This window comes from Rattus norvegicus, chromosome 8 (genome assembly GCF_021556685.1).
Source record: "Rattus norvegicus strain SHRSP/BbbUtx chromosome 8, alternate assembly SHRSP_T2T, whole genome shotgun sequence".
Lineage (NCBI taxonomy): Eukaryota > Metazoa > Chordata > Mammalia > Rodentia > Muridae > Rattus > Rattus norvegicus.
The window spans coordinates 101,591,805-102,168,520 of record NC_141541.1 but is presented as its reverse complement, the minus strand read 5'-3'; the positions used below and the strand labels follow the sequence as shown (position 1 = coordinate 102,168,520).

The following is a 576,716-nucleotide window of genomic DNA, read 5'->3' as shown; positions in this document are numbered from 1 at the left end:
TAACATGTATTTTTCAGTCATTATCTTTCATCATTTGAAACGTTCCTTTCTGTTGTTTACCAGTTTACTTTCTTGATGTTCAAGCTTTTTATTTTTATTTATTTATTTTTTTGGATTCTTTGTATATTCTAGATCCCAACTATTTATTAGAAGTATAGATAGTGAAGATTTTTCCCATTCTGAAATTCCCTCTTCACCTGATGATAATGTCTTTTTTCTGTACAGTAGAGCCAGGCTTGTCTTGCATTCAACCTATCAGTCTGTCTCCCAAGTGATAGAAATTCAAACATTGGAGCAACTTTGTCCTAGTTATCTGGTCCATTTATTATATTTTCCTCATATCTCAAATACCATTATAAAAATGGTCACGCATTTCTCAATCAAATACCTCATGATGTTTCTGGTAAAACTGCCTTTCCTCCATGCTTCCCCAGTTCTAAATGAGGGCCTGTTCCTATACACCCGAAGCACTTTATTTACCATCTCTCTCCTCTTACTGGTCTCTATCTGTATCTGAGAAGCTATGCAGGTCTAATAGTCCTGCTTAGTTCTCTGATTAACTGACCCATAACTACTCAAAACTGGGTGAGTAATGCTCTCGTATGTGGAAATTCTTATGGCAATTTTATGTCAATAGTGTTATAAAAACTGGAATGGTTTTAGATGTCCATCTGTTCCTTTGAAAGCAGGTGACTCATTTCAATTCTGTACTCCAGATATTAAAAAGAAAAAATAGACATGTCCCTGTTTACTTGTTTAGAAATAATCAGGGACTCAAAACTCTACTTTTCTACAAATTGAGACCCACAAGAGCAGAAATGTGTCCATAGACACACAATTCCATGACAGGTGTAGGATTAACTCCTTAAATTACACAGACACATGTTAGAACACCCAGGACTTACTGTACTGTTTTTAAAGGTTCGTTTTTATTCCTAAGATGATTGGTTTTGCCTTTGGGAACCTGACTTTATAGACAGGCTGGGCCATGAAGAAGAACATGACCTCTCAGACAGAGCTGCTTTCTCAGCATCCCCAAAGATATTCTGGCCTTTAATTTCACTTCTTTCACAACCAAGATGTGCTATGTCCACTTCAGAATAACACATGACCCATTTCTGCTATCTCCTGAGATGAAATAACATCACAGTGCTTAGCCCTTGCTAATGATTGACCTTTCAGTTTTTACTGGTGTTCAGGCTGTTACCATGTGGAGTTTAAGAAAGCAAATGAAAATATCAAGAGGTTTATGGTTAGCAATTGTAGTCATTTTTCTTCTAAGACATACTGTAAGGATGCCTAATGATTTTTTTTTGTATATGCAGACCTACAAAGGTTTTTCTTACTATTTCTAAAGCAAATGATGACCTCATTTTAAAGGGTTAAAAACAATGGCTTAAAGCAAACAGACCTTTTAGGTCAGTGCTATATGGGAGAGATGACTAGAGCAGTTTTCAGAATTGGAATAAAAAACGCCTGTTATTCATATGAAGATGTTGCTAATATTTACACATTTAAAAGTAATTCACAATAAAAAGTTTAAACAGGGATATATACCCTAAAACATTTTATGCTAACATTTAAAATATTTGTCCATGCCTTCAAAATAGACTGTCTCGTGGGAGGCAAATGTACCTTTCTGGAATGTGGTTTTATACAAGACAATAAAAATGTTTTGGGTAAAATTGAGACACATATGTGTGCAAGAGTTGTTCATTCTGCCTTGCTAAGTCAAGATGCAAACTGTTTAATTCATGTTTCTTTTTTACTTTTTCCATTAATCTAGCCTCTTTTCTACATTCTTTCCTCATTCATAGAAAGGAAAGGGGCCTCAGCAAAGTTCTATTCTTTCAATGTAGAAAATAATGAAAGCTTTCACACTTGCAAATATATTCATCTACAAACTATTTAGTTTATCAGCTGGTAACCTAATAACTAAAATCTCATTATATACCAGTGAGAATACAGGCTTCATACACTGCAATGTAAGTGGATTTGTAAACAAGATTATTTTTAAAGCTTTATTGACTTCATTGATTTTCATGAGTGTACTCTGGTCTATGTAATGGACTTTTTATTGCAATTTATAGGTAAACAGTTGAAATACCTTCAGGCATGTTTTTCTTACTATAGTGACAAAAGCTAAGATGTAGGATATGTCACCATTAACCTTGAAACTATTGAATTTTATTTTCTGTATTTTAACCATCCATTATTTTAATATGCCTGTGTGGTTATAGTATTTAATGCCACATATAAGACAATTCTGGAAGGACTATATTTCAGTACTTATTTACAGAGACTTTTAAGGGTGACAGAAGCCTCTGAGTTAAGCCAGTGGGCACTATGTGATTTTCACATCTCCCAGCAGCTCCAGCATTGCTGTGAACTAGGGAGTTGACCAGTCTTCAAGTGATGCTGCTCTCAGAAACATTAGTCAAGAGGGTAGTTTTAAATTGCTGTTTGATTGGTTTCTCTCTCTCTCTCTTTCTCTCTCTCTCTCTCTCTCTCTCTCTCTCTCTCTCTCTCTATCTCTCTCTCTCTCTCTCTGTGTGTGTGTGTGTGTGTGATTTAAATTAGCTAATCTAGAAACTCACACCTTGTTAAAGTGCAGAGACTAAGTGACCAAGAAGAATGAGTCACAAAGGGGACATCCATGTTTCACCTTCTCCACAAGGCTCAGGGACGATTGTAGGAAAGGGGACAGAAAGACTGTAATAGCCAGAAGCAGTGGAGGACAAACACAAAACAGTCTCTCTTGATGGTGTTATACTCGTGACCTCCCAGTGGCTCTGTTTGCCAGTAAAAATCACGCCAGTAAACATTCTAGAATGAGTCTGAAGGAGTTGATGAGCTCTCAGATCTAACTGAGAAGCCACAATTGAGGATAATTGGTAGATTCTAGAGGAAGGCTACACAGTTTTATTTAGGAGTGTCACTGAAAGTGAGTTAGCATGCTCCAGAGGACCAGCCCACACCAGAATTATATAGACAGTGCAAATAGAAATCCATGCTTCTTTAAATAACCACCACTACCACAACAACAACAGCTCACATCACAACAACAAAACAAACAACAAGTGGACGTGAAGTGGGTGGTAGAGATGTGGTACTGAATATGAGAGAAGTTAAAGGGAACAATTGGACTCAATATAATCATAATTATTCTCTGAAATTCTAAGAAAATTCATAAAATATTTTTAAAATAATCTATAAAATAATATGATAGAATAAACTCTTTTGCTTGTTTTAACAATAAATATTTATACTTTCCCTGAAATCTAGCTAACTTATAATTTCGCCACTGATTTAAAAATGGACAAGTATGAGTGCACATGTATTCTGATGTCAGAAGTATGAACATGTGAGTTATTCTACAATTCTTGCTTTCTGTGGTTCTAGTTCCCTGAAAACCAACACACATTTCTCTAGGAAGTTTCTACAATTAAAAGAAAATCTAGTTCTTCAAAGCATATTTGAGCATCTTCACTTGATCATGCATGATCAATGATTCATATTTTAAGTAAGTGTTGAAAGTACCATGGAAGTGTTTAAAGGACAAGATGGTGCCAACATATTTTAATTCTTGTTTTCATTGGTTTCTGGTCATCATGTCATGGAGAGACAGAAACAGATATAGGCAGACAGACAGACACATGCAAGCAGACACACACACAGAATGGCGGTGGTGGGGGGGAGAGCAGCTCACTTCATAGCAACTAGGAATCATTGAAAAAGTATCTGTATTCCAAGCTTTCTCATTTTACCCTTTTATCCCAGGCTATCTCTTTTTACCTCTTTATATTCTGTCTGGAATCCTAGCCTATGGAATGCTGCTGCCCACATTAGGAGTGAATCTTTACTTTTTACTTAATTAATCTTCTCTGGCACTCAGAGCCACATCCTGGGGTATGCTTCATTAATAATGCCCCATGTGCTTCTCATCCACTCAAGTTAACATAAGATTATCTATCAAGGCAGTAATTCAACATTAAATGTGTATGTTTTAAAAACACTAAGTGTTTGGTTTGTTTGAGCTTTCACAATACCAATACAATTGCCATAATTACTCTCTTTATTGGGTTTTACATTTAATCATCAGTGATTTGAATAAATAACCACTGCCAGCACTAACAGCCAGAATATTTCCAGAGATACAATTTACCTCAAAATAGCAGCTGCGAAAAGCCAATAGTTTATAATGAGAATTCATATTTTTAGATAAAGTGAAGAAATTTGTGATTGGTCATTCTAGTTTGCTGTTTAATCACACAGGATACAAAAAGACACAACACTTTACTGCATAGCTTCATTAACTTGACATAGCCCAGAGCCATCTGATAGGAGAAAATTTAATTGAGAAATTTCCTTTATAAGATTGGACTGTAGTCATTGTCTTGATTGATCACTGATTTAAGAGAACCAAGCCCAGTATGGACAGCACCAGTCCTAGGCAAATACTCCTATGTTGTATAAGAAAGTTAGCTAAGTATTAGATTGCCCCATGACCCTCAAGTGACCCAAAAGCATTATTTCTTTCATGCTTTTTGTCTCTATATGATCCTAGAATATGTTCTTACCTTGACTTCTTACAATGATGTATTGTGACCGAGAGTTTCAAACAAATAAAACCTTAAGTTCTCTAATTTTCTTTTGGTCAGTGTGTTTCATCACAGCAGCAGACAGAAAACCTAGAATAACCATATTGCTAGGGTTATTGTCCAATTAACCTCGATAGGGTCAATGTCCTTTTATATTTTAATGCTATTTTTGTTGACTTGCTAGTTTTATAATATTTCCATAATATGTGATGAACATAGGAACAAAAGACAAAAATGTATTATACAGGTAAAGGACATGTGATGGTAAAATGTCTAGCAAGTAGACTGTTATTGATCTGCAGAAATATAGATGTTGGGAACCATACATTAAAGTATGCATGTTGAGATGCTCTTAATGAGAATAGGAACTTTTGTGGAGATTCCACAGTAATGATTACACTCACATCAAAGGCGTGCAGTGGCTAGAGGCAAGTATTAAATTGCCAGGTTCAATTTTGTGTCCAAAAACCAAAAGGCAGAAATAACATGAAGTTTCTTTATATTTCAAATGCTATGTATTAAGCTATAATGGTAGGTTGCAGATTACATATGTTATATGCGAAACATTTCACAATGTAAGAAGATACTGACGTGTAATGCTCAGGTTACTAAAGAAAAGGCATATGAACTTCTAGTTGTTGGTTAGAACATCAGACACATAAATGAATATCCTTTTAATGTAAATGACAGTTCTAAAACACCAGAGTGCATTGTATTACATATACAAACACCTTTCTTATGTACATAAGAAACATACTTATGTCATACATATTATTCACAGAATCCTTCACTGATTTTTTACATAACTTTAGTATTCTTCTTTTAAAAATTTATGTAGACTTATGTATATTTGTTGAACCACTCAAGTGCCATTTTCTTGTTCTCCCAGTCTGAACAAAACAGTAAGAGACAGTTTTATAGAATTTCAAGATAAACATTTAAATTACAAAGAGTTAGCACTTGGTTCTAAGCTAATGTTGAAGTCAAATCCTCTATAGATGTTGTAATAACTTATTTTTTAAAATTTGATCAAAAGAAAGATTTTTTGTAGAAGTTACAAAGAACACCTGAAGGTAAATTGGAATATAAAGACGTGTGATAGTCACATTTTCTAGTTGTGATTCACAATACATAGAGTCTTTATAAACACACATTTACAATAATAAGTGGTTCTCATAAAACACTTCACAAATAAATTCTCCTCCAAACTAGCATATTCTTAACTAAGGGTTTTATTTTTAACTTAGGACTGATGAGTAATTTGTTACTTACAGGAATGAGTCAGACTCCTACTCTGGCCATTGTATAGAAACTATGCTTTTGTGTTGCTTATACTCAAAATGATTTTTACTAAAACCTTACATGTTTTTATAAAAACATATGTAAGATTTTTTGCCTCAGTGTGTGAAAAGTCATCCTAAAATGCTTTACTTTAATGATATAAACATCTAATGAAAATAACAATAAATACAACCTTTATAGACATATTATAAATATGTCAAGTATATCTAGTGAGCAATAATTTTATTCCCCTCCCGGTCCAACCTTTTATTCTTCCACATTCCATACCTCCTCCCTGATATCCCTGTTTCTACGAGGATGTCCCCACCCCCTCGCCACCACCCCCACACCGCTAAACTCCCTAGGGCCTCCAGTCTCTTGAGGGTTAGGTGCATCTTTGACTGAACCCAGACCCAGCAGTCATCTGCTTTATTTGTGTCGGTGCCTCATGTCAGCTGGTATATGCTGTCTGGTTGGTGGTCCAGTGTCTGAGAGATCTCGGGGGTCCAAGTTAATCGAGACTGCTGGTCCTCCTACAGGGTGACTCTCCTCAGCTTCCTCCAGCTTTTCCCTAAATCAACCACAGGGGTGAGCAGTTCATTGGTTGGGTACAAATATCTGCACCCGACTCTTTCAACTGCTTGTTGGGTCTTTTGGAGGACAGTCAAGATAGGTCCCTTTTTCTGAGTGACACCAGAGCCTTAGTAATGGTGTCAGGTCTTGGGGCCTCCCTGTGAGATGGATCTCACTTTGGGCCTGTTGGACCTTCTTTTCCTCAGGTTCCTCTCCATTTGCATCCCTGCAGTTCTTCCAGACAGGGACAACTAGGTCAGAAGTTTTGACTGTGAGATGGCAACCCCATCCCTCAATTGATGCCCTGTCTTCCTGCTGGAGGTGGGTTCAACAAGTTCTCTTTCCCCACTGTAGGGTCCCTCCCTTCATCTAGGGTCACTCCCTTTGAGTCCTGAGAGTCTCTCACTTCCCAGGATTCTGGTACATTTTGGAGGGTCCCGCCAACCACCTACCTCCTGAGGTTGCCTGTTTCCATTCTTTCTTCTGTCCCTCGGGCTTCAGTCCTGTTTCCCCACCCCAACCCCAGATCTTCTTCCCCTCTTCCCCGCCCCCATCCCCTTTCCCTCAAGTCCCTCCCTCCCTCCTGCTTTGTGATTGCTTTCTTCTCCCTCCCAATTGGGACTGAGGTGTTCTCACTTGAGCCCTTCAGCTTGTTGACACTTTTGAGTTCTGTTGGACTGTGTCTTGGGTATTCTGCACTATTTTCTTTGGCTAATATCCACCTATTAGTGAGTACATACCATGCATGTCCTTTCCTGTCTGAGTTACCTTATTCAGGATCATATTTTCTGGTTCCGTTTATTTGCCTGCAAAACTCAGGATGTCCTTGCTCTTAATAGCTGAGTACTATTTCATTGTGTAAATGAACCACATTTTCTGTATCCATTTTTCTGTCAAGGGACATCTGGGCTGCTTCCAGCTTCTATCACAAACAAGGCTACTATGACCATAGTGCTGCTGTGGTATGGTGGGGTATCTGGTTATATTTCGAAGGGTGGTATTGCTGGGTTTTCAAGTAGATCTATTTCCGATTTTCTTAAGAAACCTCTAGTTTGATTTTAAGAGTGATTGTACCAGTTTGCAATCCTATCAGTAATGGAGGAGTGTTCCTCTTTCTCCACATCCTCATTAACATGTGTTGTCACCTGAGGTTTTGATCTTAGCCATTCTGATTGGTATAAGGTGGAATCTCAGGGTTGTTTTGATTTGCATTTCTCTGATCACTAAGGACTTTGAACATTTCTTTAGGTACTTCTCAGCCTTTCCAGAGTTCTCTATTGTGAATTCTTAGTTTTGTTCTATACCCCAGTTTTTGATTGGGTTGTTTGGTTCTTTAGTGGGTAGCTTCTTGAATTCTTAATATATTTTGGATTTTGGATATTAGCCCTCTGTTGGATGTGGGCTTAGTGAAGATTTTTTTCCCAATCTGTAGGTTGCTAGTTTGTCCTATTGACTATGTCATTTGCCTTACAGAAGTTTTCAAGTTTCATGAGGTCCAATTTATCAAATCTTGATTTTAGAAAATGAGCCATTAGAGTTCTGTTTAGGAAATTTCCCCTGTGCCAGTGAGTTTAAGGCTCTTTCCCACTTTCTCTTCTATTAGATTCAGTGGATCTGGTTTTATGTTAAGGTCCTTGAACCACTTGAACTTGAGTTTTGTGTAAGATGCCAAATATAGGTCTATTTTCATTTTTATCATTTATTTCATTTCATTTATATTGGTGTTCTGCATCCATGTGTATGTGTGCACCACATGGATGTCTCATGCCCAAGGATGCCAGCAAAGGGAATAGGGGTCCTGGAACTAGACTGACAGAGGGTCGTGAGCCAACATAGAGAGAGGTACTGGTAGCTAAACCCAGGTCCTCTGGAAGAACAACCAAGGCTCTAAGTGCTAAACATTCTTTCCAGCCCCAAAGCACAAAGTTTGAAATCTCTCATCTCATGTGTCACACCATGATATCAGTAACTGAGAACACAGTAAAGTTCAAGATATTCAAAAGTAAAGCTATGAAAATTTTAAGCATTATCACTATCTGAGAAGAGAAGAAAGACATTAAAATTAGGCTCTTACCAGCTGCAAGGATTGAATGCTTATTAAATAAGGGTTACTCTTAAGTAATGAATTATATGAGTATTCCCGAAACAATGTCTATTATAGATTAACTTTGGATATCACAATGTCATTAGCTTAAACATAGCATGTACGTCTTCAAGAATTATCACTAAAATTGTATACATAAATGATTCCTCTTCCAGGACACATGACACTGTTACTTAACTGCATACGAGTCTTTAAATCAACAGAAGGTACTACATGAAATTTAAATAACTCACAATTTAAAAAAACATGAGATTATTCTTTAATAATTTTAAAAAATATTCAAATTAAATTCTCATTACTATTACTTACTTTTATAAAATATACCATCATGCGTACCTGCATGATTAATGTTTTGCAATGTATTACATTTTCCTGATGGATAATTATCAAGATTTTCATTTCAAAGTTGTTCTCTTCCTTTCACTGAACTATGCTTATGTTGTATTCACAATAATTTATCATCCTCAAACCATATTACTCTGTAATTTTTTGAGAGCTGCTTTTCATTTCTTAATTCCATTATTTTCTCATAAAAGATCAAATCTGAATTAGAATTGAAACCAAACGTCATTCATAATTGGGTTTCACTAAAATTGTTTCCATCCTTCTAAGTTTTCACAGAACTCCTCAAGCGTCTTAGCCTAACTCTGTTATATCCATACATTCAGATGCAAAAGTACCCTCATGCTGTTTAAATTTAATCACTTTATTTTCTTCCCTTACTGTCCACAGTGTTCTGTTCACAAAAACTCAATGAAATAAAGAAATTCAATTCATTATAACTATTTTAGGATCTAACGGTTCTTTTTTTTATTTTTTATTAACTTGAGTATTTCTTATATACATTTCGAGTGTTATTCCCTTTCCCGGTTTCCGGGCAAACATCCCCCTCCCCCCTCCCCTTCCTTATGGGTGTTCCCCTCCCAACCCTCCCCCCATTGCCGCCCTCCCCCCATAGACTAGTTCACTACTTCTTTACACATGTCATATTATAAGGCAAATTGACAATTGATAATGATGATGGTGGTGCTGATGGTGGTGATAATGGTGTTGATGTTGATGATGTTGTTGTTGTTGATGTTGTTGTTGTTGATGATGATGATGATGATGATGATGATGATAGGGCTTTAGTGGCTCATCAACCACAACAGACAGGACATTCAGCATTAGGTTTGAATGACTTAAACATAACTTCTGGCAGCAACAAGACTCCATTTTTAAAGACCATAGAGAAATTCAATAAGACTGATTTTTAATAAGGTCATAAAAGTAGTCTTAATAAATTTAAGAAGATTGAAATCAGATCATATACGAAGAAATACAAGTAGATTGAAACCATACTAATGCACTTCCCAAGCAATGGGATGAAACTGAGAATCTATTTCAGGAAAGATGCTGAAAAATTCACAAATATTTGAAAATTAAGCAGTACTTTCCTATGAATCCATGAATGAAAATAATTTCCCAAAGAATTTTAAAACTATCATTAATATGATTGATTATTTTATTTTATATGAATGTATTTGTGCCTGAGAATATAAATATGGATGTACATCATATGAATTCAGATGTCTGGAGAGAATAGAAGAGGATGTTGGATTTCAGGAACTGGAGTTAGAAGCACTTGTGAGCTTTCCAGTATAGGTGTTGAAACTGAATCACGATTACTTGAAAAGTAGCAAGTTATTTTAATTGTGGAGCCACCTCTCTAAGTCTAAAGATGACTTGAGGTAGACAAAGATGAAGTCCAGCAGACCAAATTTTATTAAATTCAGAAAAACAAGTTAAATTCTAAGAGTAGTCTTAAAGAAGAAAACCAAATATGCTCTATAATTTTATATCTCAAAAATTGTAAATATAACAAAATAGGTCTGAATTTAAGAACAGGAAAGTAACAGCAAAGATCAGAATAGAAATCAATGAAATATTAATCAGAAAACAAACAAAAACATAAGCCAACAAACAACAGTGCACAGAAATTCTCATCAGTGAGGCCTAAAGTCATAGAAGCATTACTTTAGCTACATTTCTCCATTTGCTTTTTAAGGTATGTTGGGTTACATATTATTTTTGTTTAATTCCATATGTTTTAATTATGTGGAATCAGTGTTGGTAGTTTCAAAGATATCTAAGAACCACTTCACTTTCTAAGAATCACTTCCCTTCTTTATGGTATCACTTCCCTTCTTTATGGTATTTGTTATAAAATATTTGGAAAATCTAGATTTCATCCTCAAAAAATGATAATGATGAAATTCCTTTGTTTAAAGGGCTCTGAAGCTTGATATCTGAGATAAAATTACCTATCTAGCCTGATTTTTAGAAGCAAGACAAGCTAGTATATCAGCTGTGCCTCTTATTTAGAAAGGAAGGAAGAAAGAAAGGAAGGAATAAAAAGAGAAAAATCAGGAAGACAGACATAAGGAAGCAAAAAAATAAAGAAAATTAAATTAAATGTTAAATTAAATTAAAATTAAATGTTAAATTTTAGTCAACAATGTGTCTTGAAAAACTTAGCAGGAAATTATTAAGAAAAGTAGAATAACTGATAATAACATTCAACATAAACTAAACTGTTTCAAGTACTTTAAATTTGTCAGTCATTACTGCATTATAAAACTATAAAAAATGAAAAAATCCCTAATAAACAACAACAATAAAACCAGGCCAATCACTAATGAGCACAGTGTTATGGAAGAAAGCCAATAAAACTCTAGTTATTAGACATACCTGGGGTGTCTTAACTTCTAACTATACATTCTCAGGTTCCCAACCTCTCTTCCAAATTTATCTTTCTGCCTATTTAAAATAGGTCATATAAGTCACCCTAAGGAACCTTATATATAAAAGACCACTTTAATTTCCTGCAAAACTCAATGCTGCATTCTCTCGACGTCATTCCTTAAGTCATTAGGTAGTGTCTATGGAACAATCAGTTATATTACAGATCATGATGGAGTCCATGCTGTTGCTAGCTCACCTCCCTGTATCTACGTTTGTGCTGATAGATGATGGAGACTGACCTTCAGGTCTTTACTGTCACTAATATGAGTGCTGCTGAAGTGTGAATTTGATTATTTGACTGTTGAATGAAATCTGAGAGAAATACTCATCTCGCTGCAGAGAAGTAGGGAAAAACATGAAGCAACAAGAAAATGAGTCTTTTGAATGAATTAAATTTTCAAGTACTGAATCAGAAACTATTAAAATGGAGCAAGTGTTAGATGAAGAAATCAAAAGTTCACATGATCTAGAGCAATGGTGAATAAAATAAAGGTGCCAAGTCAGGCTCTGTGAGAGAAATCGGCAAATCAGTTGAGAAGGGAAACAGAATATGGATGCTTCTGAAGGAAAATGAGATTTGGGGGAAAAAAGACAGAGTGGGGTGTCAGGAAAAGATATTTGGAAACGAAAAATCCAATTAATTAAATTAAAAAAATGCAGAGTAAAATATAATTAATAAGCGAAATAGCAATAGGAAAAATATTAAGTATACTAGACAGGGTCAATTTTCTAAAATATTCAAGTATAAAAACATGAAGACCAAGAAAAACAAAACCATAACTAAGTACATAAGGAGACTCAGTGGCTTAAGATTGTTGCTACTCAGCCTGATGGTATGAGTTTGATCCCTGAAACCCATATGATAAAATAAAATAAACAACTCTCTTCAGTTGTCCTCTCGTTTCTACTGGTCTAGTGTGTGTGTGTGTGTGTGTGTGTGTGTGTGTGTGTGTGTGTGTGTGTGTTACTCCTATGCAAAAAAGAAAAAAAAACAAAAGTGTTAAAAACTAATGAAACAAAAACAGGTGTGGTAACAATGCCCAACAGTAATGAAATGCCCCAGATTTTTAGGAAATATCAATTTAAAAATCTACCCACAATTCAGTTTCCCTAACAAGGTTGCCTTGTCTGGCTTTAGTGGAAAAGGATGTGTCTTGTTCTACAGTGACTTACTTTGTCACGGTAGTAAGGTACCAGAAAGGCCTGCCCCTTCTCAAAGGATAGGAAGAGGGGAGAAGGCTGTGTGTGGGGGGGTAGGGGTGAGGGGAGGGACAAGAGAGTTGGGCGGGGCTGGGATCTGCATGTAAAGTGAATAAATAAATGTGGAAAATTCTACCAACAATGTAGTATAAAAAAACTGAAATTAAAAACTGAAAATGAAGAATTCAATAAAATTGTACAGAAATTGCCTGCAAACATACGGAAATTTATAGACATCTAAAAACTTGAGGAATTTAGAACCCAAATAGATATGACCAGAGAAAGCTATCTCTAAGACATTGTACTCAAGATTCCAAACTACAAATATAGCAGAGATGGAAACTAAGCACAGAAGAGCAGGAGGAAAGTGTTTGGAGAGAGGGCTCAGAGCAAGAGCTGCTCTCTCAGAGAACCCAGGTCTCATTCTTAGAAGCCACATAATGGCTCACAATTCTCCTCAAGCATGTTGTACTCATATATACATGGAGGAAAAACATTAATACCCATACAAATAAAAAGGGAAAAACTTAAAATAGAATGAGAAAGATCCACCCAACAGCTGAAGAACACACATTCTTCTATAAACCCTGCAGCTTTCTGAAGAATATGGAAATTTTTGAGTCACAGAGCTGTTTATAACAAGTACAAGAACAACATGATTTCTTTGATATAATCAGGTCATAGGGAAATACAACTGCAGAAAAGAAACTGCAGAAACTACCCAGACTCCTGAGTGTTGAAGAATACACTCCTGATATATCAGAGAGATGTTGGATAAGTCAGAAAGAAAATATAAAGTGCTTAGGTTAAAATTAAAAATAAACAAACAAACAGAAAAAGACAAATAGAAAAACAAAAAACAAAAAACAAAAAACCCTAGCCAGAACATTTGGGAGTCCTGAAAACATTCTAACAAGAAAATGTAAGCTGTTACTGTTACCATATTTACGAAAAGGTAGAAAAATCTCAGAGTTTAATTTGACCTTCAAGAGCTTTGTAAAACAAAGATAACATGAACTCAAAAGCAGTAAGAATGAACAACAACAACACCAGCAAAGAAATATAAAAGCAAAAGTTAATTTAATGAGAAATAATGGTATTATACAAAGAATCAATTAAATAGAGCTGTGCGGTAGAAAAGATGAATGAGATAGATATCCCTCGCTAAGCTCACCAAAAGAAAAAGATCCAAATTCTTATGTGAGCAGAATGAAAATGTGGATTTCTTAAGGACATTTTGAAAGCATGTATTACAAAATATGGAAAAATTTATACTAAATGGAAATTTTTCTATACGTGTATCCCCCTATGAAAAAATTCAAATAAAATATTTAAGCCACTACTGTAAGACTCAGGAATTAATGTCAATGAGGGAGAAATGTGTCAGGTCTGGAAAATGGTGATGGGCTGCAAAATGTTACTCTCTAGACTCTATGCAAACCTATAATCATTAACTCACAAGTGTAGATACCTGTGCCCCTCCCCCAAATAAAAATTGATCCTATGAATAATCAGTCAAGGAAGGAGGAGGGACTGCTGGACTATTGGCCAGTGATAGATACCTGGTGAGAGGAATCACTGCCTTTAATTATGTATCACGGGGACTTGTCATGTTATTAATAGATAGCTGCAAATCCCTGGCCATTGGGATGGCCGTGAGTAATCCTAGGTTACAAGAGGAGGGGTGGGGATGTGTGAGAGATTTATGAGGTTGAAATGCATTGTGTACATATGCAAAAATGTATAAGAACAATTGTAATTATTCAAAAATAATAAAGTTTGTCCTCTGCCACCCTGTGTCTCCTTCTACCCCAGGGTAGCCAGGCTATTTGTATACCTAACTGGATGGGGATGGGGATGGGAGTCGGGGGCAGGGAAACTTAACCTGGTGCACACGAGTGCTGTGCAGGATCTCAGAGATGAGTGTACAGGAAATAACACACCCAGGAACGGCTTTGGAGAACTGGTTCATTTTTTGGGGCAGGGGTAAATGAGGTATTTTTGCCCATGAGGGATGGCCTGTGTTTCTGGGGTAAGGTTTGTATGTCTATGTAACATTGGCCAGGGCAGAGGTGTTGGAGAATGTTCCATGTTTGTCTCAGTCAGGGTTCCTATTCCTGCACAAACATCAGGACCAAGAAGCAAGTTGGGGAGGAAAGGGTTTATTCAGCTTACACTTCCACATTGCTGTTCATCACCAAAGGAAATCAGGACTGGAACTCAAGCAGGTCAGGAAGCAGGAGCTGATGCAGAGGCCCTGACTTGTTTGCCCTGGCTTGCTCAGATTGTTTTCTTATAGAACCCAAGACTACCAGTCCCACAAGGGGCTGGGTCCTCCCTCCTTGATCACTAATTGAGAAAATGCCTTACAGCTGGGTCTCAGGGAGGCATTTTCTCAACTGAGGCTCCTCTCTCTGTGATAACTCCAGCTTATGTCAAATTGACACATAAAACCAGTCAGTGCAATGTACATACTTAGGTACTATAGGATCCAAGGGCTAAAAAAGAAATCAAACAAGGAATAAAGCCTGATAACCATCTGGGTAATAAATTCTTATTGGGTAATAAATTCTTACTAGGCTTGATGGTGGGAGAGTTGGCTTTATGACACCAGGTTAAGAAGAGGGAGGTAACTAACTCCTGCTTCACTCATGTTTGAGGTATCTGGGAATGAAACTCCTTTGACTCTTCCTCCATAACCCTGGGCCATTATGGACCTTCAGGCCTCAGGGAGCAGGTTTTCAAGCCCAGCTCCCACTTTCAACCTCTTGGAGGCAACAATAGCAATAGCAAATTGTCTATATTGTTTTGAGAGTCTCTAGGACATCCCTAATTTAACAGATTGAAAGCAGATTTCCTATGTCTGGTACTGGTATTTTCAGTAGAAAATGGGTAACTTGTAGAGGATTTCTTTGTTGAAGGGGCAGGGTAGTCAATACAGAAAGAGAGGGAAGGAGAGTATAAATTAATACTAAGTGTTTTTGACTACAGCTATGACAGTTCTACTATTATTTATCAAAATCATATATAATACATGTAGGTCTGTCAGTATATAGTTTAAAATGTATCCTGCTTGAGCTTCTAATATTTTGTAAAAAAAATTGAAATAATTGTCAAGTTTTTCACTAAACAAAATTATTATAAATTTATAATTTGTCTTCTTTTCTAAATTAAATTTTAGAAATTTTCTGTGCTGCTTAGTTTTTGTCAACTTGACAAAAGCTAGAGTCAATTACAAAAGAAGGAACATTAATATAGAATTTCCAGTTATCATGCTGGTGAAGCACTTTCTTTTATTTTTTTTAAATTAATTAATTAATTTGTTTATGGGCCAAATGCTTCTTCCTCTCCTTGCCCCCCCATCCTTCAGGGTCCTTTGTCCTTCCCCTCCCCTTCTCCTCTGTGAGGGTGGGGTTCCCTCTAGGTATCCTCAATCCCCTTGACACACCAGGATTTTGTATATCCTCCCTCACAGAGGCCAGATAAGGCAATGATTTCCACAATCAGACTTTAGGGGTTTTAGGAACAGTCCCTGCTTCAGTTGTTGGGGTATTCACATAATCACTGAACTATATTCTGCTATGGGTGTACTAGGGGCCTCAGTTTAGCCTGTGTATACTCTTTGGTTGGTGGCTCAGTCTCTGAGAATTCCCAGGGATCCAGATTAGTTGACTCTGTTGGTCTTCTTATGGAGTTCCTATCGCCTTCAGGGCCTTCAATCTTTACCTCAACTGTCCAATGTTTGGCTGTGGGTATCTGTATCTTCAGTCTGAGAGGCTGGGTAGAGTCTCTCAGCACTCTAGAGCATAAGAGAATATCATTAATTTTATCAGAGATTTGTGCTGACCCATGGGATGAGTCTCAAATTGGGCAGGTTATTGGTTGGCCACTCCCCAGTCTCTGGCCGTTCCTCAGTCTGTGACCATTCCTCAGTCTCTGGCCATTCCTCAGTCTCTGGTCCATCTTTTCCCTGTAATTCTTTTTCAAAGGATGAGTATTGGTTGAAATTTTTGTGGTTGTGTTTTTGTCTGTGATGGTTTGTATATGCCTGGCCCAGGAAATGGCAGTGTTGGGAGGTATGGGCTTGTTGGAGTAGGTGTGGCCTTATGAGTTTGGACTATAATATCCTTGTCCTAGCTGCCTAGAAATCAGTATTCTGCTAGCAGCCTTCAGATAAAGATGTATAACCCTTAACTTCTCCTGCATCATGCCTGTCTTGTTCCTGCCATGTTTCTGTCTTGATGATACTGGACTGAACCTCTGAACCTGTAAGCCAAGCCCAGTAAAATGTTGTCCTTTATAAATCTTGCCTTGGTCATGGTGTTTGTTCACAGTAGTAAAATCCCAACTAAGACAGTGTTCTTATCCCTCCATTAGGAGTCCTGCAATAGCTACAGGAAGGGACCACATCAGGTTCTATATTCCCATTCTTTTGCATCTAGACCGTTACCCACATTAACTTCTGGGAGGCTATTACATCCCTGGTCACTGAAATTTCCTAAAGATTTCCCCAACTCCCCAATCCCCAGAAGCTGTAGATTTCCATTAATTCTCCTGGCCCTCTCCCCCTGTCGTTTATCTCTCTCCATATCTCATCCTGACTACCAATAACCTTCCCCATTGCTTCTCCTACCCAGGTCACTCCCTTCCTCTGCCTTCTATGACAATTTTATTCATCTTCCTAAGTGAGATTCAACCATTCTTCATTGGGCCTTACTTCCTGTTTAATTTCTTTGGGTCTATGAGAGGTAGCATGGGTATCCTGTATTTTATGGCTAATATCTACACATTAGTCAGTACATACCATGCATGTCCTTTTAGGTCTGGGTTAGCTCATTCAGGATGATATTTTCTGGTTCCATCTGTTTTCTGCAAAATTGATGATGTCCTTGTTTTTAATTGCTGAAACGTATTCTATTGTGTAAATGAACCACATTTTCTGTATCCAATTATTCAGCTGAGGGACATCTGGATTGTTTCCAATTTCTGCCTATTATGAATAAAGCTGCTATGAACAAAAAGGTAGTCTACAGATTTGGAAAACATCTTTGCTAACCCTACATCTGACCGATGGCTAATATCCAAAATATATAAAGAATTCAAGAAATTAGATGCCAATAAACCAAATAACCCCATTAAAAATGTGGTAGAGAGATAAATAAGCAAAGAATTCTCAACAGAGGAATCTCAGATGGCCAAGAAGCACTTAAAGAAATGTTCAACATTCTTACTCATCAGGGAAATGCAAATAAAAATAACCCTGATATTCCACTTTATACCAATCAGAATGGCTAATATCAAAAACTCAGTGACAGCATATGCTGGTGAGGATATAGAACAAGTGAAACATTCCTCCCTTTCTGGTGGGATAGCAAATTTGCACAAATATTCTGGAAATATCTGACAGTTTCTGAGAAAGTTGAAAATAGTTCTACCTGAAGATTCAGCCATACCGCTCCTGGACATACATCCAAAAGATGTTCTACCATCCCACAAAGACTCATGAAGCACTTTCTTGATTAATAATTGATGTGGGAGAGTCTAGCCCACGGTAGATGGTATATTGGCTGGTTATGTGTGTCAACGTGACACCAGCTGAATGATCACAGAGAAAGGAGTCTCCCTTGAGGAATTACGTCCATGAGAGCCAGCTGTAAGACATTTTCTCAATTAGTGATCAAGGGTGAGGGAGGGCCCAGCCCATTGTGGGTAGTGCTAAACCAGAGCTGGTAGTCCTGGGTTCTATAAGAAAGTGAGCTGATTAAGCCATGGGAAGCAATCCAGTAAGCAGAACCCCTCCATGGTCTGTGCATCAGCAACTACCTCCAAGTTCCTGCTCTGCGTGAGTTCTTGTCCTGACTTTCTTTAGTGATGGAACAACAATATGGAGGTGTAAGCTGAATAAACCTTTTTCTCCCCAACTTGCTTCTTGGTCGTGATTGTTTGCACAGGAATGCAAACCCTAACTAAGACAAACTGGTACTGGGCATGGGGTATTCCTGTGACAGCCTGACAATGTTTTTTGGAGAACTTTGGGACTTTGAGGTAAAAGAGCCGTTGGATGTTACGAGCTCTGTCAGATGATCTGTAGGAGCTTGGAAGATAATGTTGCGAACAGTGCAAATGATGGATGCCCTCTTCAGAGGGAAGATTTAAGACTTATCAGTGCCATTGCTGCTTTGACTGTGAAGATCAGCTGTGATTAACAAGACACCAGAGCTACTAGGAAACCTTTGCATTACTTGAACTTAAGTCTGATTCAGCTAAGGAGTGTGTAAGTCGGGCCCCTGAGTAGTAGGAGAACCAGTTCAGTGAGACTTGAGGTGTAGTAAGTGGGCGCAGGTAGAGCTGCTGCAAGTGCAGGTCTTGGTGTAGTAGCAAATTTTCATAGGAGAACGTTAAAGACATGAAGAGGTCATGAAGAGCTCCTGGGTCTTGACACTGTGAAAGGCTGTGGGAGGCCATTGATGAAGGTGCAGCCTCAGTTACAGTTGACATCCCAGGACTGAAGAAGTCACGCAACGAATTTGAGGCTTGGCACTGTGAAGAGAACCTGTGAGAGGCTATTGGTGAAGCCTAGTTGCAGCAAAAGACCCCAGTGTATTGGAGATGCCAGTACCATGGGATGACCACCAAAACTAGCAGCAACAGTGGAGTGGAGCAACCTGAGGTTAGGATGCTACAGAGGGCAGAGCTAGAGTAGTGCCAGCCCTTTGCAGGAGCTCAAAAGATCATGTGTGGATCCCAAGCATTGAAACAAGAAGCTGTACCATTGGAGTTGCCTAGGAAACCCGAAGATGTTTAAGATGCCAGAGCTGTGGGCTCTCTGCTAAGGAAAGCTGCTAACGGAGTGGAACCAGCCCAGGAGAAAGAAGTTTGTTGCAGTCAACAAAGATGAAAAAGAAGTTGGGATCTGAAGACCGCGTGACATCAGACATGGAGATGCAGAGTTTGGAGTTTTCCCAGATGGTTTCCTGTCTTTCTTTGGGGACTACAGTTAAGTGACTGTGAATGGATCTCAGAAGAGACTTTGAACTTTGGACTTTTAATATCGTTGAGACTGCTGCGGACAGTGGATACTCTAGAAGTTGGACTAAATATATTTTGCATTATGCTATGTTTAGATATGGCCCGTACAGTCTCACATGTTTGAACAAACCTATGAGGGCCAGGGAGTGGAAAGTGATGATTTGTAAATGCTTAGCCCAGGGAGTGGCACTATTTGGAGGTGTGGCTTTGTTGGAGTAGTTGTGGCCTTGTTGAAGTGGATGTGTTACTGTGGGCTTGGGCTTTAAGACCCTTGTCCTAGCTTTCTAGAAGCCAGTCTTCTACTAGCTGCCTACAGATGAAGATGTAGAATGCTCAACTCTGCCTGCACCATGCCTGCCTAGAGGCTGCCATGCTCCCACTTTCATGATAATGGACTGAACCTCAGAACCTGTAAGCCAGCCCTGATTAAATGTTGTCCTTTATAAGACTTGCCTTGATTATGTTGTCTGTTCATAGTAGTAAAACCCTAAGGAAGACAGATGGTGCCTCCAATGAGCATGCGGTCCAATTTGTATAAGAAAGTCATTGAGCGAGCAGTAAGAGCAAGCCCGTAAGTAGCAAACCTCCATGGCCCATGCTTCAGTTTCTGTTTCTGAGTTTCTGCCATGTATTTCTACCTTAGCTTCTCTCAGTGTTGAACTGTCATTGGAAAAGTGAAATAAGCTCTTAACTCCTGTTGTTTTTGGTTATAATGTCTATCAGAGCAACAGAAAGAAAATTCGAATAGGAAGCAAATAGATTTTCTCTGTTATTATGACTCATTTAATTTTAATTTTAGAATTACCGAATTCATAGTTATCTGATTATATTAGGCAAGTTTAAAATAAAATTTTGTTTGCCTTCATAACTGCCCTAGTAAATGATAATTTTGGTTAAAATTGAATAAATTAATTTACCATTAACTCTACCAGTGTTGTTAGAAATAGAACCACTTAGACATTTCAGAATAGAAATATTGTATTTAATGGTAAATTTCATAGTTCATTCACAATTAATTTTTTTACTTGAAATCAATGTTTTTAGAGTATTTTAGAATGAATATATTTCTTCTCATTTTTATATTCAATTAAGCATTACTTGGGTTGTTTTGTTAAAATTATCAGATATAATCTTAGTATATCCCTATTGCTATCTAAACAGTAACCTGTCCTCTTATTTTCTGAGGTATCTTTCATAAGAAACTGGTCTAAGAAATTTCATAATTCTGAAAAATGAGCTTCCCGTACTGTACTGTAGTAGCAGAAAAGCAAAGGCAATTTTAACTACAGTTTCCGTCTGAAGAGGAGAAAATGACACTGATTTGGTATAATGGGAAGAGTTTCCACTATAGTACAGGACATGCAGGGGTACATCCAGTTGCTTTTCTTCAGGAGAATAAGCATCACAGCTGCAGGAAGTGAATAAGATCTTTCTGCAAAACACTGGACTCAAGTGAGTATGCTTTTTAAACATGACGGACAAGAAATAACAAGGAAGACCCATTTCCATATGATATCATGAATAAAAAAAGATGCCAGGAAAGTGGTCAAAGGCATGATTAGGGACAAGGAACAGCACTTCAGAAATAAATTATTTTCACAAAATCATATAAATGTTATCTGTGATCGCCACCTTTGGCAAAATGACAAACATGAACAGTTGTCGTCATATGGACAAATCTTGGTACCTTTCTGTTTTATAGTTGTTTCCTTAACTACAGGTTTATTTCATATATTTTTTTTAGTTTGCAAATGTTTTTAATTTTATTTTTCTTGGATTTTTATGTACTTACATTTGAAATGTTATCCCCTTTGCCCCCTCCTCCTGTTGCTATGAAGATGCTCCCACTCCAACCTACCCACTCCAACCTCAAGACCCTTGTGTTACCCTACATTGAGGAAATGAGCCTTCACAGGAACAAGGGCATGCCCTTCTATTGATGCTAGACAATGGCATCCTTTGCTACATATGTGGCTGGAGTCATGGGTCCCTCCATGTGTACTTATTGGTTGGTAGTTTGGTCCCAGGAACCTCTGGTGGGTCTGGTTGATTTGTATTAATAACTTATTTGTGTGTGTGTGTGTGTGTGTGTGTGTGTGTGTGTGATTTCTGCAGTGTTAGTATAGAGGTTGGAGGACACTGTGGCTGTCCATTCTCTATAGGGGATACAAGGATGGAACTCAGGTGTCCAAGCTTGACCGTCAGTGCCTACTAGGTGAACTATTTCAGCTATTCATTTCATGTTATTTTAATAAACACCTATAATTATATGCATATCTGCCCTTAGTTTTAAAATGTGTTATTAATTTATGCAAATATGCGTTATTAATAAATCAACAATTCTTAATGCCAAAGATTTTAAAAGGGAGGATTATCTAATATTTCACTAGTAAATATGACAAGTATAATTTCTTCCACATTTATGAGTAAATAAGATAAATTATGCAATTCCCATTGCACAATAATGTGAAAGGCTTGTCAGTTCTTTGCCTACATTAAGAATTTTTACCCATAGGGATACTGAAGCCTGAGCCAGAGTGTAGATAAATACACACAAAATAATCAGGCCACTTGCAGAATACTAAATGTCTTACCTTTCTTCAGACTTTTTTATTTGCTACAATGATAGTAATTGGAAGGCTGGGTCCTGGAAAACAGTTTAGGGAATACAGTGCTTAGTGTACAATCATGAGGGCCTGAGAATAGATACCCAGCATGGAAACAAAACCTAAGAGGGGATGTGTAACCCCACTATAAGGAATGCTCATATGGAGGAGAAAAGATAGTCCCAGGGGTCAACTGTCTGGTCAGTCAATCCATCTGAAATGGTGAGATCCAGATTTAATGATATACCCTGTCTCTAAAAATAAGATGGAGATTTCTAGGACAAGATAGCCAACATCAACCTGTGCGCTTGATATGTTTGTGTACAGGACTGACTGATCAGTTGCATGAGTGTATATAAGCTGACATAGGTGCACATACATGCACAAACTAGTTGTAGGGAAGCATGAATAATTGCATGCCTGTGGAGGCCAGACAGGGATATGGAAACCCCAGAACTAGTGTTAAAGCTAATTATGAGCTACATGATATGAGGACTGGGAGCCCTCTGGAACAGGAAGTGCTCTAAATTGCTAAGCCACTCCTTTATCCTCAGAAAATAGTTTAAGATGCTGTCATCCTGTTTTAGAATGTCGGGATTAAGGAATAATTACAGAACAAATATTATCAAAGAAGACAAATAGTTTTACTTCTGAAAAGAACAAGGTGTTTTAGCTTTTAAATGTGAGGACATAAGAATACTGCAAAGCGCTGGGTATGCAAACTCTAGAATTGGAAGGTTTTATATGAATGTAAGCTTAGATTTATCTATAATATAATATGAAAGGAAAGACATTTGAAAAGTATTAGCATTAATACAAAAGCCATAAAAATGTTTCCAGAACAATTTTTTTAACTAATTATATATACTCGAGGCATATGTATATGTTTTTTGTGGAACACATTAGAAAATTTTATGAGAATTAATAGTCAATCAATTATCTGTAGGCTTTTATCTTTGTGAGACTTTGACGGGAGAGGTATTTGTTATCTCAGTCTGCCATTGAATATGCCAGGTTTTAAGCTAAATTAAGATTTAATGAAATACATAAAATCCTCTGGTTTCACAACTCTAGTAGTAGGCGTACAAAAGATTTGAGATGATCTTGTGACTTCTGAACCTGAGGCAATTTATGTGAAAAATATTGCTCACTGATTTAAGTATGTCAATCCATCCCAGCATCTCTGGATGAAGTCAGCACGACAGTGTGAATGGTACTTTTGAGCTATTCTTTAATTGCTTTAGTTTTGAGTGTTTTAATTGAGATTTTTTTGCACAAATATACAAAGATACTCTCTTATTTTACATATATTTCACTTTTCTAATTTCTTTTTATTTTAAATTGTTATTACTTATTCAATTATGCTTACTATATTTCTTTTTTTTTAATCTTTAATCTTTTTTAGGGTCTAGTCTTCATCCCTCTCATGGTCTGCTCTCAACTCCAACTGCTCCCCACCCCATACCTATTTCCCCTACCCAGTCTCCAAGAGGATGTCCCCACCCCTCCACCCCCACACCACCAGAGCGCCCCATTCCCTGGGGCCTCAAGTCTCCAAATATTTAGGTAATTCTTCTCTCACTGAGGCCAAACCAGACAGTCTTCTGCTGTCTATTTTCAAACATATAAAAGTATTATTGTTTTATTACATCCAAAATTTATAAGAGGAATTCAACATTTCAGAACACTTATAACTGTTCAATAATTTCATTATAGTAATTAAGGTAGTCATAGCTCTATTTAATAAAGAAAACATGTCTTACTATTTATATAAATTATTTTCATGTGCCCAATTCTTCAATTAAAAAATTGAATTTTTGATATTTAAAACGTTAGGTTTGTCATATGATAGTCATCAAATCACTTACTATGAATAAGAAATTAAACATTGGAAATATTATTTTCAATAATATAAATCTAAGAACCTCAGTGCCACATGTTTTAGAACAAAATAGCTATTTGAGAAGATAAATGTGTATAATCTGACTTGAACGTCATACAATACACACATGTGTTAAAACATCATATTCCTTATCTACATGAGGATTTATCAATGTAGATAAATGTAATGAGTGGAAAATGGCTTCCTCTTAGAGAAAACCAATACTCTAAATAAAGTAGGACTCAGCAGGTCACCTGCATCTTTAGCTTTCAAAAATCAATGTGGAGTTGTTGCTTTTGTCCATGGTCTCAACTTCTTCAACTTATCAAGAGTTCTTGAAAGAGAAGCTTTTTATGTATACGTTTTACCTGAAGAACTTGTAAAATTTTAAAGCATCTGTATATAATTCTGTCTGTTTTATCTGTAATTCTGATTATTCCTCCTTCTGGTGATTTTCAATTAGTACTTTAGTTTTCAATGTGTAGTAAGGAAAGCATGAGTTTATGTTGTGAGGAAGCCAGTGTTCACACTTCATCTATTCTTGAGGACACTTGCTAAGTCCCCAATGAAGAATGGTTTATAAAATTGGACAGTCAATGGTGTACCAAAGACAGAGTGACAGAGTCAGTCTGCAGTTGAGGCTCTTAAGTGACATTTTCTCCTCAAAGAGTTTCCTACAGTTTTCTGCTAGATAACCCATCCTTTGGTTAGTTTGCACACACTCTTAAGTGTTTTCAGTGTGTGTGTGTGTGTGTGTGTGTGTGTGTCTGTGTCTGTGTGTCTGTGTGTGTGTGTCCTTATACCTATTTAATCACACACACACACACACACACACACACACACACACACACACACCATTGCATTACAATTCTCCCTTCTAAACTGTGGCACTTTAGAGGTAGACAGTGTATATCAATCATACTCAAATCTCTGAAACTTAGAATAATAGATGCATTAAATTATTACTACGTCTATTGATTTAATGAATTCCATATAATACTTACCAACATGATATGATCACTTTTCACATAGTATTTGAATTTATTAATGGACTGGTTGATAGTCTGTGCTTCTGGCCTATTGCTTAACATTATTGTTGCCTAAGAATTTCACAATTATATACTGGATGCTGAGATCATTCTAAAAATGACAAACGTACTAACTAGAAATAGCTTACAGGGAAATTTCCACATATTGTTGAACTAGAATGTCAAAGGAAACTTACATTTGACTTAATATTTAAGGTCAATTTTTATTTAGTTTTGTATCAGCAGTCACTATAGGATCGTATTTTTCCATCCTCTTCTAAGATGCCTGCAACAATTTTTAAGTACCCATGTCTATTAGAGTAGGATATAAGTGGCTACACATATGATTAATTGCTCTAAGCTTGAACATGGAACATGTATATCAATGCAGAATGAACAGAAACAATAAGCAAAGCCTACTCAAATGAAATACATCACAGAAAACAATACTTTGACAGCTGAAGGGGCTATGGAAATCTGAACTCTGGTACTACAATCAATCACTCCATCTTCTCTGACCTGAATACTGCCATTAAAATCAAATATGTTTATGAAAATCATCTTAAATGTTACTTGGCTGGACACTCATTGAAGAGCTTCTGGCAGAAGAATGGACTATAAAGAGTCACGCCCATGGAGAAATAAAAATGGCAGTAAGTAAGTGTGATAAGTGAGAAGAACATCAGTGTAGTCAAAGTAATATTGTTATAAAGCTTTACTGAGGTCTCAACACTCATCTTTCATGGAAATTTGCACAGGGTTTGCTTTAGTAATGAAATAATAAAATATTATTCATTACTGTTGAGTGTCTTTATACTTCATTGCAATATAGCATAGTCAGTTCAGTAGCTATTATTATTCCAATCCTACTAATAGAAATACCATGTTGTATGTATAGGGCCATACTCCTTGTACAGACAAGGAGATCCAGAGTTTGAATTTAAAAGTAAAACTCAATGAATCTAAACTGTAAGGTGTTTCCATTATAGCCCGCGGATGGCTGATATCACCTAAATTCAATTTTCCTCACCGATGCAGTTTCCTGTGGGAAATAATCATGACAACTTCAAATAATGTGTAATGTGACCACGGAGAGAAAAGCGAGACCAGTTAGGATGAGAGAGTCCAGTTCTCAGAGAATGGCTTCTTAGATGATATTTCTCATTGAGATCTGGAAAAGCAGAGAATTGCATCAGCTCAGAGTATCAGTTAGCTATAAAACCCATAGAGCACACTAATGGTGTCTGAATTGTGGTGGGTGATTACCTCCATACAGGAAGACTATGAATAATGTATCCAGAGTTATTTTTTGCTGCTTCATAATTACATTAATCAAGAACGTGGGTTTCCTGTCTTTCATTCTAACATTCTCTGCATAAGTTACAACTTTCGGATTATCTCTGCCTAATAGGATTCCAATCACAGTGTTTCAGAGAGGAAGCATGATTAGGAGGCAAAATACACAGACTTCAGGTTTGCTTTCATATGAACTTTTTCTCTTTTGTCTCTATTTCTTGTAGACTGTGTTTACTGCATGGGGATCATGCCAATACAGTTATGCAGCTTTGCAAGTTTCTTACTAGAGTAAAAACTGAGATTAGTTGCGAAGAAAAGAAGGGAAACTAAGTATTCTACTATCTGGGCTCCAATCACTAATTTAACCAGACTGAACTTAGCCCTGGCTATCTTTCCTAGGGAGTTTTTGAATTCCCACTCTAAGTGTTACCAAGTGAACACAGACAGAAAGCAATTTATGCAGCCCAAATCAAGTGAAAGATTTAGTTAAGTGTGTTCTGTGTCACCACACTGCCTATCTGCTTACATTTCCTCTCAGCCCATCAGAAGGAATTAACATAATCAGCAGTGCAAGATCAAACTATTTTATGTATGCAGTTTAATATTCTAAGCAACTTTACATCAATTGAAGGGCCATTTTCATGATAAATGATCAAAATCATGTTTATATTTTCATGCTCTACTTTCTACTTCCATAACTCACAGTCAGAAACGGATAATGTGCTGGTAATATGTGCTGGCCAATTTCAGATGCAATGTCCCTCGGGAAACATTTCACGTGATTCAATTCGCAAAACTTTGAAAAATTATGACAGGTCACGTGCTAAGGTCCCTTATGTATTTTTCATTGATTAACAATAAATGAATTGCTTAGCAAAAAGTTATACTTCTGAGAAGCAATGCATTGCTATAGAAAGAACAGATTTTTAATTCAGATGAAGCAACCCCAGGTAAATTTTCTCTCAGATCAGTATTTGCTTGTTGTGTAATTTACATGAACTTTTAAAAAAATCTCTTACCTTATTTTTGTAATTTCTAAGCTTGAAGTTATGATCTAATTGTATGGACATAAACTTTGAAACTAAGAGAAAGTACATCTTTAATTCAAAACTATGAAAATGAGAGCTATTTCTTTAACAATAATGAAAACCTATTAATGTAGGGCTTCAAAAGATATGAAGTTGAGTTTATTGGGATATTTAATGACCAGATATTTATTTTCTATGTACATTTAAATTTTGCAGGTTCTTGTCAGACTCATGAGGGATTTTTTAATATTACAATTAAGAATGACAGTACACTATGAAAATTACTGCTGAATTAGTTATATTAAAAATATTTCCATGCAGTATATTCTGACCATGGGTCTCCTCATTACTTCCTTCCAGACCCTCCAGGCTTTCCCACTCATCTAGCAACAGACATTTTGAAAATAAATAATATATAAAAGGCATGAGAAGTGTATATGCATGCAAGATCACATAGAGACATACAAACACCAAACCCATAAAAACACAAAACAAGTAAGGTTTTAAACGATGACAGAAAATATTATGAGAAGTGCACAGGACCTCCCCTGAATGAAGTTTGTATACCCTGTGAGGACCATTGGAGAAATACAAATTATTGCCCATTGGAAATAACTTCTGGGTTAGGGATGTCTGTTTTCCTTTCTAACATTGGGAATCCATCTGGCTTAGAGCTGCACAGGCTCTACACATGCTGCCACAGTCTCTGGGTTTATATAGGCATCCAAACTGTTTTGTCTAGAAGGTGTTGTTTCCTTGGTGTTTTTGATCCCCACTGACTCTTAAAATCTTTCTGCCTCATCTTCTACAGAATTCCATGAGCCTTAAGGGGAAAGGCTTGATGTAGACATATTTAAGACTTGGTGTTTCAAGGTCTCTCACCCTCTGCACACTGACCTGTTGTGGGTTTCTGTGTTACTTCCTATCTCCTTCAAGAGGAAGCTTCTCTGATAATGGCTAAGTTAGATACTGGTGTGTGAGTATAGCAGAATTATTAGATTCATTTTATTGCTATATTTTTTTAGCAGGTTAATAGTATTTAGTTTACTCATGGTCCATGGCCTATCTAGTCTCAGATTTTTAATCACCCAAGCAGTGTCAGACATGAATTTCATCTCTACTGCAATGGTCTTTAAATCCAAACAGATACTGGTTGATTGCTCCCACAACTTTTGTGCAACTATTCCATCAACGTATTATACAGAAAGCTCACCATTGTAGACTGAAGACTTCTTAACTCGGTTGGTGTTTAGCTTTCTCTACTGGCAGCTTGCAGAGTAACTTCCAGTATCACAAATACTAGTCAGTATGCTGAAGGCTTTAGTTTGACACTAGCTTGACTTCTTCTATGAGATATGTTGATGTTCTCTTTATCAATAAAGCTTTATTTATAAAGCTGATGAGCTTGCAGAAAACAAAGGATATTCTTGACAATAGCCTGAATTGTTTGAGGGTTTCTATGGGGCCTATGGATTTCTATCTTTGGCCTTCAGCTCAATTAGACATAACCCATTTCTGGCACCAGAGGTTTTACTTGGGGTCAAGATGTGTCAAGTTGAGGTTTTGTCTTCTTTGGTATTTTGTAATTCCATTTATGTGAGTATTTTAAGAAGTTTCTACTATAATAGGTTTCCATATAACCTCTCAAATGGTCTTTGGTGTTATCTTTCTCTTCCTTATGTCCTGTCTATCTTATCCTCTTCTTTTAATCCTCCCACTCCAGTTACCCCATAACAGTATATTCTGTTCCCCTACCTTAGAAGCTGTGTAATTCCCTGCTGGGCTCTCACTCTACTTAATTATATCGGTATATGAATAATAGCATGCTTAATAGAAGTTAATAATCACATATAAGTGAATATATGCCATACTCATCTTTTTAGGTCTAAGTTACTTTATTCAGGATGATATTTTCTGATGCCATCCATTTATCTGAGAATCTCATGATATTGTTTGTTCATTTCTTTATTTTTAGCAGCTGAGTGATATTCCCATGTTTAAATATACCACATTTTTATTACTCATTCATTTGTTCATAGACATCTTGGCTGTTTTGAGTAAAGCAGCAGCAACAAACATGGGTGAGCGAGTGTCTCTCTGGTAGGATACAGAGTCTTTAGTATATGCAGAAGAGTGGTATGGGTATATATTAAGGCAGATTTATTGAGCTTCCCATGGAGCCACCACACTGATTTCCATAGTAACCGCACAAGTTCATACTCGTACCAGGAATAGAGAAATGTTTCCATTACCTCACATCCTCACATCATGAACTGTCATGTTTTCTTTCTTTGAAAATATAGTTTATACAACATATTCTGATTACAATTTACCCTCTCCGAATTCCTTTGAGATCCTCCCCGCCTTGGCTGGCCATTCTGACTGATATAAGATGAAATCTCAAAGTAGTTTCAATTTGCATTCAATGATGATTAAGAATGTTGAACATTTTTTTGTTTCCTATTAAGGATGTTGAACACCTTAAATATTGTTTTCCTCCAGTTGTGAATTATCTTTTGAGAACTTTCTATTAAGTCTATACCCATTTTTAATTTGGCGGTTTTCTTGGTGCTTATTGTTTTAGTTCTCGATATATTAGACATTAGCCCTCAATCAAATATGTGATTGGTAAAGGTCTTCTCACATTCTGTAGCCCACTGATTTGTCCAAATGGTGGTGCCCTATGCTAAACAGAACCTTCTAGTTCCATTAAGTTCTATTTATTAATTGTTGTTCTGAATGCCTGTGCTTTGTCTTGTTCAAAAATTATCTTTTGTGGGGTAATGAGTTCAAGACTAATCCCCAATTTCCATTCTCTCAGATTTGCATCTGGCCTTATATTGATGTCCTCTGGTCACCTGGAGTTGCTTTTTGTTCAGGGTAATATGTAGATCTATTTGAAATCTTCTACATGCAAATTTTGCAGGTATTTATACTCTGTGTGTGTGTGTGTGTGTGCATGTGTGTGTGTGTAGTGTCTATGATAGTATATGATGTACACAAGTGTTTTACTTTTCTATGTGAGCTAGTAGAGACCAGATGTCAGTTTCGAGTGTATTTCTCTATGACTTTTTGACATGGGTCTCTGACTGTTTCAAATGGATGAGCTGCCAGAGATCACAAGAATTTTCTCACCTTCTATCCTACCCAATGCTGGAGTTATAGAAACATAACATAATGTGTGGCTTTATGTAGGTCCTAGGGAATCATGCTTGGACAGCAAACATTTTCCACAGTGTCTTGGCTAGTTTTATACACAAGCTAAAATCATTAGAGAGGAGGAGATATCAAAGACAATTTCTCCACACAAATCTAGTTGTAAGTAGGCCTATAAGGCATTTTCTTAAATGGTTATTGTTGGGAGAGCGTCTAGTCCATGTGTGTGGTACCATCCCTGAGCTGGTAGTCTTAGGTTGTATAAGCAACTAGGCTGAACAAGTCATGAGGAGCATGTCAGTAAGCACCCCTCTATTGCTTCCCCATTAGCTCCTGCCATCAGGTTTGTGTCTTGTTTGAGTTTCTACCTGGACTTCCTTCCATAGTGAACAGTTCTTTGAAAATGTAAAGCAAATAAGGCCTCCCCCAAGTCAATTTGGTATGGTCTTTCATTGTAGCTAGAGAAACCCTAATTAGGACATTCACTGAGCCATCTCCCCAGTAAAGTTCTTTTTTTTTTTTTCTTTCGGAGCTGGGGACCGAACCCAGGGCCTTGAGGTTGCTAGGCAAGCGCTCTACCACTGAGCTAAATCCCCAACCCCTCCCAGTAAAGTTCTTTATGCATCCTAAATATTATCCTCCATTCCAGGGTATAGATAGTAGATAGTTTATCACATTCACTATGCATAAATTGGCCAGTGACTGAACATTTTCAAAAGAAGAAATGCTAATAACCAATAATCATTTAAAATACATTCAACACTCTTAAACAGAGCAAAACAAATATTCGAACCTGTGATTTTTTTTTCTTACCCCAACAAGCATGGCTCAACTCAAGAAAAGAAACAACAAATTCTACAAAGATATGGGAGAAACAAATATTCCACTGATGAAAATGGAAACTGATGAAGACACTATAGATACCTGTACAGAGAATCCTCACAAAAATAAAATTAGAAATACTGTAAGGCTAAGATATATCATTCCTGGGCATATATACAAAAGACTGAAGTCCTACCACAAAGATGCCATCAATTGTATCTCTGTCCTATTCACAGTAAAGAAATAGAATTAGTATAAGTGTCTGTCAACAGATGAATGGATAAGGAATGACTACTGCATGTATCCAATGAAATTTTGTTGAGCTAAGAGTAAAGAACAAATCATGATAGTTATATGTAAATTGATGTACCAGAAAAATATCTTAATTGTGGTGTCTCAGACTCATTCATAAAAACAAAATGGTTTATTTTCTCATATATATATATATGTACATATATATGTATATATATATATATCGTGTGTGTGTGTGCATGTATGTATTATATCATGAAACAAGAAAACAAGAATGGGACTGTGGGAGAAGACAAAGATATTTTAAGAAAGGGTTGAAGGAATATGAAGAAAAAGGAAAGAGAGGAGAAGAAGAGGAAGAAGAAAGTAGGAGTAGAGCCACACAAGTCTTAAAAGAAATTAGAACATTTATGAATGCAAAACTATCCAATAAAATATTCATAAACCAAATCCAAGAACACATCAAAAACATCACCCACCATGATAAAGTAGGTTATGTTGCAGGGATTCAGGGAAGGCTTAGCCTACCCATATCCATTAAGGTAATCCACCATGTAAACAAACTGAGAGAAAAAGCCTTATGATCATCTCATTAGATGCTAAAAAAATCCTTTGACAAAATCCAATATTTTTTCATGATAAAAGTCTTGGAGAGATCAGGAATACAAGGCACATACCTAAATATAATAAAAGCAATATACACAGCAAGCCAATAGTCAGTATTAAATTAAATGGAGAGAAACATAAAGAATCCCACTAAAATCAGGGAACAGTCAAGGCTGCCCACTATTTCCCTATCTATTTTATAGAGTATTGAAGTTTTAACTAAAGGAGTAAGACAACTAAAGGAGATCAAATAGATACAAACTGGAAAAAAAATAAGTCAAAATATAACTATGTGTAGATGATATGATAGCATACAAAGTGATCTCAAAATTCTACCACAGAACGTCTATATCTAATAAACACCTTCAGCTAAGTGGTAGAATGCAAATTTAACTAAAAAAAAAACAGCAGACCCCCTACACAAATGATAAACAGTCTGAAGAAGAAATTAGCGATACAACACCCTTCCCATAGCCACAAATAATATAAAATACCTTGGTGTACCTCTAACCAAGCCAGTGAAAGACCTTTATAAGAAGAATGTCAAGTCTTTGAAGAAAGAAATTGAAGAAGATATAAGAAAATAGAAAATTTTCTCATGCTTTTGGATTAGTAGAATTAACATAGATAAATTGGCCACCTTACTAAGAAAAAAAGCAACCGATTCAATGCAATTTCCATCAAAATTCCAGTACAACTTTTTATAGACCTTGAAAGAACAATCCTCAACTTCCCGTGGAAAAACAAAAACACCCAGGGTATCTAAAGCAATCCTGTGCAATAGAGGGACCTCTAGAAATATCACCACCCCTGCCTTCAAGCTGTACAATAGAGCAACAGGAAGAACACTGCATGGTATTAGTATAGAGGCAGACACGCTGGTCAATGGTTTCACATGGGAGACCCAGAAGGAAACTCACACACACGTGGATACTTGATTTTAGACAAAGAAGTCAAAATCATACAATGGAAAAAATAGAAAGCATCTTCAACAAATGTTGCAGATCTAACTTCATGTCTATGTCTAGAAAAACGCAAATATATCCAAATCTATCACCCTGCACAGGACTCACATCCATGTGGATCAAAGACTTCAACATACAAAGAGATACACTAAATCTCATCAAAGAAAAAGTGGGGGAATAGCCTTGAGTGCACTAACACTGGATACAACTTCCTGAACACAACACTAAAGGCTCAAGCATTAAAATCAAGAATTACTAAATAGGGCCTTATGAAACTGAAAAGTTTTTGTAAGGTAAAGCACACTATCAAAATGACAAAATTGGAGCCTACAGAAGCAGAAGAGTCCTTCACCAACCCTACAACCTTATATCTTACAGATGGTTGTGATTACATATATTAACATTAACAAACCAAACAATCCAATTAAAAATGATGTACAGAGCTAAACAGGAAATTCTCAATGAAGGAATATTTAATGGACAAGAGACAGTTAAAGAAATGTTCATAGTCCTTAGTCATCAGGGAAATGCAAATCAAATGACTGTGAGATTCCATCTACCAGCCATCAGAACAGCTAAAATCAAAATCTAAAGTGACAGAACATGCTGGTGAGGATGCAGGGTAAGGGGAAAATCCCCCATTGCTGACGGGATTGCAAACTTAACAACCACTTTGAAAATCAACTCAGTGTGTTCTCAGAAAATTGGGCATAGTTTTACCTCAAGACTCAGCTATACCACTCCTGGATATATACCCAGAAGATGCTCCACCATCCCACAAGGACACTTGCTCGACAATGTTCAGAGCAGCTTTATTCATAGTAGCCAGAAACTGCAAACACACTAGATGTCTTTCAAATGAAAAATAGATAAAGAAAATATGGTACATTTACAAAATGGGATACTACTTATCTATCAAAAACAGTGACATCATGAAATTTACAGGAAAATGGATAAATTTAAAAATGATCATCCTGAGCGAGGTAACCCAGATCTAGAAAGGCAAACACAGTAAGGACTCTCTAGTAAGTGAATGTTAGCCATAAAGTGGAGGAGAACTATGCTACAGTTCACAAACCCAAAGAAGCTAAGTAGCAAGGAGGACCCAAGGAACGACACTTGAATTTCATTGAGAAGGGGAAATAAAATAGACATTTGGGTGGATGGAGGAAGTGAACCAAATGGGAGAATGGGTCAGGAGTGTGGGAAGGATGGCAGGAAAGTGTAGTAGCCAGAACAACATCTAACTACTTACAGGAATACGATGGTAAATACAGGATTTCCCCTAAACATTCTCTTAAAGAACACAAGGTGCCATATTGTGTGTACACTGCAAAACAAACACCTCTGCCTTGATATGACTGAGTAGCTGTATAACATCTGTCTGCACTGATAATTGTTAAAAAGGAGAAACACACTGCATTGTCAATGATGGCTGCACATGCAGCTGATTCAGGTGAGTGCTCGGTTGCTAACAGAGTTTTAGGTGCATTGTTTCAAGATGTGTGTGCACAGTATGTGTAGATACATGTTATCTGATGTCATACATATTTTTAGAGAGGAACATTTCCCAAGGCAATTGGAGTTATAGGTTGCTAAACTATTTTCTCCTCACCAGCATGGATCTAAAGATTAATTTTGATTTCTTCCCTATGATACATTCAAATAAAATTATTTCACTTCAAAGAGACAAAAGGTAAGTTAGGAATGTAACATAGGAAGATAATGTTTAGAACACGATTGAAAGCGGTAGTAAACAATTAAGAATGCTCTCCTTATTGATCTCCAGTGATCAGCTGGCATACAGTTTCTACTGTAAAAATTTGGAACTGATTACAGGAAACACTTTTGGCTTGATTTCAAATTGACAAGTGAGAAGACACATACATGTTAGATTTTACCTCCTCCATTCTTCATGGCCTCAACATGTGCACATTTTATGGTCATCCCGAATTTGAACTGAAGCCCTGGGTAGGGGTCTTTTGCTTCAGTAAATTTAAAGTTTACTGAGATTATGGGCTCCTTTACGTAGAGTTCAAGTAGTCCTCAAAATGCCAACATTTTCTTCTACATAGTATATATTTTTTAAAAGTGAAGAGAAATACAAAATAATAAAGATATATAACTCAAAAAGCGAAGAGATACACAATGAACTCTATAGTGTCTTTTCTGCCTGAAACTTGAGTAATCTTGTTAGATTCTTTTATACTGAGCACAATGGGCTATGGGTCTGAAACAAATCTGTTTGAATTTTGTGGATGACTATGTATTTAGCTAGGCTTGGGAAAGTCTGCGTGGTATATTTATAAACCACCCTTCTTGTCTTTCAGTGGAGTAGCTTACCAGCAATTTCTCCTTTCTATGTTGACACCATGTCACTGGGATCCAGAAATAGGCCACCTGTTTTTTATCACTTAAGGGACTCAAAAGGCAGAGTAGCAAGGTCAGAGTCTAGGGCATTCTGTGGGATGAAGTCACTACATGGAGACTTTGGAACTCACTTCTATCCTGGGAAGTCTGAACACAGTAAGACAAAGTCTATGAACTGAATTTCTTTTCAGCCTAGCCTGTCAAATCTTGGTAAATGAGGAAACTGAGGATAGGAAAAAAGAATAGCAACAACCAACCAGAAATACAACAACCACAGCCTCCACATCCTAAAATTCCTGTATACCCTAATACAGCAATTCCTGCTTCCACCCAAGTTAAAGAGGTAACTGAGTGTAGTATCCTATATTTGTATAAGCTGCAGTGGAGTCTTTTGCCTCCAACTGCTGATTTGACTACTTGAAATTCACCATGGAGAGCCTGTTGCCCTCAACCTAAAGAAAAGGACAGAACAAAACCAATAACTCCCCCACCTCGGACTGGTTGGTGCAACAGATATCATCCATGCCAAGCCTCACTAACGTAACTCCAGTGAAAATCTGTACAGTGGCCTTTGGTTCCTGGCATATGCTTTGTTGTTGCTGTTGTTTGTTCGTTTGGTTGGTTGGTTTTGTTTTTTAAGAATGGATGTTTTGCTTTCTGCCCCGTCCTGTCCTTTATGCTGGGACACACTGCTGGCTAGTCTGCTTCCTGGAAGAGGTGATATCCTGAGCATACCAGAAGATCTGCAGCACTCAGCATTTGGTAAGAACTCTCATGAAGTCCCACAGCTGCTGGAAGCACAATGAACTCAGGGACCCATCATATCCCCCTAAACCCCCGACCTCAGAATACCACTCTCCTTCTGCCTGGTCCTTTCTGTTGGGACAGACTGCCAGTTAGTCTGCTCCCTGGAAGACAGCGTATTCTAAGGCATACCAGAAGAACCGCTGTACTCAGAGCATTTGATACCACATTCTGAGGCATCCCAAAAGATCTACTGCACCCAGGGCACCACACCTTAAAGGTATCCAAGGAGTTCCACTGTACACAGGGCAACTGGGCAACCTACACCACAGTCTGAAGACCTCCCCATGGGGTCTGTGGCATGCAAGACAACTAACCCCAAAGACTGAAAGCCTCCCTGGAGCCCAGCTGCAAACAAGGAAACAGAAACCACAGTTCATAGCCTCCCCCAATATCCCCACCTGAGAACAGCTTAACACGGACAACAGTTTGAATGCTCCTCTTAAGACCCAACAGTCTGAAGACTTCCTAGGAGATCTACTGCAGCCAGAACAACAAATCAGCCGCTTCTCTGCCCCTTTGAGGACCCTTCAGTTTGAAGGCCTCACAGGAAGTCTGCTACAGCCAGGGCCACAGCCCGACCAGGCGACCAATAGCAACCCAAGGACAAAAGAGTCAGGCTTCAGAGTTATGCAGACCAGCAAATACCAGGGATAGCCAGATGGCAAGAGGTAAGCATAAGACCATAAGCAACTGAAGCCAATATACATAGGCATCATCAGAACCCAGTTCTCCCAACACAGCAATCCTTGAATATACCAACACACCTGAAAATCAGGAAGCTGACCTAAAATCCTACCTCATGAAGATAACAGAGTCCTTTAAGGAGGATATGAATAACTCACTGAAATAAATACAGAAAACACAGGTAAACAGGTAGAAGCCCTTAAAGAGGAAAGAAATAAATCCCCTAAAGGAACACAGGAAAACACAATTAAACAGGTGAAGTAATTACAGAAATGGGTCCAAGACCTAAAACTGGAAGTAGAAGCAATAAAGAAATCACAAATGGATGCAAAATCTAAGAAAGAGGTCAGGAATTACAGATGTAAGTTAACACCAACAGAATACATGAGATAGAAAAGAGAATTTTAGGTATGGAAGATACCTTAGAAGAGATTGACACAACTGTCAAAGAAAATTAAAAAACTAAAACTGTTAATCCAAAACATCCAGGAAATTCAGGATACAAAGAAAAGCCCAAGTCTATGAATAATTAGAATAGAGAAGAATGAAGATTCCCAGCTCAAAGGATCTGAAAACGTCTTCAACAAAATCATAGAAGAAAAATTCCCCAACCTAAAGAAAAAGATGACCATAAAGATACATGAAACCTATAGAACACCAAACAAGTATGACCAGAAAAGAAAATCCTCTCATCTCATAATAGTAAAAACACTAAATGCACAGAACAAAGAAAGATTATTAAAAACTACAAGGGAAATAGGCCAAGTAACATACAAAGGTGGTCTTATCAGTATTATACCAGACTTCTCAACAGAGACTCTGAAAGCCAGAAGAGCCTGGTCAGAGGCCATGCAGACTCTACAAGAACACAAATGCTAGCCTAGGCTACTATACCCAGCAAAACTCTCAATAAACATAGATGCATAAACCAAAATATTCCAGAAAAAAAATCCAAAGAGCATCTAATCAGAGACACAGTGAAAATAATAGAAGTTATGAACCAGATGGATTTAACAGACATCTACAGAACATTTCACCCTAAAACAAAGGAATACACCTTCTTCCCAGCACCCCATGGTACCTTCTCCAAAATCAGTCATATAAACATCTAATCATATAATCAATCACATAATAAACCTCAACCAATATAAGAAGATTGAAATAATCGCATGCACCCTGTTAGACCACCATGGCCTAAGGCTGGTCTTCAATAACACAAAAAGCAAGAGAAAGCCCACATACACATGGAAACTGAACAACTTTTTACTCAATGGCAGTTTGGTCAGGGAAGAAATAAAGAAATTAAAGCCTTCCTGGAATTTAATTAAAATGTTAATACATCATACCCAAATTTATGGGACACAATGAAAGCAGTACACCAAGTGCCCTAGTAAAGAAACTGAAGATGTCTTACACTAGTAATGTAACAGCACACCTGAGAGCTCCCGAACAAAAGGAAGCAAACTCAAGCAAGAAGAGTAGAAGGCAGAAAATAGTCAAAATCAGGGCTAAAATCAACCAAATAGAAACAAACTCAAGGCCAGATGGATTTAGTTCAGAATTCTACTAGACCTTCAAATAAGACCCGATAACAATATTCCTCAAATTATCCCATAAAATTGAAAGAGAAGGAACATTACCTATTTCATTTTATGAAACCACAGTTATTCTGATACCTACACCACATGAGGACCCAACCAAAAAGGAGAACTTCAGGCCAATCTTGTTTGTGAATATTGATGCTGAAATGCTCAATAAAATTCTTACAAGCTGAATCCAAAACCACATCAAAACCATCATTCACCATGATCAAGTAGGCTTCAGTCCAGGGATGCAAGGTTGGTTCAATATATGAATATCCATTAACACAATCATAAACAAACTTAAAAAGTCACATGATCATCTCCTTAGATGTAGAAAAAGCATTTGATAAAATACAATATACCCCTTCATGATAAAAGTATTAGAGAGATCAGGAATTTAGGCTCATACCTAAACATAATAAAAACAATTTACTGAAAACCAACAACCAATAGCAAATTAAATGGAGAGATACTTGAAGCAATCCCACTAAAATCAGGGAAATGACTAGGATGCCTGCACTCCCCATATCTATTCAATATAGTACTCGAAGGGCTAGCTAGAATAATAAGACAACAAAATCAGATCACGGGGATAAAGTTTGTGAAGAAAAATAAAGGTATCACTATTTGTAGCTGATATGATAGTATACACAAGTGATCCCAAAATTCTATTAGAGAACTTCTTCCGCTAATAAAAATACTTCAGCAAAGTGTTGAGATATAAAATTAACTCAAATAAATCAGTAGGCTTCCTTTATACAAATGATAGACAGGTTGACAAAGAGATTAGGGAAACAACTCTCTTCTCAATAGCCACAAATAATATAAAATATTTGGGATAACTTTAACCAAAGCAAGTGAAAGATCTGTAAGGCAATAACTTCATTTCTCTCAAGAATGAAATCGAAGATCTCAGAAAATGGAGAGATCTCCTGTGCTCTTGGATTAACAGAGCTAACATAGTAAAAATGGCCATCCTACCAAAGGCAATCTACAGATTCAGTTCAATCTCCATCAAAATCCCAACACAATTCTTCAAAGATATGGAAAAAAACAATTCTCAAATTCATCTAGATAGGCAAAAAACAAAGAATAGTGAAAATAATTCTTAGGTGGGAGAATCACCATCCCTTACCTCAAGCTACAGAGCAATAGTGATAAAAGCTTCAGAGTCAGAAAGGCTGATCAATGGCATAGAATTGAAGACCCAGAAATAAAACCACACTTACACACACTTGATTTTTGACAAAGAAGCCAAAAATATACAATGGAATAAAAGAGAGCATCTTTAATAAATAGTGCTAGTCTAACTGGCTGTCTGTATGTTGAAAAATGAAAATGGATCCATTTTTGTTACCTTGCACAAAGCTGAAGTCCATTTGGATCAAGGACCACAACATAAAACCAGATACATTCAATCTAGCAGAAGAGAAAGTGGGAAAGGCCTTGAACTTATGGCACAGGGGGAAAGTTTCTAAACAGAAGTCCAGTGGCTCATGATGCAAAATCAAGAACTGAAAAATAGACTTCATGAAATTGGAAAGCTTCTGTAATTCAAAGGACATAGTCAATAAGACAAATTGGCATCCTATAGACTGGGAAAAAAATCTTCACTATTCCCACATCTGATAGAGGGTTAATATCCAAAATATATTAAGAACTCAAGAAGCTAACCCCCCAAAAACCAAACAACCCAATCAAAAAATGGAGTATAGAACTAAGCTGAGAATTCACAACAGAGGAATCTCAAATGATTGAGAAGCACCTAAAGAAATGTTCAAAGTCCTTAGTGATCAGAGAAATGCAAATCAAAATGACTCTGAGTTCCACCTTACACCAATCAGGCTAAGATTCAAACCTCACCTGACAACACATGTTGGCAAGAATGTGGAGAAAAAGGAACACTTCCATTGCTGGTGGCATTTCACACTGGCACAACCACTTTGGAAATCAATTTGGAAGTGCCTCAGAAAATTAAAAATAGTTCTACATAAAGACCCAGCAACACAACCTGGGGGAATATATTCAAAAGATGCCCCACCAAGCCACGGGAGCTCTTGTTTCATACAGTCATAGAGGCCTTATTTGTGATACTCAGAAGTTGGAAACAACCCAGATGTCCCACAAAAGAATAACAGATAAAGACAATGTGATTGATTTACACAATGGAATAATATTCAGCTATTAAGAATGAGAACATCCTGAGTTTTGTAGGCAAATGGATAGAACTCAAAAATATCATCCTGAGTGAGGTAACTCAGACCCAAAAGGACATACATGGTATGTTCTCACTAAGAAGTTGATATTAGCCAAAAAAAATTACAGAATATCCAAGATACAGTCCACAGAACTCAAAAAGGTCAACAACCTGCAGGGCTCAAGTGAGTACGCCTCAGTCCCTCTTGGGAGGGAGAAGAAAGTTCCACAATGGGGCAGGGAGGGACCTGAGGGACCTGGGAGGGTAAGGTGATGGGTTGGAGAGGAGAGGGAAACATAATCTGGTATTGAGTGAGGGAAAAGGACTGAAGCCCCAAGAGTCAGCAGAAAGAATAGAAACAGGCGACTTGGGGACATAGGAGTTTCAGAGGACCCTTGAGAATGTACCAGAGACCTGAGAGATAATAGACTCTCAGGACTCAATGTGGGGAGGCTGATGAAATGCCCTACAGTGGGAAGAGGGAACTTATAGAGCCCACCTCTGGCAGAAGGACAGGACATCAAGTGAGGGAGGGGTTGCTATCCCAGTCAAAACTCTGACCCATAATTGTTCCTGTTTGAAAGAACTACAGGAATAGAAATGTAGAAGAGCCTGATGCAAAGAAGGACCAGTGACAGGCCCAAAGTGGTATCCAGCTCAAGGGGAGACCCCAAGGCCTGACATTATTACTGAGGCTACGCAGTCCTCACTAAATGGGACCTATCATGACTGCCCCTGAAAGACTCAATAGGCAGCTGAGAGAGTCAGATGCAGATATTTGCACCCAACCGACGAACAGAAGCTGTTGTCCCCTGTGGTTGAATTAGGGGAAAGCTGGAAGAAGCTGAGAAGGAGGGCAGCTCAACTAGCCTGGACCTACACGGTCTCTCAGACACTGAGCCACCAAGCAGACATCATACAGCAGCTGATATGAGGTCCCCAACACATATATGTTAGAAGACAACCGGGTCTGTGATCAGAGAGGATGCACCTAACTCTTAAGAGACTGGAGGCTCCAAGAATTTTAGAGGTCTGGTGGGGTGGGTAGGGTGGGGACATCCTCATTGAGATGAGATCGGGGGTGAGCGGGTAGAGAGGGGGTATGGTATGTGGAACAGTTGAAGGGTGGGCCGAGGGTGCAATAAAACCTGGAGTGTAGAAAGAAAGAAAGAAAGAAAGAAAGAAAGAAAGAAAGAAAGAAAGAAAGAAAGAAAGAAAGGAAGGAAGGAAGGAAGGGAGGAAGGAAGGAACGGAGAGAGGGAGGGAGGAAGGGAGGGAGGGAGGGAGGAAGGAAGGATATATTTTCTACATTTTTATTTGTTATTTTATTTATTTACAATTTAAATGTTATCCATTTTCTCAGTTTCCCTCCATAAAGCCCCTATTCCACCCCTTTCCACCTTCTACTGTGATGGTGCTTCCCTACCCACCCACTCACTCACTCACTCACCCACCCACTCACTCACCCACCCACTCACTCACCCACCCACTCACCCACTCACCCACTCACCCACTCACCCACTCACCCACTCACTCACTCATCCACCCACCTACCCACCCACCCACCCACTCACTCACGCACGCACGCACTCACTCACTCACTCACTCACTCACTCACTCACTCACTCACTCACTCACTCACTCACTCACTCACTCACCCTAGCCTCACTGCCCTAGCATTCCCCTAGGCTGGACCATTAAGCCTTCACAGGACCAAGAGCCTCCCCTCCCGTTGATGCAAGTTAAGACCATCCTCTGCTACATACGCAGCTGGAGCCATGGGTCCTTCCATGTGTCTTCTTTGGTTGGTGGTTTAGTCCCTGGGAGTTCTGGGGCTGGGAGGATCTGGTTGGTTGATATTGCTATTCTTCTGGGCTTGCAAAACCCTTCAGCTCCTTCAATCCTTCCCCAAGTTCTCCACTGGGTTTTCCTGCTCAGTCTGATGGTTGGCTATAAGCATCTGCATCTTTATTGGTAAGGCTCTAGCAGAGCCTCTCAGTAGACGTCCGTATCAAGCTCCTATTAGCAAGCTCTTCTTCATCAGCAATTGTGTAGGGGTTTGGTGTCTGTATGTGGAATAGATTCCCAGATGGGGCAGTCTCTGGATGGCCTTTCCTTCAGTTTCTGCTCCATGCTTTGTCCCTGTATTTCCTTTAAACAGGGGCAATTCTGGGTTAAAATTTTGAGAAGGGTGAGTGGTCCCTCCCTCAACCCGGTGCCATACCTAACTTCTGGATATGGTCTCTACAGGTTCTCTCTCCCCTTTGTTGGGTATTTCAGCTAATGTCATCCCTGTTGGATCCTGGGAACCTCTTGCCTTTGCCTGTGTCTCGAACTTTCAGTTGACTATCCCCAGTTCCGCCATTGCTACACACCTCTTTTCAATTTCCTGACCCTCTGTACATCTCCCCATTCTCCTCCCACACCTGATTCTGTCCCCCTTCTTTTCTCTCCCCTTCCTCTCTTCCTCCCAAGTCCCTTCCACCCTCTACCTCTAGTGATTATTGTGTTCCCTCTTCGAAGTAGGACTGAAGTCCTACTGGCAATGTATTCTGTACCTGAGGAGTGGCACCTCTCCAAGGTCCCTTTCCGAGTGCCCCTAGAAGTAAATTCAGAAAATAATACGAGAGAATCGTGGTATCTCCCAGATGAGGAATGTGAACCAGCAAATATTTCATATGCTATGATAAATAACTCATTTATTTTTAAGTGTATAGGTCTTTAATCCAGGCTTCTAATTTATTTACTATATGTGAGCCACTGATTAAAGTACTGATTGTGAGTGGAGGTAATCCCTGGTTACTTTGTGTTCTGAGATAGGGAAAACGTTGCCATTTCAAGGAGACAGTGTCAGCTACAAAGTTTACTCTTGAAAACTTCCCTATCTAGTTACAAAGCCAAACAAAACTCTCCCCGGGACTTCTTGCAAGTTTTAAGTTTTAAGTAGGCATGCAATTCTGCATTGGTGTGCACTTTTAACAGTCTTTGGGTGCATGGGGCTCTGGGAACAGACTTGATTAGGATTATTTTTGAAGCATTTTTTCTTTCTTCTTATAAGATTAACTCATTTCTATTTTATGTGTGTCAAGTCTTTGCATTTGTGTCAGTTCACAGGGTGAATGAAATACCTGAAAAAAGCCACAAATTAAGAAATGGAGTTACAAATACTTGTTAGCTGCCATGTGGATACTGGGAATATAACCTGGCATCCAGATCCTCCTATTTATTTATTTATTTATTTATTTATTTATTTATTCATTCATTCGTTCATTCATTTCATATCCAGATTGCTGCCTCCTCTCACCCCTGCTCCACACACAGTCCCCCTCCATCCCCTCTTTCTCTTTTCCTCTGAGAGGTGGAAGCCCACCTGGGTATTCCCTGCTACCCTTGCACATCAAGTCTCTTCAAAATTAGGTGCATCTTCTCCCACTGAGTCCAAACAAAGCAGCCCAGTTAGCAGAATGGGTTCCACAGACAGATAATAGCTTTAGGGACAGCCCGTGCTCCTCTTGTTGGGGGATCCACATACTCTTAACCACTCAGAAATGTCATGACTGTCCCAATGGCAAAACATGCATTTACTTATGAATATGAATAGAATTTTAGTGTAGCCTCCATATCATCTGCAAAGATTCACCTGTCTGCATTGGGTCCAAATGAAATCAAAAATCTTCCCATTAATTAAGTAATTGCTGGTCATTCTTCTGTCAAGATATATGTGACTGAAGTTGTCACCAGTTCCTCAAGAGAAGTGGTAAACGTCATTATTTCACTCTCTAAAGAGGGCAAAGTAGCGCGCAGGGACTACTTATAAGGTGATGTATTTATTCCTTATTTCTCTAGTTTTTATTTTTAAAAGAAGCAAACCTTGAAGTTTAAAATGTAATGTCCTCACTTCTCAAAAGGGAAATTTAGAATTCTCCCTCTGTGGTTTCTTGACACATTAGAAAATCCCAAGACCTTATAATCTCATCTGAAACCTTGGTCGTTCTTTCTAAAGTAATCTATGCAGTGTCTCATTTTATAACTGAATAAATTAAAAGAATAACTAAAAGAATTTAAATTATTATTTAAAAATTTTCAACAATAAAACTCTAGGCATAAACGCCCTCTTCTAAAGCAGATGAACCCGTGTTCCAGGATGAAGGAAAGCAATGTTATGATTCTCTGCCCAGCACTATTCCCTCCCGTCCGAGTCAGGCTGGAGAAGATCTCTGTACTATTAAGCGCACTTTGAAAGTGAGTACTCATTTCCTTCTCTGTGAAGAGTTACTCATCTGCGTGGTAAGCATACAATTGCTTTTTTCTTTAAAGCTAGTTCTATTTTCATTGAGATAACAGTGTTGGCAGCGCGTTAGTGAACCATTTAGTCCTACCAGGTGTGCTGAAGGTGATCCTGCCATTGTTTGCAGCCTGCACTCCAATTACTCTTTTTTTTTCCCTGTGATTTGGGAAAATATGGAGTATAAATATTAAACATAAATTCAATCTGAGAATTCTCTGTGATTCGCATTTTTTTCTCTCTAGGTTCAATGATTAGCCCCATTTAGAGCTAGCACCTGGGGAAGAGACTCATCATTACATCATGATAGATATAACCGGAAACCTTATTTTATTAATCCTGCCTGTCTTTAAGCACTCCATTACTTTGCATTTATTAAAAGTAATCTTCACTAATTTATGCCTTTCTAAAGGGACTTTAACTTTTTTAATGTGCTGCTCTTCTAATTGGCTATTTGCCTGAGTATAAGGGAAGAAAACAAGCGTTCATATGATTTCTTCCATATTACTACTCCTGTGGGAAGCTGAAGAATCTGGTGTTTTTATTCACATTTCTGTTAACAACTTGCATTACCACAATGGAGGATGCTTGCAGAAGTCAGGATTCTACTAGATCAAAGGTAAAGGACTTGATTTTTCATAGTAAATGCCATTAGCTTCGTGTCCTACGATGGCGTATGCAATGACCCTGTTGGATATACAAGTCTGAAAGTGTGTGGGGAGCTGCTATGAAGTGCTGTCTCTGGACAGGGCATGCTTTGGTATAAACTCACAGTCATGCAAGTTCTCTATGCAAGACCAGTGCCCAAGGCCCCAACCCTAATTGAAGAGATACAGGAAGTTGAATCCTCCTAGGGGAGGGAGAGTCAAGTTTCTTTAGGAGTATAGCCACTGGTGTGTTTTGCAGTGATACATGGGCATTCATGAATGTATTAGCAACACTGATGAGATCAAGCTAATATAAATCAATAACAAATTATGAGGACAGGACAAGAATTTAAGAGGGAAATGGAACAGGGGTTCATGGGAAAAATTGAGAGGGAGAATGGGGGACAGATCTTCTAAACTTTTAAAGATTAGCATTTTATACAGATTTACTTTGATGGGACATAGACGGCAAACCTATTTTATCAAGACAACTATTTTAGATGTAATACTGATTATGCATAGGATCAAAATCCAGACAACATAGTGTCTTTGGTATACAAACTTAGCAGCCATATGCCATGGAAATTGCTTTGAGTCCACACTTGGCCAGTGAGAGCTGGCTTATCTATTGTGCTTGTGTGATTTGAACTCAGGTCCTGATAGAGAAAGGTGATTGTACTCCACAAACTAACAGTAGGATGCTTTGTTTCCCATTGACGTAGCTCCAGCGTCTTCCTTTCACAACTTCCAAGTCTTGCCCACCAGAAACCTTCCCTGCTTTTCAACATGAAGCATCACTAGTACTTGACCTACCTCCTAAGTCTGCCAAACACATGTGGCAGCAATGACTCGGCTGTAGCAACAACTCCATGTCTTTTGTTTTCATGTGCACATAGCCCCACAGTACTTATATTTAACAAACATAGAAATCAGAATAATGTGACCTAACAACATCATTTCATTTGATATAAAAGAGACCAAAATAAAACATAATTGCATGTATGTTTTTGTGCTTTCATAGCTCTATACATTAAAAATTATAAAGTACAAAGAACCAGCTAATTTTCCTAATCTAATGTTGATGATCTAAGTGCACTTTGACATACTCCGGGTACTTCAATATATATGAAGAAAGCAAGAATTTAGGTTTTCTTGAATTATAGATACAACCCCTAGATACTTATAAAATATCATTGGACTAAGGGTGTTCCCAATACAGAGAGTTTTAAAACTCCCTATACAATATGAATATTTAAAATCTATTAAAAGTTGCATGACTTTTATGACCTCACTGCACATAGAATACTTTAGATGAGATAACCTCCTTTATTGTTGCCCTCTCGTGCAAAAGAAGGAAATTTGGAAGCAGAGCTGGCCTTATCAACACTGGTGACATTCTTCAGGGAAAGGAAGATTGAGTCTAAAAGTGAAAGGTAAGAGGCAGCAGAATTTTAAGGTACACACTTGCTGAAAAGCTGAAGCAACACAACACAGAAACTGCTACTCTTTCTAATTTGACTGTGCCTGACAGATAACAGATTTTCCAACACTGTTGGCTTAGTATGTGAGTGAGAATATTTTTAGATTGACCTTATAAACACTGTACAGTGAAACGGAAAGAAGAAAGCACACAAGGGAGATTAGCGTTCTGTATGTAGCCCTCCTGATGACTGTATGAAATGCTACAGATGTTTTGTGGCAACAAAACTTTCCGAAGCACAAACAGGCAGATCCCAAGTGCATCTCCACTTTACTCACACAGGTTAATTCCCAAGTGAAACATTGCCATGGAAAATAAAAATCATATTGGGCTTATGGGAGAGCTAATAAGACCGATATACTCTGACCAAAAGGGAAATGATGGAAGATGTTTCCTGTGATACAGAAATCTTCATGAACAGAGAGAAGTCTCCACCCACATTGTCATTTCTGTCTATGATTTTTCACCTTCACAACTTATTTACTGTGAAATAGTTTATTACATTTTAAAAATGCTTAATTATTAAAAAATATTTTTCTGAGAAGTAAGCAAAGTGTTTCAACCTATAAGACCCACCCATCTTAGAATCTTGCAGATGAATGTAAGAATTTTATAATATGTTGAAAAATCTACCAGGCTTCTTTGATATTATCTTTGTTGTTGGATAAACATGCTTAGTTATCGTGACCAAAGTGTAAGAACCTTGTTCAAAGTCACTGACTATCCAAACTGTCTTCTTTACAACACCAGTTTTTACAGGCGTTCTTCAAAAAGACAATGTTGTAACAGGACCTCTCTAGAATGAACTAATTAATTCATCATTTAATGGGACTGTCATCACTCCATGGGAACGTTCTGCTGAGTATGTATATATTAGCATTTTAAGTCTGAGCCCATTCAAATACCCCACATTTATATGTTAAACTACATCATCTGTTCCATATTTAGGCAATTAACCTTTTACATTTGCATCAAGAAATGGCTCTTCAAATTATGCATCATTTTCATTTGTTTCTGTATTTTTTTTTCTTTCCTCAATTCTGACATTGTGGTCACTGTCTTCTGCCACCTACAGGATGAATTATCCCTTCTGGCTTATGTGCTGCAGCACCATGAACTGGTAACCAACATCATTGTTTTCCTCTAAGTCATTGGACAAAAGCCAAGAAGATAATGCTATGCTGAGTATAGCTGCATTTGACGGCAACTAAGCAGTCCAAACCAGGTCCTTTCTTAGTCCTCTTCAGCTCTAAGTTAAAAGCTGATGCAGATGAAGCTAATCTAATCCCAAGGATTTAGAAGGATCTCGGGATAAGAAGGAACCCATATCATGATACAGTCAATCTCCTGAGTATCAGTTTGAACATACGATTTAGGAAAGATATGGGCATTGTGTCATGAGAAGTGGTTGTTGTTAACAACAGAAGAATAAACAGATGGAGCAAAACTGTATTTAACCTAGGTCCAAAAAGAAAGAACCCAGAATGAGGTAGCTGGTAAAAACCATTAAAAATAGTTAATTAATGCTGTACTGTATATTTCTAAATGGCCTAAGTTTCATGGTTTTGTGTTTTGCTCTTTGTTTGTTTTCCAACTGGGTTTATAGAAAATATATGCAACTTCTGACACTTGAGGTCTACACTAAGTCATCAAGTATAGCAAGAATTTTAATGTCTTAGGAAAGTAAAAACGGCCCAAATTGATGGAAAAGGATGCCAAGCTGTAACTCTTCTTACAGCCAAATGATTTCAACACCTTGCTTAGTGAAAAAGACATTAGGTTATATGGTTTGTAAAGAGTCTTAGTGTAAGTCATGCTTAAGACTGGTCTGTGGCTTTGTTTGTATGTCAAAGTTAAGTTAAACTATTTTCTAGGTATTGTCCTGAGTAGCCTTCGGTTGAATTCCTTTCTGGTAAAAGTTCCTATTAGAATCATTCTGGAATATTTTTCAGACTAATCTTGATCACTAACTTTCAATAGCTTTACTTTTAATAACTTTATTTCTACCATTACTTTTTTTTTCTTTTTTTCAGAGCTGGGGACCGAACCCAGGGCCTTGCGCTCGCTAGGCAAGCGCTCTACCACTGAGCTAAATCCCCAACCCCTCTACCATTACTTTTAATAACTCTGAAATTTGGTTATCCTAAGAGCTGAGGTCTCCTGACTTTGTCTTTTGAAATGGTGACACCTTAAGAAACCTCAAAAAAAAAAAAACCCTCAAAATTCTGCCCCTACTTTGACTTTACACTTTTCTATAAATAGAAGATCTCATTAACTTACATTTTATATTCTAAACCAGTACTATTAATCTTAAAAATGGAATCAGTTCTCCAACTTTAGTCATAAGACTGTGGTCAAACAGTGCACAATCGGAGACGTTCAGGAACATTTATTGAAATGAGATCCACGCAGTTAACAAGCCGTTAGAAAAGTCCATGTGTAGATCCCGTATTCCTGCAGAATGTGTTATGTCTACTCTGTGACAAAACTTGACATGTTACACAAATGACTGTACATAACAGGGATGTCATAATGCGAATGCAGAATTCAGTGTAAGAAAAAACCTGAAATTTGGACACAGCAGCTGTGAATTCTGAATATTCAAGTTGTCCTTGGAAATCATAGGTGTTAGAAGGGTGCATAGGTCTGAAATTAGGGAGTGAGTTGTGATGGAAAAGTTTTTACCAAGGCTCCAGAAACACTTGTAATGTCTCCCTTGATCTGGGCAATGGGGAAAATTAATTCATTGATTAGTCATGGATTTGTATCTGTATAATACATTTCAATTCCTCCTCCCTCTCTTTGCTAAATTAAAAATAATATTTTAAAGGAAATTTCTGATTCTAAGGACTGAGAGATATTAAGTTCTGAAACCACATTGCTGATTTTTCCTCCAAAGATATATTGGTAACTTTCCTTTCCATTATTTTCCTACTCATTCACTCAACAATTATAATTTTCTTACTCATCCCTAGGAATCACAATTGTTATAAATTCAATTGTTCAAAACCACATAATTTGAATTACATTTTTATAAAGTATTACTTTATACATTTCTCTAATTAATATGGATAGTGTTAAGTTTAAATAATGAATATAAATTAAAGTTCAGTAACAGGGGTTCTGGACATTCTTTCAGACACTGTGGCTGAAGATATTTTAAGCTGGAGATTGACTATAGTGGAACTGTGGTGTTGCTTGAAATTGTTTATCAACTTCATTTTGCACAAAAAGAAATTATATCTGTGCAGACTTAATTATCCCCCAAATTAGTCACAGAATGAACTACAAATGCAACCTTGAATATCTGAGCCAAGGGATATGGCCCAAAGTTTCTGTAAGAGCTACAGCAAGGCCAGCAAAGCCAGCAAGCCCGCAGATGGCTCCCACTGCAGGGGCCAGTCTCCCTGTCATCTTATGGAGCTGTTTTACTCTCTTCAGGGGTTTTCAAACCAGGATCCCAAGGAGGATATACAATTCTGAGAACTTAATGGAACTGCAGCCAACTCTGACTTAATGCTGGTTTTTTTGGCTTTGTTTTTCACAGTGCACGCCCCCCCGCAAAGTTTTTACAAAACCTTACAAAAAGCATCACAATTTATTAAAGAATAATCCGCAATCTTCTGTACCTGAACTGAGGAAAAGAGTTACAACAACGGATATAAGCGAAGCATTCATTCAGAAGACTCTATGCTAGCCCAAGTTACCTTGCTAAGAACAATCCTCTCTCTCTCTCTCTCTCTCTCTCTCTCTCTCTCTCTCTCTCTCTCTCTCTCTCTCTCTCTCTCTCTCTGTTGGGGTGTGTGTGTGTGTGTGTGTGTGTGTGTGTGTGTGTGTGTTTGCACACACCTGTATTTCATTGATTCACTTGTTTTTAGGAACACGAGTACTGATTATTTACTGGCGCCTGACCAGTTGACCAGCAGCTACAACAATGAGGAAAATGGCAACCCTCCCCCTGGCAGCTGTCACCCACAAATACCTCTGTCAGCTGGTGTGGGACTCATCAGCCTTCTATGATGGCGTACTGAAGTCCTAATCTTGTGCAGGTCCTGTGCCACAGCCACAGGTGTGTTACATGTTGTTTTCTGGGACTCAATTATTCTTGTATTTTAAAAATTAATTTTTAATTTATTAATTGAAATCAAGTTATATTATTCTCCCTTCTCTTACTTTCTCTGGAACTACCCAGTTACTCTCTCTTGTACCCTTTCTATAACCCCCTCTCAAGTTGGTAGCCTTTTTTGTTGATTATATTTCTTTCTCCCTCCTCCCCCTCCCTCCTGCCCCCCTCCCTCCTGCCCCCCTCCCTCTTCTCTCTCTCTCTCTCTTTCTCTCTCTCTCTCTCTCTCTCTCTCTCTCTCTCTCTCTCTCTCTCTTAAGCATAGGCAATATATAAAACATAATTTCCTGAATTTATATTTCATTGTTTGTATATGGTTTTAAAACTGACTACTCTGCATTGAATCTTCAATAAGGAGATCATTTCTAGAAGAAGCTAATTCTCCTGTCCCAGCTGTTGACAGTTTCCTGTCGATTTTTGTCTAGGGAGAATACCCCATAGAATTTTACTCTTTCCACATTTTCATATTCAATGATATTGATATTGTTCGGGTAGTGTTTATGAAGTTTTATTCTTGCTTTTACAACCACTCCCATTTCTTTGTTTTTGTCTAGTCCGTATTTTTCAGATAACAAGGTGGGGCTTACTATGTAAGAGGGATTGATTTTCTTTCACTCAGCAGTCTTTAGTTGCTAGTAGTTTTTGTCTAGATGTGGGACCCAGTGCTGTAGCACCTCTATTGATATCATCTTTCTTTAGGTCTTCTTTAGGCAGACATATTTTTTTTACATAACCTGAGTGTAGTTTCCTTGTCATTTCTTGGAGATCCAAGCCCACAGCAGACACTTTGTTTTATGGTTCTTGCAAACTTTTCTCCTTCTCCAATGTTTCCTGCACAGAACTTTTGTTGTACATTTATTACCAAGATGCATTGATCTCTTCCTTAAGCCCAGCTATGGTTTTTATATTATAGTTTCCATTTATTCTGTAGAAAAGCTCCTCTGATGACTAGAAGGATACACACCCCTGTGGGTATAAGGATAAGCTTTAGGATGTAGTTGGGAATTTATGGTGTTCCAGCAAAGTGGAAGTGGTAGGATCTATTTATGATTCCTGACCTCATTAGGCATTGGCCATTGATTAAGTTTCTATGATCAGTCATAATTCTCGTATTGAAGAGGGTTAAGTTCAGTTTTATACCTGTTACTTACTGTCCAGCTATGAGTGCCATTAAGGCAGTTTTAGGGATATCTTGTCATGTTAGTCAGTGTTATAATTTATAGGCATCATAGGTGGATAGGATTATTGACCACTTCCCTTCCTTTATATCTTTCATAGTGCTTTCTGGTTCTAGACAAAGTAGACTGTAGTAATAAGGCTTTTAAATTAGTGTTACTGCTGCCTCAAATAGTATATCAGAGCAAAACATATCAGAAAATAATCAGATGTATCTCTCTATTCACAAGCTTTATGCTTTAAATATTGGATACCACAATCTTCAATTTAGCAACTGGGGATTTTAATAAACACATTCTATAGTATGAATACTTGACATTTGTTGTACTAATTACAAATGATAAAACATCTCTATATAATCTTTTAGACTATTTATTTACTTATTTTAATATGTGCATATTGATTTTAAAGCATATGAGTGTGTAACACATGTGTTTATGAGCCCATGGAAGTCAGAAGTGGCATTGAATACTCTGGAACTGAAGTTATAGATGATTATAAATTGTCATATGAGTGCTGGGAACTGAACTCAAGAGTTTTGCAAGGTCAGTATGAACTTGTAACCATTGACCTATTGCTCATTCCCTTTACTTCATATTTTATAATATATAGTATAATTAACCATTTCAGTTAATTCTCTATATTTGAATAAATGCCTTGTTAATATTTTATGCTGTATGTCTACTGCCACAATGAAAATACCATACTTTTTAATATCCACAGTACATTTCTAGATATAGAAAAGCTGCCTAAAATTATTTATGCCCCTAAAATCATTGACAGCTAAAATGGCAATAAACATGATAGAATGTTTTGTGTGGATCAATATAATATTCAACACAGTGGCATTTATTCAATAACTTGAATTTGTTTGGTTTCCTGGAAAAGCTGTCCTGTACTATTCCTCAAATTCTCCCTATATTTGTTGATATTCTACTTTGGACAAATGTATGGAGATAACCTAAAGTCAATCAGCTTGAAGGCAGGTAGGGCAGTGAACATCCAGACATGGTTACTAATCATGATTTATTGAAACATGACGCAGTAGGACTTTGCTGGTAATTTGATGCCCTTTCTCATATCGAGTTATTTGAAGCCCATGAATAAATCTTCAGCCGTTAATATTGATTTTAGTTGACATCGTGTAGTGCTTTTACCCATGTGACAACTTAAAAGGAGACTTTAAAATGCATGTATGAATTATTATAATGAAATTATAAATTAATATTACTACCTACTACCTAGTCTTGCATCGTCAACTTATTCTAAGTTCAGATACCCACAAACAGAATTCAGAAAAGTGATGGTGTTTATAACCTATTATTGATTGTATTTAGTCGTAATGCTTTAGTTTCAATCATTTTAAAAACTAGGTTTTGTGGTAAAGACTGTCTCAGTTTCCATCTCCACAATAATGAAATTATAGTATTATTCAAATGAATAAACCTCTGAAAGAAAGTGGGGGAGGTTGCTCCATGGCAGCTTTGCTTTGCCTTACGCATGCAAGAGTGTCTTACGTTCTACCAATTCTCCTTCCTTTTTATTTCTGCTGCTCATTTCTACTTCTGTAGTCATATATCTAACACTTGCTGACTCACCCTGAATTTTCAGTGTCAGGATTTGTGTTTGTGGGGGGAAAAGGTATGTCTGTGTTTGAATGTCTACCATTTCTTAGCCACTACACTGTTTTAACTATTCAAGTTATTTACTAAATACTTTTTACTTAATTATATATAAATGTATGACATGTTGCCAAATTTTTACATTTTGGATGGTAGGTCGGTAGTCTGGTGAGGCTTGGTGAACTCCTGATACTTTCAGATCTTCTGCAAGCAGCATTCAAGATTGTTCTGGCAGCAGTCATTCTTGAGCTCAGCTTGGGAGTAAGTGCTTCCAGGCTTGTGCCTGTGCTTCCAATGCAGTTTCTTGGAGAGATGTTTTGGCTTTTGCTAGCTGTCAATCTGAGGCTCTCCCAGCTGTGGGCTGGTCATTGAGCAGCTCTCAACATCTGTCACTAACTCCCAGAGTGGTTATTCACTTTACAGCAAGCAAGAGTTTGAAAAAGGGGGCAAAGCAAGATAATCGTTAAAACCTTATATAGCAAGATCACAAAAGTGATATCCTGTTATGTTGCACACAGACCAGACACAATTAAATGGGACAACTTTGCACAGGATTTGAGCACACAAGGATGCAGCAACAGTGAGTTCATCATAAAGTTTTCCCTGCCGTCCTGTGAATCCTTTTCAACTATGCATATTATTCATGAACTACTTATGTGTTTTTTTCATATTTATTGATCTAAAGTCATTTGCAGAGACATGTTTCCAGTACTTTTTAAAAACAACAATTCCCTCTAGGATGATCTTTGTCTTAAGAATAATCCACAAATGGGCACTCATATTCTAGTCTGACTAGTTAATGTTGTTTGCAACTAAATAAACTCCAGGCTTTTTAAATCACTCATTCATTGAATACATACATTTAGATTAAAAGTAATGGTTCAAGTGTGGGGGAGCCAGCCTTTAGTCCTAATATTTACAGCAGCGGTGAAGGGATCTCTGAAAACAAGGCTAACCTGGTCTACATAGTGAATTGTAGGCTAGCCAGGTTGTGCTGAAATGTCATGACCTCCAAAAGGTCAGTCAGGAACTGAATCCAATGCAATCACACCAGCCTCTTTATTCAAGCTAGCTAGGGTTTAACTCACTGCTGACCTGCAGGACAGATCTGGTGGAGATAAAGCCCTGAACATTCATTGAGATAAGGTTTAATAAAAAGAGGCTGGCAGGGGTGGGGGTGGAAGTGAGTGTTTCTATATTGTCAAGCATCTAAGTGGTTTGCTAATATGGCCTTTAGCATAACTGGCTGGACATGGGAGCCAAACTATAAACTTAACTTCTGATTTCTTCCTAATTGGTGGTTGTTAGGCAGGGGACACACCTGTAACCGGGTGGTGCAGATTTGTTGCAGGTTAACATGGAAACCATTGCTAAATCTCTATTTGTTGTGGGAGAATATCCTGGAGACGCAGGTGTTGTTGGGGGTAGCCTGGAAACTGGAGCTGGAGTCAGGTTTTGTTGGAGATGGAGTAACTTGGAAACTGAAGTTAGTTACCCACCTGTTAGTTTACTTGAGTTTAAACTTAGTTCAGGTTTTCTAAAATGGAGTTTGAACCCCGAAAATTTGCTCTTTCAGCCAGAACTACATAGTGAAAGGCTATATGGAAAGCATCTAGACCCAAGTGTGTGTGTGTTTACTGTCTTGCAGTGGTGTTCAATACAAGCCGCAAGGGTATTAAGACAATTACATGAGAAATTAGGTAAAAGTTTCACTCTGGCGCTGGTGATGAAGGTTACAGGGAGGTGGGACTTTGCATTGGATAAGCGTGGACTTTCAGATCAGTACCAGCTGGTGTGCAGTACGGACTCCATTTTTTTTCGATCTTCTGACATAATTTGAATTTAGGAAACGGCATGTGTCCTTTAGAAAACTGGTGATAACTAGAAATGAGAATTATGAATGGATAAAATTGGGCATGATATAAAGAGATAATTTCGTAGTTCAGCTGAGTCCATTCAGGCCTCACAAATGTCTTTCTTTTACTTAGGGAGCAGAGAACTGATCTGTGTGAGGAAGAGGTGTCAGGCAGCAGTGCTCACAATACAGCCAGAATGTTGATTAGGATTATTTTATTCCTGGCTTTAAATAAAATTTCACATGGGCTTATCCCAACTGCTTAAATGAACCTCGTACATTTCATGAAAACCAGAATCTGATTAAATGTGTTCCTAAAATAAGTTCTAAATTGTAATGTCACATTAATAGTTTAGACTCTGGAAACCCATTCAACATTATACAATTATTTTTTTTTATTTTTCCCATCCTGATCTGCTATCCACTATATTATTTAAACACTTATTTTATCTTGAAATAAAATTACAGTTGCATGATATCTTTTATAACAATATGGTATGCAATGAGTGTTTGTGCCAGGTGTTATTGTCAATAACAAATTAATAGTAATCAGGAATCCACTGTATTATTAATTATTATCACATTCGCTATACACATATATGTATGGCTGTAAAGATTTTAAATATAACAGAGATAATTTAACACTGTAATTCTAGACTATGGAAGAGCTGGACTGAGTACACGCTTCTATTCAAGGTGCCTTTTTTCATAACATGGATATGATACCAAAGGATAATAAATTCATGAATATCCTTTCTTTATATGTAAAACTACAGAAGAGAAATAGGACATTTGTAGACATTTCAATTTTTCCTAAAAATACGAAAAATATGTGCAATTTAATAATTAAACAAAATACATTTTAGACATTTATTTCTTATGCAGTTTGTATGCACAATTTTTTTGGACAATTCAATTTTCTTCTTTCAAGCTGAGTTAAAGTAGCAAATTATCAACATCCCTAACTAATAATTTCTTCATCAGCAAACTTTATACTGATTGTATGAAAAAGTTGGAAATCTGACTCTATCGGGTATTTAGGTCTACATGTTACTGGTTATCAGTAAAACACATGTGACAAAACCCTATCAAGTCACAGCCATGAGTTTTTCAATATAGCATATGAAATTTTATATAATAGTATTTTAGAGTATATATGGAAGGTTACCAATTCAGCAAGCTGTTACTCCTGTATAACTAGATTTGTTCCAGGATTTTAAAATTACATAGAGTTAGTGACTATCTCCTCTTTTGTTTGGTTTTCAACTGTGATATTGAGACAATAGTTGATACAGTTGAGGTCTACACAAGTGCTGACCACAACAGCAGGAATCTAGTCAGGTACAAAATATGGGCGGATCCTGGGGTGCCTGAGAGGCCCTAAGCAGTGTAGATGATCTACTATGTGCATATTTATTTTGGTTACCAAATAACTGCTTTCTCCTCTTCAAAGGTTAGTGACCTGCTTCAAGTGACTCTGCTCTTGCTTCTACTAAGAGAATTTCTAAGTTGTTTTCTTTAAGTTTCACCAGCCAACACTGACATTCCTTCTTCAATAACAGGGTGACTCCCCGAGTCAAAGACTTCTTTTCATTTCATCTTATTCCTACTACAGACCTAATTTAATTATGTTCTACTTAGAGTCTAACAAAGGTGGAGAAAATACACGTTACATGAAGAAGACAAGAAAAATACTAGTAAATGTAGCTTATATTTATGAATGGTACAGCATAAAACATTTGCAATTTTCCTTGTTGTGTGTCCAATTTTTTCCTAATTTAGTATTCATCTTTATTATTTGCAAAAAATTGGTGGTATGTAGAACACCTGTATCAGCCACCTTGCATTCAATACTAATGCAGAACCATCTGTGTGAGCAAACATATAAGTACCTTGAGGTTTTGTCTTCAAAGGGAGCAATTATTTTCTTTTACTCCAAGGTGAAGGTTTATATATTTGTTAATAAGATTTTTATTTCGAAGTTAAGAAAATAGTCATATTTTTATATTGATAAGCTTATGAATAATGTCTATGTATCTATAGTTCTTGAAGTGTAACTTCACAGGAACAGGTGGGTTTAATGCTCACTCTCCCTTCGTAGGACGTGCTGTGAGTCACCCCACACCATGCTTTGATTGTCTTTCTTCTGCCTCTCAGATTTCCCTCCAGTCTCAAAAGGAGTCATTATCATTGGCTAGACAACCAAGGAGCTTCCTGGAGCTCTCTCCTCTTTTAATTGTTGTCATTCATGTAGTAGTGACCTGACCTGGTGTAGACACCAGGATACACCTCCGAAACTCAGACCTTTTCAAAGACTTAGTCAAAATTATCACCTCTTTGAAAATTTCAGTATAATCTAAAGTCTAATTCATATAAGATTAATGTGTCAGTGCTATAAATGTTACTATCAAAAGCACTATGATGTCATGCTAATCAAACATTCACTTTTATCGCTTGATGCTGTGATTTATCATTCAATCTGGGGACCCAAGCCCACAGCCCTCTCTCATCTGATTACATCATCAAGCCTAAAAATGTTCAACTCCAGTAAATTTCCTAAGTACATTTAACTACTTCTCCCATATTATGCCCTAATGTTTTGTTATGATTTCTTCCCATCTCAATTAAGGCAACAACTTGTGGTCATGTCTCCCAGTGTCTACAGCAGATATTCTCTTGCACATATACAGACTGTAACTCCCGTCTATGCCTAAAGAATATTTCAGATAATTTTGTACACTCTACCAAATTTATTACAGTTATCTTATCACTTTCTCATTGCTTGGGGGAAAGCCTATACTTCCTATAATCACTACACATTCACCTAGATTTCAGCCACCTACCGTGCCAAACTTTCTTACTAACCTTCTCCCTTGGTCCTCAATAGTTCTATAAAGATTACTCTTGATGACCAACTGGACTGTGTTAACAGCTTTCTAGAGAACAAATGCTTGCTTCTGGGTATATAGAAGGAGGAATTTGAATGAAGTCCACTCTGAGGCAGAAGGACCATCCAGTAGTTGGAGACTCTACAGAATTACATACATACCAACTGAAACTCTTGAAGACTTGAACCAAAGATCTTCTCTCCCTATGCTAATTTTTCTCAGTCAACAAAATCAGATGGACAAGGGTTTCCTTTCTTTTCTTTACCTTTAGGCTCCTTACATTTGTCTGGAACATTCTTGACACTTTACTGTTTTAAAATAGTGAGTATATTTTACTCACTGCCTCAGTACTGATTGAAACAGGTTTTCTACAGAATATGCTTGCTCAGATAATCCTGTCTATGAAGGTTCTTTAGTTAAATAGGACCACAGGTAGTATGTTTCAACCTCCTTAAGCTCAGTTATATTTGCATTCTTTCTTGTGGAAGTTATATGACTTGTGTTTGTCTGCCCTAAGTGACTTGAAGAAAGTGACCATATCTGACCTCTTTCACTAGCAAGTCCTGAGGCAAGGCTTTGCACACATCATTGGCAACAGCTAAGAGCTTCACAATGCCAGAACTGTACTGTGAGGGGAGGGTTGTTATTCAGTGTCTGTTCATCTCTTGCTTTGTTCACATAATGTTTCTTAATTAACATTGTCTTTATTTGGGACTTACTCTGTGATGGTGTTTTAGTAATGATGGAAAGCACACATATGCTGCAAATAAATATACATGCAAAGTTTTACTAAATTCTTCAATATTCTTAAAGGAAGGCATTTAAAAGAAAGTGTACCTTGACTTGTATCATATCCATGATGTTAAAAGGAAATGAAATACCATTGCAATGTCTTGTTCCTTAGAGTTTATCAGAGCATATAATCAATATCACCATTAGACCAATAATATATTCATTCTGCTCTGTACATGCTTTAACCTATATTTCATGACTCTTTTCCATATACAGCTTTCCTGAACATCATCCATCTAGAATTATGATGTGATCACTGTTGTCCTGAGCAGAAATAAAATTAGAGCATAATATATGACTCATGTAATGGACGTGATTGTCTCGTTGAGTTTTGGTTATAATTGTTTCTCCTAGATCAGAGTGATAAAATCACAATTCCAGTGTGTACAGCAACGTTTACGTGTGAAAATGGACTTGGCACTACAAAAAGAGTGGCACACTGGACAGTCGGGTTTCTGAACTACATCACCCTGCTGGAACAAGACAAAAGTTAAGAAAGATGGGATGTTGTGAAATCTGTTAAAGGCACAGGGGTGAACTCTGAGAAGTACTTGGGGGAAAATGAATAAATGGAAATAGATGAACTAGGTAATAAAATTAAAAGGATACTTTTTTTTTTTTTTTTTTTTTTTTAGTTTGTGACTTGGACCAGAGAGTATGACCTCTCCAGGACTCAGTCCTCTCGTTCTTTTTTTTTTTTTTTTTTTTTTTTTTTTATTAACTTGAGTATTTCTTATATACATTTCGAGTGTTATTCCCTTTCCCGGTTTCCGGGCAAACATCCCCCTCCCCCCTCCCCTTCCTTAAGAAGTATACTACAATGATCATTATTCATCAAAGGGAAGAAACAAAAATAGTGAAAAGAATACAGGAAGTATTTCTTTCAATCTTTAAATGAAAAAAAAAAAACAGTGATTCAGGAAAGCCAATTTCTTAACTTGAAATGTTTTAAGATAACAGATTATCTCTAACCACATGTGAGAATAAATTACTGAGTATTAAATAATAAACGTGAGACCCTGGCTTCCTAGACTCTCCTGATAGGATGAAAATCATATGTAGTGATATAACACATTAAAATTTTCTGATAGGGTATATTGCAACAACTGTGTATGGTTGTCTCTTAAGGAGAGATTGAATTGGAATGTTGCCATGATAAAGGTAAATTAATGGTGAATTTAAGAATGTTTTCATGTGAAAATACATCAATAAATAATAGAAATAACCATATTTCAAACGTATATCTTCTTTTTCCACATATATATGTATCTGCTAATCTACTGAGTCCATTTAGTATGTATATTTTGGGGTCTGATTCTTGGATAATGAACTAGGGAATATATCTCTGAAGAATACTAATTCTTCCTCTCTCAGATGCTAATTGCCTACATTTTTTCATCTAGAGGTGGGTCATGTTGGATTTTCCTGCCATGCAAGATGGCAAGTCATCAACGTTGTCATTGTTCGGGTATTATTTAGGGAATCATATTAATAAATTTTTATGGGAGGAGTATTCTTATCATTTATAGAAGACATTTTCTCACATCAGACATGGTCCTCTGGTTCTTAAAATTTTTCCACTCCTATTTCCCAAATGCTCTCTAACTCTTCAGTAGAGCAGCTGCATTTGTAGATTATCAGTCATGCTGGGCATCGTACAGCTGCTTGTTTTCTGGATTTTGATCGGTTATGGGTTCTGTAATGGTCTCTGCCTGGTACATAATGAAGCTTCTTTTGTGAGGGGTGGAAGCAATACTTGCTGTCCAAAGGAAGACCAGTGATGAAAAATGGAACAGAGACTGAAGGGAGGACCATCTGGGAACTGCCCCACATGGGATCCATCATGTACGTAGGCACCAAACCCAACACTTTGCCGTGGTCAAGAGACACTTGCTGCCAGGAACCTGATGTGATGATTCCTTGGGAGGTCTGGTCAGCAAAGAATAATGCAGATGTGGATGCTTGGAGCCAACCATCAGACAGAGCTCGGGGAACCTGGTGGGGGAGCTGGCAGAAGGACTAGGGGAACAGAGGGAGATTGAAACCCCACTGGAAGAACCAAATAGGCTGGCCTGACAACCCAGTTCTTCCAGAACTAGACTACTAACAAAGGAGTATACCTAGAGGGAATCAATGACTCCAGATACATATGTAGCAGAGGATGGCCTTGCCTGACAGCAATGGGAGAGGGAGCCCTTGGTCTCCTGGGGGCTTGATGCCCCAGCATAGGGCGATGTTAGAGGTTTGCGTGGGAGAGTGTGGTTATTGGGTGAGCACCCTCATACAGGCAAACAGAAGGGGGAGGCAGATGTGGGATGTGGAGCTGGTGGAGGAGTAAAGAGGAAGTAGGGAAAGTGGGATTTCATTTGAGATATAAACGAATGAAATGATTTATAATAAAAATAAAAAAGAATTCCTCTTCAATCAGTTGCTTCCTTAGCTGTATAGATTTTAAATTTTATGAGGTCCCTCTCATCAATTTTTGGCCTTAATTTCATGGCAAACAAGCCCTATTCAGAATGTCCTTTCCTATCTTGAAATGTACTGCATATGCTGTCCTGTGCAGTTTTCAGTGTTCCAAGTTTCCTATTGAGGTCATTGATCCTGTGAATTAATTTTTGTGCAGAATAATAGATACATATCCAATCTCATTTTTCTACATGTAGACATTCAGTTTCCCCATCACTATATATTTTGTCAAGCAAATATTTTGCTTCCAAACATGAGAGAATTATAGTTGTCTGTACTCAGGTTTGGTTTTGTATTTTGTTCCATTGGTCTACGTAACTGGGTTTGTGCCAGTCCCAAACTACTTTTGTTATGTTTGCTCTGTTATATTTCTTCAACTTTGGAATGGCAATCCCTCCAGCATTGCTAATTTCACCTAGGATTCTTTTGGCTATCTGCAGTGTTTTGTGGTTTGTAATTAATTTCAGATATTTTTTTTATTTCTGTGAAGAATTTTGTGTCAATTTTGATTGGGATTTCATTGAATCTGTGCATTGCCTTTGGTGAAATGCTCTTTTTCACAATAATAATGCTGCCTAATCATGAACCTGGGAAATCTTGTCATTTCCTAGATTCTTACTCAAGCTTGTTCTTTGAAGATTTAATATTTTATTATAGAAGATTTTCAGCTTTCTTGGTTATGTTTACTCCAAAATACTGTCTTTTTGCTGAGGCTATAGTAAATGGGGTGTGTTCATGATTTCTCTCTATGTATGTGTTGTTACTATATAAAAAGTCTACACATTTTTGTAAATTGATTTGTATCCTGCCATTTTGAGGAATGGAGATGTCTTCTTGAAGAGTTTTGGGGATCTTATACATAATATATTGTCTGCAAATAAGGATAATTTGACTTCTTATTTCCATGTTTGTATCTCCTTAGTTTCCTTCTTGTAACTTCTTATTGATTGATATGTAAACAGTATAATGAAAAGGAGTAAGGGGTTTGGGGATTTAGCTCAGTGGTAGAGCGCTTGCCTAGCAACCGCAAGGCCCTGGGTTCAGTCGCCAGCTCCGGAAAAAAAAAAAAAAAGGACTAAAAAAAAAAAAGGAGTAAGGACAGTGAACTAGTGAACTATGTTACCTCATTGCTTTGAGTTCTTCTCCACTTAGAATATATATATATATATATATGTATATGTATATATAAACTGTAGTATGTAGTTTGTAGTATATAGTAGTATATAGTTTATAGTATATTAATATATTAACACATATTATATAGATTTAGAATATGCAATATATAATTGTTATATATGTATATATAATTGTTATTTATTTATACATTTAATTTTATTTACTTATTTTTGATATATATGTTTTTATGCCTCAGTTATTCATATACATCATGTGTGTGCAGGAGCCTGGTTAGATAAGAAGAGACATTGGTCCCTTAGAACTAGAGTTAAATAGAGTTATGAAATGCTTCGAATGTTCTGAGAAACAAAACTGTGCCCACTGCAAGAGCAGGAGCACTCATGACGGTTGTACCTTCTTTCCAGCCACAGCTTTTGTAATTTTCTTAAAACCGGTTATTGCTGTCTTTATCTCACTGCAACATTAGCAATCTTGGGGACATAATATATGCATAAGGAGATTCTAATTTTTCCTCAATGTTAATCATTTCAAATTTTGAATGCAACTTAAGCAATATTAATATAAATTTAATTGTTTCAGTTTTGCTGGGTTGTATTCACTGTATTCACTGTGTATACACTGTATTCACACATTTAGTCACTTTCTCCTTTTTCTTTCTCTTTGGAGCTGAGTTCTGCTTAGTTATTTATTAATGCAAAGTTAATAAATTACTTGCTCAGTTCTTGGAGAGTGAAATGTAATGGATTAGCTTTGGTTATCAAAACAAGAAAGAGTCACAGCCTAAGCAGCGTCATTCAGGACAGTTATAATAGGTCAGAGCGTATGCATCGGTGTGTGTCTGGGGGTGCAACAGGTAGGAGAATGTTAGTGTTTATGGTCTTAGATTTTAGAAATAACACAAAGATCACTACAGAAATTAGATAGCAATTGTAGACTCTCCTTAATATGCAGTGGCTGTGTGCTCTTCACAGGGCAACACTAAGCAGTATGATTTAGAAGACATTCGATAGAACTCATGTCACTTATTTCTCTATGGGGAATTGTGGAAGTCATGCCAGGTCCAACCAACTGCACCAACAGGCCCTCCAGTGCTAACTCAGAGGTTTCCCAGAATCCTTTTCATTCAGTCCAGGTGATTAAAAAATTAAACAAAGGAACTAAAGGTAGCTATAGTACTTTTATTCAGTAAATAAGTACAGGTTGGGTTTAATAATGAATATTTCTTGGACCTAATTTAGGATAAACTATATATTTAGATAATTATTATTCTTCAAGGATAGGTGATGCTTTTTTCAGGTCTTTTAAATTCAGTTAATATGTATATTTATTGTGTCAAATAAATGTCTTTCACTTCTCAGTAAAATTTTTATAATGACTCCAGTCATAGCCATTCAGTACAATAATTATATTCAAGACATTATGCATTTCTATTAACATTTTATATTATAATCAAATGGCATAACATCATTTAACTTCTAAGATTCCATGATACTTCATTCATCGAAAGAAACAGAGCCAGGCTAGAAACAAAAAGCATGGGATTAATTCTTTCTCACTGAAGAACAATCTAGGTAATTGGTTTTCATAAATCTTTAAACACGGAGGAAAAGAAACCCTCATGGCATTTGGCCTTCAAACGGAACGTAGGAAAATAGGCTTTGAATCAATTTCTTTTTGAAAGTCGAGCTAAATGAATTCTATTCTAAACCTCAGCTGTGCTATGGGTGAAAAGGAAAAGCTGCTCTCTGGAATAAGGTCAAGTTCAGAGCCCGCTGGTCAAAGGCAACTGTTCTTTAGTATATGTGTTATTCCTGCACCTCCAACATGAGAGTGCCGGCTGCCTTGCCTCTCCGATGCCTGCACTCGCTTGTTCTTTCCTCATAACTCAGTGGAAGTCTAAGATGCAAGGAATCTGATATGGTTTCATCGTTTTGCTTCACTGGCAAAACACCTCACCAGATACGGTAAATAAAAAGATGAGTCTGGAGCCAGAAATGTTACATAATTCAGGATCACGTCAGAAAGGCATATGCTATCTTTGATGAGTAGTATTTTGTGGATTCTGAGAAATTAATTTAGGTGTCATTAAAGACCAAATCATTTGTCTTGGGAATGACAGGTGTATTTAACTACTAAATACTGTGAACGGGGGATAGAAACATCAGAGGGTAGCAGTAAATGAACCAACTTCCATCACACAAGTTTCAGTGCACAAGGAAGCTGTGTATGGCAGTGACCCCTGCTGTCCTATAAGGCATATGTCTTTGGGAATCAAAACTGCTGAGTACTGTGATCAAGCTTATTAGTCATGTGTCAGTAAATGTATCATTTATCCCTTAACCCCTCATGTTTTCCTAAGTAATTAATCCCTAATGTTTATAAGCTGACAGTTCAGCTCATCTCTTGACCTTGAGGTTACTTAGATTTCAATATACTTAAAATTTATTTTGCATTTGATATTATTGACTCTGTCCTTGGGGAAGCTGCCCCTCCTTGGTGTCAGAGATGTAACATCACTTGGTTCATTTTGTATTGACTGATTCCTGCTTTCTCTCTTTTATTAGCTCTTCTCCTCCTTTTTCTAATTAATAGTGTTCTCCAGTAGGAGGAACTTCCTTCAAAGTCTGCAATATCATATGTTCTTACACATGACTTATTTGATGAAAATATTAGTTGATGAAATTACTTTAGAAAGTCAAAAGTTTTGAACCATTTTGGCAATTTTAAATCTCTTCCCATTATTTTATGTGGAAATTTAAAAGGAAATGCCTGTCAATGCATAATTACTCAACCCTCTTAATTTAATCAGTGGATATTTTTCAGCATTCTACTCTAGTTTTTATCATCCCGACTAACTCCATTATGTGGGATTTAAGAAGCTGTATTTTTGTATAATACATGTTCCAAAAACATACACTTCCTATGACCTTGGAAGAGCCTGTAGGCAAAGCCTTCTCTGTTCAGACATGGTCCCTTCCTTCAGTATTTCTCACTAAGCTACATTGACGTGGTTGGAATGACAGAAGAGTGAAGAAGATGGAGAGAAGGAGGCTCTTGAGATGGGAAGCAAGTCCCAGTATAAAGTTAAATTACAAATATTTCTGCTTGTGTTAGCAAATCTATGTCCAATGTACACTGAAACAAAATCTTCTTTCACTGTGTGAAATTCTCACTTTTAGAAGGAAAATATCTCTGTTTGGAATACTCTCTAGTTTGAGAAATTGCTGTTTCTTTATTTGGAGGCCTCTGGATTCACCAGTCACCATGTTCATGCAAACCTCTGCATTCCTTTTGATTTTAGGGCGCCTTATAGGTCTGTTCATCATATTTGCATACAAACCACATGACCCAAGACAGAGTCTCAGTAACCCTATAGAACAAAGGACTGAAAATAACCTAAGGAAGTTATATTGCTCCTTGGCTATGGCTCTAGGAGCCCTACTACAATATCTACCTTTAGTTACAGATCGGCATATAGATTCCAGGTACCTTTTTGAACTGAGCACAAATAGGAAGAAACATCATGATTTGTTCTACACATTTGGGAGAAATAAAGACAGATAACTAATAGATCTTGTTAAATAGAAGTTGCCTCAGCACTAGTTAATGGTCCACTCTACCCTTCATGAAATACCGTGTTTTTATTTTTCCTTTTAATTTAAGAATATATTGTTCAAATTGTATAGTAGATGATTACTAGTTGTCTTAAGCAAAATTATTTAAGAGCAACTTGCTCATAATTACTTGTATGTTGACATACATGAACTTTGGCATACATAAAAACATATAGTATCCCAAGTGTTCTGCAGGCGCTTTCACACAAAATATAGATTTGTTTTTATACAAATGATTCCTTTGAATTTTAGTGTGCTTAATCCAGACTGTCTATTTTTTTCAGTTAGAAAAGCATATGAGTATAAATCTTACTGATTTAACTCAATGTCAATATTGGACTTTTGAGCATCTATCTCTTCCTGAGAAAATGTGAGGTTTTCTCATGATGGATTTTTAAAAGCAAGCGTCTCTGACCGTATTCACTACCTTACAAAATGGTATTTTATTAATTATATGATTAAGCGTATTTTCAATTATATTCTGCCTTATCACTATTGAAAAATTTACTACTTTAATTTTATCACAGAGGAGCAAGACCTGATTGGAAATTCACATTTTAATTCACATTTATACAATTGGAAAGTGTGGGAAGCATAAGACTAGGACAGACTGGCACTAAAAACATGAGTTTAAATAAGAAAATACACTCAAACTGTAGTTGTTTTCCTCTGAAGGAAGCCATGACCCACTGTGAGACTGGGTGGTTGGATATGGTATGATATGATCTGGAGATGTTAACTCTCTTACCAGTGTTAGGCTCAACGTTGCAGCAATCTCTGTTGCAGGTGGAACTATCCTCTGACTGCACATGTGCCTCACCTTGTAGTCGATGGTGATAAGTTGTTTTATTCCTTTGGAATAAATGCTAGTAAAGCCAGACTTCTGCTGTAGAAGTAGGCAAGGTCAGGAACCCACTATAATTCATGAAAGAAAAAAAAGAAAAGTATGAGGGGTGTCTTCCTAAATGACAATGGTTAACAATATTTCTGTCAGCTTGTCAAAACAGTAAGAGACAGATGGGGGTCACCTTCTAATGTTGAAGGCAACCGAGAGTATGCTGTTTCTTATTTCTCATTTATCTCTCTTACCATGCCACGGTGCAATCGCACTGTGTTTTGAGAGGGCATGCTGAGTATAAAATCAACCTGGATACAATTGGGTCTTCTCAAAGGCAGTGAAATCAAGGGCTATTGTAGAGGTAGCAGTTTCAGGGACCCCAAAAAGAGCAGGGAAGAAGCACCTAAGATCCTAGAAGGGGATGGGCTTAGGCTAGGGCATGACTCCATCAATCAGATTTTACCACAGTAATGTAGTTATAGAGCCATGGAAGAGGAATGCCTTTTCTGTTGTTCCAAGTGGTGACTAAAGTGGAAACTTGGTGTCTTTCAAAAGTCAGTTATGTCCAAGGACGCTTTCCTGAAGTGGATACTGGTGAAAGGTTGTGCTAATGTGAACACATAAGGGAATGTTTTGCTGAAACAGATGTGGGCGAAAAGATGTTTCACTAAGGCAGATAAGTGAAGGAATGTTTTGTTAAAGCAGATCGGTTATACTTGTTTTGATAAAGTAAGTATGTAAAAGGACACATGACGAAGGATTCTTTGCTAATGACACACGTGTACTGGTTTGTTTACACTGCATTGTTGAGCTCTGGCTGTCATGACTCCATAGAGATTAAAAACTTTGGGTAGTGTTTTACCAGGTTGGTGGACAGATTGACAGTGAGGTCAATGGATACAGACTCATATGGAGTTTTGCTAGGAGAGACACACCTGGTGTTTGGTTGAGGCAAGACCGATGGAAGGTCACATGATATTTGGAGGGAGTATAGGTGGGACTCAAGAGGCTTGCATAGTTAGCTTTACAATGCTTTGTTGGTCTCACTTCTGTGTCTTCAATGATCTTCACTTCCGTTAGGGAGGCACAGCCTAGAACTTCTCCTGGCATTCCTTCTGGTCTTGGTCACTCCTGCTGACTCATGCTGATTTGGCAGAGGCCTTGCTCTTTCTGCTAGGTCATGCTACCAGTACTGATTGGTGTTTTTTATCTGGACACTATAGACTATTGATATATTTGTGAAGTGTTATCGAGTAGATCAAGTTGCCACTACTGATTCCTATAAACTAAGCTGCTAATTTTCTGACAACACAGATTAAATTTACTCCAAAAACAATTTCTAAACAGGTTCACTTCCCCCATATGCTAATAAACTTTCTTTTCCACTACCTCTGGTAGGTGGTAGGCTAAATGGGATGGTAAAACATCTATAAGTGCTTATTAAAATAGGTTTAAAATGTCTACCAGCAGGTGACTATCATGAATAACTATGCAAAGTGACCTGCAATCTGGAACCTTACTCTATCATAGACAACAACTTTCTTCCAGTCCAGCATGTGGTGGTACATATATCAGCATGGCTAATGTCACAACTAGAGCCCAGACCTCAGCTACTGAGTGAGGACCTAGCCCATAGCACATGGTAAGGAGCCTGAAGAGCCTGTTTTGACTCCACTGAGTGTTTAGCAAAATGTCATAACACAACCAACAGAAACAGCGGAGCAATGCTTTCATATAAAATACTCTGACTAGGTCAACTATTCCAGCAGCAATGGGGATAAATGTCTAGGACTAGATCAATGCTAGTACTGTATCCATGGACTTAATGAACAATGTTGTGGGGGATAAGTGGAGCTTTCTACCTGAGCCATAAATGAGAATTAAATGTCATTGCATCTATATTCACAATGAAGTCACAGAACAAGTAAATGGAGAAGAGGAGCAGTGTAAATCTGAGGGTTACACCTTTATATAAGGTCATTTCAGAGCTCACTCATAGACAACTGATGAACTCTTTGTGCTGGCCTTGTCCCTATGTATCAATCCTCAGAACTAAGTTTATCACTGGGTGAGCAACTTAAAGCTGCATACCAAGTATAAAGGGACTTGCCAACAACTCTAAATGGATTCTCTATTCTATATTATACTATACTATACTATACTATACTATACTATACTATACTATACTATACTATCCTGGATTATTGTGCTATAAAATCTGTTTGACTTAGTAAGCATGAAAATAATAAGAAACTCTCGATCAGCATATCCTAGCCACTTCTCAGTTGCTGTGACAAAACACCAAGACCAAGTAGACTCAGGAGAAAGAATTTATTGGGAGCTTCCTTACAATCTCAGCAGGCAGCAGGCAGGCAGGCAGCAGGCAGGCAGCAGGCAGGCAGGCAGAAGGCAGGCAGGGAGGCAGGCAGGCAGGCATGTCTTTAATGCAATAGCTAAGAGCCTCCAAAGTCATGAGACAGAGAGGCAGAAAGGACTTACTGGAAATGACATATGCTTTTAAAACCACAACGTCCACACTAACGACACACCTCTTTCAACAAGGCCTTGCCTCCTAACCTTTCTTTTTTTTTTTATCTTTTAAGTTCTTTTTTTATTAACTTGAGTATTTCTTATATACATTTCGAGTGTTATTCCCTTTCCCGGTTTCCGGGCAAACATCCCCCTCCCCCCTCCCCTTCCTTATGGGCGTTCCCCTCCCAACCCTCCCCCCATTCCGCCCTCCCCCCCACAGTCTAGTTCACTGGGGGTTCAGTCTTAGCAGGACCCAGGGCTTCCCCTTCCACTGGTGCTTTTACTAGGATATTCATTGCTACCTATGAGGTCAGAGTCCAGGGTCAGTCCATGTATAGTCTTTAGGTAGTGGCTTAGTCCCTGGAAGCTCTGGTTGCGTGGCATTGTTGTACATATGGGGTCTCGAGCCCCTTCAAGCTCTTCCAGTTCTTTCTCTGATTCCTTCAACGGGGGTCCTATTCTCAGTTCAGTGGTTTGCTGCTGGCATTCGCCTCTGTAGTTGCTGTATTCTGGCTGTGTCTCTCAGGAGCGATCTACATCCGGCTCCTGTCAGTCTGCACTTCTTTGCTTCATCCATCTTGTCTAATTGGGTGGCTGTATATGTATGGGCCACATGTGGGGCAGGCTCTGAATGGGTGTTCCTTCAGTCTCTGTTTTAATCTTTGCCTCTCCCTTCCCTGCCAAGGGTATTCTTTTTCCTCATTTAAAGAAGGAGTGAAGCATTCACATTTTGATCATCCGTCTTGAGTTTCGTTTGTTCTAGGGATCTAGGGTAATTCAAGCATTTGGGCTAATAGCCACTTATCAATGAGTGCATACCATGTATGTCTTTCTGTGATTGGGTTAGCTCACTCAGGATGATATTTTCCAGTTCCAACCATTTGCCTACGAATTTCATAAACTCGTTGTTTTTGATAGCTGAGTAATATTCCATTGTGTAGATGTACCACATTTTCTGTATCCATTCCTCTGTTGAAGGGCATCTGGGTTCTTTCCATTTTCTGGCTATTATAAATAAGGCTGCGATGAACATAGTGGAGCACGTGTCTCTTTTATATGTTGAGGCATCTTTTGGGTATATGCCCAAGAGTGGTACAGCTGGATCCTCAGGCAGTTCAATGTCCAATTTTCTGAGGAACCTCCAGACTGATTTCCAGAATGGTTTTACCAGTCTGCAATCCCACCAACAAAGGAGGAGTGTTCCTCTTTCTCCACATCCTCGCCAGCATCTGCTGTCACCTGAGTTTTTGATCTTAGCCATTCCCACTGGTGTGAGGTGAAATCTCAGGGTTGTTTTGATTTGCATTTCCCTTATGACTAAAGATGTTGAACATTTCTTTAGGTGTTTCTCAGCCATTCGGCATTCCTCAGCTGTGAATTCTTTGTTTAGCTCTGTACCCCATTTTATAATAGGGTTATTTGTCTCCCTGTGGTCTAACTTCTTGAGTTCTTTGTATATTTTGGATATAAGGCCTCTATCTGTTGTAGGATTGGTAAAGATCTTTTCCCAATCTGTTGGTTGCCGTTTTGTCCTAACCACAGTGTCCTTTGCCTTACAGAAGCTTTGCAGTTTTATGTGATCCCATTTGTCGATTCTTGATCTTAGAGCGTAAGCCATTGGTGTTTTGTTCAGGAAATTTTTTCCAGTGCCCATATGTTCCAGATGCTTCCCTAGTTTTTCTTCTATTAGTTTGAGTGTGTCTAGTTTGATGTGGAGGTCCTTGATCCACTTGGACTTAAGCTTTGTACAGGGTGATAAGCATGGATCGATCTGCATTCTTCTACATGTTGCCCTCCAGTTGAACCAGCACCATTTGCTAAAAATGCTATCTTTTTTCCATTGGATGGTTTTGGCTCCTTTGTCAAAAATCAAGTGACCATAGGTGTGTGGGTTCATTTCTGGGTCTTCAATTCTGTTCCATTGGTCTATCTGTCTGTCTCTGTACCAATACCATGCAGTTTTTAATCACTATTGCTCTGTAATACTGCTTGAGTTCAGGGATAGTGATTCCCCCTGAAGTCCTTTTATTGTTGAGGATAGCTTTAGCTATCCTGGGTTTTGTGTTATTCCAGATGAATTTGCAAATTGTTCTGTCTAACTCTTTGAAGAATTGGATTGGTATTTTGATGGGGATTGCATTGAATCTGTAGATTGCTTTTGGTAAAATGGCCATTTTTACTATATTAATCCTGCCAATCCATGAGCATGGGAGATCTTTCCATCTTCTGAGGTCTTCTTCAATTTCTTTCCTCAGTGTCTTGAAGTTCTTATTGTACAGATCTTTTACTTGCTTGGTTAGAGTCACACTGAGTTACTTTGTATTATTTGGGTCTATATGAAGGGTGTCGTTTCCCTAATTTCTTTCTCGGCTTGTTTCTCTTTTGTATAGAGGAAGGCAACTGATTTCTTTGAGTTAATTTTATACCCAGCCACTTTGTTGAAGTTGTTTATCAGCTTTAGTAGTTCTCTGGTGGAACTTTTGGGATCACTTAAATATACTATCATATCATCTGCAAATAGTGATATTTTGACCTCTTCTTTTCCGATCTGTATCCCCTTGATCTCCTATTGTTGTCTGATTGCTCTGGCTAGAACTTTAAGAACTATATTGTATAAGTAGGGAGAGAGTGGGCAGCCTTGTCTAGTCCCTGATTTTAGTGGGATTGCTTCAAGTTTCTCTCCATTTAGTTTAATGTTAGCAACTGGTTTGCTGTATATGGCTTTTACTATGTTTAGGTATGGGCCTTGAATTCCTATTCTTTCCAGGACTTTTATCATGAAGGGGTGTTGAATTTTGTCAAATGCTTTCTCAGCATCTAATGAAATGATCATGTGGTTCTGTTCTTTCAGCTTGTTTATATAATGGATCACATTGATGGTTTTCCGTATATTAAACCGTCCCTGCATGCCTGGGATGAAGCCTACTTGATCATGGTGGATGATTGTTTTGATGTGCTCTTGAATTTGGTTTGCCAGAATTTTATTGAGTATTTTTGCGTCGATATTCATAAGGGAAATTGGTCTGAAGTTCTCTTTCTTTGTTGGGTCTTTGTGTGGTTTAGGTATAAGAGTAATTGTGGCTTCGTAGAAGGTATTCGGTAGTGATCCATCTGTTTCAATTTTGTGGAATAGTTTGGATAATATTGGTATGAGGTCTTCTATGAAGGTTTGATAGAATTCTGCACTAAACCCGTCTGGACCTGGGTTCTTTTTAGTTGGGAGACCTTTAATGACTGCTTCTATTTCCTTAGGAGTTATGGGGTTGTTTAACTGGTTTATCTGTTCCTGATTTAACTTCGATACCTGGTATCTGTCTAGGAAATTGTCCATTTCCTGAAGATTTTCAAGTTTTGTTGAATATAGGTTTCTATAGTAAGATCTGATGATTTTTTGAATTTCCTCTGAATCTGTAGTTATGTCTCCCTTTTCATTTCTGATTTTGTTAATTTGGACGCACTCTCTGTGTCCTCTCATTAGTCTGGCTAAGGGTTTATCTATCTTGTTGATTTTCTCAAAGAACCAACTTTTGGTTCTGTTGATTCTTTCTATGGTCCTTTTTGTTTCTACTTAGTTGATTTCAGCTCTGAGTTTGATTATTTCCTGCCTTCTACTCCTCCTGGGTGTATTTGCTTCTTTTTGTTCTAGAGCTTTTAGGTGTGCTGTCAAGCTGCTGACATATGCTCTTTCCTGTTTCTTTCTGCAGGCACTCAGCGCTATGAGTTTTCCTCTTAGCACAGCTTTCATTGTGTCCCATAAGTTTGGGTATGTTGTACCTTCATTTTCATTAAATTCTAAAAAGTTTTTAATTTCTTTCTTTATTTCTTCCTTGACCAGGTTATCATTGAGTAGAGCATTGTTCAATTTCCACGTATATGTGGGCATTCTTCCCTTATTGTTATTGAAGACCAGTTTTAGGCCGTGGTGGTCCGATAGCCCGCATAGGATTATTTCTATCTTTCTGTACCTGTTGAGGCCCGTTTTTTGACCAATTATATGGTCAATTTTGGAGAAAGTACCATGAGGAGCTGAGAAGAAGGTATATCCTTTTGCTTTAGGATAGAATGTTCTATAAATATCCGTTAAGTCCATTTGGCTCATGACTTCTCTTAGTCTGTCGACATCTCTGTTTAATTTCTGTTTCCATGATCTGTCCATTGATGAGAGTGGGGTGTTGAAATCTCCCACTATTATTGTGTGAGGTGCAATGTGTGTTTTGAGCTTTAGTAAGGTCTCTTTTACGTATGTAGGTGCCCTTGTATTTGGGGCATAGATATTTAGGATTGAGAGTTCATCTTGGTGGATTTTTCCTTTGATGAATATGAAGTGTCCTTCCTTATCTTTTTTGATGACTTTTAGTTGAAAATTGATTTTATTTGGTATTAGAATGGCTACTCCTAACCTTTCTTAAACAGCTCTTCCAACTGCAGCCCAAGAATTCAAATATATGAGACTTTGGGGGTTGTTCTCATTCCACAGCCCATAGTGGCACCATTCTTCTCACTTTCCTATCACTGCACTCCCCAACTTCCTAAAGAAGTGGCTTTACAGGGAATTACCACAAACCTCTCTTTAGCAATACTAGGAGGAGTTTGTAGCTGCCAGTATCTCCTGTTAAACATAGACAAATATATGATGTACATAAAAAACAGTTGGTATTTCATAGAGTAATACCAGTACCAGGTAAAGCATCATTTTCTAACATCTTTAGTAGCTTCTCTCCAGATTCCTTTGCTGGGCTTGGGCAGGAGATTTTCAGATAGATTTAACCATACTGCTAGTGGATGTCTTCTTCCTGGGCACAGTGATGTGTATTCGTATATGGGCACTATGAGTTTTGTTTGAGATCTTGTAGGACAGATGATATAACAACCCCAAAATGCAAGTGTACAACTCCAGAACTTGGGATATAATGCAGCATACAGGATGCATTGTGTTTGGTAGGGAGTATACATGACTCAGTAGAACACAGGATAGCTCTCAAGGTGGCTTTGAAATGTAGAACGTGGTATGGCAATCTAACCCCAAGCTCTATGAAGACCTCTCACACTAGAAACATTATTCTTCTTCAGTATTTTTGCCCATTAATTCTCCTCGTTTCCAACTACAAAACCCAGGGTAGACTGCAGCAGTCACATGCTACTAAATTGTATTGCAAGTGGAGTATTGCAAACAAGACTCACTTCCCCCTGAAATACTTTCCTGATCCTCCAGTTCTGACTTACTTTCAACCATAGACTTTTTGTTGTACCTCCTGTCTATTTTTAATAAAGCTGTTTCACACAGTAAAGGATGAGGGGTGTGTGTGTGTGTTTGTGTGTATGTGTGTGTATATGTGTATTGTGTTATTGAATTTTGACAAGTTGTTAACCACTGCCTCATGAACTTACTTCACACGTACAACTAAAGGAAACTGGGATGATTAAATGGCAGTGTTAAATCATGCACATACATTTGCTCCTGTGAATTAAGATTCCAGACACCGCCACTTCACGACCATCATTGTATAATAGCCATTTGCCTATGGCAAGGCCTCTCAAGATGCAGTTTTGGCAGGTGATTACCCATGTAAGTCAGATAAGAGCTGACCTCAATGATGAAATCAGGAAAGGTCTCACCATTTATGCTGGTTAAGTAGAAGAAAGCCCAGGACAGTCTGCTGTGACAGCGGTGGGCAGTGACTCTAGTTTTATCTTAAAGCACACACATGGTGTGTATAAATCAAACTGCCACAAGCACTATGCTTCTATGTTCTATGCTGAGAAACTTCATCTTGAGTGGAAAGTTGATAAGCAGGGACTATCACAAATAACAAACCCACCAAGAGGCTGATTCAGTTCCTGGCCAAGCTCACCTGGAACCACTATACTGAATTCTTTTGGTTACTGAAGCCAAGTGGAACTAGGTTTTATTTTAGTGTCTTGAATTTCCAAAGCAACTGAAAGTACATTAACTTCAGAAAAATCAATGAAATTTCAGAGAATATTTCTTCATTCATCGTGCAGCTCTGGAGCTAGTGAGCAGCTGACAGTCACTTACATTTCATGGCTGACTTTTCAACAGAGAACAATGAGGTTAGACATCCTCCAACAACGAATAACGCTTCATTCTCAGAGGCTTCCTTTAAAGAAGGAAGATACAGAAATAGCTTAACTTAAGCAAATTGATGTGAATGCAATATGAGCCATCCTGTTCAAAGAATTTTGGAAAATACAAAACTGAAAATAATCCAAAATAAAAAGCCCTTTTACATAAGCAGAACTAAATACCAGCAGTAAAGCAACTCTGTATTAATCAGGGATATGCCAAGAGCTCTGTATATATTATAAGCAATGCCCAAAATGCACAACAATTTGATAATTTAGACAGTACTGTCTACTTAGGCTACTTCTGACAAGAACAGAGACAAGGAAGAATGCACACAACAAGGATTTCTAAGTTATACATTACCAACTCTAGTGGCATAAATGAGTAAATCTGTACAACTCTTTAGTCTAATCTACATAGCAGTTTTGAAACTTCTTGAGTAATTACTATTTTTTAAAGCTTCTACCCTTTATTTTCTCTGGCAAATATTAGACACATGTACCAAGAGTGTGTAATGGCAGGGACCTAATTAGGATCTTACTACAGCACTGAAAACTGTGACCACTCTCCTCCAAAATCGATATGAGGACAGGCATATAGAGATAGCATGCTTTGCACTGCTTTCTCACAAGTATAGGAAATAGGCAAGGCATCAGTGATAGTAGCATAAATGGGGCTTGCTTAGAAAGCACAAACAACAACTTGTATTTAACACCTTTAATGATAAAATTATGATCTAGACAATGAAAATATAAGGCAGATAAAAATATCTGCGGGATATCTGAAGAGAATTTCTTTCACCTTTTATCATATTAAAGGAATGAATAAAATGGACATTTATACACCAAAAACCTCAATTATAAATGAGAATATATTTGATGATATTGTGTAGGAGTTTCTTCTAATAGAACATATACCATCTTAAATGGAAACTCCTTGAGACACTGAATGTTCTAAGGAGAGAAGGAAAAATCCCATTCTTCAAGAAAGCTTTTCAACACTCTAAAAGTTCTATACCAATGGTTCTCAACATATGGGTTGTTGAGACTCATAATACTATTTGAAGACTAGGGAACCTTTTGCAGCGGTTGCCTAAGCAGTTGTCACTCACAGATATTTACATTTTTATTTTTCATGAAAATAGCAAAATTACAGTTATGAACTAGCAATGAAAATAATTTTATGGTTGGTGGGTCACCACAACAAGAAGATCTGTAATAAAGAGTTGCAGCATTAGGAAGGTTGAGAATGAATGTTCTAAAGAGAGTCTCATTAAACCTCAGCAAGTAAATAACTCAAAGGTCTCAGATAATCCCTGAAAACACAAAGCTCCTTCCCACCTCCCCAAGGTTACATAAGCCATAAAGACTGCTTAGAATTTTGAGGCCAGCCAAACTTATTGTAAGAGGCAGAGGTAAGCTGAGTTTTCTGGGAGGGGAAAAAGACCAGTTGCCTGGAAAACAAAGTATCACTTTGTAGAAGAAGTTCAGACTCATTGATCTGCGTGGAAGAAGCTAAGACCAACAGAGCTGTCTGGAAGTAATGCCAAGCAGTCAACTGCCTGGAAAGGCCAACTAGAGTTGAGATGCCAAGAAAAGATGCTCTCTCGCCTATCATATGACTTGCAAGTTGTCCAGAACACAGACTTCATGTGTTCCATGTTGAGTAGGCTTTCAGTGATACAGCTCCCTTTAAGTCATTCCTGTTTCTGTAAGTGAATCCTCACATGCATTCCTGTAAGTAACTCCAATAAATTCATTGCATTTTGATGATATATATATATATATATATATATATTTTTTATTTTATTTTTTTTTTATTAACTTGAGTATTTCTTATATACATTTCAAGTGTTATTCCCTTTCCCGGTTTCCGGGCAAAATCCCCCTCCCCCCTCCCCTTCCTTATGGGTGTCCCCCTCCCAACCCTCCCCCCATTGCCGCCCTCCCCCCATAGTCTAGTTCACTGGGGGTTCAGTCTTAGCAGGACCCAGGGCTTCCCCTTCCACTGGTGCTCTTACTAGGATATTCATTGCTACCTATGGGGTCAGAGTCCAGGGTCAGTCCATATATAGTCTTTAGGTAGTGGCTTAGTCCCTGGAAGCTCTGGTTGCTTGACATTGTTGTACTTTTGGGGTCTCGAGCCCCTTCAAGCTCTTCCAGTTCTTTCTCTGATTCCTTCAACGGGGGACCTATTCTCAGTTCAGTGGTTTGCTGCTGGCATTCGCCTCTGTATTTGCTGTATTCTGGCTGTGTCTCTCAGGAGCGATCTACATCCGGCTCCTGTCGGTCTGCACTTCTTTGCTTCATCCATCTTGTCCAATTGGGTGGCTGTATATGTATGGGCGACCTGTGGGGCAGGCTCTGAATGGGTGTTCCTTCAGTCTCTGTTTTAATCTTTGCCTCTCCCTTCCCAGCCAAGGGTATTCTTTTTCCTCATTTAAAGAAGGAGTGAAGCATTCACATTTTGATCATCCGTCTTGAGTTTCGTTTGTTCTAGGGATCTAGGGTAATTCAAGCATTTGGGCTAATAGCCACTTATCAATGAGTGCATACCATGTATGTCTTTCTGTGATTGGGTTAGCTCACTCAGGATGATATTTTCCAGTTCCAACCATTTGCCTACGAATTTCATAGACTCGTTGTTTTTGATAGCTGAGTAATATTCCATTGTGTAGATGTACCACATTTTCTGTATCCATTCCTCTGTTGAAGGGCATCTCGGTTCTTTCCATTTTCTGGCTATTATAAATAAGGCTGCAATGAACATAGTGGAGAACGTGTCTCTTTTATATGTTGAGGCATCGTTTGGGTATATGCCCAAGAGAGGTATAGCTGGATCCTCAGGCAGTTCAATGTCCAATTTTCTGAGGAACCTCCAGATAGATTTCCAGAATGGTTTTACCAGTCTGCAATCCCACCAACAATGGAGGAGTGTTCCTCTTTCTCCACATCCTCGCCAGCATCTGCTGTCACCTGAGTTTTTGATCTTAGCCATTCTCACTGGTGTGAGGTGAAATCTCAGGGTTGTTTTGATTTGCATTTCCCTTATGACTAAAGATGTTGAACATTTCTTTAGGTGTTTCTCAGCCATTCGGCATTCCTCAGCTGTGAATTCTTTGTTTAGCTCTGAACCCCATTTTTTAATAGGGTTATTTGTTTCCCTGCGGTCTAACTTCTTGAGTTCTTTGTATATTTTGGATATAAGGCCTCTATCTGTTGTAGGATTGGTAAAGATCTTTTCCCAATCTGTTGGTTGCCGTTTTGTCCTAACCACCGTGTCCTTTGCCTTACAGAAGCTTTGCAGTTTTATGAGATCCCATTTGTCGATTCTTGATCTTAGAGCATAAGCCATTGGTGTTTTGTTCAGGAAATTTTTTCCAGTGCCCATGTGTTCCAGATGCTTCCCTAGTTTTTCTTCTATTAGTTTGAGTGTGTCTGGTTTGATGTGGAGGTCCTTGATCCACTTGGACTTAAGCTTTGTACAGGGTGATAAGCATGGATCGATCTGCATTCTTCTACATGTTGCCCTCCAGTTGAACCAGCACCATTTGCTGAAAATGCTATCTTTTTTCCATTGGATGGTTTTGGCTCCTTTGTCAAAAATCAAGTGACCATAGGTGTGTGGGTTCATTTCTGGGTCTTCAATTCTATTCCATTGGTCTATCTGTCTGTCTCTGTACCAATACCATGCAGTTTTTATCACTATTGCTCTGTAATACTGCTTGAGTTCAGGGATAGTGATTCCCCCTGAAGTCCTTTTATTGTTGAGGATAGCTTTAGCTATCCTGGGTTTTTTGTTATTCCAGATGAATTTGCAAATTGTTCTGTCTAACTCTTTGAAGAATTGGATTGGTATTTTGATGGGGATTGCATTGAATCTGTAGATTGCTTTTGGTAAAATGGCCATTTTTACTATATTAATCCTGCCAATCCATGAGCATGGGAGATCTTTCCATCTTCTGAGGTCTTCTTCAATTTCTTTCCTCAGTGTCTTGAAGTTCTTATTGTACAGATCTTTTACTTGCTTGGTTAAAGTCACACCGAGGTACTTTATATTATTTGGGTCTATTATGAAGGGTGTCGTTTCCCTAATTTCTTTCTCGGCTTGTTTCTCTTTTGTATAGAGGAAGGCAACTGATTTCTTTGAGTTAATTTTATACCCAGCCACTTTGCTGAAGTTGTTTATCAGCTTTAGTAGTTCTCTGGTGGAACTTTTGGGATCACTTAAATATACTATTATGTCATCTGCAAATAGTGATATTTTGACTTCTTCTTTTCCGATCTGTATCCCCTTGATCTCCTTTTGTTGTCTGATTGCTCTGGCTAGAACTTCAAGAACTATATTGAATAAGTAGGGAGAGAGTGGGCAGCCTTGTCTAGTCCCTGATTTTAGTGGGATTGCTTCGAGTTTCTCTCCATTTAGTTTAATGTTAGCAACTGGTTTGCTGTATATGGCTTTTACTATGTTTAGGTATGGGCCTTGAATTCCTATTCTTTCCAGGACTTTTATCATGAAGGGGTGTTGAATTTTGTCAAATGCTTTCTCAGCATCTAATGAAATGATCATGTGGTTTTGTTCTTTCAGTGTTTATATGATGGATCACGTTGATGGTTTTCCGTATATTAAACCATCCCTGCATGCCTGGGATGAAGCCTACTTGATCATGGTGGATGATTGTTTTGATGTGCTCTTGAATTCGGTTTGCCAGAATTTTATTGAGTATTTTTGCGTCGATATTCATAAGGGAAATTGGTCTGAAGTTCTCTTTCTTTGTTGTGTCTTTGTGTGGTTTAGGTATAAGAGTAATTGTGGCTTCGTAGAAGGAATTCGGTAGTGCTCCATCTGTTTCAATTTTGTGGAATAGTTTGGATAATATTGGTATGAGGTCTTCTATGAAGGTTTGATAGAATTCTGCACTAAACCCGTCTGGACCTGGGCTCTTTTTGGTTGGAAGACCTTTAATGACTGCTTCTATTTCCTTAGGAGTTATGGGGTTGTTTAACTGGTTTATCTGTTCCTGATTTAACTTCTATACCTGGTATCTGTCTAGGAAATTGTCCATTTCCTGAAGATTTTCAAATTTTGTTGAATATAGGTTTTTATAGTAAGATCTGATGATTTTTTGAATTTCCTGTGAATCTGTAGTTATGTCTCCCTTTTCATTTCTAATTTTGTTAATTTGGACGCACTCTCTGTGTCCTCTCGTTAGTCTGGCTAAGGGTTTATCTATCTTGTTGATTTTCTCAAAGAACCAACTTTTGCTTCTGTTGATTCTTTCTATGGTCCTTTTTGTTTCTACTTGGTTGATTTCAGCTCTGAGTTTGATTATTTCCTGCCTTCTACTCCTCCTGGGTGTAGCTTCTTTTTGTTCTAGAGCTTTTAGGTGTGCTGTCAAGCTGCTGACATATGCTCTTTCCTGTTTCTTTCTGCAGGCACTCAGCGCTATGAGTTTTCCTCTTAGCACAGCTTTCATTGTGTCCCATAAGTTTAGGTATGTTGTATCTTCATTTTCATTAAATTCTAAAAAGTTTTTAATTTCTTTCCTTATTTCTTCCTTGACCAGGTTATCATTGAGTAGAGCATTGTTCAATTTCCACGTATATGTGGGCATTCTTCCCTTATTGTTATTGAAGACCAGTTTTAGGCCGTGGTGGTCCGATAGCATGCATGGGATTATCTCTATCTTTCTGTACCTGTTGAGGCCCGTTTTTTGACCAATTATATGGTCAATTTTGGAGAAAGTACCATGAGGAGCTGAGAAGAAGGTATATCCTTTTGCTTTAGGATAGAATGTTCTATAAATATCCGTTAAGTCCATTTGGCTCATGACTTCTCTTAGTCTGTCGACATCACTGTTTAATTTCTGTTTCCATGATCTGTCCATTGATGAGAGTGGGGTGTTGAAGTCTCCCACTATTATTGTGTGAGGTGCAATGTGTGTTTTGAGCTTTAGTAAGGTTTCTTTTACGTATGTAGGTGCCCTTGTATTTGGGGCATAGATATTTAGGATTGAGAGTTCATCTTGGTGGATTTTTCCTTTGATGAATATGAAGTGTCCTTCCTTATCTTTTTTGATGACTTTTAGTTGGAAATTGATTTTATTTGATATTAGAATGGCTACTCCAGCTTGCTTCTTCTGACCATTTGCTTGGAAAGTTGTTTTCCAGCCTTTCACTCTGAGGTAGTGTCTGTCTTTGTCTCTGAGGTGTGTTTCCTGTAGGCAGCAGAATGCAGGGTCCTCATTGCGTATCCAGTTTGTTAACCTATGTCTTTTTATTGGGGAGTTGAGGCCATTGATATTGAGAGATATTAAGGAATAGTGATTATTGCTTCCCTTTATATTCATATTTGGATGTGAGGTTATGTTTGTGTGCTTTCATTCTCTTTGTTTTGTTGCCAAGACGATTAGTTTCTTGCTTCTTCTAGGGTATAGCTTGCCTCCTTATGTTGGGCTTTACCATTTATTATCCTTTGTAGTGCTGGATTTGTAGAAAGATATTGTGTAAATTTGGTTTTGTCATGGAATATCTTGGTTTCTCCATCAATGTTAATTGAGAGTTTTGCTGGATACAGTAACCTGGGCTGGCATTTGTGTTCTCTTAGGGTCTGTATGACATCAGTCCAGGATCTTCTGGCCTTCATAGTTTCTGGCGAGATGTCTGGTGTGATTCTGATAGGTCTCCCTTTATATGTTACTTGACCTTTTTCCCTTACTGCTTTTAATATTCTTTCTTTATTTTGTGCGTTTGGTGTTTTGACAATTATGTGACGGGAGGTGTTTCTTTTCTGGTCCAATCTATTTGGAGTTCTGTAGGCTTCTTGTATGTCTATGGGTATCTCTTTTTTTAGGTTAGGGAAGTTTTCTTCTATGATTTTGTTGAAGATATTTACTGGTCCTTTGAGCTGGGAGTCTTCACTCTCTTCTATACCTATTATCCTTAGGTTTGATCTTCTCATTGAGTCCTGGATTTCCTGTATGTTTTGGACCAGTAGCTTTTTCCGCTTTACATTATCTTTGACAGTTGAGTCAATGATTTCTATGGAATCTTCTGCTCCTGAGATTCTCTCTTCCATCTCTTGAATTCTGTTGGTGAGGCTTGTATCTACAGCTCCTTGTCTCTTCTTTTGGTTTTCTGAGATATATATTTTAATATGTCATTGGTTCCCTGTCTAGGATGAGTAGACATTTGTTCATGTGTCCCCCAAAAGAGGGTCACACAGCAGATGCATATCATGAATTCCATTCATTCCTTTTTATTATCACAACCTAATTTATATAATTTCATACTCAGTGGGGGCTGGGATGTAAAATTGCAATTTCGAAGGAGGAAGCAGTTCTTTGTTTTATCATGTGTTAGATTTTGGACTTTCATATTCATGGCAAATTGCTCTTACCACAATATTTCTTTTAGTTCTATACATGTAAGACAAAAATGTTAATATTTAGTGACAGTCTCAACCCTCCCAGAGCTCACTCAGATACAATTCCAGTTATTTTAGAATGCTAAATGTCTTCTTTTATATACAATTATATAATTGTATATAAATATATAACTTGTGCTTCTTCAGCAAAGTCATGTTTAATAATGAAGAGATTGTGTTTCTGTCTCCATATATATTTTACATTATATTTGTTTAAGAACATAGTTTTCTTCTTATGCATGCAAGAGCGAATCCTATTCTAGTATTTAATCATGGGGGATTGAGAGCAAAAGTATTGAAAACTAGAGATTTTATGCAGGCTGGTGTCTCTTTTCATTCATCCTTTGCCAGGGTTACAAATGGGAAAACACAAGCTAGGCTTCATAGTTGCTTGGCATCCTCATATTGAGGCTTAATGGTCATAATTATTGGAAACAAATGCTCGGCTATTCTGATATCTTCTTGTCAAGAGTGATGGATTTAACTGTTGCTTATGTGAGCTGGTGAAATTGTGTTTCTCTTGAAGATAGCCCGTGTGGCTACTCTCAAAACCAGAAAAAATATGGTCAAGTAACAGAGAATGAAGTAACTGAGAACAAATGAAAAGAAGTTTTCCTTATCTCCTCTGACCTCAGGGAAATTGTGCTGGAGAGGGTCATAACCCAAGAATTTTGAATAATTCTTTGAGGACAATTTGGTGAAAAAAAAATCAACATGCATTGTCTCCACTGTGTGAAAGAACCATAGTAGAGCCAGAGACTCAGCAAGTGTTTGTCTTTCTTGGATATAGACCTGTGTATGTAAACATGATAACAAATATTTCATTTTCATAGCTTCTGAGAGTTATTCTTTCTTTCAAAATCTATCATTTTGGATTGATCCTTAACATCTTAATAAATGACATGTTATTTGCTCATCTGTGATGCATGAAATTGGGTGGGGTCTTTGGAAAACTGAGCAAAGAAAAGCTGTTTCCTATAATGTGAATTCTGTAGATTTGACATATAACTTGTTTCATCATTTAAAAATCTTTCAATTCACATTAGAGAGGCCATCAGAAGAATAGGAATCTACGTCACTGTAACAGTATATCTATCTTTTCACACAGAACCACCTGCAGATATATGCAGACATTTTTGTATAAATTTTGGTTGTTTAGCATGCTTTAATGAATAATCTTTGGAATCTAACTGAAGAATTTCATGCTGAGATACTTGAGTCAGTTTCTAAGTTAAAACCAATAACTCATATCACAGTATTTTTTAATGGAAACTTAACTTCAGTCCCCTTCCTCATTACACAATTTCAGCCAAATCGCAATTCATCCTACTCTCCACCTGATGTCCAACAGCTGAGACAGGAGCTGCCGGATTAGACCAGGACTGTATTTCAGAAATGCATTTTATTCACACCATAATACTTGGGACGTGAAAACAAATGTACCAAGGTTGGGAGGGTCAGACAGAGAGATTCATTCATATTTTAAAAGCACTTTGAAGAAGACCTTAGAGGTTGGTTGTAGTATGTGTGAGGATCTATGGAAGAGGAAATGAGAGTGATAATAAAAATGACATACTTACATACAGAGAAATGAGGGGACAGGGACATCGCTCAACAGTTTTGCTTGTTTTGCTTGCAGAAAATCTGAATTCAATTGCCAACGCTAATATCAGCAGGTTAACAAACACCTGTGTATTGAATAGTTTCTTTCTGACTACTTCATGCATGTAGCGCACATACATTTACTCTGACAAACACACAACATATAAATAAAATAATCTCTATGCAGAGAAATGAAACGTCATAAAAAGTAAAGGTAGATGCCAGTAGCTGCAATATATATTTCATTTTAAAAAACAAAAATCAAACAAACAAACAAAAAACAGAGAAGGCTTTAGTGACCAAGTGAAACCTGTGCCCTGATGATGGGTGTTTTGTGGTTGCCTAAAAGACGGATACTTAAGGTGGAGACCAAGTACAACATCACAAAACGTGAACATTTATTTAGATTGCTTAAGCAAAACGGGTGGGGGTGCAATGAGGTAGACTGAATATACAAGGGGGAAAGTGCTTTAAAATCAGATCAGAAAGTAGACTGGTTCAGGTTATATAAATAATTGAGGGCTTTGTCTTCAGCCTATGAAGCAGATCTCTTTAATAATCACAAAAATGGCATTCTCAGCTTTTTTTTCCCATCAGCTATGGCCATTGTCTAAGTTTTAGTCCATGGAATTAAAACAATGTGTGAGAAGGGAAATTTCCTAGCCTTGATCATCATAATTCTCTCTATGTCCTAACATGAGACATAACATAGGACTGTGCAGCCATAATCTCAGGGACAGAGAGCCTTGACAATGAGTTTGTATGATTGAGCCACTAAGGGGAAGATAACAAACTAATGAAAAATTATCATTTGTTGCACTTGATTGAATATATCTCTCTTGATTTGAAAAAAATTGGATAAATTTACTTAAAATATTAAGCTGTTGAAAACATTGACTGCTCCTTGGGGACAGGAAAGGAGACATTTGGAATGTATTTAAAAAGAAACAGAGAGCACAACTAAATCTTATTTGTCTGAGAAAGAGAGTAGATATTTTCAGAACTTTTGAGTCAACTGTATATTTGTACATTTGAAATGTAATGAAAGATTAAAAATAGAATAAGGATATGGGACAAGATCTGGAGATTTGTTGAGAAAGAGGCACAATACTTGCTGTGAAGGAAGTGGACAGTGCCCTTGAGAAATGAATAGGATCATTGGGTATCACTTGAGTTTCAATTCTTCATGATGAACATCACTGTGAGGTAGGGCCTCTCTGCAAGAATATTTGGGTTCCTCTGTCCACCATTTGCCCATGCACAAGAAAATTTGGGTCTAACATAACATTGTTTTGCTAGATGAGTTTTATAACAAGGACACAAGAGAAGAGAATTAAGGACATGTGAAAAGATGGATAATGATGGAGCTTCCAATGTGTGAAAGAGTTAAATGATACTTAAAAACAAAGGACTAATTCTAGTGAGATAGAACACGTTAGAATCATAGAAAGTATTTTATAGAAGTATGGTAAGTTTTGGCTAGAAAATGTCTATTGAACTTACGAGAAAATAGGTAGTTACTGACAGTGGAAAAATATAATGTGTGTTAGTTTAAATGGGTAGCTGAAACATGAGTTAGTATTTGAAGTTATTCTATTATAGACAAGGAACTGGAGAAAGCAAGTTGGTCATAAAGATCTTTTGCCAAAGCACCTAAAATAAATAATAATTGTATTTCCCTTTTCTTTCATTGGGTATTTTCTTTATTTATATTTCAAATGTTATCCCATTTCCTGCTTTCCCCTCCAGAAATCCCCTATCCCATACTCCCTCCCCCTGTTTCTGTGAGGGTACTTCCCCACCCACTCACACACTCTCTCTATCTCCCTGCCCTGTCATTCCTGTACACTGGGGAATTGAGCCTTCACAGGACCAAGGGCCTCTCCTCCCATTGATGCCAGACAAGGCCATCTTCTGCTACATATGCGACTGGAACCATGGGATGCTCCATGTGCACTTTTTGGTTGGTAGTTTAGTCCCTGGGAGCTCTGGGCAGGTTCTGGTTGGTTGATATTGTTGTTCTTCCTATGCTGTTACAAACCCTTCAGCTCTTTCAGTCCTTTCTTAATCCATCATTCAAATTGTCTTTAAAAAAAAAGAACACAACCATTTCAATTCTTATGTCTCCTGTTTTACATCTAACATATTTTCAGTCAGTATGGCATCCTTTCACCTTCTATCCTACCTACTTTCTATTGCTTTGATTATACACCTAACATAATCTACTTGAGGAAAAAGTAGTTTACTTCTTCTTACAGTTTACACTCAATTATAGAATTAAATCATGGCAGGGATATAAAGCAAAAACCCGGAGGCAGCAACTGAATCAGAGGCCACGTATTAATACTGTTTACCGGTTTGCCCACCATGTCTTTCTCAGTTTGCTTTCTTATACCATCCTGGACCACCCATTCTTGAATTAGACTGCTCTTAGCCTGCTGGGTCCTTTCACATCAATCAATATTCAAAGAAATACGCCCACAAAATGAGCCCCAGAATGTCTGATAGAGGCAATTCCTCAATTAAGTTTTGCTCTTCTCAGATAACTCTGATTTTGTGTCAGGTTGTCAAGACTAACCATTACACTTCTTTTTTCATATCTCCTAACTGCTATCTTTATTGCCTATTTCCCATTTAGATGTAAATGAATTTGATTAATGTGATCTTTAATTATGGTTATCAACTTTTCTTGATTGAGAGGTTCATGGAAATCAGTTAAAGGCAACCATGGGTATATCTGTGAATGCATTTTCAGAAAGGATTTACATGTAGGACTGCAACTGTGGGCAACATTAACTATTAGGCTGGAGACCACTGAATTAAAGTGGAGAAAGAGAAAGGCAACTGATGCATGTGAGCACCATTGTACTTTGCTGCTTCTACCATTCAATAACTACAGACTAGCTTCTTCAGCCTTTTACCATAGACATGTCAGATTAGCATCCAATGGAGGAGCAGTTTCTATGCCTTTGGCCTTGCACTGGAAAGCAAAAAGGGTTCCACATATTTAGTTTTCCAAATTCTTATACTGAATAGCTTTGGTTACTCTGACTCTTCTGAATAAGATAATTTTAATTGGGATATCCATCCCTCTCTTTCTGTCTCTCTCTCTCTCTCTGTCTTTGTCTCTCTCTCTCTCTCTCTCTCTCTCTCTCTCTCTCTCTGTGTGTGTCTCTGTCTCTCTGTCTATCTGTCTGTCTGTCTGTCTGTCTGTCTCTCTCTCTCTCTATCCTATTGGTTATTTCCATAATAATATTCTCTAACACAATGCCAAATAAAGTGTAGATATTCTTCTAAAACAAAACAATAAAATAGAAACTCTATAATGCTTAATAAAGAAATCCAGTGGCTTTTTAGATTACTTAGATTGATAGATAGTCAGAGTTTTAAACAGTATTTTGAGCTACTAACAATTCAAACAACGTTGCTTCTGAAATAGTAGGTTGGCTGTAGAGGGGTGATCCCTGCTATAATCTTGGTTGACTAATTGAAAGAAAAAAGTACATGCAGCTGCCGATTGACTTTTGTAAGTGTCTTTGCTGAGAAATAGTCGTCATTGTGTGATTGTTAAATATAGATTACTATTAGATCTATATTTTTTGTTAAATCAGCTTTTAACTGTACCTATTATTGATTATCATGAAGTTGATAATTACTCTTTTTGTTTATATAATAAAGTACTATGATAAAGCAAATTAAGACAAAAAGGTCTTATTTTTTTTTTACTCCAAGTTTAAAAGGAGTAATCTGTCATGATGGAGAAGGCATGGTGGCTTTCTCCTTTGTATTCACTCTAGGCATCTAGATAATGAAGTGGTGTAGTTAAGAGGGCATTTCCTCCCACTACAACTAGCCTATTCAATATAATGCTTCATAGGATAATCTATTCGAAATATTCCCCCATTTGTGTTTCTGGAAGCAGATCTTTTAAATGATTCAATATTCTGTCTAACTGACACTCGACATTAACCTTCTTAACTCCACTCCTTTTCAATTGCATACAAAATTTATTATTTTTAACCATAATCTTACAAGAAAATACCCATATCCTCAGAGTTACATAATTTATAATATAAGACTTTTATTGAGTACAATTATAAAAGTTTCCACCATCTTTAACAATTCTCACACTATTGAAAAGGCCAAAGTCCAATTCGCATCAGAGATTTGAAGATAAACCTTTTACCTGTAACCTATAATGGCAAAGTAAACATTTCTATTTCAAAAGGGAAGAAGAGGAATCATTGTACCAGGCAGAAACTGAATTATAACATTTCATATGTCAAATACTGAAAATTCATAAACAGTATGTGAAGGAAATCGTTGGGTTCCAAAGACCTCTGGTAGCCTGATCCCTCCTTCTCTGCTCCCTTCAGTATACAAAAACATTCTTTGGACCCGCTTCGTGTCTATAGTTTCCTCAGTAGCCATCCAATGGTCATTTCTTTTCCAAAGCCCTGACATTCAATTTCAATATCTGCCTCATCTTCATAACAGTATTTTAAATGAACATCTCAGACACACATTGCTTGACTTCAGGTGCTCTGTGAAATTGTGAAGTAGGCTCCATAATCCCCTCAGTTTTGTGTCTTTCATGCCTGTATTACCAATGGAATCGATAATTGCTGCCAAGTGCAGCCATGAGAAATTGCTTTGGATGATAGTGTATGCTCAGTTTAGATTCACTATTTTCAAGACACTTACTCTTCCACAAGTTGGAATTGTTCATAGGTATGGTATTGTCCCTAGGTGTGTTTCCTACTCAGACAGCAAAGAACAACATGGTTCTCCTTAACAATCACAGCTTCTTTTGCAGCAGGTGGTTTTGTTGCAAGATTCAACTTGATTAAGCTTTTTCCATTTTTGAAATGCTACATATTTAGACTTTTCTGCATTTGTACTTTTTCAATGTAAACATAGACATCTACAGTAAACAGAAGATATGGAAAGTCATGATTGTATCTTTATCTTGAAGCTTTCTTCACCAAAGTAGTCCATTATCTTATATTCAACTTTAAGTTCTAAGGACAGAGACATAAATCTGCTCTAATATCTCACTAAGCAAGTTCTAAAGAATAAGAACTGTGTGGTTGTGTTTATGAGACTGGCAACCCACTTCTTGATATTGATTCTTTGTGTTACTCATCCTGTTGATGTGATAATATGCCATGACAAAAGCATTTTGGTTCTCAGTTTGAGTGTAGAAGCTTTTATAGCAGTAAAGTCACAGGAGCTCGAAAAGGCAGTCATTTATATACCACCAATGGTCAAGAAGCAAAGAAAAATGAATGCTGGTGCTCAGCTTACAGTCTCCTTTTATATTTCAATCTAGAAATAAAAAAGCCTATAAGATGATGCAGCCCATAGTGGTTTGTTTGCCACTCCTCAGTTAATCTAAATAAAATGACCCCACTTAAGCATATTAGAGGCTAATCCTAGTCTAAATAAGTCTTCATTGGTTGCCTGTGGCTTGTCTCCTAGGTGATTCTAGACCTTGTCAGAATGGTAGTTCTCACTAACCACCTAAAAACTAATTAGCTATTGGTTTTCCTAGGATCACAGTTCTTTTTAAATGATATATTGTCTATCATTTCCTATTTCTCAAGACAAATATGAGGCTAACATAATAATAAAGATGATCTAGGATTTAAAAACAGAAAAAATAGAAATATGGAAGAATCAAGCTCAAATGAAGATGAAATAAAAATTGTCAATAACCCAATTAGAAAAGTCAGGGAGAATTCTGATTAGTAGAATGGAGCAAGTAGAAGACACAATATCAAAACTCAATGATAAAGTAGGAGGATTAGATTGTACAAATAAAGAATGTGGGAGGAGAATTAAATACACAGGAAAGAATGTGCAAGAAATATAGGGCACTATGAAAAGAGAAAAGACGAAGTTTTGAAGAACAGACACAGCTGAGATCAATAGCAGAGAACAAAGCTTTAGCAAGATCACAAAATTTCTCCAAACTAAGGAGTCTAAATACAAGATGCAAATATAGTACTAAGCAAGCAAAATAAAAAAGAAATTTCTTGAGATCTGAAGTTATTTTCTAAGCATACATTTTTTTTTGCAACCTACTGTTAATAAGGTCTCAACCTCTCCTCTAGCTCAACACCCAGCAGAAGTAGTGGAAAAGTTATTAGGGTGGGGGGAAGTGAACCTACTCAACAGCAGTTTTTTAGATTAAGTTTGATCTTCTTTGGCAGCAGTTCAGTCCTGTAGCAAACACCAAATATGATTCAGCAGCTGAGGACCAGTCCTCTAGACTGGCAGACACCAGGTGCTAACCAGCAGACATTCTCCAGTCCTTTTAGCAAGCAGACACTACGCAGCTATAGTTCAATCCTGAAGAAACTGTTAGGTCACTAACTGGCCTAAGGTAAGGACTTTGGAGTGGCAAATTCATGCAGGAATCTCACAAGCAATTCTTGGGTGAGTTTCTCTCAATGGCAGCATTATCACAAGTTGAGCTCAACATTGCTGTGTAAGGCGAACCAATACATGCATGTGGTAGTGAAGAATAGCAAGGGGGACCAAACCAAACCAATGCTCAGTGGTTGTCATGTTTATACTCTTTCATCATAGGCCATTCCACATGTTTGCCATCTCAAAAATTATTTCACATGTGTCTACTTCAGGAAAATATTCTTTCACATGTTTGCTTTAGCAAGACATCCTTTCAACTATGTTAATTTTCACTTCATTATTCTATAATTCCAAAAAAAATAACAATAATGATGAAATTCAGCCAAGTTATAAAGAAAATCAACAATGCCAGGATGTATTTCATCTTACATGGATGGAGACTTTAAATGGGGGAGTCTTTTAATTATTTCATCTACCTTTTTTTCTTTGGAAATACTATTAAGTCATATTTAGATATATCAGAGTGTAGAAATCTCCATTTCCAATTGCATTTATTCTTTGCTTACAGTTGTGACGATAAAAATAGTCAAATTTTGGACAAACAACAATGTCTTAAATATTCATAAGTATTTTATTCTGGACTATCTGGCAATGGGCACTGCTATGGGTTTTGAGAATGTTTTAACCCTCAAAATTTAGAGTATCTTAATGAGGCTTCAGACAAGACAGAATGTGAGTTGGAAAGATCTTACACAGGGCCCCCAGTTTGAAATAGGGACCAATCTATTGACAAATAATGATACTGGAAATTAATAGCCACATGAAACAGACAGGGAATGCACCAGGAAGTTCCTCTCAGCAATAACCCAGACAGCCTCCATACTATACAAATAACCCCACAAACCCATATCCTTCTAGGTTTTGCCTTCATTTTATCTTGCTTTTTCAATTAGTATTGTATTCATTCTCTAGCTTTTCATATTACTACCTAGGTGTCTCTTTCCAATTCCTTGTCGCATGGCAAAACAAACAAACAAAAAGAACCCTGAAATGATAGCAGGTACCTACTAATTCAGATACTTGCTGGTATCTCTTGAAAATCCATCTAGGTAGACATAACATTTACTTTTCAGACACTTTTAATTTTTAAAATTATTCTTCTCTTATATATTACATCCCAAATGCAATTGTTTCTTTCTACTTCTACTTGTATTCCTACCTTCCATTTCCAGAAGAAGAAAAGAAGAAAGGAGGAGGAGGAGGAGGAAGTGGAGGAGGAGAAAGAGGAGAAGGAGAAAGAGGAGAAGGAGAAGGAGAAGGAGGAGAAGGAGAAGAAGGAGAAGAAGAAGAAGAAGAAGAAGAAGAAGAAGAAGAAGAAGAAGAAGAAGAAGAAGAAGAAGAAGCAGCAGCAGCAGCAGCAGCAGCAGAAGAAGAAGAAGAAGAAGAAGAAGAAGAAGAAGAAGAAGAAGAAGAAGAAGAAGAAGAAGAAGAACAACAACAACAACAACAACAACAACAACAACAACAACAACTTATAGTTTGTGCCTGGTCCATGTGGCTCTAGATTATGTGGCCATACAGGATCAATATGAAGTCCTTGCATGTGAAGATTCTGTTGTGTTATTACTTGTTCTTCCTTGATACAAAATCTACAGAGCCTGAAGAAAAATGAGAGAAACCTATCCCTGCTGAACTGGATCATAGGACTCATTAAGTGTCCATTTGGGTATTACCAACCAAGGTCCTCATCACCTTCAGGTCTGTAAGACAACATTCTCAGGCTGACAGGATTAGAAAATTTGTCCTTGTGTCTGGGTTCACAGATAAGAAAAAGTTTATTTGGCATATACCTTGGGTAGTGTATGGAGTTTTCTTGGGTTTGCTGAGCCCTGTGGTAAATTAAGATATTTAGAAGTAATGGAGATTCTGGTAGATCTAGAAGACAGAAAACAATGTAGTTTGAGTTAATAATGAGATAAATTACTTAAGAGATGGTACAAAGAAGAGCAAGTCTTTAGGCTATCAGAAATAAGGAACTTTCTCTAATGGCAAACTAGCCACCTTGGTCCTGAAGACAACCAAGGTACACAGGAGTCCTGCTGAGACTCTCAGAGATTGGAGATGCATGGATTCCCCAATGTAGAACACCAGGTCAAAGAGGCCTGATGACATAAGGAAAATGTCTATCATTTACAGAAGTCTAAGACTAGAGAGCATAGTGTCATCTATCATACATACTGATCTATATCCAGTAGTGTTCTTTTAATAAAGTAATTAATAGATGTAGTAAAATCTTTTTATACTGTATTATTTATTGCCAATGTTCTTTTTTCAGTATTCCTTTAACTGCCTAAAACAACCCTAATGTTGTTGATTAGAGGATGATGGAACTTCTAAGACATTGCCCACACTCAGTAAAATCAAGCTTTGTTACATAATTCCTATCATTGAGTATTTTGTAGATTTGTAATAAATTGGCAAGAACAGCCTCAAAAGGCAAAGGATGTTAGATGATAAGCTCCTTGCCAGAATTTTTTCCTAATAATTGTTTTCCAGAGAAGACTTCCAAATAATAAGGCCTATTTCCCTGCTGTTGGTTTCACTCCGCAATTAGACAAGTCCCTAATACTAAGGAAGTTACATGAATTGGTTGCCAGACAATGAGAAATCCAGGCTAAGACTTAACTAAAAGCTTTCTCCTTTCTAAATGTCTTCCACAATGTTCTGAGAGACTGTTCAAGTTGGTGGGGATCGGTCAACAACTGTCCCACACAACTACAAATTCTGCTTTGCTATATTATCAAACTAACAAGAAAGATGTGAATCTGGGCCCAGTAATGGTATAGGTATTTTGGTGTAACCAACACTTATTGATTGAATTTAAGGACCATTCTGCAGGAAGAGTTTTTGATATTGTGAATCAAGACAAGAATCTATGCCTTAGGTGTAATAGATTTCAGGGGGAAGTTAACTACTATTTTTTTATTAAGGATGTGATGTAACAATAAAATTGCCCTCTAAATGTGGTTATACACAAAGACCATTATTATCAGCCACAATTGGTCATGAAAGGAAACTACTCTTTTAAAATGTGGTATACTGAAGAGATATGTAATGTCCTCTGAACTTCCTAAGAAGAAATGATTACTAAGCTGATACTTAAACAGGCATTTATATCACCAACAGCAAAGTTCATGAAATATCATAACAGAGAGGATCAAAAAAATTGTATGAGCTAGGGAAAGGTATGGAGTATTAGGTAGTCATTTCTTCTGAATTGAAATATTTCATCCAGGAGAGAAGCACGTTAAGACTCAGGATATTTTCAAGTGAAAAAGAAGTCTAGTTAAGATTCAGATGGTTCTGGGGTGAAGTTCATTATGTGCAGAGAGTTTCAGGGCTGCACCTTTTAAGCCTGTGCCTCAGATTGCTTTGGGCATGTCATGTCTGTGACTTAGCTGTCTTTGTATTTCCTGTGCTTCTGTGAGAAAATCTTCATCCATATGACTGTAAATAACTACAATAAATGCTGTTCATTATTTGATTTGTATTACATATGCTTATTAGAGAAGGTAGACTTTTGTTCACATATTAACACAAAAATGTCATAAAAAGGTGACACCAGATATTTGTATGTGTGAGAGTTCTTTTTTTTTTTGTCACTCTGTTTTATCCCACTTACCTAAGTTTATTTTCTGCCAGTAGCATGTTTCCTTTTTATTAAATGACTGTGCTCTTTTAATGTAAGACTGCTTTGACTACTTGAGGTTTCATTTTGCCATGCCTGTCTGTATACTTAAAAGACTTCCTTGTGTTAGGTCCTACAGGAGATATATTTGATCATCCATGTTGAATGTTGAACTATTAAAAAATCAGGAAATGGAACTATTCCAGGTGAATATATAAAGACAAAGTAGTGCAAGCTCATGATGGAATCATTAGAGCATAAAGAAAAGTGTTATGACATTAGAAGAAAAATCTATGGAACTTGAGATTACTAAGGTAAACAAAGTAATGTAGACTCAGAAAGCCAAACATTACATACTTTCCATAATATGGAGATTCTAGGCTTTAATAACTTCCACCAGCCCCCAACCCACACACCCACACACAAGCTCTAAGCTTGTCTTCTATTTTTATTTTTAATTACTGATATCTATTTTTTTCAATCTAGTCCTTGACCCGCATCCCTCGCGTTCCCCTCTCCCACAGTTCCTCATCCCATTCCTCCTCCTCCCTGTCTCCAGAGGATGATCCTCCTCTTCATCTGATCCCAAGGGAACCTCAACTCTCTAGAGGATTCAGTACATCTTCTACTGAGTCCAGACCAGGCAGTCTTCTGCTATATATGTGTCAGGGATGCTTTTTTAAAAGTTGTTCCAAGCACAACAATTTTAGACTCTCATGGCTTCTAGCATCTTATCCTTTAGAAGTGCTCAACACCTATGCTGAATTATGACATGTTCCTTTCTTTGTTTCTAAGGTTGGGTGGGAGGTATCTTCTATTCCCTTTGCTTGCTCTCTTCTTTATCATTGTCTCACTCTGTGAACTCCTATGCTTTGGATTCCTGGAAGAGATCTTTAAGACAGATTGGACTTCGTTCACTTTCCCCTTCACCCTGCCAATTCTGAGAAATTGCAAGTCAGCTCACCATCTCAGACTTCCTTCTCTCTGTTTTCTGTTTCACATCAGAGACTGATGTGGAAGATAGAAACCACATGTCGTTTTCAACTTGCTATTATTTCCACAGTCTTGCAAGTTGTTTCTGGAAAGGCAGCTGAGACTCAATGGCATGTATAATTGCATAAAACAAAGTCCATGAAATTGCTCTCACAGCCTGCTTAAGATCTTTTCTTACACAAACTACTTTTTGGAATTGCAATACACTCTGTAATTCATCAGCTATTTGGGGGACATCCTTCTACTCACAAGGCAGACCACATTCTTCAAAGACACATGCCACATCTTCCTCAGAGGAAGATATCCTCCCTTGTATTTCATGAAAAGACACTTTATTAACCAACACACTGCCTTCAGCTGAATATCTTCTCAGCTATCACATAAATCCTGCTACCACCACTGCAGTAAAGATGCACTTCATTCCATAACACATTTGGGAAGATAAACATATTGGAAAATATCCCACGCATCCACCACTCTCAAATGAATCAATATCAAGTGTGGGTGTTAGCATTTATTCAGGGACCATGCAAGCACTCCTCCCAAACCCATCTTTGATTTTCTAGATTCACATGAGTGCCAGATATGTCACGTGACAATATTCCTGAGAAAATTGGACAAACCTCCTTCCAGATAAGGTATATAGTATGTAGGTCAAACCAAAGACATGATTCCACCCAAGGTGCATTTGAAGAAAAAGGAAAAAAAAAGAGATGAGTTTACTGAAACTAATACAGGAGTATGTTTCTCACAGGTTTCTATCTGCATGATGGATCACTCAAAGGCAGTTTCATTATTGAGATGCCACCCCAAGCTGCATATTGATACACAAATGGTATACCATTTGTACAGTATGAATGGAGCTTAAGAGGTTGGAGAATGTCTTCTCCACAGTCTTTACTGCTTATATAACTTTGAGGGAAGGGCACTTGTGAATTTGATGAATCTCATGGTCTTCCCAATATTTGTGAATTGTTCACTTTCTTAATCTTAAAGAAACTCTCCTTAGAATTTCATTTTAGCCTTTGTAAACATCCATACTAGATAGAATGCTACATTTCAGAGGAAATTGCTACATAACATTGACAAAGACGTCAACAATTTTTACTGAACCAAAGACAACCCCTTTAACTAATGGTAGTGAAAACATAACATTTTAAGAGACTGATATACATAAGTTTCTGAAATGAGTTCCAGAATCATAAAAAATAGCACGAAGAATTGACAAATGGGATTACATGAACATGAATAGATTTTGAGCGCAAGGAATATAACAACATAGGGAAGTGATTTCTGTAGAATGCAAGGCAGTATATGCCAGGTCCTACTTTTCATTATGATGACCTTTAAATTTGATGTTGTAGAGCATTGTTATCATCAAACAGAAAGCTGAGCCTATTTGAATGTGTGAACCATAGCTTTTGGAAATTTACATTTTAAAATGTGGAATTTCTGCCTATATTGCTTTTAAAGCAGCATAATCTGCCCAATCCTAAATATGCCCCTTTAAAAATTAAATAACTATCTTTCATCCATTATCTTTTGTTTTGTTTCTTTGTTGTGTTTATTATTTTCAAAGCAAAGGTTGCCTTTTCAAGCTCCGAATTCTTTAAAAACAAAAATAATGAAATAAAACAAAAACAAAACAACAACAAAATACCAAAAGGTTATTTATTCTTTGTTCTTTTCCTTTCAGAAATTCATCGTTTTATCTTCTGTGCCAATAGTTAACTTTTATTTAATGCTTGTTTACTGTGTAAATGAACTTTAATTTCATTCAGTTACATGTTGGCTTTTCTTGATTGACAATATTTGACTTTGATTGTTTTAGTTCCCTAATTTTGTAAACAAGATTTTTTTTATATTTTTATTGGATATTTTTTATTTACATTTCAAATGTTATTCCCTTTCTAGGTCCTGGCCATAAGCCCATATCCCATCTTCCTCCCCTTCCTATATTAGGGTGTTCCCCCTTCCCAACAATCCTCCAATTCCATCCACACACCCCCCGACATTCCTCTTCACTGGAGGGTGTAGCCTTGGTAGGACCAAGGGCTTCTCCTCCCTTTGGTGCCCAACAAGGCCATCCTCTGCTACATATGCAGCTGGAGTCATGGGTCTGTCCATGTGTAGTTTTTGAGTAGTGATTTAGTCCCTGGGAGCTCTGGTTAGTTGGTATTGTGTAAACATGATTTCTAAGAATCCATTTATTTAAGTTATTAAATCCAAGTATCCAAACACAGCCAACTACTCTCCCCATTTAAAAGTTTTCAACTTCTTTACTCCCGTTATTTTTTACCTTTCATAATGAAATAGGCACAGATTGATGGTTTTCTCTTGATTTCTTTTTAGTGTACTAAAAGAATATCAATGAAGAACTTTACCATCCTGAAGATTACCTGTATTTTTTTTGTAATTTTATTCTAGTTTTTCTTTTCTATCTCTGTATTCCAATTACCTACCCACCTGTAGTTCATTAAGTATCATAGTTCCAATGCTGTGCAGCAACTGAAATCTGAAATTCTGCACTCATCTTCTACCAACAGTCCTGAAGTATATGAAGATGAGATGCTCAAACAAACCAATTTAACTAAAAGCAGTAATGGGTATTAGTTAAACTAGAAAACATTCTGTCTTACATTAGAACAATGTTGTAACTGATTGCTAGTTTTTGGATTTGTGCTATAGAAAAGTTCTATCTTCATATAGTCAACTTACAAGAAGTGCTACCAAACTAAGGGAAAAGGCAATGGACCTTAGAAATATTTTGAGGATACCTGCTTTTACCTTAGTCTTCATTTTGGATTTTTCTAGCCCCATTTATTGAATAGAATTTTTTTAAACTATGTTTCCAATACTTATGCCAAAAAATTAGGAGGCTGTCTTCTGTTTTTTTCTTTTTCTTCTTTTTCTTTTTCTTCTTTTCGGAGCTGGAGACCGAACCCAGGACCTTGTGCTTGTTAGGCAAGCGCTCTACCACTGAGCTAAATCCCCAACCCCAGGGGGCTGTCTTCTATAGAAGAAGTCAATGGCAATGTGCTTGTCTAGAAAGCAAAATGCCTTTTACCCAATATAAATACCATTATAAACAGAACATAGTTAAGGGTGCTTTTAGTTCAAGAACTCAAAATGTGCTGTCAACAAGACCAGAAGGTCATTGTCATCTCAGTGAAAAGAGTGTTCGCAGTGGCTTGAGCTATAGACAAGTAATAGGTATATGGTTATAAAACTATGCTGGTTTTGTTACTATGGTTCTGCAGTATGAGATCATCTGTTATGGTACCTCTACTATCGTCTTCTCTGCTTAGAATTGCTTTGGTTATTACAGGACTTGAATTTTCATTATCTGAAGAGAGCCATTGAGATTTTAATAGAAATTTCATAAAATCTGCAAGTTACTTTTGACAACTTAGCTATTTAGATAATAATTCTTTCGATTCATGAAAAAGACAGATTGCTGTATCTATTGTCTTATTTTTAATGATTTAGAGTGTTTACTAGACAAATATTTCTCTTCATTGTTTATGTCTACTTCCAAAATAAGAAAATTAAAGAACTACAGAAATTAACTGCCTGAATCACACCTTCTACCTAGTATGTTGCCAAATGAATTGATCAGTCAGTTCTCAAAAGAACTATAATAGTAAATAATATTTGAATAAATCTCAGCATCATAGTCATCAGCAAAGTAGAATTTGAAGCTGCATTGAGATTCCATTTCAATTCCAATCAGAATGGTTGTTGTCAAGAAAATTAATAAAACAGAAGTTTTCAAGTATGTAGGAAAGACTAACTCCCCCTTATACATCTCAAGTTTTAGTGAAAATTGATGTGGTCACTGTGGAAGTCTCTATGGAGATTCCTAAAAACTCAGAAACAGAAAAATTATTTGACTCAGCTCCACTCTTCTTTGGTGCACTTACATGGAATCAACATCAGCATCCCACAGGGATGCTGGCAGGTCATGGGAAATGCTTAACAACTAGAAGCAGCTTATAAGTCTATTAGTTGAAGAACTTATGAAAATGGTTTGAGGTTTATTCAGTTATAACTACTGAATTATGTATGTAATTTGTAAGAAAATGGATTTAAGGTTATATGTTTTCTCCCATATGGAGAAAGCATGTGTGTGTGTGTGTGTGTGTGTGTGTGTGTGTGTGTGTGTGTGCATTTGTAGAAGCTGATTTGTGGAGAAAAAAGAAGTCTGACAAAAACAGAGGAGGTAGGGAACAACAGGAAGATATGTGTGTGTAACAAAGATAGCCAACCTAAGGCTTTCGCTCTTATGGTGGAAAAAGAGAATCATCTAAATATTGATAAAGATGGTGGAGTATGGGAGCAAATATAAGAACATACAATGAAACATGTCTAGGAATTTCATAGTAAAATCCAATATATTATACATTCATTTTGAAATCTATTTATTTGTCTGAATGTGTGTCTGCATACCAGATACATGCCTTGTGAATTCAGAGGTCAGAACTTGGTGTTGGATCCCTTAGAACTGGGCTTCCTAAAAGTTATGACTATGCTGGGAATCAAATTCAGGGCACCTGCAAGGACAGGTATTTTAATCAACTGAGCCATCTCTCCAGACCAATGGATTTCAACTTTCCTAATGCTGAGATCCTTTAATATGGTTCCTCATGTTGTGGTGACCCCCAACCATAAAATTGTTTGTTGCTATTTCATAACTGAAATTTTGTTGTTGTTAAAAAGCATAATGTATATATCTGATATATGACCCTGGAGAAAGAGTTGTTTGACCACCAAAAGGTCCCAACCCATACATTCCAATCACCTGCTCTAGATCCCATACTATACACAGTTAAATAAATAAAACCAGTATAAGTTAGGATCCTAGAAAAAAAGCTGAAATCATGTATTGCCAGTTGACTGCAAATTTGAAAACAGTCTTGTGCCTACTAGTTATCATTGCAAGAGGGGGATGCAATTTTTACATTCATAGGTGAGATTTTTGTCTTAACTTTATAGGCTCATGAAAAGTAGATTTGGGTAATAAGTCATGTACTAATTTTAAATTAATAAATACATATTTCCAAAGATGTGTCATTTTTACCAGAACAGCTACAAATTATTTCACTAATAAAAATATTGTATAGAAATAATATGGTGCACCAGAAGATAATTTAAATATTTATAACTTGTTTAAATTTAAACGGAGCACCACAAGGGATCTTACTCCACCTGTCCTTGTAATTTTGTATTTATTGACTTTCTATGTTCCCTTTGGTTATTTCATTTCTTACCACATGACAATTTACAAGCAGTTTTTTTTAGAACCAATAGTTGTGAACTTTTAATTTTTCTTGAGGCGTTCAAACACCCAGCAGATTATATGAATTATATGGTATGAATAATGGATGAATCCAGAGGACTTGATATGGAGTTACTTCCTTCCTTCTAGAATCCCTTGTACATCATCCTAACTAATGAGATTACTGACCGATGGGGAAGAACCGACAGTTTTTCAATATGGTCTCATGAAAATAAAGAGCAAATGATTAGCATTCTTTTCTCTTACTCTCAAGGAAAGCAATGTGCCTTATATGTAAAAGGAAGAAATGGTCAAGCATAGTAGATACCTAAGGAGCACACAGAACTACCTGGGCTGTATAGCTTGCTTACAGTATATAAAAACGTAATTGTAGATTTACGAACCATGATATTCGAGAGAACATCATATCTCCAATATAATTATGAAAACATTATACAGATAATTCATCACATACAGCTCCTTTTGTGCAACTGATGTTTCACAGGCGACATTTTGAATGTCATGAGTAAAATATGGAAGCCAAATGCAATGAGACTCAAGAAACTCAGGGGTGTCCATACTTTACCTCTGTTTTCCAATTCTATGCATAGTTTGATTGCTAATAAAGTCACAGGCTGATAAAAATAGCTGTTGTCTTGAGTTTTTCTGATAATATTTTTTTGTTCATACTCAAATTGTGCTCTATCAATTCCGTTCACTCTAATGTATTGTAAAGTAGTGAATAGACTTACGTTTATGCACACCCTTTATGCTTCCACTGCAAAGACTCTTTTGGAGTAATCCCTACCACAAGACATTTAGTGAGTGACGTGGACAAGGCACTTGAGCATCTGAAAGGAGGAATGCGATTCTCAAATTAATATTTATGGCCACGTATGTTCTTATGTGGTTTAGTGTATTGGTTCATATTTGTCTATAGAAATAGTATTTTAGTTTGTTAGTCATGTGACTGTAAAAAAAACAATAACAACAACAACAACAACAACAACACACGTAAACAAACAAAATAAAAGAATCTGTCAATTGACCGAGGGAAGCCTTCATAGCTACATGGATATTTAAGGAACAAGAACTCAAACTAGGACATCCAACTGTTTTAAGTACTTGTAACAAAATATCTGATGTGAACAACTAAAAATATGACTTGTTTCTTTATACTCAGTTTCAGAAGGTTTGTGCAACATAAAACAGAGGATATCAGATAATGGAGACTAAGAAGATAAAAAGTAGACAAAAAGTTGTCAGATGGCAGATATCCTGAACTTACTAAGTCCCTTTCTTCCGCTAGACTTCACCTCCTATAGCTTCCAAAACCATACCAAGGCTGAGAAAAAAGCTTGGATACATAAGACTTGGCAGGGAACTTCATATTCAAACCATCACAGATATTAACGGTGTAAATAATATAGAGGCTTTTTTTCCTCAAAAAAAAAAAAAGAACTCAACAAAACATGTTGACAGAGGGATATGTAAAGTAAAGTCAGGGTGATAATCTATGCCTCTAAAATTTCGAATCCGACATCTTTAAAATGCATGCAATTTCACACACACACAAAATAGTGCTTAGTACTCTGATGTGAATTGGGGAATCCTAAGAGAGCATTTGATGCAAACAAAATGTAAATTAGACATTTTCCAGAGGGTTTTTTTTGATAAAATTTGCTGTTCATAAAAAAATACAGGATATGATATTTGTTGGAAACTTCAGAAATGCTGTACAGCTGCTTATCTCAGCATGTGGAGCAAAAACACCATCATCTTCATAGATACATTGAATTTGTAAAATGAGAGAATCATCTAACTGTACCCACTTAGATTTTCATGCAAACTCCCTACGACTTTCATCTTGTATTTTATTCAGCCATCAATTCATTTGAAATTTATTATACTTTAAGGATGATAAATAATGAGAAGTGCCACGACCACCAAAATGTAATTATCTATGAGCAATGTATTGCATTGACTAAAGGAATAAGATTTTCTTGAAAATAATTCTAAAGTCACCTTGCAATCTATTTATGAAGATGAAGGTGCTCGATCCGCACTTTAGGCAAGAGTTATAATTGGAATTTTTTGCTTTTATTTCTTTAGCTGGTGAAAGTAATAATCCTTTACTGGATAAGGGATATATTGAAAACATGAATATTAGTAGGTATAACTATAAGCTGTGTTTCAGCTTTCCATGTGATGTTATGGATTATTTGGGAAATCCAAGCAGGCTTGTTTAAGAAAGATGATTCAGTGTTTACATTATTATTATTTTATGACACATTATTTGCAAATGTATCATAAAATACTACATTGTTTGCAAATGGCATAATATTGCATTTCAGAAAGATCAACATTTGGTGAGAGTTTTTATAATTTATTTCATGAGACACAAGCTCAGAAAATCTTTACATTTTGTTCAACTCAGAGATACTCATTTTAACTTAAAATTAACATACTGTAGAAACCATTAGTAAGTCAGTCAGGGTTCTTAAAACAGACACTTACAAAATATTAGGTACCCTGAAACTTCTTTTAAAGTCAAGCTCTGAGTTTCAGGGATAGTTCTGCTTGAATACACAGTGTCAAGGTATGAGTCACAGTTTATGCACTAGTCCTGATTGACAGAGCTCCAAAAATGTCACCTACTCTAAGCTGCTCACTGAGGGATGTAGGAGCCATAATTATCTTTCTAATGCCAAACAAGTCCCAAGGGCAGGATTTCCCAAGTATCTCACATCATAAGACACAAAATTTGATAAGGCATTTGTAACACTCAGGCAGAAATGGACCTGGCTGCCCATTTCTGGAGGTGATCTGTCTCACCTGACTGCCTCACTTTCTGAGCAAGACATCTTCACTGAAAGAGTATCGAATTCAGTGATTTGGCAATGTGCTGGTAATACACACTCACAGGAAGAAACAAATGAATTGATAACATGTGACTTTAAACATAAGCATCATGATATTCATCTCTGGTCAGGCTCTACCAGATTAGGTGGTTTCTCTCACTTAAACTTTTGCAAATAATTTACTACCCAGAGAGCATGCCTAGGTTAGGTTTTACTAGGAAACAGAAACTTAAAGTGTTTTTCAGAAGCCTTTAATGGCTGGTTGAACATTCCTAATTGCATCCATCTGAGAGGCCCCATGATAAAACCAGCTTTCAAGCAGCCATACCCCTCAAACCCAATAAGCTTTTTCAACTGGGCACCATCTTCCATTATCCAGGGCAATCCATTAGCCTTTTTCTCTTAATGAACTGCTTTTCTCTCTAGAGAGTGGCTTTGTTTGGTGGCTTCACATTGTGTCCTCTTACATTTACTTGATCAAACCTAGGAGGTATGTTTGTATCCTTTTTTGGGAAGTGGGTTCCTCCTTTAACTGAACCATACTGCTAACTCAGCTTTCCTGTGGGATGGATCATTTGTTTCTGCTGGCCTCTGCGATCTATCACATTCAACTCTGGATTCTGAATCTGTCTTTCTCACCATCTCTCTTTTCTATATGCCTACTCACCTTTCTGCCGGTTTTTCCCATGAGTAGATTGTGTTGTAGTCTGTATCTATCTCAGTTGATCGCTACTCAGATAAGGAACACTATGCAGGAATCTGTTTCAACACTGCTAATTCTAAACTGGGTCACCTCCCATAGCCTTAGTGGATTGATAAAACCAAAGGGCTCTTGACTTGGTGAATCCCAAGAAAGGAGGGACTTGTCTCTTTCTTAATGAAGAATGCTGTTACTATGTAAATCAACCTGACCAAGTAGAAGAATGAAATAAAAAACCTACATGAGCTGGGATAAAGAATTAAACACCTGGGAACTGACTTCAATACAGGGCTTGAACTATGGTCTCTATGGCTTTTGGCTTGTGTCTCTTCTTGGCTCTCTAATCTCTAGTCTTCTCATAGTAATGATTACCCTCTGTTTTGTCAGCAGATTTTTTTTCAGGAAAAAAATAAGTGAGCTGACCCAAATGACAAGTGAACCGGATGCTTCTGATGGAATTTCCTTAGGTATTCCAACATTGCCTGGTGGCTTGAGGTTCTGCTGTAGACCACCCTTCCAGAACCCCCTTAAAACATCCCCTCTCAGCTAGAAGTAGCCAGAGGAATGAGGTCACTCTTTATCATCAACAAAATGCTGACATGTTATGCCATAAAGTATATCCCAAAATGCCAGTGCCGAGGACAAAGGTTTAGAGGGTCACCCCAGCTCCTAAAGCTTTTCCCAGAAGCTCTTAATGTCTGGTAGAATGTTCCTGACTGCAACTGTCAGCTCCCAACCTGTGTGAAAGTACCTGTGCTAGCTACATGGCTGTTCCAACTTTTAGGATGCTTTCTCCTAGCCAGATATCCACATAGCTGATGCTGTCTTCAACTCTATCTGATCAGTTTTTGCTCTTAAGAAAGTGCTTTTCTCTCCACGGAGTGGCTTTATTTGATGGCTTCTTGCTGTGCCTACTTATGTACATAGCTTCTCATTTTTAATGTCTTAGCTATTACTTTTCTGTGAATGACATGTAAAGACCAAATACCTGTTAATAACCATAGAGAAACAAAACACAATAGAAGGCATTAGAGGATATACACATTGTGAAGTTGTAACAGTGCCCCGTGACAACTTTGATGTAATTTTATATAAACACACAACATAAAATAAATGTATTATTATGTGTTGAAATGAAAAGAAGGCTGGAAAGGCAGCAGGAGCAAAACTCTAATGGCATATCCTATCATGAATTACAGCTTTTCCACCTCGTTTATATTTGTACCATATTATCTATTCTTTCAATGAAGAACAATTCCCACCCTTTGCATCTCCCATAAGAGCTGACAATGGGCCTTCTATGCAGTGTGAATTCACAAACTGAAACAACTGAAAATGAAGTTGAAGGTTATTTTTTTTTCTTTCTACCAATTGTATGTGTGGTGTGTGCATGAGTGCTTGTATGTGATATGTGCGTGAGTGATTGTATGTGATGTGTGCATGAGTGCTTGTGTGTGATATGTATAGGAGTGCTGGTTTGTTCACATGTATATCCTTGTATATGTGTGAGAGTACTATTGTGTTGATCATTTGCATGATTATGTCTTTTCTCACAGGACACCCATGAATTTCTGGAGAAAGTAGTATTTTCACTTGACAGCTGTTTATTATATTTTACAGAGTTCATGAATCTCTTCTGAGCTTTGGGAAGGAATTGCAGTTAGGTACTTGACCTTTCAGTATCTACAGTCTATTGGAACTGACATCAAATAGCAACATATTAAACAGAGGCTTAGGTTGTGACTCATACTAGGAATGTGGACTTCCATTGAAGAGATTTACTAAGAGGATCCACCACAGTGAGAAGGGTCACCGATGTCATCTCTGAGGAATAGGTGTTCAGGTACTTGTAACCTTGGTTCCTGTGGGGCATTTTATATCAAGGGAAAAATAACGAACACTCAAGCTAGAAGTGATTATGTGGGGATAGAAATATATCAATTGTTCACTAAACTCTACACATTATTTAATAGTAAATATAATTATCCAATGCATGTTACAACATTCTAAACATTAAATTACTGATGTGATTGTAAGAATCAAAACATATTAGGGCCTTACATAAATCTCAAATTTCTCTCTCTCTCTCTCTCTCTCTCTCTCTCTCTCTTTTTCTCTCTCTCTCTTTCTCTCTTTCCTTTCTTCCCTCACACAAACCTACATACCTTCTATGCTTATATATACATAACAACATATAATATTTGTATTTTATATTAACCTACCTAATGATTTAAAATATATTGAGATATCTACCTGATTTTTTCCTATGGATTTAAAAACATAAATAAATATTTCATTTGATTTGATGAACATCAGCTGTCTAACATAAGTACCTTAGTACTGAAAGACATCAAGTCCATTAGATTACTGAGTGTTTATATCATTTCCATTTTATTTTTTTATTTTTTTTTTGCTATTTATTCTTTTGTATGGCTGAGGAGATAAACCAAAAGGAATTACTGCTCAAAGTCTACATTTCATTTTCAAATGTGCTGATTTTGGTATAAGTGGGTATTGACCCTATAAGTCTCTCTGTTTTTCCCATTAGAACTTTAGGGGCTTAAAGCTTACATTCCCAGTTATACTACTCAGATTTTTTTCCACTCAAAAAAAATATAAGCTGTTCTCATAGCAATAATAGTGCAGAGTACATAAATGGTGAACAACAAGCCTACCAAATATATTGTCTTGTGATTTTAAACACATTTCCCCCTCCCTTTCAGTAAAATGCCTAGCAAATTAAAAACATATTTACAGCCAAGGATAAACTACATGGTATTCTATTAGCCCAATTTTAATAAATAGTTATGTATTTTTGGACATACTGTTATTTTTCACAATTAAATCGGAAAAAGCCAGGAAGCATCATGGTAATAGTGTTATTTTCTACTTCCCTATATTGGAGTATGCCAGTTCCCCAACATATGCATTTTAATGGCCCATGAATTAATTGCACACACCTCACACTGTAATCTCAGGATCTTCAGAAGGTGATGCCATGTGAGCCATTTACCAACTATTCGAGCAAGCGCCATCCTGTATTTTATTCACAGACACACTTCCCAATTTTCTCTAAACATGATCCCTAAATCCAGAGTTCTATAACTTTGACTTACTTATTCTACTGCTCATGAAACCTCTTGGGTTTCTGCTTTAAATAAGCTCATGATTCAAAGTCCAGTATAAACAAAATTATTATTTCAAAGATTTCTTGGATTCTTTAATAGACTATAACCAATTTCTCCATAATCTTCCACAGAGGCGCTATTTTTTTTCAATTCTTCAAAGTATGCTCATATTCTCTTACTTATTTTAACATTCCAACATGATTATCTTTTGCTAAACCTACAATTTGGTTTTCTCAGCTTCGTAGTCAAATGCACTAACCAGATATTCACTCATCATTGTTCAAGAGCAATTTAACGTAAACATCAAAAGTCTACTTTTTGTTAAAAGCTTTCAAATACATATAAACTACTATTTCTCATGTGTAGTTTTGGTCCACTTGGGGAGCAGCTACTCTCCAATCCAAACAATCACCATCTTTTGGAGTTCAGCATCAACTCCTGGGGAAAAATATCATCATAGTACCCTGGCTTGTTGACAGTTTCTCTGTCACAGCCAGGAAGGTATGGTCATTAGATTCTTCCCTGTGTATCCAAACATGTAACACCTGCTGTATGGAACTATTCCAATATTCCACATGGTCTTCGAAAGGAACTAGAGTACATAAGACAGACAATGCTAGGAGATGGGGCCTTCATTGATGTGGTTATGTGAAAGCTTCATTCCTGTTGAGTAAGACATTAACAGGTGCATACTTTGGGGGATAAGTGCCCACAGATATGTAAGTCATCCCTCACGTGTATTCTGTAAGGATGGCCAATTATTAGTTCCTCAGAATGAGTCACTGATTCCACAGAGTGATCATGGACAGAACTGTGCCTCTGTCATAGATGGCATAGGAGGAAATTCTGCTGACTTCTCCCCTATCTAACACTTGGCATAAATGACAGAATATGAAAAAAAAAGCTGGCATGAGTTTAAAGACAGCAATGGTGTTGTGTTTGATATGAACAATGAAGAAAACAGCTGAATGTGTGTGTGTGTGTGTGTGTGTGTGTGTGTGTGTGTTGTGAAAATTTTGACATAGTGGTTTATCACTGGGGAAAGTGTCATGGATGGTGAGTAGTGAGGTATGTGGCTGAGATGCAGAAACCCAGGCAGGGATTGTTGATCAAGAATTCCCGGGATGATAGTCTTCTTCCAAGTGGTATGGGGTGGCATGCCTGCTTGGGGGGTCTTGTCTGCTCTCTAGTGCGAAGATGTTTGGAAAAACATTAAAGAACATACATAACTCCGGGCTTAGAACATGAAGAGCTTACAGATCAGCAGAGGCAGCATGGACGCTCTAATGGATATGAGATATATCAAGGCTGAGAAGATACCCAAGATTGGTTACTATTATAAACAGAATTGCAACAGGAAAAAGATATGAGGTTGGTAGGGTCAACACTGGCCTCCTCGTTACCAGGTAAAAGATCTAATGACATAGAAGTGTTGGCCTACTGATTTTTATACGTGGGGGGTCAAAAGGGGAAGACAGCCTATATTAAACCAATAAACAGAGTACTTCCTGGGCTCCCAAAGCCTGGAACCCCTGGGAGAAATCATTTAGCAGTGAGGAAAGGAGTGACCTAGAGGTGATCACAGATGCCCTCAGCCCTGACCTTTAATATAATAAAAGCGAAAATCTATGATCCTGCTGGCTGATGGAGAGCATAGCAATGCTCCAGTGAAGGAAAATATAAAAATCCGAATACTCAACTTCAGAGTTGTTGAAGTTAGCTAGCCAGGGGCAACATTCTAAGACCAAGTGAAGGAGCCCTTCAATGCATGATCCGTGAGGCTAAGGGATATGGGGCACACGGGATCAAATGAGTTCTGCAAAAGTAGGAAGGTTGAACAACAAAACTATTTGCACCTTTTTGAGACAAAAGTTTAAACCCAGAGTGATCTGAGGTTACTCAGTCTGTGATGGTTTGGTTCAAAGGAGCCACCAAGGACACCCAAATATCTCCAGTTGAAATCCCCGTTAATATTAGAGACTGGAAAACATCAGAACAGGACTAACCTGAGTTGCATGGTAGTAATTACCTACAGGAAGCAAGAAAGGATTTGGGTGATCTAAAAGATTTAGATCAGACCTGTTGTATCTTAGCAAGTTGTTAAAGAAAGGAAAAGTAAAGGCGTGAAGGAGGAGGGAGTGTAGCCAGGCAATGGTGCTTCAAATACAGATGTGGACAGATGTGTGCAGTTCAGTGTCTCTAGGAACAAAGTTGATGGGCAAGCAAATGTATTGATGAGCTTCTGGAGAGCCTAATCCCCAGACCTTCATTTCACCACCAGGATAGATAATCAGGAAGTACAGATAATTTCTACTGATCCCCTTACTACTCTCAGGATGGGGTTCTCTTCACCTTTTCTTTTTATACAGTGGTCAAGTTTACCTACAAGTGAGGGTCCTACAAATAACCAGAGGCTTCAATATTGGTCCCTCACCAATATGAAGAATACCTTTGCCCTAGTGGGTACTGGAATAGAATGGACATGGATTCACAGTAACCTTCAAAAGCATTGGTGGTGGTAGATAAGTACACAAAGAAAACCATACCTGTGATGCCTACTAAGCTCATTCTTGGGGTAGGTAACTATTGATCCTAGGAGTATATGTGCATCTCACTAGTAAGAAAGGACATTCTGGGAGAGACCCAACCGCCTGGTCAGGTGGGCACTCCTGAGGCTGCAGAGCGGAAGAGACCACCAACACTGCTCACCCCTGCCCACATCCCTGGCCCAAGAGGAAACTGTATAAGGCCTCTGGGCTCCCGTGGGGGAGGGCCCAGGAGCGGCAGGACCCCTGCCAGAGACACCGCCGGACCCTGAAGGAAACAGACCGGATAAACAGTTCTCTGCACCCAAATCCCGTGGGAGGGAGAGCTAAACCTTCAGAGAGGCAGACAAGCCTGGGAAACCAGAAGAGACTGCTCCCTGCACACACATCTCGGACGCCAGAGGAAAAAGCCAAAGACCATCTGGAACCCTGGTGCACTGAAGCTCCCGGAAGGGGCGGCACAGGTCTTCCTGGTTGCTGCCGCTGCAGAGAGCCCCTGGACAGCACCCCACGAGCAAACCTGAGCCTCGGGACCACAGGTAAGACCAAATTTTCTGCTGCAAGAAAGCTGCCTGGTGAACTCAAGACACAGGCCCACAGGAACAGCTGAAGACCTGTAGAGAGGAAAAACTACACGCCCGAAAGCAGAACACTCTGTCCCCATAACTGACTGAAAGAGAGGAAAACAGGTCTACAGCACTCCTGACACACAGGCTTATAGGACAGTCTAGCCACTGTCAGAAATAGCAGAACAAAGTAACACTAGAGATAATCTGATGGCGAGAGGCAAGCGCAGGAACCCAAGCAACAGAAACCAAGACTACATGCCATCATCGGAGCCCAATTCTCCCACCAAAACAAACATGGAATATCCAAACACACCAGAAAAGCAAGATCTAGTTTCAAAATCATATTTGATCATGATGCTGGAGGACTTCAGGAAAGACCTGAACACACTTAGGGAAGCACAGGAAAACATTAATAAACAAGTAAAAGCCTACAGAGAGGAATCGCAAAAATCCCTGAAAGAATTCCAGGAAAACACAATCAAACAGTTGAAGGAATTAAAAATGGAAATAGAAGCAATCAAGAAAGAACACATGGAAACAACCCTGGATATAGAAAACCAAAAGAAGAGACAAGGAGCTGTAGATACAAGCTTCACCAACAGAATACAAGAGATGGAAGAGAGAATCTCAGGAGCAGAAGATTCCATAGAAATCATTGACTCAACTGTCAAAGATAATGTAAAGCGGAAAAAGCTACTGGTCCAAAACATACAGGAAATCCAGGACTCAATGAGAAGATCAAACCTAAGGATAATAGGTATAGAAGAGAGTGAAGACTCCCAGCTCAAAGGACCAGTAAATATCTTCAACAAAATCATAGAAGAAAACTTCCCTAACCTAAAAAAAGAGATACCCATAGACATACAGGAAGCCTACAGAACTCCAAATAGATTGGACCAGAAAAGAAACACCTCCCGTCACATAATTGTCAAAACACCAAACGCACAAAATAAAGAAAGAATATTAAAAGCAGTAAGGGAAAAAGGTCAAGTAACATATAAAGGGAGACCTATCAGAATCACACCAGACTTCTCGCGAGAAACTATGAAGGCCAGAAGATCCTGGACTGATGTTATACAGACCCTAAGAGAACACAAATGCCAGCCCAGATTACTGTATCCAGCAAAACTCTCAATTAACATTGATGGAGAAACCAAGATATTCCATGACAAAACCAAATTTACACAATATCTTTCTACAAATCCAGCACTACAAAGGATAATAAATGGTAAAGCCCAACATAAGGAGGCAAGCTATACCCTAGAAGAAGCAAGAAACTAATCGTCTTGGCAACAAAACAAAGAGAATGAAAGCACACAAACATAACCTCACATCAAATATGAATATAACGGGAAGCAATAATCACTATTCCTTAATATCTCTCAATATCAATGGCCTCAACTCCCCAATAAAAAGACATAGATTAACAAACTGGATACGCAACGAGGACCCTGCATTCTGCTGCCTACAGGAAACACACCTCAGAGACAAAGACAGACACTACCTCAGAGTGAAAGGCTGGAAAACAACTTTCCAAGCAAATGGTCAGAAGAAGCAAGCTGGAGTAGCCATTCTAATATCAAATAAAATCAATTTCCAACTAAAAGTCATCAAAAAAGATAAGGAAGGACACTTCATATTCATCAAAGGAAAAATCAACCAAGATGAACTCTCAATCCTAAATATCTATGCCCCAAATACAAGGGCACCTACATATGTAAAAGAAACCTTACTAAAGCTCAAAACACACATTGCACCTCACACAATAATAGTGGGAGATTTCAACACCCCACTCTCATCAATGGACAGATCATGGAAACAGAAATTAAACAGTGATGTAGGCAGACTAAGAGAAGTCATGAGCCAAATGGACTTAACGGATATTTATAGAACATTCTATCCTAAAGCAAAAGGATATACCTTCTTCTCAGCTCCTCATGGTACTTTCTCCAAAATTGACCATATAATTGGTCAAAAAACGGGCCTCAACAGGTACAGAAAGATAGAAATAATCCCATGCGTGCTATCGGACCACCACGGCCTAAAACTGGTCTTCAATAACAATAAGGGAAGAATGCCCACATATACGTGGAAATTGAACAATGCTCTACTCAATGATAACCTGGTCAAGGAAGAAATAAAGAAAGAAATTAAAAACTTTTTAGAATTTAATGAAAATGAAGATACAACATACTCAAACTTATGGGACACAATGAAAGCTGTGCTAAGAGGAAAACTCATAGCGCTGAGTGCCTGCAGAAAGAAACAGGAAAGAGCATATGTCAGCGGCTTGACAGCACACCTAAAAGCTCTAGAACAAAAAGAAGCAAATACACCCAGGAGGAGTAGAAGGCAGGAAATAATCAAACTCAGAGCTGAAATCAACCAAGTAGAAACGAAAAGGACCATAGAAAGAATCAACAGAACCAAAAGTTGGTTCTTTGAGAAAATCAACAAGATAGATAAACCCTTAGCCAGACTAACGAGAGGACACAGAGAGCGTGTCCAAATTAACAAAATCAGAAATGAAAAGGGAGACATAACTACAGATTCGGAGGAAATTCAAAAAATCATCAGATCTTACTATAAAAACCTATATTCAACAAAATTCGAAAATCTTCAGGAAATGGACAATTTCCTAGACAGATACCAGGTATCGAAGTTAAATCAGGAACAGATAAACCAGTTAAACAACCCCATAACTCCTAAGGAAATAGAAGCAGTCATTAAAGGTCTCCCAACCAAAAAGAGCCCAGGTCCAGACGGGTTTAGTGCAGAATTCTATCAAACCTTCATAGAAGACCTCATACCAATATTATCCAAACTATTCCACAAAATTGAAACAGATGGAGCCCTACCGAATTCCTTCTATGAAGCCACAATTACTCTTATACCTAAACCACACAAAGACACAACAAAGAAAGAGAACTTCAGACCAATTTCCCTTATGAATATCGACGCAAAAATACTCAATAAAATTCTGGCAACCCGAATTCAAGAGCACATCAAAACAATCATCCACCATGATCAAGTAGGCTTCATCCCAGGCATGCAGGGATGGTTTAATATACGGAAAACCATCAACGTGATCCATTATATAAACAAACTGAAAGAACAGAACCACATGATCATTTCATTAGATGCTGAGAAAGCATTTGACAAAATTCAACACCCCTTCATGATAAAAGTCCTGGAAAGAATAGGAATTCAAGGCCCATACCTAAACATAGTAAAAGCCATATACAGCAAACCAGTTGCTAACATTAAACTAAATGGAGAGAAACTTGAAGCAATCCCACTAAAATCAGGGACTAGACAAGGCTGCCCACTCTCTCCCTACTTATTCAATATAGTTCTTGAAGTTCTAGCCAGAGCAATCAGACAACAAAAGGAGATCAAAGGGATACAGATCGGAAAAGAAGAGGTCAAAATATCACTATTTGCAGATGACATGATAGTATATTTAAGTGATCCCAAAAGTTCCACCAGAGAACTACTAAAGCTGATAAACAACTTCAGCAAAGTGGCTGGGTATAAAATTAACTCAAATAAATCAGTTGCCTTCCTCTATACAAAAGAGAAACAAGCCGAGAAAGAAATTAGGGAAACAACACCCTTCATAATAGACCCAAATAATATAAAGTACCTCGGTGTGACTTTAACCAAGCAAGTAAATGATCTGTACAATAAGAACTTCAAGACACTGAGGAAAGAAATTGAAGAAGACCTCAGAAGATGGAAAGATCTCCCATGCTCATGGATTGGCAGGATTAATATGGTAAAAATGGCCATTTTACCAAAAGCAATCTACAGATTCAATGCAATCCCCATCAAAATACCAATCCAATTCTTCAAAGAGTTAGACAGAACAATTTGCAAATTCATCTGGAATAACAAAAAACCCAGGATAGCTAAAGCTATCCTCAACAATAAAAGGACTTCAGGGGGAATCACTATCCCTGAACTCAAGCAGTATTACAGAGCAATAGTGATAAAAACTGCATGGTATTGGTACAGAGACAGACAGATAGACCAATGGAATAGAATTGAAGACCCAGAAATGAACCCACACACCTATGGTCACTTGATTTTTGACAAAGGAGCCAAAACCATCCAATGGAAAAAAGATAGCATTTTCAGCAAATGGTGCTGGTTCAACTGGAGGGCAACATGTAGAAGAATGCAGATCGATCCATCCTTATCACCCTGTACAAAGCTTAAGTCCAAGTGGATCAAGGACCTCCACATCAAACCAGACACACTCAAACTAATAGAAGAAAAACTAGGGAAGCATCTGGAACATATGGGCACTGGAAAAAATTTCCTGAACAAAACACCAATGGCTTATGCTCTAAGATCAAGAATCGACAAATGGGATCTCATAAAACTGCAAAGCTTCTGTAAGGCAAAGGACACTGTGGTTAGGACAAAACGGCAACCAACAGATTGGGAAAAGATCTTTACCAATCCTACAACAGATAGAGGCCTTATATCCAAAATATACAAAGAACTCAAGAAGTTAGACCGCAGGGAAACAAATAACCCTATTAAAAAATGGGGTTCAGAGCTAAACAAAGAATTCACAGCTGAGGAATGCCGAATGGCTGAGAAACACCTAAAGAAATGTTCAACATCTTTAGTCATAAGGGAAATGCAAATCAAAACAACCCTGAGATTTCACCTCACACCAGTGCGATTGGCTAAGATCAAAAACTCAGGTGACAGCAGATGCTGGCGAGGATGTGGAGAAAGAGGAACACTCCTCCATTGTTGGTGGGATTGCAGACTGGTAAAACCATTCTGGAAATCAGTGTGGAGGTTCCTCAGAAAATTGGACATTGAACTGCCTGAGGATCCAGCTATACCTCTCTTGGGCATATACCCAAAAGATGCCTCAACATATAAAAGAGACACGTGCTCCACTATGTTCATCGCAGCCTTATTTATAATAGCCAGAAAATGGAAAGAACCCAGATGCCCTTCAACAGAGGAATGGATACAGAAAATGTGGTACATCTACACAATGGAATATTACTCAGCTATCAAAAACAACGAGTTTATGAAATTCGTAGGCAAATGGTTGGAACTGGAAAATATCATCCTGAGTGAGCTAACCCAATCACAGAAAGACATACATGGTATGCACTCATTGATAAGTGGCTATTAGCCCAAATGCTTGAATTACCCTAGATCCCTAGAACAAACGAAACTCAAGACGGATGATCAAAATGTGAATGCTTCACTCCTTCTTTAAATGAGGAAAAAGAATACCCTTGGCAGGGAAGGGAGAGGCAAAGATTAAAACAGAGTCTGAAGGAACACCCATTCAGAGCCTGCCCCACATGTGGCCCATACATATACAGCCACCCAATTAGACAAGATGGATGAAGCAAAGAAGTGCAGACCGACAGGAGCCGGATGTAGATCGCTCTTGAGAGACACAGCCAGAATACAGCAAAATAGAGGCGAATGCCAGCAGCAAACCACTGAACTGAGAATAGGTCCCCTATTGAAGGAATCAGAGAAAGAACTGGAAGAGCTTGAAGGGGCTCGAGACCCCAAAAGTACAACAATGCCAAGCAACCAGAGCTTCCAGGGACTAAGCCACTACCTAAAGACTATACATGGACTGACCCTGGACTCTGACCCCATAGGTAGCAATGAACATCCTAGTAAGAGCACCAGTGGAAGGGGAAGCCCTGGGTCTTGCTAAGACTGAACCCCCAGTGAACTAGTCTATGGGGGGAGGGCGGCAATGGGGGGAGGGTTGGGAGGGGAACACCCATAAGGAAGGGGAGGGGGGAGGGGGATGTTTGCCCGGAAACCGGGAAAGGGAATAACACTCGAAATGTATATAAGAAATACTCAAGTTAATTAAAAAAAAAAATAAAATAAAAAGGAAAAAAAAAAAAAAAAAAAAAAAAAAAAAAGAAAGGACATTCTGTAGGTGGATGTCATATCCTGCAGACTAGTTTTGGGGAAATCCAACTGATGGTATAAATGGGAAAAACAAATAATGGGAAAGAGATTTGTAAAGTTATACATACCCCCAAAATACAGGGAATGTCAAATGTGTATGCTTCCCGAAGATTAGGCGAAATTTAAGAATTTAAGAAGCATTTATGGGCTAGATGGCTTCTTGAGAAGGCCTGAATCACAGAAAGCTTAAAAAGACAATCACTCATATTCGCGAACATGTGCCTTGTTGATGAAACAGGTAGGTTATTTCCATGCAACTGTAGATCCTGTAAAAAACAGATACACTGATATTGTTGTTTAGTTTTGAAATTGTAATTTAATTATAATATTTCTCTCTTTCCTCTTCTCCAAATTCTTTCATAGACTTCTCCGCACTCTCTTTTTAATTTATGCCCTATTGTCTCAATAATCATTATTGCATCATCATATTATTATATATATGCAAGCTTGTAAGTCCACAGGATGTTACTTGTTTGTATGTTTTTATCCAAGTAGTCAGCTGAGCATTTGGCACTAGGCAGTCAATTGGTGTTCCCTCTCCTGGGAAGGACTCCCAATGCTACTTCCGGTTTTGTTTGGTTTATCTGGAGTTATGTCTGTAGGGCTGAGGCCTCATGGGATTTCCCCCATACAGCTTTGCATGTTTGTGGCTGATGCGAGGGTGGTGATATTGATGAGAATTTATGATAGCGTTTCTACTGTTGCTAAGAAACACAATCAAACAGTAAACTCTTTCATCCTGTTCTTCCGGTCTCACAGTCTCCTCTTCTACAATGATCCCTGAACGATTGGTGTAGGAGAATTGGTAGATTTATACAATGAAATTTGTCTCCAAAACCTGGCAGTTTGATTGGCCGTGGTTTTCTGTAATGGTCTGCGTGTGTTACAAAGGGATGTTTCTTTGATAAGGGGTTGAAAACCACTCTAATCTCTGGGTATAAAGAAAAATGTCTATAGATTATTGTTAGGTATTATACTGGTTTAGTAAATAAGTGGTTATAGATTACCCTCCAATAACAATGACTTAACCAGCACTGAGTAGTTAGCTGGTTTTCCAGTTATAGGCATAGTATCCCTCTTGCTAAGCTGGTCATATCTCCAATTATAGAACAGTTGGTTTTCTCCAAGTTATGCATAGCACTACTGTACTGTACCAATATGTCACTACATCATGGTGGCTATTGAAGTGGTTCACAGGCATTATAGCTAATAAGTCCTATTATTGGTTGCCTGGTTGCCTGCCTCCTTTGAAATCCTGTACAACACTTCTAGTAAAATGAAAGCAAAACAATCTATGAAAGAATAATGAAAAGGTGGTAATGAACACGATGCAATACTACTTAGCTGTGAAAAATGAAATCATATACTTCTCAGATAAATAAGTGGAAAAAGAGGCTATCGTATTGAGTGAGGTCATCCAGACTCCTCTCTGCAAAACAAAGAAACAAACAAATAAACAAACAAATAAAAATCCCCAAATGTTTCATGTTCTTTTCACTGGGGTCTTCCAGCTCCAAATCTTTAGGGGTAAGTACATAGATGGTAGTAACTATAGAAACCAGGCAAATGAAATAAAACCATTACCAGGATAGGAAGACTCTTCTCATTTTCCCTATCAGATCACTGATATCCTGTCACTACCCTTTATTCTCTTTCTATCGCCTTCTGTAGTTACCTCACTTACCCTCCTTAAGTAGCCCACCTTTCCCTATTTTCCTAATCAGATTACTGTACCTCTCTAAGGAGGGTGAAGAAGTTAATATGGTCAGATCTTAGGCCACAATTCTTTGGCAAATAAAAGTAACCATGGGGGAAGTACTCTAAAGGTCTGTTGTCCTTTCTTCACTATGACTTCAAACTGATATCTGCAATCAGCAGTTAGGAGATACTTAAAACTCTATTAGCCCCGTTTCTAAAGTACATGGTGTCTTCAGCAAGAGGGACACTAGAGTGTGGAGACAGTCTCCAACTTCGGCCTTTGGATCAAGATGTAGAACTCTAAGCTTCTTCTCCAGAACCATGTCTGCCTTGATGCTGTCACGGTTCTTGCCATGATGATAATGGACTAAACCTCTGAAACTGTAAGCCAGCTCCAATTAAATGTCCCCTATAAGAGCTGCCTTGGTCCTAGTGTCTTTTCAGAGCAATAAAAGCCTAACAAAGACACCCATAATGGGGTAGATAGAGGGCACTTGGCCAAGCCTCTCTCTGGTGTTTTACAAATGTAAATACGCTACAAAAGATGGCGTGCATTTTTACAGCAGTAATGATGGAGTAACCAAGCCCGATTACTGTTGTTATTCAGAGACTATCCCCATAGTCCCAAAGACAAAGATCATTATAATTACTTCAACTCATCAAGATTTGGGGCCTTAAGTTCCTGCCTTCTCCTTCTATCTTAAATTGGCCTTTTCTTTTAAGTATTACTTTTGAGATTATATATTACATTTAAGTGTGCACATTGACATCATGAGTAAACCACAGGGTGGAAACTACAAAGAGCTGAGAGGACATGTCCCTCAAATAAAATGTGGGGAAAACGTGTGGCAGGTTTCTCTTCCTGAGAAAAAGACATGGCGGCTGTGAGGATGAAACAAGAATACTTTGCCTGGGGTTTTTCCTTCAGACAGTGGAGGCGCTGCATGGGAGAGCCTAATTTATTATTCTATTAACTATGTAGTATTTTATTTGCAGACTCTATATTGCCTGATCTTCCAATTTCTCAGGGACACAATCTGGCTTATTTAGATAATAACAAGTACTGACTAATGCCCTAAAAGCTACCCTAAAATTTGTAGTGTTCCTATGGAAATAACTTGATAAATCTTATGACAGCCAGCTGGTGATAAAACACTTGATCTGGACAAAAAAATAGCAAGTTCTTAATGAATTAGCAGGTGTATTTATGACTTGCAATTCCAACTGCATGGGATACACATTCTTTTCAATGAAAAAATATTTCAAATGTATGTTGACTTTTGAAATTAATAATCATAATTCATTATAATTAAATAACATTTGATGGGAAACACTGACTTAGGAATGCAAAGAGACTAGCATGTAGAATATGATTAAATCATTGTATTAGTTTATGGCCCATGTAAATGTCCATTATTGCTAGCCAAGTATGACACAGCAGACTTTTCTTCTTCTTAGGTCTAGGTTATTATATGTAGTTATTGTCATATGATGAAACATTCAATCAGATAGTGACTCCTCAATCAAATATAGACTATAGGATAAGAAAAAAAACAGAGGGCCCATGAGGCTTTCAGAAAACATTGCTTTAATAATATTTTTATTATAACTAAAACAATGGATTAAGAATTAAATTTTAATTTAGTTAAAAATTTCTACTATATGGTTATTTGAAATGTGCTTCCCCCATATCCGTGGGCAGATGAACACTTGATCCTCATCTGGTAACACTATTTGGAGAAGTTTGAAAGCTCTAGCCTTCCTGGTAGAAGTATGTCCCTTGGAGTTGATTTTGAGAATTTAATATTGTTGCCATAGCCAGTTTGTTCTCTGTTTCGTTCTTATAGTTCAAGATGTGAGCTCTTAGCTTCCTGCTTCTGCGTACTTCCTCTACTCCAATGCTTTGCAACTTCAAACTAAATAAACTGTTTTATCTATAAGGTGCCTTGGAGATGGTATTTTGCCACTGCAATAAAATAGTAACAGATACAGAAGTTGGCACCAGAGAGTGGGCTGTTGCAATGAAGAAGCAGACCATATTATTTGATTTTGTTTCTTTATTTGTAGAATATTTGTTTGTTTATTTGTTCATTTGTTTGTTTTGAGCACTACATTAGTTTTTAGAACTTTGGGATAGACAAGTGCCAGAGTGCTAAAAACAGAGCATAATGGGTTATCTTAGGAGTCAGGAAGGCAGAGCTGAAAGCAATGTGTACTGTGCAGGCGTAAGTTTTAGAGGGAGAACAATAATAGTTAAGGGGGTAAAGCTATTATTGTAATATTTTGGCAAAGGATGTGTTTGCTGATTGCTATTGCCTGGGGATAAGTTTAAAGGAATGGTCTAATTTTCTTTGGTGCAAGTGATTTCAAGATAGCCTAGCACTGTTAAGGCTAAATGAAACTCCAATTCCTCAAACTCCAAAAGGCAGTCAAAATATCCATAAATAAGTTTGACCTGGACAATACCAGCATTCCTCAGGAACTTGTGAAACCACTTCCCTGTCTGCCAAAAGGAGTCATTTCCCATATTTTTGGCAAAAGGGACAGCATATATGAGCAGATCATGGACCATGCTAGTCTCCAGGCTCCTTCAGTCCCTACTTACAAATACTTATTATAAGTTTCAAAGCCTGATCACCTAGTCTTTCTGTGTCCCCAGTTACTTAACCTTTTTACAAACCTGCCATTCTCACTATTATCTATTCTTGGTCTTTCCTCTATGCTCTCCCACTGTCCTCCCTTCTGTCATAGTCCTAGTCATGTCCAGTCTGCTGGTCATGCTCAGTTTACATCTTCCCCTCTCTGCTCTGAAACTGTCCAGATGCCTCTGGCTATTATCTTGCTCATAACTACAAAACAAATTCACAAAAAAAGCCAAAGCAAAAAACCAAAACAATACCAAACAAAATGACACAGAAAACCCCTTTTCTCAACCATACCTTGGGTCAGTCATGCCAGCCGTTTCTTTACTGTACCTTCTTGCTTACAGTTACTAGTACGTGTTCCAATACAGGTCTTTAATGTTGAAAGAGCAAAATGTATCAGGAAGAAATACAAAACTTAAGGTTGCAGAGAAAAAATACACTGGCAAGTTTCATTTTATACTCAAGACTAGTACTTACAAGAGAGGCTGTAATTCCACAGTAAGGAGATATCTGATCTGCTCTGGAATAAGAAGAAGGGTTCCCTCAGGATAAGACCTCACATATCTAAGCCCACAACTTATTAGAGAAGACAAAAGATGTTTTCTGTGTCTAGAAAGTAAATAATTCAACAGCTACTAATGTGATTCAAGGTTACATCCCAAGATGGCAGGCAAATTTAGCAGTATCATGTACAAGATATCAGCTTTAAAGACAGTAGGGATACAAGTGTTAGGGGATGTTGGATTCTTCTAACACAGTTTCAGAGGATTGCTGAAACCAGGCGATGTATGCCAGGGAGTTTCTATCTGAAGACCCTGGGAGGGCAAGAGAACCTGAGAGGCCAGTGCAAAAGACTGGAAGTTAAACATGAATAACTGAACACAAGTGAACATAAGTGAACTTCAGATATGTTATATGGTCAATAGAACTATAGTAGCTTTTCTGAATTCTTGTTAAAATCATTGAGAAGGTAAAATGAAATACAACTTTCTATTTTTTTTTTAATTTATAGCATTGCAGTTTGGTATAGAAAAGGAGTAAATGCAGAAGGCTTGGATATGGAAGTTCTTTTCTTTTAAAACATTTTGCTTATTTTTATTCGTTATTTTTATGAATATTGCTACCCACATGTACGGATGCATACTAGGTGTATGTAGTGTCCACAGAGCCCAAAAGAGGGTGTAAGAATGGGTTTCAGATAGTTGTGATCTGCCACGTGAAAGTTTAGAACCAAACCCAGGTCCTGTGAAAGAGCAGTGGGTACTCTTAACTGCTAAGCCAACTCTCTAGCTACCTGGGAGGTCTTTTTATCTGTCAAATTAATATCAACTAAATGTAGCCATATTATTTTTAATCCTTGAACAAATTATAGGGTTGAATACATGTCCGCTCCAACAATTCCTGTTTGGGAATGGCAAATCATTCGTGAGGAATATCTTACCGAATCACACTACTCCAGTCATGACAGGAAGCAGGGTTTTAATACATCTATTGTCACCATGCCTGCTGGGATCATGATGATTAAAGGATATAGTTAAACAAAAATAAATCATAAGCTATCAGAATTTTGATAGGAAGCTGGAAACTGTAGTCTGGTAACAGAAGGGCATTGCGAACATCCATTTAATTTGTGTGAGTAGGTTGGAAAGCCTTATTTTAAGATCTAATAAAGAGAATTTATGTAGCAGATATGAGATAGAAACATTAATCCACTGCTAGCTAACAATGAAAAAAATAAAAGCTGCTATTTTTAAAAGCCATCTCACTTCCTACATCTTTCTACACATTTGCTGTGCTTTCTGCTACAGTTAATTTTCAGAAATGATTAGAGCCCAACAACACATGCAACAGATAAATGACCCATTTGTATTCAAACCACTTGTGTTTTCAATGTACAAAGTTAGTGAATCACAGCAGCTAGTGGGGCTTTGTAAACGCATTTAGCTACAAGCATTACACTATAGAGAATGCATGCTTGCTTATAAGACAGAAGAAGAATAGGATTTTGTCCATTAATATTTTATTGTTCCACAGTGGAATACTTCATCTGAAAATGATGAATAGTCAGGAATGCCTTTCATAGTTTTAGTATGAAAATCAACCACCAGGTGTCATGACATATACCTATAATTCCAGTACTAGGAAGGCAGAATCGGGAGGATCAAGATTGAACTACTAAGATCTTCCATTTTGTTGTCAACTTGACACAATGTAAAATCACCTGGGAAGCCAGTGTCAAGGAGGAATTGTTTGGATCTGATAGGTCCGGTTACGGGCGTGTCTGTGAGGGATATTCTGAATAAGGATAATAGACGTGAGAAGACTGACCTTAGGTTGGCATCACTTGATGTATGGCTTAAATGAAACTATGAGAACAAATTATACATGACCACATATGCATTTCCCAAATGCTTTCACTTTTGACTGGGTGTACTGTGCTAATCTGCTTTATGATGCCTTGACATCCCCACAATGATGGGGGTAACTGAAATTGTGAGTCAAACTCATCTTCATTTCCCTAGTTGTTTTCAATCAGGTACCTTATCACACCCATGAAAAAGGAAGCAAGCAAATCTACAGTCAATTCAAGACCAGCGTGGGCTATATAGTATCCTCTCTCAAACAAACAGACAGACAAACAAATTCTTATAAGATGTGTATTAAAATTAAATTATTTCATGGAACAGACCATTCATTGATATGAATGATTCCTATACAAGCATTAGAACTGGATGTTGGTTCTCATAATCTAAATAACAAGCCATATGTGTAGCCTAGGGCATATCTATAACCTTGAATAAAGGGTAGGAGCAGAAGGATCATTGGGGCTTGATGGATGATGGCCTAGCAGAAAAATAATTCTAGTTCCAGGTTCAAAAAGAACCCTTTTTAAAATGGAATCTGCTGGAGACTGATAAAGAAATACACCAAGGAATACAATGAAGTGTTGATATGATCTTTGTTGTGTGTGTAGGCTTGAAGTTTGACTTTGAATAAACATGGAAACCAGGATACTAGAAATACAATATTAAAAGAAAGAGAAGAGAGAGGGGAAATCATGGGCAGAATAGTCAAGGCAGAAAGTTAGTTGGGGAGAGGAAAGTAACAATAAGGGGAAAAAGCTAGCTCATGTTAAGGGTGAAAGAAAACATCAATGAAATTTGTATTCTGGCAACCCAGATGTCTTTTTCACCATTCTATTGCTGTGAAGACACATAAGACCAACCCAACTCTCGAAAAAAAAAGGCATTTACCTGTAGGCTTGCTTAATATCAGAGGTTTATTTTATTACCTTCATGGCAGGGAGCATGCCATCATTTCATGGTCCTGGAGCAATAGCTGCAAGCCAATCCTGACCTGGAGGTCAAAGAGCAAGACAGACATGGCATGGGCTTTTGAAACCTCTATGGCCACTCTTGGTACCACACTTCCTCTGACAAACTGTACCTCCAATCTAACAGTCCCACTCCCTGGTGACTGTTTAAATATATGACCCAATGGAGTTCTTTTAAATCACTGCATTTCATTCCTTGGCCCCCATATATTTATAGCTCTGTCATAATGCTAAGTGCACAAAGTCCAACAGAAAACTCCCCCTCATGTATCATAGGCACACCATTAAAAGTTCAAAGCTTCTTCTGCATCTCCATGTCTGATATCAAAGTACTCTTCATATCTCCAACTCCTTCCAGCTGTGTTGCCTACAAGAAAGTAAACCGTGGAGTGGGAGAGGACAGAATTATGACCCACATGGTATGAATGAAGGTGCTAAGAATGCAGGGGTGAAATTTTAAGAGGGGATGCAGACAGGGTCTGAGAAAATGAGGTGATAGGGGATTTGTTAACCAAACCAAAGTCTTATATGTAACCACTAGTTTTTAATGTAATTACAAACATAATGTAAAATTGTGTCTGAGCAGACCCTGTATGTATGGACAATGTGATTCCAGAAGATACTTAGTAAATAGGTTATTAAATGAAAGTCTCAGAGCCAGAAGTTGGTTACTACCCTATGAGTAATGGGCGAAAAAGGTCCCAAAGGCAGGTGAAGCAGTACATGAAATTGCCATTACTATTGGCTGTCCACTAGAACAAGAAAATAAAGCCCTGTTGGTGAAGAAATCACAGAACAGACATAGATCAACCGTGAACTGACTAGGAAACTTTTTACCTGCTAAGTACCTTTGTTTCACTGTAAGTTTCTATGTAGACCATGGTGAGGAATAAGATTTCAATAATCTTACTGGATATCGCTGGATTTTGCATAGCACAGTTTTGAACTGTCAGCAATGGGTGCTCATTAGTATAATGCTAATTATATTAGTAATATTATAATAGTAATATTAGTATTACTATTGTGGGGGTAATAAGCCATTTTCTGATTGGATATGAAGCCTGCTCTACAGGAAGGAATTCATGTTTTTTTTATGAAAATCTTCTTAAAATCTCCTGGCTGGGAGGTCATGGACATTTGAGAATGCTTTTACTACATGGTATCATACTGTGAAACTACCTTCTAGATACTTTTATTTATACTCAAGAAACTTGGTTGTTCTCAATGTCAGTTAGAGAAACTTCTTTTTACAGTGGACAAAAGTTGATGGGGAGACACATAACATGTATAAGTTCTGAGAATAGCAAAATGAGAGCATTCAGCTGTAAATGGGGTATCAATGTGAACTCTGCCTAAGCTTAGGGAACATCATCAAAGATGAGGCAGACAGAAAATAAAATCCAAGGAATAAGGAGCTCTGTGAAATGTTGTCTCCTAGAGAGGACATGGCTATTGCATATACATATACACAACTGTGGTTAGTGTCGCAAGACCAAGAAAGTGGAAATTCCAAGGTCTGCCCTCTGGCTGAGGACAACTGATAATTTATGGCTGCTAATGTGATGAGAATTAATTTTTCTTAGTGGCTCTGGCCATTGGTAGGTTGCTTATTTCCCAGTGGATGTCCCCAAAGCCATGCATGCATTGAGAGTAATAATCATTCTCAGCGAGTTATTAAATCAAAGATATCTGACCTAAAGTTGAAAGGGAGATGTATTGAGAGGAAATCTTGGAAAGAGGTGGATGCAGAAACGGACGGTAATAAAATAAAACCTTACAGAACAGATACAAATTTATAGTAAAAACATGTCTATAAAGGTAAAAAGTTTGATTGGATCACATTTATAAAATACGCAAAGGATGATTCATCCATATAACTATGCCTCTCCTAAGGATGCTTCATCATTGATGTGATATGATTGTACCTCATGATAGTAGATCACTGAGCATATTTTCACCACCATAGTCTAAGTGAATACACACAAGAACAAAACCATCAAGGATGCATTTCTCAGGATGTATCACAGTCACTAGGCAATAGATGACTATTTCATGAGTTACTCCATTTTACAAAGATGAAATGGAAGTAGTTTTCTTCAGTCAGCTATTATGTTTAAAAGAGTTTATTTGGCACTTAGCAGGAACACTGTGAGGTGCATGTGGTGTTAGTGTTGTATTGAAAGAGACTGTGACTGATGAATATGATGAAGTTTATCTCCCATGTTTGTAGAGTTAGAACAATTGTTAATGACAAAGAAGAGTCTACAGCCATTCTACCTGCATTAAAGCTAAGGGTAATATCATCAAATATGGTACATCGAAAGTGTTGGAGACATAGTTATCGCTCATAAACACCCATCTGTTATTGTTGTTAGTACATAACACACAACTGTTCCTGAGTGTGTTCTTGTTGGAAGTACAATTAGATTTAAATTTTATATAACATGACATTAAAACACCTGAATGTTTGATAATATTGGATGCTCAAAGGACATTTTATGACCATTTGCAGTCCATTCAACAGGATCTGGTCAGTGTTTGCCTCATAAGGGACTGTGTATATTTTAATCATCACCCAGATGTCTGGTTATGTAATACTTTTCAAAAGTGTGAAAACTGCTCTGTGTACAGAAAGATGCACACAGGAACCAGATGTGGTGAGTGCCTCTACTTTCTTCTTATACAAGTGAGCATTTGTGATACAGAGGTGGTGTATCATAGGGGTGAGCACAGGCTGAAGGCTGTGAATATGTATGGCGAACATAATTAAATTTCATATGTATACATACATATGCCTGTGTGTATATGAGTGTGCATGTCTATATTAATATATACATAAATCCATATTTTTTATTTTCCCATCTTAATGAAATTATCATGCCACAATAAGCCCTATGTTTATAAGTAGAATTTGAGGTTTCACTTAAAATGTATCCATAAAGCTGCAGAGAAATTCGAGATTAACTAAGATCCTTTGATAGAAATCCACTGGGAAAGGAGGAAAATTCAAATAAAGTTAATACCTGTGATTTAATTTCATAATCTTCATGAATGTGAAAATCCCCCAAGTCCTTTCTCAATAGATTAATGAATGCTCTTCTGTGCAAGTAATGGAACATGGTTCCATAGCAATTTTATATTAATTGATCTTTATGGTGAGTAGAATCAATACACAGTCATGAGGCTCTAAAAATGTTCCGATTTACTGAGTATTTTTGCATCATTCCTATTACCATCATGTTACTCATGCTTTTAAATGTGATTCAAAAACACTTCCATCCTCTTATGTTTTCTTTTTAAAATTCCAAGAGTTGCCAGAATAATTCCAATACTTTATAATGGCTGTCTTTATACTTGTACATATATATGGTAAGGGCATACATGATTTCTTTGTGTAGTTGTCATAGAATAATACTAGTATCTGGTACATTCGTGTAGCTAAGATATAGAGGAGGACTGTGTCTTAAAAACAGTAAGAACAACACCAATGTTCACATTTTCTTTACTTCTTCCTTCCATTTCTTTAAAAGAAATCTTAATATAAAGGGAAAACATGCAAGCAGAGATAGTAAGTGGATTGCCTATTGAGTTCAGAAAATAGAAAGTGTTAGGCGCTGCACGAGGAAGATAGTAGACAAGTTCTGTGAGCTTGACATTCTTGGAACAATGTGGGAGAACAGGAAAATAAGGACAGTGCCAAGACTTACTTGGTCATATGACAAATATTTGAAAAGGAGATATTTGCTACAGAGGAAAAAGTAGTATATACAATTAGAAAAAAAAATAACCAAAGAAAGATTCTATGTCAGGATGTTCTCTTGTGTTCAACAGATAGTAACAAGTGTCATAAAAGACCACATCAGAGATAGTGGTGTCTGAGAATTCTGTGACAATAGCCACAAGACTGTGCCTTAGGGTACAAATCCCAGCTGTCAATCTCTGTGTACCAAGAGCAAACCCATGGGGATAGATGCCTCCAACTTCAGTAAGTATAGAATTTAATATAAGAAATAGAAACGACATTTTTGAAATACGCTGTATCTTATCCAGACCTTCAGGGCGTGAGGTTATTTGCCTCTATCTGTGGACTGTGAGATATTTTCATGTTTTCTTGAGGAAAATGTGGAGTCATTTGCAGGGCTTTACTCAGAGTAGGTTTTGACAATGCTAAAAATAAAAGTATGTTGGCTTTTGCTTTGTGACTGAAATGAAGGCTTTGAGAGTGCAAGACTCATTGAAGCTGGCGTGAAGACCAGGTGAGAAGTCTAAGTTGTACAACAGAGCTCATGACAAGCTGCAAGCTGCAAGCTGCAAAACATGCTGATCTAGAAGACAGCGACTTGAGCACCATGCTGACCGAAATCTGCCCTGGAAGAGCATTAAAAAGTGAGCCTCTACCGGGAAAGGGAATAACACTCGAAATGTATATAAGAAATACTCAAGTTAATAAAAAAAAAGTGACCCTCTAAGCTAGAGAGATGGCTCGGGGGTTAAGAGCATTAGCTGCTTTTCCAAAGGACTAGAACTCCTACCACCAACATGACAGCTCATAACTATTGAAATAAATCCTCTCTCTGTCTCTGTCTCTGTCTCTGTCTCTCTTTTTCTCTCTCTCTCTGTCTCTCTCTCTTGCTGTCAGTCTGTCTGTCTGTCTGTCTCTCTCTCTCTCTCTCTCACACACACACACACACACACACACACGCAAATATACAGGCAAAACACCAATGCATATAATAAGCAAACAAATAAAAAATGTATCTTTAAGTAGTGAGGCTAACAGAAATTAAGGAACTTGCTCAGTATTCACTGTAGAAACAGACATGACTCTCTTCCCTCTACCTCTATTGTTTTTATCCTGAAGACACCTCATGACCATATATGACCAAATAATGGTACTTCTGATAGTAATCTAATATACTCAATATAATTTTTCATCTCACTTTCAATAGGAAACTAATTATGTTAATTATTTTAAAATCAATCCTACAAAAACTATATGACATATTAACATGTTTATAGCTAACATAAAGATATACCTAATTTTAAGGCTATATAGCATATACATATTTAAACACAAACACACACATACATGTGCACTTCCAACATCATATTCCTCTTTTACTCCTCTACTACATCATTTCTACTTTCTTGTAGAAAGACATGATTTCATCATTGTGTAGATGTAAGTAAATAGTATAATGTTTGATTTTTAATTTTTTGAAATTAAATATAATTTTGTTGATTTTAAGCTTTCATAAACTTGTTAAATAGTGCATACCATTTGTGTTTCTGCTAAATTTCTGCCAGCCAGTAGATTAGTTATTGTGTTAATTAACGTACTCCCAAGAAAGGTTTGTGCATGTGCTTGTGTTTGTTTGCACAGGCAGGAGAGAGAAATAAATCAGGGAGGGGAAGAGGGAGAGGGAGAAGGAGAGGGAGAGGGAGAAGGAGAGGGAGAGGGAGAGGGAGAGGGAGAGGGAGAGGGAGAGGGAGAGGGAGAGGGAGAGGGATGTGATATTAGGGAGGTCAAAATTTCCACAATTAGCTTTGTGCAAAAGAGAACCAGGCAGCAGGTGGTGTAATGAAGTCCAACCCCAGAGGCCTGAGGATGAAGCCAGCAGCTTCTGATCCAGATTAAGGGAAGGAGACATCAACCAGAGGACCAGGCAGATGCCCAGGATCAAACAGCAGCAGATTTTCCCTTCTTGTGACTCAATGAATTAGATAATGCTCTCTCAGGCTGTGGAAGATGAGTCTTCTTTGCTCACCCTACAGACACAAGCACTAGTCTTCCTCAAAACCTATCATAAACTTAGAAGCAATGTTTTACCAACTCTTGGAATAGCTCTTAGCCCTGTAAATTTCATGCACAAACTTGAACATCATGTTTCAATTCTGAAACCTTCTCCCCAAATGCATATAACTTTTCAGATGTAGCACTTCATTCTCAATTCTGGTGGATTTGACCAATAATTTTGTCTTTAACTCTGAGACAAAAGATATATATATATATATATATATATATATATATATATATATATATATATATATATATATATATATATATATCTTTTTGGTTCCTTATTGCATGCAATAAGGTTTGGAACATATTCAATTCATATATCTAACACATTGGTATTTTAGTCACAATATGCCATGCAGTTATTTAAAAGTAGAGGAATACTATACCTGAGAACCCAACATGGGGATGTTGAGTAGTGAGTGATGCTCTGAAACCAAGGCCAATTTAGACTAGAGCCTGTGGGAAAAAAGGAAGGAAGGAAGGAAGGAAGGAAGGAAGGAAGGAAGGAAAAAAGTAAAGGGAAGGAGGGAAGGAGGGAGGGAGGAAGTAAGAAAGGAATATTGTTTACATTTTTCATATTTCGGACTAGAAGTATTCCTAAATAAAGTCAACGTTTAGTTCTGTTCTAAATTACATTTTGTGTTCAAGGAGATGGAGGCACAAGACTCTGATCTCAGTCTGTGACGCACGTGTCGCACATATAATTCTCAGAATAAGATATCCGTTACTGAACATAGTTGTAAAAGAATGAAATGACAATAAAGTTAGTGTAGTCTTGGTCTTTTTTCCAATAGGGCCTTGGTACCAAGAAACAGAGGACTGTCTGTGTTTGAGAGAAGAATGTCTATTATCGTTTGAGAAAACAGTGGTGGAAGGGGTTGTGGTGACTTCCCATGTAAAATTATTCCTTCTAACACTTGTCAGAATGATCTCATTTTAAAATTCAAGATCAAAGCAGAATGTAAATGTATTTGCCTGCTGCATAGGAAACAGCCCACAGCAGTGTGTTACCACTGAGTCTTGACAAGGTCCACATCTCAGTTGGATTTTTTTCAAGATAAGTTCTGCCAGCTGTTCCTTTTTATCAGTTAATATTTTGACAGACGTGAGTTCCTAAGTTGAGTATGTCAACACTTTTAATGATTTAGCACAAAGTGTTATGATTTGCCATCATGCTGAAGTAAAAACAAGAGATGACCTCATTAAATCACAAAGCATTTTATAATGCTGTTAAGTGTACCCAGGCAGCTGAAGTGAGTTCTATATACTAATGGTGAGATCAGGAGAGAATGATCTCTGTGTAATGCGATTCATAAAGGACTTTATATGTACAACTGTCAGGGAAGCTGTAAACAACCTTTCTATATGAGCTTTTGATGCAATGGTACAGTCATGCTCAAGAGGTTAACGCAGGGTCTAATCTAATAGCTCGTATTAGGCATCTTAATACATGGGGCTAGATAAAACATAAAATAAAATTGTGTGACAAAAATGACTAATTATAAAACAGTGAGTTGAAACTGAGTAAATTCTATGCTGACACAAGGAGCTCTGTCTTATAGTATTTGGAAAATGTATTATAATTATTATTAATTCTAATTATATTTTATTTCATGAGGTTTATTATATTATTATTTTTCTCAAAGTTTGTTTATCAAGGAAGCATGACTAAAATTTTTGCTTTAATTTTAATTTTGGTTTGGAATTTCTTTTCCTCCAAGTGGCCTTCTCTTTGACATCATGAAAACTAATCACTTTTATACATTAATTATGAATATATTGCAAAAGTCGTTAAGGAAAATAAATGTGCTCATCTCTGTATAATTTCAGTTTTGTATTAGGATTTTTAAAATATTGCTTATATTTATTGTGTATAAGTATGCATGACAGCTTGTATGTGGAGGTCAGTTCTCTCCTAGCATTTTGAGTCCCAGAGATCAGATTTCAAAAGCAAATACCTTTACCAACTGAACTATCTCATTGGCTCTTTAAATTATTTTATATTTGTTGTGTGTGAGTGAATGAGTGTGTTTCTCTCTCTCTCTCTCCCTCTCCCTCTCTCTCTCTCTCTCTCTCTCTCTCTCTCTCTCTCTCTCTCTCTTTCTCTGTGTGTGTGTTTGTGTGTGTGCACACGCATATATGACATGGCCCATACATGGAGGCCAAAGTAAAACTTTTGGGAATTGGTACTTTCTTTCCCCAAATGGGACCCAGTGATCTAGCTCAATTCATCAGGTTTGACAACATGTACCTTTCCTGACTGAGCGTACTTGTCAGTCATAGGATAATAATGTTTATGCAAAATTATAATAATAGTACTTCATAGAAACACAGTGCTTTAATTAGGTCCTCCCGACTGATAAACTTTACTTTGGGAACTTTGGTCTAGCCTTCTTAAAAATCACTGTAAGCAAGAACAGACTCATGAGAACTTTTTCAAAAAACTGTTCTGCCATGATTAGACATCACTTGATAACTTTGTAGAATGAATTAGGGAGAAGAAGATGCATAAAACTGTCTATAGAAATGAGTTATTGGTGCTGATTCTCTGTTTCAGAATGTGAATGCCATTTATCTGCAGACATTAATTACGCATGGCTCTTTATAAGCAAGTTAATAGATAATTTTTATTGGCTATGTCTTAGAACTTAAGAACTATCATAGTGGGTAGGTCATAAGGTCTAGAGTATTTGCATTTCAGGTGACAAGGTTACCTCAAGATCTTCACAGTATGAGAGTTGCCACTTAACACTAAATTACTCTCAAGGGATAATGTGAAAAATGACTTCTTGGTCTGCCTATACAATTGCTTTGAAATATAAGTCTGCTTTAGAACAACACTTTCTCTTGCTTTTTGAATTATTGACCATTATATTTTATAATTTACTTAGATTTTAGTAGGCCAGATAACCGCTCACCTGTTTTACGTTGTCTTTATTATTGTTGTTTGGTTGGTTTCTTTGTGTTTTGAGACAAAGTATTGGCAATGTAGAGTAGGCTGTCTTCATTCATTGTCCTCTCTTACTGTTTCTGCTATTCAATTACTCCAATTCCAATGTTGTTCCACCATAGTTAATAATATTTTGTAAAAACACTCAGTTTAATTAGAATATGATGTAGTTAAAATTCCTATTCCCATGGTAAAACACTTTGACCAAAAGCAACTTGGAGAAGAAGAGTGTATTTAGGCTTACATGTTCCAGTCAATCATGAAATAAAAGCAAGGCTGAAACTCAAAAGAGGAGCCTATGTCAGACACTGAAGCAGAGGCCATGGAGGGGTGCTGCTTACTGCCTTTCTCCCTATGGTTTGCTCAGACTGCCTTCTTGTACACAGCAAGACCACCTGCTAAGGAATGAAACTCCCTGCATCAATCAATAATTAGGGAAAGGCCTTACAGAATTGTTAATAGGCAAGCTGAATATAGATATTTTCTCAATTGTGATTCTTCTTTGCAGAGGACTCTAACATGTCAAGAAGACAAAGAGAACAAAAAGAAGGACAAAATATAAACACTCCATTTGATGAATGAAGCCAGATAACACCTCTATAATTCAAAAATGCTAGTATCTCAGATAACAATTTTTTAACTTAAAAGAAATGTTGAAAGTAAATGGAAAATCAAAAGCAAACAAACAAAAATAAAATCAACAATGTCGTAGGTTCAACTTGAACACATCAATAGCTTTTCCAGTATACCAGTAACATACAGAGAAGGAGATTATTGACCTCCTCCCATTTACAATAATCTTAAAGAAAATAAAATACCTATGAATAAGCCTAACCACAAAAGTAAAGAACATCTATAATGAAAACTTTACACATTCAAAGAAAGTAATAAAGTAGCTACAAATGGAAAGACATTCTAAAATCATGGATTGCTAGAATCAATATTGTGAAAATTGCCACAAACTACAAATATTTATTTAAGGGCTGTTATATACTACATGAAGTTTATAAATAATAATGTGTTATTGTGAAATATTTTCCAACATGTATACATAACAGTGGTTAATATCTGACATATTTATCCACTATGTCATTCATTATACTTATTCTTTTGACTATAGGAAACTCAGAAGGTTTTTCCTGCTTTCTGAAATGTAGGATATATTATTTTCATGTGCAGCCATCCAACAGAAAAGTTCACCAGAACCCTTGCCCTTAATTGTCTGTCGCGCATTGCCTGACAGTCAGCCTTTTTCCATCACTTGAGCCCATTTTCCCAAGCCTCTGGGGACTTCCATTACATTCTCAGCTTCGATGAAATGGAAATGAACTTGGTTTAGATATCACTTGCGAAAAATACATGCAGTAATTGTGCTTCTTGTGCCTGGCTTATTTCAATCTTCAAGTCTATTTATTTTGTTATAAAAATATATAATTTCATCCTTTACTGTGGAGTGGTGTTTTGAATATGCTTGGCCTAGGGAGTAGCACTATTAGGAGGTGTTGCCTTGTTGGAGTGTGTATGGCTTTGCTGAAATAAGTGTGTTGCTCTGGGAGTTGGTTTTGAGACTCTTTTCCTAGCTGCCTAGAAGACAATCGTCTTCTGTTGGCCATGCCTGCCAGGACACTGCCATGCTTCCTGCCATGATGGTAATGGACTGAACCTCCGAATCTGTAAGCCAAGTCCCAATTAAATGTCGTCCTTTATAAGGGTTGCCTTGGTTCATAATGTCTCTTCACAGCAATGAAATCCCCAACTATGGCATATGACTAGATAGTCATCTGTTGTGTGTGTGCACCATTTTTTATTTATTTCTCAGCTTATGCATGCTTAAGTTGTTTTGATGGCATGTCATTTATAGAGTTAAACGAACATAGTGATGTACTCTTTAAATATATCAATTTTAAAAAGCTTTTAATATTACTTATTTTATTTATTTACATCACAAATGCTGCTCTCTCCCAGTTCCTCCCCCAAAGTTCTTCCTCCACCCCCCTTGCCTCTGAGAGGGTAAACCCCCACATTTCCCTTCTCTGGCACTTCAGGTCTCTGCAGGTTTAGTTGCATCCTCTCCCACTGAGGCCAGACAAGACACTCCTCTGCTACATGTGTCAGTGTCTTCAGACCAGCCCATGTATGCACTTTGGTTGGTAGCTTAGTCTCTGGGAATATGCAGGGGTCCAGGTTACCAGTGCTAGAGGCAAATTATGGACAGCTACTGTGGATATTCAGAAGTAGTCCTACAGCCCCACGAGTGGGATCAAAATGAAAGTGCTTTCCTATTTCAGTTATTGTTGTTGTAAAAATATAAGAAATAAAAAAGTATTGTGGTCTTTTACCTCGCTAGGTCTAGCACCTCAGTGTCCCAAGATATCTGCTAGATATTTTGGTGGAATCACATCCCAACTCCGCGGCAGCCCAGTGTCTCTTGCTGCCACACACTTTCCTACACTCAAACCGTCACATAAAAGAACACACAACACAATAATCTTTGACCCAGTTGATAAGATATAATTGCCCACTTAAACATACAAAGCCCGGTACCAACCATCCCTTGAGAACAATAATAACCTATAAATACACAGAGTGGAATCTTTACGTTAGCATCCATTGTCCTGCCATGGCTTCTCTCCTCCCTCTCCTCTCTTCCTTTCCGTTCCAGTCTCTTCCTCTTCCTTCAAACGTCTCTCCCACTCATCCTTCCTTCTCCTCTAATGACAGGCCTCCTTCTATCCTGTACCTGCCCCTCACCTGTATTTTACAAATTCAATGGGGGAGGTGGTTCTGGTGAAGTCACCTGATTCCTGAGTACATGACTAGGCAGCTGTCTTTGGGGCAGTGGAATTAGCATCAAAATATAGATAACTCCAGGGCAATAACAGCAGGGTTATTTTGAAACTGTATGGAAAAACATTGACACTTCTGCAGATAACAATATAAAGGTAAAGCAAATGTGCTTTCCTTTTCATCCCAGATATGGAGATGTGGGGCTGTTTCTGACTGTCCACCATAGCTGCCCAGAATTTGCCTCTAGCACTGATTTTATCAGTTGCAGTTAGTTTCTGTGATTATATGATATTAAAAATTCCTGGGACTTTTCTGAGGGTAACTAAATTCTCCAAATGCCAGTGTATGGGTGTAGGTGTGTTTGAGTGTTTGGAGGGGGTTGTTGTTTTCTGTTTGTTGTTTGTAGGTGATCGTGCTTGGTTGTCACCAGTAAAGAAGAAACAATAATAATTTGCATATCCTGATTTCAAAATATCAAATTTGCCCAAGAAACTCATTGTCCCTAATTATCAGGAGGCAATCTATTGATAATGTCACACCTTCTCCTCTCTATCATTTTTCTTCTCCTATCTAGTGGTAGGGGATTAGAAGAGAGGAGAAGAATGGAAGAAAACAAGAACGCACAAGGTAGTAAAGTCTGGCTGTGTAGATCCATGTCAATTTTCAGTAATATCCGTACTATATTTAAACTCTACCAGTGGTGTCCAAGGATTCATTTTTCTCTAAATTTTTGCCAGGATTTTATAACCTTTATTAAGGTGCCACACACAGAGCCTGTACAAGTTCAAGAAAGATAGGTTCCCAGAGCTGAGAGGATTAAGTAGACAAAGATTCACACTTCTAAATATGAAGTGTAATTGGCACACACTTGCAAAGAGCAAAATAGTTTTTCCAGTGGATTCTCACGGGGTAGATGAAACACACTTCAGGTTAAGCTACAAGCTTAACTGCAGAGGGGCAACAAAAAATGAATGCTATGGTATTTTTGTAGACTATTTGTTTCATATTGCTTTGTTTGATTATTTTTTTTGTCTTACTAGTCTTTTGCTTGCATACTGTGTTTTATGTTTTAGTGTTTTGTGGGGTGTGTTTGAGTATGTGTGTGTTTCTTACAGTTTTGGTGTTTTTGTTGTGTATTGTTAGTTTTCTAAAGACAAAGGAAAGAGATGGTAGAATCTGATGGGTGGGAGGGTGGGGAAGTTCTGAGAGGAGTTGAGGATGAGGATAGGTGTGATCAGAGTATGTTATATGAAGAAAATGATTTTCAACAAGCAATAGATAATAAAAAGGTGGTACATTTATCTAATTTATTTTTATCCTACCATAAAGAAAAAATGCTACTTGCCAGAAAATAGAACATGTTCTCTGTTCTCTTTCATATGTAAAATCTAGCTTCTGATTGTAATTATACCCACACATGCATGTGTATATGTATTTGTGTGTGTGTGTGTGTGTGTGTGTGTGTGTGTGTGTGTATGTGTGTGTGTGTGTGTATGTGTATGGGCAATGAGGATGAATGAGTCATGCAACTAGAAAGGAGAACATGAAAGGGGAAGAAATAATCTTTGATGTTAATAGGATATATGAATCGCTTCTCGGCCTTTTGGCTAAGATCAAGTGTTAATAGGATATATGAGATGTGGATATGAGAAGCAGATTACTGGTGGTGGGATAACACAAGAATGTGGGGGGAAGGAGTAAGAATAGAGGCTCAACTAAATCAACACATTATACAAAAACACTGCAATGAAACTTTTTTCTTTCTGTGTTAATTAAAAGGGTAATTAATTAAAGCAATATAATTGCTATCTCAATCTAAACTAATTTATTCACTAGTACTAAATTGATTTCTTGAAGTAAAGCTGAGACGAATTCTGTTGTGTTCATGTCTGTACTTCACAGGTTATTACAAATAATTTCTGAATAGATAATGCTTCTAGTCAATTATTTCCCATGGAATGTCATCCCATCAGGGCACAATGAGTGAGATACCCAAGGGAGAGTTTAAATTTCTACTTTTCAGCAATTTTCTCCATTTAAACTCAGTTTTCTCCACCAATGATTTAAATTTATTTAAACTTTTAATTGATTGAGTAGACAGGTCCAAAACTTCTAGACACTAGAAGATTGTAATGAATTGTGACTTAGGGAATATGTTTTAAACTGTAGTATTTTCCATTTATAAAAGGTTGTGAGTACTCTCAGGGCTTTCAGTGATAAGCCATAGGCAATAAAATAAATCTTTTTTAAAAAAGTTTGTTTTTATGGTGTCTAACTTGTTAATACATAGTTTCATGGGGATTAATTTACCTTATTCCAGTAAGTTGGGTTTTTTAATCTTAAGCATTGTGCAGAATACATTGTTTTACTTATTTTTAAAAATTAAGATTCTATAGAAGCAAAGTTATAGGAGACATTAAATTAAGGATTTTATAGAGCTTCTGGGTATCAATTTGCATTTATTGGTATTTCACAAGCAATTTTCATAACAATACGTAGATGAATATACTACTTTTTCTCCATCAATAATAAAATTTGGACTGACTTTAATATTAGCGACAGTTTTATTCCTTTCCAATTTTTCATCTTATATTGATTTTTAAATCAAAAATCTGTGTTTTTATGTGACTCATATAAAATTTTCCACAGGCAAAGCTTAATTCTACATTGCTTCTAGAGATATAGCATTTATTTATTGAGCCTGTCAAGTGCATTTTAAGTAACTATGTTTATACCCATACAATAGTGTTGCTGTCAGCTTTGGTCAGAGAAGCTTCTTTTATAATGATCACTGGTGACTACAGGCCCTCAAAACTAGCCAAAATCAATCAAATGATTATTGAATGCCCAATCTCAAGCCATCAGTTTCACTCCTCCCAAGGCTCAAAGACCATCATAGATGAAGTGATTGAAAAAATATAAGAGCTTAAGGAAGGGGTGGGCAAACAGTGTAGAGAACTACTTCTGAACTTCTAGGCATGACAAGACTGTTACATACTTGAATTCACAGAAGTTGTGATTCTACTCCACGACCAACATAGGATTGGGCCCATCAGAACCCTTTTATTAAGCAGAGAGGAACTTAGGGGACCCATCTTTCTCTGAGGATTTATATACAATTAAATGTGAATAGGAGTTGGTATGACATTTTCTTTAGTGGTATAGGCAACATCAAGGTACTCAAGACCCAATAAACCAACTCCCAATGATATCCTGTAAAGAACTCTAGTGAAATTCATTGGTCACACACACAGACAGAAAGGTCATGAAGGTAAAAGCAATTTTGGATGGATAGAGGAAGGTTTAAAGCAGGATTGAGAGGGGTACAAGAGAAGATAGAGAGGCGGTGTTGAACAGAATTGCAATACATTACATACATATACAAAATGTCATCACGTGTAGGATGATGTCATTATGCAGGTGAAGGAAGGTACAAGATAGAATGAGGCCTGTCATTGGATGAGAAGGAAGGATGGGCAAAGGAAAAGAGGAGGAAGAGACAAGGAGAAGCAGCTGAGAGAACATGGAGGCAGATGTTAAGATTCCTCTCTGCACATTTACAGGTTATTAGGAATATTCTTAAGGGAGGGATGTGCACAGGATTTTGTATGTCTAGATGAGCAAATTATATCTTATCAATTGGATCAGAGGTTATTGTGTTCTGCGCTTTTACATGGGGCAATTTAATTGAGTTCAAGAGATTGCATGGTGGCCGGGCACTGGGCCACCACCGAATTGGGATGTGTATGTCTGGCGTGGTGGAAACCTGCCTTGGGAAATAGAAGGGTAGAGAGATTGTTGTCAGGCTCAGAGAGTAACCATCGGCAGTGTAATATGGGATGGAGCTAAGCAGGTGAGACGCTTTGCTGACTGAGATGAAAATATCCAACAGATGTCTTATGGCACTATGGTGCCCACACTAGTGCAGAATAAAAGAAGCTCTTTTTATTTTACCACAACAGTCACAGAACACATTATTATGCCCAAGTAAAGTAACGGAAATAGTTTTAACTGACTGATGGATTGATTGTTGATTTTTTTTTTATTTTTAATGTCTTCGAGATAATACCTCACACAGTAGACAAGTACTTTGTCATTTAACTGTATTCCTCTTCCAAAAAATTTAAAACACCAAACAATGAAAACAAATCAGAAAAGAATTCAAGAGAAAGAAAAGCATTGACCTCATTTATGCAACTCAATGTTGTTCAGGATCAAACTGTCATTTTATTTTATTTTATATATATTTTTATTGGATTTTTTAAAATTTACATTTCAAATGCTATCCCCTTACCCAGTTTCACACCCTTAAACCCCCTATACCATGCCGCCTCTGCCATCTTCCTCCAGGCATGCACATACCTCGTCCCACCTCCCCACTCTGATATTCCCCTACAATGGGGGGTCAAGCACTGGCAGGACCAAGAGCTTCTTCTCCCATTGGTGCCCAAGAAGGCCATCCTCTGCTACATATGCAGTTGGAGCCATGAGTCTACGCATGTGTACTCTTTGGATGTTGGTTTAGTCCCTGGGAGCGTTGGTTGGTTGGTATTGCTGTCCTTATGGGGTTGCAAAACCCTTCAGCTCCTTCAGTCCTTTCTCTAACTCCTCCAATGGGAACCCCATTCTCAGTTCAATGGTTTGCTATGAGTATTCACCTCTGTATTTGTCATGCTCTGGCAGAACTTCTCAGGAGATCACTATAGCAGGCTCCTGTCAGCATGCACTTCTTGGTAGCAGCAATATTGAGTTTAGTGGCTGTATGTATATGGGCTGAATCCCCAAATGGTTTAGTACCTAGATACTCCAATCTTTTAATCTGTATTTCCTCCAATTAATATTTTGGTTCCTCCTTCTAAGAAGGACTGAGACATCTGCACATTGGTCATCCTTCTTCGAGAGTATTATGTGGTCTGTGGATTGTATCTTGGATAATTCAAGCTTTTGGGCTAATATCCACTTATCAGTCAGTGCAAACCATGCCTGTTTTTTATGATTGGGTTACATTACTCAGGATTACATTTTTTAGCTCCATAGATTTGCCTATGACTTTTATGAAGTCATTGTTGTTAATAGCTGAGTAGTACTCCATTGTGTAAATGTACTACATTTTCTATATCCATTCCTCTATTGGGGGACATCTGGGTTCTTTCCAACTTTTGGCTGTTATGGCCAGAAATAGGACTGCTATGAGGATAGTGGAGCATGTGTCTTTGTTGTATGTTGTAGCATCATTTGGGTATATGCCCAGGAGTGGCATAACTAGTTTCTTAGGTAGTACTATGTCCAATTGTCTGTGGAACCTCCAGACTGACGTCCATAGTGGTTGGACCAGCTTGCAATGCCATCAACAATGGAGGAGTGTTCTTTCTCCACATCCTCACCAGCATCTGTTGTCACCTGTGTTTTTTATCTTAGCCCTTCTGACTGGTGTGAGGTGGAATCTCAGGTTTGTTTTGATTTGAATTTCCCTGATGACTAAGGATATTGAACATTTTCTAGGTACTTCACGGCCATTCCATATTACTCAGTTGAGAATTCTTTGTTTAGCTCTGTACCCCATTTTTAACATGGTTATTTGATTCTCTGGAGTCTAACTTCTTGAGTTCTTTGTAAATATTTGATATTAGCCCTCTATGGGTTGTAGGATTGGTAAGGACTTTTTCCCAATCTATTGGTTGCAGATTTGTCCTAATGACAGGGTCCTTTTCCTTACAGAAGCTTTGAAATTTTACAAGATTACATTTGTCGACTCTTGACCTTAGAGCATAAGCCAATGGTGTTCTGTACAGGAAAATTTTCCAAGTGCCCATGTGTTCTAGGCTCTTCCCCACTTTTTCTTCTATTAGTTTGAGTGTATCTGGTTTAATGTGGAGGTTGTTGATCCATTTGGACTTAAGCTTTGTACAGAGTGACAAGGATGGATCAATTTGCATTCTTCTACATGGTGACCACCAGTTGAACCTGCATCATTTTTTGAAAAGGCTTTCTTTTTCCCACTGGATGGTTTTAGCACTTCTGTCAAAGATCAAGTGACCATAGGTGTGAGGGTTCATTTCCGGGTCTTCAATTCTTTTCCATTGATCTACCTGCCTGTCTCTGTACTAATACCATATATTTTTTTATCACTATGACTCTATAATATAGCTTGAAGTCAGGGATGGTGATTCCCCCAGATTTTTATTGTTGAGGATAGTTTTAGCTATCCTGGGTTTTTTGTTTTTCCAAATGAATTTGCAAATTTTTCTTGCTAACCCTATGAAAAATTGAGTTGGAATTTCGATGGGGATTGCATTGAATCTGTAGATTTCTTTTGCCAAAATGGCCATTTTTGCTATATAAATCATGACTATCCATGATCATGGAAGATATTTCATCTTCTGAAATCTTCTTCAATTTCTTTGTTTAGAGACTTGAATTTCTTTTCATACAGATCTTTCACTTGCTTGGTTAGAATCACACTGAAGTATTTTATATTATTTATGACTATTGAGAATGATGTCATTTCCCTAATTTCATTCTCAGCCTGTTTATCCTTTGAGTAGATGAAGGCTACTGATTTGTTTGAGGTAATTTTATATCCAGGCACTTCGCTGAAGTTATCAGGTTTAGTAGTTCTCTGGTGGAACCTTTGGGGTCACATAAATATACTATCATATCATCCGCAAATAGTGATATTTTGACATCCTCCTTTTTAATTTGTATCCCTTTGACATTCCAAATATTGCCCCCTTCCTGGTCTCCCCTCCAAGAGTTCTTCACTCCATCCCCTGTCCCCTTTCGTTTCAGATGGTGTTCTCCCACTTCCCCACCTATCCACCCACCTAGTTTCATCTTACTCCCACTACATCTCCCTTCCCTGAGGCATCAAGTTTCTAGAGGATTAGGCACATCCTGTGTTACTGAGACCAGACAAGGCAGTCTTCTACTATATATGTGTATGTATGTGTGTGTGTGTGTGTGTGTGTGTGTGTGTGTGTGTGTGTGTGTGTGTATACACATGCAGGAGGCCTGTGACCAGCCAACACTTTTTTTTTGTGGCTCAGTCTCTGAGAGACCATAGGGGTCTGGCGGTCTGACTTAGTTCATACTGTTAGTATTCCTATGGGGTTGCCATCCCCTTCAGTTTCTTTTATTGTATCATTAATAGCGGCCCTCGGCTTAGTCCAATGTTTGACTGTAAGTACCTGCATCTGTCTCAGTCAGCTGCTGGTAGAAACTTTCAGAGGACAGCCATACTTGGATCCTGTCTACAAGCACAACATAGTATCAGTAATAGTGTCAGGGTTTGATGCCTAACCATGGGAATAACTGTCCCAAGTTTGGCTAGTCACTGAATGGCCATTCCTTAGGTCTGTGCTTCATTTTTTCCCCAGCATTTCTTTTAGAGAGGAACAATTCTGGACCAAAAATAATGAAGGTAGTTTGGTGACCCCATCCCTGTACTGAGAGATCTGTCCGTCTACTGGAGGTGGTCTCTTCAAGTTCCATCTCCACACTCTTGGCCATTTTGGCTAAGGTTATTCCCACCGAGTCCTGGGAGTCTCTCACATCCTAGGTCTCTGCGACATTCTAGAGGTTCCCCCTCACAGGTACATATTTCCATTTATTCTCCTGGCCTTCTGGGCTTCTCTTCTGTCTTCCCACATACCTAGTTCTGCCCCATTTCTCCTCCCCCTTCCTAATCCCACCTATGTCTCTCCCTCCCTCTGCCTCCTATAATTATCCTGTTTCCCCTTCTAGGTGGAATTGAAGCATTTTCACTTGGGCCTTTCTTCTTGTTAAACTTCTCATGGTCGCTGAGTTGTATGATGGGGATTCTGAACTTTTTGGCTAATATCCACTCATCAGTGAGTGCATTCTATGCATGACTTTTTGGGTCTGGGTTACCTCATACAGGATGATACTTCCTAGTTCCATTCATTTGCCTGCAACATTCTTGATGTCTTGTTTTTAATAGCAGAATAGTATTCTATTGTGTAATGTTGGAGACACCCCACATTAAGCTCAAGATGTTTGGGACCCCTGACCACAAGCAAGAAAACCCTGCCAGGGATAGTGAGTTTCAGAGCACAAGGCCCTAACCTCTTCTGAGTCCCAAAGTCTTCTTTCTTGGCTCAAGCAACTTGTGATGTAATTTCTGCAATTATTCTTAGTACTTATAATTCTCCTTATCTATTTACAGTTCCTTCTCTTTCCTCCCTTACTTAAACAGGTATTTGGTGACCCAAGACCTCGTAGTATACCTCTTGATAACCAGGGAGTAGGTGTTACCAATGACATTAAAGTAAAAGCTGTTCATGAATTCAAGAGAAAAGTATGTTATGGTCATTGATTCAAGGTAGAAATGAAAGGAACCTAAAGCCATGGGCAGAGATGAATAAATCTTCAACAGTTCCCCTAGTCTTTGTCTCAATTCTGTATAATAAAAATGGGACAATTTTATTATAAAACTGAGGATGGAATAACATATAGATATTTCTGAGAAAGTCAGCAATGGGTTCCTTGGGTTCGGGGACGATGGTGGCAGCGCCCTAGGAATTCTCCATACAGGTTCAGTGAGGATGTTTCTGTAGACAGACAGATGAGGTCCTGAAGACTGCAGGGCTAGCAGTACTACATAATTTTTGCCCTTTTATTAAACCATATTATCTGACACATGTATGAAAGACATTGACTTTGTAACTACAATACTGCTGCCCCCAATCTCACCAGGGACTTGTGGTCTGGAGACACAAGGAAAAATTGTGCTTGCTACAAAACTTTTATGTTTGAGATTTTATAGTTCCCTTTTCTTTTCTAAATCTGTACTACTCTGTATCACAAGAAAATGTTGGCAAAGGAAAATAGAGAAGCATTTAACCACCTGACTCCATGAACTTTGTGACCCAATTTCCCTGTATGATTTCAATAAAAGACTGAGGCTGAGTCAAGTTTATGGAACGCCTTGACTCCTGAGATCAGGGGCTTTCATGGTAAGAGCAAGCCTGTCAGCAGTATATCTCAACTGTGTGTTTTATTGTTCACCTACCAGGTGATCCCTTGTCCATAACAACCCCCACCCCTGCTTGTGTTGAGGCTGGACCCCTGCAGGGTAAATGAATCACATTTTCTGTATCAATTCTTTGGTTGATGGACATCTGGGTTGTTTCTAGCTTCTGGCTATGAACATAGCAAATAGTATGTCCTTGCATTATGGTGGAGAATCTTTTGAGTATATGCCCAGGAGCTCTATAATTGGATTCAGTTAGAACTATCCAATTTTCTGAGTAAACTCATTGATTTCTAGAGTGGTTGAGCCAGTTCGAAATCCCACCAGCAGTGGAGGAATATTCTTCCATGTCCTCCGCAGTATGTGCTGTCACTTGAGATTTTGATCTTAGTCCTTCTGACTGGTGTGAGGTGGAATCTCAGTGTAATTTTGATGGGCATTTCCCTGATGACTAAGAATGCTGAACATTTTTTAAGTGTTTCGCAACCATTCAAGATTCCTCTGTTGAGAATACTCTGTTTAGCTCTGTACCCCATTTTAAATTGTGTTATTTGATTTTTGGAGGTTAACTTCTTGCATCCTTGTATATTTTGGATATTAGCCCTCTACTGGATATAGGGTCAGTAAAGTTTTTTCCCAATCTATAGGTTGCTATTTTGTCCTATTGACAAAGTCCTTTCCTTTCCCTTATAGAAGCCTTTCAGTATCATGAGGCCCCATTGGTTACTTATTGATCTTAGAGCCAGAGCCATTGGTATTCTGTTCAGGAAATTTTCTGCTATGCAAATGCAATCAAGGCTATTTACCACATTCCCTTCTATTAGATTCAACATATCTTTTATATTTTATATTTTTATATTAAGGTTATTTTTTATAATTATGTTTTATTTTTATTGGATGTTTTCTTTATTTACATATCAAATGTTATCACCTTTGCCAATTTCCCTTCCTGAAACCTCCCAACCCAACCCCTACCCCTTGCCTCCATGAGAATGCTCCCCTTCCCACCCACACACTCTCTCATGCCTCCCTGTTCAGGCATTCCCCTCTAATGGGGCATTGAGCCATCACAGGACTAAGGGCCTCTCCTCCAACTGATGCCCAACAAGGCTGTCCTCTGCTACATATACAGCTGGAGCCATGGATAGCACTGTGTTTCTTTTGTTGGTGGTTCAGTCCCTGGGAGTTCTGGAGGCTATGGGTGTTTGATATTGTTGTTCTTCCTATGGGGTTGCAAGCCCCTTCAGCTCCTTCAGTTCTTTCTCTAACTCCTCCATTGGGGACCCAGTTCTCAGTCAAATGGTTGTCTGCAAGCATTCCCCTCTGCATTTGCCAGGCTCTAGCAGAGCCTCTCAGGAAATGGCTATATCAGGCTCCTGTCACCATGCACTTCCTGGCATCCAAAATAGTGTTTGTGTTTGGAGAATGTATATATGTAATGTTGTGCGTGGAGAATCCTATGTATATGGGATGGATTCCTGGGTAGGGCAGCCTTGGTATGGCCTTTATTTCAGTCTCTGTTACATTCTCTTTCTCTGTATTTCATCCTGTGAGTATTTTGTTTCCCTTCTAAAAAACATGGAACCATTCACACTTTGCTCTTCCTTCTTCTTGAGCTTCATGTAGTCTTGAATAGTATGTTGGATATTCTGAGCTATTGAGCTAATATCCACTTATCAGTGAGTACATACCATGTGTATTCTTTTGTGACTGGGTTACTTCACTCGGGATGATATCTTCTAGTTCCATCCATTTCCCTATGAATTTCATGATGTCATTGTTTTTGATAGCTGAGTAGTACTCCATTGTGTAGATGTACCACATATTTCTGTATCCATTTCTCTGTTGAAGGGTATCTGGGTTCTTTCAGGTTTCTGGCTATTATAAATAAAGCTGCTATTACCATAGTGGAGCATGTGTCCTTGATATATGTTGGAGCATCTATTGGGTATATGCCCAGAAGTGGTACAGCTAGGTATTCTGAGGTACCTCAAGTTGAACCAGTGCCATTTGTTGAAAATGCTATCTTTCTTCCATTGGATAGTTTTAGATTCTTTGATAAAGATCAAGTGAAAATAGGTGTGTGGGTTCATTTCTGGGTCTTCATTTCTATTCCATTGATCCATGTGCCTGTCTCTGTACCAATACCATACATTTTTTTATTACTGTTGCTCTGTAATACAGTTTGATGTTAGCGATGGTGATTCCCCCAGAAGTTCTTCTATTGTTGAGGATAGGTTTTGCTATCCTAGGTTTTTTGTTATTCCATATGAATTTGAAAATTACTCTTTCTAACTCTATGAAGAATTGGGTTGGAATGTTGTTGGGGATTGCATTGAATCTCTAGATTGCTTTTTTGCAAAAATGGCCATTTTTACTATATTAATTCTGGCAATCCATGAGCATGGGAGGTCTTTCCATCTTCTGAGATCTTCAATTTCTTTCTTCAGAGACTTGACTTTCTTTTCATACAGATTTTTCACTTGCATGTTAGAGTCACACCGAGGTATTTTATGTTATTTGTGACTGTTGTGAAAGGTGTCATTTCCTTAATTTCTTTCTCAGCCTGTTTATTCCTTGGGTAGAAGAAGGATACTCATTTGTTTTATTTAATTTTGTACTCAGCCACTTTGCTGAAGTTGTTTACCAGGCTTAGAAGTTCTCTGGTGGCACTTTTGTGGTCACTTCATTATATTATTATATCATTTGCCAATAGTGATAGTTTGACTTCTTTCTTTCCAATTTGTATCCCTCGCTCACCTTTTGTTGTCTGATTGCTCTGGCTAGGACTTTGAGAACTATATTGAATAAGAAGGGAGTGATTGGGAAGCCTTGTCCAGTCCCTGATTTCAGTGTGATTGTTTCAAGTTTCTCTCCATTTAGTTTGAAGTAGGCTACTGGTTTGCTCTATATTGTTTTTACTATGCTTAGGTATGGGCCTTGAATTCCTGATCTTTCCATGACTTTTAAGATGAAGGGGTATTGAATTTTGTCAAATGCTTTCTCAGCATCTAATGAGATGCTCATGTGTTTTTTTCTTTGATTTTGTTCCTATAGTGGATTACATTGATGGGTTTTCATATAACAAACCATCCCTACATCCCTGGGTGCAGCCTATTTGTCTTGAAGGATGATCAATTTGATGTATTCCTTCTTGGATTAGGTTTACAAGAATTTTATTGAGCATTTTTTGTCAATATTCATAAAGGAAATTGGTGTGAAGTTCTCTTTTTTGTTTGGTCTTTCTTTTGTGATTTAGGTATAAGCATAATTGTGGCTTCATAGAAGGAATTGGGTAGTGCTCCTTCTGTTTCTATTTTGTGGAATTGTTTGGACAGTATTGGTATGAGGTCTTCTATTAAAGTATGATAGAATTCTGCACTAAACCCTTCTGGTCCTGGGGTTTTTTGGTTGAGAGACTTTTAATAACTGCTTCTATTGCTTTAAGAATTATGTGACTGTTTAGATGGTTTATCTGATCCTGCTTTAACTTTGGTACCTGGAATCTGTCTAGAAAATTGTTCATTTCATCCAGATTTTCTAGTTTTGTTGAATATAGACTTTTGTAGTAGTATTTGATGATTTTTTTGAATTTCCTCACATTCTGTTGTTGTGTCTCTCTTTTCATTTCAGGTTTTGTTAGTTTGGATTCTCTATCTGTACCCTCTGATTAGTCTGGCCAAGGGTTTATCTATCTTATTGATATTCTCAAAGAACCAGCTCCTGGTTTTGTTGGTTCTTTGTATAGTTCTTTTTGTTTCTACTTGGTTGATTTTGGTACTGAGTTTGATTATTTCCTTCCTTCCACTCCTTTTGGGTCTATTTGCTTCCTTTTTTCTAGAGCTTTTAGGTGTGTAATCAATCTGCTAATGTATGTTCTCCCCAGTTTCTTTTTGGAGGCACTCAGAGCTCTGAATTTTCCTCTAAGCTCTGCTTCATTGTGTTCCATAGGTTTGTGAATGTTATGCCTTAATTTTCATTAAATTCTAAAACGATTTTGATTTCTTTCTGTTTCTTCCTTGATCAAGTTATCATTGAGTAGAATGTTGTTCAACTTCTATGTATATGTGGACTTTCTGTCATTTTTGCTGTTATTAAAGGCCAGCCTTAGTCTGTGGTCATCTGATGAGAATGCATGGAATTATTTTAATCTTCTTGTATCTGTTGAGACCTGTTTTGTTACTGATTATATGGTCAGTTTTGGAGAAAATACCATGAGGTGCTTTACAGAAGGTATATTCTTTAGTTTTAGGATGAAATATTCTATAAATTTCTATTAAATCCATTTGGTTCATAACTTCTGTGATTTTCTCTGTGTATCTGTTTAGCTATTTGTTTCCATACTGTATCCAGTGATGAGAGTGGGGTGTTGAAATCCCCCACTATTATTTTATGAGATGCAATGTATGCTTTGAGCTCTAGTAAGTTTTCTTTATGAATGTAGATGCCCTTATATTTGGAGCATACCTGAAAGCAGAAGTAAGACCAACTCTTCTGCTCCAATGGATCTGGCTGGTGGCCTCAAGACACACAAAGGCAGAAGTCATCTGAGTCAAGACACTACTGCTTTCTGCTTACGCCCAGAGCTGAACTGCTCCTACAGCTCTTGTACCCAAATTTCACAGAGGAGATCACTGGACTCTCAGTAGTGCAGACAATTATGAGAGCTCAAGGGAGACCTCCACTTCTGCTCACATTCCTGGCCCAAGAATAACCTGCCTATTTCCCTCTGTCTACAGGAACCTAGGAGCAGTCAGGAGCAAAACACTTCTGGTTTCTGCCCATGCCAAGAGCCAAAATCCAGTTGCCTGGAGTGCTGACAAACCTGAAACCAGAGGTAGGAAAAACTCTTCTGCTCTAAGCCATCTGCCTGTAGGCTTCAGGACACATAAACCCAGGAGCAGCACTTTGTTTCCAGATCCAGTTGAAAGAAAACAGGTCTACAGGAGTTGCAGACACACCGGCTTACAGGAGGGTCATGCCACTGTCAGAGACACCAAGACAAAGACAACCTAATGGCAAGAGGCTAGCGAGGACCTGAAGCAAAAGAAACCAAGACTACTTGGCATCATCAAAGTTCAGTTCTCTCAACAAAAAAATACTGGATATCCCAACACACTCGAAAACCAAGCTTTAGATTTAAAATCACATCTTATGTTGATGATAGAAGACTTTAAAAAGGACATAAATAACTCTCTTAAAGAAATACAGGAAAACACAGATTAACAGGTAGAAGCCCTTAAGAGGAAACACAAAAATCTCTTAAAGAATTACAGGATAACACAAACAAACAGGTGTAGGAATTGAACAAAAGCATTCAGAATTTAAAAGTGGAAATATAAACAATAAAGAAAGCACAAAGGGAGACAACCCTGGAGGTAGAAAACCTAGGAAAGAGATCAGGAGTCATGGGCACATGATTCACCTATAGAATATAAGAGATAGAAGAGAGAATGGCAGAGGGAGAAGATATCATAGAAAAGATTGATACAACCATCAAAGGAAATGTAAAGTGCAAAAAGCTCCTAACTCAACACATCCAGGAAATCCAGGACACAATGCAAAGATCAAAGCAAAGGGTTATAGGTATAGAAGAGAGTGAAGATGCTCAAAATAAAAGTCCAGTAAATATCTTCCACAAAATTATAGAAGAAAACGTCCTTAACCTAAAGAAAGAGATACCCATAAACATACAAGAAGCCTGTAGAATTCCAAATAGATTGGAACAGAAAAGAAATTCCTCCCATCATATTATAGTCAAAGCACCAAATGCTTAAAAGAAAGAAAATTGAAAGCAGTAAGGGAAAAAGGTCAAGTAATATATAAAGGCAGACCTATCAGAATTTTACCAGATGTCTCATTAGAGACTATGAAAGCCAGAAGATCCTGGGCAGATGTCATATAGACACTAAGAGATCACAAATGCCAGCCCAGACCATTATATCCAGCAAAACCCTCAATCAATACCAAGATATTCCATGACAAAACCAAATTTACATAATATCTTTCTACAAATCCAGTCCTACAAAGGATAATAGATGGAAAAGTCCAACACAAGGAGGGAAACTATACTCTGGACAAAGCAAAAAAAGTAATCTCTTTGCAACAAAACCAAAAGAAGAGAGACACACAAACATAATTTCACCTCTAACAACAAAAATAACAGGAAACAACAATCACTATTTCTTAATATCTCAACATCAATGGACTCAACTCCCCAATTAAAAGACATAGACTAACAAACTGGATATGTAAAGAGGAGTCAGCATTTTGCTACATACAGAAAACACACTTCAGTATCAAAGACAGACACTACCTCAGATTAAAAGGCTGGAAAACAATTTTCCAAGAAAATGGTCAAAGAAACAATTTGGGGTAGCCATTCTAAGACCGACTAAAATCGACTTTCAACCAAATTTTTTTTTTAAAAAGATAAGGCAGGACAGTTTATATTCATCAAAGAAAAAAAAAAACAATTTTCTCTTCTATTAGTTCCAATGTAGCTGGTTTTATGTGGAGTCCTTGATCCACTTGGACTTGAGTTTTATACAAGGAGATAAGAATGGATTGATTTGCATTTTCCTATTTGCTGGCTGCTATTTGAACCAGCACTGTTTGTTGAAAATGCTGTCTTTTTTTTTCCACTGAAGGTTTTAACCTCTTTGTCAAAGATTAAGTGGCCATAGGTGTGCGGGTTCATTTCTGGGTCTTCATTTCTATTCCTTTGATCTTGCTGTCTATCTCTGTACCAATACCATGTAGCTTTTTCACTATTGCTTTGTAATACAGCTTAAAGTTAGGGATGATGATTCCCCAGAAGTCCTTTTATTGTTGAGAATAGTTTTTGTTATGCTGTTTTTTTTACCATTCCAAATGAATTTTTCAGTTGTTCTTTCTAACTCTATGAAGAATTGAATTGGAATTTTGATGGGGATTGCATTGAATCTGTTGATTCCTTTTGGCGATATAGACATTTTTACAATATCGATCCTGCCAATTCATGAGCATGGGAGATCTTTCCATCTCCTGAGATCTTCTTCAATTTCTTTGTTCAGAGACTTGAATTGCTTGTCCTACAGATCTTTCACTTGCTTGGTTAGAGTCACACCAAGGGATTTTATATTATTTGTGACTTTTGTGAATGGTGTCGTTTCCTGAATTTCTTTCTCAGCCTGTTTATGCTTTGAGTAGAGGAAAGCTACTGATTGTTTGAGTTAATTTTATATTTACCCACTTTGCTGAAGTTGGGTTTGAGCTTTGTATAAGTTGATAAATATGAATCACTCTTCAATGATCATATTTGATTGCTACATAGTACCATTTCTTTCATACCTGAATATTTAGTTTAAAAAACTAATTTGGATTTATTGTTCTCTGGAAAGCATTGTCTTGAGTTGATTATATTTATATTCTATTTCAGTATGCATGTGAAATCACTATTTCAAACACATTGAATAAGTCACACAATTTTCTGGTAAAAATTAAACAGAAACTTGGTCTTATTTGAAAGCTATGTCCAAACACTTTCTTAAGTATATAGACTTTATAAACTCACCAGTGTATCTGGGAAGTAAGATGAAACTTACAAGAGCCTACACATTCTAATGCATTTATATATGAAAAAGTGAACTTCAGAGAGCTGACAATTTCAATCTCTTTTTATATCCAGGTTTGCTTTTAAACATGCCACAACAATGTTTAAGAAGAAACCTCCAGATCCATTTTCTAAAGCATAATTCTATATGTTTGTTAGTACTGGGATATTAGTCCCCAGATATCCATTCCCTCTGAGGAGAGCTTTAAATTAAAGTGGGTAGATGGCTGGAGTACAATGTAGAGATTTAGTACTTCTTTGCTGAATCTCATAGATCAATGTCTGATCTGCCTGTGTGCATCAGAAGCACATGTCAGTGGAAATACAGTTATTTTTCCAGCAGGACCAACTCTCTTGAAGTTCCTTTTTGTTCCCCTGAAACTGAAGCCAGAGAAGTCATTATGTCACTTATACTCTGTAAATGGTCAGTTAATGATTTTTTTTTTATTAATTGAGTATTTCTTATATACATTTCGAGTGTTATTCCCTTTCCCGGTTTCCGGGCAAACATCCCCCTCCTCCCTCCCCTTCCTTATGGGCGTTCCCCTCCCAACCCTCCCCCCATTCCGCCCTCCCCCCCACAGTCTAGTTCACTGGGGGTTCAGTCTTAGCAGGACCCAGGGCTTCCCCTTCCACTGGTGCTCTTACTAGGATATTCATTGCTACCTATGAGGTCAGAGTCCAGGGTCAGTCCATGTATAGTCTTAGGTAGTGGCTTAGTCCCTGGAAGCTCTGGTTGCTTGGCATTGTTGTACATATGGGGTCTCGAGCCCCTTCAAGCTCTTCCAGTTCTTTCTCTGATTCCTTCAACGGGGGTCCTATTCTCAGTTCAGTGGTTTGCTGCTGGCATTCGCCTCTGTATTTGCTGTATTCTGGCTGTGTCTCTCAGGAGCGATCTACATCCGGCTCCTGTCAGTCTGCACTTCTTTGCTTCATCCATCTTGTCTAATTGGGTGGCTGTATATGTATGGGCCACATGTGGGGCAGGCTCTGAATGGGTGTTCCTTCAGTCTCTGTTTTAATCTTTGCCTCTCCCTTCCCTGCCAAGGGTATTCTTTTTCCTCATTTAAAAAGGAGTGAAGCATTCACAAATTGATCATCCGTCTTGAGTTTCGTTTGTTCTAGGGATCTAGGGTAATTCAAGCATTTGGGCTAATAGCCACTTATCAATGAGTGCATACCATGTATGTCTTTCTGTGATTGGGTTAGCTCACTCAGGATGATATTTTCCAGTTCCAACCATTTGCCTACGAATTTCATAAACTCGTTGTTTTTGATAGCTGAGTAATATTCCATTGTGTAGATGTACCACATTTTCTGTATCCATTCCTCTGTTGAAGGGCATCTGGGTTCTTTCCAGTTTCTGGCTATTATAAATAAGGCTGCGATGAACATAGTGGAGCACGTGTCTACTTTTATGTTGAGGCATCTTTTGGGTATATGCCCAAGAGAGGTATAGCTGGATCCTCAGGCAGTTCAATGTCCAATTTTCTGAGGAACCTCCAGACTGGTTTCCAGAATGGTTTTACCAGTCTGCAATCCCACCAACAATGGAGGAGTGTTCCTCTTTCTCCACATCCTTGCCAGCATCTGCTGTCACCTGAGTTTTTGATCTTAGCCATTCTCACTGGTGTGAGGTGAAATCTCAGGGTTGTTTTGATTTGCATTTCCCTTATGACTAAGATGTTGAACATTTCTTTAGGTGTTTCTCAGCCATTCGGCATTCCTCAGCTGTGAATTCTTTGTTTAGCTCTGAACCCCATTTTTTAATAGGGTTATTTGTTTCCCTGCGGTGTAACTTCTTGAGTTCTTTGTATATTTTGGATATAAGGCCTCTATCTGTTGTAGGATTGGTAAAGATCTTTTCCCAATCTGTTGGTTGCCGTTTTGTCCTAACCACCGTGTCCTTTGCCTTACAGAAGCTTTGCAGTTTTATGAGATCCCATCTGTCGATTCTTGATCTTAGAGCGTAAGCCATTGGTGTTTTGTTCAGGAAATTTTTTCCAGTGCCCATGTGTTCCAGATGCTTCCCTAGTTTTTCTTCTATTAGTTTGAGTGTGTCTGGTTTGATGTGGAGGTCCTTGATCCACTTGGACTTAAGCTTTGTACAGGGTGATAAGCATGGATTGATCTGCATTCTTTACATGTTGCCCTCCAGTTGAATCAGCACCATTTGCTGAAAATGCTATCTTTTTTCCATTGGATGGTTTTGGCTCCTTTGTCAAAAATCAAGTGACCATAGGTGTGTGGGTTCATTTCTGGGTCTTCAATTCTATTCCATTGGTCTATCTGTCTGTCTCTGTACCAATACCATGCAGTTTTTATCACTATTGCTCTGTAATACTGCTTGAGTTCAGGGATAGTGATTCCCCCTGAAGTCCTTTTATTGTTGAGGATAGCTTTAGCTATCCTGGGTTTTGTGTTATTCCAGATGAATTTGCAAATTGTTCTGTCTAACTCTTTGAAGAATTGAATTGGTATTTTGATGGGGATTGCATTGAATCTGTAGATTGCTTTTGGTAAAATGGCCATTTTTACTATATTAATCCTGCCAATCCATGAGCATGGGAGATCTTTCCATTTTCTGAGGTCTTCTTCAATTTCTTTCTTCAGAGTCTTGAAGTTCTTATTGTACAGATCTTTTACTTGCTTGGTTAAAGTCACACTGAGGTACTTTATATTATTTGGGTCTATTATGAAGGGTGTCGTTTCCCTAATTTCTTTCTCGGCTTGTTTCTCTTTTGTATAGAGGAAGGCTACTGATTTATTTGAGTTAATTTTATACCCAGCCACTTTGCTGAAGTTGTTTATCAGCTTTAGTAGTTCTCTGGTGGAACTTTTGGGATCACTTAAATATACTATCATATCATCTGCAAATAGTGATATTTTGACCTCTTCTTTTCCGATCTGTATCCCCTTGATCTCCTTTTGTTGTCTGATTGCTCTGGCTAGAACTTCAAGAACTATATTGAATAAGTAGGGAGAGAGTGGGCAGCCTTGTCTAGTCCCTGATTTTAGTGGGATTGCTTCAAGTTTCTCTCCATTTAGTTTAATGTTAGCAACTGGTTTGCTGTATATGGCTTTTACTATGTCTAGGTATGGGCCTTGAATTCCTATTCTTTCCAGTACTTTTATCACGAAGGGGTGTTGAGTTTTGTCAAATGCTTTCTCAGCATCTAATGAAATGATCATGTGGTTCTGTTCTTTCAGTTTGTTTATATAATGGATCACGTTGATGTTTTTCCGTATGTTAAACCATACCTGCATGCCTGGGATGAAGCCTATTTGATCATGGTGGATGATTGTTTTGATGTGCTCTTGAATTCGGTTTGCCAGAATTTTATTGAGTATTTTTGCGTCGATATTCATAAGGGAAATTGGTCTGAAGTTCTCTTTCTTTGTTGGGTCTTTGTGTGGTTTAGGTATAAGAGTAATTGTGGCTTCGTTGAAGGTATTCGGTAGTGATCCATCTGTTTCAATTTTGTGGAATAGTTTGGATAATATTGGTATGAGGTCTTCTATGAAGGTTTGATAGAATTCTGTACTAAACCCATCTGGACCTGGGCTCTTTTTGGTTGGGAGACCTTTAATGACTGCTTCTATTTCCTTAGGAGTTATGGGGTTGTTTAACTGGTTTATCTGTTCCTGATTTAACTTCGATACCTGGTATCTGTCTAGGAAATTGTCCATTTCCTGAAGATTTTCAAGTTTTGTTGAATATAGGTTTTTATAGTAAGATCTGATGATTTTTTGAATTTCCTGTGAATCTGTAGTTATGTCTCCCTTTTCATATCTCATTTTGTTAATTTGGATGCACTCTCTGTGTCCTCTCGTTAGTCTGGCTAAGGGTTTATCTATCTTGTTGATTTTCTCAAAGAACCAACTTTTGGTTCTGTTGATTCTTTCTATGGTCCTTTTTGTTTCTACTTGGTTGATTTCAGCTCTGAGTTTGATTATTTCCTGCCTTCTACTCCTCCTGGGTGTATTTGCTTCTTTTTGTTCTAGAGCTTTTAGGTGTGCTGTCAAGCTGCTGACATATGCTCTTTCCTGTTTCTTTCTGCAGGCACTCAGCGCTATGAGTTTTCCTCTTAGCACAGCTTTCATTGTGTCCCATAAGTTTGGGTATGTTGTACCTTCATTTTCATTAAATTCTAAACAGTTTTTAATTTCTTTCTTTATTTCTTCCTTGACCAGGTTATCATTGAGTAGAGCATTGTTCAATTTCCAAGTATATGTGGGCATTCTTCCCTTATTTTTATTGAAGACCAGTTTTAGGCCGTGGTGGTCCGATAGCACACATAGGATTATTTCTATCTTTCTGTACCTGTTGAGGCCCGTTTTTTGACCAATTATATGGTCAATTTTGGAGAAAGTACCATGAGGAGCTGAGAAGACGGTATATCCTTTTTCTTTAGGATAGAATGTTCTATAAATATCCGTTAAGTCCATTTGGCTCATGACTTCTCTTAGTCTGTCGACATCACTGTTTAATTTCTGTTTCCATGATCTGTCCATTGATGCGAGTGGGGTGTCGAAATCTCCCACTATTATTGTGTGAGGTGCAATGTGTGTTTTGAGCTTTAGTAAGGTTTCTTTTACGTATATAGGTGCCCTTGTATTTGGGGCATAGATATTTAGGATTGAGAGTTCATCTTGGTGGATTTTTCCTTTGATGAATATGAAGTGTCCTTCCTTATCTTTTTTGATGACTTTTAGTTAAAAATTGATTTTATTTGATATTAGAATGGCTACTCCAGCTTGCTTCTTCTGACCATTTGCTTGGAAAGTTGTTTTCCAGCCTTTCACTCTGAGGTAGTGTCTGTCTTTGTCTCTGAGGTGTGTTTCCTGTAGGCAGCAGAATGCAGGGTCCTCATTTCGTATCCAGTTTGTTAATCTATTTCTTTTTATTGGGGAGTTGAGGCCATTGATGTTGAGAGATATTAAGGAATAGTGATTATTGCTTCCCGTTATATTCATATTTGGATGTGAGGTTATGTTTGTGTGCTTTCATTCTCTTTGTTTTGTTGCCAAGACGATTAGTTTCTTGCTTCTTCTAGGGTATAGCTTGCCTCCTTATGTTGGGCTTTACCATTTATTATCCTTTGTAGTGCTGGATTTGTAGAAAGATATTGTGTAAATTTGGTTTTGTCATGGAATATCTTGGTTTCTCCATCTATGTTAATTGAGAGTTTTGCTGGATACAGTAACCTGGGCTGGCATTTGTGTTCTCTTAGGGTCTGTATGACATCAGTCCAGGATCTTCTGGCCTTCATAATTTCTGGCGAGAAGTCTGGTGTGATTCTGATAGGTCTGCCTTTATATGTTACTTGACCTTTTTCCCTTATTGCTTTTAATATTCTTTCTTTATTTTGTGCGTTTGGTGTTTTAATAATTATGTGACGGGAGGTGTTTCTTTTCTGGTCCAATCTATTTGGAGTTCTGTAGGCTTCTTGTATGTCTATGGGTATCTCTTTTTTTAGGTTAGGGAAGATTTCTTCTATGATTTTGTTGAAGATATTTACTGGTCCTTTGAGCTGGGAGTCTTCACTCTCTTCTATACCTATGATCCTTAGGTTTGATCTTCTCATTGAGTCCTGGATTTCCGGTATGTTTTGGACCAGTAGCTTTTTCCGCTTTACATTATCTTTGACAGTTGAGTCAATGATTTCTATGGAATCTTCTGCTCCTGAGATTCTCTCTTCCATCTCTTGTATTCTGTTGGTGAAGCTTGTATCTACAGCTCCTTGTCTCTTCTTTTGGTTTTCTATATCCAGGGTTGTTTCCATGTGTTCTTTCTTGATTGCTTCTATTTCCATTTTTAATTCCTTCAACTGTTTGATTGTGTTTTCCTGGAATTCTTTCAGGGATTTTTGCGATTCTTTCAGGGATTTTTGCGATTCCTCTCTGTAAGCTTCTACTTGTTTATTAATGTTTTCCTGTGTTTCCCTAAGGGAGTTCTTCACGTCTTTCTTGAAGTCCTCCAGCATCATGATCAAATATCATTTTGAAACTAGATGTTGCTTTTCTGGTGTGTTTGGATATTCCATGTTTGTTTTGGTGGGAGAATTGGGCTCCGATGATGGCATGTAGTCTTGGTTTCTGTTGCTTGGGTTCCTGCGCTTGCCTCTCGCCATCAGATTATCTCTTGTGTTACTTTGTTCTGCTATTTCTGACAGTGGCTAGACTGTCCTATAAGCCTGTGTGTCAGGAGTGCTGTAGACCTGTTTTCCTCTCTTTCAGTCAGTTATGGGGACAGAGTGTTCTGCTTTCGGGCGTGTAGTTTTTCCTCTGTACAGGTCTTCAGCTGTTCCTGTGGGCCTGTGTCTTGAGTTCACCAGGCAGCTTTCTTGCAGCAGAAAAGTTGGTCTTACCTGTGGTCCAGAGGCTCAAGTTCGCTCGTGGGGTTCTGCCCACGGGCTCTCTGCAGTGGCAGCAACCAGGAAGATATGCGCCGCCCCTTCCGGGAGCTTCAGTGCACCAGGGTTCCAGATGGCCTTTGGTGTTTTCCTCTGGCGTCCGAGTTGTGTGTTCAGAGAGCAGTCTCTTCTGGTTTCCCAGGCTTGTCTGCCTCTCTGAAGGTTTAGCTCTCCCTCCCATGGGATTTGGGTGCAGAGAACTGTTTATCTGGTCTGTTTCCTTCAGGTTCCGGCGGTGTCTCAGGCAGGGGTCCTGCCGCTCCTGGGCCCTCCCACACGGGAGCCCAGAGGCCTTATACAGTTTCCTCTTGGGCCAGGGATGTGGGCAGGGGTGGGCAGTGTTGGTGGTCTCTTCTGCTCTGCAGCCTCAGGAGTGCCCACCTGACCAGGCGGTTGCGTCTCTCTCTCACGGGGTCTGGGGTCAGTTGATGATTTTAAATAGATTTCCTATTTGTGTTTGTATAGGTATTTATATTTATGTGAGAAGGTGTTTGGAACCCTTAGGTCATGCAAGATTTAAAACCTCAGCATGTGAGAATGGCATCAAGAGTTGTCCATTTAACACTAAGAAGAAAGGCAAGTGTGATTTATTTGCCTCATTGAGCTTTTTCTTTTTGGATCAATTTGTAGGACAACACAAGTAGTCAGGGTAAGAATCCTCACAAAGAAAAGAAAGTATACAAAACACACTATGCATGGCCATCCATTGTGCAGATCAAGGCAGTAGTTTTTAATGAGATTACTCCCTCAGTTTAATTTGTCTATTTGACCCAGAAAAGGGGAGAAGGTGTTGAAAATATGAAGCAAGAAACTGAAGGCTATATTTTATTCTGCTTTCCTAGGGGGACTCACATAGGTGTTCATCTGGGGACGGATTGATGACTGTTCTTCAGGAATGATAAAGACTAAGCACACAGTCTTTGCATTGGATTTCAATCACCTTGTTACCTGGAACTGTTACATTAAGTCAGAATAATTAAAGAAGAAATGGGTTTTACAGGATAGGCAAGATGTCTTATGTGAGCACACATATGGGAACTCTTAAATTCCAAGGAGTATTTTCAGTACATACAGAGGGGCATGGAGTGGAGATTGGAGTTCCTAGAACTGAAGATATGGATAGGAACAGGAAAGAATTTTGATGACTCCTTTGGTGTTCACATTTTCTTCAGAAGAATGAACACTTTAGAAAACTAAAGCAAGGAAGTAAAGTTACAGTTTAGTGGGAGTATTGAAAGCTTATGTTTTAACTTCAGAATATTAAATAAAAAATAAAGGTGACGTCCGTGGTTTTGTTGTTTGTGTTTGGGATTTAGTAATGCTGGAGCATTCTAAAACTAGCTACTCTTGCTTGCTGCTTAAACACTATCACTGAAGTATGCATATATCCTACTTCCAATATTTTAGTAATGAATTTCTATTAAAAGACAGGAACCCTCTTTTGGTTTGAGTGTAGTCTCTCTGTCATCTACCTATGTACTTATCATCTGTCTGTCTGCTTGTCTATCTATCATTCATGTATGTACATATGTATGTGTGCATGTGTGTGCACATATATGCATTGAAACATTCAGGTTCATTCAAGAAACACTTAAAAGACACATGTAGTTTTAAAGAAAGGAACTGGAAAGATAGCTTTTAGGTTAAGAACATTTACTGCACTTTCAGTTGATTTGGAAATTTCTGGATTCCTTGGAGACTTAGTTGTGTCATGTGATTTTTTTTAAGGAACTCTTTTATGAGAGGATGTTTGTGTTGAAGCAGACACATGAGAGGGTGTTTTCTTGAGAAAATACATGGTGATTTTCTGGAAGCTGCCTGGACAAAGGGCTTGTGGTGTTTTGCTACAATTGATGCTTGAGGGAACACATGATGTTTGGAAACTGTATAAATATACCCCCAACACTCAGTGGATGGTGCTGTGATACTGGTCCACCTTGCCACTCTATGCTGGTCATCATTACTTATGACCTTGTACAGAAAAATGTAATAAAGAACTTCTGGTGGCCTCTTGCCACTTCTTCAGAGTTGGTCAATTGGCCGAGCCATGAGGTTTCTTCTGGATCGAACTGCCCTTGCTGATTCATGAATGGTATTTGCTAGTAGTTCAAGCTACCACTGATGATTTGTGAGAACTAACCTACTGATATTCTGACAATGCCGATTGAATTCACTACCAAAGAAGAATTTCTAAACAGGTCCTCATGCTCCTTTGCTCTATTAACCTTTCCTGGTGGATACTGGGCTAGAAGTTAGGTTGAAACATTTAACTACACTAATTAAATTTGGTTTTGAAAACTATAAACCTACATCCAGAGGACCCAAGTTCAGTTCCCAGCATCTGCCTCAGATAGGTCAAAACTTCTATAACTTCAGTCCAGACAATCAAAAACCCACTTCTAGCCTGTTTGAGCACCTGAACACACATGGAAATGTGAATAGATAATATTATTCATGATCCACTTTTAAACTAGTTTGTACATTATTATTGTGTGTGGTATGAGTGTAAACATGCACATGCTCTTTTCCATATCTTGAGGTCATAGGGTATCTTTCAGATAGATATTGGTTGCCTCCTTCTTCCATATGTTCCTGGAGATAAAACTTAGCTTTACATATCAAGTGATTTTACCCACTGAACAATTTTCTTTTGGTCCTTATAATTCTTTAGGAAATATGAAACTTTGATTAAAGGCCTTAGCATAAATGCACTGTATTTAAAGAGTTCTCAGACATGTGAATTAGCTGCTGTTGAGTAAGGTGTGAAGAAAAGTTTGACTTGGAATTCTTTGCATTTGTGGAGTTTTGCTGCACTTAAGATTCATGAAGGTTGGGGTTGGGGATTTAGCTCAGTGGTAGAGCGCTTGCCTAGTAAGCACAAGGCCCTTGGTTCGGTCCTCAGCTCCAAAAAAAAAAAAAAAAAAAAAAAAAGATTTTTGAAGGTCAAGTCGATTTTGAAAATAGTCAAATTCAAATGCTTTGCTATCCTCATTGGAAATGTATTGTTTCCCTAGTGGGAGTTCTTCACTCTTTACAAAGGAATAAAGAACATGTAAGCCTCTGTCACTCTATTGTATTCATAGGCTCTACTCCAGGATGAAATCTCTAATGTGAGCAGGAGCTTAGCAACTTTGCAGGAATTTGGCACCTTCTTTACACGTGTAGTGTGTCTCAGCAACACGAGTTTTCTGGTGTTGATTTGGCACAAAGAAGAGCTCAAAGCATTCTTTGTGTTTGTGGGGGGTTTCTCCAACATATCTTCTTTGATACTAAAGTCTGAAGAATACTTTAAAAATTTACTACTTTCTTTGTATTTATAGGCTTTCACAATACATTCACAGGTATTTATTAAAGTCTAAAAGATAGCTAAATGTGTTTCCACATTTGTTATACTTATGGACTTTATTCTGTGTAAGAACTCTGTTGCCAATTAAATGTTGAGTCATTAATAAGAGATTTGCTACTGTTTTTGCACATAACGCTTGTCTTGAACATGGACAACTTTTAACAGTGATGAAATATGTTACCACATATATCTTATTAATTCTTTGAAAAGTTTTTATTGTCTTTATTCATCTTAATAACCCAATACCTCCCAGACCCACAAACCAACCCCTATCCATCCATCTTTCTGCCTTTTTTTCTAAAACCTATGAAGTTCAATATTTGCCACTCACACATGCTTAGATGTGTGGCTTGCCACTGAAGTAAAAGGTTGAGTACACTCTTACAGAAAATCCACAGTCCCTCTCCAAGCAGCTATCTATTACCAAAACTTCCGTTGCTAGGAGTGTGACTCATACCTTACTCTTCTCCACAGGCTGTAATGTTGTCTAGCTTGGAGTCACAGAAGCCTTATGCATGCGACCACAACCTCTGTGAGGTACCCTATTGTGTACAAAACAGTGTTTTCCTTGTTGTCATACATTAAGCAGTTACATCTTCTGCAATGTTCCCAGAACCCTGGGGGAAGTGTGATATTGATGCCCATTTATGGATGAGAAGCCAGCAGTTTCTTATTCTCTACATCTTATCCTGTTATAGCTCTCTGTGTTCATAATCATTATTACAAACAGATTTTATTACATTTCTTAACATTTGTAAATGTTCTTTGCAAGGGAGTAGACTGATTTCCTACATCAATGCTCAAAGATTCTGTGACTTTCTATTGCTTTAAAAATATATGTCTGCATACAGGTACATAATCAAATATTATGGTGGAGTCTTCACTAATGTCACTTTACTACATATGCACTCAATTTGCCAAATAAACGCATCTAGATTTTCATTTATAATTTTATTGGCTGCCATTGGTGGTGGTACATGCTTTTCATCCTAACACTCAGAAGGCATAGACAGGTGGAACTCTGGGAGTTCCAGGCCTTCTTTGTATAGTGAGTTCTAGGACAGCCATGCCTAAAAAAAACATGATTCAAAAAATAAAGAGTAAAGAACTTGCCACACTTATTGAAATGGACTGTTTTTGCACAGGGAACACCTACTAGGGCATTCAAAAGTGATGAATATTTCATAAAGAACATCTCAAATTGATCACAATCTAAAATGTGTTTCCGTTTCAAATCTCTTGTCTACAAAAGCAATCGAATAGAAATATGATGCAATGCTTCACTTAAATGTTCAGTTTATAAAGGGAAAGTTGGAATAGCTTCATTTTAAGATTTCTCATATTTCCTTTGAAAAGAAAGAGTTACTTTCTAGACTGTTGTGGATGTTTACTCACCCAAAGACTCAAATTCTGGGCAGGATAATTGAGATACATTGAGTTGTATTTGGAATACTTTAGGTTCTTGCTCTTGCATATAATTTTTGTTCTGTGTTGTTGGCATATGTCACACATTGGACATTGTAAGTGCATCAATCTTCATGCTTACATGTACTTTTCTATTTATTCTACATCTCATTCCCAACTGTTCAATCACTTTTAAAAGAAGATAGTCTATCCATGCTCTTGCGAAAAGATTTAGGTGTAAAGCACACATTGTACATAAAACGCTTTGATTTGAATTACATATGGATGTGAGAATCATTACCGCTGTATATGTGGTTTCTGTGTCGTATCTGTTTATACTTCAAGTGTTTTCATTGTTCTAAAACTGTGACCAGTTATGTGTTAAAGATAGTATCTTAGTTAGGTTTTTACTGCTGTTAACAGACACATGACCAAGGCAACTCTTATAAAAACAACTTGGGGCTGGCTTACAGGTTCAGAGATTCAGTCCAGTATCATCAAGGAATGAGCATGAGAGCATTCAGGGAGGCATGGTACAGGCTGATCTGAAAATTCTATATGTTCATTTGAAGGCTGCTAGAGGAAGACTGGCTTCTAGGCAGCTAGAATGAGGGTCTTAAAGCCCACACCTCTAACTACACATCTACTCCAACAAGGCCATACGTACTCCAACAGGACTACACCTTCTAGTGCCACATCCTTGGCCAAGCATACATAAATTATGACATTCCACTCCTGGCTCCCATAGGCTTGTTGAAACATGAGTCTTTAGGGGCTACACCTAAACATAGCATAATGCAAAATACATTTAGTCTAGCTTCAAAAGTACCTATTGAGAGTATCAACAATGTTAAAAGTCCACAGTTTAAAGTCTCTTCTAAGATTCATCTAGTCATTTAACTATAATTCCCAAAATAAGACAGGAAACCAGCTGGGCAAACTCCAAACTCTGCATCTCCATGGCTGATATCCAAGCAATCTTAAGATTTCCAACTCCTCTTTCAACTTTGCTTACTGCAACAAAATTTTTCTCCTTGACTAGTTCCACTCCCTGTTAGCAGCTTTCCTCAGGAGATATCCTATGATTCTGTTATATCAAAGGCAATAAAATGTTGGGTTGGGGATTTAGCTCAGTGGTAGAGCACTTGCCTAAGAAGCGCAAGGCCCTGGGTTCGGTCCCCACCTCCGAAAAAAAGAACCAAAAAAAAAATGTTACAACTTCTTGTTTCAATGTCTTGGCTCCACAGGTGATCTGGGCTCCTCCAAAGGGCTGACATCACTACTCCAGCTCTTCCCTCTATACCACTCTAAGCTTAGGTTGACCCACTCCACTTTTCCTGGGGAGGAAAAATACACAAACCTACTTACCTCAGATAGGGAGCCCATGGCGAGCCAAGTATAAACGCTACCAAAGTTCAATTTGGTGAAACAATGAGTTTTAGTGGGCATATTCACAAGAATATGGGTAAGCTGTTACTCACAGGAGCAGAAATAACTTAAAGACAGTGTCTTAGTTACTATTCAATTGCTGTTAAGACCAAGGCAAATCTTTACCAAAATAAATAAACAAACAAACAAACAAAGCAAACAAACAATAAAACAAACCAGCACTTAATTGGGGACTTGCTTACAATTTCAGAGGGTTAGTCCATTGCTATCATGGCAAGAAGAAAAGAGGCATGGCCATAGGGCAATAGTTGAGAACATTATATCCTAACCCTAACCCTAACCCTAACCCTAACCCTAACCCTAACCCTAACCCTAGCCCTAGCCCTAGCCCTAGCCCTAGCCCTAGCCCTAACCCCCAGCTTCTTGCTTCAATGTCTTGGTTCCACAGGTGATCTTCTGGACCCCTCCAAAGGGCTGGCATCACTTCTCCAGCTCTTCCCTCTGTACCACTCTAAGTTTAGGTTGACCCACTCCACTTTTCCATGAAAGATAGAGAGAAGGACAGAGAAACACACTGAGGGTAATGGGGATAGAGGAACAGAAAGACAGGCAGAGAGAGAGAGAGAGAGAGAGAGAGAGAGAATGAATGAATGAGCCTAGCATGAGTGTTTAAAAACTAAGAGCCCACCCACAGCAATATACCTCTTCTAACAAGTGCACACCTATTCCAACAAAGTCCAACATCTCAATCATCACCAAACACTTCATTAGCTGCAGACTAAGCATATTAATATATTAACTTATGGTACCGTTGAAGACAGCCACCTCATCAAATCCCAACACACCATACGTGACAGTTCAGAAGAGCTGGGAACCTGGAGCAGACTACACAATCTACAGTCAGGTTAACAGGTGGGAGAGTATCCTTTCCAAATAACTGAGTTGTTTTAAACCTCTTCCAGGGAGGGGAGCTTGGCTGATTTCTGCTTCTTCCATGTATATGGTCTGTCCTCAGAATCTTCTTTGCAAGACTGCATGTCTGCAAGTGACTCTCAGAGGTCTTTATTGTTTATTCTTGTGATGGAGGAGCACAGTGAGTCTGTTATTCTAATAGATTTCTTGAACCTGTTTTAAATTGGGCTGCTTCTGTCTTGGGAGCTTCTATGGGAGATAGAATGCTTCATTCTAGAAGGGAAATGCTACATAACATTGCACTTCTTCCACTGGTGGTTACATTCTTTCTGTACTCTTACCCAAAATGGTCAGTTAGCCTTGGGAGGGTGTAACTATACATATCCACCTATTGAGAATAAGTACACTATGAGTCAGTGCCCCATACAATAGCCTGAGTCTCTTGTTTTTATGATTGTCACCAGTGGTAGACATCAATAACAACAGTGATTTATGGGCAAAAGTGTACATGCTTAGAAAACAGATTGACAGCTGTTTCACGTGCATCTAGTAAAATGATCAAAGTTCTTTCCCCACTGGAGCCTAAGAGCAACCCAGCCACAGCATTTTGTCCTGGCTCACAGTATTAGTTATGAACTCCCTCTTGTGTAGTGGGCTTTCAATCCAGTTAGAAGGCTATTGGTCATACCCATGACAGTCAAATCATGATTGTACAAGCGGGCACATCCTTTCGGAATGTCAGTATTTTAGTATTAGAGTCAATGGCCAAATAGCAATGTTCTCACCAGCAGCCTACGTGGCCTCCTCTGGCACTATGAAAACCATCCAGCAGTGTAGGAGTTTCCAGTTCAGTTCCAGTTTAATTACTCTATGTCCTACAGTCAAAGTATGTGGTGTCTTTAGTAATATGGCCTACCGTTTAGTTCTTACATAGAGCCAACAGGGGTAGCAATAATCTGTGTGGTCTTAGTGACTGCTCTGACCAACAACTCACAGGAGGTGGCCCAACTGGCACTGGGATTTTCATTTAATAAGAGTATGCCTCTGAGAATATTGTTCTCCAGCCATGTAGTTTACTTTTGGGATTTTTTTTTTTCTGTTTAATTAACCTGGGTTAACTAAACTCCACTAAGATTGCAAAGAAGAACTTTTGAACATGGTTTTCTCTTCCATAATTTTCCAAATATGCAAACGCTCAAAAGTTAAGCATTATATCATCTCTATAACTAAACATTTTCCACAGTATGAGTGGGCCAAGGCAATATCCCACATTATAACAAGTAACTTGGTTTGCAGTGATAATCTTTGTGTTGCACTCTGAAAGACTGCTCTAATCTTTTCTAAGAAAGTGTCAGGTGATTTCAGAAGTCCACACTGGAAGACAATAAAATAGAACATAAACAACATCTCCAGTATGGAAATGTTCCATTCATTGAAATTGTTTCCTCTACAGATTAAGGTTAGACAAAAAGCAAAGATAGAAAGTACTAACCTAATTACCTTTCCTTTAGAGCTCAGGTATGGGTGCCCCTTCTATTTGGGTAATTTTCCTCCCTTAGACTCTAGATTCTAAGATGATGGATTACTCTTATCCCACCCAGACACCTCCTTGAACCAGCTTATGTCCCAGCCAATTGTGGATCCTAGTCCCATTTCTCAACCTTAGAGGCCACATATTGTTTAAACTCAATCCCATCACCTTCAGCCTCTGTGGACAGGACCTTATCTGGTCATGCTAACCATTCCAATGGTGGCCAGGCGTCCAAGGTGTCTCCAGTTGTATCTACTTGTCACAGCTCAAAGGAGCCAGACTTTCACAGCCATACCCCACCTCATTGAAATTTAAGTACACTTCCACCTCCATGAGAATGTTTAAACTCAAACCCTCCCGTGTATGCACATATTCCTCTTGTGTCTCCACACCCACAATACAAAAATGCTTAGCTTTCTCCAGATCTATTATAAGCCAATCACCAATATCCTAACTGATGCACATGGGATACTGGTAGCAATAGTAGCTGCTGGAAACCAGTTACAACAGCATCTCTCTCTAATCAGCCTTGAAGAAACACACTGGAGGGATGCTGCAATGTCTCCTTGGGACTCCCCAAATCACTTAACCTGACCTCTAATTATATCAGTTTCTTCCTCTCTGTTCCTCCCCAAAATGTTCCAATGACAGCAATACCCTTAAATAATAGCTGTATAAAAATACATTGTTCTACTCTATGATGTACTTCACGGTGTTTCCAGTCCTATGGAGGTGAATAGACTATTGGAACCTAAACATCAGTAAGTTTTGGCCCAATTCCTATCAAAATTAAACTTTCTCTAAAATCATTTCCTCCCAGGAAGTACCTTCTCATGTGAATCCAGTCAATTTTCTTGTGTGAGCTTCAAGCAACAATGTTCATCCATGCTAGTAGCTGTCGCTTGCGTCCTAACTTATTACATTTAGAAAGAATTTCCCCTCTAGTTTACAAACTCTCTAATACTCCCAAATTGGGCTGTTCATCTCCATGTGATGGTAAGGGTCAGGCTGTTTTCCTCCCTGAGGTTTTCAGAGATTGTAGTAGGATATTACGCCATACCTTACTTCCTATGTATAACTTTCAGCAGGGCCAACAGTAGTAACCAATAGCTCAGTTAGGGAGCCTCCAAATGCTGCAGGAACAGCTTTCTTCACTGGCCTCGGTGACCTTTAAAATCTAATGAGCCATGGTTCTCCTGAAAATAAAAATGGAGAAACTGTTATTACATTAACCAATAAGATCATATAGTGGTAGAAATTTATAAATCCAAAACAAAACAACAACAAAGCAATCAGACAAACAAAACAAAAAATAAAACAAAAATCCTCCAAGATGCAACAAACTCTCTACAGTTCAGTACTTGGCCTGCAAAGTGACAACTCCCAGTCTTCAATACTGCCTCTTTAAGACTCCTAATTGAGATCATCTCTCCCTCTTCTTCTTGTTCCTCCTTTTCCTCCTTCCTTTCCTCTTTTTTCTCCTCTTCCTCCTTCTAGCTCTCTGCCTCCTGAAGTGAGTTTAAAACCAGGTAAACCAAATTACCCACCATACTTTTAAACAAATTCTCCTGACTTGCCTACCTTCTTCCCCATACCAGTTGGTAGACTACTGTGAAGCAAAATCTGCTCTGTAGCTTGGGCTAGCCAGACTTAGTTTTCCTACCCTCTGACTCTGCACCCTGGTCCAGCAGGAAGTAGCTAGAGGAGACTATCACTGCCCACTAAAATCAATGAAAGCTGAGATGTTAGGCTTGCCCAAGACAGTGCGGTAAAACACACCATTTTAAACTTAACACCAAAACCAAAAAGAACAAAACAAAACAAAATAAAATGTTTTGAGGTAAACTTAATGCATTATACTATGACTGTGAAGAGACTCTGTGACCAAGGCAACTCTTATAAAAGGAAAAAAATTTAATTAGGGGCTTGCTTAGAGCTTCAGAGGTAAGCATTATTATCATGGTGGAGATCTTGATGGCACACAATGTAGAGGAGCAGTTGCTGAGAGCTACTTCCTGATCTGTAGGTTTCAGGATGAGAGGACGGTGGTCTAGCATGGGCATTTGAAATCTCAAAGCCTACCCCCCCCCATTGATACATTTTCTCCAAAAAGGCCTCATTACCTCAACCTTCTAATTTTATAAAAGAATTTCATGCTATGCTTAAATAAAATATATGGGGCCTATGGAACTAGTCTTTCAAACCACCACAGACACCAGATGGGAAAAAATTTGTGGTTACTGAATGTTATATCTCATAGACATTTGAGCTCTTTCTGGGCCTAGCAACTTGACCATACAACCCTGATATCTTATAAGATTTTACATAAAAGTGTTAAGCTTGTTCTCAGCAGTTCTTTTTCCTTAACAAACTTCACCCCTCTCTCACCCAACTAAAATCACCCTATAAGGTCCCAAACTCCCCTCTTGGAAGGGTGACTCATTCTTTCCTTGAAGACATCCCAGTAGTTCATGCTCTAAACTAAGCTTTGCCTTGAATTCTAAGTGTGGCTATGGTGGTTTTGTTCTCTTCTTAAACCTCAAAGTCAATAGGAAGAATGAGGAAACACACACACACACACACACATACACACATATACACATACACACATACACACACTCAAAACATCAAGGTGACTCATTAAAGAAAATTCTCTTCCATCTTTTGTATTTACAATCTTCTGAACACTTTGGGAGATCATACCTAGAAGTGTAATGGTTATCTCAAGTCAATCCATTTTACCCCTGAGGACAGACTGTCAAACCCAGCTCAGTAGAAGCATTTTCTTAAAAAGCAAAATAGTAGAGTCCAACAAACAAGGTTGCTATTTATCCAGTGGAAGAACTTTTGGGAATCAATAGAAATACATGGATATAATCTCCCTTATAAAGGGGTGAGAACAGTCAAAGATCAATTGTCAACTTTTGACAGCAGCTTTACAAGATATAGTTTCACACTGAGAACCCAGACAAGTAATTGAAAAGAGTACCAAATTTTGATTGAAAGGAATTCCCATGCTGTGGAGACCTGGGAATAGGTTGGGAAGGTTAGATTGTGGAAATATTGAGTAATATGCTGGAATCCAATCCTCATATAACTCCTACTGTAACAATTACGCTTTGTAATTAAATGATAGATCCTAAAAAAAGACGTGATTATTCTTAATTTAAATGTTATTGTTATTATAGTACTCTCCATCATTTCTCTCTAATTTGCAAGAAATGGTCATTTTTAAACTGAGAAATATTTTATTATTTTAAGTGTTATGGACTTTTGCCTGCATGTATGCCTGTGCACCACATGTGTACCCTTGAAGACTAGAGGGGAGTATCAGGTACCATGGCAGGGAAGTCACAGATGCTTGTGGGATGGCACGTGGGTGGTTGAAATAGAACCTGATCCTCTGCAAGAGCATTCAGTGTTCCTAATCCATGAGATGTCTCTTCAGGACCAAATCATCATGTTTTAAAGAACATTCACTGACAATTTTAATCTGAATTATTGTTGCAAAAGATGTTCATAACTTTGCATAAGCTCTGAGTGTTATGTAATAAATCAATTTAGAAATCATGTGCATCTTTTTAAAATTGTTGACTTTTCTAAACCCATCTTTAGCTCACATAAGTATGTGTTCTGGCAGCATTAAAGCACAGATTGTTATTTTTATTGTTTTGTATAAAAATTTCTGTAAGCTTTATGGTTTGCTTGCTGCATTTTATGCCAACAGTAAGCTATGCCTTGTTATTTCCCCCATTCTTCTCTCCCTTATTATTGTCCTATATTTTGGTAATATATTGATGAGTTCAAATGAAATTTCTTTAGCAAATATGAGAATTTAATCCTCATTGAGAAAAATGACATCATGAGCTGAGAAACATATTTTTTTCCTGCAAAATAATAATTTATGAGCACTGCTAATTAGACGTAGTCAATCATTGGTCTGGGTAAAAAAAGATCTCAGAATTTAAATTTTGACATCCATCTCTATTAATTTGATAGGTTAGAGCTCTGGAAATCAATTTAAGCCAATTGGTATTTCAGAATTTCCTGCACATAATATATTCTGTGCTAGGCAGTGCCAGAGATATAAAAATTTGCATCATCGATTCATCCTACAAATATTTATTTGGTCTGTATTACATTCCAAGTACTATTTGAGGTATAAGACAGTATTCTGTGAATCAGGAGAAAAAGGAAAGCACTTAAAACATATGTATACAGATATGTTAGTCTATGATGCACACGAATGTAATCAAGTTATGTTATGAAAATGCCAAAATCGAAAACTTTTTGTACAATTAATATATACAAATACAATCACATCATTCATGATTAACTTGAGGTGATAATACAAGGAAAATATGTACAGACATGACATATTACAAAGCAAGCTGCCAATGTTATGTTAAGAGACAATGCCTCTTGAAAGCAAAAGAGAATTGATCTCTTGACTGCAATACTGCCAATGATTTGTCTTTGTTATTTGATTATGGCATTGCTGAACTGAAAAAGCAACAGGTATTCTCTGGATTGAATGAAAGACCACAGTCTAAAGGATTGTTCTTATTCCTCTATTCATAGTTAATGAAGCTCTTGATTAAAATCCGGAATTCTATTCTACTCGGGGAGCTGTCAAAAGCCTAGAGACAATTTGGTGCAAGTAAACATTTTATTCAAGGACTGTCCCTATGGAGACAAAAGGTAATCACCTACAGAAATCTCAGAAGCTCAAGAAGGCTTTTGTGCTACCTGGATGGTCCATGGAGGGCAGTGGGCAGATCTCTGGTCTAAGAATTGTCTTGCTTTCTGGAACACCATGTCCTTCCAGATGATGGGTAGAAGATGAATCTATATAGTACTTAATACAAAGGATTAACATTTTTTACATTCCTGACCACAGTTTCCCCTTTCTCCTCTCCTCTCCTCTCCTCTCCTCTCCTCTCCTCTCCTCTCCTCTCCTCTCCTCTCCTCTCCTCTCCTCTCACTGTCCCCACATCTTATTTTCCCCAATCATCCACTCCTCCTCTGTTTCTCTTCTCGTTGATATGAGCCAGCCCTGGCATATCAAGTTGCAGTAACACTAGGCACCTGCTTTCCTATCGAGGCTATACAATGCAACCCAGTAGGAGAAAAGAGTCCCAAAGGCAGACAACAAAGTCAGATACAGTTCTTTTCCCACTATTAGGAATCCCATAAGAATACTAAGCTACCTGATTGTAACATATGTTCAGAGGAAGACCTAGGTAAATCCCATGTGGGATTTCTCATTGGCTGGCACTGTCTGTGTCAGCAATCCTTGGTCCCTCAGGCTGTCTTCAATTAGGTACTGCTCCAGGAAGCATTTATGCTGAGGCTGCCACACTGTTTCTCCAACAAGTATAATTAATAGAAAGTTTAAAGTTAAAATCAAGAATAGAATATGCCCCTTTCTCATAGAATAGCAAGAAGTGCATAAGTGAGAAAAAGCACACTGTGAGCTTTCCTACCTTCCAAGCACTTAGTTGTAATAGCAAGAAAATAGGCTTGGGACAAGTTAATAATAATCCAAGAAAACATCCTTTCTAGGTTGGGCCTGAGTTCTTTTATCTTGTATCTAGGGATGTGGCCTCAGGTTTTGGTGTGTACCATGAAAAGGAAGATCATGAACAAAGAGTAGGTAATTTCATTATGAATGTAAGAACAGAGAACAGATGACTAACCAGTTTAGCTAACAAGACTTCAAACCTAACACATAAGATAGATGATGATCTGTTTCTAGGTTAAGTAGTTGTCATCAGCTAACCATAGGAAAGAACTTGCTCCTATAGACTGGCTTGCTTAAACTTGGTTAAGCTATGAAAAAGAATTCATAATCTTTGGGATTATGACGAACTTGTGGAGAGAAAGATATATGGAAAGTGTTTGATTAGGTATGACAAAGACATAATCAATAATCCTGTTGTAAAATCTTTTTTGTAATGATTTTAATCTGTTTTGGGAGAATATGTTTTTGTGGTGATTATTTTAGAGAATATATAACTCATGACTATGAAGTAATCTCTTTACATAGAAAACTTTGTCTTAGGGATTGTTAAAGGGCTAAAAAGAAAAAAAGTTATTGGAGCCTAATGGTTGTATCTTTGCTCTATCCATTCAATATGTCTGTCTGCCTGTCTGTTTGTCAATCTACAACACATACAATGAAAGTATGTGTAGGCATGAAGTTGTTGGAGCATATGTGTGTGTGTGTGTGTGTGTGTGTGTGTGCGTGCGAGAGAGAGAGAGAGAGAGAGAGAGAGAGAGAGAGAGAGAGAGAGAGATTTTCTCCTTTCTTGCCGGCCTCAGAGAATTAAGTTTTGCTTCCTCAGAAGAAGTCTGCTGTGTGACTAATCACCAATTCCACACTCTGCCCTCCTCTGTTTACCCTCTGGTGTCAAAGTTGGAAATGAACAGAATCATTTCATTAACTTTTTTTTTTAATCTTAGGTCTCTGGGCTATTTTCTGGATCCTGACTCTCCCAGCAGTGTCAGGAGTGGACTCTGTCTCAGGCCATGAGTTTCAGATTGAACCAGTCATTGGTTGGACACCCCCACCATTTGCCTCAGCGTATCTTATTGGTAGGAAAAATTGTGTGTCACAGGTTTTGAGGCTGGCTTGGTGTCCCAATTTCTCCATTGGATTTCTTGCCTGGTTATAGGAGATGGCCTGTTGGGAGGATCTAGAAACAGTTCAATCGAAACTCCTGGATTTGCTTTTATTTAAACAATTTTAAATGATTTGAGGAAAGAGGTCACACTAGAAGGTGCCCCAAGAGAGGAAGTGGTCCATAATAGGGCAGGGAAAGAAACGGAGCAGGGTAGTGAAAAACCAAAGTCATGACCTCAAAGCCTAACCTTCCTTTTTCTAAACAATGCAATTAACATTGTTGTTCTAGGAAATTTCTATAATTCCACACTTGCAGTGCAGATGTGTTTTCCACAGATACAATACATAATATTATTAGAAGCCAAGTGAAAATGAGCCATCAAATGGTGCATTTTCCAGTGACTATTTGAAAGAGTTTCATGTTCAGAAAAAAATATCTTACCATGAATGCTCATTTAAATGGAATCTTTAAGAATTAATGGCTACATATAACTTTTCTCTAAAAAGTATCTCTGAAAAGGATTTCTATTCTTTTTTCTCTTTTATTGGATTTTTTTCTTTATTTACATTTCAAATACTATCCCCTTTTCTGGTTTCCCTTCTGGAAGCTCCCCCAACACATACCCCCACCCCTTGCCTCCATGAGGTTGCTCCCTGTCCAACTCACACACTCCTTTTTGCCTCTCTGTCCTGACACTTCCCTACACTGGGGCATCAAGCCTTTATAGGACCAAGGGCCTCTCCTCCCATTGATGCCCAACAAGGTCCATCCTCTGCTACATATGAAGTTGGAGCCATGGGTTGCTCCATGTGTACTCTTTGGTTGGTGGTTTAGTCCCTGGAAACTCTGGGGGGTTTTGATGATTGATATTATTCTTAATTCAGACTCTTTCCTTTGCATTCCCAAACCATCTAACTAATAGTATGATTCCAAATCCTGTCTTCCTATTACCTCTGCATGACAACTGCGGTAAATTATCCTTGGGCAAGCAGATTCTACAACAAATTCATTTTTCTAACATGTGAAACAAATGCAAAACTGGCAAACTTCTTTCTCACCAAAAGTGTGGGGTTTTGTTTGTTTGTTTGTTTGTTTTTGAGTAAAGCACACTATTGAATCCAAAGAAATGCAAAAGCTTGGCTCTAAAAGCTTTCAATATCACTTGGCTTTTATGTAAGTTCTTTCTAAAGAATGAGTGGGAAAATCACGAGTTAGAAATATAAGTTGTATTTTCCTCTCTACAAACCACTACCAAACTCTTCAAAACATGGCTCTATTAATTCTGATGGAACCATAGAAAGCCACCATTGTTTTATGTTGGCGGAGATGGAAGTTGAGTGCAAATGGCAAGTCATTTTTCCTGTTTGAAATGCCATCAATTTTACACACACACAACCAGCAGTTTCAAAGTCCATGCTTGTTCCTTTGACCCAAAAGAAAGAACTTAAAACTTTTAACACACATCACAAACTCTGGTGTCTGTGAACAGGTTTGCGTAGGTGAAATACATGTAGGTCCCATCTCATTACAATGTCATATGTTCAACACCTTACAGCTATGGGATCACACAAAAGAAGAAACAGATACAGTCTTGGTTGAATGTCCTGACCCTGAGTCAAGTGATTCAGAGAGACTCAAAGCCCAGTCAAACTAGATGACACCACAGGCTTGAGAGTCCAGTCACTGCACTCTCTCCAGGACAGCCGTGCAGGCTCTCCAGGCTCTCCTGAGGGCTTTGTGCATTCACTTTCTCATAGACTGGTTTGTTCCTTGTATTCTCTGCTTTCAAATTCACCAGTGTATCCTTCACATCAACATATTCACATGTTTTAATATATTTTATTTTTAAAAACTGTGTCCCAACTCTCCAATTTACTTAAACTATTCTTCCATTTCTCTGCATCACCACCATGTTAGAGTGCTGGAGAGATTTCATTAAAACAGCCACTGTTACTTTTTAATCACATTGAGGTTTTCTTCTAATTTTCCTTCTCTAATTCCTCTTCGTTTACCTGTAATTATTCCAACAAGAACTTTATTTGGGACCTAGATATCTTCTTTTAATGGCATTCCCAAAGTTCTATTAAGTTATGACTTCAGACCTCATCTTGGGCAAAATGCTCATGTAATGCCTCGATGTTCTGGCTAATTTTCTCATGTTTCCATGAGATTATCCCATGGCATCCTACGTGGAATTCAGAATTTTGCTTCTTACTTGTTCTGTCCGATTTTAAACCATGTTAATAAGGAACCCAGTGTCATCCCAGACACCAACTCCCAAATTACCTTCCTGTTTCAACCTTTGATCTTTTGGCAATGCAATTTCCATAAGGCAGACAAGGTGATGTTTTAAAATGTAAAGTAGGCCCTGTCACTCCCCTGCTCCAAAGACTCCAGTAGTTCTCTTTTAAAATCAGTGCAGAAGCCAATCATCATAACCTTCAAGGCTAAGTGATCCATCAGCTGTCATTTCTGTTCTGACACCCAATCTCTACCTGCCTTGCCCAGGGAACCTTTAAACAGAAACTTTTAAAGGTAGATTTAAATTGTTTACCCTGAACAAAGTTAGATATTTTGAGTAAAACCATTCCTTCCTCCTTTGGCATATGAGACTCTCTCACAGATTAAAAGGTGAGTCTCAGCAGTCATGTTCAGATTGCCAGCAGAACCAGAAAGCCTATATTTAATTCTGTACGTTCCCAGTTACTATGCCAAGTTGAGTGACAGATATGCGCAAGTCCTCTTGTGGCTGACTGGTTATCACTAATGGGTCAGCTCAAATGGCATGTCTCTAGGTGATAATGGGAACAAGTGTTCTGTCATTCTCCACCACATCATCATTTCAAATCTTCCTAGTTATCATCCAGCACAAGTCTAATGTCTACTCTGTTTTAATTGCTCCATGAGAAGAGCTATCTTTTTCCTTGTTCTTTCTAGTCCCAAGTGCCTGTACCTGATGTCTCCCTCCCTCCCTCCCTCCCTCCCTCCCTCTCTCTCTCTCTCTCTCTCTCTCTCTCTTCAATCAAATCATTCATATATTGAGTCAAATGTTACAAATATTACTGTCCCTACAATTCTACTGTTAGTGTTCCTCAACTATTTCAATTTCCAATCAGTTTTGGTATATAAAATCACTCTGCAAAGATGGTAGCCTAAAAGCCAAGTAACAAAACCAAACACAAACCCCAGGTCACGGCTCTCCCCTTGCTGTGTGTAAAGTATCAGGCTCAGATCTAGTCTGAGCTATAGCCCCAACAATATTATATGTCTCTTTATTTCTCCTTGCAGAAGCTTATGTGAGGAATGATTTCATATTGAAGAAAAAATGGTACGACATATGTAACTGGAAAGGTTCTTGTTATGGCTTGGTTATTATTACTATTGAATGGTTTTGTTTTCTATACTTTTTACTTAGGTTTAAAATTTTTGTTTTCTTATAAATTAAAGTTCTAAACATTTTAGAAAACAATAAAATGCATGTGCACATGAGCGCACATTCTATATGCATATTTCTACATAAAACAGGCTCAAGGAAGTGCTCATATTGCATAAGTATGTGTCTTGAAATTATATTTCCAAGTCAGGATGATTTTCTGGGTTGTGATTTGGTCTGGGATATGTCTGAGTGAAGAGAGGAGAATTTGGAGATGAGATTAAAAGTGTGTCCTCCTCTGTCCATTATAATATTCTTTTCTGACTTATGAAAGTTTGTGGCTCTGTTATCCTCTCCTTCTCTTTTTTGAAATTGAAAATTGGAGGGCAAACCCTAGGGAGTTGGCTTAGGCATATAATCCCAGTGTTTCTGGGGATAAGGTTCAGTTCAAGGATTTTCTGAACAGAGTGAACCCCCATTCAAACACACACACACACACACACACACACACACACACACACACACACACACACAGAGTCAAATAACCAACTTTCTAACTTTATAATAATTAAAGTGTGAGATTTTCTTTAGAAAAGCATCATAGCTAATTTTTATATCGCTATGACCACTAGAATTCCACTTACAATGTAAAAAACTGCATTAGGTAACACTGACTTATAAATCAGCTTTTCACTTTTTATTACCATGGTCTACTATACATCAACAACCATTTAGTGGAGTTCAAGTTTCCAACAACCAAGAGTCTGCAGAACAAGTTATTAAGCAGTCAGTGGGGCAGCTTCCTCCAAAGGAAATGCATTTCACAGTTCTTGGTAAAAAAGTGGCAACAGAGTTTAACAAGGGAGAGGAAACAAACTTGGATGAACATGTCCAGCACGTTTTTCACAGACTCCTCCACTGCAGTACTGACGACATCTGCAGCCAATGGTTGAGAAGCAGATTGATTCTCTCTCTCTCTCTCTCTCTCTCTCTCTCTCTCTCTCTCTGTGTGTGTGTGTGTGTGTTTGTATGTATGTATGTATGTACACATACACATTCATGGGTGCACATACATCCCAAATGACAGGTATGGATGTACAAGGACAAATTTGTGGACTTGACTCTCCCCTACAATTGTTTCTGTGTTTCTGGAATTGAGAGGTTATCTGGCTTTTGCATCAATCATTTTTACCAGCTTAACCATTTCGTTTGACCCTATATGGCTACATTCTTAAAATGAAGAATCACTCCAAAATATTTCACTTGAGAAACAATGCTTTCTGATAAAAATGATTGAACCCAAAAATAATAATGAAAGTGGGAGCAAATTCCCAGGCTTCACTTGTTTTCTTGGTACAGCTTCTTTGAAAAGGGGAATACTTTAACTATAATATTACAAGAAGTGAGCTTTAGAAAAAGTGCACCATGAAATTGTTTAAACTGGACATTTAGACATATCCTGACCTTGCCTGTGTCAGGAGCTAAAATTGAGCAGTATAGCTCACAGGCCTGGGGTCCGCGGCTGTACAGGGTAGCTCTACACCCTATTTGTTGACTCTGTCTCTCAACAGAAGTCACAGCTCAGCTACTTGGACTCTGCCCAGGCAGCTTTGGGACCCCTTCTGTCCACATCCTAAACACTGGAATTACAGATTGGCTGCCATCCCAGCATTTGTAGCAGGTGCTTGAAACGTTGTGCCATATCCCCAGTCTAGAAGTTGCAGGATTTGATATTTGGAGGAAGATCAGAGTGTCCACAGCTGCTACAGCATTTTACACCACCAACGGTAGTTAGTTCATGACCTTGATATGGTTTGGTGCTGCTTGTTTTGTTTGATTTTGGACAATGGATCTTCGCCTCCAGTGTAAGATCATTTCCCACTGGAGTTTGTTTTGTTGTCTCCCTGGTGATTGACTTGAGTATGTCTTTGTTGAAAATATACTTCTTTAAATCTCTGTCCATTTTTAAATTCAAGGGTTTTACGGTTTGTTGCTTTTCTCTTGTTCTTTCCCTATTTCTCTCAACCTTTTTCTTTCTTCACTTATGCTTTCATCATTCTTTACTCATTTTCATTTTGTACTTAACTTTATATATCTCTATCTCTGTCTATCTACCTATCTATCGTTTATATGGTAGTTATAAACTCATCTGTATACTGTGTTGAATAATTTATCCTAATATAAAAGTTGTCCTTTTACTCTGATGATTATTTTCCTTTCATGTGAAGATTTCTATTTTGATTGAGTATCAATAGATAATTAATTGAGGTAAGTATGTGTAGTGGAATATTATGCAACCAGAAAGAAAGAAAAGCTGATGTGTGGACTTGCATCTGTAATCCCAGCCCTTAGCATGCTAAACCCAGTGAATTTCAAGGCGGAGGTTGTTATCAACTACAGATTTAGAATAAAGTCACAAAGTAACAAGGAGAAAAATGTTATTCTACTAAACAACTTATGTTTCAGAAAAACACACATCGCTTCACTCCACAGATAAGGTAGAGATTGGTAGCATCAGAAAGCAGAGTGGCATTGGAAGAAGCTGGGCATTATGAACTAGAGAATGGATGCTCAGGGGAAAAGGTGAAATCATTAAATCATTATGTCGATGAATTGTAGTGGGCAAATGCTAGGAAACTCTTAGGAAAACTAGCACACACTTTAGAGTAAGCTGCTTAAGAGTGATATGTGTTTCAATGTTTCCACAATCACTCACTATATATGATTTGTAGTGGCTTGAAATGTTACATCGCTTAAAGGACTTCAAGGAGTAAATGGAATATTTTGATACACTTATGTTTGTCTAAATAATCATTTTGTTGATTGTGTAGTTTGCCTACGTAAGAAGATCTTTACTCTGTAGCCAAGGCTTGCCTCAACCTTTCTGCAAGCTTTGTGCTTTAGCTTCCCAATTGCTAGGAGTACAGGAATAACCCAGAAAGCAAAGCTAAGAAGCGTTTACTTAATAAATAAGACTATAAGATGGTTTATGGTGTGCTTTGACATTTTCACTGCCTGGTTTTAAAAAATAAGTTTAAAAAAGATGGAAGGAATTCTTTCCATACATAGGTCACCAGGAGAGGATTTATGCCTTCACCATAAACATGTTTCATAGGTTTGTTTGTGAGACTCTTACAAGATCCTAGACTCACAAACAAGAAAGGAATACATTTAAAGACCATGCATGTGCTCATGTCAAGTATGATTCATTGCATTTTACCTTTTCTTTTAAGTAGTGCTGGAATTCTAGTCTACTCCACACAGCATGGAGTAATGACCCCTTTTTATTTCGGTGTCTCTCTGTGTCCTGCCTCAAAATGGAGCAGTTCCAGAAAGATAGCATCATGCTCATGGTTAACAACTCTGAATGGTGCATTGACGAATGTAGCAAGATTACAGGGCTCACACACAAACACACACAGAATGTAACCCACAGCCTCTTCTGCATAAAGCCAAGGACATAGATGTTATTTAGCCACCATCTCTTTATATATCCTAAAATAATGATTCTGTGGTTAAATCTTGTTGAAATATGTGTACTTGATGGTACCATAAAATAATGCGTATGTGTAGACATATGAGTAGTGATAAAGACCTTTGGAAATGAGGTCTCCTGATCTGAGAAGATTCCAGGTTTTTATTGTCAATCTACGTTATCTCGCCACTTTTATTAAGAACTCAGCTTTATCTCATTGATTGCAAACAGACACTCTTTCAGGAGCAGATAGGTGAGTTCTCATTAACTAATACTGAGGGCTGCTAGATATGTTTAAATGCTGGTTCCCTGTAAATTCCGATTATCTCAGAATAAGCAATTGAAATGTTGATCAGAATTTGAGCATCTTTTCAGTTTTGTTTTTCCATTAAGCTCAGTGAGATATCCTAAATCGCTTTGTTGAGTAGTTTTCTTAGATGTGTTTGAGCATATTTTAGAATTATTTGTTTTTCTCATGTATCATAGATGAAATGATGATCCATCAGAAAATATGCTATTTTTATAATTCATTTTTAAGATAGCAAGGCAGTTGGTTATTCCCTCCATCAGTTGGGCTTGGTTGAAGAGATCTGTGCCTCGGCATGGATTCATGTCTTGCTGAGCCCACATGATGACTCTTCATTGATTTATGAGCTTTGTCTCTTTAAGGCTTGGCACTGCTAACACCATTAAGCTCATCCTGGGCCTAACTAACCACAGCTGGCTGGAAGCTGCCTCTTCCCACACTCTACAGGAGGGCTGGTTACTGAGGGTAATTCAGTGCCCAAAGTTCAGGGTGTAGATTCCACTGTTGTTTAAAGGGATTCCCATGATCTGTGTTTGCCCTTATTTAACAGGATCATAGATTTCTAAAACCACCCGTTCCAAAACATATTAACATTTGCCACCATGGTATGGCTGTGAGCCTCTCTCTTATCCTGGCCAGTGAGCATCTCACACATTCAACTTTATAGCTGCACTGAATGTAAGCACAGATGTTATAATTGACCTCAGAACATTCATTGAATGGAAATGTACAGTTCCTTCATTTTGTCCTTCCTACTGTAAATGAGCCAATATTTGTTCATCATGTATCATTATCTTCTTGTTTTTTATGGAGTGACACATAGTTGGTAGTCTTTCTTTGGAGGCTTGTCAGGGATTATGCAACCTAATATCACCTTAAAGAAATCTAAGAGGAATTTGGTTTTCTTGAATTTTGGATCTTAAAGTTTGTTAGAACTTACTATTTTTTTCTGAAGTTCTCCTCCATGACTTTGTCTTTGACTCATACACATGTGATATAAACTAGTCTTATGAACAATAACTAATGGTATGCTATTACCATTTTATTTTATTTTAATTTCCATTTGCTTTCCTTAGATTTTGATTTTAGAGATAGCGTCTTACTGTATAACCCAAGGTGGCCTCTAACATATGGCACTCTACCTTCCTCAGGCTCCCATTCACTCAACATTTTATTGTTTTTAGCATTTTAAATAAAATGCTGGGAGACTGATTATTCTTTGTGGCATTTAGGATATCTGATAGAATTTCTTAAATTTGTCATCTTTCAGATGGTTAGAAAAATTGATGTCTACAGATAGGCAATAAAGTATCTGCACTTCATCTTCTTCTTTAAGGGAACCCATGGCACATGACAAAATGAAAGAGTGAACTTTAGTCATCTGAATGTAGATTTTCCTTTCTCTCTTTTGTAAAAGCAACAAGCCAAGGCAATACGCCTGATTGGGTTATTCCTGCTTCTCCTTGTATATAATTCTGCTTCAGAGGTATGAGAGGAAATACAAACTTAAGGTAAATATACAAAAAAAAAGGTGTAATAAAATTGACTTATAAAGCGAATGCCCCAAATTTGTAAGAAAAGTTGTAAACTAATTCGATTTTGATTAAAGCTACTAGCTAGTGGTTTTTGCTTTTTTCTGAAACTACACATATTTGAACTAAACACAAAACATAAAACCTTATCTGCTTGAGAGTTAAACATCCTAGGTAATCTCAACACTCTGATGCTAGGGCTAGGGGGATCCTGAGTTTAAGGTTAGGTTGGACAATAGAGCAATTTCTAGGCCAGCTTAGGCTAGAGGGTAAGATATTGGTGCATACAAAGAAAACACATTTCAGAGAATTTAAATATAATATTCAGTAACTTATTCAGATTGGAAATCAGGAGCTAACCCCATAAGATATTATATTTTCTGAGTTCTCAAAGAAAATAGAAGGAACAGGATGAAATACATACATACATACATACATACATACATACATACATACATACATACATAGTAAGTTATCTAGATGAATCCCACCTGAGGGTCTGAGATCCCAGTAGTTGCTCTATCCTTGAGACTGGGAGTCTGAATAGACCTACTCTGTCACAGAAAAATTACAAGGTACTTGGGAGGTTCCTGGTTCTAAGTCCTTGACCCAACTATGGAAACTCTGGTCCTAGTATTATTAAAGGACTCAATAGCAATAGCAGCAGCATGGTAAACCAATTCAGTGCCCAGAGGATGGTTAAAGGGCAAAAGGCATTTCCATTCTGCCACACCCTTGTCACCTGGGTTAGTACCTGAAAATGCCACCCACTACTGGGTGATCTTCTGGAACCATGTAAGGCAAACAGGACATTTATTTCTTCCAGTGAAGCTCTCTTCTTGGGTGGTCAAAATTTGTGATCATAAGTTGACATAAAAGCCAACCATAATGACTATATTTCTTTCAACACAAATGGCTTATTTTGTAAATATTTACCCTCCTTTTAAATATGAGTTTCACGTAAAGATAGGTTTAAAATAAATAATTTCTGCCCAAACTAACTTCCACCATTGGGCAGTATTATAGACTGAAGGTTAGCAAAGATTTCAGGAACCTCTTTACACCACCTCTGCCACCACTTTAAGCGTACAAATGGATCTGCTTTTAAACACAATTTGATCAAGAGGCCTGTGGGTTGTGGTGGGCTCATCTGCAGCTGTAAAACAAAAAAAATGATATGTTTATTATTTTAATATCACAAGAGGACTATACATATAGTCTTTTGTCTAACAACATGAAAACTACAATCTGTGATCACCACATAAATCTAGAGCTGTTAAAAGATAGACTTTATATGAAAATATAGCTCCAAGTCACAAATGCACACACCCATATATATGGCTTTATCTTTAAAGGAAAGAAAAGATTTATTGGTAAAGCAAGCAACCAGAAAATGTTTCTTTCTATCCCCAGGCTCCATGTGTCATAAAATCACATTGATGGCAAAGAACAGCATGTTAATAATCTAATCCCAACATTTGTCACCAAGGCTGCTCTTAGCCATTTTCTCTCTAAGTAATATTCTTATGATGACTACAGAAGTCTAAATCAATATACTAAATATGCATGGGCTTAGTGGCAATCAACTTAGTACCCTCATCATCCCTGTTCCCACAAAAACAAGCAGATTCTATGTACCTCTGTGTTACAGGCTCTGTGTTATGTGGCTTAGCTTACAAAAGAAAACAAACAAACAAACAAAAAACCAAAGTTACAATAAGAAACAAACTTTATGGAGAAAATAAATAACTAACATTAAATAAAAGTATCCATGAAGCCAGTCAGTTGTCTCCAAATTGTAATTAGAATCCTGATGTTACATGACTCATGATTTTGTTATGTGTGAAAGGTAAATAATTGACTGTCTGGGAAAGACAATAGATCAATAAATTGAAAGAGCAAAAGACAGAAAAATAGCTACATGGAGGCAGCTTGACACCTCTTTTTAGGATAAGGAGGAAACTGAGTCTATGGGCGAAGAAGTGGGACACTGGTTTAGGCATGGTATATATAAGTTCTCAGAATTTTCCTTGTTACCACATGCAGATATTTGTCTCAGAGCAGGCCTTGCTCATGAGAAAGGAAACAGCCATCTTCTCCAATTGTCCTTTCCTCAAATTTTGTTTATATTTTACAATATCTCATAATAGAATGTGGCACTCAAATGAATAAAAATGTTTAAAAAGATTTTAGGAGATGAAATTGTATAATAATACTGTTTCAAGACTAATGTGCCAGAAGTAGTACTGATGCATGTCTTTGTTGGGATGCTCTGAGTCACACCTAGCATCCCTGATGCTCACTTGGTTGAAGGGGAAGGGAGTCCCATATGAGAAGCTCAGTACTAACCTGGGCAGGAAGATGGCCACCGAAAAACAGAGATTGAAACTATAATTACGGAAATTGATAAGGTGTGGAATAGCCAAAAGCAACTTGGTCACAGTGGGACAAACTATAAAACTGAGAAGTCTTTTGCCTCTCAGCAATTTTGATTTACCACGTGCATATCAGGCATAAGTGGCAATGGAACCAAATGGGCTCGTAAGCTCGTTTTTCATCTATGTCCCTTTTGTAAACTCTGAAAATTCTTTAGAATCTTCTACAACAACCCTCTAGTCGTTACCATGTGGTCCATGAATAGATCAGTTGTGTGGCAACATTAGCTGCATCAAATCAAACACATAATTGTCAGGAGCAAATGGTAATGAACAACCGGAATGAAACACAGGAACCAGCCCTATGGCTGCCTGAATAATGCTCAAAAAACACTCACGAAGTAGTGAGTAGCTAATAATTAAAAAAGCACACCCATCTCTCTAAACATGAATTAACCTTATTTATGAACCTTATTTTTATCATCTTGCAATACTATTGCAATAATACCATGGAATAATCATTCAAATTCCAATACATAAAACCAGAATGAGTAGCTTGATGATACTGATAAAATCTAGTTTTAAAGAATACAGATATTAGCTTAGGGTGTTATAGAAAACGTGATCATTTTCATTTTTCAGGGAAATTTCTGATTTTCTTACTGAAATTCTATTCTAAAAAAAATTTACGGTTTTACCGGAAGTCCAACACCCGCGGATCCCTGCCCACAGCAGCTCTCTGCTCCCAGACACTGTGGGAGAGAGACCCCACCCCCTGGTCAGGTGGGCACTCCTGAGGCTGCAGAGCGGAAGAGACCACCAACACTGCCCACCCCTGCCCACATCCCTGGCCCAAGAGGAAACTGTATAAGACCTCTGGGTTCCCGTGGGGGAGGGCCCAGGAGCGGCAGGACCGCTGCCTCTGAGACACCGCCGGAACCTGAAGGAAACAGAACGGATAAACAGTTCTCTGCACCCAAATCCCGTGGGAGGGAGAGCTAAACGCTCAGAGAGGCAGACACGCCTGGGAAACCAGAAGAGACTGCACTCTGCATACACATCTCGGACACCAAAGGAAAACACCAAATGCCATATAGAACCCTGGTGCACTGAAGCTCCCGGAAACGGCAGCACAGGTCTTCCTGGTTGCTGCTGCCCCGGAGAGCTCTTGGGCAGCACCCCTCGAGCAAACTTGAGCCTAGGGACCACAGGTAAGACCAACTTTTCTGCTGCAAGTGACCTGTCTGGTGAACTCAAGACACAGGCCCACAGGAACAGCTGAAGACCTGTAGAGAGGGAAAACTACACGCCCAAAAGCAGAACACTCTGTCGCCATAACAGGCTGAAAGAAAACAGGAAAACAGGTCTACAGCACTCCTGACACACAGGCTTATAGGGCAGTCTAGCCACTGTCAGAAATAGCAGAACAAAGTAACACTAGAGATAATCTGATGGCGAGAGGCAAGCGCAGGAACCCAAGCAACAGAAACCAAGACTACATGGCACCATCGGAGCCCAATTCTCCCACCAAAGCAAACATGGAATATCCAAACACACCAGAAAAGCAAGATCTAGTTTCAAAATCATATTTGATCATGATGCTGGAGGACTTCAAGAAAGATGTGAAGAACTCCCTTAGAGAACAAGTAGAAGCCTACAGAGAGGAATCACAAAAATGCCTGAAAGAATTCCAGGAAAACATAATTAAACAAGTAGAAGCCCATAGAGAGGAGTCACAAAAATCCCTGAAAGAATTCCAGGAAATCATAAATAAACAAGTAGAAGCCCATAGAGAGGAGTCACAAAAATCCCTGAAAGAATTCCAGGAAAACACAATCAAACAGTTGAAGGAATTAAAAATGGAAATAGAAGCAATCAAGAAAGAACACATGGAAACAAACCTGGATCTAGAAAACCAAAAGAAGAGACAAGGAGCTGTAGATACAAGCTTCACCAACAGAATACAGGAGATGGAAGAGAGAATCTCAGGAGCAAAAGATTCCATAGAAATCATTGACTCAACTGTCAAAGATAATGTAAAGCGGAAAAAGCTACTGGTCCAAAACATACAGGAAATCCAGGACTCAATTTGAAGATCAAACCTAAGGATAATAGGTATAGAAGAGAGTGAAGACTCCCAGCTCAAAGGACCAGTAAATATCTTCAACAAAATCATAGAAGAAAACTTCCCTAACCTAAAAAAAGAGATACCCATAGGCACACAAGAAGCCTACAGAACTCCAAATAGATTGGACCAGAAAAGAAACACCTCCTGTCACATAATAGTCAAAACACCAAACGCACAAAATAAAGAATATTAAAAGCAGTAAGGGAAAAAGGTCAAGTAACATATAAAGGCAGACCTATCAGAATCACACCAGACTTTTCGCCAGAAACTATGAATGCCAGAAGATCCTGGACAGATGTCATACAGACCCTAAGAGAACACAAATGCCAGCCCAGGTTACTGTATCTCAATTAACATAGATGGAGAAACCAAGATATTCCATGACAAAACCAAATTTACACAATATCTTTCTACAAATCCAGCACTATAAAGAATAATAAATGGTAAAGCCCAACATAAGGAGGCAAGCTATACCCTAGAAGAAGCAAGAAACTAATCGTCTTGGCAACAAAACAAAGAGAAGAAAAGCACACAAACATAACCTCACATCCAAATATGAATACAACAGGAAGCAATAATCACTATTCCTTAATATCTCTCAACATCAATGGCCTCAACTCCCCAATAAAGAGAAATAGATTAACAAACTGGATACGCAACGAGGACCCTGCCTTCTGCTGCCTACAGGAAACACACCCCAGAGACAAAGACAGACACTACCTCAGAGTGAAAGGCTGGAAAACAACTTTCCAAGCAAATGGTCGGAAGAAGCAAGCTGGAGTTGCCATTCTAATATCAGATAAAATCAATTTTCAACTAAAACTCATCAAAAAACATAAGGAAGGACACTTCATATTCATCAAAGGAAAAATACACCAAGATGAACTCTCAATCTTAAATATCTATGCCCCAAATACAAGGGCACCTACATACGTAAAAGAAACCTTACTAAAGCTCAAAACACACATTGCACCTCACACAATAATAGTGGGAGATTTCAACACCCCACTCTCATCAATGGACAGATCATGGAAACAGAAATTAAACAGAGACGTAGACAGACTAAGAGAAGTCATGAGCCAAATGGACTTAACGGATATTTATAGAACATTCTATCCTAAAGCAAAAGGATATACCTTCTTCTCAGCTCCTCATGGTACTTTCTCCAAAATTGACCATATAATTGGTCAAAAAACGGGCCTCAACAGGTACAGAAAGATAGAAATAATCCCATGCGTGCTATCGGACCACCACGGCCTAAAACTGGTCTTCAATAACAATAAGGGAAGAATGCCCACATATACGTGGAATTTGAACAATGCTCTACTCAATGATAACCTAGTCAAGGAAGAAATAAAGAAAGAAATTAAAGACTTTTTAGAATTTAATGAAAATGAAGGTACAACATACCCAAACTTATGGGACACAATGAAAGCTGTGCTAAGAGGAAAACTCATAGCGCTGAGTGCCTGCAGAAAGAAACAGGAAAGAGCATATGTCAGCAGCTTGACAGCGCACCTAAAAGCTCTAGAGCAAAAAGAAGCAAATACACCCAGGAGGAGTAGAAGGCAGGAAATAATCAAACTCAGAGCTGAAATCAATCAAGTAGAAACAAAAAGGACCATAGAAAGGATCAACAGAACCAAAAGTTGGTTCTTTGAGAAAATCAACAAGATAGATAAACCCTTAGCCAGACTAACGAGAGGACACAGAGAGTGTGTCCTAATTAACAAAATCAGAAATGAAAAGGGAGACATAACTATAGATTCACAGGAAATTCAAAAAATCATCAGATCTTACTATAAAAGCCTATATTCAACAAAACTTGAAAATCTGCAGGAAATGGACAATTTCCTAGACAGATACCAGGTACCAAAGTTAAATCAGGAACAGATAAACCAGTTAAACAACCCCATAACTCCTAAGGAAATAGAAGCAGTCATTAAAGGTCTCCCAACCAAAAAGAGCCCAGGTCGACGGGTTTAGTGCAGAATTCTATGAGACCTTCATAGAAGACCTCGTACCAATATTATCCAAACTATTCCACAAAATTGAAACAGATGGAGCACTACTGAATTCCTTCTATGAAGCCACAATTACTCTTATACCTAAACCACACAAAGACCCAACAAAGAAAGAGAACTTCAGACCAATTTCCCTTATGAATATCGACGCAAAAATACTCAATAAAATTCTGGCAATCCGAATCCAAGAGCACATCAAAACAATCATCCACCATGATCAAGTAGGCTTCATCCCAGGCATGCAGGGATGGTTTAACATACAGAAAACCATTAACGTGATCCATTATATAAACAAACTGAAAGAACAAAACCACATGATCATTTCATTAGATGCTGAGAAAGCATTTGACAAAATTCAACACCCCTTCATGATAAAAGTCCTGGAAAGAATAGGAATTCAAGGCCCATACCTAAACATAGTAAAAGCCATATACAGCAAACCAGCTGCTCACATTAAACTAAATGGAGAGAAACTTGAAGCAATCCCACTAAAATCAGGGACTAGACAAGGCTGCCCACTCTCTCCCTACTTATTCAATATAGTTCTTGAAGTTCTAGCCAGAGCAATCAGACAACAAAAGGAGGTCAAGGGGATACAGATCGGAAAAGAAGAAGTCAAAATATCACTATTTGCAGATGATATGATAGTATATTTAAGTGATCCCAAAAGTTCCACCAGAGAACTACTAAAGCTGATAAACAACTTCAGCAAAGTGGCTGGGTATAAAATTAACTCAAATAAATCAGTTGCCTTCCTCTACACAAAAGAGAAACAAGCCGAGAAAGAAATTAGGGAAACGACACCCTTCATAATAGACCCAAATAATATAAAGTACCTCAGTGTGACTTTAACCAAGCAAGTAAAAGATCTGTACAATAAGAACTTCAAGACTGAAGAAAGAAATTGAAGAAGACCTCAGAAGATGGAAAGATCTCCCATGCTCATGGATTGGCAGGATTAAGATAGTAAAAATGGCCATTTTACCAAAAGCGATCTACAGATTCAATGCAATCCCCTTCAAAATACCAATCCAATTCTTGAAAGAGTTAGACAGAATAATGTGCAAATTCATCTGGAATAACAAAAAACCCAGGATAGCTAAAACTATCCTCAACAATATAAGGACTTCAGGGGGAATCACTATCCCTGAACTCAAGCAGTATTACAGAGCAATAGTGATAAAAACTGCATGGTATTGGTACAGAGACAGACAGATAGACCAATGGAATAGAAGTGAAGACCCAGAAATGAACCCACACACCTATGGTCACTTGATTTTTGACCAAGGAGCCAAAACCATCCAATGGAAAAAAGATAGCATTTTCAGCAAATGGTGCTGGTTCAACTGGAGGTCAACATGTAGAGGAATGCAGATTGATCCATGCTTATCACCCTGTACAAATCTTAAGTTCAAGTGGATCAAGGACCTCCACATCAAACCAGACACACTCAAACTAATAGAAGAAAAACTAGGGAAGCATCTGGAACACATGGGCACTGGAAAAAATTTCCTGAACAAAACACCAATGGCTTATGCTCTAAGATCAAGAATCAACAAATGGGATCTCATAAAACTGCAAAGCTTCTGTAAGGCAAAGGACACTGTGGTTAGGACAAAACGGCAACCAACAGATTGGGAAAAGATCTTTACCAATCCTACAACAGATAGAGGCCTTATATCCAAAATATACAAAGAACTTAAGAAGTTAGACCACAGGGAGACAAATAACCCTATTAAAAAATGGGGTTTAGAGGTAAACAAAGAATTCACAGCTGAGGAATGCCGAATGGTTGAGAAACACCTAAAGAAATGTTCAACATCTTTAGTCATAAGGGAAATGCAAATCAAAACAACCCTGAGATTTCACCTCACACCAGTGAGAATGGCTAAGATCAAAAACTCAGGTGACAGCAGATGCTGGCGAGGATGTGGAGAAAGAGGAACACTCCTCCATTGTGGTGGGATTGCAGACTGGTACAACCATTCTGGAAATCAGTCTGGAGGTTCCTCAGAAAATTGGACATTGAACTGCCTGAGGATCCAGCTATCCCTCTTTTGGGCATATACCCAAAAGATGCCCCAACATATAAAAAAGACACGTGCTCCACTATGTTCATCGCAGCCTTATTTATAATAGCTAGAAGCTGGAAAGAACCCAGATGCCCTTCAACAGAGGAATGGATACAGAAAATGTGTTACATCTACACAATGGAATATTACTCAGCTATCAAAAACAACGGCTTTATGAAATTCGTAGGCAAATGGTTGGAACTGGAAAATATCATTCTGAGTGAGCTAACCCAATCACAGAAAGACATACAGGGTATGCACTCATTGATAAGTGGCTATTAGCCCAAATGCTTGAATTACCCTAGATGCCTAAAACAATTGAAACTCAAGACGGATGATCAAAATGTGAATGTTTCACGCCTTCTTTAAAAGGGGAACAAGAATACCCTTGGCAGGGAAGAGAGAGGCAAAGATTAAAACAGAGACTGAAGGAACACCCATTCAGAGCCTGCCCCACATGTGGCCCATACATATACAGCCACCCAATTATTCAAGATGGATGAAGCAAAGAAGTGCAGACCGACAGGAGCCGGATGTAGATCGCTCCTGAGAGACACAGCCAGAATACATCAAATACAGAGGCGAATGCCAGCAGCAAACCACTGAACTGAGACTAGAACCCCGGTTGAAGGAATCAGAGAAAGAACTGGAAGAGCTTGAAGGGGCTCGAGACCCCATATGTACAACAATGCCAAGCAACCAGAGCTTCCAGGGACTAAGCCACTACCTAAAGACTATACATGGACTGACCCTGGACTCTGACCTCATGGGTAGCATTGAACATCTTAGTAAGAGCACCAGTGGAAGGGGAAGCCCTGGGTCCTGCTAAGACTGAACCCCCAGTGAACTAGACTGTTGGGGGGAGGGCGGCAATGGGGGGAGGGTTGGGAGGGGAATACCCATAAGGAAGGGGAGGGGGGAGGGGGAGGGGAATGTTGCCCGGAAACCGGGAAAGGGAATAACACTCGAAATGTATATAAGAAATACTCAAGTTAAAAAAAAAAAAAGATAAGAGACTGCAGTATAAACACTATGCAGGCCAAAATGAAAAAAAAAATTTACGAAGAAGTATCTTCCCTGATCATAGGTAGTTACAACCTGACCACTACTCGCTATCTTTCTGATTGAATGTGTGGGGCTTTGTCACAAAGCACACCATGGTACTCTAGGAAAAGAGTACTGGACAAATTTAGCACATTGTGCTTTTAAAAGTTGGCCTTAAAAATGACATAAGGGTTGCACTGGATTGCTTGGATTTCTGACAGGAAACAGCCTCCTCTTGGAGAGGGTTCTGAGAGAAGGGGTGTTTGGGAGAACCGAAATGACTGAAATTAAAATCTTGGGTTATAAGCTGATACCCTATGTTCTGCTGAAGCCAGCTTTCCAGAATGCTCTCTGTGTCTGCTCTGCTCAAAATAGCTTTTTCTTGCTATCCTAAAAACTCTCTGGGTAGCTCATCTCTTGCAGACTCAAAGCCCAGCCTGTTATTTTACATTTCAACAAAATCTTCAACCCTGGTTCACTTTTGACTATTGCATGAATCAGCATCTCATGACCCCAGCCCCTTGATGCAAGCACAAGCACAGACATTAAGATAGCTGACTGGGACCCCGTCCTAAAAATACCATTCCGACCATATCTGGACATAAATTAGTGCTGTTTCAGGCTGACCTTGAACTCACAAATCTTTGTAAGTATACACAAAAACCTTAGTTAGATGGGAAATTGCCTCTGTTCCTTTAGATCTGTGAGGCAACTTATACAATTCATATTGCATACTTACATTTTACATAGTTGAGAAATTCTGTACATTTGAACTCATGTTTTCAGCATTTTCCCCCACAGCCTTATGGACTGTCCTAAAGGTTGCAGTGTTCAATGTTCTGCTGAGACATAGAAACACCCTGACCTCCTGGACACTCTCTTATTATTGACAGAGAGGGCATTCCTAGAAGGTAGAACATGAAAATATTTACACTATTATACAAATAACCCTTATGCCCACAGCCACCATCAACACTCATAGAGGCCCATGCCCTGCTGGCTCTGTTCCAGGGGCAAGAAACTGTATCATACCATGCCTTACAGAGCCAAGCTGAACTCACCAGAGTTCCTTATATCTCTAGTTCAAGCACCAAAAAATATTGACCATGATTCCATTTATTTATTTACTTACTTACTTACTTATTTATTTATTATTCTTTAACCCTTTTTTACACCAGTTTTCATCCACCGCCCAGTCTGCCCCCGACTGCTCCCCATCCCTTGCCTCCTTTTCTTAATTGTACTATTGTCAGCTTCTATTTACTCCTGCCCCACTCAGTAAGTATTTATGCAGTAGTTCCTATTTCTCCACCAGTGAAATACAGTGAAAATTATGCCCTCTCTGCTGGCAAATCTGTATGTTTTAGATATAGAACAGACAGTAAATTATTTCTAATATTTATTATATTGATTTTTCTCTACTTAAATGTATGCTGGCTTTTTTAGGTACATTACCATCATTCTTCAATGTTCAATTCCTAAAATCCATTGTAGGAGAATTAAGAAGGTCAGGTTCCCAGGAATGAGACTTTTGGTATGTGTATCAATATCAAATCTAACAAGCAGTATTCACAAACTTCCAGGCTTCCATATTAATGGTTGCCAACACTGACAAGAGAAACTGTATAGTTGAAACTGAATGAAGACAGAAAGACGGGAAATGCAGGATATGAAAGAAAGAAAAGGTCCCTTCACCGTAGGGTCTAGTTGATGCTTTCCATCTTGGATAGTCAAGAATTTTAGCCCAAATAACGTATGCTGTGAAGATTGTTGATGTACTGATAAAACTCATATTTTTTATAGATTTTTAAAGAATGAAGCTAAAAATAGCAATAAACTATGCTTAAAGGCCTGAGGGTACATGACCTTGGAATATGACTTTATTCCTTTGTGAGAGAGATGTGAATCTATAATTTCTATCCTTTCCCAGGAACATCACAAAAAAACTTTAAACATTTAGTTTATAGTAAGAAATATGTCCAAGCACCTTTGTGCCCTCTGTTCTCACTTTGTTAGCCTGTAATCCTATCCAATATACCCCAGGAATTACCTTATGACCTCGGATCTAACAATAACAAACTAGAAAAAAAACTGTTAGAAACTTAAGAAATCATCAAAGTCACACACATGGCGATAGTTAAAACTCATAAGCCCAACACTTTCTTGAAACACTCATCCCTAGCCAAATGCTATCCATTTTTGAAAACATCTTTCATTCCATTAATGTTCATCATTAAATCTATATAAAAGCACTTCATAGGTTTAAATAGAGGCTAGGAATGCCTCTTCAAGTAAGAGACTTGCTCCCTTTGTATAGGACTCTAGGTCAAGTTCTAAATATCCATTTTTGTGACTCTAACTCCCAGGTATTGGACACTATCTTATGACTGCGTAAGGTACACTCATATATATAGACCTGTATACACACAAACTTATGAACATGCATAACTACAGAAGATGTCTTCTAATAAGAAAACACAGACTCCAAATATGGGGTTGTCTTGAAATCTTTCATCAGCTGTTTAGAATCTTAGCTTCACCAGAGAGAATGAATGTGTAAAGAGCTCCCCATGCTGCTATAGTTATCAGCAAGGGCCCATGCTCTGCTGCCATAGAGAACATATAGCCCAGGAACAAGTCCTACCAAGGCAAGAACATCAGTCCCTTGTGCATCAACAATATTTGCAATGAGGCTGTCACTTGAGACAATTCTGCCTAGTGACAACCTTGACAATCAAGGAAGAGGAGAGAGGTTAAAGAGTGCAGTTAACTGCAAGCATTCAGCCACTCGAAGACCCAAAGCTGCTAGAGGCTAAGTATGTATCAGATCTTAAATGTCATATACCATGCCATGTCACCTAGAAGTTGTCCCTTTACCTGTTCTTTTGCTGATTCATTCCTTCACCCTAATCGTTTCTTTGATCTCTTTGGAATGCTCCTGTTACTTTACTTTTCCAGTAGTAAAGTTGGTTCACTGAGGAGTTACACTGAATTCTGAACCGTTCGCACAATTAACTGCATATTACTACTGGCTGAATTGCTGAGAAGAAATTAAAAATGAACTAGGAGTATGAGTTGAATTTGTGGATAACCTTCTTATCCTGGTCAGAAGTTTTCAAAACCAAACCAAACCAAACAAAAACAAACAAACACACCCCCCAAAAAACTATCCACTAAGTCAGTCTTTTCATTCTAAAGTAAATCAAAATCTTTTATTGAGTACTGAAACAGAGTATCTGAAGAAGGGTCCAAAGTCATCACAATAGTAATAATCAGCTGGAATTCCATTCTTCTTTGACAATGATTCTGTGCTGCTCATGTTATTCCAGACAAATATTGAGGTTTTGTTTTATACTGTCTATTATAATGCTAAGTGCACACCCTCTCCCAAGACCTGGTGTCTGCAAGTAGCCTCTGAGGCCCTGGCCCCAAATTAATTCTGAATGGTGAATAAAGATGCCAGACAGTCATTGGCTGGGCAGAAGAGACATAGGTGAGGTTGAGATTTCCCTGGCTTTCAAGGGTGGGGAACAGGACCAGGAGGAGGGAGGAGAAAGAAGAAACTGCCATGGATTAAAATAAGAACACGCAGGAGGGAGAAGGAGAACAAACATAGCATAGCTGAGCCATAGAAACATGGCCATGTGGGCTGGCCAACTGGAGCTAAGAGCACCCTGATGAAATATAGTAAACAGTAAGCAACAAGTTGGGATTATGGATAGAAAAGCAGGTTCAACAGCATGAGGGCTAGGTAGCTGCCCAGTTAGTGTACTGCCTAAGTCAATTTAAAAATATAAAATACTCATTCGAGGTAGAGAGTGGGAGGGACTGGGGAGGAAGAGATGGGGGAGGGGAAAAAGAGGACAGGATCAGATATTAGAGGAGACAGGGATGATAAACAGAGGGTCAGGAATTTGAGCAGAGGTGTGTAGCAATGAAGAATGGGGAACTGGAGGTAGCAAGTCCCAGATGCCTGGAAAGGAGGAGGCTCTCAGGACCAAACAGGAATGAGATTAGCTGAAACACCCAACAAAGGGGAGGAGAACCTGTGGAGACCATATCCAGAGGGTAGGAATGATACCCAGTTGGGGGATGGGGCCACCCACCCTTCTCAAAATTTTAACCCAGAATTGTTCCTGTCTAAAGGAAATACAGGCACAAAGAGTGGAGCAGAGACTGAAGGAAAGGTCATGCAGAGACTGCCCCACCTGGGAATCCATCCCATATACAGCCACCAAACCCTGTTACTATCGCTGATGCCAAGAAGTGCGTGTTGACAGGAGCCTGATATGGATGTCTTCCTAGAGGCTGTGCCAGAGTTTTACTGATACAGATGAGGATGCTTGCAGCTAACCATCAGACTGAGCACAGGGGCCCCATTGAAGTAGTTAGAGAAAGGACTAAAGAAGCTGAGGAAGTTGGCAACACCACAGGAAGAACAACAATATCGACCAACCAGACCACCCAAGGCTCCCAGGGAGTAAACCACTAACGAAAGAGTACACATGGAGTGACTCCTGGCTCCAGCTGCATATGTAGCATAGGGTGGCTTGTCTGGCATCAATAGGAGAAGTCCTTAGTTCTGAAAAGGTTCTATTCTCCAGTGTGGGGGAATGCCAGGACAGTGAGGTGGAAATGGGTTCGAGCAGAAACATCCTCATAGAAACAGGGGAAAAGGGCATGGGAGAGGGGGAAACCAGGAAAGGGGATAACATTTGAAATGTAAATACATAAAATATCCAATAAAAAAGGAAAAAAATAAGACTGTGTGTGTTTCAACCAAGAACACAAACGGTCTAAAGCGGGAAAGAAGTCCTGGGCTGGGATATTTAATGATTTTTTTTTTACTACAAATAACTAAGAAACAACTTAAGGGAAGTTACATGTGTTGGCTCATAGTTTCAGAAGTTTTAGGCTATAATGTTTTTGCTTTTCTGTTTCTAGGTTGAAGAACGAAGGTGAGGCAGAACATACTGATACAGAGCATGTGATAGACAAGTTCTCTCTCCTCACAGTATGAGGGAAACAAAGATAATGAGGCCATGGCCAAATAAGCAAGGTCATATACAGTAACTGATTACAAAACTTTCAAGCAGCTTCTAGCTCCCATTAGCCCATTCACAGTATTAATGCATCCTTCACGGAGTTAGTGCCCTCGTGGTCTCCTGACCTCTCAATAAGACTTCCAGCTTAGGACCAAGCCTTTGACACAGCAGGCTGTAAGGAGGATACTTCATTTGCAAATCAGAACAGACAGGAAGCTGAAAGGGATGAACATCTCAGTTCATGTTTGAGTCACCACATTGCTGCTGAACTTTTTATTTTGTCATGAACAATTTTGAAACTCAATGTGACTCTTCTTCACTTCTGAATTAAACATATACCAAACAACTATATCTAGGTACCAAATGTATGCAGACTTGGCAGGGACATCTGTATACCAAACCCAATGTCCTGCATACCTATCAGAAGTATGTTCAGGCCTGAGACAGTTCTGAGTCCAAACCATGTATAAATTGACACATATTTCTCTTGTTATTTTAACACAAGCTAAATTTAATGACAGCAAGGTGGATTTGTTTTTCTTCTGCGACATAGAATTTGCTGTGTTAGCTCAGGGAAAGGAAAAACAAACATGAAGATTCTACTTTTACTTTCATTTTTACATTGTTCATATTAAATTGTTTGTCTACAGTGGTGAATGAAAATATAAAGACAACTTTGAACCTGGTAATTAGACAAAAGTGAAAATATATGCTAATAAAGTAGAAAAACAGCCACAGGAAAACTTATTGTAAAATCTCTTTTCCATATTTAATTGTTTTCCATAATTATTTTATAAGAAAATGTTTTGTTAATACATGATGACTTTATTGTTGTTTATTATTTTAAAAGTCAATATAACATTAGTTTTAATTTGTAGCATGAGGATTATTGATATATTTCGCATCACAACTAAAACTATTTGCATTTCAGTATTAGTTCACATTTTATTTATGTGTAAAGGGAGCATGCTACATGGCCAGAGAATAATTTACAGGAGTCAGTTTTCTCCCCCTATTATGTAGATTCCAGTAGTTGAACTCAAGCCTTCAGGCTTTGTAGCAATCGCCCTTACTTACTGAGTTATCTTGACTGCCCTTCAATAATATTTTAATTCCAATCGTCTCTTTTTTTTCTTTTTCTTTTTTTCATCTTTATTAATTTGGGTATTTCTTATTTACATTTCGATTGTTATTCCCTTTCCTGGTTTCCAGGCCACCAGCCCCCTAACCCCTTCCCCTCCCTCTCTCTATGGGTGTTGCCCTCCCCATCCTCCCCTCCTTACCGCCCTCCCCCCAACAATCAAAACTCTTGCGGAGTACTATGCTTGAGAAAAGCAAAAGTTTGGACTTTGCACTTTGCACCTGTAACTACACAAGGAAGAGAGAGGATTAGTAAATTTTAAAAACTATCAGGAGACTAAATTGACCCGTAGACAAGATTACCTATTTAAAAATCTAAAAAATTAGATAGTATGAGCTTATGGACCTTACTAGGGCCAAAGATCTGAAGAAGGTGGTGGGGCAGGCAGAGTGGAACAGTATCTCAGCCCAAAGTCTGAAGGATACCGTCAACGGATATCAGGAAAGAAGAATATGTGAGGGAGGCTGGTGATTGGCTGATGTCCAGGTATAAGGGTTCAGAATGGGTGTTCGCTCTGATGTGACTGTCACAGTGAAGTCAGAGCAGAAGTCTGGGAAGGTAGAAGACATCCCTCCAGGAAAACCAAAAGACAGAGAAAACAACGAATAAGGGGAGTCTCAAGACATTTGCTCGTGAGAGAAGACATAGTTTTATTATATACCCTAACCCTAACCCTAAACCTAACCCTTATTTGCATGAGATAAAAATAGATAAAAATATGCTATTCCCCAGGTTAGCTTAATGTCTTTAAAAGAGGACCCAGAAAGGCTTTAAAACAGCAGACAATAAACATTGCTGGTCATGACGAAATGCTAGGCGGGCTATTCGTTGTAGAATGATGTAGCACTGGACACCATGACTGAACAAACATGGTGGTTGCCCGAGCCATTTACAAAGATACATATAGGCTTTCAGAGAGAAACAGATGGGTGGCAAAAGGAACTCATATTGTGTATGTTGATAGAGTATGGCACAATTGAGAGAGACCTCCTGTCCGGAGCAGGACTTACCTGAACTTTCTCTCTCCATGAGACCCCTACATCCAGTTCTCCATTTTTAAGTATACAATCTTGCATCACTTCTCACATCAATACATTTTTTCCTTCATCATCATTTAATCTCCATTGTATCTTTGGAAATGGTGGTTTGAGGTATTCTAAATGATGAGATATATCTCCCTGACCTCACACAACCTCTCAACAGAGTAAGGAACAGTTTTGGATCCACAGAATCTAGACTTTTGTGGTTAATGCAGGTTAAAAGGTGGTGTCCTTTACAAAGAAAAGACGAAATCACACTTGAAACATAATGTTTCAGTGTAGGTGAGCTACATTGAGTGGAGTTAGTGCCCAGAATATCAGGACACTGTACTGGATCCTCTTATCCATAAGCATTCAATGAGTACATCCGGCAGTTACTGCTAAGTCTTCTTATTATGTGGTATACCACTATATCAAGAAGCAATATCAGGAAACATTTTTTTAAAATTTATAAATGCTTAAACTCTCTTATGGTAATTAATATAGCATTTGCATGTATATAAACATTGTAAAGTCTAACTTGAAATGAGTGCTTGTAAACCTGCACATAACTTCAATTCCAGCACATCAGAGGCAGGGGCCAGGCAGATTTCAATGATTTCAAGGCAGTTCTGGCCTACAGAGTTCTTGACCAGACAGTATTTAATTTGAATTAGCTAATTAGTTTTACTTGTGATTATCATTTGAATGTAAAATACATTCCCTATTTTCAAGCATTTAAACACTAGTTTTCAATTATTGGCCTTGTTAAATGAAGTAAATATTGAGTTTAAGGTGTGATATCTTAGGTGCATGCCCAGTTCTTTGCAACGATACCAGCCACCTCATAAGCCTGTTACCATAAATACCACAGTAGACTATATCACACTTAGACTGTAAGGGAAAATAAGCTCTTACTTCTTAAGGTTGCTTCTCACTGGGGATTTGGTCACAGCAACAACCAGAGTAACCAACACAAGTATCTACAAGTCATTATGCAGCAACAACATAACAGATTAAAAAATCACTTGTTCCTTCATGGATGTGCATTGGAGAGGCTGGCAATTTGGGGAGCAAGTTTCCTTTGGAATAAGTCGATTTAGTAGCGTCGTTATTAACCTAGTAGAATCGTAGAATGGGTACATGCCTTATCAGGATGAACCTTTGCCTGGTTCATCGTTGGCACTTTTCTTACTTGCTATTATAGCTTGGAAAAGAGGGTTGTGATGGGGCAGACTCCGAGTGTAGTGTCAGTTGTCATCTAGAGAAAGATGAATGTGTGTCACAAAGCTTAGAAGCAAACTTCTAAAGCCACAGATCTCACCAGGGGTTCACACCAAGCACTCCTTCAAAAAAAAAAAAAAGTTTGAAAAGTCTGAACCAGCATTCAGTTAACTAAGGTCTGCTTTGAGAGCCCAGGAAAAAATATCCACAGCACACAGAAAACTATCCACATCTATGAGTGAAATCATTTAATAAAGCACAATAAAAGTCCACTGGCCCTCTTAGACTGACTAGAATTAAATGAAGAGCTTAGAAGTGTGTATTTTAGAATGACACTAATTGTATTGAACTGTGATATTATGGTGGTTTCAGAATTGCCAATTAAGTGATTTTCTTACATAAAAGCTGGAAGTATGACAGGTCGCATTTGAGCTTCAGTGTGCATCTCGCAGTTCTGAGGGTGTGCTGTGAGCATTATGCAATACTAATAACGAGATTGGATTCCCTTTCATTCCGCATTATAGTACTTTTTTTTTCTATATAGAACATAATAGAAGAGAGTTTCTGCAGAAATTCCGAGGAGTAATTATTAGACTGTGATTTTCAATTAATGTATATTTCAATATGGTAATGAATTTTTTACTTCTCTTAACCACCCCCCCAATTAGAAAAACAACATAAGAGTAAAAAAAGAAATCCTTCTGTTTTCTTGTTTCTGAGTTTTCAGATAATGGTCTATTTCTCACACTACTCTGGACATCAGTGAGGCAAAGGGTGGGGCAGGGCAGAGCAGCTCAGCTCAAGACAAACAAAAACCAGAAAGATTTTCAAAGAGGGACCAGGAAAATCTAATACTCTGAAAAGATAAGACCCTACTGAAGTACTTCCTCCAACCAAAACCCACCTCGTCCAGTGCCAGAGTCTTTTGGAAGAATGTACAGTTGAGAGTTCTCATGTCCAGTGAGTTATTCGAAGACCCCGTGCTGTGGTGCCATATGTTTAGAAGTCAAGCTATGAATGCATTTAAGATATTCCTCAGAATAATAACAAGAAGAATCCCTATGCAAACTAGTAAGTTTCATTCATATGTATTTCTCATCTGCAACCAGAATGACAACAACAAACTAAACCAATAAAAGTGAAGAATATTTGTTATTCTTCAGTAAGACAGGATTGCTGGGAAACTACAATTCGATTCTGCAATGGAGAGGGAGAATGAGAATTTACATGCATGGCTGTATGGGTAGAGAAGTAGACAGAGAGATGCTATTCTCAGACTTTCTTTGTACTTCCTAAGCAAGCAACAAGCAATTTTGCATTTTTTAGAAGCCCTTGAAGGCCAGTGGACAGGAAAATGAGAACTAAGAACAAAAGGGAGGCGAAATGGACAAGTGTGGGCACAGGAAAAGTTTTAAACACAATTCAATTATTAATTTTTCACATGACTTGGCTTTATGATGGCTGGTTAATTTGTGCTATAATATTTATAATATTGTCTATGATATACATTTCCAGAACCATTTCTCAAGTCTTACTTTATAACTATATAAAGGCCTGGGTAATCCAAGACAAAACTCTTGGCTGTTTCTACAAGGCACTCTTTTAGTACATAATAATACAAACTTCTATTGAATTACGCTATTTTTATGATCTGTATTTATAAATTGAGATTTAGGAATTTGAAACTTGATTTTATTCAATTGTTTATAAAACAATTTGTAGATAATTACTTATAAACATAATATTTACATTGTGTAAAATACAATGTATTTTATATGTACAGGTGCTTTGATCCCATGTATGTCTGTGTACCACTTGCATGTTTCCATGGGGATCAGAAGAATCTGGATTGGATTCCCTGGAACTGAAGTAGACTGTTGTGAGTACTGGGAATCAAACTTATGTCCTCTGGGAAACAGTTAGTGCCCTGAAGTTGAGTCGTCTCTCTGGCTCTTGACTCTAGAAAGCCTATTTTTCTCATCCAAACTCAGAATGGAATAACAGGTAGTAAATAAAATGTCATAAACATTTATAAATTTTTTTCATTCGTTTTATTGCCGTTAGTCATCAGTCTCATTTAGAAGAATCCTCAATAATTTTGGACTTAGGTCAAACACAGTGTGTGTGTGTGTGTGTGTGTGTGTGTGTGTGTGTGTGTGTGTGTGTGTTTTGAGTGACTATATGTATGTATGTTTTCATGTGTTTTTGAACATGTGTATAGGGAGGGGTATGCTTGCATGACTAAGCAATCATATGTATGGGGAGGAAGTCAGAGGGTGACAGTGGTTATCTATACTTATCATTCTTTCTGATATTCATCCAGACAAGGTCTGTCACTTAAACCCAGAACTCACTGATTCTGCTGGTCTGGGCAACCACCTCATCCTAGTGATCCTGTCTCTATCCTCTGAACACTGATTACAGAAGTGTTGTCACATCCCTTGGTGTGTCTGGAAGGCTGTTGATGCCAACACCTGTCTCCATGCTTACAGAGAATGTGCTTAAATAGATTCAACTATGTCTCGGTACCAGAAACAAATTTTATTTACCACATACCTGTGACTATTTCTGTGCTAATATTTGGCTACTTGGAATAACTTATTGTTTAGTCATATCTACTAGCACATGATGCTTCTTGCTTAAAAAATAACAGCAGATCTTCCAAGATGAGTTTGATATCTAATGAGTCGTGCATCCTGACTCTCTCTCTAGTAATATGTTGTTCTAATACATCATTTCTGAAAGCTGTCTCTTTAATGATGTATTTATATAATACATCATCAGCCTGAAGCAGAAGCAAGATATATTGCTTAAAATATGGTATCCTCCATGGAACAAATGATTTTTAGAGCAGATTACTTTTAATTATAGGAGAAAATAATGTCTCCCAACAAGCAAATTACATTAGTTCTTCCTAGTCACTATCTGCATCTCATCAACCAAATTAGGACACTGAGTTGAATAATTCTATTTTGAAGCCAATAAATGATATACAGCATCTTTGTTTTCTCTGCTGAGCTTTAAAGCATGGCCTCTGGATGCTTTGTTTTCCTATGTTTCACAACGTATTTCTTCTTAAATTTTAACATTAGTGTAGATTGTGTATCAAGCATGCTTTCTGTTCATCCCGCCCTCACTTTTCTTACTCTTTTACCTCATTCTCTCAACTTTGTCCCTATAATAATTCATTTTTACTTTCATGACATGTGATTTTGTGTACCTTTTTAGGGTCTTAGAACTACAGATGAGGCAAAACATATTTGCCTTTCTGAAACTGTCTTAATTACCATAATGCTATTGTCTTCATTAGTACTCATTTTCAGGTGAATTATATAATTTCATTTTGTGTGAGTTAAAAAAATTATATGACTCGTAGGTCTTTGTTTGTTCATCCATTCATCAGTGTTTTGACACCTAAACTGCTTTTAAAACTTACCAAACATTAATCAATTATATTCACATATCTTTTCAATTTAAATACTTTCAACTTTAAAATACTCTTATTTGTATAGAGCTAACATAATTCATAATAATTTTAACATTGTTTTCATGTAGGAATAAAATGTACTTATATTATGTATTATATTAATATTATATGAATTATAACTTATAGAAAATATACTCATCTTTGTAACAGTAAGTAACTTTTTATTATTGCTAACAAAATACCTGAAGCAATAATTTACGAAGGGGAACTATTTATTTTGGCTTTAGAATTGATGGGTTTCAGGCTGCAGTAAGGTGTCCCCATAGATGCTGTAGTCAGTCCATTCTACATGGCAGAGATTCATGATGGGTGAAATAAATGCCTTGTGGTGATCAGAGAAGCAGGGAAGAGATTGGAGTTCCACAATCTCCATAAATGCTGCCTCATGTACAATATTTTACTTCCTAATCATTTCAAAAGCTGGGGACCAAGCCTTTATCCCAGGGACATTTTGGACACACATACCCAAACCAATTACCAAGTAAGTTTTATATATGACTTACTTTTATAAAAGAAAGCTGATCAGTACAGATGCAAATTACTTGCTCTGAAGATTTACTTTTTTCTAGTGTTTTGTTATAGATTTGCCACATGTGATGGCCACTGCTAATTGTCATCTTTAGAAACCTTTTAGTAAAAAAAATGCCTTTGGGCAAGTCTGTGGGGAATTATCTTGATTCTGGTAAGATCTGCCCACTGTGGATGGTACCACTCCATAGGCATAGGATCCTGGACACTCTGTGTCATTGGTCACCTCTTTTTATTGTGTGTTTTATGTTTTAAGCTCCAGATGCCTTCCTTTCCCTACTACCCTAGACTATAACTTGGAATTATGAGTCAAAACAAACCTTTCCTTCTTAGGCTGCTTTTGTTAATTGATCATAGCGACTACAAAGAAACTATGACATTTTCCATATTAATTATCTACATATTTGCTCTCCCCGAACCTTATTTATTCACTCTCTGAAAGAGATAGTTTGGGGCAAGACTTTTTAGTTCAAGAAATTCACAACCCCTCTCTTCTATGTCTATGCAATTTACTATAAAAATATTTTGGGTTTAGGTGTCAATCAATTGGCATTAAAGAGAAATTGTCTGCTGCCATGCTTTATCCAGTGTCTTTAACTTTCTGCCCCTTCATTGTGCTCTCTCTCTCCCTCCCAAGTCTTTCCTTTTCTTTTCCACTGAATAAAAATAGTAATTTAGTAAAAGTACAGATTCCTCCTCTAGATTCTTCTCCTTTGCCTACCAGTTACTTGACAACTTCTAATATTTGTTACCGTAACTGCAAATTACTATGGAATAATTTCGCCTTGAGTAATATACAACTCTGTATGCGAGCTTCTGTATCATTTTGAGTTCATCATTTGATGTCATTGTATAACCAGTTGGAAAGTTCTTTTGAAATATTGACTATAGTAAGATGCAGGTGTATTAAGGGAAACTGGATGTCTCAACAGCTTCTGGAAGGTATGGGGCCTTTCCCTTTTTCACTCATCTTTAAAATGATTTCACTTAAGGCACAACACAATACTGTTAAGAAATTAGCAGCCATCATTGTATTTCTCATATTTGTAGACAATTTCATATATGCCTATAATATATATATATTTTCTACCTTTTCCTCTCCCTGGTCCAAATATGGCCCTGCTTCCCCCCCCCCATATGTACATGTAGATATACAACCCCAGTACATTTGGTGTTGATCATATGTGTATTCATTTATGGATAACCACTTGGTATCAGTAATCTAGAAGACTGAACCAATCTCTCTCTCTCTCTCTCTCTCTCTCTCTCTCTCTCTCTCTCTCTCTCTCTCAGTAGGCACCAAATGCCTGTTTTTAACTAAAGTAAGAGTCCTTTGAGATTTTCTTCTAAATATACTGACTTGTGCAGGTCTTCTTTTTCAGGTAACCATTTTTATTTATTTAGGTTCCATTGAGGCTGGTTTCTTGTCATGTATAGAAGACGCTTACACTGTTTTGTAGTAAATAACCTCGTGCTTCGGCTCTTACAGCATTTCTTCAACATCTATGGTGCTCCCCGAGCCTCAGGTATAGGTGCTTGTAGATGTCCCACTTGGCCTTAGGCATCTCATGATTAGTTATTTCTGTGTTTTCACCTGTTGGTAATTGAAAAGGAGAGTGAGAAATCATAAAGGTGAGTCGGAAGGAGAGAAGGAAGGATCTGGGGAGAGTTGAGGGCTTGATAATCAAAATGTCTTATGTGAAAATATTTTAAATCAAATTTAAAAAATATAAAACTAAAAATTTAACCACAGAAAGATTAATAGTTACCACCAGAGTAGCCAAAGAATGACTGCAAATGCTACTGACTTTACATTGCTGAAAATAACAAGTATTTTGCTTCGAAAAATATCTTAAACTTGATATGTGAGGTGAGCTGAGGTAGTTTGACAGAAGCAATAATGGATGGAAAATTATAACTTTCCTTCAATGGCTTCCTTGTTAAATGTGTTCTATTAAATTTCATACTAAAATATTAACTGGAAAAGACCATGTGTTAAGTCTGATATACAAGGAACTTACAAGTCAGCATGACCATTGTAACAAGAAAATCACCCAAACAAGACTTCACTTATATTTGCCAGAAGACGGCAGTCTCACAACAATCACACATCTACAAATCTGAAGAAGAGAAATAGAGTCACTGCCCCGAGTGGCTGGTGTCAGTACAGGTTTGTATGTATCTTAAAACTATTCTAAATTTCTGAGTCTGAGTTTGAGTTGAGTGTGGTATGTTAGAGATTTGAAAACATGTTGGTGGCTTGGAGTCCTCCATTTTTACTATTTGTGCCTCTAGAAGTCCCAGGGGTCTCACAATGAAATCAATAATGCTTTCAATCACGTTTCCGACTGGAACAGGGAAGGTAACTTCAATAAAACACACTCACCTGTTCTTTATAAGAAACTGCAGAACTGACAGGATACTCATTAATGTGCATCCTTTTATCATACACAGGGGCACTTGACAAAATCGAGACTTTTCAAATCTTTCTAGCCATGTAAAGCCAGAAAAATTATTAAGACAATTTTGGACTTACCAAAGAAAGCCAAGCCTAGTAAAAATGCTTAAATTGAATTATAAGGTTATAGAATCTGCCCCACCCCCACCTGTGACTAGATCCAACACACCCAGTGTAGAAACTGTGGAGCAGCACAGGGAGATATAGGACACTAACTCTACTTAGGAAATCATTCTGAGGGAAACCCATAAATGAGAGGGGAGAAATTTAACCACGTGATAAGAACTCTCACAGCAATGTTACCAGAAATGATTCAGTTCTAGGCGGGTCCGCATCGATCCCGACAGTGATGGTGTCTCATCTACAGTATTCCTGCATGATGTTGTTGCAGGAATAACATCTGTTCTATTTCATATATGATGCAGCTCTTTCAATAATAACTACAGTGCAACTAATTGTGAGCAAGCTCACAGTGGCAAGAAACACATCTGACTTTGCGACCACGTTAGAATGATGCAGCACACGTTTTCAAGCCAAATGAACACACTTAGAACACTAAAGGATCTAACGTATATTCTGGCACTCACCTAGGGCCAAGACGTAAGAGGCTAGGGCAAATATGGCCTTGCTGGGGGATGAATTGGTGGCCGAGCACTTGCTGACATCTAAGAGGCCGTGGGCTTGATTCCTAGCACAGTAAAAGAAAGAAAAAATACTAAGATAGTAAGAAGGTTGCTTACTGTCAAGAAGTAGAGGAGGAAAAGAGGGCAGAACAGAACCTCTTCTGTGTGATAATATAATGGTGGATCCATGATATATACACCGATCAAAACCGAGAACTGCACAAGTGAAGAACCTTGTTGTGAACTGTGCATGTCAGTTAACTAACTCTGTCAATACTTGTTCATTGGTCATAACACAAGTTCCATAGTTATAAAATATTAAGAACTCTATGTATGAGCACACGTCTCTGTGTGCATATCTACATGTGTACATGAGAGCCTGAGTGCTTTCGTAGGTGTGCAGATGGACTCATGACTTTATGAGTATGTGCATGTGTTTGTGTATACATGAATGTGCCCGCATGCTCTGAGTGTGTGTATGAGTGACTGCTCTGTGCATCTGTTCATGAGAATGTGTGTGACTGTGTATTGTGGAAGATATTTGTGTAGCATCTATTAAATCTGACTACATGATAAATGTCAAGCTGTTCTTTCAAAACAAAAGGGAAGGGATAAAATCAAAGCTGGAAAGTGGAATACATTTCTTTTTCTTCACATTCAAGTTCTTTGCATTCAAGTGCCTATACACCTAGACTCTGTGATTCTCTCCGGAGGATGTGTTGATACTGTCTTCTTTCTGTGACAATCATACTTGTATGTACACCCATGATGTTAGATTATTGAAACACACAATTGAGCTATTTCCTAAAGAGAGTCATTATTTTAACATTATCTCCTGTACATATTTTTAATTTTAAGATGCCGTGTGCAAAGGGCCATAAAGAAGATCCAATTGTCATGTTTAAAGCAAGACTTGAGACGTACATTTGTCTAATGGAGACAGTATTTGGAGAACCCATGGCTTTGTGGAACAAAGTACTTCTCTGGAAAAGAAAAGATTGAAATGTACATAAACAAGGAAAAGCCTTGTTTAATTTGAAATACCATTTCCATTCAACTATGAAGAGTTCTCTCTTAATCTTAATGTAAACTAATTAAAATCATGTCAATGATTGAAATCTCAAAGGAAAGAGGAGAGGGAAGTAAAGAAAAAGGAAGACTGCTGAATTTTGTAAGGGAAAAAGAATAGTCAGAAATCCTAACTAGAGTGGGAGGAATAAATTATTAAGTTGCCCACGCTCTCCATTTAAATCTCTATTATTTAATTTTGCATCTATAAATGTTCTCATGCAATCACTGGTAAAACACTAATTAGTATTTATGAACTGATTCATTCAATGCTTGACCTTTGGATAATTAGCTCCCTGAATTCTGTTCTTTCGGTATACAAATAGCTTGGCAAAACTGATTTCCTTCAGTTCTGAATATCCCATGTTTAATTAAAATAGCTTTAAGTTTCTTTTTCTGTACTCACTGAAACCACATTTTTATCATAGTGCAAAATGTCTTCATTAATTACTTTGCATTGAGACACATTACTTTATAATAATAATTCAGTTTTAGTATAGACTCCACTTTAATGATTCTTGGAGAACTGAATAGGATTCTTAAAACTATAATTATGTCTTATGCTATCCTTTCAAAAATAATTAGAAGGTAGAGAGTATTATGATTTTGCAGATGAGGAAACTAAAACACAGGTAAAATAATTTTAACAGAGCTCATTAAGACATCTGTGTGAAAGGTGAGCTTTTCTTTTCTCCCATGGGTGCCTTCTACCTTACTAACATTTGCCTGTGTTCATCTCTGTGTTCCCTATGAGTTCCCATAGAGCTCACCCAAAGAACATGTTGTTTATCAGACAAGTTCATTACATGGATTATGCCCAGAACAACAACAAAAACAAAATAAAACAAAACAAACCCTCACGATTATCATAGAACATTGGCCATCTGTCAAAAAGACAATCAGGGGAGAATATGATAGGATTTCAAGTTTCAAACTGGTCATGCAGCCTGCAAAACTTGTTTGGATAGAGCCAGGTATGTTCCATGGTGGCTTTAGATGTTTGGCATAGAGGGGAAAAGGCACCAGAATGATGCTCATGGAGGCAGTTCTCAAGAAACTGATTAGTTGAGCCACAGTCAGAGAAAGATTTAAAGGACCAAGCTGATTGCTATTTTCTACTGTTATGATGGTTAGCCAAGCTGAGATAGAAGATAACTTTGCCCAGTGTTTACTAACATAAATATCTGTAATGTGTTTATTTCTTTTCCTTTAAATTATGCATATTTGTGTCTATATGCAAGAGCATAGTATGAAAAGATTTTAAATAAGCTTGAATCCAACTCACAACTTTTCAGGTTAGTAAACACACTGTAGATACTTGAACTTCATTCTTTTCACTAGTAAAAAACATTCAAGATGTCTTGTATAGGCTCACAGTGCTAAACAACCCAGGGAAGGCCAAGACCTCAGATCATATCACAGGAGCAGGACTCATGTGTTGTCTACCCTGCTGTCACTTTGATGTCAGGGCTTTTTGCCCCCACAAACTTCTGTTGCTTAGTCATCCTCATCAAAATTTGCAAAGTCAAAAGTAGATTTGGGGGTAAATAATGAAGCAGGTTGCTACAATATTTTCTGGGCTTTGAAATAGTTCAATTATAAAGATACTTCCAAAGTGGTTTGAGATGCACTGTCTAGCTGCTCCATCCTCATAGGGTTTTACCACAAAGACTGTAACTTTGGGACAACTGACAGCATCTAGCAGAGCCTGCTTCCCCTCCTAACTCTGTTTGCCTTCCTGCACCTTCTACCCTCACTTGCCAAGTTAAGTGATCATCCTGACACAATGGAAGACAATTGGAGGATAATCTGATTTGGTATTGACAGTCTTCTACAAGATCTATCTCCTATTGGATTCACAGTCAATTCACCGTACTAACTAATTACAGTCTGAGCCCAGTAGGCATGACTGCCAAAATATCATCAGGTACTATAAAGCACTACAAATTAGGAAGGCATGACTGTCACAGGTTTAGGCATGCAAGGACAGATGTGTCCCAGGTCGTTTGGTTGTGAAGTCTGTGGGGGTGAATAAGAAATAAAGCTTGGCATAAAGAATATAAACTCACTTCTGGTTTCTGACTGCACCCAGAGCTGAACCGGTGCCACAGCTTTCTGTATCCAAATCTTGTGAGGGAGAGAGATGGACTCTCAGAAGTGTGGATAATCCTGAGAACTCAGGGGAGACGGCCACACCTGCTCACATTCCTGGCCCAAGAGGAAACTGCCTAAAGCCCTTTGGACACAGGAAGATCCTTCAAGGCTCTGCCAGAGTCCAGAGCAGAGAACCCATCTCCAGGAGCTCTGCACCACCTGAGAGCACAGGTAAGACCACCACTTCTGCTCTTAGGGACCTGCCTGGAGCTCTCAGGACACAGGAACCCGGTAGCAGTCTGGGATAGAATCCTTCTGGTTTCTGCCTGGGCCTGGATCTGACCCTGTGACCCAGCTCTTTGTACCCAGATACCTTTGGGAGAAAGCCAGTCTCCAGGAGTGCTGACTTACAGGATTACATTAGGGTCAAGCCACTGTCAGGGACAGCAAGAACGACTACCACCAGAGACAACCAGATGGCAAAGGCAAGCACAGGAACCTAAGCAAAAGAAACCAAGGCTACTTGTCACCATCAGAGCACAGTTCTCCCAACAAAGCAAATAACGGAGATCCCAGCCATCAGAAAAGCAAGGTTTGGATTTAAAAATCACATCTCATGATGAAGATAGAGGACTTTAAGAAGGACATAAATGATTCCCTTAAAGAAATATAGGACAACACAGGTAAACAAGTAGAAACCCTCAAAGAGGAAACACAAAAATCCCTTAAAGAATTACAGCATTAGACCAGAAGAGAAAATGCTCCCGTCACATAATAGTTAAAACACCAAATGCACAAAACAAAGAAAGAATATTAAAAGTAGTAAGGGAGAAACGTCAAGTGACATATAAAGGCAGACCTATAAGAATTACACCAGACTTCTCACCAGAGACTATGAAAGCCAGAAGAAGGAGCAATAAAAACATAAAACCAGATACACTCAAACAAATAGAAGAAAAAGTGGGAAAACGCCTCAAACACATGGGCAGTGGGCAAAATTTCTTAACAAAACACCAATGGTTTATGCTCTAAGATCAAAAAACAACAAATTGCAAAGCTCATAAAATTCCAAAGCTTCTATAAGGCAAAGTATACTGTCATTAGGACAAAACGGGAACCAACAGACTGGGAAAAGTATTTACCAACCCTATATTTCATAGAGGGCTAATACCTAATATAGACAAAGAACTCAAGAAGTTAGACTCCAGAGCCAAATAACCCTAATAAAAATGGGGTATGAAGCTAAATAAGAATTCTCAGCTGAGGAATATCAAATGGCCATGAAGCACGTAAAGCGATGTTCAACATATTTAGTCATCAGGGAAATGCAAATCCAAACAACCCTGAGATTTCAACTCACACCAGTCAGAATGGCTAAGATAAAAACAAAACAAACAAACAAAAATTAGGTGAAAACAGATGCTGGCTAAGATATGGAGAAAGAGGAACTTTCCTCCATTGTTGGTGGGATTGCAAGCTGGTAAAACCATCTGGAAATCAGTCTGGAGGTTCCTCAGAAAATTGGACATTGGACTGCCTGAGGACCCAACTATATCACTCCAAAAGATGCTTCAACATATAAGAAGGACGCATGCTCCACTATGTTCATAGCAGCCTTATTTATAATAGCCAGAAGCTGGAAAGAACCCAGATGTCCTTCAACAGAGGAATGGATACAGAAAATGTGGTACATCTACACAAAGGAGTACTACTCACCTATCAAAAACAATGACTTCATGAAATTCATAGGCAAATGAATTGAACTAGAAATATCATCCTGAGTGAAATAAAACACACACACACACATGGTATGAACTCACTGATAAGTGGATATTAGCACAAAAGTTCGAATCACCCAAGATACGATTCACAGACCTCAAGAAGAAGGATGACCAAAGTGTGGATGCTTCAGTCCTTCTTAAAAGGGGGAACAAAATTATTAATAGGAGAAGATATGGAGGCAAAGTTTGCAGCAGAAACTAAAGGAATGGCCATTCAGAGCCTGTCCCACCTGGGGATCCAGCCCATATGCATGCAGCCACCAAGCCCAGGCAATATTGCTGTTGCCAAGAAGTGCATGCTGACAGAAGCCTGATATAGCTGCCTCCTTAGAGGCTCTGCCAGAGCATGGCTAATACAGAGGTGAATGCTTGCAGCCAACCACTGAACTGAGAATTTGGTACCCATTGGAGGATTTAGAGAAAGGATTGAAGGAGCTGAAGTGGTTTGCAACCCCATAACAACAAAAATACCAACCAACCAGAGCTCCCAGAGACTAACTCACCATCCAAAGATTAAACATGGACAGACTCATATGTAGCTGCATATGTAGCAGAAGATGGTCTTGCAGGGCCTTAATGGGTGGAGAAGCCCTTGGTCCTGCCAAGGCTGGACCCCCAGTGTAGGGGAAGTGCTAATCCTACTGTGCCATATTCTCATGAAAGTCTACTAAGAATTTTGCTACCAAATATTAAACTTCATTAGTTGTAAAAGTATTCATGTGAATACATTGAATCACTAGGCAATAGTTACGAGTAATATTAATCACAGAAATTTATTCTTGTTTTTAGCAATTATCTCAGATTCATTACTTTTATTTCTTACTTCTTCTTGTTCAATAATGACTACACCACTTTTTTCTTTTTTCTTTCTTTTTTTTTTTTTCCGGAGCTGGGGACCGAACCCAGGGCTACCGCTGAGCTAAATCCCCAACCCACCACTTTTTTCTTAACCACTCCTTTGTTAGACAAAGTTTCAGATCGCTCTATTGTTGACATATTGTGAATACGGATTTCCACAAATGTATATATTTATGATGAATTTTTGAGTGTGTGTATAGTAGGTTATTTCATAAAGAAATAAACCCAGACATCCAAAGTGTGTTTACCATTTAGCATTCTCACTAACTCTACATTCTTTCACCTCTTGAAGTTGTTTTTTATTTATGTTTTTAGCATAGTAAGCACATGCAGCCTATACAGCATTATTTTGTAAAAAGGTATTTTCATGCACTTACTAACTACTTTCATATCAAATATTGAAATAAAGTCTTATTTTTCCCATTTGTTAATTTTTGTTACAAAATTAGGATTTCTTTGGCAAGTTAATTGTTTACTGCCTGGTACAAGCAAATATTTTGGATCAGAAATTCTATTACTGCTTTAATTTTTTTATTATTGTCCTCTTCTGGGTCATGCTTTATTAATTTCAATTTATCAGTTTTATTTTCATTTTGTGATTTCTGACTTTAAGGATTATATAATAATCAGAATATGGCTAAGATTGATTTCTGTGTTTTTTTTCCATCTGCACAGACTTTTCCAGCATCATTTATTAAAATGATTTATTTATCCCTTGGGTTCTTCTGTGACATTTCTGAAAGTCAAGTGGCTTTCTTTCTGGATTATATTTTATTCCATATGTTCAATCTATCTACTTTCTCCCTCCTCTTCACTACTGCATCCACTGCACTGAATCTGTGATAATGTGAATCCTCTGTGTTCCTCTTACCAAGTGCTTTAGCCTTCCAAGTTTTTTTAATTTCTACAAGCATGTAAGAATAATCTCATACATTTCTCAAAAATTTCATGGAGGTTTTAATTAGCATTGTTTTAATTTAAAGATTAATTTCACTGAAAGGAAAGGTGAATTTGATGTGTACTTTGGCTATAAACAACAGTCTATATTGGCTTTCATATAAAAGTCCTTCGTATTCTTCAGTATTTGACAAATCTATATCAATAGCTCTGTCTTGTTAATTATTCATTTATTTATTTTTCAGGTTTATAGAAGGCTGTCTTGAATTTGTAGCATGTTACCAGTTCAGTTTTTGGAGCACTGAGCCTACAGGCATATGCTACAATGATCAGTAGCTAGAGGAGACTCTTCTCTGGTGCTTTGAATATGGCTGGCTCATGGGAAGTTTAGCATGTTGAAGTAAGTGTGGTCTTATTGAAGAAAGTATGTCACTCTGTAGGCAGGCTTACAGTCTCCTCCTGGCTGCTGTTGGAACAAGATGTAGAGCTCTCAGCTCTATCTCTAACATCATGTCTGTTTGGATGCCGCCATGTTTTCCACCATGATGATAACGACCCTGATCTCTGAAACTGTAAGCCTGTCCTAATTAAATGTTGTTCTTTATAAAATTTGCCTTGCTCATGGTGTTTCTTCACAGCACAGTTCGGTTTTCTGCAATGATGTGAATAAATGTTTATTTCTGCCTTTAATTCATGAACTTAATTTAACTTCATCTATTTAAAGACATTATCTTTAGAAATATGAATATTTGGGGTTTGAAGCTCCATTATACCTCTACGATATCCTCTTTAGTTCTTATAAGATTATAATCCTAAAATCAACTTAGTCTGACAGTATCCCTAATCAATCCCTCTTGTTGTCTTTTCAAGGGCAAGTCAGTTTTTGTAACTGTTAGTTTATTTTTGTGATATTACATGATAAATTGGTAAATATGAAACCATTGCTTCTAAGGGAATTCGGTTTAGGTTACAGAAAACTTCTGGTCAAAACACTGTGTGAAATGCTATGGCAATACCATAAAACATCTTTTTTTTTCTGAAGTATTGAGAATAAATTCCAGGACACTGTGCATGGTGGGCCAGGACTCTGCCAACTCAAATATATCCTCGAGTCATGTAATATTTTAAAGGCTGAGTTCCCTGAATGTGCATAATCCTGCTTGTCTTCTGAAGCCTCGTCAATGCAATGATGGGCTAGCTAATGAAGACAAGCGAAAGCTGGAACAAGTTTCACACATAGCTCCTTTAGGTTTGCAAATGTGAACACCTAGCTTCAGCAGAATGTCTTCTTTCATTTTTTTTTCATGAAATAGACCACCAGGATTCTTCGCAAGGCTTATGCAGTGTGGCTGTAGGTGTGATTTTCATGGCTTTGTAGTAAAGTAAAATAAATACAATAGAAAAGAAAATGCAGGGGGCAGAGAGCTGTGTGAAAGCCCTGCTAAGAAGTACATCTGCGGGATTATTGAATGTTGTCATTCTGGAGTTAGAGATTTCCACAAAACCTATTCGTGAAGATTATAGAAAATACCTCTTAAATATACCATGAAAGTCATTTTTACCTGCACTGACTTGCATTAATGATAAAATGATTTAACATTGTTTTGATCGAGAGATTCATCTCCTCTGCTTGGTCTTTTAGATCTGACATTCCCTGTAGTCTGTTGGTGATACTTTCACCGAGGTTTTTGTTTGATCTCCAGAGCTTTTTTTTTTCTTTTTAAGTTTTATTTCATTCAACTGCTTGCTTGTACTTTCATTTTCTTCCTACAGGCATTTGCTCATTACCCTCTTTGGGTTATTAAGCATATGCATAATTGCTGTTTTGAACTAAATGTCATACTGTCTATCAACTAAGTTGCTTTTTCTCAGAGATCATTGCAATAGGAGTGTGAGTTTCGAGAGGAGACACATTGTTATGGTTACCTATGCTGTTTGAGATTTTTAGATGGGATCTAGATATCTGGACTTAGATCATTGGTCGAGTTCCTTGGATATCTTTTCTAATCTTTGTTGATTGAGCATCTGGGTCCTTTTTTGCTGTAACTGCTGTAGGTTTGTTAATGATCTCAGTTTGGCCAGAGATAGGTGGAACCTCTGATACTAGGGATAAATGTTCTGTATTCTTACAAGATTCTTCTAACCAATCTTTAGAAGTTTGTAAAGGGTTCACTGCGTTCTAAAGGTGATCTTTGGGTCATTAAAACTGGAGTCACAATAGGAATGAGACTGAGGCTTAGTGTGACACATCTTCCTCACTTCAAAGCTGTTGGTGTGAAAGCCAGGTGACAGGTACATATCTGAGATTCACGGCACAGAATACAGTCTCAGGACATCTTGGTAGATGGATTGATGGAGTGGTTCCCAGGTCTCTTATCTGAGGGTGCGAGTCAGACTCCACATAGTGTTGGGCAGCACGGGGGTTAGGTTGATTGATCCACTAATGAGTGAGCAGAATGTGTCTGGGGCTACTCCTTGAAATTCTAGCGAGGTTCCATATGGTACCTTGGAAGCTGGGTGGAATAAACAGCTGAGATGTAGGCAGGCAGGAAGAATGGCTGTTGGGAACCTGCCAGGAGTTCCTCTCAGAATACTTTTCATGGAAAGCTAACAATAAATAGTGTCTATACCAGCAGCTCTCAAGCAGTGGGTTTTGACCCCTTTGCAGTTCCAAAGATCCATTTACACAGAAATTTACATCAATATTTGTAAGAGTAGCAAAATTATGATGTGGTAAAAATTATTTTATGGTTGGGGGTCATCACAGCATATATTAAAGGGTCATAGCATTAGGAAGATTGGGAACCATTGGTTTATTCATTCAACCATCTGCCCTTGTTTGCTTTCACAAGTTGTCTGGTCTTTGTTTCACTTTCAGTTTCTTGTTTGTTTGGTTGTTTAAGGTGGCATCTTTTGTGTCTCTCTAATAAAATTTAGATTGTTTTTATTTAGCTCAATTTTTTCCATATTCTCTAATTTAACTTTTTTTTTAAACTTTTAGCTTGCATCAGATTCATGGAACTGTCTGGAAATGGAAACATCAAGATCTTTGGAAAGTTAGTGAAGCCAAATGCTGTTTGGCTGGGAAATACAGGTGAAAGGATGTCTTGCTAAAGCAAACATGTGAAAGAATGTTCTCCTGAAGCAGACACAGGTGAAAGGATGTTTTGATATAGCAAACACATGAAAGAATTCTTGATGAAGATATATAAATATGACCCCACAGACAGTGGGAGATGAGCGCTGAGCTTTGACCTGGCTTGCTCCACCTTGCTAATCTTGAATTGTTCACCTTACATAGCATTGTTGAGCTCAACTTGTGGCAACATTACCATTGGGTGAAACTTGCCCAAAAACTGCTCTTGAGGTTTCCGTGGTAGCTTGCTACCTTTGCAGTCTCACCTCTGGCCGGTTGGCAAGCCACAGCTGCCTGGTGTCTGCTTGCTCAAAGAACTAGTCTATAGCTGCTGGTTCATACCTGACGTCTGCCTGCCTAGAGGACTTGTCAGCAGCTGCTGAGTCCTATTTGGTGTTTTCTATGGGACTGAACTGAAGAGAAAGAAGATCGAACTTGCCCCCCAAAGAACTGTTGCTCCAAATGTTTGCTTCTCGCATATTCTAATCCCTTTTCTCTTCCCCTGCTTCTACTGGGTGGTGGGATGGAGGAGAAATTGAACCCTCAGCTAAAGGAGGTTGCCCAAGTCTACATGGCACATCTGTAATGTGCAGATATTAAAAGTATTCCCAACTGTGTTTCAGACATTGCTGAGTTTCTTTGGGTCATACGAACAACTACAAAACTGATTTATTTTGAGGTCATTGCAACTCTGTTGGCAATAAAATAATTTAAACACTGTGAAACCACCATATTAGAAAACCTACTAAAACAAGTGCTAGACAAAAATGACATAGCTGTTCTGTATTTCCAGACTACTTTGGAGAAAAAGAAAATAAAAACAAAATTAGAGCTCGTTTTCTTTTTAAGTCCGAAGTATAATTGTCAAGAACTATTTCACAGTTAAATATTAAAATTGTCTTTATAGTCACACAGCTGTACACACAATTTAAAGCGACTCTTAATGACAAATGCAACCACAAACTGTCTTGATAAGCAAATGTTGCCCATTCCCCTGTATGTATAAGCCAAACACTGTTTCCAGATTGTTACCCAACTAGCATGTCTATAAATGCCCCAAATACTGTTCACCCTTTAACCACACCCACTGTAACGATACAATCCAGAAAGCTCCTAGATGAAATGAATAGAGTAGGTTCTGTAAGAACGAGTCCTTGCCAGTTCAGTAGCAGCTGGCTTATATTTCCTGGCTCATGTTGAAATCCTGGCTGATCCTAATGTTAAAGTCAAATTCCACCTGGGGGCCGAGGCGTGTTCTCCTATTGGCACGAAAGATCAGCACATGCTGTGCAGCTCCCTGCAAATTCCATCTGGGAACAATATGTAGCTTCTCTTCTTCATGTTGTTCCAAAGGGCTGTTCAACTGTGTTCCATTGCCTTCTAAATATGTTGCCAAAATGGAATTGGCATGATGTAATTTCTGTTATGCTAACTTCAAAAATATTTTCTCACTTTTGTTGCAAATATTCTTCAGAAATTGTCAACAGTAGGAATCAATAAAGTGGGGGGGGGGGACGTTGTGCCTGCAAATTGTATTCTGTTAAAGATTTATGGATCCCTGTACTTTCCAATGTCTGCATACATGACAAAAGAGTTCATAATCCCTAGGGGAAAAAACTATTACCATTTTCCTAAGCTGATATAATGTGTAACTATTCTAAATACTTATACATACTGGAGGTGTAACTGCTTATACTGAGACTAATCCCCTCTCTCTAGTACAATGGCCTTCATAGAGCTCTGTCCTCTGAACTGCTCTTCTCCTTTAACTTGGTCAGCTCCAGTCACGTTTACTGTTGTCTTTCAAAGAATTTCCCCATTTTTTAACTCTTTCTGGGTAGTGTATCTCCTTTTATTCTCTTGCACACCAACTTAATGTGCCTCCTTAAGGATTTGATCACTCATCTCTGTTTTAGTTCACGATAGCACACACAGCCTTTAAACACACTGGTATGCTATAACTGTCTCTCTATATTATTGTCTTTCTCTACAGATAGACCTCAAGCACTTAAGTATGACTGGCCTGTCATGATGTTAACAAAGCAAAACTTCCAACAAAATTAAAGCTATAATTGGTTTTTATGATGATTGATGAATGTGGCTGTGTCCCCTGTAAAGGTTTGGAAAGGTACTCTGTCCAGGAGAACAAAGGGAATGGGCTTCATAAACAAGAAAAGGGAGAACGAAACAGAAGTGGTACTAGGTGTTGTGTTGAGAGTTTCAAAGTTGCTTGCTTATAGCATTAAACAGAGAGGACAGCTGAGCATCTGAAATTAAATAAAACTAGATCTTTGTCATTGATTGCTGTGATGGTCTCAATCTGGAGGATTGCTGCGGGATAAACCTTGATTTGCTTTTCACTTTATATCTCTCACTTACAGATAATTTCTGAAACATACTAAAACAATGCCTTTATGCTTTATTTAATATTAAGATTTACATATATATTACTTATCAAAAAATTAATGTTAAAACTGCATTATGAAAAGGTTTTATAGGGATCCAAAAACCATAACATTTACTATAGATAGAGGCTATTCCCTTAACTGAAACTAATCGTCTCTAGATGTTGATTTCAGTATAAACCTAATATTTAAAGCATGTTGAATACAAAGTATGCCCCAGGACATGTTAGGGGTTACAACTCCTAGGATCCTGTGACTCGGGTTTGTTAGCATGGCTGTGAGGTTATGGTAGGGCATCAGGGCTCTAACTCCCTACTAGCTCCCTTGCCAGGGCCTGCCATGAGTCTTTGGAGTTGGAGAGACCAGTCAATATACCTGAAAAGGATAAAGGGGCATGTGTGGATTAGAAGATAGGCGTATCATTCAACTTCCAATCTGTCAAACCAAATCAGCGTTCAGAATGAAAATTGAGTTCCAAGGATCCAATACACTTATTTTCTTTTTCTTTTGTACAATTTACTTTGCAGGTTAAAATTTGCATGCCTTAGTGTTTACTTTTCCAAATGTAGGACACGATAAACTTAATGACAGCACAAGCATACCTCCATACTGACATGGACACATTTTCCTTTTTACATATTCTTTCCCCAAAGTGAGTGATATTGCGTTCCAGGGAGTACTTTGGGTTCATGAACACATTTCCTCATGCTGATCAAGGCAGTATGAGTTCACCTTGCCATGCTAGCTGGATGGTACAAACCGGAATCACCAGGGAGGATGAAACTCCAATGAAGAATTGTCTCTACAAGATTGGGGTGTTCTATAGGGCATTTTCTTGATTTGTTATTGATATGGAAGGGCTCAACCCACTTTGGCTGGTGTTATCCCAGTGCAGGTGATTCTGGGCTATCTACAAAAGCAAGCTGTCATGTTTGCTATTCATTTCCACACAAATATAAATATAACTTTTAAGATTCCAAGCAAATAATCTGTATGGTGACCATTAACTTAGCATGGAAACAGTCCTTGCCCTTGTGACTATATACAGCTTGAGAGCATGTGAACTTTGCTCATATGAGGTGGTTTAAGCCTTACAATGTCCTCAGAATATAAGTTGTCTGATGCCCTGAATAAAGTTGGCTGATACATGAAACTTTAGTCTGACTCATTTTTAGGCTCTGCTCTCCCAGGACCACACTGTCAACTAGAGGGGTAACAATCAGAAACCTGTGTCTTGATCAAGTCAAATGGGAAAATAATGAAGAAATTAAAGCATTCAGTCTTTGTGCCTCTCTATTTTAAAAGTGTACTTGAATACATTTAAGGCTAACATAGCTTCAATCTCCCAGGAACAAGGCATATCAACGTTTATTTAGAGCTTATTGAATAATAACATTTTTTTGGAAACGAATTGAACTGCTTATAATCATGAGGAGGGTTTCAAAATACTTCCTTACCTCATGTGACCTTAGACCTGTCTTTCGGTGAAAACCCAGGTAGCACTAAAGGGCTCCCGGGGAGAACAACACTCCCTAAGTTATCCTATTTTGAAACGTTTGAAAATTATTTGGAAAACTATTTTGAAAATTTTGGAAACAAGCCTCTGGAAAATTCAGAAGTACTCCAAGAGCACAAACAAAGCAAGGTAAATACAGTATCTCCCAAGGTCACAGCTCTTAAGTCCATTAAATATTGTGCGAGAGAATTACGTTAGCCCATGATTTCCATGGAACATGTTTGGTGCTGGACAGCATTGCTATGCCTCCACCAGCATACAGCTTCGCATTGTCAAGCCAGTAGCAATGACGAAGGCAGCAGCTTTAACCTGTGATATTATTCTCAGCTACTCTTCCCTGGTGCTGAAGGACAAAATACCTTACAGACAGGATAGTGGAGACAGGATACTGGGAGAAAATTAAGGTGCATTTTGAGCTAATCCCTTTTTTCATTATTTGAATGAGTATGATAAGACTCAAGCTCTGAATTTTTTTTTTAATGAATTGAAGTCAACTCTCAGTAAAGAACTGAATGGCATGGCTGTTCTGAAATCTCTGCAGGACGTGGCCAACACTTACAACAGGGAGCCAGATGACAAAAGCAAAGAGGTGCTAGATGCTTATGCATAATTACACACTTTAGCAAAGATGCTCATGCACAATTGCACACTTTAGCAAAATAGTCTTATAGCATGCATACAGAATACATGAGCAGAGATATTAATAGTAGATGTTAATAAAGGACCCCAGATTTTTTCATTCTCGGAAAGGATGATATATGCTTCTTAAACATGCCTATGGCATGGAAGGAAGATCTAGGATTCTTAAGAGGAGGAAGGGGACCAGCATGACAGAGGCAAAGGAGCAAGGGAGTCGAAAGGGAGACAAATAAAATCTGAAGTACACAATGCACATGCAGGAAATGGAGACAATGAAACCATGTTTGCCTACTGACTACAAAGCAATATACATTTTAAAAAGACGGAAATATATTTGCATAGATGGGCAAGGTAGAATATACATCTTGCAGTGTTGAAAATGCGGAGATGAGAAGACCACATGTTCTATGTTGCACAGGTACAGGTGAAGAAATAGAAGTTTGAATATGTTGCATCAAAATTTACATGTTGTAAATATAGTTAAGGGTAAATTAAAACCAACTTACATGCATGAACAACAAATGTTTGAATGGGTCAATAGTAAGGGTGGTAGGGTATTGATTGCTTTGGATACATATATATATATATACATATATATATGTAATAGTAACTAACAAAACACATGCATGTTTATATAATAGTTATGATTGTTGTTGAAACAATTACCTGAAGACCTAAAATCTAACTACTGAAAGCATCTAAGAGAACAAATTACCTGAATTTCATTTTCCTACTATTTCTTTCAATACTGATAAGATCTGGTTGTGCAATGAACACTTCATTATCATTATTTATGTAAGAATAAAAACAGGAAAACAAATTTAAAATGTATCTTTAAGAAGAGCTGATGAGTGGAAAACTGTTACCACTCAGTCCTTTTCTTGCTGGCACCACCTGTGTCTGCATTGCACACTCTGGTAGAACCCCCAGTCACTAACATTTCCAGGAGACATGCTTGTAAGACGCAAACAATGACCCCCCCACATGACAGGTCTCATTTTATCCCCTTTAGCATTAAACACGCTAAAGAGCTTCCTACTCCAGAGAGTCCAAAAACACGTTTCGAGATTACTACAGAATTCTTTAAATAAAATCATCAGTTAATGGACTTCGAAAGCTGAGACAAAAAAACTCCCATCAGCGTTCTGCCTATGCACTGCACTAATCTACACTTGAAGGCACTGTTTTTTCCTCTACCATAAAACCTTGGAGTAGTTTAAACCTACCTACCAGCTTTTCATTTTCCCAAGAGATAGAGGGAAGGATGCTAAACTGCGACTGCCTCAAAGAGAGTATAAGGACATTCTCAAAAAATATTGTTACTATGATGTCTCCTTGGGGACCAGGGGATAAGCCTCTCAAGAATGCTGGTGTGTTTGGCTTGTAAAGAGTCTCTTCACAGTGAAAGGTGGAGTTGAAATTTCATACAGATCGCTGTTTACTCTCGTTCTGTAGTTCAGGGTTCCACACGTGGCTTCACAAAATGGTCCAATCACCTGCAAAGGCAGAAATGGCCCCGGCTGATAATGAAATGGCCTCAGAACTGACAAAGTCAATTAGGAATGCTAAGGGAATAGTTCATGGGCATCGACTGCCATTAGTGGTAGTGACCTTAAGTGAGGTCATGCTTGTGTGAATGGAGCCTTGGGGACAGGCTGCGGATTTTGAGGTAAATTTTGTTTATCTAAGCTATGCTAATACTGCTCTAATATACTGTTGCTTTCCCCTTGAGACTAACAATGAAGGCCCGGGGTAAGTCACTGGGTAGGGGAGCCTTTCTCTTGCATGTGCATGTGCACTTTAAGAGCTGTGAAGTCTTGGGTTTAAGGGAGGGAGGTGTCTAGAATGGCGTTTAGAAAGGAAAGTAGGAAGGTCATTCCCACTATTTTATCTTTTCTCCTATTACCCTCCAGGAAGTTTGTTGCTGTTGCTGTTGCTCAACAGCTTGGGTGCACTGAGCATTTAACTGGTTTAGGACCAATATATTCAATAAGGGGCTTTAGGGTACGGACTCTTTATATTGCTTTCTATCTGAGCTGGCCTTAAACCCAGACTCCGAGTCTCATCACAGCAATGATAAAAAAAAAATGGTTGTCTTTTTGATGATAGAAGGGTTATCTCCTTAATTAAGTGACCCTTGGAAGGTTTTCTAAAGATGCTGTGGGACTATGGATGTAAAGGTCTTGTCATGTCCAGAAGATACTTCTTCACACCTGTCCTTCCTGATGTCTGGTTCTTGGTCCCTGATTCCTTCTGTATTGTCTCTGAGCCCCAAGGAGAGGAGCTGGCGCAGGTGATCCATTTGTGGTTGAATACTTGACTGAAATTTACTCTCTGCCTATTGATTGTGATTTCAGCATTAAACACTACTTACTACACAAAGAAACTTCTCTGATGAGCTTTAAGAGATGCACTTACCTTTTTTTTATGGAAATAGGAACTCAGGAAACAGTTTTATACTATGTTCATGTAGCAAGATAATAGTAGTTAGTTCTTTCCTGGGGCTTGTGGTTTAAGCCAGAATTACAGTAATATCCATGAGTTTCCGTCTTTGAGTTAAGCCTTAAATTTAAAGAGAAATACTTCTGTTTCCCTCATAGCCTTCATACATATCTCATCACACCAGTTATTATGATAATTCACCTGGTTCACATTGCTAATGACTTCTCAAGAAGACTACAAAGCACTTTCATGTCCTCTGAAAGTTAGCCAGCAGGGAGAAAACTTCTTGGCCACTAGCAACTTGCTTTCTCCATGTTCTGTGATCAAAGTTTGGTTTGCTTTCAGTAATAGGACGCTGCCACCAAGTTCTGGTAAACAAACAAGATCAAGGGCCATAGTCTTTATTATTTCAGCAATCTCTGATACATCCTTGGCCAAAAACTGAAAGGAGGTAGCCCATACTCATTTCTTTAATGAATATTTACGAATCTGTAGTATAAATAGCATTTGTAAGCTTAGAGATTTTGCAATTTTGTGTAGTAGACCCCTATCTTACAAAAACAAATCTGATTGCATTTATTAAGATATAGAAGACTAGAATTTTAGTTTATATTTGATAGGTAGGACACTGTACCCAAGACTCTGGCCTGCTAGGCGAGTTTTCTCCCACTAAATTGCATATCTCATCAAGAAATAAGATAGTATGTCCATTATTTTCAAGAAATTACATGACAAAGAGATTTTAGGCAGAAGTATTGTTTTATTAAGGTTTCTATTGCTGTTATATGACACCATGAGCAAAACAGTTTGGAAAAGAATGGGTTTACTTCATTTTACAGCTTGTCAGGGAAAGAGCTCAAGGCATTAACCTGAAAGCGGGCACTGAAGTAGAGGTATGGAGGAGAGTTGCTTACTGGCTTGTTCCCTATGGCTGGCTCATCTATTTTTCTAACAGTACCCAGGACTACCAGCCCAGTGTCAGCACCAACAACAATGAGTGAAGCCCTCCCAAACTAATCATAAATTTAAAAAAAATGCATGCAAGAATTGCATACCTGCTAGTCTCTTAGGAACATTTTCTCTGTTGGGGTTTCTTCTCCCCAAATGCTTTTAGCTAGAGTCTTAACAAAAGCTAGAAGTTATATAATTATTTGAACAATGAGGCTTCCATTTTGGCACTAAATAAATAGACCTCAATAATCTTCATACAAAATGAACAATTCTCATTCTACCTACCACTTCAGAAATAAAGCATTAGCAATGAAAAGAACTTTGGCCACATACTTTCCCATGTTAAATAGAGCTGTGTAATCTGATGATTAGGTCAGGTTTTGTATTTAATATCTACAAATTCCACAAGAGACAACACAATTTCCCAAGCCAGTGATTGTGCAGATAATATATGAACTTCTCATAATCTAATCTCTCATCCTGAGAAGGTGTATCTGCAGCTTAGCGTCTCTAGCTTCTGTTAAGTTGACAAAAACTACCAGCACTTAAAAGCCACCTATTTCTAATGACATACTTAGAAATTATGCTATGAGACAGGCTAAATAAACTTATCGTGAAGTAATTGAATGCAATCTGATTATATAGTTTACATATATTTCACATTAAATACATAGCTATCTCTCTTTTTATTATATATGGTTATATAACTTCATATTATTCTGTTCTTACAATACAACACCAGATAAGATATGAGAGGTAGTCATTGAATGAAAATAATTTAGTTGTACATTCAGAAACTCAAACATAGCAGAAAGTCAAAATTAAAAGTTGGAACATTTATTAGTTTAAGACTTCTGAACATTTAATGACAATATTTTAGTTTAACATTATTGACACTCTTAAACGTAATTGAAACATTGCCAACAAACCACAGATAAAGGCCCATTCTTCCACTGTTCATTAAAGTAACATACAGTGCACCTTTGAAGTTTAACATTAAATCTGTAATAATACAATTGTGTGGTAATTTATTTTTACAAATGTACTTTGTCATCTGAATAGTCATTAAATGAGACTTTCAAAGTACATGAATATCATACATACTGTCCCTGATTATTAAATATTGAAAAACTATATATCATTGTTAATATAAAAATCATTGTTCTTGTAAGTTTTATGAGTTAAGTTGCCCAGGAGACAAGTGAATTGTTACTTAATAAAATCACTAGTCCTAAGTGATTGTAAGTGTAAGTGACTTTATTTTTATGAGGCCTCAGCTCTGGAAATCAAGCTGCCATTTAATTTTGCTCTAGTGAGCCTATTGTCTTCATTTCATGTCCTTCTTGGGATACATTTTTCTCTGTATTTCTGAGATTTATTCACGAACTCCCCATTAGCATTAATAGAGGTTGTATAACTCTATCCCCTACATAGCCAGTGGTAAATGAAATCCCTTTGGTTTAATTTTCTGGCATTTAAATGAGTCTTGAGCTTTATAAAATACAATTATGGAGCAAAGTTTCTAATGTAAATACCAAGAGGATATGGAAAGGGAGTTAAAGGTGACCTTTACAGTGACACATGCCGCTATACCTTCTCAGGATGAGAGACAAGATTCGGAGAGGTTCATCTATTATCTGAGCAATCACTGGTTTGGGAAATTGTATTGTCTCTTGTGGAATTTGTAGATATTAAATACAAAACTTGACCTAATCATCAGATTACACAGTTCTATTTAACATGGGAAATTATGCGGCCAAAGTTCATTTCATTGCTAATACTTTATTTCTGAAATGATAGGTAAAATGAGAATTGTTCACTTTGTATGAAGATTATCAAGGTTTATTTATTTAGTGCCAAAAAGGTAGTCTCATTGTTCAAATAATTATATAACTTCTACTGGTGAAGCCTCAAATAATTATCCCGTTACTTAGAGCAGATGCACATGAAATCCATGGGGCTTCACTGTGACAAATTTCAGGAGATACCAAGTAACTCTCTTGCTCCATTCAACACAGAGGTTAGGAATAAGTGAATTGAAAGGAATGAGGAAAAATAGGTAAACATAGTTGATTTTACAAATAAAATCAAGGCAATCAGACAATTGTGCTTTCCCAAATTTCCCCCTATATCACTGGCTTTTATTTTCCTATTAATAATTTGTTTCTACATGATTTGGATAAATATGTGAAAGCTCTTCTGAATTCCTTTCCTTAAAAGAGGCTTAGAATACATGCAATGCTCACTTCCATATTAGAAGGGAGCAGCGTAACAGACCATTGGTAGTATTGTTGAAGTTTGTTTTTAAGCCAAAAAGTCAGCTGAGAGTTCATATCTGATTCCATGGAGGAAAGGACTGATTAGGAGAAAAGAGGCCCAGAAACACAGGAAGAAGAAAGAATAGGAAAGGAGAACGGAGAAATGTTCCTGGCAGTGAGTCCACAGCTCGCTCTGTTCTTGGTGGTTACTGCACCGGATTGTGAAGACCCAGTCTCAGTGACTCACATCAGTGATGTCATATATTTCCCACTGAACTTTGCAACCTGGGCTTGTGCTTTACCAAACCCAGTTTATTATACATTTTCTTTGTGATTGTAAAGTTTAACTTCTGAACCATATCATACGGCTCAGCTAATCTTAAAGTTTTAACACGAAATGAAATTGGAACTGAGGTAGCAACTGGTTCACAGCCTGGTATATTACCGTATTACTTCAATGAAGTGCTGTTATGATCCACAGTTGAGACTCTCTTTTACATAGCTAGACATGCCAAAAGAAATGGAATCTTATTGTGGTCACTCATCGGTATTGTGAATAACTTTAAATGATTTTATTCTCCCATTGCAGTGTTTAACACAAACGTTCATTTCTATACTACTCTTCTCCCAAGTCATGTTCTGCTTTAGATGGTTTATCACCAATACTCTTTGTCTGTAAATGTTTATCTGTGATGATGATATGTTGGGATGAAGATTGAGACTATGTGTCACAAGGACAATAACACATAGGCCATGTGTAGTATGAGAAGTGTTCGTGAATTATCCTCAAAGAGAAATTGTAAAATTGCTTATTAGGTAAGGCATGCATTTCCAATGAAAAAGCCTGTGTTCTCTCATTTCCTGGTTTCATGATATTTCTCTCCACTATGTTATTCTGAAACCATAATTTCAATCACACATCATCAAAACAAATATTGTTTAAAATCATGTTGAAGTTGTCCGACTCTAAGAAATATGCTCCAGGGGTTGGGGATTTAGCTCAGTTGTAGAGTGCTTACCTAGGAAGCGCAAGGCCCTGGGTTCGGTCCCCAGCTCCGAGAAAAAGAACCAAAAAAAAAAAAAAAAAGAAAGAAATATGCTCCAGAAAGGGCCCAGATGTATCTCAAGGTTATATTAGGATGTATATGAGAATATGTTAATCTCTGATGAATTCAATTTTAGGTGAAGAAAATCTCTTGGTCTGGGATCTACAAAGACTCACATGCGCATGCATGCAGACATGCATTATCAATTGCATGGGCATGTTGACTAGGCTTTTAGTCCTAGCAATTCTTTACTGACAAGTGTTAAAACCTGCAATATGACTGGTGGTGTCAAAGGAAATACTTCTCTTGCATCATCTGCAATGTAAAGATGGCTTGCTTCCCAATCCCAAAAAAATTATATAAGTTTTGCTACCCCTGACTCAGAGACTGATTTAACAGCCTGGAAATGTCAAAAGAGAAGTCAAACTGATTTAGTGTCAAAGCTTTGAGTTAAGTTCTGTGACAGAAGGAGATCCTACCTCCCATTTTTCAAGCCCCAGTGCCCTACTTTTCCACTGTGAAGGCACCATGAACTGTTGTGAATTTACAATAGAGTAGATGACATCCTTGGATATTCACTGTAATATTAAAGAATTTATATTACACACACACACACACACACAAACACACTCTCATATATATAAATATTTTATCTAATTGCATATATGTCCTGTTGTGTGTGTATTTGTGTGTGTGTATGTGTGTGTGTGTGCATATGTAGGGCTAAGGTGAGAAAAACTGTACTTCTTTTTCCAAACACATTTATATACACATTAAATATAGCTAATTTTGTGTACAGAGAGTTATAGTTAGTACACAAAATTTTCTATCTGCTGGGTTATAAAGATTGCTCACTCCTGAATGTAGGTGAAAGATCTAATAATTGTTCTAGTGGTGACTGGATACACAATAAGTATTAGGATAGTAGTTTATTTTTTATAAAGAATGTAACATTTTATGTAATTTTAATAAATTAAATTTTATATAATTTTATTTATTCCTACTTATTTAATCATGAAGTTTGAATATTTGGGAGGACAATACTTAAATTAATGTCATTATTTTTCATGAGCACTTTCTAAAAATTGTACCTCTTATGTTTAATTAAACTTTATTTAATAATAAGAATACATTTATTATAAAAGACTTTTAAATAAAAACATTTTACTGTTAGATTAACATTGCAAGTCAAACAGTCACTTGTACTGACCCATAGTCTATGCATCTTAATGAACTTCTAGACACTCAGGATAGCCATTCTGAAGATAATTGTGTTTGGTTTGAAGTCTGTCGTGGAATATTCCAGATCTTTCTGATGTGAATAAGTACATAAGAATGTAATTGGGAGTAGAGGTATAAAATCCAAAGCGAAGATTTTCTGCTTCAGGATGGCTACATTGAGATTTCATCTGTCCCCATCAGATGGCCAAGATCAATAAAAACAAATGACAGCAGAGGCTGGGAAGAGTTCAACTTGTTCATTGATGCCAGGAGAGTGAACTGCCACAGCCACTGTGGAAATGAGTGTTAAAAATTCTCAAAAAGCCAAAGTTGGATCTAATAAAACATTCAATTATACTACTCTCTGGAATGTGCTAAAGAGCACTATTTATTAATAAAGGGATAACCTTTCATCCATGTCCAAATATTATTTTTTAATTGGGTCATTTTGTTCTGAATTGTTCACCAATGGAGTTTCATAGACCCTATCCCCTAACATGACAAACTATTGCTAATGCTTTTGGTTACCCTCTAGAATTTAATATACGATCTTATTGCTGTGGATGGCACATAATTTAGTCATAGAACATAGATAAATCTAGCTGCTACTCAACCAGCATTTTCAAGCCTACTGACTGGCTTTCATAGTACTAGACTGTAGTCATGAGTCTCTACGTTTCCACAGGTTTAGAACTATCTATTGGAGTCTGGTGAGCTCATACGAACATTACAGAAGATATTAAGCATCCCTACCCCAGAATCAATCAATATTCAATAAGTTAGCATGGGAAAAAGGAGTCCTAATGCGTCTTTTCTATCTCTTTAATTGTTATCTATCAATTGACCTGATACTTTGCAGGCTTATTGTAGAAAATGCTCCTGCTGAGAGATCAAGCTTTCAGCGATTGTGTTATGCCCTGCAGATAAAATTTCATAGCCTTTCCCCATTATCTTTTACTTCTTTCTCCTCTGCAATGCTTGTGAAATTTAGATGGAATAGTGTGAGTGGCATTTTGTTTAGAAATTAGCAATTCTATTTCTCACTTAAAAATAATAATTTTTATGTGTGTGAATGCTTTGTCTACATGCATGTATATGTAATGTGTATGGTCTTGGTGCACATAGAGACCATGAAAGGAGGAGGAATACCACAGAATTGCAGTGACAGAGGATTGTAAGTTGTTATGTGGGAGTTGAACTTGGGTCCTGTGGAATCACACCAGTGTACTTAACTGGATCATGAGACCATCTCTCTCTTACCTGCTATTTCTATCTTTCGGATGAGATTCAGGAGCGATTTCTTTGGTGGCTGCAGCATTATACACTTTCATTAATAGTGAATAAAATTATCGTTTCCCTACATCATGGCCACCATGTGTCATTTGATTATGTTTTTAAAAATAGAAATTATAACTGAGAAGAGATGAAATCTTAAGGTTCTTTTAATTTACTTCATTACTTGGAGAAAAAAATTACTAAATTCAATTTCAGTACAAAAGATGAAATCAAAGTACAGGAGACAACGAAATATTTTAAATATTAATTTTATTAAATATTCATTAACTCTGAAGTCATGTTTTAGAAGTGAAGGTGAGTTAAAATAAAGTTTGATTTTTTTTTTAATATGGAGGAGTTTATTTCATGCATGTGACTCTGTAAGCCAACTAAGAACAGTGTTTTGAATCTGCTAGGCTAACTCGGAAGTTGGAACTTCAGCTGAGTTGATCAAGGTGAACACGTAAGTTTACTGTAGACACAAGATTTAATGTTTCCTCTAATTGTGGTTGCAATAAGTGATCCAAAATAAGCCTAGAGACATATGCCCTGCGTAAGGAGAGTAGAGAACTTCCTTGTACACGTTCTCCAACAATATTTGGACAACTGTTTCTTTACTGGATAGAAACGGGTTTTCTTGTGGTAAAAGAAGGTAGCTCATTCATACATGGTAATGTCAAAGCTGAAAATCCACTCTTTGAAAAAGAGTGAAATCCATTTGAAAAAGAGTGAAAATAAATTTATATTTTTGACCTTAGACAGACAGACAGACAGACACACACACACACACACAAATTGATCAGATAATCTAAAGCCTACTACATGAAACAGAGAAGATTCTTCAATATATTGTAGTAAAGAAGAATGTTCTGAACAGAAAATTGCACAGGAAATAATCACAAGCATGAGTAGATGAAACTACAAAATATTTAAAAAGCTTCTACACAGAAAAAAGAGATAGATAGATAGATAGATAGATAGATAGATAGATAGATAGATAGATATACAGACAGACAGATAGACAGACAGACAGATAGAACATAACATATCAGGAGAGAAAATAAATAGTAAGAAGACTAGGTGATAACATATAGAACTTATAAAGTACTACCAGTGTTAAATTGTAAGGAAATAAAACTGGAAATCAGCAGATGGGCCAATGAATCAAATATTTTTAAATAAAATGAAATATAAATAGCCAATGATCTTTTTTAAAGTGTTCAATTGCCTTAGTCATCTGATAATGCAAATTGTGGCTACTTTGAGACACTACCTCACCCCAGTAAAATTGGCTGTCATTAAGAAATCTGACAGCAAATGTTGGATAGACCGATTTATTCACTTCTGAGGGGAGTGCAAATCATTATGGCCATTATGAAAATCAATTTGGAGATTCTTCAAAAAAGTATTGATAGAACTGCCACATGACCCAACCATTTCACCCCTGGGCATACACCCAGAAAACTCAATCCCACCATAGAGAGATTTGTCTTTCCATGTTTACTGCTTCTTTAGTCACTAGGGCAAGGAAATATTAACAATCTAGTTGCCCATAAATGTATGTATGGATAACAAAATCTGTACACACATAAAATGGAATATTGTTAGATCTAAAGAAGGATATAATCACAAAAGGGCAGATAAAGAAGGTATAACAATGAGAGCACCCGATTTCCTAATCTGGGAATCAGAAATGCATGTTCTTCTTCATATGCAAATCCTAGTGTAATATAGATGCATGTGTGTACAACTATATGTGTGGGAATGGTACACCATTTTGCAAAAGGAGAACAAGAATGGGTAATACAATAAAAGACATTATGTCTAATAATGGGTTCCTAGACATGGAATATATATTATATCCTCTCATTGCTGTCATGTATAACAAATATCAAAGCAAAGTAAATCTAAAATGGTCAGTATCTGTAAGTAACTTCATGAGGCTATGTTTCCTCACTCAGAGACATGAATTTTAATGTATATTTTTCATGCAATATGCCTATAGCATGTTGCTCTTTCTAAACACTACTTAGGTTTTTGCATGCTATTTTTAAGCAGACATTTCAGCTACTAAAATTATAGATGTTAAAGATAGAAGAATGTATAAACCATTAAAATTTTGAAAACTGAGACTATCAGGCAATATTGATTTATTGTTCTTGAATTTCGTCGAGTAACATGTCATGTCAAGAGTATGAAACCAACCAGCCAGAGCTCCCAGAGACTGAATCACAATCTAAAGGACACATGGAGAGTCCCAGGGCTCTAGTCACATATATAGCAGAGAATGGCCTTGTTGGGCACCAAGGAGAGGAGAAGCCCTTGGTCCTGCTAAGACTCAATGCCCCAATGTAGGGGAATGTCAGGGAAGTGAGGAGGGGAGGGGTGGGCGGGTAGTTGTACAACACTCTCATAGAAGCAGGGGAATGGAGTAGGGGGTTTATGGATAAGAAACTAGGAAAGAGGATAACATTTGAAATGTAAATAAAATATCCAATAAAAAATTTAAAATCACAAAAAGTATGAAACCATTACGGAACTTTTTCACTGTATGCTATAATTTTAAATTACTTCATTTTCAATGAACCAATGAACTTACCAGTCTTTTGTTTTGTTCTGCGCGCGCGCGTGTGTGTGTGTGTGTGTGTGTGTGTGTGTGTGTGTGTGTGTTATATCATGCCATGTTCAGTTATTTTTCTTAGGGCTAGTAAGGCTGAATGTGTTCTGTCACTTCCAAGCATGAACAGTGACGTGCGTGTCTATACATGGACCAATCACAAGGTCTCCTCACAGTATGTCAGCACAACAGGGGCAAGTCACCTTTCTTTCTGGCAGGTGGTGGTTTCTCCTTCAGATACTTAGCCTCCTGCCCCTGTGCTCAATCCTCATTTTTTCCCACTGCTCTCTCTTGGAAAAGTAATCAGGATACTTTGATTTCTCAGAACGATCTAAGCACCACTCGGGAACCTCTTAGTACTCATGTTGCTCATAGGATGGGCTCCACGGAAAGTCAGAGCTGTGAGGCTGAAGGTGCTGATCTTGCCAGAATCTTTCTTTCCCTTGGCAGCTGTGTAGCCTTCATCGTGTATTTTTCATTCTTTTATTCTTCAAACCAGGTTCTCAACAAACAAGCAAAATCCTGGCATTTGTCCCTGTAGATATTGGTGACTCAGGGTGGCACAGTAAGATCCTTATAAGTAAGTATAGCCTTAGAACCTCTGCTATTAGTTCTGGTAGACCTGCTGAATGCAGAACCCCATAGTGGAAGCTCACTTGCAGCAGCTACTATGTTTATTCTTCCAGGTTTTCCGAATGTCATTCCCTAAATCTCTCTACCAGGTAATTTGTGAACTTCTGCCTCCAGATAGGCTATGAAGTAGCTGATGTTACTTACTGAACCAAAACACATTTTCTCTTCTGAGATACAGGAATGATACTTCATTTGTCCAAGTGAGAGCTTCAAAGTTATAAGTAGAAATGAGAACGAAAGGTGTCCCCAATTAGTTTCTGTGAAATCTTGACAAAGATACATAAAAGACTACAGAATTCTGACTGTTTGTCTTCGCCTTCCTTTGGCAGCTTTAAAGCTCAATAACTTTTAAAATGGAGTTATAAATTTCCTTTTCTTGTTTCTTGATTGTAGGTTTAATTGGTTGGTGACTGGTTTCTGGACTCAGTTGGGTTCAAGAAACTTCTGGTACTCAGTGAATGTTTCAGTCCTTCTTTATTGCTGCTAATAAAGTCAGCATGGCTGACCAGGTACATTGAAGCCTCCATGTCATTATGAAGCCATGTAAAATACCATTTTAAATGTTGAATTTTAGTTTTACAGGGCTTCATGTTTTTTTGTTTTATTTTATTTTCAACACTTACCTGGACTTCTCTTCAATATAAATACTGCATTATAGCTGATATATAAAATAATATTTTTAGTTTACCATGTGAAGATTATATGCACATATGCAATGTATTTTTTATCATATCCATCCTTCATCCCACCCCATAGCTCCTAGAATTCACCTCAAGACTTTCTATCTCCCCTTAGTGCCCTCATTTAATAATTTCCCAACCCCATGTCTTTGTTTATTTACATCCATAGCCCAGAAGCTACTCAGTAGTACCCATATGCACATGGCCATGGAAAAATTCCTTAGATCATGCACAACACAACAACCCACTAGTGGTCACATTCCCCAAAACAAGTAGCTGTTTCTTCTTCCCATTAACCATTAACTTATATGAGGTCTCAAACTAGGTAGGAACCCCTTAAAAGTACATTCCTTCATTCATATTGAATTTATACTAGCTTGAAAGTGTGTGGATCTGGTAAAGGCACACACAGATTTGATGAGTTCATGAAACCATGCCACATTCAGAAGAGAGAATTTCACAGTTCCCATTTCCATCCCCTCACTCTTACATTGTTGTCTGCCCCACTTTCTATGATGTTGATTAAGTCCTGAGGAAATGGGGCTTGAGATAAATGTCCCATTTCGGCTAGCATTGCACAGCCACTCTTAATCTTAGCACTTTCAGCAATGTGAGTTTCTGCATTACTGCTGCCTACTACATAAATAAATAAATAAATAAATAAATAAATAAATAAATAAATAGAGTTCCTCTGGCCAATGTTGCGAACTGCTCAAATAATGGATATAAGCATGAATATTTACAAGACTCTTTTACAATAAGACCATTTAGCAAAAGCTAGTAGCAAGTTACTAGCTGTTACCTGGTACCACCCCAGACCTAGGCTTTTGACATGGTTTAAAGTAAGAGACATGAATTTCCTCCTGTGGAGCAGGACTGAAATCCAACCAAACCTACCTAAAAAGTAGACACACTTTTTAATAGAGGCAAATATTGTAATAGGCTGATTCTAGTGCTGAGTAAGACCATTGGTATCTTTTATCTCCTGTTGTCATGAACAACACCATCTAGGAATATGAATGCTATCTGTCAGCAAGAAAGCTTCCTGGTCGTTTCAAAATTTATTTCTCTATGTCTTACATCCAAAGTATGTAGAGATTTAGTAATAATGTTTTAATTTAGTAATAATGTCTAAGTAGAGTGGGTATCTAAAAGCAGTATCAAGAGACTATACAATTTTGTGGGGCTCTGGGAACTCCCTGATCAATAACTTGTAGGAAAGTATCTTAAGCCTGGCAGTGAGTTTTTCATTAATAAACCTGCGATATTTGGGAGCAGGAATATGGACCCATACAAGGCACCTCCATCCAAATCCTTTACAGTTATATACTTGTTAGCCCAAATAAATAAATAAATACATAAATACATACATAAGTAAATAAATAAATAAGTGTGGATACAGTCCACAAAACTCAAAACAAAACAAGCTGAAGGCCCCAAACGAGTACAGCTCAGTCCCACTTGGGAGGGAGAATCAAGCAACCACAAGAGAGGAGGAAGAGAAGGACCTGGGAGGGAAAGTGGACAATGTAGGGGAGACGGAACATGATCTGGCATTGGGTGATGGAAAAGGACTGAAGCCTTGAGGGCCAGCAGAAAGAAGAGAAACAGGCAACCTCAGGAGGTGGGAGGGTGGGAGGACCCTTCAGAATGTACCAGAGACTTCAGAGGTGAAAGACTCTCAGGACTCAAAGGGAGGGATCCTAGAGGAAATGCCCTACAGTCAGGAGAGGGAGATTATTGAACCCACCTCCAGCAGAAAGACACGGCATCAAGTAAGGGATGGGGTTGCTATCCCACAGCCAAAGGTCTGACCCATAATTGGTCCTGTCTGAAAGAACTTCAGGGATGGAAATGGAAAAGAGCCTGAGGAAAAGAAGGTCCAGCAATAGGCTTAAAAGGGATCCAGCTCAAGGGGAGGTTCCAAGGCCTGACACCATTACTGAAGCTGTGGAGTACTCACAAAACGGGACCTATCATGACTGCCTTCCAAAAGACCCAACAAGAGTCAGATGCAGATATTTACACCCAACCAATAAATAGAAGCTGTTGACTTCTGTGGTTGAACTAGGGATAAGCTGGAAGAAACTGAGGAGGGCGACCCTGTAAGAGGACCAGCAGTCTCAACGTGGACGCCTGAAATCTCTCAGACATTGAGTCACCAACAAGGCAGCATACACCAGCTGACTTGAGGCCCCCAACACTTATACAGCAGTGGACTACCTGGTCTGGGTTCAAAGGAGATGCACCTAACCCTCAAGAAACTGGAAGTCTCGGGGAGTTTAGACTACTGGTGGGGTGGAGACATCCTCCTAGAGACAGGGGCCATGGGGGGGGGTACGGGATGTCATAAGGTAGACTGGGAGGGGAAAATAATCTGGAGTGGGGAGAGAGGGAGAGAGAGAGAGAGAGAGAGAGAGAGAGAGAGAGAGAGAGAGAGAGAGAGAGAGAGAGAACACCAAAGAAACAAAGAAACAAAGAAAAATAAAAATATTCACATGTATTATAATATAAAAATGACCATATATACGAGTTTACAAACTAATGAGTTTCTGTTTAGACTTTTGATATATCTTTAGTGTTCATTGAACATCTCCTTCTTTCTCCTTTCCCCATCCCCTACACCTACCAGTTTTTAAAACTTTAACCCTCTTTGTTCATATGACATTTGTTTTACTATCTGCTCTAACTAAAGTTGTAATTGGGTTGAAGATAAATATCCATAGGTCTTTTTCACATGCTTCCTTTTTTCTTGCCTCCTCTTTTCATATACCCCTTTCATTGATCCCTCCCTCATCTTCCTCATATTCCTCCTCTTCTTACTTAACCTTTCCAATTCTAGTATTCCCCATGTCTACTTTCATTTTTACTACTATTCTACTATTTCTTCACTTAATTCATCTCTCACACCCCTTTCCTATTTTTTTGGTTGGTTTCCCACATGTATTCCAATCTAAATTCAAATTAAATATCCAAAGCTTAGATCCATAAATATAAGAAAATATAAGGTTTTCATTCTGAGGCATGGAAACCTGATATGCTGTGACCTTGAACTGCTTTAGACATTTTCCTAGATACTGTGAATAGAGTAGCACTTAAGTGTGTGTGTGTGTGTGTGTGTGTGTGTGTGTGTGTGTGTGTGTGTGTGATGGCTAATCTTGGTTGCCATCTTGATTGCATATGAAGTCAACTCAAATACTCATGCTAAGCACTCCTGTGAGAGATTTTCCTGATGAGATTATTGAAGCAGGGCATTGTGTTATACCTTCTAGTGGTTGTTTGTATAAAAAGACATGCAAAAGGAAACCTTTGCTTTTTGATCGATTGCCTTCACTTTGGAAAGTTTATCTGTCTGCTGCTGTGGCATTCCTTCAAAAATATTGGAACCAATTTCTTACATGTTGAAATGTAGCTTACAAAACAGAAGTTCTCTAGAAATCTTCCAATACTAGATTTGAATTGTTGAGACATCAAAGGCTGTGAATGGAGCAATCTAGAGAGCAGCATTCCTCTATTGCTTCTGCCAGAGGACCTGACTCTAGGGTACATATTGAGTTTCTGCCATGACTCCTGTCAATGATGGACTGTGAAATGGAAGTGTAAGCCAAATAAACTTTTCCCTCCTAGACCTTTCTTTGCATTGTGATTTATGTTACATCAGCAGAAAGAAGACTAGAACAAAGGTTATTACCAATAGTAGAGTCTTCCATTGGTCAACTCAAACTTGAATTTTATGGAAAACTGTGGAAGGATTTTAGAACTTTGGGCTATCTGAGACCATTGAGTTTTCTAAATTTATAGATATTGGAAGTTCTGTGAGCATAATGATCTATGCACTGTGTAAAGATTACCCTTATATTATTCACAAGCTGATTTATCTGGCCCCATATCATGTTGCAGTCTAGGTATGGCATGTAACACTTATTCTAAATATCTCCAGGTACATTGTTGTGTAAACATTGCTCCCCATTTGACCTCTGACTTGTCAATAAAAGCTGATCAACAAATAGCTGAGCAGAAGAGAATAGAGCTGGACTTTTTATTCCAGCCAGGGGAAAGGGAAAGAGATGAGAAAGAGAGGATTTGACATGAAGAGGGTTGAGAGAAGACGTCATGGAAACACATTCATTGCAGAGAGCCAAATCAGCACTAAAATGCAAATATCCCACGTATTGGGGATGGGTGGTAGCTAGATTAGCTTAGAGGAATAGGAAAGGTTATTTATCGTTCAGATACACTGCTGTAAGGTTTATTAAATAAATCACATAATCTCTGTTTTATTTATTTGGGAGCTAGCTAAGATAGAGAAAAATCACCATCTTTAAAATTGTTTTTACAAAGTTCCTGGAAGATATAATATTGATAGAGGTAGAAATGCCAGCTACATAGCTCTAGGAGTTTTAGTGGCAAAAGAAGAAAGTATGATTTTTTTTATTAAAAACATGAAGAAAATTTTGCACGGTAATGGTACATACTTTAAATGCCATCACTCCAGGGCAGAGGCAGAGGAAGACTGATCTCCGATTTCAGGGCCAGCCTGGTCTGTAGTATTATTTTCAGAATAGGCAGGGCTACAGTGAAAACTGAGAATACCAAGCAAGCAACCAATCAAACAAACAAATAACCAAAAACATGAAGAAGTAAAACACTTGCTCAAATGAGAGAACAAAAACTGATTAATTGGGGCTAACATTCAGTTGATATTTAAAAGAAGATCATGATCATGTGTTTTTTTCTTTGAATTTGTTTATAAAATGGATTATGTTGATGGATTTCCATATATTGAATGATCTCTGCATCCCCTGGATGAAGTCTACTTGATCATGATGGATGAATGTTTTGATGTGTTCTTATATTTGGTTTCCTAGAATTTTACTGATTATTTTGGCATCTACATTCATAAGAGAAATTGGTCTGAAGTTCTCCTTCTTTGTTGAGTCTTTGTGTGGATTAGGTATAAACATAATTGTGTCTTCATAGAACAAACTGGGTAGTATTACTTCTGTTTCTATTTTGTGGACTAGTTTGGAGAACATTGGCATTAGGTCTTCTATGAAGCCCTGATAGAATTCTTCAATAAACCTATCTGATCTTGGTCTTTTTTGGTTGGGAGACTTTTAATACCTGCTTTATTTCTTTAAGGATTATAGGACAGTTTAAATGATTTATCTTATCCTGATTTAATGTTGGTACCTGGTAGCTATCAAGAAAATTGTCCATTTCCTCAAAATTTTCCAGTTTTGTTGAGTATATGCTTTTATAGTAGGATCTCAAATTTTTTTAAATTTCCTCAGTTTCTGTTGTTATGTTTCCCTTTTCATTTCTGATTTTTATTAATTTGGAGACTATCACTGTGCCCTCTGATTAGTCTGGCTAAGGGTTTACCTATCTTGTTGATTTTCTCAAAAAGCCAGCCCCTGGTTTTGTTGATTCTTTGTATAGTTTGTTGTTGTTGTTTGTTTGTTTCTACTTGGTTGATTTCAACCCTGAGTTTTATTATTTTCTGCCATCTACTCCTCCTAGATGTATTTTTTTCTTTTTGTTATAGAGCTTTTAGGTGTGCTGTCAAGCTGCTGATATATGCTCTCTCCTGTTTCTTTCTGCAAGCACTCAGAGCTATGAGTTTTCCTCTTAGCACAGCTTTCATTGTGTCCTATAAGTTTGGGTATGTTGTACCTTCATTTTCATTAAATTGTAAGAAGTCTTTAATTTCTTTATTTCTTCCTTGACCATGTTATCATTGATTAAAAAATTGTTCAGCTACCATGTGTATGTGGGCTTTCTATCATTTTTGTTGTCACTGAAGACAAGCCATAGTCTGTGGTGATCTCACAGGATTCATGGGAGTATGTCTATCTTCTTGTAACTCTTGAGGCCTGTTTTGTAACCGATTATATGGTCAGTTTTGGAGAACATACCATGAGGTGCTGAGAAGATGATATAATCCTTTGTTTTAGGATGAAAAGTTTTTTAGATATCTGTTAAATTCATTTTGTTCATTACTTCTGTTAGTATCACTGTGTCTTTGTTTAGTTTCTGTTTCCATGATCTGTTCATTGATGAGAGTCCGGTGTTGAAGTCTCCCACTATTATAATGTGAGGTGCAATATATGATTTGAACTTTACTAAAGTTTTCAAAATGTTCATAGCAGCCTTATTTATAATAGCCAGAAGGTGGAATCAACCCAGATATCCTTCAACGAACAAATGGATACGGAAAATGTGGTACATTTACACAGTAGAGTACTACTCAATTATTATAAACAATGACTTCATGAAATTCTTAGGCAAATTCATGGAACTAGAAAATGTCTTCCTGAGGTAACCCAATCACTAAAGAACACACATGGTATACATCATTCACTAATAAGTGAATTAGCCCAAAAGTTTGGAATACCCAAGATACAATTCACAGATCACATGAAGCTTAGGAAGGAAGATCCAAGCGTGGATGCTTCAGTCCTTCTTATAAGGTGGAACATAAATACTCACAGGAGGAGATATGGAGACAATGTGTGGAGTAGATACTGAAAGAAAGGCCATCTAGAGACTGCTCCACATGCAGATCCATCCCATATACTGGCAACAAACCCAGACAATATTGTAGATGCCAAGAAGTGCATGCTGACTGAAGCCTGATATAGCTGTCTCCTGAGAGGCTCTGCCAGAGACTGACAAATACAAAGGTGGATGCTTGCAGCCAACCATTGCACAGAGAATGGGGTCCCCAATAGAGGAGTTACAGAAGGGACTGAAGGCTCTGAAGGGGTTTCCAACCCCATAAAAAGAACAATAGTATCAACCTGCCAGATACCCAGAGCCCTCAGAGACTAAACCACTTTTCCAAGAGTATACAGGGATGGATCTATGGCTCCAGACACATATATAGCAGAGGATGACCTTGCCAGGCATCAGTAGGAAGAGGTCCTTGGTCCTGTCAAGACTCAATGCCCCAGTGTAGGGAAATGTCAGAGCAGGGACACAAGAAGGAGTGGGTGGGTAGGTGAGGGAGCACTGTCATGAAAGCAAGGGAAGGCGGGATGGAAGAGCGGGTTTCCAGAGGAAAAACCAGGAAAGGGGATAACATTTAAAATGTAAATAAAAATTTCAACAAAAGAAAAAACAAAAGAAGCATCATAGAGATGAAATCTTTTATAAAGTTTTCCTTTGGCTCAACTCATAAAATCTGAAGTTCAGGACAGGGACCAAGGCTGCATCTTAGGCCAGGAGATAAGCTTGATAATGTGGAAAAATATATACCATTAATACTGTTTATGTAAGTATAAAACTTCATGAATGATAAATCTTAGAGAAAACCAACAGTTTTACCCTGTAAAGAGCCAGGAGAAGGCATTGATAATGATCAGCTCAGTTTCAAGGCAGACTCTCTATAGTAGAGAATTCAGGACTGTGGGATGACAGTGACAGAGATGGAATTGAGCTAGCCTGAGCTCACAAGAACAGCTGCATGTGTTAAAGATAGTACAGGCAAAGAGATAGGACTACCCAATCCCTTTGGGTACCAGAATATTTTGAGTCCTGGACTTTGTCCACTGAACAGCTATAAGGATCTCAGTTTCTCTCATATGAGAAATTGTTCTATGAACACTGTATCTCTAAAGCCAAATTAATAGATATCTTTTCAAAGATACATATTCTATTCCTTCAGAAATTACTGAATTATACATATTGAGTTACCAATCTCTACTTTTCAATGAAAAACCCCAGAAGCCATTCCCTTCACCAATACTATAAGATACAAAATATTGACAGGGGCATTAGAACATTTGAGGTGCTTTGGTATTTGTTCTTCTTAGGCCAGAACCCATGATTGGATATATTACTAATGAATTGGACCTGTTAAATATAATGGGTTTAATTAGGCTCCAGAGGAACAGAGTCATTGAAGCATTGAATCCCTAAAAGTTGAACATAATTTCCATAAAAAGTTTCTAAAATGGCACAACTTTCAGGTAGCCCTTTGTTACTGACTAATCAAATATGGGAATAAAATAAATAATCCAGGTAAGATTTTTTTTCAAACTGCGTAAGCATTAAAACTCCAGAACAAAGGAATAAAAGAATGTACTGGATAGCATCAGTAGAGAATATCTGCTTAACAACCATTATTAAAGTTTAACCATTTACAGGCTGAAAAGTACTTGAATGAAAGACAGAGAGTCCTGTAAGGAAGTCTAATTTTAAATATCTGAGTTTACTCTTAATCTTTCTTCCTTTCTTCTTTCAATAACATTATCATGGGAAAAGAAAACAGTTAGGTATTCCAGATTGTATTGAGTTGAGTATGTTTCAGAAATGACATTGATGCCTGAAGATCCCAACAAATATTTTGTTCTCCTAGTTATAGTAGGAGACTATGAAGGTTCAGTGAATAATGGAATTTTTTTCCATTGCAGTGTGGGTCCTGTAGTCCCCCAAATACAACCTGTGGTTATTACCTTATAATCTGGGTAGATATGTTTAGTAGTTGGAAGAAGGCATGCATTAGTTCTACAACCTTGGCAGTAAGGGAGTTAATGGCTAGAAAGGCAAAATGGCAGCCAATATAGTAGTCTCTAAAAGGAAAAATAGTAAACCAACATCAATATTGCATCACTGCAGACCTTACAGAAATTAGTATTACTTTCAAGGACTTGAAAGATGCAGAGGACAAATGGATCATGTAGAATGAGAGTTGACTGTCACAAACTCAATTAAGTAGTAGCTCTACCTGTAGCATTTGTGCCAAATACAGTGTCCTTGAACAGAACAACTTGTCTCCTGGTTCCTGGTATACATTTATTAATCAAAACAGTTTTCTCTGCATCTATACCAGTCAATAAGGACCACAAGAAGCAATTTGCTTTTGGTTGTCAAGGCAATCAGTATACCTCTACTGTTCTAACTCAAGGGTATATGAACTCTTCATCCTCATATCATGGCTTAGCTTGAAGGGATCATGTTAATCTTCAGCCCTGTCATAACCTAGTTTGCTGGGAATTTGATTGCCTGCATCTTTTTTTCCCCACAAAATATCAGACTTGTCAACTATATTGATGATGTGATGCTAATTGGGTCAAGGGAGCTGGAGACAGCAGCCCATGTGGACTTGTTAGAAAAGCATATGTATATCAGAGGATGAGAAATAAGCCAAGCTCAATTTCAAGGTCATTCTAACTCACTGAAATGTCTAGGATGCCAGTGGTAAACTCCTTCTAAGGAGGAAGATAATTTCTATACCTGGCCCACCCTACAACCAAGAAAGAAGAATAACATAAGTTTATGTGGATTCTGGAAGGAATAAATCCCCCCATTTAAATATGTTGTTACTCAAGCAATTAGGAAAACTAGTACCATTGAGTGGGTCAGTAACAGGAGAGGATTCTTAAGTAGGTCTAGGTTATTAAACAGACTTCTACCACTCGCACTACATGACTTAGCAGATCCATTGTTAGCTAAGACTCCAATAGCAACTTGAAATGTTGCTGGAACCTCTGGAAGACCTCCAAAGATAAATCACTGTTATAATTCTCATGATTTCAGCGAAGGTTCTCAAATTTTCTATAGACAACTCTTCTCCACTTGAGAGGCACCTCTTGGTTTTAATGGAAACTGATTTTGACAATGGGTCACCAAGTTACCATAGAACCCAAGCTGTCCAGTAGGATCTGTATATTATATGACCCACTAAACCATAAAGCAGGATATGCACAGCATCACTTCACTAGCAAATGGAAGAGGTATATAGGTGATTGGGTCCAAACAGGTCCCAGGGACACAATCAAGTTACATTATATTAGCCAAACACCTATGGTTTCTAGTACTGTTGCAATGTCTTTTTTTCCAAGCATGTATTTATACTTGTCATTTCCCAGTAGTCTCATGGACACAGTGGCTATAGTGGTAAGAGTGGATGTTACACATGTGTTTGATTACATGAATTTTAACCATGTAATCTTCTCTGCCTTGGCTGAAACTGTTACTGAATCTGCGAGCTGCAGAAACAACACTGGGCTCCCAGTATAAGACTCTTCACAAAGGTGACCATACAGTGACATGGTCACATCTTCACTGCTTCAGCTGACTTCCATCATATTTAGAGCAAAACTTTGTCATTACTAAAATAAATACTTATTCTGATTATGGATTTTCTTTTCCTGCATGTAATATTTCTGCCTAACCTACCTTCCTTGACCATATACAATATCTTATCATCCAACATGCTATTTCACACAGCATTGCATTTGACCAAGGAACTTACCATAGCCAAAGAAGTACAAGAGTTGGCCTAAACTCATTCAATTTACTGTCTTTCTTATGTTTTCCACCATTCTGAAGCAGTTTGTTTGATAGAATGACAAAATAGTCTCTTTTGAATGCCTGGTTAAAGGTGGAAATTACCTGGAGATCTGGAGGAGGGAGGTAAGGAAGACTGTGTCTGGAATTCAGGAGATTCTTTAGGGAGTCTCTTGATATTGTTGGGCTATGTGATTAAAGCCAATGGAGAGAACAAAGCAAAAATGGAAGGCCTGGTAGCTAAGACCCAGACCCTTCAAGGTTGAAGGTCTTTTACTAGGGAATGAACCGAATTAGCTTAGGTACATTTTCAGGATGACTGAAGTATTAGTAGTAAAGAAGGCAGTTATAAAAATTACCTATGGCCATGTGACTAGTTGCACAAACAAGGTTTGCAACTTGTGTTTCTATGACATATTAAGAACATGCCCCCACTCTCACACACACATACACACACAAACACAGACTGCATTTATAAACTTACAAAACCAACATTTGAGTTTTCTAACTCTTTTTCATACAGTGTAGAATCAATTAAAATAATATTACTGGCCCTGTGTTGTAAATTTATGCTATTATTTTTGAAGCTGCACTGTACAAAAGTCTAGATATTCCTCCAGAGACCTTACCATCTATTTTAAGAAATATAATACACTTGAGGTTTTATGTGGGATAATTATACCATGTTATATGGAATTATAACATTTTTGTTTGGAAATGAAGAGTTACATAAGATATGGTTCTCTCTCAAGTTGACAAGGGATAGCCTTGGTTTTTAATTCAGGTGTATGTAGAATCATCTAAAACATAAGCTGCTAAATGATGAATTTCTTGATAAGATTATTGAGCAGGAAGTCTCACCCTAAATGTGGGTTTTACCTATTTGTTCTTGCCCTGATAAAACTTTGATTTTACACTCTTTTTTTCTTGCAAGTTCATCTATCCCTTTGCTGCACATTTCTTCACTAGCAAGAGCAAATGGAGAGCCCAAAGTCAAGCTGTCCGCCATTCTACAGACACTATTATTATGATAAAATTGCCCTTGCAACACGCTGATAAATCATATCAATAACATTTTTACCTCAAGGTAAAATAAAATGAGCAAAGGAATTAATGAATGGATAAACAAATAAATGAGAATGTCAGATGTACCCTCATCATAAAATTCGAACAGTACATTTGGATAAGCGTGAGATGACAATGGTATTAAACATGCAACATGGAAACTAGTGTTTTTTTTTTTCAATGTAAAGTAAAATCAATCACCTACACTAAGTGTCTATTTGACATACACTAAAAGTAAACAAAAATGCTTATTTTCTCAAAATATAAAAAATATAGCAGTAAGATTTTTAAAAAATGAATAGGATGCTATTACATGTTCAAACTGTGCAATTTACAAAAATTAAGAACATATTTATAGTTCCAAATGTTCCAGATATCATAGACCAATAAAAAGCCCCCAAACTCGCTATGTATACCACCAGTTTCAAGTCACCTCTTAAAATGTGTTTGAAGATTTTAAATAGTAGACTGGAAAGGTGTTTCTATTCCACTTGGTATTTTAGACCCTAAAGCTATTGCTACATAGACCATTTTATAGCCTTGGGTAATAAATGATTAAACTTCATTAACAAGGCAACTAATTTAACAGGCAGTGAGTGAAACAAAAAAGAAAAAGTCTCTAAGTGTTTCCAGATAGTGAGCTTAAATTAGCCTTAATCTTTGACAGGCGATGATTTATATGTTTGTCTAAATATACTTGTAGCTTTAGAAAGTTTTGTTAGTTTGTTATGTTCTAAGAAATGGGCACTTTATCAACTTTTTCTAAGCAACAGAATGCACATAAATTGGAGAAAGTAGAGACTTGGGATAATGATGAATTATACTAGTACAAAACTATCCTGAGTATTCATATTTATTACATAGAAGGGGTTACTACATCTTCTTATGGCATTATCTTGGAAAACCAAGGCATCTAATAAATTTTAAAGTGTTTCACATCCAGAAAACAGACGATACAAGATGGAGCTAGATAAAACTCAAGTATACTAAGCCTGAGAAGGAAGCTCAGCCCTTTGAAATATGATTTCTGCATCAGATTTCTCAGAGAGAAATTGGGTTTGAAAATGCTGCCAGATTTTAAAAGTATATAACAAACTAAAAATAGAAGATCATCAATCCTAAAAGATGTCATTCTTGTGAGTGATACAAGTCTGAAGTGGCTTTGCAATCAAATAGCACCTTCAAATTATTAAGTCTGAAAATAGAGTATCTGCAACATCTCTTTAGCTTTGAGTTTGGTTATGGAGGAACATCCATTGTGAAGCAGGTCTTCTTTGACTCATGATGCTATGCCCCAGAGAAAGAGAGTGCTTCCATGGCAACTGAGGTGGTTTCAGTTACAATATGTACCAGATACTTTAGTAACTAAAACAAAGAATAATCAAAAATAAAAAAAGAATAATCAATATTTTAATTGTATTAATTCCATGTAGAAGCCAAATTGCATAGATCTTTAATTGCTTTAAAAATAGACGTATTTAAAAAAAAATTGGAAGAGAGAATTTTCATTGCAATATATCTCACAAGATTAGAAATACCTTTTGGTATGAGGAAACAAACAAACAAATAAACAAAAAGAAAAATCAGAAACAGTCCATGGTGCATGATTTGAATTCTACAGACAAAGATCAGTTGAGATAGATGATTTTCTGGATATCTTATGCTCTGCTGATCTTTATGTTAATTTGAATTGGAAGCTGATATTACATTATCAGCCTTGAAGATCTGAAGTTCTCTCTCCCTCTCTCTTCTCTCTCTCTCTCTCTCTCTCTCTCTCTCTCTCTCTCTCTCTCTCTCTCTCTCTCTCTCTGTGTGTGTCTGTGTGTGTGTGTGTGTGCCAGCAGCATATTTCTATATTCTATGTCTCTCTCTTGAACTGTTAGAATGACATAGCTTGCTGCTCTATCCAGGTTTTTTTCATAGGTGGTAAGATTCAAACTCAGGTCCTTCTTGTTGTGCAATGAAAAAAAGCAATCCACTGAGCCATCGCTCCAGCACCCAAGAGAGTATAACTTAACTTACATGGTTAATAAAACTGCAGTAAGACTTAATGTAAAACCATATCCATTTGTATGCACTTGTATGCTCTACTTCGTTGTCTGAGTCTTCTCCACAAATAAAAGGGCAGCAGAGTAGAATCTACTCACAGATTTGTGCTTGCATTTGGTGATAATAAATGTGTCTTCACTGGAGTTATTCTTGTACTTCCAAGGTGGAATTTGAAAAGGAGAAATGATAATATTTCAGCCATATAGCTAATAGTCTATGGTCATGTCTGTTCATAGTGGTTCCATGCCTTGATTTTCTGTCTAACTATAACAACAAACTAGACTTGTACACCTTTAATTTTTCTCCACTCTGTTTTGAAAATATGATTAAATTTGACTGGTCTTCTGAAGACATTCTTGAGAACTAACACAGTATTCAATGAACTTGAAAGGTGCCCTATGAATTCAAAGGGCATCCTTTATATCCATAGCTTCTGTAGGTTTCTCCCAGTGTCAATTAACTCCTCTACTCAAAGTTCAAGAAAAAAACATGTTTTTAAGTACTTTAATTAGAATAAAATTGTATATATTTCAAAATGTGTGTGTTTGTGTGTGTGTATGTGTGTGTGTTATCTAGTTTTTAGAAAGCATGATATTTTCATATAGATCAGATTGAGGTAAAAGAAATCAGAAGTCTAGAGATATAGCCAAAGATGCAGGAAAACTTTCTGTACCCATTTCACAGAATGTAACATTTAGTGAAACATCTAAAACTTGAGAGAGTGGCCAGGAAACACTGGACATTTGTTACAAACCTGAACAGCTAACTGCTCACAGCATATCCCTGTGTCTATTGTCTATTGATCATTGCACAGCTCAGCCTTCATCCTGGAAGCATTTTCTTTCAGGAGATCATAATGGATGGCTGCCGACCTGAGCAATCATGGCACTCTTTAGTGTGAAATGCAGCCACATGCACTTTCTTTCTCTGCCAGGTGTCACTGTGGTACATTGCTGATAGAAACTTCTCTCTCTACTAACAGATGAGGCTGGCTTTGAGGTGATTTAAGGTTAGTCTGATGAAGGCGCCATTGATGTGTCCTCCAGGTCTACCATCTTTCCCAATTCTATGAAAAAATGTCAGACATGTGTTTTATACAAAAGCCTATGTGCATGCATCTGTATTTTTACTCACACTCTTATATATACTCTCTCCAAAGAAAACACACACACACAGACACACACACACACACACACACACACACACACACACACACCCCAAAGGTAAGTATACTGTCTGAGCAAGACGTTAACCTTGGTTTTATGGTAAAAAGGGAAATAAAGTACGACGGCACCAACATTCTTTAAAGTTTAGGTGTAATCTGAAGGCGGCAGGAATGAACATTCATTATTCAGCTTGTAGATCATACTGTGAAATGTCACAGGAATCACTTCGGAAGCATGTTTCGGCACACATTCTGAATCAGTTGGTCTGAGCTACAACATACAACCCACAAGTGAGTGTTTCTAATGAGCTCCCCTGTGGTAAGTAAGATTCTCACACTGCACTGTAAGTAAGAAGTATAAATTGTAACTAAAGACAAGAGCAAAAGGAGAGCAAAATGAAAGCACAATGTTCCAAACAGTCCCGTATGCAGCAAATTTTCCTTTCCCAATAAGGGTATAGTTTCTTGTTTTCTTCTGGGAGCATCGATAGGAAGAATGAGTGTCCCTGAGGCCACATTCATTGTTTCTCTTAAAATAATGCCTGACTATAATGGAACATTAAGAAATATATAGCTCAGAACCTAGTGAACAAGTATTTAAGTTTTTCTAACCATCTACTACTTTGGTATTGAACTAAAATATTCACCTTATAAATACAGTTAAGCCTATCTCATTAACAGACTATGTTTTCTATAGCACCATTAGCCATTTACTCCAAGTCATCTCTATAGGAGTGGCGGGAACATGTTTATCATTGGTAGGGGGAAAAGGCCCTGATGTTTAAGTATTTATTTCTGTCCAGCTCCATAACTTTTAAAATGATGAGTACACCTGCTTCATGGACAGTAGCAGAGAAGACTCAGTAGGAAGGCATGCTAGACCTAGTCTCTAGATGGTTTAAGAAACAAAGCAGATTCCCCATATATTTTGTGTGTGTGTATGTGTGTGTGCGTGCGCGCGCGCGTGCGCACGTGTGCATGTGTACACATGTATATGACAGGGAGAATTAAATTTCCATTAAAATAATGCATCTATGAAGATACAAATTTTAATGTGTCTCCTCTCTATTTTGCAATAGAAATCACTAAATCCTCCTGCTCGGGACTCTTTCTTTGGTTTGTAAACTCTAACTTTAATACTTTCGTAGCGAGACACAAAAAGATGAAGGAAAATTTCCTAGTCATAGGTGCTCTCTCATGCCTCATTCTTGTATTCACAGTTAGATGTGAGGAAAGAAGACATGTTTGCAAAAGTTGATACATTGTAATGTAGAGGAAGCCAAAGAGAAAACCAGGCAATGAGAATCTTAAAGGACATCCTATCTAAAATGGTGCAGGAAGAGTGAGCTTAAAGGGATGAGTGCTCCAAGCTGCCACTCTGAGGTACTTTAGGATAATAGCACTGGGTAGAACACCCCAACTGAGGAATGTGAATGAAAAACCCTAGAAAGACTTCTTGCATGCAAAGGTAGGTTGGCTGATTAGAATTTCACTCAGATGGGGATGTTTGCAAACTAGAACAAAATGAACTTGGGCCATCTTTACTGCCTTTTAGAAGACAGCTTTCCACCACCCACTGTACATGATCAAACATCTTTTCTGACTATTAAGTAAATCCTAAGGAATATATGAACAGACTTCTAGCATCAGGCATTGAAAGGCAATGAATGCTGTCAAATCTCTAGCAAAAATTTTGCCCTCTTTTCTGTATCCTGCCTACATCGTGTAGACAGCAACACACTTTAAATATTTGTTATTGTCATTGAACTGTGAGCTCACAACTTCGGCTTCAAGCCAGGTTTGGCCATCTGTCCAAAATTAAATGAAAAGGTCAAAATTAATAGTGGGAATTAGAGAAAAAGTTTTATTCAATGTCGCCATATGGGAAGAGAAAAAATATTTCCAGTGATTTCCAGCTCCAGTCCATCTTCGGGTTCCTAAGCAAAGTTAAACTTGAAATAGAGGGTCCAGGTTATGTATATCTAAGCAGGCCTGATAAAGATGTGGTGTTTCCACTATGGGCCCATCATTGTCAGGCTCAAAATCTTAGCCTGTGAGGTGGCCTGAGCAGTTGCTAGAATTGTGTCAAATCCTTATCAGGGATAAATTCTATTCTAGATGGTAGGTTTTTGTTTCTCCTGATGTAAGATTTCTGGAGAAATTCTCATATAACTTTGGGGCCAGTTCGTTCAATAGTGAAATAGATGGGTAGACACTTAGAGCATCCTCATCTGTATGAAGTTGACTTACAGTATTTTATGCCCTTCTTACTTTACATAGAAATTTCACAAAATGGCTTCCCAATTGAGACATACTAATTGGGGAGATTTAAATCTGTTCCTGGGCCATGCTCACTTATATTTGGCTCTTGAACGAATCATCTCTTTTATTCCTTGATGAAAGAATTGCTTCTTTTGAGACAGTTTGGACTCTTCAAAAGTTTTGAACACAGTTTCTCAATGATGGCCCATGTGACTCATGACTACAACATGAACAGGTACAGTACTGGACAGTAAGACAGGCTACAGGTAGAGAACTTCCTCTTTGAAAAGAGTTTTGATGAGATTCAGTTGAAATAAAGATGTCTATAATATCATAGTCTTATGCTCAAATGCATTTGTGTACTTTTTATTTCTGCATAAACTGAGTGGGTGGACAGACAGTGGTGAGTTTAATGGTTCCCACATTGGCTTAACATTCACAGAATGTGTTTCTAACTTCCACCTGTTGATTGCACATGCCCCTCTTCTGAGAGACAAAGAATCTGTTATTTACTTCTAGTTAATCTATACCTCTCTATGTCTATTCTTCACATGCTATGGGAGAACGAAAAAGCTGAATATTCTGCTGTTTTTACCATTGATGCCTGTGTCCTTTTATTAATGGGTGTTGTGATGGTTTGCATATGCTTGACCCAGGGAGTGGCACTATTAGAAGCTGTGGCCTTGTTAGAGAAAGTATGTTACTGTGGGGTGGGCTTGGAGACCCTCCTCCTAGCTGCCTGAGGATGCTCAGTCTGCTCCTGGCTTCTTTAGGGTGAAGATGTAGAACTCAGCTCCTCCTGCACCATGCCTGCCTGGATGCTGCGATGCTGCCATGCTCCTGCCTTGATAGTGATGGACTGAACCTCTGAACCTGTAAGCCAGCCCCAATTAAATGTTGTCCTTTATAAAACTTATGTTGGTCATGGTGTCTGTTCACAGCAATAAGACCCTAACTAAGACAGAAGTTGATCAGATCACTAGAATATATTACTACATTAGATGAGAGTTATAAAAACCATATATGTGTGCTTCTGTGATTTATATAGGTCAGCAATAATTTGACTTTAGGGACAGAAAATGAGATAAGGGAAGGTTTTCAGATATCCACTGGTTATCATAAACTAAGGACAGAGTTCCTTGGCAGCTTTGGTTTACTAGGTTTTATACACATGTTGAAAAAAATGTACATTCGAAAATGCATTAACTACAGAGGGATCTACTGCTGCTGGCTTTTCTTTTTCTTTCTTTCTCTCTTTCTCTTTCTTTCTTTCTTTTTTTTTTTTTGAGAATGTTAAGAGTTTTCTTCTTTGTTCCTAAGTGAGACAAGACATTTGGGAGAAAGAATACTATGAAGCTTGTACTTATAAAAAAAAGAGCATTTTCAGTCTCTATGATAAAAAGAATGGCTGCATCTTTCATACATGAGTTCTCTTCTAGGAAGCAACTTTGCGAAGAAAGGCATTTTCTGAGATGCACTGTGGTTTTCTTAAAGAACCTTCATAAATGTGGTACTTAATGGAAATCTCAAAAATCTCTTCTGAGATGTTGACATGGGGAAGCTAGGTTTGGATGTGCTCTGAAGTAATCCAATACCCATGTTCGCCGTTGTGTTGAAGATTTGTAATGGCTTAGCTTTAGACAAGAAAACTGCATGCAAAACTGGCCATGCATTTGTCCTTATGCTGACCACTGCTCCTCGCCGACTTTAGAACTTAGAAATCTGGCATGAGTGATTCTTTTGTGAACTTAAAATAGCTTAAGATTATGTCTTGTAGTAAATACTATTGTTGAAAAGAACAAAATCGAATGAAAGCAAGAAATTTGGGAAGAGGTAGAGTATAATTATTTCCTGCACTATTTTGACAATATCATGGGTGTTTTGCATATACTAAAATCATAACGTTATATGCCTTACATATGAACAGTTGAGTTTGGATCAAATTATATTTCAATAAAAATTGTTTTTAAACAGAAAATACCATATTCCCAAACAAGTTTTGAGATTAGCTTTGCTTTACTGGTGACAGTAAGTTCCCAAAGTTGAGACAAACAATGTAGGGGTAGATTTGATAACTTGAATATTTAGGTCAGAATATTTAGATAGAGAGTTAACGTCATGCTTGTGATTATGAACAAAATTTTAAATTGCTGAGAAAGGATAGTTTTGAAGACAGCTTACACTGTGGCTCTGCTGATGTATATGTAATACTTTCCTGATTTATAATCAGCAGCGAGTCACTAGAGGGGATCACAGGAAACAAAGAGAATTTATGATCCAAGCATTCATCTGTGAAATGCTAAAAGCACAAATTGGCTTCCTGACTCTAAATTCTGATTCAGCTCCCATGATTTCAGCTTATATCAGCCTGTAGGGATAATGATACTTAGATCATTTGTGTTCCCAATTCCCACCACCATTCATAAAATGTAATTGAATTAGTGGCAAACAAAACAGAACCCACAACACCCTAGTTGTTCCATTATCCCAATTTCAATATAGAAGCCAAAATAAAATCTGTCCTTGTGGATACTCCTGACATCCCCTTACCCCTCATTTTTTTTCTCCCAGAATATATCACTAAGGTGCCCTTTCCAAAACATTCTATTCTGCTACTTAAGTTTTACTGCAGGTTGTGATATGATTCTCAACTCTGGGACCAGGTCACAAAACTATTTCTTAGAGTTTTTCCATATATTAAGTAACACAACAGACATAGGATATTACTCTTTAAAAGCTGTTTTATTTTACATAATCATAGTTCCAAATTTCAACTGATTCCTATTTGTCAAAGATTTTTCATATTAAAATAACTTTTTAAGAACAATTTGAGATCAGGTGAGATGGCTTAGCAGGTAAAGAGCTGAGTCCCAGTCCTAGAATTTACCTAGTGGAAGAATAAAGACAGTTCCTCCAAATTATCCTATGACTTTCGCATACAAGATCGTAAAGCATCAGCATTGCCCCAAGCAAAATATAACAAAAAAGAAGTCTAAAGTTTTGTTTTACTGAGTGAGTAATCACACAAGGGCCTCTATTCTCATCGTGTTTCAGTATCTAGCTTCATCTTCATTATGTGAATATACCCTAAGAAAGGCACTGTCATCAAATCAACCTCACAGATGAGGCGATCCACAAAGGAAGAGTACAATTAGGAAAGCACTAACTTTTAGGGTTCCTTTAGATATACCTCGTGGTTCTCTACCTTCCTACTGGAGTACAGTAAGTGACTGCTCTGGGGAAGGTGGGGCGCTGCCTAATAAATGTCAATTCTACTATTGTGGTTCTTTGAATCTCAGAATTGGTCTTTACTGCTTTAACTAGACAGAGACACACATTGCAAAAATGACATTTTTGTTTTCTTTAATATCCATTTCAAAAGGCCATAGAACTGCTATAAATCTGTGAAAGTATCAAGTTTTCTTTATTCACTGTCAATAAACTATCTCATGGTGCTTCCTGTCTTTTTCATCACACAAAGTAGCTGTATATGTAGCAGAGGGGGCCTTGTTGGGCACCAATGGAGGGAGAAACCCTTAGTCCTGCCAAGGCTTGACCTACCAATGTAGGGGAATGTCAGGGCGGTAGGCAGGAGAGGGTGGGTGAATAGGTGGGGGAACAACCTCATAGAAGAAGGGGGAGCAAGAATGGGATAGAGGGTTTGTGGATGGGAAATTGGAAAAGGAGATAACACTTGAAATGTAAATAAAAATATTCAATTAAAAAAAAGAATTAGAATATTACTTCTGCTTCCAGTGTCTAGGATGTTCAGAGTACATATTGTTTATTTATTTAATATTTCTTAAGAATTCAGTGTACCTTAAGTATTAAGTTTATATCTCAAGCTCACTTTTAGTAAAAACCAGACTAAAATAATTTAAAAAAGAAAAATCCAGTAAATTAGAGCAATAAAAATATCCCACCCTTCAAACCCCAAATCAGCCCCCCAAAACATGAAGAAAAATTTAATTTCCAGAATTGCAGTATTGAGTTCATGTAGTTTGTTTGTATCTAGTTTTGTTTGTTTAGCTAGTTCCTTTTCTTTTTAATTAATTATTCTATTTATTTATATCCTAAATGTTGGTATCCCTCCCAGTCCTCCCTCACAGAGATCTTTTTCCTATCCTCCATCCTCTTTGCCTTTGAGAGGGTGTCCAACCCCCAAGTATTCCCTCACCCTGGGTCATCAAATCTCTATAGGATTAGGTGAGCCCTCACTCACTAAGGCCAAACAAAGCAGCCCTCTGCTATATAAGTACAGGTGCCATGGTCCAGAGGGTGTATGGTCTTTGGTTGGTGACTCACTCTCTGGGAGCTCCCAAGGTTCATGTTAGTTGACACTGTTGGTCTTCCAATGGGTTTGCTATCCCCTTCAGCTCCTTTATTCCTTCTCTTAACTCTATCTTAGGGATCCCAGACCTCCATACAATGCTTGGCTGTGAGTATTTGCCTGTCTCAGTCAGCTGCTGGTAGAGCCTCTCAGAGAACAGCCATGCTAGACTTCTGTCATGCATGTACTTTTATGTCTGGGTTACCTCACTCAGGATGATATTTTCTTATTCCATCCATTTACTTTTTAAAGTTCATGTTGTCATTTTTAAATAGATGAATAATATTCCATTGTAAGATTTAAGGTCTTTGCCTGTTAGCGTGGGTACACACATTTAATGCCATCACTCAGGAGGCAGAGAGAGGCAGATCTCTGTGAATTGGAGGATAGCTTTTCTAGAGAGTGAGTTCCAGTACAACCTGGGATGTTATACAGAGAAAGCCTGTCTTACAAAAACAACAACAAAATTCATGATATCCTTATTTTTAATACCGAATAGTATTCCATTGTGTAAATGAAACACACTTTTCTGTATCCATTCTTCAGTTGAGGGACATTTGGGTTTTTTCCACCTTCTGGCTATCACAAATAAAGTTGCTATGAACACAGTGGAGCACATGTCCTTTTGGTATGGGGAGGGGCATCTTTTGTGTATATGTCCAAGAGTGGTATAGCTGGGTGTTAAGGTAGAACTAGTTCCAATTTTCTGAGGAACCGTCAGATTGATTTCCAGATTGTACCAGTTTGCAAACCCACCAGCAGTGGAGGAGTATACCTCTGTCTCCACAGAGTTTTTAATCTTAGCCATTCTGATTGGTATAAGGTAAAATCTTGGGGTTGTTTTGATTTGCATTTCTCTGATGACTAAAGACTTTGAACATTTCTTTAAGTGCTTCTTGGCCATTTGAGATTCTTCTGTTGTGAATTTGCTGCTGAGCTCTGTACCCCAGTTTTTAGTTGGGTTATTTTATTTTAGGAGGTTAACTCCTTTATATATTTTGGATATTAACCTTCTATTGGATGTGGACTTAGGGTTTCAATTGGATGATTTTTCACAATCTGTAGGTTGCCAATTTGTCCTATTGACAGTGTCTTTTCCTTACAGAAGCTTTTCAGTTTCATGAGGTCCCATATACCAATTTTTCTCTCCTTCTAGATTCAGTGTACCTGTTTTTATGTTGATCTCCCTGATCCACTGGATGGAACTTGAAAGTATCATCCTGAGTGAGATAACCCAGACCCCAAAAGATAAGCATGGTATGTACTCACTGATAAGTGGATATTAGCCAAAAAGTACAGAACACCTAGGATACAACCCACAGACTATAAGAAGTGTAACAAACAGAAAGGCCCAAGTGAAGGTGCTTCTTCAATACCACTTATGAGCAGAGATGGAAGGAATCTGGGTGGGAGAGGGGAGGGGAAGGGGAAAAGGAGAAAAGGATCAAGTATAGTGTGGGAACCAGAGAAGCCCAGAGGTCAAGTGAATGAATAGAAATATGCAACCCGGGCATGGAGGGAGTACAGACCCTCTAGAAAATTCCAGGGACCTGAGATGTGAGAAACTCAGAACTCAAGAGGGATAATCTTAGCCTAAAATGCCCAATAATAGGGTGAGGGTACTCGAAAGGTCTACCTCTAAGAGATAGGCACAGTCTCTTATCAAGTAGAGTGATGGAGTTACTAACCACAGTCAAAATTTCTGACCCATAATTTTTCTTGTCTAAAAGAACTGCAGGAACAAAAAAAATGGAGATGAGTCAGAAACCAACCCAACTTTGCATCCATCTCATGGGGGACACCAAGGCCTGATATTATTACTGCTGCTATGACAGTGTTTAGAGACAAGAGCCTAGAATGGCTGTCCTCTGAGAAGTGATACCAGCAGCTTACTGAAATTGATGCAGATATCTACACACAACCGTTGGACTAGAGTTGAGGACCCTGGGATTTAAGAAGCTGGAAGGGAGGGTGACCCATAGGAAGACCAGCCATCTCAACTAACCCAGACCCTTGGGAGCTCCCAGAGACTGAACCACCAACCAGGCAGCATTCATGGGCTGGTCTGAGGCCCCTAACACCTATATAGCAGAGGTCTGCATGGTCTGGCCTCAGTGGGAGAAGATTCACTTAATCCTTGAGAGACTTAATCCCTTGAGAAGAAAGGGGGAGGTCTGGTGGGGTTGGCACTCTCTTGGGGGAAAGGAGGAGAAGGAATAGGATGAGGACAGGGAATAGGGGGCAATGACTGAAATGTAAATAAATAAATAAAAAGCAAAACAAAGCAAACAACAAAACCAAACAACGACTTAAGGTCCTCTCAGGACTTTTCTAAATCCGTGCCTTTCTCTGGACATGGGTGCTCACTGTGTAAATTCTCTTACACATGCTCTTCTTCTGAATGCTGTAGACTTTCATTTCTGTCTCTTAATGGACAAGAAGTGAAAAATGATAGTCCTATCGAGCTTTGCTTTATTGTGCTCAATTAAGGCACTTACCATAGTTTCAGTTTTCTTAAATGTTGAGACTTGTTTTCCGACTTATCATTGAGAATGTTCTGTGCTCCCTCGAGAGGTGTGTGGTGTGTGTGTGTTTGTCTGTGTGTGTGTGTGTGTGTGTGTGTGTGTGTGAATTTCCCTTAACTCTTACATTGTCATGAACTTTGCCCCACAGGTATGTCAGTGTTTGCTCTACATGTTAAAGTACTTGTGCTGGGTGCATATATTGTTATAACCACACTCTGTCAAGTGTATTGACTTTTAACAAAGACTTGTTTTACTTTTTCCAAAAAAGCAAAACAAACAAAAAAACAGAATTCAGCAGTAAAGTCAGAGCAGTTTATTGCTTCATTTATAATTATTTTATTCCTAATTTTTAATATTCCTTAGGCATTCATTCATATTTATATTTGCCTTGTGAATCTCAATACTTGCTACCCTCAAGTGTTTTTTTCAACTTTCCTAAATTAAAGCACTTTTAAACACTAAACACATCATAATATTTTTGCTATACTTTCTCTCAACCTAGTTTTTAAAAAATCCTGTTTTCATCCATTTTAGAGGCAGTTTGAGTTGTTTCACTCTCCTTTATTAGTGTAGATGTAAATAGATTGTATTAATCAATTCATATAGTCACCCTTTGATTTCATTGACTTCTCATTTGTATTAGATTTCAGCTTCATCAATTTCTATCATTATTATTTATTTCATCTACTTTTATGAGCATGAATTGATCTTTTCTTAGTTGCCTAATATTAATGCTTAAATTATTGAGTATAGATATTTTTGTTACATGCATTGAAATTCTGCACCTACATTCCTTTATTCCAATTTGAATATCTAATTTTGATTATTAACTGTAATTTTTACTCAAGTAAGTAAAAATTACTTGAGTCAATTTAGACAAAGGCAAGGATAAATCAGTTATTTAAAGAGAAAATGTTTTCAGCTAAGCTAGTAGAAAACAATTATCCCCACAATACAATATGTAACTAGATAACTATAATGTCATCCCTTTAATCCAAACTATGTTTTAAAAATGAAGACACATTAAGTAATTATACCATGCTATTCATATTAGTACACAAAACATGAAACTACTCCAAGTCCTGTTTTGTAGGGAGAATAATGTATTACATGTAACAAGAAGGGAAGGAAAATCAGGGGAAAGGAGGACCATGCAGAGGCAAAGGGTTCGGATCAAGGCATTGGAGACAAGGATAAACAATAAAGAAGTACGATAATCACATGTATGAAACAGCACCATGATCCCTTTCCACTAGTGGATCAGTTGAAAATTTTAAGAGAGCATAGTTCAAAAAGGAAGTTTCTTCTTTTCAATAAAATATTGTGAAATAAAATATTTTCCAATGATTTCCATTTCATCAATAAATACCATATCTTATTTAGCTTTACTAGAGGAATTGTGATTGTATAAGAATAAATAGTTATTAGCACATATCTTTTTTTTCCTTTGAAGCTGCACCCTGAGGTCATTCTTTTTTTCCCCATCTTTATTAAATTGGGTATTTCTTATTTACATTTCAAATGTTATTCCCTTTCCAGGTTTCTACACCAACATTCCCCTAACCTCTCTCCCTCCCCTTCTATATGGGTGTTCCCCTCCTAACCCTCCCCGCAATACCACCCTCCAAGAATCCCGTTCACTGGGGGGTCCAGCCTTGGCAGGACCAAGGGCTTCCCCTTCCACTGGTGCCCTTACTAGGCTATTCATTGCTACCAATGCAATTGGGGCCCAGGGTCAGTCCATGTATAGTCTTTGGGTAGTGGCTTAGTCCCTGGAAGCTCTGGTTGGTTGGCATTGTTGTTCATATGGGGTCTCAAGCCCCTTCAGCTCTTTCAGTCCTTTCTCTGATTCCTTCAATGGGGGTCCTGTTCTCAGCTCAGGGGTTTTAATGTTTATAATTCTGAATCAATCATGTAGTTTAAGTTGACAATGTTGAAGGTAGAAATGTATACAATTATTAATTATTTGGAGATGCTACAGCACTTCTACATTAATGCTACATTATGGGAATAAATTTTTCTATATTTAAGTTTATGGTAATATTTAAGGACATGACTTGGGGTGTTTTCTTAATCTCATTTTGACAACAGAGATTCAGCCTAGTTCCTCACATAGTCAAATTCTCTTTTATTTCTTTTGGATATCACACCTTGTTCATATTTCCTCAAAGAGAGGCAGAAGGAAATAAATATATCATTTGAATTTTAACTTAAGAAACTTAATTTCATATGTGAGTATTCACTTGCATGCATACATCACATGTACTCTTGATGCCTGTGTAGGCCAGAAGAGGGTGTTGGATCCCACGGGATTGGAGTTAACAGTAGTACTAGGAATTGGACCTGGATGTTCTGAAAGAGCAATGAGTACTCTTAACAACTCAGATGTCCTCCAACAGAGGAAAGGATACAGAAAATGTGGTACTTTTACACAATGGAATACTACTCAACTATTAAAAACAATGACTTCAGGAAATTCATAGGATAGAACTAGAAAATATAATACTAAGTGAGGTAACCCAATCACAAAAGAACATACATGGTATGCACTCACTGATAAGTGGATATTAGCCCAAAAGCTCAAAATATCCAAAATACAATTTACAGACCAATGAAGCTCAAGAAGAAGGAAGACCAAAGTGTAGATGCTTCAGTCCTTCTTAGAAGGGGTAACAAAATACTCACAGGAGAAAATAAGGAGACAAAATGTGGAGCAGAGACTAAAGGAAAGTCCATCCAGAGACTGCCCCACCTGGGAATCCATCCCGTATACAGACACCAAACCCAGAAACTATTGTGGATGCTAAGAAGTGCTTGCTGACAAGAGTCTGATATAGCTGTCTCCTGAGAGGCTCTGCCAGAGCCTGACAAATACAAAGGCAGATGCTCACAGCCAACCATTGGGCTGAGAACAGGGTCCCCAATAGAGGAGTCAGAGTAAGGACTGAAGGAGCTGAAGGGGGTTTGCATCCCCATAGGAAGAACAACAATATCAACCAACCAGACCTCTCAGAGCTCCCAGAGACTAAACCACCAACAAAGAGTACAAATGGAGTGGTTGATGGCTCCAGCCACATTTGTAACAGAGGATGGCCTTGTAGGGCATCAATGGAAGAAGAGGCCCTTGGTTCTGTGAAGGCTCAATGTCCCAGTGTAGAGAAGTTGGGAGGGAGTGGATAGGTGTGGGGCAGCAACCTCATAGAAGCAGGGGGAGGGGGAGACGATAGGGGGTTTTCAAAGGGGAAACCGGGAAGGGAATAACATTTGAAGTGTAAAAAAAAGAAAGTATCCAATAAAAGAAAAAAAAGAGTAATTTATTTAGACCCTCTTACTACATGCAAAGTAAGTATAAATTTTAACATCTCTACTTCATTAAACCTACAATATAATCAACTATATCTGTGACTTTTTATTTGGATAAGTACTCAGTTAACTTAGGGAATCTGCATTTAAATATTATTCTAAGTCCCTTTTCAAGCATTGATTTATGCTCTCTTCTCTGACAAGATTAATTTTTACTAATTACTTCATTATTAATGTATGCATGCCAGATAACACTCATGGAAAATAGCTGGAGGTAAAGGTCAACATCATGGAGTCAATTTCCTTTCATCTACACATTTTCTGAATCAAATTCAGGTTGCTGAATTGCTGGTACAGTCATTACCTTAACCAGCTGATGTATTTTGTTGGCTCTTATTTAAAACTAATTTCTTTCTAACTAATAATATTTTGCTTCAAACTATCAAATATTAAGGAATGATGCATTATAATATAATGAAATAAATTTTCTACATGAAATCGTTTACATCAAAGTAAACTAATAACAGTGTTATGATCCTTCAAACATTTCCTTGAAAATACCCATGGCTCTGTTATTTTAGTTCTTAATATTCTGAATTTTCCTTTGCAGCACACAGCCATTGCATACCACTTAATATATAAATTCTTTCAGATAAATTAAAGAACTCCAAATTCCTCTTATAAATTAAGAACTAAGGCAGTATAATATATCCTTGGTGAAAACATAGCATAATAGTAGATGTTCTATCCTAAGGATACATATCATTGAAAGCAAATATGGCTACAAGCACATTTAGTAAATTGCAGACAGACTAGAGTCTGGCAAATCTTTACAGAAATAATGGTATTATCATTGACTTGCCATCCACAAATTGATTGATCTTGCATTATAGAATACAAAAAAAATTGGTGTTCTCATAGAATGCAGGAGATTTGGCACATTGTTTGTTTATTGAATAAAGTTCTTCAAAATTCCTTTAGCCCACGGGGGGTAGGGGATGGCCTCATTAACTAAAACACTACTTGCACCCAGAGCATTTTTAGAGAACATGCTTAAGAGTGCTTTGGTTATTTTTCATTCAAATAAAACATTTGAGATAATATTCAATAGCAAACAAAATATGATCACACACTCAATAAATTGACAACTACTGCTCTATTTGTATGTATGTTTCAAAATATATTTCTATGAATTATTGACCTTCAGGTGTTGTTTTTAGCTTTCTTGCTGAGGGACAGTGGAGATGAGATGAGTGTGAGAAACAGGCTCAATGTTAGAGGATCCATGCGTCAGACAGGGCCATGAAGAATGATAAAATAAAGCTTAGGGCAATTTTGGTATCATTCAAGATTCTTGAGAAAGAACATTAGTTTTTTGTTTTATGTTTTTTTTTTCAAAATTAGTACAAATTCTTTAGTCTTCAAAGTTTGTGTTTAGGATTAAACATGTATTTCAAAAGACAGAACAGTTGTTTGTACATAAAATAGTAAACAGAATGCATGTTCATGGCTCAGTTACACTCTGGACATGTAGGGAGGATACATTACTATTTTGAGGGAGGGTTGGACAAAAACAATATCTTTGGCCAGTAAGGTAACTTGAAATGCCACTTGGGATATTTCCACCATAGCCCTTAGGCAAATACTGCTCACCTCTTCTGAATGAACTTACTGTATTAATTTTGGGATACAATTACTGTTTCATTATATATTTCCCTCTGGACTTTTGCTACAGAGATGTTCCCAAAAGTGATCTGTTCCAAACCTAATATGAGCCATTAAACAAAAATATAAACAATTTGTTCATTTTCTTTACTTCTATATATAAAGCAAATTTCAGCTTTGTATAAATGTTAACTAGAAATTTCTTTTATAGAATAAATACATCCGATGACACATACTTCAAAATCTTAAATTTACTGGTGAGGGTTTCAAGGTGAACTTGGTGACAGTTTTAACAAGAAAGATCTCTCTCAGAAGACTTCTATGTTTCAAGTGTTATTTAAATTTTTCATTTATCATGAAACAAAATATACCACTGAGACATCCTTTATGTCTTCTAATGTCTTGAGGCAGCCTAGTTGACAAGGTATTATTCAATCTTGTAAGGAAGACGTACTTTGGATCCTACTAGCAAATGCTGGGCACTGCTAGACCAAGCAGCTGCTGCTTTTGTTTATACAATTTAAATTTCTATGGAAACAACTTTAAGAATTATTTTTGCTTCAGGATATTAAATTCTTCTTACAATAATTTATCAGTATGTATTAAAAAACATAAGTATTTCAGCAACACACACATATGTGGTTGCATATTGTCTTCAAATGAATGCCTATTCAGCTTCTGCCATGATGTGTCAGGTTTATTAGTTGTTGAAAAGAAGTCAGAATCAAGGAAGGCACTGTTAAGCTTCCATAAGCAAGAAAATACATTAGCCACAAGAATGGACTGGAGTCCAATCCCACTAGCTGCGTGTTAACTCAGATTTTATTTACACACTTTCTTAAAACCTTGGAAAGCTTATTTAACACGCGAAGTCTGTAACTAAGATGAAAGGCAATAGCCAAGCAGTACCAGATACATGAGTATTATAAATATAACACATGAGTCTAAAATTTAAGTTTGATTGGGCACATAACAAAATGATACTTTAAAGAAGCTATATAAGTGTTTTTTCACTAATTTCTTTCTCAGCCCTTTTAACCTTTGGATGGTGAATGGCTACTGATTTGTTTGAGTTAATTTCGGATTCAGCTACTTCATTGAAGCTATTAGCTGTAGGAGTGCTCTGGTAGAATTTGGGAGGTTTCTTATGTATACTATCCCATCATCTTCAAATTGTGATACCTTGACAACTTCCTTTCTATTTTGTATCCCTTTGACCTCTTTTTATTTTCTACTTGTTCTACCTAGAACTTCGAGTACCATATAGAATAAATAGGGGGAGGACAGGAAGCCTTGTCTTCTCCTTGATTTTTGGGAGATTGCTTCAAGTTTCTCTTCATTTAATTTGATGTTGGCTGTTGGTTTCCTGCATGCTGCTTTTATGATATTTAGATATGTACCTTAGATTCCTGATCTCTCTAAAACTTTCAATATGAAGGGTGCTATAATTTCTGAAAGCTTTTTCAGCATGTTAGATGAACATATGCTTTTTTCTTTGAGTTTGTTTATATAGTGAATTATTATGATGAATATTGAACTATTCATAGGATGAAGCCTACTTGATCATGGTGAAGGAGGGTGTTGAAGTGTTCTTGGATTTGTTTTTTCAAAATTTTATTGAATAGTTTTGCGTCAATATTCATAACCAAAATTGGTCTGAAGTTCCCTTTTTTGTTGGGTCACTGTGTGGTTTAGGTTCAGAGTAACTGTGGCTTCATAGAATAAACTAGGTAATGATCCTTTTCTTTCTATTTTGTGGAACACTTTGAGAAGTACTGGTACCAGGTTTTCTTTGAACATCTGATAGGATTCTGTACAAAAACCATCTGGCCCTGGTTCTTTTGGTTTTGGGGGTGTTTTGCTTGTTTTGTTTTGTTTTGATTTTTGTTGAGAGACTTTTAATGAGACTCCTTTTTCCTTAGCAGTCATGGGACTATTTAGATGATTGCTTAGATAGTTTACCTGATCCAGATTTAGCTTTGGTACATGGTATCTGTACAGAAAACCATACATTTCATTTTGATTTTCCAGTTTTGTTGAGTACAGGATTTTGTAGTAAGATCTGATGATTTTTTTTAAATTTCCTTAATGTCTGTTGTTATGACCTCTTTTCATTTCTGATTTTGTTAATTTGGATATTGCATCGTGCTCTTTAGTTACTTTGGATAAGGATTTATGTATTTGTTGATTTTCTCGAAGGACTAGTTCTTAGTGTTCTTGATTCTTTGTATCATTCTCTATTAGCAAACAACACACTTCACAAATAATCACAAATAATATAAAATATCTTGGTGTAACTCTAACCAAGCAAGTTTAAGATCTGTATGACAAGAACTTCAAGTTCCTGGAAAAAAGAAATTGAAGAAGGCCTCTGAAGATGGAAAAAATCTTTCCTGCTCATGGATTGGCAGTGTTAGCATAGTAAACATTGCCATCTTACTAAAAGCAATGTACAGATTCAATACAATCCCATCAAAATTCCAACTACATTCTTCACAGAGATAGAAAGAACAATTCTCAACCACATAAGGAATAATAAAAAGACCAGGACAGCAAAACCAATTCTCAACAATAAAAGAACTTCTGGGGCAATCACCATCTTGGACCTCCAGCTGTTCTGCAAAGCATTACTAATAAAAAACAAACAAACAAACAAACAAAAAACTGCATGGTATTGTTACAGAGACAGACAGGTCAAACAATGGCATAGAATTGAAGACCAACAAATAAATCCACACACTTATGACACTTGATCTTTGACAGAGTTCAAACAATAATGTGTATAGAAAGAAAATATCTCTGGGTGGCCTTTCTCTCAGTCTCTTTTTCACCCTTTGCCACTGTATATCCTTTAGGCAGGGGCAACATTGGGTTAAAATTTTGGGGGTGGGTAGGAGGCCCCATCCCTCCACCAGGAGCAGTGCCTCACATCTGGATATGGTCTCTATAGTTCACCTTTCTGGTGGCTACCCTCAGTTCCCATTCTCCACTATTACGCACGTTTGTTCAGTTTCATGATCATATGAAGCTCAAGTAGAATGAAGATACAAGTGTAGATGCTTCAAGCCTACATAGAAGAGCAAAAAAAAAAATAATCACAGGATGTTGAGGGTGGGAGGGACCTTGGAGAAAGAGAGAATGGGCAAGAAAAGGGGAGGGGCATTATCAGGCATGAGAAGGGACAGGAGAGAAGTACAGAGGGTCAGAAAATTGAATAGAAATATGTAGCAATAGGAACTCAGGGTAGCCACTAGAAATTTCCAGATGCCAAGAAAGCAAGAGGTTCCCAGGACCGAACAGAGATACTTTAGCTTAAATATTCAAAAAAGGGCATATAAAACTTGTAGAGACCACCTTCAATAGATAACCACAGACCCCAGTTGAGGAATGGAGCTACCCACACATCTCAGAAATTTTAACCCAGAAATGTTCCTGTCCAAAGGAAAGACAGAGGCAAAAAATGGAACAGAGACTGAAGTAAAGAGACTGTCCTATCTAGGGATCCATCTGATATGGAGACACCAACCCCTACAGTATTGATAATGCCAAGAAGCACTTGCTGACAGGAACATGGTACGGCTGTTTGCTGAGAGTTTCTGACAGCACCTGACTAATATTGATGCAGATACTCACAGTCAACCATTGTACTGAGCCAAGGGATCCCGACTGAAGAGCTAGGGGAAGGACTGATGGAACTAAATGGGACTGCAACCCCATAGGAAGAACAGTATCAAACAACCAGCTCCCCCGGAGCTCCCAGTGACTAAACCACCAACCAGATGATACTCATGGAGGGACCCATGGCTCCAGCCGCATATATAGGAAAGGATGACCTTGTCTGGCGTCAATAGGATGGGAGGCCCTTGGTCCAGTGGAGGCTTGATGCTCCAGTATGTAGGGATTGTAGAGCAATGAAGACAAAGTTGATGAGTGAGGAGGAGCTCCCTCATAGAGGCAAAGGAATGGAGGTAGAGGGGACATGGAATGGGGGGTTTGTGGAGGGGAAACTGGGAAGTGGGATAGCATTTGAAATGTAAACAAATAAAATGATTAATAAAAATATATTACACAATCACAACCTGTAATAGCAGGTGCATGTAGAATTGAACAACATAGATTTCCTAGAACCAATAGTCTTCTTATTTCATATTTCTGCGCACTATGTAGCCCTATCTGTCAAATGGATGCTGGCCTCTTTTTTCCAGAAAATAGCAATTATCCAAAACATCAATAACAACAGGAAAAACACTCCATTAATGTTTCTTTACATTTTGTCTAATTTAAGTTCACTGATTTATAGGTGTCCAGCAATGAATGAATAGATCAAATAAATGTGATATTTATGTACAAAATACTTTTATTCTGACAAACAAAAGAAAATTATGTTCTTAGAAAAAAATGAATGGATGTTTAGACTAACAAACTATGTAAGTGGAGCAAAACTCACAAAGACACACACTGTGTTTTCACTTCATATGTGAAAACAAGAAGGAAAGACATAAAAACAGCAGAAGAAAAGGTAATAAGAAAGGTAGTATTGGGAATTGATGTGGCCAAATGCATTGTATGCTCATGTGGGTGTTACAGGATGAATATCCTCACTTAAAGCCAACACTAGCAGCCATAGATAAAGTACATGTCGAAGCATGTTTCACCTGATTTTCTTATGTATGAGATGTTAAGAGTTCAGATTATGTCTATTTAAATCTTTCTGATGCAAAAATTAAGCCTGAACTGACTCCCGTCTAAGCCTAAGCACTGCTGAGCTCTGGAGACATAGTCTCTGTCCCTGTCTCTATTCCAGATGAAGCTGTAGTGTACAGATCCCCAGAAAGCCTGGCAGAATGTCTACATCTGATTCATTCATGTGCCAAGGGGTGACCTTTGTCCTTGGCAATGAGAATAGGAGGATGCAGTCATCCATCACTCAGTGTCAGTAAGGTCTAAGTCAGAAGCTGATATCTCTACTCTCCCTTGCATCATTAATAAAAGCTGGATTCTTCCATTATTTCTCTGTAGAGATATGTCCTCTGATATGTTCAACCATCTCACTTAAAAGTTACCATTCTGGAATGATCTTTAATTGCCATTAAATCTATGCTTTGAACTTTCCTTTATGTTTGTTCTTCTATTTCTACTCCTGCTCTGAGTTTCAAGCCAGATGTCTAGCCTCCTGTCTTGAGTCCCTTTCCTCCCTCTTTTCAGTGTAAATGTAAGCACTTCAGTTTAAGGGAAACCCATATTTTCATATTCATGTTACTCTTAAAAAATGTCTGTCTTCCTTGGAGTGAGTTGCCAGACTAATGACAGTTACTTAATGTAAACATCTCTGTCCCTCAAATTTGGCTCCTACAGTAGAGTTCTGGCTAATCTGTAAATATACCTTACTCAGTCTACATTCCTATTTTGGTATTTTACTACTGCTACACACACACACACACACGCACACACACACACACACACACACTTTTATTTTTCTTGTTTAACTTGCAGGGAAAAAAAGAAGAGACTGAGGGAAAGGAGGTCCAATGAGTGGCCCAAATTGGGACCAATCAAGTGGAGGTTCCAAGGCCTCGAGTATTATTAATGCTATGGTGTACTTACAAACAGGAGCTTAGCATGGCTGCCCTCTGAGAAGTCCAAAAAGCATCTGACTGAGACAGATGCATGTACTTACATGCAACCAATGGATTGAAATTGGGGACCTCAGTGGTTGAATTGGAAAAAGCCTGTAAGAATTTGAGGAGGAAGACTACCAGTCTCAACTAACCTGGATCCCTGAGATCTCTCAAATATTGAGCCACCAATCAGGTAGCATACATGAGCTGGTCAGAGGCTCCTGACAGATATACAGCAGAGGACAGCCTAGTTTGGCTTCAGTGGAAGAAGACGCACCTAACTCTCAAGAGACTTAAAGCCCAGGGAATGTGGAGGCCTGGTGGGATGTGGGGAGGTATGATGGTGTTAGGACATCCTTATGGAGATGAGGGAGGAGAACTGGGATGAGGAACTATAGGAGGGCAGAACAGGAGAGGGATAATAACTGTACTGTATAAAAAGATTAAAGATAATGAAAGAGAGAGAAAGAGAGAGAGAGAGAGAGAGAGAGAAAGAAAGAAAGAAAGAAAGAAAGAAAGAAAGAAAGAAAGAGAGAGATCCCTCAATAGTAATGTGATTCCCACAAAACCTGAGTGAAGGTGACTATGGTATACTGACCAGAATCCATGTAAGTAGCCCATGTTCATGCTTATAACCTTAACTCTGTAGACTAAGATGCTGGCATATCCTAATAAAATGGAAAAGTCCCAGGCCAGAAAGAGATTCTGTGCAAATCAACGTGGTCAGCTCCTTAGTAAAATAATCCAAGTTTGTCTTCTGGCTTTTACACACATGTGTACACACAGATACATACACACACACACACACACACACACACACACACACACAGAGGGTGAGATGGTTTGGGAGAATAAGAAACCCTGGGGATTATTAAAAAGATACAAATTTTGTTAATTTATTAAAAAGATATCATTAAATAATTTAACTGCTCCACTTGCATTCACTGCATGGACCAAGTCGTTCTCCTTTCCAGACATCACTCTTTGGCTAGACCATAGGAAGCTATGTCATTAAAACATGTGAACTACAATGGGTCAGTCAACATTATGAATTATAGCATATTGATGATCACTTTCCTTAAGCATGTACCCTGATATTTAAGGTTGATGATGTGGTCTCCCTGTGATATTATCTTTAAAATATTTTGTATAAATGATACTCTAATGAGTTCATGCAATTTTTGGTATGATTGTGTAAAGATTTTGGGGAAGGTGGTGTTATACAGCAGAAACTGTGGATTCCTTCTCCTAGGTAATAAAATCTAGTGAAAATGGGAGCTGTTTTAGATTCTGCATCATATTCCCCATTTTTCAAATGTTTTGCATTTACAAAGCCTTTTAAACTCATTAAAATCTGTTTGGCCTAAAGGAGTTTTTCTCAAATCCATGTGTTTCTGATTCCCTCAAAGTCAACTCTAACCAAACTATTTTAATTATTTATTTGTGCTCCAAGGAGCCCACAGAGGTTTCATTAAGAAGCTTTTTATGTCACATATATATATATATATATATATATATATATATATATGTGTGTGTGTGTGTGTGTGTGTGTGTGTGTGTATTAGAAAGTCATGCTTTCCTTCAACACTTTTGGGTTTTATTCCTAAAATAATTGAGATTAATTTTATGCTGGCTCTTTACTTTCATTTCTAATGCCACTGGGACAAAATGTATTTATTTTGGTCAAATAAATCCTCTCCATTTCTAATGTGATTATTGTAAGAGTTCATAATGGCTTATTGTTTCTCAGTTGATTCCCTTTTGTCTTAACAACTTTTAATCTCATAAATAGCTTCTCCTTTCTGTGGGAAAAAAAACTTCCCACTTTGCCTTAGAATTTGCAGTTTGACTTTAACTATAGGAGAGAGAGAAAAAAACACAGGAGAACATTGTTAAGAAATTCATGGTGAAACAGGGATAGGGATGACGGTTATCTCTCCAAGCATTATAAAATATAATGTTGCCAATAAACACTATCTATTTTTGTGATGATGCTTACATTTTATGAGTGGTTTTTGTGTGTGTGTGTGTGTGTGTTGCTTCTAGTAAAAGATAGTATTTTATCCAGCAATTTGATAATAAAGTTCATGATATAAACACACACATGATTCCACTGGACAATTAAATTACCGAACTTTATTAAGGTATCTAATTGATGTATTTATGACACTGATTAAACTTTTGTAATGTAGGTGAAGGAAGTTCACTTTTTTCATTGTTTATTGAATTAAAACATATCCTTTCTATTCCCAGTGCTTTAGATATATCTAATCAATGCCAAGGATTAACTCCATGTTATATGGGAAAGAAGGATATGCTAATATATAGACATAATGCCTGGTCATTAGGACTTGGTTCAATATTATGTTTATTTAGAAAGATGATAGCAATAGTCTTTCCTGCACAGACCTGTCTGTCTTGCTACAAGCTTTTGAGCCTGCTGGTAGTGCCAGGTATGCATTTCAATTTGTGGAGTGCATCTTAAACCCATTCAGAAAATGGTTGGTGATTTCTATGACATTAATGCTATGGTTGCACTAGTGGGCACTTCTTGCCAGGCCTGTCCTTATGGTAGCTCCCAGGGTAAAGATAAGTCACACAATGACCTGTCGTTATACCTATACCATTTAAAGCCACTATATTACACACTGAATTCCATTTGTCTTCCAATCTCTAAAATCTATTTTAAAATTTAGAGAAATACTCTGATAAATATTTCCAGTATGGTTCTGATCATATTTTAAAATTTGTTTTTACACTCAAAATATCGTATATTTATTGATAGACCAACCCAATTTTTTGAATGATTGGGCATTTTGTTTGTATCAAAGGGAAAAGGACTGGGGTTTTAGGGACTGGTCAATGATATTGTACATACTTGGCATAAAAGAGACCAGTCTGAGTTTGGATCTCCCTTTCAAACATGTATAAATGTAGGAATCTTACTGAGATCCTTCTATTTTTCTCTGCAGGCATTTCTTTTCTTAAGATGATGGATTTCAGAAAAAAAAACATTTTCACAAGTAAAATATGATAAAAGTTGAAAGCTCAGAAACCAAAGCACTTCTAGGAAGGCATCTGAAGAACCTCGGGACTTGTAGGGTTCTGTTACTCAGTTTTAGGTGTATTGCTGGGGCCTCTGGATTGCCAGATCTTCTAATAATTTCTCAATTATAATCTGAAAATCTAGTTATTTTGTATAAATTATTATATCCTTTAAATGTCAACCACATTAAAACCTATTGTGCTGTCCAAACCAAACACGACTGCAGGGTATTGTTTAACTTAATCGTGACAACTAGAAATGTCTGGATTGAAAGAGTTAAAGGGGCTTACAACACCATAAGAACAACAATGCCAACAAGCCAGAGCTTCCAGGGACTAAGCCACTACCCAAAGACTAAACATGGACTGACCCTGGGCTCCAACTGCATAGGTAGCAAAGAATAGCCTAGTAAGGGCACCAGTGGAAGGGGAAACCCTTGGTCCTGCCAAGGCTGAACCCCCAGTGGGGGGTGGTATGGGGTGTGAATGGGGGAACAGCCTTGTGAGGGAATGGAGGAAATAAGGGCTTATGGACAGGAAACCAGGAAAGGAAATAACATTTGAAATGTAAATAAAGAAATATATCCAATAAAAAAATAGAAATACCTGGATTATAAATAATTTTCTACCATTCTTTAGAAAGATAGACTATAGTTGTTGCCATTCTGACATCAAAGTCCTAATAAATGCATTTAAATGCTTTCCCTTAGCCCTGTCCTGTTTGAGAGGTAGGAGACACACCCCCTGAAAAGAAAAATGGCCGGGTTGAGGAGCGGAGCGTCCTGTCAGAAGCAAAGGGGTGGAAGGTGAAGAACTCCTAAGGGGGGAACCAGTAATATTAATTAATTAATTAAAGTAAAAATGTTCTCAAAATAGAAAAGCCCAATGTGTCTTTGATTCACTTCTGTTCTTTCCTTAAGAACGTTCATTGAATTGCACATCATTTTTGCAGTTAAGTCTAAATTATTGCTACAAACAGCTAACAGTTATGATGTCACTTTGTATCCACCTATTGCAGTGAACTGAGAAGCATCTCTCACAGTTATACCTGAGTCTGGGAAACCCTCAGTGACAATCAGGAGCCCATACAGAATCAAGGCAAAAATCTGTCTGGGATGAAAAATAAATGATTTACTCATTTTTATTCTGTTGTTGAGCTTTCTAATTCTGAATTGTAGATTACAACAGTGCACACAGAGAGGTGATTCTATTCAAAAGCAGTGAATTGTGTTACACTGCCTCGAGTGGGATACATTTTTCTATAAGGAAGGGAAAAGTCACATATCGAAGTTTTAATATTTTAGCTGAGTATAAAGCAGTCACAAAGGAACAATAGGTTAATCAATATACCAAACAATTTCATCTAAAAAAAGGAAATCCCGCTCACAATAATTACCCCCAATGGGTTAAGATATGAAATGCAGCAGGAAAATACTGATTGATTGCTATGAATTTTTGGCAGATGTAGCCTCCGAAGCATGAAACACATTAGTACAGTCTCTTGATACCTCCAATAATTGCACTGACTTGATGTTTGTCTTAGGCAAAAGGCACTTACTTTATTCACTAAATAGACCATTGCTGAAAAATTAACATGAATCAATAGAATAATCTCATTTTTTTCCATTTGACATTCAACTGAGCAAAGTCAAGAATAACTTGCACCCTGCATAGTGATGACGGCATGATTTAACACTCGTTTTCCAAAGACTTGTTCCTGTAATAGTTGTTAAGGTAGCCAGTTAAATTGATTGCATCATCTCATCGCCTCTTCTGTGTGGAGTTTTCCATTGTGAGGGTTAATATGATGCAGTGAAAGGAAATTAAAATACCATTTCTTTGGGGTTTCCTATTGTTGCTATGTGAAGCTTTAATGTTTAGTTCTAGCAATTAAATGATATTCAAAAAAAGATGAAAAATCCAGAGGATTTATTGCCCAGCACTGTTTTAACTGAAAATTTTGTTGACTATATCTCAAAACCAGAATGTGAATGGCTGAATTTATCACAATTAATCACAAAGCACTGTGCTAAAAGGTGTGTTCCTAGGAATGCATATACTGGTAGGATTGTGTAGAATATATTTCAGATAGCAGAAATATATAACAAATATTGGTTCTGCCTTACTTTTCATTTAAAATGAAAATATAAACATATGTACCTCATTCTTTGTGGAAACTTGTTATTTTTAGCAGAATAGCGAGTGAGACCATAGCTTCAGAGAAAATTAAAAAAATAAAACAAATTGTTAATTTATGCCATTGTCTATCAAGTTCTGACAGACAGCAGAATCTAACTAGTGCGCTAAGAATATGACTATTTTCATGTTTTCAAGATAAGAGCTCACCGACATTTGTCTTTAGCACTACAGTTAAGACTAGCTAGGTTTAGATCTTCCTCAAGTTCATGTTAAGTAAAGAATATAGCAAAACTTTCACACAGGGCCACTAGATGCAAGTGGCTGTTTCAGGGCACACTATTTGACAGAAGACAGGCATATAATAATTACTAAATTTAATATTATTAATGCAGTTATTAGTCCAGGGCAATCATTACAACATTCCCACAGGAAGGAAAACCTAACAGTTTTGCTAAAGGTTGACAATGTGATTTGTCTGAAGATGAGAACAGATGGTCATCATTCTTGTGCCAGGCCCATTGGGGAGTCTACCTGAATAGCTCTGTTCAAGAGGTACCAGCCCTTCCTGTTTTGAACCAAGCAGCAGCTCGGGAAAACTGTCCTCTCCTGTAAGCATATGATTATATAATACTTTTTCCAGTTTTAAAAATACATCAGTTCATTTTCAGAAAGTGCGGTACTGAAAAGTATCAATAATTTGTGCAGATTGTTTTTACCTTCGAAATTATTTTCTCTCATAAAAGATGGGTAGGAAATCTAGATTAGTGGTTCGAATAGAATCTAAAAGATCCAAATAAAAAACAAAGTTAATAGGTTAAGTTTATTATCAGGCAGGAATCAATCCTTATTTCTAAATCGAGAGCCTCTGTATAATCAGCATAAAAATAATTGGAATGGCGATTTGCTAAACTTGAGTCATTTAAGGCTACTGAATAGGATTGTTTATTGTGCATTTAATGAATATCACTAATGTCCAATAGCTTCAGCATCAAACACAATAATAAAACATATTTAGATAACTCCCTTTTCTAATCAGCTTTATGGAAACAGTTTTTTCACAAAAAGACTCACACACCACTCTGAACTGTTAGAAGTTACATCACTATTAGCACGAGAAGAGCACATCTCAGTATACCATAATGTTGATCTTCTCTAGCCTAAATAATGGAAATCTCCAAGTAACTTTTTTGGCAAGTTAATATGAGATCAAGGTGTGCAAATGGAAATAGAGAATCTATTCCATGATGCAATACATTTTTCAAAGGTTTGTTTTCCTGGATTTCTTCCTTGGACTTTGCTCTATATTACAGATGTAACCTTTAGTCCATCGTTGGATTTCACAACAGAAAAATTAATTAAACTCCCAAGTTTCTAGAAAAATCTGTTATATTAAAATGGTTTTATTTCTAGAATGATTTTCCATATTGAAACCAACTGTCACTATGTAATTTTGGCCTTATGGAGTAATAACATCTTTATGTTATAGGTGACAGATTATAAAACTAAAGTCTTATGAGATCATAGAGCAAGAAGATGTATGCTTTATTTCAGCTTATTAGTTTATTTCAACTTATTAGTGTTTACCACAATAATATTTAGCAATGATGAGCATTAAATCTAAGCATATAATGTAACAAAATCATTAAACATTATGCTACTTTGTAGTCATAGTTCTCTTTTATTCAACTTTGAAGACTTAAAACAGGAATTCCTTCTTCTCTTGTACCCAGTGTAAGTATGCCCTTGCTACTTTAACTTTGGTTTTGTGTGTGTGTGTGTGTGTGTGTGTGTGTGTGTGTGTGTGTGTGAGCAATTCACAATAGTATTTAGTATACTATATCTTTCATATAAAATGTATGGAAATGTGTTTGAGAAATATAAGTTCTTGTAGATAAATAATATTTAAAAATATTTGTCATTCAAGAGAAATGAATTTTTAATTGCTCGAATAAATGACACAGAAAATATTCTAAAATGTTCTCAGGTCATGAAAACATGTCAAAATCAAGTGGATTCTTTGTGTGTGTGTGTGTATCTGAGTTTCTCCTGTTCTTTGTCTGTCTGTCTCTTGATTTTCCCTTTGATTTATAAATTCCTTGAGAATTTCCCACTATATATTTGTTCATATATTTTTTCCTTCTGCTTATTCTTCCCAGTATCCAAGCCAACACTACTAACCCATCTCTTATCCTTATTTTATGAACAACAATAGTTGGTATTGCCCATATATTCTAGGTTGTATGGCCTGCCTTTAGTATGTGGTCAACCAACCAGGGACCATTGCCTAAAGAAATCTGGTTCTCCCTCTCCAAGCCACTATGAATTGTCAATAGTTTATTAGATACATATGCCTATCAATGTCCATCTTCCCTATGAATGCTGAAGTATGCCTATTAAATCGAAGTATTAAAATTGTTTAGGTATTGTACATGCTGTCTCAATGTTTTTGAGTCCCTAGGTGTTCCTACACTGTTTTTTCTGTAAAACACTGTATCTACATATCATCATAACAATATTTAGATACCTCTTCAGCAATAATCTCTAAGCCTGGAGAGAAGGCAATGTGGCATTGATATTGCATTTATGGTTTAGCAGTTTATAGTCTCTTATTCTTTTAAGTTTTATCCATTGTACATATACACCAAGAAGTTTATATGATAAGAGATGAGAGATATACCCATATATGGATATTTGGGTATAAGGCTACATAGAGGAGTTACACTTAAAGAGATGTTAACATAGGAGGAAGACATCTCATGTAGCTTCAGCCCTAAACAAGGAACTACTAACAAGGAAGAAAAGGCTAAAGCTAGAGTCTTCCTCAGGGAAAAGACCCCTAAATTGATTTATCCAGCCAAGTGGTTAACCTTCAGGTCATGGTCATACAAGTAACATTAAACAGACTGAACAGAACAGCTTACACACACACAGACACACACAGACACACACGTCTCTCTCTCCCTCTCTCTCTCTCTCTCTCTCTCTCTCTCTCTCTGTCTCTCTCTCTCTCTGTGTGTGTGTGTGTGTGTGTGTGTGTGTGTGTGTGTGTGTGTCTTGTGCCTGGCACTTTCCACAATGATCTCTCACCCAGCTAGCTCTATGGGATCGGGCAGGGGTGAGAGAACTTCGGTGAGGAAGGGAAACCGCTTTTGTAGCCCCCTGTTGCCAGTCTTTCTCCTTTCTGCCACTGCCTGCCACTTCAGTTGCTCAGGCCAGGTTGAGCCAGCATGAGACTGACTAGCAGACAAGGAGTATAGGGGATCTTCTGGCAGTGATTTTGGGAAGAGCAGATCTCTTCCCCAAACGGTGGTGTTATAGCTCTTATGACAGAAGCTCTCAGATGATGGAATAATTCCTGAACAGCTTCAATTCTGAATATTGCACTTAAATACAGATTTTTTGGATGGGTTAGTGTACCTAATAATCCTATTGGTTTGGCCTGAGAGCTTGGGAAGACCTCCAGTACATATTCAGGGGTGTGGTCCTGTTTCTATGACTGATCTGTCTTGAGCCTACATGACCTGTGGTCACCTCCTCACCTGTGGAGGAGGGGCTTGGGACATTGCCTATGTGACTGGTCTGTCTGAAACTTCTCTACAGGGGTTTGTGGGGGGCTGCAACTAGTGAGGCCCTGACCTGGGAGGCTGAGAATGTGCCTGCCATCCCTATTAGGTTCCTTGGGGATTTGACCAGTCTCGACCAGGAATCAGGGTACCTTTCACTGCCTACTGCTCCATACATACATACATACATACATACATACATACATACATACATACATACATACGTAAAGAGGTTATGGTTCAACTGGAAATGAATCTCGATGACAGGGTGGCAGAGATCCGTACCCCCTCTGTAAGCTGGGATGTAGAGCCCACAGCCTGTTCTTGGATCAGAAATATTTTACAAGTATTAACTGGGAGTTCAATGAAGTTGTTCAGGGAGGACTAATTTTGTCAGATCTCCCTCACTTGAGAAAATAGGTAGCTGATACTCATTGAGCATAAGTGCTTTCCTTGTTCCAAAGAGATCCAGGATTACTGGTCACAAAGCTCTCTTTCAAGATATATAGGAACTGAAAATGCTCATCATATTTTTTTCCTGTACAAGGAAAAGAAATGGGGAAATAGCTATTCAGACAAGAATATATCTGAGAATTAATAAACAAAAACTAAAGGTAGACATAAGGGGCTTGTTGCTGCAGTATATGCAAAGCTATTACATGTCAGTCTGAATGGCAGGGACACATGGTCACAACTGTATGCACTGAGGCATTTCACCTCAGCATTGTTGACACATGGAAATACACAATTGATAGTCTGTTGTCAAATGATGTAAAACTGCTCATTGCTGTGTGTTTAGCTGTACTTAAAGCTTCTAGTTGTCACCTCCAGACCTGATCATGTCCCCTTTTCACTTCTCCCCTCTCCCACTCAGAACCCTCCCTCCTTCTGCTTGTTCCCTCTTCTAAGTGGGATTGAAGCGCCCTCATTTGGGCCTTCCATCTGGTTAAACTTCTTATGGTTTGTAATGTGTATCATGCATATTCTGTTCTTTTTTGGCTAATATCTATTTATCATTGAGTAGATACCATGCATGTCCTTTGGGGTCTGGGTTACCTCACTCAGGATGACATTTTCTAGATCCATCCATTTTTACTGAAAAATTCATGATGTCCTCATTTTTAATAATATTTAATAGTTGAATAGTATTCCATTTTGTAAGAGAACCACATTTTCTATAAACATTCTTAAGTTGAAGGACGTCTGGTTTGTTTCCAGCTTCTGGCTATTTTGAATAAGACTGCTATAAAAGTAGCGAGGCATGTAACCTTATGGTACAGTGGAGCATACAGTGGAGGTTCAGGGGCAGTAACAGTTGAGTCTTCAGGAAGAACTATTACCAATTTTCTGACAGCCAGACTTATTTCCAGAGTGCCTGTACCAGATTGTAATCTACCAAGAATGAAAGAGTGTTCCTCTTTCTCCACATCTTCCCCAGCATGTGCTGTCAGTTGAGGTTTTGATCTTAGCCACTCCGATTGGTGTGAGGTAGAATCAGAGGGTTGTTTTGATTTCCACTTCTCTGATGACTAAGGATGTAAACTTGTATGGAAAACGCCATCCCTGAAGTCAAGCTGTACTACAAAGCAATAATAATAAAAACTGAATAGAATTTGCCCAGAGACAGAGAGACAGGTTGATCAATGAAATAGAATCGAAGACCCAGAAATAAACTCACACACCTATGGACACCTGATGTTTGACAAAGAAGCCAAACCCATACAGTGGGGAAAAGAAAGCATCTTCATCAAATAGTACTGGTCTAACTGGTGGTTTTCTTGTCAAAGCATGCAAATTGATTCATATCTATCACCTTGTACAAAGCTCAGAGCCAAGTGAATCAAGGACCTCAACATAAAACTAGATACACTGAATCTAATACAAAAGAAAGTGGGAAATAGCCTTGAATGCACTGACATAGGAGGAAATTTTCTGAACACAATACCAATGGCTTAGGCTCTAAGAGCAGCAATTGACAAATGAGACCTCATGAAACTCTAAACTTTCCATAAGGCAAAGAACACTGTCAATAGGAGAAAGTAGCAGTCTGCAAATTGGGGAAAGATCTTCACTAAACCTACATCCTATAGAGGGCTAATATACAAAATATATAAAGAACTCAAGAAGTTAGTCTCAAAAAAAAACAATTAAAAATATTAGATACAGATCTAAACAGAGAATTCTCGAAGAGAAATTTTGAATGGCAAAGAATCCACACATTCTTATATTGCAGATTTTAGAGAGGGAAATGTGGTGTTGGGATGCATCCCACAAAGCTTGAAGCATCACAGCTCTTAGAAGTGAAAGGAGGAGGTTTGGGTGTCCTGGGCAGGGCAGGCAGCCAAGGTCCCATCCTGGCATTGCCAGTGCCAGTGCCAGCCTCGGGGGCAGCAGTGGGTTGGGTCCAAGGTGCAGAGATGCATCCAAAGATAGAACCCAAGTGTTACAGCTCAATAAAACAGCTACTCTGAGACTTAGTCATGATCTATTTCTGTGGGCAAGGAAGGACTCCAGGTGTTTTCCCTTGTGAGTGATTGTCAAATGTTTGGGTTTTGCTATTTTTACTAATTTTAATCTTGTTTTATCTTATTTTATAAGACTTCTCATATATGCATTCTATATGTTTAGAAGATCTACTTATATTTTTGTTACAAATGTCAAATTCTATATACAGCTATGAAGGGAACAACTAAAACGCAAACTGGGCACAAGTCTATCAAGAGAACAGACAGTGTGCTTTGGAGGATGAAGAGAACTTTATGTTAATTAGTGAGGTCATTCAGCACTGATTTTAAAATTAACAAGACATAGATATCAGAGGTTTCATTGAAAATTAACTGACTTTGATCTTTTAGAGATCAGAGGGTGAACACTTTCCTTAGAATTGTTTTCTGTGTTGCTCTGTGGCAAAGTACTGGAGACATGTTCATTGTGTCATCTCTCACTGACTTGAAACCTTGGTATGTAAGGTCATATCCTACAGTGAGTCAAGTTTTAACACATATGTGTGGAACAATACAAACACGCACCACTCATAATTGTGCTTATACATGTCATAGGCATGTGTATTGCTTATTACATGTACACATCTTACTTATTGCACTTTGCAGTATCTTTTCACAGCAGAACCGAGAGTAACATTCTTTCCATGTAGAATAGAGTCACCTATTCTCAGAGATAATTCAGGCTTTTTAGTCCTGAGAATTCTGGCACTCAAGTCTCTGATCTTCTAGACTGCGTGCAGAGTGGCTGATAACAAGAAGGCCTGGTCCCTTTGATAACTAGATTTAACTCTAACACAAGGAAGCCACCCTGAATTTCTGATGTAATTACATCAAGACAAGGAGGACCCTGATTCTTTTAAATAAAGCAGTTCAATTGGGGAAAAACTATGAAGAGACAACTTTGGTCATATTAATTATACACACACACACACATATATATATTCATATATATGTATGATATATGCTTTCAAGAAAAGGATTTTTCCAGCAATTTTCATTATTATTTAAAATGTTTAAAGGAATTTAACTACATTTTTGTCAAGCACTGGTTTTAAATGCCCCTAAAATATTTCATCAATTTAACATCTTCTAGAGCTCATATTTATTTCGCACAGGAGAGTTCCTGACTAAGCCCTAGGAATTCAATTGCATATTTTAAAATTGTACTTGGGCCTTGTCAAATGACAATTAATTTTGATGGCTTAAAAATCTCTAATGCAATTTAAATACTTCAGTGTTTCAATCCATCATATTTGAATGCACTCTGAGTTTACAATGAAGTTCTTTTCAGGCTAAATCATACATTTTTAAAAGTGTAAAATGTAACAAAAGCAAACATTAATTAAACTAATTTCACTTGATGCTTTAAACACAGTAAAGACCACATACAAGTCATCAAAGTGAACTAATAATGTCTTAGATAAATTAACTTTTATCATACATAATGCTATTTTGATTTTTAATAATGTTTATTTAAAATTAAATATATGGATTTTAAACAATTCAGAATAAATTATGTTTTCACAAAATCCTATTTATTTGATTTATTTCATTCCCATGAGAAATATTTATTAAGTCTAAATACCAAGTACCAGATGGTGTGGCATGGGTTTGAGTTTTAATGTTATGAATTAAAAATTCATTGGGAGCAATAACTTTTAGCAAAAAAATCACAGATCATCATTAACCTCTAATGAGTAACATATTAAAAAAAAAAGAGTGCTTTAGTCACAAAACGGTGGTATTTATGGTTCATAAGTTAGGGGAAATGTGGTTTTATTGATGTGAAAAAGGTAAAAGGAAACTGTTCGTGTGCACAGTAGCGAAAGCATGTGCTGTCAGAAGCAAAGGTCCAGTGTGAGGGCTAGCATGACATGTTTGCAATAAAGGGAGAATACCAGGGTCACTGGAGTGTAATGAACAGGGGCAGAGAGTCAATCAAACTCTTGAAATTCAGGCCAAGGATTTTGGATGTTAGTCGAAGTTCAAAGAACTTATTGAAGTATTTTAAGCAAATGAAAAAAGTACTGAAAAGTTTGCTGTAGTAAAACACTAATAAAACTGGTGCAGCCATTCTGACAAGCAGTGTGGAGGACCTTCAAAAGTTGTAAATAAATGGAGCATATGCCCAAAAGGACTACCACTCCACAGATATTTGTGCAGCCATGTTCTTTGATGTTTTATTCACAATAGCTAGAGGATGGGAAACAACCTAAATGTCCTACAAATGTACAGATAGTGAATATAGAGTATATGTACACGATGAACTCCTACTCAGGTACATGGAAAAACGTAATTGTGCAATTTACAGGTAAATGGATAGAAACAGAAAAAATCATATTGGGTAAGGAAACAGACATACACAGACAGACAGACAGACAGACAGACACATACAAAGAAACGTGTGTGTGTGTGTGTGTGTGTGTGTGTGTGTGTGTGTGTAGTTTAAATGAAATTTTCACAAGTGGGCTGACAATGCATACTCCATTAGCAATGGACTATATATCAAAACTCCATTGCTGGGCAACAAGAAGCCTTGTTGTAAGTTGCTGCTCAGAGTTACCCAAAAGACCTTAATACACGCAGCACTTCTGTTGCCTGTGCCTGCCTCCCAGAAATTGAAGATAAGCCTTTATTGCTGAAGACAGCATTTACTTTGAATATAGGACCCAGAGAATCTGAGCTAGTTCTGAACTGACAACGGCCCTCTCCATATGGGCTAATTTTCACAGTATCACACTCTCCATGTAAACTCCCCAAGGAAGGAAATTACCAATAATCCTACCGAGCTATGGTGCCCATGAACTATAACAATATTCATTGTGGCACAGTAACAATAGTAGCACACAAACCTTAGAAATGGTGACCAAATCTCTAACTGGACTTTAAGTCTCACTCAAGAAGGAAAGCATAGCCATTACAGGAAACCTAGCCAACTCCCGGGTGCTAGTGAAGTCATGGGTCTTGAAGAGAATCTAAAACTACCATCTACTAAAACAGCGTGATTTCTAACCTAATTCTAAATAATTACTCTTAAACCCACAGATAAATACAGGTCATACTTCAACCAAAGAAATATCTCCTGGCAACAGGGACAGTGATGAAAACTACAACAGAGCAAAAAAAGAACAAAAGAGTTGTGTTGTGCAACTCCAACTAGTGCATCATCATCTTAATTCTTGCAGATATCATAGCAGAGAATGTGCAGTAAGACAGTATGAACCAGGAGAGTAGGAAGTCTGCTGTGAGTCTTTCTGTCCTAGAAAGGTCAGAGAAGCTACCAATAAAATATCATCTGTATAGCTCTTTAAACAAGAACTGAACAAGGACAATACCAAGAGACACACCAATATGGTGGGGTAGAGCATTTCACGTAGCTTTGACAAAAACTACAGGCAACAGGGAATGCGGAGAATTGGAGAAAATATTCTTCCCAAGGAAGAGTCCCCAGATTGGCTAACCAATCCAGTGGTCAGCCATGAAATCATGTACATGTAATTAGCATAAAGACTGATAACATTATATTTATATATTTAGGACTATATAAAAATAAAGGCCATATGTTTTTTATTAACTTGAGTATTTCTTATTTACATTTCGAGTGTTATTCCCTTTCCCGGTTTCCGGGCCAACATTCCCCCTAACCCCGCCCCCTCCCCTTCTTTATGGGTGTTCCCCTCCCCACCCTCCCCCCATTGCCACCCTCCCCCCAACAATCACGTTCACTGGGGGTTCAGTCTTAGCAGGACCCAGGGCTTCCCCTTACACTGGTGATCTTACTAGGATATTCATTGCTACCTATGAGGTCAGAGTCCAGGGTCAGTCCATGTATAGTCTTTGGGTAGTGGCTTAGTCCCTGGAAGCCCTGGTTGGTTGTCATTGTTGTTCATATGGGGTCTCGAGCCCCTTCAAGCTCTTCCAGTTCTTTCTCTGATTCCTTCAACGGAGGTCCTGTTCTCAGTTCAGTGGTTTGCTGCTGGCATTCGCCTCTGTATTTGCTGTATTCTGGCTGTGTCTCTCAGGAGAGATCTACATCCGGCTCCTGTCGGCCTGCACTTCTTTGCTTCATCCATCTTGTCTAATTGGGTGGCTGTATATGTATGGGCCACATGTGGGGCAGGCTCTGAATGGGTATTCCTTCTGTGTCTGTTTTAATCTTTGCCTCTTCATTCCCTGCCAAGGGTATTCTTGTTCCCCTTTTAAAGAAGGAGTGAAGCATTCACATTTTGATCAACTGTCTTGAGTTTCTTTTGTTCTAGGCATCTAGGGTAATTCAAGCATTTGGGCTAATAGCCACTTATCAATGAGTGCATACCATGTGTGTTTTTCTGTGATTGGGTTACTTCACTCAGGATGATATTTTCTAGTTCCAACCATTTAAGGCCATATATTTTTGAGAGAATAAGTTGAGTGCATTGGAAGAATAGGAAGGAAGAAATGGAAGAGAAAAAATAAAATTATATTTTAGTTTGAAATGTTATTATAAAAAGAACATTGAAATCCTGGTAGAGATTCTGATAAGAGACAGTGCTTATGTGCATTTGGTGGCAGAAATGATACGACAGGTGACAGCTGTGTAGTATGAGTTTTCGTCAATGATGTCACATCGCAATTCCACATTGTCCTTTTGGGAAAAAAAAGATTATACTATTCCCTAACATGGAATAAAGCACAAGAGAGACATTTTTAGAGAAAGATTGTGACTTTGAACCTGGGCAGTTATTGCTCAAGACCCTGGGAAAAAGTGTGTTACATGACTTATATGAGAAAAAGTAGCTCATGTAAGTCATGTAACACACTTGGTATTTCAGATAAAAGACCTGGGCTCTCTGGAATGTTTTAATACCATAACACATTGGTGTGTTGTCACAGTTCATAAACAATGAAGTACCTTGATGAAATGCTGGCTGGAAAATAGAAAAGAAACGTTGGATTTAGGAAGGAAACTATAGAATAATTCCTTCTCTCTTTCAATATTTAACTCAACACTGGGAAGTTTGCATAAAAGACAAGCATATTTACAAGAACTAAATGCTTTTACATGAATTTCATTCTGACGCATATATCACTCTGGCAAAGGAATTGCTTTTTCAACTAAATTCTGATTTATCTGTATACAAAACTACGTCGGCTCAAAGATTTGTAGTTTTCTATTACTTTTCCTACTTGTCTTTTGCTGTTATGGCTTGGGTGTTCGTTTTTGTTTTTCTCTTTTGTTTTATTTTGTTGTGGTTTCTGTTTTTGCTGCTTTTTTGGAGAGTTTGGCTCTGTAACCCAGGATAACTCACACTTGTAATCCTATCTCAGCCTTCACTACCAGGTTTAAGAGAGCATTGCTATACCCAGGTTGAAATTTGTCTTTGGAAAACAAAATGACTAGTGTTTTGATTAATTTAAACTTACTGGTTTAGCTAATGCCTTCATTTTGGCACAGATTTCAAGCAGGTGTTTGTTCACACTGAAGTAAGGTTGCTAACAGACCTGTTTTGAGAAGTGTGACCATGATAACCTCAAGGTCAATGGCAGTGTATCTACTGTTTCCTTAGAGACTTTATTATTGCTGAGAACCCAATGTAAATTTTTTGGTTCAAACTATATAAAGAAATAAATAATATGTCTGATAACAGTCCCACTTCTGTTTTTTTAGGTTTCAGTATTAATTTATTTATCATTACTCTCACACTGTCATAACATTTTCAGAGGTGTATGACAACACTGTGGCAGTGGCCATCAACTCTCCTTTCACAGCTCAAGGACAGCTTTCAAATGTATCCCTGCTATTAGTTTTGGAGGGTTCTCTTTATTATTCCAAAGTGGTCCCATTTTATTTACATGGACATTGGGAATGAACACATCTATATCTCTAAAACTACATTACATCAGATATCCTCAAAGATCTCTAAAATAAGGTCTTGTATTTGAAATCACTAATGTTTGGCTGATTAATTATCTGTTTATTATTACTATTCCTTATTTGTAATCATTTTCTTTTGGAAGATCATTTTAATTTTTTGTTTAATTTTCCATATGATTCTTGTGAGGACTCACTTAAAATAGTTTTATTTATTTTCATTCTTTGCATTAACATTAACTTAATGGACTCACACAGACTTAGGACTTTATAGCATTCTGTGTTCCAGGGTGGTAGTCAGAAGCACCACTGACCCTAAGACCTGGTGGAGGGTGTGTCATGTTGGGGCAAACTCTGAAGTAATTTCTGCAGTCATGTTTTCAGAACAAGGAGAGAGAAAGAGAGAGAGAGAGAGAGAGAGAGAGAGAGAGAGAGAGAGAGAGAGAGAGATCTACACACAGAGACAGAGACAGAAAGCAAGCTAGAGAGATAGACAGAGAGACCGAATATGTGTATGTGTGTTTTTATCCCAATCAAATTAAATCAAAAAATTATTTGCAACCAACTGGCTAATTCTTGAGTGTATACTCATATAATAAGCTTCCTTGCCATATGGGACAAATTCTAATATTGCTTACAGGTTAATCTTCTTTCCTAATGCTGCAGAACTCTCTTCTATTAACTTTGTCTTTGAGCATTTACTTGATTATCATGACATGGTACTATTAGACAAAATAACAATCAATTGGTTGAAGTGGTTTTTTTTAAATTTCTCATTCAATATTCTACTTCTTCAATAGCATTAATTTTATATCTTAGGGATTTTTCAATCATGTTTCACACTTGTTTCTCTTATGTTTAAATAAGTTGTGGCAATTCTGAGGCAGCTTGGAAAGTTTATAGCATGAGTCCAGTCTTAGCAACATGTTAATAACTAGAGGAATATCCCCATGTCTTCCACAGCTGTCTATTTAATAGAGCTGTGGGAAGGTTCAAGCATTTACTTTGTAGTAAGCTTGCTGGAGTTTGCCCTAGAAACATCCCAGGTTTTCTATTTAGGAATACCAGCAGTTGATCAGTTTGAGTTTCTCTGAAATAAACAAAGACCAGTTACATGTCTTATTGTATTAATGAACATAGATTATTACATTATTATTGGCTATGACAGGGATTAAATTGCAGAACATTCTTAGAAATCATTTTTCCATTGAGGATCTGAAGTCTCAGTAAACAAACTGGCAGACAACGAATACATATTTAGTTGTAGTGTAATATATATCAGGATGCTGTATGAATATGGATGCTTGCATTTGTGATATAAGCCACTCCACTTTTACTACTGTATACTTCTTGATCTCTAGAATTACTGAATGAGTATATTTCCCTTCCCTGCTTTCTAAAAGGAAAAATTTACAAATGATGACAGAGAGAACAAAGAAGGGACAATGGATAACTGAATTTCAGTTAATTATTTTCTATTGCTTGAATTAAATCTAAGTGCTTCAGGGAAATCCCATCTGAGATGTAATACAGTGACAGTATTATGAGTCCTAGATCTTTCTCTCTGCTGGTCCCCTCTGTTTCCTCTTTATCACACAAGCCTTCTTTTGGACTCACATACCAAATTGGATGAGTTGTTTTTGTTTCTATTTTGTTGCTTTTTTTGTGTGTGTGGTGCTGTTCAATGAACAAGGGTATAAAAACATTAATTCTAAACCTGTCTTAAGTAATCATTACTGCTTAGCATTCAAAATGTAATATATACATTGATAGTTTAATTGTACTTCTCCCTTTGTCTTTTTGGTATTCATGATATTACTTTCCTCTTCAGTAATGACTTGGATTTGCCATTTGGTTTCAGAACAGCAGGGTCTGGCCCTCTTCCTTCATCTTCGGTCTTATCAGTCACGGTCATGTTGTCACCATCAGAAATTCCTGTTCCTCCCTGCATGGAGACTGATAATATTTGGTAATGAGAATTCTGACAGCCAATAGTTTCTTATAATCCCTTCCTCTTGACAGAAGAGAGATTTTAGAAAGTAACAAAGGGCTTTTCACCCATGTCACAATTTTTAGTGTTGCTGACTTTCAAATGGTATCTTTGACTTTGACTAAATTTTGATTCATTAGAGCAGCCAAAACTAATTGACATAAGCTATTTCTTTAGTCTGTAGTTTCCAAGGTAACTATCCTGGCTCACTATTCAGGTAAGCAACACTTTGATTCTGGCTACCAAGTAGTTTTTCAGTGTAACTCATGTGGTTTCTACCAGATTCCAGGATTCTGATTCCATGAAACTGTAAAGTACAACTCTGAACAACATACATAGCATTTTGGGTTTTTTGAGCAATATTAGAGGGAATTTTCTCATCCATGACTTCTCTGGATTTACAGGCTCATTAATTAGTCCAAGGGCTGTACTAACTCATTTCTGACGCTAAGCTGATTAGATGATGCTGTGAAGAGCAAATGACTTTCTAGTGCTAATTAAAAGGTATATAACTTCTAACATGGTGATATGCCCCCTAAGATTCATAAACAGAATGGTTTCATTTAGTTCCCTTTCATATTATGAATACAAAATGACATTATTAGTGTATGCTGTGTCAAGATGTGAGCAGTGTTTTACAATAGATGTAATTCTAAAGAAAAGTAGCTGCTGGTTATCATTTTGGAAATTGGTATTGCTGTAAATTTTTCATTTGTTTTCTTTTTTGAGTAATTCTAAATATTTCATGCTCAATGTACACAAGTGAGGGAACTTCAGAGAAACATTGTCAATAAAGTAAAGGATTATCAGATTAGTTTTTGTTCTGGCCTTAAGCACATTACTTCAGATTTTGAAATTAGATAAAACAAGATGAAAAATAACCTACATTTAAAGTATGAGGGAAAAAAAAACAATGAAGATATGATCATTTATATGAAGTTTTCATGATTTAGAAATGCTCCTAAATATTTAATTTTCCTAAAATAGCATCATCATCATCATCATCATCATAATAATAATAATAATAATAATAATAAAACTTGATGACAATGACGATGATGACAATGACGATGACAATGACGATGACAACGACGAAGACAATGATGATGAGTGGACAACAGCATTGGTATTCCAGCTCATAGTATTCCAGCTGCGTTGGGCCACTTCTGTGGACTTGTGACAATTAATAGAGCCACAGGATTTCTTCTGGATTGAGCCACTGGTATGGGATTTCCGTTTGTTGTTTTAGACTGGACTGCTGATATCCTGACAATGAAGATGGGACTTGCCCCAAAGAACTACTTCTAAAATTGTCCACATCCCCCTTGTCCTACCAACCATTTTTCTCCCCTGCCTTTGGTCTGTGGGCTAGAGGGAAGGTTGAATGAATCATTTAAGAATGGTTATTAAAATAGGTTTTGCAAAATCTAAGCCTACAGATAATTCTTCCAAATTCTAAATTCAATAGAAAGAACATAGGGTCATGGTTAGCTTTTTATATATTAAAAAGCAAACAGAGTAATATTATTTCTTAAAGCTTCAGAAATACCCATCTACTGAGTAGAGTACATATTAAGTGTCAACAGATGATTATCGAGTTATAAAGAATGATATTTTTGTTATATTTGAATAGTTGGTTACAGATCTGAGCCAAAAGGCCAATTCTAATAAATGGACTACCAGCTGGAATGTAGCATAGGACACTCCCATAAGCCGCGAAAGAAAACAACTTAGATGCACAATTTAGCACATCACTTATATTGCTTAGCAAGGTCACAGCAAAACGGTGTCTTTCTACAGTTAAATTGCTGTTTTCATGAAGAACGAGTTGCTGAAGAACAGGGAGGAAAGGTCCACTGATACTGCTTACTAGCAATTTCTCTTCCCCAAGCCTTTAGGTTTTCCTGCTAAAAATTAAGCATTTGAATATATTTCATGGTGCGTGGGTGAAAATGTGAACATGCAATATGTCTAGATCCCTCTCCCAGAAAGCTTCTGTTAGCAAATAAAATACTTTACATAGTATGAAATGAAAAGGAATGCTATACATGCATAGTTTGAGTGTCCGCATACCATATGCAAAAATGTTAATGCCTAACATATAAAGGCAAGCATGTCGCTGGAGAGATGCCTCTGCAGGCAATGCGTTGGGTGTGCAAGCATAAGAACCCTTCCTCATTTGTGACGAGATGTCGTTGACCCCAATCTTGTCTAGGTCTTCTGCAGATAGTCATAGCTATAGTCATTTCATAAGTGATGGCTATGTCATGTTCAAAAGAAATGTTTCACTGTGTATCTCCCATTTTCTGTCTCTTGCCATCTTTCCACTCCTTTTTTTTTTCATGAAGTTTTTTGAACTTTGGAGAAGGTGATATAGCCTTGATATTGAACATTCAATCTTCATTTATTCTCAGCACTCAGACCAGGTTAAGGTTTCTCAATTAGCCACTGCCTATGGTAGGATGACCACATTTGATGAAGGCTAAGTAGAGCACCATTGTGTACATATGAACACAAGTACACAGAAGGAATTTCGACAATAGTTTTATTTAGTAGCACAAAAATCGCAGGTGCCTCTCAGGATCAATGACTTTTGGAGCTGTGTCCTCTTCACAGGCCACAGAACCCAGTTATGATTCTTTCCTGAAGTACTTGCCTCAAATCCAATCAGAACGTTATTAACTATCCCCATAACAGTTCATACTCTATTGCACTAGATGGCATATCTTCCCTGCCGGTGGTTACTGTAGCTTACAGGATTTGCAGTTGGGTATAATTGTTTTCGCTAGCATTAAGTGGATCATTTTTGGCATATGAAAAAAATAACACAGTGGAAAAAGGCAAACAAATAAAGAGAAGGAAAGGAGACCTCACAAGATACAAGAAATGTATATAGATGCAAAGAGACACTTGTGTGCATACTTGGAAATCCCTTAAAAAAGTCAAAACAAAACTGTAAGCCCCAATTTATATATGAACAATTTGTAAGGTTACATAAAAAGTGAAAAAAGTAAATAAATAAATAAATAAACCATTAAATAAATAAATAAATGAAATTAAAAAATAAAAACTTTGTAAAATAATAAAAAAGAATAAAACCCCTGAGACGGCATGATGCAAGGAAAAAAGAAAGAAAGAAAGAAAGAAAGAAGGAAGGAAGGAAGGAAGGAAGGAAGGAAGGAAGGAAAAAGAAAATAGCCAATAGGGAGGAAACCTCCAGCTCACAGCTGGCTTGATTTCTTCGTGTCTTTTCACCGACACCAAAGTATCCAGGGTCTTCAGTAGGATAACATTCTAGTGGATAGCCAGAGGGATGGCAATAGTCTGTAGTACTTTAGGAACCTCTCAGATCCCATGATCAACAACTAATAGGGAGATAGTCCACACTTGATATTGGGATGTTTTGTTTAAACCATGGACTCTGAGGGAACATTACCCATTCATAAATGGAACCTCTATTCAAAGTCTTTTTATAGTATTTTAATAATTTTATTGGCTAGTAGATCCCATATGTCTTTTACACATATACTTGGTTTAATTTCCTTTCCTGCCTTACCCACTTCTTCCCTAGACCTATCTACTTCCAGTATTTCTTCACTCTACTTTCATGTGTGACGTAATTAGCTGTACCCTTCCTTCTGATCCGCCTAATTAACCTTTACTGTCTTCTTGGCCTTTAAGAGTACTCAATGTGACAAATACTACAAATGAAAGCTCATAGCTATTGTAGAGTAAGGGCATATGCACTAGAATAAAACTCATTTTGCTTACATGTAGCCTGATTTTAGCTATTTGAGGAAAGTGCATGAACATTTCCATAGTGGCCATACCAGTTTATAGTCCCTTAAACAGCTAAAAAGAATTTTACACTTTCCACATCCTGACCAACATTTGGAGCTATTCATTTCATTTTGACTGGAGTAAGATAAAATTCCATTTCATTTCCATAATTGCTAAGCACACTGAACACACTGAAAATGATTTATTATTCAGTTGTATTTAATCTCTTGAGAACTCAATAGTTCAATCCAACAGACCATCTTTTGGTCCATGACTCGTTATGATTTCTGGGACTGTAATAAACATCATGACAGAATGTACTTTATGGGAAAAGGGCTCAGATTATAATCACGCACCTAAGGAAGTCAGGGCAGGAACTCAATGTAGGAACCTGAGGTAGTGACTAAAGCAGAAGTCATGGTCAATGCTGCTTCCTGCTTTAGTACTCAGGGCTTACTCAGCCTAGTTTCTTATACCATCCAGGACAACTTTCCAGGGATGGCAACACTCCCAGTGTGCTGAGCTCACCCACATAAATCATTATGCTAGAAAATGTACTACAGGAGTACCTACAAGCAAGCAGATGAATGCATGCTTTTTCAACTGTGGTTTCTATCTCCAGGTAGCTGTAACTGTGTTTAAGTTGACAAAGAATGAGCCAGGACCATTGGCTTTCTTGATATTTGTTTGTGTTTTTTGTTTTTTTTGTTTTTTGTTTACTTTCTTGATTTTTCGTCTTTAAAGCTTTGTATACAAATCCTCTGACAGAATTGGCAAAGATTTTCTTCCGATTTTCTTTCTTTTTTCTTTTTTTAAATTGGATATATTTCTTTATTTATATTTCAAATGTTATTCCCTTTCCCTTTTTGTTTTTTGCTTTTACATATATGGCTGAAAATGCCCTTTCAATTTCCATGAAAAATCGTATTGGAATTTTGAGGGAGATTGCATTTAATCTGTAGATTACTTTTGGTAGGATGACCTTTTTCTCCCATGTTCTTAGAAGACTATAGAATATCCAATCTTAATCTTATATTAGAGCACCAAGCAAGTCTCAGCAAATGCAGGGAGGTTTAAATATTTAATATCAATAGAATAAGCATTAAAGATAAATAACATGATGAACTACATAAAATAAACAAACTAATGGAGTAGGTATTTGGGTCACTGGAGACATTTTTAAAACTCCTAGAAATAGAATTGAAGTAGAAATGAAGAAACAACATCATAGAAACATGGGTTACAGAAGGCAGTCCTCAGAGACAAATCTTTTAGTATCTCAATTTAAAAAAAACAGATATCAAATAAATAATACAATTCAGCAAGAAAATAAAACAGAAAACCCAAACTAGTAAGGTAAGAAAAATGGCTAACATCAGGTAAGAAGTGTATTGTTAAAAAATACCAGAAAACAATACAATGAAATAAATAATTCACTCATAAAAAGGATTATGGCCCCAGTGAGGGATGGGGTTAGCCACCCATCTCTAAATTTTAACCCAGAAATTTTCCTATCCAAAGGAAAGATTGGGACAAAAAATAGAACAGAGACTAAAGGAAAGGCCATCCAGAGACTGCCCCACCTAGGAATCTATCACATCTGCAGACACAAAACCCAGACACTATTGCTGATGCTAAAAAGCACTTGCTGACAGGAGGCTGGTGTAGCTGTTCCATAAGAGGTTCTACCAACACCTGACCAATTCAGATGCAGACACTCCCAGACAACCATTGGACTGAGCCTGGGGTCCCCAATGGAAGAGCTAGGGGAAGGACTGAAGGAGATGAAGGGGATTACAACCCCATAGGAAGAGCAATATCAACTAACTGGACCACCCAAAGCTCCCATGGATTGAACCACCAACCAAAGAGAAAACACAGAGGGATTCATGGCTCCAGTTACATAGGTAGCAGATAGAGGCCCTTATTTGACAACAATGGGAGGGGAGGCCCTTGGTCCTCTGAAGGCTCGATGCCCACCCAGCACTGAGGATGTTGGAGTGGTGAGGTGTTCGGGACTGTGTGAGTGTATGGAGGAGCTCCCCATAGAGCCAAAGGGGAGGGATAGAGGAGGAATGGACGGGAAGTTTGTGGAGGTATAACCAGGAAGGGGTGTATCATTCAAAATGTAAATGAATAAGATGATTAATTTTAAAAAAGCAAAAGTGAAAAAATATTGACAAACATTTACCACATCTAGCAAAACTAGAGATGAAGTATGAGTTTACAAGAGATTATCTTGAAATCCAGAAAAACTCAAAGAAATACCTTTAAACACTATATTCCACTAAAATTAAAACTTAAAAAGAAAATGGTAATTAAATGGAAGCACTTTATATAGCAAACTTTAAGAATGAAGAAATAAATAATTTAAGCATACTTATAGTGAGCAATGGGATTGAAGTAATAATTAAAGGAAAAGCACATTTTCAATCGTGTTGGTAGAATATTTGTCAGCTATTCCTTAGATCCATTTGATCTATGACATCATTGATTCCTTTGTGTGCTTTGTCTAGTTCATCTGTCTAATGATGATCTGGGGATGTTGAAATCACTTGCTCTGTGCTGAGATTAATCATTAATTTCATATCTGGTGGTATTTCTTTTATGCATAAATTATTTAGAATTTTAATTTTTTCCTGATGAATTGTTCTTTGATCTGTGTGAAGTGATCTCTTCCAACTAAATTTGTTTTGAAATATAACACAATTATCAGTCTAGAAGCTCCTTTAGAGAAATGCCTGAGATTTTCCTCCTAGGTGATACTGCATACTGTCAATCAAATAATCAATGTTACCATCATAGTGACCAAATCTGAGTCCTCTACTAGAGCATTTTTCTACCCCCATTATTTTTTATGTAGAAACCTTCCTTTTAAAAATACTTGTGAAATTGTTAACATTTTATGTCAGCAAGCTTTCTTCTATGGCTGGGGCAGAGCAGTCTGATTTTATGTGAATACCTTTCCTTATTGAACTAATTTATTGTTAGTTCTGTCTTTAATGACTACATACCATCCCAGTGAGGCTGCTTTCTGATGTCAGAAATAATTTACTTACTGCAGAGTCCTTTGAATTTCTCTTCAGGCTTTGGCTCACTGTTCATTTATTAAAGTATTTACTTCCTGCCTCAAGTGCACAGACTTTATCAAATGTATTTCTATTACTGTCTCACACTCGCTTGTTAATTAGCCTCGCAAAAAATCTGCATTAATTCTGAATGTCAATAGAAGTAGTTTTCTTTTGTACTAAACCCACTTACACGACTTTCCAGAAAATATCTACAGATGCTCATTTTGTTTGAGGAGACATAATAGGACATTTTACTTTAGTCATGAGGATAAAAATAATATATTATTGAATATATAATTTTATGTCAACCTGATCAAGATCCTGCATTCTAAGATTGCTTCTTTGCTTTTACTGCCAAGCAGCCAGTAAAACTTTTATAGAGCAAATAATATGCACAAAAGGACAAGAAAAATCCTAAAATTCAAAATGAATTCTATATTGCACGAAAAGCCAAATTTCAACCAAATTTTCCAACGTAAAGGATTATTTATATATCAGAGATAACAACAAATGTGAACTCAAGAGGGTTTCATAACCAAACTTTTTCCCCAAAGGCAAGAAATTGAAGCCAAGTATGCTAAAATGAAAGCAAGAATATTGAATGGTATGTGTTAATACTTCAGACCCAGGCATATTATGGCTTCCAATTCTGGGGAAAATATTGCTTATTATAACATAGTTACTTGTTCAGACTCAAAGTCAGAGAGTATGTTGAAGTAACAAAAGTATGAATTTTTAGAACATATAATACAGCATGTCTCTACTCGATTTTTATAAAAATTCTGAGATTATCAAATTAAATATTGCTTGAGAACTTAAATATGATAAAAATTAATTTTAAATATCAACATTGACTGACTTATGACAGATAAAACCTAACTTTTAATGCCACATCACTAACTTTTTTAGGTTGAACAATTCTTTGACCTTACTAATCTTATTACTAGCATAAGTTTTTAAATGTATATACAATCATAGCTACAATGTCATAAATGTGGACTCGCTAATGTAATGTTTGATGGGCAGATACTTAGACAAACTGTCACCCAGGTGTGGCAGCTTACACATGGAGGAATCTGATGTCTTACAAGAGGAGCTCACTAACTATGGCTACAGACCAAATCAAGTCTAAGACAGCTTATGACATGCAGCATAGAAGTGAAAGGGGATTTTCACAGCTTAAAGTCTTACAAGAACAATATGATAAAGAATGTGAAGAGAATTACTCACAAATCCATTAGTATCTCCTATTTGCCTCTGCCCTTTCACAGAAAAATATTGAATTTTGTGTTGTTTTGTGTTCTGCCACTTTGCTTAAGATGCTAGACAGTTATAGAAGATTATTGTCTAATGGTTAAGTCTTTTGGCTCTCTTATGTATAGTATCATGGCATTTGCAAACAGGGATAATTTGTAACCCTTTAATTCCTTTCTCTTGTCTAGTCGCTCTAGCCTACCACTATGCCACTCCTGGATATCTCTCCAGATGACTCTATACCTTAAAGAGATGCTTCAGTGCTGCTCTATACAAGGTAACTTGGAAAGGAAAGCAGCCTGGATGATCTAATGATTGATGTGTAATAGAAACATGTTACATATGAATAAAGGAATATTAGTCTGCTGTAAAGAAAAAATAAAATCATAAAAATTGCAGGCAAATAGATTAGAACTGGAGAAAAATATGACTGAGGTAACCCAAACAAATAAAGACTATCTTTCTCTATTGTCATTCTGATATAGACCCAGGCGTAGGATCTTTAGATTTGTGGGTTGAAGTTCTAGTATTTATATAAGCCATGAATCTAGAAAGGGGACAAGGAGAAGCATGGTAGCAGGAAGGAGGAATGGGGAATTATAGGAAGAGTATTTAAATGGGGATGGAAGAAACAGGGAAGATAGGTAACATACAGCAGGTTGAAAAATATATACTAAAAACTATGGTTTTACAAGCTGTCTAAAAGTGTATACTAAAACTTTAAAAACAAGCTAGCCTGGGAGGAATAATGCTCCTCCCAGAAGCTACTGGCTGCCAACACAAGTCCTTTTAAATTATTGGTAAGAGGATCTCCAGAACCCACCCTATCACAGTGCAGACTATTGTGATTGTTTCTGATGGTCACTGGATTTCATGGTGCAACCCCAGTGGTGAAGATACTACACACTTTTGTAACACGACTTAAAGAATCAGGCTGGTAATGACATGTAAGCTTCTTCACTGCTGTCTAGTTTTTCCACTGTCAGAAATTACTATTTAGGTCTCTAGGTAAGAAAAGTTGTCAGTAGTATTTCTAGCAGTGAGTTCTATAAGGGGAAATAGTGATCAGCCTGGGAAGAGACACCATACACCCTGGCACAAAAGTTCCATGACTGTGAGGGGAGCAGCTAACTGCTTTCTGATTCATTTAAGGCTTACTCCACAGGACGGAAGGCCTACCTGCCACTGTAAACTTGGCCATGAATCTGTGGTTATGGAAGTCATACAGCCTAGGGGAGGAGCTACTATTGCTAGTAACTAAATGGGTATAACATCTAGCTGATTTCTAAGTATTTATTTTATAGCCATATATTTGTTCATCAGAAGAGCTTCCTGTTGTAGTGGACATCAGTTAACACAGAGTATCACAAAAAAGTGCAGAAAATTATTTATTGTGTAGTGGTCAGACCCAAATGAGACATCTACATTACCCCTTCTTCCAATGCTCAAGAAACATCAAAGGAGAGGGGAAAGAAAGATTGTAAAAAGCCAGAGATAAGAAAGACTGTTACAAAATAGTGTCTTCTGGATATGACCAGGTTATTAGAAGCATGAAAAATGAATACCTCTGGTTGCCTATAAGTGACTTACACAGCTCAAGCTAGTCAGCATTCCAGCATCAATGAGGAGTGGTCCATGATATCACACTTCTAGCTGGGAATTTTTGGTAGTTGATGGATGCTAAGAATGTTTGGTAGTTTTTCTGTGTGACCACTCATGTTGCCAGTGCTTCAGTGGAAAGTCGTATTGGTATGAATTATACTAGAGAGAGAGAGAGAGAGAGAGAGAGAGAGAGAGAGAGAGAGAGAGAGAGAGAGAGAGAGAGGGAGAGAGAATGGAGATTTGAAGTTGGGAGAAGAAAAACTATGTATGGTTCAGAAGTTGGATGAAGAAGTACAGAGCAGATATGCTCAAAATTCATTATACTGGATTGGTAAAGCATTCTCACAAAATAGATAAAAACAAGAAAAGATATAATTGATGTTGATAAGTATACATAGTAAACGGATGTTCTTTTTTCACTGTTGGTGAAAAGTGTTTGGTGAATTCAATAGAGCATTAGCTGTTGCTTCCTCAGAACATTGGACATCAAAGCATCTCATTCCTTGATAATCTCTCTTAGAGTCCAACAAGCTTTCTTAGAGCTTGAGAGAGATAAAATTAGCCCCCTATAACTACGACTGGCAATCCCATGTCTATTTCAGAGTTAGTCACAGGACAAAAGACAAAAGAAAATTAAAATTCTATCAGCAATGAATGGATAAGAAGAATGTGATACACACCAGACACACATGCACAGTGAATTGCCATTCTACCCCCAAAACTATAGACACCTCCATTCGTGACAACATGAATGAATTTGAAGAAAGTACTCCAGTACAGGAAGACAATTAATGAATGTCTTACTTGTGGAATCTACATAGTATGTTAGCAAACTGTTAAGTAAATCACATATTCAGCAGGTCTATCCTTTGTCATGTCTGATATCCTTCTGCAAGCCACAGTGGTGAGGATAACAGGAGGGAGGAGCAACCGGTGACTGACTGTAGAGTGACAGACTTCATCCAAACCTTAGTCACCCAACTCTTAGTTCTGCAGTGATACAGCTCGTGCATAGGGCCATAATTTCAGAACTCTAATTTTCTAATTATTAATAATAATTTTATATATATTACGGTATGATCAGACTCAGGCCCTATTTTCTCTTTCAACTTCCCCCACACCCTCTTGCATTAGTCTTTCTGTTGTAGTGAAAAAACACTGATTAAGTCAGCTTGGGAAGAAAATGGCTTATTTCAGCTTATTGGTTATAGCCCATCGTCCAAGGAATGCTGCTTACTAGCTTACTTGTCCTGGCTTGCTCCTCCTGGCTTGCTTAGCAAGCAGCACATGACTGCCCACCTTGGCTAGACCTACAGTGTTGTGGACCCATCAGAAAATGACTCACAGATATACACACAGGACAATCTGATGCAGGCAGTCTCTGAGTTGAGATACCCTCCTCCCCGGTGACTCTGGTTTGTGTCCAGTTGAGTGCAGTAGATAATTACTTCACTCCAGTTTGACTTTCTCTCACCTTAATATCTTTAAAAAAAATACTTTCCTATGTCTAGTCACTGGTGCCGATATATGAGTGGGTATAGGCCCATGGATGGAGAATGAGCAACCTGCCAGTAGCCATGCATTATGTTTGCTGTATTCTGGCTGTGTCTCTCAGGAGAGATCTACATCCGGTTCCTGTCGACCTGCACTTCTTTGCTTCATCTATCTGAGATTCTACCTCACACCAGTGAGAATGGCTAAGATCAAAAACTCAGGTGACAGCAGATGCTGGCGAGGATGCGGAGAAAGAGGAACACTCCTCCATTGTTGGTTGGGTTGCAGACTGGTACAACCATTCTGGAAATCAGTCTGGAGGTTCCTCAGAAAATTGGACATTGAACCGCCTGAGGATCCAGCTATACCTCTCTTGGGCATATACCCAAAGGATGCCCCAACATATAAAAAAAGACACGTGCTCCACTATGTTCATCGCAGCCTTATTTATAATAGCCAGAAGCTGGAAAGAACCCAGATGCCCTTCAACAGAGGAATGGATACAGAAAATGTGGTACATCTACACAATGGAATATTACTCAGCTATCAAAAACAATGACTTTATGAAATTCGTAGGCAAATGGATGGAACTGGAAAATATCATCCTCAGTGAGGTAACCCAATCACAGAAAAACACACATGGTATGCACCCATTGATAAGTGGCTATTAGCCCAAATGCTTGAATAACCCTAGACGCACAGAACACATGAAACTCAAGGATGACCAAAATGTGAATGCTTCACTCCTTCTTTAAAAGGGGAACAAGAATACCCTTGGCAGGGAATAGGGAGGCAAAGTTTAGAACAGAGGCAGAAGGAACACCCATTCAGAGCCTGCCCCACATGTGGCCCATACATATACAGCCACCAAACTAGACAAGATGGATGAAGCAAAGAAGTGCAGGCCGACAGGAACCGGATGTAGATCTCTCCTGTGAGACACAGCCAGAATACAGCAAATATATAGGTGAATGCCATCATTAAACCACTGATCTGAGAACGGGACCCCATTGAAGGAATCTTAGAAAGGACTGAAAGAGCTTGAACGGGCTAGAGACCCCATATGAACAACAATGCCAATCAAACAGATCTTCCAGGGACTAAGCCACTACCCAAAGACTATACATGGAGTGACTCTGGGCTCCAACCTCATAGGTAGCAATGAATAGCCTAGTAAGAGTGGAAGGAGAAGCCCTTGGTCCTGCCAAGACTGAACCCCCAGTGAACGTGATTTTTGAGGGAAGGGCGGTAATGGCGGGAGGATGGGGAGAGGAACACCCATAGAGAAGGGGAGGGGGAAGGGTTAGGGGAATGTTGGCCCGAAAACCTGGAAGTGGAATAACAATCAAAATGTAAATAAGAAATACTCAAGTTAATAAAGATTATAAGATATATATTACACAATCACAACCTGTAATAGCAGGTGCTTGTAGAATTGAACAACATAGAGTTCCTAGAACCAATTGTCTTCTTATTTCATATTTCTGCCCACTGTTTTGTAGCTCAGCCAGCTCAAAAGCTCAGCCATCATGGCTGCTGCCTCTACCATCGCAGTCTCTCTGATGCTTTTGTGCTGTAGGCTCAGCCTGCATTCCTAAAAGCAGTCAAGGAAAGATCACTTTTTATTTTATGGAAACTAGCGTTTCGATCCAAGATAAGTGGCACGGGAGAACATCTCCCAGGCAGCTCATTGGATTCACACTCTCAGGATACTTCCAGACGAGTAGATTCTGGAACAATCATTGTACCCTCAGCTGTACAAGTTGTTTGCATTTACACCCACCAAGCTTCACCACACCAGTTACACTAGCCCTCTGCTAGGCAGTCTGCAGTGCCTCCCTTTTGATGTAGGTCGAAATGATTACAGAGACCATCTAGAGTTTACCCATGCTTTTAATAGCAAGCATTCTGATACTAACTGCTTAAAACAGCCTTTGCTAAGGGTGTGCCTTCAAAAACCAAAGCAATCAGCTGTGAACTTGAATGGATTTCTGTGGAGTGTTCAAACTAGCTGGTGCTGCTATACGGTAGTGCTTCTGGCTGCTTGACTCAAGGCAGCGGTGGCAGCAAAGAAGTATAAAACGATTACTAATTGGAAAGTCAAATTGATTTATCCACCAATAGTCTTACCTAACTTCAAGAAAACAAGTTTTACAAGGAGGGCTTACAGTGAGGATTTAAGGAACTCCTACTAACAATAAGTGATTCCCACAGAATTTAACTGTATTGTGACAATGTCTGACACATGTACAATGACCCAAGATGGGATAGATCTTCTTCCTCTCCTATCTTGAAAAACATACACAGTAGAAGCTGTGGAGTAAGAACAATTTAGAGATATAACAAAACCCAACATTTAATAAGTGTTGTATAATAAAATTTGCTAAGGGAGCTGATTCAACTAACTTTACTATATGCAAATGTGCTAATCATTAAAGGTAATGGGTATTTGGTTTAATAACTTGTAGCAGTCATGTAATCATGTTTATCAAAACAAGATATTATAATCCTGAGATGCTTAGGTTGAACAGGCAAGCAGAAGAGTGTTATGAATGGTCATTTCCAGGTTTCCCCTCTAAATATGTCTGACTGCTTTTTCCATCCATCTGTTGTTATGGCCAAATTTCAGGCCTTAGTCATTCTTAACTGCTTAATAATATGTTTAAGATTGTTTGTTTTCATTCATTCCTTTCCATTGCAATATGGACAAAGAATTTTAAGTATTTAAATGTTTCAGTATTGGGAGTCTCATGTGCTTTGGTGAAAAATTCCCAGTGCCTGGCCTTCTCTATGAAGTAGAAGAATGTTCAGAATTCTAAACACCTTCAGTGCATTTCCTGTCTTACATTTCTCTCTAATCAGGTTTGACTTCCCTCTGTTTCTTTCAAAAGCACAACTGTCACAATTACCTCCATGTAGTCAAACCCAACTCTCAATACAGAATCCTCCTTATTTAACCCATTCATAACATTTGATACAAGTGATTATTATTTCTCTCTTGCAATATTTTTATGTCTAGATGTCAAATCAGTGTAATCATAACATTTTGTGATTTTCTGTGGAAGATCCCAGATGCTTTCTTGAATCCTGTACATAATACTTACATCTACACTTACATTAATTTCAGTGTCTGAGACATGTAATTTCTTAGATCCAATATTATACTATGAATGTTGTCTATTAGAGCCAAATACTTGGTTCTAATTATCTACAGCATTTACCTCCAGCACTGATTGCTTTACTAAATTTATATTACAATGTGTTTTTATTCATACAAAAGCTTCCCTGGGTTCTAGGAAGATGGCTCTATTGGCAAAGTGCTTGCTACACAAGTCTGATGACCAGAATCTATATAAAGTCATTTGTGATAGCATACATTCATAAATCTAGTGCTCACACAGTGGCATGAACCTATCTCCTGAAATGAGTCAGGAGGATCATTAGAATATCTTGGAACAGTTATCCTGGATTCTGTATAGCAAACAACAAAGTGGTTCTGACTTAAACAAGGAGAAAGATAAGGAACAACATGCATGCAATCGGATCACCCCATGTGCCATGGAAATTATGCACCTGCACACACACACACACACACACACACACACACACACACACATGCACACACACACACAGCGAGAAAGTGGGAGGGGCTTGAAGGTCTATCAGGCATATGAATCTGACAATAATATAAACAGTTGCTTAATATTTTCAGCAAACTAACTCATCCCATAGTCCTTTAGATATTAGATATTAAGATTGTATTTAAAGAGCAATTTATAACTCATAGTAATATCTCACATTCCATAGTCAATCTGTCAATTAGTCCCCTCAGATGACCCCATAATTTGACTTAAATGTAAAACCTTCACGACTGTTGCTAAATTACTCCATAGAAACTACGTTCTTCATTAACATGCTGAGTCACATTGTGTTTGATAAAGTACAGTAATCATCTTATAAAATTCCTTGTAAAATAGTTATGTAAGTGCAACTTACATATTTTGGAAAGACAAGGAGTATGAATATTAATGTATTGAAATGAATGGCCAAAATCTGTCTTGAATTTTTAAGATTAGCTTTTAATTTTAGAAATCGGAAATTTCTTTAGAAAGTAACTCTATTCTAGAGTAGTAGAGTAGTAGTAGAGTAGTTACTCTTTTATGAAAATGATAAAAGACAAGAAGACAGTTTTGTGTGAGCTATAATTCAGTGCAGGGCAACCCCTGAAACCCAATGAAGTTCTCAATCATATTCCTACTTTTCAACAAGTCTTCATTCTGCCATTCAGGGCTCCTGATGCTACCGCCATGCCAGCTACCTTGTCTTTGTAGTTTTCTTGATAACATTCAAGGCCAATATGTCAAATTCTTCTTGGAAAATCTTTACACTCATACCTCTCCAAACAGTCTGGAGGGTTTGTTTCCAGTTCTTGGCCTTCCAGATTTTGTTTCACACAAAGTACTACTTCTGGGACCTATCTTACTGTGTTGTTTTTTCTTGGATCAATGTACCTTGTACAGTAAGGACTGATAAAAATATTTTTGTGGATCGTGGGTTATGACTTAGTGCTAGATCAACAGCAATATGTTTCCTGGATTCAGTACTCCACTTTCAAGGAATAAAATGTACAACCTTAGTATAGTTACATTTCCTTGAATTAGAGAACTTTAATACCTGCTGAGACAGGAGTTCTTAAGTTTTGTGAAGATACCAGTGTACTTATTCTGAATATTATCCCTCATTGGAGACGCTCATTCAATTTCTAGGTCTTCAAGTTTTTCAATTTGCAATAACCACTAAGAACACATTAAAACAAGATTTTAGAGACTATTGAGATAAATATTGCCTTGTTGTGTGATTTTTCCAAAGTTCTTCAGAAAAAAGTCTACATGCATTTATAAATGTTAACTATATTGCTTCAAATATCTCATATTAAATAGATAATTCACAACATTTTTCTCTTTATTACCATGAATTAATTGTAGAAAATGAAAATCACTATCACATTTCCATCCATGCATATAGTATATTTTTTCACATTTCTAGTCTCTGACACCTTTCTAACTCTTTTCTACCTCCACATTCCACAGTTCTACCACTTCTCATTTTCATAAGTGAAAAAATGAAACATGGCTTTCTGGTTATGGCATTTGCATAGAATGGCAATCTTTAGTTCTATTTTTCTTCAAATAACATAATTTTATTCTTCTATGACTAAGTAATTATTAAAATAAATCTTTTAAATGTATTTTAGACCTCCTCTATTTATTGATTAGGTTATTTGATCTTTTGTTGTTTATATTTTTTCCTTCATGTAATCTGAATATTAATCCCTTATTGAATCAATAACTGATTTTTTATTCAGTCTTCAGATTGCAATTCACTTTATCAATTACTTTTTTAAATAATGCCAATTGTTCTCAATTTTACAAATCTCCACTTGCAAATTTTCACTATCATTTTCAGAGCCTTTGAAATAATATTGCAAATCTGAGCTGTTTGTATATTCAAGTGTTTTTCTCTGATTTCATTATCCTGCATTAATATGCTCTTCATTAATTTCACCTTGATTTCTATATATCGTAACAGGAAGGAATGCAATATCAGTCTCTCTCTTCTCTCTCTCTCTCTCTCTCTCTCTTTCTATATATATATATATATATATATATATATATATATATATATATATATATATATCAAGCAGGAAAAAAGAGATAAAATAGAAAACCCCAGAATACCTCCATTTGACTACATCCATCTGATACAAAGAATCTTTTTTCTGCTTGTTTCATTATTGATAATGCGGCTTTGTACAGTAGTCTGAAAAAGGGTATGTGATACTTCAGGTACTGCGATTTTTCTCAGAAATGCTTTTATTACTCATTTTGATATGATTTTGTGATTCTTAAAATTTTCTTGGAAGAATACCATATCTATGCTGATGAATATTGTAATGCATCAAGAAATTACTTTAGGAATGTCACCTTTAAGCCGTATTAATTATACCGTTCCACATGCACGGTAGGTCTGTCCAGATTCTAAAGTCCTCTAACACTTCTCACCTCAGTGTTTTTAGTCTTTTAAAAGTCTTTACTTTCTGCTTTTCTTTGAAATAGTATATTTTAATGTGATTACGTCTTTATGATCTGTGTTAGGGTGTACATTCCCCATTGGGAATATGGAAGACAGGTGACAATATCTTCATCTAAGTTGGTAATGAGTTATTTTCTTTGGTTTTGAAGCTATCAGGCATTTTCTTCCCAGGTTTTTTTTTCAGAATGTTGGCTATTGGTTTATGCAAAAGCTGTGCAAATTCGTTAAATAATTTGGCATTCTGATACTTTACTGAAAGTGTTAGTGGATCAAAAGTTTTCACCTAGAGTTGTAAAGTTTGGCTAAATATAAAATCATATTATCTGAAACTTATTCATTATGGGTATCTATTTTATTTTTCTATTGTGTTATTTTTTTCTGCCGAGGTTTTAAGAACTAGATTAAATAAGAGTATCTGGATTGATAGACATCTTTTTTTTCTTTATGATTTTAGGTAAAATATGTGAAGTAATCCTCATACAATATTTTGTTGTATGTTGATTTGCCATGAGTAATATTTGTCATATATTAGGATGAGTATGTAATTTTTATTTCTGATTCTATTCACTCAAGACATGTTTTAATACATTTATATTAGATTGACAGTGTTTTACTGTTCTATTTTGACCCATTTTTGTATATCTGGCACGAAACATGCTTGAACATGATGCATGGAATTGTATAGATTTTTAATGTGTTTCCTAATTCAGTTTACAAATACATCATAGAGGATATTTTGTGTCTATGTTTATACCTGATGGATTTATACATTTTTGTTGTGTCTTTACCTGGCTTTTATTCTAAGATAGTTCTGGCCTGGTAAAATAAACTTGTAATTAACTGTTCATTTTCTTTTATTGTATACAGTGTTTACAGCAGCATTTATATTACTGCCAATTTAAAAGTATGATAGAATTCAACAAGAAATATGTTGGGTCTTAGAGACTATATTGTGGGAGGAAGAACTGTTTCAATGTCATTAGTAATTATAGATCTGTTTAGTTTGTTTTGTAGCATCTTGATTCAGTTTTTATAGATAACACATGCCTTGAAACTTATCTATTTGTTCTAAAATTTTAAATTACTTGGGGACAATTACATTGTAGGGAATCACAATGACACAAATACAGAGGAGGAAAAACAATGAAAAGCAGAAATAAAAGACAAATTGTTATCTCTTCCTTTTCAAGGAGAGAGGGGATGGATCTGCATTGTTCTATCCCCAGACCTGTCATTTTACAATTTCTTACTGTGGAAGGCCTAGATAGTTTGTTGTGGATGCAGTGTCCAAACTGGCTAGAAAAAGAAATGGTAGCCTGAGGCTTGCCCCAAATTTGTCTTGGGGCAAATGCTATTATAAGTATGCCTGTATTGTATTCTTGTTTTTCTATATTAAGGACCAGAAAAGCAGTGAGTAGAGAGTGCTCTCAGTTTGCCAACTGAGGCTGATGTCATCCTTGGTGAGTGTAGCATCACAGCAGAAGCATTAATCAGCATGGGAAGTAACTAGGTAGCCTTCTATTCTAATTTAATTACAACAATTCTTTCCTATCTCTTCCCACAAACATTCCCATATAACCATTTTGGGTCTCTTTCAAATTTATGGCCCCTTTTTCACTGCTATTTTATGCATGCATATATTATATATAACATATATTATACGTGTGTGTGTGTGTGTGTGTGTGTGTGTGTGTGTGTGTGTGTGTACATACATCTCTAGTCCAGGTAAAGCTACCTGTATTACGCTGTATTATGTTTTCACAATAGACCAGTGATGACCCTAAAGATGCAGTATTAGTCACCAACTGCTTTCTTCTTGGACTTAAGACCTGCTCAACAGAAGGGACATCATTGTTTCATACTAGAAACCAAGCCTACTGCTCAAATCTAGTGAAGTCATGATTATGGTTATTGAAAGAGATTCTCAAACCACTAATTTACTAAGCCAGCATAACGTCTAACAACATTCTATACACATATGTCATTATACTCACAGTGAAGTGTAGTCTTCATCTCTGCAAAGATCAAACAAAGGCCAGTACAAAATCCTCAACCAGTTTTCAGATTTCAGTCTCAGTAAATATGTCTACAAAACCCAGGGTGTCTTGCACCTAAGACTCATAGGACAGTGGAGAAGAAAGAGCAGAAAGACAAGCAGAAAGAACTGGAAGACAAAGGAGCTCAATGTGAGACTGTGTATCCTAGCAATATCAGAAGTTATGCACATAAAGTATCACCAGCATGGTTGCTAAGTGGAAGGTGAACGAAGAGGAAGTCAAGAAACATGGCACACTGAATGTAGAAAAGTCCACAAGGCCCAAATCTACATCACCTGTAGCCGAGAAAAGCCAGGAATGGGAGAAGAGGCCTTCCCCAGAAGACAGCATGAAAATTGGTTCACAAAATAGTTTTGGGGCTCTTAATGTAGAAAACATTCAAATGAAAGCAATATGCATTGGTGGAATGAGCACAAATCCAATTTTACCAAATTCCTCACAGAAGGTGTTATGGAAAATATTAAAAAATAGGTGGACATTTTAACCAGCGCTGGTGCCAGCACCTGTGCCCCAAGTTCTCTTAGACCCAGGCGGTCCGAACGCCACGCTGGTCCCTAGAGTTAGTTCCGGCACCAGAGGACCATGTGGAACCAACCAGGATTTATCTCTGGTTAGTGTTTCTGCCAGCAGCTCTCTGCTAGCTGCGAACTCTCTGGTTCACGCTACTGAGTGAAATCCGGGCTCTAGAAGTCCAGCATGGGCTGGCCTATCCTGGATCCCTAACACGGACTCTGCTTAAACTCCCCAAAACTAACCCTTGGTAGTTAAGGTATAAACTCCCAACTACCCAGTGATATCAGGACTCAGTAAACTGTAATTTATCAATCAGATTTATATGTAAAATTCTCAATCTACAATACATCCACAAAATAAACTCACAACTAATTGATAAAGATATAAACCACCCACCTAGATAAGATAAATTGACCTATAGATATCTATCCCTTAGGAAATATTCATAACAACCTGTATCTATGTAGAGATGCATGGTGATAGATCATTTACATCTGCCTCCATGTTCCCCCTCTCCCTTTCCTTCTAAAACCTCTGTTCCAGCCTCCCTTCTTTCTCATTCACTGACAGGCCTCGTTTTATCTTGTGTCTGCCTTCACCTGCAGAATGACATCCACCTACAGAAGGTACTACCTCTCTTGGTACTCCCATTCATGTTCATAGCTGGTCTATTTCTTCTTGGAGCTCAAGCTATATGCCCAATAGTAGGTGCTGTATTTGTTTTACACAAATAAAGATAAAAAGTAGTGAGAAAACAAAGAAAAATCATTTTTATAATCGGCCAAGAAATGTGTACATGTGTCTCACAGTATACCCTTTTGCCCACACATCTTTACTTGCAAATGTTCACTGTAATGAGTCATTGGTCTGGTTCTAGGCCTGTGGCTTCTGTTAAACTAGCAATACTTGATCCCTATTGGGACTCTTCTAGAATATCTTGTTGCTGCCCTGTGTCACAGAGATCCTGAAGCTTTAGATGTGCAGATCTGGTCCGTTCACATGCTTCAGCAGTTTATAGATTAAGTAGACATTTGGGTCAGCTTACTCAAAGACCTAGATTTAGGTCTTGGTTGATTCTGAGCTGATGAGCCACACAGCTCTCCAGAATATTACTAGGGTGAGCTCTCCATCACTACCCCAGCTACCTCACCCAGTGCTGCAACCAGCAAAAGGTGGGGCTAGCTTTCCTGCTCTCACCTGCATCTACTCTATCAAGGCCTGCTCTACTGTGCTGCCCACGTGTGGCATAGATTGGCCCACTCTTCTGAAGTGTTGCAGCCAGGGAGGCACAGGCAAAGCACTGCCCAGCCCTTGAACATCAACATGGTCCCAGACAGTAGCCCAGATCAGCGATATCTGCATGGGCTTTAATAAACCATGGACATCAACACAGACCCCTGATGCTGGCGTGGCCATGGACCAAGCATGGTTTTTTAGTGACAGCATGAAGATAGAACACCATGGCCTCAGGTTGCAGGGCAGGCTACTCACAGCAGGTTATTCCTCTCCACCCTGGTGTCTTCAGTTCTGCCTCTCTTCAGAATGTTCAAACTTTTTCACTTCTCATTCTTTTCCATATCTCCACCTCATGCTTGCACTTCTGGCTTGTTTTCCCTTACCTGTGCAGCATCGTGTGGTATTGGCTGAGCCTCTGGATGTCTACAGTGCACCTGTGCTGTGTGGTAGCAGGCTGGCTTCTCAAAAAATTTTAACCATTAAATAGATTTTGCATAGCTTTCTATTTCAGTGTTACAGGAAAGTAGCTGCTGAATTAATTAAACCCAAACTAACTCAAAGTATAATTTCTGACATCTCTACTCCATAGATGAGGACCATGACTTTGATGCTGAGTTTAGATTTAGTCTTTTATGTTGCCTTTCATAATCCTCTTCTTCTTATTCAGGATATTGTTCTAAAGTTGCTTTTCATTTGTAAAAGCTATAAGCATCTGTTTTTTAGATATATGAGAACACAATTCATATCAGTATTGTAGCTCTAATCTAGTGTTTGGACATATAATACACTTCTAAGATGAGGGCATGCATTTATTGTAGTATATTAGTGTGGTAGTTCTAAACAAATCTTTAAGATTGAAAGAACTGGTTCTTAGAGTTAACTTCATGAAAAGATAGAGCCTGTCTTGACCCACACAACATTACAATAATTCAGAGAAACTAATATAGCTATTCAGAAGTCATTTCTATATAGCATGACAAACATGTGTCAAGTACTGTTCTAAATTAATACATATAATTTTAAAATGCATTTATAATTTTTCAAAGTACCTCGATACCTATGAATGACTGCACCAGCAACATCATATTTAAAATTAGCTATTATCCAAGTTCATCTTTAATTTTGATTTTCAAATACAGTGTAAAATTAATGAATCTAACAGCTACATAGGGAATAAATTAAAGAATTATTTCCTTGAACACAGCACTGCAGACAAGGACTAGTAGAAATGATGTGAAGAGATGAAGTGTAATGTAACAAATTTGCTTCCAGGTGACTGATCCCTTCGTTTTCTAAAAGAATAAATATGAGTTTTAAACACCACCTTGTAATATAAGGGAATTTAAAAAACCCTATGAGCAGTAGGTTTTGGAGAACAAAAGTTGAATTCTAAAATATCTATGAGTACGTTTTACACTAATGCTAGAATGACATAAATGTAAAACCATGCAGGGGTCTGTGTTTAGGAATTGATCACATTGTCATTCACCCTGGCATACATTTCTAGATGCTGGGGAAAGGCTCTGAAGAAAGTGTAGTGCTCTGGATCCCCACAGATGTCAATTACTGCTTCTCTTGTGGAATATCTATTTCTTTTGTGTGTTCTCTTTCTTTTTCTTTAATGCTTTAGCAAATGAAAGGAGAGTAAGAAAGAAACCCTAACCTGAAGGAGTGCTTTTATCTCACAGTTTAGCTGCACATAGCAGAAGGGGTGTGACAGGACATATCAGACCTCGCCATCACTTTGATTTGAGTTCACCAGCCAGAGAACACCTAATGAATCATATCACATAAAATATTAAAAGAATTTTGATGCTACCAAGACTTGCAAACCTACAGAGGTCAAAGTAAGTACAGCAGTGTAAATCATACAGCCTTGGGACTGCTACTGTAACATAGAGAGAGGAACTTGGAAACTTACCACTGAGGCAACTCAGTGAAGTCTCCTGTGAACTGAGTGATCATTTGCAAAAGAATTTGAGCAGAGTCGCCTTAAACTGAAGTCTCCACATGTGACCAAAGTCCTTGTTGAGTTATTTCACTCTGAACAAAATTCGAATCTGCCCTGTGCTATTTCCTCTGCCCACTGTCTTTGCATGAGACTTTAAACATCCATCCTACATCTGCTCCAGCCTTGAGTACTTGGAGCCAACTGCCTCCTGTACCTCAAGGTCTCTTCTGTTGCTTACAAAATTCTAGAGCTTAATTGCTTATTACATTTAATGCTCTCACGAATCTAGGTACCATTCTTCATAATTCAAACAAAGAGACACAGCACAATTTTATGATTATAGAAGAATTGAAATAGTCGTGAAAGAAAAATGAAAAAGATACTATCCAAATATACTCTATTTCTGCTAGGAAAATAAGGTCCCCAAAATCCCAGCAAGCTCAGAAATGTTATGAGACTATTGCTAATGACAGCAAATAGATGAGGATGATCCACCAATGCTACTCAGTGTTATTTTGTCTATCTCTTTTGGAATCTGTTTTATTATTCTGTTACAGTGTGCTTCTCCCAATTTTGGAAGAATTGCACTTTTTAGGTAGTTGTTATCAGAAGAAAGAGCATATGCATCTAGAGTCAAGAATGTCATGACCAAGCCTGAATGAAAACAACAATAAAATGACCTCAGTTTATTTTTCATTCTTTCATTTAAAAGTGACCTTTCAAAATTGACCCCTCAATTGTCAACAATGTCCATTTTATTACTGACTTATCTCAATGTCATAAAAAAAAAACAGTAATACAGAGAGAATAAGTAGGTAGCAGCAAGAATAACTGACACTGTTGAAAAACAAATTGTCGGAAATTGAGGACTATCCTAATTTCATAGATCTATGTATCACCATAGAAGCTATATGAGTGCACTAATGCATTTCTAACCAAAATAGCAACTAGGAGTACATTTATGTGAAAATACAGCAATTTTGTTTGTAGTTTTAGACATCAAGAAATCAAGTATCATAAAGCCTTTTTACTATAGAAATGACCATAAGAATTGGAGAAATAACTCTATGGTTAAGAGTCTTTGTTCTACAAACATTGGGATAGCATTCAGATCTCAGCCCTCATGTCAAGGCTACATGTTGCTCCATATAAATTTATAAACCCAAAACTGGAGGTAGGAGAAGGGAAGGAAAAATAAATGTTGAGGCCTTCTAGCTGCTAACCTACAATAAAATAATCTGTTCTAGTGTATCCTGCATCAAAGGAATAAGGAAGTAATAGACAATACCCAAGGCCTTTTGATACCCTCTGTGTAGAAGTATAGGTAAGTGCACCTACACACATATGTACACATACATGAATAGGCCCTCCTCATACAATAACTGTAAATCAAGAGAAAACCCAAGAGTCATACTCCTGAGTCTACTGATGAAGGCAATTCTTCAATTGAAGGTCCCTATTCTCAGACCTACCAATTGGGAAAAATCGCCACTAACACCACATCTGATAGAAGGGTATCCAAAATATCTAAAGTATTCAAGAAACCAACCTCCAAAACCCAAATGACACAATTCACAGCAGATGTTGGCAAGTATGTGGAAAAAGAGGAACGCTCCTCCATTGCTGGTGGGATTACAAACTAGTACAACCAGTCTGGAAATCAATCTACCCAATTTCTTTAGAAATGTGGAAATAGTTCTACCTGAAGACCCAGCAATACCACCCAAAAGGTATACCCCACCATACCACGGGGACATGTGCTCCACTATATTCATAGTGATCTTATTCCAGAAGATGAAACAAACCATTTGTCCCTCAAATGAAGAATTGATACAGAAAATATGGTATATTTACATAATGAAATACTATTCAGCCACTAAGAGTGAGGACATCTGGGTTCTTGCCAGCTTCTGGCTATTACAAATAAGGCTTCTATGAACATAGTGGAGTATATGTCCTTGTTATATGTTGGAGCATCTTTTTGTTATATGCCCAGGAGTGATATATCTGTGTCCTCAGGTAGTACTATGTCCAATTTCCTGAAGAACCTCTAGACTGATTTCCAGATGGTTTTACCAGCTTGCAATCCTGCCAACAATGCAGGAATGCTCTAGCATCTTCTGTCAGCTGAGTTTTTTATCTTAGCCATTCTGACTGGTGTGAGGTGGAATCTCAGGGTTGTTTTGATTTGCATTTCCCTGATGACTAAGGACTTCAAACATTACTTTAAGTGCTTCTCAGACATTTGAGATTCCGTAGTTGAGAATTCTCTGATTTATTCTGTACCCATTTTTAATAGGATTATTTGTTTCTCTGAAACATAAGGACGCTGAACTGGCCACAGTGCGAGATGATGTGCCTAATCCTGGAGAGAATTGAGGCCCCAGGGACACAGGACTGAAGCAGGGTGAGTATCCTCCTGGAGACCAGGTGTAGTGGAGGAGGAGGGATGGGATGAGGAACTGTGAGAGGGGTGACCAGGAAGTGGACAACGGCTGAATTGTAAATAAAATAACAATAATAATAGTAATGATAATAATAATAACAACAACAAAAAACAACAAAATAAAGAAAAAAGTACATAACACCCCAAATTGAAAGGGCATGTGTTATCATCTTTGAATACAGCTTTCAGTATGAAATCTTTGACAGATGTAAGTAGTGAATACATCAGTTCATTTGGAAATGGAAATAAAGATGCTAGTTTGCTGGATTAAGAGCGAACCATCCATGTCAGAAGATTTAATTTAGTCCATCTGTGATTCAACATCAACTCAAGAAGAGAAACCCAATACTGGTTTGACCAGTATGAATAATTTTCCACACAATTACATAAATGTGGTACAAAAGTGTCATAGTTTACCTATAACCTATATATAATTTGTAAACAATGGTATTTATTTTGTTGCTGTTATCTTGTTAGTGCCAAACATTGAAAAATGTATGTATGTGTATATATATATATATATATATATATATCTCTGCTTACTAAGATTTAGTGTTCCAATAAATACTTTCTTTAGTATTATAAATATAAAAAAGTGAAGAGCCATGTCTAACCATAAAAATATGCTTTTAATTTTTCTTTTCAAGAATTAAATTAAAATAATCATGCAGCAAATAAAAAGACTGAAGGTGCTATTTAAAAATTGAGTACATATTTACCATTTCAATTTTTATGTAAACAAAAACCTAAGTTCAAAACATGGAAGTCAAAAGATATAAAATGAAGTATGTTTTATGAAAATATACATTGAACGTTTCTTTATGTTCCTTTATAATAGTTTTGTGTTGGAGGATATGGGGTTAGTGAATCTTTTAAATTGCAAATATAATCATATGGCAGTATTTTTTTTTGAACATTTGTCATTCTTGGAGAAAAATTGTCTTTTGTCAATCATAAAACAACTGGAAAGAGGAGTTAAAACTTGCTGCTATTTGATTGATTTTTTGTCATATCTGAGGCATACATGTAAAATTCATGTTTTCATTTTTTAGTTCAAATCTTATGGGCTATTTGTTCACTGCATTACACCACTAGTGATGCTTCACAGACACTTATCTCAGATCTGTGGTTATCGTTTTCCTCTAGGCTTAATTCCTTTATTTACATTTTAAAAGAAAGCAATTAAAATTGTTCTTTTTGATGAATGATGAAGAACTTACCAATTAAATATGCTAATTGAAAATGAAATGAAAGCTCTCCAAGTGGATTCTAAAGGGTGGATGCACAGCACTCTAGGTCGGTTAGAAAATAGGTCAAATTCAAAAATGTGATGCTTATTGTATGTTTGCTAATTTAAAACCCATTAGAAAGAGATACACTTGAATTTAAACAATGGTTTCCTTTGATTGCTAAGGGAGTTTAATCTTCAGAGTATGACTGCCAAAGTGAGCTGCATTTTAACAATCCTAACTAAATTTTTACAGACTGTGGAGGGCTGATTATTATCTCACTGTTCAAATTCAATTCCATCTGATTATCAGTGCATCTGATTTTTGATTTAAGATGTTACACTCTACCAAGTACTACCGGTGAGCACTGTTCTGTTAATTAGAAGAAGGGAAAAATTTAAACGAGTATTTTTTAGTATCCTGTTTTGTTCAACAGGCAATAGGACTGACTCTATTAAGCATCAACTTTATTAGTTTTATGTGCTTAATCTTGCTATATTTCTATTTTAAAGTATTTTCCATAGAATGATCCTAAGGTATCTTAAGAACGTATCGATAAATTAAAAAGAGATAAAATGAAAAATATTTAAGGGAAAAGCATTAAATGCTAATATTTTTAAATATCATCAAGAAAGTTGTACATATTTATTAATATTGTGTTTTGAAATCAGTCCTCCTGTGAAATATTTAGCCTTAGCAACCACAACTGCAAAAGTTCTGTATATGTGTGTGTGTGTGTGTCTGTGTGTGTGTGTGTGTGTGTGTGTGTGTGTGTGTGATTACAAATCTTTTTCACATAAAAACGTTTCCATCATATTTTTATTAGCAACATAGTAGAGGGGTAAACTGTGGACTTACTTTATTAAAATTTTTATTGGATATTTTTTATTTACATTTCAAATGTTATCCCCTTTCCTGGTTTTCCATCCATAAATCCCCTATCCTATCTCTCCCCCTCCTTCCTTCTATGAGGAACCAATCCAACCACCTCTTCCTGCCTCCCCACCCTGACATTTCCTTACATTGGGGGGGTCCAGCCTTGGCAGGTCAAAGGGCTTCTTCTCCCATTGGTGTCCAACAGGGCCATTCTCTGTTACATGTGCAGCTGGAGCCATGGGTCTGTCCATGTGTACTCCTTGGATGGTGGTTTATTCCATGGAAGCTCTGGTTGGTTGGTACTCTTGTTCTTATTAGATTGCAAACCCCTTCAGCTCCTTCAATCCTTTCTCTAACAACTCCAATGGGGACCCCAGTCTCAGTTCAATGGTTAACTGTGAGTATTCGCCTCAGAGACACATAGAAACTAACGGAAGTTAGGAACCAAATGGATTTAACAGATACCTATAGAACATTTCATCCTAAAACAGAAGATTATACCTTCTTCTCAGCACCTCATAGTACCTATTCCAAAATTGACCATATAATAGGTCACAAAACAGGCCTCAACAGAAGGAGAAGTTTGAAATAATCCCATGCTTCCTATGAGATCACCATGGACTAAAGCTATGGATTTTCATATGCACATATTAATCCACTTTAAAAACTTGACCTCTTCTGTCCTACTGCTTTTTTCTGTCCAACCTGCTTCCTTTCGTTCCCCAGATAAGACTCCTTCTTTCTGTTACAAATTTCCCAGGAATCTCTTGTTTGTGATGAATGACAAATTTACTCAAAATATATTAATTATTTTAAAAAGGAAAAATAAAGAAAGAAGGGATCCAATAAGCAAAGCAGCTTATTGATTTACAGAATTGACAATCTATGATTAGAGAAATAATCCTCAGAAACATTGTGATCCCTAGGACCAAATGTCACAATGAGGCTGTTGATGTACTCTTCTTGTCTTCATCAATTTTCACCGGAAAATGGCTTTTCTTATGGTAACGTAAATGGAAGGGCATCGAATGTTACAGAATTTTACTAGCCTAGCATGAAGAAGAGAACATGAATTACCATTGGTTAAGTCATAGCAAGCTAATAGTCTGACTTTTCCTTATTTTCATTTGACTCAATCCTCTCTGTAAAATAAACCAGACCTAACCAACCAAACAACCAAGCAAAACCCAAGAGATTTGGGAAAATTGATCACATCACACCTTCAAAGGCTCACCCTTAGAGTTTGAGTCAAGCTGAATCTAAGCACAAGTCTAACAACTATGGTGGGGGTGGGGGATGGTTCCAAATGAAATTTGTGTGACACTTGCTGGAAATGAAATAGATGTGGAGTCAAAACCTAAGCCATCGCTTTGTGAGGTCATTACTGAAAATGTATCTTAACATGTTCAAGATGCTATGGTCCGGGGGTTGGGGATTTAGCTCAGTGGTAGAGCGCTTGCCTAGGAAGCGCAAGGCCCTGGGTTGGATCCCCAGCTCCGAAAAAAAAAAAAAAAAGAACCAAGATGCTAAGGTCCTGAACCAAGCTAAATGCTCACAGTCTTTCAGCTATGAACAATGTTGCTATGCAACAGTCACTCTGAGAGATATTTCTATATAATAAACGCCGTAATATTGCCTAATTTATAAAACAACATTTGAAACAAAAATGTCTATTATTTATTAAGTTATTTAAAAACCTAAATCTATACAATAACTTACTGTTTTTCTTGAAACCAACCTATAGTTACATAGTAGAGAATAATATAAATTAAACCTTGTCATCCTCCAGTTTCACCATCAAGAGAATACGGTAATATTCCATTGTTGGCTCGCAGTGGTACAGATAATTATTTGCTTTCTTATACCATGAAGATGTTTAAGTTCGTCTGCAAATGATTCTGCAAATGGCTTAACCTATGACTGCTTCATTGTATGCAAGTACAAAAGCAGCCAGCACTCAGTTGACATTTACTAGGAAGCTTGAAGTTTGATCATTTCTCAGGCTGTTGATGTTCAACACAGCACTGTCTCCTGATGCTGGCAGATTCAATGAGCCATAGCCACCACTCAGACAGCACTCATAAAAGCAGATAGCCAGTCTTCTACAAGGCACTATATTGCTATCCCATGATGTTTGTCAGGATAAAAGTATTAGTGCATTTCTAGCTTATAATGTCTTGAGGTGTTTTATAGACTTACATGACTACAAAGCGCTTAGAAATCTAGGTTCATCCGTACGCTGAATTACTGTTCTGAGACCAACTGGGGAACTAATGATAATATTCATGAAGGTCAAGTAATGAAAAGGTGTTCCAAAGAGAAACCTACATGTCTTCTTGCTCTTGAAATGATGCTATTCTAGTAGAATCCATCCTTATAGCATGAATATTTTATATTCCACTTTGAAAAGTATACACACAGTTCATTCTGACTGATAAATTAAGCCAACTCAGAAAAAAATTATATTTTTCTGTATGTTATACAATCTGAAAATAATATAGCACCCATAAGAGATAGTAAGCAAATATTTGTTAAGAGAGAATGATTTCCAAGATCTTTCAGTGTAAATTAAATAAGGTTCTAAAGTCTTGAAATGGTAATGAATATTTAAGCATTTAGTATATATATACATACCTATGTTCATGAAAATGCTTAGTAATATATTTAGCCGTGTGGGAGCTGTGGGGCTGGCCAGAAAATGGTGGTATTATTCAGTGAAGCAATTACAGAACTCCTGTTATGGTCACTCCTGTTTCTTACTGCTTTTCATTGCAAATTTAATGACTCACATAAAGCTAAATGCTTTGAAATAATCTTCTCAGAAGCTATCAAATAGTTTTATTAAATAATCAATTCCAACCTAGCAATTTAATGGAATGTTGAAAAGCTTTCACGTGGAAATCAATCTTAGCAATTTTTTTTTTCAAAGAGGAAAACTGTGTTCCAGGCTACCACTGTGAAGGTAAGAGCAATAAAACCGAGCTTTGCTTGTTGTAATGTCTTAAAAACCCACCTTGCCTATGTGAATACAGATATGTAAACATCTACTTACTTATAAAGCAGTGGTGCGATGCCCAATAATGAGCTAGCTCATAATTATACATTCACTCACCTTGTAGACGATGACACAATATATGAAAAATCACTAGACCATTGACCCTTATCAGATGAACTTCCTTTATTCATACAAGAAGAATATTGATTGATTTTTTTCTTTTATAGTTTGCACCTTGTATTACATATTTCTTCAACACTCATAGGATATGGGAAATACAATACATTTTATGTAAGGTGTCCTTAAAGATTTGAAGTACATGGTCTCAGCTACTGATTTCCAATATTTAATACTTCTAAGGAAACCCTCATCTTTCCACTGATTGGAGAAACACAGAAAATCCCCAATGTAGGAATTAGAGAAAGACTGAAGGAGCTGAATGGGTTTGCAACTCCATAGGAAGAACAACAATATAAAACAACCGGATCCCCACCCCCTTCAAGGAATAAACCACCAAACAAAGAGTACACATGGATAGACCCATGGCTCCAGCCGAATTTGTAGCAGAGGATAGCGTTGTCTGGCACCAATGGGAGGAGAGACCGTTGGTCCTGTGAAGGTTCAGTGCCCCAGTGCAGAGGAATGTCAGGGCTGGGAGATGAGAGTGGGTAGGTGACTGGGGGAGCACCCATAGAAGCAGGGCGAGGGGATGGGATGGGTGGTTTACAGAAGGGTAACCAGGAAAGGGGATAACATTTGAAATGTCAATAAATAAAACATTTGCTTAAAAAAATCCCCAGGCTTCACATAAAATACAAGTTTTTTCTTAAGTGTATTATACCATGTGACACTATTTTTGTATTGTTAGTGTGTGTGTGAGTGTATATGCTGAGTGTGCTTGTTCATGATGAAGGTGTTCTGCTTCTTACAGGGAGTATATGAGGGTCAGAGAATAAATGGGAGTTGTCTCTTCCCTGTTATCTTTACATGGATTCTGGAGTTAAAAACTGAAGTTAGCAGACATACCAGGAAGCACACTTACTCAATGAGTCATCTTGACAGCCTCATTATATTATTAATTCTGATTTTAAGTGATAAACTGTTTTGACAATCTTATCTGGTATAAATATTTCAGTAGATTTCAGACAAAATACAATTTCGGCCTCTAGATTTTCAACACATGTGTATGTCTCCTTAGCTATGAAGACTATTTTACAGACACATCTTGGGAATGCTTTAATTTGCTCAAATAAATAACACCTTAGTAATATGCTAGAATTATTTGCAAACAAGCTCAAACTCAAGATCAGTCTGGTGGAAAGTGGAATACTATGGATTGTTATAGCTGTAGACTAGAGATGCTTGTGTGACTGCTGCCTTTAAATCTTCACACTGTGTAGTGATGCAAACATGGCTATCCATGATGAGAAACTACTGGTGCATGAAAGTCAGGTATAGATACCAAAAGATTATATCTTGCTGAGGCCAAGGGTTTTTGTTGTTGTTGCTGCTGTTGCTTTTTGTCATATGTGAACATAAATGCTACTTATGACATATTCAGAGTCTTTCCTAAGACAAGTTATCTGCATGTTCATGTTGTTAGGCATTGAGGAAGTAATTCTAAAGAATTGTGTGACGTTGCAGCTTTAGTCCTAGGCATCCTACATACACCTGTAGGCACTGTAGCATTCAGACCACTTACCAGAATGTTAGTCCTCTAGGCACACAGTCTTGTCAAAGGTCTAGTTCCATGTCTTATACCAGTTCTTCTCAACACTAACTGAAAGACCTCTGGGGCGGGGAGACCCTCGCTCAAGTCTCGGGATGATGTGACCCCCCCCCCAAGAACTCACGAGTGACCGTCCTTGCTGCAATTACACAAGGTTTATTGATAGGGACAACAGAAATCAGTGCACTGGGGTCGAGACTCGTATCCCACACAGAGGTAGAGGAGTTCGACCTTGAATGGTTGGGAGAAGGGGTATTTAATGGAAAAGCCATACCGAATCACAAGGAAGAACCTCCTGTTTCTCAAGATTGTTCTTTAAGATTTTAATCTAACTTTATGGTTAACCAGTTCCTGCTATTATGGTCAGCTGCTATTATGGTCAGCTGCTATTATGGTTAGCTAGTTCCTGGAACAAAGTGGCTGAACCAGCTGGTGCAATTACTCTTTCTGTGATCAGCTAGTTCCTGAAACAGGCAGTTCTAGGGCCCGCTTTTGTCTTCAACTTTTGTCTAGGGGGCAATTAAACTGTTACCTTTCATGACATGTTTCAGAATCCCTTGAAAAACTCGATGCAATGCATATCACTGGAACTTAAGCTACAGAATTCAAAGATCTAAAGATCAAAAGATCTTATCAAGGTCTGGTAATGTTCATTTCTATCAAGTTACTAGACTTTCCAAATACTCCAAGTAGATCTATGCTGGGAGACTTTCCTTCTACTGTAGTGAATGTATGACAGCACTGAGGAACAGACAGGGAGCCCAGAAGTTACTCACAATGTTAATGTGTTATTTCCAAGTAGTGCTTTGAGCATATTAATCAAGGTATCCTTTTATGCAACTTTAACCAAGATCCCCTTCATTCATTTGTATTTCTTAAGAAATATGTGCTATCAGTACATAAAAAAATACATTGATATTTCTACCAGGCACAGATGGCCACTGATTTATGATAGGTAGTCTTACATTTTTCAATTTACAATGGTGCAAGAGCCATGCTTTCTAACTTCATTTTTTTTCTAGGCTAGCAGTATAATATACAATACAATATACAATAGGATCTTGGAATTCTTGATAGTGTCAGAGAGCCAGAGCTCAAGTTAGACATACAATCACCACAGTGAATAAATGACATTCTTCAGGACCTCATATTCATTTGCTTTCCTGCCTTACTTTTTGAGATAGAATCTCTTACTGAACCTGGAGGTTTTTCAATGACTAATCTTTTCCAATGGCCTTTCAACCTTTGGAATCTTAGCCACCCCAATACAAGGCCTATAGGAATACTATAGTACCCCACTTTTTAGGTGAATTTTGGGAGCATAACTTAAGGATTCCTTCTTGCAAAGCAAGTACTTTACTGTTGTATTCATCACCTCAGACCATACTCCATACAGTTTTGGATATAGGTATTTAATAATTTTCATGAGATAGTCAACAGTTTACTTTATAATATATATTATAGTTATTGCCCTTCTTAAACTTTAGTCTAATGTTAATATCCTGAATATGTTTCAGGTAAAAAAGGCCAACTTTTGATGCTTAGAAATGAATGAAGATTCACATCTTGATTTCTTCAATGTATGATGAACTTACTGGAATATACCTGAATCATAAGTAAAAGAGTGCTCTGCCACCTGTATTCTGTTTAGAACTATAGATACATAAATCAGAAAAAGATCAACTAGAGATTTTGAATGTCATCATATTTATTCAATTGAATGTTTCTTTGGAAGCTTTGTTTAAATAATATTTCACTTCTATAAATGAGGTTATTCTTCTGGCTGATTATTACAAATTTAATTAAATATTGTGGATCAGCTGTCAACCTGGACTCAGATGCACAAAAAATAGCATGAATTTTTAAGACTGAGTTTGCAATTTTTAACTGTGATCTCAAATTTAACTCATTGTGATGAATGGACAATAAAGAAATTTGTTTATTTAAAAAACTCAATAAAATATTTAAGTTAAAAATAGACAAGATTTAAATCTATTAGCTATCTCTGAAGTTAATAAAACTAAGAATAGAGCTTGAGTAAAATCAATGAATGGTAGATTACATTATATTTAATAAGTTTAGAGTTGATAAAATATATGGACATTTTTCATTCTCTTTCAACTCAAATACTTCTGCATTTCTTACATACCAACCATAGATTTTCAAATTATGCTTTATGACTGATAGATGACTTATAAAAGTCTACTTTTACAAAAGTCTATAAGACCAAATAGAATGCACAGATCTATTTTGACAAAAACATAAGGTTTTGAAGTAACAGAAAGTAGTGATGTTTATATATATATAGCTCAGGGCAGGCTCTTGATTGCAATTCTTATTCCCATAGACCCTGTAAATGACTTCCTGTTCCCTATAGCCTGCCTCAGAGCTGCATTCATTGCAATGCTATCGTTCTTTATGTGTGGGATTGCAAGAACCATAAGAAGAAAAGATGGTGACGTTCATGGTTTTTTTAATCACTGTGGTAAGGAAGGAACAGATAATTGCTTGCCTCATATTCTCATGGCAAAATCTAGGTACATGGACACATCCAGATGCCATGAAGACTGAAACACAGAGTGCTCTGTCCCTTGCCAACTTTCTAATTAAGATGGATTTTATTGGTTAATTAGCTGTCACTGTAACATTTGCATCCTAGACAGAAATGAATTTTAAAATGAAACATCAAGATGCTCACTCATATGCCACCTTTCAAACAAGGACACAGAGGTTGACCACAAAACCCTCATGCTATTCCTGTGTTCTGGATTATTTAAGCTGCTTTAAAGAAGAAAATAATACACAACCATTCTTATACACCATACTCCACTGCTCCCCACCATGACTAAAAATGCCTAGAAGTCACAGAGTCACAAAACAAAATATCCCGCCACAGCAGAGGGCAATGGCTGTGTCCCATGTTCCTTATGTGTGCCATTAAGAAAGAAAGATGGCTCCTAATACCCTGTGTATTTCTGAAATGCTCCCGCTGAATGTTAGGGAAAGATGAGAGGAAAGGAAGGGAAAACACAGCCACCTGAAGTTTTCCTCTGTGAATCAAAGATTCAGAATGGAAACAGGGATTAAATTATCTGATGACTTGGTGAGGAATTTCTGCCCGGGTTGTGGAAAGAAAATATGCACAGATAAAACTCTATCAGTTCTATGAGGTTTTAAATGCATCCATTTATTTTCTATAATTTTAATACTATTGAAACTTTGTCAACCATTCCATGATTATCTAACTTAAGTGAGTTAAATCATATAGAATTCTAACAATAAATTTGAAGATGAATTGAAGAAATAATTATTTAGATTCTAGAATAGAAGAACAAATTCGGATAACCATAATTTGTTAAATTTGGGGTTTAAATTGAACTTTGTGGGAAGCCTCGAGCAACTCTGAATGTCAGAAAATACTTTTCAAGTGTTTTTGAACTAGTGGTTACTCCACTTCTATTTATGATTAAGAGTAATTTTATATAATAATTATAAAGTATATTTATTTGTTTTGTGACAATGCTAAAAATTGTCATGACATCCTAAATATGTATGGATGCATAATTCTTGGGAAGACATCCAGTAAAGTACTAGTGGATAGACAAGCTATGTCTCAAGCTGTCTAATGGAAATGCCGAATCATTGCTGCAAGCTTATTAGATCAAATACAGAATTTTCTTCAGCTTCAGCCACTCGGGAAACAGAAGCCCTGTCAGTCATTTTAATAGAGTGAATTTAATGAAAATATTAAGTGAAAGAAACAATAAAATGTTAAGAGGGAACCAAAATTCTTAAAAATATAAAGATTACCCGACCAAAGCTGGAGTAGCCCTTGAGTTGTGGGTAAACAAGGAAAATGCTATGAGATCAGACCTGGGGCTTAGAAGAGGCCTGAGAAGGTAGACCAGGACCCTGCAACACTATTGGCAGAAGCATGTGGCGACTGAGAAGAGGAGCCGAGTATTCTGAAAAGGATGGCCAGTTGACTTTCCACTATGACTTCCTCATGCTAGAGAGATGCTTGCTGAAATGTTTACTTGACAGAAAACAATAAACTCCCTGATGTTTCATGATGTCAACCCAAGACATGTTTTTGTGTCATTGCCAGCTTATAGGTAAATACTCACCTGGGGATCGGAGGTGAGAATTTAGGAAGTGTGAAAGCAGCTGTCTGAATTTGTGAGTTGTTAAAAAGGAAGAGTGAAAATATGCACTGAATCTACTCAAATTCATTCTTGAACCCTGCATGCTGCAAAGCCTTATCCTAGATCTAGATAAAGCTTACTCTACATATTTTGCAACTTCTTACAATAGGCTTAGCATTGGTTTTCTAAATCCTTGTTTTAGAATTTTGATCTTTGCCATTAATAACAATAATCATACTTATTTTCCTAGGTTCTCAGCATTTTTCACAGCTCTTCTTTCCTGAATCTTATTCAAATTAATTTAGATTTAATTGCACGGACTTGTTTTTTCAACTTGTGAATTTATTGAAGTTGGTTTTACTTTGCCAGTAGGTATATTTTTTAAACTAAATCCATCACATATAATATAATTCAAATTCTTAAAGACAACTGTTAAGCTAGATTGTTATGCACAGGAAATAAGCTATCAAAGTCAAAGGAAAAACTAAAACATTTATAGTTAAAGCAAACTAAAAAATATCGTGACTAGTAAGCTAGCTTTACAGAAATATTAGAAAAGACATTTCAGTCTACAGTGAAAGATAAATTCCTTGAAGAGGTCACAGGGCCAAAAGATACAAGGACAAAATAGTTAACCAAAATCTATCTAGGAAAACATGAGAGAATTAACAAAATGGCAGGAATAAATACACAATTTTGGACAATGAGTCTAAATACGCATGATTTCAATTCTCCAATAAAAAGACATGGGAAAACAGGTAAGGAGAAACCCTCTTTCCTTGCTGCCAAGTGACACTTTCCTATTGCTGATACTATCTTAGGGCAAAGGATGAAGACCATTATTCTAAACAAATGGGACTAATAAATCAGACATAGCTATAGTCATATATGACAAAATAGTTAAAAGCAATAGGCTGGGAAAATCCAGCTCATACCCATTAGAAAAAAATCCAGTAAGAGAATGTAACAGTTCTAAGTAGTTAAACCCCAAACACCGGGTACTTAATTTCATAAAATAAACTCCAATACCTTTTTCACAAAACTTTACAATAATTTTATATTTCATACAGGAACACACACACACACACACACACACACACACACACACACACACACTACAAAAATAAAAAAACAAACAAGTGAAAATTCTTCAGGATAGCCAAAATAATCTTGAAAAATAACACAGCCAGATGAAGGTATTGCTACTTTGATGTTAAGCTCACTACACAGGTATAGCAATAGAATAGTGTAATGTTGGTATATACGGGCACATTGATCAGCAAAAATCGAAATGAGAACCCAAACATCAGTTCACACTCCATGGCAACCAGATGTTTTACTACAAGAGCCAAGACACACACAGTCAATGAATGAAAGCACTTTGACTAAGTAGTGCAGGTCACAGCGTGTTTCCCTAATGTTTAAAGAAGCGTTACAATCCATATTTTGAACCCTACACAAAATTTCCTTCCAAGTAGATCAAGGGAATCAATGTCTGACTGGACAACTTAAAATTAATAGAAGAGAAAACAGAGAATATACGTGAACTTCCTGAAAAGTGAAAACATTTTCTGCACAGGGCACTCTGGCACTGAAGGCACTCAGACCGAAAATTAACAAATGGGACTATTTGAAGTTTAAAAGATCTTTATATGTAAAGAATCTATCATTGAGTGACGAAGCAACTTACTGAATGGGGAAGTTCTTTATACCTCTGCATATGCATTAGAGCTCCCAGTCTGGTTTATTATGAGATTCCTGTGCATGGGATGGAATGGACCACTAATTCTGGAGACTTCCCTTGGGTCCTTTTCCTTCTGTTTATTTTCCCTCTCTAACTTATTTAACTTGTTGAAAGTTATCATCTTTTATTTGTTATATTTTAATATTATCTCTCTGAATCTTATTTTTCCCTAATGAGGGACAGAAGAGGGAGTGAATCTGGGAGAGGAATTAGGGAGGTACTGAGAGGAGTCGAGGGAAGAAAAATCATAACGAGGACATATTACATGAGAAAAGAATCTATTTTCAATAAAAGGCGGGAAAGTAGATTATTTGTGTGAACAGATCTCAGAAGTGTTGTTGTAAAAATATAAAAATAAAAATATATAGTCTTTTACCCCACTTGGTCCTCACTGCGGTGCCCAGATATCTGCTAGATATCTTGGCGGAAACATAGCCCAGCCGCACACTTTCTTACACTCAAACCCTCACATAAAAGAACACACAACGCAATAATCTTAGATCCAATTGGTAAAATATAATTGCTCACTTAAACATACAAACCCGGTACTATCCATCCCTTGAGAACATTAATAACAACCTGTAAATACACAGAGCAGAATCTTAACATCACCTGCCATCTTGTCCTTCCACAGCTTCTGGCTTCTCCCCTCCTCCCTCCTGTCTCTTCCTCTCTCCCGTAGTCTCCTCCTCTTCCTTCAAACTTCTTTCCAGCCCATCATTCCTTCTCCTCCAATGACAGGCCTCCTTCTATCCTGTACCTGCCCCTCACCTGTACTTTACAAATTCAATGGAGAGGTGGTTCTGGTGAAGTCACCTGAGTCCTGAGTACTGACTAGGCAGCTGTCCTTGGGGCAGTGGAATTAGCATCAAAATACAGTAACTTCAGGGCAAACCACAACACTAGAAGTACTGTATGTGTGTCTCTGCATGAGTCTGTGCTTCCTATGCTAACCCCCTTCCCCCAAGGTCATTTGTTTATTTTGTTCTATTCTGCTTTTATTTAATTGTCTGTTTGCTTTCTAAAATCAAGAAAAAGTCTGCCTGAAGTTGGAAGGCTGGGAAGGTGGGGAGGGTCTGGCAAGAGCTGAAGGTGGGAAAATAGTAATCAGAATAAACTGTATAAAAAACATCTTTTTCTAATAAAAATAATCATAAGCAAATAAATGAATAAATAAAATATGAAGTACAAAGAGGAAAAAACACTATTTTAGCTTTATATTGATTATGAATTTCACATCATGCATCCTAATTCAACTCATCTCCCCATTGCTTTGTATCTGTCCTATGTATGTGCTTGTAACACCACTCCCAGGCCAACAAAAAATCTCATCGTGGAAGCTGCAGTGTGTCACCACGTGTAACACAGCATGACCTACCTCTCTCATCTGGGGTGCTTGAAAAAGTTGTTCCTCCAAATGAAAAGCATCTGGATTTCCATGACACACATTAAGGCAGAAAACCAGGATAACTGAGAGGAGTCGCTTTGAGGATATAGAAATTTATTGATAATGTACAGAAACTGGAGGCCTTAAACCAAACCAATGACTCATTGCAATGAACTTCTGTAAGCTAAGAGACACTTTTAAAATATTCAAAATTTTATCCATCAGAGAAGGACGCATTGAGACTACTTTGTGATTTCACCTTACCTCCATCAAGAAGGTTAAGATTTTTAAAAAAGGAAAAGAAAGGAAGAAAAAAGAAAAGAATAATGAAAAAAGTTGTCATGAGGGTGGGAAAGGAGAATTATCTAATTATCATTGATTAGAATACAAACTGGCACAGCCACTTGGGAAATCTATATGGCACTACTTCTGAAAGCTTGAAATATTTCTACCACATTTGCCAGCTATGGCACTTTTAGGAATGCATGCAGTGTATTATATGTTACCTCAAGTTCATGGGAGCAATAATGATCCAATCCATAGCACCTTCTTCATTTTCTCAGGAATATTCTTTCACATTTGGATTTGTACTCAGAATTTTGGAAACCATGTGTTTTGTGGACATGAATATAATTTTTCATTTATTTATTTAATATATTGAGGAATTTGTTGATATTTATTGTTCAGTGTAGGGAGACTACCATATGGACTACTTTCCCTCTGCACAGAAATAAATCAAAAAGCATAATTCATTGGAATGCAGTTTGAGCAAGTCTCTTTTTATTTTATGGTGCCATAGCAACTATCAGAAGTGATCCCATGAGAAAAGCAGATCTACAGAGAATGATTTCATATTATGAACTAAATGTGCACAAAACTAATTTTGAAAAACTCCATTATTTACTCAATACTCCATTCTTAGGCATTTCAAATACTCAGATGGGGATATAGGACCATCGAGCATAGAATTATTTTGATAGAAGCAAGCTGCTCATAAACTTGATATATTAGGTTATATCATTGCATTTCTAATCTGCTATGCCTAAAATATTAATAAACAGGCAGAAATAAAGTGATATGAAAGCATTAAAGATGGTTTGTATTCAGTCTTGTGTGTCGTCCTGCTTGCTTATTTTTGACAACACGATGTAGGTTAATCAACTTTATGACCCAGAAAAAGTGTTAGAGGAAGATGAATGTGTTAAAATCCCAGGATGTGAGGCATGCATATCTTCACTTAAAAAAATTGTAAGAACAATTTATTCTTTGATTCTAACAGGCATTGTGGTGCACTGGAAGAATGTCAATGGTAATTGAACGGCTGCCTTGTTAATGCAGTTACACTTAGATATGGCTGATGGCTTCTGGGAAATCAGCCTGAAGGAGGAAGGATGTACCTGAATACTTACAATTCAAAGGAGGGAAACATTTTGTAAAAAATATATTTAGACCCTATAAACTTGTATTCTTTACAAAATGAGTTTATAAAATGGTAATCAAACTGGCATTTTATTATTGGTTCTCCTCTTTTCTGATTTTATTAGTAAAGTATCAATTATCTAAAACAAATGATGCAAAAGCTGACATAATGATAAATAAACAATCTTTCTTGCTATGAAAGTCAGACTCAGATGTCTTATTTAAAGTGACTTCTAGCTGACAGTTCCAGATGTGATTGTCTTCAAGTGCCCATGAGGGAATATTAAACATAAAGCTCACAATGTCTTGAATATTTGAGAGAGATTTTTATAATAGGTCGCTGACAGTTAATATATTTAGAAATCACAGTCTATTAACATGTGTACTTTGAATTAGAGAACCTCTGCCAATTTAAATTTGGCAAACAGGTGAGACAAGACACATAGAACATGGATTGCTCAAAAGGCACCAGGGAATCTGCTGTAAGGTAGTGTTCTATATAACAGAAAAGTTGTACCATTTTACCCATAAAATCACATTAATATTGTTGCCTAAGCCACACTTTTATAATCACATCAGCTAAGATGTCAATGTTGATCAGAGATGTTTCAGGGGCTTTAATTATATTATTATATGATATATGTATATACATGTGCATATATAATTAAGGATTTCTTCCACTTGAGAGGAAGTGGGAGAAAAACAAGAGAAGGTGAATGATGGAAGAGATAGAAATAATATGAGTATAATAGTTATATAGTGAAATCCTAAAAATTAAAGATGTACAGCATAAAAAAGAGATTAGAAGCAATCTAATTATAACTGAGTTAAAGAACTAAGCAGAGTCCTTAAAAGATGAAATATAAATGGCCAAGAAACATTTTTAAATGTTCATCATATATAGCCATCAGTTTAAACTAGAAATTTATAACTTTGAGATTTAATCTTAACCCACTCAGAAAGACTAAGATACAATATGAAATGATGATAAATACTGCCTTGAATCTGGGGAAAGAGGGACAATTATTCATTGCTGGTAGCAGTGCCCAACTGCTGTAACCACTATAGTCACAAGTGTGGAGGTTCCTCAAAAACATAGAAAAAGATACGACATGAGCAAGCAGTATCATTCCTGGGCATAGACCAAAAGACCATGTATCCTACCGTAGAGGTACATGGTCATATATATTTGTTGCAACTGAGTTCAGAATAATCAAGAAATGGAATTGTCAAGAGGTATATCTACTGATTAATAAGTAATAAACACTTGGTACATTAACACAATAGGATATTATTCAGTGGCTGTATTCTTTTAAATTAAAACAATTCTTATGTACGCATGTCTAGCTAGTGATAGGTTATATTTTACTGTAGAACAGAATATAAGAAACTATGTAGATGACCTATTTACAAGTTAAAAGGTGCTTTTCCTTTTACAAAATGCTGCCATGAGTCTGTATTTCCATTGAAGCATTCAAATAATTTAATCTAATCTTTCAATTTACATGCAAGTTAAATAATCATAATTTTGTATATGCAAATGAAATTTAGGGTTCATTATGCAAATAAGTATAATCTCTAAATTGATAAGTACTTTAGTAATTTTAAAATGAGAATACTAGGACTTGGTTTCCTTTAGTGTCTTGTGTTGAGTTTTTAGAATTTAAAAATTATATATGCATATATATATATATATATAAAATAAAGAGATGTTACTTTAACTGGAGTCTTTCATAGACATGACAGTAATTATGATTCAATCTGTTTGTGATGAATTAAGGTTTAGGTATTCAATTATATGATTTTCATTAGAGGACAAAAATTCTTATTCAATACACCTGTTAGCATTTTGACAAATTTATTATGCTCCAATCACTTATACTGTTTTAGTTATGTACATACCATACTAGTTATATTCTTGCCTGTAGAGGAATTTTAATCCAGCAACATGGCTGTTCTGGTAAGGATCACATTCAAATACTTTCTTGGTCTCTCTGATCCATCTGGAATACAGACGAAACAAATAACACACCTTTAATCTCTTTGGCTAGAATACAGACACACCCTTAGTACACACCATAATCCCAAACAGTTTAGGTAAGGTTATTCTGTAAAAAGAAGCAGCCATGTTTAAAAGTGAGGCCTAACTGAAGAGCAGACAAAGTGACAAATCAGAGAAATCAGATTTAAGAGGCAGAGATAGGATATGCTCACACTCAATTCTCATGAGAAGAGATAGGAAAGAGTGGTTATTTAAAGGAAGAGTACAGAGAGTAAGAGTGAAAGAGAGAGAGAGAGAGAGAGAGAGAGAGAGAGAGAGAGAGAGAGAGATCTGAGCGAGGGAGAGGGGAAGAGAGAGAGAGGGGAAGGGGGGAAGCGGGGAGACAAGGGGACAGGGAGATGGGGGACAGGGGGACAGGGGAGAGAAAGAGGCAGAGGAGAATTCAGTTTTACAACGATAGTTTGCAGAGAAAAGTTGCAGGTGAAAACAGAAAGAACCAGAGAAGGAGAAGGAGCCAAAAAATTAGAAAAGATTGCCAGTAAATTTGAGGTCAAGCAGAACAACTCAATCAGAAGCCAAGGTAAGCCAGTTTCAATCAGTCTGCTTGGAGAAGAGTTTGGGCCAGAATAGATGTGTTGAACCAGGCAAGCCAGAGCTCAGAAAGAGGTAAAAAGGATGAGTGTATTCAGCACAGGGTGGACGAATGTTACTTTACATTTATCACTTTCCAATTTCTTCACTATGTGTCCTGTCTTTACTTACTCCTTCTGCAACTTCAGTGCTGTCTTTATTGGTTCTCCTTTTGATATGCCATGCTTGCTTGGTGGGTAGTTATTTTCCTCTATTCAGAGAGTCTTTGTGTATAAATAACCTTTCATATCATCTTCCAAATGGCATCACATCTCTCCTCAGTTCTGTGCCTGGGATTCTTTCTGTTGTTTCCAAATGAGGACAGTAAGTGAGAATTTTTCCTATATCTTCCAACATTTAAATATCACCATGTAGTCATAGTTTAGTCCTATTTTTCTAAGAGATAAACACCAGCAGATGTTAGGCACATATGTTGGGGCTCACATGTGTTTTGGTGTGAATATGCCATGACTGTACACATGATTATGAAGGATGAAAGTAGAAATCAGGAATCTTCCATTGCTTTGCTAACTTAGTGTTAGAAGCTTATTCTATTGGCACAATCAGTGGAATATTGCTCAACCATAAATTAATAAAAGTCTGCCATAGATGAAACCGGACAGAGGTCCATATGCTAAGTGAAATAGATCAACATTTTAAAGATATTGTACTAAATGCAAAGGAAATAGCTTTATAGAAATGGACTGTAGCAGATTGTTACCATTGGCTTGGGACATAGTTATGTTTGTGGTGCTAGGCAAACAATAAACAGTCAGTTACAGGCAGATAAGAGCAAGAAGTTCAAGGCACGCTTGTCCACAATGCTGACTGGTGATGAATATGTTGTCCTCTGCATTTCAGAAAGCTGGGAGAAAACATTTTGAACACTATTCATCACAATAATAAACAACATGAGAGATAAACATGTTTAACCTGATTTAAACATTTTATAATATATTCAGTTCTCACAATCTATATGGAATCCACTAATATTCATAGCTTTTTATGGTATCCTGTAATAAAATATTGTTTAGTGATTTCCCAAATGATAGCATACAAAAGGTTTTTTAGTTGGTGTTGGACTATAATAATTTTTAGTCTTTTGCTAAGATTTCAGCTTCAAAATCTAAGCATGTGATGATGGTTATTATTCAAATAAAGCTCGCAAAAGATAGAGAGGCTTATGGTATCCTCAATATTAATCCTAATAATGTTAAAATTTTAAGTTTTAATAATTTTTATATTTTTGTTTTGGCTTTTTGGGTTTGTTTTTGTTGTTGTTTGGTTTTGAGATAGAGTTGTTCTTTATCCCTGTCTATCCTGGAACTTACTCTCTAGACCAGATTGCTTTGAATTCACAGAAATTCCCAAGTGCTGGGATTAAAGGCATGTACCACCACTACCTGGCTAAAAACTTTAAACTTTTATAGAGGGCCAAATAGTGACTTCCAATTGAAGTCAACTGGCTACTAAAATCTCAGAAGGGAACGAACATAATCTGTCACACACATTCATTACTGCAATACTTTGTGACAAACTGGAAAGAGAGAATAGGCTAGATTCCTTGACACGAATACTAAATAATTTGCCCATCTATGAAAACCCAATTAAAGATATAATGAAGATTAAAGTAATGATTGCACTGACACATATGATTATTCACCTTCAACTAACTGAAGTTCAAAGAGATAGATCTTATTCTTCACGCTGCTTGGTAGATGACTTAAATAGCTAAAACCTATTAAAAGTTAACGAAGCCTATGTAATAATTATATTTTTGTTCGAAAAACAAAAGGCTAAACAGAGTTGACATCCTTGTCTGACAGGGTAAAGTGATAGCCAAATTTCCAGAATACTCTCTGAATGAAAACTGATAGAAATTTTAGTGTATGCCACAGGTATCCACCATTATCTTAAGATGTTGATAGATACAAGGTATCTCAGTGACACCAAAGGAAAGTGTCCTCCCATATGCACACACCCTCACCACAAGCACCCTCCCTCACCATCAGCACACATCTTTACTATAAGTACTATACCTTCACTATAAGTATGCATGCATTAGTAAGAATATGTGGTTTGTACGAGACTCATCCAATTTATCTCTCTAGTGAAATGTCTGTTCCCAAAGTAGCAAACCAAGGCATATGGACATGCACCTCACCCCATACGGATATGTGGAGCTCACTTGTAGATATATTGAATGCGCTAGTCCTCTAACTGCTTTGCTCTAGACCACTGGGACCTGCTGCAGTGGTGTCATTTGCAATGTCACAAGTCAGTTTTAGAAAAGAAAATGTGACGTACCCACAAAACCTTTATCACCAGTTGTCTTCCTGCCCAGTGAACTTAAATGTGTATTCTTTGTGAGCTTCAATTAAAAGTTACTTTTTCAGGGATGGTGGAAGGCATAACATGTGCAAAGAAGCTCAGTCAGGTTGGAAGGCTTTCAGCAATCAGTCTTGTTTGGGTTGACTTTAGCAGAAGTCACAGCTTAGTCCAGGGGTCCTTACTGATACAGACAGTGTTCACTGACTAAATTCCACCATCTAGTAATAAATCAGAGCTCTTTACTCGCCTGAGAAAAAAATGTTAAAATACCCTCTAGGCTCAATGATTTAGTATTTTACAATTTCTTATGTGTATAAATTGTATTTTGACTGCTGATACCTTACTTAATCTCCCTTCTTCCATGTCCTTTATTCTGTGTGATCATTGGGTTAATTAGAGTTACTTGCATGAGCATGGGACAGGGATGTTTACTGGATCACTGACAATTTACCAATGTTTATATTATGAAAGAGAGAGGTGGTACTCCCAGAGCCTCTTATGTATGGGTAGTTGAGCAGCCCAGCTTGTCCTGGTATTGATGTGTCTAATATGTTCAGAACAGTCCTTTTCCCCAGCCTGTCACTTCCATTCTCCACCTTCCTCCTCTTCCTCCTCCTCCATAATGTTCACAATGCTCCTGAGACCTTGGACTCTCACGTAGGACTAAGCACTCAAAGATCACTTTTTCTCAACACTTTGGCTAGCTGGGAATCTCTTCATTAACTGCTTCCCCCTGCTGAAAATATGCTTCTTAGCCTAAGTCTGAGAGCAGCATTAGTCTAGAAGTAGAAAATTGCATATTCAGAACACAGTGTGCTTTATGTTCATTTAGCAAAGCAACTTAGTCATTCTGTCTTCTGAGCATGTCATGGCTGGTACATTTAAAGCCTTTTGAAATTTGTCTTGGGCTGCTAAAACATGGGCATATAGACAAGAAAGCTGGTAGATTATCACAAGTTACATCTCATACTTACGGAGGTTATCAAATCTTACGTCAATATGCCAGTAAGATGCAACATATCTTCAAACAAAAACAGATTTCTAGGTCTGTGATCATTAGTGAATTCATAATTGAGGCTATTATTTGAAGGTGGAAGAAATGGCATTACATGTCTTTTCTTTCTGGAGTCGATTTCTTCAGGTACTTTGTCATAGTTTGTACAATTGACAGGAGGTTTGCTATTCCAATTGAAACAGACTGACAGGACCATTAACCATAAATAACAGATTCTAGGAAAAGGTCTTCACTAACTCTACATCCAACGAAGGGCTAATATTCAAAATACATAAAAAACTCAAGAAGTTAGACTCTAAAAATCAATCAAACAAACAAACAAACAAACAAAAAACCAAAATAAATAATCCAATAAAAAAATGGAGAACGGAGCTAGCTAAGCAGAGAATTCTCAACAGAAGAATCTTGAAGGACTGAGAACCACTCAAAGAAATGTTCAAAGTCCTTAGTCATCAGGGAAATGCAAATGAAAATGACCCTGAGATTCCACTTTACACCAATCAGAATGGATAAGATCAAAACTCAAGGGCTAGCACATGCTGGCAAGGATGTGGAGAAAGAGGAACACTCCTTCATTGCTAGTGGGGTTGTAAAGTGGAGCAAACACTCTGCAAATCAATCTGGAAGACCCTCAGAAAGGCAGATATAGTTCTTCCTGAAGACCCAACTATACCTCTCCTTGGCATATATCCAAAAGATACTCCACCATACCACGAGGACATGTGCTCCATTGTGTTCATAGAAATCTTATTTCTAATAACCAGAAGCTGGCAACAACCCAGCTGTCCCTCAAGTGAAGAATGCATACAGGATATATGGTTCATTTATACAATGGAATATAATTCAGCAGCTAAAAATGAGGACATCATAAATTTTGCAGGCAAATGCATGGAACTAGAAAATATCATTCTGTGTGAGGTAACCCAGATCCAAAAGGACATGCATGGTATGTACTCACTGGTAAGTGGATATTAGCCAAAAAAGTTCAGAATACACAGGATACTATCCACAGAACTCAAGATTAACAAGCAGAACGGCCCAAATGAGGATGCATCAAGGGAAGGGGAGACATGGAAGGGTCGTGTGAAGGCTTGATGCCCCAGTGTAGGGGAATGTTGGGTTGGTGAGAAGGAAATGGGTGGGTGGGTGAGGGGCAGCCTCATAGATTCAGGGGTTGGGATAGGGGTTTGCACAGGGGAAGCAGGAGAGAGGAATAACATTTGAAATGTAAATAAACAAAATAACAAATTTAGAAAAGAAATTTAACAAGAAAGAAAAGCCAAGTGAAGATGTGTCAATCCCACATAGATGGGGGAAGAAAATAATCGTGAGAGGAAAAGGAGCGAGGGACCTGTGTGGAAGTGAGGAGAAGGAGGGGAAAAGGGACACAGAATCAGGGATGGGGGTGGGAGCATCATAGAAACAAAGAGGGCCAGGAAAATTAATGGAAGGGGGGGGGGTGATCAGGGGAATCTCTAGAAAGTCCCAGAGACCTAGGATGTGAGAGTCTCCCAGGACTCAAAGAGGATGACCTTAGCTGAATGACCAACAGTGGGGAGATGGAGCCTGAAGAGACTACCTCCAGTAGATAGATAAAGCCCCCAGTGGATGGATGAGGTCACACACGAACCGTCAAAATTTTTGAACCTGTGTTGTTCCTGTCTAAAGGAAATTCAGGGAGAAAATGGAGCAGAGAGACTGAAGGAAAGGCCATCCAGCAACTTACCCAACTTGGGATCCATCCCATTGACAGGCAGCAAATCTGGACACATGTATGTTCAATATATAATCTAGCATATAGTAGAAAAGGTATTACAGGCTTGGTTACACACCATCAAAAAAAAGTATCTCAATAGCAAGTGTCAAATGAGCTTTGGTTTACTAGCGCATGTAAAGCCCTGTTTACACTACATGACAGTGTACCTTAAGTGTATAACAATATAGAAAAAAATAGACATGTCTGAATTTTAAAGTAATTATTAGCTTCAAAGGCTAAAGATAATCTAAATTTCTGAAAGCAAAATATCAATTGACTTCTCAATCAAGGTTTATCACAAAACTTCAATGTGTAAAGCAAGCACACCAACCAACAGAGCAATAAATAAACAAGTAAAATGTATATGTACAGTGTATACGTATGTATATGTATGTATATGTAAAGTACAGTGAAGAAAGGCTCAACAAAATGGGGGTGGGGGAGTTCGTACTCTCTGTGTTACAGAGTGACACATTTCAAAGTAGAATGCCATGCTGAAAGCATGCGATATGCCTAATGGAATACAGGGGACCCAAATTTAACTTCTGGATTCAATAAAGTTGATTTTTTTTTATTTTTATTTTTTTTATTAACTTGAGTATTTCTTATATACATTCCCTTTCCCGGTTTCCGGGCAAACATCCCCCTAATCCCTCCCCTTCCTTATGGGTGTTCCCCTCCTCATCCTCCCCCCATTGCCGCCCTCTCCCCAACAATCTCGTTCACTGGGGGTTCAGTCTTAGCAGGACCCAGGGCTTCCCCTTCCACTGGTGCTCTTACATGGATATTCATTTCTTCCTATGAGGTCAGAGTCCAGGGTCAGTCCATGTATAGTCAATAAAGTTGATTTTTAGAACTCACGTTAATATTTCTTCGGCTTTCATTTCCACACATCCCTGACTGGATCTCTTCAGTATTTCATGTTTGAGTCCTTCAGTTCATACTAGAATACACATGTGATTGTCCAGTGCAGTGCATCTGACACATGCTTGACTAAATAAAGGGAGGGACATGCCCCAGGCCCATGTTCATGTTCATGATGTCCTATTCATGTTTCAGAAGAAAGAAAAAAGTGCAATGGCTGCAGTCAGGATACATTTGGAGATTTTTAAAATTACAAACATAATATGGGCTGTTAGATAATATGATATCTTCTGAACAGTATGGCCTAAAATTTCAAATGTTTTCTTAATTTATGCTCACAAACAATTTACTGAGACCTACCTACATTAGAGGAAAAATTCTTTAAAGTACCATTTTATCATTTAAATAAATTGTCACAGTCAATCAGACTACAAAAGAAATTACACAAATAGGATATTGAAATTCATAAAAATGAACAAGTATCCAATTACATATTGATGTGTTCATCAAAATGATATTTTGACTCTACACTGATAATTTTTATATAAAACTTCGAGAAAAATAATTATCAAATATAACTTTTAAGAACTCTGTAAATTAATATGAAACAATACAGTGATTGATAGAGTATCTATGAATAAGTAAGACTGAGGAAAGGGAAATATCTCCAAAAAGGTGTACAAGGGGTTGAGGTAATTAAAACAAATACACACACACACACACACACACACACATGTTCTGTCTTAAAGTTCAACGTTATTATAGCCTGGAGAGGAAGGTAATACTTTTGCTTTATTTACAAACTGAGCCATAACATGATCATTCTGAAGTGTCAAGGTAACATATGACATGGCAGAGGTGCTTAGGGCATAGGACAAGAGCACACAGGGGATCATAAGAAACTGCATTCAAAGCAGCTGAAACCAAGCACACTGCATTTCAGTAGCTCAAGGTGTTTATTTCTCCTTTTTATTTCCTCACTCATGTTTGGACACATAACACATCTATTACTTGAAGAGCAATATGAATAATTTATCCCAAATAACCATACTACAAATAAAGTTTTATATCAAAACCTATCTATAAACTAGGACTTGTTCACCTAGGTAAAATAAATAGTGAATTTCTTAAGAGCAAAGGAGGATTCCTTTAAACATTATCTTTCTGATATGCCCGAGATTGTGTTCTGTAGCTCCCTGTAGTGTTCTGAAATTATCTTTGATCAAAGTAACTTCTTTTGTGTGAATTTCTATTGTGACAAAATAAATGACATGAATAAAGCTCCATTTAAAATATTAAAGCTTTGGATTTGCTTTGTGGCCTATGACTTAACCGCTAAGTAATGTATAACTATGTGTATATAATAAGTGTATGCTAAAATATGTATATATGTATATATGTGTTTATTATAATCTACTTTAAAATGTTTAAATGAAAAGCAAACATACTTTTCACGGTCACTTCAAAGTTGATGTTATGTGCTCGAAATATAAAGTAGAAGTTTAAATTTACTTTTTGTATTATTTGTCCATTTATTTTGAAAAGTCATTATTTCAGTTCCACCTTTGGTGTTTGAGAAATAGCATCATACATTTAAGAAGTGCCAAAGAGTCTCTCATGCCATGAGGGTGTTTAATAAATCTCAGCTCATGAATGATTGATCTGAAAGAATTAGAAACCATCTCTAGTCTGAGCAACTGGATGTCTTTATTGTTAATTTCTGGTTCACCGAGCATAAAACTCTAGGGCAAGGGGTGTGATTGCTGCACTCCAGAGTTCTTTCTTTCATGGGCAATTGTAATATTTTCAAAACGAAGCCCCAGCTTCATATTCAAACTTCCCTTTGTTCAGCCGTGCTTGAAATGTGTTTGATGTCTGAGCCTCTCAAGTGTTGGCTGAAGTTATGTCTTGGAGATATTATCAATGTTTCCAATGTTATCAAAGTATAATAGTCCAATGTAATGCTCATGCAAAAAGATAGATGAATACATTGATGCACAATTGGGTAAATTTTATATCACTCACTTTAGCTAACATTCAGAATAAGAATTTGTTTTCCTCTCCATTGAGGTTTTATGCAGCCATGTGATTATTTCTGTCCAGTGATGTATGAGGTGAAGAAATGTATTCCTCTTCCTGGTCAGATCATTTATTTTTGATGGCCAATTTCTGCCTCTCTCCATGGTGCAGTATTTATGAACCATTTGTCAGAATGAAGGCGCCAGTCAACCTGGTCTTATAAGTTACAACAATGAGCAGAAGTCTCTGTCAACCCACATGAGGCATGTACAATAAATAACAAAAGCCATTTCTTTTGACAGAGTTGAATCTACAGCTCCTAACAGTGAAATACAGACTAGTATGCCTCAGACAAAGGTGAACATAGGATCTAACAGCATGACTAGGTGAATATTCTATGTAACAGGATATATTTTTTCTTTGTAAAATCTATTGGTTAAATTTGTCGCATTGCTATTTTACATTTCATAATAATTTCACGTTTTCTTCCCTTTTTTCTTTCTTATTGAAAATGTTCCTCTCTCAGACAATGTATATCAAAGATAGTCTCCCCTCTCTTCACTCCTAGCTCTCCCCATTCCACCCCACTTCCAGTTCATTTTCAGAAGATAGCGGATCTCCTAGAGACAACAGTCAGACAGCATGAAACAAGGCAAAAGGCCTCATCTTGAGGCTGGACAAAGCAAACAAAGAGGAGGGTAAACATCTCAAAAGCAGGCCAAAGAGTCAGAAATACATCCTCTCCCGCTGCTAGGAATTCCACAAAACAACAAGCTAATGGTCATAACATATATACCAAGAACCTGGTGTGGACCCAGGCAGGACTGATTTTCACACTTCAGTGTCTGTGAGCCCTGCTTAAGTGATTTTATGGGCCATGGTATCCTGGTATCCCTCATCCCCTCTGAACCTTACAGTCTTTCCTCCCTGAACCTCCCTGCAAGGTTCCCCATTGCTGAGGGCAGAGACCAGTTCATTTAAGACTCTCAGCATAATGCCTGCTTGTGGATCTCTTCAAGTGCTACCATTTGCTAACACAGGAATCCTCTCTAATTGCCACTGCACAAGACACCAATATGAGTATTGAAGACTATCATTAGGAATAATTTCATTGATTTACTTTTTAAGACCATTTATGTTGGTTCTACCTTTTAATGCTGGGCTACTCAGTCTCCTATTTTCTGGTTTTCCATCAGTGTTGTGCAAGGGATCTTTCTCTTGGAGTGAACCTCAAGTTAAATCAGACATTGGTTGACCACTTTAAATTGTTCTGTGCCACAATTATCCCAACACATCTTGCAGGTAGAACAGATTGTAGGTAGACATATTTGTGATTCGGTTGGTGCTTGGGTTTCTCCTTCCATATCCTTCAGAGAACCTTGTTATGCTAAAGAGACCAGAGCACATGAGTGAAGGTTCCATGTTCTCCTTTCATCTGCTTGACCTCCTGGAACAAAGCTGAGAGGAAGTTGTCTTTCCCACTGAGGCACTGCTGTCACAAGTCCACATTTTGGGTGGTAGATAGTTGAATATTTGTGTGGCTTGGTATCTGGCTAAAGTTAGGTATTTGAACTACAGTTAGAAAGAAATTTAATACAGGGTTCTTTTTCAAAGTTGACTAAATTTAGGAGATCAATCAGTGTTCATGCTGTGTTTGTTGTTGTTTAACAAAACAGACAAAAAAGCAAGCTCAAGGGTTGTAGCCAGGTCCTGCTTTCTATTAACACCTCACCTATCATCTTACATGCAGGTAGATGTCTCAAACACTGTGGCAGAATATATGCACTAGAAGGTACTTTGAATTGATGTATGTGAAGATCATGTTAAGAACTGGGGAGGGGAGGGCAGGTACAAAAATGAGAGAAGGGACAGCAAAAACCAAACCAAAGCCCAATTTTGTATGAAAGTCATATTCCTAGCTCTGAAGTGGCATGTCCTGGTCTTGAGTCCCCAGAAGTATATGAGTCGTAACTCTTTAAGATCATTTCTGGATCTGTAAAACACATATTAACCCTCTAGCATGCTGCTAGGCATTTGGGCATCGGGTTTATTCTTCTCTTTTATAAATTACAGATAGTTTGCTTAGGCTTTATTTCTTTCCATCCAATAAGTTTGTTGTATAAGAAGTTTAATTTTTCATTCTTATGTTTTAGAATCAAATATTCCTCCCAAACAGGCTTTAAATAATACCACTGAACTCCACTAATTCTTTAGAAGACACACAAACCTACCTAGTTATTAGAGCTTGTCATAGCTGCTTAGCTATCGTAATAGTCACTGCACTTACGTTTTGATAGACTCTGCTAGCCCTGCCAGCTACTAAATTCCGTGCTTTGAGATATTAAAATCAAAATAGTGTAAATAAAGGTTTATATAGTATAATAAAAATTAAAGGTCTGATAGATTTATGTAATTTTATAGATATTCTTAAATAATAATAAATTCTCTGCCATTATTTGATTAAAAAGCCTATTTGCAGACTTTGTAGTGAAATTGAAAACTTTTATCTAGAAGTTGAATATTTATAATGAGGACAGCATTTGAATGATTCAGACACTTTTTAATTCTCTTTCTTTATTGGTTATTTTATTTATTTACATTTAAAATGTCCGTTCCCAGTTTCCCCTCTGCAAACCCCACATCCCACCCCTCCCCTTCACCTCCCTTCCCACAGTTCAGGCCTTACCACTCTAGCATCCCCTTGCTGTGGGGTATCAAGCCTCCACAGGACCAAGTGCTTCCCCTCCCATTGATGCCAGATAGGGCAAACCTCTGCCACATATATAGCTGGAGCCATTGGACCCTCCATGCATATTCTTTGGTTGGTAATTTAGTCCCTGGGAGCTCTAGGGAGTCAGGTTAGTTGATATTGTTGCTCTTCCAATGTGGTTGCAAACCCTTTTAAACTCTCTCAGTTGTTATTCTTCTAACTCTTTTACTGGGGTCCCTGTGCTCAACCTGGTGATTGGCTGTGAGTATTTGCATCTGTATTGGTCAGAAACTGGCAGAGCCTTTCAGGGAACAGCCATGGCAGGCTCTTGTCAGCAAGCACTTCTTGGCATCAGCAATAGTGTAGGGTTTTGTGTCTACAGGTGGGTGGGATGGATCCCTAGGTGGAGCGGACTCTGGATGGCTTGCAGTCTCTGCACCTTTTTTTTTTTTTTGTCTCTGCATTTTCTTTAGATAGGAACAATTCTAAATTAGGATTTTTGAGATGGGTGGGTGACCGCATCCCTCAACTGAGGGTCATCCCTATCTAATGGAGGTGGTCTCCACAGATTCTATCTGCCCTTTGTTGAGTATTTCGGCTAATGTCATTCCCACTGGGTCCTGGGAACCTCTTGCTTCCCTGGCATCTAGGACTTTCTAGTGGCTACCCCCAGTTCCCCATCCCCCAGAGCTACATATTTCTGTTTAATTTCCTGAACCTTTATACTTCTCTTCTGTCTTTTCCCATATTCCAAGACTTTAGAGTTTACTAAGTTAGAAAAAAAGATAAATTATATCCTGATCTAGATTTCAGGCTTTTAATCTCCATGTTAACTTTGAGCTTGAAATCCAAATATTCATCTTGAAAGTGGAAATACGTTCCTAAATGCCAGGTGAGAAACCCTTTTCCAGAATGGGAAGATACTGTAAGGACTCTAAACATGGTAAGATTCTCTCTTGTTGCTCCTAACATTGAAAGCCATCTCTAATCTTGGCTTATGTAGTTTCTAGATGTTATCTTGCAAGCAAGTTTTCTAAATGCACAATCAACTAAAAATCCTTTTAAAGATAGAACATTTCAGAATCCATGTACCTCTTTAGTCAGTATAAGCATCTATAGCTTATATGTTTATTATATTGTAATTATTTGAAAAGGCTGTTATGAGAGTTATATTTTCCATAAAACAATATTTTGGTAATAAAAATTTCTGTGAAAATATAGAACTTTGTCTAAGTTTAAATAAAAAGTACTTCCTCTCTTTATCATTGATTGCATTCATCTAGGTCTGTATTGTACACGAGTTATAAATTATAAACTGCTACTCATGTTAAATATCTAACATTATCCCTAGTCTTTATCAGAAGGCATATTACTTATTATGCCTCAGCGTCTTGCTGATAAAAATAATAACTATGCTGTAAATTGACCCTCTAGTAGTGGGCTCTCTCTTCTCTTTGGCAGTCAGCTGCCCTAACTTGAAGGCAGTTGCCTTTCTGTATGACAGTTCTTTTCAATATAGAAACAACTTTGATGAGTGATCTCTGGATTCTGCTCTTCATATGACAACACACCTAAGCCTTGTTCCTGGTTGTCTAGACCTTGTTACCTCAGTTCAACTTTGGAGGCACAGTATTCAGAATGTCGTGAACTTCAAAATGCATTTGAAGCACCAGTAACTACATTGGCTGTCTTAAAATATGATGCCAAAGCCAAATTAAATAATGTGGAGCCAAGTAATAATCACTCATTCTCTCCCTGAACTGCACATTAGACATCTATTAAAAGAGCTGAAAGAGATGTTATACTTTATAGCATCCCATAATATTCATGACTTAAAATGAATTTGTAACTAAAAAATTTATATGAGTTGATGGAAAGACGAAAGTCTCCCTTGTGTATTTAATTATCAAGCATTCTGGTGAATGGCTTTGCCTTTAAGCATTTTAAATATCCTCAGAGGTATATTGAAATGTATTTGGTTTTATATATGCATATATATGGAGAGAGAAAGGGGAAGAGAGAGAGAGAGAGAGAGAGAGAGAGAGAGAGAGAGAGAGAGAGAGAGAGAGAGAACCTTAGGGCTGTATAGAGTCATGTAATAATGACTCTAAGAATCTCTATCTTGCATGACAGTGAAGTGAAAAATCAATGGATATTTTAAAAATACTAGCTGTCAACTCAACATCCAAGGGTGCTGATGCCATTGAATATTTCCTGAGTGTTTACAGACTCTGCCTCATTATTAGTGACTCATCTCATCTCCAGAGAAGGGGGTCAGCATACATAATTTATATCTTATCAAATGTCAGCACAAGCACCTCTGGTTGAGAGTGAAGTATATACCTTTACCTTTGACCATACATGGAAATGCATCATTGTGAGACTTGTTAAATAACAGAATCTTGAACTAGTAGTGAATGTCTATAAGTGCTCAGGAAGGGAGGAACAGGAAGATTGGGAGTTTTTGCAAAATGTTGATTTCAAGACTAGCCTAAGATAGTAAAACCCTGTCTCAAAAAATGCTGTAAAGAAAACTGAAGGAAAATCTGCAGAAAAGAAATGCAAAAAATTCACTGAACCTAATTCATATTAAGACATGATTGACATAAACAGTTTTTATATCTTGAAGGCAATAATTAGAAAATATTTTCTATGGCAAAGACATTATTTCCAGCTATTTGCATGCAATACTATTTTGTTTTGTAATGCACTGCTAAGTTGTTTCTTTTTCTTTTATTTAATGAATTTCTTAATTTAGTTAAATATTTTATGTTCTAGAATTAAAATCAAGTCTACTTACAAGTATTTATATTTGTATTCTCACATAAAGTTAAATGTAAAGTTATACACTTTACTCTCAACTAGACTAGCTTGTACTGATATTCGATGAAATATAAATTATTTGTGCCAACATCCTTCTATGGAACTTAGATGAATCGGTAATAATGACGAACGTAGTTCGCAAACCTTCAGAAAATATTATTCACTAGCATAACACCATTGGTAGTCTAGTTGACAGCTAGTGTTTTTTAAAATACCATTCGCTTCACTGTCATTCTATATTTGAGAGTGTTTCTCCATTGATTCTCTGGCTGTGTTCAGTATGATGATGGAGGGGTACTTAAGCCTGTGGTTTGAGCTTTGTTTCTCTGACCAAGGGTGATGGACTGTTTCTGGTAGTCATCCCCTGCCAAGACTGAATGGTAAATGGATGGTATGGAGGCATCCATAATCCTGCATTTAAATCTGAATCAGCAATTTTGCAGGATTTATAGAATTCTTTGTAAAGTGTATTGAACAAGGAAAGTGTACTGGAAATAATAGGGAGAAGTAGAGACCATGTTCTAGGACTAAAGAGAAAATCATCTTAGCACTGTGAACACTGATGCATTTGGTTGCGATAAGTTAGTTTTATGACACATGAGAATGTTGGAAAGAAAGGACAGGAACTCTTTCTGTTGAGATTTTAATAGTCTTGAATAAATTTATTAATGGTTTGTGAGTGAGAAGATTAACAGGAAGTAAATGGCATGATATTTAAAAGTCTAGTGTATCGATTCATTAAGGACAGACTGTTTTTTTTTTTCTATAACAGTCTTTCAGGCATTTGTAGCTCAGATGACAGTGCTGACTGAGTTCAAGCTCACTGTTCTCTATGAGCATCAGATGAGGAAGACATTTGTGCTCAGTAGATGCTCGTGTACGATGCTACTGAAATACCTTGCCTACTGCCATCTTCTAGATTCTACTGTCTTACTCTCTTAAATCCCTTAGGAAGGTGGTTCCTATATAATACTCTCTTTACTCTATTTATGCAATTGGTTCATTTTTTCTATTATTTGCACACATTTTGGGGGATGCTGTGTATTATCTATATTTAGTCATTCTGCCTCCACCCAACAAAGTGAAATGCATCAAACACATAGAACTCAAACCATTATGGACTGAAATGGTTTTGATGTTTTAGGAATGTAGGTTCTTAACATAAAGTTCTACTTGTTCTTTATGATCTCCTTTTAATCAGTGTTCCTTTTTACTTAATTAATCAGCTTTGTGTCAAATGAAGTATTTTGAAAGGTTCACAGAATGATCTATGATTCATAATTCTCCTATTAAATGTTTGTTTCTGGATTGGCATTTCCAATATACAATAGCAGTTACATAATATTAATGTATTTGCCCACTTAAACTTGGGCTTCTTTCTCTAATAGCTACTCGCAATTATTTACAGCTCTTTAGCAGCCATATTCCTGCCAATTCGATTTTACAAATGATGTTTCATTGTGTTAAGAGCCTTGCCAGGGGTCATCCAGCAGGTGAATTAAAAGCTCCATTAGAATTAAGAACTTCAGTGTCTCCATGTCACTGAGTTTTGCTGCCTTGGAAAGTATTAAAGGGTTTCTCTGGTAATTTTTGAAGACTCCTCAGCATTCCTGATAAAGCTCGCATCTATTTCTTTCAAGGCTCACACTTACAGTAACATTTACATTCTATAAATGTACATCATCGAGTTCAGTTAGACTGTTTCCATTAACATAAAATTTTCCACAGGAGTACTTAGTAGTCATCTAAGTCTGAGCTTATTTTGGGAAAGAAAAGCACAACTTGAATTAATTCTCCTTTGGTTTTATAAATAAATCATGAGTCATGCATACATGCTGATGTGCACATTAATAAGTAGGAAGAGAAGTGTTCTTTTCCAGCAAGAACTATTTTTTAATATTAAAAGATGTGTATGTGTGCCCTATGGATTTATATCTACATGCCTATAGGTTCCTATGGAAGCCACAAGAGGGTGTTAAATTCTCTAGAGCTGGAGTTAGAGGCAATTGTGAACCACCTCACGTGGGTATTGGGAATTGAACTCTTGTTCTTCACAAGAGCTGTAGAAAATCTTAACCACCGAGCCACTGTTCCTGTCCTTCCAATAACAACCTTCAAGAGTGGCTAAATATACTTAGAGTAGTACATATTACATTAAACAGGATCCTAGAATTGCACACTTTAAAATTGGAGCCAACTTCTCTGCACACAGAGTCAATGCCTTAATAACCAAGTTTAAATAAATGATCTCTAATATAAAATGAATCATATGCTGTAAAATGTCTAAAGGATTCTGTGAAGTGATTTCTGATTATAATTATATAACTCAATGAGTAACTTAATATGTTAACATGTAATTGAAATTGTTTAAAAAATTCTAAAGGATCGTTTTTGGGCTACAACTTCTAAGTAAAGTTTCATAATAGAGATCAAATGTCTATTGTTTTATCCAGGAGATTCACTTTTCTCCTGTGAGACAGTGTGATCTCACCATTCAGAGGCCTCAGCATCCTGCTAGTTTTACTGTCCAGTACACTGCTTACCCTGCTCATATTTACAAGAACATCAAATTGTTTCTCTAACATGAGAGGCGAGTTTGAGATCACTTAGCTTATTCTTCTATTTTCATTGATAAGAAGAAAATTCCAAAGGGATGCAATTGCTTCCCAAAAGTGACCTAGTTAATATTATGTACTGACTTTCTTGTAATTTTAGTCTGTGTCTGGGAACATATAGGAAGGGCCATTCAAAGAATTTATTTTACAAAACCGTGTTCTTTATTCTTTCCCAGAAACTATTTTCTTAGGGTATATACAGATTTGGAATGTTGTTTAAGCATTGGAAGGTAATTAAATTTTCTAATGATGAAACAGGAGAACGTAATTGCAATTTCATACAGTTCCAAAGATATTACATGATCTCAATTACCTTGCCAGCTGTTACCATATTATGAATATGTTTCCAGAATATGAATTAGCTACCTGAAAGTGTTCAGGTGAGGTTTTCTCTAAGAGACAACAGGGTGTATCCATCTTTCTTTTCTTAATAGTTCCTTGCAGACATTGCTAACATGCTTTATGTATTTCTGTTTTCTATTGGTTTTTCTTAATATACCACTGATTGGTGCAGTAAATATCTTGAAAGCACAGAGAGACCCACTTAACGTTGTGGCTTCCAGTTCTACACAGGAATATAAAGAAAGCATCAGAAATCGACTCTTGGCTGTCAGAAGAGCTGTTAGGGCTCTATGTGGAAAGGACACACTGACCTTTTCCTGAACAATGGAAAGATGCATAAAGAGTTCTTTCTAGGGCAGGACATCTGCCCTCTAGCTCCAGTTGCTTTTGAATTTAGATTATAGCTCATGATATGATTGTTAATACTGAGGAATGGGATACATTTACAAATGGATAATAATTTTTGTAGCATAACTGAGTTAAGATTGACTCCCAAGCAGCCTGAATACATACAACTTGGTGTCATTGACCTATCGTTTTAAAAATAATGAGCATCTCTTGGGGGACATAAACATTTTCTGACTCATTATATTCAACATATCACATTTCTCTCTATCACCTCTTTATATTAATTTGCATGCTTTAAGATTTTCATATAAATTTCATGATGCTGTATGCATTATCTTTTTGTTTTGTTTTGTTTTTTGGTAATCTTTGTTTGACATTAACTACTATTATTATCAGCATCAATATTTTGTGTTTTATACTACAGTTAAATAATCTACTTAATGAGTATAATGCAATTTAGCTATCTAATAGATGTCTTTTGTTTCTTTTTGAGACAGACATATTCTGTAGTTCAGCTTTACCCCACATTCATAATCACCTGCCTCAGATTCAAAAATGCTAGAATTACAAGATTGCTCCACCATGTGCACTTTTAGAACACACATAGTAATTCATGACATTTGAAAATGCATACTATTGTAAAAGTACCAATACTTTCAAGACAATAAATACATCCATTTACCACAAAATTGTCTCCATGTTTCAGTATGATACCTACTTTGACATGATATAAAGACTTTAGATCCTACAACAATCTAAGCTTTAAAGTTTGCAACAATTTCTCTGTTTGTATTTCTAGAATTTCTATACACATTAATAGAAGGTGCTTTTCTGATCTGTCACTCAGCAAGCCACCTTCAGTTTCATAAATTTGCTGCCCTGTGGAATAGGTGCTAAGACCATTCTTCCTCATTCTCTTCAGTTTCTGTATTTATCGCTGAGTCAAGAGACTTGGTTATAAAATTACTTGATTATTATTTGTTTCTTAGCCTGTATAAATCTACAATTTTAAATTATTTTCCCAAACTAGAACCAATTTGAGGAATTATTCCTCTGATATTGTCCTTTTTCTTTCTGCCTTTGGGGGTCCCCATTTGCTCTCTGCCCAACTCAAACACTGATGCTTTAGTCCTTTTGAATTTATGAATAACTTTGGATTGCTTCAATCTCTGACTTTCACTAATATTTCTAAAATTTTCAATCTGCTGTTAAGCTCACCATCACCTACATATGGAACAACTGAATAACAATATCTGTCTACCAAGGAACTAAAGTATAAGTGTTACTATTTCCTAGTGACCTATGCTTTAAAATTATAATAAGAAATCAAAATGCTAGCATTTCTACTACACAACAAATGTTAACGGAGAGGGTACACTTAAAATGTAGGAAGAGTTAATATTATAAGGTAAATATCTAACTTCTTCAGGAACGAATATTAGGAATATAGTTGTATATAATAATTAAAAAATGAACCAATCTATTGCAGGCTACTCTCTGGCCAAGGCAGTCTCCTCGCCTTCATGGTCCCCGTGCAGAGGTTCACCCAACTTCTCTGGGCTAACTTGCTGCTGAACCACTGTTTTCCCAATCATCCTTCCCCTGTGGCTAGCTATCACAAATCCTCGTAACCCAGTAAAATCAAAACTCTAGAGACTTGTAATTTATCAGTCAGATTTATATTGGCAAATTCTCAACCCACAAAACTCCCACACAAAGAACTCAAAGCATGATTGATATCAATATACGCTGCACATCTAGATGGGGCAAGCTGTCCTATAGTATTCTATGCCCTTCTATGATATCCATAACTACGTGTGGCTATTTCAAGTCATGTGGAACATGTTTGTCCTCTTCCTCCATCTTCTCCCCTGTCCTCTCCCTCTGAAACTTTTAGCCCCGCCTTCCTTTTTCATTGCCCAATCACAGGCTTTAGCCTTATATTTCCTCTACCCTCAACTGCATATAGAGAGAAATCCACAGAATATCACATTTTTATCTATAGTCAGAGGAGGGTCAGAAAGCGTAGAAGAAGAAATCTTGTCTTTTAGTATTTCAACATTAATTTAACTTACTTATTTACTGATTTTTATTGTTACAAATTTACTACAAATTGATGTCAGGGCCTTATTGTCTAGCATTGACATCAATATAAGATCATCAAAAAAAATTTTACTCTGATTTTCAAGTAAACTAAACTTTACAAAAGTAAACTTTCAAAGATATGTTCAGTTTGGCACTGTATTAGATAAATTTAAGAGTTCTTGAGCTTAAATGACATTAAAGTTGGTTTTGGGTGAATAAATGAAACTGATATTCAAGTAGACTAAAAATTTATGCTGGTTCCACAAAATGCATAGACAATTTTGCTCATTGGTGTTTCGACCATGATCCCAAAGACTGGGATCAATGCACAAGATTTTAAGTGAAGATATATTGATTAGTTCTTTACTGAGGCAGCAGGAAAGACAAATAAGCAATAGAAGTAACACTGTGAAGGACATTTCTCTCTCTCTCTCTCTCTCTCTCTCTCTCTCTCTCTCTCTCACACACACACACACACACACACACACAGATGATATCTAATGATGCAGTGGGTAAAACACCAGTCAGGTCATATATACTTTAAATAATAAAGAAGTTTTCAGTTTTTACTTCAGTAGAATCTAAAGCCCACGTATTATCACAAAGAAAAAGGTGCAAACATTAGAAAAGGCAACATGTGACCTCTATGACTACATAGAGAAAAACATATGTAGGTATAGCCCTTGTTCATTTATTTAGGGTATATTGCCTCAGTGTGTTTTATCCCAAGTATTATCTGAAGGAAATATTCTGCTATATTAGCCCTAATATATGATGGTTGATATAAATGATGACAGCCCAGTAAGGACGATGTATATTCAACAAGTGAGTTAGAGTTCTATAAAATCTTAAAAATTTTAAGGGCTGTGATTAAATAACTCAACACTCAACACTTAAAATCATGAATAACATGCAGCTTGGTTTAGGAGTTCTTGCCTACCATAATAAGGCCACGTGTTTTGTTATAAGAACTGAATATATATAATATAAATTAATTATATATAATATAAATTAATATATATAATATAAATTATAGATATGTAGATAAAGAGTACTGGTTAATCTTTATGCAGCTCCACATATAAATGCAGTTCTTTACAAATACATACATGCACCTTATATTTTTAAAGTCTTTCCTACCTATCAAATTCACTGTTTGGTAAAGTCAAGGAGCCTTTACCCAAGGTGATATTGAACAGAAAAGAATCCTGTGACACTAATTACCATTTACAAATTTCCAGACAATAGGTTAAATCCTTCATACATTTATCAAATTATCACTTTAACAACCCTATGAGAAATAAATTACACTCATCTTACACGGAGGTTGAGAGTGTTTAATATTCTCATATAATAACATAAGAATATTCTTCCTCTGGGACATAACTTCACTATGAATTCAAAGGACATTTAGTGCTCCCAAATTCTAAATTAACTTTTACTTTCTAATACCATGGCATATTATTAAAATAATTTCAGGACTTGACATTAGTGAATAAATGTGTACTAGTTCTTTCACGTAATCCAAATAATAAAACCAAATCAATTCATTCTGCAGTTGCTTTAGGACATACAAATTACCAAGGTGAGTTATTTCAAAGAAATATTAAAAATAAGTATAATGGAATTTTTAAATTTCAAAAATGTTATGCTTTTATGGAGTTGGAAAATAAGGGGGGCAAATTCATTTACAGAGTCTTCCTTGCAGCTAGGCTGTTTTGTAAAATGTATCGGAGGCATGTATATAAAACTTAGGAGTGAAGAGCCAATGAAGCAAAAACACACAATTTAGTTTGATTACAGTATAGGTCATCTTGGCAAATGAGCTTCTGGCAACAGATGAAGAAGAGTGTGTGAGCTAATTCCTAGGCATGCTGACATGTAACTGGCAGTCCTCTAATGCTCTGCACCAGGAAGCACATAATTACGGGGCTATTATGGAGATTGTGAATGGTCTCCTAGCAATATGTTGAACATTCTATCTCTCGAGGACTTTTAGCGCTTTTCCTCTTTATCCAGTGCACTTAATGAAGTTTTTCACATATGAGAGAGCAATTAAAAGCACAAAGTGACAAAATTTTGCTTAATTTCTAAAACCTGTATGCCATACACACAATGTCATACACACACACACACACACACACACACACACACACACACACACCTCTGTTTGTAGTAAGAGATAGAGTATTTATGTAGCCTACTAGAATGTGTTAGACCCCCAGCACTGCAAAGAAAGTAACCATATAATTTGTAGATTAATTATATATAAAAGTAATATGTGATATATGTACATAATCTAAGCTAAAATTGATTTTGCAATTAATTCCTAGTAAGTGACTGAAAGATATAGGAACTCATCTGTCCTTCAGGTAGAACAATCTTATTTTCTCACAAGTTATATACAGTGAAATGGTACAAATAATGAAAATAAATATTAGGAAAAATGACAGTTATGATACAGTGGGCAAAGTGCATGAAGTATCTATTAAATGTAACATGTATCATCCTGTTAATGACATAGTCAACAAGAAAACTAGAAGTATTTGAGAAAATCTTTTCTGTTTCTCAGAAAAAGCAAATCACTCCCATTATTTAATGTAGGATAAGGTTTATAATGTGATTTTATATTGAAAATATAACTGAGTGCCAAAATTTATAGGATATTTAATAAAAATTTCAAAATTCCAGTTGAGCGATAAACTCATGAGAAATTATCAATTCATGGTTTGGTAGGAGTTCAACTTGAATAAAACATGGCTTTTTGGGGGACTTTCTTATAGGGATATTTTCAAGGTTTAGCTAGAAAGCAAGAAAGCTTCTTCTTACCATCTCATTTCAACTTTCCTATATCTTCAAAGCTGTGTTCCATCATCACTGGCTGTGTATAACTCTCCATGCCTCAAGTGGTGGTCAGGGGCCTGTCAATATCAGGTGATAAACTCTTTATAATCAAGACTTATTTCTTCAGTTGTCTTACAGTTACATGTTGTTGCACTTTGTATTTTTCTAAGTATATTATTCGAGGATTTTCTGTGTAAAAAAATCTTTGCAACAAAGACTTTGTGTGGGTGTAAATTTAATGATTCGGATTGGTCTCTAAAGACACCTTTGATAAGTGATTTGCCAGTGTGGTATATTCTCTCTGGGGTCTTCTGCTGAGAAACATGAGTGTGTGCGTCAGGTCCGAGGGTAAGTCAAGGATGTTCTTTCCTGCAATTCTTGTAGTGCATGTTTTTTATTTCTCACTGTAAATACTTCCTACTAGGTAGCGTTAAGTTTATAGTTCCTTCTTTCCTGGGTTTCCATGTTCCTGACACATATTTCACATAAAAAGATGGGCAGGTTTATCACAAATTAAGTCTCATCCAATAATAGCTTAGCCAAGGCAGTCAATCACTTTATCCAAATAACCCTGGATTTGCAATATCTCATTCTAAGGATGCAAATATTGAAAGCTTTCATATAGATGGTAACATCCACCTAAAGTCATGCTCTCTCGTTGAAAATCTTCAGTCATGGCATTTGAAATTGATTAGTGTTTTAAATAACCTGCGCACATCAATGAACTTTGCATTCAACAGTCATGGAGGAGCCATATGTTATCTTTCCATTTCTTTCAACTCAGAGATTTGGATTACCTTTAGAGATTAAAATAATCAATGAGGGGTTGGGGATTTAGCTCAGTGGTAGAGCGCTTGCCTAGCAAGCACAAGGCCCTGGGTTCGGTCCCCAGCTCCAAAAGAAAAAAAAAAGAGTAAAATAATCAATGGACTCTCTTAGACTGACACATAACTTTTAAACCTTCACTTATAAAAATATCAAAATAGTATTCATTATATTTGTTTTTTTTGAGGTTGAATTTCTTTTATTATTAAAAATTAAGATACCTCTATACAAAACACCACACATTCAGATATTGTACAATATAATTATACTATCATTGCTTTAATTTCCAAATTTTGTGTATTTAATTATTTTAGTATTTCCTTATAAATTAGTGCTTTGATCTGTTACTACTGATCGTTTCATTCACTCTAGGGTTTGGTTTTTTTTTGTTTGTTTTTTATTAACTTGAGTATTTCTTATATATATTTCGAGTGTTATTCCCTTTCCCGGTTTCCGGGCAAACATCCCCCTCCCCCCTCCCCTTCTTTATGGGTGTTCCCCTCCCCATCCTCCCCCCCTTGTCGCCCTCCCCCCAACAATCTAGTTCACTGGGGGTTCAGTCTTAGCAGGACCCAGGACTTCCCCTTCCACTGGTGCTCTTACTAGGATATTCATTGCTACCTATGAGGTCAGAGTCCAGGGTCAGTCCATGTATAGTCTTTAGGTAGTGGCTTAGATTTGTTCTTTAATTATTTATATTTGTTTTTAATTAAGTCTTAAAGAAGCAAACTAATTTTCTTATTGTTTGAGAATTTCATACATTCATGAAATACATTTTGATCAAATCCAACCTCATTGCCCACTACTACCTCTTACTCTCAACTTAGCTTCTTTAATTTAGTTCGTGTACATAGTGCTACCTATATGTGCATAGATGTAAAACCATCTACTAAAGCATGAGTAGCCAGCCTTTAATGGACCCTACCCCTGAAAACAACAAAAACAACACCCCTAAAGTACCCTACCTGAGAAGCCAATAGCCACCAATAGCTCTTTAGCTAAGGCTGGAGATTTATGAACTTCTCCCCATTCATGCGAAGATTTGGACAGGCTGTATATTGTTGCAGGCTTTGTGTGTACAGTCACAACCTCCATGAGTTCATTTATAACAGTACTGTCCTATCCAGTGAAATAATGTATTACTGCAGATGTCCCCTCTAATGAGATGATCCCTGAGTCTTGAATAGAGAGCATGGAACAGATGTTCCATTTAAAGATAAGCACTGCATGGCCTCTGATTAACTAAAAGTTGAAAAGTCAAAATTCTTGTATTAATCATCATCTACTGCAAAAATAAAGAAGCTTCACTAGTCAATGTTGTGAGATTCAAGGTTGTGATAAAGACAAGAACATAGAGGGTACATTCCATTTGGCAGAATAAGAGTATTAGATTTTTTCCTGGAGCTTGTGACAGCCTGTTACAGCTTAGAGACCCAGTTAATACTAGCAGGTATGAGTTATATCTTGTGGAGTGACTCCTAAATCCAATCAGAAAGTGATGGTTCCTTCTGTAATATGTTTGCCTCACTTGAATCACCGAGTATATCTAACTAAGTCAGTCAATAGTAATTCTTTACTATTGTAGCATGCTGGTTTCCCAGGTGGGTAAACTGTTTATTACTTTTCCCTTACAGTAGCATAGGTAGCACCTACAAGCACCCTGAAAGCTAGCCAGTAAGGATGAAGCCCAACTGAGATCACAGCCCATGGTCCCTTACTGCTTTCTTGCCTTCTATGCACATACACACATATACATATTCAACTCCGGTTTCCAAACATGAGATAATATTGATGTTTGTTTTTGGAGTCTGACTTTAGACTGATCGGCTTTTGTGCTTTTGATTCATTTATTGAACTGTGATGATCTCTACTAATTTCTAAGAATGGATAATTTATTTTGTATCTAACAAGGTTTTGATTAAAGCTGGGGCACTGTACACTTGTTATTTTTCAGTTAGTTTGTGTGATACGTAAGATCTGAACATTCTGCAATGATTAAGTGATGCTTTTCATTTTCTTTCTTTCTTTATCTCTCTCTCTCTCTTTCTTTTTTTCTTTTTTCTTTTTGTATATAAATTGTTTCAAACAGGTTCTCACATAGCCCAGGATGAACTCTGATTTTCTGTTTAACTGCACTGGGTACTTTTACTGGAACAAGAAGCTATGACTTAGTAAAAGCTTGCACGATTAACTTTCCATTGTTTGTGAGTCAAATTAATGTAAACATGAATGGAGTAAACAGTGATATGGGAATCATTTGTTTTTATAACCAAGGAATTTAAAGGATGAAAGTGTGCATAGCAGCTAAACACCCTAAACTCAGCATATTAAAATGAAATAAAATAAAATAATTTTATTTTAATTCTAATGTAGTTTTAAACTAATGATTCATGGTACCGTGTTTTCCTATAAAGTAATTTCTCATTGACATGATCAGTTCAGATAATGTAAGTTTCAGATACATCACCCTAACAGAAAGCATGCAGGATGCAAAAGGCATTTAGAGCCACACAAGGCATTTGGGAGCACATGAGGTAATTCAGGGGCTCGAGAGGCAAGCAGAGGCTCAGGAGGCAAGCAGGGGCCCACGAGACATGCAGCTACAAACAGAGAAAGTGAGTATAGCTAGGCAATGATGCACGCAGCAGCGTTTAAAAGTGCCAGCTAGTTCTCTTCTCTAAAACTTTCATGCATTTTTTCTTTATCCTTCTTAATCTCCTTATGGTCTCTGACATTTTCAAGGTCCTTCAGTTTTTTATTTTGAAGAAGACCATTGTTTTGCAGTCATGCGCTCCTTTAAGACTGCCTTCATTCGTCTAGTAAAAAATTCATGTTCCTGAAGTTATGTTAATTTATTTCCCTTTGTTATTTTACTTTCATTGACGTACCACCATTTGTCAATGAATTCATGTACAGGAAGGGCATGTGTACTGCTTCTAATTTTTGACAGACATGAGTAAAAGTGCTATAAACTTTTGTCTGTACTGTTTGTCATTTGCTGATGTAACTTATTAATTCATTTGTATAAATACTACAGAGATTTATTGTGCTAATAATACATATGAGCATATTTGGTTTTATAAGAAACTGACTCTCTAGGAAGTAGTTCAGTCATGTTCCTTATCATTAGGAGCAAATAGCAAAGGGCCTGCTGCTCTGGACTCTCATCAATACTTGGTGGCAGTATTTTAGAACTTTGGCCACACTAACATATTGTTAACTTATTATTGTCTCTGCCTTGCAACCCCCTGATGTCAAATAATATTAGGAGTCCCTTCTTATATTTTCTTCTGCATAGCTTCCTTGGTAAGTGACCTCCAGATGCTTCAACCACATTTCATTTAGAGTACTGTGTATAGTTCATTTTTTGACTTTTTTAAATTGGATATTTTATTTATTTACATTTCAAATGTCAATTCATTCCTCTTTGTATTAAATAATGTCTTTTTAGTATATCTTTACAGATTTCACATTAATGAAAGCCAAAGAGGCACAAAGGTATACAAATACAAAACTTAAAATAAATGTACTTTTCTAGTATTATAAAAAAATTCTTTAGGATATTTCTTCCTAGGAAGAAAAAAATTGACCCACTCTTATCTCCTTGTACAAGCTCAAGTCCAAGTGGATCAAGGACCTCAGCATAAAACCAGATACATTGAAACTAATAGAAGAGAAAGTGGGGAAGAGCACAGGGGAAAATTTCCTGAACAGAACACCAAAAGCACATGCTCTAAGGTCAACAATAGACAAATGGGACCTCATAAAGCTAAAAAGTTTCTGTAAGGCGGCTCATTTTTTATTGTTATTTATTGGAAATTTTTTATTTACATTTCAAATGCTATTCCCTTTACCAGTTTCCCAGACTTAAGCCCCCCTATCCCATCCCCCTCCCCTTCTTCTATAAGGGTGCTCCCACTCCCCAAACACCTCCTTTCCCACCCCTCCCCGAAATTCTCCTATACTGGGGGTTCAGCCTTTGCAGGATCAAGGGCTTCTCCTTCCATTGGTGCCCAACAAGGCCTTCCTCTGCTACATATGCAGCTGGAGCCATGGGTCAGTCCATTTATAGTTTTGGGGTAGTGGTTTAGTCCCTGGGAGTTGTGGTTGGTTGGTATTATTGTTTTTATGGGGTTGCAAACCTCTTCAGTTCCTTCAATCCTTTCTCTAATTCCTCCAACAGGGACCCTATTCTCAGTTCAATGGTTTGCTGCTAGCATTCACCTCTGCATTTGACATTCTCTGGCTGAGCCTCTCAGAAGACAGCTATATCAGGCTCCTGTCAGCATGCACTTCTTAGCTTCATCAATATTATCTAGTTTTGGTATATATATCCAGGTGGGGCAGGCTCTGAATGGGCATTTCTTCAGTCTCTGTTCCAAACTTTGTCTCCATATACCCTCCTATGAATATTTTTGTTACCCCTTTTAAGAAGGACTGAAGCATCCACACTTTAGTCATCCTTCTTGAGTTTCATGTGGTCTGTGGATTGTATCTTGGGTAGTTCGAACTTTTGAGCTAATATCCACTTATCAGTGAGTGCATATCATGTTTTTGCTTGTTTGTTTGTTTATTTGTGTTTTGTAATTAGGTTACCTCACTCAGGATGATATTTTCTAGTCCCAGCCATTTGCCTATGAATTTCATTGTTTATGAAAGCTGAGTAGTATTCCATTGTGTAGATGTACCACATTCTTTGAATCCATTCCTCTGTTGAAGGGCATCTGGGTTCTTTCCAGCTTCTGGCTATTATAAATAAAGCTGCTATGAACATAGAGGAGCACGTGTCTTTGTTGGAGCATCTTTTGGGCATATGCCTAGGTATATTGGGTCCTCAGGTAGTACATTGTCCAATTTTCCAAGGAACCTCCAGACAGATTTCCAGAGTGGTTGTACCAATGTGCAATCCCACCAACAATGGAGGAGTGTTCTTCTTTCCCCACATCCAAGTCAGTATCTGTTGTCAACTGAGTTTTTTTATCTTAGCCATTCTGACTGGTGTGAGGTGAACTCTTAGTGTTTTTATTTGCATTTCTCTGATGACTAAGGATGTTGAACACTTCTTTAGGTACTTCTCAGCCATTTGACATAGCTCTGTATTGATGGTGGTGGTAGTGGTGATTGGTTGTTTGGTTGGTTAATTGGTTGTTCAGTGTTTTTGTTGTTGTTGTCTGTCTGCCTCAGTTTGTCTCTCTGTCTGTTTGTTTCTTGAGACAGGTTCTCATTTTGTCACTGGGTTAGTAGACACCATGTAGCCTATGCTTCCCACACATATGCAGCAATCATCCTGTCTTCCTTCGTGGGTCGGGTTTAAAAGGACTCTTACTGTTGAGTTGTGAGTAGTCCTGGCCAGTTTGGGATGACTCCTGTTAGGGGTCACTCTCCAAGTTTTTGTTTCTTTGTTTGTTTTTACACTCCAGAGTTTATTCACTTCCTGGTCCACCCTCTGACTATTCCACATCTCATACCTTCTCCCAGTCCCTCCCCCTGTCTCTACAAGGATGTCCCCACTCCACAAGACCTCTAATGTCCCTGAGGCCTCCAGTTCCTTGAGGGTTAGGTTCATCTTCTCTGTCTGAGTACAGACTCAGTGGTTGTGTTAGGAGCCTCATATCAGTTGGTATATGTTGCATGGTTGGTGGCTCAATTCCTGAGAGATCTCAGGGGTCCAGGTTAGTAGGGAATTCTGGTCTTATAGGGTGCCCTCCTCCCCAGTTTCTTCCAGTTTTTCCCTAATTCAACCCCAGGGGTCAGAAGTTTCTGTCCATTGGTTGGGTGTAAATATCTGCATCTGACTCTTTCAGCTGCCTGTTGGGTCTTTAGGAGAGCAGTCATGATAAGCCCCTTTTTGTGAGCACACCATAGCATTAGTGATAGTGTCAGATCTTGGGGCCTCCCTTGAGCTGGATCCCCCTTTGGTCCTGTTACTGGATCTTCTTTTCCTCAGGCTCTTCTCCATTTCCACCACTGTAGTTCTTTCAAATAGGAAGAATTATGGGTCAGAGTTTTGGCTGTGGGATAGTAACCCCATCCCTCATTTGATTCCCTGTCTTTCTGCTGGAGGTTGGCTCTACAAGTTCCTTCTCCCATTTGTAGGGCATTTCATCTAAGGTTCCTCTCTTTGAGTTCTGAGAGTCTCTCATCTCCCAGGTCTCTGGTACATTCTGGAGAGTCCTGCCAACCTACCTCCTGAGTACCTGCCTGTTTCCATTCTTTCTGCTGGTTCTCAGGGCTTCAGTCCTTTTCACCTACCCACTACAAGATCATGTTCCCGTCTTCCCTTTCTTCCATCCCCTTTCCCTCCCTTTCTCCCCCCTTGTGGTTGCTTTCGTCTTCCTCTCAAGTAGGATTAAGGTGTCCTCTCTTGGGCCCTTCAGCTTGTTGACCTTTTTGAGTTCTGCAGACAGGGAATCTTGGGTATTCTGGACTGGGTTTTTTTTTTTTTGCTTATATTCACATATTAGATAGTGCATACCATGCATGTCATTTTGGGTCTAAGTTACCTCACTCAGGATGATATTTTCTAGTTTCATACATTTGCCTGCAAAACTCAGGATGTCCTCATTCTTAATAGCTGAGTAGTATTCCATTGTGTAAATGAACCACATTTTTTGTATCCATTCCTGTCATAGGACATCTGGGTTGTTTTCAGCTTCTAGTTATCAAAGAAGGCTGCTATGAACATAGTGGAACATGTGCCCATAGTAGGGCATCTTTTCGGTATATTCCCAAGAGCAATACTGCTGGGTCTTTAGGTAGGTGTATTTCCAATTCAGCCACCTTGTGGTATATGTCATTTTGTGTATCTAAGTAAAGTTATTCTTTTAATTTTTTTGTAATTTATTGTTTTCTTATGAATGCAGTGGGCCCCTTTCAAGGTTTTCAAGTATCTGATCTAACTGAAATTCTCGTGTTTGTCTTCTATTCAATTAATTTCTATACATTTAAATATTTTATACCTTAAGATATTTTTATTGATGATTGAATGCTCAGTACTTTTTTTTATAAGCTGCATATAATTTCTGTTGCTGGGTGATCAGCGCCTGGAATGCCTCCAGTTCTGTTTGAATGATCATTTGGGAGTCATTTTTTTTATAAGAGTTCACCTTTTCTTTATATTGGTAACTATTTTTCTATGTAAATTCAGAGATACATTGAATGCTTAAAATACTTCTTGAAAGCCATATCTGAAAATTCCTCTCCAGTGCTTTTTAAAAGATGAAATGTTCATAAAGAAGGTAAGGTACATCTACACAATGGAGTACTACTCAGCTATCAAAAACAATGATTTCATGAAATTCATAGGCAAATGGAATGAACAAGAAATTATCATCCTGAGTGAGGTAACTCAATCACAGAAAAACTCATTTGGTATGCACTAATTGATAAGCCCAAAAGCTTGAATTACCCAAGATGTAATCCACAGACCACAGGAAGTTCAAGAAGAAGGATTACCAACATGCAGATGCTCCCACTCCTTCTTAAAAGGGGAAAATATCCATAGGAGGGGATATGGAAGCAAAGTTTAGAGCAGCGACTCAAGGAAGGGCCATTCAAAGGCTGCCCCACAGGTGGCCCATATATATATACAGCCACCAAAACTAGATAAGATTGATGAAGTTAAAAAGTGCATGCTGAAAGGGACCAGATATAGATCTCTCCTGAGAGGCACATCCAAATCATGTCCAATACAGAGGTAAATGGCAACAGCAAACCACCGAACTGAAAATAGGACCCCCTTGGGGAGAATAAGAGGAAGTATTGAAAGAGCTGAAGGGGCTTGAGACCCCATAAGAACCACAATGCCAACCAACCAGAGCTTCCAGGGACTAAACCACTACCCAAAGACTATACATGGACTGACCCAGGGCTCCAATTGCTTATGTAGCAGAGAATAACCTTGTTGGGGCACTAGTGGAAGGGGAAGCCCTTGGTCCTGCCAAGGTTGGACCCCCAGTGCAGGGGAATGTCAGGGAGAGGGTGAGGAAGGTGGATGTGGGAGAACATCTGTATGGGGGAGGGGGACAGGATGGGAGCTTATGGACAGGAAACCGGGAAAGGGAATAACATTTGAAATGTAAGTAAAAAAAGATATCTAATAAAAAATAAAATATAATAAAGAATGTAAGCAAACAGCAGAGTAGTGGGCAAATAATAAACCCACCCATCTATGCTCACTTTAGACGTACCTTGAAGCACCATATTACATAGTTTGTCAAACAACCTAGACCGCAACCATGCAGAGTTAACTCCTCACTCCACTGTAACTACACTCATCAAATCCCCTCACAGTTTTAAATGAATACCCAGGATGGTGTTATTTCTAGCCACATCAGCAGTGGGTACTGGGAGTGATAACCCTTATCTCTACAATCCTGTTACTATTATTCAGTCTTCTGTCACCCTTATCATAGGTATATGCATGCCTGTTACTCTTGTTCTTTAGGGAAATTTTGTATTTTAATGCAATTATTTTATTTCACTTCAATATACTTGAAAAACTTCATTTATAAAGACATTGAAAAAAATTCTTGGAATACCTCTTCTGTGAGAATTGCATTTAAATTCATTCGTTCTGAGATAACCTGGATACTAATTTTTGATTAGTTTTATAATTGAATATTATCAGTCATGCGTGTCTTTTGCTAAGTTAAAAAGTATGTAGTAATCAAGTTCATGCTTTGCCTTATAGTTGAGAAAACTGAGTTAGCCAGAGCCAGGCTGACTCCATGGCAGGTTGCAAACTTGTGGTTTGGAAGACTAGGTTTAAGCTTCTTTCCCCAGAAATGAGAAGTCAGATCCAGTAACAGGTGGTCAGCCCACCATAGCTGCAGGTAGCCAATCAGAGGACACCTTGTCATCTGGCCTGAAGTAAGAGTAGGTAGTTAGTATGAGTAGGCAACCCTCTCGGAATATCCACAGCCTAACCAGTTAAATAATCAGTCAGAGCCCTACAGCTAGAGCTAACCAATCAAGGTAAGAGGGCACACACCCCTCCCTGGAATTCTGCTGACAATAAAATCTGGGCCTGCAAGTTGACCAGAAGTCTCCATTTCCAAATGAGGAGGCCCCTGCGTGCAGCTGAATAATGCTCTTTGCTTTTGCACACTATTTGATTCTGGGATATCATTCTTCAGCAATTCTTGGATGCTCACACAGTGAGCTTGGCTTCCTACTAAAGATTTACTGTCATTAACTGAAACAATGATGGTCTGAATATTTTTTTTAAATCTGGGTTTATTTCATTGTATATAGTTAATTTACCAGGCTCCTGCATAGACGTGGATTCAGCTTTTCTTTATTTTACTTTTCTCCTGTGTAACTAATGCCACTCTGCATGCCTGCCATTGTTGTAATCAGTCCTATTTACTATGTCAGTTTCCAGGTACACATAGGTCTATTGCTAAACTACTTCACATACGAACGAAGAATAAGGTGCAGTGACCCTGGCTTTAATGGTTTACATATTAATAGATATACTCATTTTGAAACACATTCTAGAAACTTTGGTTCCTCAATAAAGAAAAGAAAAGCCCTTAAATTTGGGAGTACCCTTAATGTGAATATTATGTTCATATAACTAATATCTTCATTGTGTTAACTGATCCATTTTAAATATGGTAGAAGCCATTCAGCTCTATGACTATATATGTCATTGGAGGGTACAGTATTTTGCATTAAATTATACATTTTTTATCAAACAAAATTTTTCTCATTAATCACTATTATTGGAATAATCAAATCACTTACAAATAAAATTTATGAACATATATGTTCTTATAATAAGCAATCTAGAACATCCAAGACTTTACCCAGTGATATGTAGCTTCTTTCAAAGGACATATGAGAATCCATGCCATGAAGACCCAGTCAGCAGTCTCATCTTGAACTATGTATAAAGGCCTTCAGTGAGTAAGGGATAAACTGGGACATTCTCACTCTAATAACACTAAATTTTAGAACTAGAAGTATAGTGGAAAGATCTTTCCTCAAACACCCGGGAAGCCATTTTTACATCGCTGTGGGCCGTGAAAGTTTGTTTGAAGTGTATTCTACTGAGTCGTGGATTATTTTACTGCATGTGCTTGATTAAAGTTTGAAGTCATACAAGTAATGCAAGTGTATGGAGTAGCTGCAACAGAGACTTGCAGGAGAACACAATGGCTTCAGCTGGTATTGTACACATTTGTTAAAATAAACAACCAAATCCTCTCCTTTGGATAATTAATATTTACTCTTAATGGACAGGATATTTTTATGCACATTTCTTAACCAAACCAATTAAATAAATAAAACACATAGTATTCTCACTATAGCAGTTAAAAAATACGAATGAAATGACTTTTTCCTCGACCAGAACCTCTGGTTCACTAAGGCCTGGTACGGCTGGTGTTTCATGTTTGATACCTTTCCTTTCCAAAGGCCTAATTAATTTTATTCAAATTATCCCTCTTATTTCTGACAGGCGCTAACTAAAAGATGATGAGTCAGGCCATCTGGCCTTCTTCTCTTGCTTATTTTGACACCTTTCTCATTTGTTTAAATAATTCTCTGAGAAAATACAAACTAGCATCCCAAAACACAAGACGCTTTCATTTCTGAATTAAATTAAAGTATATTTATAGGCAAAGACACGAACTAAATTGAAGCATCTCATGTCTAACTGGGAAGACAAATATTTACTTCGTGACTAGAAAACTAGGTGAGACAATAATGTTATAGTACACTTAATATTATGATTAAAAACTATAGTTTGTTGTGAAATCCTCACTAACACATCTAGGTAAGAACATACGCTGTTTTCACCACTGTATTTATATATGTAAATGAAACCTGCTCACAAAAATCTATTTGGATACAATAGACACTAAGTATATCTTTGTTCTTGTGTTTGGTAGATACTGTTTTTAAGGCTGTGGATTATTTTATTCTAAGAACTTTTCTTGTTTTTGACAAACATTAAGTGGAAGGTCAGCCCAAGGGATAACATAAATATGTGTTTTAAGTGGCATGAGAAGGGCTGAAAATCTGCTTTAACGAGTAAAGGAGCTTGCCACTTAAGCCTAATACCTTGAGTTTGATTGCAGGAACCCACATAAAGATGGGAGGGGAGGACTCAATTCACAAAGTTGCCCTTTATTCTCCATGTATGCACATCACATGCATAATGCATAAGCACATTTGAAAAAAATCAGAATAATGTTTAAAAGACATAGTAGAAATAAATTCACTATCAATTCCTTTTATTTTTTGGAATTCATATGCTAACTTATTGTAATCACTGGTACTATTAAAGTAATTTAATTTCTGGATTTTGAGTGTTATATATTTGTTTCTCTAAAATACACTGAAATGCTAAGAAAAAAATGAATGTACCTTCATGTTATTTTCAAGTGCTTAGAAAAAATACAGTAAGACATAGAAAAAAATTAATTAAAGAAGATGGTATGTAGAAGAGGATTTGGAGTTTCAGGGAGCTCTGAAATTTTACAGCGTTCCTAAGGCCCCTCTCCAAGGTTATATGAGCAGTATCAGGAGCTAGGGAGAAGAAACTCTCTAATCAGTCATGTTTCATGCAGACCTTACAGGGAGACTTGCGATGCAGTGGACTTCCCCTTGATGCTTTATGTTTTTCTAAATCCTCACTAAAATCCCTGACACTAACTAAAATGAACTATTTGGTTTATTAAAATAGACTGGAAAGGAATCACTTCTTTGATATGTCATTTGTGTTCTGACAGAGGAAACAGCATTGCACATGGTTTCTCACAAAAAGATAGTCAAAAACAACAAGAGATCCCATTTGTTGGTGTGTGTGTGTGTGTGTGTGTGTGTGTGTGTGTGTGTGTGTGTGTGTGTGTGTTGTATTCTTCCATTAGCGGATACAGTTTCACACAATTCGCAACAATTTGATATACAGCATTACCAATCTACAGATAATATCATGTAAAGGAACAAAGTAGAAATATTCTTCAAAGGACACTTTTTGATCCAAAATCCATTGGAGGATATGCTGCTGCTATCACATGAAAATATAAAATAAAACAATGTGGCACAATGGAACTTCAGTCCCTACTCTTTTAATTGAGTTTGTAAATATTTAAGCAGGCTCTTGCGGTGAAGACATGCCCGTTGTTCATTCTCTTTGCAGTGCTCTGTACATTCTTTTTAAGAGGAGCTTTTCAGTCATGCATTTTTAATCAAAATCCCATCATTTTAGTGTCTCAGTTGAGTTGCTGGTAGGTTAATATAAAAACGGCATGTGAAGGATTTTGTCTGGAAGACAGTGTTTCTGGTTGTGAATCTTTAGGAAAACATAGCACTTGCTGAGAAGCATCCCTTTAAAAAATACTCATTTCTGTATGTGTTAGTAGACATCCTACTGTTCGAGATGCCCCAAAAGGCGTTATTTTAACTCAAACAGCAAAGCAACCTTGAATGTAAAACTGAGTGTCCTTACTTATGGTGGTTATTATGCTGTAAGCACTTTACAAGCTATGCTGGAACCAAGGGGCCTCCTGCAATTCATACCTAGGGAAAGAGAATAAAAGATTACCTGCCGTCCTGTAAAACTTTGACTATTGTGAGTCTGTCTAACTAACTCCATTTGTGTTAGTTGAAACTGTGCGTATACTACTATTCCTTTCCACATCAGTGACTAAAATAATGAGGGCTCTCCTCTTTATTATGAGGGCGCTTGCTTTGTGTGGTGGTTCCTACCATTCTGAAGCTGGAACTCTGTAGGGCAACGCCAGCTAAATTGATGGACAGTTATGGTTTGCACAAAATTGTTGTTTTAAATTCACTACTTACCAAAACATTAAGCAATAATTATCTCCAAGACAGTTTGTACTGAAGCAGTCTTTGTTCTCCTAAAATTGTGTTGGTCTGATTCTTAGCTAACAAAGCTGATTACAGCATTGAACTTAGCTCGAGACGACTTGGAACCAAACTGGTGAAAACTTTAAAATTTATTGTGCAGAAGTTGAACTCTGAAGTGGAAAATTCTGGTTTCTTTGGAAAGTCAGTTATGTCATATGATGTTTTGCTCGGGCAGACTGGTGAAAGAATGTTTTGCTCAGGCAGACTGGTGAGAGGCTGCATAATATTTAGAATGAATGTAAATATGAACCCAAACATAAGGCTTGGGAAGGCTCGGTCCTCAGTTTTACCTTTCTCTACTTTGCGATGACACTCTGGCATTGGTTCCCTTTGTCCACTTTGCAGATACTCACTTGCTATGAGTTCCTAGAGTATGTGTAACTCACCAGAGAAGTATTCATGATATTCCTGAGGCTTCTTGCTGACTCAGGCAGATTGGCAGAGCCTTGTGGTTTCTTCTGGTTCTAAATGATGCTGCTGATTCATGAGTGGTGATTGCCTAGTGGACTTTACTGCTGACCTCAAAGATTAAAACAGTACCAAAGAAATATTTCTAAACAGACATACAACCCCTTTTTATTCACCCTTTCTTTTCTACTACTTCTGTTGTTCGATGAGATAGAAAGGAGGTTGAAGCACTTAAGAACCCTTACTAAGGTAAGTTTTTAAAAATCTAAGAACTCCAATCTCTGAGTATAGAAGCCTAGAATATCACAGTGATCACCCATTGAAGATGCAGTTGACGAACAAATCATTCTCAGTTTGTACAAGCAGAGGGATACTGCCAACTCTCACGACAGAAGCATGTCAATTTTAACAAATATAAAAAAAATTAGTACAACAATGTGTACATGTGACACCTAGTTATCTTCTTACCATCAGACCTAGGATCTAGAGTAGTGAAGTTCTTACAGTTCATGCAGAATAGCATATTATTTACATAGAAATGTCTGTAAAACATGATTTATTTTAAAATTTGTTGTTTTAAAAGTTACAGCAGGTTCTCACAAACTATCCCAATTTTTAAAACACCACAGAAACTATGTAGACTTATGTGCTTCTAGGAGGGTTCACTAAAGGTTCTCAGTTGCTCATATTTGGTGCTTGAAAATGGTTCACTTACATCTTTGTGGTCGAATAAGACAATACACACCCCTTCTCCCAGAGAAATTGAACAAACCCATAGAACATGTTTATCCATCCATGTGAATCTCTACCCATAGATCTGCCCTCGCAAAACAGGACTTGTGAAAATGCCTTAAGGCTCAAAGAGCACTTGGGGATTCCTTGCTTTTGTGAGGAGAGCTGCTCCTCATGACTCTTCTTAGGGAGAAGCAACAAAGCCTCTGCCTAAGCCTACCTCAGCTTGACATGCTCCTCAATGCAAGTCAGAGAGGAAGTAAAGCAACAATGAAGGAAGCGAGGAAGAAGAAGTCAGTCATAGTTAGAAAGGGACTAGTGCCAGAAACACATTCCATGTAAGTAATGGCATGAGACAAATATCAACAGAAGAGAGAAAATAACCAAATAAGAAAAAGTGAAGAAAATAAATGTTGTTATGTTGTGACTATAAACAATAGTCAAAATAAGAGGACCAAGGAAATAAGAAAGAAAGAGAGAAGGGAGAAAGAAAATAAGGCAGGAGTGGAGAGAGGGACAAAGGGAGGAAGGAATAGAGTGGGGAAAAGTCAAGAGAGGAAAAATGGAAAGAATCAATGATAACAGTGCAGCAATATTTGAACAGAATATACTGTGGTGACTGGAGGGCAGTCATTCATAAATAGATAATTATATAGAAGAAAAATAAGAATGGTAATAGGACTGAAATTGAAGCTGTAGGGAAATGAAAAGCTAACCATGTCCTTTAGTCTCCTCCTTAAAGAACCAGAGCACAATGACAAAAAAGAAGAAATAAGACAGAGCTGAAGACTGAACTTTAGACCAAATAGTCATACTGTTATAACAAAAGAAAGCACAGGTAAAGGGTAGAAAGTAAACATAGGAGTGTGAAGGACACAGATGTTCAGGCAGCCGAAGGAGAGGTGTGTGACACTGAAAATGGCTTTCAAGAGGGAGCATCTGCCACTTTAGATATGTCCAAGAGCCTTAATTTACGAGGATATTCACTCTACAGTCCCACGCCTTACTCCTTTTAGTGCTTAAATGTTCCAGAGAAAGTATAAATGATTCACATACCTAGGGAAGGCTATTAAGATCTACCAAGAACCAAATATAGCTATTCAGATTCTAGTACTTTATTTTCCATTCTTCATGAACCATGTGAACATAATGAGATAAAAGTACAGAAATAAACATAGGGAAAAGCTTAAGAGACAGTTCAGCACTTAGAACGCCTGCTGCTCTATGGAGGAGCTCTTGGGTTCATAATGAACAGACTGTTGTTGGTGAAGAGTGAGAAATGTTAATAGAGCACTAGAATAATTTTAATGGGAATGGACTTCAAACACAGCGCCGATCAGCTCGAGAACGATAATGATTCCAAAAACAAATCAGGCCAATAACATCATATGTTTCTTACTCTATAAGTTCAGTTTAAAGCAAGTAGTAATATCATGGTTATTAACTTAGACCAGTGTATTTTAAGGGCCAGAGTTCAGAAGATATTGGACTTCACTTGGACTCCTGAACCAATTTTTAGTGTTCTAAGATCATCTGTTTTATCCTCAGTATAAATTTTATCTCAAGAGACGCAATGGGAGCAGAGGACAGAGATATCTTCAGTCTTAAGTCCATGTCAGTGTGGAGGACAAAAGTCAAAAATAGCATTACTAGAGCTAGGGTCAACATGTGGAGACCTAAAAATCCAACAAATAGTTGACTTGATATAAAATGTGTAAAAATATTATATTACTGGAGTGAGAGTAAGTTCATCCAGAATTGAAGATTTTGAGTATAGTTTTAACTGTTTTTCTCAGTTTTTGCTGGTATGTTGTTATCCTTAACTGATTAGGACAGAAAAATATTAGAAAATACAGAGAATAATTTACATTTTAAGATGTATTTACAGATATCTTCAGATCAATACTGGTAAAGAGATGCCACTACTTTATTATCATAATGGTTCAAATGAATGACGTATCAGAACATAAGACATTTTGTGCCTTGTGAAAGACATGGCAGTAAACAATTACTTTATTTCCTAAATTGTCTGAAAAGGCGCTAAAATAATATTTATATAAAATAAATGAAAATAATTGAATAAAGTAACCATACTTAAACATTTATATAAAACAATCTCTATATAAGGATTGCTACAATAAAGAATTAACTCTTCTTACATGAAGAAACTATGAGGAGATATTATGCAGGGAAAACTTTCAAAATTCTAATCTCTTGTATATCATCTCATAAAATCTTGTTTATTTTAAGTGTAGAAAGTAGAAACAAAGAGTGATTCATCAACTTTCTCAAGGGTTCTTCCTATGAAATTGTGAAAACCTTTATTGAACATTATTACTTGATGACATAGTAACATAAATTGAGAACATTATTTTTATGTTAATTAAACCATAAAATATACAACTTAGCATTGCTGAATTTTAAGAAGTAATTTGAGCATGAATCAAACAACAAATGTTAAAAGGATGTTCTCGGAATTCGAAAAGGCTGAACAAAAATATTTTGAAAGTTTTTACTATAAAGAAATGACAAGGCACTGAGACACCCCAACCCTCAAAAAGTCCTCAGAATTATGATCCAGTAGCCTGGAGGAGTTGAAGAGACTCCCCAAATAATAGAGTTTATTGTCTAGACCTTGGTTGCCTCTCAGAACATGAAGATAAAAAACTAAAGCTGAAGACACTACACACTTCAAACACAGGATTTGGAGGAAAGGGATGGAGCTGACTTGCAAGCCTTATATCTGAGAATTAATTCCCACAGTCAGAGAACGTACTATGTAAGGTGCCATTGGAGAAAAGCAATCGATAGTCCCAATCGAGTGTAACCTATGAACCACAACAATGATTAGCATCACAAGATACCCCAAAGTATGCAATAGAGACAAGTATTTTAGGGGCAACTAACAGCTGTATAATTAAACTTAAGGCTAGCTCAATAGGAGGGAATTCATGCCTGGTATTGTAAACACAGCCAAGCTGAGGGTCCACAGTATGGCAACTACACTCTGACTTATACAAACATGTATAATTTCCATACCCTTATATCTAGCTTTTCCCATGCATCAAGACTTTTCCCCCAGAAAAGACCATTTCAGAAATTATCAATGGTTGAAAATTCAAGAACTGATCATAGGTACTCAGCTCTAATTGATACGTACACAGTCCAACTCCTATACCTAACTGTCAATGAAACTACAGAAAAAAAATTAAGATCCAGAGGACGAGGATATCTGCTGTGAGAAAGTATTTTCTGTATATGTAGGGAAGTTGCATCCATAAAATTTCAACAATGTGGCTGACTAAATAAGACTGCATGCTGACAATACCAGTTGCAGTGCCAATGTGTATAGTGGAAATGTCACAAGATCCACACCCCCACCATAAAGTTCTACAGGCAATTAACAACTGCTGTGAGAGTGAAAAATCAGACTTCTACAGGAACAATGTGCCTGATAGATTATTCAATATCAACTGATATGCCTTGAATACATAATGTATGAATAACACCAAATTGAGTCATTAAAATATCATAGAAAAGATAATAGGTAGATGGTGGTGGTGGTGGTGGTAGTGGTGGTGGTGGATAGAGAAAGCGCACGTGCGCGCGCACGCGAGAGAGAGAGAGAGAGAGAGAGAGAGAGAGAGAGAGAGAGAGGATAGATAGACCAATAGGCAGATAGATATAGATATTTAAAGAAATAGTAAATTTGAACCGTGGTGGAAAAAAACAGGAGGACATTCAAGAAGAGAGCAGCATGAAAATAACATATTTGAGACTCGGGTGAAATTTTCAAAAAATTAAAAAGAAATCTCAAGTGATGTTGAAACTTATGGTTTCTTTGGAAAGTCAGTTCTGACAGATGGTGCTTTTCTGGGGTAGACACAGGTTAAAGATGTTTCACTAAAGCACACAAGTGAGAGAATATTTCATCGAAGCAGGCGCAGGTGAAAGGATGTTTTGCTAAAGCTAGCATGTGAAAGGACACTTGAAGGAGGATCCTCTGTTAGTAACGCACATGTATTGCTTGGTTTTAAGGTGCTGAGCTCCATTCGTCATGACTCCCTGGAGGGAAGCACCAAAAACCTTCTGGTGGTTTCAAGGGTTTCTTGCTGCTACCTCAGACTCAGGCCAATTGACAGAATGAAGTCAACTGATGCAGACTCACAAGGAAATTGCTAAGACAGACTCATAGACTAAGACAAGACATGTAAAGGACACATGATGCTTGGAGAGAGTATAACATTGACAAGGGCTTGCTTATATAGGTAGCTTTTCAAAGCTTCTTGCTGGCTCATCTTTGCTTATCTTGCTTTATCGGAGAGGCACAGCAGCAAACTTCTCCTGGTCCTATCATTCTTGCCGATTCATACAGATTCAACTAAATCATGGCTGTTTCTGCTAGGTTGTGCCGTTGCTGCTGAATCCTCTCAATTGAATTGCTGACTTCTTGACCTCACAGATGGGAATAACTCTAAAGAACAATTTCTAAACAGGTCCAATTTCCCCCACATCATAATAAGCTTCTTTCCTTCTACCTGTGGTGGGTGGTGGGCTAGAAAGGAGGTCAAAGCATTTAATTAGGGTTTGAAAAATCATAGATGATACTGTACTATAAAGTTAATCTTAAGGCTATGAACATATTAAAATGACAACACGATGATCTTACAAAAAAAGAAATATGTAAATTTTGGAAGATAATAAAACAATGGCCAATGGGTGCAAGTTGGGTGTCTTCTAACACCTAACAATTGCCAATGTGCAGTTCAAGTTAAATTATTACACACATATATGAGGAAATACCAGTCAATAAAGAAGAACAGACCCAAAAGCAAAGAAAACTTTAGGAGGAAATTTTAAGAAGAACTTAAAAATGCATACTCTGTTATTAAAAATGATTTCTAGCAATTATAGATAAGAAGCAAAAATGCAAAAGTATATTTATAAATTTTATCAATTATATTCTCAAATGAACTAGTTGCTAGTCATCAATTAGAAAAATATTCTTTTTTTTAAAAGTATTCCTATTCACTACATTACAAAATTGGAGGTTAAGAAACTGGAGAAGGGAATCAGTGGTTAAGAGTACTTGCTTCTCATTCAGAGAAAATTCTCAAAACCCACATCATGGCACAAAACTGTATCAAACTCCAATGCTAACATTCTTCTGGCCTCCATGGGAATGGCACATTCATAATACACTTATACAGATGCAGGAAAAGAATATATGTGTGTGTGTGTGTGTGTGAGTGTGTGTGTGTGTGTGTATCGTGTGTCTGTATACATGCACACATGTGCACACAACACACATCAATAAATCATATATATATATGTATATATATATATTCAAAGAAAAAAGAACATTTTCAGATTATAAGAAAAGAAAATGAAGTGATGGAGCTTAGTAGTTAAGAGCACTGGCTGTTTTCCAGCAGACCCTGGATTTATTCCCAGTAACCCTGAGGCAGGTCATAACCATTTATAACTTCAGTTACAGGGGATTTAATGCCCTTTGCTGGCTCTGTTGGAACAGGAAACACACGTGGTTCACAGATACACATGTAGTCAAAAAACTTATACACATAAAATAAAATAAATACTTTGAGCAGAAAAATGAAAACTGAAAATCATTGAGTTTTATAAGATGTAAAACCATTTCAGGTGTGGTGTATACATGAGAAGAACTAATAAATTAAGTTCTTGAATGTATGACTGACAGAAATACAATCAAGTAGTAATAAAAAAGCTATACTTTACAATTCCAGTGATAGACTATAACATTTGGGTCATGAAGAATTTTATTGCATTCAAGCTGTTAAACTAGAACCCTTCCTAATATAACTACCTAGAAAAGCAAAATAAGTTTTGCTTTGCTTTGCCAGTATATGTTCCCACTCATAATGAGGTATCAAAATGTAAATGAGTACTTTACCCTTGTTACTAATAACATATTAACTTAAACTACAAAATGCAAAAGTCTGATTTACCTCAATAATCCAGTTCATTGGTATCTTCATATTCCATAGCCCCACAGTATAGTTAGGTTAATTTATACACAGTGACAAAAGTGTGGTCTTGGTGGTGGTGGTGGTGGTGGTGGTGGTGGTGGTGGTGGTGGTGGTGGTGGTGGTGGTGTGTGTGTGTGTGTGTGTGTGTGTGTGTGTGTTTGAAGGGTGGGAAATAATCTCCAAGTGTCTTATATAATTTGTCTCTGAAAAGAGTGCAAAGCAATCTATCACCTACGTATGGTAGAAAGGAACCACATTGCATTATACAGTAGCTAAACTTAAATTCTGCTCACATACCTGAAGAGTGTAAATAAAGAACACTGTGTGGTTCATTTAAATCACTTATAGCCTTCACCATATTTACTTTATGCTCACTGCAAATTAATTCTATTCCTACTATCAATTTTACATTCTTTAAATATTTATAAACATCATTTGTTCCAGGAGATGCAGAGGTTTCTAATGGACAAGAATAGCTTGCAGCATCATTGCACTACTCTACTGCTAATATAGAAAGAAACTTGGGGTGTTTATACATTTAAATTTTTCCAAGACCCCATTCCTTATAAGACCAAATACTTCGGTTTCAGAACATATAGAAAACTGTGTCTAAAATGACAGGATTTATTCTTCATAATGTCAAAAGGAACATGGAATCTGCTGGGAAAGAAAAGACATCAATGGTCTATCTAGCACTAGATTCTGCGTGCTACAATACCAACTAATCAGGTAAGATGTGACCCCCGGTACAATAATAGCATGGCTATTATAGGCTAAATAACTGGTTTGTGATTGAAGGTGTGGTTTGTTCCTCAGAAGGACTATAAACAGAGATGTGCACTACTGATGTTTAAATGACTTAAGCAGGAGGGGGCTGGAAAAATAGGAGAAACTAAGGACTAAGGGTTGGGGAGATTGGACAAAAACATGATGTATGAAACCCCACATAGAAGCCTACTGTCTCACAACTCAATATTTTAAAGCAAGGGGATAGTAGAATAAGTATGATATGAAAGAAAAGGAAGAAATTCTGAGAGCTAAAGGATGAATTAAAAATGGTGATACAGAGAGAAGGGACCATTGGGTAGATTGACTAAAACTACAGAAGTCTATGGAAGTCTGATGGAAACCTACTAGTTTCTAAGATAATTTTATGACACAAATTTAAAAATTTAGAGTTCAATTGAAATGATCCTGTATGAACAATACTGCTGTAAGAGTTCACAGGTTGTTAAATTAAAACTGCAATACAACGCATGTGACATCTCTGAACAAGTTATTGGTCATAGAGGCCATTAATGTCGAGGAAAATACAAGCTCTTGCCGTAATTCCACAGTGACTACATATTAAAACTATTGCTGAAGATACTAGACTTTGGCTACAGGTCCTAGAACAACAGCTCTCAGGGAACAGTGGGAAAGAGGAAGTGGAAAGAATGTGATATTAGCCAAAAAGCTCGAATTAACCAAGACGCAATCCACAGACCACAGGAAGCTCAAGAAGAAGGATGACCAAAATTCAGATGCTCCCACTCCTTCTTAAAAGGGGAAAACATATCCATAGGAGGGGACATGGAAGTTTAGAGTAACGACTCAAGCAATGGCCATTCAGAGCCTGAAACATGTGGCCCATAAATGTATACAGCCACCAAAACTAGATAAGATTGATGTAACCTAAAAGTGCATACTGAAAGGGACCAGATATAGATCTCTCCTGAGAGACACATCCAAAGCATGTCCAATACAGAGGTCAGTGCTAGCAGCAAACCACCGAACTGAGAACAGGACCCCCTTAGGGGGAATTAGAGGAAGTACTGAAGGAGTTGAAGGATCTTGCAACCCCATAAAAACAACAATGCCAAACAATCAGAGCATCCAGGGACTAAACCAGTACCAAAAGACTGTACATGGACTGACCCAGGGCTCCAACTGCATATGTAGCAGAGAATATCCTTGTTGGGGCTCCAGTGGAAGGGAGAGCCCTTGGTCCTGCCAAGGTTGGATCCCCCAGTGCAGGGGAATGTGGGGGTGCAGTAAGGGGAATGGATGGGGGGAATACCCGTATGGGGAGGGGAAGGGAGGCAATGGGGGCTTATGGACAGGAAAACAGGAAGTGGAATAACATTTGAATTGTAAGTAAAGAAATATGTCTAATAAAATTTTTAAAGAAAGAATATGAAAGCCTCAAACTTACTCCATGATGCTCTTAACCACTGAGCCATCTCTCCAGCCCCTTTCTCATCTATTAGATTGAGTATATTTGGTTTTGTGTTGAGGTCCTTGATCCACTTGGACTTGAGCTTTGTTCAAGGTGTAACAAGTATGGATGTATTTTCATTTTTCTACATATCAATTGTCAGTTAGATCAGCACCATTTATTCCAGATACATTCTTTTTCTCCATTGTATATTATTGGCTTCTTTGTCCATGATGTAGTATCGTAAGTGTATGTTTTTATTTCTGGGTTTTGAATTCTATTCCATTGATCAACCTGTCTTTCTCTGTCCAAATATCATGCAGTTTTTATCACTATTGCTCTTTTGTATAGTTTGAGATCAGAGATGGTGGTTCCCTCAGAAGTTCTTGTACTGTTAACAATTCTTTTCGCTATTCTGGTTTTTGTTTGTTTGTTTGTTTGTTTGTTTGTTTGTTTGTTTTTTCCAATGAACTTGAGAATTGCTCTTTAGATGTCTTTGAAGAATTGTGGTGGCATTTTAATGGGGATTTTATTGAATCTGTAGATTGCAGTTAGTAGGATGACCATGAGCATGGGAGATCGCTCCATTTTCTGAGATCTTTCATTTCTTTCTTGAGATACTTGAAGTTCTTGCCATATAGATCTTTCATTTATTTGGTTAGAGTTACCTCAGATATTTTATAATATTTGTGACTATGGTGAAGATGTTGTTTTCCTAATTTATTTTTCAGTCTGTTTTTCCTTTGTATAAAGGAAGGCTACTGATTTATTTGAGTTAATTTTATATCCAGCCATTTTGCTAAAGTTGTTTATCAGCTGTAGAATTTCTCTGGTAGCGTTTTAATGGTTGCTTATGTATACTCTCATAGCACCGACAAATAGTAGTACTTTTACTCCTTCTTTGTGTATCCTCTTGATCTCCTTTTGTTTTCTTATTGCTCTGTCTAGAACTTCAAGTGCTATATTGATTAGATATGGAGAGAGGGGACAACTTTGTTTTGTCCCTGATTTTAATGGGGTTGCTTCAATTATCTCTCTACTTAATTTGATATTGGCTCTTAGTTTGCTGTATATTGCTTTTATTATGTTTAGGTATGGGCCTAAGTATTCTTGCCTTCAATGAGAGAGCTGATCACTCATTGTGTAAATTTGACATAAATATATTCAAGAATAACTGAATACATATTTCAAGCCAGAAATATTCTCCAATAATTTTGTGACTTGAAATGTAAGACAGTTAACTGTCTTAAAATGTGTTGTGTCCTAAATCGTTAAAATACACCAAAAGTGACTTTTAGAAAGTTATTTCTGTGAGTTAATTGAATTTATTCTTAATTCTATTCACTGTATTCATGAAGAACAGATAATTACCTGACATTTTAAATAAATCCACACCCCATCAAAGTTTAACTCTTCAATTGTATCATAGTCCTAGGTTTCTTGAAAATTGTTTTTTTAAATAAAATATAGATAATAGACATTAATGTACTTCACTCATATAATCATATGAACATATATAATACTTAAGTAGTTTATAAAACTACATGTTTTAACTCATAGTAAAATAGTGCTTGAATCTTAATTTCAAGAACACATCAAAACCATGATTGACACAATCAAATAGGCTTCATTCCAGGGATTCAATATAGGTTCAATGTATGAAAATCCATCCACTATATGATCAAATACTAAGAAAAAAAATAGCATGATCATCTCATTAGATGATGGAAAAGTATTTGACGAAACAAAACTCCTTCGTGTAAAAAGTTTTGGAGATATGAAAAATTCAAGGCCTATACTTAAACAATAAACTAAATATAAAGCAAACCAGTAGGTAACATCAAACTAAATGGAGAGAAACTTGAAACAATCCCACTAAAATCATGGACTAGACAAGGCTGCCCACTCTCTCCCTACCTATTCAATACAGCACTTGAAGTTGTAGCCAAAGCAATTAGACAACAAAAGGAGGTGAAAGGGATACATATTGGAAAAGAAAAAGTCAAAATATCATTATTTGCAGATGATATGACAGTATATTTTAGTGACCCCAAAAATTCCACCAGATAACTCTGAAACCTTATAAACAACTTCAGCAAAGTGGCTGGATATAAAATTAACTCAATAAAATCAGTAGCCTTTCTTTACTCAAAGGATAAACAGGCTGACTATGACATTAGGGAAATGACAACCTTCACAATAGTCACAAACAATATAAAATACCTTGCAGTGACTCTAACCAAGCAAGTGAAAGATCTGTATGACAAGAGCTACAAGTCTTTGAAGAAAGAAATCAAAGAAGATCTCAGGAGATGGAAAGATCTCTCATCCTCATGGATTGACAGGATTAAAATAGTAAAAGTGCCCAGCCATCTTGCAGAAAGCAATCTACCGATTCAATACAATCCCCATCAATATTCCAATGCAATTTTTTCAAAGAGTTAGAAACAGCAATTTGCAAATTCATTTGGAATAACAAAAAAACCAAGGATAGAGAAAATTATTCTCAACAATAAAAGAACTTCTGGGGTTATCACTATCCCTGACCTCAAGCTATATTATAGGGCAATAGTGATAAAAACTTCATGGTATTGGTACAGAGGCAGAAGGGGAGATAAATGGAATAGAATTGAAGACCCGGAAATGAACCCAGACACCTGTGGTCACTTGATATTTGACAAAGGATCTAGAACCTTCCAATGGATAAAAGACAGCATTTTCAACATTGGTGCTGGTTCAACTGGGAGTCAGCATGTCGAAGAATGCAAATTGATCCATTCCTATCACCCTGTACGAAGCTCAAGTCCAAGTGGATCAAGGACCTCCACACAAAACCAGATACACTGAAACTAATAAAAGAGAAAGTGGGAAATAGCTTTGAACTGATGGGCACAGGGGAAAATTTCCTGAACAGAACACCAATGGATTATGTGCTAAGATCAACAACAGACAAATGGGGTAACAGATAAAATTGCAAAATATTTGTAAGGCAAAGGAATCTGTCAATAGGACAAAATGGCAACCAACAAATTGGGAAAAGATCTTTACCAATACTACATCTGATAGAGGGCTAATATTGAATATATACAAAGAACTCAAGAAATTAGACTCCAGAGGACCAAATAACTATTAAAAATGGGGTAAAGAGCTAAACAAAGAATTTTCAACTGCACAATATCAAATGGCCTAGAAGAACCTAAAGAAATGTTCAACATCCTTAGTCATGAGGGAAATGCAAATCAAAACAACCCTAAGATTTCACCTCATACCAGTCTGAATGGCTAGGATAAAAAACACAGGTGAAAGCAGATGCTGACTAGAAAGTGGAGAAAGAGGAACACTCCTCCATTGCTCATGGGATTGCAGACTGGTACAACCATTCTGGAAATCAGTCTGGAGGTTCCTCAGAAAATTGGACATAGTACTACCTGAGGACCCAGCTATACCACTCGTGTGCATAAACTCAAATGATGCTTCAACATATAACAAGGACACATGCTCCACTATGTTCATCGCAGCCTTATTTATAATTGCCAGAAGCTGGAAAGAACCCCGATGCCCTTCAACAGAGGAATGGATACAGAAAATGTGGTACATTTACACCTTGGAGAACTACTCAGCTATTAAATACAATGACTTCTTGAAATTCTTACGTAAATCAACGGAATTAGAAAATATCATCCTAAGAGATGTAACCCAATCACAAAAGAACACATATGATGTGCATTCACTGATAAGTGGATATTATCCCATAAGCTCAGAATTCCCAAGATTCAATTCTAAGACCACATGAAGCTCTAAATGAAGAATTACAAAAGTGTGGATGCCTCAGTCATTCTTAGAAGGGGGAAATTACTCAAGCGAGGACATATGGAGACAAAGTGTAGAGAAGAGACAGAAGGAAAGGCCATCCAGAGACTGCTCCACCTGGGGATCCATCCCATATACAGACACCAAACCCAGACACTATTGTGGATGCCAAGAAGAGCTTACTGACAGGAGCCTGATATAGCTGTTTCCTGAGAGGCTCTGCCAAAGTCTAACAAATACAGAGGTTGATGATTGCAGCCAACCATTGGACTTAGCACGAAGACTTGGAGAAAGGACTGAAGGAGCTGATGATGGGGGTAGGAAAAACAACAATATCAACCAACCAGACACCCAAGAGTTCCCAGGGACTAAACCATCAACCAAACACTACTCATGGAGCTGCATAGGTAGAAGCGGATATCCTTGTAGGACATCAATGAGAGGAGAGGCCCTTGGTCTTGTGAAGGCTCAATGCCCTAAGGCAGGACTTGGTGGCAGGAGTTGGTGGGTGGATGAGGGAGCACCCTCATAGAAACAGTGGGAGGGAGGATAGATAGAGGGTTTCTGGAGGGCAAACTGTGAAAGCGAATAACATTTGAAATGTAAATAAAATATCCAATAAAATAAAATAAAGGTTAATCATCAACACGCACACAGAATAAAAGCTAGACATACTTTAGCTTGGAATTAAATAAGTGTACCTCTCGGCATCTTGAATATCAAACAATAATAATTTGTGTCATATTATAGACAATTTAAACAATATAATTAACAACATGACCCTATGCCTAATAATTAGAATTGATACTTTTTTCTGAGTACAAATGAGATGTTTATAAAAATGAGATTTATGTTAGGTTCATAAGGTAAAGGAAAATCTCATATATTAATGCAATTTTGTCCTAAAATATCCTTTTTAAAACCACTGTGTGATTTCAGAAATACATTAATTTTTTTTGTAAATTAAAATTAGTTTTTCTTTTAAAGAAAAATAGAGAGATTGTTCATTCACTTCCTCCTGTAGATTTTTAACCACACTCTCATTTTTTGTTTTAGTATTTGTGGATTTCTTTTTAGAACCGTGAGGGAAGGGATCAAGTAGAGAAAATGTGTGGAATGAAATAAAAGTAAGGACAGTATTCACAAAATTTAGGGAGGTGTGGCCAAGAGAGCTGTAATTTATAAGTTTCATGTGTATGAAATCAAATAAAAATAATTTTACAAAAAAATAGTGAAGGTAAAAGTGATATACAAAATTAAACTTTTTCAATGTCAAAAAACTGTTGGTTGCCAGTAGTTGAATATTGGGCTGATTAAATGGCTCTGAGGTTCAAGGCACCTTTACATAAAACCTGAGAACTCAAGTTCCAGGCCCCAGCTCCACATGGTAAAAGGAGAAAACTAACTACTGCATGTTGTCCCCTAGCCCCTTCCTGTGCACCTTGCCACTCATCTCCCTACTCCACAAATAGTAAACACATCGTCAAAGAATAGTTGAATACTAACAAGTAGTATTCAATTGTACAAGAGAGACAATTACTATGCCTAGAAGAGATCATATGAAAATTTAAATAAATTGCAAAATTTAAACAAAATGTCCATTGGCAGGAAGAAACTGGAATCATATTGTATTTTCACTTGCTATTTGCATTGGTATTGAACAATGAAGTCAAATTCTCTGGTGTTAACTTTCCTATCGATTTGTGTGAATGATAATACAACAGTAATAATAGTCTTGTACTCTGTAAATGTTTAATTAAGCTGGGTATGGTGGCATGTGCCGGGGACCCAATATAGTTGAAAGGCCATGGCAGAAGTAGCCCTGATTCTATGAGTTTGAGACCAGCTGGGACTACATAGAAAGGCACTATCTTTAAAAAATACAATTCAGTGAGACATGTAATACAATTTTTACATATGGCATATAGCTTATGATGAATTTAACTCCTATTTTCTTATAAAAATTAGATGCTGCTTATTCATTCATTCATACTTGAAATAGTGTGACCTGGGGACATCCTTGTGGAGACAGAGTTGGGGGTGTGGAGGAGGTATGTGATGTGAAACATTTGGAGGGTGGACTAGGAGGGGGAATAAAATCTGGAGTGTAAAAATAAATAAATAAATAAATAAATAAATAAATAAATAAATAACTTTGAAAACAAAACAAAACAAATGAATGTTTTTGTAAACACCTTTTTTAATAAAAATGAGAAAGGCAAAAAAAAAAAGAAAGAAAATATAATCTTTGAACTGAAAACAAAATCCTAATTTTATCAGGTTAGAAGTAAAGTAATGAGAATTTTTTTTTCTTCTCCAGGTCTTCTGCTGTGGCTTATTGATTAATTATTCAAAGATGAATAAGAAATGAATGGAGTGCTGTATTAGTTCATTTTCTCATCTATAATGAGCAAATACCTGGAGAGCTACTCACGAGAGAAGGATTAATTTGGCTTATGGGTTAAGGATACAGTCCAACACTGTGGAGAAGGATTGGTGATACAATTGAATTGAAGCACAAACATAATGCTACATGTTTACACCTGATAGATCAGAAAGCAGAGACAAGACAAGAAGGGCTTTAAACTATAACTATCATGGTCCGTTCCTCCATAATCTCCCCCACAGACCCATCTTCAGCAGGTTGGTCGATTGTCTCAAATATTCTACCACTTACTAAAATGTGCCAAAGGTGAAAACTCACGAGCTTATGATGATTTCACTTTCAAACCATGAAAGATTCTGTGCTATTAGACAGAATAGGTACTTATAATTTGGTTTCAATACCAATATTAATATTTCAATTTAAATGTAATAGCTGTATAGCTGACTGGAATACCCCATCTTGTAAAGATAAAAAAATACCAGAGTACTACTACAGGCATTGTGTGTATGCAAACTCACAAATAAGAACACACACACACACACACACACACAAGCGCGCGTGCACATGCACACACACACACACATGCATGCACTGATGTAGGTAAAATACAAGGTTAAAACAAACTAAGAAACTTACTGAAACAGCACTTTAACATTTCTTAGACTGAGCAAGATCAAGAAGAGAACACCACAGGCTTTTGTCTCAAAGCTGTAATCCCAGAATATTTTGAACAAATAGGGCCTTAATCATGTGGAATCAATAAACACAAATTCAAAGGCATTTACCAAGATGTCAAACAAAGCTTCAAATATTTTGCCAAGAGCAGAAAACTTTTGGACAAGATATTTTATTTTTAACCTGGCAGGCTAATGGGAACTCAAGGTTATTCCATAAAAGGCTCGGTCTCAGACTGAGGGGTTTACATTAGAATAAGAGACATAATAGAATATTGCATAGCACATCAAAAAACCAATTCTGTTCCACAGTAGGTACTCAGTAAACACCTAGTGAAATTGCACAAGGAAGTTGAAACCTACAGCTGAATCTCTTTAAAATGCTTCTTTATTGTTTTGTTGCTGCTGTTGTTTGATTTTTGGTTTTGTTTTTTTTTAATGTGTTCATACATATGTCCGTGTGTGCTTATAAGGAGGCCAGTGGTCAATAACCAGTGTGTCTGTTATACTATCACATTCTGTCTTATTCTTTGGAGGCAAGATACGTAATGAACCTGGCACTACATGATAAAGTTATCCTGGCTTGTCAGAAAAGCCTGTGGTATCCACCATCAGTGGAATTAGAGTTAGCAGCCACGTTTCTATGAGTGTGCTGAGAAACCATAGTTAGGTCAGAATATTCCTGTAGCCTGTACTTTACCCACCAAGCCATCCAAACAGCCCCCAGAGTACTTGTTGACAAATGAAATTACTTTACAAATTAAATCATTCAAATGAGCACAATTACAAAGAATGATTAACATCATAATTTAATTAGTACTCGATGTCCTATATCATTGCACAACTATTGCCAAAATATTGGTTAGAAATTTTGCACTCTAAAAACAATAAATCATTGAATATAATTTTTATTATGAATTACAAAGACTCACAGTAGTAGTAGATACTTTTAGGCTACCTTGCAAATTTCAGACATTCATTAAACATTAATTAATGTTAAATTTATTGGACAGCACTGTTCTCCTTTTTGTTGTTCTTTGCAGAAAAAATAGATTTACATATGTAAAAGTTTGTTGTAAGACTACTCATAAAGTCCTACTTTATGTTGTAGGATTATAGCTTTCTGAATGATTCTTAACATTTTTGTTTCATTCATTTTTCCAGGTTACCACTCAATGTTCAACATAAGTGGGTTTGAAATCATTGTCTTCCCTTTATGTCTGGTGTAAGCTTTCCTTTTCTTAGACAGTCATCACTGCAGTGCAATAATACAACACTACAGTACAACAAATGAATCTTATAATTTCACATAGTTCTACAAATATAATTGTTAATGGAGAAAATATTCTTAATCATTAGCCCTTTTACTCCCGTGATTACGTTTCCTCTTTAGCTGGAGAGAAAAGAGAATGAAATGTTGATGAAATTATGGTAAGGAGTCACTCTACAAGAAATTACATCATATCCACAAATACAGTACACAAGAATGGAGGAAGCATGATACTGTGGCATATGTATAGACTGTGTGATGTTTAAACCAGGAGAAGCATACATACCTTCCCAAATGCTGGTTATTTACTGACTGTGATGGTTTGGATAGTGCTCAGGAAGTGGCACTATAGGAAGGTATGGCCCGGTTGGGGTAGGTGTGGCCTTGTTGAAGTAGGTGTATCACTCCACAGTGTGGGCTTTAAGACCCTTATCCTAGCTGCCTGGAAGCCAGTACACTCATGGCAGCTTTCAGATGAAGATATAGAACTCTCAGCTCTGCCTGCATTATGTTTGCTTGGAAGCTGCCATTCTCCTGCCTTGACGATAATGCGCTGAACCTGTAAGCCGGCCCCGATTAAAAGTTGTCCTTATGGGGTTGGGGATTTAGCTCAGTGGTAGAGCGCTAGCCTAGCAAGCGCAAGGCCCTGGGTTCGGATCCCAGCTCGGAAAAAAAGAAAAGGAAAAAAAAAGTTGTCCTTATAAGAGTTGCCTTAGTCATGGTGCCTGTTCACAGATAAAACCCTAACTAAGACACTGATATTGAGAAGTTTCATGAGTTTTTTTTTTTTTTTCCTAGCTTAAGACATAGAGCACAAGTATCCCCAATCCCCCTGGTGGGCAATGACTCACCAGAAAGCCTGGTCCCCACCTCACAGCCAATCAGCTTGCACTACCCACCCTTTCTCCTTCTTTCCTCTCTGTTTTTTGCTAGTGATTAGGAAATATTTCTTATCTGTTGAGTACCCTCTCCTCTCACTGTGTGTCAATCAGCTTTTGCATTTGTGTAAGATTAGCACTTGTCATTCTGCTCATTGTGTATTTCCCCATGCCCGTGCATATTCTCACCAATGACAGGACTGTGTTCATTGTGTATTTCCCCATGCCCATGCATGTTGTCACCAATGGCAGGACTGTGTTCATTGTGTGGTTATATCGATTTTCACAAAGACCACATGCAAGATTTTCTTTTTCTATTTAAGCAATAGAACTTCCTCTAAATTCCCTTGATTTCTTAGCAACTGTGGTCATTGTTGCAATGAACAATTTTTTATTCCCATGAATGTTGAGTCTCCTTCTTTGTGTCCTTGCCAGGGATATTCATATGTTTCCATCTATAGTTTCCAAATTTCAAGAACAGCAGTGCAATCTCAGGAATAGAGACAAAGATGTTTATTTACTCATTAATCATTCCTGGCTTTCAATTGTGATCCAGAAAAATAACACACAAGAACAGGAGAGAATTCATCCTTTGGGAGATGTGACAATGCTCATGAAGTCTATGTCCTACCTGAAGATTTTATTATTAATCAACAAATATCGCTGTGCATGTTACCTCAGAGAAATGAAATAAACGCATGTGCAACAGTAAGAAGTCAGAAGTACTAGATTTATTTCATAGATAATTCCAGGAAAGTTGTTAAGCAATGCTGACAGTAATCAATAGAAACAGCCACTTGTTAGCTATGATTAGTAAAGACTGACTGTAGGGCTTAAAATAGACAGTTCAAAGATAACAGTGTGTGTATAACAGTCCTTGTTTGTACCTGTTGTAATGGGAATACCTGTTTTCACTGTATTTTATTTTTTCAGTAAAATAATATTAATAAGCCAAGATACCATTCATAGTTCTCCGCTTCATAGCACAACTAGAAAACCTACCTTTCTAAAACAGTATATAACTAAATCTAAGTGATGGCTGCCTTTTCTTTTTAACAAAAGCATTAAAATAAGAACACCACACTCTAGCAAGCCTCATCCTACCCCCTACTGTTAACATTCCTTCTGGAAGGTGTCAGAATATACTAAAGGCTTTGTAAAAGTTTAGTTACAAACATTAACAAACAGCAACAAAATGCAAACATCAGCCAGCTGCTAAGGATCTCAAGGTCTGTATCAATGGTTTTACCTTCTCTTTGTTTCTTCACATTTATTTATCAGGGTCACTTTTTCAGTTTCGTAGTTTCATAGATAAGCATATATGAAGTGGACTTAGGTTGAGGGGATTGGTAAACTAGAAAGATCGCTCAGCAGTTAAGAGCATGTATTATTCTTCTAGAAGCCCTGAGATTGGTTGAAAGGACCCAAACAAGTGGCTCACAAATGACTATATCTGCAGCTGAAAAAAGATTCTCTCTCTCTCTCTCTCTCTCTCTCTCTCTCTCTCTCTCTCTCTCTCTCTCTCACACACACACACACACACACACACACACACAGGGAGAGAGAGAGAAAATAAAAATATTAAAAATAAAATAAATCTGAAGTGTACTTCCTTATCTTTTTTGATATCTTTTGGTTGAAAGCCAATTTTATTTGATATTAGAATGGCTACTCCAGGTTCTTTGTTTGGAACTATTTGCTTGGAAATTTTTTCCAGCCTTTTGCTCTTAGGTAGTGTCAGTGTCAGTCTTTGTCACTGAGGTGTATTTCCTGTATGCAGCAAAATGTTGAGTCCTGTTTATGTATTCAGTCTGTTACTCTATGTCTTTTTATTGGGGAATTGAGTCCAATGACGTTCAGAGATATTAAGGAATACTGATTGTTTCCTCTTATTTTGTTGTTAGAGGTGGACTTATGTTTGTGTGACTATCTTCTTTTTGGTTTGTTGCAAGAAGATTACTTTCTTGTTTTTTCTAAGGTGTAGTTTCCCTCCTTATTTTGGAGTTTTTCCTCTATTATTCTTTGAAGGGCTGGATTTGTGGAAAGGTATTGTGTAATTTGATTTTGTCATAGAATATTTTGGTTTCTCCATCTACGGTAATTGAGAGTTTTGCTGGATATAGTAGCCTGGACTGGCATTTGTGTTCTTTTAGGGTCTGTATGACATCTGCCCAGGATCTTCTGGCTTCATAGTCTCTGGTGAGAAGTCTGGTATAATTGTGATAGGTCTGCCTTTGTATGTTACTTGACTCCAATGGAGGAGTTAGAAAAAAGAATGAAGGAGCTGAAGGGGTTTGTAACACCACAGGAAAACAACAATATCAACCAACCAGACCCCACCAGAGCTCCGGGGGACTAAACTACCAACCAATTAGTACACATGGAGGGACCTATGACTCCAGCCACCTATGTGGCAGAGGACGGCATTGTCCAGCATCAATGGGAGGAAAAGCCCTTGGTACTGTGAAGGCTTGTTTCCCCAATGTAGGGTAATGCCAGGGCATTGAGTTTGGAGTGGGTGAGTGGAATGGGAGCATCCTCATAGAAGCAGGGGGAGGGGGAAAGGGGAAAACATTTGAAATGTAAATACATAAAATATCCAAGAAAAATAAAAAATATAAAAATAAATAAATAAATAAATAAATAAATAAATCTGGAGTGGGCCTAGAAAAGGAATTCAAGGACAAAAGAGTTCGAATTACAGAGTAAAAATGGGGAAGGCTGTTAAGAGTGAACGGCAAATGGCACAGAAAGCAGTGCGAATCTGTGGTTCCCACATGTCATTGAGGGTACATTATCTTCAGACAAAGCGAGAAACTCACAGTGCGAGCAGGTTTCGAGGTACGATAGGTGTGGAGAAATTAAAGAAAGAAAGAAAGGTTGTGAGGAAGGCTTAGCACTGGGTCTTAAGGCCACTGCATCAAAGAGTATGGCTTTTTGAAGTCTATAGTTAAACTTCATTGTAAGGATGCTTTTCCTTTTATTTTCTTATATTGTATCATGCAGCTTTGGATCTTTTGAAATTAAGCTGTTCTTGCTTAGATTTAAAACAAAATTTTCTCTCTGCCACATGAGATTTCCAGTCTCTTATTTGCAAGGGAAGTGAGTTTTGTTGATTTATCTATTTAGGTCAAAATATAATCTAAGATTCACAGATGATATGATATTATACATAAGCAACCCCAAAAATTCTACCAGAGAACCTCTCTAGCTGATAACTTCAGCTAAGTGGCTGAATATAAAATTAACTCAAATAAATGAGTAGCCTTCATTTTTACAAATGAAAAACAGGCTGAGAAAAAAATGTGGGAAACTAATCTTTTCACAGTAGCCACAAATAATAAAAAATATCTTGGGGGTAATTCTAACCAAACAAGTGAAAGATCTGTATGACAATAACTTCAAGGCTTTGAAGAAAGAATCGAAGATCTCAGAAAATGGAGAGATCTCCCATGCTCATGAATTGGCAGAAATAACAGTAAAAATGGCTATCTTACCAAAGTCAATCTAGAGATTCAATGCAATCCCCATCAAAATTCTAATCGAATTCTTCAAAGACATGGAAAGATCAATTCTCAAATTTATCTCGAAAGGAAAGAAAACAGAATAGAGAAAACAATTCTTAACAATAAAAGAACAGCTGGGGGAATCCCTGACCTCAAGTTCTACTACATAACAATTGAGGTTAAAAAAAAAAGTGCATAGTATTGGTACAGAGACAGACAGGTTGATCAATGAAATAGAATTAAAGTACCAGAAATAAAACCACACATGAAAAATTGATCTTTGACAAAAAGGCCAAAAATATACAATGGAAGAAAGAAAGAATCTTTAATAAATGGGGCTAGTCTAACTGGTATATGTAGAAAATGAAAATTACCCCATATTTGTCACCATGTACAAAGCTCAAGTCCAAGTAGATCGAAGTCATCAACATAAAACCAGATACACTCAATCTAATAGAAGAGAAAGTGGAAAAGAGTCTTGAAGTCATTGACATGGGGGAAATACAGTAAACAGAAACTCTAATGGCTCACACTCTAAGATCAAGAATTGATAAATGGGACTTTATGAAACTGGAAAGCTTCTGTAAGGCAAAGGACATAGTCAATAAGACAATTTGGCAACTTATAGACTGGGAAAAACTCTTCACTAAACCCACATCTGAAAGAGGGCTAAAATCCAAAATATATAAAGAACTCAAGAAGCTAACCACCATAAAACCACACCCCCCCACACACACAATCAACAACAAAAAATGGGGTATAGAACTAAACTGAGAATTCATGCAGAGGAATCTTGAATGGCTAAGAGGCACCTAAAGAAATGTTCAAAGTCCTTAGTGATCACAGAAATGCAATTCGAAATGACCCTGAGATTCCTTCTTACACCAATCAGAATGGCTAAGATCAAAATCTCAGGTGACAACACATGTTGATAAGGATGTGGAGAAAGAGGAACACTCCTCCACTCTTGGTGGGATTGCAAACTGGTACAATTACTCTGGAAATCTATTTGGAGTTTCCTCAGAAAATTGGAAATAGATCCACCTAAAGACCCACCAATATCACTCTTGGGAATACACCTAAAAGATGCCCCACCATGCCACAGGGGCACGTGTTTCACTATGTTCATATCGGCCTTATTTGTGATAGCCAGAGGCTGTATACAACCCAGATGTCCCACGATAGAAGAATGGATACAGATAATGTGGTTCATTTACACAATGAAATACTACTCAGCCATTAAGAACGAGTATATCCTGAGTTTTGCAGGCAAATTGATGGAACTAGAAAATGTCATGCTGAGTGAGGTAACCCAGACCCAAAAGTGCATGCATGGTATGTTCTCACTAATAAGTAGATATTAGCAAAAGAGGAAGGAGGAGAAGGAGAACAATAACAACAACAACAACAACAACAACAACAACAACAACAAAATACACAAGATAAATTCCACAGAACTCAAAAAGGTCAACAAGCCAAAGGACACAAGTGAGGATGCCTCAGTCCCACTTGGGAGGGAGAAGAAAGCAACCACAAGGGTGGAGGGAGGGAGGGATATGGGAGGCAAAGGGGACAAGGGTACAGGGAGAGGAGAACATGATCTGGTATTGAGTTGGGGAAAAGGACTGAAGCTCTTAGGGCCAACAGAAAGAATGTAAACAGGCAACCTCTGGAGGTAAGAGGTTGGGAGGACCTCTAAAATGAATGAGAGATCTGGTAGGTAAGATGATCTCAGGACTCAAGTGAGGGGTAGGCCCTAGATGAAATACCCTATAGTGGGGAGAAGGAACTGATTGAATCCACCTCCAGCAGAAAAATAGGGCATCAAGTGAGGGATGGGGTCTGCTATCCCACAGCTAAAGCTCTGACCCATATTTCTTCCTGTCTGAAGGAAATGCAGGTATGGAAATGAGGAAGATCCTGAGGAAAAGAAGGTCCAGCAACAGGCCCACATTGCGATTCAGCTCAAGGGGAGGCCCCAAGACCTGACACCATTACTGAAGCTATAGAGTGTTCATAAAGGGAACCTACCTATCATGACTACTCTCCAAAAGACCCAACAAGCAGCTGAAAGAGTCAGATGCAGATATGTGCACCCAACCAATGAAGAGAAGCTGTTGACCCTCCCTGGTTGAATTAGGGACAAGTTGGAGGAAGCTGAGGAGGAAGGTGATCCTGTAGGAGGACCAGCAGTCTCAATTAACCTGGACCCCAAAGATCTCTCAGATACTGAATCACCAACCAGGCAGCATACATCAGCTGATAAAAGACCCCTATACATATACAGCAGAAGACTCCCTAGTCTGGGTTCAGGCTAACCCTCATGACACTGAAAGCCATAGAGAGTTTAGAGTTCTGGTGGGGTAGGTTGGTGGGTTGGGGACATCCCTGTGGAGACAGGGTGGGCATGGGCATGCAGGAGATATGGGATGTGGAACAGTGAGAGGGTGGACTAGGAGGGACATAAAATCTGTAGTGTAAAAATAGATAAATGATTAATAATATAAAAAGATTCACATAGTATACATTTCATAAAGTATGACTATGCATACATATTTACATATGTGTACATAAATACATTTTACCTTTTCTTATTGCATTATAAGCAGCTACAATTTTGTTTTGCTGGAATAACATGCCCCATATGTTTAAATATTCATGATAGATGATGATCATTCATTTTAGATAATATAATTAAACTTAACCACATGTGAAGGAAGGGTCAATTTTAAACTATTTTGATCATTTGAGCTCAGATTAAAAAGTGATAGGTGTCTTTGTTCCACTCTCTCATCATTCAATTGTTTTGACCCTTCCCATGAGTTTCAAGTCAATAGTTATGGAAGCATGTGAGAATTCACATGTTGAGCTTCTTATTGCCTCATGCTGTCTTGGCAGCATGCTATTCTATTTGCATATTCGAGGTGACAAGGTCAGTGAAAACAGTATATAGTTAACTATTTTACACTAATTTATATCAGCACTTGTAAAAGAAACAAAATGCTGTCATAAAAAACTTTCATAGAACTAAATATTCTTGAAAGGGCATGAAGCAGCATAGCCACGTAACTTTTTTTTTTATAAGAAAAGAAACTATTTTCATTTTATTATTGAAAATCAATCCATCTAGATCTAGTTTCCACTTTAACAATAATTGTTCTTTTATTGATGGGTTGTCCCAGAACCAGTTATTGAATATTTTGTCCTTAGCACAATGATTTAGAATGCTAACATTATCATAATCTGAATAACCATATTATTTGAGTCTCATTCAAGACTCTACTGCCTTCCTTTGAAATTAGTATTCAGGCACTGATACAGAGTGCTATTACTTATAAAAGTTATATAATAATGGGCCACGTAACTCTTGTTCAGTTAATGGGATTCCTTTCTTTCCGAGAAGGCAAGGGATTCTTAAGCTGAGCAAACTGTATAGCAGCCCATCTTATCAGGTCTTACCAATATGGATGACTTCAGCCAAATGTGCCCACATCTCCTTAACAGAAGTGAGAGCATGGGCCATTTGGGACAGTCATGCTTTTAGTGATACTGATACATGACTTTGCCTGCTTTGCATGGTAATATTTTAGGAGTCTATTAGTTTCTTGAAGCTGCTGTAACAACCTATAAGCACATTATATATAATATATTACAATGTGTGGATGCCTTTATTTATTTACTTATTTATTTAGGTATATATTTCAAGTTGTTTACGTCAGAAGATTCAGCCAAAGGCAAGTTGTTTCACTACTACAGCATTTAGAAACATTAGAAATTCTATTATTTTTATTTTCTGTCTTCTAGTACCTGTCACCACTTCTTGGCTTTTGACCACAATCTTAAAGATAAGTATGTTTAAACTTGTTCCCCCGTGTGTGTGTGTGTGTGTGTGTGTGTGTGTGTGTGTGTGTGTGTGTGTGTGTGTTTATGCATGAGTAAAATCTCCATTCCCTCCCTCTTAGAAGAAGATCAGATGTTGACATGGAGGACCTAGCTGATTCACAGAGGATCGCACCCCCTCCATAAGGTAAATTGATGCAAAAAGATTTTCCCATAAGGCAACCTAGAGCAGCTTCAGAGATTAGGATGTGAATATTTTTAGAGCATCCATTTTCATTGAGTTATGTACAGTAGTGAAGAAAATTATTGGATTTTGTTGCTCTTCCCAACAACAAGAGGAACAAATGTCTACCTCAAATGGGGCAATAATACCAAAATAAAGGATTATTTCATCAAATCAAGTTTAGTAAACTAATATTTTGGTGTGGTTACTTTCAGAAGAAAGGTTAAAGTTCCTCACAGGAGTATGGACAAAGTATGGAAACCATACCACTTAATAAAATTACATCCAGCAACAGATAGCCATTTATAAGCCTTTAGGAACAGATGAGATTGGGTCTCCTCCATCTAGTTCACCACTTCATGAGTTCCAGTCCTCCTCCATTATGGAATGTCAATGGGCTTTGTCTCCTGACAGATTCATGAAGATAATTATGACTATTTTATGGCTGTTCAACATGGCAGTGGCTATGTAATGCCTTAAGACAAATTCAGAAATGCTCCTCCCTTCCTCAAGTTCTTCTTTCATTCATCTCCTTCTGTGACATCCCTCAGACATTGAGGTAGTAAAATAGATGTATCATTTAGGAACCCTGAAACAATATGTTACAACAACCTCAGTACTTTGTCCAGTTCTGAGTAATCAAAATAACCACCACTAAATGCAAAGGGAAGCTTTCCTGATCAAGGTCAAAGTAGGAATGATCTTTACATCAGAATGTACCTATAGATGTTTAGAAGATAATTTGATAATGGAAACTTATGTACTCAGTAACACAAGACTGTTAGTGCAGTTTCCCTGCTAGGATCTATGACTCCCAAAGCCTCAGGCTATTGATTATTCTAATGGTACCAGACATAAACTCCTTCCTTTGGAATAGAATTCAAATCCAATTGGAAAGCAGTTGTTTGCATCCTGTATAGTTGTGCCATTATTGAAGAAATAGATGTATTTCACCTAGCACATTGATAATGTGGTATGTAGGTTCTGCAGCTAAATAGAAATAGGAAATTTGAAGGCAATTCTCTTGAAGTCTTCAAAGTAACTACTGGCACAAAGAAAACCATCCACTATGGAATAAATATCCAATTAGTCCAAATTGATTTTTTTCCATTGTCTTGAAAGCAAATTATGAGGTATCTTCATCAAGTGTCTTTTTATCTAGTTCTGGTGGAGACCTAAGAACAGTAGCAAAAGTTTCAAATTGTTTTGGGAGTGGCAGGATTATGCATGACCAATATGAAGGTAGTTCAACATTGGCATTGGGTTTTATGGTCCTGGGTATACCTTCTCTTCCCCTTGTAGGATATAATTTCACACACTTTTTAATCATTGTTTTGATGCTTACAGATACAGATTGTTGTAGGGTTCATGTTATTCATCTTACTGAAGGCCATTTGGGCCAAAACCAATGGAAAGCTTCCAAAATTTCAGTTACGTTTGGCTCGTTTACCATTTTTGTGTTTTGTTTTGCTTTGCTTTAAATTTTATTTAATCCTTTTATACAGTCCAGATTTTATTCCCCTCCCAGTCCACCCTCTGACTTTTCCACATCCAATACCTCCTCCCCTGTCTCCACACGAAGATGTTCCCACCTCCTAGCCCCCACCTCACATCCTACCAGACCTCCCCACTCCCCAGGGCCTCCAGGCTCTTGAGGGTTAGGTGAATCTTCTCTAACTGAGTCCTGACTGTAGAGTATTCTGCTGTATATATACTGGGTGCCTCGTATCAGCTGGTGTACTCTGCTTGGTTGGTGACCCGGTGTCTTAATCCAATAAAAAAATAGGATATAGAACTAAACCAAGAATTCACAACCGAGGAATCTTGAATGATAGAGAAGCATTTAAATGATCAAAGTCCTTAGTGATCAAGGAAATGCAAATCAAATCAACTCTGAGATTCTACCTTATACCAATCAGAATGGCTAAGGTCAAAACTTCAGGTGACAACAAAGTTCGCAAGGACGTGGAGAAACAAGAGCTCTCCTCTATTGCTGGTGGGGTTGCAAACTGGTAGAACCTCTCTGAAAATAAATCTGGAGGTTCCTCGGAAAATTGCAAAGAGATTTACTTGAAGATCCAGCTGTACCTCTCTTGGGCATATGCCCAAAAGATGCCACACCATGCCACAGGGTCATGTGTTACCCTATGTTCGTAGTGGTCTTGTTTTGGTAGCCAGAGGCTGTAAACAACCCAAATGTCCTACAACAGAAGAATGGATACAGAAAATGTGGTTCATTTACACAATGGAATACTACTCAGCTATTAAGAATGAGGACAACCTGAGTTTTGCAGGCAAATGAATGGAACTAGAAAAATATCATTCTGAGTGAGATAAATCAGACCCAAAAGGATATGCATAGTATGTACTCACTAATAAGTGGATATTAGCCAAAAATGTACAGAATACCCAAAATAAAGTCTATAGAACTCTAAAAGGTCAACAAGCTGAAGGGCCCAAGTGAGGATACTTTAGTAGCACATTGAAGGGAGAAGAAAGCCATCACAGAAGAGGGGAGGGAGAGAAGGGACCTGGATGGGAAAGGGGACAGGGAGGGGTAGAGGGGAATACTATGTCTTAGTTAGGGTCTCTATTGCTGTGAGGAGACACCATGGCCGCAGAAACTCTTATAAATGAAGACATTTAAGTGGGGCTAGTTTATAATTCAAAGATTTAGTCCATCATAATCACGATGGGAAACATGGTGGCGTTCAGTCAGACATGCTGCTAGAGAGGTAACTGAGACTTCTACATCCAGATATGCAGACACAGAGAGTGCTACACTGGGACTGGCTTGAGTGTCTGAGAACTCAAAGCTCACCCTCATTGAAACACTTCCTCTAAAAAGGCTACACCTTCCTCAACAGGGCTACTACCTCCTAGTAGTGCCACATAGTAACTGAGCCACAGACCACCATATATCCAATATGAACTCTAATTTATCATCTCTCTTTGTTAGGTTTGCTTACACATACTTTAGATGCTTTGCTAAATCTAAAAAAGAAAACAAAAACAAAAACCAAACAACAACAACCACCACCACCAAAAACCCACTGAGGTTAAGCATTTTATGATCTACAAACTAAATCATCATACTGAGACTGAGGATCTCTGAAAGTGCACCATCAATTAATTCTACCAAGTTGATCTCGGGAGTTAATAGGTAAGGAACTAGCAAATAAAGATGTTAGCAAAGTCCAATATAACATAGAAAAATTTCATCACTTGTATTAGTTGGTTCTCTAAAGATCAATGATCAGTACAGTGGTATGGATGGGGAAACTATCTTTATCCCCTCCATAATCCACAGTAATTTCCCATGAGTCTTTCTGCTGCCTCCTCCTGGTGGTATATGTTGTACAGCTATCATAAACCTCCCCTTCTTCAACAAGCTTGAGGGGCCAGACCTACCTATTTATCCTGCATCCGCCTTTAGCTTCTGTCATGCCTGTTGCTTGAGCTGGGTTTGGGTCAGGTATGATGCTGTGGCTAAGTCACAACCTCCTAAATGCCCTAGACTACATGAACACTCTTCTCCCCTAGTATCATTTCTTGTAAGAAAGAAATGGACCCAGGTTTCCATGGAGAAATTGTGGTAATTTTTATCTTTATTCTTGCCTCCTGACCCAACAATCTTTAACTGCCTATATAGCTTCATGGAGGGAGAACCTCATTCATTCAGTATGCTGCTCATGAGCTCTTGTCCTACTATGATCAGTGTAATTTTGTGAGGGCCTCTTGTCCTCTGATTTCAAGATGGCAATGGCCAGATCATGCTGTAAGGTCAGAGTTCCACAAGGGATGATTACTGATGTATTAGCCTTATTATATACCAGGAAAATATTTAATTTTCCTTTCTAAATCTTTGTGTTAGACTTCATGTTCTGGCAAGATATTTCTGTATGCTGAAATTATTCACATGTTAAGATATCTCAGTGTCTGTTTCCCTAAAAATAACATTGGAAAAACATCCAGAAACATATTCTCTCCAATAAGTAATTTGATTTTTATATGCAACGAAGACATTTCTAAATGTGTCCATCTGCAAAAAAGAAACACTAAAATGGATAGCTTAAAAATCTGTATAAGATTTCGAAAGAGTCTGAGATTTTACATTCAAAACTCTTGAAATTATACCAATATATTCCTAAACAGATATTACACAAGCAACATAACTAGATTGTAACATAAAGCTATGGGTCATGGGTCCAAAACCAATTTATTTATCTGTATTAGTTAGTTTCCTAATCGCAGCAGTAAGATACCTGTCTAAAGGATCTTAAGGAAGAGAGATATTTTTTGGGCTTTATTTCCAGGGGAAGCCCATCTAGACAGAAATGTTGTGATCATAAGAGTATGAAGCTGCTGGTCACAAGGTAAATTTTATTGGTAAGCAGAAACAAATAAATATTACTGTTTGATTTTTATTCTTCTTTTTATTTAGCAATGGAACACAGTTCATGGAATGCTGTTACCCACATTAATGGGTCTTTTCACTTTTGTTAAGTTGATCTACAAAATCCCTCAAGGGAATGCCTGGAGATTTGTTTCCATGACAAATCTAAATCACATCAAGTTGACCTTGGAAATTCACCTTGACAACTTGTTAGTTTAAATTATACCACTCCAATTTGTTCTCAAGGACTCATGACCATCTCATAAGTCAAAAATTTATTCAATCCATCTTCAAAAATGCCTATTTATAGTTTTTAGCAAGTCCATCAAGCTTTTAACATATAGAGTCTAGTCTCATCTAAGACTTAAAACAATCATTTAACCATTAGTTTTCATAAAATTAGAAACATGTCACAAACTTCCAATATACAATAGCATAGAATACACATTCCAGCTTGAGAACAGAAGGATAAGGATATAAGCAAGGCATTGAGAAGCTGCCAAAATGACCTATTCTTGAGTAGGTGGAATGACAGATTTTATTTTAGAATGAGAGAGAATATCCAGAAGCCTTTGTGGGAAGTCCAAAGCAGCTATGCCCATCTAACTGGGCAGAGAGGAAAGGAGCAGACTGGCAAGAGCCAGGACTATCTCTTAGGAGTCAGAGCACAAAGAAAACCTCATGGGTCATAAAGAAAGGCCAGTAGCTATAGTGAAGGGGAGAGAAACCTTGGGAACCTGAAAAGACCGGTATTTTAGGGCAGCAGGTGTGGGGGCTTATGGGGACAGTGACTTTTGTATAGATCAATGGGTACCTGAGGACCCTGGATGCTAGCATGAGCTTTGATATGCACCATGGTTCCACATCAATAGTCAATAGGGAAGTGGCTCTTCCTGGTGGATAGAAACCTGTTTCACACGCTCCTGAGGAATACTGCACTTTCTATAGTCCAGCTCGAGTTGTCATCTTGGGGTTGCCCACTGCCTTTTCGGGAATTGGTGATCCCTTTGAACCTGGAATGACAGAGTAAGGACTATCCAGAACAAAGAAAACATAAAACCCAGCAAAGCAAAAGTCATTCATGTAGCTTCATGTTCAGCATCTGGTGGTCCTGACAAATGATTTGATTCCAATCATTGTTGGTAGCCCACCAATAAATCTCTGCTTCCTGGAACACACATCAAGCTTCTTTTGAGGGCTGGACTACTTCTTTCTAGAATGCAACTCTTGTTTTGTTTGTTTGTTTGTTTGGTTGGTTGGTTGGTTGGTTGGTTGGTTGGTTTTGGTGGATATCCCAAGGTCTAGGTATCTCCAACATCCTGTGGTATCTATTAATACTTAGACTTCATTGTCACAGATTTACACTGTAGTTTCTCAGGCCTCCTTGCATGGACTCCAACTCCATTACCTGGCCTCAACAAGTTCTCTGAAGCCATCACACTCCATCACACTCTCAATAGTGTATATTTCATGTCTTCAAAACCAGTTAGTTCAGTACGGATAATGCTGTCAATTCTTTCTACCACTGCAAATGTAGCTTGGCCACCTTAAGCTATGTTGCATTGCTCTTTGTGTGCCTTCCAGGCTGACTCTGGGGGAACACTTCACTAGGCATTGTCTTCGAGCAGGAAAACATTCCAATGGCATTCACTTTCCAATAGATGTACATTTTCACAAGCTGGAGCCTTCCAATGGAAAGCCTTGTCTTCAAGGCTCCCTGCCCTTTATAATACTGAACACACCAGGTTTCAATTTAATCTTGTTAATGTCTTTAAACAACTGCGAACTGTCTTGCAATATGCCTTGCTGATAGCTCTAATCTTTCTCACATAGGTTTTCTTGCCAAATTTCACATGTTCCTTATATTTATGTTTCACTCTTTGCTCGCTTACTGTAGATCTTATAAGAGGAGTTACTATGGCACAGTGCGAATTCTCGACTGTCTTGAAAATTTCTCTTCCAAACCATTGGTCTCCTCCCTTTCATTTCAGCCTCACTCAAGTTGTAATGACACTAACTTAAATCTCATGAGCTTGGACTCAACTCTCCACATTTCTCTTAACATTTTTGTCTTCCAAACTACAATTAGCATGGTCCCTTAAGGCTTGCTTGCAGCACTCTAAGGATTTATAACCATGGCTATAAACCCACCACATTTCTCCTTCAAATCAATCGCAAAGAACCATCATAGTCAGGTTATCATAGAAACTGTCCCAGTTACAAGTATCAATTTTATGCATTATTTATTTTTTTCACCTGACTTGTTCAACTTACAACAGAAAGGACTTATTTTGGCTCACAGTTTGAGAATATGGTCTACCAAGGCAGAGAGGTTATAGCAGAGGGAGCTTGAAATTCCTGTTTATCTTCCATCTGCAGTAGGAAAACTGAGAGAAATCGATGCCCCATCCCAGGGAATGATGCTACCTATATCCATATATCCATGATAATTCTTCTCAATGTCATTTCCAAAAAGAATCCTATCCCCCATACTGCAAGTTCAGTGCAAATATCCAGAAATGAGCTCAACCTTGACAATAAAGGGATTTCTGACAGTCAGATAAAAGCCAGCGTACTCTGGAACATATGAAGCCAATTCCCATCTGCCAAAAGGAGTCATTTCACTTATGTCTGCAAATGGGATATATGGACCCTATTAACATATACCTGTGGTTCCTATCAGCATATTAAGATCTACTCGTAGCCTCTAGATCTCTCAGTCCCTACTCACTAGTACCTGTTATGCATTTCAAAGTACCCATCAAAGTTTTCCATCCCTTCCCCTAAGATAGTCATCCTTGTAACCTGGCCGTTTTCACTATTCTCTGCTCCCTTGCTATTCTCACTACACATTTTCTACTCTCTATCCTTATGTTCCTGCTATTCTTTTTGTCTCTCTTGGAAATAGCCATAGCCATGCTCTGTCTGCTGACCAAGTTCATTCTACTTCTATCTCTCTCTGTGTTCTGGAACATTGCAAATGCCTGTGTATATTCTCTCTCTCTCTCTCTCTCTCTCTCTCTCTCTCACTCTCTCTCTCTCACTCTCTCTCTCTCACTGTCTCTCTCTCTCTCTCTCTCTCTCCCTCTCTCTCTCTGTGTGTGTGTGTGTGTGTGTATGTGTATGTGTGTTGGACAGTCTTCTGTCTGTCGGTCTGTCTCCACTGTCTCTGTCTCTCTCACATCTTTACAATAAAAAGCTTCCAGATCCATGGAGCAGTCCTGTCATCAGTTTACATACTCCTCAATTAATTTGATCTAGCTTCCCAATTAGAGGATCAACAGTTAATCTGAGGTAGATAATCTCCCAGAAGCATGACTAGAACTTTTCTCTTATGTGGATCTAGATCCTGCTAAGTTGAAAATCAGTGATAACCACTACACTGTCATAACAGGGATTTAAATCTAAATGTAATCAATGTATCTTATATTTCATACTTTTACAGTTACAGGTGCACTAGGAAGACTAGGAAGCCCTAGCAGTGTGTGTACCAGTTTGCCTTGTTTGTTTGTTTGCTTGTTTGTTAACCTTCTTGAGAAGTTAAGGCTTAAGGATGTAATTCTGGCCCTACACTGAGTCCCATATGTTTCTGGTTCTAATGACTAAAAACTTAGTGGGTAATTTCCTAACAAATTTGGCAGCAGTATTTCCTTTACTATCTGTAAATGTTTTAATAAAGCCTTGTTACTGAATTATTTCCTCGTTCCCTCTTTTTATGCATGTGAGATAACAGCTGTGGACACTGGCATCCCATTCAGCACATCCCAGTTAAGCAGATAAGACTCCAAACATAATTACTCTGTAGCTGCCTTGGCAGGCTTCTCATCTTCAGGGAGTTTGTGTTGTATCTGTACAGTGGAACTATTATAAAACTTAGCCATAATCTTATGTTCAATGACTGGACTTGCATAATCCCTAGCACAGCACACGTGTCAGAGATAGTGTAATTCTGCTTTCCTTTTTTTAAATGCTGCTTAGCTGTATTCTAATTAATAAATTATGTGACTTACAGATCACCTATATTGTTGGTAGCCTAGCAGGAAGGACCCTGAACCGACAAATCATAAAAGCCAGGAATGTTCAGGGCATGGGGCTGTCTTTCCAATGAGGAAGATATAAATCTGTTCTTCTATCTAGAAAGCTGGGATATGGGTGTGATTCACAGCCTGGTGGTCTTCATTATTTGTTGGACCAAGCCATATCAATCTTCTACAACCAGTATTGGAGGGGAGTAATAGCTCCAAAGTCCTCAATGTTATCTGCATTACCAAAACCAGGCCAGATTCTTCCCTGAGTCCTTAAGTACACTTAGCTTATTTTAAGAACCTGTGTTCTTGGAACAAATGGAATGTACCATGAGTTCCATCAGTTAAGTTTTGATGTAATCATGCTTTCTTATATATGGGGGTTGAATTATAATATGCAATATTTTTCCAAATTAGAATGTTTTTAAATATGCTGGCAATAAGGCTGTTCATGTCAAACTCCCTTACGTTTGATCCAGGTTAACGAAGTCCATCTAAACTGAATTCTTATTCTTCCCTATGTGTGATTTACTACCTTGCCTGCAACCACTACCTGCAGACTCCCCCTCAATTGATACCCAGTGCGGTTTCTAAGGTTCTTCCAGCTGCTCTCCCTTACTTTATCTTGAGTTTTTACTAGAGGCTGTGAGTACCTGCCAAGATTATGAGCCACTCTAGTCGAATACAGTAAGTCAGACAAGCTACAAGTCATGATTACTTTGTATTTAGTTTCAGTGTATTCCAGGCTGATATTAAACATGTAATCCTCCTACCTCACTATCTGAACTTTATAATTTGCAAGCCTTTGCCAACATATGTAACTATAGCAAATATTTCCTGCCTGTGCCACATTTCTCAAACCATCACAGTGAAAAGCTAATTCATAATTTGTGAGAGACAGGTGCTTGTAGAGAGCGAGAAAGCAAAGCATTTGATTATTCACGATAATGCAAGATGATGCTAAGAAAGCTCAGGTGGGAATAATGCCGAACTGGGGGCAGCTGAAGTCAGAGCTGAGCACGGAAAGGATCCTGTGTCTTGGAAGATTTTCTCCTTTCCTTTCCAGATTTACATGCAGGAGACAGGGAGACTCCACACTATATTGTTTAGTGACAGGCCTTGTAAAGGAGAATATCAAATACTGAGATAGAAGGAAGACATGCACTTATTTCTTCCCATTTTGCCCCAATCTTCCAATTCCTTTCAAAAGCACTAATATAATGAGAAGTTTCAACAAATGAGAAGATCCAGACTTTAAGCCATGAAGCATACACACACACACACACACACACACACACACACACACACAGAGAGAGAGAGAGAGAGAGAGAGAGAGAGAGAGAGAGAGAGAGAGAGAGAGAGTACCTGCTGTGTCCAGAGACCTAGCTAGATGAGAATTAAGGGCATGAGGCTGTTATGCTATCAGGAATGGACAAGTCAGCATTTGGCTACAACAGAGTTTTAATCAGAACATCAGGAAATGGCTCACTGCAGTCCTCTCCATCAGACAATGAAATGTCAAGTAAAAGTGCTGAGTGAACTCCAAGAAAGAGTGTAGAGCACAGAAAAAAGGAAAGGCTTGCGCAAATGTGAGAACAGCCATTGCACAAATCTTCTACACAATGAACATGCACAATAAGTTGGTAAAATAGTTTGAAAAGCAATGATGTAGTAATGTTAAAAAAATGGAAAAATCTCAAAGCTAGCCTGCAGACTGATGGAATTACACATGTCTTCACATCAAAAACATTGTAAAAGGAAGGTTTATAAATACAAACCGACCTGAGTTTCTGTTGACTTAAATAAATTGTTAATCCTCAGTAAAGAGCCACATACAAAAGACAGAAAACAATTTCTTTATATGTTATAATTCCAATGGGAATGATGAACCATGAGTGGAGAAATGAGCAAAAAAAGTAGGAAGATGACAAATATGAAATAATCAACATTGTGATAGTGAATTAATCTGAAATTGGACAAGAATGTCCTCTGTCATAGGTTCTATTTGACATAGTAATTGAACTCATAACATGAACAACCAAAGAAACAAAATGAAAGACATAAAAATGGGAGTGAAAGGAAGGAGGTCATGCCTGACTATAGGTGCCATACCTTCAATTATATATAAACTTCAACTAAATGATAACTGCTCAAGGTCCAGATTTTGAATTAAAGATATAACTCAGTAACATTCACATATACCACTAAGCAGAGTGCTGACAAAGAAAGCATGAAGAGGCTCTAAGTTATAACGCTATAGAAGATGACTAGGACACAAATTGTTCATGGGAATGAAAATCAGAAACGTCTGATGAAAGAGACTGATGAGAATTTCAAAGACTAAAATCATATCTACTGGTTTTGGATTAGATAAACTATATTGTTAAAGTATCTTGCCACTTTTTATTATTTAGACAACCTATAAATATTCTTTTATATTGGATATTTTCTTCTTTACATTTCAAATGTTATCCCCTTTCCTGATTTCCTGTCCATAAACCCCTTATCCCCCTCCCCCTCCCCCTTCTTCTATGAGGGTGTTCCTCCACCCAACCACCCACCCCTTCCCACCTCCCCACCAATACAGCATCCTTCACTGAAATGAAACAAATACCTAAAATGCACAGGAGGCACAAAAGGTTTCAAGTATAGAAGCAATCTCACATGAAAAGAACAAGGCCAGAAGTATGAAACTCTCTGACTCAAATAATGCTATAACACAGTGGTAATGAAAATATTACATGATTGACATAAAATCAGACACACAGTCCAGAGAGTAAGGCTAACAACTTTATTAATTTATATTATCCTCCAGATGGTGAAACAAAACATGCTTTCCTCTTAAAATTTGCGTGGGTCAGATATTTTGGTGAGAAAATAAGTGAAAGACTTTTCAAAGTAGAACACATATTAAAAGCATAATCAGTATAATATATGTTATATCTACACATACATTAGTAGATACATATTTGTAAATATATAAAATACAAAATATTATATACACATATAATGTATTTTTATTTATATATATAAAAACTATACTAATAGTTTTGTGTATGTGCATAATATAATAATATGATATATGTTAGTATATATTAAGATCTTTTTAAAAGGTACAATGGTGGTTACTAGAAGCATATAGTATAAAGGTAAAAGAGGGAGGGGTCATGGGAAAAAAAGCTTGATCAATGATCATTAAATTGCAGTAGGAAAGAAGCAGATTTACACAGAGTAAAAAGATTATACATAACATTCATGGTAAAATATATAGAGTAACACTGATTTAGAAGGGAGAGTCAGTAATGTATTATTTGAAGGTAGATTCTAATTAATGAAAATCCCATCATAAATACTAATCACAAATTAATGAAACCAATAAATTTATTTTGCATAAACAATGCTGTAACATAACACAATAAAAAAGCTAAAACAGAGTGGGGGGGAATAAAAGGTTGAACGGGCTAACAAATGTGGCAAATAAGAATCTAAGCGTATCATCCGGCACATACGCAGAAGCTGTGATATGACAAACTAAAGAATGGCGAAGCGCTGCTACTGGGAGCGGGTTCGTATCTATGGCATATTTGATTACTTATTCTTGGGCTGGTACTGTTGTTTGGGCCAACTGTACAACCATCTAGAAATGGAGCTTCCCAGGCCAATATAATTCACTAGAACCATTTTTTGAAGGCTCTGTTTCATGACCCACTATATTCAGAAGATGCTCTGCCACATTCTGTGGTCATTGACTAAAACTCTCTGCTCTTCCTTCCTCCTGTGATGGACTGTGACCTTGCCGACAGTGAAACAAAAGAATCCTTTCCTCTTAAAGTTGCTTCTATTAGATACTTTCATAGTAAACAAGTGATAGAGCTTTCAAAGTGGAACATATTTGAAAAGCATAGGGTGTTGCTGGGAGGAATAACTACTCATAATTCAAGTGAAATAGAGGCAAAAGGATTGCCATGGGTTTAAGGACCTTCTGAATATCGTGGGTATCAGGGCTGCCCAAACTTCAAGAAATATTACTCATGATTCAAAAAGAGGCTTTATATCTTATGAAAATGTTTTATTGATAAGTTTTAGTATTTTAAAACTTCATAATGATAAACTAAAAGAAAACTTTATTTTTGCTTGAAATTTACTCTTTCATGGGAAATTAGGAATATATATATAATACTATATATTCAGAACATGCAAGAACATGCAATGTCTATCAGTTGATCCAGGTTCACTAGTAATTTACATCTTAATGTAATCCTCATAGAGATAAATGCATCCTTAATCAGGGTTACCGCAGCACAATTACAAACAGAGCATTTGATTAGTACCTTCAGATTCCTGTGTAATAAGGAACTAACAAGTTAATTAGGAAGGAAAGTGCATTTGATGCAGGCTGTTATGTGAGGCAACTGAATACAGCGAAAAAGAATACAACTCATGCCGGGGATAATCTGATATTAATAACTGAAAAAGTTGAAAGTAAATCACATACCCATTGTCTCAGAGAATGACTTCTCAAATAAGGGTGCTTCAATGTGGACGTACAGAAACTTCACTGAAAAATTTTTAGAAAGTTACATAATGAATTAGAAGAGTTCAGGCTTCATTAATGATAGATGTTTTGTTCTCCACTAGAAAAGAATATATGGTATTTGCTATGGCGTCTGCGAAAGTGTGACTGAACTCCACGGAACATGAGCTAGTGTACAAGAGTGCAGGTACTAAAACCACCCAACCAAATGGTACTGCTCAGGTAAGCGTTGTGTCTTGACACTCTCTGGAAGGTCATTAATGAGAAGGCAACTTGAGTTGAAGTTAATGATTTAATTACTTAATCTTTGGCTGAAACTTGTTATCATTTTCAATTCTGTGAGACAATGGAGGCCCCAGAATGAGCGATACAGAACTGACACCTGGCCAGGTGCTAAATTGCCGTCTGATGGATAGATTAGTTACTATAATATCACGTTTGCTGCTATGATTTGTGTAACTGGGCAATAGCTTTGGTTGAGCACCGTAAAGGAGGAGAGTCAGCATTAATGATAGATTTTCACTCTTTGTGCATTCTTTACACTACCATCGGGCCAGAAGACTGGTCCTGCCTTTTGCATTGCTCAATGTATTCCTGTTCTCTTTTGTTTCATTTTCTGTCCATTTAATATTCAAACCCAGACATATTATTTTCATGGAGTTTTAGTGCATTATGTTCTGTTTCATTCCATTTTATGTGTTTACTCAATTTAAATTTTAAATTTAAATTTCAATATTCAAATACATTGTATTTATACACTGATATTTAACAAACACTTTTTCAGATGTCTGTATAATCAAAGGAACATTACACACACACACACACACACACACACACACACACACACACACACTCCCTTTCTTCAACATCATTAATTGCCTATAGCTTTTCCTGTATAGATAGAGCCTTATATTTCCCTCATCCATATTGACATGTCAACTAGTGTCATTATTCAGGTTTTGTTTAGGTAAGCATACTGTTGGAAATTCATAGATTCCCCTTACCTTTTACATATTGAAGACACCACTATATTACAGCAGATATCCTGGTCCTCAGGCTTATACACTCTTTGTACCCCCTCTTTCTGGATATTGCCCAAACCTCAGTTGTAAGGGTATTAACTATGGCTGGGATTCCAGTGTTTTGGTGGATATTTTTACTTTGACAAGTTATGGTTTTCTATAATTGTCTCCATCTGCTGTAAAAATAAGTTCTTTGATAATTTAGAAAACTATATACGTATGCATGTTTTGGGGTATATGTGTTTGAAATAAAGGCATTAGTATGTTCTCCTCAAGGTCCTATGGCCTAACCAAGTGTGAGTAGTTGTATCATATGCAGGATGAAACATGAATCCCCTACTACTGAGTGGGTGTTACAGCCAATTGATAGCTGTTTGGTACCCCAAAGTTAAAAATGTCCCAACTGCACAATACTGGCCAGTGTTCTGGTTCATAAGATTCACAGGTTGATTACTTGTCTCTCTTGATTTCTTGTGTGGAAATTTCTAGTGCAAATATTTAAATCATTAATTATAAGCAGAATCACGAATAGTCTAATAATGAATCAATATCATATCAAGAAAAAAATTTATAACACACTTCCCCTTTTGGTAATTTCACTAAAAACAAGCCTGTGTCACCACTCTAGTCCTATGCCAATGAGTTCAAATGTTTCCCCCAATTTCTTCCATATCAGATTTAGGAGTAAGTCTTATGTTGAGGTCCTTGACACCTTGAAACTGAGTTTTGTGCAGAGATAAGGATCTAGTTTCATTTTTCTAAATATAGTTATCCAGTTTGACCAGCACAATTTCTTGAAGATGGCATCTCTTGTCCAATATGCATTATTGACCTCTTCATCAAAAATCACATTGCTGTAGGAATTTGAGTCAGCACCATGCCGTTTTTGATATTATAACTTAGAGATATAACTTTAAATCTGGGAATATACCACCATTAGCAGTTTTTATTCATTATTATTATCATTATCATTATCATTATTAAAAATTGTATATTCTGAAACTTTTGTGTTTCCTCATGTAATCCATATTATCTTAAAATTTTAGTGAAAAATTGCTTTAGAATTTTGGTGGGCAGGGCTGAAGAGATGGCTCAATGGTTAAGAGCACTGTTTGTTCTTTCAGAGATCCTGGGTTCAATTGTCAACAACCACATGGTTGGTCTCAACCATCTACAACTGGATCTGATGTCCTCTTCTGGTGTGTCTGAATACAGCAACAGTGTACCCATATAACTAAAATAAATAAATCCTTAAATATATTTTTAAAAAGAATTTTGGTGGGAATTGATTAGAATCTGTAGACTGCATTTTGTAGGATGACCATTTTCACAATATTAATTGTACCAATCTATGAGAATATGAGATATTTCCATATTTTAACCTCTTCTTCAAATTCTAGCTTTAGTATTTTTTAATTTTTCATTTTATTTATTTAGATTCATCTCAATATATTTTGAATCTACTGTAAATGACATTGCCTCCCTGATTTTTTTATTGGAAGTTTTGTTGCTTATATGTATGATAGTTAGATATTGGTGTGTGCTGGGTTTGCTTGGTGCTTGTGGCAGATTGAATAAGAAAGGCTGCCTTTGAACTATATAATAAATGCTTAGTCAGCAGGGAATGTGCAACATTTGAAAAGAGAAGAATTAGGAGGTGTGGTTTTGTTGGAGAAAGTGTGTCACTGGGAGTGGGCTCTGAGATTTCAAAACCCACACCAGGCTTAGTTTTGCTCTCTGAGCCTGCAGATCAGGATGTAGTTCTCAGTTACTGTTCCAACATCATGTATGCTGCTATCCTCCCTGTCATGATGATAACGGATTAGCCTCTGGAATGTAAGATCCCAGTTAAATGCTCTTTCTTATTTGCCTTGATCATGCTGTCTCTTCAAAGCAATAGAACAGTAAAGAGGACAGTTCCATTTTTGCTGAATGTGTTTATCAGCCGCAAGAGTTCTATAATAATACATTATGTTATGTTTATTGAATTTTATATGGGAATGCATACTCCATCACGTGAATTGACTAAAGGATAGAAGCCACATGCTCATCATATCAGATACAGAAAATGCCTTTGACAAAATCCAACATCTATTCATGATTAAAAAAAAAAAGACCTGGAGAATGTGGGAATAAAAGAAAGCTCTGTGCATATGTGCAAAGATATTTGCATGTTTCATTAGACATCTTCCTAAAATTTGCAGTGTTAAGTTGTCATTATTCACATGTTTTTTCCCTGCAAAGATGTTGGTTTCCCATCCTCCTTTATATTGCTAGAGTGCTCATTCCATTTTAAAGATGCAATTTCCGTAGGTGCAATACATCTGCCAACTCAGCTCAAAGTTATTTTAGATTCGAATCTGCATTTTAAAATATGTGCGGATTGTTATGGTAAAAACATTTGGTTCTGTTTTTGAAAGCAGCACAGAAGAAATTGGGAAGAGTGAAAATATATAGAATAAAGTTCAAACTAATCACTCATTTCTACAGTTCATATTTTTCAAATATGTATCTTTAGCCTATTGAACAACAAGCACTTACTTTTTTGCAAAGATATCTGAGAGTTGAACTGCCCTTCCTGGATGTGCATTAAAATAACAAAACCATGCAAAATACATTGCAGACAACATCAGATAGATACATGCATATAATGGAGCCTCTAGTTTAATGTATGCGTCATTTAAATTTAAATTTAAATTCAACACTTTACTTATTTAAGGTCCAGACTTCTGAGCAATTAAATATCCGTTGTTATTCACACAATGTGCACTTCCTAATAAAAGGGAAAGTAAATCTCAAAGAAGATAAACAGCAATTGCTAACGTGGCATTTAAATTCATGAAGCATAGAAATGGAAAAATGATTTTGATTGATGATAAACTCTAGGAACAAAAATTATTAAAACCCAGGACATTAATTCAAAAATTATACAAGAGTAGTAGAGAGAAAAGATATTTCAAGGTTATAATATTGAAGCTTTATTAAAGAAAACTATATTAGATTATATTAGCAAAATTATCCTTAAAATATGACAATTCAACAGAAACTGCTTATACGTATTTATTTTATAGTCAAATTTAAATAAGTCATTCATGGAAAGAACTTATATATCTATTGAGAAAGCCAGGAAATATCACATGCAGCACTCTGTCAGACTTATCACAGAGCTGATAGAAATAATGTCTTTAAGTCAGAGTGAGCTGTGATGATGTATCTGTAAAAATGTATACAGAGGATTTTGTAATTTATTTTTCTTTATTCTTAAGGCCTCACAGAACCCACATGTGGCCTTTGTCCTGACTGGTGCTGATGCTGGGAGAACTAGTCATGTTTCTCTACTAGGCATGAAGACACATTCTCACCTGTAAGGCGACAAGTGATCTCTTCCAAGTGATAGATTCTGGGGTCAAAGTCGGCTTATTTCCTGCAAGTAAATGATATGTGGTTACTATAGGATACTGATGACAGGGACAGATGTCAGATTGCTTACAAAGCAGGACCTTCCCACAAAAATTTACACTTTGGGAAAATATGTTTCTTGTAGTCTTTTAGGAGTGTTGGAAATGTCAGCAAAAAAAAAATAGCAACAACAACAAAAAAAACAATTTCTAACAAATAGTTAAACTCATAAGGCAAAACTCCATTTAAATAAAACTTAGAAAAGAGGTTGCTAAGTGGGGTGCTTAGGGGTAGGAGCTAGAGAAATGGCTCAGAAGGTAAGCGCAATGCTCTTCTAGAGGTCCAAGGTTTGATTCCTACCTCCCATATGCCAGCTAACTACTGGTTTATGATCTCTTCTCAAGCACCATATGTGGTAAACAAACCTACATGTAGGCAAGCGATTTATAACATGAACCAAAAGTAAAGAAAAGTAATAATACAGGATGTCTAGACTTAGATTTTGAATAGCTTATCTTTTGAAACCTTGTCTAGTTAAATAAAAGCAGAAACAACAAAAAATAAAATTCCCATTTAAGTTTTGGCTTCAATATATAGACTAAATACTTTCCTCCAAAATCAATATTGATGCCATATCTTTGACTATTTGGACATAATGGGTTCAAGAATTAATTAAAATTATAAGAGCAGGGCCCTGATCAGAAGAGGAAATGTATTTTTATGAGGAAAAACACCGGTGAGTTTGGCTTTCTATCCTGTGAAGAAAGAGATTTGTCAAACGATAAAGAAATATGTCCCCAAAGGGTTGGGGATTTAGCTCAGTGGTAGAGCACTTGCCTAGCAAGCGCAAGGCCCTGGGTTCGGTCCCCAGCTCCGGAAAAAAAAAAAAGAAATATGTCCCCAAAGCCCTGGTAGGGACTCTGATGTCAAACTTCTAGTCTTATGAACAGTAAGAAAGTAAATCCCTGAGCCATGAAGTTTTGTTATAGCAGCAAAGAGTGACTCCAGAGATAATCACGGAATGCTTCTTAGCCTTTTGAATAGTTGTTTACTCCACTGTATAAGAGAGGTAGCCGACAAGGTTGGAGAAGCAAGCCAGTAATCACCATTTCTTCATGGCTTCTTTTTCAGTTCCTATCACCATGTTCATGCTTTCCTTTTATGATACATTATCAGCTAAATAAAGCCTTTCCACCTCAAATTTGGAGGGTTATTTTTCTGTCAGACCTACCTGTCTTAGTTAGGGTTTCTATTACTGCATAAATAATCATGACCAAGAAGCAATTTGAAAAGGAAAGGGTTTATTCAGCTTACACTTTCAACTTGATGCTCATCACCAAAGGAAGTCAGGACTGGAACTCAAGCAGGTCAGGAAGCAGGAGCTGATGCAGAGGCCATGGACGGATGTTACTTACTGGCTTGCTTCCCCTAGCTTGCTCAGATTGTTCTATTATAGAACCCAAGACTACCAGTCCAGGGATGACACCACCTACAATGGGCTGGGTCCTACCTGCTTTGAGCACTAGTTGAGAAAATGCCTTACAGTTAGGTCTCATGTAGGTATTCCCTCAACTGAGGCTCCTTTCTCTTTGATAACTTCAGCTTGTGTCAAGTTGACACATAAAACCAGCCAGTAAACTTGACCCCTTGTCAACTTGACACACAAGGGCAACACTATTAAGTCTCAACCCTTACTTTCTAATTCATCCCCAAGATCAAAATAACTTTAAAAGTTCCACAGTCTTTACAAATTCTTACATATTAAAATTTCAATTCTTTAAAACAGTCAATCTCTTTTAAAATTCAAAGTCTTTTTTTCAATTCAAAGTCTCTTAACTGTGGGCTCCATTAAAATACTTTCTTCCTTCGAAAGAGAAAACTATCAGGGCACAATCACAATCAAAGTCAGAATCAAATATCTGGGTACAATCATGATCTTCTGGGCTACTCCAAGGGCTTGGATCACCTCTCTAGCTTTGCCCTTTGTAGCACATACCTTGTTTTCTAGGCCGAGATGCCTTTACTCGACTAATGCTACCGTTCTTGGTGGTCATCTCATGGTACTGGCATCTCCAAAACACTGCTGCCTACCATTGCAACGAGGCTTCACCAAAAGCCTCTCATAGGCTCTCTTCAGGGTGCCAGGCCTCAACTCCTTTGCATGACCCCTTCAGTTCTTGGCCACCAATTGCAACTGAGGGTGCACTTTCACCAATGGCCTTCCATGGCCTCTCACAATGACCAACCTCAGCTGCTCTTCATGACTTCTTTATTCCTTCAAAACCAGTACCACCTGGGTAACTCTTAAACACTACCAAGTCCAGCCACAGCACAGGTACCGGTACACAGCTGGGTCTCATAGAGGCATTTCCTTAACCGAGGCTCCTTTCTCTGTGATAACTTCAGCTTGTGTCAACTTGACACACAAAGCCAGCCAGTACAATGACTATGTTGTTTTGGTAAGGATTATAGAAGTATTTGGAACACTGGAAATTAAGTTTTTGAGTGTTTGTTGCTTCCTGATCTGTTAAGGGAGCTTGGGAGATAGGGATGTTCAAAAACAAAAATAATAAAAGTTTGGCTTGTCAATTTTTAGAAGGAAGCAAATTATACAAGTTCATATTGCTATACTAGCATGAGATATTGGAGATAAATCGAAAAGGAAAGGTTATTGGCTTAAGAGTGACGTGTTTGCATGTCAAGTTAAAATAGGGTCAATAATAATGGCTAGTATATGTCAACTTGACAAAAACTAGAAATTATTTGAAAAGAGGGAACCATAATTAAGAAACTACTTTCATATTATTAACATATAGGTAAGTTTGTGGGCCATTTTTTAATTGATTATTGATGTGGGAGGGCCAGGCCCATTTTTGGTAACTTCCTGACAAGAGAGCTCTCTATCTATGGAGAAGCAAGCTAAAGAAGCCATGGGAGCTAGCACTGTGCCTTTATAGCGTCTGCTTCACTTTCTGTCTCTAGATTCTTGGTTTAAGTTCATGCTTGGGCTTCCTTAAGTTGCTTTTAATCATGAACTTTATAATAACAATAGAAAAACAAATAACAAAATGTTTGAGGTTGTCCTAAAACAGCTAGCTCTTATCCTAGTAGAGATTTGGGCTAAAATTGTCCCAAAGCTCAAGATGTACTTTAATCACTAGATATATTAACATGCATTAATAATTCCCTTGAATTTTTTGAGCAGGTCATGTAATTTCTCATCATATTATTCTTGGAGCTACAGATAGTTTGATAATTTGAGCACAAATAACACACACACACACACACACACACACACATACACACCCACACACACACACACACACACACACACACACACACACACCCCAGAGGGCCAAGCAGGAGTTTCTGAATGTCAACAGACAAGTGACTGTGGATTATTTTGTGCTCCTTAATGACTATTTGTGAAAATAAATTGTTTATTCATCTAACCTTGTCTGTTTTAGTAACAGCATAGGTATGTGTGTACATAAGAAAGGAAAGAAGAAGGAAGGGGGAGGGCAGAGAGGATGGAAGAAAGATTTAATGAGAGATTGTAATGATAGTTACAATACTGTTGATATTTTATTATTCTGCTTTTTTACCAAACTTATTGAGCAAGTTATCACAATAACTTTTTCATAAATGTCATTATTTGTTCTATATCTGAATTTCTCACTAAACTCAACTACTATAATTGTTATTGGATGCAGTGATTTTATTCTGTTAATGTGACTTCCTTCATAGTAGGCTGTTTTATTGATGTTAACATGAAAACAAATCGTTCATTCTGAAAATACATTAATGCTATTTTTGAAAATTTATGAACTCAAAGGAAAGTATTTCATGCTGCAAATAAGCAACTTTAAATTACTGAGGAAATATTGTCAATATAGTTTATCATGTAATATATTAATTAAAGTATTTTTGGGACCAATAATAATACAAAAGAGGGGAAAAAGGAAGATAGAGTAGAGGGTAAAATTGAATTATGAGAACCGGAGGGCACTGGAGAAAACTCTATAACTGGATGAAGTTGAAATGCGAGATACTAGAGAATACTGTAGAAAACCATATTGCTGGAAGGGTCTTTGGAAAGTCAGCAGAAGATGGATCAAGAAGAACAATTTCCATGTTCAGCGACTGAGAGAAGCCTCTGGAAGGAAGTATTTGATTCAGGAGACATTTACTACTTGTATGTTTAGTGAAAGAATTTCTAACACAGGACAAGATCTGATTTTTTAACTATAGCATAATTTATAGCAAGCAAGAAAGTAAATGTATTATTCCTAATGGATATATTTGCAAAGCACCACATACAACCAGCTGATTATATTTGGAAATGTTATAGTTACAAAACCTTAACAAATAGAGACAAAAACAACCAAAGAGTTCTCATATTCTCATACCCAGCTTTCCTAAACACATAGTTTTAAAAATAAAGTTTACAGAAAGGCAACTTGGTATAGAGATACAATCCTTACTTTTGAAGTATAGAGGTATAATCCTTACTTTTGAAGTCTGAGACAGGTAGATGTTGAGCTTCAAGGGCAAGTTGGGTAATCTGGCAAGCTTAAGGCAGCCTGGGATAAACAACAATACTCGATCTGCAAATAAACTATCTAATTGTTTGATGAAGTTCTTGGTTGCCTTCCTATGTTACAGTAGGTGATAATTTTATAAAATATGTTGTGACTTCACCAGGAAAGTTTCTCATTTTCCCAGGCTATATTAATCATTCCTCCAATCTAATCAACTCCAATCAAATTTCACCAGCCAATGAAAGTAATATGGCCAAGTTAACGAGTCTCAATTGGGAAAACACAGCTGTTTGAATGAACGAAAAACGCCAAGACGTTGGCAAATGGAAATAAAAACCAGTCAAGGTCAGCCCACTAACAGTTTCAAGGGACAGGCATCGAGCTCACATCCTGGCTCAGTCTCAGAGGGAAGTTTCACCATTTTCTTTTTGAATTAAAAACAATCCATACTGGAAATTCTACATGAGTGGAAGAAAAAGAGGGAGAGAATCAAAGAAGGAAGAAAAGACAATGAGGAAATAGGTAGAAGAAAGACAGGGAGGAAAATCTGAAATCTGTTGAAAATATGCCAGCAAAGTTTAGCCCAGTGTTTAGGAAAGTCAATCCCCAGAGGCAAAATGTATCTTATGCAAACTCTTTACCACTGAGATATGTGACATATGAGGAAGCGTAAGGCAGGGATATTGCAAGTCCAAGAGATGTCAGGATTATACAGTGCAAACCTGCCTTAAAAAGGCAGAGCGAGGACATTATTAAAATATAGTTAAATGATTAACCCTTACGTATTTTCATAAACTGGAGAAATAACATAGACATTACTAACAGCATTATCAAAGACGAGATTATACTGATGTTTCTAAAAATTTATGCATAAAATCCTTTGCAAATACTTAAAGATAAAAATATTTATTTTATATGATTTCTTTATTTTATTTATTTATTTATATTTTGTTTTGTTTAAAAATTAGTCTTATTTATTTATGTGCGTGTTTTGCCTACATGAGAATATATGTACATGACTTGCATGTCTGGTGCCCGTGGATGCCAGAAGAAATCATGGGATCCTATAAAACTGATGAGACTATAGCTAATTAGCACTGGTTGTGAACTGTCAATGTGGATGTTGGGAACTGAACATAGGTCCTCTTCGAAAATAACAATTGTCTAAGACCACTAAGTCATCTCTAGGTCCCTATTTTAAGGTGTATGGCTCTTTGTTTGTTTGTTTTGTCTTTTGTTTTTTGGGGGTTTTGTTTCGCTTTGTTTTGTTTTGTTTTGTTTTTGTGAGACAGAGTTCTCATGTACCTCAGATTGTCCTCAAACTCACTATGTTTCTGACTGACATTAAACAACTGAACTCCTTCACTCTGCCTCCCAAGTGCTTTAATTGTGCATATCCATATCACTCAAGATACATATCTTTTAAAATGCAGTAGTAAGGAGGATTGAACCTAAATTATTGAAAAGGTCTTTACCAACATAATACATCACCATCTCCATAAGATTCTTGATTAATAGCATGAACCATTGCTTATAATTTTTTAGATACTAACCAAACTTGGAATGAAGAAAAGAAATAGCAAATACATCGAAACTAAAAAAACAAAAGAAATCTGAAAGCATTATCAATAAAGAAAATATCCAAAAGAGGATAATCTATGAAATAATACTAGTGATTCAAAAACAAAATGGATAAAATAGTCAATATTAAAAGACATAGATAAACCTAGATTCTGTTTTAAGCAGTGAACATACTTGAAATATTACAGAAAATTGTTAATATATAAAACAGGATGGAAAATTTCTAAAACATTTTATGATATAGCAAAGAATTTGAGTCAAGGAAATATATGACCAATAGACACATACAAGATAACATAAAAGAGAACATAACAAAAGTTAATAGTAAACATTTCAAAAAAATCTGTTTACCTAATATATTGGTATTCATTGAAATAAGACTGATAATCCCTAGTACATGAATCATAGACTGAAGAAAGCTAAAATTGTGGGAGTGTAAATTCAATCATAGAAAGGAATTTTATTTATACATCCATGGGAATGATAAAAACATTAATCTGATAATATTGGATGCAAATTCTGATTGTTATGTGCAGAAATTGTGTCAGATTGTTGAATAACATTATTATTCTCTCATTTGGATCAGATATAGGTAATATGTTTTCCTATGCAAATTCTATTAAAGTATTTATCTAATTAAAACTAAGCAGAAATAAATGTGATTCAAACAGTGAAGCCGAATGTCTAGGAGGGCTCATTCTCAAACTCTGAGAGTGCGCCTTCTAGTGAGAAGTCCAGACCTGGGTGGATGGGTTTAGTGCAAAATTCTATCAGATCTTCTCAGAAGACCTCATATCAATACTTTCCAAACTATACCACAACATAGAATCATAAGGAACACTACCCAATTCCTTCTATGAAGTCACAATTCTGCTTATAACTAAACTACACAAAGACTCAACAAAGAAAGAGAACTTCAGACCAATTTTCCTTATGTAAACCTATGGAAAAATACTCAATAAAATTCTCACAAATTGATTCCAAGAACACATCAAAACAATCATCCATCATGATCAAGTAGGCTTCATCCCAGGGATGGTGCAATATATGGATTTTAATCAACCTTATTTACTATGTAAACAAACTCAAAGAAAAAAAAAACATGATCATCTCATTAGATGCTGAGAAACCATTTGACAAATTTCAACACCCCTTCACGTTAAAAGTCTTGGAAAGATTAGGACTTCAAGGCCCATGCCTAAGCATAGCAAGAGCAATATACAGCAAGCCCGTAGACAGTTATCAAACTACATGTAGAGAAATTTGAAGCAATCCCACTAAAATCAGGGACTAGACAAGGCTGCCCACTCTCTCCCTACTTATTCAATATAGTACTCCAAGTCCTAGCCAGAGCCATCAGACAATAGAAGGAGCTCAAAGGGATACAAATTGGAAAGGAAGAAGTTAAAATATCACTATTTGCAGATGATATGATAGTATACTTAAGTGACTGCAAAAGGTCCACCAGAGAACTACTAAGCCTGATAAAAAAACTTCAGCAAAGTGGCTGGGTATAAAATTAACTCAAATAAATCAGTAGCCTTCCTCTACTCAAAGGATAAACAGGCAGAGAAATAAATTAGGGCAATGACACCCTTCACAATATTCCCAAATAATATAAAATACCTTGGTGTGACTCTAACCAAGCAAGTGAAAGATCTATATGACAAGAACTTCAAGTCTCTGAAGAAAGAAATTGAAAAAGATCCGAGATGGAAAGCCTCCCATGCTCATGGATTGGCAAGATTAATATAGTAAAAATGGCCATTTTGCCAAAAGCAATCTTCAATGTAATCCCATCAAAGTTCTAACTCAATTCTTCAGAGAGTTAGAAAGAGCAATTCACACACTCATTTGGAATAACAAAAAAACCCAGGATAATGAAAACTATCCTCAACAATAAAAGAACTTCTGGGGGAATCACCATCCCTGACTTCAAGCAGTATAACAGACCAATAGTGATAAAAACTGTATGGTATTGGTACAGAGACAGGCAGGTAGATCAGTGGAATAGAATTGAAGACCCAGAAATAAACCCACACACCTATGGTCACTTGATTTTTGACAAGGGAGCTAAAACCACTCAATGGAAAAAGACAGCATTTTCCACAAATTTTACTGGTTCAACTGGCAGTCAGCATGTAGAAGAATGCAAATTGATCCATTCTTGTCGCACTGAACAAAGCTTAAATCCAAGTGGATCAAAGGATCTCCACATCAAATCAGATACACAATAACTAATAGAAGAAAATTGGGAAAGGGTCTCGATCATATGGGCACTGGGGAAAATTTACTGAGCAAAACACCAATGTTCTAAGATCAAGAATCGACAAACGGGACCTCAAAAAACTGCAAAGCTTCCGTAATGCAAAGGACACTGTCAGATTGGGAAAAGATCTTTATCAATCCTACATTTGATAGAGGGCTAATATCGAATATATACAAAAACCTCAAGAAGTTAGATTTCAGAGAGCCAAAAAATCCAATTAAAAAAAGGGGTACATAACTAAACAAAGAATTGTCAGCTGAGGAATATCGAATGGCTGAGAAGTACCTAAAGAAATGTTCCACATCCTAAGTCATCAGGGAAATGCAAATCAAAACAACCCTGAGATTCCACCTCACCCCAGTCAGAATGGCCAAGACCAAAGACTCAGGTGACAACAGATGCTGGTGATGATGTGGAGAAAGAGGAACACTCCTCCATTTTTGGTGGGACTGCAAGCTGGATATTAGTCTGGAGGTTCCTCAGAAAATTTGATGTAGTACTATCTGAGGAACCACCTATACCACTCCTGGGCATATACCCAAATGATGCTCCAAGATATAACAAGGAAACATGCTCATAGCAGCCTTATTTATAATAGCCAGGAGCCGGAAAGAACCCAAATGCCCTTCAACAGAGGAATGGAAACAGAAAGTATTGTACATCTATTCAAATGGAGGACTACTCAGCTCTCAAAACAATGCTTCATGAAATTCATAAGCAAATGCATGGAACTAGAAACTGTCATCCTGAGTGAGGTAACTGAAGCACAAAATACACACACATGGTATGTACTCGCTGGTAATGGTATATTAGCCCAAAAGCTTGAATTACCCAAGATATAATCCACAGATCACATGAAGCTCAAGAAGATGGATGACTAAAGTGCAGATACTTCAGACCTTCTTAAAAGGGGGAATAAAAATATTCATGTGAGGAGATATGGAAATAAAGTTTGGAGCAGGGACTGAAGGAATGGACATTCAGAGCTTATCCCACCTGGGGATTCAGGTCAGATATATATTTATGTGTGTGTGTGTGTGTGTGTGTGTGTGTGTACACATATATATCTCCACCAAACCTAGACAATATGGCTGAAGCCATGCTGTGCATGCTGACAGGAGCCTGATATAGCTGTCTCCTGAGAGGCAATTCAAATGCAAATGCTAGCAGCAAACCATTAAATGAGATCAGAGTCCCCATTGGAGGAGCAAGAGAAAGAATTGAAAGAGCTGTAGGGCCTGGTATCTTTATAAGAATAATAATACCAACCAACCAGAGCTCCCATGGAATAAACTATTACCTAAAGACTACACGTGGAGAGACCCATGGCTCCAGCTGCCTGTGTAGCAGAGGATGGCCTTGTTGGGGACCAATGGAAGGAGAAGGCCTTGTTCCTGCCAAGGTTGAACCCCCCTGTGCAGGGGAATGTCAGGGTGGGGAGTTGGGAAGGGGTGGGTGGTTGGGTGAGATAACACCCTCATAGAAGAAGGGGGAGAGGGAATAGGATAGGAGGCTTAAAGATGGGAAACTAGGAAAGGGAATAACATTAAAATGTAAATAAATAAATATCCAATAAAAAATAGATACTATAAAGGATACAGAGGAAGAGACACATGGGATAGTTATGGTGTAATAGATGGGGCTTCTATGTCCTTGTCAGGCAACTCACCATTCCAAGGTCACCCATCATATGTTCAACTTTGTGGAAGCTTCTTCAACTCCAGCCCTATCCTTTTGGGTTCTTGTGGAAACACTATTGTGTGGTTAATGCTAACACTATTGTGTGGTTAATGCTAATACTAAATGGATCACTATCTTTTACTTATTTATTTTTTGTGGGTCTAAGACAGAAGCTGTTCTGAGCTGAGGTGCTTATAATAACCCGTAGTCATCTATGCAAACGTGAATGTGATTTTTTTATCAACTCTATTTTGTCTGTTTATATTCTCATGTAATTTTGAATGAAACCAGGGAGTTGTGCACACTAAGCAAACAAATCCATCAATGAAGGTAATATTTTTATATCTGAAATAAGAATCACCAAAAATAATAGAATGTATAGAATTGCTATAGTCCAATAAGAGATTTTTTTGCTATTTAAATTGCTCTAAGTATAAATCGAAATCTTTCAATTAAAGTTTATTCTATCTGTTAAATATATTTTAATTTCATTTTGAAATAACTAAAGTTTTAAAGGAAGTCAAATTATATTTTTGTACTTTATGAAGCTAATAGATTTTAGTGACTATTTTATACTTATCTGAAATTATGTAAAGATGGCTAAAATTTTTATCTTCATATATCATACCTATATATGTATTTATTACACATAAAGTTATATGCATACATATAGGTGAAAGTTGGAGAGAGAGAAAGAGAAAGAGAGAGAGAGAGAGAGAGAGAGAGAGAGAGAGAGAGACTACCTTTCATATTTAATATAAAATACATAGAAAGGGAAAGAAGAGTTTTATTCTTGGCAGAGCCTCTATAAATTACTGCCAATATTCTTTCCCATATTTGATAACACTGACATTCTCAAAACTGGGCTGCTTAGTATCAGTTTTCAGCATATACATTTAGTATTCTGTTTATAGTCTTATTTTAATCAAGCCAAGTCAATCAGATTTACATCAACAAAGCACAATTAAATGCCCGAGAACTCTGCTGACCCAGTCCTCAGTGTTCCAGTGCTAATTGTCTTTTCAATCCTGAGAATATTCAGCACAGAGTGAAGAATGCATGATTTGTGTGCACTTAGTAAAATTAACTCTTGAATTTATTTTTGCTGACTTTTTTTTTCTTTGCCAAATTTGGTATTTGGCTTCTTTCTGTAATAAAGCAGCTGCTTGCTGACTAAAAAGCAGAAACACATAAATAAAAACGTGAAATACTTGGTTCCCATCTTCAGGCCACAGATTTCTGGGTGCTGCCTCTGTGTAGCTTTCACTGTATTCTCTGCGCTGCCACTTAAACTAATTCAGTTCCACAGGCACTCTTGTGGACTCTGAAGGACCTACAGGAGTCTGTGAAGAAAATTGTACCTCCTACTTCTCAACTCTAACAGAAACACCATTTGTTCCTCCCCTTTTGTGGAACACTTCATTTTTAATGTTTTTAACTAAGATAGAATTATATCAACTTCCCCCTTGACTTCCTCCCCCAGTCCCTCACAGTTACCTTCCCCCAAACTCTTGACATGTTCCACACTCTCAAATTGATAGTCTTTCTTTGTGTCATTATGTTTGTTACATGTTTGTATGTGAATATTGGGCATATACATATCTCCATGTGTAAGTACAGTTGTCAGGGTTCCCTCAAGTGTGTGACAGCCATTAAGGACTATAACGGGTGCTGAACCATCCAACCTCAATGTCTGAGCACACACATGCACACAGGCACACACACACACACACACACACACACACACACACACACACACACACACACCCACAAACACACAATGCATTAATCCTGTTGGTTATTTAACGTCAGTCCTAAATGCATCCCCCATTCTTTTCTTATGTTGATATATCATCAATCAGCAATTAATTTTTTGTTTTTGAATTTGCCTACTATACATATCTAAAGTAAGCGAAAACACACACAGGACAGTTACTATCCAGCCTGATCACTTAGCTCTAAAGCTGTCAAGGCCTTTCTGAATTGAGTTAGCATGTTTTTATGCTTAGATACTCCATTATGTAGTTGCATAAAATCCCTCCTGTAAAGGAATTCGTTACATTATCAAATCTCGTGTTGTTTCCAAGTTTTAAAAATATTAATTAATTTTATGTACATGGATGTTTTGCCTATTTGTTCTGTCTGCCAGTGACTGTGAGGGCCCTAAAATGGCACTGTGTAGCCTGGAGCTGGAGTTACAGAGCTCTATAAGCCAGCACGTAAGGGGTGAAAATCTGACTTGGGTCCTCTGGAATTGCACACAGTGCTTCAACCACTGAGGTATTTCTCCAGTGTCTTCTGATTATTTTATAAAGATAGGGTTTTAAAGCTAAATTTGCTTGTTGAGAATTTTATATATGTATACAACATATTTTAACTATTCTCGCCTTCTACCCTATCTTATCTCTCTCTTCAGTCAACTCCTGTCTTTTTTATTGAATATTTTATGTATTTACATTTCAAATATTATCACCTTTCCAGGTTCCTCCCTCTCCCATCCCCTACCCCTTCTTCTGTGAGGATGCTTCTCCTCCCGCCCACCCATTTCCACCTTAAAACCCCAGCATTTTCCTACACTCAGGAAATACGCTTTCACAGAGCCAAGAGCTTCTCCTCCTATTGATGCCAGATAATGCCATCCTCTGCTACATATGCAGCTGGAGCCATGGGTTCTTCCATTTGTACTCTTTGGTTGGTGGTTTAGTCCCTGGGAGCTCTGGTCAACCCCTTTCTTATGGAAGTTCTTTTCCCCATAAACTATCACAATCCAGAAGTTTAACAAGAAGCAGTACAGCTCTGCTTGCCTCTACCCACTGCACATTTAACTACTTGTAGATCCTGTGCTGTATAAGCAGAATTCATGACACTTCATCCACTGTGAAATTATGACTGCAATGGTTAGTCTAGGACAAAAAGGGAGCATTTTCCAAACCTCTTCCCTGTCTTACAGCTCTGAACATCATTTCTGCCTCATCTTCTGTGATGTTCTCTGAGAAGCAGAGGGTGTATAATGTCCTGTTTAAGACTGAGCACTCATCTCTCCCTTATTTTCTGCAGCTTCTGCCAGCATGGGTCTCTGCACTCAATGTCATTTGCCCTAAAGAAAGGCTTATCTGATCAAGACCAAGAATAGCATTTCTCTATGAGTATAAACATATTTGATGTTAAGTTTGTTTAGCTGAACAATAGTAATAAACTTCTCCACTATGGCCTATGATGTTCTTGACAAGTGTTTTTTTTTTATTTTTCTTGGATATTTTATGTATTTTCAAATGTTATCCCCTTTCTTGGATATTTTATGCATTTTCAAATGTTATCCCCTTCCCCCCCTTTCCCCTCCCCTCTTCCACCTCCCTCTGCTTCTATGAGGATCCTCCCACTCCCAGCCACCTACTCTAACCTCAATGCACTGGCATTATCCTTCACTGGGGAAACGAACCTTCACAAGACCAAGGGTTTTTCCCTCTAATGATGTTGGACAATGTTATTTTGCTACATATGTGACTGGAGTCATGGGTCCCTCCATGTGCATTCATTAGTTGGTGTTTTAATCCCTGGGAGCTCTGGTGGGCTCTGGTTGATGGATACTGTTGTTCTTCCTATGGAATTGCAAACCTCTTCAGCTCCTTCTGTTCTTTCTCTAAATCTTCCATTCGGGTCCCCTTGTTCAGTCCAATGGTTAGATACAACCATCCCCATCTGTATCAGTAGGGCTCTGTCAGAGTCTCTCAGGGAACACCCGTATCTGGCTCCTGTCAGCAAGCCCTTCTTGGCATTGGCAATAGTGACTGGGGTTGGTGGCTGCAGGTAGGATGGATTCCCAGATGGGGCAGTCTCTGGATGACCTTGTCTTCAGTACCTGCTCCACCCTTTGTCCCTGTATTTCCTCCCATGAGTATTTTGTTCTCCCTTCTAAGAAGGAATGAAGCATCCACATTTTGGTCTTCCTTTTTCTTGACCTTCATATAATTTATGTATTTTTTCCTTAGGTATTCCAAGTTTTGGGGCTAATATCCACTTATCAGTGAGTACATACCATGTGTGTTCTTTTGTGACTGGATTACCACACTCAGGATGATATTTTCTAGTTTCATCCATTTGCCTAAGAATTTCATGTAGCCATTGTTTTTAATAGCTGAATAATACTCCGTTGTGTAAACGTACCACATTTTCTGTATCCATTCCTCTGCTGAAGGACATCTGGGTTCTTTCCAGCTTCTGGCTATTATAAATAAGGCTGCTCTGAATATAGTAGAGCATGTGTCCTTGTTATATGCTGGAGCATCTGTTGGGTGTGCTATAGCTAGATCCTCAGATAGTACTATGCCCAATGTTCTGAGGAATTGCTAGACTGATATCCACAGTAGTTTTTTTTTTCTTTCTTTCTTTTTTTTTATTAACTTGAGTACTTCTTATATACATTTCAAGTGTTATTCCCTTTCCCGGTTTCCGGGCAAACATCCCCCTAATCCCTCCCCCTCCCCTTCTTTATGGGTGTTCCCCTCCCCATCCTCCCCCCATTGCCACCCTCCCCCCAACAATCTAGTTCACTGGGGGTTCAGTGTTAGCAGGACCCAGGGCTTCCCCTTCCACTGGTGCTCTTACTAGGATATTCATTGCTACCTATGAGGTCAGAGTCCAGGGTCAGTCCATGTATAGTCTTTAGGTAGTGGCTTAGTCCCTGGAAGCTCTGGTTGCTTGGCATTGTTGTACATATAGGGTCTCGAGCCCCTTCAAGCTCTTCCAGTTCTTTCTCTGATTCCTTCAACGGGGGTCCTATTCTCAGTTCAGTGGTTTGCTGCTGGCATTCGCCCCTGTATTTGCTGTATTCTGGCTGTGTCTCTCAGGAGCAATCTACATCCGGTTCCTGTCAGCCTGCACTTCTTTCCTTCATCCATCTTGTCTAATTGGATGGCTGTATATGTATGGGCCACATGTGGGGCAGGCTCTGAATGGGTGTTCCTTCTGTGTCTGTTTTAATCTTTGCCTCTCTATTCCCTGCCAAGGGTATTCTTGTTCCCCTTTTAAAGAAGGAGTGAAGCATTCACATTTTGATCATCCGTCTTGAGTTTCATGTGTTCTAGGCATCTAGGGTAATTCAAGCATTTGGGCTAATAGCCACTTATCAATGAGTGCATACCATGTGTGTTTTTCTGTAATTGGGTTACCTCACTCAGGATGATATTTTCCAGTTCCAACCATTTGCCTACGAATTTCATAAAGTCATTGTTTTAGATAGCTGAGTAATATTCCATTGTGTAGATGTACCACATTTTCTGTATCCATTCCTCTGTTGAAGGGCATCTGGGTTCTTTCCATTTTCTGGCTATTATAAATAAGGCTGCGATGAACATAGTGGAGCACGTGTCTTTTTTATATGTTGGGGCATCTTTTGGGTATATGCCCAAGAGAGGTATAGCTGGATCCTCAGGCAGTTCAATGTCCAATTTTCTGAGGAACCTCCAGACTGATTTCCAGAATGATTGTACCAGTCTGCAATCCCACCAACAATGGAGGAGTGTTCCTCTTTCTCCGCATCCTCGCCAGCATCTGCTGTCACCTGAATTTTTGATCTTAGCCATTTTGACTGGTGTGAGGTGAAATCTCAGGGTTGTCTTGATTTGCATTTCCCTTATGACTAAAGATGTTGAACATTTCTTTAGGTGTTTCTCAGCCCTTCGGCATTCCTCAGCTGTGAATTCTTTGTTTAGCTCTGAACCCCATTGTCTAATAGGGTTATTTTTCTCCCTGCGGTGCTTTCAATCCCACCAACAGTGGAGGAGTGTTTCCATTTCTCCACATCCTCACCAGCATTGACTGTCACCTGAGTTTTTTATCTTAGCTATTCTTACCCCAATTTTTAATAGGATTGTATGATTCTCTGGACTCTAACTTCTGGAGTTCTTTGTACATATTAGATATTAGACCTCTATCAGATATAGGATTGGTAAAGACATTTTCCAAATCTTTTGGTTGCCATTTTGTCCTTTTAACAGTGTCCTTTGCCTTATAGGAGCTTTGCAATTTTATGAGGTCCCATTTGTAGATTCTTGAACTTAGAGCATGAGCCATTGGTGTTTTGTTCAGGAAGTTTTCCCCTGTGTTCCAGGCTCTTCCCCACTTTCTCTTCTATTAGTTTCAGTGTATCTGGTTTTATGTGGAGGTCTTTGATCCACTTGGACTTGAGTGGGCAAGAGTGTTTTGGTGGGATTTACAGAATTCCTCTGTGCAGGGATATGTGGTCTGTTTAAAAGAAACTTACATGTATTGCTGAAAAGAACCTGTGTTTTATAGGGTTTCAATGAAATCTATTAGGTCTATTCATCAATGATGATATCTAGCTCCCATGTTTCTGCTTCTATTAGGTCTGGATAAATTTTCTATTTGATATAATCTACTTTGATTTTGTTTTATAGTTTGTTCTTATATGCCAATATTCCTAATTTGGAAATGATTATGTCCTCTCAGTAGATTGTTTCTCCGTTTAAAAGAATGAAGAATAGCTTATTTTGGATTAAAGTATACGTTTAAAAATTAAAACTATTAATTGTTATGAGTGTTCTTCCTGTGGGTAAGTATATACATCATACATTTCTTGTTATCCTCAAATGGCAAAAGAATGTGTCTGACCTTAACTGAAGTAGCAGATGGGTCTGCAGTTTCATATTGGTGCTGGGCCTGAACCTGCCTCTCTGAACGTATATCAACTTTTCTCATATACTTCCTATTTAAAAGAAGAATCGGCACATAAAACAATAACACTAAGATAATCAAAGCCCAGCAGTATAAATAGCTTGGTATGCAATGTCTGAGATATATTGAGTTCTGTGCTCCAAATGGCCTGAAAATTCCACTTCTCTGCCTCTGCCACACACAGCACACACAGTTTATCTTTGAGTGGAGCCTACTACCTGCGGCTCTCCTGGATGGTCCCTCCACAGTTCTGGCATCTCCAGTACATAGAGATCTCCATTATAGTTGCAGTGGCCTCTACTTGCCTCTACTCAGGTACTCTATTTCATACATGCACTGCAAGGCCTCAGCTTCAGTAAATATTGTTTTTAATACCTTCAAGAATGTTTCTCAGAGGATTTTGCCTCAGTAATGTTGGTCTCTTCTTAAAATAGATGATTTCTTATTCATAGCTAACCCCAAACCATAAAATTCTCTATTCAAAATAGCACATGAACAGCCCTGATATGTTATTTGCTTCCCTCCCAGACCAGGATCTATCATTCATATATATATGATGATATATATGATATGAATATATCAACTCTCTTATAATCTAAGCTTCCATTGGAACCCATTAAGCTTTGCACATTAGACAGTTATTTTTTTCTAACCCAAAACTCCACCCATCTCCTTACCAGTCAAGACACGGTCTCTGCAGCATTCTACTCCTAGAACCAATTTTTGTCCCAGTTGGGTTTTGATTTCAGTGATAAACAACATATCTAAGAGCAACTTCAGGAGGCAAGAGTTTTCCCAACTTCTATATTACAGTCTACCATGGAAGAAAGTCAGGGCATGGGACCTGGGGACAAGAATGGAGTAGAGGCTGTGGAGGAATGGTGCTTACTGACTTGTTCCCTAAGGTTTGCTCATCTATCCTTCTCACACAAGATAAAAGACTAAAACTTCACAAGAGCTGTAGCATAGCTACTTTCTTGGCCTGTCCTGTTTTTTTCCCCATCTTTATTAAATTGGGTATTTCTTATTTACATTTCAATTGTTATTAACTTTCCCAGTTTCCAGGCCAACATCCCCCTAACCGCTCCCCCTCCCCTTCTATATGGGTGTTCCACTCTCCATCCTCCCCCTATTACCACCCTCCCTCCAACAATCCCATTCACTGGGGGTTCAGTCTTAGCAGGACCCAGGGCTTCCCCTTCCACTGGTGCTCTTACTAGGCTATTCATTGCTACCTATGCAGTTGGAGCCCAGGGTCAGTCCATGTATAGTCTTCGGGTTGTGGTTTAGTCCCTGGAAGCTCTGGTTGGTTAGCATTGTTGTTCATATGGGATCTCAAGCCTCTTCAAGTTCTTTCAGTCCTTTCTCTGATTCCTTCAACGGAGGTCCAGTTCTCAGTTCAGTGGTTTGCTGCTGGCATTCGTCTATGTATTTGCCATATTCTAGCTGTGTCTCTCAGGAGAGATCTACATCCGGTTCCTGTCAACCTGCACTTCTTTGCTTCATCCATCTTATCTAGTTTGGTGGCTGTATATGTATGGGCCACATGTGGGGCAGGCTCTGAATGGGTGTTCCTTCAGTCTCTGTTCTAAACTTTGCCTCCCTATTCCTTCCCAAGGGTATTCTTGTTCCCCTTTTAAAGAAGGAGTGAAGCATTCACATTTTGGTCATCCTTCTTGAGTTTCATGTGTTCAGTGCATCTAGGTTAATTCGAGCATGTGGCTTGTCTTTTCAACCAGCATTATTTTTCTGAGTGACACTTAGTCAGTTAAATAATTATTTTGTGACCCTTCAAGTGAATAATTGCTACCTGCTTTGAGACTTGCCTTGCCCTCAGCAAATTTCAAGGACAGATTTGAAAAGGGTATTTTCTCTTATTAGTATTCACCTTTCATTCCCAGAAATGATGCGCACAGAACCCACACGGAAGGCAGACATTGGGATGGTTTAGACATTAAGCTTTGTAATTCCGCTAGTTGAAAGGTGTGTGTGAGGGCAATAAGTTCCAACCTTTGTACTTCTGTGAACTTCCTGAGTCTGATATCTGCAAACCCTGATAACAAAGCTCTCACTAGGATGGAGCCATGTTAACTACATGAACACAGGGCTATGGAGAGAGGTGTTCTAAATATCTTTTGCTTTTTAGGCAGGAATAATTGAATGAAGTGAAGAATGAAGTGAACTTGGCCAGAGAACTTCATTTGCAAGATAGGAAGGACATTCCACCGAAACAATGTGTTAAAAGACACACTTTTCTTGGCTGCTGAGACTATTGTAGCTGTCTGTAAAACAGGCCATTAGACCATAGCAAAATATTGCCTCATAAATAAGAGACTCTAGCCATAATGGAGTCCCCCAATTGTGCCAGCCTGAGTCCCTCACCCATAAGGGCAGTAGAGAGCTGAGTCACTTACTTTTATGGATGGTGATGAGCATGTGCCCAAAGGAGGCAAGCCTTGTGGCAAGAAAGCAAGTGGTGTGCAGCATTTCAAAGCCCCACTCCAAGTATTTTAAGGCCTCCCAAGTCTAGAACTGAAGCAAGAAGAGTTTTTGGCAACACTGGGGGATGTCATAACTAGAAAGCTTAAGGTGTCTTCAAGCCCTGTGAAGTTCCTGAGTTGAGAGAAGAAATGAGCAGAGAGGAAATTCCTGTTCCCTACATAGGCCACCCATGTGGCTGAAATTATTGAATGACCTGCGAAAGAATCCAATCTTCCCATAAGAATAGAAAAGATGTATATAGTACCTGGCAAAGAACACAGTGAGCATAATAAAAATAGAAGAGACACATAGGTAAGATGTCTGAGTCTGGACTACTTCAGCCCAGTTCTTAAGCAGTTAGGATGAGCCACTATACATGGTACTCTCAATCAATGAATTGTGGGTATGCAAATGGGGACAGTTCTAACTGGCGTATGTTCAGTGTGTGGAGGATGCAGGTATGAACAGGGTTGTAGGCTATTAGGTTGAAACCCATTCTGCCTGACCTGTGCTGGGTCATATTATTCTATCCTTCTCATTTTTACTATTACTGAGCCTTTGCTTTCTGTCAATGGATATTTCCAGTCCAAATATTCCCAGGGGACCCATTTTCCTTATGATGAATCAATTATGATTTTCATTCCACAGTAAAAAATGGCAGTCAGTTAGTGACACATAGTCAAAACCAAATAAGCAAACAGCAGATAAAAACTAGTAACTTGGAACAAAGAGAATACTATTATCCCTGTATATTTCTGGGTGTTTTGATATTCTAAAGCGGCAACAGATGGATCTGAACATTTCAGAGTGTCTATTTCCTCCAGAGGCTGGAAAGGTAGGGATGCCACTGACTATGATAAAGGCAGCTATTCTAGTTCTCAGATGAAGAATTCAAATTCAAATGAGCAAAGAGTTTATCTCTTTTCTAAGTGTAAAAATATTATACTAGCACCTTCTTGAGTTTCTCAGACGAGAGCACTGTACATCTTCTAACTGAGTACTGAGGAGTTATTAGTTAACTCCTTGATATTACTTAGCATTCACCCCTGATCATTGGCACAAGGACTATAGTAAATGAGAAGAACAGCTCAACAGCCATTGCATTACTGACAGCATCCTGAGGTCACTTATCCATCATGTTTGTTTCATTCACCATTAAGAAATGGTTCTGAGCACTTCTCGTGGCAAAGGATTTGATATTCTTTGTAAATTCAATGTCATCTATTAAAGCAGAGTGTAGAATAAGAATCATGGAAAACTACCAGGGAATAAATTGCAAACCTAGAAATAATAAATATTTCAAAATATTCTCCTCCCAAAGGAGTTGTGACAGATATAAAAGGATTGTAAAAAGAAACATTTCTACAAAGACAAATTGTTCCAATAATTGAGTTTTTCCTTGAATGCGAAGAGAATGTTGATAAATATTCTATGACCAGAGGTTGTCACATATATTGAAATGAAAAACACATTATTACTTTAACTGATAATTATTCCTTAACCTTCTAAGCATTCACATGCATTGTTCCTTTAAGGTTAGTGTGATATATGAGCTTTATATTGTTTTTTCCCCTTTAACTTCTTCCTGTTTATTTCTTAAAAACCAAATAAAGTTGCAGATCCAATGAAATAGTATGTCATCACCGACATATGAGGCATTTATGTCATTCTAAAGTTGAAAGGATTATCTCATTTCAGCTCTAAATAATTGTAAGTCTTAATAGCTTTGCTGCATATGATGGAATATAAAGTTGTGAGGATGTTATTCTTCGGCCTAAATACTTCAGATTTAGCTAAATACATTTTTGTAGCTAAGGATACAGCTCAACGACAGAGTCATGGCATCAGTCTTCAGTACCAAGCCAACCATGCCAAGCAGCGAAGATGCACAGAAGACACTGATGTTTTCTGCCTATCTGTTGTTGATAGATTGATAGATTGATAGGTAGATGATACACAGAAAAATAGATAGTTGACAGATAGATAAATAGATTAGATAAATGGATAGATAAATAGATTAGATAGGTAGATAGATAGTCCATAGGTAGGTAGATAGATGTATGTACAAATAGGCATATTGTTTAGAAACAAAATATTAAATACACTTTTATAAAAATATATTCTTATGAACTCAATCACTGATTTATTGGAAAGCTTTATGTCCTTTGTGTGGTCCTCTATGGCCTGCTACTGCTGCCACTGGTCAACCATAATCTGGAAATTTTATTTTGAATAAATTTTAGCAATAGTAGATTCAAAGTTTCTCAAATCAACTAGAAAATGATAAGCTTTAATGTCATTTAATCATATAAAGTAATTACACATATATGAATAACTATATAAATAGAACACATGAGTATGTCTAGTGTACTTGAATGTATGCATTTAGGGCTCATCATTTGGTGTTAGACAATCAGTTACAGGACTCATCTCTGAAGAGCAACTCTTCCTCTCAGCAGGTCTTGATTGCCTTTAGCTCTTCATCTAATTTTTAGGATGCCACTTCAAAATTTAAACATGAATGGCATTGCATATTAATTTGTATTTTAGCTTTAACAGTATGTTATTTATATATGTTCGAACAAATGTGCAATTTATTGTATCATGAAAAGTATTTCATTGTTCTATATTTCTTGGGCTCTGTTACTTTATCCATTAGGTAATCTTAGTATTATCGTTTTGGAATGTCTTTATGTTTGCAATACCGAATTCATGCTCAGGTCTTACTGTGTGCTTCCACATTTGACACATGGTTGTGACAGGTAAATTTCGGCTACTGTGAATATCAGTATGTTGCTATTGCTACAATAGATAGAGTTCCTTTACTCAAGAATCATTTCTGCCATCTCGACACTCTTGGTTAACTAAGATATATTTAACTATCACCACATCCAACAAAAATAAGCTATCTTAAGTTTTCAAATTACTCAAGCACATGGTCACAAAAATAATTTATTCTCTGGTGCTTACAAAGTTTATATTTTGAATTTCTCTCTTCTTTTTTAAATATTAATTACAAAATAATGTTGGTTGTTTTCTTTGTAAGCCGATGAAGTTGCATTTAAATATGTAGAGTCTAAAGGACTCTGAGGATTATGTTTGAATGACCTCATTCCCCCCCTCCTGGAGAAAATTTATGAAGTGAAAGAAAGCAGGGACAGAAATACAGATACCACACGAACCCACCCATGTATAGATCTAAAAAATGTGACTTAACAGAAACCAAGAATGACAGGAGTAACCAAAGCCAGGCAGCATGGCTGCTATGGGAAATGTGTAAACGTTAGTCTACAAATATCATGGTGTTCATAGATATGATGAATACACTTGGATATTCTATTGAATAGTACAGTGGATGTAATTCATAATAATGCGTAGTATATTTCAAAATTGCTATAGGATGATTTTGAATGTTTTAACAGGAGAAAAAGATCATGGGATCTCAGGACAAAATCAGTGCCAGAGTGCCTGTTTCACAAGTGCAAGACCTTCAGTGTGACTTCCAGCCCAGAATAAAAAGGCAGACAACCTTAAAGATAAAGTTGGAAACACTATCAAGGTCATCAGAGAAAATCTCATTGAAATTATAAGAAAGGTAGCCTAACGAAATCACCAAAGCAGCAGCATATTTTCTTTTAAATATATATATAGATAGTTATAATCAGCATCCTTATCATTTATGCTTTAAACATGTTTCTTGGGAGACTCCGTAATGGAAAGCAGTCTGAATTTCTATTGCAAGAAGTATCTGGTTTTTCTTATTGTGTGTAGGTGTGTCAGTTAGGTTTTTATTTTCAGAAAACATTATCTAATAATTCTATTCCCTTTTCAGTTTTCTCTTGGCTTTAATTTGTACAGTTTCTTTCATAATTATGATACATTTTGTTCATAATTTAATTCCTCATATTCACATTTTGCCCCTTTCTCTTGACTTTGCTTGACAACCACATGTATACCTTTTGGTTATTTTTTCTCTTTACCTTTAAGTACTAATGATTTTAAGAGTTTTTTTGAAACAGAGATTTTATTGATTCAGCTACACTGGGTAGCTCATAATGCCTAGGGATTCCCCAGTTTCCACCTCCCTAACTCTGGCATTGCAAGCTCATGCTAACATCTTTACAGATGGTTTGCTTACTTGCTTTTTAAATGAGGGTTTCATGGGTTTAAATCACACAGCACTTTGCCAACTGAGTCATCTCCCCCATCTCCTCTATTTTATGTAACTAAATCGATTTTCTCTTTGTTTGCTTCTTTTTTTTAAAGACCAGATTCAAGGAGCCCAGATGGGCTTCTAATTTACTACATAGCCCAGTTGGCCTTGAACTTCTGATCCATATTTACTTTCTGAATGCTAAGATTAAATGCATGTACCACGGCACTTAGTTTGTACATTCGATGCTTAAGTTTCATTTCTCACTAAGGAAATATTATCAAATCACTTCTATTAAGAAAACCATAATTTTAGTAATCAATTGAAAAACATAATATACAGAAGTTAATTACATGAATAAAATTTACTTAATGCGGTCAAAGGAAGCATAATTATAAACTATCATGAGTTTTCATAAAAAGACTATCACATGAAAACAGAGTGCAGTGTTTTTCTGACCTTCTTTGTTTAACAATGCTTTGCAGCGTTTAAAAGTAAAAGTGTCTCATGGTTACAGGTAGCATGCTGCTTCTTGGATGCATCAGGATGCTGACCCTTTACCGGCGAACTCAGCATTCCCGGTCTGACATGCTTTCACAGAAGGGAGTCGGAGAACATTGTGTGCCTGGCAAGCTTTTCCTCCTGTAAGGGACATTGTTGCTCAGTGGGGTCACTAGCTGACACAGCTCATGCCATTTCACATAAGAAATTGGCTTCAATCCTGTCTGCTCAGGGCTGAGACGTCCCCTTCCAACCCCTGCCACTTTCCCCCAGAACAATCTGATTTCTGAGATTTAGACACCTGAAGTGTGAGGGAGGACAGGAAGTTAATTCAGCATTTCTGTGAATAGTTTAGTACAAGAAATGGTCGCCAAATAACAAAGGTGCTGCTTTCTGCAAGGACTTGGAAGTGACGGCATGATTTAGAAACAAACTGCAATCCAATGAGGACGGTGTTGGCATTTGTCCAAGCACGAGATTCTCGAAGTCCATAAGGCCAGGCCTCCCTTTGCTTTCTTTACAGCTTTGATTGCCTGGATTAAATTGTATCAGTCCATCAATTTGAGAGCCATTAAAATGGCTCTGTCTTTTCCTCTGTCAGCCGTTTTTCTGGATAGGTATCTCAGGAAACTGATGATAATAATCAGCCCATCACTAAGAGTGACTTTCAATGGCCACAGTAATTACCTCATGTAAGGGGATAAAAGGCGACACATCACCTGTTGAATTGGCCCCTGGAGCATCTCTCAAAATCTGAAAGATACACAATAGGACCGCAGTGCTGAGCATAGAATTGCAGCATTCCTTTCGGTCAAGGGCTGTTCAGAACCGATGCTCTATGGACAGTGTCAGAGATGAATCTGTCAGACTGATGGAGTTTGGAAGGCGTGTGGTGAAAGACTAGTGAAGAGATAATTCCTTTAAAAAATCATAGGTATGTTCCTCGTAGAGAGAGGTTGGAAGACATCAGCTAAGTATAGTTCTGTTCTGCTTCACAATGACCAGTCTCTCGAATCACTGAGGTGGCAGTTAAGTGTTGAAATCTCTGAAATTGTTTGAACATATATTAAAGTAATCTTTAGGGATTTCTGATTATTTATTCCATGACTTCTACTCCTTGCACAACAAATCCATGACTGTGTTCTCAAAGGGGAAATTGTAGAGAGAATCTGGACATAACTCCAGTGCCTTTGCATGTGTCTTAAACTGTGTCTAGCACACTGAAAGGAAGATGTAGTTTAGATACTATGTAAGCATTCGTCTCATCATTTGGTTTTGGGAAAAAATGAACCTCAAAGGGTCCATGCACATTCAATCCAAACAGTATGTTTATATAATTTTCTAGTGATGATTAGCTGAAAATATGGATGAATGGCTAGGGATAAGCTTGTCCTTAGTATCTTAAAACTCATTACTTCAAAATGGTCACTATAGAAACCTGACACAAACTGTGACTGTGCCCAGCTGATACATAAGGCTTGCTCTGCGATACCATATGCACTCAAGTGAATGTGTAACTGGGTGAGTAGAACTAGTAAGTATACATACACATGGAATGAAAGTATATATTTTCATTCTGGAATGGCATGGTGAGCCATTTAATAGTGCACTGCAAAAGAAAAACAAATGATGCTTTTGGGCTTTATTTCCTTCCAAGCCCCTCCAAAACCACTAGGTCTTCTATTCCTCATCACATGCTGAATGACTACATAAAAAATGTGTATGCATAACATGGTGCATAGTTATAAACTGACATTATAATTACAATATAAATTTAAATGTACTTAAACGCAAACTACAATACAAATTTAAAATACTTTTTAGTTATATTAACAGATTTTAAGGGGATCTGTAGTTACCACAGTTACAGAGAGGTGAGTAAACTTCCCTCAGAAGGGCACAGATGTTAGTACTAATTCTACTCTATACTTCGTTTTACAGTCAAATGCTGAATGAACACATAGATGGAAACACGTTTTCCTCGAGCGGTTACTGCAGGTTTCCAATTCTGTTAGAAGCATTTTTAATGAAAGATTGGGTAGTGATCTACAGATACTGCTTTCAAGGACAAGTGAAAAATCAAAGGGAGAAGAGCAAACATTTGTAAATGATATGTTTCCCAGTTTGTAAATGGACAGTTTCAAAAACAGGGAAAGAAAAACAGGAAAACAAGACTTACTAATGACGAACATGGTCATGTTTTTTGTTCATTCGTTTGTTTGGTTTTTGTTATGACTATATTTGATAATATACTCAGCCCTAAAACCTAAGAATAAAAATAAAATATATGATTAATCAACTACTGGTGACGAGTCTTGCTGGATTCTTCTGTGATGATTTTAGCCAGTGAACTCATACTTTAACCTTAGGCATAGGGATACTAACAATATTTCATCTCATCATTAAGGAGGCTCAGATGGAGCCATCAGTTCACAGTGAGCCCAGCTTCTTGGCAATACACTGTCTAGAGAGACAAAATACATAGATAAATAAATAAACAGTATATTAAATTAAATCTTGAAACAGTTATGTCAACTCTGACCTGCAACATATACTGACTTTGTTTCTTCATTCAAATAAATGTTGCCACATCATCAGTTATTTACAAAAACTAGAACAATAAGACAAGCAATACATTATCCAGAAAAAATTACTGAGATGTTTTAGATTAGTTAACTTTATGTTAGCATATGATAACAAAATACTAGAGAGAAATAAATCACATATGGAAAAAGTTTATTTTGGCTTTTTAATGTGAGGTTTCAGATCATAATTTGATGACTCCCATGTCTTTACGTCTAAGGCAATGCAGCCTGTCCTGACAGGGCACATGATACAGAAGAGAGCTCACTTCATGAGACAGGAAGAAAAAAATAAGATAACGTGAATGAGAGAAGACCATAAATGCCCTTTCCAGGTTACCTCCCTAAAACACTGCCCCAAAACCAAGCCTTACTCCGTCATTTAGAAACACCACCCCAACCATAGCACTAATTAAATGAGAATCAAAATATAACTAGCTAGCCCAAAGAGTTGAAGCTTCCAAGTTAATACCAGCTGAACATCAAAAATGGGTTATCTCCACTTTCGGTGTTGGCTCATGCAATCCGGTAGCACACATGCCTTTCAAAGGTTATAGGATATTATTACTGTTCTCGTGTACCTTCCAGGATTGATACTAAGATTCTATTGCTGAAGACACTACATACTTAAGTCACAGAACACAGAGAAACAAAGCTGCTGAAGGCCTTTCACAGTGCTAACAGAATAACTATTGACCATAGTGAGCTGTGAACTCTGTGCCACAAAAATAACCTGCCTCATTTGTGCAATAAAGGCACAAATGTCCTAGGGTTAACCAATTACTCTCAGATTGGATTTAAAGTCTGTTCCCGGAATAGAACCCATACGTCCTAATTTTCTTCCTATTCCTGTAATGAAAACCATGACCAAAAAGAAATTTTAAAAGGTTACTTGACTTAAATGTCCCAATCTCAATATGCTATGGAGGGAAGTCAGGCAGAAGCAGGAATCCAGAGGCAGGAATCAATGCAGTGATCACAGACAAATGCCATTTATTGTCTTAGTGTATATGAATTTTATTGTTAGCACTCTTACACAACACAAGACTATTTCACCAGGGGCAGCACTGTTCTCAGTGGATTGAAACTTCCCCATATAAATCCTCAATCAAGAAAAAATGCATGAAACCTTACCCATAGCCCAACCTTATATAGAGACTATTGCTCAAAGGAAGTATCATCTTCCTAGATGAGTCCATATTGTTTTTAAGTTGTTAAGAAGAAAAAGAAGTGGGGGAGGAACAGGAGGAACAGGAGGAGGAGGAGGAGAATGAGGAGGAGGAGAAGGAGGAGGAGGAGGAGGGAGGGGAATCAGGACACTATATCTGACACATATTGTAGGGCAAAGAGTCCATGGCTAGACAAGTCATAGGCTCTGAGAGCGAACCAAATATTATTACATTGTTAATAGAACATAATATTAAACTCCTAACAACTTACTATAAACATTAGTGTGTCATTCAACCATCTACAGAAGAGCTGAGGACATGGCTCAGCAGTTAACAGCACTGCCTACTGTTCTGGATGACACAACTTACTGGAAGCCTCTAGAAGTTGGGAGAAGAAAGGGAAAATATTAAAAATATATATGGTATTAAGAATTATTTATGCCCCACATGTGGCCCATACATATACAGCCACCAAACTAGATAAGATGGATGAAGCAAAGAAGTGCAGGCCGACAGGAACTGGATGTAGATCTCTCCTGAGAGACACAGCCAGAATACAGCAAATACAGAGGCGAATGCCAGCAGCAAATCACTGAACTGAGAACTGGACCCCCATTGAAGGAATCAGAGAAAGGACTGAAAGAGCCTGAAGGAGCTCGAGACCCCATATGAACAACAATGCCAACCAACCAGAGCTTCCAGGGACTAAGCCACTACCCAAAGACTATACATGGACTGACCCTGGGCTCCAACCTCATAGGTAGCAATGAACAGCCTAGTAAGAGCACCAGTGGAAGGGGAAGCCCTTGGTCCTGCCAAAACTGAATCCCCAGTGAACTAGATTGTTGGGGGGAGGGCGGTAATGGGGGGAGGATGGGGAGGGGAACACCCATATAGAAGGAGAGGGGGAGGGGTTAAGGGGATGTGGGCCCGGAAACTGGGAAGGGGAATAATAATCGAAATGTAAATAAGAAATACCCAAGTTGGGGTTGGGGATTTAGCTCAGTGGTAGAGCGCTTGCCTAGGAAGCGCAAGGCCCTGGGTTCGGTCCCCAGCTCTGAAAAAAAGAACCAAAAAAAAAAAAAAAGAAATACCCAAGTTAATGAAGATGGAAAAAAAGAATTATTTAAAATGTACAACATGTGAATTAAACTCCTAGGTTTGAATTTTTCTTTCTGGCACCATCTGAGGGTCTGCATTTATAGAAACATATTATTTTGATTTGATTCTATCATAGAATGCCTTATTCCCTCCATCTATGATGATTGAAAGTTTTGCTGGCTATAGTAATCTGGGCTAGCATTTCTGTTCTCTTAAGAGGCTACAGAACATTTGTGCAGTGCCTTCTGGTTTTATAGTCTCCACTAAGAAAGTCAAATGTAATTCTAATAGGTCTGCAATTATATGCTACTTGTTATTTTCCTCTGAAGTTTTATAATTATTTCTTTGTTCAGTATGTTTAATCTTTTGATTATTATTGGTGAGGGAACTTTCTTTCTGGTCTGATCTATTTGGTGCTCTGTATGCCTCTTGTATCTTTGTAGACATTTTCTATAAGTTAGGCAAATCTTCTATGATCTTGTTGAAAATATTTTCTAAGTCTTTGTGCTGCTATTCCTCCCTCTGTTCATATTAATCATACTTTTGCTCTAATCATAGTGTCCCACATTTCCTGGATGTTTTGTGTCAGGACTATTTCAGATTTCACATTTTCTGTTAGTTTTGTATTTTTGAGAGACTCCTAACAGTGGGAAAGTGTGTCTCTGTCTCTTTTGCCTGCCTGCTCTTGAGACCCTTTTCATTCTATTGGGTTGCCTTGTCCAGCATCAATATGAGAGCTATTATCTTAGTGTATTGTGTTTTGTTTCACCCTGTTGAGCTGTCATCTATCTCATGGAGGCCTGCTCTTTAAAGAAGAGGAAATGGAGAAGGAATGGATCTGAGGGAGAGGTGAGGTGTGAAGAACTAGGAGAAGTAGAGGAAATGGAAACTGTGATTGGGATGTATTATATGGAAGAAGGCAGTATTTTCAATTTAAAGAATAGAAAAAAATGTCTGAAATCTCATTTAAGACTCATTTTAACCGTGATTCCCAATAATATTAAAACAAAACTACATGATGCGATCATATGTCAATAAATAAATATTTCCATGCCAAAAAGAATGGATGGAGTTAAAAAAGGGAAGATCAGAGCAAGTCAACATGGAAACCACACAAGATAAATGCAAACCCTACAATCCCATACCTGGTATCCTGGAATTGGGAATTAGTAAGTCCAGTTTTACTGATGTTTAGACTCCCTACCCAAAGTTCTGTCACAGATATTATGCATTAGCTTGGGTAAGCTCTATTCTCTGCTTCTACCTTTCCTTGAATATGATCTATGGCTCTAGAATCTACAACATACTGAGGTCTTCATTCCAACTTAGGCTTCACACCTCACAATTTCATCAATAGCATACCAGGACCTTCTTGTATAGACTATGACCCTGTTGTACATTACCTAACCTTACAGCCTTCCTTAGCTGTGGAGAAATACTATGTGACCCTTTGAATCTGTCTTCATCTTATATGCATGAAAAACTAGACCCAAACTGGCAATGGTTTTGTAAGGAGCTTAGTCATACCTTTATTTGCCTCAATGAATCATGTGTTTGATTCTACAGTTGGGTTGAGTGCATATGGGTGAGTTAGAGTGTGGAGGCTTCAGGTGCATTGTCAATTCAGGCTTTCTCCTTCCAAATGATTTGTATTTTCTAAAGTTGAAACATTTGATGACTGTGTTCTTGACTGGGTGCCATTCCTCTTGGTCTGATAGAGAAGTGGTTTCTTCTAGATATCACCAACCTCTAACTACTGTAGCCTCTTATTCATCACCCATTGTATCTGCTCTTTTCCTTGCCAATGTCCTAGAACTGTTGCATGCTCACACTGTAGACCTTGGAGGGAAGCAGTAATACATATTCATAAGGCATCTTGGATGCTCTCCGGCCTTGAAATTCTGTCTGCTAAACATTTGAATCCAGTACTTTAAAACTCAGGGTTAGTCTGTTTCTTAGGCAATGAGCAGAAAAAAGACAGACAATTCAAAAGAATATTTTCTCAGTATCTCTTTTTCTGAGAAGGTATTTATTCCTTTCTGAAACCTCCTAATCATGCCTGAACACTAAGACCATCTTTTGTCATTCTGATCTCCCAAATCTCACCAGCACAGCCCAAATCATTCTGCTTCCTGCCCTCACAAGTATTATAGGTGGATACTTCATGTTCTTCCTACAGATGAGTTACAATTCATGAGTTTTTTTAAAGCCCAGGTTTGTGAAATTAATTGATATAATCCTAAGTCCCAATATCTGTAGTAGTTATTTTTCTCATTTCTGTGAGCAAGTATCCCACAAAATGCAAAATAAGAAAGGGGGATATTAATTTTGACATACAAACCAGGGACTGTAGTCTACGCCAGAAAAGAAACCCTAGCAGGAGTCAGAAACAGAAAGTTAAAAAGAAACAAAGCTTGGATATCAATAACAAGGCCCATTCCCATTGACCCATTCTCTGAAGTAAGAAAAAGCCTAAAGATTCTACAACCTTCCCAAATAATTTCATCAGCAGGGAACAAAGCATTCAAATACGCAAGCCTGTGGGAGACATTTCACATTGTAATCACAACAGCTGGTGTTGAATCTGTGAAAGCAGGAGAAAAGGTGGGATAACCTGTAAATGAACAAGTCATATTGGTTGTAAAACTCTATGATGCTTGTAGATTTGGGAACCTATAAAAGTAAGATATTTGATTATATAGCCAAAGGGTGTTGGAACTGCTGGAGGAAGTAAGAGTCCCCATGTTAGTTTAGGGAGTCGTCTGATATAGTAGTTTTCAATTCAAATTGTTTATCTGTGTGGGAAACATCTAGGGGACTTTAAAAATTTCCAGTTCCTAAGATTTACCCATTAGGTTAGAATTTTTGTGGAAGATTCTAGGAATCTGAGTCCTGAGACTCTAATATGCAGCCCAGATTAAGAACCATTGACATAGGCACTTCCATAGTAGAAAAAATATGTATGTGAGAAAGATCGGATCAGTGATAAAAAACAGCCTATGGCTCACTCATAGCCTCTAGAACACAGAAATCAATGTGAGTATTGCAGGCATTACCAGGCTGCAGTGTCTCTTCCCACATTGTACAACAGAGAAAGTCCTTATAGACTAAATTTCACAAGGTTCACACTTACATAAAGGATTATCACAACAGAAGTAGATTAGAGTTTGGGCAGGACTCATTACTATAAATGTTATAAAAATCTAGCAAAACATATAGACAGATGCAAACATATAGGAAAATTATGCCAGACAAACACAAACCACATTACTGTGATTGCATGAACTCATCTTCAACCTCAAGGGAAACAACAGCTATTACGTTGATTTCATGTAATAATCTGTTTGTATTTAATCACATAAACACTTAAGGTAATATGTAATAATGTATATGAAACATATTTGTGTGTATATGGGCATTAAACATATGAATGTTTGGTATATATGTAAAATTTTCAAAATATAAACCAAAAGCATTGATAAGCTTCTAACTTCATTTCCTTACTGTTTCAATTGTTCTTTTTGTAGTAGAAAAAATGAGGACATTCCATATTTCATATTTAAGCATTTTAAAAGAAGCATTGGACTGATATGACTCACATACCAATGAGTCATTGGGTGATGAAAGATTTTGAATTATAAAATAATTGCCAAGAGAAAGGATGTTTGATAAATGCTTTAAAATGTAGAAAATTTTCTGAAATGCATATGTGTTTCCATGGCAATCAGCTTAGAGAGCATTGTAAGTGGGGGTGTTGAATAAGTTGAATAAACAGTTGTGACTATCAAGTACAGATTTTAGCATACATTATGTTTCAACATTTTGTTGTATGTGCTTTAAGAATAAGTATGCTACGATTCAGGAGTAGGAGTTAAGTAGTCCAAGAAAAATACTTCTTACTGGCTGAAGGGTTGTTATTAACTATTGCTGCTTCCAAATTTTTCTGATGTAGAAAAATTACAGAAAACTTTGAAAAACTTGGAAAAAAAGGGGGGGGTTAAGCTGAGAGAATGGTGTAATTATAATTAAAGCTTTTGCATGTTGCTTTCAAATGCATTGCATGAAATTCTTTTTTAAATTATTTTATTTATTTACATTTCAAATGTTGTCCTCTTCCTGGTCACTTCTCCATAAACTGCCCATGACATTCTTCCTCCCATTTACCTTTGGGTGAATGCTCCCTCTCCTGTTCACCCATGCTGACTTCACCCCTCTAGGATCCCTCTTCTCTGGGGCATCTACCTCCCACCAGACCAAGCATGTCCCCTCCCACTGAGGCCAGACAAAGCAGTCCTCTGCTACATTTTGTAGCAGGGGCCACAGACCAACCCAGGTATGCTCTTTGGTTAGTGGCATAATCCCTGGGAGTTCTGGGTGGTCTGGTTAGTTGATAAGGTTGTTCTTATGGGGTTGCAATCCCCCTCCTGCTCCTATAGTCCTTCCCCTACCTCTTCCACAGGGTTCCCCAGGCTTAGTTCAACAGTTGGTTGTTAAGTATCTGCATCTGTCTCAGTCAGGTGTTGGTGTAGCCTCTCAGAGAACAGCCATGCCAGGCTCTTGTATGCAAGCACATGTTGACATCAGCAGTAGTATCAGGGTTTGGTGTCTGCATATGTGATGGATCCCAAGTAGTGGCGGTCTCTGGATGGTCTCTGCTCCATCCCCCCACCCCCAAGCTTCCTTTAGAGAGAAGCACCTCTAAAAAACTTAAGGCAGTTTTGATGATCTTACTCAAAACCTGAAAATAAAACTCTCATTAAATGCATCTTTCCCCTCAATATTTTCTTTGGATCCTGTGTAAGGGATTCAGTTTTAGAATACAGACATAACTAGGCCAGATGCCTGTGAGATAAAATATTTTCTAAGATTCAGCGACGTTGTAGGAGACCCAGTGATTTCCTCTTCTGCACAATGGTAATATATCATCATATTGTTGTTGCAGAGACTTGCAATGGTTATGAAAAGGACTGAGGCAGAGCTGAGCATAGACAGGAAACTTCAGCTGGGACTTCCTCTTCTTATTTTGTCCTTATCACTGGTCATTCCATTCTGGCAAGGAATGAATTCCATTCCACTCAAGAAGATAAGGTGAGAAGCAAGATTTAGAGGAGGAAATTTTTACCACATACCAATATCTTCACGAATATATCCTAGAAGCTCATGGAAAAAAAAAGTGTGAATTTCAAGATGAAGAAAACACCAGAAAGAAAGATATCTTTAGCAATGCTTTTGTTTCTTTTGTTCACAAGTGACTCGGCTATACCTGGCTGTAATTTCTTTATCCCTATGATGTGATGAGCAGTTCATTTTGTAAATCAAAATTTATTCACCAATGCAGTATTGCTATACCTTATCTTAAGTGTTATACTCATAACATACAGCTTTATTGTTTCCTATAAAATACAACGTAATTTGTCAATGTGTAGGAAGCTCTATGCATTCTAATGTAAAGTTTATCTAATTCTGTGTGTGTGTGTGTGTGTGTTTGTGTGTATGTGTGTGTGTGTGTGTGTGTGTGTGGCATCTAGTTTAAAGTCTTGGGTATTCTAGCCAAAGTCTCTGCCACTGAGCTATAACCCGGCCCTAACATAATATTTTAACCCATATGTATTTTAGATTAAGGACATCCACCTTTCTGCTGAATTTCAGTTTTATTTCACATGTAACTTTCGGACAGGGTAACAATACATTAGGTAATGAGCACTTTAGTTTTAGCTTCAAATTTAAACACATAGTTGACAGCTTGTTAGCTCATAGGAAATACTGTAGTATAGAGATGCATTAGAAAAACAAAGAGAAGCAATGGGAGGAAGAATATATTTGTTGATCCTACTAAATTCATAGACTGCATTCCCAATGAGAAGTTCGAAAAACAGTGGACATAATACATTATCATGTGTATGGAAAAATCACATAAATTTGGTTCGCTAAAGTCTTCTTTCTTCTACCCTGATTCCTCGTTCTATTAGAGTGCTCTCGTTGATTGCTAGCTACTACCAGACTGAAGACCTGTTACTTGATGATTTTATAGCACTACACAAACAGGATAAAGAGTAATCATAACCCTTAAGCAGGGCATAGTGGCTCAAACCTCAGATCCCAGCTGAATCTCTGGAGGCTGAGATGATGGCAAGACTGGATTAAGTCTTCCCCGCAGTGTACAATACAAATCTTTCCTCAGCAAGCACGCAAAAACAGGTCTATGTCCTTCTCTTTTGTACATTTAATAGTTAAGCTTCATCATTTTGGCAAAGAATATCTATAACAGTCATGAAACCCATCAGAATCTAATTTTGATAAAATCAGTTTACAGAAGGATGATGTGCATATTAGCTCCTGTTTTGATACCCAGAATTGAAATTGGAAGCTGTTGTGTTGCTAGCAATGCCATGACTGGCCTCCTGTAAGCAATCAGGTGCGTGAGCTCATGCCTTTTGCTTGTTGGGATTTCCAATTACCTGGTAGAGTCTGTTATGACAACAGAATTTAGATAGTGGTAGGCAAGGAGGTAAAGATTTTCATCATGACAGTGAATGTCCATTGGAGTGGGAGTGGGCACAGTACTCTTTTAACCCTTTTCTGCCATGGAGATATTTATATGCAATGAAAGTTAGTGACTAAAAATCAAATGTTTTAACAGGTGGAGGCAAGCAGATCACTTAGTATCAGGTTATTTAAATGTGAAACTTTTATGTACCTCATCTGAACAGTAAAACACAAGGGTTATGTGGTATTGTCATATCCATACGGCATTTCTTTATAACACATGATGGGCAACAGAGAGGCTCAAGTACAATGTGTCAGGCTCTTTGCAACTAGGCCTTCCCTCCTAGTATCAAATCCCAGCATTCTTTGTTTGAACACTTCAGCCATGCTAGAGAAATCATATTTCCTTAGGTAGCATCCACACCGGGTGGTGGGGTGTGAAGCTACCTTTTCTTGCTGAGATGTTTTCCAGGTAGACAGGCTGCCTTCCCTGCAACCCTGAAGTCTTCCTAGGGTGCAGCCTCTAGGACGGAGCTTCAGAGATCACATCTCTTCCTACAGGAGGTCAGTATTTCTTGTGGCTTTTGTTTAGCACTTTTATTTCATACTCTGTTTGTTGGTCATTTATATTGTTGTGAGGGGAAAGCTTGTGGAGAAACATGCATCTTAAAATGCATTTTTAATATAGTCATGTAGAGCTAAAGCAGGACTCTTGTCCCTTTTCTGGCTCCATTTATCTCCTCACTTTCAGTGCCCATCTGTTAGGTGAGAATTCTCGTCTACTTCCTTCAGTTGCGATTTGGTATATAGATACACCCATACCACCCGAGTATACAGCAGACATCTTCATTCAACTGCAGCATGAGCTCCCACAATAACTCCAAAATTCAGCTTGCTTTTCTTCCTGAAACACAGAGCATTGTCTCTGTCTCAATTAATACGTCACAAAGCCAGGCTGGAAACCGAAATGATTTAGTAGTTAGGCTGCAGGGAATCAAGCATTTGCTCTGTTATTTATGGTGTGGACGCTCTAACAACCTTGATTCTGCATATTTCTCACCCGTGAATGACGACAGATATACCACGCTCAAAAGATCATTGAAACATATAAATATATCAAATAATTAGAGCACAGTGTGTTAATAGAGAAACATTAACCTTGATGTCAAGAAATGTAATGACCCAGGCAAAGATCCAAGTTGTACCTAACTCTTCCCTGCCCTAAGTCTGCACTGTACATGGATCTACACACCCAGAAATAAGCAGACCCCACCGCTGTCATTGGCCTGACAGTCATTTCCATACTTATATCCCAATCAACTTTATCTAAAGCCAGATGAACAAAGAATCAAAATGAAATATCTAGAGAATAATTAAAGATTACTTCTTAAGTGACCAAGCCCGCCATTTTTCTCAGGATTCAGTTTGTGTACAAATTATTCCTAAAACAGAGGCTCAGTTCTGTATGACACTGTCTTTAAGTAATTTTGTAAACAGTAAAATTCAATAATAATAAAACTATAACATGTTTTAACAGTTCCTCAGTACTAGGTAGAATATTGTATACCAGACTCTTTATGTTAAAATTAAGGCACATTCTTTAATGAAAATATGAAATCCTTGGAAGTAACATTCATAAATAAAAATTAAAATATGAGTACTCAGGAAACAAAAGCAGGAGGATTTCTTTGAGGTTGAGGCCAATCTGGTCTACACAGCAAATACAGGGCCAGCCATTGCTATAAAATGAGACTCTGTTAAAAATAATCATAGTCCTCATGGTTGTTGTATGCATTCTCATCAAATCTGAAATAAATATGACATTTAAGCAACCTCCATCAAGTTTGGTAATCAAGACTTGTTTTAAAATGGATGGGAGAGATTCAAACAGAGCTCTGAAATTATATTTATTGTTATAAACTGTTAGGCTATCTGGTAAATTCATCACCTCCTAGGAACTACCTCTGAAGTGAGATATGAATTCAAGAATGTAAGATACAGAAAGCTTTTATGATATTCATTACAGATAAGTTAACAAGCAAACGTAATGTTTATACTGCTGAAGTTGCTTTTTGGTCTTACAGATATAACGCTAATAAGAATTAATTCGCACAGTTTTCTTTCTTATCCTATGTTTAATTCAAGAAAGAACTGTGAGTTCAAGGCCAAGTTAGAATGCAAAGAAAAAGTCATTCTCAACAAAACAAATAACAAAACAAGTGTGCACACACATCCCACATCAAAGTATGTCAAGAAGACCGAAAAGATAAATCAGTTTTATCTATTTCTTTTTATTTCAACTGTTACAAACCTTAAAAGGTATGTATATTGATGAAGTAGTTAATATTACCTGATTCCTAGATTCATAGAGTAGAGTTTAAATCAAGTTTGGTACGGTTGCTTCCTCAAACTTTACCAACTTTTGCATGGAAAATTTGAAAATCATTGTATTTTAATTCTTCAATGTACAATGTACAATTATCCTTATATTCATTATATCAAGCAGTAATAGCACAGAACTTCTTTCTCTGACAAAACTGTAACTTAGCTCCTGTTCATTGAATTTCATCTTTCCACCGCACTCCTTCCAGTCTCTGGTAAGGATGAGCGCTCTCACCTCCCATGAGATCAGCTATGCTAGAGTCCACAAAAGATGAAGTTCATTAAGTGTTCTCTTCCTGAGCCTCACATTCCACTTAGCATAATGATCTCAGTGCTATATGTGTTGCCCAAAATGGCAGGGTATCACTCGTTGGTGTCACTGAATCAATTCAGATTTGCAACCGGGACTTCAGCCGCCTCAACAGAAACTTCCAGATGGAAAAACCACTAGAGGACAGACATAAACACCAAGAGAAATTTACAGATATGCATGACATAACAGAATAAAGAGTACAGTAAAGGGAAGAAACATTTTTATTTCTTAAGAACCAATGGAACTGTCTGAAAATGCAAAATAAGGAAATAGACAAATTTGACACTTGTCAAGGGCAAGGGACTGAGGGGTGATGGATAATGTGGGTGGATGGGGTGCAGCTAGTCAACATTTGAAAGGTATGCCATTATGCTGTTTATGATACTACCTTGAACCTTTTGAAGGAGTAACAATTGCATTTAATGACACCTGCAATTATTTCCACAACTGTATGTGAACATCCAATTGCCTTAAAATGCAAAGCTTTATTCAATAAACAAACAACTTTTTTGTTCAATTGTTAAGCTACCTACAAACCTTTCACTCAAATGATTTTCCTGGAGCTAAGTAGGTCATGGAGGCTCAAATATTTTGTATACTTTTCTATATTAATGACTTAGATACTCCATAAAGTACTGAAGTTCTAGATAAAGCTGTCTTGATGGCACATAAAAGAGAAGTTAATGCATTTCCTGTCATGGCGGCAAGGGCCTGATCATTCTTGAGAGGAAGAAAAATGAATACATATTGTAAGAAAGAAAAAGGAAGAAACCACTTTTTCTCAAGAGTTTAAAACACAAAGAAAGGCTTGAGGTCTAAAAATCAATCTTGATTTTGAAAAGTCAGGACTTTTGTTGATTTGTTGAGTGTAGAGTATGATTAATTGCAACAAAATAAAAAAATCCCTGCAGGGTTGCTTAGGTCTGCTAATATTTGAGTACATGGTTTCAACACAAATCTTTGAAAGCATCAATTTCATATAGACAGTATTACTTCCCTGACTGTGTTGCTGTGACTTACATCTGTAATTCAGCTCCTGTCAGAAGAGTTGGAAATTTACCATCATCATCTAATAAATCTGAGTATTCTATACTGAAGTTTCCTTAGTTCAGCAGACATCAGTTAATATTCAGAGTTTGATATCCCCTCAACACGTTGACATGTTGACATACAGTAATTCTCAACCATCAGCATAAAATCAGAAGTTGAAAGCCTCAATATATCTCATTCCAAAGATTCTGACTAACCTCTCATGGAAGAGACCATGAACATACTGTATCACTCTCAAAGACAGTTAATGTAAATGATCACCCAGGTTGATGAAAATTGCACTAACTTACTTACTTCTGTGGTAGTTTAGATCCCAAACCAAAGTATTTTCCATTTACACATATAAAATATATATAATCAGTTTCTATAAGAGTTATTAGTATTCATTTAATTGAACAGAATTTGTCATTTAAGGCTTTAAATAAACAACTTAAACACATCTTGCTCTCAATATGATGACTGAGTTGGCTTGACTAGAAAGCCTGAAGTCATCAGTGTGCTGTAGAAGCCACCTATCCCATATGGTCCAACATATGTTCTCAAGGTGATTTTATTAAGGAGATGATTTGTCACAGTGACAATATTATTTTATAAAAAACTGCCCTCAGTTATCTCTACTGTAATCTAAGTGAATACATGGTAGATATAAGGATCATGTTTTTCACTTATAATATTGAATCCCTTCCATTGTCCACATTTACTAACACGTCAACCCTAAAGAACAGCATATATAACAAAGAATGCCATAAATGCTGTTTAGCAGTTTGAATCAATATCAAAATACTGTGATTACTTTGTATTTATTAAGGCACTCAAATAAGTTGATAATTTTTCACAAACATACCGGAGAGTGCATGGGTGTGTGTACATGTATAGCTGTGCGTGTTATGATATAATTAAAACTAAAATATCATTTATGTCTGCCTCACCTTTTTAAGAATCAAATGGCTATGAAGTGAAACCCCAGCTAAGAAGTCCTGGCTGGCACTGAATTCACAGCAATTCCCCTGCTTCCTACATGCAGGAATTGAAATTATGGCAGGCATCACTAACCCTAGTCTAACATCTCAGAGCCTTCCCTCCCTCTATTGCTTCCTTCCCTTGTTCCTTCCATGGTTTGATCCACTTTAATTTACAGATTTAAAATCCTCTGTAGATAAAACTACTACACAAACATTTGATATTAAATGTCTTTGTTTTCTCGTTATTTGAAATAAATTGTAATATTAACACACGCTAAGGTCTTAACTGCTGCACACTTCTCATTGCCTCATTTTCACAAACTTGTTTAGCATTCCATGCCATCCATTGTGCCTCTGCAGAAATAGGTATGGATTAATAAAGATGTACCAGATTTTGTGTGGATTTTCAAGTGTAAATGTATATCACATGTACGTGTGCGTGTGTGTGTGTACACCTGGAGGATGTTGACATACGTTTACATTGTAAAGCTGTCAGTATATCTTATTGCACACAAATGCCATAGGCACACACTCACCCGCACAGATATTCAAGCTGTTTTCAATTATGAATTCCTTCGTGAACACAGCTGTAAACTTTAACTAAGGGAAACACTAAGGAATACAATGCATTGGTTACTAGATATTCATATTTTAATTACTATCCAGAGCTATAAAGTTTGTTGGAGAGTATGGAAGAGTTACAATATTATTAGCGCAGAAGAACAGCAATGGTTCAATACCATACTTTTACTTTTTAATTTTTTACTTAAATTTTTTTCATACATTTTGATCATATTTTTATCCTCCCCCAATTCCTCCCACTTCCTCCCCACATCCCTACCCACACAACATCATGCTCTATCTCTCCTTCTCTTAAAATACAAACAAAAAACATCCAAAAAAAAACAAGAAAATTTTTCATTGAAGTTCAGTGTGAGAATCTCTCTGCCAATCTTTTATCCTTCATACTTCATCTCTCTCTACCTACTATCTATTATCTATATGTCTGTCTGTCTGCCTATCATCTATCATCTGTCTGTCTAACCTATCTGCCCATGATGAATTTAATTATTTTGATTTGCTACTTTTTCTTATAGAATAGATTGAACTTCTCTTTTTATCATGGATTATTAGATGATCTGAATCAATCAATACTGAATTGTAATTATTACTTGGACTATAATATGAAAATATCGCACACACTTCAATTGTGCTTATAAGAATAGATCACGTTCTATAAGTTTATATTTGAATTAACTGATGTTTAGCATATAATCCAGAGCTTCACAGGTGCTAGTGAACCATGTTAATATTAACTGGTATGCTAGCTAAAGACTTTATTATATGCTTGTTTATCTTAAAGAAAACCTCTCTTGTTCATGAATATAAGCAGTTTATTGTATAGTTTTCAGAACTATGTAAACATTTTTGTAGGGTTATTATCATGTCCTGTCTTTTCTATCATGGAATATTGTACAGTAATTAATTTTGTACTCTTAAACTGCATCTCTACTTTCTAAGAAAAAAGCAGATAGAGCTACAAAATTTACTTACTAATTATATTCATTTCTCTTGTTATCCTTATTGGTACTATGTGGTCCTCATTGTGCTCTTGTACACCCATGGCATGAAATGCTGTATGCCTTACTTCAAGGAAAGTACCCAGCATCATTTTCCTGTACATTCGCGACTAATGGCATTGTTTGAGCTGTGCAAAAGCTTATCTCAACCATAGAAGCATGCTTTTCCCTGACTTGCAGATATTCTTAAGAGGAATTGCTGTGGTGCTGTTTAATTCTCTTTTGCTGACTCACCTTGCATGTGTCATAAAATTATGATTTCTACAGGAATTGAAAGATGCTGGAACCAAGAGCACCTGATATTCAAGATTTAGTTTCCTGTTTGATAACCTTATCAGCACTCCACCAGATGCTATAGTAATCATTTTCTCCACTGAAGCAGCTGTGATTTTTATGTGGAATACCTAATTGGTCATCATGAGGGCTGTATTACTGTCAACTGCTAGGAAAGCCACTGAAATTGAATAACAGTAAGGACTGGATTATGCTACAGGAGGCCTTAGGAAGCTTTGGGCACTTTTAATTGACTGGGAACCAACAAAGAAGAAAATCACTTACACAAGTTCAAATTTGTATGTGCTCCTCATATTGAAGGCTGTAGGAATAGAAAAATCTAATGAGTGTTCAAGTTTAGCATAAATTGCTGTTAAAAACACTTCTTTGATAAAAATGAAAGCTTAGATAAACCTAAGTGACAGTGTGAGGTTTTAAGGGACAACAAACACTCACTAGTGTAGAGGAAAAAAACACCCTTCCAGGAGGTAATATTTGACAAAACCTATACAATACATTTTAAGTATGATATATTATTCAGATGATTTAGGGAAACAAAATAAGAAAAGAGCATCATTCCTTTATGTGATAAACAGGAACCTTCCCCCAAAATTTCTGTCCATTTTTGTGGCCTGCATAATGATTTTCTTTCTTATGAAAAGTTGTGAATAGATTTGAACTATGTAGACTGTAAATATTTGGTGTCTCTGACAAATTGGGACATTTCTGGTTTTAAAAAATGTATTTCCTCTGCAAGAGTAAAGCCATGGGGCACAGAGGAAATCTACATTTTACTTCTCTCGAATTAGTTATGTGCCGAATGTGTGTGTGCACATGCTTTCTGTAAACGTATTTCATATTTGTGTACCGTGTGGACAAGGAAGCATAAAAATCATGCCGGGGTTGGGGATTTAGCTCAGTGGTAGAGCACTTGCCTAGCAAGCGCAAGGCCCTGGGTTCGGTCCCCAGCTCCGAAAAAAAAGAACCAAAAAATAAATAAATAAATAAAAATCATGCCTTTGCTTTAAAACAAAACACTAATTGGTATGCAGCAGAAGGAAAAATAACTTATATAAATGTTTTTAAAAAATACTCCAAATCACCAGAAAATCTACTATGGATTCATTTGAATAATGGCTAGTAGTCATGAGAAACGGGCAGAAAATAAATTCACTTCATCTGTAACCACGAAGCTATGAAAATGGTAATTACTTTTCTCTACTCCACTGGTTAGTGGGAGCACCCAGTTAACTATCTGAGAGATTACCCTGGCAGTTTTTGATAAAATCATTTATTTGGAGATTGTGATTTTATGTAGTATATTGCTTATAAATATGTCTTTATTTGGCCTAAAATATGAAAGCAATTTTTGTGAAATTTACAATGACCCATATTTCTCCATTTTTTCTAAAGAGAGTATCCTCTTCAAAAATAATATTTTTACAAAGGGAAATAGAGGAGGAGTGGATTTGGGGGAGAGATGAGGCTGGGGACTGGGAGCGGTAGAGGAAAGGGAAAAGAACAGTTGGGATGTAATGTACTGTGTGTGTGTGTGTGTGTGTGTGTGTGTGTGTGTGTGTGTGTGTGTGTGCGAGCGCGCGCGCATGTGTGCGCGCACGTGCATACTTTTGGATATACCACAGACATGAGACATTCCCAGGGTAACAGACAGGAAATATTTCTTCCTTCAATCTTTGAAAGCAATGACATCACTATTCTCACATTACCTCCATCACAACCATCCCCCCTCCCTTTATCTTATTACCAACTAGATTCCAGCCTTTTAAATCTGTGTGTAATAACCAATGTCTTCTCACTGAAGTGTTGCTGCAGAATCTTAAACTCTACAAATCTTGCTAACTTGGCTTGTAATCATGTCTGACAGTTTTTAAAGCAAATATCATCACTGAGTAATATGTATTTAAGTAATTTTAGTGAAAAGTGTCTATCCAGTAAAAAATCAAGATCCATCGAAATGTCACCTCAGTTGTTAAAAATCTCTTCATGAAGTAGTATTCTTTGTTTTGATTGCTATACATTTTTAGTGCCCGAATTGCATCTTTATTTATCAATGTTTCCTAAAGAGACCACCTAATTTAAATGTCATAATTAACTTTAATATTCTTCTGAGTCCCATTGATATTCTCTCTCTCTCTCTCTCTCTCTCTCTCTCTCTCTCTCTCTCTCTCTCTCACACACACACACACACACACACACAGACACACACACACATACATGAATGTATGTCCATGTACCCTCTCCATCCACACAGATATGCTTAAGGCTAACAGTGTGCTCCTCTCAGGTCGCTGTGGATTGTAGGAGAATGGAAGAAAAAAGGACATTTAGACAGACCCATCCCTGCTTTAACACTTGAATTTTTTTTTACATTTTAGCAGTCCATACATGAATATTTGGTAAAACAGTGATTATATGATAAGCTTGCAATAATTCTACACTATTTACCTTTGAAGTACTGATAAAATGTGCCAAGGGGTTAATTATCTTAAATTATAATGGATAATTAGGTCTAAAGGAAGGGCGAGTTAGAGGAGAACAAGAGTGCAAAGGGGAGAAAAATAGTTTGCTTCCCCTTACAAGCAAAGTCTAGATTTAACAATGTATATTATATGTGTAAGTATATACACATACACACATACAGAATACCAGCAGAATGTACTTTTTTTTTGAGAGAAGGAAGTGTCCAGAAGGGATGGGAAAGGGCAGGGGAAGACAGCAAGAGGATGAGTAGCCCAGCACAATTATGTGTTTGAAAATATCCTAGTGAAGCTCATTAATTTGCACACTAACTAAAAAGTTACACATAATAACAAATGTAAAATAAAAATTCTGAAGTACGTCAGAGAAAAACCAGGAAGGCATGTGACATAGAAAATAGACAGATTAACCTTGCTCGCATGAAAAGATATGTCCTTGCAGCAACGGTCACTGCATCTTACCTAGTCCATCTTTGCTTGGAACTACGATAATCGAAGCGTAGACAGATGGGAATGCATACACAGTTCTCATGGCTGTAAGTGGTGGGACCCTGCCTCAGGTTAGAAGATTAAATACAGTCTATGACCATTTCTTGGAGTAGTCTAATGGTAAGCGTACATTCTGAGGGCTATGCAGAAGGAATGACAAGTGGCTTTAGAGGTCATGGAATTCAGCCCACCAGTTGGCACAGCAACAATGGGTATGAACTGGTTAAGACACAGCCCCAAGGACTACAAATCCTGAGGACTTAATGCTGCTATAGAGTTCTGCTCTATTTGCAGCCCTCACTTTCCTCTTAATTTAAGAACTGTATGAAAACTGTAAGTGGCTTCCAGCCCCTCACTGGGCAGTATCTCTGGTACTCACAACAATAGTGCTTGATCTCTTTCAGACATTGCTGCTCGGGCATATTAATGACTCAATCACCACTCAAGAAAGGGATTTAATGATGTAGACTGTCAGCAATGAACCTTAGAAAACATTTGGAAAAATCAAATTGTTTTTAAAATTAAGATGTTTTTATTATTGGTTCTGATGTAGAAAATCTTAGGAACAGTTCAAAGTTCAGAAAGGCATATATATGTATATATATATAGATGTATATATATATGAATTTTATTTGAACTCTTTCTTTTTTTATTGGATATTTTTAACTTACATTTCAAATGTAATACCCTTTCCCGGTTTCCTGTCCACAAACCTCCATTCCACCCCCCTCTCCTTTCTACTATGAGGGTGTTCCCTCCACCCAATCACCCACCTCTTAATAGTTAAGCTAGGGACTTTATATTGTCAGGGAACAAGAACAATGTCACCACTGACTGATGTGACTCTCACTGGAGCTGGACTGGTGATGACTGATTTCTAATACCCATTTTTGTCCTCAGCTTCCTGATGATTCAGTAAGAATTACGGATGAGTATACAGATGAATTACAGATAGACATTCTGAGGATTTAAAGTAGATGTGACTGGTCTTTATATAGAAGTTTAGATCTGTGATGCTTTCAAGATTCTTAAAAGATTACTTTTAAAGATAGATAATAAAATAATCCTTTCTTTGTAACCACAAATTACTGCCTGCTAATAAGAGAATCTGCCTGAGGAAACCATCTTGCTTATTCTCACTTTGCTAATTGATAACAAGTTGCTTATTAACGAACGTATGGAGGTTCTTGGGAGTAATTTGTTTCTTCACCTGTACTATGTAACGTTATTTCTTTTAAAGGTATTGGGGAACATACTGGTGTTTTTCTTAGTCATTCACTAAAAGAAAACTAAAACATAATCTCATTGCAATTTTATACTGCTTGAAAAAAATTTTTGGGTGTCTTACTTAGGGTTTTACTGCTCTGAACAAACACCATGACCAAGGCAACGAAGAACAACATATATTTGGTTCAGAGATTCAGTCCATTATCATCAAGGTAGGAGCATGGCACCATCTAGGCAGGCATGGTAGAGCAGAACTAAGAGTTCTACATCTTCATCTGAAGACTGCTAGTGGAAGATTTACTTCCAGGCAGCCATGATGAGGCTCATAAAGCCCATACCCACAGTGACGCACCTACCCTAACAACGCCACACCTACTCCAACATGGTCACACCTTCTAATAGTGCCCCTCCCTGGACTGATCATATACAAACCATCACACTGGGATATATAAGCCATAGGAGAAAGAATAATGTTTGTTGAAACTTTGTTCCTTCTACCCTCCAAGTTTGTGTGTATATATGTATGTTGGAAGGAACATTGTCCCTTCCATCCATCAACTATGTGTGTGTATGTATATACATAAAGTTTGTGTGAGTGCTGGAACTTTGCTCCATTCACACACCATGTATGTGCATAGTCTTGTACATATGTGTATGTGTAAAATGCTTGGAGCCTGCTTGCTGAGGCTTTGCTCTACCCATTCTATCTGTAAATATGTATGTGTCTGTCCATATGCATGTATGTATGTACTTGTATGTATGAAGTTATTGTACTTGGCCTTTTATTTCATCCACTGTGTGTGTGTGTGTGTGTGTGTGTGTGTGTGTGTGTGTGTCTGAATTTTCTCTTTTGTTCTCTTCCTCACCAGCCCCAAGAGTTCAGAATTTTTCACTGGCCACAGGGAGTGCCAGCCTCAAAATTAAGCTTTGTTTCCTCCAGTAAAAGTCTGCTGAACAATTTCTCTAGTCACTGGCTGGTTTCTGGGTCAACCCCCATCAACTGCCTGCCTCAGTTTACCCACATCATGGAAGTCAAATGTACTGTCTTTAGTTTTTCAAGAGATATTTTATAATAAGTAGGAAAAATATGTTCAGTGCAATTTGGGAAATCAATGGAAGTTTTACAAGTCATTATTTCCTGAAACTAAGTCTGTAATCGTTAGTTTCCCATACACATTCCATAATAGAGACACTTTAATTCTACATTAATAAAATGACTGTTAACTAAGGATAATTGAAAGGTTTTGCTTTGCCTCTTCTTTATTTAATGGAATAAGAAAGTACACTTGAAAGCACCAAATTCATAATTGACAATGAAAAAATTCATTTTACATGGGAAATGGAAAATAGTTTTTAATTTGATATAAAATTCTAACTTAAAAAGACTTTTCTCTAAGCTATCCACATTTGATGACTTCTGTTAAAGTTGTGATTTTTTTTTATTCATACCAATTTATTTTAGGTCATATAAATGAAATAAGGTTGATCTTTATTAGGTACTAGAAGAATTCTAAGGCATTCTAAAAATGCCTAATTGGCCATAAAATTATAATTCCAATATTACCATGTTATTAGATTTTGGAATCTGTGGTACTTAGGGTTATGCCAGAGACTCAGTGACTGAATGAAAACAGGTTTTACAGATTTTTTTAGTTGCATCATTAAATCACCTATTTGTTCTCTTTTTTATTTTTATTTTTTAAATTTTAATAATAATTTATATATTTATTCACTTTACATCATGATTGTAGCTCCTACTTTCTCTCCTCCCAGACCCACCCTTACATCTTATATCCCCTTCCATCATTTTCTTCTGAAGAGAAGGGGAGTTCCCCCTCCCCGTTGTATCCCGACCTTGGCACATCAAGTCACAACAGAACTGAGTGCATCCTCTCACCGAGGTGAGACAAGCGCAGGTAGGTGAAAAGAATCCAAAGATGGACAACCAAGTCAGAGACTGCCCTTGCTCCAATTGTTAGCGTCCCCACATGAAGATCAAGCTGCATGTCTGCTACATATGTGTAGACAAGCTAGGTCCAACCCGTTCATGCTCTTTGGCTGGTGTCCCAGTCTCTGTGAGCCACCATGGGTCCAGGTGCATTTACTCTGTAAGCCTTCTTCCGGCTTCCTTGACTCCTCCCACTTCTTCAATCCTTCCTCCCACTCTCCCACAAGACTGCTGAAACTTTGCCTATTCTTTGGCTTTGGGTCTTTGCATCTCTTTCCATCATTTTCTAGATGTGTCTCAGAAAACAGTTATGCAAAGCTTCTGTCTGCAAGCATAGCCCAGTATCATTAATAGTGCTAGAGGTTGGCTCTCCTAATATTCTATATTCTAATTGATCTATTCTGCTTTGAAGCCTTTCCCTGGATATTTTTAAGTGAGTTGTCGAGCTACCAAATCCAGTTTTTAAATCCTGGATTTTCTTAGACATTTCATTCAGCTTTCTGGTTATTGTTGGGTTTTTTTTTTTTTTTTTGATGTTTTTTTTTTTCGTTATTTGGCAGGGGGCAGGCAGGCATCTCTCAGGCACTTGTTATTTAGTTTAAGTTCATTGAATAGTTTTTTAAAGTCTTCTTTAAACTCCTTGAAGTCTTTGTTGAACTTTTATTCTTTTTTCTTTGTTTTGTTTTTAGCTTTGTGTCCTGAGGTTAATAAAAATAATTCTCAGAGAAGAATACTTGTATATGGCTGATGGATTTGAAGGAAGATATACTATTTTAGCCTTTTATAGAGTATGTGTTTTTATGATGAGGTCTGGACATGTGGACCTTCGTGTGTTGTGTGCATGATTTTAGTTTGTTTCATGTGTCCTGTAATAATTCAGGTTGCCTCAGGCTACGTCAACATACAGGTTGTGCAGCAACATTTGATGGTTGGAGATGTTCCCATTAGGCAAAGTTCCAGTGACACACCAACTTGAATCTTCTCACTGACATTCCACTTACATTTGTGGCCTTTTCATGTCCCAATAACAAACCTGTGAATGGAGTTTGGAAGCAGCAGCATCCTCTTAAAAGCAATATCACTTGTTAATTTTGTTCTGGTTCATTCCTTTGCTATTAGACATTTCTTTCAATGAATGTTGGACTTGTTCTCACATTTCTTTCCTTTCAATAAGGATTTGAGATCATAACTTCCCAGTAGGGACTCACCACTGACGATGGCCTGATTATCACTGATGATGCTAGTATGTAACTCAGCATGTAACTCAAAATATTCCAGGCTTCAAATCAACTCTAAGCCACTGGTTTTAATTCTGGCTCTCTACTACTTAAGGCAGCAATTGCGAGCGTTCATCAGTTTGGCCACCTCACCTCACCAGAGGTCCTGTCTGCTGTAGTTCCTCCACAGTCTTGATTATACCTATTGTAATTCCATTCTACAGAAACAGCAGGCTCCAAAGAGGAGTGCTAAAGAGACAGCTATGCAGGACAGGAAACAACAAGAGAGTGGAGAACAGCTACATGTCATTATTCTACAGTGTTCTTCCTTTATTTGCTCTAAGAATGTGCAAACATCTGCTGTGTTTTCAAGGGTGATGATAGTTCATGCTAACTTAGTCTGGGTCCATATTAAAAGCATCTTGAAGATAACATGTTCCCTGAAGGATTAATATCAATTAAAGTGTGCTGTTTATCCCATTTATTTTAAGTTTCTTATATAATCTATATTAATTTTTTAAACTGAATGTTGGTAATTAGCTATCATAATGAAAGGACTCATGGAGTTGGACTAGTGCAACATAGCCTTGGTTGAAAAGGAGAATTTTAAAAAGAAATATTTATGAAATAAAAAAATGTAAACTTATCCTAGCTTTTGAATCCAATATGTGGTCTAATCTCAAAAAAGATTTGTCAGGTATTTTATAATATGATGTATTATAATAATTATGACACAGAATATAGGAATAATACTGATTCTAACTTATCTTTAGGAGTGTTCCTTATGATTGCCAGATGATTTCATGGAAATCAGGGTAAATTTGGGGTTCTCAGCCTTGCGAAAGAACTTGAGAATGGATTCCAACAAAAACCCAGCTTGAGGACAATCTTAGTAGAGGTTTTGAAGTCTACCTCTCAAAAAATTATTGTGTGCAATAAATCTCAGTTGATACTCAAAGGAGGGAATGAAGGATAGCAATAGATAAACCATGTTGTTCAAAAAACCAGCATGAACATCAGAGGAGCAGCCACAAGGTGAGGACTGGAGGTATAAAGAGTAAACATTCAAACTCAAGTTCTGATCAGAATCTCACAGAAAATATAAAAGAAAAACCATCTTTCTGATTCAGAAAAACGGGCAGACCCAGATCCTTAGCTCATAGGATCTGCCATGGAGCACAGAAATTTCCAAGAAAGGAACATATAGGATCCCATTATATGAAGAATGATTTGGCCTCTCTCACATGGCTTAAGATGAGCCTTTCCTCCTGAGTCCTGGTCACTAAGTATTTTTGTTTGGGTTACTATTCTTATGACGAAACTCCATGACCAAAGCATCTTGTGAAGAAAAGTGCTAACTTAGTCTGGGTCCATAATTAGAGGGACAGGCAGACCCAGACCTAGACATGAATTGTACTTGTCCATCATGGGACCCAGAAAACAAAGCTAAGGAAAGACCACGGAAGACGATCGTAAGACTGAGGCTTCTCAGAGCCAAGACAAAGGTCTTTCTGTCTTGCTGGTTAACTTATAAATAACTCATCAGAATTATGATGGCAAGAAGTACCCTGTTTTGTATGACAGCAGCAGGTCCTTCCTGGAGCAGAGACTTCCTCCTTCAAAAGCTTCGCAGGTGAAGGCATGAGTCCTCTGTTCACCAACCCGCCCACAAAACCTTTAACCCAAAATTTCTTCTGCCTACAAGATGCAAAGTGATAAAGATAGAGCAGAGATTGGAGAAATGGCCAAGCAATGACTGGACCAACTTGGGACCCATCCCATGTGACAGAGCCAACCCCTGAGACCATTAATAATACTCTGCTAACCTTATGGACAGGAGTCTCGCATAACTGTCTCTGAAAAGTCTTCATCCAGCAGAGGATGGAAACAGGCCTAGGCCCACAGCAAAACATCAGCAGGAGCTTGGGAAGTGTTAGTGATGGAATAGAGCAAGCTGGAGGGGTCAAGGGCACTACAAGAAGTATAAAATTGTGAGTGACTACCCTTTATCTTTAATCCTTAAAATGTACAATATTTTATGGCATGACCACCACTGACAATATGAGATTATTTTCACAGTAATACAATTCTGATTTTTCTAAAACTGTCATTATTTTATTCACTTAGAAATTGAGCATGACCTAATTCATATGTCCATGGAGTTTAAAAACTGAGGTAGAGGCTCGAGTCACCATATGAACAATGATGCCAAGCAACCAGAGCTTCCAGGGACTAAGCCACTACCCAAAGACTATGCATGGACTGACCCTGGGCTCCAACCTCATAGGTAGCAATGAATAGCCTAGTAAGAGCACCAGTGGAACCGGAAGCCCTTGGTCCTGCCAAGACTGATCCCCCAGTGAACGTGATTGTTGGGGGGAGGATGATAATGGGGGTAGGATGGGGAGGGGAAGCACATATAGAAGGGGAGGGGGAGGGATTAAGGGGATGTTGGCCTGGAAACCAGGAAAGGGAATAACAATCAAAATGTAAATAAGAAATATCCAAGTTAATAAAGATAAAAAAAACTGAGGGAAACAATCAAAACACAGGGTTCATTAATTTATTTTTGTTCTGCCAGGTTTTTAAATGTAAGTCAATTTTACTGCTATTTGAAAAATCAATCTTCCACATTTGAAGGATTTCTTGGGATGCTCTGACCACAATGGATACAGTGTAAAGTTTAAATGCATTGCTTCCTAAGCAGTCTCACAGGTTCAAGGCAGCAACATTCAGCTTTTCTTTCTTCTTGCTATTTAGCATTTGTAATACTTTATTGATGCCAGTAACTATGGCACTGCACAGTGCCCACCAGGACTTCTTTCTATACATATACATAGTATCACACTCTCAAACGCTCCATCTGCCCCTCAACTCCAAGCTCTCCCAGCTCATGTTACTACCTTCTTACCATCAACTGCCAGAAGGTCACATTTTATTTCTATTCTATACCTGAATGCAATGATATTTTTCTTGCCTTGTTTATTCCACTTAACATAAAACCATCTCCATTTCTATTTGCACTATTTGAAGTGGATTTTGTTTTTATTATGACTGAGTAATATTCCTTCCGAACTCTCTCCTCTCTCACAATGGTGTGTTTACTCCAGGGTATGTTTTCTTCCTTAGATTTACTTATACGTATATTTTTAAACTGAAAGTAAAATTTTGTAGCAAAACAAAATGTCTTGGTTTTTTAATGTTGTTATAAATGGGGATTTACCAAGTTACTCGTTATGATTTTACCTGGGAATGAGAGAAAACACATAAAATGTAACCTTTGTAAATAACTTAACACCAATTTTGTGTAGTAAAAAGTTTACACTTAGAACATAAGCCTTAATTCATTTGTCCCATTTCCATTGACTCACACGTAGATTACACTGCACAAGGCACAATAGAGCCAATGGGAGTTTAAGAGGATTTGCTTTTCTGGGAAGAGTGTTACTTTTATAAATAACATCATATTATCAGAAGAAGAATAGTCATTTCCTTGGAAAGTTCTTGTTCTAAAATTGATAACGTATGAAACTTACCATAAAAAAACCTTTTCATCTGAGATGCTAAGACGAATAATGGACAAAAAGCCTCTGGGAGGATCACCAAAGAGTCATTGAACATGTAACATCTCTGCTCTTTGTGACCCCAAACTATACACTTGTGTTCATAAAAGAGGAAGGGAAACGTAAAACATTTTCACATGCCTGAGAGATATTACATGAGCCCAAGGTGCATGGATGAATGCATTTAAATTTTAAAATTGAGTTATACCAGTACCCAGAACTCGTTCCTTTCTTCTTTCGTTCATTTATAAATGTAATGCCTGGCAGGCAGTTTTAAATATTTAACTTTACATTCAATTCAGCCTATTTGATGATAGACATGATTGAAGGTGAGAGAGAGAGACAATGGTATTCCATAAACAGTAGATTTAATATAACAGTCTCCTTGAAAGATGTTCTAACAAGTGCAGTAAAAATTTTCAAGTCTGGGAGAAAGTGAACACAGGGTGGTGTGTCAGCTTTAATATGTGGGACAGTAAAATCTTGTTGTTTTAAATTATTTTTAATGACTATTGGAAAAAATCACCCCAAATTAAAAGAAATTTGCCTTCTGACCAGGAGATGCAGGGGGCAGGGTTTCTAATGAAATGTAGTTACTGACATGGTGAGATGCAGCCCTTTGAGTGCCTACAGAGTCTATCACTGGGAAAGAAGAAATTAGATGGAACCTAATTAAAATGAGAATTTATACTTATTATAATTTCTATGTTTCTTCGAAGCCAGTGATTCCATACTGAGCAAACTCATCGGAAGCCTTTGTTCTGTGAACAAAAGGCTGATTAACTGGCAAGAACTTTGATGTTTGTGGAGAACTTGGAAGTTTCAAGTCAAGAGACAAACTATTGTTAGTATCCTTAATAGCCGTACATTGTCCTCCTCTGTATGTGACCTAACATGTTTGTGCCTGTTAGGAAAATCTTTTCAGAATGTCGAACCAGCATCTGCTCATTAAAGGCTATGAATGCAATCAAATTTCACCTGTGACTTACAGCTGAGATTTCCACTGTTTTCAGAAACCTGCTTACTTGGTGTTTCTCCTAAAGTATTTGAAAAATGTCTTGATTTTTAAATTATCTTTGTTCTGTGGCTATGAATACTCAACGAAACTACTACCTCTTTGGAACAAGGAATTGAGAGCAGCTTGGTCTGCACTCCTGGGCCGTGGTCATTCCTATTTGGCTCTAGAATAAACTATTTCCTATTTCCTATCCCTTCTGAGGTGAAAGTTGTTTTTGTGTTAAGAGTTTCCAGGAAAAAAAGGGAAAAAAATCATAGTTTAAAATTCTTGATAATCACCTACAGTAAAACCCACGGGAAGGAGGTTGGGGTCCAGCTCATACAGTGCGAACTCTTAATGCACAAGCTTATGTACTTATCTGGAAAGTACCTGACCTCTGGTAATTTTATCAGTACATGGGAGATAAAATTTGCTTCACTGGCGTTCCTCTATGCATGAAGTCACCTTCTGGGTGACTCTGGGACACTCTCAGGACTTCTGAGGAAACTGTTAAGATTAACCAAACACCTAATGATTCCTAAGCCTGTCGTAGTGTAGAGACTTCAGAACGGGCTGACTATGAATAATGTGAGGGAAAGACCTAACTTGTTTTACTTGAAGGCTGATCTCTTTGATTAAGAGGAGAGAGGATGAACTCATTCTCAAGTTTCCACAGTGGCAGTAGAAACAATCAGCAAAATCTGGTCAAACACCATGCAACTGCAAGGGCATTTCTACTTCCAATATCTCAGGAGGAAATATATGTATATATATATATATATATATATATATATATATATATATATATATATATATATATGTATGTATATATATGTGTATATATATATATATATATATATATATATATATATATATATATATTTAGCCTTGTCAGCCTGACTTTCGACATTTAAACAACAAATCAAGTTGCCAGACCACGGTTGCGAGCATTCTTCTCACTGACCCCGAGCTTTCTGTGCATTGAGACCAGGCCAGCAAGAGGTGAACAGAGGACTCATGCCTTCACCTGCGAAGCTTTTGAAGGAGGAAGTCTCTGCTCCAGGAAGGACCTGCTGCTGTCATACAAAACAGGGTACTTCTTGCCATCATAATTCTGATGAGTTATTTATAAGTTAACCAGCAAGACAGAAAGATCTTTGTCTTGGCTCTGAGAAGCCTCATTTATGATCGTCTTTCATGGTCTTTCCTTAGCTTTGTTTTCTGGGTCCCATGATGGACAAGTACAATTCATGTCTAGGTCTGGGTCTGCCTGTCCCTCTAATTAGTAGAGGTGTATAGGGAACAAGTCAGGGTCATTAATCATAAAACTTCTAAGTGTTACAATAAAGTTGTCAAAATGGTTGTGACCTTTTATTAATCCCCTAAGATAGCACACGGTGAGATTTTATATGAAATATCTGAAGTCTGTCACAGGCTTACATTTTTCAAAAGGCCTTGGTCGTATTCCATCGCCTTCTGGAAATCGCAATCACAGCTCAGTGGCTTGTAAAAGGACCATGAACTCTGCTCTAAGCTCAGAGGAGGAGTACAATCTGCCCCTTAAAAAATTACAGCTTATCTGTGTTTGAAAGGTATTTATTTATCCATCGGGAATACAAATGTCAGACCGAACAAGGACTAAATGACAGTGGTTGCAGTGAGTATGATGGGAAGATGAAGCTGAATTTTGGCCACATACTAAGGCACTTCCTGGATGATAAAGCTTTGTCTAGTTCACAATGGGATGCCTCGAGACTGCACAAATGGCTATCCTACAACCACTGGGAAGGCCAATGGCATCTAGAGAGATGTGAGGTGCAGGCGATGTTGTAGAGACCTAACTAATTATTTCAATGACCCCTGTAAAACACATGCAGATATTCTATAAATACCTGCTCTTTCTGTGTTACCATCATCATCTCAAGTTGCAATAGCCACACTGCTTATTCAGTGACAGGAAACAAGCATGTGAATAAGGAATAACCACCGAGATTCTATAAATGCAAAAAAATAAATTGCCTGCCAGTGTGTGATCGACATTATAAAGTCTCATAAATTACATTTAAATTATTTTTCTGACCTACTTCTAACATGTACATTTACAAAATTTGTATCATGATGACATAATATTTATTCCAAAATTGAAAAGTGAATCCCAACAAGTGGGATATGACTGATATTTTTGACCTCTGAGAAGACCACTTATGACTTAAGTATCTTCCTTCCTTAGAGTGGTTTTCCTGAGTGCTAACTACAGCCTTAAATAAAAATGTTGTGCCAATCGTAGATTAATGGTGAAAGTGGTAGAGCTGCCCATGTATATAAAGCAATGCAGATAGTGCAGATAGCGCTGAGGAAATGTTTCTTGATATCAGAAACGAGTTTTAACAAGACATATCTGTGGTATGGTTCAATAAAAATACTATTTGTGTGTATTTTAAAACATCCCAATGATAAAAGTTAAATGTTTTTCCATATACATATTTATGAGCACATAGACAAATATTAATCATGAGCATGGACTGCAATACATTGCATTATGTATTGCTTCATTATTTTATTTCCTTCATTTGATAATTTGTTTTTAATTTTTTTTAATTAATTATAGATATATATATTTTTTTCTTTTTCTTTTTTTCAGAGCTGGGGACTGAACCCAGGGCCTTGTGCTTGCTAGGCAAGGGCTCTACCACTGAGATAAATCCCCAACCCCTAGATATATATTTTTATATATGCTGTTATGAATGTAAAGATCAAAGGACAACCTACAGGATTCAGCTATTTTTTTACCACGTGTATGTGGATTCCGGGGATCAAACACAGGTGCTTAGGGCTGGCAGCAAGTTTTACCTGGGAGCCATTTTGCTGACCCAATAATGTATTTTTAAATGGCACATAGTTAGACATAGTTAGACTGTCTTTCCTTTTGACTCTTTAAAAGATGAATTAACAGTGAATTGGGTTTTTGTTTTGGTAATCAACTGCATACCTCAGACTGTTACTTATAAACTAAGACTGACATATGACTGGGAAATGTAGAATCTTAGAATACAAAAATCAAGGTTTTTCATTATTTGCTGCTAGTACTAACACACTTATATAAACTGATAAACTGAGAAAAATGATCATGATATTGTCTTATTGAATTTGCTTAGCCAAGAAGAGTCAAGTGAAGACACAATGAAGGATTGAGTAAAGATGTATAAACTGATGAAAATCCATAGATATTTTCATCTAAAGCCCATAATCTCAGTTCTGATATTATGATTAACAGTTTTCTTAGCTTTCTGCTTACTCGCAAATGAAGTCATTTTTTATACATAAATGCTATTAATTTATTTCACTCTTATATTTAATGAAATTCCATTCCCAGTTTACAGCTTTATTTTCTGAAACTGTTCCTTAATAATGTCTACAATTAACAGTCAAGATCAGCTAGATAAGATATCGCCACTGAGCAATAGTGGAACTTGTGTGGAAAGGTGGAGTATGGGACAGAAATGATGTAATTACAATACTTGTATAAAATTTTCAAAAATATAAGAGAGTTTAAAGCAATAGTGTGATGTGTCTTAATAGCCTATGAGAATGCCCTCCTCATTTCAAACTCCTGGAAAATGTCAGTTCAATTAGCAGAATATGGAAGTGCTAATCAATTAGTTACGTAATTCAAATGACTACATTTCCCCTCCATGAGATATATCACATAATCTCCAAAATTGTACACTGAGTATATTGCCAGTAATTTAGTCTTAGAAATTATTTAGAGATTCCCAAGTTATTTAAAATAGAATTAAATCCTGACAACTATAGATGAAAAAAACCTTAAAAGCCATGAATGAATTATATCATATATTGTATTAATGAATTAAAATAAATAATCATTTTAAAATATTGATCCTACTCAAAATAACCTACAGATGAAATCTGTTTGAAAATTTTCATACTATATTTTAGAGGAAAAGTTCTAAATTTTATTAGGAACTACAGAATACTCATATCTTGGTCACTGTTCTACTGCAATGACTCTTATTATTTAAAAAGTGCATTTAATTGAGGGCTGGCTTACAGTTCCAGAGGTTTAGCCCATTAACATCATGGTAGGCTATGTGCTGGAGTAGTTGAAAGCTATATCCTGATCCACAGGTAGAGCAACCTCAAAGCCTTGTTCCTCCCACTAGTGACATATTTCTTCTATCAAAGTCATTATTTCCTAATCTTTCTAATCCTTACAAATGGTTCAAACATTCAAATATATGAGCCTATCGAGGCCATTTTTATTGAACCACAACTACAAATAGAGGAACCTCCATCAAATAAAAGAAAGTTGGAGGCAATCCATTACAAAGTTTTAATAATCAAAATATCACAATACAAACATATATAAACAACTATGTAGACCAATGGTATAACTTTGAAAATTACCAATAAATTCACCATTTAATGATGAAACCATTTTCCCCAAAGATACCAGGAACACAGGATGAAGGAAAGAATAGTATCTTTTTCTTTTCATTTTTATTTGTTATTTTATTTATTTACATTTTAAATGTTATCCCCCTTCCCATTTTCCCCTCCACAAACCACCTATCCCCTTCCTCCTCCCCATGACTCTATGAGGCTTCTCTTCCAACTGCTCACCAACTCCCATCTCAACACCCTAGCATTCCCCTACCATGGGTCATCAAGCCTCCAAAGATCCAAGGGACTCCCCTCCCAGTAATGCCAGAAAAGGCAGTCCTCTGCTACATATGCAGCTGGAGCCAAGGGTCCAGCCATGTGTATTCTTTGGTTGGTGGTTTAGTTGGTAGGAGCTTTAGGGGACCTAGTTGATCGACATTGTTTTTCTTTCTATGGGGTTGCAAACCCCTTCAGCTCCTTCAGTCCTTACCCTAACTTCTCTACTGGGGATCCTGTGCCTAGTCCAATGTCTGACTGCAAGCAGCTACATCTGGCAGAGCCTCTCAGGGGACAACTATACCAGGCTCCTGTCAGTAAGTGTTTCTCAGCATCAGCAATAGTGTTGAGGTTTTGTATCTCTATGAGATGAGTTCCTAAGTGGGACAGTCTCTGGATAGTCTCTCCTGTAGTATCTGCTCCACTCTTTGTCCCTGCATTTCTTTTGACAGGAGGAATTCTGTATTAATATTTTTGAGATGGGTGATTGGCCACCTCCCTCACCCAGGGGTTGTGCCTATCCATTGGATAAGGCCTTTATAGATTCTCTCTCCCCTTTGTTGGTCATTTTGGTTAATGTCGTCCCTGTTGGTTCCTGCAAACCTCTTGGGTCCCTGGCATCTGGGACTTTCTAGTGGCTTTCCCCAGTTCCCCCTCCTCCACTGCTACATCCCTCTTTTCAAATTCTGACCCTCTGTACTTCTCCCCATCTCCTCTCATATCTGAACTGACCCTCCCCCATTTCCCTCCCCTTTGTCTCTCCTCCCAGATCTCTCTCTCCCTCTCCTTCCCTGAGATTGTTTTCTTCCCCCTTCTGAGTAGCATTTTTGGTGTGCTCATCCTTCTTCTTGGGTTTCATGTGGTCTGTGATTTAGATTGTGGGTATTCTGAGCTTCTTTTTGGCTAATATTCACTTACCAGTGAGTGCATAACGTGTGTTCTTTTGTGACTGGGTTACCTCACTCATGATGACATTTTCAAGTTCCATCTATTTGCCTATGAATTTCAAGAAAACATTGTTTTTAATAGCTAAATATTACTCCATTGTGTAGATGTACCACATTTTCTGTATCCATTCCTCTGTTGAAGGACATCTGGGTTCTTTAACAAGGAAGGCTGCTATGAACATAGTGGAGCATGTGTTCTTATTATATGTTGGAGCATCTTTTGGGTATATTCCCAGGATAGTATAGCTAGGTTTTCAAGTAGCACTATTTTCAATTTTCTGAAGAACTTCCAGGCTGATTTCCAGAGTGTTTGGACCAGCTTATAATCCCACCAGCAATGGAGGACTGTTTTTCTTTCTCCACATCCTCATCAGCATCTGCTGGCACCTGAGTTTTTTATCTTTTCTATTCTGATAGTATCTTTAATAAATGTGTACAAAACTAAAGATCCATAGTTAGAATAAAATTTAACTATTCAGGCCATGTTATCTATTAATAGCAAGGGAAAATGGATTAAACCCTGTTCTATGAAAACTGACACTACAAAAGTAGGAAAAGAGAGGAATGTGATATTTGTCAAAGTTAGATTGTTCATCCTCCTAGCACCATGCTTTCAGAAATAAGACTCAGACTGAACATATATTTAAAAATGCCTTGGCCATATAGCTAGTCTCTTCTCTAACTAGCCTATAACTGAAAATAGCCCATTTTTCTAATCTTCATTCTCCCACATGGCTGGCTACCTGTGCTCAGGTACCATCATCTTCCTAGGCAAATTTCCTGCATGTGTAAAGCTGTCTCACCACCTATTTCCTGCCTAAGCCATCAGTTTTATTATTGGCAGTTGCCACATCCATACAGATACAAGGTACTTTCTGTATAAACATTTATCTGTCTGGGCTGTGCATTTTTAATTATGAACACCAAAAACAAAGGTGAAAAAGAAAAGTAAATGCATTGGATTCTGTCGAACCAAGAACTATTGAAAAATGTGCAAATGTGATGAAGGATTAAAATCTGGCACACATAACACAAATGACTCACTAGCTATAAAATAAACAATCTGATTCAAAAAGGGAGAGGGCATGAAAAGAAAATTTGAAAATAAGACACACCATCCTCCCAGTAGCTGAGTCTACGCTGCACAAACCATTGGTGAAACCACTAATAGGAGAAAAGGTAAATTTGCATCGTTAAAATTTAAATTCTTTCCTGTTAGAATAAAAAAAAGTGGCAAATATTGATAGAGGTGAGGAAAAGGTGTACATTACAGGAAGGGAGCTCCCTGGCCTTTGTGGGAGCTGTGATGGAAAAGAGGGTCTTCAAAACATCATGACAGAACTACTGTGCAAGGCAGAAAACCCACAACTGAGTAAATCCAAAGGAAATTAAGTTAGTATGTCATGGAGACAGCTGTAGTCCAGTGATAATTATAGCTTTCAGCACAGCAGCCAAAATAAGGAATCAGCCTGCTCCCAGATAAGGATGAGTGGAAAGAGAAGCCTTAATACAATCCATATCCACAATTCAATTTGACTTTTAGAACCATGGAAATCCTTTCGCTGGCAAAAGTCGAGATAATCTCAGATAATGCTCAATAGGATAAAACAGCTCCAAGAAGATACCTCAAGCTAATGGAAATCTGGAATCTAAAATCAGCATGGGAACAAAGTAAGTTACTGCAATCTAGAGAGTATAGGAAACAGAATGTTAGTTGGATAGAATAAGTTTACAAAATCTATTGCACAACATGGAGAGAATGAGCAATTATGTATTCTATGATGTTAAAACGGGAAAGAAGAGATTTGAATGCCTTCACTCAGCCATACAGCCAAATAAGTGTGTGAGAGGGTGTTCGCAGTTTGATTCTTGCAATCTGTACTTTGAAATGAGAAAATTGAATCTCATTATTCGTCTTATGAACTTGATGATATACTCATGTGTGTACACGCACACACACACATATGTTCATACTTAAATAAACAATACAACAATGTTTCAAATAACTATGTAAAGCAACATACAAGTTTAGGAACTTAATTAAGTCATTCAATAATTTTCTCGTAGTCTTCAAGCATGATATTTGAAAATTATATAATTTTGATTTATCAATTAGAATTATTTCTCTTTTTTTGCATTTTTTTCTTTTTTTCTTTTTTTCGGAGCTGGGGACTGAACCCAGGGCCTTGCACTTGCTAGGCAAGTGCTCTACCACTGAGCTAAATCCCTAACCCCAAAATTATTTCTTTAGGAAACAAATTGCATTAATTTTTTGTGATCCTGAGCTCATTGTAGTTATTCCACTATTCCTATCATCTGCTAATCTGCAAGCTCTTTATTTTTTTTAATCTTTTCTTAAAGTTCAGACTTTATCCCCCTAACAGTCCACCCTATGACTGTTCCACATCCCATACCTCCTCCCCCTCACCCCCATCTCCTAGAGGATGTCCCCACCGCCCTACCCTCACTCCACAAGACCTCCACACTCCCTGTGGGTTCCGGTCTCTTGACAGTTAGTTGCCTCTTCTCTGAGTCCAGACCTGGCAGTCCTCTGCTATGTATGTGTTGGGGGCCTCATATCAACTGGTGCATGCAGCCTAGTTGGTGGCTCAGTGTCTGAGAGGTCTCAGGGGTCCAGGTTCGTTGAGACTGCTGACTTTCTTATATGGTTGCCCTCTTCCTCAGCATCTTCCAGCTTTTCCCTAATTCAACCACAGGGGTCTGTAGCTTCTGTCCATTGGTTGGGTGTAAATATTTGCATCTGATTTTTCTTACAGCTGCTTGTTGGGTCTTTCAGAGGGCAGTCATGGGAGGCCCCTTTCTGTGAGCATGCCATGGCATCAGTAATAGTGTCCTTGAGCTAGATCCCAATTTGAGCCTGTTGCTGGACCTCCTTTTCCTCAGGCTCTTCTCCATTTTTGTCCATAGAGTTCTTTCAGACAGGAACAATTCCGGGTCAGAGTATTTGACTGTGGGATGGCAACCACATCTCTCCTCTTGAAGCCCTGTCTTTCTACTGGAGGTAAGCTCCACAAGTTCCCTCTCCCCAATGTAGGGAATTTATCTAGGGTCCCTCAAGGCAAAATTAGATGGTATTTTTTAAGTCAATTGTGCATGTTCTAAAGGTTTGTATAAGATTTAGTATTCACTAAATGATGAATACCAGACTGGTGAAAGTATACAAAATACAAGGGCAGAGAGATTGAATTACATGAAAACTGCAAAAGATGATTGCAGTAATAAAATGAGATTAGGTTATTACAAGGAGTCGGGGCACATTTTCACAGAGACAATGAAGAAAGATGTAGGATTTAGGAGACATTTTTGAGGAAAACAAGAGGCTATGCTGAACAGAGAGAAGGGCATTTTTTAGAAAGCTTGAGAGACAGGGAACTGCAAAATGCATTTGAGAATTACAAATAGTTGTAAAAACATGTTAAAGAAAATGGAGAGGCATAAGCTAAAACCATATTTTATGAATAATTGAGGATATTTTGAAACATAATGCTTAAAAACATTTTAATGAAGGATTAATAAATAATAAATGATTGATGGATTGATCCAACTCTGTGCTAGAATAAAGAGTCTCATCACAAAGTATTCTTTTAGATATATATTTAGTCTTTGTATAAAAGAAATATAGGTATTGGGTTAAGCTATCAAGCAAGTAAGGTAAGCTTTGTCACGCCTTGTAGTAGGAGGTGGCCACGGCACAGATAAACCAGCAATGTCCAGAGAAATCAGCATTGAATGAACATTTAATTATCTTTGCCAACAGCATTTTCTCCCAGTGAAATGAGCTCCCTGGTTTTATGCAAAATACATGATAAAATTAATATATCATATTCCTGTCCTATAAAATACTATTTAACTTAAGTAGAATTAGTCTCATATAACGTAAGCAAACAGATGATAATTATTAAGTACATATTTACATAGTGTTTATTTAATAATTTCCTTATCCTAATGATAAGAAATTATTTTAAGTACAATTTTATTCTGGCTTTAGCACATTGAAAATAGCATACAAACTGACAAATAGATTGGATTTATAAAGCAATGTAAAGACATTTATTAGAATTACATGACCAGATGTAATTGCTTCATATATATGAAGAGCTTATTAAAAAGAACTCCACCAACAATCTGTGTTCTTTTCCTAAATTAACTTTAATGAAAAGAGAAAAATCATAATATTCGAACAGAAAAATAAACCTAGAATAGAAATGAACCCTCATGCTAATAAAATGTTTCATGTTCATGAGTTCCAAGAGAATTTATTCAAGACAACTAAATGGCTATTTTATTTATTTGATTTATTATATAATTTATTTATTTAAGTATAAAGGAGACTCATGTGTAGGGGGAGAGGTGTTATTTTAAAGTCACAATGAGCAGTTTATGATTACCAAATTCACATTCTTTTGCTGACGTATACACATCTTTTTTATTTTCTTTTAATTTTTCTTGGATATTTTACATATTTACATTTTAAATGTTATCCCCTTCTCCCCATAACCCTCCCCTCTACCTGCTTCTATGAGGATCATCCCACTCCCACCCACTCACTCCAATCTCAACACCCTGGCATTACCCTACATTGGGGAAACGAGCCTTGACAGGACCAAGGACTTTTTTTCTTCCTAATGATGCTGGAAATGCGATCCTCTGCAACCTATGTGGCTGGACCCATGGGTCCCTCCATGTATACTCATTGGTTGGTGGTTTCATCCCTGGTAGCTCTGGTGGGGTCTGGTTGGTTGATATTGTTGTTTAACCTATGGGGTTGCAAGCCCTTTTAGCTCCTTAAATATTTTCTCAAACTCCTCCTTTGGGGTACCCTTGTTCAGTTCAATGATTAGCTGCAAACATCCTCATCTGTATCAGTAGGGCTCTGGCAGGGCCTTTCAGGAGACACCCATATCTGCCTCCTGTCAGCAAGGACTTCTTGGCATCTGCAACAGTGACTGGTGTTGGTGGCTGCATATGGGATGGATCCCCAGGTGGGACAGTCTCTAGATGACCTTTTCTTCAGTCCCTGCTCCACTCTTTGTCCCTCTATTTCTTTCCCTAAGTATTTTGTTCTCCCTTCTAAGAAGGTAAGAAACATTCACATTTTGTTCTTCCTTCTTCTTGAGCTTCATATGATCTGTGAAAATTTTCTTAGGTAGTCCATGATTTTGGGCTAATATCAACTTATCAGTGTGTGCATACCATGTGTATTCTTTTGTGACTGGGTTACCTCACTCAGGATGATATTTTCTAGTTCCAACAACTTGACTAAGAATTTCATGTAATCATTGTCTTTAATACTGAGTAGTAGTACATTGTATGAATGTACAACATTTTCTGTATCCATTCCTCTGCTGAAGGGCATTTTGGTTCTTTCCAGCTTCTGACTATTATAAATAAGACTGCTATAAACATAGTGGAGAATGTGGTCTTTTTATATGTTGGAGCATCTTTTACGTGTATGTGAAGGAGTGATATAGCTGGGTCCTCAGATAGTGCTATGTCCAGTTATCTGAAGAACCACCAGACTGATTTCTTTATTATTATTATTATTATTATTAACTTGAGTATTTCTTATATACATTTCGAGTGTTATTCCCTTTCCTGGTATCCGGGCAAACATCCCCCTCCCCCCGCCCCTTCCTTATGGGTGTTCCCCTCCCAACCCTCCTCCCACTGCCGCCCTCCCCCCACCAGTCTAGTTCACTGGGGGTTCAGTCTTAGCAGGACCCAGGGCTTCTCCTTCCACTGGTGCTTTTACTAGGATATTCATTGCTACCTATGAGGTCAGAGTCCAGGGTCAGTCCATGTATAGTCTTTAGGTAGTGGCTTAGTCCCTGGAAGCTCTGGTTGCTTAGCATTGTTGTACATATGGGGTTTCGAGCCCCTTCAAGATCTTCCAGTTCTTTCTCTGATTCCTTCAACGGGGGTCCTATTCTCAGTTCAGTGGTTTGCTGCTGGCATTCGCCTCTGTATTTGCTGTATTCTGGCTGTGTCTCTCAGGAGCGATCTACATCCGGCTCCTGTCGGTCTGCACTTATTGCTTCATCCATCTTGTCTAATTGGGTGGCTGTATATGTATGGGCCACATGTGGGGCAGGCTATGAATGGGTGTTCCTTCAGTCTCTGTTTTAATCTTTGCTTCTCTCTTCCCTGCCAAGGGTATTCTTGTTCCCCTTTTAAAGAAGGAGTGAAGCATTCACATTTTGATCATCCGTCTTGAGTTTCATTTGTTCTAGGTATCTAGGGTAATTCAAGCATTTGGGCTAATAGCCACTTATCAATGAGTTCATACCAAGTATGTCTTTCTGTGATTGGGTTAGCTCACTCAGGATGATGTTTTCCAGTTCCAACCATTTGCCTACGAATTTCATAAAGTCGTTGTTTTTGATAGCTGAGTAATATTCCATTGTGTAGATGTACCACATTTTCTGTATCCATTCCTCTGTTGAAGGGCATCTGGGTTCTTTCCAGCTTCTGGCTATTATGAATAAGGCTGCAATGAACATAGTGGAGCACGTGTCTTTTTTATATGTTGGGGCATCTTTTGGGTATATGCCCAAGAGAGGTATAGCTGGATCCTCAGGCAGTTCAATGTCCAATTTTCTGAGGATCCTCAGGACTGATTTCCAAAATGGTTGTACCAGTTTGCAATCCCACCAACAATGGAGGAGTGTTCCTCTTTCTCCACATCCTCGCCAGCATCTGTTGTCCCCTGAGTTTTTTTTTTTTACATTATTAAAACATTTTTTTTATTAACTTGAGTATTTCTTATATACATTTCAAGTGTTATTCCCTTTCCCGGTTTCCGGGCAAAATCCCCCTCCCCCCTCCCCTTCCTTATGGGTGTTCCCCTCCCAACCCTCCCCCCATTGCCGCCCTCCCCCCATAGTCTAGTTCACTGGGGGTTCAGTCTTAGCAGGACACAGGGCTTCCCCTTCCACTGGTGCTCTTACTAGGATATTCATTGCTACCTATGGGGTCAGAGTCCAGGGTCAGTCCATGTATAGTCTTTAGGTAGTGGCTTAGTCCCTGGAAGCTCTGGTTGCTTGGCATTGTTGTACTTTTGGGGTCTCGAGCCCCTTCAAGCTCTTCCAGTTCTTTCTCTGATTCCTTCAATAGGGGACCTATTCTCAGTTCAGTGGTTTGCTGCTGGCATTCGCCTCTGTATTTGCTGTATTCTGGCTGTGTCTCTCAGGAGCGATCTACATCCGGCTCCTGTCGGTCTGCACTTCTTTGCTTCATCCATCTTGTCCAATTGGGTGGCTGTATATGTATGGGCCACCTGTGGGGCAGGCTCTGAATGGGTGTTCCTTCAGTCTCTGTTTTAATCTTTGCCTCTCCCTTCCCAGCCAAGGGTATTCTTTTTCCTCATTTAAAGAAGGAGTGAAGCATTCACATTTTGATCATCCGTCTTGAGTTTCGTTTGTTCTAGGGATCTAGAATAATTCAAGCATTTGGGCTAATAGCCACTTATCAATGAGTGCATACCATGTATGTCTTTCTGTGATTGGGTTAGCTCACTCAGGATGATATTTTCCAGTTCCAACCATTTGCCTACGAATTTCATAGACTCGTTGTTTTTGATAGCTGAGTAATATTCCATTGTGTAGATGTACCACATTTTCTGTATCCATTCCTCTGTTGAAGGGCATCTGGGTTCTTTCCATTTTCTGGCTATTATAAATAAGGCTGCGATGAACATAGTAGAGCACGTGTCTCTTTTATATGTTGAGGCATCTTTTGGGTATATGCCCAAGAGAGGTATAGCTGGATCCTCAGGCAGTTCAATGTCCAATTTTCTGAGGAACCTCCAGACTGATTTCCAGAATGGTTTTACCAGTCTGCAATCCCACCAACAATGGAGGAGTGTTCCTCTTTCTCCACATCCTCGCCAGCATCTGCTGTCACCTGAGTTTTTGATCTTAGCCAATCGCACTGGTGTGAGGTGAAATCTCAGGGTTGTTTTGATTTGCATTTCCCTTATGACTAAAGATGTTGAACATTTCTTTAGGTGTTTCTCAGCCATTCGGCATTCCTCAGCTGTGAAGTCTTTGTTTAGCTCTGAACCCCATTTTTAATAGGGTTATTTGTTTCCCTGCGGTCTAACTTCTTGAGTTCTTTGTATATTTTGGATATAAGGCCTCTATCTGTTGTAGGATTGGTAAAGATCTTTTCCCAATCTGTTGGTTGCCGTTTTGTCCTAACCACAGTGTCCTTTGCCTTACAGAAGCTTTGCAGTTTTATGAGATCCCATTTGTCGATTCTTGATCTTAGAGCATAAGCCATTGGTGTTTTGTTCAGGAAATTTTTTCCAGTGCCCATGTGTTCCAGATGCTTCCCTAGTTTTTCTTCTATTAGTTTGAGTGTGTCTTGTTTGATGTGGAGGTCCTTGATCCACTTGGACTTAAGCTTTGTACAGGGTGATAAGCATGGATCGATCTGCATTCTTCTACATGTTGACCTCCAGTTGAACCAGCACCATTTGCTGAAAATGCTATCTTTTTTCCATTGGATAGTTTTGGCTCCTTTGTCAAAAATCAAGTGACCATAGGTGTATGGGTTCATTTCTGGGTCTTCAATTCTATTCCATTGGTCTATCTGTCTGTCTCTGTACCAATACCATGCAGTTTTTATCACTATTGCTCTGTAATACTGCTTGAGTTCAGGGATAGTGATTCCGCCTGAAGTCCTTTCATTGTTGAGGATTGCTTTAGCTATCCTGGGTTTTTTGTTATTCCAGATGAATTTGCAGATTGTTCTGTCTAACTCTTTGAAGAATTGGATTGGTATTTTGATGGGGATTGCATTGAATCTGTAGATTGCTTTTGGTAAAATGGCCATTTTTACTATATTAATCCTGACAATCCATGAGCATGGGAGATCTTTCCATCTTCTGAGGTCTTCTTCAATTTCCTTCTTCAGTGTCTTGAAGTTCTTATTGTACAGATCTTTTACTTGCTTTGTTAAAGTCACACCGAGGTACTTTATATTATTTGGGACTATTATGAAGGGTGTCGTTTCCCTAATTTCTTTCTTGGCTTGTTTCTCTTTTGTATAGAGGAAGGCAACTGATTTATTTGAGTTAATTTTATACCCAGCCACTTTGCTGAAGTTGTCTATCAGCTTTAGTAGTTCTCTGGTGGAACGTTTGGGATCACTTAAATATACTATCATATCATCTGCAAATAGTGATATTTTGACTTCTTCTTTTCCGATCTGTATCCCCTTGACCTCCTTTTGTTGTCTGATTGCTCTGGCTAGAACTTCAAGAACTATATTGAATAAGTAGGGAGAGAGTGGGCAGCCTTGTCTAGTCCCTGATTTTAGTGGGATTGCTTCAAGTTTTTCTCCATTTAGTTTAATGTTAGCAACTGGTTTGCTGTATATGGCTTTTACTATGTTCAGGTATGGGCCTTGAATTCCTATTCTTTCCAGGACTTTTATCATGAAGGGGTGTTGAATTTTGTCAAATGCTTTCTCAGCGTCTAATGAAATGATCATGTGGTTTTGTTCTTTCAGTTTGTTTATATAATGGATCACGTTGATGGTTTTCCGTATATTAAACCATTCCTGCATGCCTGGGATGAAGCCTACTTGGTCATGGTGGATGATTGTTTTGATGTGCTCCTGGATTCGGTGTGCCAGAATTTTGTTGAGTATTTTTGCGTCGATATTCATAAGGGAAATTGGTCTGAAGTTCTCTTTCTTTGTTGTGTCTTTGTGTGGTTTAGGTATACGAGTAATTGTGGCTTCGTAGAAGGTATTTGGTAGTGATCCATCTGTTTCAATGTGTGGAATAGTTTGGATAATATTGGTATGAGGTCTTCTATGAAGGTTTGATAGAATTCTGCACTAAACCCGTCTGGACCTGGGCTCTTTTTGGTTGGGAGACCTTTAATGACTGCTTCTATTTCCTTAGGAGTCATGGGGTTGTTTAACTGGTTTATCTGTTCCTGATTTAATTCGGTACCTGGTATCTGTCTAGGAAATTGTCCATTTCCTGAAGATTTTCAAGTTTTGTTGAATATAGGTTTTTATAGTAAGATCTGATGATTTTTTGAATTTCCTCTGAATCTGTTGTTATGTCTCCCTTTTCATTTCTGATTTTGTAAATTTGGACACACTCTCTGTGTCCTCTCGTTAGTCTGGCTAAGGGTTTATCTATCTTGTTGATTTTCTCAAAGAACCAACTTTTGGTTCTGTTGATTCTTTCTATGGTCCTTTTTGTTTCTACTTGGTTGATTTCAGCTCTGAGTTTGATTATTTCCTGCCTTCTACTCCTCCTGGGTGTATTTGCTTCTTTTTGTTCTAGAGCTTTTAGGTGTGCTGTCAAGCTGCTGACATATGCTCTTTCCTGTTTCTTTCTGCAGGCACTCAGCGCTATGAGTTTTCCTCTTAGCACAGCTTTCATTGTGTCCCATAAGTTTGGGTATGTTGTACCTTCATTTTCATTAAATTCTAAAAAGTTTTTAATTTCTTTCTTTATTTCTTCCATGACCAGGTTATCATTGAGTACAGCATTGTTCAATTTCCAAGTATATGTGGGCATTCTTCCTTGATTGTTATTGAAGACCAGTTTCAGGCCGTGGTGGTCCGATAGCACGCATGGGATTATTTCTATCTTTCTGTACCTGTTGAGGCCCGTTTTTTGACCAAATATATGGTCAATTTTGGAGAAAGTACCATGAGGAGCTGAGAAGAAGGTATATCCTTTTGATTTAGGATAGAATGTTCTATAAATATCCGTTAAGTCCATTTGGCTCATGACTTCTCTTAGTCTGTTTACATCTCTGTTTAATTTCTGTTTCCATGATCTCTCCATTGATGAGAGTGGGGTGTTGAAATCTCCCACTATTATTGTGTGAGGTGCAATGTGTGTTTTGAGCTTTAGTAAGGTTTCTTTTACATATGTAGGTGCCCTTTTATTTGGGGCATAGATATTTAGGATTGAGAGTTCATTTTGGTGGATTTTTCCTTTGATGAATATGAAGTGTCCTTCCTTATCTTTTTTGATGACTTTTAGTTGAAAATTGATTTTATTTGATATTAGAATGGCTACTCTAGCTTGCTTCTTCTGACCATTTGCTTGGAAAATTGTTTTCCAGCCTTTCACTCTGAGGTAATGTCTGTCTTTGTCTCTGAGGTGTGTTTCCTGTAGGCAGCAGAATGCAGGGTCCTCGTTGCGTATCCAGTTTGTTAATCTATGTCTTTTTATTGGGGAGTTGAGGCCATTGATGTTGAGAGATATTAAGGAATAGTGATTATTGCTTCCCGTTATATTCATATTTGGATGTGAGGTTATGTTTGTGTGATTTCATTCTCTTTGTTTTGTTGCCAAGACGATTAGTTTCTTGCTTCTTCTAGGGTATAGCTTGCCTCCTTATGTTGGGCTTTACCATTTATTATCCTTTGTAGTGCTGGATTTGTAGAAAGATATTGTGTAAATTTGGTTTTGTCATGGAATATCTTGGTTTCTCCATCTATGTTAATTGAGAGTTTTGCAGGATACAGAAACTTGGGCTGGCATTTGTGTTCTCTTAGGGTCTGTATGACATCAGTCCAGGATCTTCTGGCCTTCATAGTTTCTGGCGAAAAGTCTGGTGTGATTCTGATAGGTCTGCCTTTATATGTTACTTGACCTTTTTCCCTTACTGCTTTTAATATTCTTTCTTTATTTTGTGCGTTTGGTGTTTTGACAATTATGTGACGGGAGGTGTTTCTTTTCTGGTCCAATCTATTTGGAGTTCTGTAGGCTTCTTGTATGTCTATGGGTATCTCTTTTTTTAGGTTAGGGAAGTTTTCTTCTATGATTTTGTTGAAGATATTTACTGGTCCTTTGAGCTGGGAGTCTTCACTCTCTTCTATACCTATTATCCTTAGGTTTGATCTTCTCATTGAGTCCTGGATTTCCTGTATGTTTTGGACCAGTAGCTTTTTCCGCTTTACATTATCTTTGACAGTTGAGTCAATGATTTCTATGGAATCTTCTGCTCCTGAGATTCTCTCTTCCATCTCTTGTATTCTGTTGGTGAAGGTTGTATCTACAGCTCCTTGTCTCTTTTTTTGGTTTTCTATATCCAGGGTTGTTTCCATGTGTTCTTTCTTGATTGCTTCTATTTCCATTTTTAATTCCTTCAACTGTTTAATTGTGTTTTCCTGGAATTCTTTCAGGCATTTTTGCGATTCCTCTCTGTAGGCTTCTACTTGTTCTCTAAGTGAGTTCTTCATGTCTTTCTTGAAGTCCTCGAGCATCATGATCAAATATGATTTTGAAACTAGATCTTGCTTTTCTGGTGTGTTTGGATATTCCATGTTTGTTTTGGTGGGAGAATTGGGCTCCGATGATGCCATGTAGTCTTGGTTTCTGTTGCTTGGGTTCCTGTGCTTGCCTCTCGCCATCAGATTATCTCTAGTGTTACTTTGTTCTGCTCTTTCTGACAGTGGCTAGACTGTCCTATAAGCCTGTGTGTCAGGAGTGCTGTAGACCTGTTTTCCTCTCTTTCAGTCAGTTATGGGGACAGAGTGTTCTGCTTTCGGGCGTGTAGTTTTTCCTCTCTACAGGTCTTCAGCTGTTCCTGTGGGCCTGTGTCTTGAGTTCACCAGGCAGCTTTCTTGCAGCAGAAAAGTTGGTCTAACCTGTGGTCCCGAGGCTCAAGTTCGCTCGTGGGGTGCTGCCCACGGGCTCTCTGCAGCGGCAGCAACCAGGAAGACCTGTGCCGCCCCTCTGGGAGCTTCAGTGCACCAGGGTTCCAGATGGCCTTTGGTGTTTTCCTCTGGCGTCCGAGATGTGTGCACAGAGAGCAGTGTCTTCTGGTTTCCCAGGCTTGTCTGCCTCTCTGAAGGTTTAGCTCTCCCTCCCACGGGATTTGGGTGCAGAGAACTGTTTATCCGGTCTCTTTCCCTCAGGTTCTGGCGGTGTCTCAGGCAGGGGTCTTGCCGCTCCTGGGCCCTCCCCCACGGGAGCCCAGAGGCCTTATACAGTTTCCTCTTGTGCCAGGGATGTGGGCAGGGGTGGGCAGTGTTGGTGGTCTCTTCCGCTCTGCAGCCTCAGGAGTTCCCACCTGATCAGGCGGTGAGGTCTCTTTCCCACAGGGTCTGGGAGCAGAGATCTGCTGCGGGCCCGGGATCCTCGGGCGTGGGACCTCCGGCAAACACAGGACGTGCCCGGTCCTAGATGAACTCTGCCTCTGTGTGTCCCGATCTCACCAGGCAGCTCTCTTGCAGCAGACAAGTTGGTCTTACCTGTGGTCCCGAGGCTCAAGTTTGCTCGCGGGGTGCTGCCCAAGGGCTCTCCCAGACTGATTTCTAGAGTGGTTGTTCCAGTTTGAAATCCCACCAACAATAGAGGAGTGTGTCTATTTCTCCCCATCCTTGCCAGCATCTACTGTCACCTGAATTTATGATCTTAGCAATTCTGACTGGTGTGAGGTGTTATCTCAGGTAGTTTTGATTTGCCTTTCCCTGCTGAGTAAGGATGTTGAACATTTCTTGAGGTGTTTCTCAAGCATTCAGTATTCCTCAGATGAGAATTCTTTGTTTAGATCTATACACCATTTTTTAATAGAATTATTTGTTTCTCTGGAGTCTAACCTCATGGGTTCTTAATATATATTAGATATTAGCCATGTATCAGATATAGGATTGGTAAAGACAATTTTCCTATGTGTTTGTTGCCACTTTGTTCTATAACAGAAGCTTCACAAATTTATGAGGTCCCATTTGTCAATTCTTGACCTTAGAGCATAACCATTGGTGTTCTATTCAAGAAATTATCCCTTGTGCCTATGTGTTCGAGGCTCTTCTCCAATTTCTCTTCTATTATTTTGAGTGTATCTGGTTTCATGTGGAAGACTTTGATCCACTTTGACTTAAGCTTTGTACAAGGAAATAAGAATAGTTCAATTTGCATTCTTCTACATGCTCACCTCCAGTTGAACCAGCACCATGCTGTCTTTTTCCATTGGATAGTTTTAGCTCCTTTGTCAAAGATCAAGTGACCATTGGTATGTGGGTTCATTTCTGGGTTTTCAACTCTATTCCCTTCACCTACCTGCCTGTCTCTGTACCAATACCATGCAGTTTTTATCACTATTGCTCTGTAATACAGCTTGAAGTTAGGGATGGAGATTTCTCCAAAAGTTCTTTTAGTGTTGAGAATAGTTTTCTATATCCTGAGTTTTTGCTTTTCCAAATGAATTTGCAAATTTCCCTTCTAATTCTATGAAGAATTCAGTTGGAATTTTGACAGGGATTGCACTGAATCTGTAGGTTGCTTTTGGAAAGATAGCCATTTTTACTGTTAATCCTGCCAATCAATGAGCATGGGAGGTCTGATGTTCTGAGATCTTCTTCAATTTTTTTTCTTCAGAGACTTGAAGTTCTTGTCATACAGTTCTTTCACTTGTTTGATTAGAGTTACACCAAGGTATTTCATATCATTTGTAAATCTTATGAAGGGTGTAATTTCCCTAATATCTTTCTTAGCCTGTTTATCCTTTGAGTAGAGGAAGGCTACTGATTTGCTTGAGTTAATTTTATATCCAGCCATTTTTCTGAAGTCATTTATCAGGTTTAGGAGTTCTCTGGTGGAATTTTGGGGGCCACTTAAATATACTGTCCTATCATTTGCAAATAGTGCTATTTTGATTTCTTCCTTTCGAATTTGTATCCCCTTGACCCTCTTTTATTGTCTAATTGCTCTGGGTAGGACTTCAAGAACTGCATTAAATAGGAAGGGAAAGGTTTTTCAACAAGTCTCATTGACTTTTGTGGTTTCAGGGTCTTAAGCAACTAGCAGAGTCGTGTATCGTTTGCATCTTATGGAGTGGGCTACAGGTCCAATAAGAAATTGATTGTTCACTTTTTTAATAACTGTGTGACTGTTGTACCAGTATATCTTGCACACCAGTCAGTTTTTGGTCATAGGCTTTGTATCTGGGTTGATAATTACTCTTCTTTTCTTTTACCATGTAGAGTACTTCCAGAAATATGACCTATTGTCAGTAGGGGTGGAGCTTCTGGTTGTATATAGTTGACATCAGGATCTAATCAAGAATATGTAATTAAACAATCAATGTTCCCAGAAAGACCATGAGCCTAGGAAAACCCCTGCCCTGCTTGCACCCTTCATGTTTCCATGTCTGCCCTGGGGCATGTGATCATCACTTCCAAGTAGGAGATCATGGCCAGTCATGTAGTACAGGAACTAGACTTCTTCTCCATGCAAAGAGCATCACCAGCATCTTAACCTCAACCAACAGAATGTATTGACTCCCCCAACATCACTCTCTAAAGTTCATATAGTCCCTGTCTACATGGAATAAAGCACACAGGCTATTTCATCAAGAGCCATCTGCTCTCCCCCACACTGCACTCATTGTTAGACATTGGATTGCCTGCCTGGCCAGGCTCCATTACTTGCAGAGGTTCACATCAGTATGTTGGCTTCTGATATTACCACTGCTACAGAAGCTACCACTGCCACCACCTCAGGACCCAGGATCCTGACCATCTGCCCTGTGCTGACTACCCAAAACTCTTTATTCATTTTCTAAGATCTATAACCGTCTTAGCATTTCTGGGCGGACTAAAGCCCTGTGGACCCTATTTGTCCCAGACTCCACTTCACTCTCTTTGATCTGATGCATAGCAAATCTGACAGCCCAGAGGGAAGGGCTGGACTGCACACTCTATCATTCAAGATATTGCCCTGCCTTCTCTGAGCTCCTGTACTGGTGCCCAGTTCCCCCACCAGGAGAGGCAAAATGCAGGATCACACTTCTGTGCTGAGAGATTCCCAACTATTCCCCTCTGTCTGCTTCATATCTCATACTTACAAAACAAGAGTGCAGAGAACTGCTGCATGAAGCAGCTATTTTCTGAGATACACAATTAGCTCTTTATTTATAGTCCATTGAAGGTGCCTAGTCAGAAATACTGATTTTACCTTTTCTTTCTATAATTATAATAGTAGGTCCTAAATGTTTACTCTTCCTTTTTGTGACTAGTTCATATGAAGCCATGCCATGAAGTTTACATGTTTTTAAACACTCAGGATGAAATCACGAAGTCTTCAAACCACATTCATTTACCATATGACATCCGTATAATACATCAGATGAAATGAAGGAAAATGGCACTCCCAAGTACCTTGGGAATAACCCAGCACTTCCTTAGCTCAGCACCATATGCTAACAAACTGTTGAATGCTAGGACATTTGTTCAGTAATACTAAAGCTAAGCTTGGTTCAACTTTCACTTAAAAAATTCAAACAAACAAAAAAGCCTAATTGAAGACCCAATTTTAATTCAATCCATTTGATTTTATGCTTTGGCAACAAGGCTTTTATATACGTAAGTACTTAATTCCTCAAGGCTGTCCAATGTTCATGTACAAGAGAAATTCTTTGGAATTTCTTAGGTTGGAAAGTCTCAAGCCCTCTATAATCTGTTGAATTGACGTGGTTGGAAGGTGGATGGGCTGTGAAAATTAGATGACTAAATTTGATAAAATTCAACGGGCCATTTTTTGTAAGAACTGCATAATCACAAAGTCACAGATACTCTGTGCGTCGACCATATATGTAGAGTTCACGGGATCAGACCTTTCTCAAATGCTTAAGGTCAAATAGTAGTTATGTGATTTTCCTAACAAGTCTTTGTACACATTTTTTGTAAGTGTTAAGGATAGATGTTATATATATGCTCTAAAAATCTGTATAAACTAAGAGCATGTGACTCTTCTGCAACATGAAATGGCTAAGCAGTATCATGCAGCAATGTTTACTGGCTCAGTAGTAGATGCCTGTTTCTGTGCCACATTTCACATTTAATTTTACAAAATTGGGCCTTCCTTTATTTTTAAATTTTTCACTGTAGATTAAAAACATTTTCAGCTTTAGTGTGTTGTGCTAGGAGATAACACATTTAATGTAGTTTAGACAATTAGTCTTTGGATGCCCAGATGGGAATGTTGATTGTTCCTGTAGCACTGAAAAAGAAAAAGGACATGAAGTGATTCTGAAAAAAAATAATTGTCACCATCAGACTCAGTGCACACCTCAAGCAAAGAAATGCACACACAGGAGTCACTAAGGTCAAGAGATAAGGTTTATTTTGGACATGAAATTCTACATTCAACAAATTGGAGATCCTGAACAATAATAAGATAACATGAGTCCCTAGTGACTTGCATGAGTCCCTAATAAAATGCATCAGAAGTTAGCAATAACTGATGACCACTGATAACAAGATTACAATTCTGTCATGTGCTAATATCATCATTGGCTTAACCCTCAAAACAAACATCTTATCTTAAAAATTGAAGCTATAAAAACTGGACTCTAGACTAAAGATAACTGAATTCATTGTTTTTAAAAGGCTAAATTGTTAGAGGCTTGAAAATTAGACATTGTTCCCTTGGATACTTTACCTCTGACTTCATCTTTTAAATCACATTTTTACAGCTTTTATTATTATCTCCTTTATATTCAATACTAAGGGCTAAGACACACATTTATAAAAATCTTAAATAATACAAAATACTGTAATTAAAATTCAGCACTAAACCATAATTAAAAATCTTTCTGAAAATACTAAGTAGTAAAAGGTTATATAGTATAATATATAAGACCCTATGAGAATAATTGAATTTATATTTGAAATACTCCTTTTTTAGAATAACAACCAGAAAAAGTGATATTAGGCCGGTAATATATGAATCTGGATAATACAGGATAAAGAACAATTGAAATCTAGGAAAAATTATATAGCAGTGCTAAATGAATTATTTTTATTGTCCATAGAAATATTCCACAATGAAATACTTATTCATGGAGTTTACATGTGACTTAAGAATTAGGACATTTAATGTGTGTGTTTAATTGAAATTAAATTGAAAACTGTCTCAAAAAAAGTTTTCCACTTTTATGTTCGGAGAATCAGATGTATTTAAGGTATACATTAAATCATATATAAATTTAATATTAAATTCTATCTTTCCACCCATCACAGACTCTAATGAGCAATCACATAGTGATGTCTATATCTATATCTTTATCCTTTAATATCTATAATGTCTACATGAAGGCATTTATTTTTATATAAGACATAAATAATTTTTTACCTCAAAATAAATAAATACTAAATATAGCATGAAGTTAAGCATAACATTCAGACATAGTTAGGTATTCCATTAGGGTAAGCAGTCTTTAGATATTATTCATTGTAATTATTCAAGAATATGTCCATTTATATGAGTATAAATCCATTGATTGCCATTTTTAGTTTTGTGTTTCGTTTCATTACATCTGTAGGCAATCTTACTGTTTATAAAACCTCTTAATTGCAGTATGTGTTGCAATTTTCATGTTACATGTTATAATTTTCATCTGTTTTCCAGAGACATTCTCAAACGTACATTGTGAGAACAATTTTCCCACTGTCCAGAGGTTTTGGCAATTTACTTGGAATAGGTGGACAGCAAGCTCTAGAATTCTCTTCTCTCTACCGCACCAGTGCTGGGATTATACACACATGCATATATCTCCATTTTTAATAGGGTACTGGGTATCTGAACTTAAGTCCTCATGTGCACATGGCCGACAGGTGACCAACTGAGTCATCTCCCCACTCCACTGTAATGTTCTTTTTGCTGTTTACCTTCTCGGTCACATTTACTCACTTATAAGATTCTCCCACCAAACTATGTCTGTCTGGATGTTCCAGGATAGCTTCTGAAACATTTTATATGTTTGCAAATTTATTTATGATCGTTAACATAGCATATGCCGAAGTTCCTGGAATTAGGACACAGATGTTTTCGTCAGCTGAGGATTTGTCTTCCGTCATTTGTAAGCTGTGCATTGAAACATTTTCTTATCTACTTTTAACCCCCCAATGTATGAAGCTTTGTATTTTCGGAATTTCCTTTTCTCATTTTTGAAAATTACTAGTCAAGATGAAAACTTTATATTGCCTTGAGAAAACACCTTCTTTACCACAAAATATGATTCCAGTAAAATATACAATAAAAATTAAAAGACAAATTACAAAATTGGAAAAATGCTTCCAATAGTACAATAAATGAGATGGTTTTATTTTTCTCACAGTGCACCCAAAAATGAACTTTTTCATCCATAAATCCTTTTGGGCAAGGCCTCATGTTCTTTATTTAGATATTCTTGGTGGACGTGGATTATGCATGATCAATGTGAAATGATGACATTTGTAGGAGGTAAAATAGCTACGGTTAAATATGGTGATACACATAGGCAATATATGAGGAGATAATTGCATGATGAGATATTATATCAATCTGCTCTTATGGAATAGAGAGTGAATATTGCTACATACTAGAAAGGGAGGTCCCCTCACCTCTGTGTCACCAAGGTACATGAATCCACCTGCACCGATCTCCACAGATGGTTCCTTGAGACCTTTAGGATCTGTGCTTGATTATATGTCAGCAAAAGGCAAGAAGCTAGCTCACGATGAGAGATGCATACGGTTTTTAGAATTTATATTTTGGAGAAACCCATATGCCCGACATGATATTTACTAATGAAATGCTGTGTGTTCTTGGTCAAGGGAAACTGCAATCATTGCCATTTCACAGTAGCTCTCAAGTAAAAGACTTTCCACAGGATGGAACAAAATATTCGGAAACATATTTGCAGCAAGATGATGCTTTTGAAAAGAGCAACATTTATCATAAATGCCCATGAAGCCTTACTTCACGGTGTGAAAGGTGATATTTAACTCATGAAAATGTAACTGAGAAAGCTGCAATTTAAAGTTCTGCTCAATTCTTATATTCAGCACATATGACCCGTAATTGTTCACAAGACTTCTATTCATCTGTATGGGTGCCTGTGGGTAGCATCCTATGCTTCCAACTCTTTGAAAATTATTGATCAACTGTGGCTTTGAATGGCACAGGGGAGTTCGTGTTGTTACTCTACTCTCTGCTATAAGCCAGTAAACGTGTATTACATGGAACTCTTTGTGTCTGCTTTGACAATTTTATTTGCACATCAGGTTTTATATCCACGTTCTCGGGAAGTTTGAATTTAGACTACCTGTAAAGCAGTAGTAATATTTTTAAACAAGCATCCCTACAAGAAAAAGGGAGAGCAAGAGCTTTGTTCAGTGAGTTCTATCTGTTCCATCTCCCAGGTCTTACAGGGCCACCTCTGATGCTATGTCCCTCTGTTCTTCCCTGAGAACTGTTTGGGGAATGTCCATTTCTATGGTAGCTGTAGAACACTGCTGGGTACCACCTATTCAGTCTTGTGTTCTAGACTCGCTTTCCCCAGTCTGCATTTATGAAAGGCTTCCATTCTCACATTTCTTCTGCCATCTACATTTCCCTCATTCCTGACCTTGATGATGTAGTTAACTGCCTTGGGAATGCTGAGTAGAAAGAATATCTCACAATTTCTCACAATTTTTTGACTTTTTTATTTTGTCATTTATTTTGAAATTTTTCACTTAATTTTCTAACATTACCATTAGTTCACTGGCATTTACTATCATATACCCATGTGCACACACAAACACACATACACACACAAACACAAATATATTTGTTGTATGTGTGCAGTTGTTTTGCCTGAATGTGTTCTGTGTATGCCGGTGCCAGTGCAGGCCAGTTGGAGGCAACAGGTCTCCTGGATCTGTGACTGGAGTTACATATGCTTATGAGCTGCCATCTTTGTTAGGAAATAAACCTGGCTCCTCCCCAAGAGCTTCCAGTGTTTTCAATCATTAATCCATCTCTATAGTCCTGTGTTTTATATGTTTTTAACCTATAAATCAAAGAATGTATTAAACTAAATGACTATTTAGCAAAAGAATCTATCCTTATTTACATAAAATTGTTGATAATTGTTTGATAAATCTTTGCACTTCTTTTCATATCATAAATAAAATTTCTAAGAATAAAACAGCTAATTATTTAATGTAAGTACATGTTTTGATAGACATATAACTTGCAAAATCTATTTTGTAATTTCTGGAATTTTATTTTAGTTATTAATATTAATTTGTGGTGTAGGCAATATTATAGACCATATCACATTTTAATGGTTTCATATCATTTCCTTATTGATTATAAGCTAAGCAATTTGTTATTAACACTCTTTATTATCTTTATAGCAAAGAGATGCCAACCTTATATTCTATAACATATTTAAGGTGAAAAAGTCTGGGCACTATGCCAGAAAACACACAGATCTCATTTAATCTTTACTTGAACCCTGTGGCATAATCTTAGATCCCCTGTTTTGATTATCTGCATTGTATTTAATTTCTAAAGACTTAGTCAAATATAAGTTACTTCTTCAAAGACAGTAAGTATTAAAATGTGAAAAAGCCAAACATTTTCATTTTTGTCTTTTGATCAGTTTGTATTTGTAGTCCTTTTTCTTTTTTGTTGTGGATGATAACTTTTCTATGGCTGCATACCTGGTGTCTCCCCTTCAGTGAACCTTCCATAATCTATGTGCTCCGGCACCACCTGAGTCCATACACAGGTAGATCATAACTGTCTGTAACTCCAGTTACACTCACTTATGTATTCTATAAGCACTTCACACATGTGGTCCAATTACATAATGCAATAATACAGCCATCCACATAAAATAAAAATTAATACTAATGATAAATAACAAAAGCAACACTAGAAAGTAAGATTATGTATGAGAACCAAGAATTAATACATCAAAAACTTTCTCCAGGGGCTCAAAGTTCTTGTTATACTGAACTTTCACTTGCTAGGTAAGAATCACACCGAGATATTTCATACCATTTGTGGCTATTGTGAGGGGTGTTGTTTCCCTAATTTCTTTCTCTGCCTGCTTATCATTTGTATAAAAGAAGGCTACTGATTTCTTTGAGTGAATTTTATATCCAGCCTCTTGGCGGAAATTGTTTATCAGCAGTAGGAGTTTTCTGGTACAATTTTTGAAGTCATTTATGTATATTATCATATCATCCTCAAATAGAGATACCTTGACATTTTCCTTTCCAATTTGTATCCCATTGTGTCTCCTTTTGTTGTTTTATTGTTCTAGCTAGAACTTCAAGTACTATATTGAACAGATGGGAAGAGAGTGGGCAGCCTTGTGTTATCCCTGATTTTAGTGGAATTGCTTCAAGTTTCTCTCCATTTAATTTCATGTTGGCTACTGGTATGCTGTATATTGATTTTATTATGTTTATGTATGTGCCTGTATCCCTGTTTTTCTGAGACGTTTACAAGAGGGGTGTTGGGTTTTGCAAAAGGTTTTTTTCAGCACCTAATGAAATAATCGTGTGATTTTTTTTCTTGTTTATATGCTAGATTACTTAAATGGATTTTCATATTTTGAACCATCCCTACATCTCTGGGATGAAGCCTACTCGATCAGGGTGGATATTTTTAATGTGTCTGTGGATTTGGTTTATGAGAATTTTATTGACTATTTTTATGTCAATATTCATAAATGAAATTAGTCTGAAGTTCTCTTTCTTTGTTGAATCTTTGTGTGGTATTGGAATCAGGGTAATTGCCCTCAGGACTCAGAATGAATTAGGTAGTGTTCCTTCTGTTTCTATTTTGTGGATAGTTTGAGGAGTATTTGCATTAGCTCTTCTTTGAATAGCTGGTAAAATTTTGCACTAAAACCATCTAACTCTGGTTTTTTCTTTGTATAATTTTTGTTTTTTGTAATTTTTTTTTTGGCTTCTATTTTCTTAGGGGTTATGGGACTATTTAGATAATTAATTGATCTTGATTTAACTTTGGTATGTGGTATCTGTATGAAAATCATCCATTTCATTTAGATTTTCCAGTTTTGTGGAGTATAGGCTTTTGAAGTATGACCTAGTGTTTTTGGGTTTTTTTGTTTGTTTTGTTTTGGGTTTTTTTTTTTCAATTTTCTTGGGTTCTGTTGTATCCTTTCTCATTTCTGAATTTTTAAATTTGGATGCGGTCCCTGACCCACCAATCCCTGACATTGTTAATAATACTGTGTTATCTTTTGGACAATAGCCTAGCATAATTGTCCTCTGAGAGGCTCTACCAAGCAGCTGACTGAAACTGATGCTGATATGACAGCCAAACATTGAATGGAGGTTGAGGACTCTTATGGAAGAGTTGGGAGAAGGATTAAAGTCGCTGAAGGAGATGGGAACCTCATGGGAAGACCAACAGAGTCAACCATCTTGGACCTCTGGAATCTCCTCAGAGATTGAGCCATGAACCAGAAAAACACATAGGGGCTTGAATGAGGCCGCTGGCACATATACACCAGACCTGTAGCTCAGTTTCCACGCTCACCCTCCTCCCACACACACCTGGAAGGAAGGCTCTCCCTAAAGCTGTACCCTGATGTGGTATTTGTTTCCAAACAGGGATGCCTCAGTGAGAAAGGATAAGCCCAACCTGGCAGAGGCTTCTTAAGCCAGGGTGGGAGGAAACCCAGGGTTAGCCATCCTCTCAGAGAAGGAGAGGAGTAGGGAGAGGTTCTCTGTGAGGGGGGACTGGGATAGAGGCAATGTTTGATGAAAATGAATAAATTAATTTAAAAAAAGAATTAATCTTGACCCTTAAATGTCATGTTTAAATGGAAGGGAAACACTCAGCTGGCAGGGGGTTGGTTTAGAGATTAGAGTGCTTGCTGTACAAACATAGAGACTAGAATTTATAGCCCCACAGAACAGGTGGAGCAAGTTCCTGTGTAACCCTTTATCTCAACAAGGCAAAGCAGGGAGAATCACCAGAGATCGTTGGCTGCCAGCAAAGACAAAATTGAAAGAATACTTGCCTCTATATGTACATTAACATACACTGTGCACCCTCCCACATACATGCATACATACGCATAAACACACACACACACACACATATCACATATGCATATACTCTCTTTCCTAACTCTATTTTAATTACTTACATATGAAAAACTATGAAACATCTAGAAGAAAAGTAAAAATCCTTTTATATTTCCACTTATTTCTTTTTTCGTAAGATGCTTTTTAATTTTCCAAAAATATATTTAACAGAAAAATATATAATATTCATTTAAATATTCATATGTAGAAATGTCTTTGCCTTTTGTGTCCAAGGTTCTTTATATTTTTTCATTTTTAATTGGTTATTTTCTTTATTTACATTTCAAACATTATCCCCTTTCCCAGTTTCCCTTCCACAACCCCCTATCTTCTACCCCATATTTGCTACCTCTATGAGGATACTCCCCCACCCATCCACCCACTCCTACCTCAGCATCCTCGCATTTCCCTATCCTGGGTCATCAAGCCTCCATAGGACCAAGGGGTTCCCCTCCCAGTGACAACCAATAAGGCCATCCTCTGCTACATATGGATCTGGAGCCATGGGTCCCTCCATGTGTATTTTTTGGTTGTTGGTTTGGTCCATGGGAGTTTTGGGTCTCTGGTTAGTTGACATTGTTGTTCTTCCTATGGGGTTGCACACCTCTTCAGCTCCTACAGTCCTTGACCTAACTTCTCAATTTGGGTCCCCATGCTTAGTCTGATGTTTGGCTGTGTACATCCACATTTAATTGGTCCAACTCTGGCAGAGCCTCTCAGGGGAGAGCTATACTGGGCTCCTGTCAGTAAGTACTTCTTGCCATCAGCAATAGTGTCTGGGTTTGGTGTCAGCAGATGGGACAGATCCCCAGCTGAAGCTGTCTCTGGATGGCCTTTCCTTCAGCTTCTGCTCCACTCTTCATCCCTTCATTTTCTTTTGACAGGAGGAATTCTAGATTAATATTTTTGAGGTGGGTGAGGTCCCATCCCTCAACCTGGGGCCATGCCTGACTACTGCATATGATCTCTACAGGTTCTATCCCCCCTTTGTTGAGTATTTTGGCTAATGCCCTCCCTGTTGGGTCCTGGGAACCTCTTGGTCCTGGGCATCTGAGACTTGCTAATGGCTATGCCCAGTTCCCCTCCTCCAGGACTGCTACACACCTACTTTCAAATTCCTGACCCCTGTACTTCTCCTCCATCTCCTCCCATATTTGAACTGGCCCTCTTTTTCCCTTCCCCCTCCTCTCTCCCTTGCAGATCCTTCTCTCCCTCTACTTCCTAGAGATTATTTTCTTTCCCCTTCTGAGTAGGACTGTAGCATATACACTTTGGTGTGATCTTCTTTCTTCTTGGGTTTCATATGGTCTGTTAGTTGTGTTGTGGTATCCCAAGCTTCTTTCAGGCTAAGATCGACTTATCAGTGTTCTTTTGTGACTGGGCTAACCTCACTCAAGATGATAATTTGTAGTTCCATCCATTTGCCTATAAGTTTCATGAAGTCGTTTTTTGATAGCTGAGTAGTACTCTATTGTGTAGATGCAACATATTTTCTGTATCTATTGCTTTGTTGAGGGACATCTGGGTTGTTTTCAGGTTCTGCCTATTATAAATAAGGCTGCTATGAACATAGTGGAGCATGTGCCCTTGTTATATATTAGAGCATCTTTTGGGAATATGCCTAGGAGTTGTGTAGCTGAGTCCTCAGGTAGAACTATGTCCAAATTTCTGAAGAACCACCACACTGATCTCCAGAGTGTTTGTACCAGCTTGCAGTCCCACCATCAATGGAGGAGTGTTCCTCTTTCTCCATATCCTTGTCAGCCTCTGCTGTCACCTGAGTTTTTGATCTTAGCCATTCTGATTGGTGTGAGATGGAATCTCAGGGTTGTTTTGATTTGCATTTCCCTGATGACTAAGGATGTTGGACATTTCTTTAAGTGCTTCTTAGCCATTTGAGATTCCTTAGTTGAGAATTCTCTGATTAGTTCTATGCCCCATTTTTATTAGGTTTATTTGGTTCTCTGGAGTCTAACTCTTTGAGTTCTTTATGGAGGGTTGGTAAAGATCTTTTCCCAATCTGTGGTTTGCCCTTTGTCCTTCACCTTACAGAAGTTTTTCAATATTCTGAGGTCCTATTTGTTAGTTCTTGATCATAGAGCATAAATCATGGGTGTTCTGTTCAGGAAATTTTCCCCTGTGCCAATGTGTTCCACATTCTTTCCCACTTTCTCTTCTATTAGATTCATTGTATCTGGTTTTATGGGAAGGTCCTTGATCCAATTAGACTTGAGCTTTTTACAAAGAGACAAGAATAGGTCAATTTAGGGGAGGGGGAATGGGATAGGGGGTTTCTGGAGGGGAAACAAAGAAAAAGGATAACATTTGAAATGTAAATAAAGAAAATATACAATAAAAGGAAAAAAAGAATAGGTCAATTTGCAATTTTCTCCATGCAGACCACCAGTTGAGCAAGCACCATTTGTTGTAAAGCAGTTTCTTCCACTGGATGGTTTTGGTTACTTTGTCAAAGATCAAGTGACCAAAGGTGTATTGGTTCATTTCTGGGTCTTCAGTTCTATTCCATTGATCTACCTGTCTGTCTTTGTACCAATGCCATGCAATTTTTGTCATTATTGCTCTGTAGTATAGCTTTTGGTCAGGGATGGTGATTTCCCCAAGTTCTTTTATTGTTGAGAATGTTTTTTAATAGCCTTGGTGGTTTTTCTGTTATTATAAATAAACTTGAGAATTGCTTTTTCTATCTCTATGAAGGATTGAGTTGGATATTTTCTAAGATTACATTAAATCTGTAGATTGCTTTTGGTAAGATGGCCATTTTTACTATGTTAATCCTGCCCATCCATGAGCATGGGAGATCTTTAGATCTTCTGAGGTCTTCTTTAATTTCTTTCTTCAAAGACTTGAAGTTCTTATCATACAGATCTTTCACTTGCTTGGTTGGTATCACACCAAGGTATTTCATACTATATGTGAATATTGTAATAAAGGGTGCCATTTCCCTAATTTCTTTCTCAGACCAATTATCCTTTGAGTAGAGGAAAGCTACTGATTTGTCTGAGTTAATTTTGTATCCAGCCACTTTGTTCAAGTTGTTATCAGCCGTAGGAGTTCTCTTATGGATTATTTGGGGTCACTTATGTATACTATCATATCATCTGCAAATTGTGATATTTTTACTTCCTCTTTTCCAATTTGTATCCTTTTGATCTCCTTTTGTTGCCTAATTGCTCTGGCTAGGATTTCTAGTACTATATTGAATAGATAGGGGGAGAGTGGAAAACCTTGTCTTGTCCCTGATTTTAATGATATTGCTTCAAGTTTCTCTCCATTTAGTTTGATGCTGGCTATTGGCTTATTTTTATTATATTTAGTTATGGACTTGAATTCCTGATCTCTACAATACATTCAGCATGAAGGGGTATTGTATTTTGTCAAAGGTTTTTTTCAGTATCTAATGAGATGATCAATTTTTTTCCTTTGGGTTTGTTTATATAGTGGGTTATGCTGTTGTATTTCCACATATTGAACCATCCCTGCATCCCTGGGATGAAGCCTACTTAATCATGGTGAATGATCATTATGATGTGTTCTAGGACCAGATGGTTTTAGTGCAGAATTCTATCAGACCTTCAAAGAACAGCTAATACCAATACTTCTCTAAGTTTTTTTTATAAAATAGAAACAGAAGGAACACTATGAATACATTCTATGATGCCACAGTTACACTAATACATAAGTCACACAAAGACCCAACAAAGAACTTCAGACTGATTTTCTTCATGAATATTCATGAAAAGCTACTCCATAAAATTCTTGCAAACTGAATCCAAGAACACATCAGAATGACCATTGATTTCTATTAAGAGTAATAATTCTTAAGTATGGCACTGAGTATATATGTTTATATAATTTCTCACAGGACTATATTTATAAAGATTTGACTCATAAGCATTTAGAAGTACACTTGTGAATAAAATCATCTTTAATCAAACCTAATTTAGTAAAAGTATTCTAATTTTTTTGTACACATTTTCTAATCTGTATGAGCCTGTGTGTTGCAGGATATCTTATCACACTGTGAACCATGAGACTGTATACAGGAAAAACCTGTCTTTAGTTGTGGTATGGCTGAGCCCTAGCACATACGTTTAATCCAAGTGTATTCCAGGATATTTGATCATAATGTGATACTGTGTACTGGAAAAAATATTTCTAGATTGGTATGGCTCATTCCTAGCACACACTTATAATCCATGAGCTTTCTATTTTGTAAACAAGATTAAATAAATTCAACCACAGGTCCAGATGTGAAGCAAGCAACAAGTTGAGAGAGAATGAACATAGGAATAAAGCATGAAGAGTGTGTGGGGGGGGGAAGCAGAAGGATGGATAGAGAGGAAGTACAAACATTTAGTTTAGAGAGTTCTTAAGACAGTGTGGAGAAGGAAAACTGGCCTTTTCCTTCTGGGACATCAACTGAGGAAGAGGTCAGCTGGGTGCTTTCTCTGCCTTTCTGAGCTAGTAAGCTTTCACACCAGCATCTGCCTTCTGAGTCTTCATTTGGTCAATTTAAGTGATTGGGATTTTGTTTTGAAAACAATAATGCCAAATTGTATTTAATCACACACACACACACACACACACACACACACAGAGAGAGAGAGAGAGAGAGAGAGAGAGAGAGAGAGAGAGAGAATGAATAAATCAAAAACCCCTTCCTAGGATAGAGATTCAGGAGACAAGTTTTCAGAAGTTACAAATACTGAAACTATGAAGCCAACATCATGAAACAGCAGCAGTGTCACTCATTTTTAAAGGATGAACCATCCTGCATATGAATTTCAAGGTCAGTGAGTTGTAAAGCCATTTTCTCTGAGCAGACAGAATGTGGCCATGTCATCTTGATCTAACTAAATGGCTCCCAAACATTTTTCTGCTGAGCAAATAGAGTTGGCATAAGTGAAACTAATTACTATTTTGACACCTTAGAAATCAACTGGACGAAAACTTATGGCAGAGCATAGCTATTTCCTCCTCAGCTCCACTGATCTGCGGGCCAGAGAGTGTTGTTCTGTTTCGGAGTCAGATCGTTGTACAAGAGTTAGTGACTAGTGACTGCCAACAACAGCACTCCAAACATTGCATGCTCTAAAACGTGGCAATCAAAAACCACGTCTGAATCTTGGTAAATGCCTGTCAGCAACTAAGGCATTTGGGGAGGTGGGGGGCTAGTATGAAAATTGCAGTATAGAGACTCCTACAATATTGTGTCCAAACTAAGTATCTATCTGGGGGAAGAGCAGTTCATGGGTCGAATTTTTTCTTTCTTTTAATTCTTCTTTCCTACAGACTGACCAGTAGCTCCTCTGCCTTCCATCCTCCTACCTAAGCCTCTGCCTCCTCTCTCCCCTAGATCCAGTGATATTCCATTTTTCTTCTGAAAACAGCAGGTCTCCCGGTGACATTATTAACCAAACATGGCATAAGAAGATGTAGTAAGACTAGACAAAGACCCTCATATCAAGACTGGACAAGGCAACCAACCCAGTAGGAAGAAAATAGCCCCACCATCAGGCAAAAAGAGTTAGAGATACCCCCATTGCCACTGTTAGGAGTCCCACAAAAGCCACAACCATAGCATGTGTGAAGAGCACCTCACCCAGTTCCATGCAGGATCCATGGTTGTTTCAGATTCTGAGTCCATATGAGGCCTGCTTAGTTGATTCTGTAGGCCAGTGAATTAGTATCCTGGACGCCTCTAGCTACTATTATTTTTTCTCTCCCTCTTCTTCAGGTTATCCAAGCTTTGCCTAATATTTGAGTGTGGACCTTACCTCTGTTCTCATCAGCTTCCTGAGGAAGCCACTCTGATGATGATTGGGCTAGGCACCCAACTTGGAGTATGGCAGAATTTTTATGGATCATTTCTTTGAATTTTCTTTCTTTCCAGTCATATTTGGTTCTATCCTGGACCTCTAGGCTGTCCTGTCTCTTGTCTGGCCATCTATGCAGTGTCAGGCATGGTTTTTCTCTTGTACATGTTAGACCAGTCATCGGCAGGCCATACCCACAAACCTTGAGCTACCATTGCCTAAGCATATCTTGAAGGCAAATGGGTTGGGAGTTGAAGGTTTTGTAGCTGGATTGGTGTGCCAGTTCTATATTTGAGAGCCTCCCTTGACTACAGAAGATGACTCTATTACTAGGAGTTGTCACTAAGGTCACCCTCATATATTCCAAGAAGTTTTAACTACACCAATTCTCCACATCACCCTCAAAAGTACACCGACCTGTTCCAGTCACCTCTCACCCTACTCTCTCTGTCTTCCCCTCCTTCCTTGACCTGATCCCTTTTGTTTATACTTTTGCCTGCCTCCAGGGAGTACTAACTAGCCAAGTGCTCTAACACTTTGGTTGCATTTCTATGACTAAAAAAGGCATCCATGTACTTACCATTATAAATGAAAGAGACACAAATTGGGTCACACTAAGTCACAAATCAAGCTGCAAAGTGTAGTAAATAGCAAGACTTTTATTAACTTTAGTTACTCACCTTAATAAGAATGTTTCAAGTTCTGAAATTCAATGTTTTCTAGTCTTTACAAGAAATATCTAATTTTTAAAACATTGACATTATTTGTACCAAGTGCAAAAAACTTTCTTTAGAACAATAACATTCCATTAAAAAATTTTTGAATAGCAAAGTGCCCTGAACAATCTTAATCACATTCCATTTGGGAAAACTATAGAAACAGAGTAAATGTCACTGTTTTTATAAGAATAAATACGTAACAAAAAATAAGCATGCTTATTCTTTTTAATGAAAAGTCATTATTTGTAAAGCATCTAATCATACTTTCTTCTAATTTTGTACAAGGCCATAGCACTGACATTGACAGCATTCAGTTTAGATTTAGACATTATAACGATCTGCATTTTATAGACTACAAGAACACATTTCATCAGGCAGGCCTATTCACTTTGGTACCTGAAATTGAAAAAGATGTCGAGCGCTGCAAATTACGGATTCAACAAGTCATCTTCTAAACTAGGCGATCAAAACCAAGTGGTATTTGCATAACATTTACTTCAGAGTTACAAAGTAATTTTTCTAAATTGACACATCTTTCTCTTAAAAAGTTATCTGAAGGTTATGAATATTTATGAATTATTCAACTGCCAGTTTTTAACACTGAACTAAGATTTTTTATTCACTGTTCATATACTAGTAAAGTCTACATATTCTTCATTCTGTAATGAGTCAAATTAACTCCATCATAAACACACATAATGTAAGGACACAATTGTAAGGAGTAACGGTCAAAGAAGGCAACCTTCGTTCACATCACACATACCCAAAAAGTGCACACATTAATGTGTGTCTTCCATATATACCATAAGCAAATTAGAGTTTTGGATTCTACCATTACATGGAACTTCAAACATATTTGATAAATAAAACAGGGAAACATTATGGGACTTCGCCTCACATATGGAAGCTAATTTAACACTAAAGCCTATTCTTGAACAAAGGGTCAGTGTGTGTCGTAAAGCAGTGATGAGCTCATATAAGCTCGTGATAGAATGGTTTTTGTCTTAATTATCTGTAAATGACTGGGAAAGTAGTTATATAAAGGAAAGAACAAAGGGGGCCTTAGACTACAACCAGCCAGTGACCATGTTTTTCTTTTTGCTTGTTTATTTGTTTTGAGTTTCCTCTATCCATAATGTCCTCACCAATGCCATTTCCTAGAAATTCTATTTGCCTATGTGCTCACGAGTCTTACAAGCAGAAAGCAACCGAGATGCCATGCCTCGATCATACAGTGGTGGCATCATCCCTTGTCACCTAACAGCAGAACAGATGAAAGAAGTTCTTAGTGTTGTTGTTTCTTTTTTTTAAAGAGAAGATATATGTAAAAATTAAATATGTATCTCCCAGTTGCCTTGGAAGCTGAGGTACTTTTTAATACTTTCAAAAGAGCTTCACATATAAGAATTTCAAAAGAAATGTCAAAATCGCACTTTGAACTTTGAAGTGGACTTAAACATTGCCAGGAACTATATAGTGAACTTTTCAGAATGCTTTCTGAAGATAATTGACTGTTTGACATAAGGATTGATGGTTCATATTTGTCAGAAGTGATGACCTGTAGCTAAAAGTCAATCGTGGTCTACCTCTGACTATCAACAGTTGAGTAGTTAAATTAATGTTGTCTGCTACTGTTACAGCTTTTGACAAAATATGTTCATTATGCTAGCAGTATAAATCGTGGTTATTTTAGAATTAAATAAATATCTAATAAATAATCTTAAGTATTTCTGTTGATCTTTGAATTTAATGAAACAATTTTTGAAAAACTAGAGAGCATCAGAAGAAAAAAGACAAGAAACAAAATGGTCTTGCCTGAAAAATGGATTGCTACAAATTTAAAAGCAAAGAAGCTTGCAGCACAGGGGAGAACAACAGGACTTTAAAGAAGCTTGAATAGTGCTGCATGGTCATAATTGTAGTGATGAAAGTTATAATGAAGTCATGGTGTACAAAGGCATTTATCAACCATTTACCTTGAAAAATAAACTCAATGGGAATTAATTCAAAGTAATATGATCACCATGGTGCCTCCTGACATGATTGTAAAGCTCCGTTGACTGTAAAGCTTCCAAGCAAGTTGTAGCTCTACATGTAGTTTCAGCAGCTGCCCTGCCAACTAACTAAACCAGAGAATGCGCTTTTTGCCAAATACACTTCTATTGAAAGGGAGCACCTGCCTGAGGTATCAGTGCGTAGAAGATCTGCACAGCTTTTGTGGGTTTTTCTGTATGCTAAACTGTGTAAAAGCAATTATAAGAATTCATGTTATTTAGAATTTAATTTGGTGCCCCCAAAATGTCTTTACTCGAAGCAGCACTCTTTTAATTGCAACATTAGTAAGCTGACAGGTCTAATTATATATCCAATTATGTGTCTAAATTTTTATTTAGGTTTTTAATGGTTGCTTTAATGGCTACTTTTAATTATTACCCCTCAGACTATCCCTAAAGAAATCATTATGGAAAAGTGCTAATATGGCTTATAAATAAAGAGCCTCAAAATACGCAATCTGCTCTCTTTAAAAGATGGTAGGAAAATACTTGAATTAAAATTGATCTTCTTAACAATCACAGCTTACTTCAGTCCCATTAAGTAAGATATTCTCAATGATGTTAACATGTGATGGTCAAGCACCTATACAATTGTTTCATGGTTAGGAACTAAAATGTCCCACAGATTTAATACTAAGTTTTCACAACTTCATCTTCCAAGTCTTAAGCCACCTTCACTCTATTTCTGTCTCTATGATTCTAACTCCTCCAGACACCTGTTTAATTCACATTAGATCCCTTTGTGTTGGCTTTATTTCAACTAATATGTGTTTTAGAAGCTATTCTCTGTTTATAGCATGATATAAATTGTATGTTGGATGTCCTACAAATGTGTCACAATCCTAAAGTGGTGTTTTGGGGAGATAGTGGAAATCTTAGGATATATTTTGTGATAGTTAACTTTCAATTGCTGTGACAAGATATTCCCCGAAAAATAACTAAGAAGGAAAAATTTATCCTCACCAATAATTTCAACAGATATTGACCATTCTTGTTCAGCTCTTCTGTTTTCATAAATGTGAACTTTGATCCCCCAGAATATCATGGGGGTCATTTTGTAGTCTACCTCACAATAGCCAGGGAACATAGAAGAGAAAGTGGGGGCCAGAGTTCAATAAATCTTTAAAGGGTATTTTCTGAATGACTTAATTTGATTCTATTATTGTCCACTTGCTCAAATTACAACCACTGCCCAATAGCAGCATGGACAGTATCAAGGACCTTACATTAGCACACATTAAATTCCAAATTCTATGTGAGAAAGTCTGGGGATAATAGGGTCATATCCCAAGAGGAAACTGCAATCCCTTTTTTATGTTTTTTTCTTTGATTTTTAAAACTGAGGTAATCAATAATTTTTAGTGTCCAGACTACCATGTGCCACCTGTGTAATTCCCAAATCAATAATTCCAACACATGATAGACCAGAACTTCTCAATCACAAGATATGTTTATCAGTAATTTCAATCATTTCTTTCTTTGCAAGTATGAGTATGTGTACCCATGTATAGACAAGTGCTTGTGCCTTTGTATCTGTGTTTGGAGTCCAGAGAAGGAAGTTAAGCATCCTTTCTCTTATTCTGCATCTTATTTGAAACAGGTTTGAATCAGCGTGGAAAGGAGCTTGAGCCAGAACAACTGATTGAACCGTCCAACCTGAGCTCTTGACTCGGGGTCTCTTAATCATTAATCTTGGAGTTGCCCATTTCCAGCTATGCTAAACTGGTAGCAAATAAGCTTCAGAGAGCCTCTGCACTTTGCCCCCTCCTTCCTCCCAGCACTGGTATTACAGGTTCAAATGACTTTGTCCAGCTTTTCACATGGGTGCTGTGGATCTGAACTCAGGTTTGGATACTTAAGTAGCAATTGCTGCTCCTCAGAGTGGTCTCCCAGCCCTGCTATTTTATTAAGACAACAAAAAGCTAGTAGACATAGCAAGTCCAATAGTTCTTTCTCATTTTGAAGTTGGATAATGTTCAGTTTAAATATGTAAGATACTTTATTAATACATTGATCCACTGATAGATATTTGTACTGCTTCCATTTGTGGGCTACGTTGATTAAAATGGTGGTGAAGACTAACATCCAATCATTTTCACATTGCTCTGCATTTCCATTGACTAATGAAGCTCTTTATGCAGTATGACACAGTGTGGTAAGTGTGTGTGTGTGTGAGAGAGAGATGAGGGGGAGAGGAGGGGGAGAGAGGGAGGGGGGAGAGGGAGAGAGAGATAGAGGTGGGGAGGGGAAGAGAGAGAGAGAGAGAGAGAGAGAGAGAGAGAGAGAGAGAGAGAGAGAGAGAGAGATCCTACTTTGGAATATGTCTAACTGGATCTGATCACCATGACAGATTATTTTCCTTATTTCCCCTATGCAATGGCACATCTAGTCAGTCTTCAATATTTACTTATACTTGATTAGTGCAGAGCATCTGTAGAGGAATTTTATTCCAGCAATATGGCTGTTCTGGCATATCCAAAGATGTGATCTGTGTGGAACACACACCTTTAATCCCTCTGGGTGGAATCCTTTAGTTCACACCTTGATCCCAAATAATGGTGTCTAATTGAGGGAGCAAACAAAATGATGTGTTCAGTTCAGTTCAGCTCAGAGTTGTTCGGTTTGTGGAGTTCAGAAGCAGTCTTCCCAAGGAGAACCATTCAGTCACAAACTGAAAGAAGGCGATTTGAATCAACTCACAAAGGAACTTGAACCACAGCAGCTGATTGAACCATCAGTCAGAGTTCAGAAAGAGCTAGAAAGACTGAGTTTATTCAGTAGTAAGTCTCAGAGGCTGAAACATTGTAGGCCTAGGGTAGCAGATGGAGAATGGAGGCTGAAGCCTTCAAGTCCTACCCTTGCAGAAGATTAGATTGTATGGAGACTAGAAGCTTCCACGCCTAGGGAGAGTTAGAAATACTCTGGGATCAGCCCAATGAATGGATTAACACAGCTTGAGAATGGCTTTTATCTTACCCCTTCATCTGAAGAAATAAAAACAATATCTACATTTACAAGCCTCATCTCTGGGCTCAATTGTATTTCTATACATGCATGAGGCCTTGCTGCTCTTGTTATTATCACATAGATGCCACATAAAATATGATTCCCTCTGTTTGGGGAGATAAAATGAATACTTTCAGATGTAGAAAGATTTTTCTATGTATTAATTCTTATTTTTATACAAAATCATTGCAATTTCCATAATCATTCAGAGAATAAAGTCTGCCCTGGAAAATCTCAGGGTGGAGGGTCAAATGCATTAGTTTTAAGATATTCACTTTTCTCCATATGCTTGGTTCTATGATGTGGGCAATTCTTTAGCCATCTTGTTGCATAATACTGATGACAGCAGATCTGTTTTTTTTTTTTGTTTTGTTTTGTTTTCTTTTCTTTTTTTCCTGAGATATTTCTAAATCTTGCATCATGTATTATTCCAATAAATTGCCACATGTCACTTGTATGAAAATGCGGTAAATATGAAATAATCAGAACTTCCTCTTTGTATATATAGAACAAGAAAATGCTGCATTTTTCTTTATCATAATGGTGGTTCAATATCATGAGAAGAAATGTTAATGTATGCTCCATATTTTACAAGTATGGAAAGGGTAATATCAGCAAGGGGGTTTAATACTATGAATTAAAGAGGCTGCTGAATACTGACTTTTGAAAGAATCAGAATAATTTACAGTATTTTATTATTAATTTGTCCTCAAACCTAAATGCTCTTGAAAGTTTTAAAACTTAAAACCAGGTTGCTGCCCTAGGAGAGAGTTCATAAGCAACACCCCACGAGCAAACTTGAGCCTCAGGACCACAGGTAAGACCAACCTTTCTGCTCCAAATGACCTAACTGGTGGTCTCAGGACACACAAAGGCAAAATTCCTCTAGGACCGGACACTTCTGGTTTCTAGCTGGATTCCAAACTTCGCTGAGCCCTGCCCTCAGCTCACTGCTCCCAAACACCAGGGGAGAGAGAGCTCACCGCCCGGACAGGTTGGCACTCCTGAGACTGCAGAGCGGGAAAGACCACCAATACTGCCCACCCCTACCCACATCCCTGGCCCAAGAGGAAACTGTATACGGCCTCTGGGGAATGGTAGATAGGTGCACTGGAGCTGCAGACCCCCTGCGCCCGAGACACCTCCAGAACCTAAAGGGACTGGAATAACAGCTCTCTGCACCCAAATCCCGGGGGGGGAGAGCTAAACCCTCAGACAGGCAGACACACCTGGGAAGACAGAAGAGACTACACTCAGCCCACATTTCTGGCTCACAGGAACACACAGGAACTCTTCAGGCCCACAGGAACAGCTGAAGACCTGTAGACAGGAAAAACTACATGCCCGAAAACAGAACACTCTGTTCCCATAACTGGCTGAAAGAAAACAGGAAAACAGGTCTACAACACTCCTGTCACACAGGCTTATAGGATAGTCTAGTCACTATCAGAAATAGCAGAACAAAGTAACACCAGAGATAATCTGATGGCGAGGGGAAAGCGCAGGAACCCAAGCAACAGAAACCAAGACTACATGGCATCATCAGAGCCCAATTCTCCCACCAAAGCAAACACTGAATATCCAAACACACCAGAAAAGCAAGATCTAGATTTAAAATCATATTTAATCATGATGCTGGAGGACTTCAAGAAAGACATGAATAACTCCCTTAGAGAAACACAGGAAAACATAAATAAACAAGTAGAAGCCTATAGAGAGGAATCACAAAAATCCCTGAAAGAATTCCAGGAAAACACAATCAAACAATTGAAGGAATTAAAAATGGAAATAGAAGCAATCAAGAAAGAACACAGGGAAACAACCCTGGATATAGAGAACCAAAGGAAGAGACAAGGAGCCTTAGATACGAGCATCACCAACAGAATACAAGAGATAGAAGAGAGAATCTCAGGAGCAGAAGATTCCATAGAAATCATCGACACAACTGTCAAAGATAATGTAAAACGGAAAAAGCTACTGGTTCAAACATACAGGAAATCCAGGACTCAATGAGAAGATCAAACCTAAGCATAATAGGTATAGAAGAGTGAAGACCCACAGCTCAAAGGACCAGTAAATATCTTCAACAAAAGCATAGAAGAAAACTTCCCTAACCTAAAGAAAGAGATGCCCATAAGTATACAAGAAGCCTACAGAACTCCAAATAGATTGGACCAGAAAAGAAACTCCTCCCATCACATAACAGTCAAAACACCAATTGCACAAAATAAAGAAAGAATATTAAAAGCAGTAAGGGAAAAAGGTCAAGTAACATATAAAGGCAGACCTATCAGAATCACACCAGACTTCTCGCCAGAGATTATGAAAGCCAGAAGATCCTGGACAGATGTCATACAGACCATAGAGTACACAAATACAGCTCAGGTTACTGTATCCTGCAAAACTCTCAATTAACATAGATGGAGAAACCAAGATATTCCATGACAAAACCAAATTACACAATATCTTTCTACAAATCCAGCGCTACAAAGGATAATAAATGGTAAAGCCCAACGTAAGGAGGCAAGCTACACCCTAGAAAAAGCAACTAAATGTCTTGGCAACAAAACAAGGAGAAGAAAATCACACAAACATAGCCCCACATCCAAATATGAATGTAACAGGAAGCAATAAACACTATTCCTTAATATCTCTCAACATCAATGGTCTAAACTCCCCAATAAAAAGACATAGATTAAAAAAACTGGATACGCAATGAAGACCCTACATTCTGCTGCCTACAGGAAACATACCTCAGAGACAAAGACAGACACTACCTCAGAGTGAAAGGCTGGAAAACAACTTTCCAAGCAAATGGTCGGAAGAACCAAGCTGGAGTAGCCATTCTAATATCAAATAAAATCAATTTTCAACTAAAAGGCATCAAAAAAACATAAGGAAGGACACTTCATATTCATCAAAGGAAATATCCACCAAGATGAACTCTCAGTCCTAAATATCTATGCCCCAAATACAAGGGCACCTACATACGTAAAAGAGACCTTACTAAAGCTCAAAACACACATTGCACCTCATACAATAATAGTAGGAGATTTCAACACTCCACTCTCATCAATGGACAGATCATGGAAACAGAAATTAAACAGAGACATAGACAGACTAAGAGAAGTCATGAGCCAAATGGACTTAACAGATATTTATAGGAAATTCTATCCTAAAGCAAAAGGATATACCTTCTTCTCAGCTCCTCATGGTACTTTCTCCAAAATTGACCATATAATTGGTCAAAAAACGGGCCTCAACAGGTACAGAAAGATAGAAATAATCCCATGCGTGCTATCGGACCACCACGGCCTAAAACTGGTCTTCAATAACAATAAGGGAAGAATGCCCACATATACGTGGAAATTGAACAATGCTCTACTCAACGATAACCTGGTCAAGGAAGAAATAAAGAAAGAAATTAAAGACTTTTTAGAATTTAATGAAAATGAAGGTACAACATACCCAAACTTATGGGACACAATGAAAGCTGTGCTAAGAAGAAAACTCATAGCGCTGAGTGCCTGCAGAAAGAAACAGGAAAGAGCATATGTCAGCAGCTTGACAGCACACCTCAAAACACTAGAACAAAAAGAAGCAAATACACCCAGGAGGAGTAGAAGGCAGGAAATAATCAAACTCAGAGCAGAAATCAACCAAGTAGAAACAAAAAGGACCATAGAAAGAATCAACAGAACCAAAAGTTGGTTCTTTGAGAAAATCAACAAGATAGATAAACCCTTAGCCAGACTAACGAGAGGACACAGAGAGTGTGTCCAAATTAACAAAATCAGAAATGAAAAGGGAGACATAACTACAGATTCAGGAAATTAAAAAAATCATCAGATCCTACTACAAAAACCTATATTCCACAAAACTGGAAAATCTGGAGGAAATAGACAATTTCCTAGATATATACCAGGTACTGAAGATAATCAGGAACAGATAAACCAGTTAAACAACCCCATAACTCCTAAAGAAATAGAAGCAGTCATTAAAGGTCTCCCAACCAAAAAGAGCCCAGGTCCAGACGGGTTTAGTGCAGAATTCTATCAGACATTGATAGAAGACCTCATACCAATACTATCCAAACTATTCCACAAAATTGAAACAGATGCAGCACTACCGAATTCCTTCTATGAAGCCACAATTACTCTTATACCTAAGCCACACAAAGACCCAACAAAGAAAGAGAACTTCAGACCAATTTCCCTTATGAATATCGACGCAAAAATACTAAATAAAATTCTGGCAAACTGAATACAAGAACACATCAAAACAATCATCCACCATGATCAAGTAGGCTTCATCCCAGGCATGCAGGGATGGTTTAATATACGGAAAACCGTCAATGTGATCCATTATATAAACAAACTGAAAGAACAAAACCATATGATCATTTCATTAGATGCTGAGAAAGCATTTGACACAATTCAACACCCCTTCATGATAAAAGTCCTGGAAAGAATAGGAATTCAAGGCCCATGCCTAAACGTAGTAAAAGCCATATATAGCAAACCAGTCACTAACATTAAACTAAATGGAGAAAAACATGAACAATTCCACTAAAATCAGGGACTAGACAAGGCTGCCCACTCTCTCCCTATTTATTCAATATAGTTCTTGAAGTTCTAGCCAGAGCAATCAGACAACCAAAGGAGATCAAGGGGATACAGATTGGAAAAGAAGAAGTCAAAATATCACTATTTGCAGATGATATGATAGTATATTTAAGTGATCCCAAAAGTTCCACCAGAGAACTACTAAAGCTGATAAACAACTTCAGCAAAGTGGCGGGGTTTAAAAATAACTCAAATAAATCATTAGCCTTCCTCTACACAAAAGAGAAACGAGCCGAGAAAGAAATTAGGGAAACGACACACTTCAAAATAGTCCCAAATAATATAAAGTACCTCGGAGTGACTTTAACAAAGCAAGTAAAAGATCTGTACAATAAGAACTTCAAGCCTCTGAAGAAGGAAATTGAAGAAGACCTCAGAAGATGGAAAGATCTCCCATGCTCATGGATTGGCAGGATTAATATAGTAAAAATGGCCATTTTACCAAAAGTGATCTACAAATTCAATGTAATCACCATCAAAATACCAATCCAATTCTTCAAAGAGTTAGACAGAACAATTTACAAATTCATCTGGAATAACAAAAAACCCAGGATAGCTAAAGCGATCCTCAACAATAAAAGGACTTCACGGGGAATCACTATCCCTGAACTCAAGCAGTATTACAGAGCAATAGTGATAAAAATAAAAAAACTGCATGGTATTGTTACACAAACAGACAGATAGACCAATGGAATAGAATTGAAGACCCAGAAATGAACCCACACAGCTATGGTCACTCGATTTTTGACTAAGGAGCCAAAACCATCAAATGGAAAAAAGATAGCATTCTCAGCAAATGGTGCTGGTTCAACTGGAGGGCAACATGTAGAAGAATGCAGATCGATCCATCCTTATCACCCTGTACAAAGCTTAAGTCCAAGTGGATCAAGGACCTCCACATCAAACCAGACACACTCAAACTAATAGAAGAAAAACTAGGGAAGCATCTGGAACACATGGGCACTGGAAAAAATTTCCTGAACAAAACACCAATGGCTTATGCTCTAAGATCAAGAATCGACAAATGGGATCTCGTAAAACTGCAAAGCTTCTGTAAGGCAAAGGACACTGTGGTTAGGACAAAACGGCAACCAACAGATTGGGAAAAGATCTTTACCAATCCTACAACAGATAGAGGCCTTATATCAAAAATATACAAAGAACTCAAGAAGTTAGACCGCAGGGAAACAAATAACCCTATTAAAAAATGGGGTTCAGAGCTAAACAAAGAATTCACAGCTGAGGAATGCCGAATGGCTGAGAAACACCTAAAGAAATGTTCAACATCTTTAGTCATAAGGGAAATGCAAATCAAAACAACCCTGAGATTTCACCTCACACCAGTGAGAATGGCTGAGATCAAAAACTCAGGTGACAGCAGATGCTGGCGAGGATGTGGAGAAAGAGGAACACTCCTCCATTGTTGGTGGGATTGCAGACTGGTAAAACCATTCTGGAAATCAGTCTGGAGGTTCCTCAGAAAATTGGATATTGAACTGCCTGAGGATCCAGCTATACCTCTCTTGGGCATATACCCAAAAGATGCCTCAACATATAAAAGAGACACGTGCTCCACTATGTTCATCGCAGCCTTATTTATAATAGCCAGAAAATGGAAAGAACCCAGATGCCCTTCAACAGAGGAATGGATACAGAAAATGTGGTATATCTACACAATGGAATATTACTCAGCTATCAAAAACAACGAGTTTATGAAATTCGTAGGCAAATGGTTGGAACTGGAAAATATCATCCTGAGTGAGCTAACCCAATCACAGAAAGACATACATGGTATGCACTCATTGATAAGTGGCTATTAGCCCAAATGCTTGAATTACCCTAGATCCCTAGAACAAACGAAACTCAAGACGGATGATCAAAATGTGAATGCTTCACTCCTTCTTTAAATGAGGAAAAAGAATACCCTTGGCAGGGAAGGGAGAGGCAAAGATTAAAACAGAGACTGAAGGAACACCCATTCAGAGCATGCCCCACAGGTGGCCCATACATATACAGCCACCCAATTGGACAAGATGGATGAAGCAAAGAAGTGCAGACGGACAGGAGCCGGATGTAGATCGCTCCTGAGAGACACAGCCAGAATACAGCAAATACAGAGGCGAATGCCAGCAGCAAACCACTGAACTGAGAATAGGTCCCCCGTTGAAGGAATCAGAGAAAGAACTGCAAGAGCTTGAAGGGGCTCGAGACCCCAAAAGTACAACAATGTCAAGCAACCAGAGCTTCCAGGGACTAAGCCACTACCTAAATACTATACATGGACTGACCCTGGACTCTGACCCTATAGGTAGCAATGAATATCCTAGTAAGAGCACCAGTGGAAGGGGAAGCCCTGGGTCCTGCTAAGACTGAACCCCCAGTGAACTAGACTATGGGGGGAGGGCGGCAATGGGGGAGGGTTGGGAGGGGGACATCCATAAGGAAGGGGAGGGGGGAGGGGGATGTTTGCCCGGAAACCGGGAAAGGGAATAACACTTGAAATGTATATAAGAAATACTCAAGTTAATAAAAAAAAAAAAAGAAAAGAAAAAAAATGGATTTCAAATTAAACAAAAAATTCACAGCTGAGGAATGTCGAATGGCTGAGAAACACCTAAAGAAATATTCAACATCTTTAGTCATAAGGGAAATGCAAATCAAAACAACCCTGAGATTTCACCTCACACCAGTGAGAATGGCTAAGATCAAAAACTCAGGTGACAGCAAATGCTGGTGAGGATGTGGAGAAAGAGGAACACTCCTCCATTGTTGGTGGGATTGCAGACTGGTACAACCATTCTGGAAATCAGTCTGGAGGTTTCTCATAAAATTGAACATTGAACTGCCTGAGGACCCATCTATACCTCTCTTGGGCATATACCCAAAAGATGCCCCAACATATAAAAAAGATACGTGCTCTACTATGTTCATAGCAGCCTTATTTATAATAGCCAGAAGCTGGAAAGAACCCAGATGCCCTTCAACAGAGGAATGGATACAGAAAATGTGGTACATCTACACAATGGAATATTACTCAGCTATCAAAAACAATGACTTTATGAAATTCATAGGCAAATGGATGGATCTGGAAAAAATCATCCTGAGTGAGGTAACCAATCACAGAAGAACACACATGGTATGCACTCATTGATAAGTGGCTATTAGCCCAAATGCTTGAATTGCCCTAGATGCACAGAACACATGAAACTCAAGACTGATGATCAAAATGCGAATGCTTCACTCCTTCTTTAGAAGGGGAACAAGAATACCCTTGACAGGGAATAGGAAGGCAAAAATTAAAACAGAGGCAGAAAGAGCACCCATTCAGGACCTGTCCCACATGTGGCCCATACATATACAGCCACCCAATTAGACAAGACGGATGAAGCAAAGAAGTGCAGACTGACAGGAACCGGATGTAGATCTCTCCTGAGAGACACAGCCAGAATACAGCAAATACATAGTCGAATGCCAGCAGCAAACCCCTGAACTGAGAACAGGACCCCCGTTGAAGGAATAAGAGAAAGGACTGAAAGAGCTTGAAGGGGTTCGAGACCCCTTATGAACAACAATGCCAACCAACCAGAGCTTCCAGGGACTAAGCCACTACCCAAAGACTATACATGGACTGACCCTGGGCTCCAACTGCATAGGTAGCAATGAATGGCCTAGTAAGAGCACCAGTGGAAGGGGAAGCCCTTGGTCCTGCCAAGACTGAACCCCGAGTGAACGTAATTGTTGGGGGGAGGGCGGTAATGGGGAGAGGATGGGGAGGGGAACACCCATATAGAGGGGGAGGGAGAGGGGTTAGGGGGATGTTCGCCTGGAAACTGGGAAAGGGAATAACATTCGAAATGTAAATAAGAAATACTCAAGTTAATAAAAAAATAAACAAAAAAACTTAAAACCAAGTAATTTAGATTATAAACAAATGCAAAATTATTTTAAAATGAATAAGAATTGATATAAAATAATATTCTGATAGTGTGTTTTAACAAATTTTCCATGTATATTAAGGAACTTTTTACAAAATATAACAAAACAAATACAATAAGGTAAAATAAAAACCATCATGGTGCAGTCTGCTATCCCCAGTGAACCTCCATTCTGCTTCAAGTTCTCCACACACCTTCACCAGACATGTGAATACTGAACCATATAGACCTGCAGACACAGGTCAGCCCAAGAATAACCATCCAAAGCCTGCCATACCAGGACCATTGAGGCTTATCCCCATCCCAATACCTACTACAACAGGAACATCCAGGGACTAAAGCAATACAGACAGCTAAAGGCCCATTGAAGCAACACAATCAACTAAATCCAGAGCAATGTGACACCATCAGAGGACACCCATCCTACTACAGTACTCCAGGGAAACACAAGATGAGGACCGTAAATCTAATCATTTAAAGAAGAAATTAATAAATCCCTTAAAGAAATACAGGGAAATGAAATCAAACTGGTAGAGGATTTAAAGAGGAAATAAATCTGTTAAATACAGGAAAATACAATTAGTGGATGAAGGAAATAAATAAAATTGTTTAAGACCTGAAAATGGGAATAGAAAAAATAAAGAAAACACAGATTGAGTAATCCTGGAAATAAAAAACCTAAAACAGAAACATGTTTGATGAAAGCATCATCAAGAAAATACAGGTGATGGGGCAGAGAATCTCAGGTGTAGAAGATACAATAGAAGAAACTGATATATCAGTCAAAGAAAATGCTAACTCTAACAAATTCCTGACACGAAACATCCAGGAAATTTGAGATACCATGAAAAGAGCTAACCTAAAAATAATAGAAATAGAAAAAGGTGAGGAGTCCCAGCTCCAAGAACCAGAAAATATTTTCAACAAAATCATAGAAGAAAAGTTCCACAACACAAAGAAAGAGACATCTATATACATATTAGAAGCTTATGGAATGCCTATTAGATTGAACCAAAAAGAAAGCACTCCCAGCACCTAACAGTCAAAACACAACTTCTACAGAACAAAGAGGGGATATTAAAAGTAGCAAAGGGGAAAGAACAGGTAACATATAAAGGCAAACCTATCAGAATTACATCCAACTTCTCAAGAGGGACTATAGAAGCTAGAAGGCCTTAGGCAGAGAGCTTGCAAACTCTATAAACACACAGATGCCATCCCAGACTTCATCACCATAAATGGTGAAAAAGTATTTCAAGACAAATTCATATTTAAAAAATCCATCCACAAATCAATCCATACATAAACTAGAACAGAAGGAGGATAATTTATCTTTGTTGAGAGAACAAAGGAAATAAGTAATTCCATAGCAGCACAACAAGGGAAATACACACACACACACACACACACACACACACACACACACCACACCACCACCACCACCACCACCACCACCACCACCACCACCACCACCACCACCACCACCACCATCAAAATAACAGCTGGTCATTAGTATCTCTCAGAATAAATGGACTCAACTCCCCAATAAAAGGACACAGGTTAACAGATTGGAAAGGAAAATGGGATGCATCATTCTGCTGTATACAAGAAACACACCTCAGCACAAAAGATAGACATTACCACAGAGGAAAAGGCTGGGAAAAAGTTTTCAAAACAAAGGGACCCAAGTAGCAAGCTGGAAGAGTCACTCTAATATCTAATTAAATATACTTACAACCAAAATTAAACAAAAGAGACAGGGAAGGATACTTCATACTCAAAGAAAAAATCTCTCAAGATGCTATCTCAATTCTTAACATCTATGTCCCAAACACAAGGGCACTCACAAATGGAGTACAGAGCTAAACAGAGAATTCTCAACAGAGAAATATCGAATGGCCAAGAAACACTTAAGGAAATGTTGAAAAGTCCTTCTTCATAAGGAAAATGCAAATCAAAACGGTTCTGAGATTCCATCTTAAATCAGTCAGAATGGTTAAGATTAAAAGAAAAAAAAACCTCATGTGGCAGTATATTCTGGCAAAGATGTAGATAGAACCAGGGGAACACTCCGCCACTGCTGGTACAAGTGCAAACTTGAACAGTCTCTTTGGAAATCAATTTGGCAGTTCCTTAGGAAACTGAAAATAGCTATACCACTCCCGGGCGTGTACCCAAATTATGCACCACTGTACCACATTGACACTTGCTCAGTTATGTGCATAACAGCTTTATTCGTACTAGCCAGAAACTGGAGACAACCTAGATGTCCCTTAACTGAAGAATGGATAGAGAAAATGTGGTACATCTATACAATAGAACACTATTCACATATTGAAAAACAAATACATTATGAATTTTGTAGACAAATGAAAGAAATTTGAGACTCATATCCTGTGTGAAGTAACCCAGACTCCCCCCCCACACACACACAAAAAAAAAAACCCCACAAATGGAATGTACTTACTTATAAGTGGATATTAGCCACAACACAGGTTACCCATAATAACTCCATAGAACCAAAGAATCTAAGCAAGAAGGAAAGCACAAGTGAGGATGGTTGAATCTCACACAGAAGAAGGAATACCATAATCTGCATCTAGGAGGCAGATGGAGAGTGAGGACTGACTGGGAGACAGGATAGGAAAGCAAATGAGGGAAGGGTCAGGATCAAGTGTGGCAAAAGACAGCAGAGATAGCCAGATGGCCATGACTGTGAATGGAAATCTGCAACTGGCAGGGGTCAGAAAGTGGGGTATCTCAAGGACATACCAGAGACCTGAAATAGGGGAGATGCTCGAGAATCAATGGGGTGACCCTGACTATGACTCACAACATTGGAGATATAGAACCTGGAAGGTGTAATACATACACAGGGAACATGGTACAAACCCCTGTAGGCCCTGCACTTGCTGTTCAGTCTCTGCGAGCCCATGAGTTTTTGCACAGTTGATTTAGAGGGCCTTGTATTCCTGGTGTTCTCTATCCACTCTGATTCCCACATTCCTTTTGCCTCCCCTTCTGTAGGGCTCTGAGGGAAGAGATTTGATGGAGACATCTTATTTCTAACTGTATTATGTGATCACTCTACATAGCGTCAGGCTGTGGGTCTTTGTATTTGTCCCCATCTACTGCAAGAGGAAGTCTCTGATGGTGTTGGAATAAGGCACTATGAGTATAATGATCATATACTCATACGAATATGAGTATAGCAAAATATAGAGAGGAGTCATTATATTATTACTTTTTAGACAAGTTGTAAGAAATTAGTGAAAGTTAGAACTGAATTTTAACTTACTTGTAGACAATACACATTTTCTTAATCTGCCTCTTGAACATTGACAATACATGCGTGAATGTTACATGTATGTGTATGTTCCCACATGTGCAGCAATGGAGGTCAGGGTTTTACATCACTTTCTTCACTACTCTTCACTTTATCTTAGGAGACAATGGCATAGAACCTGGAGTTCAATAAAACTTTTATCTCTACCTCCCACTACAGGGTTTATAGGAGCAAAGACATAGCCACTTTTCACTGGATGCTTGGAATCAAAATTCAGTTCTTCATACTTGTATAGCCAGCACATTAGCCAGTGAGCCTTGTTCCCAGCTTCATAATGTTTGTCTGTTTACACATAACATCCATAGATAAATAAATTTTACCCACATCTTTTAGAAGTGTTCATTTCATTAGTCACAAATGTAACTCTTTTTAAGCAGTATAGACTGATTGATATAATTTATGTTTCCATGAGCATCAGAGAAGTATTAATATATGACAGCATTTGAAACCTGAGATAGAACACATCTATGACTAAATATTATATGTTAGAGATGGTTTGATATGGCTTTAAATTCCGATTTTCCACATACCTAATCTAAATTAAGGAAGACACATAAAAGCCAATGCCTGAGTTGAAACATCCAAGCGGGTTGAATCACAGTCTTGTCCTGTAAGGCTTATTAGTGTTCAATCAATATTTGTCAGCCAAATAATTAGTCAAAATGGAGACAAGTGTCTTAGTAGAGGATCTGTCATTGTTTGGCATCATTGTCCCTGGAGCATCTGAGAAATCACTCAATGGGACAGGAAGCATCATGCTGCATCATAAACAACTCTACTTCATGATGGATGTAAGGGCCATGGCCCTGTGGGAGTCAAATTGTGTTGACATAGCATTCAAACAAAGCCATTGTAACAAGAGATGGCAACATGCTAATCTCACAGGGAATTAGAAAGTCTGCACACGGCATTGAAAAGGACACAGAATAAGACACATATATGAATAATGCATAATTATACATATGTATGTGTATATAAATGTCTGTTTTCTCACAGTGCCTATATATGTTCCATCACATTTATATATTTACCAATCAATCATCTGTCTGTGTATCTGTGTATATAAATTTCTTTATGTCATAAATCCATTTCTTTTACAAAGTCTTCTTCTTATCTAATTTCCCCCAATATCCAGGTACAACAATTTTATGATTTCAAAGCTATTGGTTAATTGCTTAAATTGCTGCCATATTTGAACACTATATTTCTTAGATGACACAACATTGACTCATAATTCAGAATAATGTCTTGGAACAACATCTACATGGTCCCCATCATTTTAATTGACTCCTGTCTGCTGATCAATAGCATTCTATGACATGAATTTACATGAATGTCTTCTTAGTGCTCTTGTTGATAGTGAGTTGGGTGTTTATGATTTGAGATGTTACAAGTAGTACAACTCCAACTCTAGTGTTTTTATAGAAGACCTTTATTTTAATAAAATAACTTAATAAAATCTGAGATTTTTTTCTTACATATATTTTAACAGTATTAACTTCAAAAATTACCATAAGAACCATACAAATAATTTTACATGTGGTTGATTCAGCTTTCCAGAAAATTTCTGTACTGCATATTCCCAATCTATTTTTTGTGCTATACAATCAAATAAACATATAATATAGGCCTATTTAGCTACCTAATGGACTTTTATCATGGCAATGATATTGAACACATTCTGTTATTGTTTTTATCTTTTGTATGTGTATATATAAGCATGTCTGCATGTATGCTGTGGCACATATGTGATGGTCAAAGGGCAATTAGAATGTCAGTCCTTACCTTCTACCTTGCGTGAGTCAAGGTACATTTGTTACTGGTGCTACATATGCAAGAATTCACTATCTACTTCCAATGTTCCCAATGCTGGGATTATAGTCAAATACACTATAATTGATTTTATGTGCATTATAGGGATTCAAATTTAGGACCTGTCGTTATACAGCAAGTTGCTAAACAATTAAGCCATTTCTTCACCCTGAAGGAAAGGTCACCCAGAGACTGCCCCCACCTAGAGATCCATCCCATCTGAGACACTAAACCCAGACACTATTGCTTATTCCAAGAAGTGCTTGCTGACAGGAGCCTGGTATGGCTGTTACCTGAGAGGTTCTACCAGCACCTGACATTCAGATGTTCACAGCCAACCTTTAGACTGAGCTCATAGACCCCCAATGAAAGAGGTAGAAGGACTGAAGGAGCAGAAGGGAATTGAAACCCAATAGAAAGAACAGTATCAACTAACTGAACCACCCAGAGTACCCAGAGATTAATTCCTGTAAAATTTCAAACAATATATTTTGATCATAATAACTTCCCTTCTCCAACACTTCCCAGATTCTACCCAACCAAATTCACTCTGTTCCCCCACCCCTGTGGTGTGTGTGTGTGTGTGTGTGTGTGTGTGTGTGTGTGTGTGTGTGTGTGTGTGCAGATGCTTATGAATTTCTGTTTCTTTCTGTCTTTCCTTTCTTTTGTATCCAGTTTACATTGGACAACTACTCTTGGATATAGGACATGCTCTGTAGTTTTGTTGATATATCAGAGTTCAAAGCATTAAAGAAACTAACTCTGCCTTTCCCAGCAGTTAGCAAATGCCAGTAGCCTCTCAGCTCACTGTAGGACTGCATGCTCCCACCCTATGCCATGCTAGTATTTTAACTTGAGCTTATACAGGGTCTTCTAGATTTGGTCACAATCATTGTGACTTCATATTTATATCTTCTGTCATATCAGAAAAAATGAGTTTCTTGACATCTTCCACTACGTATAACTCTTATTCTTTTCATCCCCTCTTCCAAGAAATTCAAGAACTTTAAGGGAAGAGATATGATATAGATGTCTACTCTACGGATGAACATTCTGAAGCCTCATATTCTCCATGGATTGACAAGTTGTGAGGTTTTGTATTAAATGGCATCTACTTCCAGAAGAAGCTTCACTGCTGAGGGTTGAGAGATGTTTTGATTAATGTGTATATTGATAAGTCATTAGGAGTCCATTCAGTCCTATGTTACCTTAGCAGAATAATAACAGTAGGCCTCAATCTTAGGGTCCGGGTAAGTTCAGATGGCAGAGGGTGAAGAGGGCAGAATGGGGTTCTGGAGCCTGTGTCTGGAGGATATGACAGCAAATGTTTAAAGTTGATGATCAGTGCAATTGAACACTAAAACTAATTTAGTCTTGAAAAGGTATTGATGTTGCTTGTCTCTCTAAATTTTAATTTTTTAAATATTTTATATGGGGTAAATCTAATATTAAGTAAAGCCATTTTGTTATTCTACAACTGATGTTATGAATATAAAAATAGTAATTATTTATAGCTCAATCATAAACTGAAATATGCAAAATGGTATTTCTTTCAAAAAACTGTGGATGGATCTGTTAATTCAGCTGTTACATAGCTTTAAAAACAAAATAATAAAAAGGATGTATTAAGAATAAAATAAAATACTTAGTCTTTGAGACACTCATATTTATAAAGGACACTATTTTGTCTTCCTTAATAAGCCAACATTATAACCTCATGGCAGCATTTGTTCTAAGACAGAATCATTTCTGAGAGAAAGGAAGCTCTCAGTCTAGAATCAGAGAAATTCTATCAGGCAATTATGGCATTATATAACAAATGCCATGATAAATTATGCACAGTGAACTCACTGTTACACTGAATGCTATTTGCTTCAAGAATAGTGAACACACTTATGTTTGATTCAAATACTGAGTGTAGGACATGGCTGGTGAAGGTTAGGTGGTATCCTGGGACCCACAGGGGAAAAGTCAACCTTAACAACCTCTAAAGCATTCTTTTCTTTTTTTCTTCTGTGTTTTATAAGCCATAAATTATTATCCTCTCAAGTTGAAATTTTGCAAATTGAAGCCAACACCTAGATCTAGCTTCTATCCTAAACATGGATGCATTTCTCTTCCTAATGCTTTAAACCAGAACCAGAGCTGAAAGCAGATCAATCCAGAAGTATGTTAAAGAGTTTATGTTTCATTAATATTTAACATCATGTAAGTATTCTGAAAAGACACCACACATTAATAATTTGACAAAGGGCAGAAAATAGAATCTTATAAATGAACTTTTTCAATCCATTCTGATGTATTTTTACTAATTACTATTTTACTTCTTTTTTCTTTATTTAACTTCCAATTATTTCCATAAATAATATCGTATAAAGATACTTACTGCATACCTAAGATAATTTGAAATTCTCTTTAATTTTCTCTATTTCCAAATGTAGAAAGCTCATCTTCTTGTGTTCAGCTGACCATGTACTAAACAATAAAGCACAGTTTAAGAAATGCTGTGTAATTGTGAATCTGGATCTGAAGAAATCTATATGTTCTTTCTACAGATTTTTAGAGTTTTATTCTTTTGGACTGTTATTCTCTGGGAAACCTTATGAAGTGGAGGAAAAAATCTTATAAAAGGAATAAACCCAAGCTTCCAGGTCCGGTCTCAACTCTCATCACAGTCAACAGCCACTGCTAGCCTTGGTAGCCTTCTAGAGTATCTTAGCCCCAGGGGAGCCTCCAGTTCAACACATCCCAGACAATATCACATGAAAGTAAAGATTATGCAGCTGAGCCAAAATCTCAAATAATTCATAAATAATATGAAACTATGCCTTGTTTTTATACCTGTAAGCTTTGGACTAATTTGTTGAACAAGAGAACAGAACAAAGAAGTGTTTGCTTTCCGAGTTTGAGCTACCCATGCGTAAGTCATCTGTCTACTGATGCTTTGCACATGTGCCCTCAGATTCATCTGAAATTTGCATAAATTATCTTTGGAAACTACATATTTTAGGGCACATTGTCTCATTGGTTGGTCTGCTGTCCATGATTTCACCATACTACTTTTTAACTCATAATACCTAATACAATTTAAGTGCTGTATTAAGGAAGTAATGACAAGAAAACGTCTACATTCAGTATAAATAACACACCCATACCTCCTTCTTCTAGTCCTCCTTTTCCTGTTGGTATCTCTCTTTCTTGTCACCTCCCACCCCTACTCTTTTTATATCACATGTGTTCAGCTGCCTTCCCTGTACCTCCTCCCTTAAATCCTCTTTTTTTCTGTCTTATGGTCCTCTTGGCTTTGCTACGCATTTATTCCCATTTCACTACACACATTTAACCTTCACACCTATTTACTCTTGAATTCTACCAGATTTTCAAGGAAAGTCTAACCTCCATCCCCCTCAAATTGTATTGAAATACAGAAAAAAAAATAAACCCGCCAAACTGATTCTTCAAAACAAATTCAACCCTGATACCAAACAGGTAAAACACACAACAAGACCCAGAATAACTAGAGAACTATATATCTTATGAACATAGATGCAAAAATCCCCAGCTAAATGCATGCCAATCAAAAGAGAAAACACATTAAGAAGATCACTAGATCAGGAACAAGTTACTTTCCTGTCAGGAGAAAAGGTTGGTTCAACATAAACCTATTAACAAATGTGATGCACCATTTAAAAATCTTAAAGGTAGAAATCACAATATAATTTCTGTAGAAAATACATTTGACAAAGGTCAACATGTCTTTGTGAAAAATAGTATCAAGAATTCAGGAATTGATGGGACATACCTGAGTAATATAAAGGCTACACTTATCAAACTTAAAACTAGCATCATCCTAAGTGAGGGATAACTGCGACCATTTCTTTTAAAATCTAGAATAAGACAAAGGTTCACACTCTCCATGCATATTTAGTCTATTGTTCAAAGTCTTAGAGTCTTAAGATAAAAACACTATAAATGTAATAAAATTATAAACTAAGAAAAAATAACATCCCTGTTTACAAATGGCCTTCCAGGCTTTATAATCATAAAGACACAAATTACTTTGGAATCTGATAAGCAGTTTTGGTCAGAAAATAAGATTCAAAATCAACATACACAGGTTAATGATTTTCTTTAGAAACATAAAGATGAGTACATCTATACATTTCACATACTGACTAGGGTGGTCTTCATGGCTCTTTAGCAAATAAAAGATTGCAGCACAGACTTCTTGGGCAGATGGGTGGAGGAATATGTAAGAATTTTCAGATTCCCTGATCTTTCCAAGCATTCCAGTGTCCAGCAGTGTGGGGATGTCAGAGTCCATGATCCCATTCTGTCTGAGATCCTCCTCACTAAATACAAACGTGTTAGTCCACACGCCCTCTGCAGCTAGAAAACACAACCCCTGCAGCTGGTCTTGGCTTTTCTTACTTGGATATTGGGCATTTTGGGGAATGAACAGATTGAAGATATAGGTAGTATACAGGGAGGTGATATGTCGACAGAGAGAGATTGGGTCTTTTCCCTTCTCTATCTCATTTTTAAGACAATTAGCTACCATGCAGCACACCATAGGGGCCGAACATACATTGAACAGCTGCTCATTTTCTCTCACCAAACTGAAGACTTTCTGGGCTCTGTTCATATCTTGGAACAAGTTGTGGAAACATGACTTAATATTGCTCTCATTGAATCCTGCTACTGCTCTCACACTTGTATACTTAATCCTGTTCTCCATTTTCTCAAATGTCTCTGGAGTAATGGAGATAATGAGAGAGGATTCAGGAAGCATCTTTCTCATGAGCAAACGGCTCAGCACTACAGTCACGGGCTGCATCTCTATGCAATTTCCACACAGCTTTGATTCACATTAGGACAAATCCCATTCCGTACCTTCTAAACTGTCAATGATGATCAAAACACAGTGGACCTTTCTAGGCTGTTTCATCTTCAGCCTTTTACATGAATTGGAACAGAAAAAACTAGATGCATTCTTTGGCCACCAGTTGTCCCGGGAAATAAAACATCAGTTCTATCAGTGCTTGGAAACCATAAGAGGCAATGAAGAGCTTCAAGAACAGATAGATGGCATGAAGTTGTTTTATTGTCTGAGATGGAGGATGAAGCCTTCTTAGTACAAGCAATGAACTGTATGGAACAGATTAACTTTGTGGCTAAAGATTATTCTGATATTATTGTTGCTGCCTACTGCTTAAAACACTGTTCTACCCTGAAGAAAGTATCCTTTTCAACCCAAAATATCCTGAATGAAGAACAGGAATACAGCTATATGGAAAAGCTTCTCACCTACTGGAATCAAATGTGTTCCATATTCATAAGCAATAAGGACATCCAGGAACTCTAAATTAAACAAACTTGTCTCAGTGAGCCAGCCTTTTCCATCTTTTATAATCATGGGAAGCACCGCAGCGGCACCATTAAAATACTTAAGGCAAATGTGGTGCCCTTTTTATGGGAAAAGCACCTATTCTTTGAGTTTATTCAGAACTACAATTTACAATGTTTGGACTTCAGATTCACTTGCCTCTCCCCCACTAATGTAAAACTGTTGTGTGATTTCTTGAACCAGGCAGAATGCAACGTAGAAAAACTGGTGGTAAAACAGTGTAACTTTCAGGTAAATGACTGTCAGAACTTTGCCTTTGTCCTGATGAACAGCAAGACCTTGAAAATTCTTGGCATGCAACAACTTGGACAAAGGGATGTACTCACTCTAAGGCTTTGGGCCATCCAAACTATATTCTGGAGAACTTAGTGTTGGACAACTGTTCCCTCAGTGAGCAATGTTGGGACTACCTTGCTGATGCTCTTCGGCAGAACAAAATTCTGGGCCATCTAGATAGCAGCAATAATGACCTGAAGGATAAAGGATTGAAGATTCCCTGTAAGGCTCTGACTCTACCAAACTGTTCTGAAGTCACTACGTATGACACATTGTCTCATCACCTCTAGTGGCTGCCAGGACCTGGCTGAAGTCTTAAGGAATAACCAGGATCAGAAGGGCCTACAAATTTCAAATAATAAGCTAGAAGATGCTTGTGTGAAGCTGCTGTATGATGCTATAAAACATCCCAACTGCCACTTAGTGGATCTTGGGTTGGCAGCCTGTGAGATAACTGGTGCCAGTAGTGAGGACCTTTCTTCTGTTTTTCTCCAGTCTAATACCCTGTGTAGTGTCAACCTGTGTGGGAATGCCTTCAAAATTAGTAGCTTGGCTCTCTTTCCACAACTCTGAAACAGCAAAAGTTTTCCCTTCATGCATTTGGACTGCATATTAATGACTTTAATAATCTCAGGCATTTCTGGTTTGTGAGAAAAAGAAAAATCACTTCTTGTGCACCAGAAGCAGTGTGTAAGCAGAAGCCGAAAACAAGGGTGGAAATTCTGAGGAAGAACATAAACCATGGGTCTATTCTGTCTGCAAATATCTTCCAAAAGAAGAGGAAAATCTTTATTTTGTTCTGTTGTATAAAAAAATTACAGGTCGCTAATGTTCCAATGAGATATGATTTCTTTTTACCCCATTCTGATGTGTTTTGCAAGATAGATGTGACTTTTGCTTTGCACTATAGTTTCAGACAGACCATTCAAAGACAATCATGCTAAAAATGACTACCTTGTAATGACATTTTTCCCACATTGGTTTCTTAAGCACCCAACAATATGTTAAGTATTCTTAAGTAGTGCTTTGGAATCTCTTAACAGGAGTTTTGCTTTTTGTTGGATTAGTGGAACCTTATAGTAGGTCCAGGGAGTAATGTTACTCTAGAAGATTGTTGGGGAAATTTTAATTGGCTATGCATGAAAATCCCTTACTTAAGGGATAACAAAAATTGTTGATGTTTTGTTTTGTATTAAAGAGTAACTTAGCATTAAAACAAACAAACAAAGGTTAATGATTTTATATGCACCAATAACAAATTTGCAAGAAAAGAAATTGGGAAATATAATCCATCTGTGATGTTTGAAAGATAAAAATAAAACTTGTGAGAATAACCATTGTTAAGCAATGAAGTAAACAATCTCTATTAAGAATGTATTAAAATTATGCAAAAAGTAGAATTTTTAGGTGCTAGGAAACTTCTGAAATTGTACATGTACTTCGTGAAGATGGTCATACAACCAGAAGTAATAAACAAAGTTGGTACAACCCAAATAAAAGTTCTAATGTGCTTCTTCACAAAACTATAAAAAACAACCCAACAATAACATTGCATCTAAAAGAGGATGACTAGTCAAAGCATCTGCAAGCTGCAAAAATGCAGCAGCCAGAAGAAACATAGTATCTGACCTTAAATTATACCTAAAAGTCACCATGATAAAGAGCATGAACCTGGAACAAAAAAAAAAGATATGCAGATTAATAGCAGAGGACACAGAGGGATACTGGCAAAACAGAAAAGCCACCTGCAGAAGAATGAGTTAGATGTGTGTCTCTCACCTTTCGTGTATTAACACACACAGACACAGACACACACACACAAACAAACTGGACCGAAGACTCTAACTTAAAAGTATAAACAATAAAAATGTTGAAAGAAAATACAGGGAAACACATCATGATACATATTATACACAAAATTTTCTGAGAAAAATCTCCACTATTTCTAATGCTTGAAATTAATTTGTGTCTTTATGATGTTGCTGTATGAAGCAATTTTTTAAAGGAGATTTTAAAATTTTGTCACAATTGCATACGGTTTCATGAACATAAAGACAGAGATTCTGTTCTTGTATGTATTTTGGTGATAATTTTATAATACTGAGTATTTTAAAGGGTTAGAAACTTACAATAACATTTTATAAATGCAGTCATTAACTGTCAAAGACAATTCCCCTTCACTATATAAGAATTATTTTATATTCCAAGAAGCCCACGTCTCCATTTGGAGAGGAGCTACTGGTGTTCATTCAGTGCTAATGCTGATGCCAATACACTTTAAGCAGAACTAATAGAAATGTCAATATTCTCTTCACTGAATTCATATAGAAGCATAAAAATAAAATAATTTGAGGCAACATTAATGAAATGTAGTTAGGCGACCTTTTAGAACCATAAAAAAATAGTAGTCAATGCAGACATGTGTCAAACAAGTCTTAATGCTGCTCTGTTTGAGTAAAGGTTAATGAGCTTCATGATTTGAATATTATGCAGCGCTCTTCAGAATCTGAAGACGGAGTGCATGTACTTTAGTTAAATAATTCTTATATTGATTTTTCAAGCAAATATATATTTACTTGTATGCATGCTTATGAATATAGATATAATAAGCATATAAGAGACAAATATATCACATGAAAATTTTTTTATAAATTTCACTATTGAAAAAAGATGTGGTACAGCTACTGTCTTTCTAATGATAAAATTATTTTCAAAATACTCTATTCTTTGTAATACATTACAGCAGAAATTACAAAATTATAGATTATTTTCATCTAATGATTTTACCAGACATGTTCTTACTCAAAAATTTTTTTTAGTAGTCAACTCTAAATCTTCTCTAACTTAAACCTCTTTTAGCAGTTTTTAGTGAACTAATTTAGCATTGAAGTGAACCGTATTCGAAGCGTGAGAAAAGATATTCCAGAGAACCAATACAAAGCCAACTGATCCTGTAAGGGTTGTTTCTACACTTGTTCCTACACCTCAAGGAAAAGGTGCTGCTTCTCTCTTCCTAGTGTGTGAAAGAATTGCTGCATGGCCATTGGGTAATGAGTCTATGCATGGCAGTTTGCTCTATTCAGTCTCCACTTCCTGTTCTGTATATTCACTTTCCTGTGGGTACCATATCAATTAGAGTTTTCTTGTTAGGGGCTTCATAATGCCCAGTTCAGTGTCTCTATAATAGTTTGTTGTAACTCTAGTATAGGGGGTCATTAAGAGGCTTAACTCATTAAGTAGGGAAAAATAATCTCAGCAGTTACACCCTCAACAGACATAGTCAAGGCTAATCCAAGTGTTTTCACAATTTAGTAATTGCTTTCATTCCTAATTCCTAATATAAATTTCCCTAGACCTTCTCACACCATTTACCTTCATCTTCTTGTGTAAATAAATCTATGTTTATATATGAATCATGATTTGTAGGTACCCAATTAAAAACATATTACAAACATATTTTACAAAGTTGTATTTCACTATTTTATCATAATATTTACTCAGTATAAACATATATTTAAATTACACCATAGTGCCCATTTAACCAAAATGCAGTAAGTAAAAGTCCATTGATATTTACTCGAACAATGATGGCAGTCTCTCTCAGCAGTTATAATGAATAATTTGACCTCAATTGATAACATTTTGCCTTTAATGGCCTTTCTAGTCCTTGTCGAGAAAAGGGATCGCAAACCTAAAGAGTGTCACCTGCTTAATGGATTTATTCTTCACTCTACATATTTTTACCTTGGAACACTGGATATGTTATGCTGCTTTGTAAATAATGTGCTGTGTCTTTGCATAATAATTTCACATGGATAGCTCACAACTGGTTTGCTCAGTCTGATGTAAGTAGAATATTGTTGATACAGGATTTTGTTTGTTTTATGTTTTTATTATCTCCTGAAGGCAGCTAATTCTGATTTTTATTCATCAACAAATACCTTTAAATATTTTTATATTAAGAATTGTATTGCTTCCTATTTATAACAGGTTTGATTAATAGGCAATTATTTCAAACAATCACCATAGCAATGGAGCTATTAGTAATTGAGTCAGAAAGGGATTAGTGTCTGCCTTCGTTTTATAAATTCAGTTATAATTCCTAAATTTTATAGAATTTATTTTGATTGTATTCCTTTTCCTCTCCTATTTCCTCCAAGATTAACCCATTACTTGCCTAATTCTGTTCTTTCCCCTTTAAGAAAAACAGAAGCGTGACAAATAAAAAGCATTTGTAAACAACAACAAAAACATAAAGTCTATTTGGATTGTCTAACTACCCGTGGGCATTGGACCTATGCTGGGGTGTAGCTGATGTACCCCAGGGTCACTCCACTGAAGAAAATTGGTTCTCCATTTCCCAGGTATCGATTGTGTTGTGGTTTGAATGAGAATGTCCACCAACTGTTTGAGAAGGGTTAGAAAGATTACTAGCGTGGCCTGGTTGGAGTAGATATGGTCTTGTCACTAGGTGAGGGCTTAGAGGTTTCAAAATCCCACTGTCTCTTGCTGCCTGCTCCCCATGGTCAGGATGTAAAACTCTCAGCCATTCCTCCAGCACCATGCCTGTCAGCTTTCTGCCACAATCATGACAGACTAACTCTCTCACACTGTAAGCATGCCAGCCCCCAATCCAATGCTTTGTCTTATAAGAGTTGCTACTTATGGTGTCTCTTCACAGCAATAGAACAGTAAATGAGGCAGATTGAAAACAGTTCTTTGATAAGACATTCCCTTCCCCACAACTGAGATTTCCTGTGATTTGAACTTGTGCAAATCTTGTGTGTGCTGTCATAGCCTCTGTGAATTTATATGTATCTCAGTCCTGTGGTTTGTAGATAACACTGTTTCCTCAGAGTCATCCACCACCTCTTGCTCTTACAATTTTTCCACCTCCAAATTCTATATAAATCCCTGAGACTTGAAGGGAGAAGTGAGATAAAGACTTTCCATTTAGGACTGCGTACACTAAAGTCTCCCACACTCTGCACATGTGATCCTATTGTGGGTTTTGGGTTCATTACTCTGTACTGCAAGAACCAGCATCCCAGAGGGACTTTTTAAAAGAAAAGATATCTTTCTAATTTTTTAATAAGACATTTCATATCTTTTCTTCAATTTTATTTCTATAAACAAGAGTTGAATTTAAGATATATGCATGACATACTGTAGCATATTAAGATAACCAGACCCACTGTTAACTATCAATCAGTTTGTTGTAAATTTTGAGTAATTTTTTCAATTAGAATATTAAAGTTTTTTTTAACTGTACCCCTGCCCCTTGCCCTCCACTGGTCTTAAAGCTCGTGAGATGAAGAAAGCATACATTCCAGCAAGAATGTTAAAGATACACCTGACTTTGGTTTTTTGGTTTTGGTTTTTGGATATTTTATATATTTACATTTCAAATGCTGTACCCTTTCCTGGTTTTTCCTGAAATACCCTATCCCATTCTCCCATCCCTTGCTTCTGTAAGGGTACTCAGCCACTCACCTACCTACTCCTGCCTCCCTACCCTGTCATTCCCCTACACTGGGGCATTGAGCCTTCCTAGGACCAAGGGCCCTCCTCCCATTCATGCCCAACAAGGCCATCCTCTGCTACATATGGAGCCATGGGCCTCTATGTGTACTCTTTGGTTGGTGCTTTAGTACCTGGAAGCTCTGGGGAGTCTGAGTGGTTGATATTGTTGTTCTTCCTATGAGTTGCAAACTCTTTCAGCTGTGTCAGTCCTTTCTCTGACTCCTCCATTGGAGACCCAATTCTCAGTCCAATGGTTGGCTGCAAGCATCTGCCTGTGTATTTGCTAGGTTCTGGCAGAGCCTCTTAGGAGACAGCTATATCAGGTTCCTGTCAGCAAGTACTTCTTGGCATCTTCAATAGTGTTTGGGTTTGGTGACTGTATATGGGATGGATCACCAGGTGGGGCAGTCTCTGAAAGGACTTTCCTTCAGTCTCTACTCCACACATTGTCTCCATATTTCCTCCCTTGAATATTTTGTTCCCCCTCCTAAAAAGGAGTAAAGCATCCACTCATGCTTTGGTCTTCCTTCTTCTTGAGCTTCACGTGATCTGTGAATTGTATCTTGGGTATTCAGAGCTTTTGGGCTAATATCCACTTGTCGGTGAGTACATATGCCTAGCAGTGCATAAAGATACTCCTTCTAAGATTCTAAGTTCAGCTAAGAGTCTGAGCACATAACGATAAGACAACTTTCTTTGCAAGTTAAATGAGTACAGCCTGCTGTAAAACTTCACTTTTACTTCATTGTGGATTATTTAAAAAGTTTGTAAGTGTAAATTAGGTTTGGGATAACTTCACCTCAATCATGCTTGTTAAACACCAAAGGAACATTAGCAGTAAGTAGGTTTCTTTTGTTTCTCAGGTATAAATAGAAACAATATAAAAATATAACACCATTGGTGTTTCTATTAACCAACAAAATAGCCTTTCCTTTCAAAAATTAATTATCTGGATGTTTCATATATTTTTATTTTTTTTATTTTTTTTTAATTTCTATATATATTTTTTTTATTAACTTGAGTATTTCTTAAATACATTTCAAGTGGTATTCCCTTTCCCGGTATCCGGGCAAACATCCCCCTCCCCCCTCCCCTTCCTTATGGGTGTTCCCCTCCCAACCCTCCCCCCATTGCCGCCCTCCCCCCACCAGTCTAGTTCACTGGGGGTTCAGTCTTAGCAGGACCCAGGGCTTCCCCTTCCACTGGTGCTCTTACTAGGATATTCATTGCTACCTATGAGGTCAGAGTCCAGGGTCAGTCCATGTATAGTCTTTGGGTAGGGGCTTAGTCCCTGGAAGCTCTGGTTGCTTGGCATTGTTGTACATATGGGGTCTCGAACCCCTTCAAGCTCTTCCAGTTCTTTCTCTGATTCCTTCAACGGGGGTCCTATTCTCAGTTCAGTGGTTTGCTGCTGGCATTCGCCTCTGTATTTGCTGTATTCTGGCTGTGTCTCTTAGGAGCGATCTACATCCGGCTCCTGTCGGTCTGCACTTCTTTGCTTCATCCATCTTGTCTAATTGGGTGGCTATATATGTATGGGCCACATGTGGGGCAGACTCTGAATGGGTGTTCCTTCAGTCTCTGTTTTAATCTTTGCCTCTCTCTTCCCTGCCAAGGGTATTCTTGTTCCCCTTTTAAAGAAGGAGTGAATAGTCAAACTTCTTAGAAAGTCTTTTTGCCTCCATTTATGGAGAGCCCCATGCCATCAGGGTATCAGTCATATTGCCATAATTTCTTGTAATTGTAGAGTATAAAACTTAAAATACTTTCTTATATAGCATGCATGTACAAAAAGTAATCTCTTGCATTTATGCAAGAGAACAAATAGAACAAAGTAATGAACAAATACAGTAATCTGTGTTTTGTTGCCCAACTTACAGGTCTACTGTAGTTGAGAAGCTAACACTGAATCGTTTAGTGATAAAAGTAGAAACGAATGGAGTATTAGTTACTTCTCTCACTACTGTAACTGAATACAAGTCAAAAACAGATTGAAGTAAAAAAGTATTTATGTAGCTCATAGGCTCATCGAGCTCTACACATAGTCTCTAAGTCTCATATACCTGGAGAGTACATCACAGTGTGTGGCTGAGGTCCTGTTGGTAGAGAATCATGAAGACAAAGAGCAAGAACACTTCTAGAGATAAGATACCACCAACAACACGACAAAGGTTCAAACTCCACGACAACTAAATTTATAATGCAAATCAAGTATCACATCTCGTTGAATTTATCTGATAAGTCACTTTTTCCTCTTTATTTTATGTGTATGGTATGTGATGCATGTGTGTATTTTGGAGTGAGTGTACATGCACTTGATACAACATGCACAAAGACAAGCAAAGTTTTCTTTCCCAATGTGGACACTGTCATTCTGTCTTATTAATAGTGTCCTTTGCCTTGAAGAAGCTTTTCAGTTTCATGAGGTCCCATTTATCAATTGTTGATTTTAGAACCTGAGTCACTGATATTCTATTCATGAGGTTGTCTCATATACCAATGAGTTCAAGGCTATTCCCCAATTTTTGTCCTATTATATTTACTGTATATGGTTTAATGTTGAGGTCTTTGATCTATTTGAACTTGAGTTTTGTGCAGAGTGATAGATATAGATCTATTTACATTATTCTATATGCAGACATCCAATTAGCAAGCACCATTTACTGAAGATGCTTTCTTTCTGATATTGTAGGATTTCAGCTTGTCAAAAATCAAGTGTATAAAGGTGTATGGGTTAATTTCAAGGTCTTTGATCCAATTCCATTGATCAAACAAGAGCCTACAGATTGGGAAACAAGCTTCACCATCCCTACATCTGATCGAGGGATAATATCCAAAATAAATGAACAACTCAAGAAATTAGACACCAACAACTCAAATAATCCAATTAAAAATTGGGTACAGAAGCAAAAAGAATTCTCAGCCGAAGAATCTCTAATGGCCTGAGACAGTTGGATAATGTAACAGAACCCCATTATGGCACCGCTGCTGTCTTTCTTTTTTGAATTATTGACTATTTTATTTATTTACATTTCAAATGTTATCTCATTTCCCAGTTTCCCCTCCACAGTCTTCAGAGTTTAGAAGAAATAGGCTTCATTTCAGTACTGCAGACAGATCAACAACAAAATAATGCCTAAACTGCCCAAATTCTCAATAAAGAAAAAGTATAAGAAAACATAATACAAATAGTGAGAGAGCAGAAACCCTCCATAAACACTCCTTAAATAACCAAAGGAAGTTATTGAGTCAATTTCACTTAAAAATAATGTAAAATCGAAACTATGAATATTAATTAATTAAAAAATTCAGAAACTAAGTAGAAATGCTGAAATTCTCCCGAGGGGTTGGAGTGTAGATTTAACATTGTAGATGAAAGAGTCCATGAACTTGAAAAATGCATTGACAGATTGTGCATAGAAGAATTGAAGAAAAACAATAATAGCCTAAAGACTTGTGGAAATGTGGAACAGTATTAAACATAAACATGTATGCAGAATATCAGAATTAGTGGAGATGAGAAAGGATTTTGTAACATTATAACGATTTGAAAGTAAAACGGTTTTTCTTTGGAGTAGGAAGAACAACATCAAATGCTGATGGGGATTCTTCCATAGGCAAGGAGATGCTTTACTTGATTATTGAGATTCTTCCATAAGTAAACCCACTTTATTATATTCTTAAGATAGAAGATTTTTATCTCTAATTTATATATCAACAAATCTATATTTAAAAGAAGATAAACGTAGAAGAATAATTAATCAAGACTCAACAAATTAGGTTATAAAGGTATTAATTTATCTTCAGGTAGAATTTTCCCTACTAGAATAAGTATTTTCCTTAGTTAAAAATCTTGCAAAATACCAGAAAGTCCCAGATGCCAGGAAAGCAAGAGCCTTCCAGGACCCCATGGGGGTGACATTAGCTGAAATACCCTACAAATGGGAGGGAGAGCCTGTTGAGACCATATCCAGAGGTTAGGCATAGCCACCTGGTTGAGAGATATGGGCCACCCACCCATTTGAAAAATTTTAACCCAGAATTGCCCTTGTCTAAAGGAAATAAACAAAGAGTAGAGCAGAGACTGAAGGAAAGGCCATCCAGAGACTGCCCCACCCTGGGATCCATCCCACATGGATTCACCAAACCCAGACACTATTGCTGATGCCAAGAAGTGTTTGCTGACAGGAGCCTGATATAATGGTTTCCTGAGAGGCTATCCCAGATCCTTACAAATACCAAAGCAGATTCTCAACACCAACCATTGGACTGATCATAATGGAGGAGTTAGGGGAAGAACTGAAAGAGCGGACAGAGCCTTATATGGCATCAGTGGGAGGGGAGGCCCTTGGTCCTGTGAAAGCTTGTTGCACCAGTGTAGAGGAATGCTTGGGTGGTGAGGCAGAAGTGGGTGGATGGGTGGGAGAGTACCCTTATAGAAGCAGGGTAAGGAGGAATGGGATAGAGAATTTGCAGAGAAGAAACGGAAATGAAATGTAAATAAAATATCCAATTAAAAAAATTAAAAGTCTTGCAAAATACACAGATTGTTAAATAATGGGAAACAACTTTTTCAGGTAGTTGATTATTAGATTACCATACAATATAATATAATATCCTTTTCCTATGCATAAGAAATTAAATTTCATTTCAATAAGTGTTCTAGATAACAACTTATATAAAATAATACTTTGAATGGATTGACATTGGTCTTCCATATAGTAACAGGATAATTTCTTCCCTTCAAAAGATATGTTGGCTGCATTTCTTATATAAGTGAGATCAGAGCAAGAGAGTATGTATTCATTGCATGGCCTCACTGATACATATGCTTAGACTATTATTTAATTGCACATTTTATATATTTCCCTTACTTCTGCCTGTTCTATTAAAATTTTCTTTTAATTTCTTTTAATTTTTCTCCGTTACTGAACTATACAGTTGTTGTGGTCTTAGATCCTTAAATGAAGTTGTTTAACTATTCTGATTAATATTATATCCCTTTCTCTACTGCTCTTCCTGTTGTCTACTTTAGCTAACCACTTTTGACCCTCTTAGAGCTCCTGCCTATCTATATCTATTATCTAAAAACTAACTCACATGCCTCCTACTACAAAGAACAAATGTCTTCCTATTTAAAAATAAGCATAATAGGGCAAGACATTTGGCAAAGAGCTGAGGTGTTAGCCCTTCGACTCCTGTAATATAGCCTCTAGAACTACAAGAGAACAAACTTCCTCTAAGAATGTTTAGGGAAAAGACAGGGGAAAGAAACTGATTAGAGAATAAAGAGTTCTAGGAAAGAAGGAAAAAAATAAGGAAGCAAGATGGCACACAAGGAGGAAAGAAAGGAGAGAATAGCTTTGGGGTCTTATCATTACATAATTAACAAACAGTAATCTAATTTACTTTCTGATTAATACACAACTTAAAAATTATGTCTATATACTAAATACTAATATTTCTAACATTTCTATTTGTGTTAATGTTCATTTTAATTATTTTTAATTATGCCTATGTATGTGGGGGGGGGGGGTTGGTGTTATCTGACTATGCGTGTAGATATTGGCAAAGCATAAGGCACTGGATTCCCCTGGAGTTAGAACCAATAGGCTCTTGTCAACCACCAGCCCCCAGAGAGAGTGCTGTGAGTCAAAAATCAGTCTTCTACAAGAGCATTCTATGTTCTTAACTACTGAAACATCTCTCAACCCCAACTTCTTCACCATTGTTTCTATTTCTAAGACCACAATATTGGTCTAATTAAGTGTCCTTCATACATGACTGTTGAGTGAAAAAAGAAAATAGCAGCATTCCACACTACACCTGCAGGGCACCACTGGGCCTGGCCTGTTCTTATCTCAGCAGACTCTGACTAGGAGCTCTTCTGATATCTCTCCACCGAACTGGCTAAGTTCCCATGGCTATTAGCTGCCACTCCAGCCCCATGCATCCAAATTCATAGGGCTAGCTGGGGTGAACTTTTCACAAAAGCAAGCTTTGCTATGGTACCCTTCTTTCTGGAACCCAGCTGAGTGGCACTGTGAGGGAAAACACCACACAAACTTAGTTTAGAATAAACCAGTAACAATCACACAACCATTGGGCTCAGCAACTCACAACCTCATTTGTAAACCATTCTAAATTAAATCCTCAGCGGATCTGCCCAGTGAACCAGGACTTACCCTACCTACATTTTTGACCTCCACCCGTGCCTGTACAAAAGCCAGTCATTTTTTTCTGTCTCCCCTCTTCCTCTCTCCAACCCGGAAGCACCGCCTACTCCTCACCCAGTGATTGGCCCCCTGAAATCTTTATTCATTAGGGGAAGGTTCTGCCACACATGACGTATTCAATAAAACACAATTTTACTGCTAACTCCAGTTAAGGTTTAAAAAGCATTAACCTTTTCTAACTATGTTTAAGATTTATTTGAATTTTTTTGACAGGAAGAATTTAGTCAAGAGATTTATTTAGTTTAAGAAGTTAAAAAAAATAAATTGTAGTCCTTAGAAATAGTAAAGCAGACTAACCTTGGAATAGGCTATAACAACCACTTCCACATTGTGAGTTTTAAACACACTTACATAAATATTTATGGGGTAGATTAATAACCGTAAGGGCCAAATTACCTCCTTTTCCTTCCTAAATCGTGGATGGCTGCATCTTCCTTTTAGGGTACTTTTTTCATGGACACCTAGAAAAGCCCACAACAGAGATCAATTCCACAATGCAAATGATATTATAATGAATGCAGGACTTTAAGGATAGAGAACCTTGGGTATTTTAAATTTTGGGAAAATGAGGAAGTTGCTAGCACCTCAGATCCCTCAGAGTGGGAAAAACCTAGCTGCAATTTCAGGGCAAAAGCACAAAGTGCTTAGCTGTCAGGATACGTAGCTCCCATGATTCAACTGCATTTTCTTGGTCCCTCACATACAACTCCCTGACTACCCGCATGGGAATCTACCAAGCTCTGTTCATAATTTTTCTTGATTACCTCTTATCTGAGTCCTTGCCTACCCCTCACAAAACCAGAGAATACACCAAATTGTCAGGAAGTTTCCATCTCATTTATGATCCTTAAAGATTTTTCTCTATGCAAAGCAATTTTCTAAATACTTTATCAAAAGTAATTCTTTGGCAGACCAAAAAAAATGTATCTTTATAACCCAGAAAATTTATGCATAAAATTGGTGATTTTCAAGATAAAACCATGGAGATTTGACACCTTTGGAAGTCTCAGTTTCTTCTTAGTATTGTTGACATATTTGCTGGAAACTTTTGGCTCAGAGGAATTTTGTTTGTCCAAAGCTCTAGAGCTCATATTTCAAGAGTTTGAGCCTCAGCCACAGGAGACCCAGCAGAATTGGCTTAGTAATTTAACTTAATCTGTTCAAAACTCAGGACAGTTTTTGAAGGCAAAGATAGCCATTTTAACTAATATGCAGCACTGGGAAGAATGTATAAGGGGAGCCAATGACTCTAAGTGTGCTTTAGGGCGCTAGCATTGCAACCATCCTGAGAAAAATAAGATAGCCTAAAGAGAAATGCTTGCACCCTTCCCTTGGACCATAAGAACCTTTGAATAATGGTCTCCAAGGAATTGGAACTTTCCCAAGTACCCCATGTTAAGGGAAGGGAAGCTCTGTTTTATCAGAGGAAGAACTTGCCTCCGAGGTATTTGCTTTATCAAACTACCTTGCACAGAAATTGGAGCCTACCCAAGGAGATATTGGATTACACCTTGCCCAGTAATGGTTAATTATACACACCTCATCCCTTCTACTTAAATCTAAAGTTTATATTATTATCTCAAAGACAGACTTAATGATCACTGTATCCTCCGTGTACCCACACTGAATGAACGTTTCTCTACTTCGTAGTTTTATTTGACCCTTTAATGGTGGATTGGGCAGGAGTGACAGAGTCTTCTTTTTCAGGATACTAAGTCCCATGCTCATACCCTAAATCTATGATAACAATTCTAGGTTTACTAAAGGAAGAAATAGAACAAAACAAAATATGGTACACATAAGTAAGCATACTTGAGCAATATATGGCCTTGGCAGATCATTTTCTCAGCTCTTATTCTGAAAGGCAACTTGAAAGAGTTCTCACAGGCATGCCCAGAAGTTTATAGACAGAATGATTCTAAATCCAATCAAGGTGACAATCAACAGAACGATTACCAATTTAACCTCCTAAGAACTTGACTCTCAAAAAGATTTATACTAAGACATACTTCCTCATAGATTCATGATCATCTAATAATATAAAATATAACACATTAAACCCAAGTTCTAATATTCCCTCAATCTAGAAATTCTCTTACAGAAATACTCAAATTTATTTCTACGGTGTTTTAAAATCCCATCAAGTATACAATCAATATTGGGTGTCAAAAATGAGTAATATATTCCTCAATGCAAGACAGGGAGCCAAATAAAATCCTTTGCCCTAAGTTGCTGCTGTCAGATATTTTATTGCAACAACAGCAAACGTGACTAGTACAAAGCATAGGTCCCAGGCCATGGGGCTATTTCTGTGGTCAAACTGGTGGTGTGCATTTAGGATTTTAGAATTATTTCATGTGAGGAAGAAATTGGAATTGTGAGCTGGAAAGACCCTAGCATGCTAAACAGAGAATGTGACGTACCTTCCTGGTGGAAACTTATAACTCAGAATGCATAGGGATACATACAGAATGCATACATTAAGGAACCAATTAGAGAAATATTCAAAGAGGAACAAGGCTGTATAAAGACTGGACTAGTAATGTTTGTTAAGACATCTGGCAAAGAATTTAGCTGCATTCTGTTCATGTCCAAAGAACATGAATGAGGCAATAAACTAATTTGTTTGGGAAATTTCAAAATAGGGTAGCACTCAAGCTATGGCGTGGTAACTGCATATTGCTCTCATCCAGTTCTGTAATGAGAAATGCAGAGGGAATTGTGGAGCGGTACGCTATGATTATACAGTTAGGAAAGGAAATGGATGAGATCGAATTTGACCTCACAAACATGGTGGGATTGAAATCAGCTAAGATTGTAAAAGTGCTTAGGACCATTAAAGAGAAACTTCATGTTCTGGATGAGAGAATGGAAAAGACGTCCTGCAGACAAGACCCCACCCACCAGAAATTCCATCTCATGAAAATGTAGAGTCATTTGAAAGGAAGGAACTTAAACTGAGGCAGATGGTAAAAGGGTTCCATACTAAAGAAGCATCTCAGAGCATAATGGTTCCTCTAGGGTCCACACACAAAAACAGGTATATCTGTGATACAATTGGGTAGGCTCTGTCACAAGTTGTCATTTAACTTAGCAGTGTCACCCACACGGTTCTTATTTTTCAGGCATGAAAGGTATGATTAAGAGGGTCACTGGGTCTTGAACCATGGTTCCAGACTGGTGCCCAGGCCAGGGCGTGGCAGAATGAGAATCCATGCAAAGAGGCACTGAGAAACTATAGGTTGAAGCTGGGAAGTTAAAGCCCACATTGCAGTAGAGACCCCAGGACACTGAAGAATCACAAGATATCTGCCTAGGAAAACTGAACTCAGCAAAGTTGTGCTGGTCTTAGAAAGAAGCTATGTGTGACACAGATGGCAGATCTGGAGTAGCAGAGCCATCAAAGCCTTTAGTGTCCCAGATAATTCAATCCAGATTTCCAGATACTGAACATGGATCTGAAGTATTTAGTGTGTTTTTCCTGACATAAAAATATACAAAATGAGTTTGAGTATAGGAGGGCTCATTTGGGTTGAAAGTTCAAAGGTATGGTCTGGAATGGTGGAGAAGGCACAGCATTAGTGTAAGTGTGAGACGGCTTGTCACAGTGTATCTGCCATCAGGAAGCAAAGTGTAGTAAGCAGTGCTTAGCTCACTTTTACATTTTTTATTTAGTCGTGAGACTGACTCTGACAGGTTCATTTTCATTCCAAATTCTCCTGCTGTGTTCACATCCTTCCCTTTTTGAATGGAAGTGTTCACTCCATTCCAACTGTATATTTGAAAGTGTTGTTTCTTTAATGTCATAGAAACTCATAGTTAAATCATTGTCTCAATTCCCCCCCCCAAAAAAAAATTGAACTTTGGGACTTTCAATATTAGCAAAGTTTTTAGATTAGTTTAATTGGGATTAGAATATCCACCCAAATTAGAGTCAGCACAAATCCCAAAGAGGCTGGCTCAAAACTAAATAAAAATGAAAGAGTGACCCAGGTAGCATTATTCATCACTCTTTGTTTCGTGGTGGCAGGTACACTGTGACAAGCACCTAAAATTAAAGCTAACATGGCTTCTCTGTGAACTCTAAACCCAAATAAGCCCTTCTATACTTACACTCATTTTGAACATTGTATGTTACATTCACTGCCAAGCAGACATACTCAACATCAAAAAAAGTGCACAACCACAGAGGACTAGACAGTAAAAATTCAAAACAAACCACAAAGCCATAAGAAAAAAATCCCAGTACTAACCCCTTTTCTCATGGCAATAACTGCTGGTAATAGAGAAAAATTCTAGTTTTCACACAATTTCTGGTGGAATACAGAAGAAACTACCATTTATGGGGGAAATAATCTTTGTTTTGTTAAAACCTTATATGATAATTTAATTCTATTCTGAATTAGGCTTCTAACAGAAATGAAACTTAACCATCAGACAAATCCTCTCTGCTTGATAAAATCGGACATAGCTACTATAAGATTCTACCTTTAAAAGTCATGGAAAATATAAATTGTATGTGGAATAAACACTAACTACAAATATATGATATCAGAAAATCAGTTGATATAATTCTTTTGATGCTTTTCGACACATGACTATAGTAACAGATAAGACTCCAGATTTGAAAATAATATATAATCAAAATTTTTTTCAAAATAAAATCTTTTGAAATGCAAACAGATGATTTGAAGTCTCAGGTCTGGGATAATACAATAAAAAACAAAAACATCTGTGTGTTCTTCCCTAAGGAGAAATATGGTAAATAAATTTTAAAAATGAGACTCTTTACAAGGTCTCAAATTGAAAAGAATGACCATGCCAATAAGTAGTAAAAACACAAAAAACATGAACTCAGAAAACAGTTTTTATGTTCCCATGTTAGGTTACCACTTTCTGATCTGACAGAGTTTAGTCAGTCCTCCAGGATGTTTACTCAGGAGAAATGGAAGCTGATGTTAAAAAGCAAATCTAAAATTATCAAAAGTCCAAGTACAGGTAATAGGTGGACAATTTATGACTTGTAGATTTTGCCAAAAAGCAAGAATTAAAAAAAATACAGCCAATGAGCTAGATGGATTTCAAAACAAGTATTTTGAGTAAATACAGCTAATAATAAAGTCCACACTGCATAATTTTATTCATATAAAATTTTCAGGAAGTAAAAATCATTGAAGAGTGACAGAAACCAGATCATGGAAAATACAGGGAAGAATCAGACCCAGGAATAACGCAGTCAAGGCATTTCACTTTCTCAAAGAAGAGGAAGTGAGCACTGATTGGGTTCCTGTGTGGTTTATCAGTTTGAAAAAGCAGGAATTGTGCCAAGCAGATGCTGGTATCAGTTTCTAATGGCTGTCATGGCCACATTATTGTCTGATCCATTAGACTTTATTCATCAAATATGAACTACCAGCAAGTCACAATGAACTCCATGGTACTGAAATAACAATTCTTGGACCAAATAAATGACTGCACAGCCAGAGGAGGGGGTGGGGGGTGGAGTTTAAATAAGGACTGTGTGGAGAATGCACCCCTGCCGAGACAAAGGGCGCTTCATCTTGTAGAAATCAAGGCTTGAAAAGATGGATAGCTGACCTCATCTTGTAGATAAGGGAGAAATGATTGTTGCATAAAATTATAAAGATAAATATTCTGTATTTGTATAAAGGCAGAAATGATAAACAGTACTTATATCTGTTAATTAAACAGTGCAAAAATTTTTATGTTCCAGTTCAGGGTCATTTCCAGTAAGTCAAATTAAAAACGATAAAGTTGCGGGTCACTACAACTAAATTGACCTTAAAGGGTTATCATCCTTCCTTTGTTATAAAGGTCTCTTCACCTACAAGGTTGCTACATAGGATGCTGGATAGCCATGGAAGTCCCACACGTGGGCTGCCCTCCAGTATGCTGTTCATTGAGCTTTCCCATCTTCTCACTGAATAAAACTCCAGTGTGCTATTGCTAACAGTGCTCTGTGGGGTTCCTTCCTGCCCCTCAGTGTGCACTTGGTCAGACCTTTCCAATTCCTGTGCTCATGCACAGGGAAGTCAGTGACTCACGCTGTTAAGAATATTTTTGCTGTGGGAAGAATTCAGTTTCTCCTGTGCAACTACAATACTGAGGAGCTGTTGAGTGACACACACTGTGTAGTATTAACCATTGCCTCCTTTCCTCCACAACTCTGTGGTTTTAACGAGAGAAGGTTGACTCTCTTTGCAATTTACTTTACCCTTTAAAAATCATTTTATTCAATAACGTCTTCATTTTCCATCATGCCAGGCAGAAAATAGTTGGATTAATATGATAAATAAATACTACAGGTTTCGATATTTTGGTTTTGATATTTATAATAAAAACATGACATTGCATGTTGTTTAAAATGAACACAAACCAAGTTATTTGAAAATTATAAAATAGCTATTTCAACATGGCATAGGAAATATGTTTTAATAAATTCTCTAAAGCTTATAATAATTAGTAAAATTTCAAGGACATATTAATTAGTTGAATAAGACAGACTGAGATTTGTATGAATTTTATTGTCATCTATACTATTTTATTCATATATAATTAATAATAATGACTAGCATAATATATAACAATATAATAAATTATATATACCATAATATACTAAATAATATTTAAAGTAAATTCAGATAAAATAGCATATGTTGTGACTATGAATATTGTTATCCTTACAATGGCATAAAATGCAAGCTGAAATGACATAGTATATTGCCTTCTTTAAGAGTAGTTTAATTCTGTTTCCCCAGTATAAACATGGACTAAAGAGTGAAAGTCCTCCTTTTCTATGTGCTATATACAGATATGTAGAGTCTCCCAGGGAAATCATTTTCCATTAAATACTTACTGTACAGTGGCGCTATTCTAATATCTAATGTATGTAGCAATTATCTCTGTGTATCATAGGTTCTTCTACTTTCATTTTGACGTGTTTTATTTCAACTTTATTGACTTTTATTTCATATGCTTTTGCTGTTTTGTGATTTAGAGAGGTGTTTTGATTCTACATACTTATTAGGGAACAAACTGTTAACAGAAGTGATCAGTAGCGTCTGTGACAGACGGACACTCAATTGGAGAGCACTGTACTTTGCAAGTATAACTTCAAAATAAATCATATCTGAAGTCTTTGTATGTGGATTTGAAAAATCATTTTGAACCAGTAATATTCATAGTATTCCTTTTAATACATGGCCATGTCTGTGAGCTTCATCATCAGGGTACCTTACTGTTGCTGTAAAATTAGAAAAGGTTTCTTTTATCCCACACTAGTTCCAGCACCGTAGTACCACATGGCATATGTGGGATCCTTTCATCTCAGTCAATGAAGCATCTCACCTGCTAAGCTCCATCCCATATCACACTGCCAATGGCCACTCTCTGAGTCCGGCAACAATCTCTCTACTTGTCCAGTTCTCAAGGCAGGTTGCTACCATGCCAGACATACACATCCCAATTCCATGGTGGGCCCAGTGTCCTGCCACCACACACTCTCTTGAACTCAATTAAATCACCACCTGAAAGAACACACAAAACAGTAACCTCTGATCAAATTGATAAGATATAATTGCCCATCTAGATAATATGTAGTTTGTTTGCTCATCTAGACACACAAAATCCTATACACATCCATTCCTTATGAATAGTCATAGCAACCTGTAAATGTGCAGAGAGAAATCTTAACATCCGTTTCCATGTTCACCTCTACTGTTCTTCCCCTCCTGGTCTATAAAATGGTTACTTAGTCTATAAAATGTTGCTTGCATGTGTGTTTGCATGGCTGATAATGAGTTATTCAATAAGAAATCAGTGTGACTTTCTTCCCCTGAGAAAACTTTCCCCTACTCTCAGCATTTCCTAGCTGACTCTGGTACTTTGAATAGGTTAGAGACATCCGGGTTTTTTCCCTGTCTGCGTTAGTGTGCTTACTGTTGTTGTCTTTGTTTATCTCATATGTTTAGAGAGTCATGGTGACTGGTGAGACTTTATTGATTGATGCATCTTCTGATACTGCTAAGAAACACAGTCTCACAGAAAAATTCTTAGTTCTCTTTTTATAATTTTCTACACCGTTACCTCATTAATCCCTGAGCTTCATATGCAGAAGTTGTATGTTGATGTATCCACTATGACTGCGTTCCACATCTCTGCATTTTCATGTCTAGACTGAAATGGTTACTGCAAGGGCTGTCTGCTTTGGAGGGGAATAGCGTCCAATGGTTACAGCCATATCCACACTATGTCAATGACACAAATTTTAAATGAGAAAAAAATCAATTATGTTAATTCAAACTGTTTGTTTTCAGTATAGAGAGTTTGAAAGGTTATTCACTGAGATGGAAAATCCTGTAAGAAATGCATTACTGTGGTCTCTTTTCATTATGAGGAGAGTTCAGAGTTTATCAGAATGTGGATCCATCAGGCACTTTTTTCCCTAGCTGACAGACAGCAGGACCTGTTTGTCACAGGAGACCCCTTAAAGGAAAAGGGGGGAGGGAAGTCTCAAGACTCACATGTATTGGAAGAGGTCTCGTGTCCAACCCCAATGAAACAGGAGTCAGGGGTCCAGGTTCTAGCCTGAAGAAGAGGACAGAAAATTCTCTGGACCTGAAAATTTTAAAAGTCACTGACTTCTTCCAAATCTGTGCATTAAATGGCTATTTTGGGGATGTAGTCTATGCAGGCAACTATTTTGCAAAACTGTTTATTAAAGAAGACCTTTTCATCAGTCTAATTTGTTATTATTTTTTCCAACAATCAGACTTTGTAAATACTGCTGATCATACAATAGAAATAGTTTTGAACTAAAATAAACACTCTTCCAGATGGCCTTACTGTCTTAATAAATTACACACAGCAGCAAGGAGGAACACACCTTAAATTGCCTATGATACACACACACAATTTACAATCGGAATCAAGCATGCTGTATTATTCTGCAAGCAGGAATGAAATGTATGTTTTTAAATTTTTTTAAAATTTAGACTGAAATTAAACTGCAAGCTTTTTACCAGCATATTACTTAATAAAAATAATTCCAGTTATCAGCATGAGCTCTTTCTTGTGTGTGTTCTTCATCAGAATTTTGAAGTATTTAAAATTTCATCAACTTCTTAACACATCTTTTTGAAGCAATCCCTGATTATAAACCATTTTAAGGGAGTTTTTCATATTTATACTGTTATGTTCTTAAGACCCGGTAGAATTCTCTAATGACTATATTGTGCATGTTGATTACAGACACATTTCAATTTCTGAAGTTCCCAGAAAATTGCAGTTCCTGAAAGCAGCCAGCATTGGAACCCATTAGTGTTATCTATTCAACAGTGAGGAGGATACTTGAAAATCATCCACATCTTGCTCTTGTCAGTATGTCTTTATTTTTTGGCATTGTGAGATTGCCCCAACTCATATGCCATTCTTTCACTCTCAGAGTCACAATGAACCATTTAGAAAGGAATCTTGGTCCCTTTCTTTGGAGTGTAGTTTTAGGTACCAAGATAAACAGGAAGTGAGTGCTGGGTGTACTATTTTGTTACTGTCAATGAGTAGTCATGGAAAGAAACTGTATACAAAGACTGACTAGAAATGTTGTGCTGCCCAGGCTGGCCTTGAACTCCTGATCCTCCTGCCTCTGCCTCCTTCAGCAAATCCTACCAGAGAAGGACCCATGGTTCCAGCCAAACATGTAGCAGAGGATGGCACTGTCTGGCATCAATAGAAGAACACCATGGTCTGTGAATGTTTGTTTTGCCCAATGTAGGAAAATGCCAGGGTGTTGAGGTGGAGTAGGTGAGCAGGAAGGGGAGCATTCTTATAGGAGCAGGGAGAGGGGAATGGAGAGGGGATGGGAGAGGGGATAACATATGAAATGTAAATAAATAAAATATCCAATAAAAAGGAAGAGGGGAATAAATGACTTTAGCTTTGAAAAAAGAAAGGAAGGAAGGAAGGAAGGAAGGAAAGAAGGAAGAAAGAAAGAAAGAGAGAAAGAAAGAAAATGCTGTGCTGTAGAGAGGTTGGACTATTGCTGATCCAGAGGATAAATTCTGACCTCTAAGTAGTTTTGACCTCCTGAATAACCATTCCTTGCTTACCTCTGTGTCAGAACTAACACTCTGTGACCAAGAGTTAAAAAATATTTTGGAATCTATTTGCAATCCCTAGATTTCCCCAACCCAAACTAACAGTCTCACAGGATTGTGACTGAGGGCTATACAAAAGTTTCCCCTGACTTCCCCTCTATTGTGTTTACAAATGCTCTGTAGACATCATGACTTCTCTGTGACATTTTTGCTTGGTAAATGTATAAAATTTCCTAAGATTGCTGGCTCTTTGGAACATGACATTTAGGCTAACCCAAATCTTTGTTCCTAGGCCATGGTCACTAGAATATGGCTCCAGAATAAATAACTTTTATTTCCTTTAAGGTGAGAACTATATTCTTTTTTGTATCAATGCCATCATGATTTCCTTTTTCTGAAAGGTCTCAAATAACAGATATATGAATATATGCCAATCCGTGTGTCTGCATATATTGAAATGCATCCATTTGTGTTTACATTAAGATCAGCATGGGTCCCTACTGATGTCTCCAATCTAATGTATTATCACATGGTTCATTTAAGGCTTCCCCATGCTTGGCCTTACCTCCCTACTTTAACAGTGAGAAACCTAGTTTTTGCCATCTGCCAGCTATTTACTTAATTGCTCAGTTTCAGTTCTCTAATAGATTCAAGGAAAGTGAATTTTTCTTTTGTCTTTTTCAGTTTTCAAGTGGCTTCTTATAAAGAAGAAAGGCTAACTTGTACAAACTTACATGCTGCCATCAGAATTGCTGTAAAAATATTTCATATTTTAGGCCCATAAGTCCATAAAAGACTTCCAGAAGCAGGCCACTTGGATTACTAAGGTCTCCAGCTCTTCTACTCTGATATCCTAAACCATGTCCTTTGTTTTGTCTTTGTTGTACTTTCCAGAGCATTTCCTCTCCCATCCTGTTCACCTAGTAACACACACAGCAGAGTTACCGAGTCAGCAATAGTCTAGAAACATGGCAGCCTAGTAGACAGCTACCTCACAAGAATTATCTTACAGGAGGATTGCAGGAAATGATGTGAAATGTCAGTGACCTCAGAGGCCCAGGAGAGCTGAGAAAAATCATCACAGGAAGGCTGACTTGCTCATAACATCTGCAGGCAGGCAGGATCCAGGAGGCTCCTGACAAGAAGGTCAACATACCAACCTCAGTCAGTCTTCAAACCTCGGAGACTGCAGTGGAGCAGATCACCAGATGGTACTTTCTACCCTAAAAGTTCCCTTGTCTGCCCTACAACATACTTAAGCCCCCTGAGCCTGACAGTCTCTACTCCCACAGAGAGATCTTTGCTGTTCATTGTTCAAATAAAAGACAATGTGCTTGTGCCAGTGTCCTCTCTTAAAGCACCCACCCATACATATGCAGGCACACACACTGTTACACACACATTCATACATACAAGAAACCTATTGAACTAGTGAAAAATTCAAGGAAACAAGAAGATAGGAAGACAATAATGTACAATAGTGTACAATAATCAGTTATGTTTCCTTTAACTAAGATGCAATAATTTAGAGAGGAAATCAAGAAAATAATTATAAAAGCATGAAAAGATCAAATTGAGAATTAAGCAAGTGGGAAAATATCAGACAGGGGAAAAAACCACCAAACATTCCTAACAGTGAAGAGGTAAAATCACATCAGCATCCTACTGCATTGGGTTAGAAACTGACAGATAGAACAGAAATGCAAACCCTCTACAACCTCAGTGCATTTTTTCCAAAAGCAATCCTCTCATATAGCACTTTACTCTGAATTGAAACATTTGCTTCCGGAGGGAGAGAGAGGCTCGGGAAGCAAATAAAAAGCCACATGTCTAGGGAACAAACTTGGAAGATCCTTGACGGCCTCTCCCCAGGAGTATAAAAAGGCATAAAGGAGGAGAGGCTGCTCAGAAGCACTGTGAAAAGATGAGCAGTTCCAACTCACTTACATGCAGGCTGTTATATATCTCCAGTTCCCAATTTTGTGAGTCATCATTCGTGTGAGTTTAAGCTTCTGCAGCTATCGTTCAATCATCCCTACTCCTTGTATCCTTTGATATGCCTTCGAATGGCCCCAATAACAACTCAACAGCTCACCAAGTTGGCCTTTCATATAATCATTGTATTGTTCTGTCGTGGTTTTCTTTCTTGAGGACAATAGACATTTGTGTGTGTGTATGTTGTGTCTCCCTCGGAAAATTTCTGATGCTTAAATATAAAACCATGATAATAAATTATGTATACTTGATAAAAATCAATGCCTAGATATGGTGGGATTCCTGAAGACTCAACAATGAAAATTGAACAACCCAATTTTAAAAAATAGTCAAATTACTTAAACTGAAACATCTCCACAGAAGATATATGAATGGCCAAAAAAAACTCCACACAAAAAAGTAAAGATGACTCAGCTTACTAATTGTCCTAATCAGGGTTTTTATTCCTCCACAAAATATCATGACCAAGAAACAAGAGCCAAGGCCTACCAGCCCAGGGGTGGCACCACCCACAGTGGGCCCTCCCACCCTTGATCACTAATTGAGAAAATGCCTTACAGCTGAATCTCAAGGGAGGCTTGTTTCTCTATGTTAACTCCAGCTTATGTCAGGTTGACACACAAAACCAGCCAGTACACTGGGAAAATCCCAAAATTGAGAGCACTAGACATGAGGACAGCTCCCTGCCAAGCTACCTGATCTAGAACATGTAACCATCACACCCTACTGAGAGGACCATTACAATCAGCCATGTAGCATAAACACCTGTAGTTCTCCATGCTGAGGTATCTAGCTAGGCCTTGGGTGTTTAGCCAATGAGCTTTATTTCCTGGGCATCCCTTTCTACAAAAGATATTTAATCCCTGTTTCACCGTGAGTAAGATGTCTACATTCACATTCACCATTAAATAAAGCACTTTGAGCAAGCAAGAAGCTCCTCTTTTCATCAAAAATGACATGAGTGGCAGGGGGTAGGGGGTGGGGGGATGAGGGATTCATTGTAAAGAGCCATGCTTAGAGCCTAAATATCCGTGGGAAGGCTTTCTCTGTTCCAGCCTCTCTGTACTTTTGCATTCATTTGGAACCAAGCTGGATTCCAGGCCTGGGACCCCTATCGTGGACTGTGTTCTGTCTCCCCTGAGTGGATTGCCTGTGTGCTTAGGCACACACCAGTGAGGCAGCAAGCAGCCTAACACCATGAGTGTATAGTCAAGGCGCCCTCAACCTCCATCTTGAAGTGCCATTTGACCAGCTTCTCTAAATGCGTGTGAAAGGCAAAATGCTTCCAGAATGTAAACATTTCTTTTACAGCACTGCCTGGTCAGTGTATAAATCTTTATGACCTTTCAATAATCCCCCTGCCCAACCCTGATAAAAACTCTAGTTTGCTCTCACTCCTTGTCTATTGAGAGTGTTTAGGAAATCTATTCCTAAACAACCTGTCCCACAGTCAAGCAACCTCCTCATCTTTCTTTTATTTTGGTCCCTGTGTGAGGACTGGTGCTCAGAGTAGGGAGCGTCTTTTAACCCAGGAAGCAATGGGTACTAGCTACTCATTCATGCTAAGACCTGGATACTGGGGACTTTTACCCTTCCGCCTACAAGGTTTAGCCTTCTCTGCAACAACCCTGCTGGTCATTTTCTCTCTTTCTACACCCTCTTCTTCCCTATCTCACTCACACCTCTCTTTCTCAGAAGGTTTCTTGCTAGTTACTGTATTCTTCAACACTGGACCACTCCTCATAGTCAGTGAGCTTCCAGTCTCCCCCAAAGCGCCATGGTGATCTCCCCTGGAGAACTGCCCAGACTCAGAGCTTGGTAGAGCCTGTCTCTGATCTCTCAGAAGCAGTGTATCTGAAATCGTGAAAGACATGACTATATGGGACCTTTAAACCTCTCTGGGCTTTCCTTAGCACTATAGTATGGAGAAAGTGGAAAATACCACCAGACAGAACTGGTAAGGTTGAGCTAACATAAACCCTGGGTGACTTAGTCACGGTTTCTATTCCTGCACAAACATCATGACCAAGAAAGCAAATTGGGAAGGAAGGGATTTACTCAACGTACATTTCCACACTGCTGTTCATCACCAAAGGAAGTCAGGGCTGGAACTCAAGCAGGTCAGGAAGAAGGAGCTGATGCGGAGGTCATGGAGGATGTTACTGGCTTGCTTCCCAGGCTTGCTCAGCTTGCTTTCTTATGGAACCCAAGATTACCAGCCCAGGAATGGTACCACCCACTATGGGCCCTCCCCACCCTTGATCACTAATTGAGAAAATGCCTCCAGGAGATCCAGGTGCAAGGCACTTTCTCACCTGGTTCTCATGGAGGCATTTTCTCAAGGAAGTTTTCCTTTCTCTGTGATAACTCCAGCTTGTGTCAAGTTGACACACAAAACCAGCCAGCACACTTTTCATTAGATAAATGAACCTTAAAGCCATAATGAGCTATCTTTCATACCTGTGGATGATTGCTATCAGCAAAAATCATAAAAGCCTAGGCATTGGCTTGGATATGGAATAATTAGAACTTCTGGGTCCTACCAGTGGAAATATGAAATGCTACAGCCATTCAGGTAATGAAACCTCCTCCAAACACAAACAATATTATTATATGAGCCAGTAATTACATGTTTTGTATCTACATATATGTATCTAAGATAGCTAAAGGAATGCCTGAAGAAAATATCTGCCCATCCATGTTAAGAGTGGCATTGTTTACAATAGCCAACATGCAGAAGAGAAGCAAGCTACATATCAACTAAGAGGTGTCTGCTTACACTAAATGTGAATTACACATATAATGAAATATTGTCCACCTCTGAAATCAAGAGCATTTTATAATACTCAGTAGCATATGTGCGATGAAAGCATGATGCTAAGTGAATGTCAGGCACAGAAAGACACATCCTGTGTGATTCCATTTTAATAAAAGTATCATTGTCAGGTACTTAGGACACACTAATAGAGACATGATGCAAAAGCAAATGGTTTTAGGGAAATAGAAAAAGAATGCATGTGATTTCAAATCTAAACCACAAATAAACTAGGGAGGGGTGTTTAAAAAAGACAAAGATTATATATGTGTTTAGAACTACAGATCAATAAACCTAAAATTAAATTTTGTTAGATGTAGCTTACTATAATAGGAATCTTTAGAAAATATTTTATGTGCCAAAAGAAATAAAATGTTGAAAATAAACATAATGCCATTGAAATTAAAACAAACAAGAAAATATTACAATAGCTCTGGTGGAAAAAGCACACAGGGTCTCTTTTATTAATTTTATGAATATTTTATAATTCATGTTCCTTACCTAGAATTTAAAATAAAAATATTTTTAAAAACATATTTGAATTTCCAAATTAAAAAATTAAGCCAAAAGAACTATCTCACAGCTTCTTTTTAATCTTCAAATTTGTTTCCATCTAATTTTATCTTCTTTTCTCCACTCAGGTTCAAGCCAACAGCAACATTCTTGCTTCTAGCCTACGGGACACTCTATCTTCTTCACAGCGGTATTCTCATCGAGAAGCATAGACACATTTTCACCCCGTTTTACCATCTGCTTCTTAGAGGACCCTATCTACCAATATAGTTTTTGAGGTCTGCTCACAGTACACATACCGAGAATCACTACTTATTAAAAGAATATATTAAGCTACCACAGAAACAGTCCAAATTTGTCAGATATAATGCCAATTGGAAGCATAATTGGAAGCATAAAGGCTTAAGTGTGTTTGGAAAGCATGAAGTTTGTTCTATGACTGTCACATCCTCAGCCCCATTGGCTGGTACAAGGATTTGAAGCCAGTTCTTTTTGACACCAAAAATTCACTTCCTCTTCCTTACAGTTTTTTACCTAATTAGTTACAGCAGAATTTTAATGTAGCAATATGGCTGCTATGGCAAGTTTTCATGTCCAAAGACCTTCTATGTCTGTGATCCTTCTAGATTGAAGGCATACCAAACACCTTTTAATCCCTTTGGCTGAAATACAAATATACCCTAGTATCCATCTTTATCCCCCCCCCAAAATGAAGATAATTTTGTATGTAGAAGGAAGCATCCATGTTTGAAAGTCATGTCTAATTGAGGGGCAGATAAAGTGATGAAAAAAGCAAAAAATTTGACAGATTAAATCAGATATAGGATATTCCTAACTCTCACCACAAGAAAGAGAGATAATTTAAGAGAGCAGTACAGAAAGGGAGAGTGAGAGAGAGGGAGAAAGAGAGGGGGTGGGACAATTTTATTAAGATAGTTTTAAAGAGATAGGTTGCAGGTAAAGACAGAACAAGCTGGAGAGTGAGAAGAAAGCAGACGACTAAAACAGATTTCGAGAGTTAATCTGAAGCCAAACAGAGCAAGTCAGTCAGGAGCCAAGAGAAGGCAGTCTGAATTAGTCAACTTGGAGAGGAATTTGTGCCAGAACAGCTAAATTCAATCAGCCAACCTGAGTTCAGAAAGTTCTAGAAAGGGTGAGATTATTCAGCAATATACCACTGAGACCACAATTACTGATGGGTAATAAAAGTTACATTTGACAATTAGTCATTTTAAAAAGAAAGAAAATATGATACGACCTGAATTCTACTTATAAAAACTACATGCATGATGTGATTTCACAAATCCATTTGCCTAGTCAGGGGAGAAAGTTCAGCCCAGTATTGGCAAAACACTTTGGAAGTTAAATTAAATCACTTAGCTATTGTATAGTTGCATTTTATTTTACAGTAAACTAGACAGGCTCTCTTTGAACACTTTAAAATATTTTTTACTAATTATTTTGAATCTAGGGGCTGGGGAAATTACTCAATGGTTAAGCCAAACTATAGAACATTATTTTCATGGATAAAAATACGGACATAAAAAGGTTAGATTATGATGTAGAAAAGTATTAATTGAATTAATTAGAGGAGACTTTGATCTACCCACAATGTTGCCTAAAATGCCTCTAAAACCTGCATGGCTTTTCATTTGGAGAAGAGCATGAGCTCTTCAATTTTAAGAATAAAATTTATCATTAGGCATTAATGTATTTTTCTGATTCTGGAGTTAAAATACTGTATAATAATATGTGTGGTATAGTTGTATATTTATCAACTTATTAATGTTTGACTGAATTACTCTAACTTTTTGATATGGTGGTTGGCTCTCTACAAACATCTGATTTGCCAGATATGACATACTAACCAACTTGGACAGTAGAGTATGTTGAACTTAAAAAAAAAAGGAAAGGTGACTTCCTTCCTGGAAGGAAGAAATACCTTCTTAATTAGACTCTGCCCCTCAATTAAACATGACTTTCATATATGGTTGCTTCCTTCTACAAACAAAATTCCCTTTATTGTTTGGGATTAAAGATTTGTACCAATGGCATTGCTTCAAGCAATAGCTTTATACACACTATATTGCTTGCATGTTATGGGTTTTTTGAGCTAAAATCTCAGACTGTGCTTACTGTAAAAGAAACTTTTATTCACTTGAAAGAATTGTCATCTCCAAGGCATATTGCTGAATAATCTTACCCTTCCTAGCTCTTTCTGAACTCCGGCTGGCTGATTCAACTCACTTGTTCTGACTCAAACTCCTCTGATTTAAACCTGCTTCTCTCACCTTTGACTGAATTTGATCAGCTTGGCCTAGAATTCTGTCAATCTGTTTTAGTCTTCTGGCTCCATCTCATTCTCTAGCTTGTTCTGTTTTCATTCATATCTAGCATGTTCTCTCTGCAACTTATCTCTGGAAAGCTGTCTCAGTAAAGACTTCCTCTGCAGTCTCTCTGCCCACTGTATTAAGTGACCTCTTTTTTTCTGTGTCTTCTCATAAGACTTGAGTGTATCCTATCTCTGACTCATCCTGTCAAATCGTACTTTGATTTGTCACTTTGTATGCCTTGCAATTAGACATGCAATATCCAGCATGGCTTCCTTCTACAAATTAACTTTATCTACATTAAGAGATTAAAAGTTTGTACTAAAGGCATAACTCTATTCCAGCCAGAGGGATTAAAGGTGTGTGGGCCCTTGACAAAGCAGTCCTGTTGCTCAATTAAAATTCCTTTTGAACCTACATTATCTGGACAGTAATTTATCACTTGTGTAGCACATAGAGACTGCTGTAGTGCGTGTTGCTGTGTATGACTTTTCTGTTGGAGACTATTTATATTTACTTCAGATAGACAGCAGTGGAAGACCAAATAAAGCATTCCAACCAAGACTACTCTGGTAATTTCTCAAACACACACACACACACACACACACACACACACACACACACACACATATATATATATATATATATATATATATATATATATATATATATATACACATATATATGGTGACTGCATTACCACAAGCCTAAATCTCACACTGGTGAGTAGTCAGAGAAGCTGTTTTACTGCAGTATCTGCATAACTTGTAGGCAGCTACAATGCCAGATAGTCTACTTTTACCTCAGCAGTTGTTCACCACTGTGTAACCTGAGGCATGGGGGGAGGTGTGTAAATTTCTTGTGAGGTTCCTGAGCCTCCATGAAGAAACAATGCCCAGCATCCAACAGCTTCCACAGACATCTCCTCTTGTATTCCTGCAGTTGAATGATGAAATACGGATTTCCTTGTTAACAAACATATCACCCAGTAACCTCGTGAGGAATATTTTTACAGTGAATTTTCCTGTGTGGTTCTTTCATGTGAATGGCTTCTTTCAAAGTGCCAGATTCCCAGCAAGTCCAACCTGAGAGGAACCTCAATGGTTCTTCTTTCATCTGATGGATTGATTCCTCTGAAGTGGAGGTGGGAATAAACAGAGTGGGTAGTTTTGGCATGCTGGCGTGTTCGATCTTGGGGAGAGAGCATCTGTTCTCAATAGTATTTTATCTACATGCCATTTAAATCTCATCAGTCAACTTCCCCACACTTATGCCAATCACCTGGTAAAGAACTAAGCTTGTGAATTTCTTTGCAGGTTTTTGTCATGCCAAGACTGTTTTTAACTTTTATGTTCAAGTCATTTTAATAAAAATGAAAATGAAAATAATGTGGTTAGTTTTACATCTTTGTACTTTTTCATGTTTTATTTTGCTTGCACCACTGTATACTTTGCAAAATGAATCAAATAGTCATAAGTACAAATATTCTACCTCATGCTGCTATTTAAAGAACATAGAAAGGCTAGGAATATAACTTAGTGGTAAAGCCTGCCTGCCATATTCAAAGGTTTAGGCTCAATATCAGTACTAAACATACAACTTTCATATGATTCGCTACATAAAATGGAATGTTGTAATTCTCCCAAAAACCTAATTGCATTACCTAGCCTCTAACTGGTTAATATTACAATGCCATATCAATTAACTGGGATCAAAATCACATGCAACCTAAAAACATAGAAACTTTTTAACATTACATTTGGCAGGGGAAGGGGAACAGACAGTATTTAAAAAAAAAAAGGGGATCAAGTCATCCCTAATCAGATAGCTTTAGAAAACTAGACTCTCAGATCTTTACTCAATAATTATGTTTGGAGAAATAGGTGGATGGTAATTAAGATATATCACAAAAATGTATTCAAAACTTGAAGAGAGAAACAGGTCAAGAAAATATCCAGTGTTTGAAATGTTGACGGACCATCAAAGATGTTTGAAATGCTTCACAGTCGCTTACCTGTTTGCTAAATGGCTACCTAGCTAGTTCGTATTTTTCAGAGACTATTGAACCAAAAACATGATAGCACCGTAGTGATCTGATTGATATGGCAGCACCTATCTTGTGTCCTAACCACCATGACTGTCCCTGGGTAACTGTGATGCGTATTTCCTACAAAACTTCCCATCCTATTACAAATAAGCAAAACCAAGGCCAGTTTTACAGACTGATCCTTTTTTTTTTTCTGAAACAGTAGAAAAGGCAATGAGAAGGCCAAAGAAACAAACAGGGTGAAAGAAGTTTCCACAGATGCCTTCTAAGTTGGTCATATAACTATCTAGGCAGTATGGCCCATATGTCTACTTTAACAGTAGACTGGTGCTAAATGACACTATACTAGGGAAGGGTAGCTTTGGCCAGTGCAATGGGATGGCTATTTCTGTGTGGTCATGACCATCTGCTAAAGGCTATTTTGCTATAGAAATGCTAAATTATCAACAACAACAACACAAGGCTTAGGACTTGAAAAGTATGTTTGTTTATCTACTTCTCCCTAAACCTCTAATAAAGTAATCCAAGACGCCAAATAACAAATTCTAGCTAGCCAGCCTGTGTATCTTGAGCAGTTTAGGATTGGTGATGGAAGAAAAATTAGAATCAAGTTACAATCGTGCATTAGAAAGCAAGGACAATTACTGAAATTTGGTAAAGGACTGAGAAAGATCCACCTTAATGTCAGGAGAACCCCCATTATTGAGCCTGGCTTGGCTGCTAATACAATGAGGAAAATCAAGCATGTGCAGATGTTGGAGAGGGGCATCCTAGTCTGTGTAGTTTGATTGGGATTCTACTGCAGCAAAACATAGAATACTGTACAATCTGCTAGCCTGTGGAATCTGAATGCCCGGGAGGTGAGACCTTGGCAAAAGAAAAGGTGATATTTCTCTGACAGGGAAATATAGTTCTGGAAAAGAGCAATATCACCTATTGTTGTGAGATTCCAGGGGAAATGTGACCAAGTGTCCACTCATAATAGATAGGGACTGAGGACAGAGCCATGTCCAGACACTACCCAAATTCAACTTGGCAACCAATGCATTTTTATTGTGGTTACTTTCAAGATTATCGGTGAAGGGTTACTTAGAGGAGAAAAATAATTAAAATAATTAAAAACATAGCCTTATCTCCAAAGCCCCACCTAGCATGGGTAATAATTTATGAAACCTAGAAATGAGCAGCACACTGCGCAGCCGACAGAAAGTTTAAAAGTTCTGAGGGTGGCTCAATGTCTCTGAGATTCTTCCAAGAGCTAGGTGGTATCTCTGTTTCTTCTAAGGAGTTTGGCTGGCTTCTGCAATTTTCAGGGAGCTGGGCTTGTCTGAGAGTGATGTTGAGCAATCTTTATTGTTTGTATTGCTTTTTAAGGAAAGGGAACAAATAAATGTTGTCAGTTCCAGGGACTTCTTGACGTTATTAGTTTGAAATATTTACTGCTTGCCTTAATGAAGATTTTCCACAATGTTTCACCTCCTTATAAACATCTTTGCCTAAAATGCACTGCTGTTTCACTTTCCTTTTCTATACTACTATATCTTAAGAGGATTGGTTCCCTCAAAGATGGATGGGTTCTACCTCAGAGGAAAATGCTACACAACACCCATCTAGCTCGTCCACCATTTATAATGCTTGCCAATGTCTGAGAACTTCACTTCATTTACTCATTTGTGTCATGAAAGATATATAGCCAAAAGCTTTAGGATTGCCCAGGTATCCTAATGCAAATACCTCAGGGAAGCCAACACATTCTGTGGAAATCAGAAATATGATCCCTCATGTGTTTCACGGACCCAATAAAAATATTTTGTTTTGCCAGTATCATTAACCATCTTGATCAGATTTGTTTTATCTACCAACTAAAGAACAAAAAAACAGGAAAGACTCGGACATAGCCGGAATAAAATAAATGATTGAAAACGAAGAAGGCAATCTAAATCTAAAATCCATCCTGTTCCACCTCAGGAGAACAAGAGTTGGTAAGTGATTTTGGTAGCTAGGATTATGGTCCCTCAGTTGAGATTGGTTTAGCTCAGACTCAGAAAGGGAAGTGGACAGACTTTCTCCTTTGTCCAAAGTCCTGGCAAAGATTATGTTTCAATTGTGTGTTTTCCCATCTCAACCTTGAAGGGACCCTAGTCAGGCTAAGAATGGTAAATGGGACTCTGGGAGGCCTTGCCCTTCTCCTCATTCCCTCTGTCTTGCTTTTTAAAAAAAGCATGAGATTACATTCCTAAAGCTAGCCACCAAGGTCTGTTCCCATATTTGGCCAATTCCTAATCATGAAGCTGACCACCAAGGTCTAGTTAGCAAATGGTTGAAGTCCAGCAATCAAAAGCTCCCTTTTGGTTCACCTAATAAATATGTCCAGCTGAAATTATACACCTTGTCCTGACACAGGGTTTACCCTTTTACCTTTTTGAGACACCATTTTGCATATCAGCCACATCTTTCTCTTCTCTCTCTGGAGGCAATCCTTTGTCCCTCTGGGACAATTATTCCTTCCTCTTCTCACTGGTTCCCATCCCCTTCTCCCTAATCTTCTGGCTCTTGTCTTTGTTTCTTATTCCCTGCCTTCTATCTCTCTGGGACAAATACAGCTCCTTTGTTCTGAGAACTTGTTGGGGTTTCTGAGCCAATACTGATCTCTTACAAATGTGTTTAAAATAATCCCTACAGGCATGCTCAGGGGCCTTCCAGGTGAGCCTTAATCTTATCCAGTAGATAACAGAGATTGACCACTGAGGTTTCAAGTTTCATAGAAATATGGGAAATCCATCAACAGAGTATGAATGAGAGGAATGGGGGGAAGTTATATGCTAATGTACCAGAATGCCATGAATCTCCAGAAAAAAAGGCAACTGAGTTGCTTGAAACATTTGTTAAAAAATGGAGTACATCGTTTCCTTCATCAGGAATGACATTTTCAAAGGGAAGGATGAACTTTCATTACCCAGAGCTATATACCATAGGGCCTTTGCAATTAGGAAAGAGTCTACTAGAATCAGGTCACAAACTACTTCCCCATGTCAATTACTTAGAAACACTAGGTAATAGCAAAATTCCTCCAGACAAAAACTCTTGATGAAGAATTTTGTGCTACAAATACTTTCTCAGACTAGGCTGGTACACGTGCAGACAAGACAGCTCATGGGTCATTTTAGCACAGAAAGACACACAACTTCCCACAAGCTCTTGAAGCACTTTTGCCTTGAAATGACCAGTGCTGCTTCTCTGTGTCACCTGTGATCACCTTTGTCACCTTCTCTTTAACCACAACTGTAGAAAAGCACAAGGAAAGTCAATGAGGAATGAGTATTTATTGCTTTGATTCTAATATTTAGCATATTTTTTCACAAAAGTACAATTTAGGGACTTTAAGAGAATTTCTATAAATATTCAGCGCACACACACACACATCAGTAAATGAAGCAGTAAGATCAAACTCTCAACAAAATATAAATTAGTCTTCAAGGAATGAGTGGAAAATGTTTGAGACATTCTAAAAATACATTATTCATATATTCAGTTAAATGTCATTCTTCATTTCCCAGAGCACAAGTTCTCAAGGAACTGGTCAGGATATCAACTCTATGAGATAACTTTACTATCAACTCTATAAGATAATTTCAGTAAGTAATGGTCCTGTGAAGTGTTATGTGGTGGCAAACATTTTGAAACTAGAGGTGGAGAATGATCACTACATAGCCTAGCACTTTTGTCAGGAGAGACAGACATATCAAAAACAAAAGAGAATCCTTGAAAGAACAAGTATCTGCATTTGAGAAGATGGCGGGAATAAATGTTTCACACAGAGTAATCAAAGCTATATTAAAGAAGTGCAGGCTCCTAATCTACGGTTTTGTTAATGAACCTCTTCTTATTAATGTAGCTCTTTATTTTGAGATGATAAACTAGGCAGCCAAGAACCAAGCAGTTCACAGAAGATTGCAGAAACTAGGCTTACTTTACGCTAGGGCTGGCACTGAATTAACCTCCCACTCTGCAAAGATCAGCCACTCTCTGTACTTTCTTCCAGATTTTAGAGCTGAGCAGCGATGATGAATCTTTCCCCCGTGTAACCACCTGCAGATGGTCTCTGTGTTTCATGACCACCAAGGGGACATTCTGTCCTGGTTAGGCATGTCTACAGAAGCAGAATTGATAAGGGCAGTTTCTGCAGTGCATCTGTTTAAGGAGGCAGCTTTACCAAGTGCTAGACCTCCCAAGACAGAGCGTTTCAGCTGAAGCAAGCAAGAATACAAGATTGGAATTTGGTATACTTTATCTTACCCATGTTAGATGTAAAATTTTAACTCATTTTTAGCATTCATAGTGTAAGACAATAGTTTGACTCTTTTTAGGTGCATTTTACAGTAACAAATGGCCACATATGCCTCTTTCAAGGCTTCTGTGTTGAAAACATCATTGTAAAAATGTGTTGGTGTTTTCAAGAACAACACAAATAATTTCATGAGACTCTCACATTAAAACTTAACTGTAGTAATAATATTATAAAGTGTGCCTCAAAAATCTTGATATACCTGGAATTTACATGTGAAATTTATGAAATGTACACAGACAACAACTTTTCCATATTAAGCCATCATTGTGTTGTGCTCATAACCAAGAAATAGAAAAAAAAGTACTGCAAAGGTAAACTGTTTTTCTGTATTTCCAACTCAATTGCTATTTTGCAAAAGAAATAAGGCTTTAGTGTACAAGCAGTAAACAAATGCCATGTGTCTTAAATTCTGCCACATTTCAATAGAACCTTTTTATAACCACAGTTTTACCAGGCTTTAAGATAGTAAATTATTGACAAGGTCAGCAACTTCCTTTGGGAAATCAGCCTCTCTGAGTGCTTCCGTGTAGTACTTTCTGAGTAACTCTTCATGGTGCTGTGAGAGGAGCTCAGAACGCCCGACATGGGATTCGAGAACTACAAATTATGAGGAAACTGTGTTGTTAAGAATTTACTTCTCTGGTGAGAGAGAGACCCAACCGCCTGGTCAGGTGGGCACTCCTGAGGCTGCAGAGAGGAAGAGACCACCAACACTGCTCACCCCTGCCCACATCCCTGGCCCAAGAGGAAACTGTATAAGGCCTCTGGGCTCCCGTGGGGGAGGGCCCAGGAGCAGCAGGACCCCTGCCAGAGACACCGCCGGACCCTGAAGGAAACAGACCGGATAAACAGTTCTCTGCACCCAAATCCCGTGGGAGGGAGAGCTAAACCTTCAGAGAGGCAGACAAGCCTGGGAAACCAGAAGAGACTGCTCCCTGCACACACATCTCGGACGCCAGAGGAAAAAGCCAAAGACCATCTGGAACCCTGGTGCACTGAAGCTCCCGGAAGGGGCAGCACAGGTCTTCCTGGTTGCTGCCGCTGCAGAGAGCCCCTGGGCAGCACCCCACGAGCGAACCTGAGCCTCGGGACCACAGGTAAGACCAACTTTTCTGCTGCAAGAAAGCTGCCTGGTGAACTCAAGACACAGGCCCACAGAAACAGCTGAAGACCTGTAGAGAGGAAAAACTACACACCGGAAAGCAGAACACTCTGTCCCCATAACTGACTGAAAGAGAGGAAAACAGGTCTACAGCACTCCTGACACACAGGCTTATAGGACAGTCTAGCCACTGTCAGAAATAGCAGAACAAAGTAACACTAGAGATAATCTGATGGCGAGAGGCAAGCGCAGGAACCCAAGCAACAGAAACCAAGACTACATGCCATCATCGGAGCCCAATTCTCCCACCAAAACAAACATGGAATATCCAAACACACCAGAAAAGCAAGATCTAGTTTCAAAATCATATTTGATCATGATGCTGGAGGACTTCAAGAAAGACATGAACACACTTAGGGAAACACAGGTAAACATTAATAAACAAGTAGAAGCCTACAGAGAGGAATCGCAAAAATCCCTGAAAGAATTCCAGGAAAACACAATCAAACAGTTGAAGGAATTAAAAATGGAAATACAAGCAATCAAGAAAGAACACACGGAAACAACCCTGGATATAGAAAACCAAAAGAAGAGACAAGGAGCTGTAGATACAAGCTTCACCAACAGAATACAAGAGATGGAAGAGAGAATCTCAGGAGCAGAAGATTCCATAGAAATCATTGACTCAACTGTCAAAGATAATGTAAAGCAAAAAAAGCTACTGGTCCAAAACATACAGGAAATCCAGGACTCAATGAGAAGATCAAACCTAAGGATAATAGGTATAGAAGAGAGTGAAGACTCCCAGCTCAAAGGACCAGTAAATATCTTCAACAAAATCATAGAAGAAAACTTCCCTAACCTAAAAAAAGAGATACCCATAGACATACAAGAAGCCTACAGAACTCCAAATAGATTGGACCAGAAAAGAAACACCTCCCGTCACATAATTGTCAAAACACCAAACGCACAAAATAAAGAAAGAATATTAAAAGCAGTAAGGGAAAAAGGTCAAGTAACATATAAAGGGAGACCTAACAGAATCACACCAGACTTCTCGCCAGAAACTATGAAGGCCAGAAGATCCTGGACTGATGTTATACAGACCCTAAGAGAACACAAATGCCAGCCCAGGTTACTGTATCCAGCAAAACTCTCAATTAACATTGATGGAGAAACCAAGATATTCCATGACAAAACCAAATTTATACAATATCTTTCTACAAATCCAGCACTACAAAGGATAATAAATGGTAAAGCCCAACATAAGGAGGCAAGCTATACCCTAGAAGAAGCAAGAAACTAATCGTCTTGGCAACAAAACAAAGAGAATGAAAGCACACAAACATAACCTCACATCCAAATATGAATATAACGGGAAGCAATAATCACTATTCCTTAATATCTCTCAATATCAATGGCCTCAACTCCCCAATAAAAAGACATAGATTAACAAACTGGATACGCAACGAGGACCCTGCATTCTGCTGCCTACAGGAAACACACCTCAGAGACAAAGACAGACACTACCTCAGAGTGAAAGGCTGGAAAACAACTTTCCAAGCAAATGGTCAGAAGAAGCAAGCTGGAGTAGCCATTCTAATATCAAATAAAATCAATTTTCAATTAAAATCATCAAAAAAGATAAGGAAGGACACTTCATATTCATCAACGGAAAAATCAACCAAGATGAACTCTCAATCCTAAATATCTATGCCCCAAATACAAAGGCACCTAAATACGTAAAAGAAACCTTACTAAAGCTCAAAACACACATTGCACCTCACACAATAATAGTGGGAGATTTCAACACCCCACTCTCATCAATGGACAGATCATGGAAACAGAAATTAAACAGTGATGTCGACAGACTAAGAGAAGTCATGAGCCAAATGGACTTAAGGGATATTTATAGAACATTCTATCCTAAAGGAAAAGGATATACCTTCTTCTCAGCTCCTCATGGTACTTTCTCCAAAATTGACCATATAATTGGTCAAAAAACGGGCCTCAACAGGTACAGAAAGATAGAAATAATCCCATGCGTGCTATCGGAACACCACGGCCTAAAACTGGTCTTCAATAACAATAAAGGAAGAATGCCCACATATACGTGGAAATTGAACAATGCTCTACTCAATGATAACCTGGTCAAGGAAGAAATAAAGAAAGAAATTAAAAACTTTTTAGAATTTAATGAAAATGAAGATACAACATACTCAAACTTATGGGACACAATGAAAGCTGTGCTAAGAGGAAAACTCATAGCGCTGAGTGCCTGCAGAAGGAAACAGGAAAGAGCATATGTCAGCAGCTTGACAGCACACCTAAAAGCTCTAGAACAAAAAGAAGCAAATACACCCAGGAGGAGTAGAAGGCAGGAAATAATCAAACTCAGAGCTGAAATCAACCAAGTAGAAACAAAAAGGACCATAGAAAGAATCAACAGAACCAAAAGTTGGTTCTTTGAGAAAATCAACAAGATAGATAAACCCTTAGCCAGACTAACGAGAGGACACAGAGAGTGCGTCCAAATTAACAAAATCAGAAATGAAAAGGGAGACATAACTACAGATTCAGAGGAAATTCAAAAAATCATCAGATCTTACTATAAAAACCTATATTCAACAAAATTTGAAAATCTTCAGGAAATGGACAATTTCCTAGACAGATACCAGGTATCGAAGTTAAATCAGGAACAGATAAACCAGTTAAACAACCCCATAACTCCTAAGGAAATAGAAGCAGTCATTAAAGGTCTCCCAACCAAAAAGAGCCCAGGTCCAGACGGGTTTAGTGCAGAATTCTATCAAACCTTCATAGAAGACCTCATACCAATATTATCCAAACTATTCCACAAAATTGAAACAGATGGAGCCCTACCGAATTCCTTCTACGAAGCCACAATTACTCTTATACCTAAACCACACAAAGACACAACAAAGAAAGAGAACTTCAGACTAATTTCCCTTATGAATATCGACGCAAAAATACTCAAGAAAATTCTGGCAAACCGAATTCAAGAGCACATCAAAACAATCCTCCACCATGATAAAGTAGGCTTCATCCCAGGCATGCAGGGATGGTTTAATATGCGGAAAACCATCAATGTGATACATTATATAAACAAAGTGAAAGAACAGAACCACATGATCATTTCATTAGATGCTGAGAAAGCATTTGACAAAATTCAACACCCCTTCATGATAAAAGTCCTGGAAAGAATAGGAATTCAAGGCCCATACCTAAACATAATAAAAGCCATATACAGCAAACCAGTTGCTAACATTAAACTAAATGGAGAGAAACTTGAAGCAATCCCACTAAAATCAGGGACTAGACAAGGCTGCCCACTCTCTCCCTACTTATTCAATATAGTTCTTGAAGTTCTAGCCAGAGCAATCAGACAACAAAAGGAGATCAAAGGGATACAGATCAGAAAAGAAGAGGTCAAAATATCACTATTTGCAGATGACATGATAGTATATTTAAGTGATCCCAAAAGTTCCACCAGAGAACTACTAAAGCTGATAAACAACTTCAGCAAAGTGGCTGGGTATAAAATTAACTCAAATAAATCAGTTGCCTTCCTCTATACAAAAGAGAAACAAGCCGAGAAAGAAATTAGGGAAACGACACCCTTCATAATAGACCCAAATAATATAAAGTACCTCGGTGTGACTTTAACCAAGCAGGTAAAAGATCTGCACAATAAGAACTTCAAGACATTGAGGAAAGAAATTGAAGAAGACCTCAGAAGATGGAAAGATCTCCCATGCTCATGGATTGGCAGGATTAATATAGTAAAAATGGCCATTTTACCAAAAGCAATCTACAGATTCAATGCAATCCCCATCAAAATACCAATCCAATTCTTCAAAGACTTAGACAGAACAATTTGCAAATTCATCTGGAATAACAAAAAACCCAGGATAGCTAAAGCTATCCTCAACAATAAAAGGACTTCAGGGGGAATCACTATCCCTGAACTCAAGCAGTATTACAGAGCAATAGTGATAAAAACTGCATGGTATTGGTACAGAGACAGACAGATAGACCAATGGAATAGAATTGAAGACCCAGAAATGAACCCACACACCTATGGTCACTTGATTTTTGACAAAGGAGCCAAAACCATCCAATGGAAAAAAGATAGCATTTTCAGCAAATGGTGCTGGTTCAACTGGAGGTCAACATGTAGAAGAATGCAGATCGATCCATGCTTATCACCCTGTACAAAGCTTAAGTCCAAGTGGATCAAGGACCTCCACATCAAACCAGACACACTCAAACTAATAGAAGAAAAACTAGGGAAGCATCTGGAACACATGGGCACTGGAAAAAATTTCCTGAACAAAACACCAATGGCTTATGCTCTAAGATCAAGAATCGACAAATGGGATCTCATAAAACTGCAAAGCTTCTGTAAGGCAAAGGACACTGTGGTTAGGACAAAACGGCAACCAACAGATTGGGAAAAGATCTTTACCAATCCTACAACAGATAGAGGCCTTATATCCAAAATATACAAAGAACTCAAGAAGTTAGACCGCAGGGAAACAAATAACCCTATTAAAAAATGGGGTTCAGAGCTAAACAAAGAATTCACAGCTGAGGAATGCCGAATGGCTGAGAAACACCTAAAGAAATGTTCAACATCTTTAGTCATAAGGGAAATGCAAATCAAAACAACCCTGAGATTTCACCTCACACCAGTGCGATTGGCTAAGATCAAAAACTCAGGTGACAGCAGATGCTGGCGAGGATGTGGAGAAAGAGGAACACTCCTCCATTGTTGGTGGGGTTGCAGACTGGTAAAACCATTCTGGAAATCAGTCTGGAGGTTCCTCAGAAAATTGGACATTGAACTGCCTGAGGATCCAGCTATACCTCTCTTGGGCATATACCCAAAAGATGCCTCAACATATAAAAGAGACACGTGCTCCACTATGTTCATTGCAGCCTTATTTATAATAGCCAGAAGCTGGAAAGAACCCAGATGCCCTTCAACAGAGGAATGGATACAGAAATGTGGTACATCTACACAATGGAATATTATTCAGCTATCAAAAACAACGAGTTTATGAAATTCGTAGGCAAATGTTTGGAACTGGAAAATATCATCCTGAGTGAGCTAACCCAATCACAGAAAGACATACATGGTATGCACTCATTGATAAGTGGCTATTAGCCCAAATGCTTGAATTACCCTAGATCCCTAGAACTAACGAAACTCAAGACGGATGATCAAAATGTGAATGCTTCACTCCTTCTTTAAATGAGGAAAAAGAATACCCTTGGCAGGGAAGGGAGAGGCAAAGATTAAAACAGAGACTGAAGGAACACCCATTCAGAGCCTGCCCCACATGTGGCCCATACATATACAGCCACCCAATTAGACAAGATAGATGAAGCAAAGAAGTGCAGACCGACAGGAGCCGGATGTAGATCGCTCCTGAGAGACACAGCCAGAATACAGCAAATACAGAGGCGAATGCCAGCAGCAAACCACTGAACTGAGAATAGGTCCCCTATTGAAGGAATCAGAGAAAGAACTGGAAGAGCTTGAAGGGGCTCGAGACCCCAAAAGTAGAACAATGCCAAGCAACCAGAGCTTCCAGAGACTAAGCCACTACCTAAAGACTATACATGGACTGACCCTGGACTCTGACCCCATAGGTAGCAGTGAATATCCTAGTAAGAGCACCAGTGGAAGGGGAAGCCCTGGGTCCTGCTAAGACTGAACCCCCAGTGAACTAGTCTATGGGGGGAGGGCGGCAATGGGGGGAGGATTGGGAGGGGAACACCCATAAGGAAGGGGAGGGGGGAGGGTATGTTTGCCCGGAAACCGGGAAAGGGAATAACACTCGAAATGTATATAAGAAATACTCAAGTTAATAAAAAAAAATAAATAAATTTAAAAAAAAGATAGTAAATTATTATTCAGAGTAACACTGTCAGACTCAAAAGAGAAAAAAAAGTTCTACTAAGTCTTTCTAAGAACTGGTTTCTGAGAACGTGTTCTATCCAGGGTGCTAAAGATTGTGAGTGGCCCATGATAAACTCCAAAGCAAGCAGTTAGATTTATTTATTTATTTATTTATATATTTATTTATTTATTTATTCATTTATAAGTAGAGAACTAATAAGGAGACAAAAGAGAAACAAGACAAACATCATGCATGACAAGCCTGGAAAGATCTACTCTACTGGCTTGAAGGTACTATGCGTGCACATGTTCAAGTCATACGTGAGGCCACTTAGACAATGAAGGGCTGATTCTTAGACTGCTTCCCATCACTTTAACTGTCTTTATTAAAGTTGGACTCCTCAGGATTCATAACCAGATGTGTGATAGACTTCTCCTGGAGAGATGACCCCACAGCAAGTCTCCTCACCTCAGACAGGCAGCACACGGCAATGAGAGGAACTATCTGTCCAAGTTGGGGAACAAACGGATTTTTATTGGGAAAATAGGTTGTCTGTGGATAGTGTTACTTACAAGGAGTACGAATAACTGAAAAGCAGCTGTATCTCCAGAAAGCTCACCCTAACATGGGCGGTGACTCCCTGAAACTACAGCCTGGAAACTCTCCATGAAGCAGCTAGCTTGCCAGCAATTCCTCTCCCCACCCAGCTTTCTCTATCCCTCTCTCTATTTCTCACTTTCTACCTCACTCCCTCTCTCTCTCTCCCTCTCTCTGAAGTTTAGACCAATCAACATCTCCACCTTCAGTAACTATTTACCTCCTCTTATGGCTTCATAGGGGCCCTAAGAATCTTTCAGATTTCTGCTTTCCAAGACATGTGACCTTCGTTTACCTCCCGAGACTCATCAGGCCCCCTCTCTTTCCTGCAGCAAATGTAAAAATTCAAAGGAACTTACCCTACAACAGCACTCCTAGGGGGGTCATTGCTAAATGTGGTACTCTTGAATAAGAGGCCATTAAGAAAGCCTGCAGTTTACTTACAAAAATTTTAGAAAGAAAATTACTTAAGTAACTATTCATAAAATAAAGTAATTGCTTCTTCTACAAACTCTACTTATCCTGACACACACCCCTTCTGTGAAGACCACCCAATAACCTGGCAAACATATCCTCTGTGACTTCTGTCACTCACCTTGAGCAGCCTGAGTTCTAGTCCCTTAACCTGCTCACGCTACAGCACAATACATTAAGCAGTGTTAGCCTTGACGGGGAGGGGGGGAACGGGGGCTCAGAATGTAAACATTATTTTACAGAACACATAAAAGTACCCGTTTAAACCATGACAGCAGGCGATCAACTGTGCTGAATACTTTTGATAGTACTAGGCTACTATCACTGCAAATTGTAGAGCTTCACTTCACTGCAAGAGGGAACCTCATGTCCATTTTGCAATGATTTCCCTGGCTTACCTGACTCCCTGGCTCACTGAATGTTTGGCTTTATGGGTTCCTATGTCCAGGTTATTTTATATATTTAAGAGGCTCATCCAGTGATTTCCGTAGTATACAGGTCTCTATCTGTGAGGTGTCACACCTTTTCAGAGTAGGGAGCTACTGTGTACAGTAAGAAAACCCCATGTAGGTTAAGAAAGACCTAGGGCAGGGCTGTCCCAAAGACATTACTTTCAGTTTCTATGCGCTCTAGTATCATGTTTTCTCTTCTAATGCACCAACCTCTATGATTGCCCTCTTCATTTCCATCACTGAAATCAAGGTGAAGGTGCAACTCTTCAGATAGTTATGAGAATAACTCCTCCTTTCGTATTGGTCACCAGAATAGAACATAGAATGGACAAGAGGTTAATTATAAACACACTGCAAACTTTGTTTAAGCAAATATGATACCAAAGAGAACTGCTAATAAGCAAAAAATATATAAATATTAATATTAGCAATATTCTCCATAAATTTTATGATAAACACAATTGCATATACTTCCTGAAAGTGAATTTATACCAGATTTCTTTTCATTTACGCTTGAGAATCTGAGTTTCCAAAACACATAACTCCAATAGAATTATAAATGATGTAGCACGTGATCAAATCATGTATGTGTGAAATTTACTCATAACTGCTTTTAGATGCTGGCTACTCCATATGCATCTCTAGCTATATGAGTTTTCCTGCTTGCCTTTATGGTTAGTTTTACTCCCCGCCTCCCCGGTACTAGAGAAGGAGCCTTCTGCATGCCAGGCAAGTGCTGTATCCTCAGACCCTTTTTCTTTCAATACAGTTTTAAAGCATCTCACTAAGATACCCAAGCAAGCTTTGAACTTACCATCTTCCTGCCTTAGTCTCTGGAGTAGCTGCATCACATTCTCTCTCTCTCTCTCTCTCTCTCTCTCTCTCTCTCTCTCTCTCTCTCTCTCTGTCTCTCTCTCTCTGTCTCTCTCTCTCTGTCTCTGTCTCTCTCTCTCTCTCTCTCTCTCTCTCTCTCTCTCTCGTGTATACCTGTATCTTCACACATCACATAGAATGCGTTTCTTATTCTAAAGACCTATGCTTCACAAATTTATTTCCCACGGTCAGGGTATTTTCCTGTTAGTGAACTTTCACCTTTTCCACCATGTCACATATGAGAGCCAAAGCAAATACCTTCTTAGACCATCTATATATACTGAAAGTTTCCTAGTGTCCTTTTGTGTTTAGTAATTTGTTTCATTTTTTATTTTTTAAAAAAATATGAATATCATTTTAAGCGAATAATTTTAGTAAAAGCATTTAAAAACAAAAATAAACTAATTAAAACTAAATGTTAAAAATAATTTTAAGGTCTTCCTGGTTGCTGCCGCTGCAGAGAGCCCGTGGGCAGCACCCCACGAGCGAACTTGAGCCTCGGGACCACAGGTAAGACCAACTTTTCTGCTACAAGAAAGCTGCCTGGTGAGCTTGGGACACAGGGAAGCAGAATTCCTCTAGGACCGGGCACGTTCTGTGTTTACCGGAAGTCCCACACCCGCGGATCCCGGCCCGCAGCAGCTCTCTACCCCCAGACCCTGTGAGAGAGAGACCCAACCGCCTGGTCAGGTGGGCACTCCTGAGGCTGCAGAGCGGAAGAGACCACCAACACTGCTCACCCCTGCCCACATCCCTGGCCCAAGAGGAAACTGTATAAGGCCTCTGGGCTCCCGTGGGGGAGGGCCCAGGAGCGGCAGGACCCCTGCCTGAGACACCGCCTGAACCTGAAAGAAACAGACGGGATAAACAGTTCTCTGCACCCAAATCCCGTGGGAGGGAGAGCTAAACCTTCAGAGAGGCAGACAAGCCTGGGAAACCAGAAGAGACTGCTCCCTGCACACACATCTCGGACGCCAGAGGAAAAAGCCAAAGACCATCTGGAACCCTGGTGCACTGAAGCTCCCAGAAGGGGCGGCACAGGTCTTCCTGGTTGATGCCTCTGCAGAGAGCCCCTGGGCAGCACCCCACGAGCGAACCTGAGCCCCTGGACCACAGGTAAGACCAACTTTTCTGCTGCAAGAAAGCTGCCTAGTGAACTCAAGACACAGGCCCACAGGAACAGCTGAAGACCTGTAGAGAGGAAAAACTACACACCGGAAAGCAGAACACTCTGTCCCCATAACTGACTGAAAGAGAGGAAAACAGGTCTACAGCACACCTGACACACAGGCTTATAGGACAGTCTAGCCGCTGTCAGAAATAGCAGAACAAAGTAACACTAGAGATAATCTGATGGCGAGAGGCAAGCGCAGGAACCCAAGCAACAGAAACCAAGACTACATGGCACCATCGGAGCCCAATTCTCCCATCAAAACAAACATGGAATATCCAAACACACCAGAAAAGCAAGATCTAGTTTCAAAATCATTTTTGATCATGATGCTAGAGGACTTCAAGAAAGACGTGAAGAACTCCCTTAGAGAACAAGTAGACATAGATTAACAAACTGGATACGCAACGAGGATCCTGCATTCTGCTGCCTACAGGAAACACACCTCAGAGACAAAGACAGACACTACCTCAGAGTGAAAGGCTGGAAAACAACTTTCAAGCAAATGGTCAGAAGAAGCAAGCTGGAGTAGCCATTCTAATATCAAATAAAATCAATTTCCAACTAAAAGTCATCAAAAAAGATAAGGAAGGACACTTCATATTCATCAACGGAAAAATCAACCAAGATGAACTCTCAATCCTAAATATCTATGCCCCAAATACAAAGGCACCTAAATACGTAAAAGAAACCTTACTAAAGCTCAAAACACACATTGCACCTCACACAATAATAGTGGGAGATTTCAACACCCCACTCTCATCAATGGACAGATCATGGAAACAGAAATTAAACAGTGATGTCGACAGACTAAGAGAAGTCATGAGCCAAATGGACTTAACGGATATTTATAGAACATTCTATCCTAAAGCAAAAGGATATACCTTCTTCTCAGCTCCTCATGGTACTTTCTCCAAAATTGACCATATAATTGGTCAAAAAACGGGCCTCAACAGGTACAGAAAGATAGAAATAATCCCATGCGTGCTATCGGAACACCACGGCCTAAAACTGGTCTTCAATAACAATAAGGGAAGAATGCCCACATATACGTGGAAATTGAACAATGCTCTACTCAATGATAACCTGGTCAAGGAAGAAATAAAGAAAGAAATTAAAAACTTTTTAGAATTTAATGAAAATGAAGATACAACATACCCAAACTTATAGGACACAATGAAAGCTGTGCTAAGAGGAAAGCTCATAGCGCTGAGTGCCTGCAGAAAGAAACAGGAAAGAGCATATGTCAGCAGCTTGACAGCACACCTAAAAGCTCTAGAACAAAAAGAAGCAAATACACCCAGGAGGAGTAGAAGGCAGGAAATAATCAAACTCAGAGCTGAAATCAACCAAGTAGAAACAAAAAGGACCATAGAAAGAATCAACAGAACCAAAAGTTGGTTCTTTGAGAAAATCAACAAGATAGATAAACCCTTAGCCAGACTAACGAGAGGACACAGAGAGTGCGTCCAAATTAACAAAATCAGAAATGAAAAGGGAGACATAACAACAGATTCAGAGGAAATTCAAAAAATCATCAGATCGTACTATAAAAACCTATATTCAACAAAACTTGAAAATCTTCAGGAAATGGACAATTTCCTAGACAGATACCAGGTATCAAAGTTAAATCAGGAACAGATAAACCAGTTAAACAACCCCATAACTCCTAAGGAAATAGAAGCAGTCATTAAAGGTCTCCCAACCAAAAAGAGCCCAGGTCCAGACGGGTTTAGTGCAGAATTCTATCAAACCTCCATAGAAGACCTCATACCAATATTATCCAAACTATTCCACAAAATTGAAACAGATGGAGCACTACCGAATTTCTTCTACGAAGCCACAATTACTCTTATACCTAAACCACACAAAGACACAACAAAGAAAGAGAACTTCAGACCAATTTCCCTTATGAATATCGACGCAAAAATACTCAATAAAATTCTGGCAAACCGAATCCAAGAGCACATCAAAACAATCATCCACCATGATCAAGTAGGCTTCATCCCAGGCATGCAGGGATGGTTTAATATAAGGAAAACCATCAACGTGATCCTTTATATAAACAAACTGAAAGAACAGAACCACATGATCATTTCATTAGATGCTGAGAAAGCATTTGACAAAATTCAACACCCCTTCATGATAAAAGTCCTGGAAAGAATAGGAATTCAAGGCCCATACCTAAACATAGTAAAAGCCATATACAGCAAACCAGTTGCTAACATTAAACTAAATGGAGAGAAACTTGAAGCAATCCCACTAAAATCAGGGACTAGACAAGGCTGCCCACTCTCTCCCTACTTATTCAATATAGTTCTTGAAGTTCTAGCCAGAGCAATCAGACAACAAAAGGAGATCAAGGGGATACAGATCGGAAAAGAAGAAGTCAAAATATCACTATTTGCAGATGACATGATAGTATATTTAAGTGATCCCAAAAGTTCCACCAGAGAACCACTAAAGCTGATAAACAACTTCAGCAAAGTGGCTGGGTATAAAATTAACTCAAATAAATCAGTTGCCTTCCCCTATACAAAAGAGAAACAAGCCGAGAAAGAAATTAGGGAAACGACACCCTTCATAATAGACCCAAATAATATAAAGTTCCTCGGTGTGACTTTAACCAAGCAAGTAAAAGATCTGTACAATAAGAACTTCAAGACACTGAGGAAAGAAATTGAAGAAGACCTCAGAAGATGGAAAGATCTCCCATGCTCATGGATTGGCAGGATTAATATAGTAAAAATGGCCATTTTACCAAAAGCAATCTACAGATTCAATGCAATCCCATTCAAAATTCCAATCCAATTCTTCAAAGAGTTAGACAGAACAATTTGCAAATTCATCTGGAATAACAAAAAACCCAGGATAGCTAAAGCTATCCTCAACAATGAAAGGACTCAGGGGGAATCACTATCCCTGAACTCAAGCAGTATTACAGAGCAATAGTGATAAAAACTGCATGGTATTGGTACAGAGACAGACAGATAGACCAATGGAATAGAATTGAAGACCCAGAAATGAACCCACACACCTATGGTCACTTAATTTTTGACAAAGGAGCCAAAACCATCCAATGGAAAAAAGATAGCATTTTCAGCAAATGGTGCTGGTTCAACTGGAGGTCAACATGTAGAAGAATGCAGATCGATCCATGCTTATCACCCTGTACAAAGCTTAAGTCCAAGTGGATCAAGGACCTCCACATCAAACCAGACACACTCAAACTAATAGAAGAAAAACTAGGGAAGCATCTGGAACACATGGGTACTGGAAAAAATTTCCTGAACAAAACACCAATGGCTTATGCTCTAAGATCCAGAATCGACAAATGGGATCTCATAAAACTGCAAAGCTTCTGTAAGGCAAAGGACACGGTGGTTAGGACAAAACGGCAACCAACAGATTAGGAAAAGATCTTTACCAATCCTACAACAGATAGAGGCCTTATATCCAAAATATACAAAGAACTCAAGAAGTTAGACCGCAGGGAAACAAATAACCCTATTAAAAAATGGGGTTCAGAGCTAAACAAAGAATTCACAGCTGAGGAATGCCGAATGGCTGAGAAACACCTAAAGAAATGTTCAACATCTTTAGTCATAAGGGAAATGCAAATCAAAACAACCCTGAGATTTCACCTCACACCAGTGAGAATGGCTAAGATCAAAAACTCAGGTGACAGCAGATGCTGGCGAGGATGTGGAGAAAGAGGAACACTCCTCCATTGTTGGTGGGATTGCAGACTGGTAAAACCATTCTGGAAATCAGTCTGGAGGTTCCTCAGAAAATTGGA

General features: G+C 37.6%; 1 pseudogene; it reads left to right on the top strand.

The window, feature by feature from the left end:
• Positions 1-525,623: 525,623 nt before the first annotated feature.
• On the top strand, positions 525,624-526,969 carry Nlrp4a-ps2 (NLR family, pyrin domain containing 4A, pseudogene 2; annotated as a pseudogene).
• Positions 526,970-576,716: the final 49,747 nt, after the last annotated feature.